Raw genomic sequence first — 576,716 nt, 5'->3', positions numbered from 1 at the left:
GATTTTAGTGAAGAGCAGCAGTGAGAGATTCCATCAAGACATTAGTGTGATGGAAAACGATATCAAGGAACCGTCGATGTAAATATGATGGCAGATCATTGTTGGACTCTGAAGAGAGATTTACCCGAAGAAGAGAGGAAACGAAAGAGAAACCCTTTATGCAGGACGTTTGAAGATAAAAGGGTGAGATATAAGCGGAGAACGAATTAAAATTCAAATCCAAAGGGTTTTGATGATATTTTCCGAAAAATTAATTTTTTTAAGTCTTAGGACGAAATACTTTTTTTATGCACCACAGATCGAATGATATGATTTTTTTTATTTATTTTGAATAATAACTCGATTTTTATTATATTACATTTGATTTTTTTCCAATTTTCGGGGTTTTTGCACATTTGTTTGATGTTTTCGAGACGTCTGAGTTATAAAAGTTGGAGATTTATATGTCGTCGATAAACCTACATGAAAATCATCATATATTTAGCTCAATACATTTTTTTTATCACAATATTGGGAATTTTTGTTTTTTTCGCAATTTTCATGGGTTTTTCGGGATTTACTTAGACTTTTAATGGCTGCTGGTCTGAGTACACTTCAGATAAGTATAAAGCAGATCGAAATACATGAAAATCATGCATAGTTAGAATCTAAAAAACTTTTTCAATCACCGAAACCCCCAATTTTCCTGTTTTTTTCGGTTTTTACAGTTTTCTCAAAATCCTAGGGTGTAGGGGCCAAACGGACCTCAAATTCGGGTTCAGCGGGTCAAATTACATGGGAATATATGTGGCGCGTCCCAAGTACAGACAACTTTTTTTGTGTGCCGGTGATATTATTAAATAAAAGCAACAAAGATTTTTTTTTTTTATTCACGAAATATTTGAAAAATTTAGTCCTAAATTCATTATTTATACTTAAAATGGTAAAGTAGATAAAAAATAAGCATTTGTTATTATTAATTTTCGCTTGATAATAAAAAAGCTAAGAATCAAGAAAGAATTAATTTTGGATTCTTCGTTGTGAATTTGGTTTCCAAACTGCAACCTAATCAGGAAGCCAAGTTAGACTGAGCCTCGCAACTGCGTTACATCCCAAACTTCGGTCTGGTTTGGATGCCTCACTTACTGCAAGTTTGGAATTCGGCATGCCTTACTTGCGCCAAATCACTGCCTCACTAAAAGTTCTAGTTGGGTTACTGTTAGATATTTCCATTTTTCCCTAAACTAAGCAGTATGACACTTTGATGAACTTTACAAATAATAGGTATCTGCTGGGAGCCCCGTCGGCATACCAATCCAAAAAGAAAACAGGTCATGATTAGGAAATAAATGTTTATGGGTTTTTCAAGAGGACCCATATAATTTTAATAAAAAAAAAAAAATAAACTTCTCAATTTCCATATTTTTATATTCTATTTATGAACCGCTGGAGACATTACTTTTGCAATTTGCTATTTTATATTTGTCTACAATTTTTAACTTCCCGCTAAGAAAATTGAAAATTTTCGAAAATCGGGAAGTTATTGGTTGTACCCCGTTTTTCGAAAATCGAGTTTTCATCAGATCTCAACGTTTTGAGGTCCTAGGAAGCTTCCTTGACTATTCCTGTGATGGTGTCTGTATGTCTGTATGCGTGTCTGTGAACGGCTTTACATTTACGGATATATATATATAGGTATACAAACACTCATCATGTGTATTTTTTTTATTATTTTAGTTTTTTATTGATAACGATTGAACAACATTAAGTAAGATGATCACTTGCAATATCAATCTCCGCAAACTGGATTCGTGAATTTTTACGCGTTATCGTGTTTCAAGCGGAAAATGTACTAATTGACAGGAATTTTCTTTGAACTATTTTGATATTTTTTTCTGGTTCTATTATCTCAAATTTACTTTTACCAGTGACAAAATTAATCCTAATATAAAATTGAGATGAAATGTATGTGGCATCAAACTATTCGTAACGTGATTGGTCGAATATATCATAAGCATGAAAATATATGCAAATGCTACAGTCAGGCGCGCGCTTGCGCGCGCAAATTCAAATTTTAGTCTCCATTAAATTATATATTGAATGATGCGTAAATTAATTAGACTACGTGGATTACCAATCGTGTAATTAATTAAATAATTGTGAAACCGAGGCTTAACAAATTTTCCGATCGTAAAGCACTCTCTGATGCTTCGAATCATAAGTCGTATCAATTTTTCTAATTCGGTCTAATATTATTTTTGTAAAGAATTTCCTTCCCTACAAAATCATACTATGTTCTTGATCGTATCTGCTATATTTGTCGAATTATGTGTTACAAATTTGGGAAAAAATTGATTTTCTTGAAAAATTAGTATTTTTGCGAATGCTAACTAAAAAATTGAGATACAAAGCTGAATATCATATTTTTGTAACATGTTACTCTCTGCAGAGAGTTTAATAAATTCTATCAATACATGCATATTGATTAAATCATTTGAATGAAACAAATTATAGGTCCATATCTTCACTGATAGAAGGATTTAGTTCTATTTAATAAGATTTAGTAACAGATACTAAATGATTTAGTAACAAACCTTTCATTACCAAATATTTAGTAATAGGTACTAAATCATTTATTAAAGCTCATTCACTTCCACCAAATAAATATTTAGTAGTATTTAACAAATGATTTATTGGTACTCAATAAATCGTTTATTGGTATCCAAAAAATTAATTTTTTAACTAATTTTAGCGTGTAACCTAACTTTTTAACTTAAAATAAATAAAAAGAATTAAAATAAATAATTTTAAGTAAAAATATAATGTATTATAAAGAAACGAATATCATTAAATTATATTTTTTTGTTTGAGACATTTATAAAATTTAAAATTAAACAAGTTTTTAACACATCAATAATAGACAAATTAAAAAATGTAATCTAAACTCCACTGAGAAAAGACATAAATAGAAGATATTTATTGGGAGTATGTGTGTTTTTAAAGGTTTAATAAATCTCCTAAAATCGAGCTGAATAACATAATCTAAGTTAGTGAATAGATTATGTATCACATAAACATCGGAATTAAAGCATATCCATCTACCGACAATGCTTGCCAAAGAAATATTTAGTACCTGTTACTAAATATTATTTGGTGGAACTAAATATTTATTTCCATGTAGTAAGGCTTTGTTCATATAAAGAAATCATTCATTAAGCTGTAACAAATAATATTGATGGGTATAAAATATTTGTTTCTCCCAAATAAATGAATAAAAATTTTGTTACTAAATCAATCTAGTACTCTGTACTAAATCCTTCTATCAGTGTTCATATTGCTCAAATGCATAACGTGTTTTGAATTTACATATATAAAACTATAAGTTTGTCAGGCAAAAATACTTTATCAGGCTATGTATAAGCAATTAAATTATGCTACTATCGCTTTGTATAAAATTATTATGAACAATGTATACATGTTGCCATTTGGCCAGCTGGCCTTGACATAAATAAATTTCTCCATCTATCTATCGATCTATTACTAAAAATTAACATAATAGTTTTCTAAATAATTTTTTGACCATCAAATTCTTGATCAAAAGTCAAAATTTTTATTTTTTATTTTTCAAATGCAATTACCTTAGCTTAAGGGATGATTTTGAGCTAAAGTTAAATTTTTATCATAAATCCGCCGCGGAGATAAGCAATTTGAAGAAAAAAAAATTCCGAAAAATATTAATTTTTCGATTTTTTGTCCTCAAAAAACATGCGAGCCCCACTTCTATATAATTACTAAATTTTCAACATTTTAAAAAGCTTTAAAGAATTTTACAAAATATTTTTAAAATTTTCTAAAATCTCTTTACTTTCAAGTATAACGTTGTAAGGTTTGCATACAACTATCGCAGCAGGATCATGAGTGTTGTATAATATTCATTAGTAATTTGTTTATGGACTGGATCGCCTATACTAAAAAATAAAAAAATTATTAATATTATTAAAATTAATAATATTAATTTGAAAATAAATTTTTTTTTTTTTCAATGACGAATTTTCATATGTAATTTCTAAAAATTTTATGTACGTCTCTGGAAAAATATAAGTAATGAATTTATTCGCTGATATACCTCTGAGAGCTGTCAGTTTGAAAATACGAATTTTCATTAATTAACAGGTACAAATCTTAATAACTAAATAAATTACTATTGATTAGCTTCTTCTTTACGACACAACTTAAAAAATTCTCTCGTATATGTTGTCTAAATAAAAAAAAAATTAATTAACAAGTTCACTGATAAATAAATAAATGGTAAAAATAATGATTTCAATTCTGTATCAGACTTCGGGGTTTAAAATCGGACCTCTCGAAATCTAGAGAGGACCTCGAGACTCAAAATCGGACCTCTCGATTAAAAGTCGGACGTGTGGGTCCAATGTCAGTGCTATTCGGACTACTGGGCTCTAAATGGGTTCTATTCCGGACTAGAAATCTCTATTTCGGCTTTAAGTTAAATTTCGACTCGGGATATTTTTAAAAAATTGTGTAAAAGTTAATATGAAAACATACTATATTACTTTCCGAAAATTCTGTATTCATTTTTTTACTGAATAATTTAAAATCTTTAATAACTAATTCATTGTCTTCGAAGGCGATCAAGGTTTGTAAGACTAAATATTACGGAAGTAATATTTGAATATAAATAAACATTCATTTATATTGTATGTATAAATAATTACAATATTTATGTATCGGTAATGTACTCGATTTTCGATAATTAACCTCTTGTTCACACACTATAATGTATTTTGAGGTCAGTATTTCCATATTTTCATCAATTTGAATAATCGAAAACGTCATAAATTATTTCTTTGGTAAAATATATTAAAAAATTTGCTGCAATCACATTTTTTATCTTATCAAAGTGAACAAATTGAAATGAAGCAATAATTTTAATTTTAAAGAATAATAACTTCACAGATACGGGATGTTTTATGAGATTATACGAAAAATTTTTTATAACTTTATTATAAAAATTTTTAACATTTATTGCGTATGTACTTTATATCAATTTTCAAATTCTATTGATGACGGTAATTATTCATTAAAAATGATGACACTAAGGTTCATCTAAAACATAATTCCATAAAAGATGTAAATTAAAAATTGAGAAATATAAATAATTTATGAATATTCAGATATGCAAAAAAATTCAATTTTCGCAAAGTAAATTACTTAATGTTTTATCAATTTAAAGTTATTCGATACTGTACAACGCGAGTAGGCGCGTGTGTGCGTGGAAGTCCGTGTCGACAATAAGTAATAAAATATATTTGAATTTGTAAACAATACACCTTAACTTACTACTCACAGATAAATCTGCTATAATAAATTACTTTTACCAAAAATTTTTTTGTATTAATAGGTGATGAAATTTGTTTTTATTTCTGTAGATTGATTGTTTGACACAACATTGTGAAACGTTTTTTATTGGTAACATGTAGTTAAATATAGAAATTTTAATACAAATACGATGTTGATTCAGCAACCAATACATCGGAGTAGGGGTGATTGGATTTATCATCATAATTAACGCTATAACCACTAGACTAAGGAAACAAGTATAAGAGGGTGGGGGCGCTCCTACTGAAGATCGTCATTTCATATTACTATCGCTTGACCATGGTTCTCCTTGGCGGTGGCACTGGTAAGGATTCTTCGAGGTTGTTGAGTTAACTTGTAGTGCCGCACTTTTCTGTTAGTCAGTGGTCCAGTTATTTACCAAGAGTCAAGTTTAAATCGTGAGGGTGATTATAGCTATTGAAGTTTATATTTCTAAAAAATTTTTAATTATTTAAAAATTTTACAGTTCCTACGTTCGGTAAACTTGTCTTGAGATTTTAAATCATCACATAATAAGCCACAAAGAAAGGTCAGTAAATCTTTCTGTTATATTAAATAAATTCGACATTCTTTAAGAAAATCTATTGTTTACTTACAATCGTATTTTACAATATTCTACGATTTTTCTTATAAGGTACGACTTTATTATTTAGGAACAAAGTTGAAGTCATATTAAAACAATACCTATTATTTTATTTTAGTTTATTTTATTTTTTAAATTACTTAAAGTCCAATGACTATATTTTTCACTGTGAGATTCTCCAAGTTTTTTCTGTTTTAGTGATTTTTTATTCATTAATGCATTGATATCCAAGAATTTATTGAATTAACTATATTTATAGTATATTTATAGTTACATAATTAATTAAAAATTTTATTTCTGTGATCGTAAAATTGCGCTGACGTTAGTAATTGTAATAGATAAAAAAAAATTCAATTATTCAATGCAATTTGTAATTTATAATACATTGCCAATTAATTACTAAATTAAAAAATTTCCATTACAGTTTAAAACAATAACAAAGTACAATATTTCAGTAATACAGCTAATGATAAGTATAAACAATCTCTAATATTATGTTTTACAAACTGCAAGAGAAGACAATCGTTAAAAACAATTTACAATAATTTTATGTCACTCAATAGTACTATATAATGTATACAGCACATTTATTATAGCATATATTATTATTTATTATCATGCGCATTACAAAATTATTATTAGTTGTACTTAGCACAAAAATAAAACCGCCAGGTTAGTTTTTAATTTAAAATCTTGCAAAAAAATAAGTTCTTGCATAATTTTTATATCTAGGATATCTTTAAATATAAGATAAAAAGAATTGAATCAATAATTCATTTTCACAATGCTAAAATGTTTTTCCAATATATATATTATTTAATACGCACATAATAAACATAATTTTTATACCTTCTACATTTCTATAACCACAGCTAAGGCCGTATGCCGTTACTAATCTTAGGTCATTACAAATGAACAGGCAATAACATTATTTCAATAAACATCATTATTATACTACACTGTTGTCTTACTAGAATTTTGCAATATCCTCCTTGATTGATTAACCGTAGAGAAGGAAAAGTTTTTTTTTTTAATTCAAATTTAGCTTATTCTTCATAATAACTTGAATTAAAGAAAATACTCAATACATCGATAGATTTGTAAATCATTAAATCACTATAAGAAAATATAAATCATGATCAATTTACTCTTGAAATAACAATATTGGTACACTTATAAAAATTAAGGGTGCAAGAAAAACATCCAAATTTTTGGGAATTTTTCAACAGGCTGTAACTTGAAGAAAAATCGTTGTATAGCATATAAAAAAAAAAAAAAAAAAACAAATTGTAGTTTTGTGTCCGGTTTTTGGATATGAAATCCAAAATTTTTTTCGAAATTTTTTTGGTTTTTCTTTTTAGTCTACGAACTTGAAAAAATTTGTTTTGACTTAACTTCTATGTGGACCGGATAGTTATTCTTAATTAAAAACCTTGAATTTGATTTTAATATTTTTCTTCAAATTCAAATCAAAAGTATAAAAACGATTTATTGTAAAATATGATATAATATAATATTCTCGAAGAGAATTTATTGCAGTTTTTTAAACCATGTTTCAAACTTTTTTGCGATCATTGGTTGCTATGATATCGATAATAAATTTAAAAAATGCAAAAAAGTATTTAGAAAAAAAGAATCAAAAATGAATAAATAATCTATCTTATACATGTATTGGTTTAGCTGAAAAAATTTTTTCCTTATCTGTGGAGCTACATTAAAAAAAAAAAAAATACACACAATCGTTTTCTTACGGTCTCTCTTTGGATAGAGAAACCTATCGTTTCAAAAAATTTTTTGCCTAAAAATCTTTAAATCAGAAATTTCCAACTTAAGAATTTTTTTTTTTACCTCGAAACTTCATTTTTCACGATACAGCATTTTACAATAACTAAAACATTTAAAAAATCTATTTAATTCGTTCTGGAGAGTATATATATATAAATATATATATATATATATATATATATATATATATATATATATATATATAAATATATTAGGGTGTGCCAAAATGTAACTTCCGTGGAGAACCTTTGAAAATTGAAATTTTGAGTTCCGCTTTGAACAGGGGCTGCGTTTGGGCATTTCCTGAGATATTTTTGTGTGAGATGATGTATTTGATTTTCATAGAATTTTTAACAGAATGTTTAATTGGGCACATCTGGCCAAATTTTAAATTTTCACCGGAAATGCCCAAACTAAGCTTCTGTTAAAAAATTCTATGAAAATCAAATTCTTCATCTGACACCAAAATATCTCAGGAAATGCCCAAACGCAGCCCCTGCTAAAAGCGGAACTCAAAATTCTAATTTTAAAAGGTTCTCCACGGGAGTTACATTTTGGCACATCCTAATATATATATATATATATATATATATATATATATATATATATATATATATATATATATATATATATATATATGTTTAATTCATTACATTCATAGTTAATATATAGACTCTGAACATATGTGTGCGTCTTATTTTCGGTATTGTAACTGTAATGAAATAATCATTTTATTATAACTACAAGGCTTATGCCAAAAATACATTTTGTTTCTAGCATATATTCAAAATATCTAATAAATAGACACAATTTTTATACATGATGCATAATTTTTGAGATTTTATTCTGGTAAAAGCATTCTTACGAATTATTTTTATTCTATCAGTTTCATACATCATTTAATATTCTTGAAAAATAACTAAAAATACTATTTTTTGTTCTTACTTTTGTGTACTTTAAATTAAAACGATTGAAATATAAACTCTAATAATAAATATATTTGCGAAATCGACTTTTTGACGGTCTTTGTCGAGGTAATAGTACAACCAAAGTCAACATTCATAGTCGTCAGGAACTTGTTTCAAGGTTAAGCTGTTGAAAAACGACTTAGTGAAGGGCGCATGCATGATTACTACAAACTGAATAATAACTTATTAAAATACGCGCGAGTGACGAATTTTTATACGTTGTTAATAGTATTCTAGTGTATAATTATTTCAATAATGAATAATAAAATTAACGCCATAATGCCCATAATGCATATATAGTCGATATTTTGAATGAAACGATATTGGCTTTTAAGATATACATCTTTTTCGAGTGATACCACTTTACAGCTAAAAACACGTTCTTTTGATTATATTTTAGCATGACCAGTTTAGATTTTTCCTTCTTGGAGGACTATGATCTTCTATTAAAGATTATCTTTTTAAAAAAACAAATATAATGATGCAGTTCTGTTTTTTTTTTTTTTTTTTTTTTTTTTTGTTTAGAAATCACGAAGATAAGAAATTGGTTATCAATTTGTTGCTTCACAATGTTACAACTTTAATCGATGAAACAATCGATGAAAACTGATACAAGTCGTTTACTATAGAGATTCTCGTAATGATAGAAGAAATGTTCAGGGACGCGTAAAATATAAAACTTAAAGATTATTCGATTAAATAAATTTTTTTTGTTCATTTCTTACTAATAAGCCGTCGAAATCAAGCCAAATATAATAAAACAAAAAATGCTTGAATTATAAAAAGTACACTACTGCAATCCTGTTTACCTTGATTTACGTTCTCTTAATATTACTGTCCTTTAGACCCCTAGATGTTATAATTATACTATAAATTAAAAAAAAAAAATTATAAAGATAACAGTTATTATTAGAAAAAAAAAAAAGAAATTAAATCAATACCCAATCGTATCTAAAATTTATTACATGTTGTTTAATTTTTGATAACTAAAGAATTGTATTCAAATTGTTGTAAGATGATAAATTTTAGATTTATTGTTTATGTAAAGGTTAGTTTCAGAGAGGAACATATCTGAAAATAATATATAATTTAAAATCATTTTCTATCTAATAAAAATCAAGCACTTATATGATATATTAATACAAGAATAAAAAAAAAAATAGCTCTTCAAGGTTAAGAAAATTAAAATTGCTTTCCGTATAAGTTGAATGCAATTACTATTATAAAAAATAATTTCTCTCTTATGACGTTAGAAATAAACTAATGACTTTATTGCTGATAGAAAATGTGATTACAAGGAAAAGAAAATATGTAGTAATAGATATTATTTAGATTCTATACTAATCGTAGTAACTTCAAATTATAATGCAAAAAAAAATAGAGTTCTTCCTAAACTAAAAGAAATTTTACATATTGTTATTTTTTGTCACAATATACGCAGTGTACCTTTGTGAATCGATTCAAATAATCTGAAGTGCAAAACGTGTTCATCTATTGCACGTCATGTGACATCAATCGACAAGCTCCAAAAATAATCGACGGTCATTTCTTGAATTCAGTAGCAACCAAAAATGAACCGTAAACGCTTTTAAGGTCATTCTCCACCTGGTATCATACTTTTCGATATTGTACATGCAGCGTTAGTTATTATGTATAGTATTAAATACAATACTAATAATATTATTATTATTATTATCCATGTGACAAGTTGACAAATTATTCATAAATTAACCAAATATAACTGATAATTATTTATATCCATTACACTTTTGATTTAAGGACATATTTCTATTTATCCATAAATCCACGCCGCGTGAATATAAGGGCCTTAAATCCACGCCGCGTGAATATAAGAGCTTTAAATCTACGCTGCGTCAATGTAAAGGCCTTTATATTCACGCTGCATGGATTTATCAGGATTTTTTTTTACGTTTGAATAGACACTTCTTTGATTGAAAGTCCAAGCCAAGTTTATTTTCAGCTTTTGAATATTTTAAATACACAAAAAACGATTGAATTCAACCGAAAACATTTTGGCCTTCAAATATTTGTTCTTGGAAAACAATTTATTATTCCCTGATAAAAAAAAAGTATTGAGACAAAGAAAAAAGTATTGAAAAGTATTGGTTTTCTAATCAATCCAATACTTTTCAATACTTTTTTCTTTGTCTCAATACTTTTTTTTATTCAGGGTTACGCTGAACTGTAAACGTTTTCATTTTAAATTAAAATACAGAATTTATTCAGTTAAAAAATTATTTTGTCAGCTCAAGCAGTAAAATATTTTTCTTTATATCTCGGTCAAAATAACGTATCTCCGGTATCAATTTCAGAGTCGAAAACTTAAGATTTTTGTATTGGTAGGGGAAAGGGGGGGCAAAATGGGCCTCTAGGGGCAAAATGGGCCCCCAACATTTTCAACTCTCGAAGTGTTTGGGAGGTATAATGGGCTAATTAGACTTTAAAAACCAAAGAATATTTTTCAGTTGAACGTGTTCTAGAATTTTTGAATTATAGAAAAAATTATATAGGTAAAGTACGAACTAGGTCGCGAGTTAAATAACAGCATTATCTACTATATTTTTTGTTAAAAAACTATTTATTTGACAGAAGCTTCCCTGACTATTTTTGCGATGCTCTGTGTGTGTGTGTGTTTTTTTTTTTTTTTTTTTTTTTGTTTTAAGGGGGGGGGGAATCCTTTTTACAGATTCTAGGCATAGTTGTTTGGCCTGGATATGTGGCGACTCGACGCAGTGTCATACTAAAACTCGACGCTAGCGCCCCTACCCACTAAACCCTAAACCCCTTTTCCTCTTTCTCCTAATCCCTCATGGAAACCGCCGTTAGGCATTACTTCGTGAGGGGAGGATCTAGCTACTGCTCTTTCTTCTGGTAGCTAAGGTGTTATTTTACCTTTCTTCTAGTTGTTGTCATTTGCTCTTCTTCTTTCGATGGAACGCAAGTCTATAAGGACTTCTGTTGCAAATGTGTTGATGGCGTTCCAGGAGGCTCTTGATGACAACATTGCTTCTACTATTGTCTCTGGTTGGATTTTCTTCTTTAGGATCATCTCCAGCTCATCTCGCTGTGGGTAAAATCGACGGCACTCAAAGAAAACGTGCTCCGCGTCTTCATTGATTCCTGGGCATGACGGGCACTCCGGTGAATCATCATGCTTGAAGCGGTGAAGATACGTCCGAAAACATCCATGTCCTGACAACAACTGCGTCAGATAGTAATTGACCTCGCCATGACTTCGGTTTAGCCAAACGTCGATCTTCGGTATGAGACGGTGTGTCCATCTCCCTGTTGTCGCGGCGTCCCACTGCGATTGCCATCGTGCGATGCTGTTCTGCCGTTCTTTAGCTCTGAGTTCCTCGGCACTTTGTGCGGTTGTCCTCTTTCGTTGGTAAAGGTTACGTCTTTCCTCAGCTAGGACTCTGAGCGACAAAATGTGTGTGTGTGTGTGTGTGTGTGTGTGTGTGTGTATATATATGAACTTGAACCTCTCATAACTTTTAAACGACTCGACCGATTCAAACGGGATTGACAGCAATCGAAAGAGTTTCTTCACCCCTAGATATTTTAGAATATTTAAGGTAATTCGGACCAATAGATTTTGAGTAATCTCAAAAATAAAATTTTCAGAAAATGTTTTTTTTTTAATAAATTTTAATCTGCTGAATCAATCGTTTTCAAAAACTAATCAGCTCTTAGGCCTAAAAAACTGCGTCGATTGCCGTCAACGCGATCAAAATCGGTCGATTCGTTTGTGAGGTATCGTGAACAAAACATCAGGGAAAAAGTATTTTTTTTTCTTACATAACTCCGACATTTATTCCTGGATCGTTTTTGATTCAACGAGATGATTTTTAGAGCTTAAAAAAATCACTTGAATCGCCGCCAATAACGTCAAAATCGGTTGAATGGTTCGAGAGATATTTGAAAAATTAAAAAAAGTATTTTTTTAACATATCTTTGAAATTTCACGTCCGATTGTTTGGTTAGTGATAAATAATCTTTTTGTTCTAGAAAGACTGCATAGAATGCCTTTAATTTTTTTTAAATCGGTTAATTCATTTGTGAGATATCGTCAAAAAAATTCTAAACAATTGTTTTTTTTGTGATACATTTTTATTGGCTTCATCAATCGATTCGAAAAACTGATCGGTTTTTAAGCTTAGAAGCCCGCGTTAATGACCGTTAACGCTACTGAAATTGGTTGATTAGTTTGAGAGATACCGTTGTTGAAATAATTCAAAAAACGCGTTTTTTTTTTAAATTACACCGACATTTTTTACCTGATTTATTATTGCTTTTGGCGTGAAATGTGGAGCGCTTAGGTATGGAACTAGCGGGAAGTTGCAGGGATGGCTTTTAGGGTTTATTGTTATCCTAATTTTTTATACTGAATACATAATAAAAAAATTCAAAATATAAAACAAATAAGAAACATATTTTTTTGGGGGGCCCGTTTTACCCTACTTTTCTCAACTTTTTAATTTCGATATACACAAAAAAATTAATACCATAAACTCAGTAAAAGGCCAAAAAAAGTAAAACGAGCTGAAAAACTCATATTATAAAAATTTTCTGAAGGTGGCCCATTTTGCCCCACATTTTCAATTTTTCATTTTTAATGAACAGAGCAAATTGAGGTCAAATACTTGGCAAGGGATTAAAAAAAAGTAAAACCAGGGAAAAACACTAAGGATATCAACATTTTTTTTTTAAGGGACCCATTTTGCCCCCCTCTACCCCTATAATTAAAAAATTTTTTTTATACACGGAAAAAAATAGGTGTTGTAACAGGATAAAATCCTGTTGCAGCATCAGGACTCTTGCGGCAGCAATAGGATTTCTCCTGTGGAAGCTACAAAATAAAATTAAAAATGTTAAATAACGTTCATTTTGGCAATTTTACACTGTATACAGTCGGGAATGAATTTGGAGTAAATTTTCATTTCTATCACTCAGAGTACCAAATTGAATGAATACAATTAATTTTTAATCAATTAAAATAAGTCTCATGCATACATTTTTTTCTCGTCGGGATGAAAGAAATATTTGAATTCAAAAAACAACACACGATTGTTGTGGTTGCGGCAAAAACGTCATTAATGACATCATTACTTATGCTCAAGTAAAACTCACGATGACCCATCTCAAGAGGTGGGTTAATTAACGTGAGCATTTTGAGAAATTATACGCAATTTTTAAAACGAAGCTGTGAACATGGCGACAACTACAATATCATTTTATTGCGCCGCAAGTGATACTGTTGTGGATGTCAAATCTTCTCCTGCAGATCCGTGATTAAAAAAAAGTATTGATACAAAGAAAAAAGAATTGGTTTTCTAGTCAATTCAATACTTTTCAATATTTTTTTTATTGGGGATGGTCAACGTGCGTTAACAGGTAAATATTATTGTTAATTGAAGCTTAGTAAGCATAATTGCTGTTTATAATTTATCGCAATTTATATATTTTTCATCATTTGTCAATAACATAACCTAAGTTAATGAATCAAGGTAAATTATCAATAAAAATATATTTGTCAAAAGAAACTTATTTTGATTTCAGATACATTTTTTGCTACAGCATTATTAACAAAAGCCTTAAATCAACAATCATAACCATCGACATCAGCTAATGTTGATAATGACAATATTTTTTTGTCTAATGACGCTTTTAACGATAATTCTAGCAATAAAAAATGTCTTGATACTGAAGATACAGGATACAGGTGATCTCAACTCTGAAACCTACGAAAGTAAAGGTATACTGGAATGTTTGTGTTAAATGTGTGACGATGTCGATTACATATGTGCATTTTCCAACTTCTTTATACAAGTGGAGTCCACCTTGCGTATTTTGTTACTATTAGAGACATATAGAGCCATGGAAAAAGATTTTAGTAGTGGGAAATTCTCTCAGAAAAAAATTTGGGAAAAAATTGCCAAGGAGCTCAACAAAAACAATACAATGTAACTGAGCCCAATGCTCTTCTAAGCTACGAAGCTTAAAAAAAACTTATAAGTCTATAAAGTACTATAATAGCAAATCCGGCAATGACAGAAGGAGTTAGCAGTATTTCGATGTTAGTCTTAATTTTTTGATATCCTTCATTTCAAGAAAATATTCTATAACAACCAATAATAAAAATCACAGATACAAATCAATGTAAAATATTGTTTTTAATTACTACTATGTATTATATATTTCTGATAGATTATAACTAGTACTTTGTGGAGCATTATTTTGACGCACCAACAAATTTCTAACTGTCGCTGTAAAAGCCATTTTTATTATATGGTAAAAGACCCCATTAGTGGTGGGGACCCCATAACTGACACTTTCTTTGATTTTGGTACTTATTCAATAAATTAAATCATTAATTGAAATTTAATGAAATCATTCATTTCAATATTGAATATATTATTTCTAATCTTTAAGACCTTTAGATCAAAAAAAATTTTTAATTTTTATTCCAAGTAGAACATTTTTTCATTGAAAAAAAAGTGCCACTAATAGGGGTTAAATATGCCACTAATGGGGTCTTTTAGCTTATACGAACATAAATTAGTTAAATACTCTTCTAAAATTAAAGTATATGTGAATTTTTTTTTTTTTTTAATAAATCAAGTTAACCAATAATTAATAAAACTTAATGATACCACTTACAAATTTTAATATACCCTCTTCAACCTTTTGTTTTGTTTTTTCAGACGCGCCATTTTTATTTTTTAAATAAACGCTCAAAACTCTTCAAAATCCATTCCACTTGAGTTTACGATTGTGACGCCCAGAATCAAGTGGAACAGCGAAAACCGAGGTCGTGAGCGTGATCGTTGAAAGTACTTTGTGGAACGCACCCAATACTGCAAGAAAGAAAATTTTTGAAGTGATAAATTCTTATGGGAGGGTCCTCCTCTCTCACTCTAACCTACAGCGCTAGCCGTATTTCGGACAGTCGCTTTCCCCTCTTTCTACAGTCGACTCTGTCTAAAGATTCCCGCCGTCTAAAGGTTTCGTTGATACGCTCTCTAAAGGTTCCAGGATATTCCCCTACTCTTGAGTACTATAACCAATCAGAGTTAATAATTTAAGCGCGCGTTTTGAATGCCCATAAAAACTAATGTTTTCTATTGCGCACCCATTACGCGCAATGTTCAGAGTGGGGAGAGAACCTTTAGACAGAGTCGACTGTAGTGTGCGATAGACATATACTGTTGACAGTGAGCATATAAACTAAAAATATCACTGTTTTTGAAAGAGATTATAAAAAATATGATGAAACAAACAGAAGATGATCCTCGGAACATTACAGAATCTCCTAACAAAAGATAAGTTCAATAATATAATATAATACGATTTATCAATAACAAACATGCTACAAGTCTACCACCGCAGCGTCTATATTTTGAATTTCTATATATCTTTAGCGTTACTGCGTCGATATATTTATAAATATGTTTCAATATTAAGGTAAAAGCCCCAATATATGATCATGTACCAGTATATGATCACTCCATGTATTTGTATATCTATACTCACAAATATAGGTATACAAATACATGGAGTGATCATATACTGGTACATGATCATATATTGGGGCTTTTACCTTATGTTATAGGTGATTTTAATGTTAATTTTGCTGCTGATCGAGCTAAAAATTTAGTATCGTTCCTACAATCAAAATTACAACTAAATATGATTAATAAGCCAGAAGAAGCTACAGCAAGTCATGGAACTGTACTTGATACAGTCTTTGCAAGATTTTTAGATGACATACAATGTAAAAATTTCATTGCTTATTATAGCTACCATAAGCCAATTGTTTCTTTGATAGGATTGAATAATGATATTAATAATGTACATACACAAAATTCTAATGTACATATTCAAGAATTGCAACTAAGAATAAAATATATTTTATAATCAATCAAAAATTTTATTAATAAATAACCTTTCCTTACATTATCACATTAATATTCATAAAATTTAAGTAATAACCTAAGCTTTTCTCAAGTTAAACAATTTCAATTTTAAATAGTTCAACTTAGATTAGTTTAAGTTATCACTTCTGTTGGGCGTCCTGAGACGCACACGTTTTTCTTTTTAACTTCCCGCTAAGAAAATCGGGAAGTTATTGTTTTCACACCGTTTTGCAAAAATCGAGTTTTCATCAGATCTCGACGTTTGAAGGTCACAGGAAGCTTCCCTGACTATCCCCACGAGGTTGTCACTATGTCTGTATGTGTGTGTCTGTGTGTGTGTGTGTGTGTGTGTGTGTGTGTGTGTGTGTGTGTGTGTGTGTGTGTGTGTGTGTGTGTGTGTGTGTGTGTGTGTGTGTGTGTGTGTGTGTGTGAAAGTATGTGAATAGCTTATAACTTTTGAACGGCTTGACCGATTTCATCGGGGTTGGTGCCATTCAAAAGGGCTTGACCAAACTTAGATTTTGAGAACTATTTGGACCGATTCAGATCAATAGATTTTGAGAAATCTTCGGAAAACTGAAAAAAAAATTTTTTCAAATGTGGTTTTTTTGGAATAACTTTTAAACGTTCGATAGTTCAACTCCAAAAACTAATCAGCTCTTAATCTCAAAAAACCACGTCGATCGCCACTAGTCCGGTCAAAATCGGTTGATTCGTTCGAGAGATATCGTGAACGAAAGAAAACCGAAAAAAGTGTTTTTTTGGAATAACTCCGAAATTCCTAGCGCGATCAATTTAAACTTTGAGATTCTTTACGAGGCTTGAAAAACTACGTCGAATTCTGCCAACCGCGTGAAAATCAGTTTATTCATTCAAAAGTTATTGCGGTTTAAAAATTCAAAAAATAGTGTCTTATCAAACCTCTATCAGACTTTTGAGCTCGAAGAGCTCAAAAGCATAGGAAAGCAATCTTTTTGAGCTCAGCGAGCTCAAAATAACTCACAAATTGTATTTTTGAGCTCGAAAAGCTCGAAAACGTCATTGGTGCAATTTCAAGCGCCTAAGTATGGAATTAGCGGGAAGTTGCAGGGATGGTCTTCAGGGTCGACCGTTTTCCTAATTTTTTTTTTTTAGTAGATTTTATAAAAATTTAACTATTGTATTTGTCTTCATAATGTAACTTTTCAAAAAATTTTGCTATATTTCGACTTAATTCAAAGAGCTGAGTCAGAAAATACATATGGTTCAAAAGTTTATATATGTATGTATATGCATATATATAAGTGTTTTTCTAACTTCCCGCTAAGAAAATTGAAAATTTACGAAAATCGGAAATTTATTGGTTTTACCTCGTTTTTCGAAAATCGAGCTTTCATCAGACTAAGCTTGGCCAAACTTAGATTTTAAATACAATTTGAATCGATTCGTACTGGTAGCTTTTGAGAAATCTAAAAAAAACTACGAAAAAAATTTCTTTTAAATGTTGTTTTTTTGGAATAACTTTTAAATGGCTATACCGATAAATTTCAAAAACTAATTTGGAATTAGTTACTAATTAGTAGAATTACTAACTAACACGTCGATCGCCGCAAAGCCGGTCAAAATCGATTGATACGTTCGTGAGTTATCGTTGACGAAAAAAAGTGATTTTTTCGAATTACACCGGAATTTCCGGTCTGATCAATTTGTGTTTGAAAGTACACCATAGAATTTGAAAAACTGCTCGAAGAGCTCAAAAGCTTAGAACAGCTAACTCTTTGAGCTCGGAGATCTTTAAATCACATAAATTATATTTTTGAGCTCAAAAACAACACAAGTGCAATTTTAAGCGCTTAGGTATGGAATTAGTGGAAAGTTGCGGGGATAGCCTTTAGGGTTAACCGTTTTCCTAATTTTTTTGCTCAAACTCATAGGAAGAATGTTAAAAAGTGAAAATTTGACAAGACCAAACTTTAACAATTCAAAAAGTAACGTTTCCAATAAATTTCCTGAAAATTATAACCAATTCGGTTCACTAGATTTTGAGAAATCTCAAAAACAAAATTTTGGAAAAATCATTTTTTTAGAATATATACAGACATATAGACACCATCGTAAAAATAATCAGGGAAGCTTCCTAGGACCTCAAAACGTGGAGATCTGATAACTTGATTTTCAAAAACTGCAGTGAAACCAATAACTTCCCGATTTTTTTGAAAATCATTGATTTTCATAGCGGAAATTAATAATGATGAATTTTAATAATTATTAAAGTTGAAAAAGTCATTTGCGATACAACTTGACTGCACTTAATTTTTTATACGTTCCGAATATAAATTCGTAAATTTATACATATACTTTTGACAAATATTTTTAATAATGACAATATTTATATTTGCAGGTTTTACTGTTGAAAAGTATCAAAAGGCTTACAATATGCCCGGAATCGTTGATTGGTACCGTGACTTAATGCAAAATAAAATTGGTAATTATACTTATTAAACCTATTTATTATTCAATGTTGATTGAAGTAATGGAAATTTACGTTATAATTATTATTATCTTATTTATTGATGTATTTTTTTTTTCTAGATAAAAGAACTGAAGATTGGTTTCTTGTTACCGGGCCTGGTCCACTGTTAATGATTTTTGTAACTTACATTTACTTTAGCACATCAGCGGGTCCAAAGTATATGAGGGATAAGAAACCCTACTCTCTTAAAAATGTTTTAATTATCTATAATTTCATTCAAGTAGTTTTGAGTTGTACATTAGTTTATGAAGGTCTTGCAAGTGGTTGGTGGAATGATTATAGTTTCGGATGTCAACCAGTGGATAGGTCAATGAGTCCAAAAGCTTTAAGGGTAAGAATATAAATTTTATTTACCAATATCTAAAATTGCATGAATTAAAATAACGAATTTTCTTTCAGATGGCCCGAGCTGTTTGGTTGTATTATATTTGTAAACTTATTGAACTTGCCGACACAGTATTTTTTGTTCTTCGTAAAAAGCAACGACAAATATCATTTCTTCACGTATGGCATCATTCTATTATGATAGTGACAGCTTGGATTGGAGTAAGATTTTTCCCAGGTGGTCATGCTACTCTCCTTGGTGTCATTAACTCTTTCATTCATATTCTTATGTATTCATATTATATGTTATCGGCATTTGGCCCACATATGGAAAAATATCTTTGGTGGAAAAGACATCTCACGACATTGCAACTTGTGCAATTTTTCCTTATATTCATACATAATTATCAACAATTTAGGTTGGGATGTGATTTTCCTAAAATTATTACAGGATTACTATGTTTTAATGCAGGATTCTTTACGTATTTGTTCGGCTCGTTTTACGTTAAAACTTACTTATCATCAATGTCCAAAAAAGATAATAGAATAAGAAACGCTCAATTAACTTCCAATGACAAAAACGACTGATCAGAAAGTGATTAAGTAGGCATATTGCGTACTTTTATTATTAATATTAATAATAATAATAATAATAATAATAATAATAATAATAATAATAATAATAATAATAATAATTATAATAATTATAAATAAAGTAGTGATTATACTCTCCAAAATATCAATCGTCGATAACTTACCAATTGATTCGATAATCAAATTGAGTGCTCTGATAGCCACAGTTTCAGACCAACCAAGTTGGTGTCAGATAGTTGCCACCAACTTAGCGACAACTTGCAGTCAACTTCCGAATTTGTAACTGTTGGCGTCAAGTTGGCTACAAGTTTCTGAAAAAAACAAGACCAATCTACTGCCGCAATATGTCGCCAAATTTCTTGAGAAACTTGTCGTCAACTTGGTGCGAAAGAGTCTCGAAAGCAATTTTTGCCGACAACTTGGTGAACAACCGAGTTCATTTCCAAGACTTGCCGCCAACTTGGTGACAAGTTGCGGCAGTAAATCGACGGAAAGTTGCGACCGACTTGGCTATCAGGGTGAATTCGAAAATATTTTATACGTATTTTATATGTGTTTAGCTTATAACTTAATTCACGTTATAAATTTATTGAATTAGAAGCATTATTATAAATATAGTTCATCATAATATTTAGTTATCAGATTGAAACAAAAGAATTCTCACAATGGTGTCTATTTAAATTTAAACTTTCGTAAACGACAAGATATCTTGATTAAAAATTAACGTAGCAAAAAATATGAATAATTAGTTATTGTCTATAAGAATTATAACTGTGTATAATGGAATAGTGTTTAATTTATTTTTCAAAGTTTATTCATTTCATGTAAGTCGAGAAAAGTCAAATTTATATTTGCACGACAGAAAAAAATTATAATTCGCTTTGTAATACAAAAGCCACTGTTATTGATACCAAACTGAAAAAATTACTGATTCAAATCAATTTTTTATCATTTATAATTAAAAATAGTAATTCTTGTTTTCTTAAAGTAGATTTTCAATCTAAAGAACTGTTGATATCTCTAATAAATTGATTAAATAAGCAATGATCAATAAACTCAAACGGAAAAATTAATTTTCGTGACTGAGTTTAACGAACAAAAAAAAATGTTTTTAAAAAATTTCATACATGAATTGCACCTATCGAAAAGTTCATTTAAACTAAAAATTATGTTGTATTTGACTTCCCTGATAGCCACAGTTTCAGACCAACCAAGTTGGTGTCAGATAGTTGCCACCAATTTAGCGACAACTTACGGTCAACTTTCGAATTTGTAACTGTTGGCGTCGAGTTGGCTACAAGTTTCTGAAAAAAAAAGACCAATCTACTGCCGCAATATGTCACCAAATTTCTTGAGAAACTTGTCGTCAACTTGGTGTGAAAAAGTTTTAGAAGCAACTTTTGTCGACAACTTGGTGAACAAGTTTAACAAGTTGACACCAACCGAGTTCATTTCCAAGATTTGTCGCCAACTTGGTGACAAGTTGCGGCGGTAGATTGTCAGAAAATTGCCACCAACTTGGATATCAGGGTTATTTTTATTAAATATCATTATCTACAAGATTGAACGCAAAGTAGAAATCGATATTATCTTTTGAAAGCAATAGCAACATTTTTTATCCACATGAAATAGATCTAAAAACATCGAAAGCTATAAATAAATGAAAATTTGAAGAATATTACTCGTCAAAGTTAACTATTAACATATTCGTTCAAATTTATAAAATTATCTATAGATAATGTATTGAATTTCTGATGATTTTTTCGTTTAACAATTTTTATGGAGAAAATAATTGATTTTTCACAACTGTGACTGCAATGGTTTCGTCATGCTTACACATGAACTCATATTCGAATTGTCACTTCGATGATATGTGAAATCTTTAATAGTGATATTTAACTGTAGTAAGATTTATCTGTAGGAATATTAAAATAGCCTGGTAAAGTTGTCTATTGTCTTCCTTTAAGAGCATTAACATTCAAATAATGGAAAGGCGATTAATTATATATTCTTATGATTATTTAATTTAAAGCCAGACAAATTCGTTGAAAACTTCAAGTGAAAAGTTCAGAACTTTAAAACATAAGAATTCAAACAGTTACCTGCGAAATTGAGTAATATCATTCAATTTAAGTAAGTGAATTAAGTAAATCATTAATAATTGATAATTGAATTTTAATCCGACGTTTTGTAAGATATTTCCGTTTATCATTTTTTATGAAGTTTTGAGATAATTTCATACTAATCGACGAATCACAATCTATTCATATATATACACGGAAAGAAAATTATAGGAATTTTTCCTATACATCATGAGAATTATTCCCATAATATAATAGAAATATTTCCCATAATATGATGGAAAGTATTCCTGTACTGTTAAGAAATGAATGTTTTTTATATTGATGAAAAAAAAAATTTCGAAAAATGAAACTTATTTTCGCCAAATAAAAATTATCTACACTATTTTCTGAATGAATATTTCTATGATAATATAGGAGCCATTCTTATAATTGTGGGTATAATTTCCATAATAAATGATTGTAATTTCTATACAAGTATACGGAAAAATTTCATAAAAATATGAGAACAGTTCCTATATTTTTTTTTTTCGTAGATATAATTTTAATAAAAAATTTATTCAAAAAAAATTTTCGTAGAGTTTCAGAAAAAAAATTTACCGAATTGCAGTTTTACTGTAACTCAACAGTATTTTTTTTTCGTGCGATTCAATTATTTATTAAGTTAAATTTTATGCATATTATTTATGTGACTATTATTAATAATATAAGTATTCAAATTCATTAGTACATTCAATTTGGATGATTTCAGTCTGACAGAATAATTTTGTACGGCTCGAAAAATAATACCCGAACTTAACATTTCCATATAATTACAATGCGGAAACATATAATTTGATGATTGAAAAAGCAATATGCTTTATAGGCCAAAACAGAATTGCCTTAGCAAAAGAGAAGTTGTCTATCTTACATATAACGTTATAAATAGTTTTGATTTGAGAACAACTTAAATCTGAAAAACTAAGTATACAATCGTAGTTATTTTAATTTTTTTTACGCTTTTTTTTATAAATATACTATTTGTAGTTAATTTGTATACAAAAAAGTTAAATATTTAGCCAATTTAATTAAAAAGAGTAATGACAGCTTATGAAAAAATGTATCTGATATTATTTTTAAAGAATGTGCATTCACTAATAATATGTTTAATGTTAATAAAATATTTATCTTTTTACAAAATGAAACTAACATTTGTACAATTATTTCAAAACTTTCTATGTTTATGGGTATGGAAGAAAAAAATATAAATTTATTTTCATCTAGACAGAATAAAAGAAAAGTATATTATTTGTATCTAATATATTCTTTACATGGATGTGTATTACACTAATGCATAAAATTGAATTTAAAATCGACCTATGATAAATTTATTGAGCTCGTAACTCTTCAAGCTCATTAATTGAATCGTTTATTTGAGAAACCCCACAAGTTATATGGAAATCCCATATGACTTATGGGGTTTCTCAAATAAACGATTCAACTGTGTAATAAGTCAAAAGTATAGTTTCTGCTTGTTTTATTTTTTTTTTGTCAAGCTTTCCAAGCTCTAAGGTATAACTTCCATCTATTTTTGACAGTAAAAATTTGAAAGTTGTTCTAAAGAAACCTTTCTTCAAAACCTTTCCTGCAAAAACTTATTTTTCTAAGCATTCTTTTAATTTTATCGCAGTTTAATGAATTAGCCGATTCTGATTTCATTACAAGCAAATCTAAATTGAGTTAAACTTTATCAAATGTATTAGACCGTATTTCAATCAAGAAATCCTTTCAAAATTTCAGTAAGGCTTACACATGCATACACCTCTACTAGGTGTGTGCCAACATTTGGCTGAGTATAGAAAAAATAACTTATCAAGACTTAAAAATATCCAGAATTTTTTATTTTTTTGAAAATTTCTAACTTTCATTTCGGGAAATTAGAAGGTAAGTATATTTATGTTCTATAATTATTATTGAAGAATGTCAATATCGTATTATCTACACGATAAATATGCTAATTGCCAATTCGTCGAATTTATCGAATCACGGTGCGTCGCATATTCACTGTCGTGGTCGATCGCTATAAGGTCAGGACTGTGAGACCCGAGCAGTCATCACTTCCGATTATTCTTATTAATTATAAACTCCTTTTTGCAACACTTTACTATAATATATAAAACATTACAGAAATAATCACAATTTTTAAATAAATATTTTATTTATACCTGATTACAAATAGTTAATTTATTAATTGATTATTAGTCTTTCGTATAGTAATTAGTAATAACAATCATAACTTGTACTGTTACTCCTGCTAATGTCTAATTATTTGAAAAGTTATTGTTTCTAGTCTGATTTTCAGGACGAGAGTTTTGAGATGAAGTTGAGCGACTTGTGTATCTCCATGCAAAGTACTCGAGTGGGTATTTTTGATGATAAGACTTGAGAATACAATGCTGGTATGAAATGATTGACGGAGGAATATTACAAGACGTAAGAATACAATTAATTTAATTAATTGAATCAACTATTTCTTGAATCAACAATCAATAATTCTTGAAATGAAATAAAACTATTCTTTATTGAAAAAAATCGTTTTTGAATAAAGAATTCACTTGTATCGATCGAAGATAATATAGTCTTGAACCAAGTAAAATGTTATCGATTGGAGTGATTAGATCTCTCACTCCAAGAAACATGAAATCAAGACAAGAATTTCTTGAAATAAGACAACTATAGTTCTCTTCAAAATAATTTTCTTGGAGCAAGATATTGAATGAAGATATTTTTTTTATCAATGTAGTTAACCACTTGAGAACAGAGAGAAATAAGGGCTGCACTGATAGAAGAATTTATTTGTATTAAAAATATTTGTTAATAGTTAACAAATCATTTATTAGAGACCATTTTTAGTATTAAACAAATATTTCTTAGTATTTAAAATCATTCGTTTGTATTTAATAAATCTGATATTCATTTATTAAATATTAATAAATCTTTTAAATACTAAAAAATATTTGTTAAGGACTAAAAGTCGATGCTCTAATAAATGATTTGTTAAATATTAACAAATATTTTAACTATAAACAAATCCTTCTATCGGTGTGGTACTCCCAGAAACTTAGTTTTAGTAACTAAATTTTTCACAAATAGATAGCTTGATAAGGTATTTACCGGACCATTTGACCTGTTAGTTCTTGAGCATAATCATGAATGAAAACTTAGCAAGCTCGTGAAGTTTCTTGAGCTAGCTAACTAACCATTCCATTCCATGTCAAATCGACCAATAGTTAAAATCGGCAATGAATTTTGGTTGGACATTTTTTCATCTCGAAATAAAGTTCTTCTGAAAGAAAAAAGTTAAAAGAATTTTCGTCAGAAATTTCACTATTTTTCACGATTTATAGATTAATAGCTGATTAGATTATGGAAGTGATAGGTACAACAGTTTCATAGGTATTGTTAAAAAAATTATTTATTTAAATTTTATTTTTAAGATTTTTTATAATCTACCGAGCCAATATTATTCAGATTTACGCAGAATTTAATTGAAAAAAATTTTATAATTAATTTATATGAATCCGCCTACCGTTTGTTTTCACCTCTTCAATATGATCTTTGCAACTGTATTTTGATATTATGGATAGTATAAAAGTATTTATAATAATACATTGTTCCTTTTTATCATTTCTAACAAACAATCAAAATCCTTTAAATTTAAATCATTAAAAACTTAAATAAACAAGTTGTATATTATTGTTGATGAGCATCAGTTAGTGTTAGTAATTATCATATGCCACTGGTGATTTTGAGACTATTAAACCATTACGATATATACAAACACACCTATGGTCTCATACTAACATCATGATAACAATACAATGCTTACGCAAATTATTCGCAATGAAAATTTCCTTCAGTCAGTTGCGATATTTCACGGTAGTTGTGTGAACCGGAGGGTGTCTCTCTTTCTTATTTAAAAGATTAGTACTAGATGTAATGCTAATTTTTTTTTCTTAATTAATTATAAAATATATTTAATAATTTCAAACGATATCAAACAATCGACAAATAAAATTTTTTCAAACGAAATCAAACAATCAACGAATAAAATATTCAGTTTAGTTTTACTTCTCATAACACTTATGTTCAAAGTCACAAGTTATTACGATTATTATAAACAACATAAAATACTTTAAATTTGACTGAAAAAAAACGTATGACATACTCAACGCTCGTATTTCTGAGTTTTAAAGCGATACTTTCGTCAGTGACTAAAAAGTATGGCAACAATTATTAGATCTCTTGTAAGATTATATCATTATATTAATGATGAAGTATCAGGTAACTACAATTTGTTTTTAAATATTAATTTAATATTCGTGGAAATTACAACATTACTTATCTTATATATAAAGATCCAAGGACGAAGGATTGGTTTTTAATGTCTTCACCATGGCCAGGTGTTGCAATACTTGCATTTTATTTATACTTCGTATTCACTTTAGGGCCAAGACTTATGGCAAACAGGCCGCCAATGAAGTTAGATAGAATAATGCAGATTTATAATGTTATTCAAATATATTTAAGTGGCTATCTTGTGTATAAGGTAATTTAATTAACAACTGACAAGTTTACTGTGTAGATTAATGTAACAAAAAAATTGTTGTTTTTTAGGCTTTATCCCTTGCGTGGCTTAATGAATATAGTTTTGTTTGTCAACCAGTTGATTATTCAAACTCTCCGCGAGCAGTGGAGGTAATTTTTTATTTTTGTGCTTGCATATTAAAACATTTCAATATTTTAATTATTTATCATAATAATTTACAATTATTTAGATTGCGGGAGCTGTGTGGTTGTATTTTATGGTTAAATTATTTGATTTGATGGACACAGTGTTTTTTGTTTTAAGAAAAAAACAAAATCAAGTATCTTTTCTTCACGTTTATCATCACGCCGGAATGGTAATGGGCGGGTGGGGTGGAGTTAAATTTTTACCAGGCGGCCATGTCACATTTTTAGGCAAATAAAATTATATTTTTATTGAAATTTTAAAAATATTTTTTATCATCCTAAACGACTGAATTTTAATGTTTTTCGTTTCAGGTTTAGTCAACTCTTTTGTACATGTCATTATGTATAGTCATTATTTAGCTACATCATTAAAAATAAGTAAGCCCTGGTGGAAGAAATACATCACTCAACTTCAACTCACTCAATTTTTTCTACTTCTGATTCACTTTTCTCAATTAATCTGGACAAAAGATTGTGGTTTTCCTCTCTGGCCTGCGGCAATATTTATACCACAAAACCTTTTCATGATGGTGTTATTCGGAGATTTCTACTACAAAGCGTATATAAAAAAACCAACGCCAAAGACGAATCAAAATGGTATTACGCAAAATATAGCTAATGGAAGTACAAAAAGCCAATAACGATGATAATAATAAAACAGATCACATAGTTCTTTTACGTCAAGCCGATTTTTGATCGTTTTAAGTTTAAGAACATACTTTAAAATAAATTAATAATAATAATAATAACAACAACAACAAAAACAACAACAACAACAACAACAACAACAATAATAATAATAATAATAAATAATTCACATAGAATAATCTAGAGCTATGATAAATTGTTAAAAGCTTATCAGTATCATTAAATAACTAATTCACATGATTTCAACGAAATTTAGATAACAATTATTTCTTCATATTTAAAGTTGGACCCAAAATATAAAAACTAATCAAGATACATTAATTTGTCATTATATATAATCATTCATGAAATACGTCGTGAAATACAGAACACATTACTCGATTATTGGCGATATAATTTATTTCACCATACTTCATTTTAGTCCTAATAATATTTTTAAGAAATAAAAATGATGTTTCACATATTTTACATAGCTATTTTATCAATGTTAGTATAAGAAAATTGATTAAACAAATGTACAAATAAGTTTATTACAACTTGGAAATTTTTGTTTTCTATAAGGATTATTTATGTATTCACATAATGATTTTTACTATGTAGATTAATTAAAATGATAATGTATCTAGAAAGTTTAAGATTATGGCTCAAAAAAAATAATTTGGACAGCTAGGATTAGCATTCAAATTTGGATTACCCTTATTCGTTAAGGACTTTTCTACAAACGATCTAAGGAATTGTACGGAAATGCAGTTAGTTAATAGAAATATGAATGAATGTGTTAAAATTTAAGATTAAAAAATTTCATTATTATTTGAAATGTAATAGCCGATTGAGGTTATCAGTTATTTGATTTTGAATTTAAAAAAAATTCATTAAATTACGTTTTTCTTTTCCTTGAACCAAATTAATCCAATTTCAATGTTATTCACAAAAAAAAAAAGTATTGTCTTATAATTTTTAATCAGCGTTTACAAACATTTTATTCGTTCTTATATAAGATGACGTCAGAGAAGATGGAATCGCATTGTCACTCTACTATGTCAATGCTTCCGCTGTTTACTTGTAGCGTAAGAGAATAGTAGAATTTATTGAAAAGTCATTGACCCTCACAACCTATTATGGCTGTTTATGTCATTATGTGTAAAATTACTTGGTTATCTAATAATTACTAAGTGAAATGCTCCATAGGCTAAATTTGTGAAGGGTTTAAGATATTTCTTCATTTATATTTTGATGTAATTTATTGAAATGTTTAACAAGTGAAGCAGTTTAATTGTAATGAAAGTGGGTATATTGGAGTAAGACTCGTTTTATTTTTATCAGTTAAAAATTTTTATTATGACTGCAATAATGAAAAAGAATAATATTTTTTGTAACGGTATATCTCAATTAAAACTAGATGTGTATATTATCTAATCTATATCTCATAATAAAGAGAAATTGTATACTTAATCAGATTTATGTAGATCGATTTATATTTACGAAATTTTCACAAATTAAAAAAAAAATATTGAAATCTGTCTAGCTTCAAGTGCGAGGAATTTTTCTGTTAGTTGAAATTTTCTCAGTGACATCAATTTTTTACAGAAAATTAATTTAACATGTTTTTTTCGAGTTCTATTTAAATAAGTAGCCAAATTTCTTTTCCGCATATCAAGTGTTTGGAAAATGCATTCATTTTAACCTTCCGTTACTTGCGCTTTCTCTAGTCTCTCACTCGTACTCACTCCAACTCTATTAGATTAAGTAGTGTTGTGCGGGGAATCCCAGTATAGCGCGAGTAACGAAGGGTTAATCTGTTACATTCCCGCGATCTCGCAATAAGAACAATTTATCGCCTATGTTTTACAAAAGATTTATCATTTAAAACTAAATGGCGGAGACGTCGAGCAAAATAGAACCTTGTCTAGGTCGCCCAAAATGAATTATTACGAGAATAGAGGACTTGGGAGGTGCTTTCAGTCTTCTAAGCAACATCGCAGCTGCAACTCAGGCTATGTTAATGCGCGTTTGGACGCCAGTTATTTTTTCCTATATCAGAGAAATAACAAACCCATTATGTTGTAACAGGTAAAATCGAATTTTTTGCGGAATCATTATCGACCGTAATTGTCACCGCGGTAGGTAAGGGCTTTTTCTTACCTTTCGATTTTTATCGAGTAGTTGTTCGATTCGTCACCGGGCGTATAGAAACAATTCTTAATATGATAATATATAATAAATTAAATTTTAATCGAAATTTGTAAACTGAAGTTATTTCCAGTTAAAAATAATTAAAAAAAATTAGGAAAACGGTTGACCCTGAAGGCCATCCCTGCAACTTCCCGCTAATTCCATACTTAGGCGCTTAAAATTGCACCAATGACGTTTTTGAGCTCTTCGAGCTTAAAAATACAATTTATGGGTTATTTTGAGCTCTCCGAGCTCAAAGAGATTGCTTTCCTATGCTTTTGAGCTCTTCGAGCTCAAAAGTCTGATAGAGATTTGATAAGACACTATTTTTTGAATTTTTAAACCGCAATTACTTTTGAATGAATAAACCGATTTTCACGCGGTTGGTAGCATTCGACGCAGTTTTTTAAGCCTCACAAAGAATCTCAAATTTTGAATTGATCGCGCTAGGAATTTCGGAGTTATTCCAAAAAAATACTTTTTTCGGTTTTCTTTAGTTCACGATATCTCTCGAACGAATCAACCGATTTTGACCAGACTGGTGGCGATCGACGTGGTTTTTTGAGGTTAAGAGCTGATTAGTTTTTGGAATTGAACCATCAAGCCGTTTAAAAGTTATTCCAAAAAAACCACATTTGAAAAAAATTTTTTTTTCAGTTTTTTGAAGATTTCTCAAAATCTATTGATCTGAATCGGTCCAAATAGTTTTCAAAATCTAAGTTTGGTCAAGCCCTTTCGAATGGCACCAACCACGATGAAATCGGTCAAGCCGTTCAAAAGTTATAAGCGGTTCACATACTTTCACACACATACATAAAGACATAGTGACACCCTCGCGGGAATAGTCAGGAAAGCTTCCTAGGACCTCAAAATGTCGAGATCTGATGAAAACTCGATTTTCGAAAAACGGGGTAAAATCAATAACTTCCCGATTTTTGAAAATTTTCAATTTTCTTAGCGGAAAGTTAAAAAAATAATAGTATATTATTTTTATCGTTTGGCCATTGTCTTCTGAAATCAAAATAAATATCTGTTATTCTAATGTGAAAATTTTTACAATTAAAATAAAAAAAGGAATTCAGTTATGGGTAATAATAATTTTATATGAAAATTAATACATTTTAAATTCTAACTCTTTTTTCATTCATAGATGAAGATGAAGAAATAGGAATAGAAAGTAAAGAAAATGATGATCAAAAGAGAAGAAAAAAAAAATAAAGAAAATTATGAATTCGAAGACGATGTGGATAAAGTTACTGGAGTGAAGATAGGTTAAGATGTGAGTGTAAACAACAGCAGTGAAGATAGTATCGATGGAGAAAACGATAGAGAAGATGAAGACAGTGAAATTAAAGATAACCGGGATGATGATAACGAAAATAAAGATAGCAGAGATAAAGAACATATATTCAAAGTAGGTGATATTTCTGATTCGTTTGAAGAATTCGAAGAAAAAGTAAAAAATTTTGAAAAAAAATCAAACACTGTTTACTATCGTCGTGATTCAATGACAATTAATAATGCTAGAGCTAAAGGAATCAAAAAGTATATTAAACAAACACTTTTATACTATCGAATCAAATATTTATGTCTTCATGGCGGGAAAAAATTTTAATCTAAATCAAAAAGAATACGCAAGGCTCATACATTCCAAAAATAATGTTTTTTTACTTTTTCAGTTAAGATGAACTTTAATGGAGAACGATTTATTGTTATTGAAGTAAAAACGGAACACAACCACAATACTAATAAAAATCTAGCTCGTTATTACCCGAAATTTAGAAGGCTTGATAATGGTGATAAGGATAAAGTAACTGAATTACTACACGGAAAAAAATTTATTGTTGCTGCAACAGGAAGCAGCCATGTTGCAACAACAGGAAAAAATCCTGTTGTAGCAACAGGATTACTACAGTTGTTGCGACTTGATAGTAAAATATAGTTGGGTCAATCCATGTCAAATCGACCAATAGTTGGAATCGACCCCTTTCGATTTGGATAAATTTTGGTCAGAAGTTTTCTTTTATCATACAACGAACTTCTGCCAAAGGAAAAAAAATAAAAAAATTTTTTTCAAAAGATATGCAAATTCAAAATTTCGCGATTTTTCCAGTTTTTCAATTTTGTTTTTGTTATATCTCGAACGCTATTATAGATACAGGAATGGCCTTTCGTTTGTTTGAAAGGGGACACTTGGGGCTATTGAAAAAAAAAATATTTTGAAAAATGCCAAATTTGTTAAATTTTGAATTTTTGAAAATCGTCAAAAACGACGATCTATATTAAAATTTTAGCTCAATTTTTTTTTGTATAATACCTTGTAAGGTAAAAGCCCCAATAGATGATCACGTACCAGTATATGATCACTCCATGTATCTGTATATCTATATTCACAAATATAGGTATACAAATACATGGAGTGATCATATACTGGTACATGATCATCTATTGGGGCTTTTACCTTACTGATCTTAAAAGACCCTAAAATTTTTAGAACTGTTATTTTTTTTTTTAACTTTACTTCATTTAAAGTAGTCGACGCCACTTATCGTCTCATTAACATGGAAATGATTTGAAATTTGAGATTTAGCAACATTAATATGCAGAAATTTGTAAGTAAGCAAGTACTCAAAAGAACGAAAAAAAATTGATATTCTCACCACATTATTTCTGATTGTTATTGAAAATTAACATCTGTTTGAGTTATTTGACGTTAAAAACTGTTATTGAAGTGAAAAAACGGACAAAATATATCATGCGTTAAAAAAATAAGAAATTATATCATGTGTTAAGCCTGACTTAAAGATGACGTTCAAAAAATAGAAAAAAAAGTTGAAATTAATTTATTATTTAATATTTCCACGTCGTACATTTAACTTTTTAATGATCATAATTACAATACTATGTATCTGCATAACTTTACATTATTTAGAAGTTGCAAAAAAGAAAAGAAAATTTTTTTTTGAAATTGAAAAATTCATATTTAAAAAAAAACAGTTTTAAAAATTTCAGAATCTTTTAAGATCAGTACAAGGTATTATACAAAAAAAAATTAAGCCAAAATTTTAATATAGATCGTCGTTTTTGACGATTTTCAAAAATTCAAAATTTAACAAATTTGGCATTTTTCAAAATATTTTTTTTTCAATAGCCCCGTGCTCCCTTTCAAACAAACGAAAGGCCATTCCTGTATCTATAATAGCGTTCAAGATATAACAAAAACAAAATTGAAAACTGGAAAAATCGCGAAATTTTGAATTTGCATATCTTTTGAAAAAAATTTTTTTATTTTTTTTCCTTTGGCAGAAGTTCGTTGTATAATAAAAGAAAACTTCTGACCAAAATTTATCCAAATCGAAAGGGGTCGATTCCAACTATTGGTCGATTTGACATGGATTGACCCAACTATATTTTACTATCAAGTCGCAACAACAGTAGTAATCCTGTTACTACAACAGGATTTTTTCCTGTTGTTGCAACATGGCTGCCTCCTGTTGCAGCTACAGGAAAATCTTGTTGCTGCAACAGGATTTCTTCCTGTTGTAGCAACAATAAATTTTTTTCCGTGTATATCTTGAAGCTAACCGTGTTAAAATTAAAACTATGATAGAGAAAAAAACGAATAAAGTGATTTTAATGAGCGATTTAAACAACTGTAAAATAAAAGAAGGAAAACAAAATTTGTTAATTCCCACTCTGAAAAAATTGGAAGAAAACTTTGAAGCTGAATGGTCACTACATGTAGACGACGATGATACGTTTCGTGGGTTATTTTTCACTACAAAATCAATGAAATCAATAATGAAGGCGTATTCGAAATTTATTGGAATTGATCCCACATTTAATTATGCCACATTTAATGTCCAATATGCTGATTGACTATAACTCACAAATTATAAATAGCACTTTACGCGCAGGCACTAGAAAAAAAATTGGCGGAGTCACCGTGGGCATAATCCAAATTTCAACCGAGTATAATTTAATTTACACGAAATAATTTTTCAGATTATATCCCGTGAAATTTTTCGCGATATAACCAGAAAAATTAATCGATTAAATCGAAGACTTCACTGAGTACAGTCCAAAAATAATTTAGTATACTTTGAAGGATATTAACTATAGTCTGAAATTTTTTTCACTATAGATATCACGGAGTATACTATACGAGTATGTGCAGTTGGTTATTGTTCTTTCCGTGTATAAGGTAAAAGCCCCAATAGATGATCATGTACCAGTATATGATCACTCCATGTATTTGTATACCTATATTTGTGAATATAGATATACAGATACATGGAGTGATCATATACTGGTACGTGATCATCTATTGGGGCTTTTACCTTAAATGTTATTCTATCAAGAATTCTCAACAGATCCTAATGAAGTTTGGTACACAGATTCATTGGACAATTAGCTCGCGTGCGTCCAAGGTTGGGCGAAATCAGTAAATTAATTTCGAAGTAGTAGCTCTTCAAAATTATCAAAATAGTGAAAATCACGTTTTTTGTGGCTTCATTGATGAATAATTTTCAATTGAAAGAAGATAGCTAATTTTCGAAAAATTCATGTAAAAGCTCATGAAATTTCCTTTGATTTAATGCACAACCTAAACTTTTTTTCCTTTTTTACTTTCGATATTATAACTAAAATTAAATATTTTTTATTAACCTAATTTTTTTTACTTATTAATGATCGAAATATTCGTATCACCGTGAATACTACTAGATTCAGTAGACATAACGATTGATCACTTATTAAATATTATTAAAAATCATATATAGATTTTGCTCATCTTCAAACTAGTCCAAGATAATTATTCAAATAGTCAATACACCAAGAAAATTTTTGCAGAACTTCTTTATTGTAATTAATTTAAAAATTTGGTTTTCAACAAATCATAATAACGAAGATAAAGAGAATTTTATATCAAATGAAATCTACCTTCCATTCCGAGTAAGGCCGAATGGCATTTTATTTTTATTGTAGAGCTCCAAAAAAATTGAAAAATCATATACGACTTATTTGACGTGGATTTTTAACAGTTAGTAGTTATAACAAATGTTCAAAATAATAGAAAAAAAAAATTAACTTTAAAATTTTGGAGCTTTATAAGCTAAAAGATAATTGGAACTCTCCATACATAATTCTGTATCATGGACCGTTTGCTTCAGATATTTTTACATTTAAACCGTTACAAACAGGTCCTTGAAATGAATTTCTTCAAGAGAATGACTGGGTTTAATAAGATATTTTTTAATAATACTAAATGGAGAGAGTTATTTAGAATATAATTTTATATGTAAAAACGACTTATTATAAATAAAGATTTTTTATTACTCTGAACTATTGAGGAAGCAAACTTTTAATACTTTAAATACGTGTGTGTTTATTTTATAAGCCCATATAACATATTATGAAAGTTAATTATTCAATTTCACTAGATTTCAAAATTTAAAGAATCCCAAGACGTATTACTTACATTCCTAAATTAACATACATCAAATATGTTATGATTGCATTGAGAATTAAAGAAAGGTCCAAAGGTTTTTTCAACGAATAAATATAAATACATAATAGACTTGTGTCTTAACAAGACATTATGAAATTGTTAAGTGTATCCATTTCCGTTAGTAAGAATGTATGTTCGTACAAATTTATTCTTGATAAATAAGATACTGACGCACTTAACTCGCAAATATACATATTTAAATTAAAATCCTCAAAGAGTGAGAATAAAACTTTAGTAACTGAAGTAATTGAAATGAAGTTGCATTAAAAAATAAAAATCATTTTTTGATAAGTTTTAATTATTTATCTCAGTATATCAAAAATATGTGATTATACATTTTTCAATATAAATTTTTGTTTTATATATGCCACTAATCAGCGGCTCATTACAGAGGTTAAATGAATATATAATTAAAGGGTACGCGCAACGTTTGCAATCGGATGTAACTACTATATTAATGCTTTTGCGGTCAAAGTTAGCTATACAGTCGAAGTGTTTGACGTTAAGTGGAAAGGCGTAAGGTAACATATATTTTAAGGAGGGGTATCGTCCAATAGTGTTGAGTTACCCACCAAGGGGCTCCAACGAATGTCAGTTTTTCGTTTATGCTCTGTTAGCACTCCAAGACTTGTCCTCTAAGAACATCGGCGTGAGGACCGAAAAGTTTAAACTTGTTCAATTGGTGTCTGTATACGGTTCACTTATGTATATATGTATTTATGTGTATATATGAATATATACATATAGATGCATACGTATTTATCTATCTATCTATATATATACATATATAGATAAATAACGAATAAATACATAGATACATACATATGCATATACATATTTGTATATGCGCAAATACATACAAATATAAATTTAAATCCTTGATTGCATCGACGTAATTCATAGTAAGTTTTATTTTCTTCTTTTTATTTTTTTTTATGAAAAGTTTAAGTATTTTGTTATTTAACTTCTGTTGAAACCTAATGATAAATGAAAAATGAAAATAAAATATTAACAAACAATTTCATTTTAATAAAAACAGCCGCATTTTCATTTTTTAGGAAAAAATACATCTCATCACAATGGCAAGCTTTATGAAAATGGTAGTCAGCAATTACAATGAAATCTTGGAAAGCAATAAAGGTAAATAAATCATTATTAAAGATGTACAGCTGTGAGGTTGACACTTGCTCAAGACGCTGTGTGATTATAATAATAAATACACGTGTGTTTTTTACAGACATAAACGTCTATAACTATAGAAATACATTAATTTATCCGTATGTTTGATTTAATTGTTGGTACTGAATATTTTTCTACAATTATCTATTGAAAATTCTTGATCAAAAAGAAATTAACTTTAAATGCATCGTAAAATGTCAGAGAAGATTAATTATCTAAAATACTCTAGTCTGAAGTTATCAAAAATTTTAATCTTAATAAGTAATGTAGATAGAAATTAAAATAAATATTGATGTTTAGTTTTTGTGAGATCGATTAAAAATTTTGAAAATGTATGCCAACTTTTATTGTAAAACTATTAAGTAAAAAAAATTATTCTAAAAAATTATTGTTAGATTATTTTAGGAATCGTCATTTAAAAAGAAAACAATGAAAGTTAAGTGATTTATTATGAATAAGAATTTCCTGTAAGTGATAAATGTCGAGTAATGATAAAACGTTTTGTTAATTGAGCGAATAAATTTGATGACGAGCTTATGATATATTAATGTTGACAACATGCCGGAATTAAAATTTTTAATCTTATACATACAAAAATATAAAATAAAAAATGCAAAAAATTCCTCAGAGATTGTATTTCGATATTCAAAGTTATAATTATTTTTATACTTATTACTTGAAAAGTCTTCAGACCTACTTGTTGGTTTAGAACTAAATTTTTTAAGTAACGTAACATAAAATGATTCAATTATTCACTGTAATTATCATAAAATCGGGCATAATTCATGGTTACACTGACCTAGAATTCTGAAGAAATCTATTACTGTTTTATGTTTACAGCCATAAGTAAGATAACTTTTTTTTTTTGTCAGGAAAACTTTGTGAAGATAAATAATAAAAAAATGATGTTAAAAGTTCATTAAAATTGTGTAGAATGTAAGACTGAAAAGCATCATAAACTCATTTTACATTGACAGCGTATCTTTTTACACTCTAATCATTACAGAGAGAAAAAATAATTATCATTATAGATCCACTCGTAGACACGTGGTTTCTCATGGGTTCACCGGTACCTGTCCTTGCTATTCTCAGTACCTATCTCCTCTTTGTTTTAAAAGTTGGACCAAAGATGATGGAATCAAGGCCACCTTTCCAACTCAACAATGTACTAATACTCTACAATGCTATTCAAGTTTTATTCAGCATTTGGCTAGTGTCCTTGGTAAGATGACATTTGTATAATTAGCTATCGTCAATTGAATATTTAACTCAATTTATTTTTGAAATAGGTTTTAAATGATAAATTTATCAGCTTCATATATCCAAGCAGTTGCAGCAAAGATGACTTAGCTCCAGAAAAAAATGTACAAGAAATGGTGAGTATTAAAATTTATGAAAATTACAATTATTCTGTTTCTTCACTATTTTTTATTTATATGACTTTTTATATTTTTTAGATTTCATCGGTAGCGTGGTGGTACTTTTTCGCGAAAATAATTGAGCTTCTCGATACGGTAAGTCAATTGAATACAAAGTCATTAAAGCTATTACAATCTCAACTTTTTTTTTGTTATTCTTAATAATATCACAAATAATAATTTAAATTACTGTAAATAATTTTAATTGCGGAATGATCATTTTAACACTTTAGTGAAGCAGTATTAAAATATATAAAAAGAAATCAAAAAAAAAATTTTTTCATAAAAATAAATTTTATTTATTTAACTACAATAACATAAGATGAAAAAAAAACCAACAATCACTAATTAATTACTATTTCATTATATCTAGGTTAATATTTAAACGGAAACATAGAATTCATTATAAAAATGGACGAAATTTTACAATCAACGTTTTATTTTTTTCTTCAAACTACATTTTACGATATTCATAAGTCACCTATTATGCCCTGAATTCATTGTGTATACACACACATATGTAAAGAGTCTACGTATATTGCTATCGTTCGTAAAACCACTTTTTATAATTATCCACACGCTTTTCACTCATCTTGATATTTAATACGTTTGCAACGATAAACATTCTGTTATCGAAATACATTAATAAGTTAAAACGGTAAAAACTAACTCATCAGAATTCTAACCAGTTCATGTTTAGTAAATTATAATATTCAAATAGAAAAATAGAATAAAAATTTGAAATTTAATACAATGTAATGGACTCGGAAATTTCGATCTTTGAACTTGTATTGACTAGAACGGGTTAGTAATTAATAGACACGTTAATATATATTGCTAATGATTATCAAACTTAGCGAAATTAAATACTGTCAACAGGTATATAAACAATGTTTTATTAATTTTCATTCACTGTTGATAGTAATTAATAAAGTATATTGACCAACAAAATAAATGTTATCTGGCATGGTATTTATGTACAACGCAAGCATATATATCTATGTGAAAACTCTTCTAAGAATTTTTTAAAATTCTTACCCAATCGAAAAAAGTTGTGAATTAAAAGAAAAAAAAATGCCTTTTTTAAACAACCATAAATTTTATTAATGACTCATCGGAATCATTTTTTTCACGAATTTTTTATTAGTAAGAAAATAAAATGAATGATAGAAAACCCAACTAAAAAATAAAAAATATTTTTCAATCAGTTTAAAATAAAAATACACAAAAAGAAAAATATAAGAACTATTCCTATAATTTAAAAAAAAATTAAAATTTTCAAAATTTAAAAAAAATATCCAAATTCTGTTAAAAAATTCAAATTTTAAAAAATATAAAAAGTTGAGTTAATTTTAATTTTACACATCTTTAAGTACGCATTTCATAGTTTTCAATCGAATAATAATTAATTTTTTATTTTAATTCAATAAAAGCAATGAATATTTCGCTCCGCAAAATTATTATTATTGTTTAGATTTTCAAGTAATTGGCTCTTCCCAGTCTAAGACAAACAATTTTTTATTTTTTTCTTTCCGTAATATTGTTAGCCTGTATTTCCCTCCAGGCATATATAATTTAGCCACAACTCATATCTAAATTTGTCATTAAAGGTAAATTTGACTGAAAAAATAATTCGGACGGCCCAGACCAGGATCCGAACCTGGATCTTTTGGTTACGCGCCAAAGGCTCTGTTAAACTATCCGAGACACTGTCCGTCGTATACCATCGGCTTTAAACATGTATTGGAAGGAGTTTAATGAAAAACATGTAGATCAAAATTAACATCATTACTATATTTGAGCTACAATTCATGGCTGAGTTTGTCACTAATAGGTGACTGAATAGTAGTTACGGACAGTGTTTCGGATAACTTAAAAGGTAGAGCCTTTGCCGCGTAACCAAAAGATCCAGGTTCGAGTCCTGGTCTGGGCCGCCCGAATTATTTTTTCAGTCAAATTTACCTTTGATGACAAATTTAGATATGAATTGTGGCTAAATTGTATATGCCTAGAGGGAAATACAGGCTAACAATATTCCGGAAAGAAAAAAAAATAAAAAATTGAAAACATTGTTTGTATTAGAGTGGGAAGAGCCAATTACTTAAAAATCTAAAAAGTATTAAAAATCAGTCTTTAGAAATTAATATTAAAATATACCATCGACTTTAAAAATGTATTAAATTATTATTATTATTATTATTATTATTATTACTCATGTATGCGTGGATGTCGATCGAATTTTTGTAATGTGATAACTCTATCACCGACTAGACAGTGGAATGTGTCTTGCAATAGATGAAAGGGCCTCAAATTTGATTAGATCTAAACACCTTCGTTCAATGATTGTTAGAAATATTTAAAGGAGATGCTTCATAAGTTTTTTAAGACAAATTATTTCTTCATTTAGTTGAAGACTGCTTATATGCATAAAAATAGAAAATACTCGAAAATAATTGGAATACAATACTTTGAACATTAAAAATCTTGAATATCGAGTGACAAAAAATTATTATCTTTAAATTTGTCAATTTTTTCTTATAGAACTGATTTTTAAAGAACGCGAATAGAACAATCGGTAGATTAGTAATCGATAGACATTATCAGTTATTTTTTGCTTGATTTCGCAGATTTGTTCCATTCAAAAGCCGGAGAATTTTCATTTCAGTTACTTGAGTATGATTCGAGAAATTAAATATTTCATAATCGTAAAAATATTTGAATTATCAACAAATTCCAAACTATTTAATTAAGTCAACTAAATAACTTTTCACATAAAAATCTTATTATGCATCAACGTCACAACTCTACTGCTAGTTATATATAAACTATTTCAAAAACAACCGTTGTTCACTAAAATGGGTCTTTAAAATCGATTTTGTATCAGTACCATGTATATTTTCGATTCTCAAATTCTAAGAAAAATTAAATTATAAAAGTTTTAAAATTTTTCATAAAGGATTCATGGATTCGCTGTGAAAAGGAACGGGATAAAAAAAATTTTTTGGTATCTCAATTTTTTTATTTCATGTGGTCAAAAAACGGCGGAGTCCCACACATATAATATGAAAAGGCTTAATGTAACAAAAAACATCAAATAAACTAATTTTGTTGTATTAAAATTGTTTTTGATCGTTTAGATATTCTTCGTTCTTCGGAAGAAACAAAATCAAGTTACTTTTCTTCACGTTTACCATCATACGATAACTGCTCTATTTTCATGGTGCTATCTGAAACTTTTACCCGGAGAACAAGGACTTTTGATTGGTTTCTTAAACTCATCTGTGCATATAGTCATGTACACCTACTACATGATCGCTGCTTTGGGACCACGGTATAGAAAATGGTTATGGTGGAAAAAATATATGACTTGGATGCAACTGGTAAGTATTATTAACTCTAGTAATGATACTTAAAATTGGGTTTACTAATCCATTCTTTTTAACATTTCAGATCCAATTCGGCCTTATGCTTGTCTACCTGGTGGCTATTCTTGCCATGGACTGTGCTATGCCAAAAGCCCTTACCTACTTCTTTGTTACGAATGTTGTTATTTTCATTTATCTGTTCAGTGATTTCTATCGAAAATCTTATGTGAAGAAAAAGACAATTTAAGTGATAATTATCACTCAATGCTCTGTGAATATGTGAATCGTTTGTATAAATCTAAATGTACGATAAATTTTTTTTTAAGTAATAGAATTAATTTATTAGAAAATGGATGATTACATACTGTTGAATAATAAGGAGGTAATTTGTACCGGGCTGATGAAACCACTAATGTCATGAATAATTTACATATTTTTGAAAGTATAAATAGTATTTCATTTTATTTATTAGCAGATAAAATGGTAGTCAGTGAAGTGAAGTAAATTTGTTCCAGAATTAAAATAGTGTAAAAAAAAAATTAAAAATTATATTTCAACAATGCAAATACAAACGTTTTTATCTTGAAAAAAAAAATAATGTTTTCTTAACTGATTACCAATGAAAATAACTTTTTTACACTTAATAAAAATTTTCTGTCGTTTATAGTTAGTATAAGTAATTTATACAAAATAATTTATACAAAAAAAAAATACGTTTACGTACATCAGGTACATCGTTAAAATGCTTGAATTAATAGTGTACATCTGAAGTAATCAATAAACAATACAATTTTGATCCGTGTATATTTCATCATAATTAAAATACTAATTTCCAAATTATTAATAAATTAATTATCTACTATAAAACGAATGCAAAAGTAAAAGTTAATCAGATAGACGGAGAGAGTAGGTAATTTTTGGCCTTGACCGATGGTTAGATATGCAAATTAAAATTCATTTATTAAGATGCACTTGTAGATGCAATCCACAAAAATTTTACAAGTTATCGCATTCAATAGTTATTTTGCAAAGAAACAGGGAAAGTACCAATTTTTGAATATTTTAAAGAATTAAAATTGCTGACCTATACTATTTAATAAAAAAAAGAAATAAGCATGCAAATTAAAGCTTATTTCATGAGCTTTCAGATGAAATTTACAGAAACTAGAAATTTAAATAGCGCGCTCCACGTGCGCCTTAATTTTAACCGATAAGGAATCAGGTCCCATTTTTTGCGAGTTTCGACTATTGACTAACTTTACTCTATCATGTATTTTTATTGTAGGGATTTAATAGGATATTGAATTCAATTGTTATTGCGCGGAAAAAAAGTAAAAATGATGATTTTTGAGATTTTTAAATTGCTGTCATTCCTAAACTATGTAATTTATGAAAATACACATGAAATAAAAAATGAAAATCGATTACATATTTCCAAAATTATTATAAAAAAATATAAAGCGGCATGATGGCCGAGCGGACTAAGTCATTATCCCAATAGTTCGTTCGTGCATGATGTCGTGAGGTGAGGGTTCGAGCCCCGACGGTTGTTCGAATAGTTTCAGCACCGACCGTCGGGGGTCGCTCTGGTAGCCGAGCTGTACTGGCATGGGTTTTCTCTGTGGTTTCCCCATCGCCACTATTCCAACAACCGATAGAAAGGGGTGAGGAATAGGGTAAATGCAGTACAGAAAGCACAAGTCGGTCCACAGCCGCATTGGAATGAAATTATATGTTGATTATAAAAAGTGGAGAACATGTTGATAATAAAAAGTGGAGAACATGTTGAGTATAAAAAGAGTGGAGAATATGTTGATAATAAAAAAGGGTTGAAAAACTGAGTTGATAATATAGAGCGGAAAGTAACCTCGTAAAAACCAGAAAACGGTATACAAGTAAAACTCATAATAATAATAATATAAAAAAATATAAAGCATAGAATATGACCTTTTGATAAGTTAAATCATACTCAAATATATTATTATATTTATACGTAAATCATTAGCCAGTCCCATGGCTAAGCGGTATAACGCTTGTCATGCTTGCTTGGGACTGGTGAGGCGTGGGTTCGAATCCCGGTGTGAGCTGAAATTTAATTTTCAGTGAACATCGGTGCTCGTAACTCACGCCAAGCTGTACAGGTTTGGGTTTTTCGATGGTTTCCTCAAGCCCTGTGCTACCGGTGGGGCACAGGCAAATGCGTGTAGTTTCCCCAAAGTCGGCCCATCGCCGCATTACTCTCCAGGCTGAAAAAGTATGTAATACCGCCAAACTTATTCTGCCAAACTTAATGTACCGATCAGCCTGGAGTCCCCTTCCGGTCTCGGCCGGACCCCCATCGAGATAGAAGTCTAAAAAGCGGGGTTAAAATAAAAAATTAAAAAAAAAAAAATACGTAAATCATTAATAATAATAATAATAATAATAATAATTTTTTCAGTCAAATTTATCTCTAATGACAAATTTAGATACGAATTTGAAAATAAATTGTCTATGCCTGGAGGGAATACAGGCTAACAAAATTATGAATAATTAGAGAAAAAATTGTTTTATTAGACTGGATAGCCAATAAACTGTAAATTTTCAATGACTTACGTCAGAAAAGTATCTATAAAAATATTATAAACCAGTCTTTAGAAAAAATAAATATTGTAAAAAATATAAAATCGGCTTTAAAGAAGTATTGACAGGAGGTCAAGCAAAAATTAACATCATACTATATTAGAACTACAATTCATCGTTGAATTAGTCATTAACAGGTGACTGAATGGTAATTCTGGACAGTGTCTCGGATAGCTTAACAGGTAGAGCCTTTGGCGCGTAACCAAAAGATCCAGGTTCAAGTCCTGGTCTGGATCGTCCGAATTATTTTTTCAGTCAAATTTATCTCTAATGACAAATTTAAATACGGATTTGAAAATAAACTGTCTATGCCTGGAGAGAATACAGGCTAACAAAATTATGAATAATTAGAGAAAAAATTGTTCTATTAGACTGGATAGCCAATAAACTGTAAATTTTCAATGACTTACCTCAGAAAAATATCTATAAAAATAATAATAATAATAACTTAATATGTAAACAAAATTGAAATAAGTTTTTTACTGTTGAGCTTTTAAGTTTATTTTCTATAATTTTTTTTTGTTTTTAAATCAATACTTAAAACAATTTGAGCTCTTCATTTTGTACATTGAAAGAGAACTTAAAAAATTAAAAAAAAAATAATCTTTAGTTTAAAAAACGATTTTTCTTTCTAGTCTTGTATCATACATACGGAAAATACTACAGCAACAAACTGTATGAATTATTGAGCTTGAAATTTCTTTTTTACAATTGGAGATAAAGAGAATTATATATTTTACAATTCTATTTACTAATTTTAGTAATTTGGTACTAAATTTAATATTAACAATTAAGAATTAAAGAATAAGATTTTCAGCTGTAATATTGATTAGCTCTTGTATTCAACTCGACTATTATTAGTCCTTGTTTTATTTATATGAGTATATTTTTAAAGTAAATGTTATTACACAAAGCAATATTAATTATCACTAAAAATTTTAATTTTTACAGTTTCTATGATAAATAATAAGTTAATAATTATTGAATAATAAAAAAAGTAATTAAATTCATTTTACTTAATGTACACTTTTAAATTGTAAAATTTACTGTTTTGGGTTTTAGTGCGTGATCTTATTTAAATTAACAAATATTTTAATCATAAATCTAGAGTGTCTACAAATTTTTAATCATAACTATTTTATTATTACAAATAGCTTTAAAATTTTCTAAGAAATTGAATTTATTCCTTACTATTTTTGAGAACGTATAAAAAGTTAAATTACTTGTAGCTTATAACTATTTGAATTTACTTCTATACAAGGCTCTATTTTTTAGTTTTTCTAATGATATCATGAAAAATATTAAACGCTAAAAAAATTAACAAACTATTTATATACATAAATATTTTAGCGATTTTGTATAAGACATACTTTGAATACAATAAAGATTAGGTATAACGATAATGTACAAGTTAGAGAAAATTCAATAGAATATTGAAAATAAAAAAATTTTATGCCGCATAGTTTAAAATACGATAAAAAATTAAAAATTATTAATCTACACATTTGCTTAAAGCTCACTAAAAAATGTTAACAATATTATATCTATATAAATGAACTTCTTAAAGATCTTTGAAGTACTTAACAACATAAAATATCGATATTATTCAATACATCCTAATATAAATTAGGGTTTATATTTAAGTTATTCAATTCACCACGCACTTTATAGTTTTTTCGCTACTTAGTATCCTATGTGCCAGAAAATATAAAAAACTGAAACTATTGCAAGTATGATTTCTCAATACACTTTCAGTTCCAAATCTAATTAAATTTAATATTATCACCCTTGTTTAAGTTTTCCATTTGATGCATTGCCATCAGCTACTTTTCGAGTATTGTCTTTACCATTTTCTTTATTATTTTTCCACGCATTGCCGTTGTCCTTGACGTTCAGATCATCATCTTTTTTCTTATCTTGTGGTACATAGGCTTTTTTGTAAAAATCGAAGAAGAGAAGGTAGAAGAATGTAACATTAGGCAAGATAAGAATAAGAGACCATCTTGGATATTCACAGTCATAGATGAGTAATTGTAAGCTGTGCACAAAGGCGAGACAGAATTGACCCTGAAAATCACACAAACTTTAAGTACTAGATCTTCAATTATACAAAGTATACCGACTACTGACATTTTTTTATTCATTATTATGTTCGACAATAAGTATCAATTTTTAATTTTTTTAAGTTATTGAAATTTATGTTTACTAATTGGAAAATGCTTCTGATCGAATGATTTAGTTTCTTCAGAGAACTGTTTAGAAACTGGAATTTTTTGTTGAGAACTTCTCCAAAATTCGACAAAATCTGAGAAAATCTATAACAATTATTTTTTACAGAATTTTAACATCAGAAAAGAAAATTCTCGAATATATTTTGCTTTTAGATTCTGAATTCATATTTGAATCATTTTTCTTTAAACTGAATTAATACTTTGATTTTTCTGAGAAATTTTAATTTCCATTTTTTACCTATTAAACAATTTCAAAATCTGATGTGATGCATAATTTCTACGTCTTTTTTACGTTTGATAAAAATCTTAAATCTTTTTGTAAATATTTATCACAAAAATTAAGGGAGCGAAATAAATATTTTTCAAATTTAAGCAAGAAATACCGTTATTAAAATCATAAAAAAACAATTTTAAAGAACCAAAATTCTCGTTTTCAGATTGTTCAATTAAAAACTTCTAGGAGTTATAGTTCTTACGCAATTTTAAGCTCGAAAAAATTTTTTTGCATTTCATTTTCGGATCTACGAGCTGAACAAATTTTTCTATTGTTAGAAAAAACAATTCAAGCCAAAAAAATTTTTTTCAGTAAAAATTTGTAAAAATATTTTTTGTAGAAATATTTTAATTTTCGTCAATGTATCAAAAAAAAAATTTTTTTTTCTAGTATTGAACCCATTTTTAGTAGATTTCATAGAAATCTTGCTATTGCATTGGTCCTCATGACGGAACTTTTGAAAAATTTTGCTATATTTCGACTCAGCTCGTCAAGCGGATTCAGAAAATGCATATGGTTCAAAAGTTTATATATATATACGATATAATCGGCATTGTCTCTTCTCTAACTCTCGTAATTCTATACGGATCTCAATAAAACGTAACATACTTATTCTTAGGACGATTTCCAAGGTTAAGTTCTAAGATGAGCCAAATCTGTCGATTAGTTTAGAAATGAGAGCAATTCAAAAATCGAAAAAAATTTTCACTTATACCTCATTTCCGTGCAATAACAATGGAACGCGACATCCTATCGGATTTCTGTAAATTGCATTTGAAAGCTTATTTAATAAGCTTCAATTTGTATACTTATTTATTTCTCCAAATTAAATAGTTTAGGAATAATAGCAATTCAACAATTTTCAAAAATCGCAAAAATTTTCACTTTTACCGTATTTTCGTGCAATTACAATTGAACGCGATATCATCAAAATTCTATAAATGGTATCTGAAAGCTTATTAAATAAGCTTTAATTTGTGCACCTTATTATCAGTCTAGGCCAAAAATCACCTACTTTCTCAGACAGATTTAATGAAATTTTACTTTTGCATTCATTTTGACGTCATTGTTGATTAATCAGACAGAAATTTATTTTTTTTTTTTTCGTATGCAACCTTAGTAGTATTTTTATTATTCATTATGAAATCTACTTCCATTTCGGCTGCCGAATGGCCTTTTTTAATTATTCCGATCAATCGGTATGGAAAAATCGTTCAACAGATCGAACTAAAAGTTCATGAGGCTACTTCGAGTTTATTAAGTACTGAAACATTTTCATATTATATATTTCTCTATTAATTTTTGTGAGTGGTTTAAATCAGTATCACTCCCCACTTAACCACTTATTTTTGAAAATGTCAATAATTGATACTTTAAGTGATAGTCAATTTTTTGATTTCGAAGAAAACGGAATAAATATACTATTACCATTTGCAATGTTGTGATATATTTTTTCCACCATAAATATTGTTGATATTGCGGCAACAGAGCAGCCAATAAATAATATGTGTACATTATAATATGAACGAAACTATTGATAACACCTGAAAAAGAAAAGAAATATTACGATACTGTTAATTAGTTACGATAACTACATTTAAATTTAGTTTATGCATACCAATAAACGTTCCGTGTCCACCAGGGTAATATTTAGTAGCTCCCCATGATATTAATGGCATCACAGTGTGATGGTACATATGTAAGAACGTAATTTGTCGTTCTTTTTTTCTCAAAACGAAAAAAACTGTGTCAAGAAGTTCTGATATTTTAGCTAAGAAATACATATAAACTCCTCTAGCAACCTATGAACAATAAGTCATGATTACCAAAAAAGAACATTTAAAAAAATTAAAGTTATTTTACCCTTAATGCTTCAGGGGTATTAGAGTAATCAACAGGTTCACATTTCCAACTGTATTTTTTCAACCAAGCAGCATCAAGACCTTCCCAAAAGAGCCAAATACTGAGAACAACTTGAAAAAAATTGTAGATAATGAGTGTGTTTTTAAGCTTATAAGGTTTTCGATGCTCCATATGACGAGGACCCCATGAAAGAACAAAATAAAGGTAGCCAAACATAATACTAGCACCAGGAACTGGAGAAGACATTAAGAACCAGTCTCTTGTTCTAGGATCTGAAAATAATATTTTCGGTAGGTGTTGATGTGGTAAAATAATGTTAACAATTTAAATTTAAAAGATTTACCTGCCACATCATGAAATATGTGCTGCCAAAAATGAACTACAGAATTGTTGTAAATGTTCGACATTTCACTGGCTAATGGACTTCCACTGATGTTCATTTCAATGTGATCTGATATCAAAGAGAAACTATTATAATATCAAAGTTATTGATTATTCCAAGATTTACCAGAAAAATAATAACTCCATCATACGAAGGAATTTTATTTAAGTTGTAATTTTTTAGAATATACATATGTATCAATGATTTAGAGTAAAATTTTTTTCTTTTATGATATGATAACTTCATTATATTTATGTATAGTTATGTATACAAAATCTACTCAATAAGACAATATTTTACGCTTTTGCATTAAATAAATCTGATTGCTACATTACTTTCACAATAGTTTACTATTACTTGTTGATAAGCAAAAATAACCAATGTTATATAATGTCACACGCGTCTACATAAGGGTGTTTTTTTGTTTACTTTTTAACTTCTCGCTATGAAAATCACTGACTTTCAAAAGTTAAAAAATTATTTGTTTTATCACAATTTTCATGAATCGAGTTCTCATCAGATCTCCAAGCTAAAAGGTTCCAGAAAGCAGTTCTAACTATTTTTACGAAGATGTCACTATGTATGCATGCATAGAATAAGTATGTGTGTGTGTGTAGGGGAGGGGGGGGGTGTTAAATGTAAACTCGTTATAACTCTTGAAAGTTTTGACCGATCAAAACGCGGTTTACGGCATTCGAAAAAGTTCTGTTACCACATAGTAGATTTTTCAGAAATCTCAAAAATAAAAGTTTCGAAAAAATATTTTTTTAAATAACTTTTAAACTCAAGTATCGATCGATTCTAAGTATGGTCAGCTCTTTACTTAAAAAAACCACTTCTATTTTTGTAAGCTGCATCAAAATCTATTTCGTTCGACATAATTACCCTCTATAATTATGTTTTCAATTACAGACAAATTTTAGAAATTTCAATGACAAAATTTTTATGAAAAAAAAAGTATGTGACACATTATATTTTATATATGCGACGCATATGTAATGAACTTTTTTTTTGCTCACCTATATTTTTTTTTAGTATGGGGTCCAGACTTACTTAAAGTTTATACACCATGTAACAATTTTACTGTTTTTGTTGTTACGCGAAACATTTTTTTATTATTATTCAAACTAACAATAATTTTTAATAAAAAATTTTGAAATAAAATTTGAATCATTCTAATTTTTCATGCTTTTTTTTTCATTCCGCCGATTTTTTCGTTACATTGTTGCTACTTCATTTACTTGCAACAATTTTTAAAATTTCCTCTCTTAAAAATAATCTTTTAAATATGTCATTTATTTTAATGTTTTACGAAAACTCCGAAATAAATAATTTTAATTTTTCTTGTTTTAATTGTTTGAAATATGTTATTTTTCAATATACTAGTCTTTTGTGAAAACAGTTACATTCCTTCAAGGTAAAAAATTTAAAATTCTATTATTTTCTCACGTCTCTTACGCGTTACGTGAACAAAAAATTGTACTTTTAATTGCAATTTTCTTATAATATATGAAGTCAATCGTCTTTAAATTTTAACAGCATGTGCATTATACATTTAATTAATAACTTATACATTAATTATTTTGTGTTTTTTATCTTAGAAAGATTTCTTAACATTTTGATCGCATGAATCAACTAACTTAAATTAAAAGATTAATGTTCTGATGAAGGTGAATATTTTCATTAACAATAATGACGTCATGATATTAGTATAAGAAGTAACTCATAGAAGAGAAAGATCATTTTAATAGTAGTATCCATGAATAGTAAGAGCCATAGAAATTTCCCAGAATACACAAATCGAATTCGATAAAAAACGTGACTTGTCACGTACACCGTTCATTTATAAAAATATTAAAGGTTAAATGATACTTACAAGGAACCAAAGTAATAGATTAACGCTATTGTAAGATATTCGTAACATTTTTTTATAAACTTGAAATTCTGGTAAATTTTTGAGGATTTTACTTTGTTTCATTTTCAGAACTTTAAAATTATAAAGTTTGGGAAAAAAGTAATTGCCGAAAATGAGTTTCAAAAAATATAAAATTTTCGAATAAAGATAATATTTTGATTATTTTCATCGATTTTTTATAGGAGTAAATTAATACAGAGCAATGTCTTACTCAGAATTACTAGAAGTGTATGTGCATGCACACGAAAAAAAAAACGATGTAAATTTTATACTTAATATATTATATCCTGTGTCCCGACTATCTTATTGCATAACACTTTCTATGTCACGCAGCCTAATATAGCATTACTTGATACAGAATTAATACCACTTTTTTCCGTGTATATAATAAAAGTTATGATTATGAATCATATAAGCGCAAGGCGAAGGAAAATGTAAAAAGCGATAATTTAAAAAATTTTTAATTAATAGCAGCATTTATTGCGCTAAATCTTACAGAGATTGAAAGATCTTTCAAAACAAAATTAAACTTTGACATCAGTCATTTTATCGAAAGAATTGTTTGAATTTCGTGAATTTTTTCAGTTTTTAGCAATATTTAGTAAACGATTATAAACGATTTTTCGATGTTATTACTTTCGATTAAGTTGAAAGTAACCGATAAATCTCATGATTTTTGACTAAATAAACACAATATGCTCAAAATAAATGCTATAGTAACCAATGACATGTGATATGATGCGAGAAAAAAAAATAAAGAATGGAGACAGTTTTATGATCACGAGACCTGCGATTCTTTTGCCGAACAGCTAAAGTTGGTCATGCCAGGCTGATATCATAGCGTTATTGACTTCCCGCTACGCTTTCTTCCTAGTATTTCTCTGACAACTCCCTTCCAACAACGCAATGGAGCGCGTAAGTGCGATAAATGATTTATCTACAAATTTGTATTTTAATCCTTTAATGTTCGTTACTGTTACGACTTTTGTCGATATTAACCTTGTAAGTTTAACATCTCATATAATTATTAATGAGTGATAATTGATAATGGATGTAAAACAAAATGTTTACGGTCAAAAGTGGTGAGAATATAATAAATAATTAAAAAATTTTACATAGGCGAGAAGGTTTCTTTCCTTCTTCAACATTATCAAAATTATGGAAATTATGAATGATAAAGTATTTCATTGAAAAAAAAAAAAAAAAAAAAAAAAAATGCGTTTATCGACGTATATGTAGTTAGCAATGTTTCAAATACGAATACTGTGATTTACTACTTGTATTTTTACTTACAAAACTGGTAAGAAATAGAAAAAGTTAGGAAATAAATAAAATTTAGCTACATATTTTGTCGAAAAAAAAAAAAAAAAAAAAAAAGAAAAAAATAAAAAACAATTTATGCCTTTTATTATCACATTCTTCTAGTAAATGTCTCTTAAGTTATTACATGAACCTCACAAAAAAAAAGGAGTAAAGTGAAATAACCAACATCAACATGATTACTTCCTCATGTGTTTATAGAAGAGTCTGGATTACGTGAGCACAGGTTAATATAAGCTAACATGTAGTGTAAAACCGATAGAGAATTAGCCTTCTATTTGGATACGTAATACATGGAAGATATTATTCCCGGTACCTTTAAACAGGTTTTGAAGAAAAAAAAATAGTATATTTGAAACCCATTTGTCTTAAACACGATTTCTAAGTTTACTGTGATGTAATCATAGTATCCCTGGTAAAATAAGATTCGGATAGTAATCGATTCCTTACATCACCAGATCTTTAATAAATGTTGAATACAAGTTAAATAATATATACAAAATTTTAATAAAATATTTTTAAAATCGTCACAAAAAGACTTCATAGAACATGATGAAAAATTTATTTTTACCGTGACAATTACAGTTCATTGTAATATTAAAATATTATTCAGCATCTTCAGAAGAATTTTTAAATCGTAAAAATTAATAGCCTTTTATTTGAAGTTTCTCTTAAAAGACTAACATAATTTTACCGATAAAATATTACAATAATTACGAATTAATTCAATTTTGCATCTGAATATACTAGCCCATGAGTAACTTGAAAAAATGTAGTTTTTTTTTTTGATTAAATGATTGATTTTTGAATTGACCATTTAAAATATTTAGATGCAAATTAAGATTTAATATGACAATTAAACTATTTCACGAAAAAAAAATTTTTTTTCTTGTTTTTGAGGTTTGAAAATAGCAATCGTATTGAATGTTAATTTTATTTACCAACGTTGTTAGTAAACATTATAACTGTACAAAAAACTAATCGACTTAATCACCAAAAGCGATGCTCGATGATCGATAAAAAAATACTGTGCTGAAAAAATGTACAGGTAACATTATTGTATACATAAGGTGTGCGTGCCATTGTAACGAATAAATACTTCTAGTAGCTTCGTATGACTTGTTAGTATAGAGTCCACTCAAAGAAGATGTTTAAGTTAAGTTAAATTTTCATCTATTCTTTGTACAACATAGTTGCGACATGGTAATCGAATGTTACGTGTAAAATTAAATTTTACACTTATGATAATGATGCAAGTGACATCAGATAGTCTTTTTACTTTCACTGACATTTCAAGATGTATTTAAACTTATAGATTTAAGACCGCCGTTCTCGTAAGAATAAAGTGAAACAGAAAGAAATTAAATTATTCAAGAGAAACTGCGATACTGTTATTGCGGGGAAAGTTTATCTGCAAACCCTAAAGTGGAATGTATTCTGGATTAAATTGCAGAATATAATTAATGATAAATTTACGAATATCATCTGGGTATCAACATATATTTGAATAAACGTTACAATAACGTTTGTCTAAATTTATGTCATTTCCGTTTAAATGAAAATGATACAACAATATAAATTACCACTTATTCAATAATTTTTATTTTTCAATTATATATTTATCAAATTTCTTGATTGCAGTTTATTATTCATCAATTATCACAGATAACGGGCATAATAATATATGAATATTCATAACGAATTAAATGTCCTGAAGCGGTTATACCGTTAATGTAAGAGGCAACACTCGAAACAAAACTTCGTTTTCGGCTGCTGAATAACCATTCTTATAAAATTATATTTTAATTTGCTTCCACCTGTTGGTCCAATTAAATATTTTGATTTCATTGTAAATTATAACTTTGTATAGAAATTGTATTAGGTTGAAGTTAAAAGAAAAATATGAGTTACTAATATACTTCTCATTGCGTGATTGGCCATGCATGCAACTGTCCGTTACACAGCTATGTCTATCATTCAATTCTATGTTTAGGTATAATCTATTTTTCTTTATTTTTTTATTTAGAACATAAAGTTCGTATTTTTTATTTTTTTATTAAAATTATCAATTATTATAGATAAATAATAACATTCACTTACAGAAAAAAAGTTGCCAGCACTCGTTTCAATAATAAAACTTTATACGATCATTTCTACAAACACCTTTGTCACGACATTCGTCAATATTCAGATCTAATTGCAATAAAAAACTATTTTATTAACTTATTCCTTTTTTTTTTAATTATGAATTTTGAAGAGTAAAATTGAAACGAATTTTCTGTCATAAGTCAATATAATAAAAAAACAAAATAATACATTTAGAGAAATTTTGTGTATTATAAATTCGTTGGTTTAAAAGCAAAACCAGGAATTATTCAATACTAAAAATGAATGAAAAATAGAATTTTGTATCCACCGGTCTCACATATTCCGGTGTCTGTTACAAACTGAAAATGCTATACTTCATGAGTAGATTTCATACAACATTTGCAAAAAGTGGGGCTTTGCAATCTGATACCTCGTAGGGGGCTGCCAAGTAGAGTGGGAAAGTTTTTGCTGATTCTCGGTCAGTATACAAGTTAAGCCCCACTGCAGCCACCTATAACCCACCTAGTAGGTCCAACTATCATTTCTTGAGTGATCACGAGCTTACGTCAGACTCAAGAAAGTTGTATAATAATGACTTATTTCTCGATCTCTTCAAATCGTTAACAGATTGAACCAATTATTATACTTCCAACATCTCTATTAAATCCAACAAGAACTTATTCATTTGATTTTTTTTACACTTTAAATCTATTTTTGGCTTCTAAACTGTGATGAGAAACAAAAAAGAAAGTTTCTCCTTCCTTCATATGTCTTTTATATTTTTAAGATACTTGTCTCGTCTCAATTGAAATTTAACAAACTTTTGTTATATTTAGTTAATAATTTATTTTTGGTAACTAACAAGACTAGCTATCCATTTATTTAGCTATTAAATAAAATTTCTTAATGATCTTAGTAAAAATAATTCTATTTTTATAAGTTATAAGTTATTATGAAGTTTCAAAAAAAGTCTTTTTAACAACTTACATTTTCTTTGAATCATTATCAAAACCTAAAAAAATTATTTAATGCATAATGATCTTCTAACAACCTTCAGTCATCATGTGACTCCCGACGAAACCCACTTCTCAGAATCAACAAACTATTCCAAACGTAACATAACTTAACATTAATTATCCTCACAGCAATATATGATATAATATTTTTCCCCACTTAATATAAGTTATACAGCTACTCTCATTAGTAAATTGTTCTAATTCAATTCAGGAAATCCCCGATAAATTCGAAAAAAAATGAATAAAAAATTTTTTTTACCTGAAAATCGGAGATGTCACTATACCTGTGTGTGTGTGTGTGTGTGTCCAGAATTTCACTAAAATTAGAATACTATTTTGAATTAAAATTTTGAATACTATTTTAACTGGTTTGAACCGATAAATTTTGAGATACCTCAAAAATAAAATTTAAAAGAAATATTTTTTTGGAATAACTTTTAAACAGATGGAACAACCAATTCCAAAAATCTTATAAGCTCTTAAACATGGAAAATAACATAGATTGCTGCAAACCGCTTTAAATTAAAATCGGTTATTGCCTTAAAGAGAAATTGATAATGAAAAATTTTGAAAAGTATTTTTTTTCACGTAACTATTGAATTTATACTCTAATCATTTTTTTTGTTGAATATTTTTTTATTGCTCTTAAAATACCCAGGGACTTCATAGGGAAGGGGAAATAATGATATATTTAAAAAAAAAAAAAAAAAGAGCACTACATGTACTCGGCAGTATTCGGTAATTGCCAAAGTTCAGGCTTATCAACGACAAAGTTCAAATGACATCTAGAATTGTCAAAATAAAATTTGAAATATCTAACTTTGTTACAAATGAATATAGGTGAGCTTCAGTTATAAACAAAATTTTTTAAAAATTATTTTATCGAATCGAATTGCTCGAATCATGCTCGTGATCTTGCTAGCGGTCATGTTCTCACTGGCTGTCTTGCTTGCGATCTCGCTGGAAGTCATGCTCGGGATCTGGCTGGCAATCATGCTCTCAGCAAGATCACGAGCAGGACAGCCAGTGAGATCGCGAGCACGACCCTCAAAAAGATTACGAGCATGACCGCCAGCGAGATCACAAGCATGATTCGAGCAATTCGATTCGATAAAATAATTTTTAAAAAAATTTTGTTTATTATTGAATCTCACCTATATTCATTTGTAACAAGGTTAGATATTTCAAATTTTATTTTGACAGTTCTAGATGTCATCTTAACTTTGTCGTTGATAAGCCTGAACTTTTGCAATTACCGAATACTGCCGAGTACATGTATTGCTCTTTTTTTTTTTTTTTTAAATATATCATTATTTCCCCTTCCCTACGAAGTCCCTGGCCCGGGGTCATTAATTACATCAAAATCGGTTGATCCATTTGAAAGTTATCGTTGTCATAAAATTTCGAAAAAAAATGTTTTTTTTTTTTTTTAATAACTTCGAAATTTTTTTTTGGATCGATTTTGATGTGATTTTTTAATATAATTTTTCATTTCTTTATCCAATTGGGTTTATCCACTAAGTTTTTTAAACTACGCTAAATTCTGCCGAGCTCATAAAAATTGGTTGATTTGTCCGAAAGTAATTGAAGTTTACACATGTATATATTCAAAAAAGTGTTTCATTGAATACGAAGAGTTATGAGCTAGAACTAGACTTATGAGCTTGAAGAGTTCGGAAGCGAATAGCAGTTCTAACTTGGAGTTTGAAGAGCTAAAAACTGCTGAAAAACCATGTTTGTGAGCTCGAAGAGCTCAAAAACGTTATAATAAGTGAAATGTGTTGCTTTTAAAATTAGCGGGAAATTGCAGGTATGGCCTGTAGGGTTAATGGTTTTACTAATTTTTTTTTGGCTCAGTTACTTAATATATATTTAGACAATTACTACCTGAAAATTTTAATGAACCACTTCTTGAAAAAAGTGAAGTTAGAAAACTTATTAATAAAAACGCTTTTATAAAAGATGGACTCCCATTGAAAAACATACAAATTAATGAACGGACATAAATTTAGGTCGATTTTTCTGGTGTGGCATCAAATTTAACTATAACAACCAATTTCATCCCGTGCAAAAATGTGTTGATCAATTATTGATTACGGAGCTGTCGATTTTCTACCACTGGGCAATCATAATAATTGATTACTAGCTGATCATACATGAGTCAACCCTACATCAATGAGAGACCAATTAGTGATCAAAAATGCATGTGGGTACTCAGATGAAAGATCTTGGTGAGCGTAACATCAGGATGAGCTAACATCTTTGAAAATATCAATAATTAAAAAATGACCTTGTATTTTGAGAACTATTGACATTTTTAAAGATATAAGCTCATTCCGATGTTACACCCATCGAGACCTTTCATTTGAGTACCCACATAAATTTTTCATATATTTATATATATTATACAGTAAAACCTCGTTAACACGACCCCTTATAACACGAATTTCGCTTTAGCACGAAAATAACATGGGCTTGCATAGGGAAAATTCGTGTTATCCGAATTCTTTCATTAACACGTACTTCGAACACATTCACGAGTCCCCACGTTTACGAAATTCGTGATATCAACTCCCCACGCTCAAATTTTTCCCGGCTAGCAGATAGAGCGTTAGTCAGTTCGCCTTCAATATGAAACGGAAACAGACTTCTATCGATTTGTCTTTAAAATTGAAAATTATAGAGGAAGTTGAAAAAGGTGTGAAATCAAATACTAATATCGCCAAAGATTTTGTAATACCAAAATCGACTTTGTCAACAATTTTAAGTAACAAGGAAAAGTTATTTCAAGCTATAGCTGCAGGTTCTGTGACACCAACTCAAAAAACAAAGCGAATAAGACTTGCAAAACATGAGAATCTGGAGTCTCAACTATTAACGTGGCTTAATAGTGTTCGAAGTGCGAATCTTCCAGTTAGTGGTCCTATTATTCAGGAAAAGGGCGAAAAAATTGCAGAAGACTTAGATATAGAAGGTTTTAAATGTTCCAGTGGTTGGCTGCATCGTTTCAAAAGTCGGCATAACATAGGAAGTGGTGCAGTGTGTGGTGAACTAAACAAAGTTATTGAAACTGATGCAAATGAATGGATTACATATTTTGAAGACGTTAAGAAACCATATGCTGCAAAAGATATTTTTAATTTTGATGAGAGTGGAATATTTTTCAATTTACTTCCGGATCTAACTTTAGGGATTAAAGGAGAAAAGTGTCATGGCGGCACGAGAAGTAAACAACGGTTGACGGCTGTTTCTATCTGTAATTCAGACGGCAGTGAAAAACTACGTCTTTGGATAATAGGAAAGTGGGCTAATCCATGCTGTTTTAAAGGTATTGATCGATCAAAATTGCCGTGTGAATACAGTAATCAACGCAATGCGTGGATCGATGAGGCTGCTTTTCGGCAATGGCTTATAAAATTTGATAGCCGCATGCGAGTTCAAAATCGCAGTGTTTTGCTCACTTTGGACAATTGCTCTGCTCATAAAATCAGTTCTCTGTAACTAACGAATGTCAAAATTATATTCTTTCCTTCAAATATGACTAGCCGACTTCAACCTCTCGATCAGGGCATCATTGCAGTCGTTAAAAAAAATTATCGAAAACATTTATTACGTCATGCTATACACAGTTTGTAGAGTAAACAACCACAAAAATTATTGAATGTATTACAAGCGATTCGGTTTATGGCTTTAGCGTGGAAATCTGTATCTGCTGAACAAATCAAAAAATGTTTCAATAAAGCTTGGACTAGAAGTGACGCAGAATTACCAGTACAAGTTTAATTTAGAAACTTTGAAAAATAAACGACAAACTACAATAACGCAGTATTTTGAAAAAATTTAATGTAAAATGGACTTTATCTACACTAATAAAATAGTATATTACATACCTAGGCCAGTAAAATAAGAAAAGTCTCAGATCACATGTAATTGTTGGCCGAGGCGAAGCCGAGGTTGACAAATGTGATCTGAGGCTTTCTTATTTACTGGCCAAGGTGTGTATACTATTTTTCTGCTCGACGTAGCCGGAATGTGGCAACTTTGTTTAGCGCAGCGGCCAGAAAGTTGCCACTTTACGGCCAGAGGGCAGAAAAATAATTTTTTTAACGCTATTTAGCGTCTTAATATCTTATTCACACAAACTAATTCGTGTCAATGGATAACACGAACTAATTCGTGTTAACGGATAAAACGAACTAATTCATGTTAACGGATAACACGAATTTCGTTATAACGAGAACAAATTCTCTAGCCCTGTCGAATTCGTGTTAACGAGGTTTTACTGTATATATGTATATGTGAAAAATATATCAAAATGCATGTGGGTACTCGAATGAAAGCTCTTGATGAGTGTAATATTGGGATGAGCTTATATCTTTAAAAATGTCAATAGTTAAGAAAGTACAGTGCAATTTAACAAAAGTCATTATTTAATAAAGCAAAATTTTATTTATTTATAGTTCACAAATCACGGCTCCAATAAATTATCGAAACAATTCCTGTAAATTTAGGAACCACTCCATTAATTCGTATCGGAATTATCGGAAACGATCTTATAAATTCTAGGAACACTTCCTAATATTATGAGTGTCATTCCCATAATCATCGTAATCGTTTCTACAATCAGTATAGAAAATAATCCCATAAATTTATAGGAATAATACCTATATTTTTCTTTCAGTATATATTTACGTTTTTGACCGTGGTTTTTTAACGCTGATGTTTAAATTCTACTTACTACCTTAGATAGTAGCTGTTATAATTCCTGATGGTAACTGTTACCATTAAAAATTATAAATATAACCACATAGGATGATAATAGTAATTATCTCTAGTTAACATACAGGATTGTAATAGTTATTATAAATATGGTAAATGCTACCATTTAGATGATTTCTACAATCATCTAGATAGTATTCACTACCATCGGGTTGATGGTAAAATTTTTTACCATCACTAGATGGTAACTGCTATTATTTAATTTTCTCCGTGTAATCAATGAGCTATATTTAACTGATCAATTAGTGATTGCTAAGTGACGATCTTTAAGTGATCTCTTATTAATTAATAGTTGACTTTTGAGTGATCAATGATTAATCGTCCAGCAATCAATTATCTATCGCACTGCGATCAATGATTGATCAATTCACTTTCGGACGAGATGATAAAGATATACTTGTAGTAAAATTCTCCTTACTCTTTTAATTATGTAATTCTACGATGTGATATACGTGAATGGCTATTCTTTTTAATTCTAGTTATTAATCTACTATTAAGCAGCGTATGTCACAATTTTGTTTTGTTGCTAATTATAAAGAAAATGGGGAGCTATTAAGCTTGGCTATTAAAAAAATTAAATATATACGCTTATTTTTCATTTGGTTTTATTTCTCAACATATTTAGAAATAAATAAAAAATTATACGACCAAATAAACCGAATAAAAAGATTATTTTGCGTTTATGATGACCTTGATTTCTATTCTGTGATATTGTGTATGTTTTGTAGTCTATAATTTTTTTTTTTTTTTTTAGAGCAATTAGATACACCTATTAACTTTTTTTTGTCATTAATAAAAAAAAAAAGTAAAATAATTCATCATTTAGAGATGTAGAATAATTTATTGGATTTCTAAAGAAGATAAAACTGTGATAATAAATAACTGACAACGACTTTGAATAGAAGATTAATTGTATCAACTCTTAAGAAGTAAACAAACATGGTGGGGCTCTTTAACAATCAATTTTTCATTTAATTAAATATACTTCAGAAAACGAATTAAGTATTGTAATTTTTTTTGTTTTTTAATAGTTGAACCCCGCCAAGTTTTTGTACGGTCAAGTTTCAGTCATTTTTTGTTTAATTTGGTATCTTAGTAACAGATTGGAAAATCCCAAAAATAACTTAAAAACATTTAGTACAGTCTGATGTCGGTAATTCAGCCTGGATCAGTGAAAATCAATGCCAATTGAATATATCGGTATGTTTATTTGAAACACATGTAAAATGCACTGAAGGAGGTTATCAGACTGACTTCAAATGCTCGAAATACTGCTTAAAAAAATTAGGAAAACGGTTGACCCTGAAGGCCATCCCTCCAACTTCCCGCTCATTTCGTACCTAAGCGCTTAAAATTGCATTTATGATGTTTTTAAGCTCTTCGAGCTCGAAAATACAGTTTATGTGTTATTTTGAGCTCGAAGAGCTCAAAGAGATAGCTTTCCTATGCTTTTGAGCTCAAAAATCTCATCAAAGTTCGATAAAACACGATTTTTTTAATATTCAAACTGCTATAACTTTTGAATGAATTAACCGATTTGCACGCGGTTAGCGGCAATCGATGTAGTTTTTTGAGCTCTATAAATAATTTTAGACAAAAAAATTGATCTGATGAACAATTTCGGAGTTATTACAAAAAAACACTTTTTTCGATTTTTTTCGACAACGATATCTCAACCGATTCTGACGCTTTTGGTGGCGATCGATGCGGGTTTTCAAGGTTAAAAGCTGATTAGTTTTTGAGGTCGATCGGTTCAGCCAATTCGGAGATATTTAAAAAAAATTAAAAAAAAAACAACTTTTTTTGTAATTTCTCGAAATTTACTGGTCCAAATCGGTTCTAACTTACAGAAAATCTAAGTTTGGCGAAGACCTTTCGAATGACACCAACTGCGATCAAATCGGTCAAGCCGTTCAAAAGTTATAAAAGGTTTACACACACACACACACACACACACACACACACACACACACACACACACACACACACACACACACACACACACACAAATACAGACGTACGGACATCATCGTAAAAATAGTCAGGGAAGCTTCTTAGGGCTTCAAAACATCGAGATCTGTTGAAACCTCGATTTTTGCAAAACGGGTTGAAAACATTAACTTCCCGATTTTTCGAAAATCTTCGATTTTCTTAGCGGGAAGTTAAAAATTAAACATGACAATTTACTTTTGGCACTCTCTTGCGGTCTACATGAAAGATTAGTAAATGAATTTTTTATTAATTATTAGTTTTCTACTCTAACCTAGCTGCAGTTTAATAATTGTGTCTTATAAGTAATCTAAACTAAAATAAAGGATAACCAAAAAATTAAATCAATCTCAAAGATTATATTGGTTGTAAGTTTATTAGTAATTTTTTTATAGTAGTTTATTTAGATTTTCACAACAAAAAAAGACCCCAACGTACCACTCCCAACTGAGATAAGGCAGTTTTACGCGCGAACACTACTTATTTATTTATTATTTTATTATTTTTTTTCAATGATTAAATTTAAAAAATAGAAGAATAAATTTACGAAGGACTATTATTCACGTACTCCTGCTAAGTTTCATGATTTTTTATTCAATAATTACTTGGTAAAAAAGCGTCCCAGTATCTTGTTCAAAATTTGAATATCCACTTGTCCTACATGTTCTTAATTACCAGACGAGTGTCGCTGTACGGAAAAAATTAAATAATTGTGTTTTTTATGCTTAATTTTTAATTCCAATCATCTAAAATGATTGAAACGTTTTTTAGTACAAAAATAGTTAGTGTTACACGGAGAAAAAAATATCGTTAGAATAAGGATACGTATCGTTATTCTGACTATGCATCGTATATTCATTTTTCTTAAAGATATTCTGTATGGCCAATTTAGCTATACAGCGTATAGTACAAATGACGATTCGTATCATTATTTTAGGTGTTATATTTAGTTGACTTAACTTATACAGATCTTCAAATTAACAAAACAGTTGCCTGTTTTGACGAAACTACATATCTTTACAAGAGCTATTTTCTGTATGCTTAAGTCAAACAAATGAATTCTTAAATCAGATAACCGGATTGTTATTTTAAGGAAACGTCATTTGAGGATACGTTGGATAGTTATTTTAGCAATATTTTTTTTCCGTGTATAATTTTTTTTAATAACAGTTACCATTTTTTTTTAGTAACAGTTACCATCAGGATAATAACAGTGCCTGAAGAGAAAAATACGTTCTGGCCTGGCCAAGCCTGCTTATACCTGATATCATGTATGATCATATCTGTTGAGTTATACATGAACAGGCATGGTTTTTTGCGACCTTTTTCCCGCATGATATGCGAAACAAATAATTTTTTTCGATTTTCCTCTTTCTCTCAGAAAATGTGATGCAACAGTAATAAATATAATAATTTTGACGAATCATTTTATTTAATGATAGTCTAAGAATAAGCAGATTAGTCTTATTATCGTTGACACGTGGGACAAAAAAAGTGAAAAGATCATACGCACGTCATTAAATTTTTTTGATCGCAGTCAATACAAAAACAATGTTATTGCAACCTTTCACTTCTATAACTCATTCTAATCATTTAAATTTTTTTACCTTCACCGCTGTGATGGAATTCATTTTGATTTATCGATTTTTTTGTTTCATACATTTATCGTTTACCTTGGCTCAAATGAATCTTCTCTCAAATATTGAAAAAATAGTAAAATAATAAAATGAACATTCAATGTCAGTAGCATTTTCTTTTTTTTATATAAAAAAAGTAAGTTCATTAATTATGCAGTAAAACATGTAACTTTGATAAAGATTTACTGTAATTTTCATTATAACGTATAAAAGTGACTTTTTATTTTGAGTACTTATTTCTCGATGAATTTAAGAGTTTGCTGATTTTAGAAGATACTTGCTTAATGGAATGTAACTTGGTTTTTACTTCCTGCTATAAAAGTGTAATTTTTCACTAATTTATAAGTTATTAATAACAATCCGAATTCTTAAAGTCGAGATTTAATTAGATGTCAACGTTTTAAGGTTTTACTGAACTATTTTTGAATATGAAACGTTTTTTTGCGAACGCATACTCATAAAAAACTGTTGACACAAAAAAAAACTGCAGCTCCTGTCTCGATCCTATTATTCTTATATTATTAAATTAATATTTTTTAGTAAGCTCCGCCCTCACCCGCTTCTGCTTCTGTTCAGAATCCTGATCCTATTTCTGTTCTCAGATTATATTTTGTTTCGTCGAATTAATAAAAAAAATGCAGCTTTATCTGTTGACAATACAGTTAACTACATCAAAAGATTTTAAAAGGCACTATCTACTAACACGGCAACTTTTTGACTGCCTATATTTTATACGAAAGTATGATCTATTATGCTAATCAATCAAATAAAATCAACCCATTTTTTAAAATTGTTATTTACAATTTAACGTAATAGTATATTATGAAGCTATGTGGATGGTACTTTCGGTTACGGCTTGCTTCGCTCGTTGCACAAGCACACTCATAGCCGGAAGCTTCATTCACTCAGGTTCATACACAAATAAATGAACTTAAGAGAATAATTCGCACAATATAGTGATCAAAAAACGAATGGTCGTGTTATAATATAGAAATGACTTAATTCAAATCTATATATATATATATATATATATATATATATATATATGCTATATATATATATATATATATATATATGAGCTGTTCCATGTATAAATTGACTCATCACGATATCTCGGGAACCATCGGACCTAGAAACTTGAAATTTGGTAGGAATATTACTTTTGCCAAGTAGAGGTCAACTAAGAACGAATTTTAAGAAATTCTACCCCCAAAGGGATTTGCAGGTGCGTTAACAATGAAAAATTCCCGTTTTTAAATTATAGCCCCTATCGACTCCAAATTTGGTAGGAATCTTCTGTAAGAGATGTAGAAATAATCTATGAACGAATTTTACGATATCTCACCCCTACAGGGAGTTGCGGGGGTGGGTATTAACAATGAAAATTTTTAATTTTAAAGCTATAGCTCCTATCGACTCCAAATTTGGTAGGAATCTTCTTTAAGTGATGTAAAAATTTATGAACAAATTTTACGATAGCTCACTCCACAGGGAGTTGCGGGGATGGGTGTTAGCAATGAAAATTTTTAATTTCTGAGGTGTAGCTCTTATATGCTCCAAATTTGGTAAGAATCTGCTATATGTGAGGTAGAAATAATCTAAGAGCGGATTTTATGACAACTTATTCCCAATATGGATTGCGGGGGTGGGTGTTAACGATTAAAATTTTTAATTTCCAAGCTATAGCTCCTATAGTCGTCAAATTTGGTAGGAGTTTTCCCTTTTCTATATGTGATATAGAAATGATCTAAGAGCGGATTTTACGATGAACCACCCCTAATAAGGATCGCGGGGGTGGGTTAACAATAAAAAATCTTAATTTCCAAAGTATAGCTTGTAAAAACAGTAAATTTGGTATGAATCTTTTATTTGTCATGAGGAGATCATCTCAAAACGGATTTCAAAAAATTCTACTTCCGATAGGGATTGCGGGGGTAGGTGTTAAAATCTAAAATTTTAATTTCCAAACTGTAACTTTTACAGACTCCAAATTTAGTAGGAATCTTCGTGGACAATGTCAAGTTCAGCTGAGAATGGATTTTCTTGAATTATAACCTCAAAAGAGATTGCGGGGGCGTTAAAAAAGAAAATTCCTCATTTTCAAACAATAGTTTCTATGGACTCGAAGTTTTGTTGGAATCTTTTATTTATAATGTAGAAATCATCTCGACTAGGATCTTACGAAATTCCTCTCCAACATAGGAGTGCGGGCGTGATAATTGTCAAAAAGTTCATATTCTTCAAATACAGTTCCTAGAGATATAAAATTTGATAGAATCTTAGGAGGAACAGGAAATTACAGGGATGGTCTTCAAGGTCAACCGATTTTAATATTTTTTTCTTCGTGTCAATTATTATTCATTTTTGGAAGATAGCCAAGGGAATGTTATAGTGATTGTACATTAAACGTTACAATGAATATTAGCTAGAATAATCACATGAAAAAAAGGTACATGCCAATCCGATGGAATTTCGAATCTGTGCAAGTCAAAACAATACTCCAATTAAATTTCAAGTTTAGATCTAAAAATACAATTCTTTTCAATTCTAAATACAATTCTAAGTGCCCAGCGGTGCGGGCGGATAACAGCTAATAACTAATAAAAGTTTTTTTTTTTATTTTTACAGTGATAATGAATATCAGTCTAATTTCAAGGTTAAAATATTACCATTCGTTTTTCGATAACAATACACAGTACAAAAATTTTCATCAAATTCAACACAAAAATTTGTCTTGGTGACTGTTTTTACACTAACTTAAGTTACTAATTAGTATTAATTTACCACAATCCGTGCGTTATGATAAAGTAACACAGGTTCATATAGGAAATGATACAGCTTTGTATTAGAATAACATTTAAACAGTAAGCTTCATCACGTTGCCTCCCGCTTCGGAAAAAACTTGATTTTTTTTTATTTTTACTTACAAACGATGCTATAGTGAATGTAGTCTACTTTATTTGTTTTGTACATGGAAAAAATATAATCGGTAGCCTCTACCGATTTACATTTACCGAAAAATAGATTTTAGGGCCTATAACTAAAGTATAAATGACATATCGTTTTCATAGTTGTCGCTTTTCATTGCTTTGCCAACCACTTTGGCAATGATTACCATGGCACCGGTTAGATAATAATGAATAAAATTTGTAAAAATATTGATTAATTAAATTTTCGATGATAAACATTTTGACAGAAGCGTACTCAAATGATAGGTCTCGATGAGCGTAACATCAAGATGAGCTTATATCTTAAAAAATTTCAATGATTAGGAAATTACGTTGTATTTTGTCCACTAATGATATTTTTAACGATATAAGCTTTTTAACTTTTTAATAAAGAATTTTATACATACGATATTACTCATATTTATGAAATATAAAAAAAATTCATGTAAGTATTTAAATGAAAGGTCTCGATATGTGTAATACCAGAATGAGCTTTTATCTTTAAAAATATCATTAGTGGACAAAATACAACGTTATTTCTTAATTATTGATATTTTTTGAAGTATAAACTTATCCTGATGTTATTCTCACTGAGACCTTTCATTTGAGTACGCACACGATTTTTTTCATACATTTCATATGTATAATATTTTTCATATTTGTAAAATATATAAAATATAAAAAAAATTCATGTGGGCATTCAAATGAAAGGTCTCGATAAGTGTAACATCGGGATGAGCTTATATCTTTAAAAATGTTAAAATTTCACAAGATACAATGTAATTTCTTAATTATTGACATTTTAAAAAATGTAAACTCATCCTGATGTTACTCTCATTGAGACGTGTCGTGTGAGTACGCACACTACTTTTTCATACATTTTATATATATATATACTCGTCGAGCTGAGTCGGAAAATGCATATGGTTCAAAAGTTTATATATGTATGTGTGTGTATATTAGAGTGTTTCAAAAAAACAAACTATTTTTTTTTTTTTCGAAGAACTTTGAAAATTCTTCAGAGTATCCCTAATCGAAGAAATTGTGAAAATCTCAGCCCTTAATATTAATGTATAGAGGTGGCTGTAATTAATTTTTTATTTCCATTTAAATAACATAGAAAAAAATTTTTTTTTACTTTTGAATTTTGCTAGTCAACAACGAAGCATTTTATAGCTATGATCGATACATATTCTTGTAGGAAATTTAACGATCTACAAAAATTGTTTGAATGAATATATGCGTACGGAGAACCATTTCGGAGTTATCAGGCCTTAAACATCGAACTGTTTAAAAAAATAATAATATTTATTTATAAATACGAAAAATCGACTTAAATCACTTAAATAAACAATATTATATATCAAAAAATTAAAATGATAAATTTATGATAAAATTTGATGAATTACGAAGTTATAATTTTTCACTATTTTTAAAAAGTTTTTTGCTTTTTTAAAAATAAATTATACACATGAAAAAGAAAATTATTTATTAATTGATAAAATTTATGAATTATCATATTTTTTAAATTGTCATGTACTGTTATTAACGAAATAGTTTTAAAAATTCTAGGTTATGTAATTTAACTCAGTGCTATATAGTTACATAGTACTTCAATTGAACAATCAATTTTTATTGAATTGTTAGTATGATTTTTATAGAAATGATAATACATTAATTATTTCCGCTTTCTGCCGTCACAAACCTGTCTCTCTCAGAGCTTTTTTATCTTACATTACTTCGTAGTAAAACAACGTAATTGTTAATGTTTTAAACTAAAATTAGTTTAATATTATATTTAATTTATTTATAATTATTTATAATTGTGTTTATAAAATCTCATTGTTAAGCTTAAGATGGAGAAGCAAATTTATTTAATTGGTTATCAAATTACAAAATTTGTAGGAAGCAAACTGCCGAGCTTAAAAGAGGTTATGTCTCTTTTCTTTCATTATCATTGTTCTCAAAGCTTGACTATTAAGAAAAGTGCATTAATTACGGTTGAGAATGTATTCGATTTATGGTCTGAAGCTGGAATTCCGACTTGTGCGAAAAATTCTGCAGTAAGAAAACTCATTCGCCATCACACTGTTTGGAAAAATTTGCTAAAAAATAAAAATCAAAAGCTGTCATCTACTCAAAAAAAAAAAGTTTCTATTTTTTGTGCCGATATTGAGAAATTATTCGACATAGCACATCACAAAGTAATGAAACTCATTAATGAAAGTCAAAAGTTATTTTTGCAAGGCCAAAGACAGTCAAATCGACGAGGTTTTCTCCATATTAATCCTCCAGTAAAAACGGTAGCTAATAATATTGATGAAGATAGAATTGGTGAGTGGTTTTTATTTTTAATTGTCACCTAGGGTAAATAGCACAAAAATCCTCAAAAAATAGTCATTTATAAACCTAGCATTATTTCATTTCCACAAAATTTTTTAAAGATAATTTTATTATCAGCAAAAAAATTACGTATCTTCTTACTGATTTTTTATGCACGAAGTATTTATTGAATTCTAACAATTGAATAAAATTATGTTTTTAAACGTTTTTTTTTTTTCAGTATTACCTTTTCTTAAATTGGTCAGTAATTATTTTGAATATTTTTAGTTATTCTTGAATACAAGTTAAATATTTAACATTTTTCTTTTTTATTTTTATAAAATTAATTACAAATCCTGACTAACTTGAATGTCTCACACTTATTTTCTGTGCGTAACTTATACTGTGTCTGATATATTTTAAAATTTTTGGTTTTCTTTCAATCTCCGAGGATTCAAAAGTTAAACTTTTTATATTTTGCAGACGAAATTCAAAGTGATGAGAATAATACTGGATTATTATTAAGTCAAAAAACAGATTCAAGTTTAAGTCGAACTTCAAATGCAGCATCTGATTTCGAAGATGATATAGAGGTTTCACGGCAGCGAAAAAAACTTGAAATAATCACGCCTAAGCTTGTCAGTGCATTGGATCGTGCAAATGTAAGTAGCAGAAATGCTACTTACATTGTAGCTGCTACTTTAATCAGCGCGGGACTAGATATAAGTCAATATAATTTGAGTCACTCAACCATCCATCGTCAGCGTGAATTAGCGAGAAAAAGTACAATGGCAAATTTACAACAAAATTTAAAAGTTGATAAATGCGTTTTACACTGGGATGGGAAGATAATGCCTGACATTGAAACGCGCCAAGACGTGGACAGATTACCAATCGTATTATCAGCTTCGGGACAAGAAATACTACTTGGTGCTCCCAAAATTGACTCTGGAACTGGGGAAAATCAAGCCTCAGCAATTATTTCTGTCCTGAGTGAATGGTCTATCGCTGACAGTATTACAGCATTATGTTTTGATACTGCGGCTGTAAATACAGGTTTTTATCAAATTATAATATATCTCTATTGACGAAAAATCGAAGTCGAACAAATTCTATGCTATAAATCTAGATATATCTGAAACTTTTTTTTCTCTACTTTATTTGCTTAAGCGGGTCTTCTGGTTTGACGTCCTGATTTTTATGCATTTTTTTGGGATTTTTTTGTAAAGACCAATGAAGAGATAGAACTTTGAACTTTTACTATTTATTTATATATATTTCAAGAGTATACAGTTTACAGTTAAATATTTAGCTAAAAACATTTAGTAGAATTAAAGTTAAGTGGCTTGAAGATACCCGCTTCGAAAAAAATTGATGCTTACTTCTTCCATGATATCAGCTGATTAGCATATCTGAAATAAAAAAACCCGGCGGGGTTTTAATTTGTATACTCAAATACACCGGGTGGACTACGATCAAAAAAAATTTTTAAAAATTGGATTTTTGACAGACTTTGGAACAAAAAAATTCGAATTTCATTTTTTTTTGTCAACTTTTTGATACAAAAAAAATAGAAATCAAAAAAATTTTTTTTCGATCGTAGTCCAATCGATGTATTTAAGTATACAGATTAAAACCCCGGCGGGTTTTTTTGTTTCAGATAAGCCAATCAGCTGATATCATGGAGGAAGTGAGCGTCAATTTTTGTCGTGGCGGGTGTCTTCAGACCACTATAACTTTAATTCTAGTGAATGTTTTTAGTTCAAATTTTAACTGTATACGCTTGAAATATCTATAAATAAATGTTTAAAGGTTCAAAGTTCTATCTCCTCATTGGTCTTTACAAAAAAATCCCAAAAAAGTGCACAAAAATCGGAAGTCAAACCAGAATACCCCCTTAACTCAAATAATAATTTTTTTTGGTTTTCATTGTTTCAGCTAATGTATTGGTTATTTATTTTGTTATTTATCAGTACTTACATTTAAATTTGTAATTCATGGTTTTTTTAAGGAATTCACAGTGGTGCATGTGTTCTCGTTGAACAAGCACTAAGAAGAGAGTTGACTTATTTACCATGCCGTCATCACATTATTGAGCTAGTTTTAAGATCCGCATTTGAAACTTATTGGCCTACATCTTCAGGTCCAAATGTTTCGATTTTTACTCGGTTCAAAAACAAATGGAGTGATATTGATCAACAAAAATATACTACTGGGATTTCAGACAGAGAAGTTCAAGAAGCCCTTGCAGATATAAAAGATGAAATCCTAATACTTATTGCTAATTACTTACAAGTAATGTTGATTATGGTTCTTAATTATCTTCAATTGCGTTTCGTATGTGTCATAATATAAATAATCATTATTATTGTTGTTGTAGATTTCGCAACCAAGAGGAGATTATAAGGAGCTTCTGGACTTAGCTCTGATTTTTTTGGGAGCTTTGCCATCTGACGGAGTAGTTTTTAAATATCCTGGAGCTGTTCATCATGCAAGGTGGATGGCAAAAGCGATTTATAATTTAAAAATATTCATGTTTAGAAATCAGTTAAAGCTAACAAAGACCGAAATTGTAGGAGTCCGTCAAATTTGTATTTTTGTGATAAAATTTCACATAAAAGCGTGGTTTTCAGCAACGTCAGCGATAACAGCGCCAAGTAATGATTTAATGCTGATAAAAAATTGCTTCTCGACAAAAATTAATTCAGCTGTTTCAAAAAAGACATCTGAGAAAATGGCTAATCATCTGTGGTACCTTTCTGAAGAATTAGCAGCTTTGGCTTTATTTGATTCGAGAGTTTCACCGGAAATAAAAATTAGAATGGTAACTGCTATAAAGTCCCGAGATAGTAGTATATTAAATAAAAAGCGCTTCATAATCAATAAGAATAAGTTGAATACGTTATTAATAAAAGATCTAAGTCATTTCGTTTCTAAAAGATCATTGGTATTATTTGAACGATTTGGATTGTCTACTGAGTTTCTTGATGTCGACATCACTTTATGGGTTAGTCGCAGAAGCTTTCAAGAAAATATTCAATTTTTTAGTACATTAAAAGTAGTGAATGACGTTGCTGAGAGGAATGTCGCATTAATTACTAAATATAATCAGCATTTAACTAACAGTGAAGAACAATTTCAAGGTTTGCTACAAACGGTAAAAAAACATAGAGAAGACTTTCCGAGCTGTTCTAAAAAAAACTTTATGTAAATTGTACTATTGAAGGTATATTGACCATAAATTCGTAATACATCTGTATTTTTTTAGCGCTGTTCAGTGAAATTAGTCAGTAATCAATAATTAATAAAAACTTTTCATCAAAAACCTCTTAGAAATTTATCATTTTAATTTTTTGATATATAATATTGTTTATTTAAGTGATTTAAGTCGATTTTTCGTATTTATAAATAAATATTATTATTTTTTTAAACAGTTCGATGTTTAAGGCCTGATAACTCCGAAATGGTTCTCCGTACGCATATATTCATTCAGACAATTTTTGTAGATCGTTAAATTTCCTACAAGAATATGTATCGATCATAGCTATAAAATGCTTCGTTGTTGACTAGCAAAATTCAAAAGTAAAAAAAAATTTTTTTCTATGTTATTTAAATGGAAATAAAAAATTAATTACAGCCACCTCTATACATTAATATTAAGGGCTGAGATTTTCACAATGTCTTCGATTAGGGATACTCTGAAGAATTTTCAAAGTTCTTCGAAAAAAAAAAAATAGTTTGTTTTTTTGAAACATTCTAATATAGATAGATAGATAGATAGATAGTTATTATTATTATTATTATTCTAAGCCGAATACTCCCGATCCAAATTCTTGAAGAATGACTAATTTTTGATTATTACTTCTTCACCATAATATTTTATCGGTATGAGGTCTCATACCATCAGAGAAAATTTAGGTGAAATTCACAATTAAAATTCGTTTTCGACAATTCTTTTTTGAGAAAGATGTAATTTTTAGTCAGTGTAACTTTTTTCAGTCACTGAAAATATATATATATATATATATATATTAGGGTGTGTCAATTTTAGGCGACTTTTTTTTTTTCAACGAAAAAACAGGCTGAAAACTTGCATGAAGGTGAGAACAGAAGCCTGTTCAAAGCGGAGCTCTTAATATTAATATTTAGAGGTGTCTGTCCCTAATTTTTCATTTCCCATTTAAATATCATAGGAAAAAAAATTATTTTTTTTGTTTATTTTTCTAGCTCGGCATACACACCTCATATATATAAGTCCATAGCATATTCTTGTAGAGAATTCAACGCTCTACAAAAAAGGTCTCTTACACTTTTATCATAAAGGCAGCCGTTCTAAAGTTATTCAGACGTAAACTTCTAAATGTATAAAATTTTGATTATTCAAGTATCAAACTGATACAAAACACATATATATATATATATATATATATATATATATATCGGATATAACGCGGCTTGTCACGACGATAGCGTCGCCAATTTACAACAGATCTCTACCAAACTCAACATACTTATTCTACAGATAAATACCAAAGTCAAGTTCGAAGATGAGCTTAATCGGTCAAGTAATTTAGAAATACCAGGATTTCAAAATTTTGAAAATCATAAAAATTCATACTTCTTCACTTTCTTACTCGAATAACTTTTGAATGGGATAACTTATTGAAATTCTGTAAAATGCATCTAAAAGCTCTTTAAATAAGCTTCAACTTGAGTACCATGTCATATGTGTAGTCGTAAAATTTTTTAGAAATGCCAGGATTTAAAAATTTTCAAAATTATAAAAATTCATATTTTTTCACTTTTTAACTCGAATAACTTCGGAATAGGATAACTTATTGAATCTCTATAAATTGCATCTGAAAGCTCTTTAAATAAGCTCCAATTTGAGTACTATATCATATTTGTAGTCTTAAAATTATGTCCTATTCCGCTATGCCAATTATGAAATTTGCTATTGCACTGGTTTTAAAATTTTTCCGTCGATATATATTTTTGTCGATTGCATAGAAGTTAAAAACCCTAGTTTTGTATACAATCCTCGTTATATTTATTTTCTATTCATGATGAAATCCACTTCCATTTCGGCTGCTGAATGGTCTTTTTTATATTTGTAAAATATATAAAATACATAAAAAATTCGTGTGGATATTCAAATGGAAGATCTCGATAAGTGTAACACCAGGACAAGCTTACATCGTTAAAAATATCATCAGTGGATAAAATACAACGTCATTTCCTAATTATTGACATTTCTTAAGATAATAAGCTCGTCCTGATGTTACGCTCATCGAGACCTTTCATTTGAGTACGTTTCGGACAAAATGTTTATCATCGAAAATTTCATAAATCAATATTTTTACAAATTTCAATTAATAATATCTAACCGTTCTCATGATGGTAATCGTTGCCAAAGTGGTTGCAATAGCAACAAAAAGCGACATCAATGAAAACATTACATCAATTTATAAATAAAAGATAGCCTGCCACATAAAAATTATGTTACTACACGGAGAAAAGTTTATAGTAGAGTTTACTATCTAGTTATGGTAAAATCTATTAACTGAATTCGATAGTAGTAAATATTATTTAAATAATTATGTAAACCATCTGAATTGTAGTAGTTACCATCCTGATGGTTACTACTACTATCATGATGGTAATCAGTAATAATAGCTATTATTATTTTAACTAGTTACTACTATTATCAAAATCGTAATTCCTAATATAACCTGATGGTTACAGTTACCATCATTAATAATAATAGCTACTATCTAAGCTAGCAAAAAATGTTAAAAAAATTAAAAATTTGCGTTAGCGTGGATGCATTTCTGAATGAACTAAAAGCAATTGTAGCGCAGTGTAGTACACAAAAAATCGGGATTAAATTCGGATTGAATGTATATTCAAATTTTTATTTGTCTAAAACAAGTTTCAACGCCAAATTTAAAAAAAAAAAAAATTTTAATTTCAAAGAAATCAAAATTTTCAATAAAATTCAAATTTCAAAAAAAAATTTTAATCTTACAAAAAATTTAAAAAAAACATAATTTTCAAAAAATTTAAGATTTTCAAAAAAAAATTTTGAATACAATGAAGCTTTAAACTAATTATTAATCATAATTATCTAATTATTTAAATTAAAATTTTCCCTTTAACAATTGCAATTAAAGAGAGCATACTCTTTGCTCCAGTTGATGGTATCGTATTTTGAAATGCACCGAATCAGCTTGACTACATGTTATTTTTCTTCTGCATTGAATTAAATGATATTCTAAGAGCTATCAGATGAAATAAACTCATTGACCTGTTCAAGTTATGCATTCTGTTGAAGAAATTCAATGCACAAATTATCAAAACTAGCAACCTGCAGTCCCCATGTGACTGCCAAGAATTGCGAACTATAATAAATAAAATTTTGCTTAATTGTATAATGATTTTCGTTAAAATGTACTTTACTTTCTTAACTATTGACATTTATAAAGATATAAGCTCATCCCGATATTACAATCATAACGAGCTTTCATTTGAATACCCACTTGCATTTTTGATATATTTTTCATATATACATATATATAATATATATAAATATATAAAAAATTCATGTGGGTACTCAAATAAAAGGTCTCGATGAGTGTAACATCGGGATGAGATTATATCTTTAAAAATGTCAACAGTTCACAAGATACAAGGTCATTTCTTATTTATTGATATTTTTAAAGTTGTAAGCTCATCCCGATGTTACACTCATCAATAGCTCTCATTTGAGTACCCACATGCATTTTTATATATTTTTCATATATACATATATATTAGAGTGGTCCAAAAAAAACATTTTTATTTTTTTTTTTTAACTCTTACCCTCTCAAATGTTTCTATTTGATATAAAAAAAATCCTCACCAAAAACGAGCCCTATAGCTCAAATCTTCATGAAGCTCAATGAATTTTTATTTTCCCATTTAAATAACACGTAAAAAAATTTTATTTACGTTTTCATTCGGTAAAACTACGAAAAAAATTTTTTTTTGTATCTTTCGTCAATTATTCTTGTAGAAAATTTAATTCCCTACAAAAAAGTACTGAGGTAGTTTTTTCGTAATCCTAACAAGTAAACAGTTATTAAGCTTTAAATACTCGTAATAAAAGAAAATTTAATCAGATATGATTTTAGAATCCATGTTGTATCACATTTTCTGTTTCAAAGTATTTGATTATGTAATTTATATTTTATTCTTAAAAACATGGTATACAGTCGGATATCGGTAATTCAGTCTGGACCAGTGACAATAAATGACAATTTAATATATCGGTTTGTTTATTTGAACCACACGTAAAATGCACTGAAGGAGATTACCAGACTTTGTAAATGCTCTAACCACTGCTTAAAAAAATTAAACTAGATAATTTACTTTTAGCACTCTCTTGCGGCCTACATGAAGATTTATAGTAAATTAAATTTTTTGTTGATAATTAGTTTTTTACCCTAACCTAGCTGCATTTTAATAATTATAAGTAATATAATAAGTAATATAAACTAAAATAAGAAGTAACCAAAAAATTAAATCAGTCTCAAAGATTATATTGGTTGTATGTTTATAAGCAATTTCTTTATAGTCAAGCTTATTTACTTAAATATGTGATGACTCCTGAGATAAGGCAGTCTTACGCAAGAACTCTACCTGTTTATTTATCATTTTTTTTTTTTTCAATAATTAAATTTAAAAATAAAAGAATCAATTTACGAAGGACTTTTATCTACGTACTCCTGCAAAGTTTCATGACTTTTCATTCGGTCAAAAAGCGTCCCAGCATCATGTTCAAAATTTAAATTTTCACCTGTCCTACATGTTCTTAAATAAAAAAATTAAATTCAGCATACATCCGGAAGTACTAGCTTGCTCTTGATTCAGATTCCGTAATGAAATTCAAGTTCAATTTTAAAAAATCACTGCTCATAGGAAAAAATATCCAAATTGTAATGAGAAAAATTATTCATAATTCACAGTTAATACTTCACCAAAAGACATGTTAATTATATTAGAAACAGTCTAGTTTGATAAATTTTGAAATAAGTAAGGTAAAAGCCCCAATAGATGATCACGTATCAGTATATGATCACTCCATGTATTTGTATATCTATATTCACAAATATAGGTATACAAATACATGGAGTGATCATATGGTATATCATCTATTGGGCTTTACCTGCAGTACAAAAAGTTTTCGAAAAGTTGCTTTGAAACTATCTTCGTTCAAATTTTCTTTTGTGCGAGTATTTAAAGCTCAATAACTTTCTATTCGTTAATATTACGAAGAAACTACCTTAGTACTTTTTTGTAGAGAATTAAATTTCCTACAAGAATAATTGATAAAAAATTCAGAAACAAATTTTTTTCGTAGTTTTACCGGATAAAAACGTAAAATAAATTTTTTTACGTGTTATTTAAATAGGAAAATAGAAATTCATTGAGCTTTGTGGGGGATTGAGATATCAAGCTGCGCTTTGAAGGGAATTTTTTTTATACCTTAGAGAAGCTTTTAAGATGATAGGCAAAAAACTTTTTTTTTTGGGACCACTCTAATGTATATATAATATATAAATATATGAAAAATTGATGTGGGTACTCAAATGAAAGGTCTCGATGAGTATAATGTCGGAGTGAGCTTATATCTGTAAAAATGTCAATAATTCACCAGATATAAGGTCATTTATTAATTATGAATCTAGAGATAGAGTATTTTCTCTTAATGATATTCTCTTAATAATATAGATGATAGGATTACAATTAATTCAATTATAATGGAACCATCAAATGATGTTTCATTATTTTATCTTGTGAAAAAATATTAATAATTGATAATAATAAGACTTTTTTAGTAACCCAAATCTTGGATGATTGCTATTTTGATAATCATAGTCAATCATTCAAAATAATCAATAACAGCTCTAATATTTGGAAATTTTTATCATATATGGATTTAAACGATTGTGTTATTATTTTTTTTAATATTTTAAAGGAAAAAATGTTCATAACTAAAATATGGATGCAAATGAAGAATTAAATTAAATAAATTTATATTATTTTTTCTTTCAGAATTTTTACAATCTGAGATGGTTACAGTTACCATCTTCGATTATAGCAGTTATAATTTTTAATAATTACAATTATCATTTTCGATAGTAATCATTACCATTATTAATAATAACTAGTACAATTGTCAATGATAACACCTATTATTTTGTGACTAATTAATTTTATTACCATTTCAGATAGTAGGAGTTAATATTTTCGTATAGTAAATACTATTATTAATTTTTCTCCGTGTACCACATGAAAATCATGTTGCTGTCATATGAAAATCATGTTGACATGTCATTTATACTTTAGTTATAGGCCCCAAAAACTATTTCTTCGGTAAATGTAAATCGGTAGAGGTTACCGATTTTTCGGTAGAGGTTACCGATTTTTCGGTAGAGGTTACCGATTAAAATCGGTAGAAGCAACCGATTAGAAATCGGTAGCTGCTACCGAAAAAAATCGGTAACCTCTACCGATTTTAATCGGTTGCCTCTACCGAAAAAAAAATCGGTAACCTCTACCGATTATTTTTTTCAGTGTATTTGTGAAATATATAAAATATATAAAACATTCGTGTGTGTATTTAAATGAAAGGTCTCGGTGAGCGTAACATCAGGATGAGCTTATATCTTAAAAAATGTCAATAATTAAGAAATGACGTTGTATTTTGTCCACTAATGATAGTTTTAACGATAAAAACTCATTCATAAAAACTCTTTACAATGAATTTATGTCTATTTCTGTAACTATAATAAGTTTCGAGGTGTAAATTTTTTTGAATTTAAAAAAAATAAAACTTTTTTTTTTAATTAAACAGAATTTTTTTTTTATTTAAAAAAAATTTTTTTGCGGCAGAACTTCATTTTATGATAAAAGAAAACTCTTCGGACCGTTTCCAACTATCAGTTGATTCAAAATGTAATAATCCATCTTTACTATTAGTAACGATTATTAATATTCTCTAAAGTACTGATAATATTTAGATTGTAAATAGCACATTGAAAAAGCACGAAGTCTGACATAGCGTGGTGTTGATCTACTGATACAACAGAAAAGATTTGCCGCATCCATCAACCGTTAAATTCAAAGCATCTTTCATTACAACAATAAGAGCCGAAATTGATTAAATGTACCTAGACTACCTCAAAAATATATGAAAGTCATTATAGAGTCACAGCCCAAAAAAAAAGTAGGGATCAGTAACAAGTGATAGTCAAACGGAGTTATACAATAAAAAATTAAAGACCTTGAATCTAGAATATGACAAGTGTAATTTTGAAACAACATGTCGAATGTTTTAGGGATAAGCGCGTGGAAATAGGAGGCAATGTTCCCACTCTTTACATGTTCGGGTCTGGTTGAGGCCCCACTTGGATAGTCAATACTTAAAGTCCGGAGGTTGCGGCGTCTGGAACTATTCTTATTATAGCCACGGTTAGTTCTCCGATGTGTCTGTAAGATTGTGTCTTAAATGTCCATTGTACAGACTCGCCGGGGTTTAATCTCAAATTAGATGCACTATTAATGTAATCAAGTACTAAATTAATTTTAATAGTAATAGTTATCTCGTATTTTTATTGTCATTAGACGTGATGAGTGATTTTTTAAATTAATAACTTTTATTCATTATTATATAAAAAAAGAGGAGCAACCGGAAATTAAAGGAGAAAAAGATTGGTGGATGATGTTGGTCATCGTATGACGATTAACGTTAGAGTCTTTCAAAGTGGAACTTTAAGAGAAAGGTGACGTTGTTTGGTTCTCGCATCACAACTAACAGGATACGCGGCACCGATAACTTCGTTGACGTTTCGATTATTTAAACTTGTTATATTTTTTTTATTTTTTTTAAATTGTGATAACCTCTGAAAATAAATCAAAATTCAATAAAAAAAACATAAAATAAGTTTTTCAAAATGTATATCGAAAATAAGTGATAAACAATCAATGACAAGAATTCAAAATCAAGTACACAATTACAGTAGGAATCAAAATTCACTACAAATCGTATTACCATCAAATTAATTAACAATATCCCAGGTAAGCAATGACTATAAATATAATGGGGTGTCTTAAAATTTATTAAACATAAAAATTAATAATATTATACTGATTGTGACATAAATATTTAACTAAAATTATTATAAAAATTTTTATGCATGGAATAACATAGTTAAATAGTGAATGGTATAGACATTGTAACATATCCTTTTAAATATCAACGAACTTGATTCCTTAGTTCTCATTCGAAAATTATATATACAAACTCGATAGATATAGCTACTTGAATGGACCACAATATCGTGTTCCAGTTTTATTAATACTTGTCAAATAACGCAATCATTTACCTATATGTTATTAACTAGTTATTAGACTCAATGATAATTTTTATCAGAAAGAACATATATTTTACCGAAATTTATACATAATTAATGATTGCTAAAATTTGCAAACTTTTAGACAACAAATAAATTTATAATTTATTACTCAAGCACAATATTATCTATAGTTTTTTTTAACTTTTATATTTTTGAGTATGGGTTTATGATAACTGTTTATTCTACATAACGAAAATTAAAAGTGTACAAAAAATTGCAAAATACTTTCAGTTAATTTAACAAGACTCGGGGTACATGTATATGGTACAAGGTTACTATACAAAAAATACCAGATTCTTAATGATTTTTAGATCAGAATATTTTTAAAGAATTACTTCACATTCAGTAAAAAATACATATGAATTTATCAAAAACCGAGTATTATTTAAACATAAAATCATTAACTATCTATAAATGTTAATTGCAACTCTTAACTGTTGTTGTTGTAAACTTTCTTATTTATCCCAATTAATATACATATTCATTCAAAATTTTTACTTTTTAACTAGGTTTTATGCTTTTAAAACATTTCTTAGAACAGAAAAAAATTTTCTTGAAATTTAAACACGATTTGTTAAAATAGTGCCGACTTCTAAAAATTTCCTTATTAGAAATACAAGTAAAAAAATTATTTTTTACTTTATTCAGGATGATAATTTATACTTTAATTTAGACTACTCAACATATGATAAATTATTTAATCTTCTACAATATCAATTCGATTAAGTAAGCTAATTTCTATAGAAAAAAAAATTTGTAAACATAATTATCGTTTTGACTATGTTGAATTAAATTAATTACATTCATTTTTTTTTGTTTAATTCAAAAAGCTTTTACTACGCAATAATAAAGAACTGTCGAGCGCTTCAGCTTTGTAGGATTTTTATAATTTAAAGCTCAAACTTTTTTTTTACCAAATTTCTTGTCAGCTTTTAAGTCAAAATTTCTTAGAAAAACTTTCGGATCTTGATAATAATATTTTCATAATTATAAATATAATTAATTAGATTATTTTTGTATAGAAGTTTTAATTTTGGTTAGAAGTTATGATTTTTAAAAGGTTGAGCTCTAATTTCAGAGAAATTCTTTTTTTTTCTCTAAGTAATTTTTGAAACCAATTGGACCTAAAAAAAAAATCTTAATGAAAGAATATACAATAAATACCAATGAATTAGCGAGATTAAATACCAAATCTTTCAGAATGTGATTGAGGTCATAATAATCTGTATAAAGAACCTGCGTCGAAAAGCATGTGCCGTTAAAGAGTCAATACGGTCACGGGTGACTTAAAGAAAGTAAAAAATAAAAAATAAGTACATGAATAACGAGATGTTTCAGTTACTCTTACCAACACTGTGTTTTAATAAAATGTTGTCTTGACAACTTTTTTGGGAATTCATTCTCCCTGTAAACTAAACAGCATATCAATAAATTTGATCTACTTTGATTCTCAAGTTCAATAAAATAAGTCTTTCTCTATTTGAATATTCTAACAATATAATACAGTTGAAAATTAATGAAAAATATTATTGATAAATAATTTTAAAAACTGGTTTCTACAAGTGATAAGTAGGTTAATACACATTGAATACTTTTCACTGTTATTAAAAATAAATAAATGTATAGAAAAACTAGAAAATAGATTTTTTTTTAATTTCATAATGAGAAATTTTATGTACAGTAGATGCTAGTTTTAAGTAAATGAACACTACTCACTACTCTCTATTTTTTTTTATTGCAATTTTTTATTATGTATTACATACTGTCTCTATTTCGTCTTCGAGAATAACTTTGAAAAGAATACTGGCATACTTTGCCATCAATCCAGAACGGCTCATCACGAATGTATAAATTATATCGATATTTGAAAGTAGATAGCCGGAGGGAGTTAAAGACCCTTTAAAAAAATCTCGGCTGTAATGTTTATCACCGATGCAATAAATATTTAATGTCAATATAATTTAATTATTGAAAAAAATTTTTAATGTTTAGTTAAAATTATTTGTCGAAAAAACAAACGTTTAAAAAAATGTTAAAAAATAAAAGCTCAATTATATCATTTTTGAAATTTGAAATTTTATGGAAAAAAAAAATCTCTATTTACTTGAAAAATAACAACTTTCTTTTTTTTTGTTTTTAATTAGAATGTGTTCAAGATTATGAGTGACTGACATAAACACCTTTGAAGATAAAGAGATAATTAAAATAAATTTTTTTACTTAAATTTTATAATTGAAAGCTATATTAACGATGTAATATCTCACTCTATAGTAATATAAGGTCGGTACAGCAAACGATTAACAATTAACCAGGCTCTCGGCCTACTTACCCACTAACGGAGAATTCTTTGATCAACAACGGCTTCTCTTACGGCCTATGTCTCATCTTCCTTGTTTCAATCGGTAAAACACGATCTTTCTCTTACTCTCGAGTTTATTGATGAGATTAAGTAAACTTTCTCTGTAACAAGTACCGTTTTATCTGTGCTCAGCTAGCTATATACCGACGTACAGACTCGGTAGTAAAGTATACATCTTGTTAAATCTTTCTAATCATACATCGTTTGAAAAAAAAAAAAAACCTAACAAATTTTCTGTTAAAAATTTAAGCCACAGCACAACCAACGAAATTTTTCATTAATTAGTTGTGGTTAAAAAGTATATGCATGGATAGAGTTTATGAATTCTATAAGAAGTGTTTTTACGAAATCATAATAATATAATTTATAATTTTAATACTCATGAACACCCGAACCGTTGATAATTAATTGACCATGTATACTTTTTTATTCTTCTATTTAGTATTTTATTTCATGGAATCACAAGCCTCTTACAAGTTTCATATATTTACATTTTTAAATATAAATTTAAATATATGTATAAATATTTTTTTTTATTATGTATGTTGATTTTTTAAATTAAATTCTATGGCTTTCATAAAAAGACCAAAATTTGATATTTCAGTTTTTTTTTATACATTTGAATTTATAATATATATTTGCATAATTACTTACTAACAACGATTCATAAAACATAAGACCACGAAAAATAATAATAATTTTATCTCCTTGACAAGGACAGTCGCTGTGTCTCCTTGAGCTATCTCATAACTTCATGTAAACTAAAAAGTTGTCTCATGTATACACGAAAAAAAAATAAAAAAATTTCATTCGTCATTTAATTATTAGAAGTTTTAAAAAACCTTTATGTTAGCTTCATATATTTCCAAGATTTATTGAAATAATTATGCCGTAATATAATAGTTAAATTTAAAGTACTCTTGCATAATCCTTTTAACTAATGAATTCTCAGAATAATAGAAATAACTTAAAAAATATTTTCATTAGATAATCTTAAAAATATGAGTCTCTGTAAAAAGTTAACAGTTGAAATAGTGATGAATGATATTATTTAATACGATTTATATAACTACACTTGTTATAAACATAATTAATGTTTCTTGCTAATGATGGTTCCAGAATAGTACTATCAAAATAGTATTATATCATTATGCAAAATGAAAATAAAGTATATTTCAAGTTATTTTGTAAATGTAACGATAATCGTAATCGTTTAATGTAAAAATCCTAATTAGTAGTAATCACACTGATAAACAAAGTACCTTGAATCCAAAGAAAAACTAGAACCTAAAAAGCCATTTTTAAGATTTTGATCGTCTTGAATCAAATAAAAAAGTTTTGTAATTAAAAAATTTTTTTCGATTTACGTAAATTATATTTAATTAAAAAATGCTGTTTCAATTCAAGACCATAAAACTCTTTAAAATTGTTTTCTTGATTCAAAACTTTTTCTTTTAAATATAAGATATGAAAATTGTACTTTTGTATTTGTCCACGTTTTGCTAAGATGATTTTAAGCTTTCTTTTACAAAGTAGTCAATGTTCGAAAATGGAGTTTTCACTAGATGTTTAAGGGTTGAACTTTTCATCTACATGTGTATTGAGATATTTAAACTAACTTGGTGATCAATAGCAAAATCTAATAAGCTTTATTATGCTCTAAAAATATTGGTTTTGAGTTATTTCGGCCTTAACACACTGCACCGAATCCCTATTTTATATATATATATATATAATCATATTAATCATGTAATGAATTTGTAAATAATAATTTATGTAAATATTTTAGAAAAAATGGCTTCAGCAGCAGCAGAACTAGTCGTTGAACGTGAACCGGAGCTTCTTAAAACACTTGATCCAAATAGATCATTTGTAGGAGCAGAAGATCTAGTGAGAATGGCTTTGGAGCAATATACTGAAATTCTAGAGACAGCATCAGATCCTAGAGTTAGTAATTGGCCTTTGATGGAATCACCTATACCAACATTTCTTATTGTTTTACTCTATTTGTATGGCGTCGTGATACTTGGACCAAAGATGATGGCAAACAGAAAATCGTTTCAACTAAGAAAAATTCTTGTAGCATACAATGCATTTCAAGTCATTTTTTCTATAGGGATGCTTTATGAGGTAAATTTTATTTATGTAATTTACTAATAAAAGTTGTTGTTGTACTAAGGTACTGAACCTCCAAATATAAAATTAGCTAAAACAAGTATTAATTGGACTTTGAGTAATTTGTAAAAAAAATATAATTTTTAACCATTTTTTTTTCTTATAATTCGAAATTTAATTATTGAGACTAGTAGTTAAAGATAATAAAAGTGACAATAATTTTTCTACTTTACGTCTTTATTCGACCAATCATTCTCGTATCTTAACTTGATACGGCTTTAACTTAATTTTAAATTTTAGTCATCAAATATTTGTGGGGATAATGAACTCGAATTCTCAAGCAAAAATTTTAAGTACACATGTTTTAGATGATTCAATTACATCACGTTCACAGTAACATCCGAAAGTATTTTCGTATCTAAAAAATTTATTGATATGCGTAAATTATTCCAGCTTTAAGCTATAATAATGACCAAGATTTTTTTTTCTTTTCAATTTACGACAACTAGAATTATGTTTTTTATACTTTAATTTACTACCAATAAAAAATTAAAAAATTACATTATCACATGACTTCAATCTTAGCTCATTTGTAAAACTTGTCTAAATTGATAATTCAGTTTACATTACAAAAATATTAAACTGTAAAATTACTATTTTTTATTGTCATTACCTTTTTGCTGCAAAGATTTCATTAATTACCGTAAATGCGATAACTTTTTACACATTTTTGTTCATCGAAAACCTGTTTTCATACTACATAAGCTGTAATTTTTTTTACTCGTCTTTCTTCCGCCTATGTAAGATGCTCTATTGTTAGGCAATAGATTATCGAATTCAAAATGACCCACGAACTTTACAAGTATTTTTTACTTTACTAATTATTACTTCTAAAATAACAGTCAGAACAAAAATGTTTTAACCTTTCCATAACTTAAAATTACAGTGAATTTACCTACATCATGTAACTGATAAAAGACATTTTTTTGTCTTCACTTTGTTATTAAAAATAAATTTACTCCTCGTTTAAATATCTTAAGATTCTGGTTTAAAGTATGCATAAAAAAACTGGAAGTTCATTAATCCGATGATATTTATACAATTAGCGGTTTAGCTGACGACTATCCTGTTATTCAGTAACCCACTAATTTATGAAAAAATATAATTTAACATACATAAGAACTCCAAACTAAAAATAAAAAAAAATTGTTGAAATTGATCCCCTGATTTTAAAAAATTTGATTTTGTCATTTTGCAGAATGTAAGCCATGAAATAAAATTTAAAATGATATTATTGAATTTTTTAGACACATAATTGAATAATCAATTTTTTCAAGTCATTCTGAGGAATAAAAATTTAACTCTCACCTTGACCCATTATCATCCATAACTCAATGTCTACATATAAAATAAAAAAGAAAAAACACCGGTTTTTCAACTTTTTGGATTAAATATTTAGCCTCTTATGAAATATACTTAAGTAAATCTGAATAAAATTATTTTAATGGACACGTATATATTTTTAGGGTATATAGTTTATTTTATCAATAAACCGTAAAAAAAATCATTAAAATAAATATTAAAGAAGCAAACTATTTATTATTTATAGTTTCTGTCATTTAAAAATTTAGATACTCTTAAAAATATATTAGAGAAAGATGAAATTATCGTAGAAGTAGACCTGTTTGGTGCATGGTGGATGATTACACAAGGCCAATTTGCACACGTGTTGCCGTCGATTAAGGCAAAACATCCTGTTTTCGTTTGTGCAACGATTCGTTCTCTTTTTCTCTCTCCTTCTCAGTCTTTGTGGAATTTCTTTTGATTACTTTCCATGAACCAAGACTTCTGCTAGTGAAATACTTCATACTTTGTGGTGGCTATTGCCACTCTTTGAAATATGATGAAAATAGAGATATGAATTAAGTATTATAGATTAAATGCGATTTAAAAAAAATTATATAGTACCACACCATTAAGTGAACATAATTTTAAAAAAAGCGATAAACTCTTGTGTATAAAGAACTTAATACGTTAACGAATAACAATCATTAAAAAAAAACACTAATTTTTAAATATTTTTTCTGTGCAGCACCTTATGTCCGGATGGTTATTGGATTATAGTTATAAATGTCAACCAGTTGATTACTCACACAATCCTACAGCGATGCGGATGGCTAATTTATGCTGGTGGTATTTTATTAGCAAGTTTACAGAATTCGCTGATACAGTAAGATTTTTTTTTTGCTTTTATCATTTTAAATAATTATTTTTTCCGATGATTTCGAGTTTTTCCAAATTGAAATCATTATTTATAAGGCTATAAGATATACTTTTAAGTTGGATACGTTTTTTGAAAATAGTATTATTCAAAATTATATGAAGAAGTCAAAACGAAGAATCATTGGAGAAATTATGATACAGCTGCAAACAGTTTTTTTTTTTTTTTTAACACGGATGAGAGTAATAAACGTCAAACAGTATCCCGCAATGTGTCCGTAGATAGCAACATAGTAAGCTAGTTTGAGCTGTACAAGGACTAAAGAGTAAATAATTAAAAAATAGTGATCGCAATATGAGCTTAAGGTTTATGTAACATTTATTTAAGGGCGAGTGTGATAAATTTATGTTTCTAATAATAACTGTTGTAGATAAGAATTTAATTATTATTGAACCCCATGTAACTGACTCTCATATCGCTAAAACTATCATCATTCTCAAATGAAATTTTCTGTGATTGAAAAAATACTCACGTAAAAATAAAACGATTTGATAAGCTCTAACGAGTTTTAAAAATTCTAAAATAAGCTCTAAGGTAAAAATTGCACCAAAGCGGTACATTTAAGCTCAGACTGCCCTGTTATGACAAAACGACGTATCTCGAGATACGCTATTTTGTCGTAACAAAGCTAAAAAGGGGGCGTCCATAAATTACGTGAGGCATTTTTGAGAATTTTTTAACCCCCCCTCCCCCCTTGATGAGGTTTCGTAAGATTTTCCTCAACTCCCTCCCCCATCCCCTAATCTCACGCGAGATTATTCCACATTTATGTTTTGGCTGTAAACAGGTTGGATTATTGAGAAAAAAAGTGCCATTCGGCTACACCCGACATGGATAGGTAGATTTCTTGTTTGAATATTGAAAAAAACACGTTATTAAAAAGCCGTAATGTCCTAAAATTTATTTTTTATTATATTTTTGCAAATAACGATATGAGACTGACTACAGCAAATAGATATTTAAAGACATCTACCTAAAAAATAGGATTTTTTACATATAAAAGTCATTTGATGATAAAAGCTAAAATTTAATTTATTATTGATTTTTTTTGAATTTTCTCAACTACGAATTAAATTGAAAAAACTATAAAAAGTCGACGAACAATAGTTTAAATTGAAGATAATTAAACATATTATGACAAAATTGTATTAAAATTACGACATGAGACCAGCTACCACCGATAGATTTCTAAAGAAATCTATACCTAAAAAATTAGTGAATCCTATCGATCAATAATCAAATTAAACAATCGAGCACTACTTTGCTGCTCTGCAGGGTTCAGACGAATACGACAAACACTATTGTGTCAAATTTGGCCATATTTTATTATAGAAATACTTTTTCACGCAATTGTACACTTTTCTGCTAGAGAAAAAATTACGTGATATTTGTTAAGATCCCCCCCCCCCCTTCCTCCTAAGTGAGATTTGGTAAGATTTAGCATGATCCACTCCCCCCCTAGAACACCTCACGTAATTAATGGACGCCCCCAAAGGTTTTTTTAGTGTCACTTAATGATAGGGTATCATCAAAATTTTATTAATTTAATTAATTATGCCAATAATATTGATTAAATGTGCGTATAAAAGAAATGAAAAAAAAAAAACGTATCTGTTTTGCATTGGAAATTAATATAACATTTAATTCTTCGAGTTACAGCGTTTTGTCATAACAATTTCATTTATTTATCAAAATAAGCATTAGTTTCTTAAGATAAAAAAACGTATCTCGAGTTACAACGTTTTGTCATAACAGAAATGAATTTTTCTGTTAAATTGTATTCAAATTCTGTGAAAATATTGGCAGGGTGCGAAGTATATGGTGGGGAGGGCTGGCGCTGATTACAACTTTTACGTGTAAATCTTATGGGAACAGCATGATTTAACGCTAATGGCGGCCACTGGAACTAAATTACTCCGTTTGATTTAACATAGGAAAAGCATGAAAAATGAGGGCAGCACCATCGTGCACCTAGCCAATACGCTATTTTCTCGAAACTATAATTTTCGAGGTACTTCGTTTTGTCATGACAGGGCAGCAGAAGGGGTATGAGCCCTGGGGAAGTCTCAAAGACAAAGTTGAACTAAAAAAAAAAGTTTGGAAAATCCAAAAATGCTTGCCTCATAATCTCATTTTCCATAATAAAATTGATTAAAATAAAATACAAAAAAATTGTAAAATTATTTAGCAATTTGAAAAAAAAAATACTTTTATTAAATCTTTCGCGCCATTGTCCATCCAGAAAAGAAAAGGTATTGCGCATGTATTATAAACGAACATATATTATTTACATAGATATTTATTACTACAGAAGTAGATTTACAAGCATGTTTGCACAACAATCACATGCTTGTAAAGGTGGACCATTTCGTGAACTCCGCCGTCTATCTTACGGCAACAAATAAAAATTATTAATTTACATAGATATGTATATAGATATACAAACGATAGGTGGATTTTTAGTTAATTGCTAATTATAAACAAACTACATTGAATTATACCGTGATCTTCGAAAGGACTTAGTTTTAGATCATATTGAAGCGTATAAAAAAAATGAACTTGATTGTTAAGTTTTGCGGCAGTTATCGTGACCACGCCAGTTTTCATGCATACATTTGATAGCCGGATGTCCACGGAATAATTTTTTTAAACATTTTTTTTATTTATCTAAAAACAAAATGTCTTTTAAAAATGTCATAAATGTTGATACTAGTGTTTTTCCATAACATTTATGTGTAAATATTGTTCTACAAGTGCGATAGAAAATAAATAGAGATAATTTTAGTTCAAGAAATCGCTTAATTTTTGTAAAGCGAGTGTAAAGCATAACCTCATCCGCTTCGCTTATGAGGCGTGCAAAAACTATCGAGCTCTAAGATAAGCTCATAAATGAAATAAAAACTTGATTTATTTGTTTGAGCTCACTTCAAAGTCTGCATTATCCTACTTAGTTCCATTTTGTTAAAGCTTCGTCTTTCTAAATATCTTCTTAGTTTAAATTAATCCTATCATTCATATTAAAATCACCATTTTTTATTTAAATAACTGTAAAATGTAAGCTGCTCCTTGCTAACACATTATGAAGAGTATCAATGTGATGCAAAAATGATTGCAACTAATAGTTCATTATAATAGTTATAATACATACATGTAAATTGTTCCATTGTCGGGCGACTCATGAACTATACTTCATTCTTGTGTCCTTTGATATCTAATTGATAATGATAGTAATAAGAATAATAAAAGCTTTTATTTATTACGAATTCGACTTTGAGTTTTCCTAAACTGTCCAATGTACTATTTATTTTTGCCTTCTCCACCATCCATTTTTTGGCTTATGGGTGATTCTCTGTAAGGACGTCTTAAATCTGTACAAAATTGTCCGACCAAATTATTTTTGATTTTATTAGAAAAAAATTAGGAAAACGGTTGACCCTAAAGGCCATCCCTGCAACTTCCCGCTGATTCCGTTAATACATGGCCGTTTTTTTTGAGCTCTTTGAGCTCAAAAATACAATCTGTGTGTTGTTTTGAGCTTTCTGAGCTCAAGTTTCAATTGGCCAAACTAGAAATTTCGGAGTAACTCCGAAAAAACACTTTTTTCGGTTTTCTTTCGTTCACGATATCTCTCGAACGAATCAACCGATTTTGACCGGATTGGCGGCGATCAACGTGGGTTTTCAAGGTTGAGAGCTGATTAGTTTTTGGAATCGATCGGTAGAGCCATTTAAAAGTTATTCCAAAAAAACCACTTCTGAAAAAATTTTTGTTCCTATTTTTTTTTAGATTTCTCCAAATTTCTCAAAATCTATCGGTCCGAATCGGTTCAAATTTTCAGGAAATCTAAGTTTGGCAAAGCCCTTTCGAATGGCACCAACCGCGATGAAATCGGTTCAACCGTTCAAAAGTTATAAGAGGTTTACATACTTACACACGCGCACACACACACACACACACACACACAGAGAAGAAAGAGCAGTAGCTAGATCCTCCCCTCACGAAGTAATGCCTGACGGCGGTTTCCATGAGGGATTAGGGGAAAGAGGAAAAGGGGTTTAGGGTTTAGTGGGTAGGGGCGCTAGCGTCGAGTTTTAGTATGACACTGCGTCGAGTCGCCACATATCCAGGCCAAACAGCTATGCCTAGAATCCGTAAAAAGGATTCCCCCCCCCCGCAAAAAAAACACACACACACACCCCCCCCCACACACACACAGTGACACCCTCGCGGGAATAGTCATGGAAGCTTCCTAGGATCTCAAAACGTCGAGATCTGATGAAAATTCGATTTTCGAAAAACGGGGTAAAATCATTAACTTCCCGATTTTTGAAAATTTTCGATTTTCTTAGCGGGAAGTTAAAAAATTAACAAGGGCTACAAAACTATCAGCTTAATCATAATAAATAAACAGCCGATTTAATTTTTGCTTTTTCGATATTTGTGTATCTTTTGCCATATAACATGACAGGGGGCTGTTTGCCAGGGGACTGTTTTTTTTTTTATCAAATTGAGAAAAATCAAGCAAACTATTTCAATGCATTCAACTTTTCAAGTTCTCAATGAATGTTTACATTAATTAGAATAATATTAAGACTTATGGATCCAATTTTATAAATAAATTATGAATAAAAATAGTTGCCAGGGGACTGAGTTTTGAAGTGGCCCAGACATATATTTCCAGCACAAACAATGCTTTGACACTAAATAAAATGACGATAAAGCGCTAACAGCCCTATGGTTATTAACTTAAGGCTAGTTAGATCCTTATAAACCTTACAAAAGATAAAATAACACGCTGGATTTTTTTTTTTGGCTTTGAACTTCTGGCAGGGGACTGTTCTTAAAATGCCTGGGACAAACTTTAGTTTAAAGAATTTAATGAAACAAATTAATTTTCGGTACTTTTTATTAAAGAAGATTGTTAGCTAACTAATTAAGTTTATAAACATTATGGACCAAATTATATATTATGGACGAATAACTTAATCTTAAAGTTTTAATTTTGGGAATGGGACGGTCCAGAGGACTATTATTTCGGTGATTTACGAATTTATAGCAAAAAAAACCAAAATTTATTTCATTTTAGTTCATTTCATTTTTACTTTCGTAATAAATTTTTTTTAGTAACAAAATAACAATTTTTCTAATAAAAAAATGCCTGGGACAGAAAAAAACATCCTTACAGAGAATCACCCTTATCTATTTGAATAGTCAGAAGGGAAAAACTGTACAGTAAAAAAAACTCGTCGTAAAGCCGGTTACAAGTCAAAATACCAAGATTGCTAAAAGAAGTAATTCAGGAACTAAGAAGAATTCGTAATGGTTGAACTCAAGCCTGTCTGTCCACTATAATTTAGCTGTAAAAGAGATAACTTCTCAGCCACAGCAGTCGTTTTTTGTAAAATTAATTTTGACTGATAAAAAAAAAGATTCATAAATTTAAAACTAAGAATGTGATATTTGTTAAAATTAAATGAGAATTTTTGATTTATTTCAATTAATTTATTATAAATAGAAAGTTTAAAGATTAATTTTTTTAATAAAAACAGTATTTATATCTATTTTACAATGAAACAATAAACAATGTGATTAATGAGCAAACACTAATTTCTTTTAAGTGCTCAGATGCTTTTATGATATGCTATTAAGCAATTGCTCCGATCAAGTTTGTTGAGAAAATTGCAAACTGGTAAATTAAAATTGCGTTGCTTCATCGACACGCTGAGCTAATTTTTATTAATACTTAAAAGACAATCTAACGTGTTCGATCATTAACTTGGATTGCATTAAAAAAAAGAAAAGTGATTTTGATCATTATTGAAATAAAATGATTTGAAAGTAATTTACATAAAATAATGCATTAGTTCATACTAGTTTTTTTTTTTTTTTTTCATAAACAAGTAAATAACGATTAAGATCTTATTATATAGAATTGCAAGTGGACGTATGTACTTTTGTATTTTATTTCTCTTAATTTATATTTTTAGATATTTTTTGTACTGCGCAAAAAAGACAGTCAAGTAACATTTTTGCATCTATATCATCACTCGCTGACCCCGCTGGAGACGTGGATATGCGTTAAATTTATAGCCGGTGGCCACGGCACCCTTGGTAATCTCATCAACAATGCTGTACACGTAGTTATGTATGCATATTACATGCTTTCTGCAATGGGACCTGAGTATCAGAAATACTTATGGTGGAAGAAACATTTGACAACTGTTCAGTTGGTAAGGATTTAAATTAATTTAATATAATATGAATACTATTATTTATAATAGAAATAACATGCAACCGAAACGTCCCGAGGGCAATTCAAAGTAAAAACCAAACGGCCTCCTTTGAAAACAAGAATGCGTATCAAACCAAATGTACACTTCACTTACGTAGTGAAATGGATAATGTTTTAGGTAATATATAAGTGCATTAACGTAATATTAAGAAATTCAGGGTCCTGTTGACAGGGTAAATGTAGTGGGTTAGCCTTGATCAATTATCACAAATTGAATGGTTTAATTTATAATAGTTGTTAAATATTGCGAAAGCATATACGTGAATTACTGGAAAATTATTGCCAAATGAAAGTGAGTGGTCTAAGTGTACTGCACTGTAATTGTTGATTACTCTCTGTACCCAGCAAGCTGTTAAGGGCAAACAATCTTTTATTTTAGATGACCTCTCATGATAAATTTATATCGCTAAGGAATCATCTTTAAATAATTTTTTAAGTTTTGTAATACGCAATTTATATAGTTTATATTTTTTTACAATCGAATTTTTATTAAATTTAATTTATCTAATCGACGATATCTTTGCAAATAATTTTTTCTTCTTGTCAGATTGAAGTAGAGTTAATAGATTAAATAAAACAACAAATTGATTGAAAAATTACACTTACATATGAAAAAAATCAAAATGTTTTATATACATCTACTTTTTGTCGAAAATAATTTGACAGCAACACCAATGGTATTGGTGATTAGACATTATGGAGCCTAAACGGTGACTTGAAAGAGCCAGGTAAAATCTCACACTAGTAGGGGAGGGAAAGTGAAAAGTAGATAACTACTTACGTTGGGCAATTCTGATTAACTTGCTTTGCTAGAATGGAGAACTGTAAGATGTCGTAATAATTTGGCATTCCGATATGCTGCGGGACCACTGTCGAGTTGTGAATAGGCCGCGTGCCTTTAAGAACCTCACCTATAAATACAGCTATCTCGTATACACACACCAAATTCCCCGCCACCCTCTGTATGATTTACGAAGACTAGAGAAGAGTTTTAACTCTCAGGTATACGCAACTGCCACTTGCGGATTAATTCATTGCTAAATCTATCTCACAACATATATTGCTTAGTATGTAATGTTAATATTTTTTATTTTGTTTATTTACAGGTTCAATTTTTCTTAGTATTTATACATAGCGCTCAAGCACTGATTTTTGACTGTGGATACCCTAAGCTCGTTGCAACATTACTTCTTTTACATTCGACGATATTCTTTGCTTTGTTCTTTGATTTTTACTCTCGGGCTTATTGCAGAGAAAAATCTATTGCAGCAAAAAAAGAAAAAGAAATCAAGAACGAATAAAATAAAATTTTCGTACCGTCATAGAGAATACTTTCATTATGAATTTATAAAAATTGAAAACAACAAATATCAATAGTGTGTAGTAATTTGTTTTGTTTTTTCTTTTTTTAATAAATATTATTTAAAGAGGTTCAATTTAAAAAGGTATACGTGACAATAAAAAATTGTATTTTCTAGTATCTGCTTTTTTTTTTTAAGTAAAATTTTTTAATTCAAAACCACAAATTTTTTCTTGTCACTTATACTCTTTTTGCTGACGCCTTTATTTGTTTTTTTTCTTTCATACTGAGAAATAATAATAATGTATCATCCAACATGATATACAGTGGAGTCTTTAAAACTTGGATTACGACGAGTCTGAAATTCTTGGAATCAAAGTCATAAAATATACGACAGTAGACAAGTCTCTCCATTAGTTTGCTGTGACTTCACTGTAAATTTAAAGTCATGATTTTAAATGTATTCTGATTTAGTATATAATTAAAAAATAAAATGAAATATTTACACAAATTAAGATTAAAATATTGTCTTTTATATATTGTAATATTATTTAACCGTTTTTTAATTTTCAACATAAATAAATAGTTGAGAGAATATTAACTCAAGTGTCCTTTGAAATAGAGATTGCATTATAACACTTTCTAGTTTATCTTTAAGCAAAATGTAAATATAAGTAAATCAAATAATTCATATGCAATATTTACAAATTACTGTAAATATAAATATGCTCAATGGGATTTAAGATATGTGCGAATAATTAAATATTCTATTAAAAGTATAAATAAGCAATGAAGAATTTTTTTTTATATTAATATTGTAGAGACACAAAAAAACTATTTTTTTCAAGTTTTATATGAAAATATATATAAGCTTATCATACTTCTCAAAAGTTCTCTACAAAATGCGTCAACATTTTTAATCATTTTTTAATCATTCTATCATTTTCTTGGTTATAAATGCCGTTGTAAACATGTGCACATTGAATAATATTCCATTTTCATTTCTTCAAGTTCTCTCAAAATCTGATAAATTAACATATTTCTATAAAGGACTTAAAAAAATACAGTCAGTTTTTTTGTGCCTCCAAAATAAAGACTTGTTTTCAAGTATTATAATTGTTTTTTTTTTTTTTTAATCCAATCAATTTTACCATTTATAATTGGTGACCATGTCTACTTCAACATGAAAGTAACATACTTGCGGATATGTATAAGATAGAATATAATGTAGTTAAAAAATTATGAATTAATTAAAATAATACTATGTAATCGTTGGTTTAAAACCAATGTCAATATCAAACAGCAATAAATAATATTTCAACACTAATCTAATAATTTAACTTCAATCCTTTGAATCAGAATAGATAAATGAATGAATATACTTAGTATCAGTTGGTTTCTTTTTCAGGCGTTTTCAAGATGTCAATTTTCAAAAAAAAAAAAAAAAACATTACTTTTTCTTTTAAAATAACCGTAATTTTGTAAAAAAATGTGCAAATTGGGACTTTTTTTTCAATTTTTCTTTTTAACACATATTAAAAAAATTAAAAAAACGGTTGACCCTGAAGGCCATCCCTGCAGCTTCCCGCTTATTCCATACCTAAGCGCTTAAAATTGCATTTATGATGTTTTTGAGCTCTTCGAGCTCAAAAATACAATTTTTGTGTTATTTTGAGCTCTCCGAACTCAAAGAAATAGTTTTTTTATGCTTTTGAGCTCTTCGAGCTCAAAAGTCTGATAGCAGTTTAATAAAACACTATTTTTTTAATTTTTAAACTGCAATAACTTTTGAATGAATGCACCGATTTATACGTGGTTAGCGGTGTTCAACGCAGTTTTTTAAGCCTCATAAATAATCTTCAAGTTGAATTTGATCGAATTAGGAACTTTGGAGTAATTCTGAAAAAACACTTTTTTCGGTTTTCTATCGTCAACGATAACTCACGAACGAATCAACCGATTTTGACCGGCTTGGTGGCGATCGACGTGGTTTTTTAATGTTAAGAGCTGATTAGTTTTGGAATTTTGGAATCGATAAGTAAAGCCATTTAAAAGTTATTCCAAAAAAACCACATTTAAAAAAATTTTTTTTTGTAGTTTTTTTGAAATTTCTCTAAATCTACCGATCTGAATCGGTCCAAATTATATTCAAAATCTAAGTATAGTCGAACCTTTTCGAATGGCACCAACCGCGATCAAATCGGTCAAGCCGTTCAAAAGTTATGAGAGGTTTACATACACACACACACACACACACACACACACACACACACACACACACACACACACACACACGGACGGACGGACGGACGGACGGACGTACAGACACACAGATGTACAGACACCATCGCGGGAGTAGTCGGGGAAGCTTCCTGAGACCTTGAAACGTCGAGATCTAGTGAAAACTCAATTTTTGCAAAACGGAGTAAAACCAATAACTTTCCGATTTTTGAACATTTTCGATTTTCTTAGCGGGAAGTTAAAAAAAGTCCCAATCGGCCCATTTTTTACAAAGTTATGGGTATTTAAAAAAAAATAAGTAACGTCTTTGTTTGAAAATTGATACCTTGAAGACGGCTGGAGAAAAAAATTGAAAAATAAAAAAAAAAAGGAAAGTCTCTTTCAACTGATATTATGAGGAAAAATTATGAAAAAAAAACAGTAGCGTAAAAGAGCCAAATAGAATTTTTCGATTGTAAAGCACTCTCTGATGCTTTGCATCATGAGCCAAAATTTAAGTAATTTTAGATAATTTATATAATAATAAGAAGAATAATTTGATTATTTAGTTTCCTTGGAAGAATATTTAAAATTCTCAATCACACGGAAAAAAGAAAACAGGAATAATTACAGTATAAAATGTAAAATCGGTCCCGTCGTAATCAAAACTAGAAAAATTACAGTTTGAAATAACATTTTTCTAAATTCAATTTTTGAATTTAATTATCAGAACTTTCAATGTAAATATTACATTCTACAATGTAATTCTTATAAAATCTGTAATAATTACATTTGAAACTGTAATTTTTCCAGTTTTCATCACGAAGCGCCACGTTGCATTATGTACTGTAATTTTTCGAGTTTTCTTTTTTTCGTGCAGTACTATGTCTTAACGCTAATGCCTAAAGAATGGATAATCTTAGGAAATTTCTTCTAAGAACCTTAAATATTACCACTTTTTTAAACAGTTCGATGTTTGAGGCCTGATAACTCCGAAATGGTTCTCCGTACGCATATTTTCATTCAGACAATTTTTGTAGATCGTTAAATTTCCTACAAGAATATGTATCGATAATAGCTATAAAATATTTCGTTGTTGACTAGCAAAATTCAAAAGTAAAAAAAAATTTTTTTCTATGTTATTTAAATGGAAATAAAAAATTAATAACAGCCACCTCTATACATTAATATTAAGGGCTGAGATTTTCACAATGTCTTTGATTAGGGATACTCTGAAGAATTTTCAATGTCCTTCGAAAAAAAAAAATAGTGTGTTTTTTTGAAACACTCTAATATGTATGTTAATATGATAATGCATTGTATTTTACATATTTTCTTTTTCATATTTCTTATAGTTAATATTTTAATTGCAGTTGCTTTAATTACTTTTTTTTTACTAATAAATAACAAATTAATAAATTTAAAATGAATTATATAATATTAAAAATAAACAGATAATTAATGTAAAAAACATACAAAACTAATAATCATAAATTCTGCAGCAGATCGTAGATAGATATAATGCAATTTAATCAGTTTCTACAAAAAAAAAAAGATAAAAAAAAACATACATAACAAAAAAATTATAAGATGCAGAGAATATACCAAATATATTGTTAAATGAAATAAGTACCTTAATAACAAGTCCTATTGTCACAATACTTAATACACTTATAATGTAACAATCAAATTTTTAAACAAATAAATGAATAAAACAAATAGACAGTACTGTCAAAAGCAGAATTCACACGTCGCGATACATAAGAAATTGTAGCTGGAAAGCTCGTCTCGTTTATCGATTATCATGAATACGGGCTCTAGTAACATGACCGTGATTTTACTATTTTAATTCGGGTAATAACATTATTATAAGAAAAAAATTAGTATTTTTTATATTTTGTATAATAGTGATTCCCATATTGCCATAATCAAAACACATGCATCAACATTGATATAACTCGGGTATAAAAAAAAAATAACTATTTCGTAAGTGTAGGGATTTCATTGATACTACATAGGAACTTTTTATGCATTAATATTAGATTACCTTCTGTACTTATATCATTATAAAATAATTAATCAAATTTTGTAATGGAACAAATTTTTATTATAATATAAAAATGTATATTTTGCTGGCAAGTTTAAAAATTCGAATTATTACCTATTTTCATTCAAGAAACTGTATTAATTTTAACAAACAATAGAGAAATTAAAATTTTTTTTAATATTGTACAAAATAATAAAGAATTAAAATATAATAAAGAATTAAAATAAAATAAAGAAAATTAAACGCAAAAATTATAATTAAAGATTTGAATAATATGATAGTTACACTAAAAAAGGTTGAATTGAATCAAGAAAATTTTCATTTTTTCATATATTTTTAACTTCCCGCTAAGAAAATCGAAGATTTTCAAAAATCGGGAAGTTATTGTTTTCACCCCGTTTTGCAAAAATCGAGTTTTCATCAGATCTCGACGTTTGAAGGTCACAAGAAGCTTCCCTGACTATCCCCGCAAAGTTGTCACGGTGTCTGTATGTATGTATGTATGTATGTGTGTGTGTGTGTGTGTGTGTGTGTGTGTGTGTGTGTGTGTGTGTGTGTGTGTGTGTGTGTGTGTGTGTGTGTGTGTGTGTGTGAAAGTATGTGAACCGCTTATAACTTTTGAACGGCTTGACCGATTTCATCGCGGTTGGTGCCATTCAAAAGGGCTTGATCAAACTTAGATTTTAAAAACTATTTGGACCGATTCAAATCAATAGATTTTGAGAAATCTTCAAAAAACTGAAAAAAAAATTTTTTTCAAATGTGGTTTTTTTGGAATAACTTTTATACAGCTTGATGGTTCAATTCCAAAAACTAATCAGCTCTTAACCTCAAAAAACTACGTCGATCGCCACCAGTCCGGTCAAAATCGGTTGATTCGTTCGAGAGATATCGTGAACGAAAGAAAACCGAAAAAAGTGTTTTTTCGGAATAACTCCGAAATTCCTAGCGCGATCAATTCAAAATTTAAGATTCTTTGTGAGGCTTGGAAAATTGCGTCGAATGCTGCCAACCGCGTGAAAATCGGTTTATTCATTCAAAAGTTATTGCGGTTTAAAAGTTCAAAAAATAGTGTCTTATCAAATCCCTATCAGACTTTTGAGCTCGAAGAGCTCAAAAGCATAGGAAAGCAATCTCTTTGAACTCGGAGAGCTCAAAATAACCCATAAATTGTATTTTTAAGCTCGAAGAGCTCAAAAACGTCATTGGTGCAATTTTAAGCGCCTAAGTATGGAATTAGCGGGAAGTTGCAGGGATGGCCTTCAGGGTCAACCGTTTTTCTAATTTTTTTAAATCAAAAAAATTAGTTCTTCATTAGAAAAGTATTTCATGATGAGTATATTTCATTAAACTAATCATAAGATTGTAATAATTGAAAATTTTTTTTTCTTGACATCAATACACTAAATTTTCAAGAAGTAATATTATAAAAAAAAAAACTCTGATGATATTGATTTAGATTTTACCTGCCAGCAAAATGCTATTATACAAAAAATTCATTACGTAAGCACATTCCTATCAGATTAAAAAAAAAAAAGTCAATGGACACTACTGAGTTTAATCAAATTCATTGATGATCAGGCAGAGTGAATAGCCTCAAATCAAATGAACTGGAAAAAATGTGAGAAAAAAATTTTGAATTGACTCTATACATATATTAAAATTAATGTATCGATAAAATTTTTTTTTAATTGTTCTACTTTCGATAGACAAGATGAAAAAAATTATATTGCTGTTAAAAAAATTAATGTATCACTTTTAACTTGATTATTAACAGCCAAAATTTTAATTTGAGAATTTTTTAAATCCTAAAATTTTTATGAAATTCGGTTTTTTGAAAATTAAACCAAGTTTGTGAAGTACACTTGTTTTGCTTTATTATTCGCGAATGTTTACATTGAAAAAAATACTTGAATTAAAGTTTAATTTATTTTATTTTAATTGAAAAATAAATCTTAACAAATTACTTGTTTTCCTTCATCATGCGTGATGAACGAAACTAAACAAACGCACTAAAACTTAAAATAGTCCATACTTAAAGTAAAATAAAATTTTTAATGAAAAACAAAGTATTTTCTCATTTTGTTCTTTTGAATTTAATTTTATTTATTAAGTTTATAATATATACACTAACAACAAGAAAATGTTGATTTTATTTATTAGTTGCTATTTTGTTTTTAACGACAAAGAATAATTTAAATGTGAGGATGTTGATTTATAGATTGATTCTTATGCTGCAGCAGCTTCTTTTTGTTGCTTTCTCTTTTGTCGAACTAATAGTCGACGTTCACGTTCGTATTCTTTCATTCTCAACACGTAACTGTAATAAATTTTTTTAATCATGAATTTATCTAACATTAACATAAATAAATTGATTGCTGTCTTAAATCACAGATATTAACCTGAAGTACATAAATTTTTAAAAGCTCAAGTTGTTTATTTGAGGAATTATTTCTTTACAAGGACAATTTTTTTAATTTTCAAAATTTTACACCGAAGAAAATTCAATTAATGCAAAATTACAACTAAATGCTAATTCAACAATAATCTTCATATTTATATTTTTGTACTAAGATAACGACAAAATTAATAACCGAATTTATCCAATTGTTCAAACAAAATTTATTTACATTCCTTTAATAGAAATATTTCAAGTCCATCAATTTATTAACCACCGAAATTTATTTTTTATCATTTTGCCGATTTTAGAAGCACGTGTATAATAAGGTAAAGGCAGTAGTACTTGACCACTTAAATATATTAACATCTCTTTTAACAAAACTCATTTAACATTTGTTTTTTTTCAAACATACAACGTTTTGAAATAAATAAAAAATTAAGTATTATTTTTTATTATATTCAATTATATTGCAAAATAAGGAAAAATTTTCTTTTAGTAAAGATTTTACAAACTAATATATTCTTGAATTGTAAATAGACAAATTATTAAAGTTTTGGTACAACCGCACGTAGTATTTATCGAAGTTTCTTTGATTTTTAATAATTACTTTTATCAAATAAATTTGTAAATTTATGAAATACAATTTTATTGTTGATTGATCAATTATTTATCACTTCCTGATATGAACATCATTGTATTTAAATTTATTTGAGAAGCAGCATTTGGAAAATTTTAAACGAGCAATTTTATCTAAATTTGAGTAGTAATTACTTATTCTGAATTTTTTTTTGTTTCGAATTTTCTAGCTAGTTTAAGTTTATACGAAAAATTGAAAGGACCATAATGAATAACGAACTAATTGATAGATACTAAAAAAAGTAGTAAATTGAACTAAAGAATTAAATCAAAGTAATACTTTATTCGGTATTAGACCAACACATAGGGTAAACCTGCCGGTGAATGACCGATTTGTTGCCGGTACTGATAATTTAGCTTATTATAGTCATAATTAACTTCAAAACTTAAATTGACTGTTTTAATTGTATTTATAAATTATTTTTATTTCGATTTTTGTAATAATATTGTCTTCTTTATCTTCGTATATTTTACAAAATTAATAAAATGAGTCTGATTATACAAAACCCAGTGAGCTTGTTACCCCTAAGCTTGTTACCATATTGTCTCCTATTTTAATTTTTGCATGAGAAATTTTTGTCGCGATAAATTATTACGTATTAATAAAGACACGGGGCCATATTTAAATAAATTTTGACAATGAGAAATAAAACCTTTAAGAAAATATTGAACAAGAAATTATTGCCAAGAATTTTTGTAGCGAGAAATTTTTGCATGAGAAAAAATAGATGGTTACCTAAAATAACTACTTGATTTCATTTTATAAGTTAAAAATTTATAGAAAGTTAAAAATTCATTGGAGTATCAAACAGTCAATAGTTTCAATTGTTAACTGAGTTATTTTTACTAGATCAACGGTCTTGAATGATTCCATCCATGTTCTTAATAATTTAACTAGAAAAAATTGCGATACTTCTTTTAGTTATCGAAATAATGGTAAAAATTTATCGAATTCATTGTTAATCACCACTTTTTGATAGATCTACAGCTTGTTTTTGACATGTTAAATCACATTGTAAGTAAATATTGAGAATTGTTTTCGAGAATGTGACAATAATTTTATTACTATAATTTAAAACTACTTTAAGATCAACCAAGTACTAGCACATTTAGCCTCATAACTCATAAGTACATGATCATGTAAGTATATATTTTAATTGATTTTTTGTACTCGACTTCTAATTATCAAGTAGATAATTATTCTAAATGATCATAATTGTCGATCAATAAAAATTTTTAAATCTATAAATTCTAAAAAAAGTCTGTCAAAAATAATTTGTCCTTCGAATGAAATGAAATAAAAATGAATTTTTTTTTATAAATAAAGACTTGAAAGATAATAAAATACATTCTTATGCATGATAGAATTTAAAAAGCTCTATTTTCTTGTGAACGTTTGAATAATTAATTGAATCGCAGTTCAATCATGAAATATTAAATATACTATGAATATTATTTTGATAGAGAGTTTTATCTCTTATAGATTCTGAATTGAATTAATAAAATTTAATAAAATTCTTACTCTTCATAAGCGCATTGATCCCAAGCATGTTTTTCAGCTGAACATTTTATCATCCATGGTACATTGTAATATCGACATTGTTCTAATTTCAAGTAATGATGCGCGCAATAATCTCGTTTGTCTAGTGGAATTCTAGCGGCCATCAATTCTTGTTCAGTAGCAACCATAGCTGAAACGAACAGAAGTTAATTAGAAAATATAATAGTGTTGCAATATTTCTCCTTATGTATAAATCTGTAATATGTAATAATCTATTTTCTGTCTTCTTTTCTATTAATACTGCTTATATATTGTTTTCTCTCATAATTTTTGTAATATTAATGTGTAAAAAGATGTTGACCAATTTTTTTCGAGTTATTTTAGAAACTTGACAGAATTTCCTTTTTTTTTTTTTTTTTATTTTTTATATTTATTAAGAATATAAATTTATGAAAATTTTTTATTAAAATCACCAACTCATTAATTTTTTTCTTAGATAATTAAATTTTTAATTCGTGTTATTTCGTAATTTTTCTTCCATAAATTTTATTAGACTATAAATTTGGAGAAAGGTAAAATTGGTCAATGAATGCAAAAAACGATAATTCAAAATTTTCGAAACAACTTACTGTCATAATTTAATATTGTTAAAATTATTGAATAAAATTATAACTCATTTCAAAAACATAAACATAGAAAATCTTACTAAGTGATGCCTTTATTTATAATTATATAATATATTTTTACTGCATTTTTCTCTTTATTCTCATTCGAAACACAAAAAATTTCTAAGGAAATTGATCAGTAATAACTGTATATTTAGTAGCAATAAAAATTATTAGATTTGTCCATTTCAAAATAATTGTTAAAATATAAATACTTTTAAGACAATGAAACATAGTAGTCTACATACAGTTTAAAAAAATTTGCAGTCTGAAATTAAAAATGTTAATTTTTCAAGTTAGAAGTAGACACCTGAAAATTTGTTTGTGTATTCTATTTACCAAATTATTTTTGATGTCTGCTTTTTTCAGATGAGTAAAAAATTACCAGACATTTTTTTGAAAATTTTGAACTAAATGATTTTTAAAGAAATTGTGCAGAAAGATTTTTACATATTATCAGATAAATTTCTCTGTATCATTATCATTGCAATAAGTAAATATTAATAAATTTAAAAAAAAATCGTCAGACATTCGCTACAATTATGCTCAATATTTTTAACGTTATCAAGTAAATTTTAATTATAAAATATTAACTTAACAATGTCAAAAATTATAGTATTATAAGTAAACATAGTATAATGTATATCATTAGTTTTTAGTTTAATATTATTCGATTAAAATTTAATTGAACAACACACTATCGAAAAAGTTGAGGTTAAAATGTTTTCATTACCTCGAGGTTTCCTTCCTTTTTCAAATCCATAATCGGGAGGAAATGAAGGAGGATCATTTCCCATCGGGGTAACATCAGGTTCTTTCCACAAAGAGTATGAACTACCCATTGTTGTTGTTTAACTTATTTGATTCTGCAAAACAATATATTAATATTTATCAATATACCTTAGATTTTATTTTCTGATTCTATACTACTGCTGACATCTTTGATGTGTATAACATTCCTTATGTAATAACAGTTGTATGTATGTATGTGTGTGTGTGTTGCATGATAACATCATATATATATATATATATATATATATATATATATATATATATATATATATATATATATATATATATATATATATATATATGGCTCTGGCTGCTATATGTGGTATACCTGAAGGTGCACTTACACATACTACTTTAAGATAACTAAGATACATGGTGTAATGCCTCTAGATGCATCCAGAAGGTGACGCTACCAGCCAGTGCAAATTTAAATGTAATTTAGATTATATTAAATTATTTTATTAATTCATAATTTAAATAGTGAACACTATCCAAATTAGAAAGTTTAGGTTCTGTATCATAGAATATTTATTATATAGAGTATATTTTGTTTCAAATAAATATAAGCTATTATCGAGTACAAAGGGACATTGTATTTGAGTTCTGAAAAACCTTAGGTACTTGAGATTCTGAGGAAAAGCCATAAAAGACACGTGTGAGAAAAATTCTATGATCCCTTGTTTCAACGGCTAAATAATAACGTAACAAATATGTAACAAAAAATAAGATCGTTAAATAACATATTTTTGTTAAACTTGCTTTAATATAATATTGCAACGAAATATATAAAAATTAAATTAAAAATTTATATCCTGTATCCAACTTATCAATAATTATTAATTAATGTTAGAAGAATAAGATTGTATAAAATAATATTATTAAATGATATTTATCTCTTACATTAACAATTAAACTATTTCATAGTTTTAATAGACTATAGATTGATAGAAATAGTAATAAGCTTAATCTAATTTGCAAAATACGAATATTAATGCACTGCAATATATATAATTTATAAATAAATATATGTGAATATAATAGAAAATATTATATATTAGTGTGTGAAAATCATTTATATGTGATAGAAATATGTGTACTTACATATGTACAAGAGCGGATATATGTATGGGAGTTATGGTGGGAGAAGAACGGAGTTAGAAGCTCTTCGGAAAAACTATGTAACGACACTTCTCACCGAGAGCTTAGATTGCTAAGATCACGTCATTGTAAACCTCAATTTTATATTTTGAAGCTTTTTAATATTTTGTCAACTTGAATAATAAATTGAAACCAACTAAATAATTTTGATCAAAATTAAATAACGTCTAAATAGAATTCTTTTATTTAAAATGATTCCTTTCCCGCGCTGAAACCGAGTATTTTAATACTCCCGGGCGAAAGAACTACAGTAAGTAAAGTTTTCAATAAATAAAAATAACATCCACTACATGGAAGCATAACAATGGAAAGTTCAAACAGACAACTAAAATGATACTGAAATTAGTAGACGTTGGATATAATTTTTAGAATAAAAAAATTAATTATTATAAATGATACTGAAGTTGACAGACATTAGAAATGTTTTTATAATTTTATAGCAATGAAATTATGATAAAAATTTAATAAAGAAATTCCACCTATGAAAATTAAGAAAAATTATGATTACTGAATAGTTAGCTGACAACTGTCGATTTTTTTAATTTTTATAACAAATTAATAACAATAAAAAAATGCTTCTAAAAATTTTCACCAAAATTTTTTTTTAATTTTCACATGTGGAATTTTTTCATTAAATTTTTTTCAAAATAATTTAATTGCTAAAAAGTTCTAAAAAAATTTCTAATGTCTTTTAACTTCAGTGTCATGAAAAATTTTAAAAGCATTTTTATTACTGTAATTGATTTGTTATAAGAAATTAAAAAATTGACAGCTGTCAGCTAACTTCAGTGTCATTATTATGGAAAAAAAGTTCCACGGGTAGAAAAAACATAGTTTTGTTTAAATTAAAAAATTTCAAACAAAAAAAATTTTAATTGAATTATAAAATAAATTAATATTGAGGAAATGTTTGAAAAATGGCTTTCATAGTTTTTTTTTTTTAATTTTCACGTGTGAGGGATTTAAAAAAATTTTTTTTAAGGTAGTACCCTCGCCAAAGTCGTTTTCTTAGGATTTTTTTTAAATTTTGGTAGATTAATGTTCATATAATTCTTCGTCGATTGGCGCAATTTGAGAATTTTTTACCATCTAGTTTCCGAGATATTTAATTTTAAAGTTTGAGTTTTGAACGCTCTTATACATTACGGTATACGGGATATCGAAAAATTTACCTACAAACATTTTTATATCTTAGAAACTTTTCTTAGGATCTTTTTAAAAAACTAGAGTAACGTTAACTAACAACTAAACAATTAAAAAAAATTCATTGATAATTACCACACAGTTTCAGAGATATTTATTAATAAGTAATGAAAAATTTACCAGACTTTAACTGAGGAGGGGATACGTTAATAAAGCTGTGGCAACAGCGCAAGTTTTGTTAGCCGCGAAAGAAGTATGAGACGCGCATGCGCTGACAAATTTGAAAAGTTTAATTTATGTTAGGTGTAATATTATAGTTATTAATTTTATTTATTTGAAGAAAAAAAAAACTATGATTATTTTATGAAAATAAGTATTTTTTTATGATACTAAAGTTAGCCAACATTTTTAATTTTTTGACTTTTTTTTAATAATTAAATTAGAAAAAAAAAAATTTTTTTATATTGCATTTACAGTTTTTGAAGTTTTTTCAAGTGAAATTTCTTTTTATTTTTGTAATCATTTTTCAATAAAAAAAATTCTAAAAATTTTTAAATGTCGGCTGAATTAATTTTCATTTTTTTTTTTATTTTTTTAAAAATTCAAAAGGTAACAATTTTAATATAATAATATATATTAATCTTTCAATGTATGTAAATAAATAAATAAACGCATGTATCAAAACAGAGGTAAGTCTACAGCCAGTCCAAAACACTACAGTATAACCACTATAAAATATCTTAACGCTCACGCAGTGTTGCCAGACTTTCCAAACGATCAGTATCTCCTTCGTGATTGGCTGAAATAAGTACATAAACAGCAAAAAGTTTTAGGCTTGTCAATAATGGCTATCTGGTATGTGTACCGTACACTCTGGCATAAACTTTTGACGACGGAAGTCGCGAGGGTAATTATACCTTAAATAATTTATTGAAAAATAATTGTAGTAAAATTAAAAAAAAATCAGCTAATTTCAGTAATGTTACTTTAAATAAGCATAATTTAGTGTTTTGATATTTACTAAATTAATTTCAATTCGAAATAAAATCATTTTTGACATAAAATAGTAAAGATACCCCTAAAAATACATGAAAATTAAATTAGCCGACATCGAAGAATTTAAAAAATTTTTTTTTATTGAAAAAATTATCACAGAAAAACAAAAAAAATTTTTCATTTGTAAAAAAATTAAAAAAATATAAGTGCAATTTTTAAAAAATATTTTTTAGTTTTAATTTAATAATAAAAAGAAAAACAAATAATTAAAATCGTCGGCTAACTTTATTATTATTAAAAATACGTGATAATAATTTTGATATTAAACTATTATTATAGCTCTGCTTATTTTGATAATGTAATACAGCTTTAAAAAAAAATTACTTTTATCCATTATAATATCCAAATTCTGATTAAATTATTTTATTTAATAAATTTATGTTTACAACTTTTGAATTAATATCCCGCCCAATGAAAACTCATGTTTTGTCCATGAGACAACGGATAATATTGAAGTTAGCCGACGTTTTTAATTTTTTGAAATTTTTTCATTTATTATATAATTACTAAAAATTATTTTTTAGAAATTGCAATTATAGTTTTTCATACCTACAGCAATATAACAACATAACAAGTATATCTATAGTATAGGTCGTTTCACACATAAACAATATGGCTGTTTGGCTTTACGTGTACATATACTCACTCGATACTCACTCGTCACTGAGCGGCATAGCGGCTTTTAGCTTTTAGCCAGTGTGTTCATGTTAATGGCAATTCATAGCATAAGTTGACTTCAAGTTATTTTGAAATTTAATTAATTTTTAAATAATCTGCTGTTGTTTTAATTAAAAAGTTTAGTTGTGACATAAGATCTCACAAACATGGTCAAATTAACTACAGAATTGATACAACAATCGATGCAGTATATAAATCCTGTACGAGACAGAGAATTAGACCTTCGAGGTTAGTAAAGACCATTTATGATACAATTTTTATTTTTTTTAAATTATTGCTTATCGAAAAATAGAAAATTTTAACGAAAAATTTCTTAGTTTTTAAGTGTTAATTTAGAAGTAAATTATTACTATTAAATTGACTTACTTCATTTTAACTTTTGCTAAAAAATTTATCTATGAAGTCATGACACGCTTTAGAAAAAAGAAAAAAAAAAAAAAAATTTCGGTTTTTTTGACCAAAAATGAGTAGACCCCTTTTTTAAGTACATACTTCATAATTGAAAATTATACAATAAGTATAGTCAATTTAATGATTTTAATTATTATCCAAAGAATAATTAAAAATATTTTTTATTTGTTTCAGGTTATAAGATACCAACAATTGAAAATTTGGGAGCTACACTCGTAAGTTCATTCGTATTTTATTATAAAACTTTTTTTTGTTAAAAAATATAATTTATTAACTTTTTTTTTTAGGATCAATTTGATACAATAGATTTTTCGGATAACGATATCAGAAAATTAGATGGCTTTCCATTCTTGAAAAGAATCAAAACATTATTTTTTAACAATAACAGAATTGTTAGAATCTCTGAAGGCTTAGAAAATTACATACCCAATTTAGAAATGTTAATACTTACTGGAAATATGATACAAGAATTAGGTGATCTGGATCCTTTGATTCCTCTAAAAAATCTTCAGCATTTGTGTCTCTTACAAAATCCAGTATCAGCTAAACCACAGTACCGACAATACATAATATACAGATTTCCACAACTTCGTGTACTGGATTGTCGAAAAATCAAGATGAAAGATAGAGAAGAGGCTGTTGAATACTTCCAAAGTAAACGAGGCAAAGAGATGGCACGAGAAATAGCTAAAAAGGCTAAAATGCAAGCAGCTACGGGCAATTCTGATAAACCATTAATGAGTACTGCTGAGAAAAATAAAATTAAAAACGCTATCTCCAATGCAACATCATTAGATGAAGTAAAACGACTAGGCAAACTCCTTCAATCTGGTAACTTCCCTACGGAAGAACATCAACAAAACGGTAATAAAAATTTATATTTTATAATTATAACGAAAAAATTATAAGCGAAAATCTAATATGTTATTAGTTTTTTAGTTTTCGCATTGCAGATTTAATCGAGAGTTCAAATCGTTTATGTAAATTAATTTTTCAAGTCTAAATATTCAAATTATAAAACTATTGTTCTTTCAAATCAACTTAGTGATAATGATAATAATAATTAAAGTATTTGATAATCTCAATAAGTATTTAATACATTTTTAAATTATAAATATTGTATTGTATTATAAACAAAATCATATTGATATTCATGCTTAATTATATAATTACACGGAAAAAAGAAAACTCGAAAAATTACAGTATAAAATGTAAAATCGGTCCCGTCGTAATCAAAACTAGAAAAATTACAGTTTGAAATAACATTTTTCTAAATTCAATTTTTTAATTTGATATTCAGAGCTTTCAATGTAAATATTACATTCTACAATGTAATTCTTATAAAATCTGTAATAATTACATCTGAAACTGTAATTTTTCCAGTTTTCATCACGAAGCGCCACGTTGCAATATTTACTGTAATTTTTCGAGTTTTCTTTTTTCCGTATACTATTTACTGATTTTAAAATTATCGTTTTTATTTTAGGAACCAACGGCAATACTGAAGCTATGCAAGAGGATGATTAAGTATGAAATTTGAGTTATAATTATTCTATAGCAAGATAAAACAAAAATTTGAAATTGCCAGTAAGTACGGTGGATTGAAAAATTATTTCTATTATCTTTTGTATTAAATTGATGTTATTTAAGCTGATAAGATACTTTACTACATATAAATGGATTACACAAAAAATTTTTTTAAAAACGATTTGGGCTATTAAATGGAAAAAATAAAATTTTATGTTTAATATGAAAAATTTTCAAAAGCCATGAAGCGATACAATTTATATAAATAAGTATTAATAACATTATATTGATTCTGTTCTATCTTTCAGAAATAAACACTTCTCATCATTATTTTCTAATTGAAGATCAAGGAATTTTATTGTTTTTTTTTTTTTTTATTTCTATTATTGGAATATCACCATATAGTGTACATAAATTATCATTAAATAAATTAATATCATTCCATATAACTATTACATGCTTATTGAATTTATACTAATGAACAAAATCGATGAATTATATTTAAGCCTAGATCACACTATTTAGAATTTCAATAAATTTGTTATAGATAGATCTATATGACAGTATTTATGATCGGGATGAGTTCGGTACGTTAAAAATAATTATTTCTTCTGATTTATTATTTATCATTATTCACTAACTATTCATAGCTCAGTATTTTCGATTCATAAATATACATTCTTGGATTTTTTATAAGTTTTTTTTTTCACCAAAAATTTATCATTAAAAAAAAAAAAATTTTACTAAATATTACTTTTAAGAGCCGGCCCCAGCTGTTCCAGCTTCGTGAAACATCAACACCAACTCTCGCTTGATTTACGTAGTAGATTTACTTATGGAACGATGCATTGAAAAAAGAAAGACAGAGATAATTTTTTATAGATTTTTATCCACAGATTCGGTAGAATCTGGCGCGAATTTCCGTTCAAATCTGCTGTAAACGGAGCGCCAGACTACCGACTATGTTTACTGTAAGCAGAACGGTATTTTGAGGTTGCAAAATTTTATTTAATTCTACGGTACTTTTTTTTCCTAAATTGTATATTATAACAGTAATTCATACTTTATTTGACTGTTATTAATTAATTATATTCACTTATAACAATTAATCTAATTGAAATTATTAAATTTAATCAGCACAAACTATAGCAACGCAAAAATTTCGATCCTGACTTTTTTTCGATGGGCAAAGTGATCTGCCACAGACTAAATAATTCGAGAATGCATAGTAATCCTTCATTAGATGGGAAACTTCAGTTAAAAAAGATATTTCACAGCTTGCATCTACACCCGCCAGGGTGCGCTGGAATTATTTTTACATAAACTGTAGTTTCAAGGAGATAGTTTGCTATAAAAAATGCAACCAACGCGAGATTTAAGTTGGTACCAATTGTAAATTTTTATTATAATTACAAAAAATACTAAAATCCGAACAGAAACAGTTTCACTGTAAAAAATCGCGCCAAGTCCACGTTCATAAGACTATTAAGAAAAAAAAATTTGTTTTTTTCTTTACAAAAATATATAAAACAAAAAAATCCAAGTAACCGATATGATTGTTTATGATTTTCGGAAATTAAAAAAAATTGTGTTATACATTTAAAAATTAAGAAAAAAATTTTGGAACGTACTTGGTGTGCGTCATTGTGTATTTAAATTTTTTTAAAGTCCTAGTAAATAGATTTTACGAATTTCATTAAAAGTAAAATATTTTGCAACCGCGCACACTAAATACGTTCCAAAATTTTTTTCTTAATTTTTAAATTTATAACAAAATTTTTTTTAATTTCCGAAAATCATAAACAATCATATCGGTTACTTGGATTTTTTTATTTTTTTATTTTATATATTTTTGTAAAGAAAAAAACGAATTTTTTTTTTCTTAATAGTCTTATGAACGTGGACTTGGCGCGATTTTTTACAGTGAAACTGTTTTTGTTCGGATTAATTATTACTATCATATGCTCTGAATCTGTATTTTCAATTATGCAAAATTAATACATGATTCTAGAAAAAAAAAATTGAAAAATGGCTTTATCAGGCTATGTATAAGAATAACATGGAAATTAGCCATTACATGAAAACAATTTCATAGGTAATCATATACAATAAGGTAAAAGACCCAATTAGTGGCACATTTTCTTTCAATGAAAAAATGTTCTACTTGGAATAAAAATTAAAAATTTTTTTGATCTAAAGGTCTTAAAGATTAGAAATTAATGATTTCATTAATTGAATAAGTAACGAAATCACAGAAAGTGTCAGTAATGGGATCCCCGCCACTAATGGAGTCTTTTACCCTATCTCTAATTTCTATCGATTAAATTGATTTAAAAAAAACAAATGAAATGTCAGAAGTCGCAAAATTCTATATTATTTAAATGGGAAATATATCGCTGATATTCCCCGACAGAACATAGTCTAATATGAAGATTAAGAGCTTATGTTGGTCTGATATTTTACCTTATTATGATTTCATAAAATCATTATTCCAAAGACTCACTCTTGTGTATTGTAACTATTCATATTCGTTATTATAAGTAAATGTTCGAATAATTGGTAGTTGAATGATTGTTTCTTAAATTTGCAATCTTTCATCGTACTTAGACCATGCAATTACATTTTAACAAATTCGTTAAATCGTTGTTAAACTGACAATGAAACTATTCATGAATGTCAGAGAACTTAAAAAAACATAATTTTCTTCTTTTTTATTTCACTCATTGAATTTTTTAGCTAATAGTACGAATGTCAATGTCTGAATTATTATTAGTACGTTAAATAACGGTAATAGCCAACCGGTATTTGTTGGTACACAATGCAAAACTATAACCTTGGAATATTCATAAAAACATTAAAGATCATACAATAACGTAAGAATAGTTCTTTACCAACAATCGAACAGTCTAGAAAACTTCATTATGACGAACAAACGTAATTTTCATTTCTTAATATAATTGCAAATGTAAAGATGAAGAAGATGGGAATTGATATTTTTAGTTTATCTAAGTGAAATATATAGTACTACTCATTAAAAAGGTAAAAAAACATTTAGTAATTTCCAGTTGAGTATTTTAAAGGATATCGTCGATAAAAAAGTGAAAAAAATTATCATTTCAAAAATATTTCGACTATTTCGTAACCATATTTATTTTTTGCGTTGAAAAAAAAATTAAAATGTCTGCAAAGTTAAAATTTTCTGTCGGGATTAGAGACTTTTAAAAAATAACTTTTTGAACTAAGGGAGTCTCACGATAGGGAAGTGTTTTTTGGGACTGATTTGCATGGTTAACTATTTTCCAAATACTTTGATATGGAATATTTTGATCAATTTTAATTATTTGAAGCATTGCTTACTGTATTAAGTACTTGAGAACATTATTCTGAATTAAAATTTATTAAAAAAATTAGAAAATCGGTAGACCCTGAAGGCCATCCCGACAACTTCCCGCTAATTCCATACCTAGGTGCTTAAAATTGCAATAATGATGTTTCTGAGTTCTCCGATTTATGTATTATTTTTGAGCTCTTCGAGCTTAAAAGTCTGATAGAAGTTTCATAGAACAATATTTTTTGAATTTTCAAATCACAATTACTTTTGAATGAATCAACCGATTTTTACGCAGCTGGCGGCATTTTACGCAGTTTTTTTAGCTTCATAAAGAGTTTTCAAGTTTGAATTGATAAAACTACAAAATTCGGAGTAATTCCAAAAAAAACATTTTATTTGGTTTTCTCTCTTTCACGATATCTCTTGAACGAATTGACCGATTTTGACCGGTTTGACGGCAATCGACGTCATTTTTCGATGATAATAGCTGATTGTTTTTTGAAATTGATCGGTTTAGCCGTTAAAAAGTTATTCCAAAAAATGTCGGAGTTATGTTGAAAAAACATTTGTTTTCAAATATTTCGTCAAGGATATCTCTCGAACCAATCAACCGATTTTTACGTTCTAGGCGGCGATCGACGCAGTTTTTTGAGTTCTAAAAATTATTCTATTTCATCAAAAACGATCCGATAAGAAATGTCGAAATTATGCGAAAAAAAAACTTTTTTTTGGGTTTTCTTTTGTTCACAATATCTCGTTTAAAAGTTATTCCAAAAAAAAACACTTTCAAAAATGATTTTTTTCTTATTTTTTTTGAGATTTTCCAAAATTTCTCAAAATCTATCGGTCCGAATCGGTTCAAATTCTCAGGAAATCTAAGTTTGAGGGAACTCTTTAGAACGTCGTTTGGTTAGTTCCGATCGGTTTAGTCGTTCAAAAGTTATAAGCGATTCACATACTTACTTACTTACTTACTTACTTACTTAAACACACACACACACACACATACAACCCCGCGGGGTGGTCAAGGAAGCTTCCTATGACCTTAAAACGTCGAGATCTGATGAAAACTCGATTTTTGCAAAACGGGGTGAAAACAATAACTTCCCGATTTTTGAAAATCTTCGATTTTCTTAGCGGGAAGTTAAAAATCTGGAAACGGTTGACCCTGCAGGCCATCCCTGGAACTTCCCGTTATGTACGCTCTTTGAGCTCGAAAATCTAGTGGTTGTTGAAAACATACATTTTTTAAAAGTTTTGATTGTGATATCTTCCGGTCGAATTAATTGTTTTTGATGAAGCTTATAGCATTCGTCGTAGTTTTCTAAACACGGAAAGATTATTTATTGTCTACCAAAAAATCCGACATAAGATTTTAAGTTATGTTAAAAGAACACTTTTTTGGAATTTCTTAAAATTAAATATGTAACAAACGAATTGATTGATTTTGACAAGGTTGACGGCGTTCGACACAATTTTTTGAGCACTCATAGTTATTTAATGACATCAAAAAAGATCCGAGAAGAAATTTCGAAGTTATTTAAATAAAATACTTTTTTTTTTGAATTTTTCGCCACCGATTTCTCTTTAACGCATCAACCGATTTTAATGCCGTTTGCAGAAATCGATGTCGTTTTTCAAGTTTAAGAGCTAATTAAATTTTGAAATTAATCGTTACATCTATTTAAAAGTTATTCAAAAAAAAAGTTTGTTTGAAAATTTCATTTCTACGATATCTCAAAATCAACGTGTCCAAACTAGTCGAAATAGTATCAAAAATCTCAGTTTGGTAAAAACCTCTCGAACGCCACCAATTTCGATCAATTCGGTCCAGCCGTTCAAAAGTTATGGGAGGTTTACACACACACACATGCAGCCATAGTGACATCTTTGTAGGAATAGTTAGAATAGTTTCCTAGAATCTCAAAACCTCGAGATCCGATGAAAACTCGATTTCAGAAAACTAGGGTGAACCCAATAATTTCTCAATTTCTTGAAAATCATTGATTTTTATAATGAAAAGTTAGAAAATTTCAAGTGCATATTATTGTTTTCTACTTTGTAGGTAGATTCCATGGAAATTAATCTAATCTGTCGGTCTTTGTGTTAGAATTAACTTTAAATTTTGTTATAATATCTCTCAAATAGTCAAGTACAACTCAAAAATAAACATTTTCTGAAAAATATATTTATGTATGCTTACTAGGATGTTCGTTGTTTACCAAGTTCGATAAAACGTCGCAATAGGTGATATTTTTATCACTTTGCATTTGAATTTAGCGAGAAGTTGCAAGGATAGCCTGTAAAGTCAACTTAAATCAATAATTACTTCGATTATTATCTATATTTATTAAACGAATAAATTACTACAAATGAATATACTCCACGAAATCTACCTTCCCGGTTGAATGTAGTCTAATAACGCCTTTTGTCAAATTGATATATTTTTTTTGTGAAACCACTCAGAACAAATTTTTCGATCGTAAAGCATTCTCTAGTGCTTCACATTATCAATCGTGCAATACGCCTCTTGTCGGTCATGTATTCGATTTCGGTAACATGATTCACAGTATTATCAATCACATTAATATCAGTATTGTTAGTAAAATGAAATAATAACCATCAAACGATATGGACCGAGATTTATTGATCATCCACCAGCTACAGTTATAAGTTATAAGTTTTAACCAGAAATATACTAGTAACTCTGTTAACTGTACGATATGTTTTGAATGTTATTTTTACGTTTATTATCATCGCACGAATACCTCAACTAGAAAAACATGCGACTCGCTAAACCTCTGTGACCCTTCTCTACTACATTATCATACTGGCAGAAGAGACGGCTTTAGGTACTTTGACCTACCAACATTAGTACTACCGCGTACCTTTCCAAAGTCGCTTATTCATACGAGAAGCAAGCGTTTAAACATGTACTCTCACGATTTACGTGACATAATCTGTAAATAAATTGGTACATCTAACGTAGATATCGTATAACGATAAAGCAAAGTTAAAATTTAGTTTAATTAACTATGAGTGCTTGAAATACTCCGCCAATTGCCGTTAATTACGTCAAAATCAGTTAAATTGTACGTGAGATACTTAATTTTTAAAAATAAAAAGAAAAATTAGAAAAACGAGGGAGGAGGTAAAAGCAAAGCTACGTAGTTTTTTTTCAGATGAAAATTATTTTGTGAAGTAAATTTATAACTGTTCAATAATTTTATTTGAAATACGGATGCTAATTTTTTCTAAGGAATTATGAATGAAATGTTTGCAAAAATAATGAATTGTAAATAAATTATTTTTTTTTAAGGAAGTACATTTATTAACAGCTAAATGATTTCTAGAAATAGTTAACAACTATTCATTAAAAGTTAATAAATTGTATTTAATAAATGATTTATTAACTGTTATTAAATCCTATGATATTTTAAACAATCATTTATTAAAAAGGCCTAATAAAGTTGTATAAAATATAAATAAATTATTTTATCAATGCATTTATTTATTTTTAGTTTTCGGAAAATTTTATATATTATCGTAATTTCTTTATGATATTGCATTAACATAGGTTATTTGTACCTGGCTGGATGGCTTAATATATTAACCCGTTGAGGACACATGGGGTCCAGTGGATCCCAGGCGAACTTTGAGGCAATTTTAAATTTAGAAGGAGATTTATAAATGAGTCTTAGTGTGCAATCTGTTATCGGTTGAAATCTACGCAATAAGTTGTGATACTCCACAAAGGTCTCCCCACTGATAGAAGGATTTATTTGTATTAAATAATATTTGTTAATAGTTAACAAATCATTTATTAGAGACCACTTTTTACTATTAAACAAATATTTCTTAGTATTTAAAATGATTTGTTTGTATTTAATAAATCTCATATTCATTTATTAAATATTAATAAATCTTTTTAAGTACTAAGAAATATTTGTTAAGGACTAACAAATGGCTTCTAACAAATGATTTGTTGAATATTAACAAATCTTTTTAACTATAAATAAATCCTTCTATCATGCAGTGCATGCTGTTAGCGTCATTTTAAGCGACTGACCGAAATTCGTAACTTCAAACTTCAGAATAAATATATTTCTTTCAAACTTCATTAAATATTGATTTTTTTCTTTAAAATATATTGTTTTCCGAATAAAATGGCGTCGGTTTTTTTTTCGATATCGTGAAAATCAAAATTTTTGCGACTTTTTTTATAAAAAAAGTCAAGCTTTTTTTTCTAAACGATTTTTTAGTATTTTTAAATTATTAGAAATTAAAAATAGCTAGTAGATATTTAGAGGGAATGTTATATTAAAGTTTGGTGCCAATTATAAGTCAATGCATCACATAGGAAATGAATTAGAACTGTTTTGTTGAGTGGGGTCTACTGGACCCTGTGTGTCCTCAACGTAATTTTTTCGACGTGTGTCCTCAACGGGTTAAGCAAAAATTATTATTATTCCTTCAAAATAAACTTTTTTTTTAATTTATGTAAAGTAGAAAGCAAAAAATATTGTGAAAAAAAAAACCACATTCCATCGGGGCGGAGAGAGGGGGGATCACGTGAAAAGCTACGTTAGGCTACATGAGGGTTGGGAAGGGGTCTAAGAAGGGTTAAAATATGACCATGTAGTTTATGGACGCTCCCAAAGTCTGGTAGAAGTTTAATAAAACACTATTTTTTTAATTTTCAAACTGCAATGACTTTTGAATAAATAAACCGATTTACACGCGGTTGGCAAAATTCGACGTAGTTTTTCGAATCCTATGATGAATCCAAAAAAACCACATTTGAAAAAATTTTTAACTTCCCGCTAAGAAAATCGAAGATTTTTAAAAATCGGGAAGTTATTGTTTTCACCCCGTTTTGCAAAAATCGAGTTTTCATCAGATTTCGACGTTTGAAGGTCACAGGAAGCTTCCCTGACTATCCCCGTGAGGTTGTCACGGTGTCTGTATATGCGTGTGTGTACGTGTGTGTGTGTGTGTGTGTGTGTGTGTGTGTGTGTGTGTGTGTGTGTGTGTGTGTGTGTGTGTGTGTGTGTGTGTGTGTGTGTGTGTGTGAAAGTATGTGAACCGCTTACAACTTTTGAACGGCTTGACCGATTTCATCGCGGTTGGTGCCATTCGAAAGGGCTTGACCAAACTTAGATTTTGAAAACTATTTGGACCGATTCAGATCAATAGATTTTGAGAAATCTTAAAAAAACTGAAAAAAAAATTTTTTTCAAATGTGGTTTTTTTGGAATAACTTTTAAACGGCTTAAAGGTTCAATTCAAAAAACTAATCAGCTCTTAACCTCAAAAAACCACGTCGATCGCCACCAGTCTGGTCAAAATCGGTTGATTCGTTCGAGAGATATCGTGAACGAAAGAAAACCGAAAAAAGTGTTTTTTCGGAATAACTCCAAAATTCCTAGTTCGATCAAATTCAACTTAAAGATTATTTATGAGGCTTAAAAAACTGCGTTGAACACCACCAACGGCGTACAAATCGGTGCATTCATTCAAAAGTTATTGCGGTTTAAAAATTCAAAAAATAGTGTCTTATCAAATTTCTATCAGACTTTTGAGCTCGAAGAGCTTTACAGCATAGGAAAGCAATCTCTTTGAGCTCGGAGAGCTCAAAATAACCCATAAATTGTATTTTTGAGCTCGAAGAGCTCAAAAACGTCATTGGTGCAATTTTAAGCGCCTAAGTATGGAATTATCGGGAAGTTGCAGGGATGGCCTTTTCAGGGTCAACCGTTTTCCTAATTTTTTTTCATAGTTTTTTTGAAATTTCTCCGAATCGGTCCAAATTGTATTACAAATCTAAGTTTGGTCAAGTCCTTTTGAATGACGCTAACTGCGATCAAATCGGTCATGCCGTTTTCATACAAATTATTTATAAATTTTCGGGTCACTGCAATTCTTTGACATATATAATAGACTAAATTGAATATATAATAGCAAAGTTTACTCTCAATTTCTATATCAGTCCGCTTATAATTGATAGACTTCTAAAAATATCTACCCGACAAACCAATGATAAATTTATCAACTTATCCCTTCTTCAATGTTATACGAATACTTTGTATTTTATTTTTATTATCTTGTAACTAATTAACCTTCACAAAGTATTTTTTAAATGTTTTTTCCTGAAAACAAAAAATTATTTGTATTTAAAATTCATAGTACTTTACTCTTTTGGTCTACGAAAACAGGTTTCGACGACGTTCAAGTCATTCATTTACCGTGGAATTCACCTGAATATAGAATGCCAATAATGTTATTCTGAATGAATTTGCAAGATTTACATATTCTAAACTTGAGCAGTTCGCGAATCGTAAGTCAAATCTTTGTAAAAAAAAACTGACCACTGATGGCTAGAGTGTTTGATTGAATATCCGGTATAATTGACCTTACTTTTTTTTATAATTGAAAGACATTTTGTGGCTGAGAAACATTTCCTTAATTAAAAAAATTCGTTTATTTTAAGTGAGACATTTATAAATTACAAATTTTTTTACGAATCAACTAGGAAAAATAATAACTAATTACTTCTCTGTCGGTTACAAGACATTCATGGCGCTTCCACAGGATTAGTCCTGTCACTAGAACAGAATAACTCATAGGAACAGGAATTTGTGTTGTAGCAGCGCCTGTTTGTTCCGTGTATGAATAACATAGTCAATTTCCAGATTCTGTTTATTCTTAACATGGCAAAAGTAGATGATTAGATCGATAGATACAAAGTTCACTGATGATTTTTATTTAATTTCAATTTTTATTATTCATATGGAATTATTATGTTATTATTACGAATTGACCTTTGCTACTAACTTACAATCACGATAATTGTATTATCGATAAGTTAATCATAAATTACTCTTCATTGCATTAATTTTCGTGAATTAGGATACTGTTAATAAACGGTTATTAGTTATTATTTATATTACAAATTTTATTCGAAACATCATGCGTATGTGTAACTCAACAATTTCTAGAGAAACTATAAATTTAAAACTATTTATGGTGTGAACATATAATTTATTGATATAACATAGCTAAAAATACAGCTCAGATAATACATTTTAATAATTCATAGCACTATAAACTTGAAATATTTATGCATAATTAGTACTTTATATCGTTATTTATTGTAGTGATCAAAGATTATACTCATTTTATTTAATAGTCTCTATATAATTTGATGTAAAATCTTATAGTTTAATGGCTGATTTTTAAAACATTGTTGCTCTACAATAACCATTAATGTGCAATATAATAACTTCCTGATTAAACAATACCATAAAAATAAGTTGATTCATTTAAAAAAACCCATCTGCTTGGATCTAACATCTACAATCTCTGATTGCATTATAAAATGAATCATCGTCATATCTGTGATTTTCGCTATTAATATTCTATTCTTCCGATAATTGTATGATAATTGGAAATTCCTTGTCATTTAGATTGAAGAGATTTATAAAATCCCGTTATTTCTTACAATCTGATGATTATGATTGTACATAGAAAAAAATAAAAAAATGACTTATAATTGTAAGTTCAAAGTTAAATAGCATTTAAACAATTTTTTTGAATTTTTTTACAATACAATTATACTATTAAAACACTTCCAAGAGGAATATTAAGAGTTATTTTTAAAGATCAATATTTTCAGCATCTTTTGACAATGATATCATTGTATAGGCGGCGATATGTTTATTTTTAACCTGAAATTAGAAATATTTTTAACTTCATGCAATGAACATTAATAAATATCAAAAAATGGAAGCACCCAGTTTTTTGAAAATGACATTTTTATCCGATTTTCACGTTTTGAAGTGGTATTAGTTATCCTGGTATCATATTCTTAGGATTAGTTAAACTTACAATCTGTAAGTGGATATTGTCCATCACCGAAAGTAACCTTTGAGTCATCAATGAATATTTATCAGGAAGATCCAGACATTTTCTTATATTTTTTAGCGTAGATTATAACCATTGAAGCCCCCAAGGCTTCAAAAAGAGGACGACCTTCCAGCAAAAGTGTAAAATTTATAGATTACATTCAAAACGTTTTAAATTGCCTGGGAATTATAACTTTTGAAGAGCTCAAAAATGTTGCAAGCAAATTCTATTAATGAGCACGTAGAACTCAAAACTTTGTTATAAGAAATTTTTCGGGCATTTAAAATTTGAATATAGCGGGAAGGTCCAGGGATGTCTTGCAGGGTCAATTGTTTTTCAGATATTTTCCAATTGCAGTTAACTATTTCAATTGCAGATAATTATCTCATGCCTGGTAAAATCAATCTTATAAAAATCAAATAAGTCTAGTAATAATAGCTGAAATACTTGCAGTTATATGAAATCAACAAATTAACGAATTTCTGCAAAACAGCAATTAATTGTTTTTATACTCCATAAGTTATTCTAACAACAATTCAAGCAACTCAGTTCAAACTTTTAGGTAATTTTAATTGAGTAAAGTTTATATGAATGCAGTAAAAGCTACATCATAATCAGACAATATATTTCTAAAATAAAAAAGGTTCTCTCACTCAGAAACAAATTTATTTTTTTAGAATAAGAAAATTTATCTGGACTTTATCAGAAAACTTTCTCAACATAAATAATATTTTATTCCATAGAAATGTAATTTTCGGTTTATACAAATAAACTAACGTTTACTGTTACACACACGGGAGCTACGGTCATTATATACAGTTGTATTTTTATCTAATAAAGATTTATTAATATGTAAATGAGTTCGGTCTTTTCGAGATAAATCGGGTAAAATAAAGTACCTTCATAAATTTAGTTTTACTTTATTTTTTATTTCAATCTAATAATTTTAAATACTTGTAAATTTATTAATTGAAAAATTATTCTCTGTATATATTATCTCTAAACAGAAACCTTTAATAGTACTGAAAATATCCATTTATTTTCAGTAAAGTTTTGACTACAATAGAAGGAAAATCTTTTTTATGTTCAAAGTAATTCTGTAAGTATTTAATACTCTTTCATTTGGAGACGAGTTAAACAAACATTTAATTAACAAATAGTTAATAATAATTTGTTATAAACTGTGATTAAATTTTTTTTCGATGCACCCACTTACATGCGCGCGCATTGAAATATCCAAACATCATCTTGAAAGACGTTAGAATAGCATTTATAACGTCAAAACGAATAATGTAATGAGAAAATAAATAATTGAAAAAAAAAGAAAAAAAAAACACAAAAACCAACCTTTTTTTCAAAACTTTAATTTTTCGAAAATTCAAAATTCAATTTTTTTTTAATTTAATTTCTCAGAATCTGGATATTTCTTTAACAGCTTAATTTTTTTTTCAAAATTTTAATTTTTTCTCGGAATTTGATTATTTTTTATACCGACAACATTTTAAAACTTGATATAAAATACAATCAGTTACGTAAATGATGATCGTGGACTGTTTGAATTGATTTAACTACTATACAATGTTTCATAAGTGGCTGAACTTATGTTTTTCAAAATTAACATTCAAATAATGGTGTTGTATTCAAACGATTGAGTTTGATTCCCTGACGCAAAATTACTATAAATTATACATTCATACGTTTTACGGTGTAAAAACTTTAAATACACACCATCCAAATTTAACACGATATTTGGTATCAAGTCACTGTAAAATTATTATACCGAGTCACTTACATCACACAGAGTCCCACAAATTTTTCACAGTGTAATGAAAAAAATCTAATGAAAGAAGTTTATATCTTTTAAAAACTGTATTCTTACATTAATAATGTACGCGGGTCAACTCAAGGCAAATTGATCACTTTAGAACCCGATTTTTATCGATTTAGAGGCAAATTCTTTATCATGTTCATTAGTACATCAGAATCAGATGACATTTTCGAAAATCATCACAGTTTTAAAATCTTCAAATAAGTGTTATCAAATTACTGATCAATTTTTTAGCTTGAAGAGCTCAACGGTTGTTCAGATTTTTTGTTGAATACTCTTAAAGATAACAATTTTGAAAAAAAATCTGTTGATTAGTCGAGTTTAAAAGTCTGAAAATTTGCCGGATAAACGTTTTCAATGTAGGAAAAAATAAAAAAATTTTCAGCCAAATTTAAAGGGGTCGGGTTAAAAAGTGATAGATTAGTCATGGATTGATGCATACTATCATATGTACTAGTAACCTGCAGTCACTTATAAGAAACTACCGAGAATTACGAATTATGATAACAAAAAACTTCAGCTCAATGATTTTTCTATATTTTTGCTTGAAAAACAATACAAAAAATTAGGACGACAGTTGACCCTAAAGGCCATCCGTGCAACTTCCCGCTCATTTCGTACTTAAGCGCTTAAAATAACACATTACGTTTTTGAGCTCTTCAAGCTCAAAATATGATTTTTGTGTCATTTTGAGCTCTTCGAGCTCAAAACTCTAATAGCAGTTTAATAAAACACAACTTTTTGAATTTTCAAACGGCAATAACTTTTGAATTAATGAATCGATTTTCACGCGGTTGACGGCATTCAACGCAATTTTTGAAGCCTCATTACGAGCTTGTAAGTTTTAATCGATCGAATCTAAAATTTCAAAGTAATTCCGAAAAACCACTTTTTTCGGTTTTCTTTCGACAACGATAACTCACGAACGAATCAACCGATTTTGACCGGGCTGACGGCGATCGACGTGGTTATTTGATGTTAAGAGCTGATTAGTTTTTGGAATCGATCGGTAGAGCCATTTAAAAGTTATTGAAAAAAAACCACATTTCAAAAAATTTTTTTTGTAGTTTTTTTTAGATTTTCCAAAATCTACCGGTTCGAATCGGTCCAAAGTATATTAAAAATCTAAGTTTGGTCAAGCCCTTTCGAATGGCGCCAACCGCGAAGAAATCGGTCAAGCCGTTCAAAAGTTATAACAGGGTCACATACATACAGACACATACACACACACACACACACACACACACACACACACACACACAGAAGAAATTTGAAAAATTCACTTTTTCCGAATTTTTTCGACAACGATAACTCACGAACCCAACCAATTTTCACGTTCTTGGTGGCGATCGACGTGATTTTTCAGGCTCTAATAATTATTCTATTTCGTCAAAAATGATCCAAACAGAAATCTCGAAATTATGTGAAAAAAACACTTTTTTCGAAATTTTTCGTTTTTGATAACTCTCAAACGAATGAACCGATTTTGATGGGACTGGTGGCAATCGACGTGGTTTATTAAGGTTAAGAGCTGATTAGTTTTTGGAATTAATCGGTGAAGCCGTTTAGAAGTTATTCCAAAAAACGATTTTTTGAAAATTTTATTTTTGAGATTTCTCAAAATCTAGCGAACCGAATCGATTCAAATTTTCAGGAAGTTTAATGGCAATGATACTCTTTAGATCGCCTTCTATTTCGATCCGATCGGCCGAGCCGTTTAAAAGTTATAAGAGGTTTACATACATACATACATACACACACAAACACACACACACACACACACACACACACACACAGCCGCACGGATACCATCGCGGGAATAGTCAGGGAAGTTTCCTGTGACCTTAAAACGTCGAGATCTGATGAAAACTCGATTTTCGCAAAACGGGGTAAAACCAATAACTTCCCGATTTTTAAAAATTTTCAATTTTCTTAGCGGTAAGTTAAAAATTGAAATTAATTTATTATTTAATATTTCCACGTCGTGCATTTGATTTTTTAATGCTCAAAATTACAATACTATGTATCCTCATAACTTTACCTTATTTAAAAGTTGCAAAACAAGAAAAAAATTTTTTTTGAAATTCAAAAATTCATATTTAAAAAAAAAACACAGTTCTAAAAATTTCAGGGTCTTTTAAGATCAGTACAAAGTACTATACAAAAAAAATTGAGCCAAAATTTTAATGTCGATCGTCATTTTTGACGATTTTCAAAAATTTAAAATTTGACATTTTTCAAAATTTTTTTCCAAAATATTTTTTTTTTCAATAGCTCCACGTGTTCCTTTTCAAACAAACGAAAGGCCATTCCTGTATCTATAATAGCGTACGAGATATTCCAAAAATAAAATTGAAAAACTGAAAAAATAGCGAAATTTTGAATTTGCATATCTTTTGAAAAAAATTTTTTAATTTTTTTTCCTTTGGCAGAAGTTCGTTGTATGATAAAAGAAAATTTCTGACCAAAATTTATCCAAATCAAAAGGGGTCAATTCCAACTGTTGGTCAATTTGACATGGAATGACCCAGCTATATTTTACTATTAAGTCACAACAACAGTAGTAATCCTGTTGCTGCACCATGGCTGCCTCCTGTTGCAGCTGCAGGAAAATCCTGTTGCTGCAACATGAGTGCCTCTTGTTGCAGCAACAGTTTATTTTTTTCCGTGTACCAAATTTAACGATAGAAACCCATTCTACAATGATAATATATCTCTTTTAAAAAATTTTCTTTATTCTCCAAACAATAATCATCATAATAGTAATATTCAGCAAGAGATGAGGAAATTAAAAAATACTCAATTGGTAAACTCCTTTTCGATGAATACAGTTTTTTTTATCTTAAAAAATACCAATGTCATACACTTCATTGTCCATGAAGTCGATAGGGAATCTTTTAGTTAGCTTTTATTTGAGTACGTGAAGAGGCGTATAATATTTATTATTGAAGACGATTGCGAAAAATAGAGAAACTTAAAATCTTTTTCATTGGCAACAAATCGGCCAACTTTTAATAAATTTGTAGCATTCGACACAGTGACCGATGTTTTTAAGATGATTAAATTTTGAGATTAATTGGTTCAGTAGCTTACACAAACACACAAATACAAACGTGACCGCACACATGTACACAGAATCTCGAGAATTACTGTGATTATACCCACTATAGTCCTGTTTGAACCATCAAAAAAATGTAAATGTACGTTTCATGAACAGATACGAACGCACACGTGATGAAATTATTGTAAAAATAATTTAAATACACTTTTTATGGATTTGCTCTCAAGATATCGACATTTGTCATGAAATAATAATATAAGAAATCATAATAATTTTCAGCAAAACGTAAATATATGAAATATTAAGTTTTTCGTGATTGGAGAATCAAATAGCTGTGTTTCTTTAGTGTCAATAACATTACTATTAAGCGTGCAAATTATAATCACTGAGGTAAAGAGTAGGGTATGAAAATCTAGAAAGATCTAGGAATATAAAGAAATACTTGCGTGATATAAACGCACATAGGAACCTATAATTTTTTATTGCATTTACACGAAATACAGCAGAAAAATACTTAACGGAAAATACTTTGATAATTATGATTTAATTGACGAACATTAATTAAAAAAAAAAAGGTTTATCTTTGCGAAGATTGAATTCTCTGTTAGTGGGAAAAGATTGTACAGGTCCACTGTATGTGTTACCTTCTCAGCGTGTTTGTTTCACGGAGGAGATATAAGGCTCCGGTTTAACTTTAAAAAGTCAGTTGGCTACTGTCCGTTGTGTTGCTTCATTGTAAATATATATATTTCTATATATTTATTTATTTATTTATTTATTTCTTCATTATTCGCTGTTATACAAAAATACATTTATTATATTCTATTGATTCTATTTTACTTATTGATTCTGTTTCAAGTATTTTAATGAAACAAAGAGGAACTGTGCTTGTAAAAAAGTGATTAAAATTAATTTTCTTCACTGAAACTTTTCGTGGATCAGTTTAAATTATTTATAATTAATAATAATAGATAAATTCGAATAAAGGTAAATGAACTTTTAAAAATATTTAAACAATTTATAGTACACATTAAAAAAAAAGTTTTAACACTCATTAATTTTTACAAAAAATAAATAAGATAAAACAATCATTTAATTTAAGTATAAAATTAATTTTTTGCTGATAAGATAATTATTAATATTCAAAATTAAATTCGCAATAATTGTTCTTTAAGTTAAATATACATTAAAAAAATTATCCTCTCACTTTTAAACTATCCTTTATTTAAATGAATTCATACATTCACTCTTACAAATGATAACATTAAATCTCCTGTACTAAACAAACTCCTGTATTGGCAAATATTAAGATTTCAATAATTAAAAATTCAAATAGAATGTTTGCTTTCATTATTCATAGTACAAAAACTTTAGTAAAATAATTTAAATAGCTAATTTGTAGAATTATCGGTATTGATAACATTGTTTATTTTCAATTGTGAATCACCTTGAAATAACGCGTCAAGCTCTTTGTGAATCGTTTGCGATAGACATCTCATAGTTTAATGGAATAAACTTAATTGGAGTTCAATCATTATTACAATAATTTGATTAATTTATATGAAAAATTTGATCTTTGTTTTCTTTCATATATCAGTCAGTTAGAAATATTTCTTTGAATAATAGCATAAGCCACTATTTATTCGCTTATATTGCATTAGATTGTAAAAAACGAGTTTCCAGTTTTTTATCTTTGTCTTTTGCTTTATTTTGTAAATATTACAAAGAAATATGCTGAATAAAAGTTAAAATAAATTAAATGCAAAATATACTTAATAGATAATATGTCCTTTCAATATGTAGTTAGGTGTTATGAGAGACAATAACAAACTTTTAAACTTTCTAAATAAGCAATCTAAATCAGAAATTTTTTATAATATAAATAGAGGTTCATCTAACAAGTTTTATGTAGTTTGCATTAGCCTTGAAAATTAATTTTTTTATTTTTTTAAGCATTTCAGGGTAATCCAATTTTTTAGTGAAGTACAGAGGAAAAAAATTTTTTTTATTTCAACAAAATAAGTTTGTGTTTAAATTTGCATGTTAAATATTCTCACTTTCGGGCGTTTATTCATATATTAAGTTATGTTCAATCAATATACTTCATGTTAAATGTTTATCTTAAAAATTTTTAAAATAAACCTGGTTTGAAGTAACGATGAAAAAATTTTTATAGTGTAGCCAATACTTAGATGTCACCGAAATCATAAAATATTATGACGATTATTGTAGACAATTAAAATTTTTTCTCTTTGATCGTGACGACATCTTAAGTGTCGAATCATTGACATTCACGTAAAAATGTTTTTTTTTTTCTTTAATTATTTTTAACGAATAACTTTAAGTGAAATTCAGAAATTCAGAAATGTAAATAGGTATGGGCATTAAAGAGACTTTAATTTATATATTTGAATTCTTAATTTTGTTTCAACTGTAAACGTGACATTGAAAAAATATTTTATATTGTAGCAGCAGGTGAATAATGTTTACAAAGTAAGTTCAGTCAAGTCATCTATAAACGTCTTGTTATCATTACCATTATTAATATTACTAAGAACAATCTAATCTTTTCTAGTTTGCAAAATTGTTTTTTTGGTTCCTAAGAAGAAATTATGAAATTACACTTTTTTTGTAAGAAATTAACTTTTTTATGAACGCAAATTCTAAATTTTTTATAAAAACACTGATTTTTATCTGAAGTTACCGAAACAATCAGATGAAAAGTGATTTTTTTGTAGATAAATACATCTTCGATGAATAATATAAAAAAATACAGTACCGACGGAAAATTTCCGGACAACCTTCTTGTTTACTTTTTAATTTAAATATGATAATGCAAATATAAATAATGCTGTGAAGCGGGAAAGAATAGGAGTTACGGTAATTATTACGTGAAGCGTTCCACATAAACAAATTAACTTGATCTATAAAGAAAATGCTATTTTATTTTACAAAGTGTGTACGATCATGTCATTGACTTTCTTCTTGATTTATTTTACTTTTAATAATCGTTTCAATAAATTTTCATCTTGTCCAGAAACTTTCTGTCGGTAGTGTATATCATGTTCTATAACTTTCATGAAAAAAAAATATAAATTATTCTATAAAAGTATTAATTTAATAATTTAGTTAAAATAATTACGTGATAAACTTATTGCACGTGGTAAAAACCGGGTAAACAATTTTACACGCGCGTGTTATGAATATCTATACCCGGTGATTATAATAGCTTTTGTTACTGCTGTTTTTCAAATAAGTACCACACAATGTATCAGTTGAAGAGAGCTTATACTTCCTGACAATATAATGCAAAAACAAGCTTGCATTCATACTAAATCATTGATAATTATTGAATTTGCTAACTATTTCAATTAGGCTATATTATGTCAGCATAAAATTTAATTTAAATTTTAATAAGGTTGACAAACCCTATGAATAACTCTGAATTATGTCTGTAGAACAACAAAATAAGAACAATGAGGTCATTGCATTGTGGCAATTATATATTTATATATATATTTGTATAAATATCTCGAAGTTATTGGTCGATTGATGAATATAACGTAATTTATCATGTATTCATATACATAGCTATACTATACATTTTGCATTGAATTGATTCTTCTGTTTTCTTCTATCTATCTTGAATTATATTCTAAATTTCTTCCTAAAAAATAAATTCAGAAGAATAAATCTAATACAAAATGTACGTCTATATATATATATATATATATATATATATATATATAAATACAGCTCAAACTTCGTAATATTAAATTATACGCCGATTAGTTATAAATCCGTGCAAAAAAAACTCTGATTCAAAATAAATTTAAGATTGAAATTCATATTTTGACACAAATATAAATTAGTTTTGAGATCAATCTAAATTTGAAATTTTTTTATAGATAGAAATTAGTACGCCTGTAGAACTTTCGATCCTGCTTCAGAATTTTAATAAAGACAAGAATATTTAGGATAAATTTTATATACAAAATATTCTTTAAAGGATTTATTAAAATATAACTAGTATGTGTAATACTCTTCGCGTGCATAATTTTATTTAATGCCTGTAGCAATAAGGCTCTACAAGTCATACACCAAATTTATAATTAGCGAAGATTTGCGATGCATTTCATTAATTCTTTTACTATTTCTTTTTCTGTACGCCCACTGTAAAAAAAAATCGGTGTACATCCAAGCAGTATAGGTCTTAAAATTTTTGGTGTTAAATTGAGTCGATTTTTAACACACATTTCTTTTAAGTGTAGAATAACATTAGTTTTGAGGATTATTGATAAAATTTCAGATGGCGGTAATGTTGAAAACAATATCAGATAATTACCACCATATAATGGATGAAAAATCTGATCCACGAGTCAACGACTGGTTCATGATGAGTAGCCCACTTCCTACACTTGCCATTTGTATTTTTTACGGTTATTTCAGTAAAATTATAGGTCCAAAATTGATGGAAAATCGTAAACCCTTTTCTCTTCGACGAACTATGATAATCTATAATTTATTTCAAGTAATTTTCTCAACTTGGCTATTTTATGAGGTAAGTTAGAAATTTAAAATTCATTCAATTTTATTTAATTTTAAACATTAAGTCTAGACCCAAAAATTTATTATTTTTTGAATATATAAGCGTGAACGAAATGCTCATAAGATGAGCGTTGACGGCTTAAAAGTCTTCTTGAAAAATATTCTTTAAAAAAAGTATATATCTATATATATGCTCATTTAGAACATTAATAAACAATACAGATTTTCGGATCTAAGTATCTAGCCTCAATTAATTCTCGTTAAAATATATGCGAAAATAAATATTTCTTCAATGAATAATATAAGGGTGTAAAACAAATCCGTGTGGTTAATTTTTCAATCTTCATTTGTTGACGTCTAAATAAGAAAGTATATTAACATATTAAATTATTAAATTTTATTTATATATAAGAAAAAATTTGTAACAATTTCTGAATTTTATTTATTTTTTCGTTTCATAACTGTTTGCAATGTATTTCTCTATATTTTAGTGTCTTTTACAAATGTTCTTAATGCCCAGAGGGCACATTAAAGCAGGCCGCGAAAGTAAAAGGAATTCATGTTTAAATACAGCCGATTACAAGTGAGATTTCACGAACTATTTTATAAGCTAATATTAAATAATTAGTATACTTTTAGTCGGAAATAAATGAAAATAGTTGTCAACCCATGATCAAATTTTTAAGTTCTTTGTTTCACCTCTGCTATTATATTACATATACCAGATAATTCAAATTTTTGGTCTTAGACCGTAATATATACTATATAATTTCAATAATATAATGATATATACTATTAATTAAGCTGATTTTTTGTGAAAGATCTTGAAACATTATAAGCTAAAACATTTTCGTAGAAGATATTCGAAAAAAGTTCGTTTTTAGCTCTATACCCGATGTAATGTTATCGTTTATTTGTTTAATTTTCAATAATTGGTTACTTTAATTTTCAGGGGCTAGCCTCTGGTTGGTGGAATGATTATTCTTTTAGATGTCAGCCTGTAGATTATTCAACAAATCCAAAGGCAATAAGGATGGCGAGTGGTTGCTGGTGGTATTATATATCCAAATTTACAGAATTTCTCGATACACTTTTTTTCGTACTGCGGAAGAAAAACAATCAAATATCTACTCTTCACGTTATACATCATGGAATAATGCCATTATCCACGTGGGTTGGTGTTAAGTTTACTCCTGGTAATTATATTTTATTTGTTTCTTTGATTATAATTATTATTACGTTTAATCTATTTCTTAATAATGTTAATAATGTATTAGGTGGTCATTCAACATTCTTCGGTCTACTTAACACATTTGTTCACATAGTGATGTATGGATATTACTTACTTGCTGCCCTTGGACCACGTGTACAACCATATTTATGGTGGAAAAAGTATTTGACTGCTCTTCAAATTACACAATTTGTTCTAATTATAATCCACGCATTCCAATTGCTATTTATAAAATGTGATTATCCTAAAGCATTTGCTGGATGGATCGGATTACATGGAATTCTATTCTTTTTTCTTTTCAAATCTTTTTATGAAGAATCTTACACTAAAAAAACTGTTAAAAATTTACCTAAATCAGTTGAAGAGGAAAAGACTGCAAATGTATACAGTAATAATAACAATAATAATTATCATTATAAATATAATAACTCGCGACAACCAAACAAAGAAAATTTTATTAACGATTTTAATGATTATAAATTGATTAATGGCTTTGACAATAATTTAAGGATTCGTGTTAATATTAACAATCATAATTCTGATAAATCAATTAAATAATCTTTATCTACACGTCTTTGTAAATTTAGTCTTTGTGTGACGCATAATTCATCAATTACTTGCTAACAATGAATAGATAATGGATAATAATATTTATTGCCTTTTTAAGAAATTTCATTTCAATTCACGTTTCACGTAATTAGGGTAAAGTCCAGTAGAATCATAAACTAAATATCTAGTGATTAAGACATTCTCAAATGCAATTCCAAAGACGTTATTTTTAATATCACTAAATAATACTATTAATATTATGATTTGTTTTTTTAATATCTAATTATAATTATAATTAATTAGTATAAAACGCATCTTCATAGTAACTAACGACTGAACGAAAATACTGTGACATACCCCGCGAAGAAAATTATAAATATAAAAGACATCAAGTTAGTACTATCAATACTGCAAATCAGATATAAAATTCTAAGTCTCGTTTGATTTACGTAGTAAACTTACCTCTGCTACTTGGCGTTGGACAAAGAGTGACGGAGACAATTTTTAAAGTCTTTATTAAATTAATTAATACAGCCATATGCTCTGAATCTGTAATACTTTAAATTATAAAAAATATTTAAATATTAATTTCATTTAATCTTTCAATTTTCATTTAATTCTGAATAGTACTTTTTGTAAAATAAAATAAAAACTGTGATTTCTCATAAGCATAAGACTCAATGGTAAACGCAAAAGCTTTAAAAGTTAAATATTTTTTAACTGCACAGAAAAAATAATTTACTTGAATCAAGTATAATTTTGAAGAACTTTATCTTCTTAATTTGAGTAGAAATATTTTAAAACTAAGAAATTTTTTTTGGTTCAAGTAAATTTTACTTGATTCAAAAATTGTTCTCTTGATTCAAGTTAATTTTTTTTTCAGTGTGGTTCTTTGTAGCCCGTTAAAAATTCAGTGGGATCATTATTTTATCATTTTTTTTTGTACAAATTTTGCTTCGAAGAATTCACTGTTAGAATTTCCGAATAGGTAACCGTTCATATTTAAGGAAAAAATTATTGAAAGTCGGTATTAAATATTGCTCTTATGGGGAGGTGGGTATTTGTGATCATAATTTAACAAATACCAATGTGTTAAAATAATTTTTGTATAAACAAAAACTATAAATAAGAAAGTTTATCTTTGTAGCAATTCGTTAGTATTATAAGAAATACTATGCATCGGTTCGTTTTAATGAGAAGAATTGTAATTAAATTAATTTTATATTTTTTTTTATGGACAAATGTATACTCAAGTGACGTAATTATTTCTGTCTCTTCACCTTTTAACCATCCCCACAGATAAAAAATCACAATTCCCCCACGTCCTCCCTCATACTTCCGTAAAATCATACTTCTCATGTATTTAATTCTTAAATTTCGGGTATATGTTTACGTATATGTCAATATGTAACCAGATATTTTCAATATATTATCGAATATGATTGGAAATTGATAAATATTAAGGATTTTGAATGAATAGAAAGCAATTGTAAGTAAGAAATAATTATAATATAATTTTTATTAAAATGAAGTTGATATTTATATTAGCGGTGTGCGAATAGTGTTCGAATCGAATAGTACGATTCGATTCGAAATTCGAATTGAATATTCGAATAGTTCGAATAATTTGAATAGTTCGAATAATTCGAATGTTTCAAATAATTCAAACAGTCGTTTTCTGTCGATAAACTAACTAATTTTTGTGTAAAAATTAATTCGTTTTATTTTATTTGACTAAATGGAGTCTTCATAATTATTTGATAGTAAAATCTGCTTATTATTTTTGTAACAAATACTTTTTGGTGTATTCGGACCCCCTACTTTGGGGCACCTCGCCATTTTGACATTTCTCCGGGAAAATTCGATTTTCTTTTAAATGAGATCTACGACACGATGGTTCACACATTGAAAGAGTGTAAAGGTAGTAATGAAAAGCGACAACTATGAAAACGTCGCATAAGCTTTTTAATAAAAGATTTTATAGATATGATATTTATCATATTTGTGAAATAGGGGAGGGTGGGGTAAGATGGCCCTCTGGGGCATAACGGCCCCCCTTCAAAATTTGGTCGAAAAATAATTTTTTTTTTTTTCTTACCAAATTATCATAAATTTGATATATTTATATATTTTGGAGCTAATATAGGGGAACCTGGCGCACACCGGCCCCCCTCAAAAATTAGGTAAAAATTTTTTTTTCACTTTTCGTCAAGTTATGACCTCTATACTAAAACAATTGCTATACTAAAACAATTGATTTAAGCTCATGTAAGTTCATTTTTTCGACTCGGGTTACTATCGAATAATTATGAAGACTTCATTTAGTCAAATAAAATGAAACGAATTCATTTTTACACAAAAATTATTCAGTTTATCAACAGAAAACGGCTGTTTAAATTATTTGAACTATTCGAACAATTCGAATTATTCGGACTATTCGAATTATTCGAACTATTCGAATATTCGATTCGAATTCAAGGCGAATAATTCGTAAGCTCGAATATTCGCACACCCCTAATTTATATCAAAATTATTGATGTTAGATTTGAGATATTAACTTTATGCATCTTATTTTACGTAAGAAAATTTATATTTTTAAAATATTGTTTGTTATATTAAAAATAAAAAAAAAACAAATAAATAAATTATGTAATGAAATGCATTAGTACTAAGAGAATATTGAAGTAAAAAAAATAAATTTCTTGTCTATTGATTTAAGTTACTATAATGGAGAATATTCGAATTCGATTCTTCGTTAGGGCACTCGAATAATTTTATTATTTGTTTATTGGTTGTTATTGAAAACGTCTTCCTTGTCTCTTTTCCTTTTTACTGAAATTTAATTAAAAACTATCAAAAATTAGACTTATGTATGTTATATGCAAATGTATATGTGAATCTGTATATAAAAAGATATTTGAAAGCTTATGTTATGCATAGAACGTAATTATTGAATCAAATTGAAAAAGTTTTCTTTTTTTCGCACCTATTCATTAAAAGTTACATATAGATATATCGTGAGTAATCATCTCTTAGATAATATTGGAAAATTTTCGACGGTTGGTTTAATTTACTAGAAAAATATAAGAAAAATAATAAAGGCGGGCAATAGCCTAGTCGGCTTGGTGCCACTCTTTTCGAAAGAGTGGGACCCGGGTTCGATCCCGGCACGCACCACTATTTTTCAGTGATTATAAATAAAAATATGTGCGTTACGTTACCAGCCTCTGAAAGTGGCAGAGATAGCCGTGGACACGATGATTCTCATAATTCTTAGTAACCCTGTTTAAAAATATTCATTGAAAAAAATTAAAAAAATTCGCTCTATGCAAATTATGTATCTATAGATATATACTGAGAAATTGAAATCAATTTGAATTATTGAAAAAAATTCAAATTTCATGACAGTGAATTTTTTTCAATGAATATTTTTAAACAGGGAATCTTCATGAAACTTGGGAGACTTATTCTACATACAATTAGCTTGAATAAGCTAAAAATGAGCTACAGTCAACGCTCTCTGTATTGGACCTCTCTGTATTTGACCGCTCTCTGTATTTGACCACATTCTTCCTCTGTATTTGACGATTTTACACAGCTCTTATGGACAAGGACGAGTCAAATACAGAGAATGGTCCTGTACGGGCGAGTCAAATACAGAGAGCGTTGACTGTAAATCCATCAAATAATTTAGAAAGGGCGATCATTTGAAATTTTCGAAAATGTGAAAAATCACGTGTTTGGTGACTTTACTAGGGACTAACTTTTCATTGAGAAATGATAGATCATTTTTTCTGCATCCCATTTCAAAGCTTATAAACTTCTCTTTAATTTCACCTATAATAAATTTACTTTTCAATAATTACAACAAAAATGTAAGAAGCTGAATATCATCTAAATCATTTTCAAACAAGCACATTATATAACACGGTTTATGGACACGATAACTCAAATAATTCTTCTTTGAAGCCAAAAGTCTCTGAAAAACGGAAAGTTAAAATTATCTATTATTTATAATTTTCAATATTGTATCAATAACTAAAGTCATAATTATGAATTTATATAATATAGTAAAAGATTTTTATTATAATAATTATCACAAGTAAAATATATAATCTAACAATTCCTTTGTAATTCTGTTTACAAATGCTTGATTTTTATTTTTTTTTCTTTTTTCGTAATCTAGACAAGAAAAGTTATCGAAGTATCAGTACACATACATCTGTAGATATACTTGTAAGCCCAGATGTATCTATTTGAACAGATATTATTGAGTAACTTGTTAATTATTAATATTCAAACTAATCAGTCGTGAGAAAACCTCTGAATATATTTTTTTTCGGTTTTTTGTATTATAACAAGATAAATGTAAATACGCTTAGAATCCTTGTATTTTTTAATTTTACTTAATAAAAAATTCCTCATGGTTGATATGTACCTTCTTTCAATTTTTTTTGTTTCAAATTAAGCATTGATAATTAAAAAAAAATATTTCATAAAATAAAGTTGCATCAAAAAATTGTCTCTAAAGAAATAATTTAAGGTCAGTAATAATCATTGCCACGGTACGTTTTTCAACAATAATTTTTCAGAATTACATATAGATCAATGTCAAAACGGTAAAAAATGGCCCTATAATTTTTGTACGATCCACTTCAGTGATTGTTTCGTCGGACAAGTTTATTATTCTTTTTAAAAATAATTTATCGCACGTGCTGTACAGCTTACATAATCGACTATTTCAAAATCACTCGACTGATTTGCAGTGTATTAGACTTTCCACATACCTCTAAATCATTTCAAAAACAGTAAGTGTAATAAATTTCATTTTATTGAATGCATTGAAAAAAAATCTGGAAAACGGTTGACGCTACAGACTATCCCTGGAACTTCCCACTATGTAAAAAATGTTTAAAATTTTTGAGATATTCGAACAAAGGAAGTCATGAAAAGAACAATTGAGAACTGCATTATCGGCAGTCAGCACGCTACACGACAATTGGAGTATAACTGATAGCCAATAAGTTGGTCACAACTTGTTGTTAATTTACTGCCGCAACTTGCCACCAAGTTGATAGAAACTATTAGAAATGAACTCAATTTGCATCAAATTGTTCACCAAGAAACTTAGCAACAGATTGTCGCCGCAACTTTTTCTCCCCAACTTGGCAGCAAATTGTCACCAACAGTTGTAAATTTAGAAGTTGTCGATAAGTTGATGGCAACATACCCAGTGAGCACAAATAAAATCAAGTTGACGTAAACCTGCAGCCGAAATAGGACGTAAAGTTTACGGAAACAGTAAGACAACAGTTTTACTTATAACTACTTTACGTCAAGTTAACGTCAACTATGAGTGAACCTTTCGGTCAATTCCGGCAGTAAGTTTACGTTAACTTGATGCGTAAGTTGAAGTCATATTGCGTACAACAGTTGCAAATTCCAAAGTTGACGCGAAGCTTACGAAAACTTAACGTAAACCATTAAACAATAACTATAGTTGATGGTCAACTCATGCTAACTGGGTATCTGACACCGACTAGTTACTCAGAAATTTTGGCTGAGATATAGTAAAAGCTGTCTTCAAACTGTGTTTAGAAAACATATATATATAGGCCACCTCAAAAGGTTGCCCCGAATTTTGAACTCGGTGAAATCAATAAGTCCGAAAACATTCTTCAAAAATTTCTATTGGGCAAGATACCAGCTTGTGTCAGTATATATAATTTTTAAAAATAAAAAAAAATATATTTTTATGCATGAATATGTACATAATTAAATAAAAATAAAAATAAAATCTTTTATTATTACACAATACACAAGCCTCCATGATTTATTCCTTACAAAATTTTTTTTTATCATTTTCAGCTCCGTAATATTCTTTGTAAGTAAAATTTCGGAAAATCAGTTCTCGGCTGACCTGTTGTTGAGAAAAGGCTTTTGTCTCTAAATTTTATAGCTTCAAAAATATCGGAAATAAATATGTAATAGATAAATTAATAAGCGTTAAAATTAAAAATCTGCTACTTTTATAAACCGCTGAGTTTACAAACGGCTATTTTAATTGTTAACAAAGTTTAGCATTCACTTATTTCATGAATCGCAAAGTTTACTATTGGATGAATTCGCGTGGCTAAGTTTTGAATTGGCAAAATCCACGATGTACTAATTTTAACAAATGTTAACATTACGTAAATATTTTATTTTAAAATTATTTTTATTCTAATGTCAAGATATGCATTTGTTTGTTTTTTTTTATTTCAGTTTTTTTAACAACTTTTTTTTACTTAGCCGTATTTAAAAATATATTATTCTATTAATGTCAATTTTTAAAATTCGCTCGCTTTACTATCGAGTTTATTAACGTTTTTCTTTTTTTTGATTGGTTGAATTTTATTTTATGACATTTTAAGGTTGTTATAGAATCATAACATAAAGAATCTTTGAGTATGAATTGATCGAACTAGGAATTTCGGAGTGATTCCGAAAAAACACTTTTTTCGGTTTTCTTTCGACAACGATAACTCATGAACGAATCAACCGATTTTGATCGGACTGACGGCAATCGACGTGGTTTTTTGATGTTAAGAGCTGATTAGTTTTTGAAATCAATCGATAAGGTCATTGAAAAGTTATTCCAAAAAAACCACATTTGAAAAAATTTTTTTTTGTAGTTTTTTTGAGATTTCTCAAAATCTATTGGTCCGAATCGGTCCAAAGTGTATTCAAAATCTAAGTTTGGTCAAACCTTTTCGAATGGCGCCAACCGCGATGAAATCGGTCAAGCCGTTCAAAAGTTCACAGACACACACAGACACACACACACACACACACACACACACACACACACATACACACACACTACATACTCGGAAATCATCGCGAAAACATTCAGGAAAGCTTCCTAGGACCTCAAAACGTCGAGATCTGATGAAAACTCGATTTTCGAAAAACGGGGTAAAACCAAAAACTTCCCGATTTTTTAAAATCTTCGATTTTCTTAGCGGGAAGTTAAAAAGGAATTTTTCGGAAGTTTTAGTGTATGCTAGAGAGCAAGAACCTAGAATATCGATACCATTTATACTATTTAAGCAATTTTTTCTGGTAAAAAATGTAAATTTGTCAACTTTAAAATATTTTTAGTCGATCCTGCAATCATTTTTCTATCAATCACTGTGATTTTTATTCCCTTTATGTGTATATTATAATTTTTAGATGCTATTTAGTGTGGCGACACCGCGAATTTACTTTTTAGGATCTAGAGTAGAATATACCTATACGCTTCGCGCTTAACATATTGATACTGCCGTTCTAATACGTCGTATCCCACATTTAGAAAATTTTACAACAGACGGTAAAAACAGTTCATTTTTAACATTGATTAAATGGGATTCAACGGATGAAAATATTTATTTAAAAATAGTTATTAAACCATTTGAGCTTTAAATTTTTAACATGACTTATATAATATTGTTGTGATTCTATTTTTCAAAAAAAGTCAATACGTCAAATTTTGTAGGATACGACGTATTAGAATGGCAATATCGATATACAATATGTATTGTATAACACTTGTTTGTGGTGCATAGTCATTCTATAATTATCAGCTAACTACAGACGCAATACGTGATTGTCAAAGTATAAATACTATGAAACAAATATCTTAAAAATTCGACACAATTTTTGTAAATTTTTTGAATACTAAAAAAATAATGTTTTCCGTTTATTTCAACTACTTTGATCCAATAATCTATTCTAATAAATGGAGAGCCGGTTTTTTGTCCGGTTATAGTGCGAAAACTACTGAACCAATCGGAATAATACTTAAACCATAAGATGCAGCGTGTTTCGGAGAAGGTTTTAGTATATGATATGTTGGTGATTACTTATCCGGAACCTATATTTTTTTGACTTAGAAATAATGAATTTTTATTGTTACTAAATTCATTTTATTCGATTGTCATTTGTTTAAAATAAATTTTTTAATGCTGTTCGTAAAGTTTATATACTAGACAGATTTCTTCTCTTATGAGACCTGCAATTTCTTTAACTGAAAAATTCAATGCCTATAACAATTTTTTTTTTCTATTCAATTATTATTCATTTTTTTAAGAAAGGCACGGGAATCTTATAATGATTGAACATTGAAAGTGACAATAAATATTATCTGGAATAATGACATGGATAAAAGGTACCTAGAGCTAAAAATGCAATTCTATAAAGCGCCCAGCAGAGGGGGCGAATAACAGTTAGTCTATTAATAATAGCTATTGAATTTTGGAAAATTTAGTAACAGAAAATGTAAAACGACGAAGGGGATAGTTAAAATTAAAGACGTGTTCTCCAAGTCAACAAATCATTAAAAGGAAAGTAAAACCTCTTAAGAATGAGAGAAAATAAGCAATAATTGATATTTATTACTATTTATTAAGATCCTAAAATGATTGAAAAAAAGTACTGTAGAGGAGAGACGTTTTGTCTGGCTACACGGAAAGAACAAGATTACACTGGATAACATTCCAGATTACATTCAGTGATATCTGTACTGAAAAGAAATTTCAGATGGTAGCTAATATAATCCAGATTATACTGAGTGTAAGTAAACGTAAGAATGTGGATTATACTCAGTAGAATCTTAGATTATACCCAGTGATATCTCCACGATTTTTTTCTAGCGCCTGCGCGTGAAGTGCTGTTTACAATTTATGAATTATAGCTAATCATCAGTATATTGAACATTAAAAAAATATTATCGGTGCATTAATTACTGTGTGAACATTTACATTTCGTGCTATGTAACAATATGTTTTATAGCCGTTATAATCATTAAGTTAAGCGACACTTTACTGATCTGGAATTCAGGTTATTAACGTTAATTAACAATAGTGATAAGTAAGTCCACGACCATGAAAAAACATAAATAAATATCAAGGCCTTCCTAACTTACTTCAAGTATCATATAAACTTAGTGTTTATGATATTATTATAATTATATAATTATAACATGAGTTATTGTCGAATGTTAATATACTTTATTCATACAATAAAGTAGACAAAAACATAATATTTAGAATAACTTGAAGCTTTTAATAAACGATTTTACTCAGTAAATCATGACTGAGATTGAAAACAAATTCAAAATTTCAATGCAATACGTCATATTAATTTCTATCAATTAATAAGACAATGCTTATTAAATGCATGACATTCAAATTATAATCATTGACACTGACGATAATTCAACGACACTGTTGAAATTTATTCTCGAATAAATTTATTTTAAAAGTATTTTTTTCTATAAATGGGTAAACTTTTGACCTTAAATGAACACAGTAAGAAATGTTAAAAAAAATTTTCCTTATCAATAACTAAGTATCCTTATTATTTAACAGATTAAAAAAAAGACAATTGTTGTAGACACTAAAGTTATTTGCAATCAACGATTTTTTACGACCAATTAATACCATTATTGTAGAATATTTAAGGAGAAAAAGTGATCTAATTGAAGGAATAAACAAAATTTATCATTATAAGAATCTACTTACAATAAAGAATCCATGCAGCAATCGTATACTGACAATAGAAATAAACAAAGCTCACTTTCACTGATCGTTGTTAGTCAATTTCAATGTGAGTGTGACAAGTTTAGTTATCTTATATAACTTTCGCGTAAGGTTATTGTTGTTTGTCGTTAATCAGACATAAAATTACTGGTCTTTGCTTTTGACATATTACTAAAGTTATCTTTAGGAACTGTGAAAGATGGAAATCTTGTGGATTTGATGGGAACAATATGTTATCATCATTATCATGGAGATATTAAAAATTTGTTAGCAACCATGAAAAACAGCTCACAACTATTTTTTATTCAATGAAATTAAAAATAATTTATGAAGTGTGTCATTCAAAAATTGCTAGTTATGTTGTTATACTCGTCATGTCTTAGATTCACAACGTTTAAGGTATTACCCTCGCCAGAGTCGTTTTTTTAGGATTTTTTGTAAACTTTGGCAGATTAATATTTATATAACTCTGCATCGATTGGCGCAATTTGAGAATTTTTGACCATCTAGTTTCCGAGATATTTAATTTCAAAGTTTGAGTTTTGAACGCTCTTATACATTACGGTATACGGGATATCGAAAAGTTTACCTACAAACATTTTTATAGGGTAGGGTGGGGCAGAGCGGCCCCCTTAAGCCGGTTTTACCTTTTTGTGGCTTTTAACCATCAAATTCCTTTATTTTCCGTCTATTTCGAATGAATCAGTCGAAATTTTGCCAAAAATTGAAAAAAAAAAATTTTTTTTCCTGGGGCACAACGGCCCCCTCCCTAAAAAATCATATAAAAAAAAATTTTTTTTTTTACTGAAGCCATTACCACCAAATCTAGAGATTCTCCTCCCAGAAAACATCGTCGAGGGAAAACCACGATTCTTACGAGTCTTGAGTATCGCCGAGAACTCAAAGAAAAATAAAATCAAAATGAAGGAAAAAAAAGTCCTCAGTTAAACAAAAAAAAAAAATTAAATTAAAACCAAAACATTTGAAAAAAAAAAAAAAAAAAAAAAAACCATTCAAAATATGAAAAAGATGATTGCCATTGTCTTTATTGCAATGGACTTTACTCAGAATCCACAGAGTCAAGGATTCAGTGTGAAAATTGCAATAAATGGTCTCGTAATTCTTGCGCAGGTATTGGCGAAGATTATTCTGACGAATATGTCTGTGATCATTGCAAATAATCGTATATTCATTAAATTATCTTGATGTGATTTCCGAATTATCGAACATTTATGTTTCATGTTTTATTCCAAAAGTTTAATTTTTGTCAACGTTTAATAAAGAAATTATTATAAATTTTATTGTTAAGCTGTTAATTAGTTTTAAATAGATAATAATTAATAAAATAATTAATTCCTTTTATTGCACTTAAGGGTTTTAAACCTACGTACAAGAAAAAAAATACAGAGATGTTTTTTAGCAATCAATTGGTTACATTAGTTTACATTGATTGAAATCACATGTTGAGTTTTCAGATTGAGCTTTTAAAATAAATGGAAAAAAAAATTTACCGAATTTATGAGAGAGGCTATGCCCCAGCGGACCGTCATGTACCACTCTCCCCTGTATAGTTCAATTTTTTGTTAAATTTTTCGAGTCAATTAAATTTTTTCTAATTTGTTTTACCCCAAATTTATCTCAATTTGAAAAAATAAAATTTTTTTTTCGTTGCAATTTGTTTTTCAAGTGGTCCATTAGGCCCCACATATCACATATTGGCCCAAAATATCATAAAAACATTATAGAGGTCATAACTTGACGGAAAGTGAAAAAAAAATTTTTACCTTATTTTTAACGGGGGGGGGGGGCGTTGTGCCCAAGGTTCCCCTATATTAGCTCCAAAATATATAAATAGGGGAGGGTAGGGTATAATGGCCCCCTGGGGTATAACGGCCCTCCTTCAAAATTTGGTCAAAAAATATTTTTTTTTTTTTTTCACCAAATTATCATGAATTTTCAAAAATGTAACAATATTAATATTTTCAAATAAAGTCTCAAATGTAAATTATTTACAATTATTAAATTATTTATTATTTATATTATTAAATCCTAAGAAAATTATTAATTGTAAGATTGTTTATAATAAATTTTAATAAAACGTAACAAAATTAAAATTTTTTAACAAAACATCAAATGCAAATTATTTACAATTATTAAATTTAAATTATTAATTATTATTAATGATGAATTTTCAAAAACGTAACAATATTGATATTTTAAAATAAAGTCTCAAATGGAAATTATTTACAATTAATTAATTATTTTTCACAATAGTGACAAATATATTCTTCAGAATAATCTTCATTGATTCCCGCATACGAATCTTGGGACCATTTCTTGCAACTTTTGCACAATCTATGATTCAGTGGATTTTGAATAAAGTCCATTGCAGTAAAGGTAATGATCATTTTTTCCATTTTTTTAGCCTTTATTTTAAAAATTTTTTTTTTTTTTTAATTGACTATTTTTTGTTTTTGAGTTACTCTCTTCTTAGCTTCACTTCTATTTTTTCTTTCATCAAGTTCTTTTACATTTCAGCGGCAATTTCAAATTTAAATTTATCAGGAGTAACGAGGTGCATCAGGTATAGCAGTTATTTTTCGAATGATAATGAAATCTAGAGATTGATAAAAATAAGGAAATACTTTTATATTTTTCAAAGTATTTTTAATGGTGGAAAAAAAAATTTTTTTTTATCATTTTTTGATGGGGGCCGTTATGCCCCAGAAAAAAATTTTTTTTTTTACCATTTTTTGGTGGGGGCCGTTATGCCCCAGAAAATAAAAAATTTTTTTTCAATAATTTTTCCAAAATTTTGGTAAATTCGTTCATCATAGAGCCAAGGTAAACTAATAATATGTTAAAAAACCACAAAAAGTAATAATCGGCTTAGAAGGGCCACTCTGCCCTACTCTCCCCTACATCAAATTTATGATAATTTGGTAAAAAAAAAAAAAATTATTTTTCGACCAAATTTTGAAGGGGGCCGTTATACCCCAGGGGGCCATCTTACCCCACCCTCCCCTATCTCAGAAACTTTTCTTAGGATCTTTTTAAAAAACTAGAGTAACGTTAACTAACAACTAAACAATTTAAAAAAAAAAAAAATTCATTGATAATTACCACACAGTTTCAGAGATATTTATTAATAAGTAATGAAAAATTTACCAGACTAGCCGAGGAGGGGATACGTTAATAAAACTGTGGCAACAGCGCAAGTTTTGTGAGCCGCGAAAGAAGTATGAGACGCGCATGCGCTGACAAATTTGAAAAGTTTAATTTAGTTAGGTGTAATATTATAGTTATTAATTTTATTTATTTAAAAAAAAATAATGATTATTTTATGAAAATAAGTATTTTTCTATATTTATAAAAATTCAAAAAGTTAACAATTTTAATATAATAATATTTATTAATTTTTCATAAGTTATAAAAATAATAGTCAGATGAAAAAATAAAAAAAATACTAAAATTTTTAATCAGTTAATACATCAACATAAAAAAATTAGTTACTGATTTTTCTGAAAAAACAAAACAATATTGTCAATTATTTTTTTTCTATTTATTATTTGTGTAGTTATTTTCATATTTACTAGAGATTTCTGTCATTTTTTAAGGACTTTTTTTTATGAATCGTCCTTTATAAGTCAATTTTTTAGACATTGTAATTATATTTCCAAATAAATGTAAGTAAATAAATAAATAAACGCATGTATCAAAACAGAGGTTAGTCTACAGTTGATCCAAAACACTTTAGTATCACCACTATAAAATATATTGACGCTCATGTAATGTTGCCAGACTTTTCAAAGGATCAGTTTCTCGTTCGTGATTGGCTGAAATAATTACATAAACAGCAAAAAGTTTTAGGCTTGTCAATAATGACTATCCGGTATGTGTACCGTACACTCTAGCATAAACTTTTGACGACGGAAGTCGCGAGGGTAATACCTTACAGTTTTAGTTTCAAAACTTTGGCACTCTATGACCATTTTACTTCGTCCCGTGATCTCTATAACTCACATTATTTTGTGAGTAGTCAAATTATCTGCTATCTCTTTTTTATCTTACTTAAACATGACTTTAAATTACGATTATCGAAGTACAATCGTATTTACTGTTTAAATTCAGCTTTAAATAAATTTGGAAAAATGTCTCTTAAAAATAAATTATTATCATCATTGAAAAATTTGCTTGTTTTAAGTCAAGCAAAAAAATTCTTGAGATAAGAAATTGTTCTTGGTTTAATTTAATTTTACTTGGTGCACGAGTTCTTTTGCTTCATATTCAGAGCCAGTTCTTAAATTATTTATTAAAACTTTATAGATTTTTTGAATTTTAAGAAATGGAGATTTCAGACTTAGAAGGAAAAGAAACCAAAAAGTTTATCAGATTTTAGAATATACATTTGTTATACATGCCTTAACATGCACATTTTTTTTCGTAAGAGTATCATTGCAAATAACTTAATCGAGCATTCAAAAGATAAAAATCCGACGTTTGTCTTTTCGGTAAATATGATGATTCGATCAAAAGAGAAAAATTTTATTTTTGACAAAAGCTTATATTACTAACTTGCATAATATTTATTCAATTAAAAGTACACCTGTTCAATATTTTCTTTAAATGTTTAATGATCATTTTAACCTTGCACTGTCAAATATCAATAATTTTAAATCTCGATTTAATTATTTCACAAGAGTTATACATATGACTAAATAAGATACAGGTTTAAACAATTTTATAAATTATGATAAACAAAGAACTCATTTTTGCATGGATTCATTGTTGAAAAGTACTGAATAAAAATTTGGGGAGTATGCACCAGTAGTCAACCGTACCCTAGTAATTTGAACAATCGCATAGAAAAGTCATAATATCATTAGTAAAGAAAGAGAGCATGAATTTAAATCAAAATAATTTTTTTTGGTGTAGTTGCAAAAAAAATTTTTACAGTTTTAAAAATTCCAAAAATAATTAAAGAAAATTACTCATAAAGTAAAAAAATAAAATTCTACAGTGATCATTAGGTTATACAATAACATCATATACATACGATAATGCAAAAATAATTAAATGAAAGTTCAACCCCCGTCAAATACTGGATCCATAGAAACACAATTGTACCAATACAATTGTGAGCGCATACAAATATATGTATAAATAACATCATTTTTACGTTAACTTTTTTCAAAAACAAATCCTGATAAATTCACTAGGATAACATAGCAATATATTCATTTCAAACTTCCCCCCACGGCAAAAATAAGGTTTTCTTTGTGGAATAACTGGAGGAATTCCGCAACTTTTTACACGGGAAGAAAAAAAAATGCCATTCGGACTCAAACGAGATGAAAGGTAAATTGTCAACAGGAGTAAATGGATTGTTTTAATTTTTTTCTCAATAAATTGTGAAGTAGATGTTGCAATTAAATCCATTATAGGTCAAATTAAAGGTAATTTTATACACTGAAAAAAAGTTTTCTGCTCTACACAATACGATATTGTTATACTACCATGGTCCACACGTTGCTATCTAGAGGAGAGTGAGATTAGGAAAACTGTATATTAACGATAGCAATAGTATCGTGAATGGCATCCGAATGGATTGTGACGGTTACTATCCATCCAAAACAATCGTTTTTGATGGGGCTTACAGCATTCGACGCAGTTTTTTAAGCAAAAAAAGATTATTCATTACTTACAAAATAATTTGACGTAAAATTTTAAAGTTATGTTAAAAAAAACACTTTTTGAATTTTTAAAAACGAAATATCTAACGAATGAATTGGCCGATTTTTACGAGAATGGTGGCGTTTGATGCAATTTTTTGAGCACTAAGGGGTCATCCATAAATTACGTCACACCTTAAAGGGGGGGGGAGGGTATCACCAGAATGTGACATTGTGTGACAAGGGGCAGGAAGATCAAAAGCTTTGTGACATCACATGAACTACTCAAACGCGTAACTTATAAGGTAGAAGTACCGTTTTTGGCCAGTTAACATTTGAATTAATTTATAAAAAATTATAATATAACCATATTTGTGTTGAGTTTTAAAAAATTTATATTAAAACAAATTAAGTTTGTAATGGTTTATTATTATAAATTCATTTCTATCGCTTATTGGAACAATAAATGGCCATAAACGGTACAGTGGCCACAAACGCTACTTCAACCCTATGTGAATAAAAAACTTTAAATATTTACGAACTTAATTTATATTTATTAATACGTTAGCACTCTCGATGTAAAATTATCTCTCGCGCAACAACATATAACACTTCTAAAGCGGCGTTGTAATGCAAGTGAGATACTAAAATTCTCAAGAGTTCTAAATAGTAAGAGTCTGAGTAGGTTTAAATCGTCGGCGAGTGGTCGTTCGCTTTTATAAAAAATGAAAATAACTGTTTCTTTTTAATTATTTTTAAATACATGTGTAAAATTGAAAAATGTGTGATGTCACTTCAAGAGGGAGGGGGTTCGGAAAATGTGACAACCTGTGACGACGAGGGGAGAGGTTAAAAAGTCCTGAAATTCGCGTGACGTAATTTAGGCTGTGTTACAGGTCTACTCATAAAATCTCTACTCACAGGCATCAACGACATCTGCACTCAATCACATTTATATTCAAAATCATCTTCATTCAGTCACAACTTTATTCATTTAAATCTTTACTCTGATTCAACTTTATTCAATATTATTTTCCTTATCAGGTAGAACTTTAATCAGTTACAACCTTACTCAAATTCAACAGTAGTCAATTACAACTTTGCTCAGTTTCAATTGAATTCATTTTCCCCTTCCAAGTCTATTCACTGAATTTTTAACTCAGTTACATCTCTATTCACTTACATTTGCAATCATTTACAACTGTACTCAGGTTCATCTCTACTCACGAATTTTTACATCATCAATTAACCATAAATTTGTGAGTAGAGACGAACGTTCGTACAGTTGTAAATGATTACAAATGTAAGTGAATAGATTCTTTGTGAATATAGATGTAACTGAGTTAAAAATTCAGTAAATAGACTTGAAAATGGATACAATTGAAACTGAGCCAAGTTGTAATTGACTACTGTTGAATTTGAGTAAGGTTGTAACTGATTAAAGTTCTACCTGAAGGCAAATAATATTGAATAAAGTTGAATCAGAGTAAAGATTTAAATGAATAAAGTTGTGACTAAATGAAGATGATTTTGAATAAAAATGTAATTGAGTGCAGATGTCGTTGATGGCTGTGAGTAGAGATTTTATGAGTAGACCTGTAACACAGCCAAGATTGAAATCAGAAAAATAATAAAAGGGAGCAGAGGAGCGGCATGATGGCCGAGCGGGTTAAGTCATTATCCCGTTAATTCGCTCGCGCATCATGCCTTGAGGCGAGGGTTCGAGCCCCGACGGTTGTTCGAATAGTTCCAACACCAACCGTCGGGGGTCACTCCGGTAGCCGAACTGTACTGGCATGGGTTTTCTCTGTGGTTTCCCCATCGCCACTATTACAACAACCGATAGAAAGGGGTGAGGAATAGGGTAAATACAGTACAGAAAGCACAAGTCGGTCCACAGCCGCAGTGATAATAATAAAGAGTTGAGTATACAAATGTGCGAAAAATAAGGTTGATTATGTAGTGAAAATACAGTAGTGAAAAGAGGACATGCTGAGGTTCAAAAAAGCGTTGAATAAAAACAAGGACAGTATAAAAACACAGGACGGTGGCGCACTCGCGGAATGCGACAGCTACCATCTACCTAGCCTTGTAAAAATCAAGAACGGTATACAAGTAAAAATCGAAATAATAATAATAAAAGGGAGCAGAGAGGATAGTCGCACGCGAGAGAGCATGACCTTCAAGGTCCTTGTAAAACACAATCCACACAAAAACAGTTTCACTGTAAAAAAATCGCGCCAAATCCACGTTCATAAGATTATTAAGAAAAAAAAATTTGTTTTTTTCTTTACAAAAATATATAAAATAAAAAAATTAAAAAATCCAAGTAACCGATATGATTACTTATGATTTTCGGAAATTAAAAAAAATTTTGTTATAAATTTAAAAATTAAGAAAAAAATTTTGGAACGTATTTAGTGTGCGCGGTTGCAAAATATTTTACTTTTAATGAAATTCGTAAAATCTATTTACTAGGACTTTAAAAAAATTGAAATACACAATGACGCACACCAAGTACGTTCCAAAATTTTTTTCTTAATTTTTAAATTTATAACAAAATTTTTTTTAATTTCCGAAAATCATAAGTAATCATATCGGTTACTTGGATTTTTTAATTTTTTTATTTTATATATTTTTGTAAAGAAAAAAACAAATTTTTTTTTCTTAATAGTCTTATGAACGTGGATTTGGCGCGATTTTTTTACAGTGAAACTGTTTTTGTGCGGATTTTAGTATTTTTTGTAATTATAATAAAAATTTACAATTGGTACCAACTTAAGTCTCGCGTTGGTTGCATTTTTTATAGCAAACTATCCCCTTGAAACTATAGTTTATGTAAAAATAATTCTAGCGCGGCCTGGCGGGTGTAGATGCAAGCTGTGAAATATCTTTTTTTAACTGTAGTTTCCCATCTAATGAAGGATTACTATGCATTCTCGAATTATTTAGTCTGTGGCAGATCACTTTGCCCATCGAAAAAAAGTCAGGATCGAAATTTTTGCGCTGCTCTAGTTTGTGCTGATTAAATTTAATAATTTCAAGTAGATTAATTGTTATAAGTGAATATAATTAATTAATAACAGTCAAATAAAGTATGAATTACTGTTATAATATACAATTTAGGAAAAAAAAGTACCGTAGAATTAAATAAAATTTTGCAACCTCAAAATACCGTTCTGCTTACAGTAAACACAGTCGGTAGTCTGGCGCTCCGTATACAGCAGATTTGAACGGAACTTGGCGCCAGATTCTACCGAATCTGTGGATAAGTGATTCGAGTAAAATCCAATCATTTATTTATTCATAGTTATTATGTTACATCAAAAACGTTCCGATAAGAAATTTCAAAGTTATTTGATAAAAACACTTTTTTTCATTTTGAATTTTTAAACGGCATTCGACGTCATTTCTTTAGCTTAAGAGCTGATTAGGTTATGGAATGGATTGATAAAGCAGCTCTAAAGTTGTTTCGAAAAAACATGAATTCTAAAAATTTTTTTTCCGGTTTTTTTAAAATTTCTCAAAATCTATTGCACCGAATTGGTTCAAACCTACGAGGAAATCTAAGTTTCACTGAACCTTTTCGAAAATCAGGATGAAACTAATAACTTCCTAATTTTTGAAAATCATTGATTTTCATCGCGCGAAGTTGAAAACAATGTCAGTGTTTTCATTTTTTTTATTTTTGCACTACAAATCAAGACAGAAAAAATGACCTCAATTACTTTTCGATATTATTAAATTAATTCGAAAGTACGAATTTCTAAAATTTATCACACCTTTACTTTTTTGAAATTAAAAAAAAATTCATAACTTAAGAACTTTCAAAAAATAAGGGCTAAAATATAGAGACAGTTAATAGCTGTAATTTAGGATGACTCGAGTCATCCTCAATTTAGTTGATCAACTATATTTCACTTAATCAAAAATTGTAGCAACGATCTAGATCCATATTTAAGATAGTTAATTAATCATGGTGAAAATTATTTAGTGATTGTTAATATTGTGGGTATAATTCACATTAACAATGACTTAATTCAATGTTAAATTTAATTGTAAAATATTTAAATTTAGTATTACATACATGACATTATTTTGACATTGTAAACATTCGATACACTTGCTCGGGATACAAGGTAATCGTCCAGAGGTCACTAGACCAATATTTTATCATTCCAAAGTATATATTTTCTATAATATACATTACTCTTGATAAATTATTGCTATGGCTTTTAGAGTTGTAATTATTTCCAAAACTCACTTACAAAAAAATATTTATTTACAAAAAAATATTTATTTTATTAAAAATTAACCTTACAAATTTATCTCAAATACCAATGTTTTACGTAAAATTTAAGACTTTTAGATTTACAAATTAATCTTGTGCATTAAAAAAGTGTTTAGTATGCCATATACTGAACCAAAATCCAACGCTGTCAGTTTTTTAAGTTTGATAAGAAATCAATAATTATTCAAGTAAATATGAGAACTTGAAATAGCATGATAAGTATTTCAACGATGACCTGCAAGGTCGGCTGTTAATTCGATTTTTAACTTTCTACCTTTAAAATTGATCATTTTCAAAAATATGAAGTTATTGATTTCATTCTAATTTTGAAAAGTTCAGTTTTCATCAGATATTCACTTTTGAGGTTTTAAAAAGTCGTTTCAACTATTTCCAACTGGGCTTGCTAAAAGTCTGACTTGCGCTAATAGTTGTTTAACTTGATCGAAATCTTTCGAAGTCTCTTTCGTCCAAGGAACTGGTCTTTTGTCATTCTTCTTTGAGTCTTTCAGTAAATCGTTGAGTGGGGCTTGTGCTGCCATCCCTACAACTTCCCGCTAATACCATACCTAGGCATTTAAAATTGCACTTATGACGGTTTTGAGCTCTCCGAGCTCAAACAGATAGCTTTTTCATGCTCTTAAGCACTTCGAACTCAAAAATCTGATAGGAGTTTCATAGAACACTATTTTTTGAATTTTCAAACCGCAATAACTTTGGAATGAATCAACCGATTTTCACGTGAAGTTTCGATAATTACTATTTTTTTTTTCAATTTTTGAAAATTCGAATAATTTTTTTTTCTGCAAGCCGCTGTGGATATAAATTTTCTTCAATGTATATCTGATCCTTCGTTGTTTTTATTATTTTTTACACTTTTTCACTGTTAATAAGCGCTTTAAATCAGTAATTCATTATTTGTCTACTATTTAAAAGCAGCATTAACAAAATGTTTTATTTTCTTACTTAATTTCTTAAAATTTTTATACATATTCGACCATCAATTGAATTGGAATATGCTTTAGGAAACATGTTTCTGTAATATTAATTGGAATTAACAAATAAAATGTTAACAGTTTAGATAAAGATGTTCATCAAATCTCGAAGTTCTCTTAAAATTGAAAAAATTATATATTGAACCGATAATAAAAAAAATCTTAAAATTTGTCAGGACGAGTTTTTCGACGGATACCGAAAAATGTCAAAAAATAACGAAAACAAAACGTTTTTCAGACCACCTGATTTGGCGTGGAATGCTTCATATTTAACAATTAACATTTTTTGTTTGTTGAGGGCACTTCTGTGGGTTAGTTCGATACAATTGTGTTAACTTTTTGCACGACTCATGATGCGAAGCATCAGAGAGTGCTTTACGATCGAAAAATTTTTTTCGCATCATTTCGGCAATTATTTTTATTATTATAGTCTTTTTAGTTCACGGAATCAATATATTTTGTATACTATTATCAAGATAATTTAATGGAGATTCATTTGATATTTTTCAAAAATTGATTCAGTGCAATAGAAACGGAAAAAAACATCAAAATAGGTCAAAAAATTTTCCTGTCCGTCATGTATAAAACTCTGAAAACACTGTAACTTGCGAAAAAATGCATTAATTGAGTTAAATTTTTTTTTTGAAAAATTCTTTGAAAGAATTGTAGGTCACCGAATGCAAATGGCTAGGTAATTCAGTATCGTTTATGTACAATTAATAAAATAAAACAAAAACCAGAAGATTATATCTATATATATGGTGTACATTTATCCTACTAGAGTCGCTTGCGCATTATCGTGCTATACTAGCTGTTTTATATAATTTTTTTCACATTCTTTATTTTATTAATATTTCATAATTAAATGAGCATTATGAGTCGTGCACTTTTGAATTTTCCAAACTTTTTATGATTGTAACTATTATATATGATACAACATTTTGAGGCGCTGTTTGATTATATAAAAAAAAAAAATTTATTATCTTAACTATCCATGTTTATTGCTGAGATATTAGCTTATCTTTAATAAACTAAATTATAGAAAATTAAAAATTGAATATTTCTTCTTAACTATTAAAAACTTGAAAATGTTGGTTTGATGTAATGACTAATAATAAACACACAATGAATGCATCAGTCATTTTTTATATCCATTTAAAATTCTAATATTTGTCAATATACAGAACCAAAGGTCATATTCGAGTATGAAAATATAAAACAAAAAATAAAGAATTTCCTAATTATTTTTACGCGAACGTTATTTTTAGGATAATCTGCATGATTAATATTGATATCTATCTTATCATAATTATTGATACTTGATCATGAATTCGATTTTCATACGGCTGCAATAACACCTTATCCTTATCTAAATTTTAAAACTTATTAAAGGAAATAAATATCAATAATCAAGATTTTATTTTATATTATTTTTTATGAACTTGTCAATTATAAATAATAAGTCACAATAATTAAATGAATTTAAATTTCTAATAACATATCTGAATTAAAATATTCCAAATTTCATAATTCCAATTTTTAACAAATCGTAACAAATTACATAACATTCAAAAAATAATAATTAGAATATTAAAAAATGATCTTCTATATGAAACTAATGATAATTTTAAAAAATATAACTTTTGATCCGTGAAGATAGAATGACAATTATAAATATATATATATATATATATATATATATATATATATATATATATATATATATATATATATATATATTTTTATTTATGTGTACGATGTAATATAGTAATACAATGTAGATGCACTATACTGAGAAACAAAAATTACGTCAGGCATATGCGACGTCATCGATGATATGAAGTGGGAGATCGTTCTTTAAGAAGGGAGTACAAGCTGTATAATATATACTAAATAATGAAGCGCGCCGTATTAGTAACTACATCGTGTTAAAAGCCAAAAAGCTGACCGCGCCTTGTATTGGAAGCAAATACCGCATTACCAAATAAAAGTAAAATACAGTGTATCTTTATTTTTGACGTTGATTTTGTTTTAATGAATACTGATTATTTTTTGTGCAATATCTAAACAACTCAAAACTCAATTTAATAGTGAAAAAAAAAAAAAAATTAATAACAAAATTCAAAAAAAAAAAAAATATCAGAAATATTATTATAAATTATTAAAGAAAAAATAATAAATGTAGAAACTTAAAGTTGAGTGTTGATTAAAATATACTATAAAGAAACAGATAGAAATAATAATAATAATAATAATAATAATAATAATATACTTAAACTTAAAAACTGCAAGTGAATTCAAAAAATGTGATTGCCGTTATGACCAGGAGCACAACAAATCTGCCAACAGTCGGTCAGTCCGTGTTAATAAAACTGGTGTATCCTTCGTCATACTATGTTATTGGTACATCACCAGCGCTATTTGAGCCTTTTGCGTCAATAACTTGCACTAGCTATTCAGAATAAGAATAATCGTATATCGTGGTGTATCGGTGTATGTCGTGTCTGTTGGAGAAGTAAGCGAGACCAAGACCGTACCGGAGACATCGCACTGTATTAATACAGCGGTTTCCGTGGTCATTGCTGGCTGTCAATATCAATCTTAACTCAGTTAGTCTTAGTCTTGTTGTTTAATTATTACTCACCACAAGTATCTTCGATTCTTGTCTATGTGTTCAGACAGGTGACAACACGAGAGCACGTTTTAGTGGGGCCGAGCGAGAGCGGGTGTAACCCAGCGTGTCTCGTTGAGAGTGAAAAGAGGAAATAAGGAAACAAATCAAAAAGTAGGTGAGTGAGTCGTTTATCCTCGCCTCTTTTTTTTTTTTTTTGTTTTTTATTTTTTACATTCTCACACCATTCAAATATTTTTTTAACATTAAAATATCAATTGTTGTTGTTATTATTAATTAATAATTTTTTTTATGTTCCGATAGTGATCTGAACAAGTGAATTGTGTCTGGTTTATTGTATGTTATTCAATCGCCGTCAATAAAACAGTTTTGTAATTGAAATATATATTCAACTCATTACTGCGGTTTTATATTATTTTTACAATATCATTTATATATTACACATATAAGTAAATATGTATATACATATATACACTTAGTATATATAAATGAGGTTAGGGCGTCCCTAAAAAACGATCGATTCCTTGTTAAGAAGTTTAGTGACCTGGGAGTTTTAATAAAAAAAGAAAAAAAAAAAATCTGTATAAATTGTGTGCATTCGAGTATTGACTTTTTTTATAACTATTTTGCAACATTATTAGTATTGTTTTGTGTAGAAAGTGACGTTTACTTTATTTCTAACCTATTTTTATTAATTATTCACTATTAATTGCTACTTATTAATTGAAAATGATCGGAAAATTAATATTTTTTGTATTAATCTATTTGGCTTGATGATTATACATGAAAATTGTATATAATTGGTGTTTTTTTAATTTTCAACGACGGTCATAGTTAGTACCAGTACGGAATGCCGGTCATCAGTGATAGACTATTTTAAAGGTTTACTTATATTATTTATTTTGTTAATTTATTCACTTTTTTTATTACTTAAGTAGTTCAAGCATTACATAGTTCTAACAGTTGTCTTTGTTTATTGGCATGAACTTGGTAGTGCGGTAAAATAAACGTGTTAGCATTGACAAAACCTCATTTTTTAGGTTCGTTAATACATAATTGTAAAACATTGAGGAAAAATGTGTACACGTGTCAGAAAATAAAAAAACTATTTATGTAAAAATTTTTTTAGCTTTTGTGAAGTGAAAAACAGCTTGTAATATTTTTAATATTCATCTAACATTCGGAGTTCCGGTTTGTGAGCTTGTTGAATTGATGTAAACAGTGATGAAATTTAAAGAAAATTGATCTTCTAGAATTTATTTACAATTAATTTATTTGATAGTCTATAATTTTTTATTGGAAAATAAGTCAAATAATTTAATCGATCTCTTAAAGTCATACGGTCGTAACTTTCTCTTGTATAATTAGTATAATTTTGAAACGTCATCTAAGATATCAATTTAAAAATTTGTGTATTCATTTGACTATTAAGTATTATAATTAATTTAGCTCAGTAGATATAAAACAACAGCTTGTTGGTATGTAAACTTGATAAAGAATAAATTTCAATTTTTTAATTATTATTTCAGTGTAAATTAAATTGGAGAAAAAATAAAAAACTTTTGAAAAATAAGTAGAAAAAAATTCAATTTAGCGACGATTAATAAGATTTTTTGAATGAATTAACTTTAAAATTTTGAAAGCAGAGTAAGAAAAATCTATCAAAAAAATACTCTGCTCATCTCAAATAAATTTTCATACAAAAATAAAGTTTCAGTTACGTGACACAAAAACAGATAATATTAAAAAAATAATTCTTGTTACTGGAAAAAAAGATGTGTTTTTTCCTGACTTCTTTTTATTTAAATAAATGAGAAAAAAAATTTCTACTAGTTTTTTCTTTCAGTAATTTGAAACAATGAATAATTTTTAATAGTTTTTTGAATATTTTTATCTTTTACAAGAATAAACAACAGTTCCTAATTTTGAATCGCAAATCTTGCGTATACATAGTTTTCTTAGAATTTAAAAAAAAAATAAAAAGTTGAAAGTTATCACATTTCAAGGTTCATATACAAAAGTTAGATGCTTAGAAATAATTTCTAAAAGTTTGATAAAAGGATTATCCAGAAAAAATAAGCATGATAATAAATAGTTTTTTAATAATATGAATAGAATTTTTTTTGTGTCAATCTTATCTATTTTAGGAGTCATGATTAATTATTTGAATACAATTAATACGAAAAATGATAGTAGATAATAAAAGTATCTAAATAAATTATCAGCAAGGACGTATCCATCGTACCTCGGTACGCACTATTAACTATAAACCACTATAATTGCTAAAATTGCGTATGAGCTGATAGGTGAAACATTTATTTTATTTACTTGTGCATTATTGGTTGTTTTATATTATTTTGCCTAAGTACAATTTCATAACTTCCGAGTTGAGCCCATTAAGACGAGTAAGAACGTGCGGAATCCGGTTCCACTCGCACAACGATCACTGTGGCGTCATAGCATTTCTCCAACAGCAAACATCGATTTGCCGATTATTCTTTACTTACGTAAAGACCCCTCGGCAAGTTTGACTTGTGTTGATTCGAGTCACCGCGGAAGAAAAAGAGCGAAAGAGGAAAAGTGAAAAAGAGAGGAATTCGGTGACAGCGAGAAAGTTACTAAATACCTGTCTCTTTACTAGTTCGCACTTAAGGCGATATTCTTACTTCTTATTTACGATTTTATATTTAAAACTTATAAAATCCTTATAATCAATTACATATCAATAAAATCTATATTATATACCACTGAATTTATCAATATTGATTAAGTTAACTATGATGATAAAAACGGAAAATCTTCAATTTGATTTGCACAGATTGTTTTATATGTTTTTAAAATTAATTGATAATTATCTTTTTAGATCTTATAGTATTTCAATAAAACTATATGAAATACTTATCTTTAAAACAAGTTTAGTTATATATTAAATCTTATCTTAGTGTGTAAATAACACCATTTACTTTACCACATTGAAAAAATTAATGTAACGAAAGTGTGAGTAATTGTTTTTTTTTTTTATTTTCAGAAAATAAAGAAAATGACGACGGCTATTGGAAATTTGGTGCACGGGTACCGAGATGTTATAGACAACAGGTCTGGTAGGTATTGTTTGCAATAATTTATTTATCAGATTTCAATAACATACTCAACGTTTTAAATCGTTTATTTATGTTTTTTATGGCTTACAATTTAAAAGATTCCAGTAAAAGTGATTGAATTTCTACAACAAAAAATGTTTTTAAAATTTCAATAATTTAAATATTTCTGTAAAACATATTTTCACTCTTTTTTTTCTTTTTATGTATGATCAAAGTTTTTCGAATTAAATTCCATTTAACATATTATTAATAAAACATTAAATGTTCATAATTCATGTTAAATTTTATTTTGATTTAAATCGAACATCATATCTAAGATTATAATTATTATAGGTTTCATATTTATAATAATTAATCATTTATTTCGTGAGAAATTTTTAATAATTAAGTGTTGTTATTTAATTCAATATCATAAATATTACTATATAAACATTGGCACTCAAATCAATAGACTCTGAAATTTTTTAGAATTTCCTTAACAAAATTTTATGAAAGAAAATTATTTAATAATTTCAAATTTAGAAATATTAAATATTTATGACTGCAATTTGTTAAAATTAATACTTGTATTAATTGTACTAATATCAATTGTACTAATGTATCATTTAAAAAAAATCAAAAAATGATCAAATGTCTGCTTATTTTAGTATCATTAAAAAAAAAAAAAAAAAAAATATTATTATTTAAAAACAAATGGTTAAAAATTAGTCAAGCTGGAAAATAGATTGTTAAAAATTACACCTTGTGAAAGTAGCACAGTTGATTGGGGAAGAACGAAAGAGAGAAAGAGTACGATTAACGAATGTTAAATTGAATAAAACGTTTGTACGCATTGCGTTTGGCTATGTCATGTCACATTATTACAATTGTGGGTCACTCATGCTGCCCAAAAAAAAAAATTATATTTAATTAAACATTAAACTAACGTATAGCAATAACATTTATTTTATTACTTTACTATAAAATTATCAAGTATAATGAAATATTTATAAACTACCCATTATAACAATGGTTTTTTAATTAAATATCTTAATTTTTTTTACATAAATAAGTTTGAATACTCTTGAGTAAAATACAAGGAGAAAATCTACAGAGTTAAAATTAATGCTTCAATCAAAGTTTAATAGCAAAAATTTATTTTATAGTGATAATATCTAGGCCGATGTATTTAAAAAAAAATAACACATGTTCACAAAGATGATTGTGACCTAGTTATTTTTAGTTATCAATTGATGCATACATACATTCTGCGGCTTACAGTTATTTATATGAAATATTTAATTGGTATCCATAATAATGATAATAATTTTTTTATTGTTTTTTTAGATCCTAGAGTGAAAGATTGGCCGATGATGAACAGTCCACTTCCTACAATGGCAATTTGTCTATTTTATGCTTACTTTTCAAAGGTTTTGGGACCCAAATTAATGGAAAATCGGAAACCTTTTAATTTACGGAGTATCCTAGTTGTTTATAATTTTATTCAAACTTTATTTTCTACGTGGATTTTTTATGAGGTAAGTTCTCGATCTATAACACTTAGTAGATACATTACAACTATTTAAATAAATGACCTCGGTGACACATTTGACAGTTATAGTGATTGCAACTAGTACACGTTTAGTATGTTGTGCCTCGCATCATTACAGTTATGTTTAAGTATTTTGTTGGACAAATTTTTAGAGGTCAATCTTATCCACTTTGTAATATTCCTTAAAACATACAATAGCTTATTGTAATTTATCAAGTTTTCTTATCTTTTAAATAATTAGATTATTGTTTTTAGCTTGAAGTTCGAAATCCACGTTCAGAAGGTGACCAAATTTTTTTTCTGATGACTATATCTAAATAGATCTCATAATGAGTGAGTGAGCGTGTGTGTATGTGTGTGTAAATTTTTTAATTGAATCAAATGGTTTGTTTTTGCGGTTTAAATAGTTAAAAACTTGAGGGTAAATATTTTGCAAGTAATTTTCTTTATCATCTAAGAAAAAAATGACTAAAATAAAAAACAAAGATCTCTAATAATTAAATTCACTTCTCATAATTAAATTTTTTTGAAAAATATTTTCGAACTTAAAAATAGCAAGTGTTTTTATCCAACTGAAATTAATATGTAATTATATCGCAATGCTTATCGAGTTAGCAATTAATTGAATACAAATAGAGTTATTTACGATATTAATTATTGTGATACACGGAAAAAAGTAAAGTGTAATATTCACTTGGATTCCGGTTAATTTTTATAGTTTCAAACAGTAAAGCGGACATCGGGGTGGCAAAAATATGAATATTACAGAACTTAATGTTGAAAATATAAAAGCCACAATTTATAATTTAATATCCAAAATAAGTGATTAGTAGCTGTCACTATAGTAAATAACGACTCTTTCATCTTAAAAAATTACAGTTTCAAACAGTAAAAATTGCCATTTCAATATATAGTCCATATTATGAGGAGAAGGGGAACTCAGATGAAAGAGAAGGGGATTTCACTTAGGGAGAATTTAATATTTGAAACAGTAAAAATTATACTTTTAAAATATACATTTTACCAGTCCAAGCAAGTCAATAATTACAGTTTGATTTTTAGCGCTGCGTTTAAAATTTACCATTTTACTTTGTAAATATCGACGTTGCTTGTATTAGAAATTTACTAACTTTATTTTATACTTTTTACATATCATAAGATCATTTTTTAGGTACGAAATGATAAATATCAAAGTCTGAATTGTTAATTATTATACTTTAACATTTTAGACATTTACATAGCGAATATTATTGTTTGAAATAGTATTTTCTTCCATGTAAAGAGTAAATTGTAACGTTTAAATGGTAAATATTATATAGTGAATAGTAAAATCACGATTTTACTGTTTGAAATGGTAATTTTTAGTAGTTGATCATAACATTATAAATCGACTGTTATTTATTACAGTTTACTTTTTTCCGTGTAAGAAATGTATTTTATTCATTCAACAATAATATCAATTCTTTTTAGCAATTATTTTTTAATGGTACATAAATTAGTAAGCGCTTTCTTATCTTTAACCACTTAAAAATAATTATTGAATTAAATAATAAATTATAAATTATCATTACATGATTCTATAATTTTATTAAGATTAGAAGTATTGAACATGTCGATAAAAATATTGTAAAGTATAATTGTGGATATAATCGTGTGATGAAAATAATTGAACCAGTAAAAAATTTTTTATATCCTAACGAACAAGGTGGATATCGCTTGAGTTAATTATATTTCACGCGACAGTAGATTTTGTGAGAAAATGACGCGCTGATGCAGAACATGCAAGAGTCTTTCAAAGGAAGTGCATACATAATCAATCACTGTCATTATAATGGCTAAATACATAAAGCTATAGCCAATAAATGGATAATACAAAGAAAACACATTACATCTCGTAAATATAAATCTTCAGCTTTGAGGATTCTTTTAACGTGCGGGAGTTCTCTTGGACTTTGTCTTTTTAGTGATATCATTGGTAGCTAATCAAATCATCTTCTCAATAAAATAATGACGAATACTTGTTCACAAAAGTAATTATTTACAAAATTTTTTCCTCTTGAGTTATTTCATTTGCATTCACTATTTATTGTTATTTTTTAACTTCCCGCTAAGAAAATTGAAAATTTTCAAAAATCGGGAAATTATTGGTTTTACCCCGTTTTTCGAAAATCGAGTTCTCAATCAGATCTCAATCAGATCTTGACGTTTTGAGGTCCTAGGAAGCTTCCCTGATTGTTTTCGCGATGATGTCCGTATGTCTGTATGTGTGTGTGTGTGTGTGTGTGTGTGTGTGTGTGTGTGTGTGTGTGTGTGTGTGTGTGTGTGTGTGTGTGTGTGTGTGTGTGTGTGTGTGTGTGTATGTATGTATGTATGTATGTATGTATGTGACCCTCTTATAACTTTTGAACGGCTTGACCGATTGAGTCGCGGTTGGTGCCATTTGAAAGGGCTTGACCAAACTTAGATTTTGAATACTATTTGGACCGATTCAAACCAATAGATTTTGAGAAATCTCAAAAAAACTACAAAAAAAAATTTTTTTAAATGAGGTTTCTTTGGAATTACTTTTAAATGGCTTCACCGATCAATTCAAAAATCTAATCAGCTCTTAAGATAAAAAAACCACGTCGATCACCACAAGCCCGGTCAAAATCAGTTGATTCGTTTGTGAGTTATCGTTGTCGAAAGAAAACCGAAAAAAGTGTTTTTTCAGAATTACTTCAAAATTTCTGGCTCGATCGATTTAAACTTGAAAATTTTTCATGGAGCTTCAAAAACTGCGTCGAATGCCGCCAACCACGTGAAAATCGGTTCATTCATTCAAAAGTTGTTACCGTTTGAAAATTCAAAAAATTGTGTTTCAATATACTGCTATAAGAGTTTTGAGCTCGAAGAGCTCAAATTGATACAAAAATAATATTCTTGAGCTCAAAAACGTAATGTATAGTTTTGAGCGCTTAAGAACAAAATGAGCGGGAAGTTGCAGGGATGGCTTTTAGAGTCAACCGTCATCCTAATTTTTTTTTTTTTTAATTTCAATAATAGTTGTTCAATTATATTTATATTATAAATTCTACATGTGATATTGTTCTTATTGTTTTTGCGTAAAATATTCTAATTTCATTTTCATTTATTAATTTTGAATACTAAATTTTTAAAAGTTATTTTGACCAATCACTCAATCATAGCATTAAAGTCGACTAAAATGTTATCTCAAGTTTTATTCAGGACACAGAAAAAAAAGTTCACTTGAGCCAAGAAAATATTTTTCTTCCTAATTATTTTCTTGAGTGAAAAAAAAAAAAATTTTTTTTTTATACAAGAAATTTCACTTATTCCAAGAAGATTAATTCTCTTGCTTTAAGAACTTCGTATCTTGATCCAAGAAAATTTATTTAGGTCAAGAAAATCTTGTTGTTTTGAGAAAATTGAGCCTCTCGCTCCAAAAAATTTAGTTCTTGATAGAAGTAAATTTTCTTTACTTGAGAAAATTTCTCTCTTGCTCCAAAAAATTAAATATCTCGATAGAAGTAAATTTTCATTAATATTTTTATTGATTAACATGTCAAATGGGAAGATCAAATAATATTGAATCATTTTTTTCATTCAATATGTATAATTGCATGCTAAAATAATATAAAATGGGTATCAAATATTCAATAGAAAAATTTTCTCAAGGTGAGAAAATTTTTTTCTTAGCCGAAGTAGGTGGCGCTGTTTCCTTAAAGTATCTAAAAATCTTGATCAAATATAAAAATTTATTGTATCAAGTATTTATGATAATTTGATTTATGAAAAAATTACTTCCAATAAGAAGAGAATTTCAAAAAAAATTTTTATTTCGGCCAATAAAACTTCGGTCTTCCTTCAGGCACCCGAAAATTTTCTTGAGCCAAGAATTTTGTTCTTCAGTCAAGAAATTTTTCTTTCTGTGTATCTAATGTCGCAAAATAAATCGGTCATGTATCAAAAGCTGCTCTTATTAGAGCTTTGAAGATTTTAAACTGACCTTGACACGTTATACATTTAGCTTGTTTGAAAACTCTTTTTATAAAACAATTGATATTTTTTTTTCCACAGTATAAATGCTAATAACAATTTCGAGGTTATACTTTTAAATTAATATTATCTTAATCAATTATTATTGGTGATTGTTAGAAGTGTGCTTTCATATCTATTAAATTTATAACAACTAACAATATATTTTTCTTTTTTCAGTATTTAATGAGTGGATGGGCGAGAGGTTATAGTTTTCGATGTCAACCAGTAGACTACTCAAATAACCCTATGGCGCTTAGGATGGTGAACGTTTGTTGGTGGTATTACTTCAGCAAATTTACTGAATTTTTTGATACGGTAATTTAATATTATAGTAGATGAATTTTTTCTTATATCCTAATATTTAATTAAATTTCTAAAAAAAAAAAATAATTACTTTCATTTGTAGTTATTTTTTATTCTAAGAAAGAAGAATCAACAAGTCACAACTCTTCATGTAATTCATCATGGTGTGATGCCGTTTTCAGTATGGATGGGTTTAAAGTTTGCGCCTGGTGGTCATAGTACTTTCTTTGCACTTTTAAATGCTTTCGTTCATATAATAATGTACTTCTATTATATGATAGCAGCAATGGGTCCCGAGTATCAAAAATATATCTGGTGGAAAAAATATTTAACTACTTTCCAAATGGTAAGATAATTTATTTTTCGATATATCATATAGAAGTAGAGTTCTACCTATTTTCAGTTATAAAAATTCGAAAAATAAAAGTATTGCACGCCTCATAAGCGAAGTGGATAATGTTGTGCTCTACACTCACCTTATAAAAATCAAGCGATTTCTTGAACTAAAATTGTCTCTATTTATTTTCTATCGCACTTGTAGAACAATATTTACATATAAATCTAATGGAAAAATACTAGTTTCAACACTTATGACATTTTACTTTTTAAATAAATAAAAAAAATTATTCCGTGGGCGTCCGGCTGTCAAATGTATGTATGAATACTGACGTGGTCACGATAACTGCCGAAAAACTTAAATGATCAAGTTCATTTATTTTTTATACGCTTCAGTATGATTTAAAACTAAGTCCTTTCGAAGATTACGGTCTAATTAAATGTAGTTTATTTATAATTAGCGATAAACTAAAAATCCACTAATCGTTTGTATATCTATATCTATGTAAATAAGGTTCGTTTACAATGCACGCGCAGTACCTTTTCTTTTCTGGGTGGGTAATGGCGCGAAAGATTTAAAAGTATTTGTACTTTACTTTAATCAATTTTATTATGGAAAAAGAGATTATGAGGCGTGCACTTTTGGATTTTCCAAATTTTTTTCAACATGTTCTACTCTTCGATGGATTATAAATAAGATTTTTTTTTTATCAACAATTTAAAGGTAATCTATTGATTCTATGATAAGTCAATTTTTCGATTTTCTATAACTGAAAATAAGGTAAAAGACCCCATTAATGGCACTAAGCTCCTATTAGTGGCACTTGTTTTTTTCAATGAAAAAATGTTCTACTTGGAATAAAAATAAAAAATTTTTTTGATCCTAAGGTCTTAAAGATTAGAAATAATATATTCATAGTAGAAATTAATGATTTAATTAACCCTCGGAGTGCACTAGGGGTCATTTTGACCCCAGATTTTTTTTTATCCTAAAATATTTCTCAAAAATAGGTTCGTTTTTGATTAGTTTTTTCAACATTGAAAACTATTCAATTTGGAATAATGATTGTATTTAAAAGAGCATTGATTTACCTACAAAAAATTTAATAACCTGAATTCCGATAAAATGCATAGTTTCTGAGATGTAATTCTTCGAAAGTCAAGTAGGGTCAATTTGACCCCGTGTGTACTCTAAAGTTCAGTTCAGAGGTGTGTACTCCGAGGGTTAATTGAATAAGTACCAAAATCAAAGAAAGTGTTAGTAATGGAATCCCCGCCACTAATGGGGTCTTTTATCCTAGGTACACGGAAAGAACAAGATTACACTAGATATCATCCCAGATTATACTGAGTGAAAAAAAATTTCAGATAGTAGCTAGTATAATCCAGATTATACTAGCTACTATTTGAAATTTTTTTCATTAAAGATATCACTGAGTATAATCCGGGATGATATCCAGTGTCATCTTGTTCTTTCTGTGTAGAACAAATTTTTTTTTGTATTTTACTGAGTATAATTTGTTAATTAAAAAAAATTATTTAACAGGTTCAATTTGTTTTAATAATGAGTCATCAGTTCCAATTGCTTTTCATAGAGTGTGATTATCCACGTAGTTTTATGATTTGGATCGGACTACATGGTGTTCTATTCCTCGGTCTCTTTTCCGACTTTTATAAAACAAAATATAGCTCGAATCGTTTAAAGGTGAAACTATGTAATAATGGAACTTGTATGCCAGTTTTGGATGACAATGAATATAAAATTCAGCAAAATGGTAATTCAATCTACACAACGACTATATACAAAAAAGAATACAACAAGTCTTATACCAATGGCACCAATAACGGTTATGTTGTTAATAATAATACTGAAAAAAAGCTTGCTTAAAAAGTTGGCTTGTGATTGTCAACATTTTAAGAGAAAAAAAAAACAAAAAATTGTTTTGTTTGATTATTACAAACAATGTGAAGTCGTTTGTTTATTTTATTTACTTGATTAATTATTGGTGTCCGCAATAAAATCACGTTAATATGGACGCACATATAAATTTGTTGCGTGCCTGTTGCCTTAAACAGGCTCTAAGAACTTATAGGTTTTATTATATTATTATTATTATTATTTTGTGTCTCATAAATTAGTATGGATGTGAATAGATGTATGAATGATAGAGAATGTAATTTTTGATATATGTTGTACAGTTTATTCAAGAAATGCGTAAATGCAAAGAATAATAATTTTCAAAATTAAGACTAGTATTTATACGATATAGATAAATGTTTTGGTACAGAATTATAAATGATTTTCTAAATAATTAACGAAAAGAAAGTCCGACTATGTTCAACGTTGTTGTCATTTGTGGATTATTTTTAAAAAATTAATGTTTAAACTTGAAACATCGTCGTAACTGTGTAATAACCTATCCATGACATGGATTTATAAAATTACTTAAGTGCAAACCATTAACTCCATTAAACTTTAAAAAGTAAAAAAAAAAAAATAGTTTTTAAAATAAATTGAGTATTCTACAAATCAACGTAGTGATCAAAACAATTTCATAAATGCGCACAATTAAGAGAGTTGAAATGGAAAAAAACAAATAAATATAAATGAATAATTAAAGCGGTGTCTATCCAATTGATTGTTATTAAATATCTACATTACTATATTCTGATGTGTTCAAAGCTTGGATATTTAAACCTTACTATTAGATAAATGAAAACTTAATTTATGACAATAGATTTTTTAATATATACCAAACTAATAATTCTGTAAATCATCAACCGTAAGATTTATACTGCAAGTCATAACAAAAACTTTTCTTTTAGACATTGACTTTTAAACAAGTCTGAAACCAAATTATGTTTAAATAATTTTATGTTAATAGAATCCATAATCACTATTCGAAGTTTCATGCTGCGTTTTTTTTTTATTCGCTATCAAATAACGAATTTTATTATACATACTAAAAAAATCGAACTTTGTATGGTATTACTTCGTAAGTGTTCAAGATTTTTTAACTTGATTTTTGGACTTGTACTCCGACTGCTGAACGAAGTGATTATTATAGCTCATAATTATTTAAATAGGCTATTATTTTAAAAGCCTTTTATTGCTTACAATATTTTTCGCATAAAATTTTCAATTATACATATTTTTTTTTTTTACGTGTTGATCTTAGTACAATACGAGATTAACAAAATTTTTTATTAACTGTTAATAATTATAACAATAATAGTAATAATTATAATAAAAATAATAATGACTTTATACTAATTTTATAACTGAAGTAAAAATAAAAATAATAATAATGACAAAAATAATAATAATAATCACAGTAAACAGGAACAAAAAAATTTACTAACCTGAATGACGTTGTTCCGAATTGTCTTGATTTATTTTTTTTATAAATATAAATTTTGTATAACTAATTAAAAATAGCGCAGTATGATATCTTTAAAATAATGCGTTAAATTATTAATAGAAAAAATGTACAATTTGCGTTATTAAAATTATTTGTCATTTCGACCTTTTGTATGTAAATATTTTAAAGATGAATAACTGATTTTATTTATTGTATTCGATTATTTTGTGTGGCTTTATCATCAAAGCAATGAAATATTGTTAATTTTGATTTAAATTACAGTTTTAAATATGAATTTTATACAATTAAAGTTTTTTATAAAGACTTATTGTCTTGCCTTGGAATTGTTAGATCACTGTAAACAATTAGGAAAAGGAGATTGTATTTCAAACGAAAGTATTTATTTTTTTTTTCCAAAGAAAAAAGAATTATTTAAACACCTTTGATAATAAGTCTTGATCCTCGTCTATACATTCGTCTTATACTAAAACAAAATTTTCAACATCCTTGAATATACTGCGGACAATGATGTTTATTGATTTATTATTACATAAATTCAGCATTGTGAATAATATAATTAGGCTCTTATTGCTTGTAAATATACATAATTATCATTATCCAAGGTAATTATTAATAGAAAAAAAAAATAATTAAAAAATTGTTAAATTGATGAGGAAAAAGACTCAAAAACAGCGTTGTCATGTACCTAATGTTAAACTTGAATATTTATTGATTCTCATTATATTTTTGTACATAATTGGGAAAAAACTTATGCCGAAAGAATAAATAAAAAAATTAAAATATAGGAAGGATCCAAATATATATATATATATATATACATATATATACATATATATATATATATATATATATATATATATATATATATATATATATATATATATATATATATATATATGACTATATATATGTATATATGACTAACTATTAAAATGTTATTACCTTTCAGTATCTAATTAACAAATAAAATTTTGCTTACTGACGTCATTAAGATTGAAAGATACTGATTTTGATTATAATCATTCCTTTTTTTATTCAAACGTGATAATAATAAAAGTTAATAGCTCATCGGTTGTCTTGAAATGTTGAAATAAAAAAAATTTTATGCAAAATATTTCATGGATAAATTTAATACCAGACTTAAAATTGAAATTTTTTAATGAAAATAATCGACTGACAAAGTTGAATTTTGCTAACTGTTTGAAGGTCATTGATGATTAATTGCCATTTTTATGTGACTGGTTTTTTCGAACGTTTCAAACTTTTTCATTAAATTTTCACATATGGATATAATTTTAGAGAAAAAATTACTTATATAACTTTTTTTTCGCCCTAAAAATTTGAACGACAAAATTTATTGTCTGAAAGAAATTCTCAACAATTTAATAGTATTTCTTTTTTTTTTTTTATAATTTCGAATCTTTGGTAATTATTATTTATTAAAAGTTTTTTCTCCAAACTTCAATTGTTATATTCGATAAACATGTTAATAAATATGCTTTAATTATTTAACTATGACAATTCCGATGTTAATTTTATAAAAATTTTTCATCGCACAAAATAAATTTATGGCTCAAGAAAAAACGATTGCAAATATAATTGATTAAATATATATTCGTATGATTTTTATCAATAAATCATAAATTTAGATCAATAATTGTAATATCTATAGTATTATAGGTAAAGCAGTCTTTATCCTTTAATTTTTGTAAGCATAAAAAAAAATCATTTAATATATATTTTTCTACCTAATATCATAAGATACACTAAGAGTTTTAAAGTTGGTACCAAAGTTGATAAATGATTTTCTGATCTAAGTGATAATATGTTTATAATTTTTTAACTTCGATATTTATTTATTTTTTTATATATTTCTTCAAGTTTGATGCCTAATTATGTTATAAATTTAAAGATCAAATTTTATTTGTATTTAAAGATATACATTTTTCTTATTTTGTACTATACAGATCTTGAAAAATTTTCCAGCGCAATTTATTTTGATGCTAATGAGAAGCTAAAACCCCATAAAAATTGAAAATTTAGCAATCTGATACTTTATATATTTTAGTAATCTTTGCGTATTATACACGTTTTTATCCCGATTTTTAAATTCGGTTTTGAGTATTCCAAAGGGTTCTATTGCCCTTAGATAAAATTTATAAAAAATGTTTTTTTTTTTTTTTTTTTTTTTTATTAATGGAGAAAATTCATAGCGTCAACGATCTTAGTAAAGTAAAAGGTCTCATTATAGTGGCACCTTTAACCCCTATTAGTAACACTTTTTCTTTCTATGAAAAAATGTTTTACTTGGAATAAAAATTAAAAAATTTCAAGATTGGAATTAATATATTCATTATTGAAATTAATGATTTCATTAATTGAATAAGTACCAAAATCAATGAAAGTGTCAGTAATGGGGTCCCCGCCACTAATGGGGTCTTGTACCCTATTGTAGTTTTGACAATTTACATAATAATAATTCTTATCATAATGCTATAGTAAGAATTACCATCTTGATGGTTACATTTACCATCAAAAGTAGTTAAATCTAGCATTAATATATTGAGAAAATGGGGGTGGGTAGATAGGTGCCAGGGTACATAGTGAGAGAGGAGCTAGATCTGGAAAAAATAAGTGTCAGTACAGAACACAGAGCTCTAAAGTTTGAGGGAATACTGAGATTCAAGGAAGGAAGGACGTTGGTGAAATAATACTGTGAAGAGAGAGGAAGAAGAACGTCTTTAGGACGAATAAAAGATGAAGAGAGGCAAAACTATCTTATGAGATGTGGATAGTCGTCGGCAAGACTGGAATTGGGGTGGCTGAAGGGAAAAAAAATAAGCAAAAAATTAAGTGATAGAGATTATGAGGCACAGAAACAAGAGAGAAGAACGGGGATAAAGAAATCAAATTTTAATCAGGATTGCAAAAAACGATTAGTAGAAGGTGTTCCGGAATATTGGTTGGAAACTGGAGACAAAAAGAATAGGTAGTAGCAAAAATAAGATGCAGTAAATGGAAAAGCCGTAGATACTGGTTAAAAGAGGAAGAAAGAAAGTGCAGGCTATGCAAAGAAGAAAGTGAAACAATAGAGCATTTAACGTGCAGGTGTGAAAAAAGGGGGATGTGGGACGGAAACGTAGAGCAATTTATGAATTTGGAAGAGGGAGCAATATAGTGGATGAGGGGATGGTCGGAAAGAGTTGGGGAGAAAGAAATGACAGTTTTATTTTATTTTAGCGACTGCTGTATGGGGAAGATATAAAAGATAGATAGATAGATAGATATTTTATTCATGCCAAGGCCGAACTGGCTAATTGGCAAACATATTTACATCGTACATAATATTTTTTGTATATAAAGATAGTATGAAATAGTAAACAATTTGAATCAATCATATTCAATATTTAATGTATAAAATCTAAAGATTTAGTTAACCACGAATGCAAAGGAGATTTGTAAAACCATACCCGGGCTATAACGGGTAATTGTAACGCCGGAAGGCAACAATTAATTTAAAATAAATAATTATCATTTATATATTGAGAACTATTAAGCAATAAATATAAATATTGAACTTTCTCGATTGAGCATTAAAAATTAAATTGTAGAACATATTTTTACTTGAAGTAATTTACATTTTAGAATTATCAGGTATTGTAGTCAGTAAATGACTGACATTGAGAAAAAATTTGAAAAACTGTTGACCCTGCAGACATCCCTTAAACTTTCCGCCATATTCGAACTGAAAATGTTCGAAAAATTTTGCATCACAAAGAAATCAAAGTTGTTTTTTGTGGTAAAAAGCAGATTAAATTTTGGAAACGATTGATATTCTACTTTAAGAGTTATTTAAAAAAAAAAATTTTTTTGAAAATTTTATTTTTGAGAGATCTCAAAATCTATCATGCCCAACTTATAGTTTAAATTCGCATGCGAAATGCATCTATCAATCTATCATGCATGAAATCTAATGGCAATAGAGCTCTTTCGAACGCCGTAAACTGCGTTTTGATCGGTCGAACAATTGATAAGTTATAAAAAGCGCTCACACACACGTACACGGAAAAAATGAAACCCGACTGGTTCGTTTTCGGCACCAGACTCAGTCGTGTGCAAGAAAAAATGGAAGAAAAATTAGTTTACACCAGACTGAGTCGTGTGCGCACCCGAATGAGTCTAGTCAGCACATGACTAGACTGAGTGTAAACTAATTTTTCTTCCATTTTTTCTTGCACACGACTGAGTCTGGTGCCGAAAACGAACCAGTCGGGTTTCATTTTTTCCGTGTAGTGACATCCTCGTAAGAACTGTCAGGAGAGCTTACTAAGACGTCAAAACAAGGAGATCTAATAAAAACTCGATTTTTGAAAGCCGGAATGAAACCAATAACTTTCCGATTTTTTAAAAGTTATTCATTTTAATAGCGAGAAGTCAAAAATAACAAATAAATAGATTCTTTTTTTGAGTTATATATTTCGGTTTTACATATCCTCTTTTTTGGACTGCTTTAATGTTTTAGTCGTTTTTAGTTCATTTAATTGTTTTGAAACCTTATTCACCTACTTGGCAAATATATTTTTATTTAAATACCTGTTTTTGAGTAAATACTTTCTATTATTTCAAGATTTCATAAGTTTTTAAGATTTTTAGTAGATTTCATAGAAATCTAACTATTGCATTTGTCCTCATGACGCAACTTTTGAAAAATTTTGGTATTTTCTGACTTAGTTCGTCAAGCTGGTTCAGAAAATGCCATTAGTTCAAAAGTTTATATATGTATGTATTTATATATATATATATATATATATATATATATATATATATATATATATATATATATATATATACGATATAACGCGGCTTATCCGGACGATAGCGTCTATAGTTGTTAATGGATCCTTTTCAAACTCAACATACTTCATTTTTAGACAAATACCAAGGCCAAGTTCAAAGATGAGCTTAATCGGTCAAGTAGTTCAGAAATTATATGGTTTCAAAATTTTCAAAATCCTAAAAATTTACTTTTTGGCTGATTCTTTCGCGCATAACTTTTGAATGAAATAACCTATCGAATTTTTGTAAATATCATTTTAAAGTCCATTAAACAAGCTTCAATTTTCATGTAATTTTATTTACCTAAACTGAAAATAACCTATTCGTCTGTAGGTTTTTAATGGAATTTTTAGTAGATTTCATAGAAATCTAACTATTGCATTTGTCCTCATGACGCAACTTTTGAAAAATTTTGGTATTTTCTGACTTAGTTCGTCAAGCTGGTTCAGAAAATGCCATTAGTTCAAATGGCATTAGTTCAATAAATAAATTATGTTGTTATTATTATATATAATTAATAAATAAATAAATTATTATTAATATTTATAATGAAAATTTACTTTATGTGAAATCTACTTCCATTTCGGCTGCCGAATGGCCTTTTTTTGTCTCTAAAATCAAACATTAAAGTTAAGAAAATAGATTTTTTGAAAATATCTTTCGTCGTGTATTTAAAATGATATTAATTTTCATCATAATGTACTGAACAACTTTGAGGTTTTCGACCTTAAAATATTATTTCCAAAAAAAATTGAAAGCTTTTCTAGCAAAATTTGTACACAAGTACGCGAATAAAATATTGGGACTTAATTTTATTATTGAAGTATCCCTAAAAAGAGCCATGGTTTGATCTGCAGACCAAGAACTTATTAAGACTTTAAAACATTGAGATTTGATAGTTATTCGATTTTCTAAAATCAAACCTAAACCGACTCCTCAATTTTTTTTTAATTTACAATTTTCTTAGCTGGAAGTTAAAAATATATTCATGTGTCACTAACCGCTTCAATTCGAAAAATGTAGATTTATGTTGTTTCGAGCTCGAAGAGCTCATTAGTCTACCAATAAGTATATATTTTAGGGTGCTCTGAGTTTTTTTTAGATGGTACTGATACACAGAGTATTACCATATCTATAATAGCGAATATTCTAGTCTTTCGTTATTCTTGTTATCCTTAGTGTACGACCACAAAATTATTACTTCACAGCACGTTTTTTTGAATACATTTGAACTTACATTGATAATATGTTACTAAATATTATTCTACCTTTTTATACTTTCGCATATTATCTTTTCGTATAGTTTAGAGATCGGTGTGAGTGAAGTAAGATTTATTGAATGTATTTGAAATTTGTAGGTGATACGTTCGAGACATAGTTTAACAAAATGCAAAAAAAAAAATGAATCGATTTTTTAAATTTCTGATTATCCTTAAGATCTATCGAATGTATACATTTTTTTTCTACAGTTCCTTTCTTGTCTAACTCAAAATTTGCTCATACAATGGAACGTTCGTTAATTGCATTCCGATTAAATCTAACGTTTAAATAAACGTTAAGTTCTTTCAAATTGCGTTCAATAGTAAATCATCATTCTGGTGCTAAAATAATCCTGAAGACACCGAGCACTTTTTACTTAGTCATTACAGCTCCTCGATTACAAAACACAGTAATTGATATTTCTTAGATCTACTCAATTTTGCCTTATAGAAAAAAAGTTTACATTCAGATTGACAAAAAAAGATTTAGACGTTAAAGGTATATTAAGGAGGTATCACGGCAAGAAAAGAGACCAATTGGTTTCTTTCTCACGCACTAGTGCTGCCTCTCTTTACAGACTATCGCTCACTTACTTCCACTCACGTAAAATATCGAAAGTCGCTAACTTCAAACATTTTTTATAAAAAAATGAATACCGCTCGTTTATGTTATTTTTGATAAAAAATACTTGTTATAACTTCAATTAAATATTCTCAGTTTTTCAAAAAAATTCTAGGAAAATTATGGTTGTTATTCAATAAAATGTTCACTCTAACTATCTAGATGTACGATTTTTAATTGCTAATATTTCAAAAATTAGCACCGCAAGGACTATTAAAAAAAATTTATTCGTATAGAGGACACTTAAAAGTACGCCTATTCAAAAATTGAAGAATATTGTAAGAAAAGTGATTTTTCACGATACCTCCTTAAGGTACCCTGATTACAAAATCTAATTAAATATTGTTAAAAACAATTTGAAATAATTCAAAATGATTTCAGTTGACGAATTTACGTAGATATACATTTTGCATAGATTAAATCATTTCAAATTAGTATTTTCAATCAGAGTAGTTGTAGTATATAAAGGTAGTCCGTAGAGTCAGGAAGTTAGCCCTGCTAAAAAAAGCGCGAGACAGATTTTTATAACGACAATTTTGATTGGCTGGGAGAATATTTGAATAAATTGTTAAATTCGATAAAAACAATTGAAAAATATAGATTCAGAACAATTTTAAGTATTAAAATAATATTTGTAATTGATTTCTTTCATTCTTCGCAAATAAAGTATAAAAAAACATTATTTTTACTCAAAAAAAAAAAAATGGAGATAAAATTTAGAATAATATGAAATAGGATATTTCGGAGGTTGTTTTGAAGGACATATAAAGGATTGTTCGCAAAGCGATATTTAGGCTGGTAAGCAGCATGGACAGTAAGGTTAAGATATCTTGGTGATGAAACTCATGCAAGAGGATAATCGGACGGATATCGTGCTGGACATTGCGCTGACGGTCTTGCTAGAATCTCGTTGACGGCCTCGCTGGATATCTTGCTTAATATCGCGCTGACGATCTTGTTGGATATCGCACTGACGGTCTTGCTAAATATCTTGCTTGATACCGCGCTAAAAATCTCGCTGGATATCTTGGTTGATATCGCACATACGGTCTCGCTGACGGTCTCGCTGGATATCTTGCTTAAAATCGCGCTGATGATCTCGCTGGATATCGTGCTGGCAATCTCGCTGGATATCTCGGTTTATATCTCGTTGATGATTTCGCTAGATATCGCGCTAATGATCTCACTGGATATCTCGGTTGATATCTCATTGACGTTCTCGCTGGATATCTTGCTTGATATCGCGCTGACGGTCTCACTAGATATCTCGCTGCATATTGCACTGACGGTCTCGCTGGATATCGCGCTGACGCACTCGCTGAGGGTCTCGCTGACGGTCTCTATGGATATCGCGCTGACGGTCTCACTGGATATCTTGCTTTGAATCACGCTGATGATGTCGCTGAATATCACGCTGACGGTCTCACTCGATATCTCGGTAGATATCGCGCTAGAGATATCTCGCGTGAGATCATCAGCGCGATGTCATGCAAGATATCCAGTGAGACCGTCAGCGCGATATCCAGTGAGATCATCAGCGCGATGTCATGCAAGATATCCAGTGAGACCGTCAGCGAGATATCCAGCGAGATCATCAGCGCGATGTCATGCAAGATATCCAGTGAGACCGTCAACGAGACATAAACCGAGATATCTAGCGAGATCGCCAGCGCGATATCCAGTGAGATCATTAGCACGATGTCATGCAAGATATCCAGTGAGACCGTCAGCGCGATATCCAGTGAGATCATCAGCGCGATGTCATGCAAGATATCCAGTGAGACCGTCAGCGAGATATCCAGTGAGATCATCAGCGCGATGTCATGCAAGATATCCAGTGAGACCGTCAGCGAGATATCCAGCGAGATCATCAGCGCGATGTCATGCAAGATATCCAGTGAGACCGTCAGCGCGATATCCAGGGAGACCATCGATGAGATATCAACCGAGATATCTAGCGAGACCGTCAACGAGATATCCAGCGAGACCGTCAGTGCGATATCCGTCCGATTACCCTCTTGCATGAGCGTGACCACCAAGATATCTCAACCTTGCTGTCCATGCTGCTCACCAGTCTAAATATCGCATTGCGAACAATCCTTTATATGTCCTTCTAAATATCCTCGGAAATATCCTATTTTATATCATTATAAGTTTTATCAACATTTTTTTTTTTGAGTAGAAATAATGTTTTCTCATACTTTATTTGCAAAGAATGTCAGAAAACAATTATAAATATTATTTTAATACTTAAAATTGTTTTTAATCTATATTGTTCAATTTTTTTTATCGAATTTAACAATTTATTCAAATATTCTTCCAGCCAATCAAAATTGTCGTTGCAAAAATCTTTCTCGCGCTTTTTTTAGCAGGGCTAACTTCCTGACTCTAGTAGTCCGGTTACAAAAGCACTGTTGTTAAAAAATCTTTGAAATTTTGAATATAAGTAAATTAAACGTACATAAACCTGCTTTTGAAATTTTAAATTGATTGACCTCACCAAACACGAAATAATTGCAATTGAAAGTGATTTTTTTACTCTGGTGGTATCAGAGAAGAGTGAGTAAATGATCAATTTTAATTTTTTTTCCATTGAAGTGATGTCAACAACTTTATGACAGACTGATATCTAATAGAGTATTATAATTACCCTTGAAAGTTGAGAAATTCCTAACCTCGTAGTTTTTTAGGATCATAAATAAACTAGTAAAGTAAACCAATATATTTGACTGACTATAGTAATGAGTGTACACTGTAAAAAATTTTTTGGACCCGGTGTGGTATAAATGAGTCGGTGTAAAAATTTTCGTGTGAAAATTACACCAAATACCGTAGGACGAGTGGTTAGTAGCATAAAATTAAAAATTTGCTATTAATTTGTTGTATTTTTCACAAATTTGAGTTATATACATTAAAAATAAACTTTCTTTGTTGCTGTAAGATGGACAGCGGTGTTCTCGGCCCATCTCACCTTACCCCTCCCCAGTGCTCTGTTAGCACGTCTGGGGACGTGGTAGGAGTGGTTCGAATCATAAAATTAAAAATTTGATACTTTGCTATTAATTTGTTGTATTTTTTATAAATTTGAGTTATATACATTAGAAATAAACTTTTTTTTTTAAGCACTCCGTGCTAAATTTAGGGGGTACACAGAAAAAAAAATGTTCTTGAATCAAATATATAATTTTGAAAAACTTCATCTTCTTGATTTGAGTAAAAAAATTTTTAAACTAAGAAATTTTTACTTGGATTAAATAAATTTTACTTGATTCAAGAATTTTTCGTCTTGATTCAAGACAATTACCTCCTTCAAAATTATTTTCTTGGTTCAAGAATTTTCCTTTCGAATCAAGTTAACTTTTTTTTTCAGTGTATGAATTTAATATTTTTATACCGAAATTTTTTACAATATACTGTAAATGAGCTTGAAGACATGGAGAGGAATCAATTAATTAGTTTAGAAATGGTGAGTATTTAGCATCTTAAAAATGGTGAAAATTACGATTTTTGTGACTCCGTTTGTAAATAACTTTCGACCGAAAACAGATAGTTTACTTTCGAAAAATGTATGTTAAGGTTGATGATATAACTTTTAAATTAACTGACAAAATCTTTTATTTTATGATAATTTTTAGAGAATAAAATCATTCTTAAACAGAGGCCACGATTATTATAAGTAATACTATTATTTCATGTGCATATAACTAGAGTAAGTAATCTTTTCTTGTTAAAAAATCTATGTTCAAAGAATAGCAGTTAAATTTTTTTGTAACTAAAAAAGCTTCTTGCGTATTTACTTTATACATAGAAAAGATAACGACAATTTATTCTACTATTTTCCTTTTAAAAAAATAAGAATATAAATTATAATATAGTGCAGTGAAATCATGTATAATACAGTATAAACGATGATTTCTTTTCCGCGATATGACAGTTTGAAATTTAATTTTTGAAATACATTCGAATCATACATCTTTAATTTGCCCTTATTAAAAAAAAAAGATTTAAAACGATTCAACCCATGCAAAATGTATATCTATGTATTTGTCAAATTTAATCGTTTTTAATTGCTTTGAGCCATTTCGAATCGTTTTAAAGCTTTTTTTTTTTTTTTAATAAGGGTGAAGCGGTTGAGTAGATTTCGAGAAATTATCTATTCGTCAAAACAATATTTAAATTTCCATTTCAAAAAAATTTTATTCTTATGGAAGAAAATTACCTTGTTAGCGAAATTTTGAAAAAAATATAAGTTAAAAAAATTTTTTTTTACTATTTAATTGTTATATCATTTTCGTTTTATAAAATTAATTTTTCTTATATCGAGGTGCTTCACCTTGAGTCCTATCATACTTTTACTGACATTATTTAAAATCAATGTCATTACCTCCGAGTGTTTTGAAAGAAAAAGTTCTATATAAAACGTTTTTTCGTTTGTTAAAAAACCGCATGTTTGTAACTTAATAAAAAAAATAACACAATTACACTTTCAATTGAACCACGTGATAAATATAAAATATTCAAACCTATATTTATGTTTTCATATATCACGTCTAGTACATATAACATCCCACTTCTCACATTTTGCTATGATGTGAGTTGAATTTTTGATAAATTTAAATCTTTTGTACACTGATAGAAAAATTGAATCAAGTAAAAAAAATCTTGAATGAAAATATTATTTTGAAAGATTTAATTGTCTTGAACCAATCAAAGAAGTTCTCGAATAAAATAAAATTAATTTAAACTAAGGTAAATTTTTTAATTTAAAAATTTTTTAGCGATGATCAAATTCTTAAAAATAATGTTTTTAGATAAGGTTATTATTCTCTTGCATCAAATTAATTTTTTTATCAAAATATTCAAAGAAATTGAATATTTTTAATCAATAAAAGTATCGCAATACTAATTATCTGCTAATGAGGATAAAAATGTACTTTTTAACTGCAATTAATTGTTATTATAATTTAAATTACCAATAAATATGATAGTCTTACATAAGAATTCAGCAGTCTTAAGTCATATGATAGAAAATATTCGTAACAAGTGCAATGTAATTTAAAATTATGTTAAATACCTAAGCAGAAAACAAATAAAAACAGTTTGTAATTATTCAACAAATAGTAAGGATTAATTAAAAAATTATCTTGACTGTTTCTGCTTATCAATAAAATGTTAATGTATGTTTTAAAACGAGTAAGTCATTAAATCAAAATTACACCAGATAATATTTAAAAATATTTAGAATTAAATATATATATATATATATATTTTTTACATATTAATAGAATAAAAATCAATAAATAATTATCCTTGCAAATTCTAAAGAAGTAAAGGTCATATTACTTCCGGTAACCTTAAAGAGAAAAATAAATTCATATATTGTTTGCTCAAACAGGATATTTGATAGGTTGATGAAAGTTCAAAGATCAACACTATGCCAACAGTGCAATCGTCGTTGATAAATAAACGATGATTGAATGGAACACCTTGAGGTAATAAGGAAAAACTAAAATACGCTAACACATGTCCACATTATTGGGGATCGTGGTGAGTGTCGCTGAGGTATTACCACTGTAAACCGGCTGGCTGTCAGTGACAAGTAGAAGGAGAGAGTTGACGGTACCAATATGGCGGTGAGGTTAAAAGCAATGTTCCAGCCTAATATTCAACAGTACGCTATCGTTAAGGGGGATAAAGCCACGTTGGTGCAAAGTTTAATCAACGCCTTATAACAATAACATCTATCGTGTCTAACTATCATTACTATTAAGCTATTTATTTTTGCTAATGATTATCGCGCCACGAGGCTTCCTGAGTTTATTTCTTCCCATAAATTTTTTTATTTTAGAAAAAATAATTAATATATAACCAGTGACGGCCACAAATATCTTAATAAATATTTTTGACATTTATAAAATCGTGTGAATAATTAAATATTTAAATTAATGTAATATAATAGAGAAGAATTAGATATAACAATAACAACTGCAAGTGTATTAGAAGATAGTGCTGTGAGTTTTGATAAGTTACTAAAGGAAATACTGTCAAGGTAAGAAAATAATGTATAGCACTTACTTAGCTCATGTAATTATTTTAGAGTTTGATTATTAATTATCAAGTGGAATGACACATGAAATTTTTTTATATAATAAACGAATAATAATAGAATAATGACTTGAGATAATATTTTTTATACATATAAGTAATTTTCTGTTAGAAATAATTATTTAAAACATTCTTATTCAGTGAAGATGTAATAATCACACCGCGTGATCCCTTCTACTATACGTTCTGTGCGGCAACAATTGTCTGATTACGCAATAATGATTATCTATCCACGAGTTACGAGTACTAGCGACAAAGTGTGTCAACCAGTACTTTGGGTCATAATAAACTTGACAAATTGGCACATTCTCTTTTTCGACTGTTAATGGTGCTCTACTGAAAAAAAAATGACTCAGCTTTACTCAGCTCATTCATTTTCAAAGCACGTGGGTTTGCTTTAGTCTTAGACACTGACACTAGTTACTCGTACTTCGTACTATGCGGATATGTATTCACATTTTTCTATTCTTTTTCTTGCTGCATGTTTATTTCTTTCTTTTTTTTTTTTTTTTTTTTTTCATATTCTCATTAAAACATGTAATCCTTGACAAAAGCGGAAGTTTGCGAAAATAATGGCTCATCGTGGAGGTTAATGTGTTTTATTAAATACATAAATAAATATTCGAATATAATGATAATATAATTTTTATAGCTTCTATAAAATTAAATTAGTTAGATAAAAATTTAATAGAGATTTTAGTTTAATTTAATAGTATCGTGAATTAGCCAATCGTCACTTGAAATATAATAATGCTTATATAAATATAATTTGTTGCTTAGCGGCTCAACAATATCGTATATTTATTTAAATTCTATTTTGCTCCCACAATACCAGTTGCGTGATGCGGTTTGAAAATGGCTCGAACGGTATGAGAATTTATAATTCAAAATTGCAATAAAACAATATTTAATGCATTCTCCTGATTACCAACAATTAAATTTTTATAATCCTCTTGTATTTTTGACTTATCATTTTATCCACTAAAATTATAATTAATAAATAATTGATGTTAGAAGTGTATGAAAATATTATATAAGAAAAAATTTAATCGGCACATTTAAAGTTATGTCAGGAATCTATGAGGTAAATAGTTATGGTATATTTTGATGTCTGTAATTATAAGAAATTGTATTTTAATTGAAAACATAATAATCTTTATGGAGTTGTAATCGACAATTTACTTGATGAATGGAAAAATAGAAAACAACTTAAATATTCAATCAATAAAATTTTTAATTTCTTTTAATTAGATGCAATGAAAAATCAAAATTTTTTGAATGCAAGTTCATGTTTTATCTTCCCAAAATTCTGAGTGATTATTGATTAAAAGATCAGAATTCGCGAAAATTATTTGTATCTGTATTTAATATTTTACCGTGTAAGATAAGTTAAAGAATAAAATATTGGAACTTATATAAGAAGATTCCACCTCTACTTACTAACGATCCAGTATTGAGAGGTCTATACAAGTACAAAGTGTTAAAGCGACAACCTAATAGCAAAACTATGCACTTTCCCTGGTAGTTCGACTGGCTCGATGTTGTACTCCGTATAATTCCACTCTTTTTCTCTCTCGACAATCAACCTGTTCACTTGTGATGATGTACATATTACATATAAATGTATCCTCTACATATGTGTATGTGGGTACATGAATTTACGATAGTCCCAGATAGGTTAGAAAAAAATAAATTCTATTTCAGCTAGATATGCTCAATTTTAACCTGATCTTTAGTAACTTTAACTATAATGGATTTACAATATATTTTCCTTATTAGTAAATTGTTTAACTTCGTTTTGCAATAGAGCCAAAAGAATCTAAGAAAGAAATATGTTTCTCAAAAAAATACTTGCACAAAAATGAAAAAAGAATTTTGATCGTAGAAAACTTTGATATAAATATTTAACGAATATTTGCAAGTAAAATTATCTCATTAAATCATTCAATTGATTGACGTGTAAATCATTCTCGAAAATAATGACATGTCTATGTGACGTAGATATTAATATGAATAGCCTAACCACATATAAAATTCACTAGAGGTTCATTTAATTACCAGTAAGTTCATAATGAAGTTTATTTTTATCGCGAACGTAAGAAATTGAATTGACGTATTGCGAACGTATTAAACTTGAATTGAACCTAAGTGAGGTAATTTGAAATTTTTCAAATTTTCAAGCAATACCGAAAAAATTTGACGAAAAATTATTTTTCCACGATGAAAAAAATTATTTGACATTAATTTTTTTTTCTTTCAAAAATATTTGCAATTTACAAAGTTTTATTAAAATATTCCTTTATTTTTTGTAATAATGTTTTTTTGACAAACATAATAATAAATACGTTATATAATTATGATATAAATGAAATAAATAATTATGATGATGATTGATTAAAGTTATTATAATATTTACAATTAGTTCCGTTGGTTTTTTGTTGCGGGTATTTTTTTACCAGATAAATTACAGAATTTAAATTGAATTCTTTTATTTTATCATACATCATACATAAGAAATAATTTTCACGATCAGTTATGAGTTGAACGATTGTTGTCAGGACTGTCAGTTACATCTATTGACTCGATAAGAATACATTTAATTGTTAATTATTCAAATTTAAAAAGATATGATTTGCAGATTTACTTAAAATTCAATTAATAGAAGAGGTAAACTCAGGATGTAAATAGAAAAAAAATTTCTTTATAGTAAAATTAGTATAAGGTTCACAAAATATTTCTATCTTGCATGACATGTTTATTTTTTCGAAATTATATACATCTATATGTACTATATATCATATCAGAACTAAAACACTAATTCTAAATACTGAGCAATGTCGAAAAATATAAGCTTTTATCCTCAAGTAAATAATATATAATATATATAGTATATTACATACTCAACGAAAAATATACATTCTGATTAGTAAATACGTATACGTTTCACTATTGCTACACATTATTTCATGATAAAATAATGAAATATATTAAATGTATGTACTAGTTATTATATTGAGCTAAGTTTTAAACAAACTGCAGTTAACAGAAACTTAACGGATTTTATAAATTTTTCAACGAAAAAATTATTATAAAGAAAGTTAAATTTAATATTTCACATCTGAAAATTTTGAAAAACTATAATAAAAAATATATTCTTAGTACTAATTTACTTCTTAAATATTAACAAAAAAATTATTAGAAGTCTGTTGATTTCAACATAATCGATTTTATAAATTTTAATATTTAATTTTAGTTAGAAAATAATTATCATCGAATGTATTATCGAAGTTAAATTATCGTATGTTTTAATCTTGGAATGCCTGAAGTTAATACCGAATACCATGAAATACTCATTGATGGCTTTTAATTATTTTTACGTCATTCTCTTGTTAAATAATAAACAAATAAATAATTGATGAATCTCTCATATGTCAAAACTGAACCTCATGATTACTTTACTTTGTAATGCATGATTGAAGCGAACAAAACACAAGGTCAGTGATAATTCCTTTCTAAAAAAAAATAGCTGACGTTTTATCGAATACCTTAAATAATTAAATTTAATCTCCAAATAGTTCTCAAAGTATATCACAAAAAATGATATTATATCGGTATTTTATATCCTTCTATTAAATCCAATAATATTAATTGCTTATTTGTAAGTTTTAAGTTGGATCTAATTGTTTGTAAATTTCAGTACTCACGAACCATACAAAAAGCGAATTTCGAGAGATTATATATCAGTAATTTATACTCTTTCAACGAAGTATTTCGTCGATTGTTTTATTACTACATCGAACTTTTCCTTACGTAACGTGTTTCGTTTTTTTTTTCTACAAGTATTTTTTACGACAGTACTATTCGAACTATATATCTGATAGCGCACATTATCTCGAAATTTTTAAACATAATAACAAATTATTTGTTCATAAAAAGGCTTGACATTTGAAAGAACTTGAATAAAAGACGGTTATTTATCACTTTAAACACTTGATGATAGAAAAAAAACGAATTAAGTTTTTTGTTACTCATGATTAAGACCATGATCAATGATTTACATTAAAAAAAGCAGCAATATACTGTTGTTTTTCAATGTGTTTACATGCGGAAAAACACTCTTTGGTAATTATTCCACTACACGTGACATACATATTTAATCAAGCGTGTATGATAGACTTCAATTTAATAAATGGAAATATACCTTCCATTTAATTCTATCGAAACGATCAGTATATAAAAAACTAATTATTACGTTACATTTAATCATCATGACAACATTGACGCCATTTAATAGTAAGAAAACTATATATAGGAGATAGATAAAATAAATAGGAAAATTTTTCATGGAATTTCATATAATTTCTTGCGAAAAATGGCCTGATAAAATTTTATATAATTTTATTTTGGAATGAAAAAAAATTTTTTTTTTTAATAAAATTACAAAATTTCGAGAATCCGTAATTACGTATAGTTTCGAGAGGTCATTCTTACCGAAACTTATTCACTCAAGTGTTGTTACCTATACGTTAATTCACGTTGCAACTATTGAACCGCGGACAGTTCAATCGCGATTGTTCAACCGCGGCATTTCAACCGAGGTCAGTTCAACCGCATGATAAATCAACCGTAAACAATTCAACCTTACGACAGTTCATCATATACATTCAATCATACAGTCAACGCTCTCTGTATTTGACTCGCCCGTACAGGACCATTCTCTGTATTTAACTCGTCCTTGTCCATAAGAGCTGTGTAAAATCGTCAAATATATAGGAAGAATGTGGTCAAATACAGAGAGCGGTCAAATACAGAGAGGTCCAATACAGAGAGCGTCGACTGTATGACAAGGAGATTTTGGAGAGTATAAAGCTTTCATAAATTCTGTTAATTAGAATAAATAAAACTACGAAAAATAGATTCAGGAAGAATGGATTTGGTACAAAAATTGAATCAACCGTTTTTCAGTTATTTTAGCAAAGTTATTTAGCAAATGATATTTTCAACTTAAATTATTGTTTACATAAAAAATAATGAATTGATTAATTTTTTCTTCTAAAAACTAAAGCTTGATAGAATTAGAAAAAAAGAGGTGATGAATCGGATAGTAATTTTCAAAATATTTCGGAAATTAATTTTATTATCCTTTATCACGTCGTACTATCTCATGCAAGATAATGTAAAATATATATTAATTAATAATCTGTATAAATTTATGAAACACAACGTTTAAAATATTTTATGTTGACTTCTTTTTTTTAACAGGTCTGTTCTCCTTTTGCTTTTAAATTTTCTTCTTGTAATTTTTTTCTTACGTTCAGCTTTTTCTTCTTTCTCTTTTTAGTTTTTTCATTTCTCTAATTTTTTCATTTTTTTGTTTCTTTATTTCATCTTCGTCTTTTTTAATTGAACAAATAAAATTGAAAAAAAGTGAGAAAATTCACCATTTAAACACAATGTTCAACTATTGGATAGAGCTTATAAATGTGTCACCAATAGATAGACAGTAAATTTTCTTTTCTTATTATTTTATTATTAAAAAACCATATTTATAGCTTTTTTAGTAGAATATGAGTATAATCAAATGCACATACCTTACTTTTTTCATTATTTTCAATAGTAATAACAAATAACGTCCTTTTATGCGTTAGAGAAAGAGCACCAGTGTCTAGTCAAGTGCGTTCCAAACAAAGATGCTTGCACTCGTGAATGTGTAAGTAAATGTGTGTGACTACATTAACGATAGTAGCTAATTAGTCATACGGTTTGTTGTGTCTTTGTTGGGCACGTACTTTACTGAACACTGGCGCTCTTTCCCTAACACATAAAGGGACGTTATTTTAATTAATAATTAATTATCTATGCATCTGATTAAAAAATAGCTAAGGACTTGTCGTCTCAGAATTATTTTTTCCATCAGATGCTTCAATGGCGCCCGTTACTTTTGGGACACCCTGTATATATATATATATATAATGATTTTTTCAAATTTTTCAATAACGAATGAACCGACTTTGATGCGGTTTGCGGCAATCAATGCTGTTTTTTAAGGTTAATAGTCGATTAATCTTCGGAATTTAACAATTTATTAGTTTAAAAGTTATCTCAAAAAAACATGTTTTTGAAAAATTTATTTTTAAGATTTCTCAAAATCTATCGAGCCAAATTGATTCTTACACGAAATTTAATGGCAATTAAACTCTTTCGAATGCCGCCAACCGTGTTTCAATCGGTCAAGGCGTTCTAAAGTTATAAGGAATTTACACACACAGCCACAAACACACACACACACGAAGGGACACCCTTGTAGAAATTTCCAGAATAGCTTCCTATAGGACCTCAAAATGTGGAGATCTGATGAGAACTCGATTTTCGAAAACCGGGGTGAAACCAATAACTTCCAGATTTTTTGAAAATCATTGATTTTTATAGCGGTGAGTTAAAAATTACTTACACCTGTAATAATTCACTTATTAGAAATGTCATCCATGCAGGTCAGCAAATAAATATGAGAAATGAGAACTGAATTGTTTCAGTTCCTCATTAATACAAAAGGTATAAGTTGTAAGTCATTCACTTGCGTAGATCCACAAGTACACAAACATATATACAGGCATAATTGTACCTCATTGAAAACAGTCTGAATAAATTATTGTCACAACACAATATTGATATTAAATGATAACTAAATTCTAAAAAGGAACTGAAAATATTAAATTCTCAAAAAAACCGGATTAAATTTCATCGGTAAAAAGTAAATTGTGTCATGAATCTTGTGTCTTGTCTATAGGCTACCTGGCCCCCTTTAGTCCCAGCAATAATATGTACAATTTTCGCAATTACAAAGTATTTTGCTTGCTCAGCGCGTTTTGGTTGATTTGTCAGACGCCCACAGTTTTGCAACTAGGGATGAGGTGAATCGACTTGTTCTCTGTACAACAATATCATCTATACATGAGTGATTGTACGTGTTATCTAATATCGACATAATATGAAAATTTCAGATGCTAACTGGTGATTACTTTCAAGTAGTCAGTAATAAATGTTTTGTAACAATCACACGTATTCATACATATACCTATATATCTATCTATATTATAACTTATAACGCTCTATACTTATAATAGTAGTTTAGACTTCTTATAAGTCGATAACTCTCAATGAATTTAGTCTTACCAAGTCTTGATTTGTGATAAATTACTTTTAAGGATTCATAGAATGTTTAAAAAATTATAAATAAATAGATTAATTTATTTTCTACACTTAATAATGTCTGTATAAATAGTTTTTTAGAACTCGATTCCTTTCAATTTCACTAAGAATATTTTACGTTTTTTTTTCCTTATTGAAAATGTTTCTTATTTCGTTTTCAAGTTTTTATAGTCCATTAAAAAAAAAAAAATTACGACATAGTCAAAAAAATTGCAATAAATTTTTCAAAAATTAACTTATTCAAACGTTTTTTAAATTTCTGGTTTTATATTCACTTTTCAATAAAATATAAAAGTTTGATTTAAGTATACATGTCAATTAATAATAACTTGCATAATTTTAACCTTGGAAAAATTTTGAACCGATGAGAATTTTTCAAATTCCATTCATTATAGCTTATCCAAAAACTATACTAATTTTCAGCTCTATGAAAATTATTGAAACTTCACTACAGCTTTTTTAACTAAATTGGCCGGTTTATAAAACAAAATTTTAATAAATAAAGTTCCATTAAATTTTGCACTTTTTCGAGAAAAGACCATTAATATTCTAAACGCTCTCCATTTAAAATTTGTTTTTAACTAAAAAAAAAAAAAACTTTGATAAGCGATATTTTTATTTAAACTATCTTTTTTATAATAAACAATATATGAAAAAATGATAAAAAATCACGACTTATATTAACAGCCCTCTAAAAAATGCAAATTTTTAGTTTTTTTTTGGAATTGAGGTTCATATAGAAGATGCACATATAAAAAAAATAAATTTTTTGTGCCATTGATCTAACCAATCTGAGAATAAACAAAATTTCCATTGAATTCAAATTATTCAAGTGTTTTCAACTCTTATGTTTCAAGACTCGGTTCAACGACATTATATCATTGCACCAAGTCTCGGGGTAGGCTTAGCTCAGTGGTGACTTTCCAAGGCTCGGCTCAATGATATCATACTATTGGGCCAGGCCTGGGCCGAGACTTGGTCAGTAATGACTTCCCAAGGCTCGACTAAATAATACTACATCATTGAGCCAAGTCTCAGTTGAGGCTTTATCATTGGTCATTGGACAATGAACTATCATTATGAATTTATTCTTTTTAAGTAAATTTAATGTAAAACATAATTTTATGAGTCATTTAACGGTTTTCTAAACTTTTCCGTCACGTTAGTATTTTTCAAATTCATTGACCAATTATTCATACGATACTTGAATTTATACTAAGTGAGGAAGCATGTAGGCGTAATTGTTATAACGTGCGTATTAACTAGTTTACAAAGTACACAAAATGACCTCGATGAGCTGCAACGTTCTTTTTTTTTTAGTTTTATGTTTGATTGATGTAACAAAAAGATTAAGGTTACAACTACTCACATAAATTATTACTCAAGCTAAACATTAACCTTTAGTGCTATTAAAAATGTCTTTTAATATTTTCCTGTTTTGCTACTATAATTGCTGACAAATTAATTAAAATCTTATTTACATAAATATTACTTAGTATAAAAAAATTGAATTCCTGAATTTTAAATATTAATAAACATTTTTTGTTATACTTCTTTTGGCGCGTTAGGCAAAAATGATGAGGGTAAATTTTTACGATGCGCTCGACACCGTCACGAAAAACCGACACCATGAAGTTAGCTACTCAACATTATAGTTTTTAAAAAAAAAAAAGTTACCAACAAAATAAAAATAAGTACATCTACGTATTTTTGCGTGAGAACTGGCTACTGTATTCACGATATTTCATATAAATATATATTATTAACTTCCCGCTAAGAAAATTGAAAATTTTTATTAATGGGAAGTTATTGATTTCAGTCCAATTTTTAAAAGTCGAGTTTTCATCGGATGTCCACGTTTTAAGGTCCCAGAAAGCCATTCTGATTATTCATACCGAGGTGTCCGGCCGTGTGTGTGTGTCAATAAATTTTTGTCGTACGGTTTCTCAAAAACGAATCAACTGATTGAGTTCTACGACACGTCATTCGAAAGGGTCTATCAAAACGTAGATCTGATTAGATTTAAGAGTTAATTCATCAAGCCATTCCAAAGAAATTAAAAAAAAAATTTGAATTTTTATGTTTTTTAAAAATAACTTTAAAGCGTACGAAAAAATCATAATGAAACCATGTATACATTTTTTTTGCTTAAAAACTGCGTCCAATGCTTTTTTAAAAATGAAAATCGAACGACGCATTTAAAAATTATAGTTGTTTAAAAATTCACAAAATTTTTTTTTTTCGGTATTTTTTTAAGATATTTTCCAGTTTCTTCAACCGATTAATAAAAACTTGTACATTTTCTTTTTGTGCTTTAAGAACTGCACCGAATGCTTTTTCAAAAAACAAAATCGAACGACGCATTCAAAAGTTACAGTTGTTTAATAAGTACATTTGGAGCTCGAGGAGCTCAAAATGTGAAAAACTGCGCTTTGAGCTTGAAAAGCTCAAATATTAATCAAAAAACACATTTTAAGGTGCTTGAAATGCAAACTTTGCAGGAAGTTCTAGGGTTGGCCTGCACGGTCAACCGATTTCCAGATTTTTTTGATTATGTAGAAATAATTTTTTTATGATATTTAAATAAACTCTATTTAACTAGACAATTCGTTATAATAAAACTTTCAATGTATTAAAAAATACCTTTTTTTCTTTTATTAGTGTCGTTTTTTCTACAAACGTAGGATAACGCGATAGATAAAATATTTAGAAAGATTTTTATCTTGTTACGTCAAAGAAGTATAACTTCTAACGTGCGTACATAAGTACACACACACTTTTTTTCATAAAATAATATTCCACTATAATAAATGTATAAAACATACATTTTATGACAATGATATATAAATGACAAACATATTGAGGATTTGTATATACAGATAGATGAATTAAATATAAAAGTAGTTATATCTTTGAGAATATAATTAAAAAAAAAATTTAATTTTCTTTTTGAATTCTCAAAAATATAACTTTTTAATGTGTCATCGAGCTGCAATCTACCGTGTTAGATAGAAATTTTGTTTGTATAAAGTGTTTAAAAATGTAAATGATTTTCATTTTAGATTATTGAACTTCGAAAGAAATTTATCTCCAATAATGTTTGTTGAACAAATTAACCATTCTTTGTTCCGATTTACGGCATTTGATGCAGTTCTTAGAAGAAATAGGGTTGTGATTAAGTAACGATTTTTATCGTCCGCGGTTTATGCCCACTTTCTTTGCATCTAAATTGGCTTGTACTCATACATTGATAGAAAAGATTGACTTGATTCAAGAAATAAGAATTTTTTAACTTCAAAGTTTTTTTCTGACTTAAACTTATAACAGTATAAATAAAAAAATTTGTTCTTGAATCAACAATCAATAATTCTTGAAATAAAATAAAATTATTCTTTATTGAAGAGAATCGTTTTTGAATAAAGAATTCACTTGTATCGATCGAAGATAATATAGTCTTGAACCAAGTAAAAATTTCATCGATCGGAGTGATTAGATCTCTCACTGCAAGAAACATGAAATCAAGACAAGAATTTCTTGAAATAAGACAACTAGTTCTCTTCAAAATAATTTTCTTGGATCAAGAATATTTTTCTCGAATAAAGATAGTTTTTTTATCGGTGTAGAACCCTTTATTAAACTAGAAGATGCCTAGTTGCAAATGAAAAATGCCGGGTGTCACCTCATGTGTTCTTTCGTATCTTCCCCTCAGACGTGGAGTATCTCCTCATCCATACACGGAGAAAAATTAATAATAGTATTTACTATACGAAAATATTAACTCCTACTACTTGAAATGGTAATAAAATTAATTAGTCACAAAATAATAGGTGTAATCATTGACAATTGTACTAGTTACTATTAATAATGGTAACGATTACTATCGAAAATGATAATTGTAATTATTAAAAATTATAACTGCTATAATCGAAGATGGTAACTGTAACCATCTCAGATTGTAAAAATTCTGAAAGAAAAAATAATATAAATTTATTTAATTTAATTCTTTTTTTGCATCCATATTTTAGTGATGAGCATTTTTTCCTTTAAAATATTAAAACAAATAATAACACAATCGTTTAAATCCATATATGATAAAAATTTCCAAATATTAGAGCTGCTATTGATTATTTTGAATGATTGACTATGTTTATCAAAATAGCAATCATCCAAGATTTGGGTTACTAAAAAAGTCTTATTATTATCAATTATTAATATTTTTTCACAAGATAAAATTATGAAACATCATTTGATGGTTCCATTATAATTGAATTAATTGTAATCCTATCATCTATATTATTAAGAGAATATCATTAAGAGAAAATACTCTATCTCTAGATTCATAATTAATAAATGACCTTATATCTTGTGAATTATTGACATTTTTACAGATATAAGCTCACTCCAACATTATACTCATCGAGACCTTTCATTTGAGTACCCACATCAATTTTTCATATATTTCATTTATTTTTCATAGATTTATATTATATATATATATATATATATATATATATATATATATATATATATATATATATATATATATATATATATATATATGTATACATGAAAAATATATAAAAATGCATGTGGGTACTTAAATGAAAGCTATTGATGAGTGTAACATCGGGTGTAATGATGAGTGTAATATCGGGATGAGCTTATATCTTTGAAAATATCAATAGTTAAGAAATGACCTTGTATCTTGTGAGCTATTGACATTTTTAAAGGTATAAGCTCATCCCGACATTACACTCATCGAGACCTTTCATTTGAGTACCCACATGAATTTTTTATATATTTATATATATTATATATATGTAAATATGAAAAATATATCAAAAATGCAAGTAAGTACTCAAATGAAAGCTCGTTATGATTGTAATATCGGAATGAGCTTATATCTTTATAAATGTCAATAGTTAAGAAAGTAAAGTACACTTTAACGAAAATCATTATACAATTAAGCAAAATTTTATTTATTATAGTTCGCAATTCTTGGCAGTCACATAGGGACTGCAGGTTGCTAGTTTTGATAATTTGTGCATTGAATTTCTTCAACATAATGCATAACTAGAACAGGTCAATGAGTTTATTTCATCTGCTAGCTTTAAGAATATCATTTAATTTAATGCAGAAGAAAAATGACATGTAGTCAAGCTGATTCGGTGCATTTCAAAATACGATACCATCAGCTGGAGCAAAGAGTATGCTCTCTTTAATTGCAATTGTTAAAGGGAAAATTTTAATTTAAATAATTAGATAATTATGATTAATAATTAGTTTAAAGCTTCATTATATTCAAAATTTTTTTTTGAAAATCTTAGATTTTTTGAAAATTATGTTATTTAAAAATTTTTTGTAAGATTAAAATTTTTTTTTTGGAATTTTTATTTTATTGAAAATTTTGATTTCTTTTCAAAGTCTGTATTACATAGGTAACAATTTAAATAACTACAAACCGAAATTTAAATTTGTTCTGGATGATACTCATAGACTTTTTATATTTTTTTATATCATACATTTTTTTCTTAACTTTTATAGGCACAATTTTGTTTATTTCAGTAAAAATCATAAAAATTACACCGCCCCACAAAAAAAAAGTGGTCTGTACTTTTGACTGGACCTACCTATCTTTATGTAGTTTGACGTGCTGAATCCGAATCTGAAGTCAGTTTTGCCCGCACACCCTCAAAATTATGAGTAAAATGCGAAAAACCCCCTAAAAAAGGCAAAAATGTGCGAAAAACTGCAGTCATTGTTCTCTTCATTCTACTTATACTTCATTTTTTAAAGATTTTAAAATTTTGTGAATATTTCAATTCTAAGGTCATATTTCATCCATTAAAATGCACCTGAGTCATTAACAATCGTGATTAATAGATTTTTTCTCATATTTAAAACTGTAATTTTCTCGATTTTTTTTATTTTTTGAGATTTTTTTTTAATTTCAAAACGTCAATAGGACAAGAAAACTTCAGATTCAAATTCAGTGGAACAAAGTACATAAAAATCATACTCAATCTGAATCCAAAAAATTTTTTTCATCTCGATAATTTCGATTTTTCATGATTTCTTGCCTTTTTTTCGGTTTTTTGCAATTTTTTCAAATTTTGACGGATCAAGGGGCTACTTAACATTTAGACTTAGATTTAGTGAATTGACGTACATGAAAATCATACTTGATCTGGGTTCACAAAAATTTATTCATCGCTGTGACTGCAGTTTTTCGCAATTTTTTGCTTTTTTTGGGTTTTTTTTTTTTGCATTTTACTCATAATTTTGAGGTTGTACGGGCAAAACTGACTTCAGATTCGGATTTAGCGCGTCAAAATACATAAAAATAGGTCTGGTTAAAAATATAGACCACTTTTTTTTTTGTGGGCCAGTGTAATGAATACTACTTTAATATATTTTCTATTTATTTTTTTAATTTAAAAACTAAATTTTATTATGTTTTATAGATTTTATAATCTTGATATTTTAAATAGAATGGTTACTCCTCTTTTACACTGGTATTACTCCGTTTTACACCGATTTAACACCGGTATTTTAACACCGGAAAAGTTACGCCGGTGTTATTTTATTTTAACACCGCGCGGTGTTAAAATAAGTCCATTTTTAACACCGTTCTTTTTACAGTGTGGATACGGGAATGGCCTTTCGTATGTTTGAAAGGGGACACTTGGGGCTATTGAAAAAAAAAAAAATATTTTGGAAAAAAATTTTTAAAAATGCCAAATTTGTAAAATTTTAAATTTTTGAAAATCGTCAAATTTTTTTTGTATAGTACCTTGTACTGATCTTAAAAGACCCTGAAATTTTTAGAACTGTGTGTTTTTTTTTAATATGAATTTTTGAATTTCAAAAAAAAATTTTTTCTTGTTTTTTGCAACTTTTAAATAAGGTAAAGTTATGCAGATACATAGTATTGTAATTATGAGCATTAAAAAATTAAATGCACGACGTGGAAATATTAAATAATAAAAATTTTAACTTTTTTTTATTTTTTTGAAGTAATCTTAAAGTCAGGCTTAACGCATGATATAATTGTTATTCGTCGTTTTTTTACTTCATTTAAATTTTTCGACGCCATTTATCGTCTTTTTAAGGTGGAAATGATTTGAAATTTGGGATTTTCCTGCAGCTGCAACATGACTGCCTCCTGTTGCTGCAACATGGCTGCCTCCTGTTGCAGCAACAGTTAATTTTTTTCCGTGCAAGGCCAAGAAACTCAACCTTGAGACACACGCCGTATCGCGATTTAATATAGATTATAAAGCGGCTGAGTATTAGTAACTCTTTTTATTTGGCTACCATAATTTATCAACTTATGAACATATGCTACTCTTTGAACTTATTGTCTATTGGCAACGTAAAATGACGAAGTTTCTGAAAACTTATTTTATGGGACCAGATAAAACAGTTAGACTTCTAATGAAATCAAATAAAAATATATGATAAAACTATCAAGTCTGTTAATGATAAGGTTGACAAGTTGATAACTGATTATGGTGTGTTGCAAAAAAGTGTCAGGGATCTGGAGGTTAGGGTCTCTAAAATTGAGGAAGCTCGACCTGTCGCTGATAACAATCTTTTGGAAGAAGCTAGAGCTATTGCGAAAAATATTGTTGATGGCGATTTGGAGTCTAGGACGCTGCAGCTGGAATCACGTTCACTTGAGGATGAGTTAACTATTACTGGTATTCCCGAATTGGACGGTGAGAAGCTTACTGAAGTGGTTTTAAAATTGACGCAGGTGCTGAAAGTGCCTGTCACGGAAACCGAGATTATTAATGTCGAACGTCTGGGTAAGAAGAGTAATAGGAACCATCGCAGTGTTTGTGTCAAATTTAATAGTTTGAAGCATGTAAATGAATGCATCAAAGGTATTAAGAATAACCAAGTAAAAGTGGGTAAACTGATGCCTAGTGTAAAGCCTCCTGATGCTGATGCGGCTATATATCTCCATCGTAGGCATCCGTCGACCTTGTACAAGCTTCGGCAAGAGATTCGTTTAAAATATCCAAGAATTCACCCAAAAAATATTTGGATTGCTCACGCTTTTGTGTTTGTCAGATATGCAGACGATAAGCCGCCTATTAAACTGAGACCTTCAGTGGGAATAGGTCCGCTGCAGGACTTAGTGCAATAACAATTAATTGCTCCCTCACCACCAACGTCGCCTAATGTTTTGCCAATATCTACCACAGTTTCTAAGGAATTACATCTTTGCCACCTTAATGCGCAATCACTACATAGCCACTTTGCCGAATTTAAAGAATTTTTTAGAACGCATTCCTTTGATGTTATTGCAATTTCGGAAACCTGGCTAACTGATATTCCGTAATGAATTAATTTTTCTGCAACCGATGTTGCGCAGAGGAGATGTACGACAAAATTATTTAAGGCTTCCAGCTAGCCATCTTGCTTTTTATGATAAGTCATTTATAGTATCAGCAATACGCGTTTGGAACACATTACCAGCAAATCTTACAAATCTTGATACTTTTAATGAATTTCGTAGCGCTGCATTCAACTATTTTCATAGTCTAGAATCGATTAATTAAGATACTATGTAGTTGTTTCTGATCTGAACGGATTAAAATTAATTTAATTTAATGTAACTTAAATTTATATTCTATATTTGTACTAAAATTAATACTATGTATTAAACCAATGTAAAAAAAATGTAATTTTCTCTTATGTATGGCCACAAGGGATTACGATCTCATGGTCAAATAAATAATATATCTATCTATTAATATCTATGTAAGACCTTATCATTGCGTTAATTGATTTAACTAAGCCCAGCGCATCATTCGACAATTAAATCATTAGTCGCATCATTCGACAATTGAATCAATTAAACCACATGATTGAACTATACGATAACATATTCTTGCTATTTTTAGGTAGATTTCTTGAGAAATCCAATAATTGTAGCCGGTCTTATGTCGTAATTTGAATAAAATTTGGTTATATGTTTTATTTTCTCAAATTACAAAGAAAAATGGTATTGGCCCAAAGGCTTACATACACGGAATATAACGCACCATGTCAAAAGGATTGTGCCCACAATTCATAACCGATTTTTATGATTTTTTATGGATTTATCCTATGAATCAATACCAAGATCAAGATCAGCAAAACCGGCGGGTTAGTTTACGAATTGTGGGTTAACATTCTAGAGAACACTTCCTCATAGTTTGACCAAACTCGTCGATAGTCACCTTGTTAAAATAACTTTATTTGGCGGGATGACCTATATATGTATATCAGCACGATTGCAGCCGTAATTCGCGACGAATCTTGATGAAACTTAACAAATTAGTTGTATCAACGAAAAACTCGGCCCAATTAAAAAATGGGCCAAATCATCCTATTAGTTCCAAAGTTGTGGATATTTGTAAAATTTTTTTATTTTTGTAAAAATTAGAATTTTGCAAGATTTTTCTGAAAAACTTTAAACCTATAATTGATAAATAAATTCTACCAAATGTATCTTAAAGCAGGTGTAATCATCTTATATTGCTTTTTTCTCATAAAATTTTTTCTATAATTTTATGCTTTTAAAATTAGCAAAAACATGAAAATAATTACTTTTATGACATTATTATTAAATAAATTCTTCGTAACTCATCGTATCGCAATTCTGTTATAGCTCATAAAACAAACTACAATTTTTGCTATTAAATGTATAATTTCTTTCAAGTTTATTTACCTTTCCATATCGGGTGAGGCCGAATAGTATTTTTTTCATTTTAATCGAACCATTACCGTGGCGGTAAACTTTGAATTTCAGTTTCTTATAAAATAAACGAGGTATGTTTTTGGGCTAAAAATATTCTTCATATTCCATGCTTGATACGGAAAATAATTACCGTCATGGTTTGGAAAGATCCGTATAAATTTCATGAAAATTTTCATTATTATTAGAAACGATTATGAATCTGCTAAAACATCATACGTGCAAGGGTGTTTATAAACGTTTAAACTTGAATCTTTTTTACATAAAAACTTACATCTAACATTGATGACAAGCTAATTTATTATTTTCTTTTTATTTTTCAGAGTTGTATAAGGAGAGTATTTACATTAGCTTTTTAAGTAAGTAGACTTAGACAAATATCAAATTTTCCTGCCACAATGTCAATTGTAATGCAGTATGTTGATCGATTCCATGAAATTCTGGATAAAAATGCAGGTGAGTTAAAAGTTATTATATGTTTTCAAAATTATTATTTCTGCATGCATTTAGAGGCGTTACGAACCAATGTTATAAGTTAACCTGGTGAAGTTGTTATTAATGTAATAGTGAAAAAATCATAAAAATATAACGTTTCTAACAATTTCAAATAGTTTTAGAAAAAGAATTAATTTGTTTCCCAGGGGTTTACGTTTAGTTTTAAGTTTAAGAAGTGACAAAAAAACTCGATTGTACATAAACCCAAGCGTCACGAAAAAAATGGACTTTTTAGTATATTTTACTCAACAAGATGTCAAAAATTAATACTGGTCAATTTAAATTCAACAAAACATTAACAAAAAAACTTCGTGCCGTTTGGGAGACTAGTCGAAAACAATGACTTATTTTATCATTCAAAAGAAAAAATTTTTTTGAAGAGCCAAAAAAAATCCGATTTATCTTAAGACGTCTAATAATAGTTAAATTTTAGACCGATTTATCTTTCTATATTAGGTAGGCTATCGATAACAGGATACTTTAAAAGAAATATTTTTATTACTATTCTTATAATATTTAAATGCCAATATAAAATATTCATATTGTCAATTCACAATCGGTGCATTGATAAATTTCTTATGAACTTATTTATCGTAGTGTAGTAGGAGTATTTACATAGTAAATAGTTATCATGCAGACAGTGAGAGGAAACCCCGGATTTCAAGGTCATAAAACCGGCACTAACCGTGAAAGGAGATTTTATTTATTACGACCCTGAAGAACCTTTGTTTACCTCAGACATGTTTGGATATGCAGTCTAGAAAAGAACGAGTTTTTTGTATCGAAATTATGAATCGCCCGATAGCGATCAAATTTGATGATAATTATTCTAAAATTTTGAACAGTCAGTTAGTCACATTTGAATCAGACGGAAATACAAGTTTTTACAAAATTATGATTACTAATAATTTTTAATGAAGACTTATAAAAAATTTTATGTAATTTTATGAGACTTTAAAAATATTCATGAGCCAAATAAAAAAGAAAATTTCAAATATTAAACTATTATAGTGGATATTATTCGATGGAATGACGTTGTTGATGTTAAACACGCTTTTATTAGGTTCGCCTGTATCTATCTATCTATGTAATAGAATCTTTAAAGGTGATTTTCATTATAGTCTAAGAGCAAGTGAACGGCAGATTAGCAGACGTGTAGCAGACTACACATATTTTAGGAAAGCGTAAAATTTCCTCAGTGAGTCTGTTGTACCTACCAACCATGAGGTGGGGGCTAGCTAAGCGCGGTCGCGGTGGCCCCAGCTTCACTCAGGTGCGATAAGTGCACAGTAAATAATTTTGCGTCATTGCGTCAAAAAATTTTGTGTTAACAATTTTTATGTTAAATATTTAACACTTTTTGGTGTTGACTGAACAGAATAAATGTTAAATTTACACATAAAAGTGTTAAATATTTAACACTAAGTTTTTTGACGCAATGACGCAAAATTTTTTACTGTGATAATTTTATGAACTAAAAAAGAATTTTAGGAAAGCTGCCGTTTGGATATGTCAAAATATACTATTATAGCTATTTAAAATAGAAACGGCAGACGATTATCACGGTTCTAGAGTGGGCAGACATTTTGAAAATTTCAAAAAAAAGTTTTTTTTAAAAGTATTTTAAGAAACTTGAAATTTATATATGTTATTCTTTAAAGTTTTAAAAGCTTATACTTCTGAAGGCAAACCTCTACGCCGATTCCTTTGACCTGGCAGACAGCAAAATCTTTCTCCTCCGCAAGTATTAGTTCCTCGGCTGAAGAGGGAAGCCTGTATGCACTTATAGGTCCCCGGGTTCGGATAACTGGAATCTTAGTATTTTTTGCCGAGGATTACAAAAAACTAAGTTATTTTGCTCCGCGATGGTAAATTTAATTGTTAATAAAAATTTAATTGTTTAAACTGCTATAACTCAAGTACGACTGATTTGACGGGAAGTTAATTTTTAAAAAAATATTTAAAATTAAAAAACCTACAAAAAATGTTCTTATCAATTTTTCGATAAAATGAGTATTTTCGGAGATATCACGAAAAATGACAAATAGCGGTCGGACCTCTCTCTCGCACGGACGCATTTCACGGAGTCTATCGACAAATGACAAGCAAAAAGAAAATATAAAGACGCAAAAAAATTAGAAGCTCGGTGTCCATCAAAAAATGAAAGATGAACGCGATGTATAGCTTAAATAGACATATTCTAGAGTGTCAAAATATTAATAAGATTTTAATCCACCCCATAGACACGAAGAAACAGCCCCATAACTGAAGATTTTCAGCTAATTTTACAGAATTTTGACCTTTAAAAATTCATTTCTGTATCCACTGGAAATTAAAATAAAAAACTAAAGGACATTTTACACGGAGAAAAATTAATTATACTATCTACTATACAAAAATATTAACAATATTTTATTATAAATAATAGGTTGTATCATTGACAATTGTAATGGTTACTATTAATAATGGTAACGATTACTATCGAAAATGATAATTGTAATTATTAAAAATTATAACTGTTATAATTGAAGATGGTAACTGTAACCATTTCAGATTGTAAAAATTCTGAAAGAAAATATTAATATAAATTTAGTTAATTAAATCCTTTATTTATATCCATATTTTTTTTTAATTTTAATTTTATTGAAAATTTTAATTTTTTTTAGAAATTTCAAATTTTTTTGAAAAATTTGGCGTTGAAACTTATTTTAGACAGATAAAAATTTAAATATATATTCAATCCCAATTTAATCCTGTTTTTCTGTGCACTACACTGCGCTACAGCTGCTAGTAGTTTATTCAGAAATGCTTCCACGGTAACGCAGATTCTTAATTTTTTAAATAGTTTTTACTAGTTTAGATAGTAGCTATTATTATTACTGATGGTAACTGCAACCATCAGGTTATATTAGGAATTACAATTTTGATAATAGTAGTAACTAATTAAAATAATAGAAGTTATTATTACCGATTAACATCATAATAGTAGTACTTGCCATCAGGATGGTAAATACTACAATTCAGATAGTTCACTTAATTATTTAAATGATATTTACTACTATCAAATTCAGTTAATAGATTTTACCATAACTAGATAATAAACTCTACTATAAAATTTTCTCTGTGTAGCAATCGTATAACTGCTATTTTTAGTGAGTGCAAGCTAATTTTGGTATTAAATAATTTATTTTTCTTTGTATTTTATAGATAAAGCTATAAAACTAATAATGAAACGATAGATAAAGCTATAAATCTAATGATAAAATTAATTTTTAAAAGACAAATTTCAGTTAAATTAGCTGAAAATCGCGACTTATGGGGCTGTTTCTTCGTGTCCATGGGGTGGATCGATCGATTATGGGTCTGAAAATCTTTTCTAGAGTGTACTCTATAATGGCTACATTAAAATGTGAAATTCTTACGATAGAAATTCAGTCATCTTTTTTGATATTTTTTACACATGATGATCTTTTACGTGAAAAATGACAAACAGTCAAGCAGAATTATTAATTATTAATTATTATACATTATGTACTTCTTTATTATATAATTATTATAACTTTTTCAACCTTTGCATAACTTTTATAATTTTGAAATAAATTTTTTTTTTCAATATAATTACTGAACTGTAACATTCGAATAATAAATGTCATAAACTAACTATTAAAATCACGACTTTACGGTTTGAAATAGTATTTATTATAAATTGATTACTGTTTTTTATAAATCAATTATGGTTTATTGTAGTATATTTTTTTCCGTAAGTAAATTTTTTCTTCTGTGTGGAGTTATTCGACTGTTCTTTTGATAATTTTGCAAATGCTCAGTAAAGCATAATGTTGTGTATTGACATGCTATGTTAATATTTAAATTTAACAAATTAATGATAAAAGACGTTAATTTTTTAATTCCAGACGCTCGGACGACCAATTGGTTTTTAATGCATTCACCTTTTCCAACGTTAATAATATGCCTGAGTTATGTTTACCTTGTAAAAGTATTAGGACCAAAACTTATGGAGAATCGCAAACCATTTCAACTAAAGAAAGTTTTGATCGTTTATAATTTATTTCAAGTTATATTCTCAACATGGATATTTTACGAGGTAATTAAAAATTTTCAAGTTTGTTAAAATTTACATTTATTGATTTTTAATACAACTCAAAGATATTTCAACATAATCTTATAATTATTAAAAAAATTTAACTGATAATCATATTCCAATAATCACATGCCGATCATTTATTTACATCATGTCAAATTTTAATTAATCAGCTTTAAACATTTGTGCCATCGATACTTGGCTCAATCTTATTAAATATGAAAGAAGTGAGCAAATAAATTCGTTTTCATTATTAATATACTTGACCTTAAACAATTCGACGTGGAGTTCCAAAAGTTTAGCTTTAACAGTCTGATTGTAAATAAAAAAAAATGATAAAGAGCTAAACTGTTATTTCGTAGGACCTTTGTCAGTGGATTTCAAAGTATAGTTAACTGCACAGTAATTATTGCGTAAAACAGAATTCGATGATTAAAAGTTGATATTATCTATAACGAAATTAATCTTGGGAATTATAATCTAGAAATCATAGGTCAGTTAAAGTGTAATGATCATTAATCTAAGAATAAGTTAATTAAGGAAATAAAAAAAATTTGATATAATCAATTTTTTTTTTCATTAAATTAACTTAGAGGATTTCTAGTTGTCTTATTACTTTGATTTAAATTTCTTAATTCATCTGGTAAAAGATTAGAATATTTAATTGCAACATAGTAAGGATTTTTAAAATATTTTGACCTGGTCAACTTGAAATCTTTTAATGAAACATTCCCCAACATTTTTTTCTATCTAGCATTTTTTAGTTATTTTCTATAAGTAATAATTGCAAGAAGCGAGCTACAAAATTTGAAATCACTTAAACGCATTATACGATTTAATAAAAAATGATAATGATGATGATGATGATGATGATGATGATAAAAATAATTAATAACCAGCAATATCGTCTAATTATCAAGCTTTAACATAATGAAATTATTTGGAAATATTTTTGTTTAAAATTTTGGAAATAACACAGAGTCTCATGGGAGGCTGGTGGGGCCACTATAGTTTCCGTTGTCAACCAGTGGACTATTCAGACAATCCAATCGCGATAAGAGTAAGTATATAACTGTTTTATGTCTTCAACAGGGCAACACCCCGTGATATCACAGATGATCATCTAATGACCTTAATAATCTTATGATCTATAATTTTAAAAACTCCTATAGGCTGGGATCTTGCCGATATTGGAAATTTCATGGAAACTACTGTAGTTAGCGGCTTTATGATGCTTTTTTTCTACAGCTATTTCAGAGGATTTGAAAAAATTCTAATCTTTTGATAATATACATTTTAGAAATAATAATCATTACTAACCAATTTTACAGCTGCATTATAACGTTATTATAGATTATTATTGGGGATTTATAGAATTTATGATGCAATTAATAATAATTATAATCGATTTATTCATCGCCGAACTTACTCAACATTGGGCTTAGACTACAGCGAAATAAATTCGCATCATGGCTGTTACTTCAGAATGTTATGCGTTATTAAAATAAAATATGAAATTTTTTTTAAACGTTTGATTTTTTTGTTTTGAGTTGTAAATATGTAGACATTAAAAAATAATAATGTAGTATCGAAGGAATAATTATTTCCTAGTGATATGACTTTATGCATATGCTATAATATGGTGATGGTATTTGAATACATTGTCTGATCGGAAAACGACACCTTGCTGGTTGTGGTTACAGATAGGAATGTCCGGATGGCTGACGGGAGATTACTCGCTAAAGTGCCAACCTGTAGACTACAGCGACCGACCTCAAGTACTGAGGGTGGGTGTCCTGGATTTAAAACTATCAATCGAGAAAATGAGAACAGCTTGATTTGTAACATATCCTAGAGTAGTTTTTATATAACTTGCTTTAACTTTTTGGTGCACACAAAAAATTCATATTTTGGATTCTCAAAAGTAAATGTGCTTCAGGCTATTAACATACGAGGTAACTGGTCAAGTACGTACCAGTCGTCATTATTTTCTCTCTCTATCTTATTTTTCATTGTACCTAATTAAAAGGATTTTTTGGAAAAATAAATATATAAGAGTTATTCTTTTTAAATTTTTAGATAGGAATTATTTTAACCTTCCGTTACTCGCGCTTTCTCTAGTGTCTCATTCGTACTCACACCAACTCTATTAGGTTAAGTAGTGTTGTGCGGGGAATCCCCGTATAGCGCGAGTAACGAAGGGTCAATTTTATTTTGTTGAGTATTTTAATTTAGATATTATTATTATAATTATTTTTTTAAATATTTGCTTGGAGTAACAAACAAGTTCAAATAAAGAAATTTTTGTGTGAAATGCAACTAACATACAATCGCGTTCATTAATTCGAGTCGGTTTCTATATTTAGGGATTTATTGCCAATCCTAAATTTAAAATAATTAAAAAAAAAATTAAGTTATATGTAATGGATTTATGAATTTTTCATTAAAGACGTTAAAATTAGTATATTGCTATTGAATCAAGTAAATAATTTTGAAGAACTTTATCTTCTTTATTTGAGTAGAAAATTTCTTAAAATAAAAAATTTTTTTCGATTTAAGTAAATTTTACTTGATTTAAGAATTTTTCTCTTGAAAAATTCTCTTGATGAAAGTTAATTTTTTTCCGTATACTAACATGTTTCGTTGATACTCTAGATAAAAGTACTTTGCTATTATTAATAATTGAAAACTTGCGATTTTTCAATTACGAATTTTACTCAAAAAGGAGACGAAATTTTATAAATTAGAATTTAGCAAAAATACATATTTTTTTAACTTCATTTTTTTAATTCATATTAAATTGACGAATCATGAAATTTTATTTTCAATTGTTTTACTTTAAATGCTTTTTGAAAAAAAAATATCTGCTGCCATTAAAATAATATTGAATAAAATCTTGATAAGAAAAAAGGAGAACGTTCATTTTTCTCATTGTCAAATTGAAAAATTTTTGAATGAAATATCAAGGCTTTCTATTTCTGTTTTTGAAGTATACATTTGTTAATGTCTAATTTATCCAATTACTCGTAAAAAAAATAATCAGTTTTTGCTATAAAAAACTGACTAAAATATGCATTCAAATGGTTCAAGTGTGTCATTTATTTGCTGATAATTTTTTACAATTATAATGTTATCCATACTTATGTGCGGATGATACACTGATAAAAAACTTAACTTGACGCAAAAGCCAAAATCTTGAACCAAGAATACCATTTTGAAGAAAATGATTTTCTTGAGTCAAGATAAAAAATTCTTGAGACAAGAAAAATTTACTTAAATCAAGAATAATTTCTTGACTCAAAAATTTATTCTTTTGACTCAAGAAAATCACTTTCTTCAAAATGGTATTCTTGGTTCAAGATTTTGGCTCTTGAGTCAAGTTAATTTTTTATCAGCTTGTATATCTTTTTTAGATTTTTGTGATAAATTAACATCTATATTGTTTTCAAAACTATTATCTTTTAAATAGCTCACAAACATTTTTGAGTTGTCTTAGCGGTACTTAATTATTCTGTTACCTCAATCAAATTTACTATATGAATGAATTTTGATTTTATTGAGATATTTCTTCAATTTTTAAAAAGGAAATTTTTTAATCTTAAAATTCAAATGAGTATTTGGAGCTAATCTTTAAAATGGCTTTCATAATAAATTTACTAAGTAAATTTTTGGGTATTATTATTAACTAAGTACATATGGGGCCTTCCACGCTAAATCAACCATAAGTTATTTGTTGTCAAAGTTATGAATAATCGAAAACAATATAGGCTTTTTGTACAAAAATTCGTAACTTTTTTTTTATTGAGTAAGTAAATTTTTAAAAATTTTTAAAAATGCCTTTAGTGAGGTCAGAAACAGAAAAAATTTATCAGCGAAATCAAAAAAGGTTGGGTTCAAAAGTAATCGATTTGGTGTGGAATGCCCTATACACTGTAAAAAATTTGCGGAGTGAACGCGGAGTGAATGAAGAGTGAATGATTTTTAATTGATTCACTCCCAGTGGGAGTGATATTTACTCCGAGTAATTTTATTATTAATAATAAAATTCACTCCGCATTCACTCCCAAAATAAATGAATTTAGAAATAAATTAATTTTTGTAAAGAAAATATTTTTATGAACCCTTTTTATATTTAATTATTAAAAATTTAATTTATAATTTTTAATAATATTTCATTTTAATTATTATTATAATGTTTTTATTTGGGTCATTCCACGTCAAATCGACCAATAGTTGGACTCGACCCCTTTCGATTTGGACAAATTTTGGTCAGAAGTTTTCTTTTATCTTATAACGAAGTTCTGCCAAAAGAAAAAAATTAAAAAAATTTTATTCAAAAGTTATGCAAAATTCAAAATTTCACTATTTTCCATATTTTTTAAACTTATGTTTTAAAAATCTCGAAAACTATTGCAATTAAAAAAATCGCATTGAGTAAGTTTCAAAGGGAATACTTGGGGCTATTAAAAAAAAAAATTCCAAAAAAAAATTTAAAAAAATCTCCAATTTGTGAAATTTTGAATTTTTGAAAGTTGTCAAAATTGACCGTCGACAATAAATTTTTGGCTCAAAATTTTTGTGTACTACCTTGTACCAATCTTAAAAGATTCTGAAATTTTTGGAACTGTGTTTTTTGTTTTTTCAAAAATATGAATTTTTGAAATTTGTTAAAAAAAATTAATAGTAAATTAATTTTGAGATTTTTTTTGTAGAACGAAAATTCATCCTTATTTTATTTATTTTAAAAACTCCGAACGCGGATGTTTTTCGGAGTGAAATTCGAAATCACTCCGCAAATAAAAACTCCGGATTCACTCCCTACGCGCAGTGATTAATTACTTCACTCCGGAGCTCCGAGTGATGGGAGTGAAATGGGAGTGAAATTCGCTCCCGATTCACTCCAGATTTTTTACAATGTATGCGTTAATTTTTAACGAAACAAGTTATATTTGAAGAAAATTATAATCTTTCATTCAATTGTTAAAAAGCAAATATTATTATAAAAATAATTATAATGCTCCATGCAAATTATATTTGAAAATTTTCATAAGAAAAACTTGACTATTTCAAAAAATTCTTTACATTTAAATTAATGGATTTAACTTATGGTTGATTTTCACATTAATATTAGTAGTTTTTCAAATTGCACCTCATAAATATAGCACATAATATTTTGATGAATGAAATCGAAATATTTCTATTAGACTAAATCTCGGTAATTGCGTAATCATAAATTTTTAATGATTTAACAACGTATTAATATATATCTTATTAAAATCTAGATGGTCCATGCTAGTTGGTGGTACTACTTTTCAAAATTTACAGAGTTTCTTGACACGGTAAATATTAATGTTTCACTGATGACATTTTATTTTTTAATGCAAAAATTTTATTGAACATTCCACAGATATTTTTCGTTCTTCGGAAGAAGAATAATCAAATATCGACTCTTCACGTAATTCACCATGGGTGTATGCCCATGTCAGTATGGTTTGGAGTTAAATTCACTCCCGGTAAATTATTATGTTTCATAGAGTGGTGCAAAAAAAAGCCTATAGTATTTATATAGGAATTTCTCATGAAAATATGTAAGCTCATTATGCTTTGAATGTTATCTTCGAAAATCAGCTCGAGTAAGAAGATATTATGAGTTTCTCAAGTTTCTCAAGATTTTATTTAACTTTTAAAGTAATATATTCTATTGATGTTTTTAAGTGGCCAGAATTTACGGTAGATCTTCGGATTGAGTTAAATAACTTTAATCATCTGGTAAAATAAAATGTCCAAGCTTGAAGCGCTGATTTGGAGTTTGCAAAAAAAAACAAATTTTTTACTCAGAACCTTAACGTTATTTACAATTTCTTGATAATTTTATATGAAATTTCAATAAAAAAAAATTATACCCTGCACGGAAAAAAAATTACGATTGTCATTCCGTAATTCAGGAGCAGACTTTCTATCTCAGAATTTACTACTTAAAGACGAATTTTTAGGACTTAACGACGTAAAAATTTGTATGCAAGTAGTAAGTTTAAAAATGTAAAATTATGTAAGTAAAAAAATTAGGACGACGGTTGACCCTAAAGGCCATCCCTGCAACTTCCCGCTCATTTTGTACTTAAGCGCTCAAAATTACATATTATGTTTTTGAGCTCTTCGAGCTCAAAAATATGATTATTGTGTCATTTTGAGCTCTCCGAGCTCAAAACTCTAATAGCAGTTTAATAAAACACAACTTTTTGAATTTTCAAACCACAATTACTTTTGAATGAATGAACCGATTTTCACGCGGTTGGCAGCATTCGACGCAATTTTTAAAGCCTCATAAATAATCTTTGAGTATGAATTGATCGAACTAGGAATTTCGGAGTGATTCCAAAAAAACACTTTTTTCGGTTTTTTTTCGACAACGATAACTCACGAACAAATCAACCGATTTTGACCAAACTGGCGGCGATCGACGTGGCTTTTTGATGTTAAGAGCTGATTAGTTTTTGGAATTGATCGGTAGAGCCGTTTAAAAGTTATTCCAAAAAAACCACTTTAGAAAAAATTTTTTTTGTAGTTTTTTTTGGATTTCTCAAAATCTACCGGTCCGAATCGTTCTAAAGTATATTCAAAATTTAAGTTTGGTCAATCCCTTTCGAATGGTGCCAACCTCGAAGAAATCGGTCGAGCCGTTCAAAAGTTATAAGAGGGTCATATACACACACACACACACACACACACACACACACACACACACACACACACACACACACATACATACAGACATACGGACATCATCGCGGAAACATTCGGGGAAGCTTCCTAGGACTTCAAAATGTCGAGATATGATGAAAACTCGATTTTCGAAAAATGGGGTAAAACCAATAACTTCCCGATTTTTGAAAATTTTCAATTTTTTTAGCGGGAAGTTAAAAATATTTGAAGTCGGGTCTTTGATTATGATGTGACAATAGTAATTTCTCGTACAATTTTTTTCCATGCGTAAATTGGTGGCATGAACAAGAAAATCCGTATAATGATTGACCCTGCAGGCCATTCTTTGAATTTTCCACTACATTCGAGCAAAAAATTCTGGAAAAGTTTTGCATGATAAATTTTTGAGCTTGTCGAGCTCAATAGTTCAACTTTTATTCATTTCGACCGCTTTGAGCTCGAAAATCTATAAATTACTCACTCACTCATTATGAGATCTATTCAGATATAGTCATCAGTAACAAATTTGGACACCTTCTGAAATGTGGATCTCGAACCTCAAGCTAAAAAAATAATCTAATTATTTAAAAGATAAGTAATTATTGAAAATAGGGTAACATAGACACACATACACGAAAAAATCGTCAGGGAGCTTCTTATAACCTCAAAACATCGAGATCTGATGAAAACTCGATTTTCGAAAAACGGGGTTAAACCAATATCTTCCCGATTTTCAAAAATTTTCTTAGCGGGACGTTAAAAATGATAAGAAATTGATTTTCTTTACAATTCGAGTTGAAAATTTGTTTAAATTTTTCCGTGGATAGTATTTATTTTATACGAGTTAACCGCCCACATGCATCCTGGCAAGTTAATCAATAAAACAAATAATGAAAAACTGTGTTAACGGCGATCAGCTGGCTACATAATTAGGTATAGTATCAGCTATTTTGCAGCGGTATCTACGAATACATTAGATAGGTAGCCTTACTCCCATGGAAAAAATATTTACTGGTTACTGGAAAAAACATCTAAAGTGTAGTAAATACTTGAGAAATTGGAGAATTTTGAGCGATTTTAATACATAAATTGTATTTTTGAGCTCGAAGAGCTTAAAAACGTCATAAGTGCAATTTTAAGCGCCTAGGTATGAAATTGGCGGGAAGTTGCAAGGAAGGCCTTAAGGGTCAACCATTTTTCTAATTTTTTTATCTACCATTAGCGGTAAAAAAATTTCCTTAAAAATAAAAAAAAAATCCAACTTTTGATGTTTCGGAAATGTTTTAAAATCTTGAGAGAAAAATGTAATCAAGCTGATTCTTGAAGGAAACTTTTGGCGCATGGTATACTAACATGTTTTCATAAAAAATCTGAAAAGATAATTAATTTTTTGTGCCACTTGAATATTTATTTATTAAAGTAAAAATGAATGTACAACATTGGTTACAATAATAAATGTATACTTTCGTAGGTGGCCATTCAACGTTCTTCGGTTTGCTCAATTCATTTGTCCACATCGTCATGTACACTTACTACCTCTTAGCAGCTCTTGGACCCCAAGTACAACCTTATCTCTGGTGGAAAAAATACCTCACAGTCTTCCAAATGATACAATTTATAGCCGTTATGATCCATGCATTCCAGTTACTCTTCATTGAATGTAATTATCCAAAAGCGTTTGTGTGGTGGATTGGACTTCATGCAGTCATGTTCTTCTTCCTATTTAATGAATTCTACAAGCAACAGTACAGTGATAAAAAATCAAGCATTCAAGCTAAGAATGCAGCAATTGCAGCTGCGAACGCTGCTACAAATAACTGCATGCCTAATGGTCTGTCCAATGGCAAGAGCCATGTAACTTCTAATGGGACAAGTTCACATAGTGGTGCTGAAAATGATGTTAATCTTCGAAAGCCATACAAGATAACAGAATGATAGGATCGTCAGAACTATGTACAAAGAAAAATATTCCACAATTTATGAGTTTTCATCCATAATTTATCGCTCGACTTTCTCGGTTAAATCACTGGAAAATTATAGCGTCGATGCTTCTTTATATCTTTTCCATCTGCTGTGAGAAGAAAGATCCGCATTCATACCTCTTTATGGATTTATATTATAGAATAAAACAAAAATTTTTTTAAATGTTAAACGTAATCGGTGGAATTAAAAAGTTTAACAAACATTGACTTATTAAGAATATTTAGAATTATTTAATTCTTTGACGCGTTTATAATAACCAGTTTATAAAAATTATGAACTGGTTATTATGACTTATAGAACATTGTCGATTTATAAAATTTTGTACATTAAGGTAGAATTTTTATCAATTTACATTTAGATCGAGAAAGAAAAAAAATATACTATTTTGTAACGTTTTACATATACTTACACCAAAACGATAAGGTAAAAAAATTATGTAAATAGATAGATTAGTTTTCAATAATTATTATGGATATAGAAATTAGGAGAGTATAATGAAATGTATTTTTTATGATATTTTTAATCATTGATCAAAAAAAAGTTACTCTGCTACTGTGTTGGAGTTAAATATATTTTTAACATTATAGCAGAGCCAACTTATCGGTCTGTGTGATCAATGATGAGAAAAAAATCTTAAATTTTCTAATTTATATGAAAAAATAATTATTTAAATGAAACGATGGCGCAATTACATAATATTTTCACTTATAAGTGGCTTTTGTCCATATAATAACTCAATAAGTTCCAAATGAGTTAAATAAAGTTTTTAATAAAATAGGGATAATTATTTTCAAGTTACAAATGATGTATTTTTAATTTATGAAAATTTATATTTGTATATATATATATATATATATATATATATATATATATATATATATATATATATATATATATATATATATATAAAATCGAAGATATTTTTGGGGAGAAAAATGAGATTTGTTTACCTATTTTCTAAGTACTTGAAGTTATTTTGTTGTAATGATCTTAGTTTAGGTAAACTTATTTTGTTGTTGATTAATTTAATTTATCATTCTTAAGTATCTGGTTGAATAATTACATAACTGTTAATTCGAGGACTATTCAACCAATAACTATTTATCTGTTTGACAATTGATTTAAGACAGTTCATTCAAAAAGTTGTTTTCCTGTCATTTTGGTTCAAATAACATTTATTAGATATTGTGTCGAAGGTATTTCTTCGCTTTTAAATAAACTGTGATTAAGGTCAATTTTCATATGAGTAAAAGGTTGCAAATCAATTGTCCTCGGATCATCAGTCGTGTAACCGTTGAACTTATTATGCTCATGAATTTAATGTTACATTTTTATATTAATCACAATTTATGTAAACATCTTACAATAGACATACTGTTTTAATAAATTGGTATAAATAATTTAAACTACCAAAATATTAAATCAACAGTTAAATTTATATTAATTTTTAGATAATCTAAAACAATGGAATAAAATTTTTTCTTATATTTTATTCATGTCTTTTCTTATATTTTATTCATGTCTTGAGTGAATTTCCAGATCATAATCTCCCTTTATTTAACGATGTAATTAACTTGATTGATAGCAATCATATATAACAATAGTTCTGTCAATATTATTGATCACAATCCATAACTTTTTTTGTCAACTAAATAATCGATTTTGACACTGAAAAAAAATTTTTTTCCATTTCTAGTGTGTTAAATCAACAAATGAGAATGCGAAATTCTACACACTAGAGTGTAATATTCTACACACAAATTCTTACACTTTACACAATGACGAAAAATTTTTTACAGTGTGATGGCAGATTTTTGCTGGATTCTAAAAAGAGAAATACTAGAAGAAAATAGGAAACGTAAGAGGAACTCACTGCGTAGGTCATTTGAAGATAAAAGACTTCAATACAAACGAATGACAGTCTGAAATTCGAAAATATAGTTTCGTAATCTCTTCTTACATGCTATTTTTTACAGATTTTAAAATTTTGTCAATTTTTGAATTCTAATATTATTCTATCTATGAAAATACACCCAAGTCATTAACAATCGTGTTCAATAGATTTTTTCTCATATTTGTAACTGCAATTTTCCCAATTTTTTTGGTTTTTTGAGATTTTTTCTAATTTTGAAACGTTAATGGGACAAAATACTTTAGATTCAAATTCAGTGGAACAAAATACATAAAAATCATACTCAATCTGAATCCAAAATATTTTTTTTATCTCAATAATTTCGATTTTTATGATTTATTGCAATTTTTTTTAGTTTTTCACAATTTTTTCAAATTTTGACGGCTCAACGGGCTAATTAATGTTCAGATTCAGATTCAGTGAATTGAAATACATAAAAATCATACTTGATCCGTGTCAATAAAAATTTTTTCATCGCTGTGTGCTGTTTTTCGCAATTTTTTGGCTTTTTTGCATTTTACTCAAATCTGAAGGGTCGAAATACGTGTAAACAACTTTTTTTTGTTTTGTCTGCTGGTATAATTAATGGAAGGTATGTTATTGAAAATATGAGAATAGGGGGTGAAACCCGTATTCTTGGATTTTAAAAATCTTTACAATTTTTTCCGTATTTTCAATAGAGTTCAAAGTATTTATTTATTTATTTATATTTATTTAAATGCTAAGGCTAAAAGCTGAATAGCAAATGGTAGAAATTACATAATGGTATGGTACACGTATAATAGTAAGAACATAGTGTAAATATAAGTAAAATACAGAGAAAAAGAGAAAAAGAAATACAAAAGAAAAATTTTTGAAAACTAAAAGATCCTGAAATATTGTTTATATAATAGCAATTTGTATAAAACATTAAGTTTACAGATAATTTTAGTTTAAAATCAGTTTTCAAATCAATTTGGTAATGAAACTAACTCTACTAGTATCAGTGAAATTAATCGTTTATAAATCAATAATTTATTAGCACGTTGAAAATTCTAACTCCAGATGTTGAAAGAATTCAAAAGCTTTAATTTTGAAGGTCTCAAGACTCAGTGCGTTTATGATGTCAACTGGTAGGTCATGCCAAAGACGAATCGCAGTTACAGTGAAAGAGTACTTAAATGAGTTTGTTGAGAAATTTGAGATTTTGAAATTGACTTTATTGTACTTTGCAGCCAGTCTATCAGATCGTCTGATGTCAGGAGATTCATCTATAAAAAGGTCTCTCAAACACTTTGGTTCACCAGAATTTATGAGCTTATAGAAGAAACAAGCAAGACTGTAAGATCTTTTGAATTTAATTGTCAGCCAATTTAGAGAGCGTCTATATGGTGTAATATGCTCATCACATCAAAGTAGACAATGCTAGGAGTTTCACTCTGAGTTGTTCAAATATTTTCAAATTTCAAGGTTACCGGACGATAAAGCTAAAATTTCTAAAGAAATCTACTTGAAAATGTGTTATATAATGGTAAAACTGAATCCTGCGCTATTGAGCAGTTACTGTCGGTAACTAACATTTTATTGTTTTTTTTAAATCTAATACCATCCATATCCACCCTGATAGCCGAGTCGGTCGCAACTTTCCGTCGATTTACTGCCGCAACTTGTCACCAAGTAGACGGCAAGTCTTGGAAATAAACTCGGTTGTTCACCAAGTTGTCGGCAAAAATTGCTTTCGAAACTTTTTCGCACCAAGTTGATGACAAGTTTCTCAAGAAATTTGGCGACATATTGCGGCAGTAGATTGGTCTTGTTTTTCCCACACGCAAAAAAAAAAATTGGAGCTGCCACATGATTTTTTCATGGGGCTGCCACATGATTTTCCTGTGGCAACCACATCATTTTTTCATGTGGCTGCCATATGATTTTATGTGACAGCAACATGATTTTCATGTGGCAGGCAATACTATAATAACAGTTAAAACAACAAAAATAATAATTATCATGATAATAATAATAATCTATATTATTAAGAGAATAAGAAAAATTTTGCGGCCAGTATATTTTTATGATAAAATGGGTTTTTATGGTTAAATTTGGCACCATTAGAAAGGTCTTGACCCGGAGTTATGCCTTTTCAAGGTTTCATATCATTCTCACTAATAGTCAATTTTCTGTGATAAGAATTAAGGCTGCATTCGAAAATGCTCTATCTCTAGATACATAATTAAGAAATGACCTTGCATCTGGTGAACTATTGCCATTTTTAAAGATATAAGCTCATCCCGACATTACACTCATCGAGACCTTTCATTTGAGTACCCACATCAACTTTTCATATATTTTTATATATTATATATACATTAGGGTGTGCCAAAATGTAACTTCCGTGGAGAACCTTTTAAAATTGGAATTTTGAGTTCCGCTTTTAAAAGGGGCTGTGTTTGGGCATTCCCTGAGATATTTTAGGGTGAGACGAAGGATTTGATTTTCATAGAATTTTTTAACAGAAGCTAAGTTTAGGCATTTCCGGTGAAAATTAAAAATTTGGCCGGAAGTGCCCAATTAAATCTTCTGTTAAAAATCCTATAAATAATCAAATGAATCCTCTCACTCCGAAATATCTCAGGAAATGCCCAAACACAGCTGCTGTTAGAAGTGGAACTTAAAATTCCAATTTTAAAAGGTTCTCCTCGGAAATTACATTTTGGCACACCCTAATATACATGTATATATGAAAAATATATCAAAATGCATGTGGGTACTCAAATGAAAGCTCTTGATGAGTGTAACATCGGGGAGAGCTTATATCTTTAAAAATGTCAATAATTAAGTACTGACATTGCTATCTTGTTAACTAATGATATTTTTAAAGATATAAGCTCTTCCTGATGTTACACTCATCAAGAGCTTTCATTTGAGTACCCACATGCATTTTGATATATTTTTTATATATACATATATATAATATATATAAATATATGAAAAAATTGATTTAGGTGCTCAAATGAAAGGTCTCGATGAGTATAACATCGGGATGAGCTTATATCGTTAAAAATGTCAATAGTTCACGAGATACGAGGTCATTTCTCAATTATTGATATTTTTAAAGATGTAAGCTCTTCCCGATGTTACACTCATCAAGAGCTTTCATTTGAGTACCCAGATGCATTTTGATATATTTTTTATATATACATATATATAATATATATAAATATATGAAAAGTTTATGTGGGTACTCAAATGAAAGGTCTCGATAAGTGTAATGTCAGGGTGAGCTTACATCTTTAAAAATGGCAATAGTTCACCAGATGCAAGGTCATTTCTTAATTATGTATCTAAAGATAGAGCATTTTCGCATGCAGCCTTAATTCTTATCATAATAAATTGACTATTAATGAGAATGATATGAAACCTTGAAAAGGCACAACTCCAGATCAAGACCTTTCTAATGATACCAAATTTAACCATAAAAACCCATTTTATCATAAAAATTTACTGGCCACAAAATTTTTCTTAATCTCTTAATAATATCGATTATTATTATTGTTATCATCATGATAATTATTGTTGTTGTTTTAACTATTATTATAGTATTGTCTGCCACATGAAAATCATGTTGCTGTCACATGAAAATCATGTGGCAACCACATGAAAAAATCATGTGGCTACCACAGGAAAATCATGTAGCAGCCACATGAAAATCATGTAGTAGCCACATGAAAAAATCATGTGGCAGCCCCAATTTTTTTTTTTTTTGCATGCAGAAACTTGTAGCCAACTTGACGCCAACAGTTACAAATTCGGAAGTTGACCGTAAGTTGTCGCTAAGTTGGTGGCAACTATCTGACACCAACTTGGTTGGTCTGAAACTGTGGCTATCAGGGCACTTATGAATTGACGTCACAACTCTGCAGTTATCAATCTATGGATTTTCACGTAAATTTGTTATTACTATTCTAGATACAATCTATTTCTCACTTTATCTCAAATCGATAACATCGCAATCGTCATTGCTGTATTTTCGAAACAATACAATTATAGACTTGGAAATCAAACGTTGTGATTCCAGGGTGATAAATAGATTTCACAATAGAAATTTTGTTGAAAAATTATCAAAATGGTGTGTTGAGTGGATGAAAATTGTGTTTTTATACGTGTTTTGCGTAAAAGTATATTGAATATACCGCAAATTCATGTTAGAATTCATAATGATATTGTAGGAAAGACTGATCTGAACAAAAGTGGGAGTAGAACAGGAAAATAGTAGGGACAGAACGTCAATAGAAGCAACGATTGGGAACTGTATAGGGAAACAGGAAGGGTGCAAACACAGAGAAATAGAGACTATGGAAGTGAGGTGGAATAACTTGAACCGCGCGCATATATGAAGAAATGAGCAGGGATGAATCAAGCTACGTCATGGGGTGGTATCGAAGGCGCGTACGGTTAGTGGTAACAGATACGAGAGTGAGTATACTTGGATTCGAAAGTGGGAACGAAAGTCAGGGGTATATTTTGTAAGGGCAGATACTGCCGAAATAGGGGAGGAACGTCACGCGGATAAGGACTTATGATGATGGTCCGAAGGTGCAACCGGCACCGAGGAAAAAATTTATAAAATGTGAATCGTGGCTAATAATAATATATATATTTCTCTATTTGATTCCATTAGTTAGAATAGCACTGCGCACGCAAATCGGATAACAACTTTCTCTCTTATCCTATTACATAAAATTAAGCTAATATGCCCTTGGTTACTATTAAAAAGTGTACGTACAATTCATGCCGAAGATCATTGTTGAGTGAGAGTTTTTAATTGTTTAATTTAAAGATACATTTAATAAATAAAAATAGCTTTTGGTATACCGTGACGCAAGTGAACTGCGATAATGTGTGAAAACCATGGCTAGCTTTTCATTATCACAAAAAATAATTTTTTTTTTACAACAAGAGTGTCAGAATAATTACAAGGGCTAAGGTTAAAAAACTCCACTTCAGACGAGCTTCCTGACATTCCGGACAAAAAGCCTCAGATCAAGACTAAAAACTCTATTTAAATACGTAAGAGGGTAAGTTTGAATAACAAACTCTTATACATCACAAAAGCTTGTAAAAATCAATCATTTTTGGCTTTCGTAGTAATCATCTCGAATACAGTTTAAAAATGAAAGAATTATTCAAAAATGACACAGTACAAAATTTTTCGTCAAATTCAACCCTAAAATTCGCTTTGATGACTTTTTTATACAAACTTAGTGTTAATTCAACACAATCTGTGTGTAACAATAAAGTAACCCAGCTCTATATTTAAAGTAACAGCTCTGTGTTGATAGTGATACAGCTTTGTGTTAATGCAACATTAAAAAAGTGTTTCTTAAGTGTCAAATAAAACTTTTGTGTGTCGCAAAACGGATCGATTGAATAACACAAATGATTGTGTTAGATCAACACACTAAAATGTTAAATTTTTAGAATTTGCATAATGAAAAAAAATTTTTTACTGAGTAGTTTTGTTAAAGTTAACTTCAATTTCAAAATGTAGTAAAAAGTTATTTGATCCCAGATAGTTTTCTTTAATCAATAAAATAATACTTCATTTTGCTTTAAAAGATTTTTGTTGTTCATGAAAACTTTAATATTAACCTAAGAATATTCAAGGTAGTTTTTCATGACAAAAATGTCGGCATTTAATTCTTCTAGCTATCTTATTTTCTAAAATTGTACCGAAAACAATAATATTATTTTTTTTCTGAAAATTTTTAATTTAATCAGAAATATCACGGGAAAGTTCCACAAAAATCAAACTCCTGTGAAATTAAAAATATTAAAAAAAAAGTTTCTCCCCCTTAGGCTTCTTTATATGATGACCAAACTTTTATGTTATTCAAAGATTAAAACTTATCTCAATAATCAGAATTTACTTTTATTCTTTTCAGAACTTATAATAAAGTGTATTAGTTGAATGGTTACACAACTTTCATGTTAGAAAAAGTGATTTTTTTTTTTTTTTTCATTAAAATACTTAAGGGGGATATTTATTAAAACTTATAATACTTGTATAATGGCATTAATCATGTTAAATGGTAATTACAGTTGCCATTTTGCTATAACAATGTGTATAATGCTGATAAAGTAACATTTCCTACTCGAGAAGATAGAGCAAATATATATCCTAACAATGAAAATTCAATCTCGAAAATTTTGCTTAATTTTATGAGGCACAAATTTCTATTTCTAGCGTAAAAACTATGAATTTTAATATCTGTAGCCAGTTGCACTGAGAAAAAATAAAAATGACATTCAGACAAGGATTTCTTGACTCGAGAATTTGTTAAAATGAACAATTTGTTGACAAAAGAATATCGATATCTGTTTCTATTGTTATGAGCAAACAAACGAATATATTCACTTGAATTGAAGAAAAATTATTTGCATTATTTTAATCAATTCGAATACTTTCCAGACAAGAAAGAATTCTTTAGACAAAAGAGCATATTGTTACACAGAGTATTTTTTTTTCTCGGTGTGAAACGAAAAAATTAAAGATCAATAATGCATGTGTTAATTGAAAACATGGTTGTTTTTTTAGAGTTTACTCTAAATTAAAAGTTTAATTAAAATCATTTAATAGTAGTATGACTAAACACTAGAGGTTTAAATTGTTTTAGATCAGACAACGCAGATGTTTACTTTGATTCCATAAGTTCAATTAATAGCTCATTTGATCCATAATAAAGTCAGTACACAGGAAAGTATGAATTACTGAATCATTGAATGACTGAAAGTTTAACACTTAATATGTTTTTTTTTTTTTATTATTAGTATCAAAGAGCTAAGAAGATTAACGAATCAATTGTTATGCGTTTTAGATTAAATTTAGTATGAACTAGCATCTTTATATACAATACAATATTCTATGCAAAACAAAAGGTCCGGAATGAAATATAAATAAATACAGCGTATAAATCTTTCAATATAATTAAATTAATTGAAATAGTAGACGGTCTATGATTTTAATATAAATTCAATTGAAAAATTAGAAAAACGGAGGCCATCCCTGCAATTTCCCGCTAATTTCAAGCTAAGCGCTTATTAACATTTAACTTATTTTGTTTTTGAGCTTTTTGAGCTTAAAATAAGATTTTCGTGTTATTTTAAGCTCTCCGAGCTCAAAAAGATAGCTGTACTGTTCAAACCGCAATAACTTTTGAATGAATCTACCGATTTCTTCGCGGTTTACGGCATTAAACACAGTTTTTTGAGCTCTTTGAAGAATCTTATAGTGTAAGCTGATCAGACTAGCTAGCTGTCACATGCTTACTAGTGGCGGCGCTCTCTAAGATAAAATTCGTGACGCCAAATTAAAGAAATTTTTTTAACTATTATTTTTAATACAAAAATTCAAAAAAATCATTTTTCGCTCTCTGAATTATGTATAGTTATTAAAAAAAATTATGACTTTACATTTTTTTTCTTAAATTTAATGTTATTGCTTTTAGAAATAATATTTGTCTATCTATAGGGGGCTATCCATCTATTGGTGTATTTACCCTAGTTCAAATAAGGGATTTAATCCTGCTTTTGTGGGTAAGGAAAGAGCTCTTTCAAGGGAGGTTAACACACCTTATAAACCTGACTAAGCTAGGTTACGCTGACGTAGGTGGATAATAGCCCATGATCAGGTTTACCTGACGATCTGAAGCTCCACCACGATATTTTTCGGAGAAATTGAAAATAAGATATACTACTAGGAGATGTTATGAGATACACGTAGGATCTTTTGCCAAGTATACGTTTGAAATTACTTGAGCCAGAGCTACAGAAGTCCATGTATGTCGTTGTCGGACACACTTTTATTTATTCTTTCTGCACTGAAAAAAAAATTTTTTTCCACCTAGAATTTAAAATTTTTTACTCGAGTTTTCTTGATTTAAAAAAAACGGTATTCTTAACCTTAAAATACCACGTTTTATTATAAGGCTAGTTTTTTGACAGTGAGATAACTGTATTCTTATAATTAAAAAACTTTCGTATTTTAATCATAAGAATACCAATTTTTTATCCATAAGGAAACATTTTCTTGGTAAAAAAAAACTTTTTTTTCAGTGTGGAGTAACTGTAGAATGCGTCCCTTAAATGCTACAAACTTGTCCTATCGTTACAACAGAACAATTTCTATAATTAACGAAAGGACTATATATGTATATTCTAGCCAAATTACGTAAGATAACTGGCGGAGGTCGGTGCGTGGGTTGGTGTGGATAGTCGAAAGCGGTAGCGATAGTGAATGTAAGTAGAAGGGTAAATAAAATATTTTCGGGGTGAGAGAGACCGAGTGATATTTTGTCTTTACAGATAAAAAAAATAGATGAATAAAAAAAAAATGGATTTTTTGTTTTTATTGATGGGAATAGTATATTGTAGGACAAAAGATGAAACAAGTTGATTCCAGACGAAGGCGAGGGCAGTGATCACCTTGGTCTAAAATTCTGATGTTTTATCACTTGCTTCTCACTATATTTTTCATATTTGTTATATCGAAAAGTAAAGTTTCAATGTTTAGAACTAGTAAAAATAAAACAATTAATGGAATTTGTTCTGGATCTTATTGAAAGTCGTCAAAAAACAACAATTAATATTATACCAAAATTAACAAACATCTATCACCGTTAGATTTTTCTAATGAAAATCTTTTCAAAAATTACATTTTTATTTCTATAAGTGAAATTAAAAAAAAATTTTTTTCCACGATAATTTTATTTGTAAAAAAATTGTCAGATGTCTGTTAATTTAAGTAATATCAACGTAATTAATATGTTTAATGAAAAGTTGTAGTGATAAAAATTTTAGTATCAAAACTCCGAACTCGAATGATTTTTTAATTATAATCCATATTCATTTCGCAATTGGTACTTTGAATGATAAAAGTGAAAGTTTATTCTGAATTCACTACGGATTCTTCACAGTGTATGTATGAAGTCAAAGGAGTTTAGAATAATGATAATTAATACAATAAAAAATGGTGATACTTTGAGTGTTGACCATAAAATTTTTGATAATGCAAATAAATATCATGACCGTAATTTAATTATAACTTAAAAATTAAAGCTTATCTTTTTACAAGAGTTTACATTACTTAATTGTTTAATGCTTTCTCATAAAAAAAAAAACACTTGTTCAATGTTTTTATGCAAATAATAAATTATATTTATCCACACCTATATGTATCCACATAAAAAATAAATGTGACATCGACGTGACATATTTTCTATATCTGAATATTAATTCTCACAAGTCAAGGATACTCTGATGTGACCTCGTATCTCAAAAATTTGTATTTTCAAAAAGTAATCATCCCACCATTTTATCGAATAATAAGATCGGTAATCATTAAATGTTTTTATTTATTTCGAACATTTGATTATTCTTGGACTATTTTGATGTTTTTTTCATTTCTAATTCATTAACCAACTGAGATTTCTAATAAGTAAATTATTTCAAGTGAAAATGTATCCTAATATAATTAAATTTTCAATGCTCAATTGATTAATTTGAGAAGATCTAAAATTTCATTCTAAATTATCGGCGCCGTAACTCGTAGTAAATAAGTCTCTTGAGTATTTAAAGCTCATTAAAATTATTTTTAGTTATACGCCCTGCAGGTAGAAATGTCGTACCAGAGACAGGCTTCAACAGATTGTTTAAAATAACCTTGAAATGATCCTTTTTACAATTTCTGCTGCTTTAGCTCTCATTAATGTGTTCCAAGAGATGCAATCATTGCAATCAGGAATCACTTACATAAAATTTAACAGAGAGTGAATGTCTCCATAGCAAAGCATAAAAGGTTGTGTGTGTATGTGTGTAAACTCTTTATAACTTTTAAACGGCTTAAAGAATCAAAACGCGGCTTGTGACATTCGAAAGGGTTCTATAGAACCAAAACTATTGTATCGATAGTAATATATTTTACTTAAATTTTATGTGAATTTGAACCAATTTAGCCTATTAGATTCTAAGAAATTTCGAAAGTAAAATTAAAAAAAAAATGTATTTTTGGAATAAATTTTATACTACTGCATCGATCGATTTTCGAATCTAAATAGCCTTTTTATCTAAAAAATGCGCCATTCCGCCACACACGACATAGATAGGTAGATTTCTTGTTTGAATATTGAAAAAAACACGTTATTAAAAGGCAACAATGTCCTAAAATTTATTTTTTATTATATTTTTGCAAATAACGATATGAGACCGACTACAACAAATAGATATACCTTTAATTTAAGCTATTATTCGTCAGTTAGTTTTGAAAAAATTTTAATTAATTCCGTGATTTTTAAAATTTGAAAAAATTTTTCAATGAGGGTATTTCGACCCTTTTTTTTAAATAATTTTTAAGCCGTAGAAGTTAGCTTAAATCTATAAAATTTATTTTAAAGATCACATGATTATCTTCAATTTAAGCTATTATTCGTCGACTTTTGATACTTTTTCCAATTTATTTCGTAGTTGGGAAAGTTAAAAAAAAATCAAGAATAAATTAATTTTTAGCTTTTATCAAATGACTTTCATCTGTTACAAATCCTATTTTTTAGGTAGATGTCTTTGAATATCTATTTGTTGTAGTCAGTTTCATATCATTATTTGCAAAAGTATAATAGAAAATAAATTTTAAAACATTATTGCCCTTTAGAAACGTATTTTTTTCAATATTCAAACAAGAAATCTAACTATCCATGACGGGTGTGGTCAAATGACGCTTTTTTATGTTACATCTAGTAACGTAATATCGAAACTCCAGCTTTTAATTGGAACTTACTAAAACTTGACAAATTCCAGACAATCCTGACATACCCTAACTTTATCTGTTAATATTACCGGTATTTTTGAGTAAAAAATGGTAAAACGATTACCGAACATTGTAAAGAAACCTTGAACAAGTGTACGTCAAATTAAAATAAACATTAAGCAATGATATAAATTTTTACAAAAATAAGATAAACATGAATGTTATCATTAAAATCAAATGACATGAATTTATACTTACTGAAATCGTCCAATTAATCTTTCGATTAATTGATTATATTAATGCAGTCCCTAAATAAAAAAAAGTATTGAGACAAAGAAAAAAGTATTGAAAAGTATTGGATTAACTAGAAAACCAATACTTTTCAATACTTTTTTCTTTGTCTCAATACTTTTTTTTTTATCAGGGGTGGCAATGACATCATGTAATGTTACTTTATATAATTTATCACTTATTTACTTATAATTAGTACTTTTATTTTTCTTTAACTCAAAGATGCAGTAATTATAAAAATTAGTGGATGATCCATAAAACGTGGTAGAAGAATTGAATAATATACATGTTGAAATTCCAAGTTTTTACCACATTAAAATCTTTAGCTTCATATATTATATAATAAGATTGCATTTATTAGTAGATTTCATAGAAATCTAACTATTGTATTGGTCTTCATGACGGAACATCCGAAAAATTTTGCTATTTTCTCTCTCAGTTTGTCGAGCAGGTTTAGAAAATCCATATTGTTCAAAATATTATGTATGTGTGTATACATATTATATATTTGTATGTACGATAGAACGTGGCTGGTAACGACGAAAGCGTTTTGAATTAATTACCGATCCTTTCTATACTCAACATGCTTTATCTATCGGTAATGACCATATACATTACCTATTACTAATAGTTATTTTTTTAAATCCATAATAAGATCGAATTTCAGTATAAAAAAATTAGAAAAACGATTGACCTTATAGGCCATCCCTGCAACTTCCCGCTAACTCTATACCTAAGCGCTCAACATTTCACTCATTTTGTTTTTGAGCTCTTCGAGCTCAAAGAGATGAGTGCTGTATGCTTTTGAGCTCTTCGAGCTTTTGAATGAATTAACCAATTTTCTCGCGGTTTACGGCATTCAACGCAGTTTTTTGAGCTTTTTGAGAAATTACAGAACGCGAACTGGTCAGACCAAAAATTTCATAGAAATTCTGAAAAAAACATTTTTTCCAATTTTTTTCGACAACGATAACTCACGAACGAATCAACCGATTTTGATCGGACCGGTGGCAATTGACGTGGTTTTTTGAGGTTAAAAGCTGATTAGTTTTTGTAATCGATCGAATAAGCCGTTCAAAATATATTTGAAAAAAACGAATTTTTGGAAATTTTATTTTTGAGATTTCTCAAAATTTATCGACTTGAATTTTTTCAACTAGTATCAGAAATTTAAGGGCAATTGAACTCTTTAGAACGCCGCGTATTTCGATCGAATCGGATAAGCCGTTAAAAGTTATGAGTGATTTACATACACACACACACACACACACATATATATATATATATATACATACATACATACATACATACAGGCACCATTGCGGGAATAGTCAGGGAAGCTTTTAAGGGCCTCAAAACGTCGAGATCTGATGAAAACTCGATTTTCGAAAAACGGGGTGAAAACAATAACTTCCCGGTTTTTGAAAATTTTCAATTTTCTTAGCGGGAAGTTAAAAATTGATACGCATATTCATCTCATTTATTCAATTCGAAGCAATACTTGATCGTTTGACAATATTTTTTAGGTCATTATCATTAGAACTCTCTTTAAATGATATTACTTGTTGATCAGGTAAATGAATAGGCAAACGAATCACAGGATGATTTTTTTTTCATGTATTTTTAACTTTCCGTTAAGAAAATTGAAAATTTTCGAAAAAAGGGAAGTTATTGATTTCCGTACGATTTTCGAAAGTCAAGTTTTCATCTGATATCCACGTTTTAAGGTCCCAAGAAACCATTCTGACTATTCTCGCTTAAAATTTTACAGTTAAACAAAAATAATTACTGCATCTTTAAGTTAAAGCAAAATAGAAGTACTAATTATAAGTAAATAAGTGATAAATTATAAAAAGTAAGATTTTATGATGGCATTGCTACTGCATTAATACAATCAATCAATCGAAAGATTAATTGGACGATTTCAGTAAATAATAATTCATATCATTTGATTTTAATAATGACATTCAAGTTTATCTTATTTTTGTAAAAATTTATATCATTGCTTAATGTTTATTTTAATTTGACGTACACTTGTTCAATGTGTCTTTACGATGTATGGTAATCGTGTTACCATTTTTTATTAAAAAATACCGGTAATATTAACAGATAAAGTTAGGGTATGCCAGGATTGTCTGGACTTTGTCAAGTTTTGGTAAGTTCCAATCAAAAGCTGGAGTTTCGATATTACGTTACTAGATGTAACATAAGAAATCTGAAAAACGGTTGACCCTGCAGTCCATCCCAGGAACTTTTCGTTATATGTGATGATGTTTTGGAGCTTTCGAATACAGTTCTTACACGTTTTTGAGCTCTTTGAGATCGAAAATCGAGTAGTTATACTGGTAAAAACACTTGTTTGTAGCAACAGAGGTTATGTAATTGGTAAATGGTGCCGTGTAAAAAAGCCTATTACCAAAACCTGGTTTGAGTAGTTAAATTTTTAGCACCAGATGGCAAGTACGTCACCGCCATAAGAATACATGACCTGGTTTGAGTAGTGCTCATTGTTAATTGTCAAATGAAAATTCTGGCTGGATAAAGTTCGACTTAGATAGAAAAATGATTGACATATGCGTGAGATAGCATAAATCTATTTTGCTAATCGTTACTCAAAGCACGAGTTCTACGAACTTATTATTTTTAATGCTGATGTCGACTATTGAGATTCATCGTAGATTTAAGGATAGGGACGTCACAATAGTAGCGTAGGAACCAACGATCAAAGAGTATACTGCAGTATTGGTTTTCCTTGTCATCAAAGTTACGTACTTTGAAGATGCCAATGCTCTCACGAGCAATGAACTTAAAGGAACATTAGGAAGATTGTTTCTTTTTTCTCAATAAATTCTATGATACGTTTGTAAATCATAAATCACCTTCATTTCATTTTTTTTTTAAATTTTTCAGTTGAGTAACAATCCATTATTAGACCTATTCAAAGGAGCATGTGGTCTTAATTGTTAAAAGTATCTATTAACAATTTAATTATACACAGAAAGTGTTGAAAAATTTGATTAATTATTGAAATCAAAATGTTTAATTCTTTCAACAATTTGACTTTCAGAACACTTTTTAATGTAAGATTCATAAATTTCTCTTATAGGATTAAGGGTGGTTCGAAGTATGAAGAAATTAGTATTTTCAATATTTTTTTTGACACTAATTAAATTCTATTTATAAAATTAATAATACCGAGTTAATAACTCCCTAATTTTTTTAAATAATTAAGTTTCATTTAAAAAATAAATTATTTACAAGGGCTAGCTTTCTGTATTTTCAAGAAGTATAAAAATTTTTTTAATTTTTCGAATTTGCGTTCTAAAATTGTCCAAATCAATTATAATAAATTAATTTATCCTCAAAGATAATTTTCTACTTCCAGCTTTGAAAATTAATGATAAGAAAATCAGGAAGTTATTGATTTCACTTCAAAAATTTCAAAAAAAAAAACATTCTTTTTTTAATCACTTCTGAACTCTGGGATAGATCAATTTTCTCTGTTAAAACTTTATTTTTACTTGAAAAACTGCCTCGAATGCTGCAAATCATATCAAAATCGGTAAATTCATGATAAAACTGTCGCAATTGAGAAAATTTTGAAACAGATGTTTTCAAAAAAATTTTTTAGATTTTTGAGCTCAAAGATCTTAAAAATAAATATAAATACGCTTGAGCTCAGAAAACTTTGATATTTTTATATCTTTAAATATTCATAGGGTATGATTATGGACATAGCGAGAAATTCCCGCCTAGAAATAAGGTTATCTCAAGATTGATGGGAGACGAAGTACGATTTAGGCATCCTCCTTGCAAATTCCTTGCTTTGCCCACAAGCTTTGATAATGATGACATGCTATTCGAACTTTACATTCCTTAACCCTATTATGGTTGCATCTTCGATCTTTTATTTACGAGTAAACTTAGTCAAGATATGTTTGCTTTAGAGTATAAATGTACTATTTTGTACTAGGGGTCGATGTTTTGCTTTTAATCAATGATTCAATTTTATTCGGGATTTAAATCTATTAACTTCTAATAACTTCGAGTCAAAATTAAATCATAGATTGACAAACAGCATCTAAATTATTATCTTTCATTTTTTAAACGATTATTTTCATCTCATAGTGTTGCATGCATCATGAAAACACACTCTCATCATTTTGTCATAATGTGCTAAACAAATTGTTGTTTTAAAAACTTTAATAAAATATAGATTTTTTAAATGATTGTGACTAGACTTACAGAATATTTCAACAATGAAGCTGGAAATGATCATGAACCGAGAGAAAAATCTCGAACTTTTTGGGAAGCTCATCCGAACAAAAAAGATAGAAAATCTGCAAGGTGATCAACAAAGAAGTCATCAACCTGCTGATTCTAGTGATGCTAAACAGAAATTACAGGTAAACTAATAAAAACCATAAATTTAATTTTACACATATACATATTTGGGTGTGCCAAAATTCAATTTCCGTGAGGAACCTTTTAAAATTAGAATTTTGAGTTCCGCTTTTAACAGGAGCTATATTTGGGCATTTCCTGAGATATTTTGGGGGGAGTGGATTTATTTGATTTTCATAGAATTTTTTAACAGGAGCTTTATTTAGGTATTTCCGCTGAAATTTATTTGTATAATCACATGTAGTAAAGCACTTACTATTAATAAATCAATTCTAATTGATCAAATGATTATAAATATTAATGGACTTGTTTCACAGGTTATTGTATGTTCATGATGTATTACTTAATTGGATTTGCCATTGTCTTTTGATTATTGAATATGCTTATCCGATACATATTTCCTACCCAACATTCGCTTTTAGAAAATTATCAGGATATTAAGACATGACGTATGAGTTGACACAATCTCGATTAAATCTCTCTTAGCATATTGTATTGCTGATTGGATTTTATATTGTAATAACTTTTTTTTTAAATAAATAAACAGGAGAGAAAGATTTCTTTAAAGTGGATAATCAACTTTTGTTTATCAACATATATATAATTCTTTTGTTTTGGAGTAGATTTTTTCAAAATTTAACTATAGTATTTGTTAATTGCACAAGATGGTTATTTACTAATATAATCAAAATTTTTGAACACCCGAGTCGAAAAAATGTCCTTAGATGGGCTTAAACCAAATATTTTAGTATAGCAGTTAAGTTCATTTAAGTTAAATTTTTCCACTCGGGCAACTGCGAAAAAAAAATCATGATCTACCCAATACGATTTGCTGTTACGTTATACAAGCTCAGTTATCGAGAGGTTAGCTTGTAATTGAACACTGAAATAGATTGCTGTCGTAGTGATTGAAATTGTTATTAACATCTATACAAATCGCTCCCATGATGAAACTCTGTTATTGTTGTGTTGTAACAATACTTTACGATAGTTGCTATAGCAAAAATTTTTTTCTTTTTAGGGCACTCATGTATTTTTGTTTGTGAACTTTAATACTTCATTGCTCAAGTAACCGTTCTTCGATTTGTTGAAGTTTTAGAACATTATTAGTCTTTGACTATTTTTTTTCACAAGAATTTATTCGTTGAAAATGCGAAAAAATTTATATTTTTTCAAAATTCATACGATGAACTCCCTATTTGGCACTTGGAGTTTTATAAAGTTATAAACTCTCAGACTTGAATACATGAAAAAAAATGACTATTTCAAAAACTTAATTTTTAATTTTTTGAGATTAAAATTAGGATAGACTCTACTTCATAGTTCAGGTACCAATCGCTAAACACTAATCGATGACAAAATAATCCGAACATCAATTGCCGTAGTTTGAAAAATTAAAATTAATTTTGTACAAAAACTAAATTTTTGAGAAAAACATTTTTTTTTATTTTTTTGTTTTGACCGCCGTTATTTAAAAAAAGTTTGTCTATAGACAAGTTCTAAAAATTTTTGGAACGTACTTGGTGTGCGTCATTATGTATTTCAATTTTTTTAAAGTCTAGTAAATAGATTTTACGAATTTCATTAAAAGTAAAATATTTTGCAACCGCGCACACTAAATACGTTACAAAATTTTTTTTTTAATTTTTAAATTTACAACAAAATTTTTTTTAATTTCCGAAAATCATAAACAATCATATCGGTTACTTGGATTTTTTAATTTTATATTTTTTTGTAAAGAAAAAAACAAATTTTTTTTTCTTAATAGTCTTATGAACGTGGACTTGGCGCGATTTTTTTATAGTGAAGCTGTTTTTGTTCAGATTTTTTTTTTCCATGAGCAGTGATTAAGTTCTAAAGAAAATTAATAAAAGTTATGAGAAGAAGCAATTATTAACGTATACCACTGATGAACCATAGAATTTATAAAAAATATTTAACATTTTAGAAGTGCCTGACGACTTTAGACTTGACGTCCCTTGGAGTTGGTTCCTGTGTTGGGACAGGAATGTACCTGGTAGCGGGAATGGTAGCTCGAAGTGTCGCTGGACCAGGAGTTGTTATTTCATTCATAATAGCAGCAATCGCTTCTATTTTTTCTGGTGAGTATAAAATGAAATCATAAATTGTTTCTTTCTTAATGTAATTATGATAACTAATAATGTTCGATATCACTCCCGGGGATAAAAAAATTATTTAAACAATATTTGCTGATATTTTGCAATAAAGATTCAAAAAAAATGTAAAACAAAATAATAATAATTACATTCTTTTTTTAATTTTGGTATTTTTGATCGTCATTTTTTGTTCGACAAGAATAATTCGCGTGGAGTAATAGAATTACCGCACCCAAATAACCGCGTGTAATTTATACATAACTTACACGCTGTGATTATAACATAAGTAATCAGATATTTACCCAACTTAAAAACGTGAGCTAACATAGTACTTATTTCATATGAGTAATGAAAACAATTTATCTTCTAAATTCTCAATATGTAGTGTATAACTTTCTTATTATTCTATTATTCGAAAAAAACATGAAGCTTTAATGATTATGATATTTTAGAACGTAGGTACTGATATACGACAAAATATGAGCGTCATTATTTTGCCTTAAAGCATCGTTTAATAAAAGAATATGACAAAAAACTTTTTTATCATTATTTTAAGTGTTAAACTAAGATTAAGAAGCAGTATTTTTTATTTTCCTGTAAAAAAATTGAAGATCTGATGATAATTTCTTCTTCGCTTTTCAGGTGCGTGCTATGCCGAATTTGGTGTCCGAGTGCCTCATACAACTGGAAGTGCATATATGTACAGTTATGTGACAGTTGGAGAATTAATAGCATTTATAATTGGATGGAATATGGTTCTCGAATATCTTATTGGTACAAGTGCATGTGCTTGTGCCTTGAGTGCTTGCTTGGATGCCCTGGTGGATGGCGCTATTTCTAGCGCAATCGGCAATGGTTTTGGAACATTTTTTGGTAAGTAACTGTTAAGACAATAATGAAAAAAAAAAAAAAAAGTAAACAAAGTTTAGGTCGTATTTACCACTAGAGTGACTCATAAGTCCATGCAAAATGTCGCTCCGTTCATTCTATTTTCTTAGAAATATCAGTGACCTAAGATATTTTTCAGAAAAAACTTAGTATCTAGCGGTTCTTTTCAATTTATAGGCACTGACATATGATCGCTGTAACTTGTCTCCATCCAGATGGTTACAACGATGACAGATCCGTTTAAATTACTTCGGGTTCAGTTTTTCAAGTCGATGCGTTAAACAATTATTGTTAACTTAAACATGTCGCTGACAGTTCTATAAAGCATAGATATATAGATATACTTATACGTACATACTCATCAGACACATTACATCAGATGATGGAACTACATTTTCGTTCATTCGTTGGTACATATCAGCATGGATGCAAAAAAGACGTGCTACCTTCAAGTCGAGTATGTTACTCTAGCAAAAAAGGAATACCAAGAAAATAACGAGTCTAAAACCTCTTCATAAATAAGAATACTTCGCCTCCTGAAGGAGTTCTCATCACGAACGTCATACCATAATGTTTCATAAATATCATTATTAAATATCATTATTATTTTTATTTATACTTTTTATCCTGGAAAATATTTAATAGTACTGTACATGGCGTAGCTTTATTTACTTTTTTATTACTATAATTATTCGTCTAAAATTAGATTCATGAGGTTAAAAGAAAAATTGAGTTCGTAAATAGCTTTTAACGGTGTAATTTATGAATTTTCAAAAATACTACTCTACACTCATGAAAAAATTCACGATTTGAGCAAATTTTACTTGAATTCAAGATTATCAAGCTCTTCGAAGTGATGTTCTCAATCCAAAAATTCATTTTTTAAACCACATTTAGTTTTTCATCAATGACCATTGTCATTAGTGAAATAATATCAAAGTATTTATGATTGTATCATAAGATCTGACTGCCAGTTTTTGATTCGTAAATAATTAATCGATCGAATATTATGAAACATCATAAAAACTGGTGTTGATTATTATGACTTGGAAAGGATATTAGTAGTTATTTGGAAATCATTTTGTAACAATTATACCTTTCGATATCGTAACTAGTGTTTAAAACCTGTGACGGGGGGTGTATGATTGTTTAATTTCCATAGAAGAGTAATTATTTCCTTTTGTGTTCTTAAAGAGAGCTTATCCGTATCGATCGATTCCAAAAACTAATCAGCTCTTGATCACTTCAAAATCGGTTCATTCGTTTAAGAAAAATCACTGTCGAAAAATTTGGAAAAAAGTGTTTTTCTTTTATAACATCGGAATTTCTTTCCGGATCACTTAATAAGTAAAAAATAATCTTTTTGTACTCAAAAAACTGCGTCGATTGCCACAAACTGCATCAGAATCGGTCAAATTGTTCAAGAGAAATTTAATTTTAAAAAATTCAAAAAAAGTGTTTTTTTTTCACATAAGTTCAAAATTTTACGATAAATCGTTTGGTAGCTAATAAATAATCTTTTTCGCTCGAAAAACTGTGTTGAATGTTGCAAATCCTATCAAAACCGATTGATTCGGAAGATATCGCGATTTAAAATTTTCAAAAAATTATGCATTTACAACCACTAAATTTTCGAGCTCGAAGAGCTCAAAAACTGGAATAAACAATTCACCGAGCATTTTGAACTCGTGCATAGCGGGAAGTTCCAGGGATGGCCTTCAGGGTCAACTGTTTTCCAGGTTTTTTTTTTTTTTTATTTGAAAACTATGAGTTGAGCCCCTAAAAAATCCTTCAATATGTAAAAATATCTCGTCTTAATCAAAAAGGAAAAAAATGTGGTATTGAAGATATGGTTATGCTCTAGCTTACACTATAGTAAATGGTTTGTAATGTATGTAACATGGCTCAAAATTAAACATATTTGAGAAAATCGTACCGAAAGATGAATTATTATTTTTGATAAACATTCTAAATATGGACTGTCTATGTACTATCTAATGTTAAATTACATGAGGTATTGATAAATCAAATTATTACTAAATATATAGCAAGGTATTAGATAAATTGAATTCTTTGTAATTGGTTAGTTATTGTTTCCAAAAATGATTGAGTAGAAGCAATGGGGTTGAAAAAAATAGAAGAGAGACGAACGCTTGCGCAAGACACTCAATGTCTAGCACCTGTGGACCTCATCGATCCGATTCGGTTATACAAGAAAAGTGTTATATCGACTATCACTACATTTGTACATGTAATTTTGTCATTGTCGTTTTACTAAAATATATTTTCATTCTAGATTCCTCTTTTTTTACCGCTTTACTATAATTAACTTTACTGAAAGTAATTATTGAACTGTAATGAGCTGATTAATTAATTAAATTATATACACCCCCATGAGTGTTGTATATGAACTAATTCCAACCACAGAGAATCAAAAATGAATTACATTTGCTTTGATAAATCGATTCACTCTTCGAAATTACTCTGTCAACTTGATTAATACCAGAAGTCATTTTACATCCTGTAGTCAATTTACATCCTATTCTTTGAAAGAGCAATCATCTTTACCTCATTGGGTATAGAAATTGAAAATTTATAATCAGATTTTCATTAATGTATCATTAACCATTAGTTAGTTCTAAAATAATAATTTCACGTCGTATTTATGCAAATTTATAAAATCAGTTTCGAATCGAAATAATCCTCTTTTTCAACACTATAAACATGTTTTCCCTAAATAATTAAGACGTACTTTGAGAAATAAAAAACGTGAGATCTATTTAGGTATAACTTCAATAAGACTCAAAACGAACATTATTACAAAGTAGTACTAATTTTTAGAAAAACGTCTGATCAGTTTTATCTTTAAAAATAAAAGTTTAAAGAAAAGAAAATCATTACATAGCGACAAGTCCAGAGTAGAGCACTCCCACACGCTTGCGAGTTGTGAGGTGTGCAAAAAAATAAGAATAAGTTAAACAAATAGTTTAAAATTGCAAAAAGCATGTTTTTTTTTTTCTATATTATCGACAGATCGTATTTGTGTAACACTTTATTTTTACTGTAGCGCTGCTTAAAGAGTGAGATTATAAAAAACTACAGTCGATTCTGTCTAAAGATGCTCTCTCTAGACACGACCTCCTCTTAAAGGTGCTCTTGATTATCATCGTACGTATTGATTATCTGATGCTTGTTCTAGATGAGTAATACAAAACATAAATTTTAGCAGAAATTCAAAACACGCGCTGAATCTATTAATTCTGATACGCCATTCAAGACAGAGTAGAATTTCACAGACCAAGAGACCACGGTACCTTTATTTTAATATTTTTCGTTATGCATGTTATAGTAAATGAATTAAAAAAGAAGAGCTATTCAGTAGACGAAACGGAAGTATAGATCGATTGTAATCTAATACCTCTTAACCTAGACAACAACATCAATTGCCGCAAACTGCATCAAAATCGGCCGGTTCGTTCAAGAAGTATCGTTATCGAAAAATTTGGAAAAAAATGTTTATTTCAAATAACTTCAAAGTTCTTTCTCGGATCATTTTTAAAGTAGTAAATTCACTGTTAGTGTTTGAAAAAATGCGTCGAACGCCGCTAAGTTGATCGATGTTGGTCAAATGGTTCGTAGGATGTTTAAACATCAATTGATTAAAAAACAAATTTTAAAAAATTAGGAAATCGGTTAACCCTCAAGGCCATCCCTGCAACTTTCCGATAATTGCATAATTAAGCGCTTACAATTGCAATTATGACATTTTTGAGTTCTTCGAGCTCAAAAATATATTTCATGAGGACCAATGCAGTAGTTAGATTTCTATGAAATTTACTAAAAATGAATGATAAATGTAATATTTTGTTTTGATTATGGGTAAAAATTGTTATTGATTGAAATTTTTAACTTCCCGCTAAGAAAATCGAAGATTTTCAAAAATCGGGAAGTTATTGCTTTCATCCCGTTTTGCAAAAATCGAGTTTTCATCAGATCTCGACGTTTGAAGGTCATAGAAAGCTTCCCTGACTACTCCCGTGAGGTTGTCACGGTGTCTGCGTGTGTGTGTGTGTGTGTGTGAAAGTATGTGAACCGCTTATAACTTTTGAACGGCTCATCCGATTTTATTGCGGTTGGTGCCATTTGAAAGGGCTTGGCCAAACCTAGATTCTGAGTATAATTTGGACCGATTCGGATCAGTAGATTTTGAGAAATCTTAAAAAAACTAAGAAATAAATTTTTTCAAATGTGGTTTTTTTTCGATAACTTTTAAACGGCTCTATCGATCGATTCCAAAAACTAATCAGCTCTATACAATAAAAAACCACGTCGATCGCCACCAAGATGGTCGAAATCGGTTAATTCGTTCGAGAGATATCGTGAACGAAAGAAAACCGAAAAAAGGGTTTTTTTTCGAAATTACTCCGAAATTTTTGGTTCAATCAATTAAAACCTGAAAATTCTTCATAGGGCTGATAAAACTGCGTCGAATGCCGCCAACCGCGTGAAAATCGGTTGATCCATTCAAAAGTTATTGCGGTTTGAAAATTCCAAAAGTAGTGTTCTATGAAACTTCTATCAGACTTTTGAGCTCGAAGAGCTATCTCTTTGAGCTCCGCGAGCTCAAAATATCACATAAATTATATTTTGAGCTCAAAAATCTCAAAAATGTCATAAGTACAATTTTAAGCGCCCAGGTATGGAATTAGCGGGAAGTTGCAGGGATAGCCTTTAGGGTGAACCGTTTTACTAATTTTTTTTCATAATCTTCCTATCACAATCAGGTATAAATTTCTTCTGAAATATAGTTTATTGTAACGCCTTAGTTGAGCAATTGTCTCTTTTTACTCAAACTATTGATCGAAATCGTTTTACGGAATGTAAACAGATTGTTTCGATTTATCAGTCAAAGTTATAAATCGAAGAAAGTTTTATGACCCAATTTATATATGTAATAAAGGTAGGTAACCTAGCTGAAACTTTTAGTTATTACAATGTAAGTGATGAGAATAAGTTTCTGAGCGAATGGGAAATTTTCATTTTAGACGGACACGGAAACTTTACAAACTAAAAACTATCTAATATTGGAAAATGTATCTAAATTTGACATACGTTCTAAGATGTCGTAACCCAAAAAATTTGATAATGACTTTTTATGAGAATAATAACATTATTTACTTCATATTAAAAGTTTAAAGGTTTAATCATTTAAAATTTCATTTAACTAACGGTAGAATTGAATCATTTACCGTCAGCTGTAAAATTTTTTAAGTATGGGTTACGGCATTTTAGAATGTGAGTATAAAAATTTATTAAAAAGTTTGTTTCATATCTACAGCTAAAAGTTTTTCGAACTGAATTTATGATGTGTTTGCTTGAAACGTGTGGTTTATCGATTTTCGTATAAAACTTTTCGAGGAGAACCGAGTAACCGGTCAGAATATCCAAGGGAATAATGTCGATGTCGAAAATTTCCGGCCTCGATATCCAAAATATATTCAGTGCAATATTATCCAATGGGCAAAATAAATATCCCGTACAAAAATCTCCAATGTGATAAAAGTCTAATGAGTTTACTATCCGTATTAGGGGTAATAGGAAGTTCAGGGGTGATGCCCGGTGGGGAGTTAGGGAAAGGGTGGAGCCCTTCCTACCTTAAGTAAAAATGTCTAAATGGGTAATTTTATCGTTTGGATAATTTTCATGTAGCTACATTTGTTGCTAAAATTTATTCAAATCGAGACTTCTCTGTGAAATACTCGGTAATGTGCGTCTTTATCCCCAACAAAATATTGTCCGACAAAATATTTCAAGGAAATATAAATGATGATGATGATGGACCCTGATATCGCCAATAAGTAAAAACATAAGAGGTATTTTTGTCCTGAGATATTTTTCACTGAAGCCTTATTATTGAAATATTTCGGTTGAGACAAATTTGTCTGAGATTGAAAGAGAGGTTACTCAAAACATCAATGACCGTAGCATAAGAAAATAAGGGATTTGGTAAAAAATTACATATCAAACCAAATAAAAATAGGCTCTAATTCACAATAAAAATAGAACTAAAAAAAAATAAAATACTTCCATCAACATTTGTTTAGCAATATTATCACTTCATCATTGAAATCACTTTCTCTTCAGTTGTTTTCTTACCAAGATATTTTGTTTGGAGGATTTTTAACCGGGGTTGTTTGGTAACTGAGTTGTTTTAACCGTGTTATTGTGGCATCGAGTTATTTGTGTATAGAGTTTTTTTGATACAAGCTATACATACTGGGTCCCCTTTATGATATCTGTAATGCGATACATGACTTTCAACATGAAAAATGGTTTGGAAAAAAGAAATAGGATTATAAACAATAAATTCAATTTTCTATGATTTTGAAAATTTTTTAAAATTTCGAATGATCTCTAAAAAATTTTTAATTGTGCTGATTTTCTAGGAAAGTTTTTATAACCTAATGAATTAACATATTTTTACTAAACAAATTTTTATAAAAATATCATGAAGAGAGTTAATTTACATAAAAAATACGATAATACTAAAGTTAGCCGACATTTTTAATTTTTTGATTTTTTTTTTAATTATTAAATTAGGATTAAATCATATTTTTTACTAATGAAAATTTTTTTTTCATTTTTTTGTAATAATTTTTACAATAAAAAAAATTCTAAAAATTTTTAGATGTCGGCTAACTTAATTTTCATAAAAAAAAACGTCAAAAAAGTACATTGTAAAATCAAACTATTAAATTTAATCATTAATCTGTTTCAGGACGACCACCTGATTTCATTGCCTTTGTAATTACATTATTGATGATGTTACTATTAGTAGCAGGAGTCAGAAAATCCTTAGTATTTAACAATATTTTAAATGCTATTAATCTCGCTGCCTGGGTTTTCATAATGGCCGCCGGAATGTTTTACGTCGACTCAAGTAACTGGTCTGAACATAAAGGATTTCTACCTTATGGTTGGAGTGGGGTAAGTTTATATTATATTTTCTTTGCATTTGTTGTAAAAACTTTGTTATCGAAGTCTACTTCTAACATTGGACAAAAAAAAACATATGAAATATGTTTTGTATTACAAGCGCCAATATTTTCAAGGAAACTCTCAGCTCAATAACTTAACAACAAATTTACCAAAGCATATTCAAGTTTTTCAAATTATTATCGTTTCATATATAATTGCATGTCTATAAGTGATTTACTAATTTCAAAAATTTTAACGTAGACAATGATTTACTGATATTCACATATTAAATTAAAATCGTGAAAAACAAATAATTTAGGTAATATTTTTTATAGTCAATTAGTTCTACACGTATTCGAAAGCAACAAACAATTCTCAAGAACGGTTGATTTTACGGGTTAGCCTCAAGTTCGTCTACTATTGGGTCTCATCTGACTCAAACGACAACATATTCGTCGGCATTTTTAAGCTTACTGAACATTTAAACTGGTCGAAAAATGTTTCAAATGTACACGCACAGAGAAAAAAAATGTTCTTGAATCAAGTATATAATTTTAAAGAACTTCATCTTCTTGATTTGAGTATAAAAATTCTTAAACTAAGAAATTTTTACTTGGTTTAAGTAAATTTTACTTGATTCAAGAATTTTTCATCTTAATTCAAGACAATTACCCTCTTCAAAATTATTTTCTTGATTCAAGAATTTTCCTCTCGAATCAAATTAATTTTTTTTTCAGTGTATTTAATGTGTACGGTGGTAGCGAGCAGTTGATGATTTTGTTTTAGATTGTGTTGCATCAATTAATGATCACTTTTTTTTTTATAAAAATTTTAAAATTGTCTTTTTGACGCACCTGATTTAATTTTTAATCGTATCGGTGAAGAGAGTTTTTATATATTATTAATCAATTAAGGAGATTTTCACGCCAATTTAGATTTGTCTAGTTATATGTTGGTTTCCATTACTAGTGATGGCAAGATTAAATTGGCGTGAAAATCCCTCTTAATTAATAAATAAATTATAGTCACGAAACAATAAAAACTAAAAATTATTATTAATATAGAGAGAAATATATAAAATTTTTCAATAATTAAAAATCCGTGTTTTTGTTGATTTGTTAATACTTAATACGCCTTGATAACTGTTAATAAATGATTTTTAACAGTTGGTAAATATTTATTAATAATTATCAATTTTTATCAGATAGAAAATATTTATAAAATGTTAAAAATTATTTCTTTATCTTTAAATAAATGAACAAATTGTTTCCGAATAAATAAAGTTATTAATAGTTTCTAAATTCATTTATCAGTATTTATTTTACTATACGTAAAAAACGATCGTCGGGCTAAAAGTGTTTTGTAAAGTCCGTTAATTTTGTCATAATTTAAATGCATTATAATACCTACACTATATACTTATATGTGGATATTCAAATAGAAATTTCGAATCAATATTCTCGTTAATATTACAAAGTTTATACAACTTTGTGGATTCGATTACTACATAAATATCATTCAACCAGACTGTAGAATCTTTCACGGTTCTAAGATAATTTATAGCCAATAACTATTTCTTAAATGGATGTATTGTATTAGTGATATATTAGTAATTTCAATAAGAGCTACATATCTGGAGACTATTGTAATTTTACAATGATATGTCTATCATCGATTCCATAATAGATTTCTTGTGAATTAATAAATTGATACATTAACAAAAGTCTTTGCTATTGTATAATTACGAAACGTTTCATACTACATCAGATGACTTTAACAAACTTCACTTTTTTTTATTTATATAAAAATTTTTATTTCTCGATCGATTTGAAAATAAATAATTTTCAAAAATAGACAGTTATTTATTATACTCTGATTTTGAACAATCAAAAAATAAAAATCTAAAATAATACTTTTTTATTTTTTAGATAACGTTTGAATTCTTTGACCATAACTTAAGACTTTATATAAATTTTTTGTGCTTAAAGAAGTGCATCGAATGTTGTTAAGAAAATCAAAATCAAACGACTCGTGGAAAACATTTTGCAGTTTGAAAAATGCTCTCCTGAAACCATTCTTCAATTTTTAATTACCAAATCTTAGGTAGATCATTTTATTAGTAAATTTTTTAGCATTATGAGCTCTAAAATAGTGGAAAGTTTCCGGGATAGCCTACGGGGTCAAAAACAGGGTATTAGTCTGCAAAATCAACCGTTTCCTTCAGAAATTACACAGAAAGAAGTGTTCTTTACAAATTACCGTTAAATTCACTGTAATTGTGGAACAAAATGCGGCCCATTTATTTTATGGTAAATGAAATAAAATTTATGAAAAACCTGATAAAATTTACGGTAGCCTACGGTAAAATTTGTTGAAAAAATTTTAAAAATTATCTCACTTATCGACAAATGATGAGGTCATGTCATCTATCCCACGATTACTGTAGTTTTGTACGGTAATGAAAAAAAAAATTTTTTTTCAGTGTAACAGATAATTTGTCTATGTACTTATAACTAAAAAGAATATTTTGTTAAATCGAATTCGCAAAATTTTAAAAACTAAATCAAGCAGTCTTTTTCTTAAAATCACTTATTTCTTATTATATCGAACTATTTTTATTTAATGACGAACTCATTTCATTTTTCTTAGGTGTTTACTGGTGCCGCCACATGTTTTTATGCTTTTATCGGTTTTGATATTATTGCGACAACAGGAGAAGAAGCAACCAATCCAAAACGAAGTATTCCACTAGCGATAGTTACATCACTTCTTATAATCTTAACTGCATACGTAACAAGCAGCATGGTTTTGACATTAATTGGTAAGAATCATCCAGGGTGTATTTTTTCACCAATTACAATTTTCAATAAAATCTATACTACTATGTCAATTTTTCAGTTCCATATGATCAAGTAGATACAGATTCAGCGCTAGTAGACATGTTTGGCCAAGTTGGAGCGAACAAATGCAAATATATTGTTGCAGTTGGAGCAGTAGCAGGATTAACTGTTTCTATGTTTGGTAGCATGTTCCCAATGCCTAGAATAGTCTATGCTATGGCTCAAGATGGACTTATTTTTCGGTAAATACATACAATCGCTAGATGTGGTATACAATCCGATACATAACTAACATAATTTTATGATTTTAGAATTTTCAGTCAACTCTTACCTTTGACAGGCACTCCAGCCTTAGCGACTTTCACTTCTGGAGTTGCTGCTGCTTTTGTTGCACTTTTAATCCGATTGGATGTCTTGGTGGAAATGATGTCAATCGGTACTTTATTGGCTTACACACTCGTATCAACATGCGTTCTTATTCTCCGTTATCAGCCCCATTCAACAAATTTAATTGAGCTGCTACCTCAAAGCCTACGTACACCTTGTCGATCACCACCAAAGGAGACGCAAAATAATAGCTCAACCACGTATAGCAAAGAATTACGTTCCGATCAACTTACTAGTGCTTTGAACACGATACATGCAACTCAAACAGAACTTACAACGAATAGTAATGGTCAACGGGTTACTGTCCGACGTGTTCGAAGAGCGAATAGCTCGTCTCCAGAATCAGACGATACATACGGTGCAGAGGAAGATGACGTTGGTCTGGGTAAAGATGACCAATATTTAGTCAGTGATAGGACAGAAAATAAATTTTATGGTAGCGTTCATGCTGCCGCAGCTGCTTCTAGTTGTAGTAGCGCTCATCAGTATCCTGGAACCACTCCAATTATTGGACCTCCCTTGAATTACATTCAAAGACGATTGCAGGTAAATTAAAAATTAATACAGCAAAATTCATTCTATCCATCAGATTCATTCAGAAATTTGAATATCACGATAAGTGATCAGGATCACACTACAACTGATACCACCGACAGCATATCCAGCGAACACTCATAGGATAACAGATAATTTATAATAATATACACAATTAATATCCGGAAATACGGATGAAAACTAATTCTAAACATGAAAACTATATAAACGATCTCATTCTCCATACACTACATGCATACAAATCCATACGAGCTGCATTTTTATCGGTTTATTTATTCAAAAGTTATTGCGGTATGAAAATTCAAAAAATTGTGTTTTATCAAACTTCTATCAGACTTTTGAGCTCGGAGAGCTCAAGATGACACGAAAATTATATTTTTGAGCTCAAAAAGCTCAAAAACATAATAAGTGCAATTTTGAGCGCTTAAGTTATGGAATTAGCGGGAAGTTGCAGGGATGGCCTTTAGGGTCAACCGTTTTCCTAATTTTTTTTACAGTTTTTAAGTCCTAAAAAAATAGTCAAAATCAAAATTTTGATTTGGTTGTATTTCGGGCCATAGCTACTACTATGTAGAATATTTAGTTTGAATTTCATTAAGTTCAGCTCAGTGATTCCGGAGATATCACGTACGTAAACCAGAAAAACGTAGTTCTTAAATAAACGCGTTTGAAGTTTTTTTAATAAAAAAATCCACTCGAAAATCCACATAAACCTTGTAAAATAATATGGTTGCAATGATCCGATCACTTAGAAATTCAACACAAGAAGAATGTAAAAAAAAAAATAATTTTTTCAAAAGTTACAAACCAGAATGATCCCCTAAAATAACTCAGTCTTTCTCCGAACATGCTGAATACGTATTATTGGTGAAAGAAAAACTCTGATTAATTACAATCGAACAATTTATCACAGCGTTGATAATTAATGATCTGATTTGATTTTAATCTTTTAGATACTCAAACAGATGTGATGAATTGGGGATAAAGCTTTCTATCTGAGAGCAGTCTATGATTTATTGAACTCATATTATATTAAATAATAAAAGTTGATCGTTCCCCCTACTTCAGATAATACGATGGTATTGAGGGAGTCTATCAATAGACGGAGTAGCCAAATGTTTGATAAAACAGATGATTCCGGGACTTTTTTATAGCTATCTACTTGAATTAACTTTTTAACTAACTATTTTTTTAATTTTGAAATTAATGAGAGAAAAATCTGAGGTTGAATACCGAGAAACTAGTACTAACAAAAATATCACTCATATGGAGGATAAAAAAATGATTTTCATTCTGCACAAAGACTATTTGATGAAACTTTTATTTGGCCGTGCTTAGTAATCAATATAAATTTAAAAATTAATGAACAAATTTATCATTCTCTTCTGCTAATAGTAATCTATTAAAATCCATCAACAATCAATGTATAACTTAATAACATAAATGGCAGATATACCCGTTCTGGATAACTATGTTTTTATTGATAACTATTGTCATCAACTACTAAAGACCAATGGCTGATTAATTCCGACTGCTCGTTAATCGCATCTGTCGAGGTAGTTACATGACAGTTTATAATCAAATTATAAAGCAAGTCTACTGGGTTTCCCTGACAGCAACGCGCATAAACCAGTGTTACGTGGAGACATTATTACACTACAAAATTGTGATTCATTTTCTGGACACATGATTATCCAAGCTACTTTATATGAATATATATAACAAATTATATATTGGTATAGAGAAGGGTAAAATCTGAAATTACATCGAAAAGATATATTCTTTTTATTCAAAGCTATAATATATGTATCCTATATAAGTATATTGTATAAGAATTTCACTTAGCTATTATTTTTTTTCATGTACTGACCAAATATGATGGATTAATAAGAGAAAGGCTTTTACCTCAGACAACTGGATTTAAATCTATCTGTAATCGGAAAGCATTAGAAGAATATTTAGACTACTTTTCTATCATTCTTAGCAGTTTCATCATACCGACTTTTTTTTGTAAATCAATAAATTCTCTGTAAAAATATATATATAATATATATATATATATATATATATATATATATATATATATATATATATATATATATATATATACATATATGTTAGTTGAAGCTGAACGCTTAATTGTTTAGAAATTGTAAAATTTGAATTTCTTTTTCCTTTGATAATATGTTTTTTTTTCTTTATTCTTAAGCTTTAATTTTTTGGCATCTTTTTATTAGATTTAATTAAAATCTAACTATTGTATTTGTACTCATGACGCAACTTTTCAAAAATTTTGCTATATTTTGACTTAACTCGATGAGCTAAATCGGAAAATACATACGGTTCAAAAGTTTATATATACGATATAACGCGGCTTGTCACGACGATAGCGTCAACAATTCTTAAGGGATCCTAATGAAACAAAACATACTTATTTTATAGAAGATTACGAAGGTCAAGTTTAGATATGAGCTCAATCGGTCAATTAATTTAGAAATTACAGCATTTAAAAATTTTGAAAATTTCATACTTTCACTACTTTTCCTTCAAATAACTTTTGAACGCATCGAGATATTCGATTTCTGTAAAATGCATCTGAAAGCTAAGAAATTAAGCTTCAATTTACATTTTTTTTTAACTAAAATATCCATCTCAGGATCATTTTTAAGAAATTTTATTTTTGCAGTCGTTTTGTCCACAGAAACGAAATAACATGAAATCTCCTTCCATTGCGGATGCTGAATGGCTTTATTTTTTTTCAATTTCGTTTTTCGTTCAAAAATGTGTTGATACATTTGAATAATAATGTTGTATGATATATCGTGTAATTTACGTTGTGAGCTCTATTTCAATGTATAATACTTGGGAACTGAAGGACGAAACTTTAATGAGAATTAAACGAATGAGCCTCTCAGAGAATGAATATAAATAGGTACATACATCCAACATTCTACTTTCCTGAATAGATTGTCGCAAATATTTAGGATACACTGATGTTCACCTGATGTATATGCAGATGCTTTCCCGAATAAAGTATGCTTAACTTATTAAATAATTTGAAATTACCTTCATGACCTACAAGTGAAAAGAGTGTAATATTTATTAAAAATAATTGTGATTTGTTTTATTAATATTCAACAATTTTGATTTAAAGTAGTATCATTTAAACTCAATTTAGGATATATTATGTTTAAAAAATCGAAAAGCAAAAACTTAAATAACTGAAAAATTAAAAACAACTTTGATAATTAAAAAGAAAAGAAAAACAGAAAATAGCTTAATCTTGAAAGTTGAGACTAAAGCACAGCCCAAGCGCTATGCGAGTTCAAAACAAAACATACATTTATTGGCAACAACACTAAAAGTTTTTTTCATTTTGAACATTAAACTCGTTCTAATTTTATTAATATCCATTTTACATATGATTAATCCAAAAAAGTCTGTCAAATATTGACTTATTTTGTTAATGGCTGTTCATCTTTTTTACTTTATAGGCTGCTCAATACTTATGTCCAGCAATATTTCCATGGGTAGATCGAGGACCTGCAACTGAAGCCTCGGGTCGCTACGTCATGAAGATGGTTGCCATACTCTATTTACTTATTTTAATATTCGACTTCATTGTAGTGGTCGGTATGGGCAATATGGGCACTTTTACGACAATTCTCCTATTTTCTTTTTTGTTTGCCATCATTGGAGTATTGTTAGCAATAAGTAGAAAACCCCAGAATAGGTAATGGTCATTTTTAAATATTTAAACTTTTATTCTGACAATTAATAATTGAACTAATAAATAATAAAATCAACTTTTAGAAGCTCAGTTATGTTTATGACTCCAGGACTTCCGTTCGTACCAGCGATAGCAGTAACCGTTAACATTTACCTCATTTTCAAACTCAGTATTTTGACTCTAGTTAGATTTACTATTTGGATGACGTTGGGTAAGTTATAATGATTATTTTTGATGTAGTTGAATAATATCTTACTTTTTTTGTTTTTTAGGTTTTATTGTGTATTTCTACTACGGAATAAAGAATAGCACTTTAGAGCAAAAAGATTCGGATGATATTAATTCCAGCGAAAATGTTGGAAATATTGAATTAAAAATTACTGACCATGCAGGCGTATCCCCATCTCATCGACACGCGGATGAATCAGACCGCAGTATTTACGAAGGACAACAACTAGATGCTTTTGGGCAGCCTGTATTTGGTAGCACTAACTTTGGTGGTAAACCAAGTAATTCCGGTGCTACAGTGCAATCACATTCTACATCCCAAGGTTTTTTTGTTCCTGAAAATAATTTTCCCTCTTGGGATGATTAAGTATAAAATTAAAATATTTACGCTGGCTAGCATGTATTATACGCGTTAACGTTGTGGCCATAATAAAAAATACGAGATAATTGTTTTACGTGAAAGCAAGTCTTATATTAATGCAGACGGGTTTTTCTTAATGAGATGTTACTCCAAATGAGATTAAAGTTTATGCCTAGGCGTTCATTAATTAATCCATCGACTTCCATTCATTTTCACGTGACGTAAGATAATGGTAATAGATACAGTTTATTATTACCAATTTTTATTTTATAAAGCAAAAAAAAAAACCAATAATTTATTTCGAGTTTCCAATGAAAATATATGTTGGTTTATCATGTTTTAGAAGCCCTTTCTAAATATGAGCCCAAATAAAACATTCCTATTATTGAGGTTGCTCGAAAATTTTTTTACGTTCAAAAAGATGTACTAATAAATGCATCAATTATTACTCAGATGTAAAAACACCTTATTATGTTTTTTACTCTTAAAATTAAATCTCATCGTTTATTTAAAATGTTAATTTCAAATAAATAAATTGAAAATCTTTTAATACTCTCATTTACAGGTAGTCTAATTAAGAAGTTGATATTCTGTGAAAAATACTTCCAATCATGTTAAAAATATAAGGAATAGTGGATTAGTTTCCAAATAAAATTCTGAGAAAATGGTTTTTTCGATTTTTCTTACCCACAAAAATTGCAATTATCATTAACAAAGAACAAGAAAAGAAAAAAAAATCATTTTATTAGAAACATATTCAAATCCGCTGTGAAAATTTCCAAAAAAATCAATTTGTCACGATTCCAGAAATTTTTCAAGAATCTCAAACGATGTTTGAAAATTTTTAAATACAGCTGATTTTTGGAGCGTGCTCATAGAACATGATAAACTAGTATTTTTTAATAGCAAACCTGAAAAAAAATTTTTTTTTTCGTTGCCCTTAATATACACTGTTAAATAAATTTTATTGTTAATTAAATTAATTAAAAACAAAATAAGTAAAAGCAATTGACTGTTTGCACTTAAAACGTAATATATTATAAGAATAATGCGGAATGTAATTGAATGAACGATAAAATGTTATTAAAATTTTTCCATTAAGTTTTACGTAACTATGTATAATCTCTTTCATAAATTTGAATATTATAAATTATAATCTTATAACCAAGCTTCTTATTGAAATGCAACAATTTTTGAATTAATGAAACAATTAAAACAAAAAAAAAATAATAATTAACTTTTGGAAACAACTTATATGAATTTTTTAGGTTTAAGCACGTTTTATGTCTGTTAAAGAGTGAGTCATGATTATACAGCATGTGGACAGAAAAATTAATATATTAATATAATCGATATAAAAAAATATTAAACAAGTAAAATTTTAATCGCCGATATTAATAAAATTATAATTAACTATTTGTTATAAACAATCTACGTAGATATACTGCCCAATATTATCGCACATCCATTACTATTGAAATTTGAAAGCTTTGATTCTATATAATTTACTGATAAAATATTCAGCATATCAATACTGTTGGCTGGGACGACAGTATTATTTTTAGTGGCAAATTTACATTTTTAAAAAGTGATTATTTTCTTTTAAACTACATAAAACGAAAAAATAATATGCATATCAAGTTAAGTTTCTGAACTTATATTTATAATACTTAGATTGTTCATTGTTTGAACACATTGATGAAAAATATTATTCCATTTATGACAGAATATTTTTAAAAAGCCACAAAATTTTACCTTTGAAGAAAACAGTGCCTGTACCTTAATTATATTGTATTAAATCTTCTATTCTGGATTACTTTAGTGGAAACAAAACGATGTAATAAATGTACAAGTCTTTTAGTTTAGGCATGAAAAATTCACTACAGTTTGATCGAAATTTAGGCAAAATGGTAACATGTAGTCGTTAATGATACTCATTTCAAAATTTTAAGGTATTCTAAGACTACACGTTTTTTTTTTTAGTTTTTATGATCATAAAATATGTAAAGTTATTTCACTATAGTTCCAGTTTGCTCAAATTATAATTCAAATAAAAAAATTCGCTTTAACTTTAACTTTTCGAATTTTATTAAGATTTTTGTCAAGATTTACAATGCGCTTAAGCTTTTTTTATACATATGTATGTAACTTCAAAAATTATTCAGATCATGACCTAATTAAATTCAAATATTGTCATTCAGTTTTTAAAAATTGAAAATAAATTGTTTTGCTTGGATCGTTTCTTTATTACAAAAACTTTACAGTAAAAACATGTGCAGCCAAATTATTTTTCAGAGGTGCAACGGGAAATGGAAAGTGAAAGTTTTTAACACACTAATGTGATAATATTTCATTTCTACCCTCTGTACGGTCAAGCTTGTTGCACCTTCTAGTTACTTCGTTGTTTTTTTTTTAACAAATTTTGTTTTTAAACATTTGAGAAGTTGAGTTTCAAAAGGGTACCTTTCATTTTTGATTAATCGAGACAAAAAACTGGTTATCTTCAATTATAAATATTTTTATTGAACTTTTTTAATTTAACTATAAAGTGCTATCGGTTATAAAGCTACAATTCGATTTTCATTTAGAAATCTTTATAATTCTCAAAGTAATTAATATTTAAAAGTTCAAAAAACTGCTCTTTTAAAATACGAAGAGATACCCTTTTGAAAATCAGCTCCTCATTTGCATTTATTATTATTTTAACGATGTAATCGAATAAAATAGCCCAAGTTAATCAGGAAAATCAAATTTTTTAGTGGATTTTACAATAAGTACCGTTTAAATCTCAATTACAATTGAGATGGTGAGAGAAAATAACAGACAAAATATTTTCAATCATTAATAGTACTGATTCAAACTATGTGGCCATACTAATTAATAAAACTAATTTATAATGAAGAAAAGTCATTAAAAATGGATTCTCTGTCTCTTTTTTCAACGCGACATTGCATAGGTGAAATTACTTCTTTCTATCAAACTGTAACTAAACATATCAAAATAATAATTATTTTTATCCTTAGTATGGCTATGCTTAGAGTCATGATCTTTATAATTTAAAGTTTGATACTCCATACATACATATGTTTCTTTTACTAATAATGATTTGTATACGCGTATAATTATCAATAATAGAAAAAAAAAAAATAAGTTAAGTTTTCATTTTAACATAAATTTGAGTAAAACTAAAAATAGTTCAACAAACTAATATTTATAATTCAATTATTTTTAGATTGCTGAGTAGAGTGTATGCATAAAGTATGATTATAAAAACAGAAATTTTCTTTATATAATTGGCTGTCGCGAAAAAATTAATATAATTACAAAATATGACTGTACGCAGTAATTGATACTTTAGTTAGATTTTCAAATTCTTAGGTAGGAGGAAGAGGCCTATTTAAATATAATTATAAAAAATAAAATTTTTTAACAAATGAATGTAGAAGAAATATTCGTTAAAGAAAGAAAAAAAATAATGTTTTATTTGTCAAGTGATGTTTTTGACGAAATATTATAAAATTTATGATCGAGAATCAATAATCAGGTGGCTCCATAAACCAATACAACTTTTGTAATTTATGTTTCGTTGGCACGTAATACTATCCTAATTTATGCACTCATCACTCGTAAAATAATAGCTGACCCATACGCTAGATGGCGTGTGCTTTTTGTAAATATTAAATTTCATTAATCCTATCATTTAATGTAGCTATTACTTTTAAAGAACGATAATTGACTCGAATATGATCGCTAACCTATACTATATAGGAGTTGTTTATGCAAATTTCCTGTGCATGTATTTAATAAATAAAAGTCTTGCTAAATTTTTTTTTCATTTATCTTAGCAGCGTACCGGGTCACTCCCGTGTAAAAATCATATGATATCATGATAAGATTTATTATGAATATCATAATGAATCTCATATTTTGACACAAATATAAAATTCATATAAAAGCCATATCAATATACATTTGAAACCCGTAATAAGTAAAATACTTATAGGAACTAATTTTTTTTTTAAGTACTAGAATTTGAATTTGCGCGCGCAAGCGCGCGCCTGACTGTGGCATTTGCATATATTTTCATGCTTATGATATATTCGACCAATCACGTTACGAATAGTTTGATGCCACATACATTTCATCTCAATTTTATATTAGGATATGAGTAAAATTTTTATTTTTTCTGTTAATCAGAGGAAATGTATAATAATTGAGAAAAACAGTATTTTTATCATGCACTATACTGTTAAATTACATTACTTTTTTCCTTGATTTTCTTAACTTAGAAGAATATTTAGAAAAACACTATCTTAATTTAAAAAAATTTTTAACTTTTAATTATTTTAATTATTAATTTTTAATTAATTTGCATTATTCTCTGTGTATAGCTATATAGCTATATATAGTCATATGACTCAATAATTCTACATCACGATTCAAAAAGGCTAACATTATCACTATGACATCATTATGATTTTATGCAGATATGATCATCACTTTATGATGAATTCATATTAATATTATGATTTTATAATCAAATTACTAGAAATTTTCTTTCTCCAACAGGAAAAATAAATATTTTATAGTCTAGTTTCATAAAAAAATTTGTTCCCATAAATATTTTACTTATTACGGGTATCAAATGTATATTAATATGGCTTTTATATGAATCTCATACTTGTGTCAAAATATGAGATTCGTTATGATATTCATAATGAACCTCATCATGATATCAGATGATTTTTACACCTGTTTATTTCATATTTTCCGAACGTATATTTGGCGTAAGATACTATCATATGGTAGTAGGAACATATGTTGCTAGCGCATGACACTACCGTGTCCCTAAATAATGTAAAAGAAATTAATTCATTTTTAAAGTAGATAAATTAGAAATATAAGTTCTACGTTTTTCGTCAATTCATGTGTAGTGTATTCATTAAAATGACTATTATTTATATTATTGGTAAATTAAACTTACATTTTTTAGAGTAATTTGAAAAGTACCTAAGCTGATGATTTTACAGTTCGAGTACTGAGATGGAATTTTTTCTTTTTTTGACGAAGAATATTCTTATAAAAGATTGAAAGAGTAGATAGAATATTAAATTGATAAACTCTGATTTCAATATCTCTTTTTCAATTATTCATAATAAAGAAAAAAAATGAGAAAAACATCATGATTTATTTAAATTATGTTTTTAACAATAGTGAGAAAAAATAAATTGAAGCATGTAAGCAAACGAATCGAGTAAATACCTTTTTGTAATTTAAATTGTGTCGGGGCTTGGAAAAGCTGTATCGTACTTCCATTAAATTATTTAAATTTAATTTAAGTTAATATAATTTTATACTATGGCATGTACGTACATGCAATAGCCACTGATCTCTTACATTCAAATGGTTGTACATGTTTGGAAAGATAGTTGTAGATTATCGGAAGCGTAAGTTATCGCGTCGAATATCTATTATTATTCATTGTAAAGAGATTATGTCTTCTCTTTGAATTTTAACGCACAGATATTATGAAATTGGTTGGTATACAAGTTACATTAACATTACTACATATATATTTATATATATATATATATATATATATATATATATATATATATATATCGTTTAAAATAGTGTATTAATGAGCGAATATTGAACAGAAGAAGAAAGTAATGAAAATGAATAAATTTGAATTGTAAGAATATAAATGATAAAAAAGTAAATAAAAAAAATGTTCATCTCCATGTATCACAATATGTGTTCGTTTAACAGAAAAAATACATATTAAAATCAACTCAAATTAGCAGATTACTTTTTATGATTTATTATCTTGATAAATTTATTTGTCATGTAGATTTTTTTTTTAAATGCGTCCAAATTTATGCAGTCGACAGTTTGTAGAGTATGTGAGTCAATGGAGATGATAATTTTTCTTATAAAATATAACCTTCCATAATTGCGTTATTTATATTGATAAGAATTCAAATAAAAATGATTATTCAAAATTATTGAGTCATTTATTTTTTTATCAATAATCAGCATCTGCAAATTATATTAACCTTATTCATAAAAAAATATATATATATAAAAGTAAAATCATTCTAGTTATTGATGGTAAGTGATCCGTTTATCATCAATCGTTTTACATCAATTTCCCGTACATAAAAAATCTGGAAAGCGGTTGACCTACATGCTATCCCTAGAACTTCCCTCTTTTTTGAAATTCCAAAATTTTCCGATGTACACTGAAAAAAAAAAATTAACTTGATTCAAGAGGAAAATTCTTGAATCAAGAAAATAATTATGAAGAAGGTAATTCTCTAGAATCAAGACGAAAAATTTTTGAATTAAGTAAAATTTACTTAAACCAAGTAAAAATTTCTTAGTTAAAGTATTTTTTAACTCAAATCAAAAAGATGAAGTTCTTCAAAATTATATACTTGATTCAAGAACATTTTGTTTTCTGTGTATTGGTTTTTGGCGGGATTCCACGCAGTTTTTTAAGTTAAAAAAAATATCTCTGCGAAGTCTGGAGTTGATTAGTCAAGTATTTTGAAATTAATTTAGATAAAATTTGAAAAAAAATCTAAAAAACGATTGAACGGCAGGCCATCGCTGGAACTTCCTGCTTTCTCCGAGCCCAAAAATTCAAAAATTATACCAATAAAACAATTGTTTAGATGTTTTTTTTAGAATATTTTTGAAAAAACTCGTCCGATTGACTTGAAAATTTAACACACACACACACACACACACACACACACAAACTAAAAAGAGAAGAGTTCTTCTAGAAGTAGTCAACTCAATCCTGCTTTATGAAGCAAAAATATAGGCAGATATCCTGAGCAAAACGTCTATTGGCGTAAGATAGCAGTACTACAATGGCGAAAGGATAACCTGGGCCCTCAGGATAACCCTTGCTCTTACTGCACGGTTTTCGAAGTAGCCGTACTAGTTATAGAGGGGATGCCACATATCGACCTACTAGCATCAGAGAGGGTAAAACTCTAAAACCTCAAAACTCGAGGGAACATCACGACTAAGGCCAGAGCAAGAGTGAAAGCGGCAATGCCAAGAGGGCGGAAAGATAAATGGAAGACGTGCGATAAGGGTAGATGAGCACACTTGATCCCAATTATCGAAGTCTGGTTCACCCAAAATCACGGTGAGATGGACATTTTTCTGACCTAATTCCTCACGGGTTATGGCTCGTTCAACGCATACCTCTTCAAAATAAGTCTACATTACATCACGAGTTGCAAGTACTGCCCTGACAGAGCCGATGACGCCGAGCATATTTTTCTCAAGTGCGAACGCTGCACGGTAAAAAAAAAAATAGGGGCTGCCACATGATACATTCTTGTGGTATCAACATGAAAAAATCATGTTGCTGCCACAGGAATGTTTCATGTGGCAGCGCCTATTTTTTCTGTGCAGAGGAACTACAGCGTCACGAGCTTAGCGACCCATACGCTACAGCGAGAAGAAAACTATGTAGGAAGAAATCGCAGTCTATATGTAGCGCCTTCTTGAAGAAAATATTCCAAAGAAGAACCAGTAAAATAGAAGCGGACTTCGTATTATGCAACACAAACTGGATTGAAGTAGTACCAACGCAGTTCCGACTCAGTCTTTCCTACAACTACGTGCGAGAGAAGAGGAGAGGAGATTTGTCAGTGCGTTGAAATTCTATACTATCGATCACCATACTTTCAATTGAGCAGCGTGTTTGAATAGTATATTACACAACTAGGGAAGTAAAGTAAGTGTTTTGTCGTAAACTCTCCAAGAAGGAGAATTTCCGTAATTATTTTTTCTTCTTAAGTATTCAGGAATCAGGATCAGGAATTCTAAATCTAAAATAAAACACTCGGTGTTGGGGCGAATAATTATAAATAATTTATTCCCCAATGGGAGAAAACTCTAGTAATGACTAGAGAAAAACTCCTCGGAGATAGATACAGTCGTGTATGATATGAATATGTGTGTGTATATAAGTGAAATAATTGTATTGAAGATACAATAGGGGTGAGAGATGATCTCAGCCGCCGATAGGTTATTAAGGTTAACCGTCGACCTGTTAATGATGATCCGAGAAGATCTGAGAATTTTGATCCGAGAGGATCAAATGTGTGTTTGATCTGAAAGATCGAGTAAGTTGATCCAAGAGGATCGAAAGTATTTATGATCTGAGAATGTAAAGTAGTTAGTTAATTTGAGATGAATTAGACTTTAATTAGTCAATTTGAATTATTTCGTGATTATAAATGTTTTTAATTTATTTTGATTAATTATGCATTATTCGCGAGAATTTAAATAAATTGCAATATTTGATGATTATTACGTGAGAAGCACTAAGTTCAATATTTTTAATATAAGTTAAATGGCATATTATGAAGCTAAATTTATTAGAAATCTAATTAATTATTACTCATTACTGAAGATTTTGAAGTTAAACTAATATTTAAAAGTGATGAAATTACGCGTCTTATTACACGGCGTGTAAGTTAAAACAATGGCCGCGACGCCACACCAAAGTACTACGTCACAATTATCAAAAGTGTTAAGGTTAATTACGATAAATTAATATTATTTTCACGATAAAGAACACGAAGTTAATTAACTAGATGAGTTAATTTAATATCAGAATGGATGTATTACTATGTAATTGTTCACAATAAAAAACAAAGAATAATGAAATTAAGTGTTAGCGAGGCTAGCGGGTATATTGTGTCGGTCACAAAAGATTTTTCTTCCTCCATAATAAAAACACATGCACATTCGAAGGGACATTTTCGTAAAAATACTCAGAACTGCTTCTTAGGATTTCTAAACGTGGAGATCTGATTTTTTGAAAGTAATTAGTTCTCATGTCGGGAAATTAAGAATAACTATTTTTTAAATCGTATCTTTTTTTTTACTTGAGTAAAAAAATTTTCAAAAATTCTGACCAATATTTTTTTGTGGGGTCGAAAGATGTCGAATATTAGACTTGAAATCATCTACATATACTTTGTAGAGACCTTTACTTACAGATCTCCATGATAATGTATAAAAATGAGATTTACCTAAGCCTTAATAATAAAACAAAAAAGATTCGTCTTGGGAGATTTAAATTACTTTTTCGTGGTTGTAATAGGACTTTTATCTTGTAGTATTACTTCTCTAGGGAAATTTATTTAGACCTCTGCTGTGTTTCACATGTTTCAAGTTTCCGACTATTTCATGATAATCTTCTTATAGATCTCACTTACTTAGGTTCCTTACTAAAATGATGAATATTCAAACACTTATGACATTCAGCCTACATTAAAATATAAACATTATCGATTAGATTTTTTTCAAAAATTTGTCTGTTATAGGATTATTATGTTGTAAATCTACACGGGGAAAATTAAATAATAGCAATTACTGTCTAGTTATGGTAAAATTTTCTACACATAATAAAATAACACATAAAGTATATTTTTGAGCTCGAAGAGCTCAAAACTGTCACAAGTGCAATTTTAAGCGTTTAGGTATGAAATTATCGGGAAGTTTCGAGAATGGCCTTCAAGGTCAACCGTTTTTCTAATTTTTTTCTAAATGTTATTAATATTTTTATTTTATCCGATAATATATGAAAAATGAAAAAGAGATAGAAAAAATATAGCAATTGATTTGAGATTCAAAACGAAAATTAATATTTCTGTCTAATGACAAGTAACTAAAAGGGTTTGAAAATATAGAAGACTATAAAGCAAGAATGAAATTTCAGTTTCAAACAATAAATATCTTTTGTTATTTATCGTGTAGTAATAAGTTGAAAACAAACCAAATTAAAATTGATTAAAATAAATAATTCAAGTTATCATTACAGCGTAAGAACGTTATTGAACATAATACCTGTCCTATACATCAACGCTATGGATATTTACATACAGCAGCACACACTCAGACGCTCGCGCATGCAAATTACCCAATCTCAATAGTTGATTGGATTATTGAGTGTTCAGAAAGTTGAAGTATCATCACTTCCTTCTTGAATTAAACTACAACCATATTTTGATCCTTGCAAGAACCAAGCCCGAGTCTAAATATTCCGTCCGATCCAATAGTAGCGTGTTAATATCTTATTTAATAATAATAAATTAGATATGATACTATGTCACTTCCTAGAACAATTTGGTCATCAAGATCAGAATTTTTTTGAGTGAAAAATTCATCTGACGACTTAAAATTGTACCAGGTATTACCGTTATAACTTGACCAAGTAATAGGATAAACTTATTGTTGAGGGTAACTCATTGAAAAATGTTTCTCGTTCAGATAATTTTTTTAATTTTATAACTTTATCATTGTATTGAATAATTTTTGTTAAAATTTCAACATATTTATGACGCTTTTTATTTTTTTTTGTGACAGGTGCACTTACCTAGCAATTGAGAATTGAATAAAAAAATGAGGATATTTGTGTGTTTCTAAACAGTTTATATATTTCTGAAGACTACCGTACAAGAAGGTAACGAATAAATTTTATCAACATAATAAATATAATTGATTGATTCGTAAATTTAGTCTTTTTTTTTTGTTCTATAAAACGTAAAAAGTTCAATAAGTTTCTTACTCTATTTTGCACGCCGAAAGAGCCACATCCGAGAAAAAAAGATAAAAATTACTATCTTTTTTCTTTGCAGTGGATTTTCAGATCTCTAAGGATGTTACCATCAATGGCGGTAGATGCCAACATCGATTTATCACGAAGACGTTTCGCTAGTTTGATTATACTATGATAATGACGGGGACAGGGGCTAACAACGTTCCAGTATCATCCATATAGATCAAGGTCTTCACCGGAAAAACAAAAGAAAGCAGGCGTGCTGTATTGGAAAAAATGCAAAACTGATTGAAAATCAGAACTTAAGCAGGATTTCATTTTATTATAGTGTCAAACAATTGGCTATATTACTCTTTAGAAGAGGAATCTCGTTCAGAAAGTTGCTTCAAAATCTGAATTTCACTCGTGATTTGTCTAATAATTATAAAAAAAAAAAAAAACTGAAACAAAAGTGAAAAAAAATTTTTCATTATTAATACTGGTCAGAATTAACTTACCGCTATAACTCTAATGTCGTTAATAACGAGCAATTTAAGTCGTCCTCTTGGGAAACCTCTTTCGAAGTTAGATAGAACACCATTGGGACTAGAACAAGGAATAAGGCAAAAACAGAGAGTCATCATAGAAGCAGCTTTCCTTTTTTTTCAATTATATAAGAATGGACGTAATATTTTCACAAAGATAGAGAAAAACAAAGCACCATTTGGCTACACCCGATATGGAAATGTAAATTTTTCAATTTCAACAGATAGTAAAAGTTGAAATTCTGACACTACCTTTAGAGCGTTCAGAAAATTTATAAACTCGAGGGAAATTATACACTCAATAGTGAAAATGTGAAAGCTTATTTTATCAGCTATAACATGAACTTTCCGGGATTGTGATACAATGAATTATCCAGAAATTATTTAAGGATAGTGTGACAAAAGTATAAGTATTTTTTAAAAAGTCAAACGTTAATTGTTAATTTTCACAGCTTTCAATATAATGTGCCACGTTACATTATATAATGCAATTTTTCCGTGTTTTATAAACTTCAAAATACAATTAACAGAATTGAATAATCATCAATAGTTTTAAAGTTATGTAAAAAAAAAAAAAAAAACGAGCCAAGATTTGATTTTTGTAGAAATAAAAAAAATTTTTAGACACCCAAAACTTTCGAACTGATTAACCGTTTATTTTTTCTTCTCTTCCTTTTCTAAATTTGTCGTCAAATTACAAATTAGCTATTAAAATAGCTTACCTAAAAAATCCTCCAAGAAAATTAAAAATTCCAAAATAGCTCACCCCTAATATTATTCATATTATGAACAAATTACATAAAAAGTTAAAAAATCTGTCTTTTATAATTGTTGGAATAATGATTTTTTAGAATTTTTAAACTGTAATATCTCTTAATTAAACACGTCGTTCGGTTTGGATCGGCTCAGCTATATTCAACGCGGTATTTTGAGGACCAAGAGTGCATATAGTGTTTTAAATCGTCGTTTAAAAAATGTAAATGTTATTTGAAAAACCGTAAAAAAATTTTTTCGATTTTTATTTTTCGTATATTTTTAAAACGGTTGAACCAATTGACTTCAAAATTTAATCATATCCAAGTCTCAATAAACCATTTCAGACCTTCTCTGTGGTACATTATGAAAAGTTAGTGCATGTGTCATGTCATTTGTTTTTATCTTTGAGAAAAAGTGACACTTGCTTTCCGCAAAACAGAACTAGAATTCAAGCTTTTAATGATCATATCACGATAAGTCAGGAATTAGTGTAGTGAGCTGAAAGTAATCAGTTTCAGATCGACAACGTGCATGAATCTTCAGCTCTTTCATTTTGATCAAGCTAAATGGATCTTTGGACTTTCGTTATTAAAAATGTAAGTACTAAGAAAATGAATTGTTTACATATTCCATATTTTACTTCGTAACAACATATACTAGAATAAGCTATAGTTGAGAATGTTACGACTTTATGATATGATAGTAATGTTCGGATAAAGTGGTCAACAAATTAGTTAATTACAGCAATATATTAAATCAGTAGCTCCATAAATTAAGTCAATGTTTTATCACCGTGTGATTATATATTCTAATTTATTGGCCAATTATAACTCAAAGCTCGACGTAAGCTATATGCTTGCGTTCGCATTATACTCAAGGCATCTCATTTTGAGCGTATTACGCCCCATTACAGCAAATTCGGTTGGCCTATCTTATCACGCTGACATTTTTTGTTCCATGTTTATTTAATAAAACCATTTATCTTAACCAACCTCAGATGTTTAGGGCTGCATTAGTTATACTCATACCAATTTAAAAAATAAACCAAGCAGGGAACATCTATTTAGCATCATCGCGTTGAAAATTTTTTTATGAACAACCATTCATCATTCCAACACTAAACTGAGACATATAATTCAAGAAAAGATTACTAAAAATTAAGGTGATGCTGGTGATGTAGTTGTAATCCGAACAAAAACAGTTTCACTGTAAAAAAAAGTCGCGCCAAGTCCACGTTCATAAGACTATTAGGAAAAAAAAATTTTTTTTTTTCTTTACAAAAAGATACAAAATAAAAAAATTAAAAAATCCGAGTAACCGATATGATTGTTTATGATTTTCGGAAATTAAAAAAAATTTTATTGTAAATTTAAAAATTAAAAAAAAAATTTTAGAACGTATTTAGTGTGCGCGGTTGCAAAATATTTTACTTTTCATGAAATTCGTAAAATCTATTCACTAGGACTTTAAAAAAATTGAAATACACAATGACGCACACCAAGTACGTTCAAAAATTTTTTTTTTAATTTTTAAATTTACAATAAAATTTTTTTTAATTTCCGAAAATCATAAACAATCATATCGGTTACTCGGATTTTTTAATTTTTTTATTTTGTATCTTTTTGTAAAGAAAAAAAAAATTTTTTTTTCCTAATAGTCTTATGAACGTGGACTTGGCGCGACTTTTTTTACAGTGAAACTGTTTTTGTTCGGATTTTAGTATTTTTTGTAATTATAATGAAAAATTACAATTGATAACAACTTAAATCTCGTGTTGACTGCATTTTTTACTGCAAACTATCCCCTTGAAGCTACAGTTTATGTAGATGTAATTCCAGTGCACCCTGACGACCATAGATGCAAGCTATGAATCACTTTTTTTTACTGTAGTTGCGTGTCTATAGGAAGGATTACTACACATTTTTATTTTATCAAGTCTGTGGCGCTGATATTCCCCATCGAAAAAAAGTCAGGATCGAAATTTCTGGGCTTACTATAGTTTGTGCTGATAAAATTTAATAATTTTAAGTGAATTAAGTGTTATAATTGATTATAATTAATTAATATTAGTAAAATAAAGTATAAATTACTTTTATAATATATCATTTTGGAAAAAGGAGAACCATATAATTAAATATAATTAAATAAAATTTTGCAACCTCGAAATACCGTTCTGCTTACAGTAAACACAGTCGGTAGTCTGGCGCTCCGTTTACAACGGATTTGAACGGAACTTGGCGCCAGATTCTACCGAATCTGTGGATGAAAGAATTATATTCAAACTAACTTGAAGTAAAGTAGCGTAGCATAAACTTTACGTCCTTGAAACATATATAGAAGAACCTGGGGCACGAAGGCCCCTCTGGGGTACGACGGCCCCCCTCAAAATTTAGGTAAAAATTTTTTTTTTCAATTTCCCTTAAGTTATGACCTCTATAATGTTTTTATGATATTTTGTGCCAATATGTGATATTTGGGGTATAATGGACCACTCGAAAAAAAAATTGTAACGAAAAAAAATTTTTTTTTTTTCAAATTGTGATAAATTTGTGGTAAAATAAATTAGAAAAAATTTAAATGAACTGAAAAATTTTACAAAAAAATGAATCATACAGGGGAAAGTGGTATATGACGGTCCCTGGCACAACGGCCCCTCTCATAAATTAGGTAAAAATTTTTTTTTCCATTTTCCGTCAAGTTATGACCTCTATGGTGTTTTTATGATATTTAGGGCCAATATGTGATACGTGGGGCATAATGGATCACTTGAAAAAAAATGACAAATTTAAAGAATTCATTATTTTAGGCCTTTTCAGGTCAATGAATCGGAATGAATTTGATTAAACTGAAAAATTTAATGAAAAGTTGAATTAAATAGCTTATAAAAAATTGAAAACACAGTTTTTTGAAATAAAAACAGTAATAATTATATTATTAATTATTGATCACGGTATCCTCTGCACCAGGCAGAAACCTAATCTCAAAAATTTATTTGAATTCCTCCAAAAATGTCTTACTTTACGCAATTCATATTTCTGATTTTGACTTGATAAAAATAAAAAAAAAGGTCTAGTTCAAGATATTACATAGTTTAAAAGCTCAATCTGAAAACTCAACCTGTGATTTCAATCAATGTAAACTAATGTAACCAATTCATTGCTAAATAACATCTCTATATTTTTTCTTGCACGTAGGTTTAAAACCTCTGAGTGCAATAAAAGAAATTAATTATATTTTTAACTATTATCTATTTAAAACTAATTAACAGCTTAACAACTTTGAATAAAACATGAAACATAAATATTCGATGATTAGGAAATCACATCGAGATATTTGAATGAATATACGATTATTCGTAATGATGACAGACAGATTCGTCAGAATAATCTTCGCCAATACCTGTGCAAGAATCATAAGACCATTTATTACAATTTTTACATTGAATCCATGACTCTGAGGACTCTGAGGAAAGTCCATAGCAATAAAGACAATGGCAATCATCATTTTTATATTTGAAATGTTTTTTTTTTTCGAATTTTTTGGTTTTGATTTTGTTTTATTTTTTTTTTCTGTGAGTTCTCGGCGATACTCAAGACTCGTAGGAATCGTGGTTTTCCCTTGACGACGTTTTCTGGGAGGAGAAGAGAATCTATAGATTTTGATGGTAATAGCTATAGTAAAAAAAATTTTTTTTTTCGATTTTTGGCAAAATTTCGACTGATTCACTCGAAATAGATAGAAAATAAATGAATTTGTTGGTTAAAAGCCACAAAAAGAAAAAATTGGCTTAAGGGGGCCGTCGTGCCCCAGGCTCCCCTATAGATTATTATTTCATACCAAATTACCACTTAAAAAATATTTTTATATTATATTATATTTAGCTGATTTTTTTGTACACACTTTTAAATAAATTGTAGAAAGCTTTTTTGTAAATTCTTAGCTATTAATCTTCAATGGTTCATAAGTTATGAATTTTTGAAAATTTTAAAAAAGCAGCATAATGGTTAATTTTAAAAATTCATAGCTCGTAATTATTTCAGCATAAATAACAAAATACGGGGGCCATCTTTCTCATCTTGAAATGTAGTTTGAATAGACAAATATGACGAAAAAAATTAATCTCTTTCCTTGTGTTTTTTTTTCTTTTTTCAGTTTTATAAAACATATATGTAAGTTAAATTTTGAGTTTTTTCAGTGAGAGACATTTTTGATTTTTCTGCAAAAAATATATGTGGTTACAGACCATAAAATACAACCTTAAGCCATTAGCGATAAGAGGATTCAAATATCATCGATTTTTGATTTACTTTTCCATAACTTTTAATTTTCCGCTAAGAAAATTGAAAATTTTCGAAAATCGGGAAGTTATTGGTTCATCCCGTTTTTCGAAAATCGAGTTTTCATCAGATCTCGACGTTTTGAGGTCCTAGGAAGCTTCCCTGACTATTCCCACGATAGTGAAAAAAAAATTGTATGGTTATCGCAGTGAAATTTACGATGAGAAAAATCGCGGTCTATCTCATATCCAGTTTAAGTATCAATCATTATCAACCGAAGCAGCTATAAAAAGCCTTCAGATCAAGAACATTATGTTTCTTAGAGATTTCTGATAAATCACGTTCTAAAATTATGTTAAAAACCACAATATAGTCTTAATATCGTATCAATTTTAAAAATGAACTCAGAAATTCGATAAATATATGAATGTTACTGAAATAAACTGGAAAATAATTCAGCTTTTGACAACAATTAACATGAATTTGAATATTTTATCCAGCCCAAATATTTAACTCAAATAGCAGTATATCCTCACTCAACGAATACCATTTACAATTTTTACTCATTCGATTGTAATACTTTTCATTATATCGTTTCATTTTTTGTTGTTAATAATTGAATGTACATAATCACTTTTTCCAAAAAAAAAACGACCGTGGTACTGCGATTATTTCCACCCTTATTTTTTTATTCACGTTTTGTGAACATGCGCTGCACGAGTTTCCTAAACGTGGCTAGACTTCAGTTGCGCTCTGCCATTCGAGCTGCTATTACGTTGGAATATCTAATATTCGTTTCGCAAAATCTAAAAACACACGAAAATTCCGATAAAAACTTTAGTTATCCTAAAAAAAGTAAACAAAATTTATTATCTAAAATTTTATAGTTTATTTCCATAATTAATTGTTTTGGACATTAATACAAAAAAATATGATGAACAATAATTATATAGAAACAAAAAGTTAAAATAAATTTAATGACAGTTGTTATTATAAGAAATGACACATTGACAAAATGAAGATGCAAATTTTGGTTAAGCCATCGATTGTTCCATTGAAAACAGGCTGAGAAAATACTTTACTTCATAGTAAGTAAATTTTAATAAATTATTTATAAATTTGTTCTCTTTCATACAATCGGTTTGATGTGACGATTATCATTGTTTTCTCTTCAATTAGTTAAAATGTATGCATATAAATTTCAGGAAAATTTTCACTTTTATTTCTTTGAAATATTCATCGATAAAATATTTGTATAATTTTTATGTGCTTAAAATTTAAATTAACAAAAGTATCTTTATTTAAAATTACAAGCTCTGCCTTAAGTAAATAATACTTCTAAATTTTTAACAGGGTTTTATAACAATACCACGGTACTTGATTTTTCACAAGATAAATAGAACTCTATAATAATTTTCATTGGTCGATTTTAATTGCTCAGTACTATTCAACTACGAATAAAAAACAAATTACGCAATCTTCGTAACTATGAAAAAAATTTCTGCAAAGTATAATCTTTATTTTATTTGTACGTACTTTATAAAATAGTAAGGTAATATAATATTGTTAAGGCTATCATGGATTCGTATAAAAGTATAAAGGAATGAAAATACTATGCTCCAGTTTCAGATCATGAGTAATTTTTTCGGAACCATTCTACTTTGTACAATTTCTCATTTGCTTTTTTACTGCCACATTCACTTGATATAATCACTTTAATAAAACAAGTATTCGACCAGAGGAATTACCAGTGAGAAATCTACCCTGAAATCTTCCCCTAACTCTAATTAAATCACTAATTTCAGTTTTAAATTAAAATTTTAAATCTTGTAAATAATTGGTGTGCTTTAACCATATTATATTATATATTATAAAATTATAAACTTGTATAAATTACAATCTAATTTTTTAAATCTTCAACTTACTGACTAATTTAGAAATGAAATTCTGAAAGTAAATCTGGATATTTGTTACCACCATCGGTTAACTCTGTTGCGTCAATAGAGTGTTCTAATTACTATTTAGTCAAGGTACGGATCGATGCTCTGGGCAATGTTATCGTACATTTAAAAACGCTAATTATTAAAAGATGGATGCTATAGTGAACAAATCAAAGACATTAATATTTATCTCCTTTTAATACTAAAATTAACTTTGAAGTTATGTAGTCTTCCCATTAAGTAACATTAATAGACATTAAGTAACTAATTTGAAATATATGTAGACGAGAAATGTATTATAGAACTTTTAATAGTGCAATGATGCTAGCAAGATTATAAGTAGACAAACATTTAGATTCGTAGTTATTTAGCAAAAGATATACAAGCTGTAATTAAGGGAACAGAATTAGATTTTTTACACGCTTAAATGTACATGAGGTTTTCCCAGGATAGCTTTTAAATATAAATTTTGACTTTCCCTCACAAGAACAAATGTTTATATAAGCTGTAAATAAAGAGCCACATAAACTAAATATTGCATTATGTTTTATGTATGTAAGATAACAGAATAAAATCGAAGCGTGAAACAAAATTTTATTTCATTTCTCTCACATATGCTACGTAAAAGCTATACTGGTTGTCTTATATCTTTTATCATTGATCAATATTAAATTTAAAAGGGCTCACAGCTAAGGGAAAATGTTACAAAATAAAATTCTCAACATCGTACCGATTTTTTTAAAGTATTTTCTCAGATAATATTGAATCTAATAACAGTGAAAAGTTTTATAATTCAAACGCAAAATCAATATTGTAACTAGTGAATGTCTACAGATAAGAGAAAATTACGAACTTTCTATAATTATTAAAAGTATCAATACTTAGATCAATATGTTTTCTATAAATTACTTATGTAAATGTCATGAATTATATTGTTAATGAGTATATTTGAAATAATTCTTTAGATTTCCTTTCTGCTTAAATAATCGAAGCTTTGAATACAAAAGAGAATTTTTGATATCAGTCCAACATTTAAGAATCGAATTTTCATCCGATGTTAATATTTTGAGGAAAAAATTGTGTCAGTTTTCTGCACAATCATTACATTAACGATTAGTATGGCTTTAAAAGGCTAAAAATATACCATTCAGGCACACCCGATATGGAGTAGATTTCTCGATTATTGCACATCGTAAAAGTTGGTTTTTTGAAACTAGCTTTAGAGCGTCCATAAAATCCATTAACTTGAGGGAAATTTACACTTGATAGTAAAAATTGTAGCTTATTATATGAGCAAAAACATGAACTTTACGAGATTATGATATATAATTGTTATATATTTAAGGACAATGCTACAAAAATATTTATTTTTTAAATTTTTGTCCACTTTGAGAGCTATAGGAAAAATCATTGGAAATTAAATTTAAATAACGTAAATTGAAGCGAATTTCATGGACTTGAATATACAATTGACAGAATTAAGTAATCATTGATAGTTTTAGTTATTCGGAAAAAATTGGCAAAATTTTGATTTTCATGAAAATCAAATTTTTCAAAGATTCACAACTTTCGAACTAATAGACCAGTTCGGTCCATTTTTAAACTTAGTCAATATTTTCGTTCATAAAATAAATTTGTAAAGTTTCATTAAGATCCGTTTGAAATGTCGGGCGTGATCGTTGTGGCAAGGCTAGTTTGATCATATATATAGATAACTTTTCCAAGTTAGAAAAGACCCAAACCCTTTGGAAAGTTTCAGGGTTAGTAGATAAAATAGATCATCGCTGATTTTTTAGATAAAAAACAAAACAGAAAACTTGCATTTAATTTGCCTAATTAATATCCATTTCTATTATCGTTAAATTTTTACCATGCATTACAATTAACTACTATATAAAAAAAAAAAATTAGGAAAACGGTTGACCCTAAAAAGCCATCCCTGCAACTTCCCGCTAATTCCATACCTTAACGCTTAAAATTGCACTTGTAGCGTTTTTGAGCTCTTCGAACTCAAAAATATAATTTTTGTGTTATTTTGAGCTCTCCGAACTCAAAGCGTTAGTTGCTCTATGCTTTTGAGCTCTTCAAGTTCAAAAGATTGACAACGGTTTAATAAAACACTATTCTTTAAATTTTCAAACTGCAATTAGTTTTGAATAAATAAATCGATTTTCACGCAGTTGGCAAAATTCGACGCAATTTTTCAAATCCTATGATTTACTTTTAAACACAAATTGATCAGACTAAGTATTTCTAAGAAATCATTTTTTTTCGATTTTTTTCGTCAACGATAACTCACGAACGAATCAACCGATTTTGACCAGCTTGGCGGCGATCGACGTGGTTTTTTTATGTTAAGAGCTGATTAGTTTTTGAATCGATCGGTAAAGCCATTTCAAAATAATTCCAAAAAAACCACATTTGAAAAAAGTTTTTCGTAGTTTTTTTGAGATTTCTCAAAATCTACTGGTTCGAATCGATCCAAATTATATTTAAAATCTAAGTTTAGTCGAGGCCTTTCTAAGGGTGCCAACCACGATCAAATCGGTCAAGCCGTTCAAAAGTTATGCGAAGTTCACATACATCCACACAGACATACATACATACATACATACACATACATACATACCCGATTAAAAATAAAAATTGATTTGTAAAAAATAAAATTTTTATCCACTGCCGCAACACCGCTGCACTACAGCCGTTTGGAAGACAAAATCGCCGCAACACGAAATCTTTATTCTCGACTCGCATAACCGCAACACAGCTGCACGCTGCTTAATTTTAATCTAAACCATCGCTACAACACCGCCGCAACACAGCTGCACGCTGATTGATGTTATTCAAATCGTCGCCGCAACATCGCCGCAACACCGCTGCAACACTGCTGTACCCCAATGCTAAAGCATAGCTACAATTTCACAAAAAATGGCATCATAATTAATTTATCACGCAATAATTAATTAATAAATAACTTGAACATAAATTTTAATGTAAGACCTATTGTTTAATCTCCTTTTATTCAAATGCCTAATATTTAAACGAAAAAAAAATTTTAAATGAGGCCAAAGTATCGCGAAATTATTGATTCTTTTTAGTCGTATTATTGAAGTATATTTTTAATTTTGTCCCCTGGGTTGAACAGAAGCGGCACACCTATCGAAATATTCTGGAAAAATTTTATATAATGATTAAACTGCGATGGGATTCGAACCTTGGCCGTCTGCATGAAAGTCTCGAACATTACCAACTGCGCTGCAAGTCGTAGTTAACTAAAAGAATTTAGTTTAGCTATTTGAATGATCAACAAATATTTTATTTCAATGTATACCACCAAACGAAGGTATAGTGCAGCGGTGTTGCGGCGGTGTTGCGACGGTGTTGCGGTAGTGTTACGGCGGTGTTGCGGCGGTGGTGCAGCGGTGTTGCGGAGGTCGATCGAAATTTATTATTTTTTAGTAGAAAATAATAATTTAATTTTTACTCGGGACAGTGCAGCCGTGTTGCGGTGATGTTGCGGAAGTGTTGCGGCAATCACAATTTTATTATTTCGTCACAGATTTGTTGCAGCTGTGTTTCGGTGGTGTTGCGGGATTTAAGAAGTATTTTAGAAATATTTATTACAGTGCACCTGTGTTGCGGTAGTGTTGCGGCAATTATAATTTTTTTATTTTATCACAGAATTGTTGCGGCTGTGATGCGGCGCTGTTGCGGGCACTTAGACTCTGTACGGCGCTGTTGCGGCTATTTTATGTTTTTACTCGGGTATTGACATACAGGCACCATCACGGAAATAGTCAGGGAAGCTTCTTAGGACTTCAAAACGTCGAGATCTGATGGAAACTCGATTTTTAAAAAACGGGTTAAAACCAATAACTTCCCGATTTTCGAAAATTTTCATTTTTCTTAGCGGGAAGTTAAAAATATGGAAACTGTTCACATATTATTGTGAAATTTTTTCCTAAACCATTATAAGAACTATGACCATAGATCATGAGAATAATGCCCATAATTATAAAAATGGTTCCTATAATTATACATAGAAAAATTATTTCTCAGAAAATTCTTGTCGAGACCTAATTTTTATTTTTTCTCAGTGTAGGAGAATTTCCTATAATTATAGAGATGCTACCTTTAATATTTTAGGAATCGTTCCTATAACTGTAGGAATGGTTTTTATAATTTATAGGAACGATTCCTAAACTATTATGCTAATAGTTCCTACACTGATAAAAAAGTTAGCTCGGTTTAAAAGAAAAAATCTTAAACCAAGAGTACGATTTTGAAGAAAATGATTTTCTTAAGTTAAGAAGATAAATTCTTGAGACAAGAAATTATTCTTAAGCCAAGAATTTCTTCTCTTGACTCAAAAAAATCATTTTATTGGTTCAAGACTTTTTTTTATCATTGTATAATATGAAGTGAAGAATCCAATATATTAGAGAACTCTCTATAAATCATGGGAACTATTTCCATTAAGTTATGATAATAGTTCCCATATTATGACAGAAATATTTATTTCAACAAAAGTGTGGCAATCACTTCTATAATACACAGAAGGATTGATAAAGCTTCGGCAACCATTCCTATAATGTATAGCAATGATTTTTATAGCACTAGCGTAACTATTCCCATAATGTATACTGCTCCTATAGGAGAATTTTCTGTTATTTTGTTTCTGTGAGTAATATAATAAAAGATCCTTTGTTCTGGCATTTCTAGGTGTTAATACACTTGGGTAATCTTTAGTGAGAGTGCGGCATGGATACATTTTACACTCAGGCAATTCACGCTTTTCGTAAACACCGTGCTGTAGTAAATGTAATGTCATCGGGAATCGCAGCAACTCTAGATGAAAATGGTGTTCTCAGTCTTATTGTCATTCTTGGAGGAAGTATTTCTCTCGTGGCACTTGTATTCGCTTTTATCACCTACAGGTGAGTAGTATAGTGAAGATTACATTCCTGACAACATTATTATATAATATTCTGTGAAATGTGAGTAATTGCCGATTCGCAAAATAAAATAATGCAATGGAGACAAGCATAAGATATTGATTGTTATTGGAAAATTTTACGAATTATTAGAGTTATCTCCGGAAGAAATTGTCGATTTTTGTCAACTAGGGAACTTGAGAAACAATATAAATTGTGGACATATAATGTGAAGTGAGCACATTTGTATCTACCCCCATTTTCAATGTTGAATTTCTGGCAATATATATAAAGAATCCAATATCGGCATTAGCTTATTTATAATGAAAAAAAAGCTTGTACTTTATTTATGTTTTACTAAACCAGATTTTACACTTATTCTATTGATGAGTAACCGTTTATTGTCAATAAATTAATTAAAATATCAAATTATTTAATACATTCCCAGCCAGGTAAAAGAATCAACTTTTTTTATGATAAATCCCAAATATCGTTCAAGATTGCATTGATCTCTTTTTAATTCTTATTTAATAGACTGTTGAACTTTAAAAATTCTCTAAATGATCAACTATTCAATTTTTAGGAGAAAAACAAAAAAAAAAACAGTACATCTTTTTAAAGAAATCAAAATTTACTACAAGATAAAGTCGCTTAATTTTTTTTTTTTTTTTTTGATAAATTTAACCTCTCAAATTATATTTAAGGTTAACGTCTTAGTAAATTTTCGGTTTAACGAACATTTAAGGGGATAAATTGTCAATAAAAATAAAAACATGTTCTTTTGTAGGGAAAAAGTAGAAAATTGCGATAATAGACCAATTTATATAGTTAATAACGGCTCAAAATTTTGATATATTTTATTCTCCTGCTATCTTGACCCATATTTACAATAAATTTTTTAAAAATAAATTTCTTTTAAATAACTTTTATTACGTCGTACAGTCTATATAAATTTGTAATTTCTATTATTTTAAATTTATAAGAGTCACTAAATTATCCTTTAAAATTTTGAATTTAAATTCATTGACATGTATGTAACGTATATGATAAATCAATATTTATATATATATAAAATATTTTACTCAGACGTATATAATATATATTATGTTTCTACAGCTATTGATTAAAGTTCTCGCGCATAACCCCAAGATAAAAGGAATTATCTAAGGATGTTAAATTAAATGTAGGGAAATCAAAAATTTTTTTTTCATCATTAAAAATAATTGAATATGTTACTCAGCTTGGTACATATTTTCAGATCTAATTTAATATTCTCTTGTCTATTTTATTCCTTTTACAGAAGTCCATAAAATATAGTACGAAAGTAATAAACATTTCCTTAGGTGGTTAAGAATCTTGCGTACAAATAAAAAGAGGTCATGGTAAAAATGTAGTTTATGAAGAATTTTATTTATTACTCCAGGTATTTCGCGAAAAGTAAAAAAATAAATAGAAGACTTTTGACGTTTTTATTAATATAAAAAAAGTTTGAATGAAATAAAAATATATTTCATATCACTGACATATTTTTAACGTTCATGAGAAGTAGAAATGGAGAAAAAAATATATAACTCAGTAATGTGAACTGGACGTGATTTCTATAGCAAATGACAAAGTGCACCTATTGTCCATAACGTCAAGGAGTTAAATCTATGTTCCGCGCAATGCGGCAATAGCACTCTCGATACTTTCAAACGCTGAACGAGAAGTGTAGATCCTGTTCCGGTACGACTCATTCATCTTAAGGATTATAAGAGAGTGAATGTTAGGTAATGAATAAACTTTTTGTGCTTAAAAGATTGGGCCGAATGCTGCAAATCTCATCAAAAAAGATTAATTCGATAGGAAGATTTCGCAATTTAGAATTTTCAAAGATCTCAAAACTTTGGAATAAACAATTTTCCGAGCGTTTGGAACTCGTACATAGCGGGAAGTTCTAGGGATGGCCTTCAGGGTCAACCGTTTTCAATGCTTTTAATTAATATATGAAGTCGTTCTGTAATACCTATAATACTTTTAATTAATATGTGAAGTCGCTCTATAATACGTACAGTATTTTACCTTGATGTCCCGTGGAGTTTACTATTGAATTTTTCTAATCACAAAGTTTTACGTGGTTAATAATTTTTACATATTATTTTGTTTTGTTTTGGTCTCGAGAAAAAAAACTTTAAAATAAGGTAATTGACACGATTACTAACAACTTTTTAATATTTATGATTTCAAAACTTCTTAAAAATTATGTTTAAAATGATAGAATTCTTTATTAACCTGACTAGAATTTTAGTGAGGCATGCCGAAAAATCAATTCGGGGCGAAGTTGGCTTTCCGAACTTAGGCTAGCCCAATTCGGATCTTATTTATTTTAAATTAGGCAAGCCGAACATTGATATGCCAAAAGAATTCCACATTCGATGTAATCTCGTAATAGTTTGGCATTGCCTAAGTTCGGCATATCATGGATTGCCTAATTAGTACGAAATAACGGTAACCAAAGGTTTACCGAAGTTTGGTTCACCAAGCTCGGGCTCACTTAGGCAAACCTGTGGCAATACCTAAGTTCGGCATGTCATGGATTGCCTAATTAGTACGAAATAATGGTAACCAAAGGCTTACTGAAGTTTGATTCACCAAGCTCGGCCTTACTTAGGCAAACCTGTGGCAATACCTAAGTTCGGCATTTTATGGGTTGCCAAACTGTTATGAAATAACGGTAACCAAAGGTTTTCCGAAACTTGGCATACCACGATCGAGCTTCTTTAGGCAAAACTGTGGAAATGCCTAAGTTCGGTATGTCATGGATTGCCAAACTCTTATGAAATAACGGCAACCAAAGAGGCTTACCAAAGTTCGATTCACCAAGCTCGGGCCCATTTAGGCAAACCTGTGGCTATGACTAAGTTCGGTACGCCATGAATTGCGAAATTGATACGAGATAACGGTAACCAAAAGCTTACCGAACAGTAACTAAAGGTAAGGTAAAAGCCCCAATATATGATCATGTACCAGTATATGATCACTCCATGTATTTGTATACCTATATTTGTGAATATAGATATACAAATACATGGAGTGATCATATACTGGTACGTGATCATCTATTGGGGCTTTTACCTTATTCTGAAGATTGGGCTATCAAAATGAAACTTGACTAGGTAAGTCTGTGGCAAGTCCTTACTTAGGTATAATATCGGAATTCCTAACTCGACCGTTGCAACGGTAACCGAATCTTTGCCGAAGTGTCGGGCTTATAAGTATCTTGAGGCAAGAGGTCGCTCATCATCGGCGTAGCGTCGCGATATGGTATAGGGCTCTCGTGCGTCGGGTACGAGTCTCGCGTTCGACATGTAAAATTTTTAATAATTAATAATTATTAATTATAATTATTCTTAAGGCGAGTGTGAGGTAAATTTAAGTGTTGTGTGTGACTAATGTATCTAACTCCATCATCTCCTTCCCCCTTGACCCATAAAATCGACCAATCAAAAAAAAACTTCTTCATAGTAAGAAAAACCCTAAAAAGCGAAAAAAATGACCGAAAATATAAAAAAAATAATACTAAATAAAAAAAAAAAAAAATTTTTTTTATTTACTTAATATTTAAAAAATTTTGTCCTAAAATCGATATTTATATTTAAAATTTAAAATTAAATTAAAAAAAATAAGCATCCATTATTATTAATTTTTGCTTTATAATAACAATAGCTAAAAACAAAAAAAGGATTGAATAGTGATAGTCACCAGCAAGTGTGGTTTCCAAACTACCGCCTGAGTCGGAAGCCAAGTTAGGCCCAAACTCGCGACTGCGTTACTTCCGGGACGTGGGCCAACTTTGGCTTCCTGGTTCGGCGCGAACTTGGAATTCGGCATGCCTAATTCGAAACGAACCACCGCCGAACTTAAATTTCTGGTCGGGAAGCTTACGGATATCCTCTCGATATCTAATAGTTCTGTGCTCTTTGATATTGAGAAAAGTTTATTCTTTATATCAAATAAATTAAAAAGTTTTGAATATCGATATCAATCAATAAGTTTAAAAGAATCAATGCTGATTAAATGTTAATTAAAAGGAAGATAATAGAAATGAAATTTTTTAGGTTACTTTTTTCTTTGTGGGATTGTGAATTTGCATTAGACGACTGACTATTTCGAGGATGATATCTGTAATGGTCCATTAGTGTGAACTTGAGTGTATGTAATGTTCTATAACATCTACGACTCGTTATTAAATATATAATACAAAGTATATACTATGAACAATAACAATTGGCGGCGAAGTTTTAGGGTCCATCCAAAGTACCACACGACTAGTAATACGTGATATGGTTACGGTCGCGTATTTTGCACCGCAAAAAGTCTCTGAAATTGTTACTTAACAATAATTTAAAGCTGAAAATTGTACTTTTATATGGGCAAAAAAAACTTAATTTTGCAGCAAAAAATAAAAATTGACTGATTTTATAACCAAAATTTTTTTTTTTGTAAAGTTATTTTATTATCCGTGATATCGCAAAGATAGAACATTTTTCATTTATGAAAGTTGGAATCAATATATGCTCTATATTACTTCACTTATCTTTTGATATTTTAAAGAGCCCTTCCGTGGATTCTGCGAATTATTTTACAACTTTTTCAATGTACTTTTTTCCGGTTATAAGATATCATTTGATTCAGATACAGTAGTATGTGGAAAAAGGTCAAAGATTGCTTTCAACATCAATGCGGTTTCCCATAATCCCTGATTAAGTACCCCGAGAAATAACTTTTTTTTTTTTTTTTAACACGAATATCAGCGATACTTTTTTTGAAAAATTTTCAAAAGTTTAATTGTTTTCTCCTCAAGTTTCCAAATAAATTTTCATCATACCTTTTTCTTCTTTAAGGAAGATAGCCATTGTGAGAAATTCAAAAAAATATTTTTTTTCTCTAAATCAAAGTTTATACATTCAAAACTATGTGTATAAAATTGCAGATCAAAATTTCGAAAATTTTCTGAGTTATAGTAAGTGAGAGTAGGTAGACCGACCATTTTTGCTGAGCGCTTTGACAAAAATGTTGAATCCGCTAAAAAATGGATTGAAACAGTCAATAAAATAATTAAAAAAGTCATGGACACCACTGGAGATAAGGAGGATGAACCCTCATAAGGCCTAGGGCTCAATAATTTAATTTAAGTATAAATATTTCATGAGATACATGATTTAGAATAACGTAAAGTAAAGTACACTAAAAACTTTGAACGCGTTTTTTTCAAAACGACTTTTCTCAAACTATGATCGCATCGAAAACTCAAATAATTATTAACTGATTTTCAAAAGTTCTTTTCTTTTCTTCACCTTTACAGCAGCTAAGGTTTACGTAGCCAATGTTAAAAATTTTGATTTAAAAAATTTTTAAGGCTGTTTGAATCTGCAATAAAAACAGCCAAAAATTTGAAAAAATTTTGAATCAGTCGCCATTCTTTTTCAAATAAAAATAAAAAAAATCGGTGACCCGTATTTGAGAAATCGATGTGGCTATAGAGGGAGAAATTATTTTTGGGCTGGACAAGAATGTTAATAATTTTTTAACGATTTGATATTTCTTAATGAAAATTTAGGATATTAATCTTCAAAGTACATTTAATAGAAAAAAAAAACTTGATCCCCAAACTTCTTTGTTTTCCCGGTCAAAAAAATTCCGAAAATTTTCTATTTTTTCGGTCATCAGAGTGGCTATCCCCTTTAAGATTTCTTGCATAATTATCAATTATTGATTATCAATGATCATATTTTTTCAAGTTTTTACTATAAAAAGTAATAATTATGAATTTAATTCAATTTAATAAAAATCTGATTATTCAATAATCCATAAAACAAAAATTAAATTAGAAATAAATAACTTATAAATTTCACACTGAAAAAAAAGTTTTTTTTTCTAGACTCATTCGGGTGCGCACACGACTCAGTCTGGTATAAACTAATTTTTCTTCTATTTTTTCTTGCACACGACTGAGTCTGGTGCCGAAAACGAACCAGTCGGGTTTCATTTTTTCCGTGTACCAAGGAAATTTTTCCTTATGGATAAAAAATTGGTATTCTTATGATTAAAATACGAAAGTTTTTTAACTATAAGAATACTGTTTTCTCACTGTCAAAAAACTAGCCTTATAATAAAACGTGGTATTTTAAAGTTAAGAATACCAATTTTTTTAAATCAAGAAAACTCGAGTAAAAAATTTAGTATTCTAGGAGGAAAAAAAAATTTTTTTTAGTGCACTTAAAATATTAAAAAATTTTTAATCAAATTTTTTAAGGAAATTAATTTACCATTTGAACATTTAATTTACTTTTTTCTTACAAGCAAATCATTTAACTACATATTATTTTTTCAATTTATTTATAAACTTCCGCTCAGAGTTAATCTTTTCTCCTTTCTTTCAAACTTTTCTCTTATCTCAAATGATTTCTTATCAGTATAAAAATGCTTTAAGTAAAGAGATCCTTTCAGCTGACAAGGATCTTAAAGTAATTTCAAAAATGCAACCGTATCATGGACATGATTCAATCAATAGATATCAGTAAATTGAATGGTATTTTATTTTGCGATGATAAAAGTTTAATAGAAGAGTGTAAAGGTTAATTTACTTATCTCAAAAAGTTGTTTTAATACATACACGTTTGAGTTAAAGTCATCTTATATCAAATTTTACAATATATTATGCAAATTGGGTCTTATTTTCGCTTACGTAGAATAGTGATACAATTTTATCAGTCTACGCAACTTTCGATTTAATTTAGTGTCAACTATTTCGCATCGACGACTGTCAAGTTTTCTGCTCGTTAGGCATCCTGTAACGTGACCAGACCTTATCATCAACCTTTTTCGAAAATTTTACTATCCAACGAAGCATTTTATTGTTTTTAGACAAGTTACCTACACAGTGAAAAATTTTGCGTCATTACGTAAGAAAAACCCCGTGTAACAAGAATGACAATAACCAATATCAAACAATGTTGTGCAGTTATTAAGTTATCTGACGGCATATTTTGTCGATAAATTTTTGAGCAAATGATATTTTTTAAATCAATTAGGCTGATAAAATATATTTATGGAAAAATTTTTTAGAAGTCTCGTTAACACGCTTTATTATGTAGTTAATTTTTATAAAAAAAAAATCAAAGATGAATTATTATATCATTTTTTCGCCAAGTAAGTTATAAGAATTTCCTAACTGAATATTCTATTTAAGTTTGAAAATTCAATTTTGTTTCCTATAGCATATATTTACTTTATAACTAATTTTTATCATACATTTACATTTTATTTAAAAATGAGCTTGCCCAACAGAATTTCCGAGTTAAAAAACTTTGTCTCCGGTAACAGGACGTTCAGACGTTACAGTTATTTCTGAACGACAGGCACCCAGACAGACGAGATAAAAGTTGCACCGTCCGGAAATGGTTAGGAAATAGAGAAATGACAGACCATGACCTGTTAACTTTGAACTTTATTATTATAAATCAAATTTTATACATATTTGTTTTCAAGAAATTGTAGAGATATTGTTAAAATAAATATTAATTTATGAGTGTCACTGGAATATTATTTCTATAAATTTTTAACAATTTTGTAGAAACATGAGTTTTAGTTTCAAACTTTATTGAACAAAGACAAAAAAAATTAAACAGGTTGAATAAGGCTGAAGACTTTGAGCTGAGAAAACGTCTGCAATTATAAAAATAAGACAGGATTGTTAACATTAAACTTAAACCAACATTCTTTTCATTCTATTTAATCTGATACACTACACAGAGAAAATTTTATAGTAGAGTTTATTATCTAGTTATGTTAAAATCTATCAACTGAATTCGATAGTAGTAAATATTATTTAAATAATTAAGTAAACCATCTGAATTGTGGTATTTACCATCCTGATGGTAACTATTACTATTATGATGGTAATCAGTAATAATAACTGTTATTATTTTAATTAGTTACTACTGTTATCAAAATCGTAATTCCTAATATAACCTGATGGTTATAGTTACCATCAGTAATAATAATAACTACTATCTAAGCTAGTAAAAAATATTAAAAAATTTAAGAATCTGCGTTACCGTGGATGCATTTCTGAATAAACTAAAAGCAGCTGTAGTGCACAAAAAATCGGGATTAAATTCGGATTGAAATTATATTTAAATTTTTATTTGTTTAAAACAAGTTTCAAGGTCAAATTTTTGAAAAAAAATCAAAATTTTCAATAAAATTCAAATTAAAAAAAAAATTAAAATTAAAAAAAAAAAAATTTTAATCTTCAAAAAAGTCAAATTTTCAAAAAAAAATTTTAAAGGGAATTTAAAATATTTTAATATTTCAAAGAAAAAAAATTAGAAAAACGGTTCACCCTAAAAGCCATCCCTGCAACTTCCCGCTAATTTCATACCTGGGCGCTTAAAATTGTACTTATGACATTTTTGAGATTTTCTAGCTCAAAATATAATTTATGTGATAATTTGAGCTCACTGAGTTCAAAGAGATAATATTTCTATGCATTTGAGCTCTCCCAGCTCAAAAGTCTGATAGAAGTTTCATCAAGCACTATATTTGGAATTTTGAAACCGCAATAACTTTTGAATGGATCAACCGATTTCCACGCGGTTGGCGACATTCGACGCAGTTTTATCATCCCCATAAGTTACTTTCAGGTTTTAATCGAATAAAAAATTTCGGAGTAATCCCGAAAAAACACTTTTTCGGTTTTCTTTCGTTCACGATATCTCTCGAACGAATCAACCGATTTTGACCAGTTTGGTGGCGATCAACGTGGTTTTTTATCGTCTAGAGCTGATTAGTTTTTAGAATCGATCGGTGGAGCCGTTTAAAAGTTATCCAAAAAAAACCACATTTGAAAAATTTTTTTTTCTTAGTTTTTTTAAGATTTCTCAAAATCTACTGATCCGAATCGGTCCAAATTATACTCAAAATCTAAGTTTGGCCAAACCCTTTCAAATGGCACTAATCGCGAAGAAATCGGTCGAGCCGTTCAAAAGTTATACGAGGGTCATACACACACACACACACACACACACACATACAGAATCAGCCGTTCAAAAGTTATAAGCGGTTCACATACTTTCACACACACACACACACACACACATACAGACATAGTGACAACCTAGCGGGAGTAGTCAGGGAAGCTTCCTAGGACCTTTAAACGTCGAGATCTGATGAAAACTCGATTTTCGAAAAACGGGGTAAAACCAATAACTCCCCGATTTTTGAAAATCTTTGATTTTCTTAGCGGGAAGTTAAAATGTACATTAGCTAAAATATAGATGTAAATAGAGGATTTAATTAAGTAAATTTATATTATGTTTTTTCTTTCAGAATTTTTACAATCTAAGATGGTTACAGTTACCATCTTCGATTGTAACAGTTATAATTTATAATAATTACAATTATTATTTTTGATAGTAATCGTTACCATTATTAATACTAACTATTACAATTATCAATGATACCACTTATTATTTTGTTACTAATTAATTTTATTACCATTTTAGATAGTAGGAGTTACTATTTTTGTATAGTAGGTAGTATAATTAATTTTTCTCCGTGTAGTACTTGTAATGAAAACACCGGTATTTTAATTTGACAGCAATTTTTTATGTACTCATTTAATCTGCATCTTCGTCTGGCTTCCCCTACCCGTTTCTTCAGAACGCTCAATTAAGACTCTTAATTTATCACCTTGCTTTCTACTATAAAGTTGTTCTTTTACAGTAATAACTTCCATAGTAAAATTTCTTAATAATTGACCCAAAGATAAAATATCAACGAATTCAAATAGAAATATCGCTATCATCATCATCATCACCACCATTTTCGCCATGCTGCTCATTATTAACAATGAAAGTTTGCATCATCATCATCTTTATCATTATCATGCTTATACATCATGATCGTCATCATCGTCATTATCATCATCACCATACATCAACGTCAACACCATTATTATCATCTCCAGCATGCTAATCTCCATAATCAATTATTATCATCATCATTACTATCGTTATTCATTTATGTTGAAATATTGAGTTCGTTTACAAAAATTATTCTCTTTTAAGGTAGTTCACTCGAGACATATTGTTTGTACTATTCCTTTCCTTTTCACTCGCTAGTGCTGCCTTTCTCATGAGTTATCTCTTGTTCGCTATTACTAATGGTTATTTTTGCTTGACTAGCCAGTTTATTAACAATTTATAAAAAACTACATGATCAAAATTTTTAAAATTTCTTTGGATTATTTTAAGTATATTATTCTAACAGGTATCTGTTTTTTGAAACGATCTTAAAATCCTTTCAATGCAATAACCATTAATATTTGTGATTTTCTCACTCTCCACCCATACTGTCTGTGCTAAAATGTCATATTCAATTACAATTATCTCATTTCTGGTATGGTCAATTGATTTCAAATTTCAACAGTACATGCAATGCGTATTCCATTACCCATATTTCAAATTTCGAAAACTTCTTAAAATTTTGCATTTATGACCGATCTACCTTAATATTATATTTTATATATTTTAAGTTTGTTTTATTCTGAAAGTAAAAGTTTTTCTTTTTGAGTAACATTTATTGAACAGATTTTCACCCTTGAAAAAGGTTTTATTTTATTATTTATTCGGCGAAGTATAGTTGAAAGTACTTGAATTGCCAGTCATAAAAACTAGGTACAATTCGAGTATTGTGTAGACTGCACAAACATTAAATATTACAAGATGTAAAAGGACAACTGTACACAGAAAAAAAATGTTTTTAAATCAAGAATATAATTTTGAAGAACTTAATATTCTCGATTTGAGTAGAAAAATTCTTGATTTAAGCAAATTTTTCTTGACTGAAGGAAATTTTACTTGATTCAAGAATTTTTCGTCTTGATTCAAGACAGTTACCCTCTTCAAAATTATATTCTTGGTTCAAGAATTTTTCTCTTGAATCAAGTTAATTTTTTTTCAGTGTAGTAATACAGTTAATTCTCTCCGATCTTTGATGTTGTTCAGACACAGTTCCGAAAACTCTACTTCAATAAATGAAAATCTTCCAATAAATAAAATCTTCAATCATTTTAAATAATACACCGTCACTTATATCCATAATCCCAACAATTTATATCTTATAAAATATTACATATTAGTCATTATGTCATTAACATACTTGCTCAGAAAATATTAGTATAGAAAATGTTGAATTAAGGATTAATTATCTTATAATATAGTTTATTATCTTATTATCTTATTATATAGTTAGATCAAATATCGTAATACCCCACACTCATAATAATCAACTAAGTTAAACCCATCATGAATAACGTCCTATCGCATCATCAAACAATAAAAATACAGTTTTTATGTATTGACATTGACTGAAATTTAATCCTTCATTCACTAAAAAAATAGAGGCGTGGATGATCTCTAATAGAAGCTAGCACAAAGTGATGTTCGGTTCGATGATAGATTGAAGCTTAATACTCGCCCACAATTAATTCTCTCACATGAATGACGTTTTTAGCTATCGGAAAAATGATTTTATGACAGCGTTGACTTATTCCAATTTTATTTGAATATAAATTACGATTTAAAGGGATTTCTTTGATATTGTAGTAAATGGAACTGATGCAAAAAAATAGTTAAAACCGTGCAAAACATATTCCCGATAAAACTAAAGATAGAATGACATAGTTGGCAGACTGTAACTGGAATGAAGGGGTAGGATAATCGAATCAAAAGTCTTGTTCTCGAGCACTCACATCCCTATTGCAATTTAGAATACAACGACATGCCGGCGACAGTAATAGAACTATAACTCAATTCTCGTAATACACTATGTACCAGTTAATGTAATTTTAACGATTCTCAGAGCTTCGATCGTCGAGTCAACTTAATTAGAATCTTTTATTGCGCTTTTATGTATCTAACTTATTGATTATAAAGAAATACTCTTCTAAGTCCATATTTATAATTACTTCTAAATTAGATTCCGTAAATTGATCCATGGTCAGAATAATTAAGTCAGTCTCTCATACGAGAGCATGCTTAATTAAAATCTCTTGTCATCAGTATCTATAAAAAAAATCTCCGATTAAAATGAAATTTTATAAACAATGAAGAGAATTTATTAAGATACTTATTTTCAATAAATTTTCTTAATCCTTTTTCTCGCAATTCTTTCGTTTTCTGCATCAGAGACAACGTATGTTTGAAAATTTTCAATTTTCTCCAAATTAATATTCTAAATAATGTAACTAAAGTACAAAACTTGAATAAGAGATAAAAAGGCAATTATTACTCCTGTATTTTAATTAACAAATACTTTTTCGGTAAACTATACCAAATCTACTTGATAATTTTTTTTTTCTTTCAAACTTTTCCAGCTCACTTTCTTTACTTTAAGGGAGTTATCTCAAATGCTAGAACCTCAAAAACGTCCAAAGTATCCCAGTAGCAATTGTTGATAAGACTTCTTTAAGTCTGCTTCAAGATTCTTTTTAAAATATTTGCATTCAGATCTTTATTATTCTAACGCAATTCACGCTCAATTTTGTTGAAGAAATTAGATCATTCTTAAAAAAAAAAAAAAAAAAAAAGATAAAATAATGGAAAAATGGTTAAAAACAAAAAAATTTAACTCTTTTTGACTAGAAAGTCTTAAAAATTTCGAGCAGCTCCTAAAGATCTTTGAATCGAGTTGATATTCGGAGAGGAAAAACATAATAAACTAACATATTTCTACATAAAACATAAAAAAAAGTATTCAGTTTTTTTGCAGCATCCTAATGATACTCATGCACTATAAATATTGTCTTAGTACACGCTTTTATTTATTATGTTTGGTAGATACAGAAGTGTTTACATATACAAAAAAGAGTATAATTTTTTTTGACAAAATTTATATGTTTACGTTTATTTTATTATGATGTTAAGTTCTACTGAGCACTGAGAGAGAACATAACGGTAAGAAAAAAAATTAAGTAAACTATAGAAGAAAAAAAAATGTGATGAATCTTTAACATTACAAAAGTTACGAACTAACCAAACTGGCGTCTATCATCGCTGAAAGAAACAGAAAAAAAATACGAGAAAAAGTACTCAAAAACTCAAAGTTAACACCGTTACTACAGTAACTTTCATGCATTATGTAACTTTAAAAAAAAATAAGTATAAAAAATTTTTCTATTTTAGTTCTAGAAATACTATAACTATAGTGTTGAATGTAATTTGTTAATTGAATATAAAAATTTAATCTCTTAACGTTAAAACAATGCAAATTGTGAACGCATTGCTACTCAAGCACTTGGAAAAATTGAATCATCCAGAGTCCCGAATACAAGAGTGAGGAGGGGGCTATTATTCATGCATTATTATAAATCAAAAGAACAATATCAAAATCTATAAAAATAAATAAATAATACCCATGATTAACACGAGTTAAATCCATAAGGACAAAAATCGAAAAACATTTTTATTTATTTATACTTATTTATATTATTGTGTTATTTTTGTATTGTATATTATATCAATAAAAATATCTCAAAATCAATCATCGGTCATATAACTAATATAATTGATACAATAATTGTTAATTAAAGGATTACTTTCTACCAAACCTATTGCTATTTATTATTCAAACTACAACGGTTTAATCTGCACAATAAAAATTTAATGTCGTCAAATCTTCGATCTTCAATCTTCAATCTTCGATTTTGTTAGCGGGAAGTTAAAAAGTCAAAAATAAGTCAAATGTTATGAAAATTTTACATTTGTAGAATAAAATAAATAGTTTGAAATGTGAGGATTTTGACTTAAGTTTTAAATTAAAATTAAGATTTTTTTTTGACCCGGGAATTCTCTGAAATCAACTCAAGAAAGAACACCTAATAAGTATGTGTAAGTCTTGGCTGTGATTACAAATACTCGCAAGAAAATGTGTCACGCTGTAGAAGTTAACTGAAAGCAATAAAGATTCTTATTCGGCTGTTTCGTATATCTACTGTGAAGTTTATTGTCAATACACGAGGTAAGGCATTTGAGTGGTTGGTTCATGATCAGAGAGCGGACTTTTCTGACAACAAGGTGTGTAATAATATTTTAGAGATTTGGCGAATTATTTCACGAATCCACGATGGAAGAATAGCTTCTGAATATTAAACTTCCCAGAATAAAAAGAATTTTGTTTCAATATAATGAAAAAAATGGAATGCAAAAAAGTTACAAGTAAATTCTCCAAGCAACAATGATTTAATCTCCACACAATTCACGTGTGATGGACGTTTTATCAAGTCTGACGCTGTATAGGTGATGATATAATAGAATTAAATTTTATGGAAATGTACGACATTTTTTGCATCCTCTGATTCTCGCGGAAATAGAGTTTATTCAATGATAAATATTTTCACGTAAGCACTTTGAATCTGCGGAAATCGTCAAAACCTTCGAAAGTATACGAATTTTGACATAAATGGAAAGAGACTGAAGGAGTAGGGGATTTTCAGGTAAACTAATTTTAGTATCCTTAGTTACCTTATCAGTTAACTAAAATAGTTAACTTATCAACTAACAGACAGGTAAAATAGTAAACTGATTATGCAAATTAGTTTGCAAACTGACCAAATATTTCTGTATTATAATCATTAATTACGCTTTACAAAAAAGAACTAGGAATGTCATAATTTATAATAGACAAAACAAATAAAAATAAAGAATTTTGTTTTGAATTGAGAAGAACATTTCATGGAAATATGGTTCTAATCAATCATTCTAGGTAGGATTATAAGCGCTAATTCCACTAATACAGGATTGACCAAAGCACTTAAGCTATGGATATAGACCGAATCTGCTAACCAAGCATGAACTGGGGAGATTATTTCGAAATTAAACGACAAGCAAGAAGCAAGCTTGGTATTAACCCTTCGTTGGTCGCGCTATGAGCAAATCGCCGCCTAACAACTACTCAACCTATAGAGACTCACTATAGTGCAAGCGAGAAACTAAAAAAAGTGCGACCAACGAAGGGTTAAAGTAAAGGTTATGTTGAAACTAAGTCAAAAACTTAAAAAGATATTGTTGCAAAAAATTTAAAGAAGTGTTTTAAACTACTTCTGGTTATTCTATTTCGAAAAACTCAATAATTTTCGAATAAATACATTTTCAAGTATTTCAAGTTGCCGGGAAAAAATGTTCAGACATGACCATGCCTGTTCATGCATGGTCAGGCCTAAAATTAGTCATGGTTATGCCTGTTTGTGTCTGATCATTCCTGAAGTGTAAAATATCTTCAGGCTTGGCAATGTCTACTCATGTTTGCTCATACCTGATGTCAGATATGATCACTCCTGGTCATGCTTGATCATGTCTAAAGCATTAAATACATTCAGGCATGACCAGCGGTCTATGATCCGTCGATAACTAACTGATGGGTACAGATAAGGGGCCTTCAACAGGTAACGATCGCTCCATTACAATGTGAAACATTGATTACAGAGTTATTAAATGTAAAAGAATCTAAAAACACTTTTTCGAAAATTTTTTGACAGTTAAATCTTTCACAAAAATTAAACTGAATGGCATCGTATTAGTGTTGTATAATATATGAGTATTTTTTATTTGATTAAAAAAAAGAAATATGCTACAATAAAAGTTAAATCTCATTGTATTCATTAGTGGAAAATGAATTAAGCGCTTGGTGAAGCATGTAGAGGATTATTAGATTTCACCAATTGTCAGTCGGAAATCTCGAATAAAACGAGTATACAATTCACCTATATTCATCTCATCTCATCACATCTCATTTGCAATATAATACACATATGATTGGCGAACCGCAATTACACGCTCGGTCGTAATTTTCGATAGTGATATAGATATTGCACAAGTGGAATGGAATGATCGTCCATGTGCTTGTATATAATTAATACTTGTAGTTATTGATTTGTATTAATGCCTGATACCTATGTCGTCAATATTTACGTTCTCCTATGCACAATGAGCCCCACTAGAAATATGACTAGCTCAGATTAAATAGTCATTGATGATAAATTTTTATCGAATATTGTTATTATTGGATTCTTACTTGCTAAGCCGAAAAAGCGTAAAGACAATCTTGCTCGTATTAGGATTTACATAATTTATATAATATATAAAGTAGAATTTGGAAGCTACTCTGATTATTTTCAAAGTAATACCCGTCAGTGTGTGAGCATGTGAAAGGTGAGAAAGGCTACAAATCTTTACTAATATGTAAATCAATGGAGTTTTTTTTATCATTGTTTCTCGATGCATTTAACTAAGTACACTTCTAATTTTAATAAAATTTCAGCTACGTATAGAAGATACTCGGATTTAAGCGATAGACTAACTTTTAGATCAATTATGAATCATAATATAGCGCATTTCACGCCCAGTCGACAGTGTAAAAAACTTTTTTTTCTTTTTTCCAATTTTTTAACATTTTTTATAAAATCTTATATTATATTACGTATTTTCTGAAAAATTACATAAGTGTATAAATTAATTAAAAATAATTAACGTACCCGACTAGAAATTGTCCCAGTACTTATATTGGGGCCCGCTTGGGATTTGATGGGGCAAGTCCTATAGGTCTATCCCATTCGGGAGCCGATTGGAAACCTTTTGGGATATCCCAACGAAAAAATCGATGATTTTGCAATAGCTCTTCCCAACTGGGGCCTAATTGGGAACTTATTGGGGAAACCCAAACTCAATTAAATAATAAAAACATCAGTTTTGTCTGAATGACATCAAGTTGGGAAAGCCCGATGTAAAAATAAATCATCTTTACTATTTTTTGCCAGATAGGGATCTGTTCGGGGCCCATTTGGGATATCCTTAGATTGTTATTCAATAAATTGAAGTTTAAATATTAATAAGGAAAATTTTTGGCCTAAAAAAATTACACCCTGTAAATATTTTTCGTTAAAATTTTAGACCTTAAAAAGAGACAATAATTTTGACAAATTTGATTGCTTTGAATGAAGCAAATTCTTGATCGAAGTATAATTGATTTAAAAAATTGATATAAAAATAGAATTTGTCTAAAATTAAAAAAACTTTCTTATTTCTCCTACTAAATAAAATTTATATTAATTTTATAAAAATTTCCCTAAATAAATAAACTTAATTATAAGTTACTGACATAAAATAATTTATTATGTGAAAATATTGATTAAAATTGGATAATGATTTATTAAATAAAACAAATAATATTAATACTTTTGCTGAAAATTCTCATATAAATTCTTTAAATTTACTTTACAGCTTGTTTTCAGATTTACGAAGTTTAGCGGGGACAACGCTTATGAATTTGTTGGCCTCACTTTTTATGGTCCAACTTCTTTTCATCATTGGTGTCGGTGGAGTTCAGGTAAAATATTTTTGAAACATATCAAATCTATTAAGTTAATAAGTCAAAATTAAAATCGGTTGGAATATTAAACAAGCTTATTTCAATACATTTTTTAACATTGATGTTATATTATATGCATGCACCATATATACGCATAGTAAATGAGTCAGGATTCATCATCAAATTCGTTGTCAACGGCTTTTGAGAGTTATTTCCATGTCATCTCTACAAAAAGTTATTAGGCAAAGTTGTCATTTTCATTAATAAACAAAAAAGAATTGACTGCTTACTATTTACAGGCATTACCTTTAATTATACCTTATGGATTGAGATGAATTTAACGATACTGAAAATTCATCGAAACGTTCAAATTACGATGTATGCGAGCCAAAGAAACAAATATCTATTCATAATACATTTAAAAAATATTTCTCTCTTCCCAGGACAATCGGATGAAAAAAACCACATTGACTCATAAATCATTAAATTAATTGACATTATTTAAAAATCAATTTCTTCCCAATTGATTTATAAGCCACTATAATATAAAAAAATCCGATGTAGATAAAATAAAGTACTTTTCCCCTACATATCAATTTTACAGTCTCATTCTTAATATTCATATACACTATCTTATATGGTTCACTGTATAAACATAATGCAGGAGGGGTATTTCTTCAATGAAATATTAACTTTTTTATTTTTCATTCAATCCATACTTGATATTCTGAAAATCTTTATAATTTTTTCACGACTCACAATTCAAAGCAATAAGTAGAATAATATAATATATTATTAATTAGTGCCTCTAATATTATTATTAAAGATATTTTCATGACCGATTGTATATATATAATGAAAGTTTCATGCCATCTTGGTCAAATGACTAGTGGATCTAATTCAAGCCAAGAGATGGACACTTCCATCTACCCTATTGGTCGAGAGACATCCTCTCTGTACATAAGTTCGATGGAAATCCATCAAACTTGAATACTAGTAAATCTGGAAGCTTGTAGTATCTATTCGAGTAATAAAGATGTTAATTGAAATGAAAGAAATGAAAGAAATTTGAATGAGAGTAAAGACAAACTTTGAAAAAATAAATGGGGTTGGTTGCCAAGCCAGGAATCGAACCTGGATCTCCCTGATAACATGTCAGGAGCTCTACCAGTTAAGCTACCGGGCCCCTTCCACCATCCACCTTTCTCAGTCCATTCTTATACTCTCGATACTTACTTACTATCCCTTCCCTTTTACCCTAAACTTTTTACAAGCTTTCAGCCTTACTAGTATTCAAGTTTGATGGATTTCCATCGAACTTATGTACAGAGAGGATGTCTCTCGACCAATAGGGAAGATGGAAGTGTCCATCTCTCGGCTTGAATTAGATACACTAGTCATTTGACCAAGATGGCATGAAACTTTCATTATAATATATTATGTTATATTAAACGGCAAATGAGTATTAAGTCCATTGATTCGTACAATTTTCGATTTTCCAATATTTTGATTTCAATTAATTCTTTCATAATACTGATAAAACAGTAGTTTCAATTTCAGATGGGAGTGAAACTCACTACTTGCTAATAAAGTTTGAAAAATAAAAAAATTAGGAAAACGGTTGACCCTGAAGGCCATCCCTGCTACTTTCGTAATTAAGCGCTCGAAATTGCACATATACGTTTTTGAGCTCGAAGAGCTCAAAAATATAACTTTCGTGTAGTTTTGAGCTCTCCGAGCTTAAAAGTCTGATAAAAGTTTAATAAAACACTATTTTTTGAATTTTCAAACCGCAATAACTTTTGAATGGATGTACTGATTTTCACGTGGTTGGCGGCATTCGACGCAGTTTTTCAAATTTTATGATATATTTTAAAACACAAATTGATCAGACCGGAAATTTCGGTGTAATTCGAAAAAAAACACTTTTTTTCGATTTCTTTCGTCAACCATAACTCACGAACGAATCAACCGATTTTGACCGGCTTGGTGGCGATCGACGTGGTTTTTTCATGTTAAGAGCTGATTAGTTTTTGGAATTGATCGGTCAAGCCGTTTGAAAGTAATTAAAAAAAAAACCACATTTAAAAAAAATTTTTTTCGCAGTTTTTTCAAGATTTCTCAACATCTATCGGTCCAACTTGTATTCAAAATCTAAGTATAGTCGAACCTTTTCGAATGGCACCAACCGCGATCAAATCGGTCAAGCCGTTCAAAAATTATGAGAGGTTTACACACACACACACACACACACACACACACACACACACACACACACACACACACACACACACACACAGACACCATCGCGGGAATAGTCAGGAAGCTTCTTAGGACCTCAAAACGTCGAGATCTGATGAAAACTCGATTTTCGAAAAACGGGGTAAAAACAATAACTTCCCGATTTTTGAAAATTTTCAATTTTCTTAGCGGGAAGTTAAAAATGATTTAGGGCTTATTGGCGGCTAAATATTTCATTTTTATTCCAAATATTTAAATTGAAATGTCAATCATTAATTTGATATTAAATAATCAAATAACGCGTCAAACATATGAACATATACATATGTGCGAACGTCATGTATCTATTTTATAATTATGCCGTTTATTTGTATGCCAGTTGAGACTTGTTAATTAGTTTCCAGTCTATATACAAAATTTCTGTAATGAGTATGTTTTATCTAACTGACAACTAAATTAAATTCAATTAATTTGTAATTATGTAAAATTAATTGTTGAGTTTGAGATATTTAGAACCAAAATGATCGGAATTTATCGAGTTATTGAAAAAAATATTCTTGATTTTTTATTGGTTAAGGCGTGCGCAGAGCATGCTATTTAAATTTCTAGTAGCTATATACAAAAAAAAATTAGGAAAACGGTTGACCCTGAAGGCCATCCCTGCAACTTCCCGCTAATTCCATACTTAGGCGCTTAAAATTGCACCAATGACGTTTTTGAGCTCTTCGAGCTCAAAAATACAATTTATGGGTTATTTTGAGCTCTCCAAGCTCAAAGAGATTGTTTTCCTATGCTTTTGAGCTCTTCGAGCTCAAAAGTCTGATAGGGATTTGATGACACTATTTTTTGAATTTTTAAACCACAATAACTTTTGAATGAATAAACCGATTTTCACGCGGTTGGCAGCATTCGACGCAGTTTTTCAAGCCTCACAAAGAATCTTAAATTTTGAATTGATCGCGCTAGAAATTTTGGAGTTATTCCGAAAAAACACTTTTTTCGGTTTTCTTTCGTTCACAATATCTCTCGAACGAATCAACCGATTTTGACCGGACTGGTGGCGATCGACGTGGTTTTTTGAGGTTAAGAGCTGATTAGTTTTTGGAATTGAGCCATCCAGCCGTTTAAAAGTTATTCCAAAAAAACCACATTTGAAAAAAATTTTTTTCGCAGTATTTTCAAGATTTCTCAAAATCTATCAGTCCGAATCGGTCCAACTTGTATTCAAAATCTAAGTATAGTCGAACCTTTTCGAATGGCACCAACCACGATGAAATCGGTCAAGCCGTTAAAAAGTTATAAGCGGTTCACATACTTTCACACACACACACACACACACACACACACACACACACACACACACACACACACGAGTCGCCACATATCCAGGCCAAACATCTATGCAGAACATCTATGCAGTACATTTATAAAAAACACACACACACACACACACACACACACACACACACACACACACACACACACACACACACACACACATACACACACACATACATACAGACACCGTGACAACCTCGCGGGGATAGTCAGGGAAGCTTCCTGTGACCTTCAAACGTCGAGATCTGATGAAAACTCGGTTTTTGCAAAACGGGGTGAAAACAGTAACTTCCCGATTTTTGAAAATCTTCGATTTCGTAGCGGGAAGTTAAAAATGTATGTTATGTTAAAAGATATTAACCAAAAAAAAGTAAATATTTTTCTGGATCATTCTAACCCGTAATTTTATACATCAAATATGTAGATTTTAACGTTTCTAGATATCAATCAAAAACCACAATACATAACTGTCGATATTGATCCAAACGAAGAACCCTACTTTGAAAAAATTTATGCCGATTATGTACTATACATCATCGGTCGCTATCCATGGCTTCCACATTCAATTTGAATTTATATTTTTTTTTTCTTAATAAAATTTTATCGCAACATTCCGATCAGTGAAAACACTTTTTCACATCTGTTACGGGTATTTACCATTTATTATTTCATAAATAGTGTGCGATTAATTAATAATGAATATAGTTCAAAATCAATAATACTGTTAAAATGAAAAATTAATCCTGAATTGATTGGAAATATTTTTGAATCGATTGATTGTTATATTCATTAAAAAAACCATCACAAATAATCTATAACTTTATAGCTTCCTAGGACCTCAAAACGTCGAGATTTGATGAAAACTCGATTTTCGGAAAACGGGGTCAAACCACTACCATCCCAATTTTCGAAAATTTTCAATTTTCTTAGCGGAAAGTTAAAAAATATACCAAGTAATTTATTAAATATTTACATAATTAAAACTACAAGATGTTCTAAAAAGTACAAATGATGGACTTAACCGAAAAAAAAAAAAAAAAAATTAACATTTCGTAGAAAATCGTAAAATCCTAAGTATATCACTTTGCTAATCCGTTATTTTTTTCTTTACGCCACTTTATACCGCTTTCTACTTCGTACTCCCAGAATTTTGTAACACTTCTATTGTCTACGTTCTATCATCTCTTGTTTCTATATCAGTTTTATCACCACTTAATTCTCTCGCTGTTTTTTTTTTATTTTTATCATTTCCTTTCATCGCCGGACATTTTATTTACATTCCTTATTTGCCATAATTTTGATTTTATGTTTTTGGTTATTGTTCTCATACCTAATAATTTTTTAGTACCGTATTTTTTTTTTTTTATCTTTTACTTTTATTGATTTATCGACATATACTGTGTGTTATGTGTTCAGTTAAAGAAATTTTAAAAATCTCAAAATAAAATGAAAAAAAAAAATATATTTTAGGTGTTTTACTTCAGACCAGACTGACTACAAAATTCAATCAGATTTCTACTCTAAAACGACTAACATCGAATCGATAATAATGAAACAGTTAAGGATACTAAATAAAAACAATCATGTGTATAGATGATAATTATAATGTTAAAGCAACTAAGCGATATTTAGTGAGAGATTAAGCTCAGGCGAGAAAGATAACTCTAGTAAAAACGAATCACAGTTTTTATCTAGTAATTAATCAGTTGGATTATATTCAATTTCGAAACTGACTAGTGTATCATGGTTTAATCTAGTAATAAGTTACTTTTCACTAATAATCTTACACAGAAAAAAAATGTTCTTGAATCAAGTATATAATTTTGAAGAACTTAATATCCCTGATTTGAGTAGAAAAATTCTTGATTTTAAAAACTTTTTCTTGATTCAAGAATTTTTCGTCTTGATTCAAGACAATTACCCTCTTCAAAATTATATTCTTGGTTCAAGAATTTTTCTCTTGAATCAAGTTAATTTTTTTTTCAGTGCATGGAACATGACAGGTTAGAGAAAACGGCCACTGTTTGAACAATACATTTTAAAGATATGAAAACTTTCATTCGTTTTTACCCTCGAGAAAATAGTTATTTTTGACACATGGGGTGTGAAATAAGAAATTTTGGTACGTTTATATTTGCGATACAAGCTTAAGGTTGTGATATATTCTCAACGCAGTCGAGTACGCTGTTAATACTTACGAGCCACTTGGCGAGATATCGATTCTAATGTATAATAATTTTATAGTCAAGTTTTACAAATTCAAGCTTACCAAATTATTCGCTTTTTACACAACGTATCAAACATAATTTCTTAAAATGATCACTGCAAAAGTGTGACAAAAAAAAATATAACAAAAAAGTTAGATGATTTCCGTAAATTTAATTGAGTTGTTTGGAAATATAAGTTATAAGGTAAAAAATGTATGTTGTCTACAAAAAAAGTCTTATGTACAAGATTCTATGTTGTGTCATTCAGTTTTTTTTTTAGACCTTTACTTCACCTAGTGAATGATTATAGAAATAACTTTAACTTTCGACGGATGGAGTATTTCAAAGATTTACAAAAAAAATGTAAAGAGAATAGAGAAAGAAGAAATAGAAACAGTTGTTAAGTATTTGTATCAGAAAAGTAACTAAATAATTGTTTGTAAAAGAAAAGTAGGGCAGAAGAGGAAGTTATAGGGTCAATTGAACCACCGAGCAATTGAACCAATGGACCTGAAAATTCGATAAAAACGAAGAAATGAAATATTTTTGCAGAATCATTTTCCAATACACTTTACCCTAATTTTCTCAAAATTTAGAATCATTATAACTATTTATTTTTGAAAAATTTAAATTTTTGCGTTTGGAACAATGTAGGAGATATGTTTATGTTTAAATTGATAAAAACATAGAAAAAAAAGGTCTGGTTCAAGATATTACGTATTTTAAAAGCTAAATCTGAAAACTCAACATGTGATTTCAATCAATGTAAACTAATGTAACCAATTCATTGCTAAAAAACATCTCTGTATTTTTTTTCTTGTACGTAGGTTTAAAACCTTTAAGCGTAATAGAAGAAATTAATTATATTATTAATTATTATCTATTTAAAACAAATTAACAGTTTAACAATAAAATTTATAATAATTTTTTTATTAAACGTTAACAAAAATTAAACTTTTGGAATAAAACATGAAACATAAATGTTCGATAATTAGGAAATCACATCGAGATATTTGAATGAATATACGATTATTTGCAATGATCACAGACATATTCGTCAGAATAATCTTCGCCAATACCTGCGCAAGAATTATAAGACCATTTATTGCAATTTTTACACTGAATCCATAACTCTGTGGATTCTGAGTAAAGTCCATTGCAATAAAGACAATGGCAATCATCTTTTTTATATTTTTAATGATTTTTTTTTTCAAATTTTTTGGTTTTAATTTAATTTTTCTTTTGTTTAACTGAGGACTTTTTTTTCTTTCATTTTGATTTTATTTTTCTTTGAGTTCTCGGCGATACTCAAGACTCGTAAGAATCGTGGTTTTCCCTCGACGACATTTTCTAGGAGGAGAATCTCTAGATTTGGTGGTAATGGCTTCAGTAAAAAAAAAAAATTTTTTTATATGATTTTTTAGGGAGGGGGTCGTTGTGCCCCAGGAAAAGAAAAATTTTTTTTTTCGATTTTTGGCAAAATTTCGACTGATTCATTCGAAATAGACGGAAAATAAAGGAATTTGATGGTTAAAAGCCACAAAAAGGAAAAACCGGCTTAAGAGGGCCACTCTACCCCACCCTCTCCTATATTTTTTTTAAATCATGGCAAAAAATTTAGTATTGTTTGAATTTATTTATTTTATCGACAATTTGACGAAAAAATTACTACTTTTCAAAGGTGCTTGATTTATTCCAAACATGAGTAGACAAAATAAGAAAATCTATACAGTTGGACGACTTGACACAGTGGTTCGCGACAAAACTCAGCAATGTAATGGTCGCATATTCAATCTCAGAGATATATTGTCTCGTTTGTCTATCGTAGTATTTGTACTACAACTTCGTGCATATTGCAGGCCTTTGTGCAATAATTATGTTTAATATTGTTTTTGATAGTTACACACCTCACAATACGTGAGTGTGTATGAGTGCTTTAGTATCCTCGCAGGATTAAATCGTCTTTCTACCCATAATTAAACGCGAAATCCGCTTGAAGGGATGTTTGTCTCCGTAAGCTTACAGTATATGGACCATAATGTGAGATTTTTTGTAGAATTTCACCCAACAAATAAAAATGTTTAGTAGAGTTCAAGCATCTATTATCCACTGCTGCTTCACCTCTATATATACAACGTTCTAAAATTGAACTTGTAAAGTAAAGATTGCATAAAGAATTTTTTCATTATTCATGCAGAATAAGTTCTGGCTTTTTGCGTTTTATATTTTTTGATAAATAGCTGCTTTGCCTATTCCACTATAATGACGTTTCTCATAAACGCATATATTCAAAATGTTTATTTGCATGCCGAAACCACACTTGTCGCACATGAATTAACAACAAAACAGCTAAATTTTCAATAGTATAATTTTAGTACAAAAGTACAAAAATCGATAAGAGAGCTATCTCTTGATATTTTGTATCATTCATTATTAAAAAGTAGTAAAACGATTTACCCTACAGGCCATCCCTGCAACTTCCTGCTAATTTCGAATACAGATCACTCCAAATTTGATCAATTATAAGGTTTTTGAGCTTCTTAAAAACTCAACAATGTCATTTCACAGCTATTTTGAGCTGTCCTAGCTCCAAGATAGAGTTTATGTTAAGTGCAAAACTCTTTTTTGAATGTTTGAATTGCAGTAACTTTCAGACAAATCAATCGATTATGATGTGCTTGACGGCATTTAGCACAGTTAAGAAAGCTTTACCAAAATTTTCGGGATTCAAATTTTTCGCCAACGATTTCTTTTCAACGCATCAGCCAATTTTGATGCGATTTGTACTAATCGACGTTGTTTTTAAGGTTGAGAACTGGTTAGTCTTTGGAATTGATCAATACACTAGTTTAAAAATTATCTTAAAAAAACATTTTTGTGAAAATTTTATTTTTTAGATTTCTCAAAATCTACCGAACTTAATTGATTCAAATTTACATGAAATCTAATGGCAATAAAACTCTGTCAAATGTCGTAAGCTTATTTCAATGGGTCCTGCCGTTCAAAAGTTATAAGGAGCTTGCATACACACACACACACACACACACACACACATGCATACGAAGGGATATCCTCGTAGGAATAGTCAGAAAAGCTTCCTAGGACCTCAAAACATGGAGATCTGTTAAAAACTCAATTTTTGAGAACTGAGGTGAAACTAATAACTTGTCGATTTTTTTAAAATCATAGATTTTCTTAGCGGGAAGTTAAAAATAATGAAATACTTTTTCGGATGACGATATTAAATTGTTAGGATAACTATGATTTTCTTTATTCAGAGGAGTCAGGATCAATAATTACAGCTAAGATAAATTATTATTCACAATGCTTTTCATTATTTTTAATTCAATATGTCACTCTACATTATATCGTAGAAAAAAAAAGAAAAAAACCGTTTGAAATAACGACATAGGTACTATGGATGCAAAATGTAATATTTATTTTTTATTTCATTTGATTCATGAAGTTCTAGGAGTATCTTATTTAAGTCGAAAGGTTTCTCGGTTTGTACACGAAGACTGGAAATTGCAATTAACTCTTTTCGTGTGATGAAAAAGTCAAGGTAACTCGAGAATGTTGAGTTAAAAGCACTTTTATTTGCTTGTTCAAGTATAGTAGCTATCGCCGTTCGCCTCTTCTAGCAGTTTTTTTATTTATCAGCATCAAATAAACATTATTTTTCCATTGTCTCCACCCTACACTCATGCTTTTATAAATTTTTCATTTGTGAAAATTTTTAGAATTCTTATTAGTATTACTCGTAACCTCAATTTGTGTGAGGAAAATCAAATTCAGATTTTACAAAATAGTGCATAAGTAAAATTGTTATTCTTGACTGTAAGAAATTATTTTGTGTTATATTTATTAATGAAAAAAATTAGGAAAATGGTTTACCCTAAAGGCCATCTCTGCAACTTCCCGCTAATTCCATACCTGAGCGCTTAAAATTGCTCTTATGACATTTTTGAGCTTTTAGATAGGATGTTAGAAATATCCCATACAAAATTTCAGAACAGAACATTTTTTTGTACCTTTATCCGATAAATTAAGAGCAGAGGACGTCAGTACAAAATCTTACCCAGCAAAAAGCTCTTTTAGCTTTCTAAAATATATTTTAACGTCATTTCCTACAATTTCAGAGGAAAGAAATTTTTTTAATTAAAAAACATGAAAAAAATTTTTTTTGCATACAGTAAAAAAATTTTCGTCAAATTTAACACAAATATTTGTGTTACTGACTGTTTTTACACAAACTAATGTTAATTCTACATTCTAGTGTGTTAACTCAATACATGAGAATGTAAAATTCTACACGCTAGAGTGTAATTTGCTACACAAAAATTTTTACACTTTACACATTGACGAAAAATTTTTTACTGTGCAGTAATTTTTATCGTCATTGTGCATCGTAATAATTTTTTTTTCACATCTAAGATTTTTTTTTCTAAATTTTTAAGTTCTCACTTTACAAATAAATAATTTAAAAAAAAAAAAAATCGGGAAGTCATTGGTTCCATGCCAGTTTTCGAAAATCAAGTTCTAATCTGATCTCCACATTTTTAAGGTCTTAGGAAGTAGCTCTTAATATTCCTACGAGGATTTCTATCAGTGTGTGTGTGTGTGTGTGTGTGTGTGTGTGTGTGTGTGTGTGTGTGTGTGTGTGTGTGTGTGTGTGTGTGTGTGTGTGTGTGAGAGAGCCTCTCATAACTTTTGAGCAACTCCACTGGTTTGAACGACAATCGCGTCATTCGATAAGGTTCAGCGAAACTTAGACTTCCTCATAAATTTAAAATAACTTTTTTCTTTTAACAGCTTTTAAACAGATGTAACGATCAATTCCAAAATCTAAACAGTTCTTTAATTTAAAAAACGACGTTGATTGCTGTAAACCGCATCAAAATCGGGTGATGTGTTGAAGAGAAATCGTACATTAATTATTTTTAAAAAGTATGTTTTTCAAATAACATCGACTTTATTCTCGAATTATTTTTGATGACATAATTTAACTATGAATGCTCAGAAAACTGAGTCAGAGGCCGCCAATTTCTTCAAAATCATTTGGTGCGCTTGTGAGATATTTAATTTAAAAAGTAAGATCTTCAGACCTACAAGATTATTCAACTTGAAAAAATTTTCCTGAATCCCTAAACCAAGAAAGAGAGTACAAAAAAATTACGAATCTTTTTTTTCATGCCATTATTTTGAATTGCGTGAGAACTATGAGTCTAAAAATTTTTTCACCGGGAGTTCCAAAAACTAGAATTTTCTCAAGAGAACTCTTTTTTTTATCTTGATATTATTTTTACTCAAGCGAAACCCGTCAAAAATTATTACAAAGTTTTAAAATTTTTTTTACTACCTCAATTCCTGTTAGGAGTATATTGCTTCAACTAACAATGTCTCTTTTTTAGGTGATTTGTTCCTCTCTTTGGGTTCTTTCGTAGACTTATCGATAAGAAAATGTTATTTTTTTAACGATATTTCATTTTCGGATGAAGAAATTTTTTTTTCACTTTTTCAGGGAGTACCCCATTTTGCCCGCAAAAAAAAAATTTTTTTTTCTACGGCAACTTGAAATTTGATTATTTTTCTTTAATTAAGACTGAAAACGAGAAAAATCAGCGTATTTAAGTCCTTAAAATCATAACGATTTCTTAAGTACCCCATTTTGCCCCCCCCCTCCCCTATAATTTTTTTATAATTAAATGTAATTGTTTACATTAATTTTCCGAAAATTAAAATAAGAAATTAAAAAAAAACAAGATTTTATTTTATAACCAATAAGGTAAAGTCCAACTTCCATGTAATTACTAACTTTGTACACTGTAAAAAATTCGGGGAGTGATTTGCGGAGTGAATGTGGAGTGAATGATTTTTAATTGATTCCATTCACTTTGAAGTGAAGTTTACTACTCGTGAGTCAATTAATTTTAATAGAATTTAAGTAATTAACTTTACTTGATGAAACATAGCAATGTTAAAAATTTATTATTTTTTAGTTAAAAAAAAATAGTCTTTAAGTTAAATGATCTTTCTATTCGTCAGTAATTTGACAAATAAAATTTGTTTTAGCTGAATAAAAATTTATTTTAGCCTAGAAATTTGCACTCGATGTTTTTAAGATTAAAATCCATATTTACTACCAGCAGTACATCTTTTTTCGTTCTATGCACGAATAGACAGGGATCTGAAATTGTAGGTCGCAAGCCTAGCTTTTCCAATACACAACTTAGTTTGTCGTACTACTTTTTACCAGACTGGTCTAGCCCGTGTATAGATTTCTGCAACTTGCAAACTTGATCGCCCTTGGCGAGATTCTCCAATATTGTCAATGTTCCCTTCTACATTTTGGAGTCTTCTTTCGTTTCGAGCAGTTTCTTCCAATGCTTTCTTTAATCAACTTGGAACTTCTATATACAGTTCTTCTGTACAGGGAGATTAAGTTTTTGGTTCTATGACATCAGTCATCAAATAATTTGTAATCAATCTTATAAGAGCAATATAATATCATAAATTTATTTTAAGACTATCTAAAGTGTAGATATTGTCATTAAAAATATCGAAAAATTATTTTTTTAAACTATAATTGTAAATTTTTGACAGCCATATAGTTAATACGAGTGAATAGTTTCATTATAATGAAAATAAAAATATTATTTTATTTTACAGGACTCAGAATTATGCATTGCTCTTGGATTGAGCCTTCAATACTTAAGAATTTCAGTAGTTTGTTGGGTAGCTGCTATGTGTCATCATCTTCATGCAACTGTATCATCTGTTCCTGGGTGTGATGATCGACCAGTTTATCTCAAGTATAGTATATTCGCTTGGGGTGCACCATTACTAACTCTTGGAGCATCAATAGTTGCCCAAACTTATGAAACGAACGATTTTTGGAACGTCACGGATTTAACACCCTTTAATTGTTGGTAAGATCTTTATGTGACCTATTGACCTTTTGAGAACTTATCATTCTATACTCGTTTGTTTTTAAAGCTTAGATTGACTTATTCAACTACAAGTAAAATAAAAAATATCCTGACCTTAAAAATTTAGTCCTTGAACTTTTCACTGAAAACATTCGATTCTAATTTATAAATTAAGACACGTACAGCATCGCATTAAATATTAAATTACTTTCACGTATAATCAATTTTGATTTAATGTTGATCTTGTTAATTTCAATTTAAATACCAAGTCGTCAGAAAGACTTACATTGAAATTATAACAATGTTGAAGCGAAGAATATAATAGATGATAAATTGGTCATGAAAAGCTACAGATCGAGATATTTAACCGCCGCAATCCAAAGACAATGATAGACGAACAATGGATAGTACCCATGCCTAGTGATCTTTTGCTTTCAACTCCTTCGTAGATTTAATTTTGAATTTACGGAAACGGATTCATACACGGAAAAAATAAAAAGAAAAAAATTATATTATATAATGTAACGTGGCGCTTCACATAATAAAACTGGAAAAATTACAATTTCAAATTGTAATTTTTACAGATTTTGTAAGAATTACATTTGCATTGACAAAGTTTGAATTTTAAAAATGTTATTTCGAGCTACAATTTTTCTAGTTTTTAATTTTAAGCGATATTTACACTGTAAAAAATTCAGCGTGAATCTGGATTTTAATCCGTAAAACATCCAAGTACAGAGTTTTTATACTATAATAAATTTTCATTTAACTGAAACAAGTTTTATGTGTCAAATTATTTTTTTTTCGTTGGTATAAAATAAATAAATAAATCTACATTTATCAAGTGAATCAGCATGCGAATTATGTTCTAAATAAATTATTGATTTTTCGGCAGATTATGATTAAGTATACTTAACACGTTAATAAAATTACTGTTTCGAGTATTAGACTGGTTCCAAACGGAATTTATCGGAGAATAAATAATATATACTCTCATTTTACACATGTAATTTGTTTAGAAAATTTGTAGTAATATTTACAATGTTTTTGATCAAAATGCGTTAAAGAAAAACTTGGAAAAATAATTTTTTTTTAATTTTTCCCAACCTAACGTGAATTATGTTTAAAATTGTACGTTAAAATTATTTTGCCAAGTTTCATCTTTTTTCCTAGTCTAAATAAAAATATATGAAAAGTTTATCAATAAAACACAAAGCAAACAATACACCAGATTTAAAAATTATTATAAAAAGAATGCATTTAAAAATTTTCCGAACTTTTAAAAGTTTTTGTCAAGAAGTGACGATTTTTATTAATTTTAATCATCATAAAAACAAATTAAAACGGTTAAGAGATCTGGATTTTTGTAGGATACTTTGTGGTAAAAAAAGTCAATAATATTTGTCGTCTATTATTATTCTCCTCTCTTTAATAAAAAAAAAATTCGTAATATCTAACAGAAAATACTTTTAAGTTCTTAAAGTGATGCATAAATTTTCTATAAATTATAAGACTATATAATTATTCATTGAAAATTTTCAATATCAAGGGATTGAACTCAATAACCATTAATGAACGTTGTCTAATTACAGGTTTTTAGGTACTACGGCCACGGTCTACACTTACAGTATACCAATCATGCTACTTATTTTAATCTCCATGTACTATCTTTTGAATGCTGCTATTATAGCGAGGTAATCAATAACTAATATTTCTTTGAACCGAAATTAATAAGCTACTCTCAAGAGAAATCAAAGATTATATCATATCAGGATAGTATACTTAAGTTGATTAATTTTATTTCTATTGGCTATTCATTGCAGATATACATACAGTATGCACCTAGAAATAAAGCAGCGTGAAAAGATGAAAAAACGACAAACTATTCAACTAATACTTTTCACGAAGATTTGCTTAACAGTTTGCTTCATTGCTGGCTGTGGAGTTGTAGCGAGAGTATGGAAAATACCTCTGCTGTGGGCTATTTTTTGTACGGGACACTCACTCCAGGTCGGAATAAATTAATTACTTTTTTTAATCCATCTGTGATGTGACTCTTTTGCATACTCATTTACCTACATTTTTTTTCTACAGGGTCTCATCGTGGCAATTTCTGTTGCTTGCAATTGTAAAATATTAAAAGTCTACGCCAGAAAGCCAATGCCGTGCAAACAACAGGTCTGTATGCAAATTTTTAAAATAACAATAAGTGTATTGATTGAACTGAATTTTTTGTTACAATATAGATTGCGAAATCATCAAGTATGCAACTGTTGGCTGCACATCCTGATCCAGTGTAAAATAACACTTCTATCAAGAATAAAAATTTATTTTTAACCTACTTGACCAAAATTGACAGCGCAAATTTTATGTGCTATTTATCATCATTGCTTTAAATTGTCTAAAAAATACTAAAAAATATTTTTACACAATCGTATTATTTTTTTTTTTTCACCTACTTAATCTTTAATCTAAGCATTAATCCTTTAATCAAATCATAAAAACAAAGTAATCAAACTTTATTATAATTCTACAAGTAACTTTAGAAATTTAGTATAAAACGATTGTAAATAAAGTATAGACAAAGTGTGATAAGTGTAAACTTATAAATATATTATAATGGTCTTTACCTTGAGTATTTTGGAATTTCAATACTTCTACTTCCCTCAGTAGTTCGAAATCTAAAAAAATAAAACTCTTTAATAATATTGGCTCTCGATATAGGCTCAAGATAAAAAAGAATCCGGTTAAAACCGACTTATTAAAAAATTACAGTATCAATCAACAAATTCAGAAATGATTTTTGATTAATAGTATATTACACTACAAGGGCAGAAAGTTGAGATTCCTGCATTGCACCACGGCATCATGGCGCGCAGTTCAGGGCTCTCAAATTTCTGCCCTTGTAGTGTATACTAGTTTTCTTGCTATCCGGTCGAAAGTACGCAAAAAATTGCGTTGAAAAAAATTGATGCCTGCCCCTGACATTTGCGGCACGAGCGAAGCGAGTGTTGCTGGTCGTGGGGGGCAGGCATCAAATACATCTGTCAATAAAGATATTAATTTATAATTTATCATATTACTACTTTATTTTGAGAAAAGATCTTAATTTAATTAAATAAATTTAAAATTATAAATATATTATATATTAACTCTGATTTTAAAAATAAAAAAAAATAGAAAAATGAAATAATAATCGTAAAATTCCTAGAAAAAAAATTAAGAAAAAAATCTGTTTGTCTATTTTTTCAAATAATTATTTGTCCAATAATGAATTTATTTATTTGAGAATATCTATCAGAATAAAAAATATTTCTCGTTTTTTTTGTAATTTAAATATTTAATAAGTCTCACTTCATTAAAATAAATATTTATTTTCCGTAATTAACTTAGTTTCAATCTAAAATCATTGACACATAACAAGACAAATACATTCATAACAATCACAAGTAAGGTTAGGCTTATAAACATAAGTAATATAGTGAGCGCGACTACCGACTTTCAGACTTTCTGCCGTCTCGTGTCTCGTTGTCAGTGCATGAATACATTTTTTCGGCTCTTCGTCGTAGAGCGCATGCGCGACTCGACCACGGCATAAAAGCGAGGCTTTCTGCGGTGAAATCGCAGCGGGAACCCCGTACTTTCAACTGGCGTAGTAAGAAAAAGCATATTCTAAGTTAAATAATAAAAAAATAGTATATTACACACCTAGGGAAGTAAAGTAAGAAATGTCTCAGATCACATGTAATTGTTGGCCGAGGTGAAGCCGAGGTCAACAAACATTTGATCTGAGGCTTTCTTATTTACTTCCCGTGGAGTGTATACTATTTTTTTGCTCGACGAAGGCAGAAAGGGGCAACTTCGTTTAACGCAGCGGGCTGAAAGTTGACGCTTTCTGCCCGTCGAGCAAAAAAAAGTTCTCAAAGCCAAGGAAGCGTATGTCTTAAATTACACATCCTTTTGGCTTAATAAATTAAAAAATTTTGTGATCTGAAGCCAACTGGGCGTATAACTTTTTTTTATCATCTCATTATGCATTAACCCGTTGTGTACCTGTTGTCTACTGTTAATTTTCATATCTTTCAATATGATTTTGATCGAGCTTTATTTTTAGCACTTTTTGTCAATGTTTTGAAATGAAACAAATTTTTTTTTATACGCCTTTTTGGCCTAAAGAAAAATTTTCTGAAAATTGGAAAGGAAATTTTTTTTCAATGTATTTCAAATGAAAAAAAGGACCCCCTATACACCAACTCAATTTATGAAATATTGAGATGCAATTTTAGGCAAATTGTTTGGTTGTATTGAGGAAACCTTTGACAGACATTTATTTAAAAATAAAAAATAAATTTTTTTCCTGACACGTTCTAATAATTATTATCTTGTCATACATGATCATGCATCTTGATTACCTTAAGATTTCAAACTTTTTGAGAAGCTATTTTCTTTTAAGAAATTCCAAAATTACAAAATAGTGTTTAACGTTATATAATGAATATAATAAACTTTTAACGACAGAAGAAATTTTTTTACAATTTTTATTGAGTATCTTGTTATTCTGCGTTACCTCCCAATAATAAAATTATTTATATTATTAAGAGAATAAGCGAAATTTTGTGGCCAGTGTATTTATAAGATAAAATAGGTTTTTATGGTTAAATTTGGTATCTTCGGAAAGGTCTTGACCTGAGGTTGTGCCTTTTCAAAATTTCATATGCTTTTCTAAAATAATTTATTTATTATGATAAGTTTTCGAAGTAGTTATCAATAGATTCGAATTTAGCGATAAATAAAATTTGTTTATTTATTTATGTTGTTTTGTACACGTCAATGTGGTTATAAGTCAAAAATTAATTTATATAATTAAGAGACTAAAAAAAATTTAGTAACGGGTATATCTTTATCGTAAATTGGGTTTGATATTTTTAGCGATAGTTATTTATGATTTAAATAATTGAGAGAGAAAGGAAAATTTTGTGACGAGCATGTTATTATTTTTAAAGAAATTTTTATACATTAATTTGGTATCATCAGAAAGGTATCATATACCCAAACTATACACAGTGTGATTATAAATATAAAAAAATCATTAAGCCAAAGTTTTCTTATTTATAATTCATGAATCTCGGCAGTCACATAGTGACTACAGGTTGCTAGTTATTCATTAATAAAAATAAATAGTACAAAAGTAGATGATAAAATTATTGCTTATATATATTTATGTTAAACTGATAATACGTTATATCCTTTGTAATATCTAATATGCCATCAACTATCAGCAGCACAGCGGACGAGAAATAAAATTCAATGCGGGATTACTGAATTTAAGCAATATTGAAAATGGTTCATATTCGATAGGGGATCGCTTGCGGATTATCGTATAAATATATGTAAATCTTTGTAGTTATTTTTTTTTTCGTATTTTAATTAAAAAATAAAAAACTCATATTGAATAATTTATACTTGGAATCAAATAACAATAATGAGTAAATTATATAATTAAATTATTCAAGAGTTCGCAATATCAGACTTGATATGTTTATATGCCTCTAGGTATGTCCTGATATGACCATATCAAAAATTTTTGACGGGTCATGAATAAAGAAAAATATTTTTTAAAAACTTGTTTTGAAATTTCGCCAAATTTACCAGACCAAATTTATTCACATACTGTTACAAAATCTGAGATGCCTTTGAAGACCTCAAAACGTTGATCTGATAAAATCTCGATTTTTACAAATCAAACTGCTAATAATAACTCAATATTAACAGCAACCCAATTATCGAAAATTTTTCATTTTTTCAATGGGACATTAATATAATTTTTATTCTGAAATGATACACTGAAATATTTATACTTATTTATATAACAAATAAGTAATGATACGAATAAATAATAATTTTATTTGTGAGGTCAACAACAAGCCATATTAATTTGAATAAAATGTCGGTTATGAATGTAAGACAAAACAAGCTGTGAACTTTGACTAGTTTGTCGATGTAAATTCGTATTGAACAGATGTACTTTAGTTATGCCTTCATCAATATGTGTATATAGATCATGATGTCAATGTCGATGATGCAATTTGCATACTTAACATTGCCCCACTGTAAATATATAGGGAAACTAGTATAAACTAGGACACCAGAAAAGTGTTTGGCACACCTAAGAAGCTGAAATAGTATTTTTAAAAATTTTAAATTCATTCATGCTATCAATAAATTAAGATAAACCTTTTATAGTACTGTGTTCTTATAATTTTCTTTGTTACATTAAAAATGACATAATCAATATTTATGGTAATATATTATATGTATAGCTGAAATTATATTATTGTTTATGTGAGCTGCTTTGCAACATTATTTTCCTTATCGTTTGAATCAGTAGTTTTAAGTAGTAAGAAGAGAATCCCTCTGAATCTTAGGCCAAGATGAGCACTGGAATAAACGTAAAAACGATGATGTAATATATGAAGAAAATGAAGAGACATGGTAGCGTCTCGCGACAAGTGCAAGTTCAAAAATATTTAAGTGCATGCTATCAAGCAATTTTACTGTAACCGCAAAAGTGTTTGGCACTATTGAAATTAATATTTATTTGATTTATCTAAATAATAAGTTTGGTTTCATTTGTCATTCGTATCCCTGTTTAAAAATATTCATTGAAAAAAATTCATTATCATAAGATTTGAATTTTTTTTCAATAATTTCAATCGATTTCAATTTCTCAGTATATATCTATAGATATATAATTTACATAGAGCCAATTTTTTTAATTTTTTCCAATGAATATTTTTAAACAGGGATGTCACGAAAAGTAGGGAGCAGCGCTATTGAACATTGAAATCTGTCGACTCAGTTTATGATTTTTTACTCAAATTTCATAAAAATATATTTATTTTATAAGTCCATTAGATGATCATCTGGAGATTTGATGATCAATATGAGATTTTGATCATTAATCTCGAGATTGTCGAAGTATTTTGCTATTTTTGGACTTAAGTAATTAAATAAAAAAAAAAAAAAAAAAGCCATTTGAAATCTAAAATGGAAGTAGATCTCTCATTGATACCACAAACTTACGAAGTCATAGAACGAATACAATAGATACATTTTATTGAACCAACAACTTAAGAGATTGACAAGTCATCGCACTCGAAAGTTATTTTGAGACGAAATAGTAAAAGCACAATTTTTTGCGTCTTTGAAAACTTAGAATCACTGTAATTTCTAAGCTTATTGAGATAAGAAAGTTGAGAAAAAAGAGAACGGGTTAGATTTACATCATGTAATACCTTTTCCTCCCATTTTATCTGTTTTCTCACCTCCGGGCGGAAGGGGCGTCAACTTTCGTCCCACTGCGCTAAACGAAAATGCCACTTTCCGCCTCCGTCGAGGAGAAATAGTATATTACACCCCTTGGGAAGGAAAATAAGAAAAGCCTCAGATCACATGTAATTGTTGGCCGAGGCGAAGCCGAGGTCAATAAACATGTGATCTGAGGTTTTCTTTTTTACTTCCCAAGGGCTGTATAATATTTTTTTGTCCGAGGAAGGAGGAAAGCGGCAACTTTGTTTAGCGCAGTGAGACCAAAGTTGCCACTTTCCGCCCAGAGGGCAAAAAAATAGTATACACACCACGGGCAGTAAATAAGAAAGCCTCGTCAGATCACATGTTTATTGACCTCGGCTTCGCCTCGGACAACAATTACATGTGATCTGAGATATTTCTTATTTTATTGCCCTAGATGAGTAATATACTATTGAAGACTTTTATTGTCCTAAATCTAAACGAAAAAGTCTTGAATCATGTAAAATTTACTTAAGCCAAGAAATTTTTCTTGGTTTAAGAATTTTTCTACTCCAATCAAAAAGATGAAGTTCTTCAAAATTATTTACTAGATTCGAGTAAATTTTTTTTCTATGTATATATGTATATTGAAGAAAAATACATTTATTTGACATTTAAAAAAAAAATGAAAATGAACGACTTAGTAAGATTTATAAAACTTGTCAGAAAAATTACAGTGTGGGATTGTAACTCTTAAGCCACAATTCGAAAATTATAAAATTCACAAGATTTACGTTTTTATACGCTTTTTATTAGCTTCACTTGTATGTTTGTATGTTTGTAGGGGCATTCCATGCGAAATGAGAAAATGACTAAGATTTTAAAATTTCTCTAGTTAATTCTAATTTAGTCTTAATTTATTATTAAAAGTCTATATTTTACGAATTTGTAAAGAAAATTTTTTTTAATCAATAAGAAAATCGATTTTTCTCTCCTAGTAACTTTTCAGTCGTACTAACTGGTATCCGGGCCAAATGCTGTTTAAGTCGGTAACACGTTTTTTAAATCATCTTATCAATTCCAGCTAGTGATTCATTGTATTTAAGAAGAAGAATTAAATAAAGAAAAGAATTATGTTTGTTTCAAACGAAAAGATACGTTAGTTTTTGTATAATTCGTATTTGAACATAAGCTCATCACATGTCCCACCAGTCACACAAAAAGATAGAAAAGTGGTTTTCCCAACCTCAAATCTGAATTGTTCAATTTTTTTCTTTGTAGAAGTAACAATAAACATGTTAAAAATGATTTAAACTTCTTATAATTGTCAAAAAATCCAAAATATAGTTTTGAAGATCATTTAAAATATGTCCCACCAGTCACATGTGACTAGTAATCACAACGACGAGTAATCGTTGGTACATCCAAAATGGGGTGACATCTGGACGTCCACGTAAAATTTTTTTCAAAACGTTTTTTTTTTCAAAATAGCAACATGAAATGATTTTAGAAAGTAAAAGATGGTTTAATTTAAGTGTTTTTTCAGTGTACATCTACTTACATCATTGTATAAGTGTAATATGGTTGTAATAGAGGCATTTAAAGATCACAAAATTGCTTGATCTTGACGAGTCGAGTATAAAGCACAACCTCACACGCTTCGCGCTATGAGGCGTGCAAAAGTGTTTTTTTGTAATAACTCCGAAATTTTTCATCAGATCAATTTTTCTGTTAGAAATTTTTTATAGAGCTTTATTATAGGTAATAAAAGTTGTATCACCATTTTTCAAAATATTTTTAAAAAATATTATTATTTCATTAATTATTAATTTTTGAAGTAAAAAAAAAATTAAATATTTAAATAATGTATGTTAAATAATTTTTTTTTTTTAATTTAAAGTTATTACTGATTTTATATTGTTGTTAGGCACCAAATAATTATTAACTTAAATAAGTTAACTTAAATAAGTCATTAGTCATTATAAATCACAATATTATAAATTATAAAAGTTTAGAAATGAAAAAATGTTCAAGTCAACAATGTTTTATATTTAAAGACTGTATCAATAGTTATTAATAAATACATAGTAAATATATCGATTTGATTTCAAATTTATGGCAAGATGTGATTTAATTTTAGATCAAATTTATGATACTGAAGTTAGCCGTCAGCTGTCAAATTTAAAAATTTTTTTAACAAATCAATTACAATAAAAAAATACTTCTAAAAATTTTCACTTTAATTTTTATTAATTTTCACATGTGGAATTTTTTTATAATAATTCAATTGCTATAAAATTCTAAAAAAAATTTCTAATGTCTGTCAACTTGAGTGTCATTCAAATTTAATAATAAACGGTTAAATATATAAATAAAATCTTCTATAGTAATAAATGGAGAGCCGGGTTTTTTGTCCGGTTATACTGCGAAAACTACTGAACCGATCGGAATAATAATTATACCACTTATAAGATGCTGCGTGTTTTGGAGAAGTTTTTAGTATATGATATGTTGGTGATTACTTATCCGGAACCTATATTTTTTTGACTCAGAAATAATGAATTTTTATTGTAACTAAATTCATTTTATTCGATTGTCATTTGTTTAAAATAAAGTTTTTAATTCTATTGGTTATGTTTATATACTAGACAGGTTTCTTCACTTATGAGACCGGCAATTTCTTTAAGGAAGTCCTTTCGCTCCATTTGAGTCATATAACAACTGTAGTAGTAAATTTTCAATAAATTAAAATACAAAACCCATAAAAATTCCTAAAATTAAAAAATAAATAGTATATGAGGCATTAATCGTTGAAATTTTGAAAATTAAAAAAAAATAGTTAAATGCAAAAATTAATTTGACTGTTGTAAATCAGCTGTTAGTAACCTATCCGTGATTTGGCAACGCTTTATTTCGGTTGTTTACATTTTTATTTACACAATATAACCTTAACCGTGTTTAACTTTTTGCAGTCAGTGTAAATAAATAAATTAATTAAAAATGTTTAGTCACAAAACCATAACATTCTAATGTCTCATGGCAGGAATGCTAGTATTTTTTAATTATTGTTTTATTTTTCAATTATGAATTATGAAAATTTGCTAACAATAAATTAACCCTTCAGCACTCTCGCTATGAGATTTTCTCTCACGCTCATCAATAACTCAAATTTTCTTTCAAATTTCAAATGGAATGACTATGTGATTTTTTTTCTATCTGTCAAAAAATTAATATTATTTCAGATTGCAATATTATTATTTTAATTGTTCTATACTATAAAAAAATAAAATAAATTTTATTAACCCTTCAGCACTCTCGCTATGAGATTTTCTCTCACGCTCATCAATAACTCAAATTTTCTTTCAAATTTCAAATGGAATGACTATGTGATTTTTTTTCTATCTGTCAAAAAATTAATATTATTTCAGATTGCAATATTATTATTTTAATTGTTCTATACTATAAAAAAATAAAATAAATTTTATTAAGTCTGTGAGATATTTTCTCATCGCAATAGTATAGTAGGGGGGTCAGAATTTAAAAAATCGGGTCTGATCGGTACAGTTCGGAGGTTCCCGTAAGAGTGCATTTGTGTTTGGATGTATTATTATTAAATATTATTTTTAAATAAGTCAATTTTTTTTTGTTTTAAGAAATTTATTTTATTTAAGATTTTTTAAATTAAAGGGACTATAAGCATGCGTGCGCTTCCACATAAGGCGTGAGAGTTTTTCTCATCGCGCGAGTAATGATAGTAAATCGTTTTGCGAGAGTGCTGAAGGGTTAACTAATAAGTATGCATGAAAAACATAAGCGCGTTAAAGTTTAGTTTGAATTTACTGAATGGTCTGAAGCTCGCGCGCTACGCAACGTTGCCAAATCTTTTGACTTCATTTTATTGTAGGTAATTTGAGAATTTTTTGTGATTTTTAAATATTAATTTCTCAATAAATATCTCGGTAACTGATATATTTTATTGCAAAAAAAGAAACCTGAATATTTCGAAAATCTGATTTTTAGTTTTTTTTTACTTCATCTAATCCATGACTGATAGTATAATTCGAGAAATACTGCAAACGTCTGATTTTCTCGTAAGACTCTGAACAAATACTAACATTTAAAAATGTTATTTTTTCAAAAATTTGTCCGGTAAAGTATAATTTAAACCTCACTATAAGATAAATAAGGACCTTAACTATTAGAAAAAAATTAAATTTACTCATAATCTAATATTTTTTATTTTACATTGGCGGCGAAAGGACCTCCTTAACTGAAACTTTCAATGCTCATTACAAACTTTTTTTTTCATATCAATTATTATTCATTTTTGTAAGAAAGACACGGGAATTTTGTAATGATTGCACATTGAAAGTTACAATGAATATTAGCTAGAATAATTACATGGATAAAAGGTAAATGCCTATTCGATAGAATTGGGAATCTGTGCAAGTCAAAACAATACTCTAATTAAATTTCAAGTCTAGATCTAAAAATGCAATTCTATAAAGAGCCCTGCGGAGCGGACGAGTAACAGCTAGTAGATTATAAGCTATATTCATATTTGGCGCTTACAAGCCTAGTAGTGAGACATCTATACTCGTAAAATTTACTGTAAATTATAAACATTTTAATTAAAGGACGAAATCATTGCGCAAATAAATATTCGTCACTAATTATATTTCTAATGTTACGGTCCTGAGCTAATGCCAGGGTTGCCAGATTGGGCGTTTTTCCACAAATTGGGCGATTTTAGAATGTCTCTTGCGCCTAAATTTTTGTTGGGCGATTTTCCGCAAATTGGGCGATTTTATTCTCTTCAAACAATTGTTAAGATTATTTATATACATGCATTTGATACTAATTTTAAAAAATTTATTAATTTGGTTTTTCAATAACTATTTGTTATTATTAAAAATTTAAGTAGCGCGCCACGCGCACGTTTTACATTTTAGCCAATCAAAAACCGGGAACTAACTTTTAATACTATAAATATATATTATAATATATAAAACTATATATAAGTATATGTTATTTAATTATGTTCAAAATCAAAAAAATAATTAAATTAAATTTATTACACTATATTAATTTTTTTTAATTGTGATAAACTGTATCGTCATTAATACCTTTAAAAAAAAAAAAAAAAAAAAAAAAGGAAATTTAAATTATAATTTATTGGGCGGTTTTTCTTACTAGTTTGCGGTTATTCCGTAAGGTCGCGCGATTTTCTTCGGAACGTTTCTGGCAACCCTGGCTAATGCTCTCATCAAGAAATACTAGCCTTAACCTATGTAACAATGTATAGCGCTTAATGTATTGCTACTTATGTATTCTTTTAAATATTTGCGTTTAGTTTTTTAAATCATAATTCAAATAAAGTAATTAGTATCTATAATAAATATGGATTAGTACTTATATTTATGTTTGATATAATTATGAGTTATGTGAAAAACTTGAGTATCTGTATTATAAACTCAATCATGACAATAGATAATGTAGTGTTATTGATAAAATTTTTCGATTTGTCATAATTAGTAAATAAAAAAAAAAAAAAATACAATGATCCTGTGTTATGAAGGAAAAGTTGGTTTAGGTAGTTTTATTACTTCTTTAATTATTGCAACATTACCAGAAATTCTCTTATGGATTGAATTCAGCTGTTATATTCATCAACTTCTGGTAAATGTTTGGTTGATTCATCTATTCCAATATGGATTTCTAAACTTGTTGATATTTCTTACCTTCAAAGGACTTCTATACCAAGTAAGTACCCTGTGTAAAAATCATTTAATATCATGATGAGGTTCATTATGAATATCATAATATATCATCATGCTGAAAGTAACAGACATCTGACAATACTTAGGGATTTTTTTTAACAAACAGATTCTTACAAAAAAAATAATAAAAAAATTCCCATATAGAAATTTTAAAGTACTAAAAGTTAAACTTTTCTAAATATATTTTTTGTATTAATTTATTTCTTAAATAAAATAAAAATTTGACAGGTTGTCTGCTGATTTCAGTATCATAATAAATCTCATATTTTGACACAAATATGAAATTCATATAAAAGCCATATCAATATACATTTGAAACCCGTAATAAGTAAAATATTTATGGGAACGAATTTTTTTTTTTTAAGTAAATTAGTAAAATTTTCATTTTTTCTGTTAATCAAAGAAAAACAGTACTTTTATCATGCACTATACTGTTGAACTACTTTACTTTCTTCGTTGATTTTCTTAAAAGAATATTTCTTAAAAGAATATTAGGAAAAACACTAGCTATCTTGGTTTAAAAAAAATTTTTGACTGAAAAAATTTTTTTGTCTTAATTAATTAATTAAGATAATTATTTTTTATTTTGAAAACAATTTAAATCCTCCTAAAAATTTCTTTAATTTAATTTATTTGCATTATTTCCTGTATATAATTATGACTCAATAATTTTATATCACAATTTAAAAAGGCTAACAATATCACTATAATATCATTATGATTTTATGCAGATATGACCATCACTATATTATGAATTCATGTTAATATCATAATGATTTCATAATCAAATTACTAGAAATTTTTTTTATCCAATAAGAAAAATAATTTTATAATCTAATTAAAAAAAAAATTTGTTCTCATAAATATCTTACTTGTGTAAAAAAAATTCTGATTCAAAATGAATTTAAAATTGAAATTCATATTTTGACATAAATATGAATTAGTTTTGAGATTAATCCAAATTTTAAATTGATTTTATATATAAAATTTATCCTAAATATTCTTACGTTTTAATTAAAATTCTGAAGCAGGATCGAAAGTTCTACAGGCGTGCTAATTTCTGTCTACAAATCAATTTAAAATTTAGATTGATCTCAAAACTAATTCATATTTGTGTCAAAATATGAATTTCAATCTTAAATTCATTTTGATTCAGAATTTTTTTTGCACGGGTAATTATTACGGGTATCAAATGTATATTAATATGGCTTTTATATGAATCTCATATTACTGTCAGAATATGAGATTCATTATGATATTCATAATGAACCTCATCATGATATCAGATGGTTGTTACACAGGACTTGTGTTTAATTTATTTTATTTTTATTATTTACTAAATCCCTTGTTTGTTTCAGGTAGCCGTAAGATCAGCATTTATTGGTTATATTTTCGGAGTCGGACTCCTAATTTTCATATTAGCTCCACTGTCATGGAGATGTTTTGGAATTTATATCACCGTTCTTTCGTTTTTTCACTTCTCTGAATTCTTCACAATTGCATGGACTAACCCGAAAGCAGTATCAATTGATAGTTTCATTCTAAATCATAGTTTAGCCTATAATACAGCGGCATGCTCTAGTTGGATTGAATATTTTCTGGAACGATATTACTATCCTCAACTAAAGTCACCCGATTTTATTTCCTACATCGGTTTGGCAATATGTATCTGCGGAGAAATAGTTAGAAAACTAGCTATGTTTACGGCTAGAGATAATTTTAATCATCTTGTACAAATGGAAAAATCTAAAACTCATCAGTTAGTCACTAATGGAGTGTATAAATTCGTCAGACATCCAAGTTATGTTGGGTGGTTTTATTGGTCGATTGGTACTCAGGTAAATATTGATTTATTTATTCAGTTATTAATAATATATATTTTATTTATTCTTTAATTTTTATTCTAGCTTATACTGAAGAATCCCGTCTGTTTGCTGGCATATGCTGTCGCATCGTGGCAATTTTTTTATAATCGCGTAATTCTGGAAGAAATCACATTATTAAGATTTTTCGGAGAAGATTACGTAAAATATCAAGAAAATGTTGGAACGGGATTACCATTTATCTCAGGATACAAACTAAACACGTAATAGTTTAAAATAAATTCATTTTTGCTATGCAAAACGTCATCAAAGAAATACCTCTGTACTTTTTTCAAATTATTAATTGTATAAATTTTTTGAAGCTCCAAGATTTTTAATAGTATATCCTAATAGTCAAAAGTAATTATTTATTTATTGTTATATATTATGATGCTAATTGTTATATCAAGCAAATATCAATACTAGTACTTTGAATTTCTAATAGAGAGAAAAAACACTTAAAAACTTCCCAACAATACATTGTAAATAAATTAATCTATTTAAATATGGTTTGTACACTGAAAAAAAAAGTTCTTGACTAGAGTGTAAATTTTCTTGGCTCAAGAAAATATTAAGGAAGGTTGAAATTTCTTGAATGAAGTCAAAGTTTCTTGAGAAAATTTTTCTTGCTCCAAAATAACTTTCGTTTTCCTTTAAATTTTATTGGCGCAAGAAATTTGTTTTTTGTGTGTAACAATCCACACGAAAAAATAAAAGCAGAAAAATTACATTACAAATAGTATTACTAATAACCTAAGCGGCACAAAAATTTTTTTGGTAATATGTTGTTGAATTTAAATTGACAATTATTAATTTATGACTTCTTGTTAAATAAAATTTACCAAAAAGTCAACAGTTTTTTATGTGACGCTTGGAAAGTGTCGCTTTAAATTTAAAACTAGAAAAATTGCAGTTCGAATTAACATTTTTAAAATTCAAACTTTGAATATTGATTTTCACGACTTAAATATAATATTTACATTATACAATTTAATTCTTACAATATCTGTAAATATTACAATCTGCAAAATTTGTTTTTAAAGATAATAAAACTGATCAAATTTTGTGGGATTAGTTAATTGAAATTTATTAAGAATACAACACTGTTAACAGTTTTACTTTCGAAATTTTTTCAAATCTGCTTGTGCAATTAAATTGAAATTCTCAATAAATTTTAGTTGAGTGAAACTCTTTAAAATTTCAATAGATTTCAATCGATCAATTCACAAAAAAATTTTTCAAAGCTGAATACTAGCTGAATATTAACGATATAACAAATATATTTTCTTTATAAATATATAGTAGTAAGATTGAGCATTAAATTTTTTTTTTAATTATTACCTTAGTTATTGAGAGATGTCTTGCTCATTCTAAAAAAGCTTGAAAAAAGATTATTAAAAAATAAGTGAAATTATTTTTTTTTCTTTATTAAAGTTTTCTTTGTTTTTTAAACTATGATTAAATTTAACAAAATACTCTGTCTCATGAGACTTCGCTTGTCTGATCATAATTTAAGATTGAAACTCAATGTGATACCTTGAGAATAATAAAATTAAAATGTTTAATCGAGGATAAAAAAGGATTTTAGTCATTTATGTTGTTTTATATCAAAATTATATTTATTGTCATTTTAATTCACATAATTTATACATTTAACAGTACATACACTACACTTTCATTTTTTCATTGTTTACTTTCATAATTTAAAGTTTTATCAAATCAATAAATATTGTCAAGTATAATATTAAATATATTTTTTTACAACTCATGCCAAAAATTTATTTTAGACAGCCAAAAGATAGGATCATAAATTTACAAATACCATTTATTATTAATTATACTACACTGAGACCAAATATTAATTTTTTATAATTTAATCGTTTAAAAAAATTATTAAATTGAAAAAATAACTCAAAATTAAGAAGTTATCTCTTTTAACAAACATTACTTTAATTTATTTTTACTGTGTTCTAAGAACATACATAAATTAATTATTAATTGTTGATAATAACATAATCTATAAAAATGATTGTTTTTGGCCTTTAATGCATTTCGAATTTTATTTCTAATCAAAAAAGAACGGATAAAATTATTGATAAAATTTTTTTATTTCAATAGTAAACTTTTATGTAATACTGCTATAATTTATGTAAAAACTATGTACGTTAAAAAAATTTAGTTTTTGTTTATTATTATTATTATTATTATTATTATATCAAAAGCTTTTTTATATAATTGGTCGATTATTGTGAATACTTTCAAAATTCAAAAATATGAAATTGAAACATAACATAATCGACGTTATAGTTATTTGAAATAAATTCAAAAGATATTTATATAAACTACAGTAAAATTAAATTATATAAAACATTATCAATAAGAGGTATTTATCGTTTTAAAATGAAACTTGAATAATAAATAATACAATAGAACAAATTACTCACGTTAATTTAGCTAACTAAACGCAAAACATTAATATTTCATTAAAATTTTTCAATTTTAATTTCAAACTCTACGTAATATTTATGTATAAAAGTATTTCCACTTTATTTGCGAAATTTCGAATTGATAATTGTATTTATTAAAAGAATTATATCGATTATTTTGATATGCGTGTAGTTAGCATTAGTCTTTTCATTGATATTCCGTTTTAAATAACATATGCATTATACAGAACTAGTTACCAGTTGATAGATATAATGAAAATGTTATCAAGCAAATTCCCAAATTTTTTCTGCACCTCCAAGATCACCTCGCGTTGGAAGATCGTTGGTTGAATTATTGGAATTTCTGAAATTGATAAATTTTTTATTATTATTAAAAAAACTGACTATTTTATTAATATAATTGATGTACTTTTTTTTTTTAATTTAGATTAATGATTCAAATAATTTCAGTTGTATTTAAAAACCAGTATTATCTTAGAAAAAGTTTTTTAGTATTGACTTTTTATATAGTTTAAAATAATTTTGAAAATTCAAGTGTGCTTTTATACCTTTCGTTCTAATAGTTTTTAATGTTAACGCTGCGATGCAACTTACAAAAAATAATACAATTTTATGACAAATAAACGCTTAAAAATCAAACTGTTTGAAGATATGATAAGTACTTGAATCAAAAATAGAATAATTTTTTTTTTTATTTTCAAAATTTTAATTTTTTATAAAAAAACTTTATTGAAAAAATGATAAAAAAATTGAGAAATTCACATTTTTTTTAATGATTTTTTTTAAATTGTTTGTTTTTACACGTAGAATACGGATAAACAAACTTAAAATCCTTAGACTTATGTGGACACATTTTATTAACGATTTTCGGTCGGCACAAAATCTTTTTTAGCACTAAAAGTATTAAAACTAATTGAAAGATATTGTGGACCTCATTATGAAACGATTTTCTAATCATTTAAAAAATAAAAAAACTGTTTTTTCTCCTAAGGATAAATGAAAGAAATAAAAGTGAATCCACATAGAATTGTAGAAACAAAATATTTGTAAAAACTGTATTGAAAACACTAGAATATTTTGCTACAAACCTTAACCAGCTTGTATGATTCCATGCGATTTTTGCTCATTTATTTAATAAATTGTATATTATTATATCTACGATGTAACAAATCATTAAATGATAATTCCAGAACTGGAACTTTTTTTTATTTATTTATTTTTTTTTTTTTTTTTAAGAAAAAAATAGTCATTTTTTTTTAATAATAAATTTTGTCAATGATTAACGATCAATAAACACAACATTTCAACAAATTCACTAAAACCAAATTTAAAATCAATCCATAAATCCCGCGTTGTGCTTTCAATTGAATAGTTAAATCAGTCATTAATTGCACAGAATTTTGTACAATAATAATAATAACGATAGGACAGAGAACTTTGAAATTACGTGGGGCAAAATTAATTGCGGGTTTAGGATGGATTATATTAACAGGAGGTGGTGGTTCAAAGTCGTCGAATCCATCGGATTCAACTTCAGTAAATACCAAAGAAGATGGATTCCACCTCACTCTGATTAGCAGCGTGAAAAAATGCAATCTATCAGTTAATAATAATAATAATAATAACAATAATTATACAATAAAATAAATAATTGAACTTACTTTGTACAAGGGGAAACATTTTTACCCCTGACCATTTTATCTCCAATATAAATAGCACCAGAGTCTTGTACTTCAAGAGTATAAATGCATCCAGAGAATCCGTCGTGATATTTTCCATAAGTCATTGCGTAGTCCGGCACACCTCCCAAATAAACATTGCCACGAGTATTAAGAGTCTTTTGAAGGCCATCACTGACTCCAATTTCAGTGTGATCTCCATTCAATTCTATGCTTCCATCAGCTCCGTGACGTTTTAGGATTATTCTATGACGCTCTCCATCATCTACTCTCTGAGTCGGAACACGCATCACTGCTGGTCCAGAGCCCAAATTGTATTGATATTCAATATACCTGTATTATAAATTAACTTCATTAAATTAATGTCTCTTATTAATTTTTTATATAATTAAAATAGTCTATATTATTAATACCCGTCAATAACTGCTAATGCTACATAATCATCAGGATTTAAATTATTAGGAGTTTGTCCATGCCACATAATCAAACCATTGCTTTTGTTTGTTGAAATTTCAAATCCAATAACTTCACTCTGTTCATCATGAGTCATTACAGAGTGATCTAGCTCTAGCCAGCCATCACCTCGGAAAGAAACATCATAAGCTATCTCGATTTCTGAAATATAAATAATTACAATATAATACATAACATCTATTAGGGTGGCACATAGAATCTATTCTTTTTTTTTCAAGTTTCCTATAAAAATATATTAGATCATCATGCTTTATAACTTCGAAATTTATTTTTAAATCGTTTTCGGTGTAAGAAAATAACTACAAGTGCTTGAAAAATTGTATCGAACGCCGTCAATCTCGTCAAAATCAGTTAATTCGTTCGTCAGATAGAATAAAAGACCCCATTAGTGACGGGGATTCCATTACTGACACTTTCTTTGATTTTGGTACTTATTCAATTAATGAAATCATTAATTACTATTATGAATATATTATTTCTAATCTTTAAGACCTTTAGATCAAAAAAAAATTTTAATTTTTATTCCAAGTAGAACATTTTTTTTATTGAAAGAAAAAGTTCCACTAATAGGGACTTAGATGTGCGACTTAAATAATGGAGTCTTTTACCTTATTTAATTTTTTAAAATTCCAAAAAAGTATTTTTTTTTATGTAACTTCAAAATTTTACGTCGAATCGTTCGGTAGGTAATTAATAATCTTTTTGTGCTTGAAAAACTGCGTCGGGTACTGCAAATCCCATCAAAAACTATTGATTCGTTCGGAAGATATCGCAATTAAAAATTTTCAAAAAAGTATGTTCTCAACAACTACTAAGATTTCGAGTAGTATTTTTGAGCTCGAATAGCTCAAAATTTTGGAATAAATAATTATTTCGAACGTTTTGTTCATAGTGGGAAGTTCCACACTGAAAAAAAAATTAACTTGATTCGAGAGAAAAATTCTTGAACCAACAAAATAATTTTGAAAAGGGTAATTGTCTTGAATCAAGACGAAAAATTCTTGAATCAAGTAAAATTTCTTTAAATCAAGAAAAATTTATTAGTTCAAGAATTTTTCTACTCAAATCAAGAAGATTAAGTTCTTCAAAATTATATACTTGATTCAAGAACATTTTTTTTTCTGTGCAGGGATGGCCTTCAGGGTCAACCATTTTCCAAATTTTCTATTATTTTTTGCTTTTCTGAAAATTGAAATTATGTATGTTCTAAAAATTTTAAATTGAAACTTTTATATATTTAAGTCGCTTAGAATTTGTTTAACTTGTAATATTGCTAAATAAACATTTGTTAATTAAATAATTAAATGAAATACAGTAGTGATAATAATTTTTCCGACTTTTCTTGATGTCTTGTGCTTTATTTCTATTCTTAGATAATGTCAACTTGATAGAAAAAACTCGAAATGTTGATATTTTCCTAAATTTCGTTAACATAATCAGACGTCGTCGTTCGAAATTATTTGAAGTATTCTACTTTAAAAGTTTAAAAATTCTTTCGGGACTACTTAAAAATTTTTATTGAACTAATCTTTGGAAAGGGCTCTTAAAACATGATAAACTAACGTATTTTTATAGAAAATTCGAAAAAAAAATTAGTCGGTTTTTTCGTGATACCCTAATATCTTTTCACGAAACTATTGATAAAATTATAATTGAAGAATTTTTGAAAGTTACGTTTTTCACAATCTTTTCCATTGAATCTGAGCGGACAGTCGCATTTGTATGACCCTTGTAAATCGGTACATGATCCTCCGTTTTTGCATGGGGATAATAATTCACATTGCTTCAATATATTTTCACAATTTATCCCCGCATATCCATATTCACAAATGCAGGAGTAACCAAAAACGCTGCTAGAAATTTGACAAACACCATGAATGCACGGATTCGAACTACAATAATCATGGAAACTTGTTGATGTGATAATTGATGGAATATATGTCGGTGTCATAGCTTCAGGATAAAATGCGGGTATTGTAGATAAAATAGTGTTTGCTCGCCGAGGAGTAGATGAAATTTTACATTCATCAATATTTGCTGAGTCAACCGTAGATTTTAAAAGATGTAAATTCAACAAAAATCCTTCGAGCTGTAAAAATATATTTTTTTCTTCAGTTAACCCGTTGAAGACACACGTCGAAAAAATTACGTTGAGGACACACGGAGTCCAGTGGACCCCACTCAGCAAAACAGTTCTAATTTGTTTCCTATGTGATTTATTGACTTATAATTGGCATCAAATTTTAATATAACATTCCCTCTAAATATCTTAATAGTTATTTTGAATTTTTAATAATTTAAAAATACTGAAAAATCGTTTAGAAAAAAAAACTTACAAAATTGAACTTTCTTTATGAAAAGGTCGCAGAAATTTTGATTTTTACGATATCGAAAAAAAACCGACGCCATTGTATTCGGAAAATGATAAATTTTGAGGGAAAAAATCAATATTTGATGAAGTTTGAAAAAAATATATTCATTCTGAAGTTTGCAGTTACGAATTTCGGTCAGTCGCTTAAAATGAAAATAATACATTTAAATCGGGGAGTCATTAGTTCCATGCCAGTTTTCGAAAATCAAGTTCTAATCTGATCTTCACATTTTTAAGGTCCTAGGAACTATCGAAGAAAAATTTTACACAGAAAGAAAAATTTCTTGACTGGAGAACAAAATTCTTGGCTCAAGAAAATTTTCAGGTGCCTGAAGGAAGACTGAAGTTATGTTGCCCGAAATAAAAATTTTTCTTGAAATTCTATTCTTGGTAAAAGTAATTTTTTCTTAATTTAAATTATCATAAATACTTGATGCAATAAATTTTTACATTTGATCAAGATTTTTAGATACTTTAGGGAAGCAGTGCCACCTACTTCAGCTGAGAAAAAAATTTTCTCACCTTGAGAAAATTTTTCTCTTGAATATTTGATACCCATTTTATATTATTTTAGCGTGCAGTTATACATATTGAATGAAAAAAAATGATTCAACATTATTTGATCTTCCTATTTGATATTTTAATCAATAAAAATATTAATGAAAATTTACTTCTATCATTATATTTAATTTTTTGGAGCAAGAGGCTGAATTTTCTCAAAACAAAAAGATTTTCTTGACTTAAATAAATTTTTTTGGATTAAGATATGTATTTCTTAAAGCAAGAGAATCAATTTTGTTGGAATAAGTGAAATTTCTTGTGTCAAAAAAAAATTTTTTTTTTCACTCAAGAAAATAATTAGGAAGAAAAATTTTTTTTTTCTGTGTAATTATTACAATAAAAAAATAGAAATATCTTCAAGAATATTAATGAAATCAGTCGTAAATGAGACTAAATCTCATTTATAAATCTCCTAAATTTAAAATTGCCTCAAAGTTTGCCTGGGGTCCACTGGACCCCGTGTGTCCTCAACGGATTAAACAGTAGTATGTCTTAAATAATAAACTACTTTTAATATTGATAGTTACCAAATTAATGCATCCATGAAAACTCCGAGTGACGTCGACTTTTGGATTTATTGTTATTCGACTTCTATTCACACCGCCAATATACATATAAGTGTTAAGAGTTATAGTTTTAGCTATTCCAGGAGCTCGTCCTTCGACCAAAGGTTCCCCATTCACAGACAATTTTCCATCTTTGAAGTCACGGTTGAGGGTAACTCGTGTCCAAACTCCGGGTTGAATCACGTAATTGGATCGTACCACAGCCATCCCCGAGCCAATATCAAAGCGAAACTCAACGAGTCTATCTTTGATAACAAGAGCGATAAAATGACCATGACCTTCATCACTTTGTGAGCAATACATCAAGATCCCATCTCCATTATCCGAAGGATTGAAATTCATTGTCAGCTTAAATCTACACATACAAACTTGTGTTAATACTCACATTTATATTATTGAAATTATTAAAAAGCCGATAATTTATGTTAACAGCAACCAAAAAAATTTTTTGTTAGTAAAGCATTATTTTTTCAAAACAAATTTGATTATTTTTTTTTTTTTTTATTATTTTGTGTTAATTGATTCTCTGCAGTTTATTAGTTGTTAACAACTTAAAATAATACCTTTATAAATTCTAGAAGTTAAAAAATTAATAATCAACATTACAAATTTTTTTTAATTTGATTCGTTCCGAACTCAAATAATGTATCTATGATCGGTCATGGAGTTTCGTTTTTTAGTCAGAGGTTGCATTTTATAAAAATTTATATGTAAATTATTAGGAGTGAAGTTGGGACTCGAAATTGGCTTATCTCTGGCTTTAGTTTTGTCCTCCTTAAAGTGATTACCATTATTTTCAACATATTCATAAAAAAAAATACTCATTTTAAACCAAGTTTATTGCAATTTCTTTTTCAAAGTATATATTGCACGACTCATGATGCGAAGCATCAGAGAGTGCTTTACGATCGAAAAATTTTTTTCGCCTCATTTCGGTAACTATTTTTATTATTATAGTCTTGTTAGTTCACGGAATCAAGATATTTTATATACTATTATCAAAATAATTTAATTGAGATTAATTAGACACTTAAACTCCAGAAACACTGTAACTTGCGAAAAAAATGCATTAATTGAGTTAAAATTTTTTTTTTTTAATTCTTTTTAAGAATTGTAGGTCACCAACTGCGAATGGCTTGGTAATTCAGTGTCGTTTATGTACAATTAATAAAATAAAATAAAAACCAGAAGACTGTATATTTATATATATTGTGTACATTTATCCCATTAGAGACGCGTACGCATTATCGTGCTATTTTAGCTGTTCTATATATTTTTTTCACATTTTTTATTTTATTAATATTTCATAATTAAATGAGCATTATGTCATGCACTTTTGGATTTTCCAAACTTTTTATATTTGCTAGTAAATTTTAAAATAATAATTATTAAATGTTACAACAAAATTAGCTTATTAACATTCGAAATTAATAGTTTACCCTATAAATACATTTTATGTGACCAAGACGGTACCTTTCGTTGATGCAAATATATATGCATGTGTTGTTGTCATAAAATACAATAATTAAATGATTAATTGAATAATAAAAATAATAAACCCAAAAGATAATTATATACAGAGAATTTATAATAAAAGAGTATTAACATAAAATTAAATAAATAAACATCAATAATATTACTTCCATCGTAAAATGATGAAGAATAATATACAACTTATAATAATTGTAATACAAAAAATAACATACAAATAAAAATAATAAATAACGAATATGATTGTTATGTCAAACTTTATTGGCTTATAATTAACATATTGTCTATTTTACGTAGCAAAACAATTATATTATGATTAAAATTTTATGCATAAAATAATAAGTACAAATAATATAAAATATGTCATCTTTTTACTGTTTGTACACTTATTACAAAGTTAATGAGTAATGTGACAATATATTTTAATAAAGAATCATTATAAGTTTTAACAAAAAACTATATTAATGAATGCAACCGGCAGTGACTTGATAAAATCATAATTTCAGTATTATTAATTATTTTATATGACTTAAGGCATTGATTAATAAAAATTATAACGATTAAAAAGCTATACAAAGGCTCTAATATAATTTATAAATTCGTTGAACGCAATTATTTTGTATATAATATATTATAGCACCACGGTAAAAATAATAATTATTTTTATAATCTTATGGCAGTTAAAAAAGCAGATAAATAATAAATCTGGCATTCATTAAGGATATCATTCACTTAATCAAATGCAACGATTTAAAAATAAATTTTTATTTATTTATACTCCGAGCTCGTCAGATTTTGAATGTAAGTGCCTCGAACGTAATTTTTTAAGATTTTCCAAGTATGACCGACCATGCGATCGTTTTTCTTTAATAGTATTTCTGTAATCGGCCCTGAAAATAATGTTTTATATTAGCAATTATTTATAACATGTCAAACATATTTTTAAGCTCATAGTATCTGGATCAATATTAGTAAATGTCGGGTATGATGCATGCTTACAAAAATTTTGTCTACATTTCGGAAACTCACTAAATGTATTTCTATACGAGCCAAGCTAATACGTTTTTTTTTTTTTTTTTACGCAGAACAATCTCTACACAAGATTCATTCTATACCGCGGGATTACTACACACATAAATAGTATATTACACACCTAGGGAAGTAAAGTAAGAAATGTCTCAGATCACATGTAATTGTTGGCCGAGGCGAAGCCGAGGTCAACAAACATGTGATCTGAGGCTTTCTTATTTACTTCCCGAGGAGTGTATACTATTTTTTTGTCCGACGAAGGCGGAAAGCGGCAACTTAGTTTAGCGTAGTGGGACGAAAGTTGCCACTTTCCGCCCGGAGGGCAAAAAAATAATAAACAGAAAATATCTATGCATCTATCTATGCATACAAATATTCATTTGATTTAAAATCTCTACGTAGCGCTAATTTCAAATCGTAAGCGCTTGAAATTCAGAGCCAGTTTTTCAATCCGAGATAAAATTTTATCCTATGCCAATATATGTTTATATATTTCATGTTTATAGATATACTGGAAATAATAATTTTATCCTGGATAAAATTTTATCTCGGATTGAAAAACTGGCCCTCAGATTAAGAAACAAAAAATTAATCGATTATTTTGGTTTTGAATCTTGTTGTGAAATCAAAATGTGAAAAGCAAAAAATAATAAATCATCATCATTATTACACTTTACTGAATAAAATTAATTATTTCAACGTTATTGAAATAAATAATTTAATTTATTTAAACTAAGGAAAATGGTTATATTAATTTTTAAAATCTCTGCAACGCATTTTGTAATTATTAAACGAATAACTACTTTTTTATTTTTATTCAATAAAAAAAATTAATAATTTATTCCGCAGAGTTTTTTTTATTAATGTACCGATATTAATATTACATTTATGTATATTCATTTTTTTAATCTAATGTCAATTGCTTACAATATATCGCTGAAAAATATTCACAAGCGTAAATATTCCGTTTATTAAATAATAAAAATTTATGTGTGTAGTGATGCCGCGTTATAGAATTAAACTTATGTAGGGTAAAAGACTCCATTAGTGACGGGGACCCCATTCTGACACTTTCTTTAATTTTGATACTTATTCAATTAATGAAATCATTAATTTCAATAATGAATATATTATTTCTAATCTTTAAGACCTTTAGATCAAAAAAGTTTTTAATTTTTATTCCAAGTAGAACATTTTTTCATTGAAAGAAAAAATGTCACTAATAGGGGTTAAAGGTGCCACTAATTGGGTCTTTTACCTTAGAGATTTTTCTGTGTAAAGAAAAAAAACCTATTAGCTTGACTTCTATAGAGATACATTTTGTAAGTTTCCGAAATGTAGACAAATTCTGTGTAGGCATGTACCACACCCTAAGTCCTTCTATGATTAACTTGAATTAAAATTAATAAAATTTTAATATATTTACAAACAGATTTATATATGTTATCAAATACAAGTTTTCTCATGATTAATGATTTGTCACAATATTATACCCATTAAATATTTATTATAAAATATAAAATTGAAACATACTAAATTTAATTATTTATTTCTTTAAATAAGATGTTTATTTTATATGTACAGAATAATAATCTTTATTATATTTATTATGGATTTATAAGCCATAAATAAAGTAAATAATTGAGTATTCTAAACCATTAACCAAAAGATAATGATTATTATTTAATCTTTTTAAATCGCGATAGATTTAATAGCTGACACTAATTAAATTTCTGAAGGTCTCAAATAATTAATACACTTTTTTATGTAAGAAAAAAAGTCATATTGTAGTAGTTAGATGTCGTATTACTGTGTTATAACTATATAACAGAATTTCATCTATTTATAAAACCAATACTTATAAAATTAATGATGTGAACATAAAAAATTCACTTGCCAAGGCTGTAAAATAATTAAGATTGCAAAGACGTCTGTGCCATGACAGATTAAGAGGAATATGTTAACAATCGATTAAATTAATAATTGCAATTAAGATATCTTTAGTAGACACAGATTAAAAAATAATATTTTTATCAGGCTTCACTGAATAATAAATAAGAAGTGAATTTTTAAATCCTATAAAAAATAATAAAGATTATATCAAGAATAAATAATAAAAATAAAGAAAGAAAGTTTGAACCAAATAAACTAATGGACTCAACGTAAAATAATTAAAATTAAAATTTAATATAATTACAGTATTGGTAGTGTGTGATAATATAATTTCTTACCGTCTAACAGATTTAGGTCTTGAATAAGCTAAAAATGAATTGTCGTTATGAAACGATGGCTGATGAATTTCATTTGAGTGCTCACAATGTTGTCCAGAAGTACCATGAGGACAATAACATTCATATCCAGATTCTTTTTCAATACAATTTCCCTGACCGCAGATACCTTAAAAATTTTTAACCGATCAATTAGTAAAAAATATACAATAAAAAAAGGTAAATATTTACAAGTGAGGTCAACCATTTTAATTTATTTATTTTTTTTTATTTATTTAATTTATATGCTAAATCATTAAGCCTAATGGCTAGTACAAAATATGCAACAGATTAATTTAATTACAAAAGTATTATAATGTATATTGAGAACATAAAAGAAATAATTCAATGTTCAGTAAAAAGAAAGAAAAATAACGTAATACATAAAGGTACATAATCTAAATGATATTATGCAAAGTTAATATAAATTTATACAAATTTATACAGAGAAACAATAGTTTATATAATATTCAAATAGTAAGAAGTTGCAAACATAATAATTGTCAAAAATTTGCTTCTTTATTCATAAAAAATTCATATGCTTTATTTTTGAAGATTTGAAGTGACGATGAGTTTTCATTTTTTTGAACGAGATTTCTATTTGATTTTATTTAGATATATTTTTTTTTAAATACATAAAAATAATGAACAATTAAAAAAAAACAAAAGTTGATTGTCACAATTTTAACAAATTTTACAAATTTTCAAAAAAATTTATAAATTTTTTAGAAAATTGTGATATTCAACTTTTTTTTTTTTTAAATTGTTCGATTTTTTATGTACTTTCCAAAAAAAAAAAAAAAAAAAATGTATCAAAAACATCAAAAAAAGATAAAATAAAAACTTTATCCAAAAACATAAGAGCCAAAATTTTTTCCAACTTTTGAAGGTAAAAAAGCTTCTCAGGACATTTTTTATCATAAATCCGCCGTAAAAACAAGTAGAATAAAAAAAAATAGAATATGTTAATTTTTCACCTAGTTTATGGCCCAAAATGGGTTTGACCCCACTTGTTATTAATTACCTAAAAAAAATGACTAATCAAATAAAAATGAATTACTCACCTGGATAACAAGACTCGCCAACATTATCGCAAAGATTACCACTGTATCCTGTACGACAGAGACAGGTGTAACCATTTTTGGTCGGAGCTTCTTGACAAACACCGAAATTATGACAAGGATTTTTAGAACAGGTCTCGCATGTTGATACGCCAACACTATCAATTTCATCACCAATAAGGTCAAGTGGTTTGTCATTAACAACAACTCGAGAAATGCATCCAACAAAACCAACGTAGTTCGTTCCCGCTTGTTGATGATAAGTAACCGAACTAGGTACGCCACCGACATAAAGTGGTTCTTTCAAATCTAATCTCTGTTTTCTGCCTATGGCTGCAGCTTTGTAAGGGCCTTCTCCATCAACTAGCATATAACTATCCTTTCTAGTACGATGAAGTTTGATGGTATGCCACTCGTCCAAAGATATTGATTTATTTGATCGAATTGTTGCAGTACCAGAGCCAAGATCAAATCTAAATAAAATAATAATATAACATAAGTAACATTATAGAATATATTTTTAAGAACTTTTTACTAAAATAAATATATATTATTTTTTTCACCTGAATTCTGGATAACCATCGTTCAATAATAAAGAAACAAGATCTCCGGTACCGTCTGGAGATTCGGCGTTATAGAGAATTGTTCCATCGTAATGTTCTGGCTTGAAAGACACTTCAATGTTAAATCTAAGATAAGAATCCGGTAACGATGGGAGGGCAATATAACTACGAGGTGCCTGGTTAAATTTCGGTACAACTCCCGTTACCACCAAAACTTTCGGAACTTCAGTGCTCACTATACTATTGGATACATTGCATATATATGTTCCTGCATCCTCAGCCCTTACTTTAGATAATTGTATTTTATTCTGCATAAAAAAATTATTTATATTAGAAAAATTACCATGCGTACACAGAAAGAAAAATTTCTTGACTGGAGAACAAAATTCTTGGCTCAAGAAAATTTTCGGGTGCCTGAAAAAAGACCGAAGCTGTGTTGGCCGAAGTAAAAAATTTTTCTTGAAATTCTATTCTTGGTGGAAGTAATTTTTTCTTAATTCAAATTATCATAAATACTTGATACAATAAATATTTATATTTGATCAAGATTTTTAGATACTTTAGGAAAGCAGCGTTACCTACTTCAGCTGAGAAAAAAATTTTCTCACCTTGAGAAAATTTTTCCCTTGAATATTTGATACCCATTTTATATTATTTTGGCGTGCAATTATACATATTGAATGAAAAAAAATGATGAAATATTATTTGATCTTCCCATTTGACATGTTAATCAATAAAAATATTAATGAAAATTTACTTCTATCGAGATATTTAATTTTTTGGAGCAAGAGAGAAATTTTCTCAAGACAAGAAAATTTACTTCTATCAAGAACTAAATTTTTTGGAGCAAGAGGCTGAATTTTCTGAAAACAAGATTTTCTTGACTTAAATGAATTTTCTTGGATCAAGATACGTATTTCTTAAAGCAAGAGAATTAATTTTGTTGGAATAAGTGAAATTTCTTGTGTCAAAAAAAAAAATTTTTTTCTCTCAAGAAAATAATTAGGAAGAAAAATATTTTCTTGGCTCAAGTGAACTTTTTTTTCTGTGTAGAATTCAAAAGATACCACTAATAATTAAAAAATTCATACGTCATTTATTATCGGCATTGGTAGAATACCACCGAGTTTACTCCACTTGTACGTTATTGGTTTTTCTGAATTCCATTCCGATGGAGCGCTACATTCAAGTGCGATACTCGAACCATACGGTACGTTTTTTACTTCGATAGCTGGTTCATCGTTTTCACCACCTGTACATAAAATTATTCAATTTGTTACAACTATTTTATATAAAAAAAATTTTTAAAAGATTTGGATAAATTTTTTAGAAAATTTTACTTACAATTAGATCAATAAATTTGTGTGAATTAAAAAGCACAAAAAAATTTTATTGAGTTAAATAATTATTATTTTAATTATACAGTATAGTATGTAAAAAATAGTTATTTTAAATACCTTGAACAACGAGATTGTATTCTTGCTCAAATGCACCTTCAGATGAATCAACTCGACACTTGTAAATACCGCTGTCACGCATTTGTATGTCACTGAATCTCAGATTTTCTTCATAGCTGCGTGCAGAATATGGCAGTGGATCACGATCGGCTCTGAACCATTGATATTGTGGGCGACCAGAAGAATATCGTGAAGAAAATACACATCGTAGTTCAAATGTGTCTCCAACGTTTATGATATCGGCAGACGGTTCAATGTGAACGGTAGGACCAGCAGGCTCTATAATATTAAAAAAAAAAACAATAATAAATAAATAAATAAATAATTTACCAACAGCAATAGATTTTTGGCGAGAAAAAAATAAATATTTAAAACAACAACAATCATATAATAAAATAAAAAAAAATAATGAAACTAAACTAACAAAAAAGCACTAATGATTAGATTAAAAACATTAAGATATATGCAAACACACACACGGGACACAAAAATCTCAAAACAAACCACGTCGTCGCTGAAGATAGTGGCGATATCGCGAGATGCAGCAGAAACGTTCATCAGTAGCGTGGTTGCAGTGAACATAGCCATCACAAATGTTATCCAACGGAATGCATTCTTGACTTCTGCATAGGTACAGTCCCTTAGCAAATTGTACCGAAGGATATATTGGCATGCAATCCGCAAACGAATTAACAACTAAATCATAACGCGAGTCATAAAATAACTTAGTCATTAATGTTAATTAATGATATCAGAGATGATGCCATTGTCAAACGTTTCTCAACATAATTAAATTTTTAGCAGAAATCAAACCATTCAATTTATATAATATAAATAAAATTTCAAAAACATAGGCATGAAAATAATTATCACACAACTTTTCATCATCTTATCGATTGTATTTACTGTTTGAAAAATGATGAAAAGTAACAACAAAAATTTAAAATCCCATAACACTGAATTATTCAAACTAACAACAATAAAAAAAAAAACCATGAGCAAATGAAAAAAAATTTTTTGTTCAATGAAATTGTAGATAAATAAAGTACAAATATTATTATTTTACTTACGTGAAACATGAAGAATAACATAATCACTTGCAAATCTTTGAGCATTACGAATTTGACAGATGTATCGGCCGCTATCCTCGGGTCTAACTCTTGTTAATTCCAAATAATTATCTCTGACTCGTGCATTTTGTGGCAATTGTTGACCATCTTTGGTCCAATGTATCAAGCCTTGCTCCTTTGATTCACATCGCAATCGTACTGAGTTTCCTGCTTGAGTATTGACATCTCGTTCTACAGCACGCACTCCTACATCATCATAAGTATTTTCTAAAAAAAAAAAAAATATTAATAATAAGATATATCAGCTGTAACTCAATACTTGATATCAACTATAGTTGTGGAAATATTTCTCTTTTAAAAGTAAAAAATAATTTTAGTAAGTAGAAATAGAAATTCTGAAATTCTTTTTTTTTCTGAAAAAGTCTTTTTTAATCTTAACAATTTTTTATTTGATTTAATAAGTTGGAATATTTGGCAGATTTCGGAATCTGTGAGACGAAGTATTCTTAATTAATAAGACTTTCTGAAGAGAATTATTGCGGCTACAAAAAGAGTTATTTTGAGTTTATCTTTGTTTTTAATACTTTATGCAGAAAATTTGTGCGGCTGTTGAAAGAATTGTTCAGAGATTTTTTAAATAATTAAGAATTCAACAGAAAATGAGTGTGACTGTAAAAGTGTTGTTCAGAGTTTTTCAGAATTATTAATATTTTCTGTAGAAGATTATAATTATTGTTGAAAAATCAATTTGGAATTTTTTATTAATTATTTAAGATAATGTGTTAAAGTTTTTTGATAAATATTATTGAAGTTTATTGAGAAATTATTTCAACTATAGTGAAATATTGTCCGACGTTATCAAATTTATAATAAAAATAATAAAATTTTGTATAAAAAAGTGTATAATTACCATTGACCAACACTTCAGCTACAGCTTCAGCCGCACCAGCATCATTAGTTGCTTTGCATACATATTTTCCTGCATCTTCATATGTAATTCCATGGAATTGAAGCAAACCTTGGTTATGAGATACCGAGCGTGGTAATGATCGACCGATTGCAGCCCATTCTATTCTCAGCGGTTGATCTCCAGTTGCAGTACAAGTGATGGATGGACTTTCGCCAGGTGCTACTACTTGTCGATTTGGATGTAGGTCAATTCTTGGCGGTGCTAAAAAAAAATGAAAAAATAAAAGATTATTTAGAATAGAATTGAAACTTATACTAAATTATTAAAGTATTAAATACTTACAAATAATTTCGAGATGAGATTTAGCTCTAAACAATTCAGCACCATCATGATTTAATCCTAAACAGATGTACTCGCCAGCAGCTTCTTTAGTAACTTCAGGAATACTTAAAACACCATTGTGAACGGTACTGCCAGCAGGGAGAGATTGTCGATCACTTCTCTTCCAATCCAAATAAATACGTGAGTCATCAGGACCAACTACTTGACATCGAATTTCAACTCTTCCCCCACTGGGTATTCTCAAATAATCATCTGGAATCCGCACTCCCTCATTCGTTTTTCTAGGTGTCGATACTTGAGAACCAGATCCAGGACGATTGTAATTTGGTGGACAAGGCATGTCACCTCGACAAGGCTGACTAACATCAACATCATTGTCATTATAATCATCATCAACGCGAACATGAACTCTTTCTTCAATTATTCCAGCAGCATTGGTAGCTTGACAAGTGTATGATCCTTCATCGTCTAATGACATTGATACTATGTCAAGAACAGCGGATAAAGGTGTAGCTGGTGATGACCTCACTGGTGTCAATAGATGGAAGTTGGTATTGTGTTTAGTCCAAGCAACAGCCGGCTGTGGAATTCCATCAGCACGACAAGTTAATTTCAATCTATCGCGAAGTCTGACTTTAATCATTCCATCGCTTGGTGTAATAGTTATTACTGGAGGAGATTGTACTTCTATTCGCGCAGTAGCTGAGGTTGAGGCAACTTGATTTGATGCTGAGCACATGTACATGCCATCATCATTTATTGAAATATTTGTGAATCGTAGCAGGCCACCAGGAAGCTGTTCAATATTTGGACCAAGAGGACGATTATCTTGACGAGTCCAATGAACTTCTGGTACAGGATAACCAGCAACTACTCGACATTGTAAATCCGTAGATCCACCAGTGATTACTGTTTGAATATTCCTTGGATAAAGTTCAAGAATAGGAGCTTCACGCGGTTCGACTTCTATTATGGCACTTGCTTCGAATGTATCAGCAGAGTTAGCAGCTCGACAAATGTAAACTCCTCTATCAGATACTTGAGCTTTGACTATTTTTAAAACGTTACCATACTGCTGAATGTTCGGGCCAAGTGATGATTCTCCGTGTTTTGACCACTTGACTCTTAATTCAGGATCACGATCATCAATCAGACATTTAACTTCAGCAATTGTCCCTTGAGATACAGTTTGTCTTTCAGGCTCAACTCTTACCTTCGGTCGAGTTTTTTTCGAGTGTATTGAAACTTTTGCGCTATTACTCGTTTGGGTTCCTTGGTAGCTAGTAGCAATGCATACATAAACACCAGAGTCATTTGGCTCAGGATTATTGATTGTTAAAACACCGTCTCGCTGACTTGCTGATACTGGAAGTGGAAGTCCTGATGATCTGGTCCAACTAACATTGGAATGATGATTAGAACGAGTGCACACCATACGGATGATATCGCCACTAGATCCTATCCACTCATGAGGTGTGATAACAGGCCCTTTATCATAACCGACAGTTGGTGGTTTATCGGGATTATTAGTTACGTATAGAACTGTTGTTTGTTCACTAACACCAAGTTGATTTCTAGCAATACATTTATATTCAGCAGCATCACTCATTGACACAGCTGGTATCCTCCATATATTGTTTTGGAAAATAGCTTCTGGATTAATTTCACCGTCAATACGTATCCAGTCTACTTCTGGTGTAGGATTACCCGTTACTTCACAATGGAATTCTATTGGCTCTCCTTCTTTTATTTGTTGATATGATGGACGGATTATAGCTTTTGGTTCAGTAGGACCAGAACCTAACAAAAAAAAGTTTTCATTGATTTTTTTGCGTTCATTATATTGTTAATTATTTAAAGTACCTGATATTTCTAACATACTTTGAGGAAAAGCTGCATCCATTACAAATAATTATTAAATAAATTAATTTTCTTTCTTTTTTTTAAATAAATATATAAGGTATAATAAATGAATTCCGGAAAAAATTTTAAAGTTATGAAAAATTCATATTATTTCATTAAAATTATAATAAAATAAAAATAATAATAATAATAACTAGCAACTTTGCAGTCACTTATTGACTTCCGTGACTTGTGAACTATAAATGAATAAAATTTTGCTTTATTAAATAATGACTTTTGTTAAATTGTACTGTACTTAATTTATAGCCATAATTTATAGCTAAATTTGTCATTAAAGACAAATTTGGGAACTGGGGAAATAAAGGATAAAGGGGGGAGGAGGGACCTTACTCAGTAGGAATTTTTCGGTAACCGAAAAAATAATTCAGACAGCCCAGACCGGGACTCGAACCCGGATCATTTGGTTACGCGCCAAAGGCTATTGACATTTTTAAAGATATAAGCTTATCCTGATATTACACTCATCAAGACCTTTCATTTAAATACCCACATCATTTTTTTACATATATATTATATATATATATATATATATTATAAATATGTATATATGAAAAATATATCAAAATGCATGTGGGTACTCAAATGAAAGCTCTTGATGAGTGTAACATCGGGATGAGCTTATATCTTTAAAAACTTCAATAGTTAAGAAAGTACAGTACAATTTAACAAAAGTCATTATTTAATAAAGCAAAATTTTATTCATTTATAGTTCACAATTCACGGCAGTCAATAAGTGACTGCAAAGTTGCTAGTTATTATTATTATTATTTTTATTTTATTATAATTTTAATGAAATAATATGAATTTTTCATAACTTTAAAATTTTTTCCGGGTCTATTTTTTCCAATTACCATAGTAAATATATTAAATAGATTAAATGAAAAATTAGGGAATTGTTTAGTTTCACGGTGATGTTTAAAACATTTTTTTAAAATTATTCTATCTAGCGGTGGATTACAATAATTTATCATGAAAATTTGTAAAAATAAATTCTTTTTTTTGCCCTCCGGGCGGAAAGTGGCAACTTTCGTCCCGCTGCGCTAAACTAAGTTGCCGCTTTCCGCCTTCGTCGGACAAAAAAATAGTATACACTCCTCGGGAAGTAAATAAGAAAGCCTCAGATCACATGTTTGTTGACCTCGGCTTCGCCTCGGCCAACAATTACATGTGATCTGAGACATTTCTTACTTTACTTCCCTAGGTGTGTAATATACTATTTTGCCCTCCGGGCGGAAAGTGGCAACTTTCGTCCCGCTGCGCTAAACTAAGTTGCCGCTTTCCGCCTTCGTCGGACAAAAATAGTATACACTCCTCGGGAAGTAAATAAGAAAGCCTCAGATCACATGTTTGTTGACCTCGGCTTCGCCTCGGCCAACAATTACATGTGATCTGAGACATTTCTTACTTTACTTCCCTAGGTGTGTAATATACTATTTTTAATTATTCTATTTTTGATGGACTTTTAAAAAAAAAAATGAGATTGTTTAAAAAAAATTTTAAATATCATTTTTATGAATTGAAGCATTTTGGACCGTAAAATAAAAAAATGACCAAAAATTGTACTGCTTACCTCCTACAGTTAGAGTAACTTTTTCAATTGCAACGTCAATACCATCAGTAACTTGACAGATGTAGACACCGCTATCTGATACCTTAACATCACGAATGATAAGAAGACCTCTGGCATCATCTAAACTGCGGTCTGGTAATCTTCCACCTTCTTTCTCCCAACGAATACGAAGAAGTGTCTGTAAAAAAAAATATCAATAAAATGATCTTTGAATCATTTATTAATATTTAATAAGATAAAAAATCTTGTACATTATCTGATGATCGTCCAGAACAATGATATCTCACTGTACTTCCAGTGTGAACTATTTGGAATTTATTTTCTTGAACTGACACAATAATTCTTGGTGGTTGTACTAAGGGATATAATGGATCAGTTGATGTATCCTCGGCTATAAAAATAAAAAAAATTAATTCACAAATTTGATAAAATAACTATTAAGTTAGTCATAATTAATAAAGCACAAGCATCTATATAACAAAAACTACAACAATAAATTACTGTGCGTCAATTATAACTTATAACAGTTAATCAGTTAACAAAAGACAATAAAATTTCGGACAAAAACGTAAGCTGAACGAAAAATGATTTCGTTCGGCCAACCTGGTAATATCGTTGTAGAAATTACGGCTAATTCAGTCTCATAACGATCCAAAATATAACATTCAACGTTGCAAGGATAATCTCCAAAGTGAACACGTAATGTTTTATATGCTCCATTTTTAGTAGGTATAATAGGGCTGTAATCCATGACCCATGCTGTCATGGGTAATCCATTAAAAGATGTCAATTCAAAGTGAATTTGCATTGTATAAGTATGATTGTATTCACATTTAAAATCCACAGTAGAATTGCGCGTTGCTGCCGGTTTGATAGGCATTAAGCCTACACGTAGTTCAGCTAAATCATCATGCACTTTAATGATATATATTATTTAACATTCCAGTTGTAAATATTCATTCCCAAAAGTATATTTTTAAAATAATAAATCATGAGTTATGGTTATGAGCTATCACATAATATTGTAGCAGATAAAATGCATTGTTAGTTAATACAAATAATATTAATTTAAATTTATTGATAATAAAACTTACCAATACTTTCACAATATTGACCATCAAAACCAGACAAACAGTGACACTTTACTTGTCCTCCGCGAATTAATTCACAACCTTCTTCATGATCATTGCATGGACATAATCTACAAGATCCAAGAATACTATCTGATCTATCAGTGGAATTACGATAATATCCCCGAGCACAAGACTCACAAGAAGTACCGCTGTATCCTTGAGGACATCGGCAAGCTTCTACTTGAGTAGCTCTTCTATTGCCAGTAGGATTTTCTACAGCTGTGTCTAGACTGATATCGCTTATAAAAGAATCAATCATTCCTTCACTGTATGACGCTCTAACCAGAATAGTTTCCAGATTTGACAATACAACCATTAAATCAGATCTTGAAGCACTTTTAGGGCCTTCGGTGGATAATCTTCGCCATTCTGTTTCTCTTAGTGGCACAGTGTAGGTCATAGATATATTAGGATATGGTTCTCGTGAATTAACCCAATAAAGTGTTATACCATTACCAATGAGCATAACATCTTGATCCTTCAGAGGCTTGGATTCATGATGTGCGCTGAATCTCTGAGTTAAAGTTAAATTTCCTCCATAACTTTTAACTTTGTTTCCGGTAAAGGTTGATGGCAATGACCAAAACAGTCTACGATTACGATTGGCTCGCGTATAATGATAACCAATTTCATTACTTAAAACATCAATATTAAATTCATCATCAATGGTATCAGATCGTGAAGCATCGGTGAGAGTAAAGCCATGATGAGAATCTATAAACCATGAAGGAATTTGCTGCAAATACAAGGAGCTCTCGTGACATTGATTGCTTACACCATTGCAGAAACATTCGTTACATCCATTTGGATTTTCTGATGACAGTCCAAAAGTAGAAGGCTTACAGCGATTACAGTCAAGTCCTTCTACATTTGATTTACATGTACATTGTCCGCTAATACATTGATCATATTGTGAACCAGCTGGATTGCAATTACACCTTGTAGGTAGTGTTTCACCGGATCGTCGACAGTCTTCAGATGTTCCTTGTGTCGCATTACCTTGGTAACCGGGTTCACAAATTTCACAGTTATCTCCTGTTGTATGATCACCACAATTTTCACAAGTTCCAGTTTCTGGGTCACAATGAGTAGAGTGTCCGTTGCAATTGCAGGGTTCACAAGTACCAAGGTAAAGACCTTCACTGGCACGGGTATATCCAACAGCACAATCTTCACAAGAGAGTCCGGTGTAACCAACAGGACAGCTGCATTCTTCAACTTCAACAGCACGCTCTTTTCCGGTGTTGTGTTTTTCAGCTGTGTCCAATGATACTTCTGATAAAGCAGCTTCATCAGTGTATGAAGTGTAAGTTGCTTTAATTCTTATCGCTTCAACATCAGCTAACGCCATCAGTAAATGATCTCTGTTAGCAGGACGACCATCTCTTCGCTGCCAAAACTGTTCTAATAGTGGAACAGTGAATGATTGCAAGATGTTAGGCTCCAGCGATTCTTTTGAGTAATACAATAAGTCAATATTATTGGCACTTATTAATACGACATCAGCCGCATTATTTTTCGAACTTTGTCCACCAGGAGATGGTACAGATCTTACGGCATATTTTAGATTGCCACCGTATGATGTTACTTGGTCACCCAAAAATATACTAGGAAGCTGCCAGTAATAAACGTCACCTTTTCCTCGGTTAGGGAAATCATCGTAGACTATTTCTCGTTTATTTGAGTCAAGACGAATTCCTGAAACCATTGCTGATGCATTCGGATTCGATGACTCAATCAATGAAAAGTCTCGAATAGAATTAGTAAAAGAAACATGAATCTAAAATAATATATAAAAATATTATTGTAATTAAGTTTTTTTAAAAACAGTTTGATGGATTGTAGTAATAGAAAATCTTACTTCATTTCTAAACCAATTAGAAGCTACACATCGATCGGTTATTCCCATACAGAAACAGCTTATACATCCAAATTGATTTTTTGAAGCTAAGTTAAATGTATTTGGCTTGCATTGATCACACGTTAAACCAGTTGCATATTGCTGCAGTAATTAAACATTTTATTTTATTTTAATTTCATTCAGTCAAGTCACAGAAATTGAAATTTTATCAATATATATTAAAATTGAAGAGTTTAGAATCATGTTTTATGGTATTACTAGCTGTTAGTCGCCCGCTCTGCTGGGCACTTTATAGAATCGTATTTTTAGATCTAGACTTGAAATTTAATTAGAATATTGTTTTGACTTGCACAGATTCCTAATTCTATTGAATTGGCATGCACCTTTTATCCATGTAATTATTCTAGCTAATATTCATTGTAACTTTTAATGTGCAATCATTATAACATTCCCGTGTCTTTCTTACAAAAATGAATAATAATTAATATGAAAAAAAAAAAAATTAGTAAAACGGTTCACCCTAAAGGCCATCCCTGCAACTTCCCGCTAATTCCATACCTGGGCGCTTAAAATTGTACTTATGACGTTTTTGAGATTTTTGAGCTCAAAATATAATTTATGTGATATTTTGAGCTCGCTGAGCTCAAAGAGATATTATTTCTATGCATTTGAGCTCTTCGAGCTCAAAAATCTGATAGAAGTTTCATAGAACTCTACTTTTGGAATTTTCAAACCGCAATAACTTTTGAATAGATCAACCGATTTTCACGCGGTTGGCGGCATTCGACGCAGTTTTATCAGCCCTATAAAGAATTTTCAGGTTTTAATTGATCGAACCAAAAATTTCGGAGTAATTTCGAAAAAAAACCCTTTTTTCGGTTTTCTTTCGTTCACTATATCTCTCGAACGAATTAACCGATTTCGACCATCTTGGTGGCGATCGACGTGGTTTTTTATTGTCTAGAGCTGATTAGTTTTTGGAATCGATCGATAGAGCCGTTTAAAAGTTATCGAAAAAAAAACCACATTTGAAAAAATTTTTTTCTTAGTTTTTTCAAGATTTCTCAAAATCTACTGATTCGAATCGGTCCAAATTATACTCAAAATCTAAGTTTGGCCAAGCTCTTTCAAATGGCACCAACCACGATAAAATCGGATGAGCCGTTCAAAAGTTACAAGCGGTTCACATAATTTCACACACACACACACACACACACCGTGACAACCTCGCGGGAGTAGTCAGGGAAGCTTCCTATGACCTTCAAACGTCGAGATCTGATGAAAACTCGATTTTTGCAAAACGGGGTGAAAACAATAACTTCCCGATTTTTGAAAATCTTCGATTTTCTTAGCGGGAAGTTAAAAATTTGTAATGAGCATTGAAAGTTTCAGTTAAAGAAATTGAAGATCTCATAAGTGAAGAAATCTGCCTAGTATATAAGCATAACCAATAGAATTAAAAAATTTATTTTAAACAAATGACAACCGAATAGAATAAATTTAGCTACAATAAAATTTCATTATTTCTAATTCAAAAAAATATATGTTCCGAATAATTAATCACCAACGTATCATATACTAAAATCTTCTCCAAAACACGCTGCATCTTATGGTATAATTATTATTCCGATCGGTTCAGTAGTTTTCGCAGTATAACCGGACAAAAAAATCGGCTCTCCATTTATTAGTATAGATAATGTATGGTTTATACAAATACCAATTTTTTATCATAAACTATGTTGTACAAATATATTTATTTTTTAAGATTAAATTGCTGATAATATAATTAATAGCACAGACGATCAAAGAATTATAATCCCATTTTTTTCATTAATTAAATATAACAAGCGTTATTTTGTAAATTTTTTCAAAAATTTTATTGTTCGATAGAAATTATATAAAAATAATTATCGATAATTCTTGTTATTATCTATAATTATTTGCTTTTGAATTTTTCATGAAGTGTGAACCAGACAATGAATCTTAATTTTAAACTATCGATGTTCATTCACACATTTTTATTACATGAGTTTATCATCTTAAATTATTATCTTTTTTGTATTTTGCACCACTGAGTTTAACTCTTTATTTTTTAATTTTTATATTCAAATTTATACTTTTCTTGTATTTATCATAACTACATTCCAAATTTAAGAAAAACGATTTTTCTTAATACCTAAAATTTTGAAATTTTATATCTTCGTTATTCATGCGTGTATTTTATTATAATTTTTTGTATACTTTTGCCATTTGGCTATACTGCTTTGGCATTGAAATTAAATAATAATAATAAATAAATAAATAAATTATTACCCTTGGATTCTAATCTCTTCAAATAATTAATAATGATAACTTTCATACATATACTTACTCAAATACCATATTCCAAAAAAAAAAAATTTATACATATACATATGAAAGCAGTGAAAAGTATAAAAAAATGTTTAATTTATTATTTAAATATTATACTTTGTCATAATAAAACTTTTGTATACCTTGCATCGACATTTTCCATCAACGTCTAAAGAAGTTGTAAAACTTCCGTCAGGATCGCATTGTTGATCACGTACGCACATGTCACCAGGAATAATTGGATTTCCATGATAACCAACCGAACACCTTTCACACCTCTCTCCAGTGTATCCAGGAGGGCAGTCACAGATCGGCCGATTGTTGGAACCAAGTTTGCATGTTCGAGCAAATCTGTTGTAAATATATTAAATTAATAAATTTAAACGATTGGCCAGTTTGGAAACGATTCAATCAATAACAAATAGTACAAGAGAAGAAAAATTACTTATGAAAACTTATCAATGTTAAAAACTTTCAATGAAAAATTATAAACTCACTGATTGGAAGGATTTGTCAATGGACATGGGCACTGCAAGCACGGAATGTTTCGTACTGGATCTCCGTAGTAACCAGGAGGACAAGATCCCATGTCTTTTTCACTGGTGCATTCACCTAGCCATAGTCCACTCTTACGTCTGCGATAACCAGGAGCGCAATCCTCACAAGAATAACCACTGTATCCTATAAGTTTAATTTTATGCAATAATGTCCATTTAAGACTTAATTTAACGTGGAATTATATCATTTTAATTAAAAAATAAATAACAAATCATAACTACCCGTTGGACACGAGCATTCTTCAACATAAGAAGCACTTCCCAATCCAGTATTTCTAGAGTCAGCAGTGTCCATAACAATTTCGGTAATAGAAATGTCCAATTGTGGTGAATCATCATACTTAGCTTTGATGAGTATATTTTCTACATTGGCAAGAGTCATCATAATATCTTCTCTAGTAGCTAATCTTTCATATCCATCAGTTACCTTATACCACTCGCCATAGAAAAATCTCACAGCTACTTCTGTGTCTTGATTAGGAACAAGATATTGGCTTCTGTGAATTAATAAATTACCATTTCCTTTAAGAATAATCGATGGAGCGGTGTTGTTTCTTCCATCACCACTGTAACGGATATTGTATTTTAGGTATCCACCGTAAGATTTCAATTGACTGCCGTGATAAACTTCTGGTAAAGCAAAGTATGGAATGTCATAGGAGCTTAATTCATTGGAATAAGGAATTGATATATCTACACCATCTCGACCAATCGGCAGTACTTCTAACATCTGGCTACCTAATTCACCACGGATTATTGGACTGACTGATGATATGTCAACAGATAAAACCTTATGGCGATCAAAAGGTGGTGGAAAGTGATATGTGAATAAATTAGCGCTTCGGCATTCAGTAGCTACTCCAAAGCAGAAACAAGAAATACATTCATCTGGGTGGCGTGCTTCCGAGTTAAAAGTTCCCTTTCGACAAACTGCAGATGTCTTTTCAACAACTAGAATCGTATCTGGGACCGCGAATACAAATCCTCCGATATTGATAGCTTCACATGAATACGCTCCCTGATCAGATACACTAATGTCAGGGCAAGTAAGTGTTCCAGTACCGTTGATTGATTCAGAGTTACATTTTTCAGGAATATGGCCCCAATTCAAACGCCAATTTATTTCAGGTATAGGCACACCAATCGCGGTACATACAAGAATCATAGTGTCACCTGGTTCAAGAACAACCATTGGAATAGGCGGTTTCGTAATGTATACTGGTGAACAACCAATCTCATCACTACCATCCTGACAATCTCTTTCCATATCACAATGATAACTCTTTGGAATACACTGATCATACTGACTACATTTAAATTCATTGTATTGACAAGGTGATCCAGGTGGCGATGTACCACAATTTTCTTCGTCACTTCCATCAGTACAATCTTTGTCACCATCACAGCGCCAAATTTTGCTAACACATTGCTTGTTTGAACAACGGAATTGGTTCGGCTCACATCCATGTGGGTTGCATCGCATTTCATCAGAACCATCAGTACAATCAAATTTACCGTCGCAAACTAAACTCTTTGAAATACAATCACCATTGCTGCAAGTTGCTTCATCGTATTTGCAGACTTGCGGAGGTCGGACAGTTGCCGGCTCAAATTTCTCGACCTCTAGGTGTACCGTGACTCTCTGTCCTGGTACTGATGGAGGGTATCCAACGGCTTCGCAAATATAAGGACCAGAATGTTCCACTTGAATGTTGGGAATTTCCAAGCGGCCATTGATATCACGAGATCCAGGTGGCAGCGGTAAATTATTTCCACGCAGCCATCGTACATCAGCTCGAAGATATCCTTCGTCTCGACAGTGGAATACAACTTCATAACCTGAATGAAATCAGAAAAATTATGATTAATTATCTAGTATATACTTTATACAAGGTTAGTCAGCGCAATTTACATGCTATGCAAAAATAATTTTTCCACCGATCCATGAAAAATACTTGTCGATGTAAGTACCTGTTTAATACTGGTAATGAATTTTATACAATTGTATATATAATACACACCCAAAAAAATTACATGATTAATAATATATTAAAAGTTACAATGAAAATACAATGAAATTAGAAACTGGGTCCTGAAATAGAAATTTGAGTTTCAATATGAATTTTTTGGTATCAGGTTTTGATAAGTTACATGTATGGTAACAGTATTTTTTGTAATGAGTGTTTTTCTATCAGAATTTTTACAGGTTTGTGCAAGATTACTTTAAAACGACAATCCTACTGCAAATTTGGAAAAATTCACTGCACAAAACCCCTATGTGTATACTTTTTCATTTTCATGAGAATCTAACAAAAAAAAAAACTTTTTAACAATTTAAGGGGGTATTCTGGTCTAGAAGCATGAAATTTAAGGTAATTTTTAAAGTGCCGTAAAAAAAAAGGCAGTCAATATTTTTACTATCCATTTTTTTATTAACAAGTTATTTATTAACATTGTAAAAATATAGAAAAAAATGAAAAAAGTTGAAAATTCAAAAAATTAGCAGCTGATAAAGTGGGAGGGTCTTTTTTATGGTACTTTAAAAATTACCTGAAATTTTATGCTTCTAGACCAGAACACCCCCTTAATCTCAAGAATTATGCTCAAATATTTGAAATAAATTGTTAAATAGTTTCTGAAAACCATGCGTACGAATAATGCGAAAGACTTTCGCAAGGAATATTTCAAAAACACAGACGCATGGCCTGCAGCAGAATGGCGCACGATTTTTCAAGTTACATCTTACTGTACAACTGTCTCCGTTTCATTATCGTCTCATTAACTTTCTGGTTGCGGTAAAGTGCCTTAGTGATGTGCAGCTCTGATAGAAAGAGTCATACGAAGTATAAAAAAAGTAGGCAAAAGACAGTATATAGTGAGACGTAATTTGAGACATCTTTCTCAATTCTGCTGTAAGCTATGTGTCTGTATTTTCCGATGTTTCTTGTGCAAGTTTTCTGCATTTATTATGCTCATAATTTTTAAAAATAATACATTAACTAGATAATTATTGAGAATACGTTTGCATAATTTTTTAAATTAAATCTTTAACAATTTTCTTTAGCAAATCGTACTAAAAGAATTCAGATTAAAGCTTTTACAAGTTTTTTAAGCAAGATTCTCCGTTGAATGAAGAAGCAGACACCTATTTAATGCTGAAAAAATTTGTGCAGAACTTGTATAAGGCTGCTACATGGGTGTCAAAATAATAAAAAAAACTTAGTAAATTATTATGAATAGTGTATAAAGTTATATAGCAAGTTGTTCGAGTGTTCATCTCAAGACAAAATATTTTTTACAAAACATTATAATATTTGGCAACTCGACTATTTTTTTACGTTTCCATGCAACCCATGATATTTTAGATTAATTACACTTTTAAAAGTTAATTTTTCGATTTTTTATAGCAAAAAGTAGCTGTAACCTCATCATTACATTATTATTTGTTATTAATTTCGTGTGAGATTCTAAATGAATTTACTAGATCAAACATCAATTATACAGTTATGAAAATTTCTAGGTTCAATATAAAATTATTTTAATTATGTAAAGTTTTCCGTACAATAATTTTATTTTATCTTCCAAATGCCATTGGAATATAATTACTATAATATGATGTTATTTTCAGTTTTTTTTTGTTACGCCAGGGATATTATTTTTTGGCGAATAACTGTCATAGATGAAGACTCATGCAACTATAAAAAGGAACCCGAAGCAAACCGAACCACCATATTTTTCCCAAATCTTTAGGGTAACATAGAATACAGTTCTTAAAAAAATGAATTTTATTTCTCTGTCCTAAAATATATTTTCACTGTGTTTGGTAGAAGGAAAATTGAAACTTTCACTTGAAGAAATAAAAATTTAGCAAATAATAACTTTTCAGCCATTACTAACATATTGAGATTTGACGAAATGTTTCATTTTGCTTCGGTGTCTTTGATTATTGTAGTAATGATTGTAAATGTAAAATTTTTTGCGTGAAATTATTTTAATTCTAAACGAACACATTAGTCAGTTAATGATATCTTCGTAAAACAAGTTTCCATTATTATCACCATGGCTTAATAATGTTATTTATATGATTTTGGTATTTCTATAAAGTAATTAATTCTTTTATTATTAACAACTATGATGAATAATGATATCATATAGCGCACTCGTATTATGATTCCCAAAATTATTTCGTTTAGGAAAGCCTTACCTTGCCGTGTCGGATCTGGCCAATGCAAGAAACAAAGAAAAAATACAAAGTTTTATTAAATAAATTCAACATTGCTATCGTATTTATCAGTAATATTACAATTTTATAACTATGTATTGATTTTTTTTTAATAATTCTCAAATCTATAATTAAATTTTCATTCTATATAGGGGAGGGGGGGGGGCAAAATAGGGTACCCCCAAAATTTCGTAAGAAAATTTTTTTTTTTCCAAAAAGCTCTTTCAGCTTCCTAAAATATATTTTAACGTCATTTCCTACAATTTAAAAGAAAAAAAAAATTTTTTTAATTAAAAAAACAAAAAAAAATTTTTTTTTCTAACTTTTCTTACAGTAATTTTTATCGTAATAAATTTTTTTTCTCACCTTGAGAAAATTTTTCTCTTGAATATTTGATACCCATTTTATATTATTTTAGCGTGCAATTATACATATTGAATGAAAAAAAATGATTCAACATTATTTGATCTTCCCATTTGATATGTTAATCAATAAAAATATTAATGAAAATTTACTTCTATCATTATATTTAATTTTTTGGAGCAAGAGGCTGAATTTTCTCAAAACAAAAAGATTTTCTTGACTTAAATAAATTTTGTTGGATCAAGATACATATTTCTTAAAACAAGAGAGTTAATTTTGTTAGAATAAGTGAAATTTCTTGTGTCAAAAAGAAAATTTTTTTTTCGCTCAAGGAAATAATTAGGAAGAAAAATATTTTCTTGGCTCAAGTGAACCTTTTTTTTTTGTGTAACTAACCATTCTAAAATAATGTCTTTTTCAAATAACTTCGAAATTTATTCTCGGATAATTTTTGATGTTATAATTTAACTATCAATGCTCAGAAAACTGTGTCAGAGGCCGCCAATTTCTTCAAAATCATTTGGTGGGCTTGTGAGATATTTAATTTAAAAAGTACGATCTTCAGGCCTACAAGATCATTCAACTTGAAAAAATTTTCCTGAATCCCTAAACCAAGAAAGAGAGTGCAAAAAAATTACGAATGTTTTTTTTTTCGTGCTATTGCTTGGAATTGCGTGAGAACTATGTCTAAAAAATTTTTCACCGGGAGATCCAAAAATTAGAATCTTCTCAAGGGAACTCTTTTTTTATCTTGATATTATTTTTACTCAAGTGAAACCCGTCAAAAATTACTACAAAATTAAAAAATTTTTTTTGCTACCTCAATTTTTGTTAGGAGTATATTGCGTCAACTATAACAATGTTTCTTTTTTGGGTGATTTGTTCATCTCTCTGGGTTCTTTCGTAGACTTATCGATAAGAAAATTTTATTTTTTTAACGACATTTCATTTTCGGATAATGAAATTTTTTTTTCACTTTTTCAGGGGGTACCCCATTTTGCCCGCAAAAAAAAAAAAATTTTTTCTATGGTAACTTGAAATTTGATTATTTTCCTTCAATTACGACTGAAAACGAAAAAAATCAGCATATTCAAGTCCTTAAAATCATAACGGTTTCTTAAGTACCCCATTTTGCCCCCCCCCCCTCCCCTATATATAACAAAATACATATTTGATAAATGGCCATTAGCAATTACGTCAGCGAATATTTAATATGGATTTGAACATTCGTCTCATAATTTAACATACTAAATAAATATTTGAAATAATCAATTATTATTTTTCATTATAGTAAATAAATATGAGGGCGAAAATTACTGGTATTAGTTCGATGAGAAAAATTTTAATTCGTGGAGGATACTTAAATGTCTTGCTTTTAAGAAGCTATTCTGATTTCAAAGGGTTATCGAAATTTTTTTGAATATTTTTCTACACAATATTAAATTTCTTTATTAGAAAAACCTTACCTTGCCCTTCCGGATCTGTTCAAAGCAAGAAACAAAGAAATAATACAATGTTTTATTTTACAAATTGATCATTTCTATATATTCAAAACATGGTTATAATTCATTAGCAATAGAAACTACGAATATTTAATAAGAACTAGGAATTCAGATTGCGTGCGTACACGTGTGCTCTAATCCTGAACCAATAAGGAATCAAGGGCCACTTTTTTGATTATTATCGATATAATATCGATACAAAACTAAATTCATTTTAGTCACCAATTTTATATTATAAAATTCAAATAATCTTCTATCTTACGGTACAAGAAGCCATTCTATTTTCAAAATTATGCCATATTCATTTTAAATATACTTCCACTCAATAATTTAATATAATATTATTTTAATTCACTAAAAATGGATTGATAAAGTAAACTTTTTAATATTTCATAAATACAAATCTGAGAAGAAATCGTTTCAATACAAAGTGAATGATTATCTGTTAAAAAGGGTAAATTAAATATAACACCGCTGGTAAAACTCGTGAATATAAAACTAAATGTAGGTTATTTCAAATGACATTAGAATCGAATTTGGTATTAATGATGAATTAAAAATATACTCAGCTTATACCATTTAGTATTGGTATAATTTTATATCAGTATACACTACCGACAGAAAGTTTCCGGAAAAGATGAAAATTTATTGAAACGATTATTAAAAGTAAACTATATCAAGAGCAAAGTCAATGACACGATCGTACACTCTTTGTAAAATAAAATAGCATTTTCTTTATAGATCAAGTTAATTTGTTTATGTATCATATTTATAAATTAAAAAGTAAACAAGAAGGTTGTCCGGAAATTTTCCGTCGGTACTATACATATGAAGTTAATAAAACTCTTTGCGGTATAATATATCGTGGAATATATTGTGAAGAAGACAGTACGGGGGCTGTCGCAAGCAGCAGCCCAACTAGAATTTTAGTGAGGCATGTCGAAGAATCAGTTCGAGGCGAGCTTGGCTTTCCGAACTTAGACTAGCTCAATTCGTATCTTATTCGTTTTAAATTATACAAGCTGAACATTGAACATTATATGCCAAAAGAATTCCACATTTGGATGTAATCTTTAATTTAATAATTATACATATCATTGACATTATAAATTAACGTTAAACTTATTTCCATGTGTCGGTGTATGTAAGTTTTAAGTTATCTTTAGATTTGAGAGTGTTTCTTAGCAAGAGATTTTAGTAATGGTAAAAATTTTCGATAAACTATAGTATTTTAAATATTTGTGTTAAAAATTAAAGAAGGAAGATAAAAAAAGAGATTAGAGAGGATTTTTCGATACTCGTGCCTAAAAAGTATTCGAAGTATTGTTTTTCTTCAAAAGATATACTTCAGACCCGACAAACATCACTCTAAGTCATACTTGAAATTACGAAAATGTTTTAACAGAAAAAACTACTTTCAACTTCTATCAAAACGTATAAAAAAAGAAGGAAAAATAGGGCGCCATGACAAAAAAAACCGCAGACAAAATAACCGTGGATAAAATAACCATGGACAAAATATCCACACGACAAAATATATTAATCTCTCGAAAATAGATCAACAAGTAAGCTTGTTATTTTGATGTAGATTTTGTGTGTTTATTCGAAAATAGGCCAACACGCCCGCGTGGAGAAATATATATGTCAAAAATATATGTCGCATATATAATATATATGCCGCATATATTTACGCAAAAAAAAAATATGTCAACATATATTTTTCACATAGATGCTGACATATATGCAGAGATACATGCTAAAATATATGTAGACATATATGTAAACATAAACATACACTGAAAAAAAAATTTCTAAGTTTGAGAATTTTTTTACTCAAATCAAGAAAGTTAAATTCTTAAAAATTATTTACTTGATTCAAGCTAAATTTTTTTCTGTGTATCTCTAGACATATATATTGCATTTATATATGCGGACATATATTTAGCGCAAAAAAAATATATGTGAAAATATATATTTGCATATATTTTTCGCATACATATTTTTCCATGCGGGCGTGAGCTTTTTAGCGTATTGTGCCGTTTTTTCATAAATTTTGTGTGTGTTTATGCGGAAATATTTTTATTATAATATTTTGTCGTTCGGTTATTTTATTACTTGATTATTTTGTTACTTGGTTATAATGTCGTTCAGTTATTTTATCTGCGGTTATTTTGTCACATAGTTATTTTGTCTACGGTTTATTTATCTTCAGTTATTTTGTCCGCGGTTATCTAGTCGCGGCACCATTATCTAAGTTTAAATAATGTATTAACCATATATAATTTGGCTGGTCCATTTCATAACACATCCACTGACATTTTTTCGAACTCGCGTTATAAGAAAATCGGTTCCATACACTGATAGAAGGATTTGTTTATAGTTAAAAAGATTTGTTAATATTTAACAAATCATTTATTAGAAGCCATTTGTTAGTCCTTAACAAATATTTCTTAGTATTTATAAAGATTTATTAATATTTAATAAATGAATATCAGATTTATTAAATACAAACAAATCATTTTAAATACTAAGAAATATTTGTTTAATAGTAAAAAGTGGTCTCTAATAAATGATTTGTTAACTATTAACAAATATTATTTCATACAAATAAATCCTTCTATCAGTGCACTGAATTGATGAAAAATTCGATTTACAAATCGAAAATGTATCAATTAAAAATTTTTAAGCAAGAAACTTTATATTGTTTCGTGTTTTAAAAGTACTGTGTTTTGAATTGGGAAAGCCGCAATTAACTTTTATCGGATAATTTTAATTATTATTAGTAATATACTCACTTTCTTTAATAATTTGGTCACTTGGATAAGTCTTTAAATTAAGTTCTCCTTTTTCTTCAGTATCTGAAAAAAAAAACAATTTCGAAGAGTAATAAATAAATGAGAAATTGTTAATAAACAATAATTAAATTTACATACCGCAATTACTTTCATCAGATCTATCATTGCATTCAGGGATACCATTACAACGAGCTGAATTATGAACACATGTTCTGTCTGATAAACATGTAAATTGTCCTGCTTGACAATAATGAGGATGATGATTATGATGCTCAGATGGCGAAGTAGATGATTCTATTTTTAAAAATAAAAATGAATAAATCAAGAAATTATTTAACCTTAATGTTAATGTTTATTTAATTTATTTCAGATATAATCACAATTACTTACCACATTCATCCTCGTCTGAACCGTCATCACAATCAATCACTCCATTGCATTTCTGGTCTCCGGAAATACAATCACCATTATTGCATTTAAATTGACCTTTAGCGCATCCTACGGATGAAGAAAAAATATTTGTAATATTACAATAACAATAAATAATTAATTATAAATACCAATAAATTTTTTAACAAACATAAAATAATCAATTTTCACGGGAAATATACCAACGGCATTAAAACTTAACAATATAATTGCAAACTAGCACGTAAATCATACTAGAACGAACTACCACTCAAGTGAAAGATGTTGCGATGATACTAAAAAATTATTATTCGTTTCATTACAGATACATGAATCATGAAGAATGATTTACATCAAGAAATTAAAGAAAGCTGTAAATAATTATTAAAAATTTGTTTCCATTATCTCAATCAACCTTCATAAGTATTCAAAAATTTTATAAGTAATAATGCAAATACATATTATAAAAGTAATTTTTGTACATGATTGCAAATTTTAATCACACATACTAAATTGGTGTAAAAAAAAAAGAAATTTATTTTCATTATTTTATGTTCTGATCTTCGGACAAAATATCATTTATTCTAAAGAAAACCCTGCTTATTTCTTCAATTAATTCATGAGAATAAAATTACGATACTTGGATATTATTGAGAATTACATTTTTTTATTGAAAATTTTCTGAACTTTATCCGAACTTCGTAATTTATTGATCTAATGCCTGAAAGTAATCCATACAAGCAAATCAATATTTAGCTAAACCAGTTCGAATATTTTGGCCATTTAAAATATTACATTATTGAAAAGGATTATTTACTACTTTTCTAAATTTATTTTTATTTCATATTTAATAGAAAGCATAATAAAAATAACAATATTGATAAATTTGAAGAATAATCAATGAGACACAAATTCTTCTGATAAAATATATATTTTTGAAAAATTTTAATTCTCATCGAAAATATGATAGGGAAATAAAAAAAATAGTAATAGAAATTTAATCTGAAGATATTTTGTCCGGGGATAAAAATATGCGATTTTTAGGACCTGATCTCTGTTACGTGATGGTCATATTTAAAAAAAAATAAGTAAAATAATTAAAAAACTGTCACAATAGAATAAATTTAAAAGCTCATATTTGTATTAAACTGAAAAAATTAATTCAATACCAACGTTTTAGGCAAATAGTACACTAAACTAATAATACAACCATTAGGGGAGTGCAAAAAACCGATTATTTTTTTTTTTTAATCTCCTATGAATATATATTAGTTTATCATGTTTTAAGCGTAAAAAATCAGCCCATTTAAAAATGTATACAAACTTTTAATTTTTTCGACCAAGTTGACATACTGCAGAATAAAAATAAAGCATCAGACGTAAAAAAAATCAAAAAAATAATTATTGTTATCAAATTCCAATTAACAAACAATTATTCGGTATGTTTGGACGTTAAAAAAATTTTGAGAAACTTCTAAATATCAAAATTTAGACTTAAAATTATCAGAATGTATATAATTTTTTACCTAAAAATGAATAGAATAAGGAGCAAATAAAAATTCAATTTTTTATAGTTTTTAAGCGATCCCTGGAAAATTTCATATTGAGCTAATTTTTAGAAAGAGCTTTTATAACAAAAAACTAATATATATCGGCAAGGGACTCGAAAAAAGAGAATAGTAGGTTTTTCTGTACTACCCTAACAATTATATTTAAAATTTGCAAGTACTTAGATAAACGTCTACTCTCATTACTGATGATGATACCTTAAACAATTATTTTATGTAATCACTATTAATAAACGGGAACAACTTAAAACCAAATTGAATAATTCTAATTATCATAATATATATAAATATATAATATTTATATAATATACCAGGCAAAGATGCACTACTAAATACTTCAGTAGAATAACTGCGAGACGTATACTCAATATTCTACTCATACACCAATGGCCTACGTATTATCTGATCTATTAGATGTAACGCTATAACATCGATGAATAGTACTTGTAAAAAAATATACGTATAGTTACAAATAAAAATTTTAACGATTAAAATAAACTTTCAAGTAAATATAATGTAGACTCAAAAGTCTAACCAAAACAGAATTGTTCGTCGGTAAAGTCACGACAATCATAAAAATTATCGCATCGGTGAGCCACCGGAATACATGTGCCATCAGCACAAACAAAATTTCCCACAGCGCAACTCTTCGACGAAGTAAAATTCACATTATCTTGAGGTTTTGCCATATTTCCTGGACTCCACATAGTTGTTGAGCTTTTATGTGAAGTCGCATCTAAACCTAGAAGTAACCCAAGTATACGCACCACGGTGTTGGTTATTGTTCTGTTACTTCATCATTCATTCATAAAGATTAAAATACAACTGTTAATATTTATTATAGATAAGAGATAAGATTAATTATAGTATACATAAGAGTGTCCCATATTTCGTTAACTAAAGCGCTTTTCAAATGATTAGTTTTATCAAAAAAAATCCGGAAAATGATTGAGTCCTCAAATGACTCCCGAAATAAAATTGTATCGTATTTAATTAGGATTTGGCAATAAAATCTTTTTTGATAAAAAATAAAGATATCATCAGTGAAAACAAAAACACATAAACGTATCAAAAACTGTTAAATAGTTAAAAAATAATCAATAACTTTAACGGTTAGGAATTATAAATTAATTATATTTTAAATATAAACTTAAATATGGTACAGATGTAACTAAAATGATAAATAAAAAATCATAAACGGGAAAAAAATATAAATTGTAATTAAAAAAAAAAAAAAACAATACGAATGATGGTTCTGTTCTGTTAAAGCAAGCTGAGCAATCAAAGTATTTCAGTAACTAAGCATGACAAAACTTCAAGTGATAACAAAAGGAACATGAAAGAAGAACGTGTTATGATTGCATATTGGATGTACATATCTGACTGTTATACAATGTCATCTCGAGATTTGACGTTTGGTTGCATCGAAATTGATTTAGTTCTTTCTATAAATAAAAACTTGAAAATAATTTCAATATTACTTTCTCAAAATTATTATTTTTAATTAGAGATAATTTGTTTTACTACAACAATTAATGTGATTTTTTTAAGTTCCAGAAGCGGTTGAATTTGAGAAAAGGGGTAAAAATGATTGAAAATGTGTAGCCATTAGTGAGTTATCGAGCCTTTTAAGCTTGAAAATATGGATTTTTAGATATTTTTAATCTCTTCTAATTCAATAATACAATTTTTTAATGCACTTGATTCAAGACCTTGACCTAATTCTTGACCTAAAAAAACCATTCTACAGAGTTTCATCGTCATGAACCAGACAGAAAAGTTCTTGAACTAAGAAATTTTTTTTTGTTTAAGTAAAGTTGACTATAAAGAATTCTTCGTTTTGATTCAAGGTGATGAAACTGTTTAAAATTATGTTATTAGTTCAAAATTTCTTCTCTTGGATAAAGTTTAATTTTCTATTAGTGTACATTGTTATATGAAACTAGTCAATATCCGCTTGTTTTGCTGAGTACACAATCAAATTTAATTATGGAATCTAGAACTAGACGCAAATAAATATATTTATATACAAGTTTCGTTCATAAATCGATGGTATCTCACAGAAAAATGGAAAAAGATAAAATTCATAAAGATGTGACTTGTATTACTGACAATCATTACGTATTAATTTTAAATTTATATTTTATTAACTACTTGGAATTAAGGGTTTTTTTCATATTTCACGTTTAAGTTCTGCTACTTTTATATAAAATTATGAAAACAGAATAACATAGCATATAGGATTATAAAAATACTGCATTGATTTATGAAAAAAAATTGAATCAATCGTGTATAGTTTGAATGATCTAAAAGATAAATTTTCACAAGAAGTTTTATATAATTACAACACAAAATTTTATTTAATTTTACTTTTAAAAGTAACAAAAAAATTTTATCCCGGAAATCTTAAAATTGATAATGATCAATTCGCTATATTCGAGCTTAGTTTTAATTGAAAAAGAAAAAACTATTCATTATCAATGAATATTCTGAATAGTAGAAAAGAAGAATAAGCTTTTAAAGATAATAACAAATAGTTCATTTTTGAAATATTGATAAGTGAATGCTGTGGTAAAATAAAGATATTAAGTCCTTTTTATGCATAATTAAGTTGGCACATCCCAGAGAGATCGGTGAGGGTTAATTGAATTAAAGACAACGTAGAGAAAAAAAAATTTAGGAAAAAAATGGAATATCTATTAAAATTTAATGAATTAAAAGCAGCATATTTTCTGAATAAAATTTGAGTTTTTCGTGTAGATGGTCATATTTTTTCAATATTGATATAATGAAAATTTATGATTTGCTCAGTTGCTAAAAAAAGTATAATTTTTAATTGCAACTATCTTTTATTTAGCGAGGTCAGCTGTGTCTAGATTTTAGCACGATATGTATTATGACGTTTACAATTTTTCGATTGTCAAGTAACTACCTTTGTTTGAGAACCCAATAAGATATAATCTAAAAGACACACAGTAAAAAAATATTGTGTTAAATACGGTTCACACAAAATTAGTGTTATTTTAACATAAAATTTGTATTAATTAAACACAAAGTGTGTTGATTTTACACAATATTTTTTACTGTGCATCTATATACAACAAGGAAATTTCGTAAATATTGGACACTCTGATATACCTATTACTCTAATTATAGTTTTTTTAAAAAAACTATTTTTAATTAATTGTATATTATAAAAAATTAATTCTTTTTTAAATTAATTGAAAAATTATAGAGTATAGAAATTACTAACTGTGACAATCCTGTTCATCTTCATTGTATGGACAATCTGGGCGACCATTACATATTGCTGACAACGGTATGCATGAACGATCTCGACAAGTGTATTCATTATTGTTGCATTCTTTTACAGGTGGACGCGGTGAAGTTTCAGCTGTAAGAAAAATCAATATTTTACATGTCTAATACATATGCACGAAGTCTTAGAAAACTAAAAAAGAAATCCAAAAACCGATAAAATCTTGAAAAACAGAAACCTGAGTTATAATTTGATTTTTGAATGCGAATTTATAGATTTACTTCATTTCATTTTGTCATTTCCCAATTAAATCTATCTATATAAAAATCAATTGCTGTTCGTTAGTCTTCCTAAAACTCGAGAATAGCTTCACCGATTTGGCTAATTTTGATCTTGAAATATTTTTGGAAGTTCAGGAAAAGTTTAAACGGTGAGAAACATAAATAATATGTAACAGAAAATACTAAAAACGACAATTTAGTTTTCCAATATAAAATGTTCCTATCTGTGAAATGAGGTCCGATATTTTTGGTCTGTTTTGTTTCAGAAATAAAAAAAAAAAAGTGTCAGTTAGTTGTCAAAAAAATAAAATAAATAAATTTCAAGACAATATTAATAAAATCTATCATTAGTTTGTCAGTGCGCGAGAACTTTTTTATCATTGTTGTTTTAAAATACCCAGGAAAGACGACCTGACTTAGGTCGTCAAAGTCAATCAAATGTGCGACGAGCTACCTCACGTTCATACCGCACTGACGACCATAAATAAATTGCAAGGCCAATCGTTGAAAATTTGCGGAATCAACTTTGAGTTTCCCTGTTTCGCGCATGGGCAATTATACGTCACATGTTCGCGAGTCGGAAAACCATCATCTTCATATATTTACACATCGCAAAGAAAGACAAACAATATAATACATCAGAAAGCTTTGAATTGATTAAGTGTATAACTGTGTTGCATTAAATGTAAATAAAAATTTCGTATCAAGTTTTGACCATACAAAAAAATCCATCAAAAAAATTTTAAAAATTCATTGTTTGATGACTTCAATTTTGATTTTAAAATTTAAATTTAAGAATCGAGTGAAATTGAAAGAATTGATTCTTACAGTCGAGTAATCAATTCTTATAAAATTTGCAGTAAAAAATTAATTCTTTGAGAGAGCTTTCTTTGTAAAGAGATTTATTCTCTCACAATTAAACTTTTTTTTTTTCTACTGTCGATATTTTGGCATTAAATTAAGTGTTGTATAATTATCGCGTATAGACTAATAGATAAACTATCTTGATACGAAAGAATCAATCTTTCAAAGAAACTTATTTTGACGACAACCGGTTGAATTATAAAATTTTCTTACAGCAATTGGTTTCATCGCTTCCATCGTGACAGTCAACGTGGCGATCACAGAAAAATTGCTTGGAAATACAGATACCATTGGCACATGGTAATTGGCCTTCAGGGCAAGAAGTATTTTCTGTAAAAGTTAGATTATGATAGTTTTTTATTTTTGACTTTATTAATTTTCTATACTAAAAAAATGACGTGATTCTGAAAAATTATGTACAAAGTAGCGATGTGCACGATACTTAAATTTATAAAAATGATGAAAATATAGATTAAAAAAAATAATAAAAATTAATCTTATAAAAAAATATTTGTATAATTTAAAAGTGAATAAAAAAATTTAAGTCTGTTCAGTTATCGTTTAAAATAAATAAATTTACGTGCACATTGCCGTTTGTCATGCAATTATTGATTGCACTCGAAAAGTATTATTGACTTTAAGCTAGGAAGAGACAAGGTAAATCAAACAAATTATTTTTTTTTATGGTCGAAAATATGAACTGTAAAGTGAAAAGGAAAAAGATGTGTGCATAAAGATAGTAGTGTCATAAGATATAATCAGATGATTCTACCAAGAGCTACGCTACTCAGTTATATACTTATTTATACCAGTATAAATGTATTTATCGTGTACACGTAATCAGGCAACCTGTGCTGAAATAGATCAAGAGGTAGATAGTGATGAACAGAAAAGAATACAGTGAATGCCAGTAATATTTAAAAATGCAATTAAAGACCCTCGTGTACAGTGAAATAATATGTTCAAAAGAGCTATTAAATTTCATTCCAATAATATTTCCTAACGATAAAAATTTGTCACCAAATTTCATTAGTTTTAGCTTGAAAATAGGATAACACTTTTTGATATACAATCACCGGCAAAAATGTTTTAATTAAAGATACAAATTTTCATTGTAGACTGTATACTATAGTGTACGTTAATTAACAACGCTTGATAAATTGACAGTTCAAATACGATTAATTTATAAAAATTTTATAAAAGTAATAACTTTTTCTTGTCAAAAATCGTTCTGATGACAAACTTTTAACGATACATTTTTTTATTAAAAAAACTTTTAAGTTGAGTTTATTACTCAATACTATTTTTTTAACACATTTATATTTATTATTCATCGAGAACCTTTAAATATTACATATTTATATATTTATAAACTAGATTGTGCTAAAAAAAGACAATTTTCTAAGAAGATATACCGAAAATATTGTTCAAAATTTGAAAGTTTGAACTCTCAACAATATTAACAAGTTTCCCGAGTAAAAACAGAATTCCGCCGCACCACCGTCGCAACACCGCTACACGGCTTTTTAAGCGCCGCAACAACGCTGCATTACAGCCGTGACAATTTTGATTATTTTACAAGTGCCGCATCACCATCGCACCACCGCCGTGACAAGTAAAGAATTTATCTATTCGCCGCACTACTGCTGCACCAGCGCCGTGACAAGTAAATAAATTTCTATTCGCCGCACCACCGCCGCACCACAGATGTGACGCGCCCGGGTAAAAATAAAATTATTAATTTTTACGAAAAAATAATAAATTTAGTTCGACCGCCACACCACCGCTGCACCACCGCCGCATCATACTGCTGTTTGATGGTATATACATTGAAATAAAATATTTGTTGATCATTCAAATAGCTTAATTTAATTGTTTTAGTTAACTATGGCTTGCAGCGCAGTAGGCAATGTTTGAGACTTCCATGCAGACGATCCAGGTTCGAATCCGATCACAGTTCAATTTTTAAAATTCTTTCAGAGTATTTCGATAGGCGTACCGCTTCTGTGCAACTCGAGGACGAAATTAAAAATCTACAATACGACTAAAAAAATAAATAATTTCGCGGTGCTTTGGCCTGATTTAAAAAAAATTTTTTTTTTAATATTAGGCATTTGATTAAAAGGAGGTTGATCAATAGGTCTTACATTAAGATTTCTAGTCGCATTATTTATTAATTAATTATTGCGCGATAAATTAATTATGATACCATTTTTTGTGAAATTGTAGGTATGATTTAGCATTGGTGCGGCGGTGGTGCAGCGGTGGTGCGGCGGTCGAACGCAATTTATTATTTTTCCGTAAAAAATAATAATTTCATTTTTACTCGGGTTATCGAATTTTTTTATTTTCATCTTCAAAAAAAATTTTTTTTTCTTCTTAAAAATTATTAGACTAGGAAAAATAAAAAACTTAGATTTCTATCAAAAATGTGAATATTTTCCTAAAAAAAAATTCTTCAAAATTTTTTGATTAATTTACTTTTTGACTGTTACTCAAGACTCTAGTTGAATTTATAATAAATTTTTGATTGGAATAACATTTGAAAAAAATAAATTTTTTGGGGTATTTAATTTCTTTTAAAAATAAGTATTCTTTTTTTGTTTAATATTGATTCTTTAACTACTAACTATAAAATATGATATAAAAAATTTACCAAAAAAAAAAATTGTAAAGAATTTTTCTGAATTTTTCGTAATTTTTAACAATATTTTCAATATATTCTTTCCTAAAAAAGAAAATAGTCGATTTTATTAACCCAGTCTATCATACATGTCGTCAACAATAAAATCGTCCTCTAAATAATTATAATTAGTGCTGAAATATAAAAATACAAGACAGTATAGTAAAAAATTCGATAATACACGAGACAGGACGCGAAAGACTCATTCCGAATGTCAAAATGACAATTAGTAACAGGCATCGCGATAACGCGAGTAAATCTGTGATATTTTCATTCTTTCATGCAGTTGCTATTTAATTCGATATTTAATATTATGAAGAAACATCCTGAAAACCCTGAATGAACATTCGACGTGCTAAATAAAGCGACGGGTATATATAATTTTGTTATAAAAGCAGAAACTAACAATTAAAAAAAAGAAATATCTAAATTAATTAATTGAAGAAAATAATTATTAATAGTGTCTATCAATAATGAATAAATATTTCGTACTGCAATTTATTTCATCAGATCCATCATGGCAGTGAGGACGACCATCGCAACGTCGTCTTTGGTCGAGGCATATTCCATCATTGCATCGAAACATTCCAGTTGGACATTTGTTAACTACAATAGTTTTAGCATTCGAATAGATAAGCAACTTTATTCACCCACAAAAAATAAAAATATTTGCAAAAAATAAAAATCAAGCACATGAATAGTTACCGCAATTTGCTTCGTCAGATCCATCGCGACAGTGAGCCCGACCATCACATCTCAAATTTTCTCGTAAACACTCACCACTTATACATCTCCATTCGTTGATAGCGCATTTTCCTTTGTACAACGAAGACATAAGCATTTATAAAGCACCCCAGTGCGAAAAAAAAGAAAACAAAATTATAAATTAAAATCTTAAATAAATAATAACTGCAAGCAAAAAATGACTGCTTTGATCTGAAATTGTTTTTTAACAGAATCGTTCCAAAGCAATGCATCCGTCTTACCACAGTCACGTTCGTCGCTGTTGTCTAAACAATCGGGAATACCATCGCACTTGCGACGAAGAGAAATGCATTTCCCATCTCCGCAACGCATCTCTGTTCTTGCTGTGTCACATTCTACTGGTCTTTCTGTGACTCGTCCGTCCACTGGTAAATCTACTCAAATATACATACCCAATAATCACGATAATTTCCATAATATATCTACATCTAGCAAGCAAATATTAAGCTCATTTCTTAATACGTTATTAAAAATCACAATGCTTCAAGTCACACAAGCAACACATTTTATAAAATAATGACATCCTAATGCAAAGTTTCATTGTAAGCTAGTAATATAAGTTTAAACATTCAGATCGTTTTTTTTGTCTTGGTAATTAGATTTAATCTTTTTCCAATAATTAATTGCTTACTTGCCTACAACTACCTCATCGATAGAAAAACTAACTTGATTAAAAAATTTATTTTCTGGGATTCTATATTCTTGAATTGGTATTTTTATCTTCGATCGATAACTATTCTCATTTTAATATTCAATCTTGATGTTAGAAATGAAAAATTTTTGCTTCAACGATTTCTGAAAAGTATTGAAGACTTTTTTTTGATTAATTTTTATCGCGTATCTTACTCTAAGAAAAATAAATTTTTGAGATAAATAGAAGTATTTGTTATAAAGCAGTGAAGTGTTTCATTCACAGAAAAAAAAACAGTTGAAAAATTACGGTTCCTGTGATGATAAAAAGGCCTGTGATAATAAAAGGCACAGGCCATCCCTGGAACTTCCTGCTATATTCGAGTCTAAAACGCTTAAAAAATTTCCTACTATAGTCTTCGAGTTTATAAGTACATTTTTCATATATTTTTGAGCTCGATTAAAAACAATTGTGATCCGATTTGCGATGTTAAGTGCAGTTTTTTGGTAAAAAAAAAGTTACTTATTATTCGATAAGAAATTCTGAAGCTCTGCGAAAAATCCACTTTTTTCCAAAATTTTATAGAGTTAGTGAAATTTTTTTATTCGAAGCGCTAAACTACTACGATTTATACTATAAACTATAAGTTTTCATTTGGTATTTTTCCGTATTAAAGCGTACAATTCTCAACTGAAAAATTTACTGCTCTACATCCCAGAGTTATAATTTATCGATTCAAGACTTAATTTCTTTAACTAAGAGCTAAATATTTTGACAGTGTTGAATGAAATATTACTTTGAATCAAATAACTTTTTTTTTTTTTTTTAGTGGAGTTGTAAAAACATCATAAAAATTATCAAAGCAAGTTAAAAGCTGATGCATTTATCATCACATTGTCTTTTCACAGATTAAATAAATTTTAATTTAATCTTTCATCTTAACTTGAACATCCGGAACGTTACATTGACAGTTAATTGTATCGATCGAAGACAAAATCATGAGAAGGATAATTAAATAAAAAAAAAGTGACGATATTATATAAATATTTAAAGTGTTCATGAATTTCAAAGTATTCTATAATAGATCGAGAACGTACTTTTAAATTTAAATAAAGGTTCCAAATCGCTTCAATTTCTCAACGCGTATTCGAATAAAATATATATAGCCACATGATCCTTCTAGGCTACTTATTGAATGAAAATCTCAAGTTTCTAATGATATTGAATAACGAATTAAAATCAATTATTTAAACGTTAAAAAAAAATAACTCGAAATTTATGATCTCGTATTGCATAATCAAATTGCCTGAATAATTTTTAATTAAGTCATCAGAAATATTTATTGTAAAATTCTGTTGACCAGCGCAAAAATAACGGTCTGAATAATTTATTATAATTTAATATTATGCAATCGAAAAAATAATTCATTCACTTAAAAAAATGAAAATGAGTAACAAATAAAGAGTATATTTAGCATACTGGTATGTGAAGTGAGTGGGTGATGTGGATAGGTGATGTGAGTAATCGTACTGTTTGAAGTATTGTTGACTCCACAGTTTTCATCACTTTTATCAGGACAATCTGGATGCCCGTCACACCTATAGATGTCTTCGATGCATTTACCACCGGTAGCACATTTGAATTGGGTTGGTGTACAACCTCGGTCTGTTAGAAGCAGCGATGATTGCCAAAAAAATAAATACACAAACTTATAATATAAGCATTAAGCTGCGCTTTCGAATTTATTTTATTAACGAACAAAACTATTTATAGGTATCACAAATAATATACGAATTAAAAGAAAAAATCGTTTGTAAGACAAAATTTTCTTGTTCTATTAAATGAGTTTTTGCAACTACGAATTTACTTCATGAACGGGGTAAATAACAGACATTTTAAGAAAGGTAAGTATACAAGTATACAAGCTTTAAGTACTTGTTTGTTATGTTCAGTTGTAAAACTTTAAATCGATGCTGATAAATTGAAACACGACAATTGGTTTGTATAAGTATCCATTAAGTAATTGTACACTAGAACTAAAACAGTATTTGTACAGAAAGTCAGATTAGTTTGACCAATATAAGGAAGTCGATAACACCGTATTAAATATTTATTTTAATCTTAAAAAGTGTAAAATTTCGTAAACTACTAGAAACAACGCTCGATGGACCAGGTTCACCTCGAATTAGAGTACAACTTTTTAAACAAGCTACTTGCGAGTAATAAAGCCTAGTGAATCGATATTCATAATAAAATAACAAATATTCAATTTAATTAGCAACTTTTAAAGAAAATCATTATTTAAATATATTTTTTATCAAATATAGATAAAGAATTGTAACTTTTACCATAAAAAAAATATAAAATTAAATACTCAAAATGGAGTTATCAATTTCGTCGCGTCAAATCATGTCTAATTTTCACGATGAACATTTAAATAATTAATGGGTTTTAGCGCCAATGCAGTCTGTCCAGTCATATTTTGATCAAGTACGATGAATAAAGAAATTTAATTTTTACTATTAGTTGAAACGCGACTGTTTCTTTCTATTAGATTAATGCAATCGTGAAAACTAATAGTGAAAAAAAATTTCTTCATTCACTAATTATTGAATTAATTACAGTCATTAAAACAGTAAATCATAAATTTAAATAATATTAAAATCATACAGATTTTAACGGTATTCTGGACATAAATCGGTAATATCTTGAATCACTGTCACTTAATCCAAGATGATTATTAAACAGAGAAAGAAACTCTTGGACAAATCACATCAAGTAAGCATGTTTGAAAACAGTAAAATGTTTTGTTTTAAAGTAACATTTTTACGGAGAACTTTCTGCTCTTTATCTGATAGTTCTAGTATTTTGATTTTGTATTTGAAGAGTTAATTTCTTGAATTAAAAAAACAGAATATCTTAAAACAAAAGTGAAATTTTGAAAAAAATAGTTTTCTTAAAAAATAGTTTTTTTCAAGTGTTAATTACATAGTTAAACTTCAGTTTAAATATATTTGATATGCAAGATCAATTACAACAGCATAATTACTGTATTCATATTACTATTGATCTCAAATGTCTGAAACATCAAGAACGGTTGGATACATTTAAAGTTTTTAGGAGTATTTAATTTTGTATTTGTTTAATGCAAAAGTTACCATATTTTATTTATGTTTCATATAAAATACCCTTAAAGAGTAATTAACATCAAAACGTGTAGAGAATTTTAATTTTATTACAAATATCACATAGCTATAGGTCTCATCACCCGACGGGTACCTTAATGAATGAAAAAAAATCTAAAAATTTTCTCCGGTGGTATTTATCGCTAAATCAATAACAAAAGTCGAATAAAACTTAAACTTTTTTAAAATAATAATAAAATGACCGATAAATAATTCTTAAAGAAAATAATAATGTTGTTAATTTTTTAAAGAAGATTGATCCAGTTAGTAGCAAAACGTATGCTGTTAATAAATATAAAAAGCAAAGCATTCACCAAAAAATGTATATACCGCAATTAAGCTCATCCTCTGCTCGCGGACAATCGTCGAACCCGTCGCAGACTGAGCTCTGTGGAATACAAGAGCCATCCCCGCAAGTGAAGTCCATAGGAGGGCAAGGCGCCAAACCTGCAGTGGCCAGTTATAATAAAAGTATGCCTCTCGTTCCAGCGTCTCAATTTATATGTACATGTTATTTTATTTTATATATCAAATGCCTTTAATTAAGATTTATTTTTATTTACGTCAAGATAATTCTTAAGTAGTTGACTGCCACTTGATACATGTTTAATAATAACCAGATTAAATTGAGATGCTATTGATTAAACAGAAGTACTTTTAGAAGTAACTTCTAAGTTAAGATACAGTTATAAACATTTAAAGCAGCTACCATCAATATTATTACAGAGGCATTATCTAATTATCTTTATTTGCTCTGTTATATTTGTAACAATTAAAAACAATTATAGCTTCCCTTAAAAAAGCATCTTATTAATAACTACTTTTTTTACTTATAAGTCATAAAATTACAATGAGATCTAGTATGTATGAAATGACATGAATATGACTGTAAGTGAAAGGATGAATGACGTTATCTGTCAACCTAAAAAATAATGATTCTTACACACAAATAGATTTACTGTACACGTACAAAAATAATTCTGTTTTATTATAAATATCATTCTTAAATTTATATTTTCAAATAAACGTGACTTTGTAATGAATTTATCATAAAAACATTTTAAATTTCTTGCAAATATTATTAATAAATAATGTTTCATGCATTTATTTTTGTTATTTTCTGTATTTTCTGGCATGAAATATGATTTATAAGTCAATTTTCTTAGCCTAAATTATATGAAAAATAATACGATTTAAGCTTGTGCAAAAAAATTTTGTTTCATGATTAATTTTATACTCAAATTGGTGTTTTGAAATATAAATATCAATTTATCAAAAATTATTTCAATTTTCTTACATAAATTTAAGGAAAAAAAAAAACACTGAACTGAATTTCATTAATTTTTTTTTGTTATATTTAAAAAATAAGATTATTTCAGTCTTGTTATACGACAGAGATTAGGGTAATCAAGAAAAAAAATCTATAATAAATTTAATAGAGCGTTATTTCTTCACTAAGTTCAATTTTGTGATATGATTGTTGTAAAGAACATTTCACACATTTTATTGTTAATTCAATATGAATTTTGCACTGAAATGATAATAATTTTTATTGAAATTATTATGAATATCTTAATTGTCTAAATTTCTGTCGAGTCATAAAATTCGTCTTGCAAAACAGAAAGTATCTTTCTTTTAAACTTGTCACGAAAGTAAGTAATTATTTGATTAACTCATCGTATAATTTGAAACAAAAGGTAAGTTTCTAACAATCATCCATTCAATTACCGAATTTTAATTGCCGATTATATTAGAAAAATTCATTTATTTAATATAATTTTTAATTTATTACTATTAATAATTTTTTTTGTGTCTGTTTTAAACTCTTCAGAATTACTTAAATTTCAAAAACTTAATTATTTGCTAATTCATAATAATTTTTTTTTTATAAAAAAATTCCATTTAAAATATCGTCTGATGAGTTTTTTTTCCAAAAAAAAAATTAAATTGTCTTTAATTCATCATAAAGTCACATTTATTTAGAAGCTAAAGGACGAAATAAATTTTTTTTGCATGGATGCACAGTACTTGATAATTTTGATAGTAATTACTACACAAATAAGCAAAAAACAGATCTCTGAAAAGTATAAACAATCATATGCATATTAATTTGTCGATTGAAGTTCCATTTTGATACTTGAAGAAAGAATTCAAAAATTGTAGAAAACAATATAATTACACTTTCTTATTTACATTACCAAGAAAGCTATTATTTTACAGCGTAGTACAGATGCAGACGAAAACATGTTTAATTCAAGATCCCCATTATTCTGATTGACAGGATTTTACCTTCATAATTCTCATAATCATAAAAGTTGCACATCTCTGAGTCTTCATCTGATCCGTCATTACAATCGCTGGTACCATCGCAGAATAAACTTATAGAGATGCATTTTTTGTCACGGCAAGTAAATTGAGTCGTTTTATCGCACGATAATGTTTTTGTTTCATTATTGTTGATTTTTATGAGAGGATATGGAAGTACTTTCTCAACTGAATTTTTAAATGATGCAAGCTTCTCTACTTTTAACATGATATCATTCCTCAAGTCATTGTAATATTCACAATCATATTCATCAGAGCCATCTAAACAATCTAATTTTCCATCACAAATTTTCTTTTCGTCAATGCACTTTTTTCCATCACAAAAATATTGGCTCTCACCACAATAATCTTCAAATTCTGGGTCTCTTATGGTAATTATACTTGTATTGTTAAAATTATCACCATTCATTTTTTCTTTTTTTGTCATCGGTGTCAACTTTAAGTCAATATTCGGCTCGATTAGAGTTGCTAAAGAATTCTGATTATCCTTACTTGTTATATTATCAACATCAAAAATAACTAGCGATGTATTTTCTTGATCAAGCGATGAATTATAAGTGTCCTTTAACTTTATTACATCAAACTCAGGTGCAATAAGCTTTTCTGTACTTTCTTCTGAAATAGTCGGGATAAAATCGGGAAGAGAGCAACCCCATAACCAGTTGACAAACCACCATGAGCATACTGTATTAAATATTGAATATGTGGGTAATGAATCGTTAGTTACATTTTTAGTATTATTAACATCAGAAAAATTTGAAAACTTTTCAGCTAAAGATGATGTAGTAACACTTTCAATAATTGATAAAGTTGAATCAGTGCTAATAATAAAAGATGAAGGAGTAGTCTTTCTCTTACTTTTTCCATTTGCATACTGATCTTTTCTATTTTTATCCTTTTTTCCTTTGAGTTTTTTCTTTTTAGAATTTTTATTTCTATTTTTAGCTTTTGTTATAATTACTTCTTTTTGCGATTCAATGGGGAATGTTAACAGTTTAAATTTATTTAAAGTTGATTGATTATATTCCTTAATATTTATTAATTCCGAATCGACGCTTCTTCCCGCTAACTCACTTAATGTAGTGCTATTCCCGGAATTAATATTCAATTTTTTTCGATAATTCATACATTCACTGTCGCATTCTGATGAATTTGAATCAATATACGTTTTCTCATAATTTGCTACATTAATTCTTTCTGAATCTTGTAGTGATGAAGTATTACTACCAAAACTATATTTTACGACAGTTTCAGTATTATTTTTGAATAAATGACGTTCCTTATCTTTGGGTTCATTTATTTTTAATCCATTCGATTCTTGATTAGTAGCATTTTTAACTTTCATTACCTTTCGGTTTTCCATATTTTTTTCATAAATTCCTTGAAATTCCTCTTTTAACTTCAGTAAGTTGTCATCGATTGATCTCTTACGTCGATTTAAAGTAATATTGGATTCATCATTAGTTTTTCTACTTTTAACTTTATTATTCACGTAACTATCAGTTGACTTTTTAACGTTCCATTTTTTAAAATAATTACTAACGTTATTTTTATTACCGAAATAGTTTTTTCTAGAATAACAAGATATTGAAGAATTTCTATATAGTTTACGTCTATTTAGACAAAATTTTCTTTTTTTTAATGTAAGTTTATTCCCGTCTGATATTCCAAAACCGGAACTTCTTTTTTTTAAATTAAAATTTTTGGACAATTCTACATCAGATATTAAGTTATTTATTTTAGGTCGCTTATTCATCACTTGTATTTTTGTTTCAGGTATTATAGAATTATTATTAGCCTTCGAATAGTCCAGCCTGTCATTTTTGGTTAATAATGCAGATTCATTAAAAGGTTCTACGTTAAATGTAACGTTTTTCAATGTTGATGTATTGTTTATTTTCAGATCCGCTGGTCTATTTACAGAGATAATGTACCTCGGAAAATTCTGTTTTTTGACTGATATGTCATTATTTCTGCGAGCTTGTGCATTAGTTCGATTTTTTTTATATTTATAGTTAATATAGTTGTTCCGAAATTTAAACCAATGATTTTGCATCACCTTCGTTCGATTCAACCACTTATAAAAATTCATTGAATTATTATAGTCGAAACTTTTTTTAGCTGAAGAAACGGACGTAATATTAGCCACTGGAAATATAGTATCAGATTCGATTAAATTTGCAATTGAGTTATCCTGTGATTTCAATAACTTTATTAAATACTTATAAACCGCACTTGTTTTATTTTTATGCTTCAATACTTTACTTATAATACTATCAGCTATGACTCTTCTTATTAAATCATCGTTCAAGTTATTCTGATCTATAATTTGAGAAGATAAGTGTTTCTTTTCTGTCATTTTATGCAACTTAGTTTCTGGCTTATGTAAAGAATTTAAAGTTCGTTCAATTTGTTTTTTATCTAGCTGTGAAAGTACTTCCATTATTTTTTTAATAGCTGCATTAATTTGAGATGCTTGAGGCGGATAATGTAATTCATAACTCTGAGATAACGGCATGATTTTTTGTTGATCAGATGATAAGTGCTTACTATCGGTTGTATTAATCAGTTCCCATTGCAGCTTAGGCGAATCAGTATCGTTGAAACTCGTTACATTATTCGTCAAAATTGAAAGTATACTCGGAAAAGATTCTAAAATTGGATCGGTAATATCTTTTCCAGAGTGTGGAAATTCTGTGTATGAATTATTTTTTTTCATTGATTTTACCGAGTTACTCGATAGATGTTGTCTTTTATTTTGACTCAATTTTTTAGATGATAATTTTTTTCTTTCTAATTCAATGTATTTTTTTGTGTTGTAGTAATTACGCCATTCGTATTCAGCTATGATAAAACATGTGTATTCAGAAGGTACAAAAAAAACCGACTAATTTTATTTCTTAAGTCTACTCCTATGAAAACATATAATAATAGTTAATCGTGTTTCAAAAATCTGCTCCAAAAATCATTCATAGTTCTTATTGCTCGATTAGACGTAAATGTTTTTAAAATGGTTCACTTTAATTTCGTATCACTTGCAATGAAACTTCAATTTTCACGCCTGTTAGATCAGTTAAAGCGAGACAATTTCCGATCGTTATGATTGGTCCCATTCCGAGAGCTTAAATTGTCGATTTTCTGCCCACCGAATTAATTAATTAACTTAAGTTAGAATCATTTTCATCATACCTACACCGAAAGTTTAAACTCTCTGCTCTGTTCTGTGACAAGAAAGTGTGATTTTTACCTACTAGAATAACAACATTGTAAACCTCGAAATAGCTCATGTCATTGACAATTTAACAAAATGTATCGGTCTGAAATTATCCCATTTCGACTGGTTCAAGACATTAAAACTTTAATTTTCAATTTAAGTGATATACGACGACGGCATTCGTATGAAATCACTTTGTTCTATCTTTTGCCACAAAATATAATATCTTTTTTTAAGATAAAAATCACTATTTTTTGTTTATTTTTCATAAAAGATTAGCTTAAATATTGATTTACGTTACGATATTTCTAAGTTGTCTTATTAACCACAATACTCTCACTTTAAACAAAAAAAAAAAATGATAAAATAATAAGAAAAAAAGTGAAAAAAAATTCAACTTAAAAAACTTTTTAAAAGTTTGAACGATCTCTAACAATTTCTAATCGAGCTGATTTTTGGAAAAAACTTAAAAAATGATCAACTAACATCCTTTCATAGGAGAATAAAAAGAAAAAAAATCGGTTTTTTCGCGCCACCATAATATACATAAATGAAAATAATGAAATAATGAAAAAGTGTAATGATAAATTAGTAAATAAACTCAGTATATAATCAATGAATTCTTTGCGCACTACTAACGAATTTAATTGAATCATTAATCTTAAATATTAGGCTGTATTATTGAATAAATAAAAAGCTTATTTGAATGAAGTAAATAGTTACCACATTGATCGTGTTCATCAGATCCATCGCGACAATCGTTCGATCCGTCGCACTGCAGTTGGTAGGCAATACATTGACCATCTTTGCAATGAAAGTCCGTAGCTCCACAACCTAATCCACATAGCAAAAAGCACCACTCATGCGAAATTTATAACAATAATCAATAGCTATCACCTTCATTTTACCCTTCAATTGCTCCATCACCTACTGCTCTACAAGCTTGGAAGAAATTTCTACAAGATTTTTCTAACGTTTAAATTTCAAAAATTAACTTATCGGTTCAATAACTCTATCCACGAAAAATTCGCTCAGCGTAACATATCGAGGGTCCATAACTTCTACCATTATAATTTCATTGGATTTCTATCATTTGTGTTTACTATGTTATGATTTTTAGTAAAGTTACTTGGATTATTTGGATGAAATAAGTATGTATTTTAAGTATAAGTAATTTTGGGAAATAAGTAGCGCTAGTTACATTTAAATTATAAATATGTTTTGTTAAACAAAACTCTATCAAAACTTTAGTAACTGTTTATAGCTAAAAGATAGGTAGGTTATTTTTAATCAATAAAATCACTACTTACCACACTGACTTTCATCTTCCCCATTTCTGCAATCATTGATGTTATTACACCGTTTATCGATACTCACACAGGTGCCATCTGCACATCGGAATTGATCACTGTTACACGTTGTTACTGTGAACATAATAATGTATTTTAAGTGTCTAATACAATAAATTATCAGAATCGAATTTTTATATTTTGAAAAATTTATAGTATCAATTTATAAATAAAAATAATAAAAAAATAAATAAAATACCAGGGCAATTTCTTTCATCAGATCGATCTGAACAGTCACTTCGACCATCACAATGAAGAGATCCATCGATACAGTGACCGTCGTTACATCTAAACTGACCAGAAAGACAGTACGAAGGAGCTAAATTGTGTAAATAAAAATAAATCAAGTTAGCAAAAGAAAAAATTAAATCATATAAAATAATTTAATGGCTGGTTAGTTTCATGGTTACCTGACTTTTGGACATTTAGACTGTTCGATTTTCAAACTGATACAAAAATAAAATTTTATAAATTTTCATTTTCAAAAATCGAATAATAGAAAATTTTTTGATTTTTTATGCCCAAAAAATCAGGTGATTATTAAACTGAACAATTACCAATAATTTCACAAATAATCAGGTCTGAATTTACAAATTATTTGAAAAATTATATTTATAATTAAGTATATTTCATAATGAATTAGAAAATAAAAATAAAAATTTATCTGATGATAATAATGCAAAAAATAAAATTCTAAATTTTTGTAGATAAATTATTTCAAAACTTAGAAAAAAAAATTTTGTAAAGGAGACTACAATTTTGATTATTGATTTTTTAAATTGAACATATCATATGGATTAGATTAATAATAAATCATCAAACATATGCCATGCAAGATATTCCTGTTCTAATATACGTGTCATAATGCAAACCGTATATGATACTTAATTCGTCTAAATAATTTCTCGCGTCTTTCATTTACTAATTATTTATCCTGACATAAAGAATTCGTGCGTATGTCGTGCGTATCATCGACAAAGTCTAATTGGGTCCGTAAGTTGTAACTTATCAAACTTGTTTTCGATAAAAAAAAATATATATTACGAATAATGAAGAAATATAATATATTTAGTTGAATTCCTGCAATACTTAATCAAATAAATAATTCATACTGTGAGTGTCGCAGTTGAGTTCATCGCGACCATTGGAGCAGTGATTTACACCATCACAACGTTGCTCTTTCGGAATACAATAGAGCGCTGCACATTCAAATTGATCTTCTTTGCACGCTGTAAACATTATTGTGTCTATTTTTTTGTCTCAAATTATATACGCTTGAAAATAGCAATAAAAATTTTTGTCCAATATTGTATGTAAGATCACATAGGTAAAGATATGTAGATCGACGAGACAGATGATGACACAAATAGAAGAACAGCTTAATGTATTCAATAGAATATGGACAATGGTTGATTCATGTCAGATATTGATCACGAAACATCAACAGAAAACACAAAGCGATAAATTATAGTTTTATAACTATGAATATAAATAACGATAAAAATTAGTTAGACGTTAAATGATACCGATTATTGGACACATGTCTCTATAAAACCAAGCACAATAAAAGCAACAATTTAAACAATGAAAGAAAACAGATTTTATGGATCGATATTTAAAAAAAAATCTGCATACATTATAATAACGTCACGTAAAAACGATTTAAATCCAAAAGAATGTGTGGAGAGAATAAAATGCCCAACATATATTCGATTATAACCGTTGAGGTAAAATGTGAAAAATTTTACCCATCGTAGCCATCTGTTATGTATATATTCGCTCCAAACTTTTCGGCTTCAATACTCGAATTCCCCTAGAGATTAACGTCAGATTAAAATGTGGACGGTTATTAGGCCGACTAATAAACGCTACTCAAATTCTATTCCAAGAGATATTCCTCTCAACATGCTATGCTCTAACAATATTTTTTTCCACACACTATTCGTAATTTAATCATCTCTCTAATTATCCTAGTAAACCATAATTGATTTTGCTTTTTCATTCAACGAAAATTAATAAGTGTAAAAAATAAATATTTACGTTGAGTAAAATAAAAAGTTATTAAAAAATAAAAGCGTAGTGACCTGAGATTTCCCTGACTCGATACTCGTGCAGAAACTATACGGTAATAGTGAGCTGGTATGTCAGTAGAGAACATCGTGCTACTATCGTTACAGTAGATTCATCAGTTACCCATGGTCACGCCATTGTTATTGTTATTTCAATTATTATAATTATTGATTCCCATAATAATCCATTAAAACCCGTAATACGATTAGTTTCACAATTGTGAGGCATGCAAAGCATCCAACCCTATTTATTTACTGGCACCGTAACGTACTCCCCGGAAGCATTACATAAATAATAGCTTGAGCTAATGCGACATAAGTAAGGAGAATCGGTGACTCTTCATTCTACAATAAGTTACGTTTTAAATCTAACAAAGCTATGCAAGGTATTCTTACAATGTATGTTAATTGTAATACAGAAAATATGTGTGTATATAGATTTATGTATTTATACCATTGGGCCTTTTAAACAAAATATAATTAAGAGTGTAAATATTTATTTAATTTTTTGATGAAAAGGTTACTAAAATATCTTTATACTAGATCATACCTGCACAAGTAAAACCAACAATATTAAATTTTTAACTTGAAAATTTTTACTTCATGCCATTGTATTAAAATTGTGTTTTGAAGTCACACTGATTAGAAAAACTACCTTGATTGAGAAAAAATTATGTTTCCGAGAAGCTTATTTTGATGACAACCGATTGCCTTGCTTTAAGAATTTTTTGTCTTGAATTTTGTCATCTTGCTTTAAGCACGGAAAGATTAGAACCCGACTGGTTCGTGTTCTGCGCCAGACTCAGCCGTGTGCAAGAAAAAATGGAAGAAAAATTAGTTTACACCAGACTGAGTCGTGTGCGCACACGACTCACTCGTGTTCTGCACCAGACTCAGTCGGGTGCTGCACCAGAATCCGTGCATAATAACCACTCTGGCGCCGCACACGACTGAGTCTGGTGCAAAACGTGAACCAGTCGGGTTCTAATCTTTCCATGAGAAACCAATATTTTCGACCGATAACTATTGTCACTCGATAAAAGAATATTTTACCTTCGACCGATACGATCAAATTCTTTCTCTAAGAACAATTCTTTACAACTAAGAATATTATCGTTTTTTTTCTTGAAGAACTTTATGTTCTTATTTTTATTCTAATATGTCCTTATTTTTATTCTAATTTTTGACTTCAGCATACTCTGAGGCGTGTTCGAAACTTTATTAGTAATCGGTATAAAAAGTAATAAAACTTCAACAAGTTTTAGTTTTAAAAGAATTTTTGAAACAAAAGTACGAAATTCTTAGACAAAGTATACATTAGGGTGATTTTTTTTTTACTTTTTTTTTTTTCGGTCCCATCGTGAATTCTTGTTGGAAATACCCAAAAAAAAATTCCCTGAAAGTTTGAGCCATTAATATTAATTTAAGTCCTCAAACAAGGCGTGTGAAGATTTCCCATTGAAAATACACAAAAACTCTGATTTTTAATTTTTGAATTTCTTAAGCTCAGCGGCATTTCATGGGATCACTGTGACCGAAGATGGTTTTTTCTCAGAATTGATGGCTCTACAAAAGTGCCCATTGCGGCAAAGTCGTAATTCACACTGGTGAGGCAGTACGGGCCACTGAACCTGATTTTTCCATCAAATTCGCGTTTTTTCGCACTTATCTCGTAAATAACAAGAGTTACGGTAAAAATGTGAATGACAAACTTGTAGGGAATTGATTTTTCCGTGAAATTTTGGCTGATCATTGATTTTAACTTATTAATATCTTGTTTTCTTTCTCTGTAATATTATATTTTTTGTTCAATATAGTTTTTTAAGGCTAGAAAAATAGGATATGATAAAAATCTTACATTACAAAAAGTTTATATATAAAGAATAGGCTGTATCAAAAAAATCGACTATTTTTTTTTTAATACTATACGGAAAACATTGTTCAGGATACCGAAAAAAAGCGCCTGGTAACACGGGAGCTCTTAATTTTAATATTAAGTTGTGCCTCATCACGATTTTCCATTTTCCATTTAATTAACATGGGAAATTTTTTTGTGCTAAGTTTGGAATTTTGTAGCTCTTTAATGAATCGTTGAATTGTTTTGGTCACAAAGTATTCTAGTAGAAAATTGAACGCTCTTAAAAAAAGGTCTCTAATAATTTTTTGATAAATGCAATCCTTCAGAAGTTATTCGAATTGGAAATTGATACTCATAAAAATTTTTAAGTTTTTTTACTAAGGAATTTTGTAGCTCAAAGATTAGTTGCATTTAAAAATCCTTTCTTTAATTACTTTTTTCTGATATAAAGATTTTAATTGTTGTTTTTTTTTTTATCCAGCTTTTTTCTTCTAATGTATATTATTTTTTTATTATTTATTTAAAGTACACTTTTTAAATGCATTTATATAAAATACACATTTTTAAATGCATTTACGGCTAAAATATCGTTAAAATAATTTTTATATTCAGAAAAAAATCGGAGGAAAAAGAATTTTGAGTATAATTATGAAATAAATTAATTAGATGCCCCAAAAAGTAAAAAAAAAACTTCAAAATTTTCAATATTGTCAAATTCCCATTGGAATAACTTTTGAAGGATTGCATTTATCAAAAAATTATCAGAGACCTTTTTTGAAGAGCGTTCAATTTCCTACAAGAATACTTTGAGATCCAAACAATTCAACCATTCGTTAAAGAGCTACAAAATTCCAAACTTAGCACAAAAAAATTTCCCATGTTAATTAAATGGAAAATGGAAAATCGTAATGAGGCACAACTTAATATTAAAATTAAGAGCTTCCGTTTTACCAGGCGCCTTTTTTCGGTATCCTGAACAATATTTTCCGTATAGTTTTCAAAAAAAAAATAGTCGAATTTTTTGATATAGCCTATTCTTTATATATAAACTTTTTGTAATGGAAGATTTTTATCATATCCTACTTTTCTAGCCTTAAAAAAATATATTGAACAAAAAATATAATATTACAGAGAAAGAAAACAAGATATTAATAAGTTAAAACCAATGATCAGCCAAAAATTCACGGAAAAATCAATTCGTCTTAATATCTCGCTTAATATTGATCTTAGCGATTTGGTCTATAAGACTTTTTTTTTTGTAGAAAATTGAATTCCCTACAAGTTTGTCATTCACATTTTTACCGTAGCTCATGTTATTTACGAGATAAATGCGAAAAAACGCGAATTTGATGGAAAAATCAGGTTCAGTGGTCCGTACTGCCTCATCAGTGTGAATTACGACTTTGCCGCAATGGGCACTTTTGTAGAGCCATCAATTCTGAGAAAAAACCATCTTCGGTCAAAGTGATCCCATGAAATGCCGCTGAGCTTAAGAAATTCAAAACTTAAAAATCAGAGTTTTTGTGTATTTTCAATGGGAAATCTTCACACGCCTTGTTTGAGGACTTAAATTAATATTAAGGGCTCAAACTTTCAGGGAATTTTTTTTTGAGTATTTCCAACAAGAATTCACGATGGGACCGAAAAAAAAAAAAAAAAGTAAAAAAAAAATCACCCTAGTATACATAGGTATATTGTTAAACAAGTTAAATTTTTTAATTAAAGAAGTATGAGCGCTAGGCGGGGTGGGGATAAGAATCGACTCTAGCGCGGTGAGGGGAGAGCAGTAACCATATGATTTTTCTCAATATATTGATATACATTTAACATTTGCTAATGGCGGCATTTATTTTTCTTTTAATTAATACACTTTAATTAGTCGGGCAAGTGTAAATTTTTTTGAATTAAATTTATCACTAATATATTTACTTTCATCCATAAGATTTTTAAAAATATTCACCGACAGTTTTACGAGAAAAATACAGAAATGTATCAATGTTTGGAGGTTACCCCATAAGACCAATCCTGAATTGCTCAACTTCAAAGTTAATTATTTATTTAAATAATCGGGCAATCTCTTGCAAATTTTCGGAATTTGTTTAGACATATTTAAACTTCATATTAAAAAAAATCAAGCCTTTTATCAAAAGTTGTCTTGGTGCTCGTACTTCCTTAAGAAATTTAAGAAATAAAAATAGATCATAAAAATTAATTTCTACATTAAAAATATCTAACTTTTTTTTTCTCGTTCACATTATTTCAACTTTGTTTATTTATCATCTTCGCTAAATATTTAAAAAAATAAATTTTTCAAAAATTGTAATTAAGTTATGTAATTTAAATATCATTTAGGCTAACAAATGAAAAAATATTGTTAATAGAAAAATTGTCTAATAACAATAAATAACGGTGTGATAAATTCAAATATATAAAGGTATCTACGTGATTTGCATCAGAAATGTCATGCATATGAAAATAGTGTGACATAACAAAGCTTAAGAAGCCGTAAAGACTTTTATTTGTTAGACTCAACAATAGCTTTGCAAACATTTAAATTCACTGGTTTCTTTTGTAAGGAGTAGCCAATTTTCAAAAAAAAAATTTTTTCAGCGAATACAAAGAACATGCACAATGTTTTCCATATGAAGTGTAGAATAATATGATTTTTTTCTGATAATTATGAAAGAAAATAAATTGTACAATCAACGTTACAAAAAAAAAGAGAACTTGCACATAATTAGATGCACGTAATTAAAAATTATTACTTACGGCAATTCAATTCATCAGACTTGTCATAGCATTCAGTGGCTCCATTACAACGATATCGACTGTTAATACACTGGCCGTTTCTACATCTGAATTCGTTTTGAGTACATGCTGAAATCATAGTACATAATTTTCGAATTAGCAATAAATTACAAATTCATGAAAATGGATAATTTCATTATTAATTATATCCTTATAGATATAAATGTAAAATTACAATGATAATTCATCAATTATATGTAATATATTATTAAAAATGAAGAATATATGTATATAAAACACCAAGTGTCTTAAATTTTCATTCGAAAATACTTATTATAAGTTATAAGAGGTAATTATTAAACACATTAGAATGGAAACATGGTGGAACTCCCAAAAATTTTCATGAAAATATAATGAGAAGTGAAATGAATTATTTAAAAGCGTTCGCAGGATATTTCTCATGGTTGAAGAACAGCGTCAGAATTTCCAAAGATAAATCATTAAACAGTGATTTAAAATAAAAATTTACTAGAAAAAAATTCTTTTTAAATAAGATACTACATAGATTTTGAAAAACTAAAATCTATACAATCGTGGTCATTAATTTAAGTATGTTTTTAATATTACTGTAAAATAGCCGCTTGTAAACTAGAACGTTTATTAATTCTAAATTTGGAAATCAGTTGATAATGTCACTTGTAAAATTAGTCGCTAATAAAAAATATTAAGGAAGTGCGAGCGCTAGGCGGGGTGGGGATAGGTATCGACTCTAGCGCGGTAAGGGGAGAGCAGTAACCATATGATATCATGACAAAGTTGTTTCTCACGTCAAAAATGTTTTTATTTCTCTCCTGGACAACTGCATTCACTTTTATATTACTCAGAAAAACTATTGTTAACATAATACCAATCGTTCCCCTACTTTTACAGAAAAAAAATTGAGTGAAATGATTTTTTCTACAAACCTATTACCAAGTACAGTACCGATAATTACATTTGTGAATATTGCGAGGATTAATTTATAATAACTCTAAATGATATAGCTCACTTCCACAGGGGGTTGCGGGGGTGAATGTCAACAATGAAAATTTAAAATTTCCGAGCTGTAGCTCCTATAAGGTCGAAATTTGGTAAGAATCTTCTGTATGTGATGGAGAATTGATCTAAGAGCGGATTTTATGACAATCTACTGCCAACATGGATAGTGGGGTTGGGTGTTAACAATGAAAATAGTAAATTTCCGAGCTATAGCTCCTGCAGACTCCAAAATTCGGTAGGAGTCTCCTATGTGTGATGAAGAAGTAATTTAAATGAGGATTTTACGACAACCCGACCTAAATAAGGATTGCAGGGGTAGATATTAACAATTAAAATTCAAATTTCCTAGCTATAGTTCCTACAGACTTCAAATTTGGTAGAAATCTTCGTGTCAAGTTCAGCTAAGAATGGATTTTATTAATTAAATTCCAACTTCAATAGGAATTTGGGGGCGTTAACAACGAACAATTTTTATTTCCAAACAATAGTTTCATATGCATATATTTCATATGCAAGCTGTGTCAGAAAGATGAGTAGAATAGAAAAAATGTTGTTGTTTATAAATTAGAACTTTTTGAAACATGAAATTTTGAACATGTCTATTAAATTTCAACAAAATTTACTAAAAATTTCCTTACAACAATCGTCTCTTGGCGGCGGGGAAAATTTCATTGTCCCTTGTAGGAAAAAAATTATATACAACGGGGCCTGTCTTGGCACAATACTGGGTTGCCAAGACTCGGCTGAACAATACTGGCCCACGACTGGACCACTACTCAATTGACAAGTCTTGGTTTGCCAGTCTTGAGCCAAGATCCAGCCAATATCTATCTAACAATTCTTGGTTTGCCAGTCTTGAACCAAGACCCAGCCAATATTCAACTGACGAGTCTTGGTTTGCTACTCCTGGACCAAGATCTAGCCAATGTCAATGTAACAAGTCTTGGTTTGCTAGTTTTGAACCAAGACCTAGCCAATGCCTTGTTTCAAGAGTTAACCAATATTTAATTAACAAGGCTTCACAGAAAAAAAAAGTTAACTTGAATCAAGTGAAAAATTCTTGAACCAAAAGAAAATGATTTTGAAAAGTTTTATTGTCTTGAATCAAGACGAAAAATTCTTAAATCAAGTTGAAATTATTTAAATGAAGAAAAATTTCTTGGTTTAAGAATTTTTTTACTTAAATCAAGGAGATGAAGTTCTTCAAAATTATTTACTTGATTCACGTTAGTTGTTTTTTCTGTATTGGCTTATTATCCTTGGCCCAAGGCCCACCCAATATTCAACTGATGTCTTGGTTTGCTACTCCTAGATCAAGATCTAGCCAGTGTCTATGTAACAAGTCTTCGTTTGCTAGTGTTGAACCAAGACCCAGCCAATATCCAATTAACAAGTCTTAGTTGATCAGTCTTGATCCAAGATCTAACCAATATCTTTGTAACAAGTCTTGCTTGCCAGACTTGAGACATGAGCCAGCCACTATTGACATTGTTAAAACTGTAAATTTGACAGTTTTTCTATCATTTTATTGTTGTTTTTTTTTTTTTTTTCAAATGCTTAAATTGAAAATTTATTATTTAACAAAAATAATTACATATCGTCCAGATTGATATGGTCTTAAAAAAGTTAAAATATAATAATTTACAGTGGAATTTTTAGTATTGATAATTTTAAACATTAAAATTTATAACAAAATATTAAAAGTATACAGAACGATATACAAATTCTAAAGTAATATAAGGACTTAACTTTTGTATTTTTTTAAATTAATAAACATTTTTAAAAAATCGTTAATTTTCATCAAAACACAATATTAAATAACATAAATTATGAAAATAATAAACCGCCACACTCTGTCACCATATAGATTTAGCTTATAAGAGAAATGAGATGTAAAACAACTTATCGGTCGTATGGCGTAGGGGTTAGTTATCGGTCTAGCAAGCGCGCGGCTCGTGTTCGAATCTCGGTTAGAGCAAATGCAATTTTCACTTTATTTCCATAATTAATAAAGGTTAGGTCTAAATAAAGAGTCAAATGGTCTAAACTTGCGTTAGCCCTGCATAAAAATTAAAATAAAAAAAAATTACAATTAAAAATTCCTTTTTATCACTTTTTATCAAATGGCATGGGCCAGACTTGAATAGTAACTGTAGTCCTGGTAACCAGGCATGGGTCAGGCTTGAAAATCGGTATTGACTCAATACTAAAATTCAGTCTTGGCACAATACTTATTTTCAGTCTTGGCACAATACTTATTTTCAGCCTTGGCGCAATACTTATTCTCAGTCTTGGCACAGTACTGATATTCAGTCTTGGCAGGAAGTTATCATTTGTATGCTTAGACGGACTTGGGCCAAGCTTGCCCCAGGGTTAATGAGCATTGCGCCAAGCCTTGGCCAAGCTCGGGCCGGTTGTCATTTCCTCTAAGGGGTATTAAGGTTTCTAAAACTTAACATTACATGTAGTTATTCAGTCAACGGACTAAGAATTTAACATACATGTTATTTTTGCTGATCACTAGGCCCAGGGACTGCTGCGAAAGTCCTGGCCCTACTGATCATATAACCGATAAATTGTTCTTATTGCGGGATCGCGAAAATGTAACAGATTAAAATGAATAAATTTTCTAAGCACTTGATATGTGAAAAATAAATGTGTCTACTTATTTAAATAGAATTCGTAAAAAAGATATTAAATTTGTTTTCTATAAAAAATGGATGTAACTAAAAAAATTTTAAATAACAGCAAAATTCGTCGCACTTGAAGGTAAATAGATTTCAACTTCACTTATGATGAGACTTGCAATGACTTTAACTAAAACTTTCAATGCTCATTTGAAATCTGTGCAAATCAAAAAAATTAGGAAAACGGTTGACCCTAAAGGCCTTATTAATTGTTATTTTTCTATTAAATAAAAAATTTGTTATTGTTATTTACAATTTTTCGAATGGTCTATTTTGCTCTAAGTCTCTAAAATCAGCTGAAAAATATGATTTTTACTTTATTAATCATGATTAGGTTATGAAATTATAAGATAACTTTTTTTTTAGAACTTTTTAGTGGCTCATTTTGCTTTTGTTTTCACGCGTAGGGCTAAAAATGCATCAATAACCCGAATTTGTGGTGATTAAGGAGGTATTGTGAAAAATCACTTTTCTTATGATATTCCTCAATTTTTAAATACGCGTACTTCTAAGTGTCCTCTATACGAATACATTTTTTTTAATAGTCCTTGAGGTGGTAATTTTCGAAATATTAGCAATTAAAAATCGTACATCTAACATGTATTCCCTATCCTGACCGTAGTTAGAGTGAACATTTTATTAAATAACAACCAAACTTTTCTTAGAATTTTTTTGAAAAACTGAGAATAATTAATTGAAGTTATAACAAGTATTTTCTATCAAAAATAACATAAACGAGCGGTATTCATTTTTTTATAAAAAATATTTGAAGTTAGCGACTTACGATATTTTACGTGAGTGGAAGTAAGTGAGCGATAGTCTGTAAAGAGGGGCAGCACTAGTGCGTGAGAAAGAAACCAATAGCCATAACCTATTGGAGTCTTTATTGGCCACAATACCTCCTTAAAGAAAAAATTATAGAAAAATAAATTTTTGGTCAATTTTTGAGGTGCCCCACCCTCCCCTACATTTAATATTGGCTAATGGTGGCATTTATTTTTCTTTTAATTAATACACTTTAATTAGTCGGGCAAGTGTAAATTTTTTTGAATTAAATTTATCACTAATATATTTACTTTCATCCATAAGTTTTTTAAAAATATTCACCGACAGTTTTACGAGAAAAATACAGAAATGTATCAATGTTTGGAGGTTACCCCATAAGACCAATGTTTAATTGCTCAACTTCAAAGTTAATTATTTATTTAAATAATCGGGCAATCTCTTGCAAATTTTCGGAATTTGTTTAGACATATTTAAACTTCATATTAAAAAAAAAATCAAACTTTTTATCAAAAGTTGCCTTGGTGCTCGTACTTCCTTAATGAAATTAGCGAAATGGAAATTTCACCAAATATAAATTCAGTCATTGATAAAATAGCGAAAAACAAAAATCTGTGGCTACGTGAATTTAGCCAATCCTTACTGCAGAAACTTATAAAATAAGCCGATTGTAAACTTTATGAATTGTAAAATTAGCCGTTTCTAATTTTCTCGTAATCCTTGAACGGATCGACGGATCAAAAAACGATTTGAGGCATCTAAAAGGACTTCTATAAATTTAGTTTTTCTAAAAATTAGAGCAGATTCGACTGATCCATTCAAAAGTTATAAGAAGTTTAAAAACGGCTAATTTTACAATTCGTAAAGTTTCTATATAAGCATATATGTCAATATATATGTGTAGATATATTAATTCTTATTTTTATAGCGTGAAAGATAACGAAAATTCTTTCATTTAAAATTATTCCTATACTATTTGTATTTCTTAAACGGAAATGTTTTTTTTTTATTTTTTGAAATTCTGCAAGTTTAAATTTTAGAAAAGCGAAACCAGTGTGGTTCAGGAATAAAATAAAAATTGTCAATTGAGCGAGAAAATAGGATCATATTATCCTTATACGAGACATAATACCTGCATGTCAAGCTTTGTCACAAGACACGAGCATTCAATATCACTACTTGACACCGGTTTGTCATTTACCTGTAAATACCAACAAAACTGAGTCTCAAATTGAACTCTATACTACAGGACCGTTAAAAATGCCCCTTGACCTCATATCATATACATCAGAGATTTCGATTTTTATAAAATATAATAAAAATTATTATTTCACAAGATTGCGCAGATTAGAAAATTAAATTTTATTTTATGAGATTTCACATGATTTTACGAGAATTTTATAAATTGTTATTTTTAAAAGATATTTAAAAAAAAAAAAGGTTAATTTTTGAAACATTGAAAATATCAAATTACTTTTATCATATTAAAGCTTAATTTCGATAATTATCTACAAAATATACACGTCAAGTTTCATTGGAATTTGTTAAAAATTTGACAAAAATATTCATGATGTTTTATCCACTTTTTAATAAAATATTTACAACTCCCAGGAAACAAATAAGTAAAGATGGAGATAAAGTAATGCGTTTCTATTAAATTAGTTTACTGTATTTAAATTATATGTGAGCTATGAAACGGAAATAAGTTCTGTACCAACATTCAATAAAACTAAACATTAAACTACTCGTCTGAAATCTTATGATTGCTATAACATTTTAATACTAGGAAAAGTAATAAGGCAATATGACCCGGGCAGAAATCAAGTAATGGTCAACCATTACTTGGTCATACGCTTAATATAATTTTTCATCAGTCTAACAACACAAGCGATAATAAAACTACGCTCCTAAGTAATGAGCGTTTATGAAGTAATAAGAAAAAAGAACATTGTTATGATGTTTGTTGCAACATTGTCCCGAGACTTTTCAGGGTAAGCTCGTCATTTTTTATTCTTTTGGCATTAGAAAATAATGTCATATAGATATTATAACAAAAAAAATATTTATTTACTTGTAAAAGTAAGTATAAAACTGCATATATTAGCATCGCAAGTAGCTAACATCAAATTTCTGAACCTAAAAGCTGTTCATCGAGAGCAACGAATCCCTCTTCTCTGCTCCGCTAAATCGTCCGTGCACTTCTAATGGACTACCACCGGGAAAATTTTTGTCCCAACACCACTACTGTGACCAATAATATTCATGTGACGTTTATATACATCCCGTTTTTTTCCAATATTTTATTTACATAAAATTATATATCGTATTTTTTATAACTTTAAATCTTATCGTTCATTTACTACTGTATCAAAATCTACGCAATGTTATTCTATAAAAATTTCTGTCCATTATGTTTCGGTATTTACGATATGAATTAAAGATAACAATAAATAATATTTAACACTTGTGTTTTTGTTAAAGTAAAAAAGAAAATTTTTTTTTATTACACAAAAAATCAATCAATGAAAAAAAAAAAAAAATTACATACATTTTCACTTGAAACATCTCAATGAAAATATTATAAGGTCAATAGATATTCCGTGTAGTTAAAATTCGTATGGTTAACATTATTGTCACATAAATGGCTGTGATAATTATTTTATACAAAAATTAACATCGATTTTACGGTTTTAATTTATAATAAAAAATTCAAGTGTTTACGTGACGATAACAGATGCAGCGTAATAATATACACACATGCATGCAACAATGTTTATTTAACTTTTAACTTGATTTATTTTACCACTTATCGATTAGACCATTAATTCAATCTCTAATAAATTATTTCGATCTTATTAAAGTATTTGAATGAAAAAAAATAAAATAAAAAAAAAATAAAATCTGTTATGCACATTAATGAAACGCGAGTAAAAGTACTGAAGCTTAAAGCTCAGTACTACATCGAAGGAATTTCATGAAGACAAAACGTAAGATAAGCGTGCGCCGGGTATGTTTATCATAAGTTATCTCAAATTACAAACCGGCACATAATAAATATGTAGACAGTGAGTCTCAGAAAAGACAACGACCTCATACAAGTTTATTATACACATCAAAGACTCATATCCGTATGGACTGTCTATAACTATATATATATATATATATATATATATATATATATATATATATATATACGATGACGACGATGATGATGATGATGTTGATGTGATGATATATACTAGTAAACCATTCAATACAAGTCAACGTTCCAGTTAATTTGTTTATCGTTAGCAATCGTTTTCGAGTAACTATCGAATTATTTACGAGACCTCGGGGAAACACCTCCTGGCTTATCTTTCCATTCGGAATACGAGCTATATAATAATACCCGTCAATATTTACACAATATGACTGATATATATTTCTGACAAGGAATAAATGACTATAAATTTATAGCGGTTACATTAAGTCTGGTCTATCATAATAATAATTTTTAAAACTACTAGTATAAAGTGAACTATAAGAATTTATTATACTACACTCCTCTACTCAGTGATTTAATCAACAAAAGTCATATATATCACTTAGAAAGTATGTAAATCAACAAACATAAATTTCACTTATAGAGAAGGTCATGTAAAATCATAAGCACTAGTGTATGCTGGTATATGCTTGGATCGGTTTAGTTGTCGGCGCCATACAATTTAAACGATGTGATGTACACAATTCAGTGTTAGCTTCATCACATCATCAATTGTGTCATCAAAAGTTGAGTCTTAGCGAATTGAATTATTATGAGTTCACTCTTATTTCTTATTCGCATAACTTTATGATGACGATGACTAATCAAAGGAGTGACAATTCTTACATATTCTTAACGACAATCCCAAAATGAATAATTAAATTTATCAATTACAAGCTTTTCTTGCATCTATAAGTATTAGATTTGAATATTTATACAAACACTGCATAATTTATACAAATAATTATTTCATTTTATTTAAAAATTCAATCGCAAAAAAGTATCTTTAAAAACTGATCAGATTGAATTGCATCATTTAAAGAGAATTCCATCTACATGACTGAGTAACTACATTCAACGCTCAATCTGTTCGTAAACTCACCACAGTATTATATCGTGTACAGAATTAATCTCGATATAAGATGTATGCACATCTCGTTATCGAAACGTGCCAAGGTTAGTATGCAAACTGTTAAAATACTTTTATAATGTGATTAACAGTCTTTGATAAGTTAACAATTATTCGACGATGATTAATGTAGATTAAAATGCGATAAAAACAAACTAGCGCTTAGTTTAAATGTTTATTCTATCTCCTTAAGTCCGCATGCATTTGATATGTTGCGAACTATGTGCGTTTGTATGTTAGAAGAAGGATGGTAAGGTAAAAGCCCCAATAGATGATCATATACCAGTATATGATCACTCCATATTTGTGAATATAGATATACAAATACATAGAATGATCATATACTGGTACGTGATCATCTATTGGGGATTTTACCTAATGACTCAATAAGTAAAAATAATTTTGAAAATTTTTGAAATAAATAATGTTTTTAGATTTTTAATATCCATTGAGAAGTAGGGTCTGAAATATTTGAATCTATAAAAATGATAATTATCAACTCTACGTAAAAAAAATCACATATTTTTTTCTCGTAAAGTAAATCGAAAATAGAATAATTAAAAATAAAAAAAGTTTTTAAAATGTCAATATTTTAGTTTAAAAAAAATGTTGAAAAAGTTATAAAATTACAATTAACATTTTTTTTTCATTGTTTGATTTTAGGTTGGACCACTTTCAAACAATTACCAAATTTTTAAATGAGATTTCTACTAAACTTTGAAATTAAACTGTTAAATAATTTCATTCTTGTTATATTGTACGAGTTTTAAAGATACTGGGGTAAAGCTCACCCTATATACGCTTACTGACAGAAGTGTATGCGCAAAGGGTTAATACATCAAGGTCATTTTGATGTAGTATTTCAAATTATCTGAACGTAAATTTAATATTATTTGTAGTGACCGCAGTATATTAATTTAGATGAGTTAGACCTTGTCAGAGTAACTTTGTCCATACATTTTAGACGGTTTGTCGATTGAAAATTTAATAAGTAAGCTTTTTTTATTTAAAAGAATTTCTAGAATTAGAAGATACGCTTTTAAATAGGAAAAATATAATATTTTTGTTGTGAAAAAAATCCTTTTGATGAAAAAAAAAAAAATCAATCGAAAAAATTATTTTTATTTACAAAAAAGTATCATTCTACACTTTATGAGTTTATTGTTTTAGTTATTTTTCACATTGTAAAAAGTACATAGAAATTATTTTCATTAATGTATAAATGGATGTTTGGCAAATCTTTTTACGGATAAAATCTGCGTCTTGTAAGAGATGCCAACAATGTATTATGTTTCACTACTATTTATAATGCATTTAATAAAAACAAAGTTCAAGTTTATTAATGAAAGTTGGAAAAACTACACAGTAAAAAATTTTTCGTCATTTTGTAGAGTGTTAAAATTTGTGTGTTGAATATTACACTCTAGTGTGTAGAATTTAACATTCTAGTGTGTTAAATCATTAAATCAACACATAAGAATGTTAAATTCTACACACTAGAGTGTAATATTCAACACACAAATTTTAACACTCTACACAATGACGAAAAATTTTTTACTGTGTAATATGACGATATTTTTTAAATAAACTACAACTATTTATTAAAATTTTTTTGTTTTTCACTCAATTTTATTTTCATGTAGAAAAACTTGACATTGTGTAAAATGTCACAGGACTGACAATATCAGAGCGAAGTGATATTTGCCCGCCTACGAAGAAAATTTATTAGATTTTCAAGCTTTCGGAGTAAACATACTTTCCGCGAGGCACCCGTTTTACCACAATAGATGTTTCCTTGATATAATACTGTCACAGAAAAATCTTTTGCTACTATCTTTGGTATAGAGTTATCAGGCAGCATTTTTCCACAATACTTTTGTTTCAACTGCTCTGTACCAATGAGTTAATTAATTTTAAACATCCAAATTTAGTCAGATAATTTTATTTAGTACAAATAACTCAATTTAATTACGAATTCATAGATAATATTCATTATTTACTTGATTGACACATTGTCGGTCTGGTTAAATTTAGTTGAACCTTCTCGTTTAATTTAGTTGATTCATTTTTGAATTTAAAAGTTTTGAAAATATAAAACAACCTCAAAATATAAATAAAATATCTCTAATAAATTTAAATGGTAAATTTATTCTATTTTTACATTTTTGATAATTAAAAGAATCGTCATTTTTATCCTAAATATAATTTTCATAATTAATTGAATGGATATTACTAACTTTCGTATATTTTTTAAAATTATTCACAGGTTTGTTGCATAATTTAAATATTTTGAATATTTTACGGACGAATAAAAAAAAAATTTTTTTCGAAAAGCCGCATTTGTTGAAATTTTTAAACCGCGCAATCGATTTTTAAGCATTCAGCGGTATTTAGGTAAGTTTTTCAAATGAAAAAATTGATGTAATTTTGAAAATCAATTCGACTAAAATTTTTAAAATTGAATAAATACTTTTTCGAAAATCTCTCTTTAATGGTATCTCTTTAACGAATCAAGCGATTAAACATTTTTCTAATAAATTTGTGAATAATGTATGATGGACATAACTCATCAAAGTATAGATCTCATTAAATTTTAGGGTTTATAAAATTAAAAGGCAGCGAGTAATTTTTACGAATCTAAAAAATAATTCAATTTTTTTTTCTTCATAACAATTTAAATTAAATAGTTTAGAAGAAAACTCAAATAGAAAGTTATTTACAGTTTTCGAAAAAACCATTAATTAGACCAAATTTTTTGATGATCTCTGCTTACTAAAAAAGTAGAATATATATATGTATATATAAATAAATAAAAGAAATTCATGAGCATGGTAGAGATCGTCAATAATCTTTATAGCGTATCCGGTTACCGATTTATTGGTGTGACAGAGATTTCGCGAGCACCTTAGCACGGAAGTACGAACCAAATATGACGAAGTATGTCCGGAAAAATAAAATAAAAAGATTTACACATATATATCAAATGGAAAAAAAAAAAGTTCCAGTTTCAATACAACTTTTTAAAGGTTTTCTACTCTTTTTATTGTATGATATCATCCGATAGTTGTAATTTGCAACGTATATCATTTGATTTAAGTATTTTTGATAATTTTTTAAAATTAATAATAAGATTTCTTTTCAATCTTAGATAAGAGTAAAACTTTTCTCTTGGTCTAAAAATATTTGGACTTTGTATAAGTCGATCGATGAAATTCTGGAATAAAGAAATTTTTGCTCTTAATTCCCGAGTTTTATTTTCTGGATTCGAGATTTGGAACATCTTGAAATAAAAATGAAATTTTGAAGAAAGTATTTATTAACTCATAAGAAGGTTGAAATTTAAGAAATTGTAATTTTAGAATTGATTAGATGTTTGAAGTAAAATCAAAATTTCGGTCGAAATAATTGAAATACAAAAAAATCATAAGAAACTTTTTCATCGAAAGTAAAATTTTTTACATGAAAGTTTCTTATCAGTTTTTATGTATCTTTGACCTTTCATTCCTTAGTCGGAATTCCAACTCAAAGTTCTAAAGATAACACTCGCAATCAAAAGAATAGCTGGAGTGTACTTATAAAAAATTAAAATTCTGGGATAGGTATTAAAAATTTAAAAAAATCATAAAAAATTTTTCTTATTTCCAATCTTTCATTTATAATTTCAATTTTAAATTGTCGATCTATAAGTTATCGTAAAAAATTAAAATTTTATCTTCATTTTGATTATAATTACTTTCATACTCAAATTCGTCAACTAAGTAATCTTTTATAATATTTAATATGCTTTTTCTAATATTAAAAAGACAATTTTATATGATATTTAATGATGTACCAATTAATATTTAAATAAACATAGTTCCTCAAAATTGATTAAAATTTATACCCTAAATACACTAAAGTTTTTGATTCACGATTAACGACGTTTATTGTTAGTAATACATTTTTAAAAGTGTTGAGATGATTGAGATGGTGTTAAATAATTCCATGGGTTTGTTTAATACACGAGAAGCGTCACCTGATTTTTTTTTAAATCAAGTAGTTTTTTTTTCTGAAGGCTGACTTAAATGTCAAGAAGTTGTCATTCCAATATACATGAAATAAAACGCAGTATTCATTGAAGAACATGTATGGAACGATAAAATGCTGAGTAAAAAATTGCCGGTAATCTTGTGTAAACTCCCGATAACTAATTTTTTACGGCAATTACGTAATTATATTAGCAAAATACTCAGTGAGCTATTCCAGTTATTCTGATAAATTATAAAGCTAACAATAATGCAAAAACAGTTAGTAGAGGAATCTAGCACCTAAAAATCTACACGGAGAGAAAGTTCAAAGAATTTTTACTATTTTACTATCGTAATTTTTAATAAATAAATCTACTACCGTCAATTTTATTCAACAAATAATACTAGCAAGAGCCTTGAAAAGTTCAATACTCTAAGAGGTAATTATACAAGACGAAGAGAAGAATTATACAAGTGTTAGTAAACTTTACAATTCAACTATCGTAAAAATGGTCAGTCGGTTTTTTTAAAAGAAATTTTAGGGAGAGAGAAGGATGGGAGGTTGGACTCATTGGTAACTTTGCAGTAACCGAAAAAACAAATCGGAATTTTCGACTGGGAATTGAACCCAGAACTCTTAGTTGGCAACCAAAGACTCTTCCACTACGCGATCCGCGATTAACTACTAAGACTGTCCTTCAGCATTTGCAAAAACTCGAAGTCTAGTACTGTGCACGGCAAACACACTATAATTGAGAAATATTCCAATTCAACTATCGCAGAATTTGTTAATTCTATTTAATTGGAAAAATACAGAAGCGACACTGGAAATTTTAAAAATGAATACAAGAATAATAATAATTTTACATCTTCTTTTTTATCCTCACTATTTACGATAGTAAATCGTATTTTTTTTTAATCGAATTTAATACAATAATCATTTGATAAAATTACAATAGTAAATTGTTAAGAATCTTTTCTAAACAGTAAATGTTCGTCTAAAATATTTGAAAGTTGCCACCAATCCAATAACAGTCCAGCATTACGACAGTAGTATTAGAAATTTTCGTAGAATTTTTTTGCCTTGCATGTGTACTATATGTGGATTCTTATAATGTTTTTGGTGGGATTCCGATGGATTTCAATGGATTCTTATTGTATGGAATTTCATGAAGTGCAAATCATGAATAATGTACACTTGCCTTTCAAAGTAATGCAGCTAAATTATAACTTTCTAACTACATGAATGCAACAAAAAATGGTGCTTAAATCGTTAATACAACCATAGCAATTTTTGTGGTAATTGGATTACTATTTTTCAAAATATTAAAGATTATTATAGGCAAATCAGAACAGTCTACACAAAGAAAAAAAAGTACAAAAAAAACCGAAAAAAAATAATAGAACGGTAAGATTGGTCGTCACCCCAATCTCAATGGATATTTTGTTGCGAGATGTAGTAACTTTTTTTTATTTATTTCTATGTGGTCTTATGCACGTTGACAGATAAAATCGATTATGCTAGACTCGTTCGCGCCCGATGTAATATGCATAGGTCGTGGAATATAACAGATACAGAGTACATTTATTCTTTGCTTGGACTTTAAACAAAAATTTCCCGCTGAAGAAGAATTCTTCAAGTTAAAGAACGGAGAAAAAGTTTAAATATGGGAAATTAATTTTCTTGTACTTATTATTTCAACGTGTTTCTGAGACAAGCATGGATTTTATTTTAACTGTAAGCTTTATTTTAACTATATTTTAATTAATAGCTTATTAATCAATTTTTGAGTATATATACATATTAAAAATGATTCACCATATCACACTTCAATAGCAGCATAACATTAATACAACACTGTCATTGTAGTTTACATATAAAAGCGACGACGCATCATTACGTTCGTTCGTTTATGGAACTTCTGAGTTTAGAGACCATTAGGCACTTTCCCGTACATTCCTGAAAGGAAGTTCTGAGCTTTTAGTGCTGAACCATAAATGTATTTATAAATAATGCGGACACATAACTAAGTGGCCCTAAACGATACTAAACATACGATTCAATTTATAATTTACTCTACTTAAACTTTTTTTGAACCGCTTTTCATACATTTCATTTTATGTTGATTGAACACTCAATTTTGTATAATTTATTGTTTCACTGTAATTTACTAATCTTTCTTATAAAACATTTTTGACAAATATTTTGAGCATCGTTAGTTATTTTAAGCAGTGTTTAATTTTTCGAGCATGTAACATTGCTGAAAGTAGAATAAAATTTTATACCATAAATACGATTTGCGTTCATTTGAAATCTGAGAAAAATTTTATAAATATAATAAAATTGTAGAAAACTGATTTTGTCAAAAAATTTGAATCTATAGAAGCGTTTTTGTTTATTTATTTTTTTTAACTTCCCGCTTAGAAAACTAAAAATTTTTGAAAATCGGGAAGTTATTGGTATTACCCCGTTTTTCGAAAATCGAGTTTTCATCAGATATCGACGTTTCAAGGTCCTAGGAAGCTTCCTCGACGATTTTTACAGTGGTGTCTGTATGTGTATGTGTGTGTAAACCTCTTGTAACGTTTAAACAGCTTGACCGACTGATTTTAGCATTTTAAGGAGTTCCATTAAACTTAGATTTCTTGAAAATTTGAACCGATTCGGGCCGTTAGATTCCAAGAAATCTCAAAAAAAAAACTATAAAAGAAAATTTTTTCAAATATGGTTTTTTGAGAATAGCTTTTAAACGGCTCTAATGATCGATTCCAAAAACTAATCAGCTTTTAATATTAAAAAACCAAGTCGATCGCCGCCAGACCGGTCAAAATCGGTTCGTGAGATATCGTTGACGAAATAAATTGAAAAAAAAGATTTTTAACTTCCCGCTAAGAAAATCGAAGATTTTCAAAAATCGGAAAGTTATTGTTTTCACCCCGTTTTGCAAAAATCGAGTTTTTATCAGATCTCGACGTTTTAAGGTCATCGGAAGCTTCCCTGACTACTCCCGCGAGGTTGTCACTGTGTCTGTATGTGTGTGTGTGTGTGTGTGTGTGTGTGTGTGTGTGTGTGTGTGTGTGTGTGTGTGTGTGTGTGTGTGTGAAATTATGTGAACCGCTTATAACTTTTGAACGGCTCATCCGATTCTATCGCAGTTGGTGCCATTTGAAAGGGCTTGGCCAAAATTAGATTTTGAGTATAATTTGGACCGATTTGGATCAGTAAATTTTGAGAAATCTTAAAAAAACTAAGAAAAAAAATTTTTTCAAATGTGGTTTTTTTTTAATAACTTTTAAACGGCTCCACCGATTTATTCCAAAAACTAATTAGCTCTAGACAATAAAAAATCACGTCGATCGCCACCAAGCTGGTCGAAATCGGTTAATTCGTTCGAGAGATATCGTGAACGAAAGAAAACCGAAAAAAGTGTTTTTTCAAAATTACTCCGAAATTTTTGGTTCGATCAATTAAAACCTGAAAATTCTTTATGAGGCCGATAAAACTGCGTCGAATGCCGCCAACCGCGTGAAAATCGGTTGATCCATTAAAAAGTTATTGTGGTTTGAAAATTCCAAAAGTAGTATTCTATGAAACTTCTACCAGACTTTTGAGCTCGAAGAGCTCAAATGCATAGAAATACTATCTCTTTGAGCTCAGCGAGCTAAAAATATCACATAAATTATATTTTGAGCTCAAAAATCTCAAAAACGTCATAAGTACAATTTTAAGCGCCCAGGTATGAAATTAGCGGGAAGTTGCAGGGATTGCATTTAGAGTAAACCGTTTTACTAATTTTTTTATATAATTTCATAATTTTATATCAAATAGTTTTTAAATCACAAATAATCTCTTTGTACTTAAAAAACTACGTCGAATCCTGCAAGCCTCATCAAAAACGATTGATTCAATCGGAAGATGTCGCAATTGAAACTTATAAAAAAAGTATGTTCTTAACAACCATTAGATTTTCGAGCTCATCGAGCTCAAAAAACTATAAAAGTTGTGTTTTTGAACTCAAGAGCTCGAAGAGCTCACAATTTCGAACTAGATAATATCTCGAGCGTTTCGAACTCGTACATAGCGTGAAGTTTAAGGAATGGCCTGCAGGAACAATCGTTTTCCAGATTTTTTTTTATTATATTACTATATTTTGGATAGAATTAAAATTTAATAAGTACTACGTTAAGGAAATAGAAATCGAGTGATGAAAATTTGATGGTCAAATTGAAAGAGCTTATGTAAAAATTAATAAAATTTGTGATTACGCATTTTTTAATATTAAAATAGTTTTTCCTTTAAGTTACCAACTTGTTTTAAACAAAAAAATATTTTCCATGACTATTTTCAGTGTCATTCAATTTTTTCAAAATTTGCCGCAACAACATCACAACTATCAAAACTCAATAAATTCAAAATTTTACACTCTGAAAATTTAACCCCAAAAATACTTGAGGACAATCGTACTTAATTTTTAAAAACCTATTACACACCATAAATTTCTGATAGTGTACTAAACCAATGAATGCATATAAAAATGATTTTTGGTTTGAATGAATATTCAAGTTTTAAGCTTATTTCATGAAAACACAATATTTGCATTATTTACAGAATGTACAAAAGATTGCGTGATCCCATTTTTTTCATGACGGTTGTCTTTTCAATCCATAATTATGCGACAATATCACGGATGCATGGTAAAATAATAGATAAAAAATTAAAAACAACAATTATGGGAATACATGCATCAATAAAAAAAATCCAACGTAAAGTTCTTATATCAAAATTATTTTGAACTTTTTGTCAATAAATAAAAAAACTCTTAACAAATGCTGACACTTAATTAATTTAAAAAAATTTCACTCGGAATCTCATTCCATGTGATTTGTGAATAAAAAAATTCGATCAACTTTAAAATCTTTGTTTTGCGTGTATAAAAAAATAATTTATGAAAATTAAAATGGTTATTGGCAAATCCATTACAAAGATTATATTTTTTTAAAAAATAAATTTGATGATGAAACAAAATTTTTTTGCTTGATCGACCCAACAAATTTAGCTTCTGCACGCACAAAAAATTAATTAAAAAAATACTAATTTTATAATTGTTACCTCTATAACGTTGTTCACCGTAATGTCTTTGGGCATGAGTAAATATCACCAAAAGACATGATAGAATCAGAAAAAACAGTATTCTTTGGCACATCTTGAATTATTTTACGGTTCACTTTCCATTCATAATGTTTACGTATGACTTTTTACGTATAATACTTCAGAAGATACTATATGGTCAAGTTACTGTTAAAAAAAATAAATAAATAAACTCAGCATCGAAATTTTACTCTCATGATACAACACAATAAAAAATAAAAAACTTTGATATGCTCCCTGAGTAAATTATATATAATATTCACACGGGGATATTGTTAGCAATCCGCGATAATGTCGAGTTAGTGTACGCTTCTGAGTTGACACTTTTTGTATTTAATCTCAGCGAAGAATTCTCTTTACTGTTGGTGTTATTTTTTTCTCTTTTGACGGATTAACTGAATTGAATAAGAGAACGAGCAAATGAAATTTCTAGAAAAATAATTTTTAACTTGCCGTAATTTTAATCAGAAACAATAGTAAGCAATTTGAAGCGTATGTATGTATATTTTTCCGGGATAAAATTTAATTATTTTTTAATTAAAGTTTCTATTAAAATCAAATCTTTGTGTTGCAAATACAATACAAAATTTAATCATGGGTAACAATTGGAATGGCAACAGGTTTTCGCCATTTCTTATGCACAACTCGACAAAACTTTCATTTAAATAAAAGACACGCGGGAAAATTCAAAATGTCATGACTCGCTCAATTTCTTTAACCCGTCTTTCATTTTAAATCTAACAAACATTAACCACGAAATTATTGACTATTTATTAATCTCTGTAGGAGAAAAAAAAAACATCATTTAAAATTCACAAAGAATGCATTAACTTGCCTAAATAATAAAAACCCAAGTGTAATACTTTCTGACGACTTTCTGATTGCAATAAACCATAACCAATAGAATAATAAATTTATCTATTTGTTTAAAACTTAAAAATTGTTTGCTTTGTTAGTAGAATTGAGTATAGGTTTACTAAAGGGTAACTGTCGCGTCGAGCGAACTTGACGTAAACTGGCAGTAGTCGCGTGGTGAATATCCCAACAACCTACCAAGCGTTGAACCAACTAGGAAGCTCTTCGCTCGACTAATACCCCACCTCTGGTACACCAAAGGAATAGCGTGGGAGGCACTCAGTTACTTTTAATATTTTCTATACTTATTTAAAATAAAATTAAATGCATCTGTTTCGTTACTTATGTGGTAATTATCTATAGCTTACAAATGTTATTTATATGTTTATCCCACGCAGTTAAATTTTTATTAGTTTTTGTATTTAGGGTATTCAGTGCTGCGATAAAAAAGTTACAAAACTATAAAACAAGAGGATAAAGAATACTGTTGTATTAAAAGACGCGCTGTTTTGTCGATAGGCTACTAAATTAATTCTTACTTATGTTTGACATTATTTTTTTTTTTTTTATTTATTTTTATTTTTTTATACGGCCAAAAATCAAAGAACGCTTGAAATAAGTCTACTCAATAAATTCTGGAGTAGTAAGTTCAGCCACGCACATTCTACGTTATGTTATGTTATATTTTAATATTCTCTTATAATAACCGAAACAGTCGCAACTCAGAACACGATACGATTAGTTAACAAAAAGTCTGTTTTATTGAATTTGACTGAGCGTAAAGTGCTCAAGCGAACTATGTTACGCCCTAGCTTTCGTGGCACTATATAATGCACATTATTTCGACGTTATTTTAGCAACATTTTTCATACTTTCTTTTCAGAGTTGCCGCTTCGATGATGCGCACGCATTTTTCTTACATTTTAACTTTTGAAAACTCTAAATTAATATAAAATATTCTAGATGTGATTTTTTATTTAAAATGTATTTATATTTTTGGAAAAATCAATATGCACTTTAACACACCGAATCTGTAAAGCAAATTATCACATGACACGTTCACGATCTTCATGCATAATAAATTCAAGAAGATTCATTAACGTATAATATAAAAAAAAAAAAAATAATGTCCATAGTTTCTTAAAAAAGTCCGCAAAATCTGAGTATAGTGCTATTTTTTAAAAAAGATGCGAGTTTTATTTTTTCTGTCGAATTCACAACAAGTAAAAAGAAATTCAATTTTTTATTTATTATACAATTGATAATAATATTTTTTTCAAAGAATGTAGTTTAAATGTGTCAGATAATTATGAATCACATTAATCTTATCATGTGTGTGAAATATCAACTCTTCCAAAGTTTTATTTCTGCCATCATTTATGTGAGTTTTGAATAATAAAAATTTACATGTGTACAATTATGAAAAAAATTTAAGAGCGTAAAAATATTTTTATTACAATTAATATACTAGTGGAAAAAATTAAAGGATCAAAAAAATTTCTTAAATTTTTTGGTTATTGTGAACAGGATGTATTTTAGTGAAAAATGATCGTACAAAAAATTCAAAGACGATTTCAAAAACTGAAATAAAGTTCCTACAATGGTACATTACGATTTTTAGTAAAAAAAAATTTTTTTTCATCCTTGATGTAACTTTGATAAAACAGGTGAAAAAAATGTAAATTTTTAGAAAATCAATGATTTCATTATGAATATTGACATTAATAATATGACATCATTAATGTTGAGTGACTTTTACAACTTATTATACGTATACAAATGCCTTTTGAACTTTCGTTCCAATCTAACAAAAGGTTTCTTTATTTCAAATAATCAAATTTTTGAAAAAACTGAAGGATCGCATTTTTTGCCACCAACCCGTGCAAAAAAAATTCTGATTCAAAATTAATTTAAGATTGAAATTCATATTTTGACACAAATATGAATTAGTTTTGAGATCAATCCAAATTTGAAAGTAATTTGTAGATAGAAATTAAATTCATTTTTAATTAGAATTTTTTTTTGCACGGAGAGCGCTCAATAATCATGTTTTCAATATAAAAATACATTTCTTAACGCTCTTATCAATTTTTCATCTCAAAAAATCTTCAAACTTATGAAAGAGCCTTTTTTTAATAACGTAACGAGGTCCATCTAATAAGAGATATTTGTAAAAAAAGAAAAAAAACTAAAAAATTAAGGCTTTATTATATTGTTGTACGATAATAGGGCCACTTCAATACAATTAAATAGTTAAACTATAATTTATACGTCCTTAGTATTAAGTGTCGATATTTACAGGACTATTGCTGCATATGAATTCACATAGTTATTGATCTATGATTTAGTTCTATGCAAAATTCATAGGCCTTATAACCCTACAACAGATAAATTTAATGCAAATGTTCAATTTAATTTTTTTTTTTCATAGTAAAAGTCTCAATTTTTTAGTTTATATTTGATTGAAAATGTCCTTAAATAATGATTAATATTATCGCAGATATTTAAGTTTGCTTTTAGTATCATTTTAGTTAAACATAAAATCCGTTAATGTAAATTTTAGTGTGTGGATCGATTAAGTGAAACGTCATAATTATAGAACTCAACACGGCTGTTTTACACTCAACCTATGCAAAATTAGTAAAAAAAATCGTTCTTCGAGAAGTTTTTTCAATAAAATTGAAGGATTTTAATCTTTTAAAACATTTAGCGAAATTATTTAAGAATAAAAGTAATGAGAATTTTTATTTTTTGGTATATTTCAATTTAAAAATACTTATACATTGAACCATTTAATTTTTTTTCTAATTTAATAATATTAATGAAAATAACTTTTAATATCTGTAGAATAATATTTTTCTAATAAATCAAATATAAAATTTGTAACCAGAGGAAAATACATTCATTGTAAAACTGGAAAAAGGAACGCGATACAAAGCAGTAATATATAATATATTCAAAAAACATGTTTATTCAAACGTATCTCGTGTCGCAATTTCATACTAATGAATTTTTTCAATTTACAGATTGCACTGTCTTACACTCAGTTTTACTGTATCATGAACGTTAAATAGAACTATCATTGTTAAAAGAAATTTCTACAATGAATATTAGCGAATTAGTGAATCACGAATTTTTTTATAATACCTAAGCGGCATTTATCCGTGCCACAAGTCGCTCAATTAGTGACTCGTGGAAGAAGGGCACACTTATCGACAAACCGGGGATCGTCTGGGAAAATGCGGAAGAGGAAAATTGGTGAGAAATGAGTTGCTACATTCTTGTAAAGGACTTATTCAAATTTTCAAAACTCATTTTGAATTTTTTGTACGATCATTGGTTATCACCGATATCTCAACGAGAAATCTACAGCCGCACGGACACCATCGCGGGAATAGTCAGGAAAGCTTCCTAGGACCTCAAAACGTCGAGATCTAATGAAAACTCGATTTTCGAAAAACGGGGTTAAATTAATAACTTCCCGATTTTTGAAAATTTTCAATTTTCTTAGCGGGATGTTAAAAATTAGGAAAACGGACCCTACAGGCCACCCCTGCAACTTTCCGCTGATTCCGTTAATACATGGCCGTTTTTTTTTAGCTCGAAGAGCTGTGTGTTGTTTTGATCTCCCCGAGCTCAAAACGATACCTTTTCTATGCTTTTGAGCTCTTGAGCTCAAAAGTCTGATAGAAGTTTCATAGAACACTATTTTTTGAATTTTAAAATATTATAAAATGACATATGTAATTTTATATTATACCTTACATATATGTAAGGTAATACCTTCAAACACTTGATGATAGAAGGATTAATTCCACTCAGCTAATTTATTAATTTATTTTTCACCCACGGATTCAAAAATGATTATTTTTAATGTCAATTATATAAATATTTTTTTTTTATTCTCTTAAAAATGATGTTTAGGTTAAAGGTATAAACACGGTATATAAACACGGGGAAAAAAGAAGCGAAATAGGCGCTGATTCTTACGCGGGAATTTTTTTTACTATACTTTCTGAACTTGCAATAGTATCGTACGGAAAATATAAGTCACTCACTTAAACAAAGTATTGCGATAATACTTCAACTTTTTTAAATCATATTCGCAATACCAATTCATTAAAAAAGAGTATACCCATAGGAATTAAAATTTTTTTTCAGTGCACTAGAAATTTCGGAGTAACTCCGAAAAAACACTTTTTTCGGTTTTCTTTCGTTCACGATATCTCTCGAACGAATCAACCGATTTTGACCGGATTGGCGGCGATCGACGTGATTTTCCAAGGTTGAGAGCTGATTAGTTTTTGGAATCGATCGGTAGAACCGTTTAAAAGTTATTCCAAAAAAACCACTTCTGAAAAAATTTTTTTTCCTATTTTTTTTTAGATTTCTCCAAATTTCTCAAAATCTATCTGTCCGAATCGGTTCAAATTTTCAGGAAATCTAAGTTTGACGAAGCCCTTTCGAATGGCACCAACCACGATGAAATCGGTTCAAGCGTTCAAAAGTTATAAGAGGTTTACATACTTACACACACACACAGTGACACCCTCGCGGGAATAGTCATGGAAGCTTCCTAGGACCTCAAAACGTCGAGATCTGATGAAAACTCGATTTTCGAAAAACGGGGTAAAACCAATAACTTCCCGATTTTTGAAAATTTTCAATTTTCTTAGCAGGAAGTTAAAAAATAAAAAAATTTCGAAAATTTTTTTATCGGTAGTTTTCTTTTTGACGTTAACATTTAATAATATTTATAAACGTGGATAATTATTAAAATTCCCGGTTGTTTTTTTTTTCTCAAGTCATACAATTGCTATCACTAAAAATTTTGTTTGTTACGTCTATGTGTAAAGTGATAATTGCGCTCGTACGTATAACAGCGTACTCACCTTAAGCTTATCGAAACTTAAGCTATATCGAAACTAAGAGTTGCCAAATCTCTCCTTTCTGGCATATGTAAAGTATTAAAAGCTTCCATTTCTTTGTTAATAACGAATTGTTTATCATAAAAACGAATAAAAAAACTAAAAAAAAAAAAAAAACAAACATTTTCTTAGAAATGAAAGGACAATAAAAATAACGGTTCCTTAATATTAATATTAACTTGCAAAAAAAATTGTTAATTAACGAGCGATTTTGAGCAAATAACGAAATTTTTTCAAGAAATGATTTTTTTGACAAAAATCTCAAAAGTCTTAAATTAAACCCACTTGTGAACAAGACTAAGTTTCAAGGATGGCTTGCTAGGTCAATTGTTTTTGAAATTAATTTCAAGTCTCCTGTAAAAATACGATAGTTGATAACACTTTTTTAAATTCTTACAAAAATCAACTTAATAAAAGAATTTTCGGGAGTCACTCTAGATTTTGAAAAATTTGAAAATCTTTAAAAATATAATTTTTTTTTTGCTTTTCTTTTTTTTCTCTTCATTCTATCATTTTTTACATTGAAATCTTTCAAATTTTCAAAGATTCCTCCTAAATATTCATTAGTTAAAACGGAATAGTAATGGTTATTTTTTTTTCATTTTTATTTATTTATGTTTATATCATATGATTTATTTCTATTCTTTAATTTTTAAGCTTGATAGAAAAAATTAAAATTTTTTTAATATTCATATTGAGAAGTTACTCAAAAACATTTTAAGTACTCAACTATGAAAATTTCAAAAAATCTTAAGCGACCCGTAAAAAATAGTTTATTGACCTGATTTTTAAATTAACATATTTTCAAAGAGAACTCGAAAGAAAATAGTCTTTTTGCGCCATGCTAGTTTAAATATTAGTTTTTTGAATTTAAAGTTTCATTTCAAAACGCTTATTTTATATAAAATTTAAGTCATACTGTGCATATTTTAACTTGTACGTTCCAAGTTAAAAAAGGGATGAGGGATGTATCATCTCTTTCATTATCTCTCATAATAATAGACTAAATAGAAAAAAAAAGAAAAAGGTAAAAAAAGAAGATGAAAAGTGTAAAAAAACTTGCCCCAGCTTCATGTCCCTTCATCGTTTCTCTTTGAGACTTAAGATATTTAAATTTTCAGAATAATGTAATAATTAGGTCTGGTATTCCACTAATTACAAGTAAAGTAAGCAAGTGCTAGTATACATAGCAAATATTTCATTTAGTAAAATTGTAAAATGTGAGAAATGATTTATAAAAAATACCATGCAGTGATAAATATATCAAATGAATAAAAAATAGGATTGCAATACAAAAGTATTCATATATAATTCAATGAATATGGCATATGTGCTTCTCCACTGTCCATGAACAAGAACACTCATACATGTAATATACGTATAGTTTCATCGCGGTGTTTCATAGTTTCATTGTTTAGTGCACACGAGTGTATACAACGTTACAAGTGATATTGTGTTTTATAGGTGTAAGAGTTATGAAAATTATTACGGTGGCAACCTCTCAGAAGGTTACGCCTACCAATCTAGTTACCAGTAGAGTACCAAGCAGTCGCTTATTGCATTGAAAGAGATATAGAATGCGAGTAGGGCAAATTTAATTCCGAGAACTGCTCACACCTAGGATACAAAAGTGAAAGACGGTTTCGTATTTGTAATTTACCAAAAATGAATGATAAAAAACTAATACTTATTCATTCGACTCGAGATGAAATCGTTTGTACCGCCATCAGCCAATTCGATTTATTTTCCCCTCAATCAAAAAACATCAACAACCATACCATTTACCAAAACAATCATCATAAAATTATAAATAAATATTTTACTAAGCAAATATCATTAAGAAACTTCACTGAAAAATTTTTTGTTTTTTATTTAAACAAATCTCGAAAACAGCATCAGCTTGAAAATGTATATATTATACCTATCTATATGATACAATAGGCCTCATTATCATGATTATAATTACATCCCCAGTTCTTGACGGATTTTGATGAAACTTGGTACATTTATACTGTGGGCAAATTTTAAGATGAACCAAATCAGTCCGTTAGTTTAAAGCTTATGGGTGTTCGGATGTTTTTGTCTTACTAAGGTAAAAGACCCAGTTATTGACACTGGCCTAATTATTGACACTTGCAATTTTATTTTAATTAAAAAAAAAACAAATTAACTCTAATAAATTAATAAATATAATTTTTGAATTATAAATTTTAAGAAAATTGATTTTTTGAGAACATTTAATTTCTTTAATTAGAATAAAATTGCCAAACAACTAGGCCAGTGTCAATAACTGGATCTTTTACCTTATTACTCATGTGAATAAACAGTATGTTAGCACCCGTTCTTACGGGTGGTAAGTAGCTTTTAACTAATTTCATAATTACAACGTGCGTTTTGCGTAAGTCAAGCAGTTACTTGGATGCGACAAGATTACTTATCGCACGCAAATCGGCAATCAAAATCACTAAAATAAAAAAAAAAATGTAAAATGAATAAAAAAAAAGAATCGCAGAATCAAAATTGGAGAAGAAAGACTAAGTAATTGATTAAAATTTTATTTATATTAAAAGATTTAAAAAAGTTCTACTTGAACAATTTGCTTGAATCTTATATTTAAATGAAAAGACAAAAATTAATTAGGTTTTGTCAAGCCCGTGTTCATTATATTTTTATGATTGATTACTTCATTACTAATAATTTGTGCACGGAAAAAATTGTAGGAAAAATTACAATGATAATATCTTAATCGAGGATTAAACTTTCAATGCAGTTACTGTGATAATTTTATATTTTTCTAAATTTACGATATTAAATCGTAAAAATGCCTACATAAGTAGTGAATTTCCAAATTTTTATGATGTAACATCGTAAATTTTGAAATGTAAAATGATCAAAATGACCGTATTGAAAGTCTGGTCATGTATTAGGATGTTACCATTTTAATTTTTCCTAAAACTTTTTTCCCGTGTATGAAAAAATATTTTTTGTAAAAATAGATCTGTTTATTTCACGATATTAAAATAAAAATAATTAAAAAAGCAAAAGAGTTAGTGAAAAGAAATGCCTTAATAATTAAATTTCTTATCAATTTTTTATGAAGCACATTGACTGAGCTCAACCGCATCTCAAATCTCAAGACCAAGTCAGACACAAAGCGCACTCTTCAAAACCATCACTGTTCTGTATCTGTATTCACAGTTAAGTTACTATAATTGAATTAAACAAGTGAATATTTAAGAGTTTATATTGGGCGATTTAATTTATCTTATCATTTTTATAATACCTCAATGAAACTGTATTATTATTTTTATTTAAGTTATAGCTTTCTCAATTAACAAGAATTTATTATTTAATTCCCTTATGGTTGAATATAAATGATTACATCACTTCTATAAAATAAACTCATGAAATATTAAAATATACCAGAGTCGCCAGAATAATCGTTAAAGAACTTAAATCACCGTAGACTCATTACATACCCGTCACCTATCACACGCTTAAGCGTTGTGTAATAATAAAATTCAATAGCGCTAAGCTCATACACCAATATGCGTGCATATAAGATATATGTATATATAAAGCACTGTTGTCACAATTCAAAGGTATTGTTTAATTTATCAACTCATTTAATATTTAATTCAAGCTCAACTGAGATTGTCTGATATTTCTAAAACAATTCTACTAAAATTGCCTTTTTTTTGCGATGCAACATTTCAACCGTTAATCTATCAATTTATCAATGTCGAAACTGTATTTAATATTATCTAGAAGAATTCAATTATTTTTAATTATACTGTGATCACTTAGCAGAAAATTTAACCTAAGATAAGTATAAATTTATTTCAAGTCATAAAAAAATATGTAATATTTATAAATGGAATTAATAACCGAAGACAGTAAAGTTGACATTTGTCGTGGTGGTGCCTTGCGTGCATCTGAAACCCAACCCTCTTGCCTGCAATTCATAATTGTCCCGTAGAAATTTGTTACAAGAATTATGTCAAGAAGACAAAGAGTTAAAAATAGTTGAAATCAGTTTCAGACCATAAGAACATATTCTTGGTATTAACTCCTTTTCTGCTTTTGTGTTTTTTATTACTCTTGACGAATCGTAAAACGACGTTCGGTTTAATAATAACTCATATTTTAACAACTCAAAGTTGTAATGATAAAGTTAATTCAATTTCTTCACTAGAAGTTAAAAAAAAAAAAACAAACCATCTTCATTTATACGTATCTATTGTGAAACGATATTCAATATACTTGAAACGATAAATAGAATAGTAATATCGGAAAACTCTTAGCAACATTAGCTTGGTTGCATAAGACATGAGAAAATGTAATGAGAATTGATTTTGATTCCATCCGGAAATTCAACAGCAGCTTATGGTTCCTGAGAACAATGAAACTGCTGGCGCGAAAGTTGAATGGAGTTTAGAGCATCGGAAATAGAGAAGAAACTCAGTATTAAAAGTATTTTAGAAGAGAAATGAGGATATATAGAGCTCCGAAATTTCCGGATATTTTCCACGCTGTTGACTTCAACGATGATCCTCTAGTTGGTCACATGGAAGCGACAAGAGTCTCGCCGTCAAGGAGACGAACCTCTTTTTTACTGATGAATATTCATTTCATCGTTCCGCTAGCGTTGCTTGCTACTACTTTAGCGACCTTATTTTAGCATAAAAATATTATCTGCTATTTTGCAGAATATAAAAAATGTATTACTTTATTCCAGACACTCTTGAATAAATAACTAATTTTTCTGTTCTATAAAAATTTGCAGAAATTAAATTAATTATTAAGTTAAATTAAATATCTGAACGCTTCTTTACAGTTATTACTTTTCACATTGATTTTTTCATTTGATTTTCAACTAGTGAGGTAATGCTTCCTTCCTTATCGACTTGCTGCCATCGGTAACTTACTAAGCTACCCCGATAGATACATCAAAAAGTTTTCCATCAGTAGCTGCAGGCAATCTGTGCAATCTGGCATTTAGTTACCGGTTATCAGGGGATATTTGCATTCGCACAAAAATTGATAGAAATCTACTAGCGCAAATGGAACACAAGTTGACAGCAACAACGGCAAAACATAAAGATCACTTTCGCTCAACTTACACGTAACTTTTGAAGTCAAATTGCATATCAATTTATTTACAACCTTATTCTCTCGAACTGTTGCCGTCAAGGGAACTACAAATTCCGATAATAGATTTCCGCCAAGTTACTTTCCCGATTTTTTCACACAGCTGCGCCGATGCTAAAATACGACAACAGTTGCGCGAAACCCTATTTTCAATATTGAAAAGAAAATATTATTTTTGAAGCTAGAGTTCCGGGAGTCCAGACTTTTTTTATAAATTTCCTCCTTTTTAAAGATCTTTTTCCGATTTTTGATATCACCTATAGTTATTGAGTTACTTACGAAAAACTGAGATTTTTTCTTTTGTTTATGTTTTTTGTTAATGACAAATTGAAATTTTTATCAAAAAAATAAAAAAACTATAACATTATTTTCAAAATTCAATTCCGGATCGAATGAGTGATTGTTCATATTTTTATCACAATTTCTAAGATTCTTCTCAGCAAATTTACACAGGATTCTTACAAAAATTTCCGTTACTATGTAACATAGTAATGGTTACCATTCTAACATAGAAATAAGATCTATTCTTTTCTCTCCGTGTACGACAACCTAATGTAAAGCAATAGAGAATCAAACTTCTAAGCTAATAACATTTTTTCCTAAATTTTAACCTTCTCTAACAACCACTTGGAGGCAGACTGACATCAAACTATAACGCAGATTAAAGCAATCTGTCAACGCAGATTGGCCCCAGAATCGCTGTAAGACCTGCAAGTTAGGATCTGCTGTCAGTCTGTATGCAGATTGACACCAACGTTTGACGTACTGCTTTAGCTTAACTTATCCGTGCTTCTGTGATAAAACAAAAAATCAAACGTTGGTGTCAATCTACATGCAAACTGACCGCAGGTTTTGCAGCGAATCTGGTATCAATCTGCATTACAGTTTGACGTCAAATCAGCACCAATCGTTAGACAGCAGATTTGCGCTGCAGGTCTGGTTATTGGGGTTGATAATTAGAATTACTAATAGTAACTCCCAATGACCGCTTGACATCTATCTGTTGATACAGTTTGGTGCTAATCTGAGATGCCGATTGATGGCAGAAGTTGGAACGCAAAAATTGCCTGCAAACTGCTTCAGATTAATAAAAACTGTAAACTTGTTGTTTCAATAAAACATTGTTCTCAGGCTACTGCAAAACGTTAAATATACATGTCTATTGAGGTTGAAAATTCAAACTCTACACCTACTGTTGTCAAACTATAATAAATATGTGAAGGTTAACACCAAACCGCCTTTCAGATTCACTTCAATTAGACACTAAAATAGAGTTACCAATTTTTGTATTATATTTCTGGTTATTGAAGTTGATTTAAAGTTCTGGTATTTAATTCCACCAAGTTACCAGTCTGCAGTCATATTAATTTTTGCTATTCGAACAATACTTTACTCATTGATATGATAGTATATTAATTTATTATTTTATGCACTTTAATTGGCAACTCAGAAAAACTCTTTCAATTACTTATAAACGACTCTAATTTTGATAACGACTGTCAGATTGATTTTAGCCTGTAAGGCGATTTGGTGTCGAACTACAAGTTTTGTTGTCAATATGTAATATAAATGTTATATCGTTCTATTTTATCCATGCTTTTATGATAGAATATAATCACAAAGTCTTATACTAATCTGTGCATCGATCAGATTAATGTTATACTGCTTTACATTTAAATGCTAATTTGACATGAACTGATTTTTGGGGCATTTTCCCTTTCGATAGCCAAACTGAAAATAAACTTGACGTAAATAGATTGTCAGGATTTAACACGCATATAACTGAAAGAATGTTTTCTTTTGGCTTCAACTTCGGATCAACAAACTCAATCCAAAATTTAAAAAAAAATCAAACAAAAATGAGAACAGATTTTATATTGGATCCCTGCTTTAGAGTGTGTTCTATTTTGGCTATTTCTAATTAATTTTTTTAACCATGTAAATAACAAGTTGCAGAAAAAAACTTTTTTTTTTACTTTTGATAAAGAATATCTATTTTGAAAATTTTAGAGTTCAGAAAGATATTTAAATCTATCTTTAAGAATTTTAATAGCTTTTTAAAAAAAAATTTTTTTGGGGTACGCCGTCTCCTATTTGAAGTGTATATTTATGTAAATTGTATAAATTCGTTTTAACCCTTCATTACCCACGTTATTCGGCCCACCTTCTTTACTCTCGCCATGAGAAAAAATCTCATAGTTTTCAAAAAAAAATTTTTTTTTATTATTGATAATGAAAATAAGTAAGTTTTTGATAAACAGTTAAAAAGAATATAAAATTTTCGGAAGGTAAAAAAAATTTCAAGTGGTCTTTCCATTTGAATTTAAAAAAATAATTAAGATTGAAACCGAGCGTAAGTAAAATTCTTATAACCTGGGTGCTGAAGGGTTAATGATAAGTAAATAAATTATAATGCGGAACACAACAAGATAAATTTTTTCTAAGCAGACGATACAATACAATGGAATAAAAATATAGTTGTGAGTTAAAAATAATTACCATAGCTGACTCACCTGGATACTTGCAGCCTCGTTCATCACTACCATCTTCACAATCTTGGATAAAATTACAACGATCTTTATCCAAAATACAACGAGAAACGTCACAACTGAATTCATTTTCACTGCAACCTGAAAAGAAATTTTGTAAATTTAAAAACAATTTTATTTTTTTCTCATTACGACATTATCGATGTCAGATAGAGTTAGAAAATGATAAATAATGTTTTAATAAAGTTTTAACGACATAAACAGTAGCGCAATAATTTCATAAAATAATTTGAATAAAGGAAGAATCAAGATTAACATGTAAATAAGATGAAGAAAAAAAAAAATAAATCATACTAGGACCACCACAATTATTCTCATCGCCTTGATCATCGCAATCAGGAACTCCATCGCATAGTTGAACGGAACAAATATCTCGACTGCCATCACTGCATCTTACTGTGTCATCGCCACGGCAATTATTAGTGAAACCATTTCGAGTTTCATTTGTGGGAAACCCAGAGCTTGATGGACAATCCAACTCATCGGACTGATCAGGACATTGCGCTATACCATCACAACGATAATTCAATTGTATACAAGAACCGTCTCGGCATTTCAAGCTGGTCGGCTCGACGCATTCTGGTGTAGTGTCTTATTAAAAAAAAAAGGTAATAATAATAATAATAATTAACGAAAAACTAATAGAACATGATGGGTTAACATAAAATAAAACATAATCATGACAAAACAACAATTTAAGTCAAATTAGAAACAATCAAATTTAAATTTTAAATATAAAGTAATTACCTTGAATACTTCTAAACGTAAATCCTGTCGGTTCAATTTGAATATTTCCTAATGCGTGGAAATGTAATTGGTCTTCTAAAATCTGCCGTATTTCGTTTTCATGAGGATATGTAGAACCGATGTCAACGGTGACTTTGGAATTGAAACTATCTTCCGTTGGTCTGGAATTAAAATATTGAATTAATTTGTTAGATGATACTTTAAGATTAAATTTATATTTAATAAATGAAAAAACACCATTTGGCCACACCCAATTTGGAAAAATAAATTTCTCAATTTCTACACATAGTAAAGTTGAAATTTTTGATACTACCGTTAGAGCGTTCATAAAATTTATAAACTTAAGGGATACTACATTTAATAGTAAAAATTGTAGTTTATTGTGTGATCTATAATATGCACTTCACGGGATTGTGATACAATGAGCTGTGCAGAAATTATTTAAGGGTAAAAGTAGTTATTTTTAATATTTTTAACTTCCCGCTAAGAAAATTGAAAATTTTTTAAAATCGGGAAGTTATTGTATTTACCCCGTTTTTCGAAAATCGAGTTTTCATCAGATCTCGACGTTTTGAAGTCCTAGAAAGCTTCCCTGACTATTTCCGCGATGGTGTGTGTGTGTGTGTGTGTGTGTGTGTGTGTGTAAACCTCTCATAACTTTTGAACGGCGTGACCGATTTGATCGCGGTTGGTGCCATTCGAAAGAGTTCGACTAAATTTATATTTTGAATACAAGTTGGACCGATTCAGACCGATAGATTTTGAGAAATCTTAAAAAAACTGCGAAAAAAAATTTTTTCAAATGCGGTTTTTTTTTAATAACTTTCAAACGGCTTTCAAACTAATCAACTCTTAACATCAAAAAACCACGTTGATCACCACCAAGCCGGTCAAAATCGGTTGATTCGTTCGTGAATTATCGTTGACGAAAGAAATCGAAAAAAAGTGTTTTTTTCGAATTACACCGTAATTTCCGGTCTGATCAATTTGTGTTTGAAAATATATCATATAATTTGAAACACTGCGTCAAATGCCGCCAACCACGTGAAAATCGGTACATTCATTCAAAAGTTATTGCGGTTTGAGAATTCAAAAAATAGTGTTTTATTAAACTTCTATCAGACTTTTGAGCTCGCAGAACTCAAAACTACACGAAAATTATATTTTTTAGCTCGAAGCGCTCAAAAACGTAATGTGCAATTTTGAGTGCTTAATTACGAAAGTAGCGGGAAGTTGCAGGGATGGCCTTCAGGGTCAACCGTCTTCCTAATTTTTATTTATTTGAAAAGCTATAGAAAAAATGATTCAATATGAAATTAAAATAACGTAAATTGAAGCTAATTTCATGAACTTATTTAAGACACAATTGGCATAATTGAGTTATCATTAATGGTTTTAAAGTAATTTGTAAAAAAAACTCAAAATTTTAATTTTTATGAAAATTTTTTTAATGAATTTCCACATAATGAACGTTTCTGAGCCAATTGGTCAATAAACATTTCCAATTTAAATGCAACTAGTCTCCCCGACAACAATTTTTCAATTCTATAATCAATCGTGTAAATAGTTTTTTTTTCTTATTTTATTGAGATGAGATATAAATATATGTCAATGTGAAATTATTATTACTATTCATGATATTATTTTTATTATTTTTACCATAGTTAAGTTCAATAATAAATAATAAATTGAAGAATTTTAATAACTATTTGTTTAAAGCCAAAAGGACATAAAGCGAAATAATTTTATTTTTCATTATTAAAAAAATTTCTTCCATTAAGAACGTTTCGGTAAGACAAAAGCTACTGTTTATAATAAAACAAAAAATTGAATAAATTATATTCTACACAATAACAAACTATAGGTCCCAGAATGTTTGAACATCAAGAAAAATTTCACTAAAACGGAAGTTACGTGAAAAATATATAACCAATAATTCAAGTGGTAAGCAGATTGAAAGAGAGATTTGCATTTAAATTTATGACTTGCTACAAGTAATTCGATTTTTGCACGACTCATGATGCGAAGCATCAGAGAGTGCTTTACGATCGAAAAATTTTTTTCGCCCTATTTCGGCAACTATTTTTATTATTATAGTCTTGTTAATTCACGGAATCAATATATTTTGCATACTATTGTCAAGATAATTTAATGGATATTAATTTGACACTTTTCAAAAATTGATTTAGTGCAATAGAAACGGAAAAAAACATCTAAATAGGTCAAAAAATTTTCCTGTCCGTCATGTATGAAACTCTGAAAACACTGTAACTTGCGAAAAAATGCATTAATTGAGTTAAATTTTTTTTTTTTTAATTCTTTGAGAAAATTGTAGGTCACCGAATGCGAATGGCTAAGTAATTCAGTGTCGTTTATGTACAATTAATAAAATAAAATAAAAACCAGAAGACTGTATATCTATATAATATAATGTGTACATTTATCCCACTAGAGGCGTTTGCGCATTATCGTGCTATTGTAGCTGTTTTATATATTTTTTTTTTTCACATTCTTTATTTTATTAATATTTCATATAATTAAATGAGTATTATGAGTCGTGCACTTTTGGATTTTCCAAACTTTTTTACTTAGCTAGTATTTAAGTGTTGAAATGATAATGTAGGACGTTATATTTTTCATGTATGTAATTTCATTCATATTACATGAATTAATACCTAATGCTTAACTTGACTACTCCGACGTTAAAATGATTGTTATTGATATAACCGTAGTAAATTTTTTACTATATACAAAATAAAACTATAAATTGTTCTTCTACAAACAAAATAAATAAATTTGAACTTACGATATTTGTACTACATTAGCTACATGATCGAAATTTGGAATCCGCAAAGACAACAGTTCTTTCAACGATTGCGTCAGGTTTCCGCTTAAAGTAATATAATCCTGACTGTTAGTATCAGCATATTCTGTTCTGTACGGTTCGTTTACCGTTAAAGTAGCTCGATGGAAACCTAAAAAAAATTATTATAATTTTAACACTAATAAAAATGTAAATTGATATAAACTAATAGATAATAATTAATTATAAAAAATTGAACTTACGAGCTTGTCGACTTTCAGTTTCATGAGTAGGGTCAGGTTTGGTTTCATCGGTAGCACTGCCCTCAGCTTCGCCAGATCCAACAAGATCTTCATCATCAGTGTTACCAACCAATCGGGAACCCAATTTTCCCGCAGCTATTTTACCAAGATTAATTTCCTGAAAATGTTTTTACAATATGTATTCGTAATACTGAGTTATATTTTAATAATTATTTATTATGTAACAGTATTTACGTCATTATTTTTCTCTTCTTTATCGAGTACATCATTGTTTTCATCATTTTCCTCTTCGCTATTTCTTAGCTCTCGGTGATGAGAAACTGTGGCACTTTTTGGTGGTTCAGTTGATGCTACAGTAAAAAAATAAAAAAAATATTGATTAATGATAACAATATTTAAATAGAGTTATTAAATATGTAACATGACCTATATTTCTCATAATAAATTATGAGATTAAGTTTTACTTTTATTTTCATATATTTGTTTTTATTAGTATTTATTGAATAATAAAGTAATAACGATAATCATTTGAGTGGTATACGATAAGTGTTAAACTTTAAAAATAACGTATAAATCATTCAGTTAAATGTATCTATTTTTAATCATTGACACACAAACAGTTTTGCTGTGTTGCTTGAGATAACAGAGTTACAATTAATAGAGTATTATACATGCAAGGCCATAAGTAAGAGTTCAATTTTCATCTTTTTTTTTTTTTTATAGTAGAATTCAAACAATAGCCCCTGATTACTGCTTAACTTATGTTTAATTATTTAGTATATAATAGTTACATACTATGTCTAGAGTGAGTTAGTGTAATTTAAACAATGAAACAATCGTCTAATCCTGAAAAGTAGCTCTCAAACTTTCCGCAGTCTACAAGCTCAACGACGTTATTAGACACTGATTATGTTTTTGAGTTTAAAATATTCTTTGCAAAGCTTGAAATTTTTAGTTTTTTAATATTATCATAAAAACATCCATATTGTTTACAAGCAGAATGATATAGTAATAATAATAATAATCTAAAAAACGCGTTTATTATTCATTGAATAATCTAAATATTTTTCACATACTATATTCGATTTATTGACTTTATAAACTAATCATACGTTCAACTTGATAAGTTTTACAGACTTTTACTCACATTTATAGTCAGAATCTGATATGGACTTGGATAAAGTCGAAAAAAAAATTCAGTAATTAAATTCATCAAAAATTGAATTATGAAAAAAAAAATCAGTTTTTCGATTATAAACATTTTTTGAAAAAAATTATATTTTCAAAGTTTCAATAGGGTGTACTTCATTTCAAAATAATTACCAACTTATTAACACATCAAAAAACGTTAACACCAGTTTGGAATCCAAGTTTAAGCTTAGCCTGGTGATTAAATCGTTAGATTTTAACGGATGAATAATTTACTATCATTTAAGATCTGATAAATTATTCCCGATTATTCTTAAGTGAAATCTGAAATCCGCAAATATAAATATATTGCTTATTCACTTGTGATGTCATTTAACAAACTGATAGTTCATGAAATTTCGAGTTGCTACAGAAACACATTTAGAAAAAAGTTTTTTTTTTACAAATGTCTCCGACATTTCTTTTTAAATCATTTTCGATGCAATGAAATAATTATCAGAGCTTACAAAACCATGCCGATCATCGTCAAGAACGTCAAAATCGGTTGTTAGTTCGATAGATGTTCAGTTTTCAAAAATCCAAAAAAAGGGTTTTGTCGACATAACTTCAAAATTTTACATCGAATCGTTTAGCGGGTAATAATTAAATAATCTTTTTATGTTTGAAAAAAAGCGTCGAATGCTCCAAGCCTAATCATAAACAATTAATTCGTTCAGAAGATATCGCAATTAAAGATTTTCAAAAAAATATGTTCTCAACAACCACTAAAATTTAGATCTCAAAAAACTCGAAAAAGAATAAAAGTTGTTTTTTTGAGCTCAAAGAGCTCAAAACTTTATAATAGATAAGTTTCCGAGCGTTTTATGCATAGCAGGAAGTTTCAGGGATGGCCTGCAGGGTCAACCGTTTCCCAGATTTTTTAAAAATATTTCTATAGGAATAGTATGAATTGAATAATATTTTAAAGTTTGTAAATATTACCTGAATCATCTGCAGTCGTTGCTCCCCATGAAAACCAATCAGTTAAACCACGTTGCATTCTTCTAAAAAAACTCGTTTGATTTTCGCTAGCATGTTGATTCGACTTTAGTCCATCATTTAACGTTGGCTCATCTATGTCAATTTCGTTATCCTGTAAACAATATATAAATGGAGTAAATTAATTATACTTTTGTCATAGAAATAAAACTAAATAAGACTTAAAGTCAATCTCTTAAATTCTTTTTCAAAGTGTTTTTTTCATAGTCGCATCAATTTTTACCGATAATTTGGTTTGTGTTAACAGTTTTTACTATGAAATCTACTTCCATTTCGGCTGCCGAATGGCCTTTTTTTTCTTTTTGAAAACATGAGTTATTTTCGGCTTTCTTAACGCCCTGTAACTTTCTTCCTATGAGAAATAATGAAGAGAAATATGGCTTATTAATTTAAAATAGTAAAAAAGTAAAATCGTGAATAAATGCAATTTTTTGTGATAATAATGTAAAGTTATGGTAGTAACTACACGTTTAACATTTGGCTTTCGTCGTATCAAGTATCCTCACGTGCCACTTATAAAGAACCAATTCCAACCTAAACACACCATATAAATTCAAGATCGAAGAGCCATTCTGCAAGCTATAAAGAAAAATAGTAGAATGAATGATCTTCCTCCCTATATTTATATACATAGTTGCACTTCATTCAGACATTCATATCTCATCGCAGCTCAGTATTTCACTGTGATTTTTTTATTCAGCTGCTCACAGTACTTGTGGAATTTTTTTTACATTTCAATGCCAGAACAGAAGGTGTATCTTTACAGTAACACTTTTAGCCAAAGAGAATAATAAACAGTAGATTCAGTGTGAATTAACACAGAAAAAAACATTAAATCAATTAAGCAAAAAAAAAATTAAATAACTGAATAGAAATGGGGACAATGACAAAAGAATCAAATAACAAGAGACGAAAATAAAATAGCGTTTTGGCTCTTATATGCTTACACATGCTGATGTCTTTTTCACTTATGTAAGCTTAAGTTCAAGAAAATTCAAGCACGCATCCAATTCAACTTTATAAAAATTTTATCATATTTTTACGATTTTTAATACATATTTTTTTATGGTGAGGATTACAATTTAATGACTCAATGTAAAGTTGACACTAAATAAAATTCCTATAAAACAATACGTTCAATGTAAAAGAATTTATAAAAAATGAAAATTGCATTTTGATGTAATTTAAAATTTTGGATTTTAATCATAATATTCATCATCCCTTATAGAAATAAAACCAATCGCATGAATTAGTTTTCGAAATGATATCCGCAGCTCAAACAGGAAGTCGAAAAGACATATCCTAACATAAAAAAAAAAAAAAAAAACGCTCAAAATCCTCGACATGATAAGTGGATGGTAATAAGTGATGATGCAAAAACCAATATTATTTCCTAAATGTTGTCGACAGTATAGTTTGGAGTTGGATTTGGGCTTACAAGTGTTTGTTAGATAAGAGTTAACTTGTTAAAAACATTTTTTTTAAATGTTGATGGAGACATTATTTATTACGATCTAAATCGAGGGGTTTTCTAATTCAACCTCGTATCTCAAATTTTAGAGGCTATAATTTTCAATTGAAAAATTTATAATTGGCTAAAAGTGCGTTACTAAAAAATTTTTAGATGTAATAATAAATAATATAATAGTTGTAAAACAAAATATAATCGGTAAATACTATTTTTAAACAACCTCTAACTTTTTTTCAACTATTGTCTACGTTGCCTCAAAAGTTATCATTTTTGAGATACTATTAGAAAACAAGATAATTTACTGAGCCCAAATTGATGAGTTAAATTTGAATAGGTCCACGTGTGTCTCAGTCGTATAATTTTGATAATTTTTATTTAAATTACCAAAATTAAATTATACTTAATAAATAAGTTTACAGTAAGGTAAAAGCCCCAATAGATGCTCATGTACCAGTATATGATCACTCCATGTATTTGTATATCTATATTTGTGTATATGGAATGATCATATACTGGTACATGAGCATCTATTGGGGCTTTTAAGTTAATAATAAATTATAATTTAAATAGAAATTGGATATTTGAATTATTTTCAGATGAATAATATAAGTTAATTTTTTATTAACTTAATTTTATCATTGCTTAAGACTCGGACTATGGACCAGTTTAAATAAAAAAAAAATCAAAACTGGAGTCTCCGACAAGATAGCAGCTCCATAACTGAGTGAAACCATAATAAATACTTAACTTTAAGCGGTATCGACCTCGCACGAAGTTAAAAATGATAACTGCTTTACAAATGAAAGATATATCGATTTATTTTTTTTCTATGATACTTTTCAACTATCTCTTTAAATTAAGTTAGTTACTACAATATATATTATTGTTTAAAAATTCAGAATCAAACAGAATTACCCAATCATAGCCCGCTCAAATTTTCTAGCCGTACGCTGAGAATAAAAAGTGTGACTCCCGACCGGACCTCGGGTAGTGTCTAGCCATCTTTCTATCTAATCGAAATAATCCAGGCGAGTGTCAAATATCAACTAGATTATACTTATCAAGGGTAAAGGAAATATCTCGAGAATATTTTTTTTCTTTTTTTTCATGTGTATGTATTGTATATTGTACAAAATATACAGAAAAATCATGTTCCTGCTCTATTGTCTTTCAAGTTTTTATTTGGATAGTACAATGTTTTTATATCTTCTGTAAAAAATTTTTCCAATTACTCAGTTGCCGCAAACTGAAAATGACATCTAGGTGTAGTCAGTGATTAATACTTAATATACATTGCGATTGGAGAGAGTAGGACAAGCCAGTGGTGTGGCCGTGGTCGTAAAAAATAAATAACTCACTATGACTACACATACGTGTATGATCAAAGTATAACTAACTATCTAGAGGAAAATAAATTTATGAAATACAACCGTTTTATCTATTAAATGTAGATAATACGAGTTAGATTGTATTCGCCGAATACGTAATTTTATTAATTACTTAAATAGATAGTTCTCAAATAGTATTGTTCATAAAATTTTTAAATAACTGTTCTCAAATTTTTTAAATTCAAATCTGGGCCTTGCTACTATTTTTGATTTTTGATTATTTGTATACTCTAAAATTTCAAATTGAAAAAAAAATTGTTCTTTAATATAGAAAAATTGGATAAAACTCCGAATTTTGATGAAAATTAGAATTTGGAAATTCATAATTTTGATAAAATTCACAATTTAAAAAAATTTTTTTTTTAATGAAAATTTAAAATTTTTGCCCAAAAAAATTAAACTATATCGAAAATTTGAATTTTGAAAAATAATTCTTTCATCAGTACAGAAAATTGAAAGAAAAAATCACATTTTCAAGATAATTTAAAACTTCCCGCTAAGTTTGAATTTAAAGCGCCTCAGATTGTGTTTTTCGGTTAATACTTGAGCTTTTCAAGCTCAAAGCACCGTTTTTCATATTTTGAGCTGTTCAAGTTCAAAATGTATTTATCCCTCGCGGTCTTGAAATCACTAAGGATCCATAGTGGGTACATTAGGGTGGCCCAAAAAAACTGACTATTTTTTTTTTTGTCTCGAGTGAAAAAATTTTAGTTTTTGATGTTTTAAGAGCCCTCTCCAAAAGACAGCTCAAAAAAAAATTTTTAAGAGCCCGTGTAAAAAAAAAACGTCTTACAATTGTCTTAAAATTGTCGTTTGTTTAAGATCTTAAACGTGACACAAACCAAGACAATTTTAAGACTCTTTTAAGACGCCAAAAAAAAAAATTCCGAGAGCAGATTTTTGAAATTTTGGTTCTCGAATTTTTTGTGAAAATTAATTTTTAGACATTTTTTAGACGATTTTACGACTTTCTAACCGCAATATTTTTGAGTAAGATGTTTTTAAATTGAATTTAAAATTGTTAAAAAACTATCTACCGACAATTTTAAGACTTTTTTAAGACGTTTCGTTTTAATGTTCCGGAGCTCTGTCGCTGTTAGCTCTTCTTAAAATAGTCTCAAAATTTTTTTTTAAGACTAATTTAAGATCATTTTAAGACAATTTAAAGACGCTTCTTAATAATTTTGCGTCTTTAAATAGTCTTAAAAAAATCTTAAAATAGTATTAAAAAAATCTTAAAAATGTCTTAAAAAAATTATCAAAAAATTTCCAGGCTTTTTTAAGATGATATCACAATGACAGCTCCGGAAAATTATTATGGAGCGTCTTTAAATTGTCTTAAAATAATCTTAAATTGGTCTTAAAAAAATCTTAAAAATAAATTTAGACACTATTTTAAGATGCGCTAACAGCGACAGAGCCCCGGAACATTAAAACGGAACGTCTTAAAAAAGTCTTAAAATTGCCGGATGATAATTTTTTAACAATTTTAAATTCAATTTAAAAACATCTTGCTCAAAAATATTGCGGTTAGAAAGTCGTAAAATCGTCTAAAAAATGTATAAAAATTAATTTTTACAACAAATTCGAGAAGCAAAATTTCAAAAATCTGCTCTCGGATTTTTTTTTTGGCGTCTTAAAAGAGTCTTAAAATAGTCTTGGTTTGTGTCACGTTTAAGATCTTAAACGAACGACAATTTTAAGACAATTTTTTTTTTACACGGGAGGTCACTCCAAATTTTTTAAAATTTCAAAAATCGTCAAAAATCGAACTTTTTTTTTTTAATTTCTTTTCTCGTTACGGTATAATTTTATAGACTAAAAAACAATAAGTTTCTGAAAATTTCAGTTCAAAATTTAAATTTTGAAAGGTTGCTCATAATTTTTTTCAATTTATTAGTGCATTAGTTTAGATTTTTTCGAGCGACCTTTTACAATTCGAATTAAAATTCCATGCATTTTTTTTTTATTTAGTACCATAATCGATAAAAATACATCACGAGATGAACTAAAAATCAAGCACAACACAGAAAAAATAATTTTTTTTGATTTAATAATTTTATTTAATAAACTTCCAAGCGTGTATTCGAAGTCCAAGCTGGTCTTAGAAACAAGCATGGTTGAGATTTTACCGCGGTTGGTGCCATTCGAAAGGATTTGACGAAACTTAGATGTTAAATATACTTTGGACCGATTCGGACCAGTAGATTTTAAGAAATCTTAAAAAAACTAAAAACAAAAAATTTTTGAAATGTGGTTTTTTTGTAATTACTTTTAAATGACTTTACCGATCAATTTCAAAATTTAATCAGCTCTTAAGATCAAAAAACCACGTCGATCACTGCAAGCCCGGTCAAAATCGGTTGATTCGTTCGTGAGTTATCGTTGTCGAAAAAAAACCGAAAAAAGTGTTTTTTGGGAATTACTTCGAAATTCCTGGCTCGATCGATTTAAACTTGAAGATTCTTCATGGAGCTTTAAAAATTGCGTCGAATGCCGCCAACCGCGTAAAAATCGGTTCATTCATTCAAAAGTTATTGCCGTTTGAAAATTCAAAAAATTAAAAAAAAACGATCAATTTTCAAAGTGGGAAGCTAAAAAAATCACTAAGTTAATGAAATTATTTTCTAATTATTTAAAAAAAAAATTAATTATCTAATTATTTAGAAAAATTAATTATCTAATTTTTTAAAAAATTAATAATTTTTATAGATATATTTCTAATTACTGCATTATTAAACAATGAACTAAACTAGATTACGAATTTTTTCTCTATTGGATAATTATTGATATTGGGTAAGTAAATTTTTTAGTATAATTAAAATTTTTATCCGTCGTTATCAAATATCACAATACTTATTAATATGATCAAAAAAATTTTCAAATTTTTCAACAAAGATTAATTAGTGGCAATTAAATTGATGAAAATACAATTTTTGCCGATCACTGGTATTCGCTTTATTTATTCAATAATGATGTAGTTCCTATGTGTATGCTACAAGTAATTCTATGATTTCAGTATCGCATTATGAAAAATAAATAATGTTAAAATAAAAAAAATTTTTTTCTTAATAAATTATATTTTTTGAAATACACCTGCTCAGATCAAAAGATATCAGTGATTACCTAATCATTATTTAAAAAGAAATAATCAAAATCCCTGAAAGTTTCCTGTATTTTTAAAATGACAATTAGCAGAATTCAATAATGACTTCTGAATGAACAATTTTGTAAAAATGAAACTCATAAAAATTGTTTTATCTTTGCATTTGGAATATGAAAAATTTAGAAGTTATTGTTTTATATTTCTTGAACGAATATATCGATTTTAATGCGATTTGTGGTAAGTTACGTTGTTTTTTTAAATGAAGAGCTGATTACATCATGGAAGTGGTCCTAACGGCTGTTCAAAGTGGCTCTAACAGCCAGTTTCAAATTTATTATCTATTCTAAAAAAATTTTTTTTTAATTTTATTAACACACACACACACACATACGGACGATGACATCCCTTTCGTTATAGTCAGAAAACTTATCTAGGACCTCGAATCATGGGTGCTTCATCCCTCAATTTTCGAAAATCGCAATGAAACCCAAAATTTTCAAATTTTATTTTAATAATTGATTTTTTCAACAGAAAGCTAAAAAATATTTACGTTTATGCTTGATAACTTTAAAGCTTTATAACTGATCGAATAATGACCCTGTACACTTTTGATTTAACCCGAACGATGCGTTCAAAAGATATCGCCGTTCAAAAATACGAAAAAAGTATTATTCTCTCAGGGATAGCTTGCAGGGTTAAACATTTTCTAGATTTTATTTTTATTATGTGATCATTGCAAATAGTCATTGTAATGTTAGCAAACTTATTATATCGTCTACTTCGATTAAATTAATCACGTGAAAAAAATTTTGCAAAATTCCGTCACTTTCCGGAAAAAAACTAAAACTACAACTGTGAGAGCAAATCATCTATAAATATAAAGGGCTGGAAATTAATGGAGATATATTTGAATTAAAGATAATTTCTTTGTAACTTGGACTTTATACTTTTATCCCCAGTTAATTACAAAAGGAAAAAAGGTATCTCTGAAAAACGGACGCAGGGAGTCTTGACTGGCTGTAGTCACTAGCTGTCCTGCCTACATTCCATGCTAACGAAACTTTGTTATTCTAGCCAAGTTTTACCGGGGATTTGAACGCTAAGTCCACTCCATGATCCTTTTCGCGCGGCAACTACGTGCTCATACTTTGACAAAACGTCGCCCGTCGCGTATAGTCCGAAATCCTTGAGACACGGATGATGGGAAATACGTGTTTGTGCTTGTTAAACGGAACTTTGCGATCACGTCATTTGTCAAATATTTTCTGTAGTTATGTAATATATATATTTAAGGAGAAAGAGGGAGTCAAATGACACATACTCCAAATTGTGGCGAAAGAAATGTTTAACTACTCAAGATAAGTCAATTTTGCGTATAACAGATGATACTTCACATACGGTTTACTATCGGTTTTATTATGTGAAAGAAAGTAAGCGCCATTTGATGATACCCTACATGAAAAGTAAGCTTCTCAATTTTTTTTTACCTTGAGAAAAATCTACAAAATACCATTTGACAGCCAAAATAGAAGTAGATTTCTCAGAATTACCAAAAACGTGTAACTTCGTTCAAACGAAGGCGTTGGTAAAAACCTGTTCGGCAGCCAAAATGGAAATATAGACTTCTCGATATATTCCGAGAATATTCGAAATAGTCCGAGATAAATAGGTAATTTTCAGTGTGGGAGAGTGAAAGTTGTAAAAATTAATGCTTATTGAATATGATTCCATATATATTTAACAGAAATTCAATAACTCATACACAGAAAGAATGGTTCACTTGAACCAAGAAAATATTTTTCTTGCTAATTATTTTCTTGAGCGAAAAAAATTTTTTTTTTGACACAAGAAATTTCACTTATTCCAACAAAATTAATTCTTTTGCTTCAAGAAATACGTATCTTGATCCAAGACAATTTATTTAAATCAAGAAAATTTTCTTGTTTTGAGAAAATTTTTCTCTTGCTCCAAAAAATTAAATATCTCGATAATAAATTTTCATTAATATTTTTATTGACGAATATGTCAAATGGGAAGATCAAATAATATTTCATCATTTTTTTTCATTCAATATGTATAATTGCACGCCAAAATAATATAAAATGGGTATCAAATATTCAAGAGAAAAATTTTCTCAAGGTGAGAAAATTTTTTTCTCAGCTGAAGTAGGTGGCGCTGCTTCCATAAAGTATTTAAAAATCTTGATCCAATATAAAAATTTATCGTATCAAGTATTTATGATAATTTGAGTTAAGAAAAATTACTTCCACCAAGAATAGAATTTCAAGGAAATTTTTACTTCGGCCAAGACAATTTCGGTCTTCCTTCGGGCACCCGAAAATTTACTTGAGCCAAGAATTTTATTCTCCAGTCAAGAAATCTTTTTTTCTATGTAGTATTTGAAAATTGTTTCAAAAAGAATCAGTAAAAGTGTAATAGTTTGCATTTTTTGAAAAATTTTAATTACCGCTATTCGTGAATTATTCGACCGATTTAACTCATCTCCGAGTTCAACTTCAATAATCGTCTAAAGAATCGAACAATTCTTCAACCAGACAGTAAAGCAAAATTATTTGTCCAGACTTGGACAAGATTTTAAAACAGAATCTGGAGCAATACTTAGTTAAGTTTAGTGACAAGTCTGTAGCCAGAATTTGTCCAGATTTTTGCTAAAGAAATTTGATCTAGACTTGCGGGAAAAAAGAAAAAGACTACAGTGCGTATTCTTATCATCCTGAAATAAGAATGAGAACTTCTGCCTTCAAAATTAAGTCTCAAAAAGTAGTGGTGGGGATCGTTATTGAAATTGTTTAAAGTTTAATTAAAATTTTTCTCCAGCTTACGTCTGAAATTTCTATTACTTGTAAGATATTGATCTCGATGAGTCAAAAAGAATGATTGTGAACATTGCTTCATATTATGAGTTATGCAATAATCATAAACTTAACCGCAACCAATTTTTGAAGCTTGCTTCTGAGCGCTTTAAAGAATACATAATTGAGTAAAGTGTAGCTTACTTCATAATTAATAAAATCCAATTTATACAATTGAGATACTAATGTAAGTGTTTTTCATATTTTTATAAATTTTAAAAGCTACATAGAAGTATTTAGAAAAATGGTCAAAAAAGTAATTTAAACCGAAGCTGATTGCATGAACTTTAAGACAGAATATAACGTTTGGCATATTTTAGTTGTCAATTGTGGTTTTAACGTTATTCATAAAGAATTCAAGAAATTTTCATTTTTATGATAAATAAAAATGATTCAACTATGAAATTCTCTGTGATATGCAGATTTCTAATTAAATCTATCTATGAATAAAAATAATATTGTTTTGAAGAAAAAACATTTTTTAATTAAACGAATAATTGCTTTCATAGTACGTCTTTGAATGCTGCTGTTTCATAATTCTGAAAGAAAATGTGATATATTGCAAATATTAATACTCTTAAATTAAAAAAAAAAAAAACCCCGATAATGTAACTATAAAAAATTTGATTCATTCTATTCAAATGTCAACAAGATTTATATTAATCGAGACAAATTTCATGATATTTGAGTCAGCAGTAGTCTACAAGAATTCAGTTGGAATCAATTTGCTATTACGTTATATTTCAATTATCAGAATCTAAAAGTAGATTTTTTTTATTAATAATAAATTGCTAATTATTAGTAATAAATGATTGTGTCTTAGAATTAGGTAATTCAACAATATATTCAATCAGAATCGCATATAGAAATTTTTCGCTGATCCGATAAGCAATAACTCTTATATGCAATGGCTCACAACGATGACTCATTATGAGAACCAGTCTCAACTGGTCATATCTCCAACCGTTTTCCCTTTCTCTCAGCTTGAAAAAAAAAATCGTGATTTCTCATAATTTTTAGCATTCGACTGGACGTAAGATGACACTTGGACTTTACAAGATTAACTGGTAAAATTGATCGATTGGTAAAGATCGAGAAGAAAGTTGTCTAACACGCAACCAAGAAAAATTCCCAATTTAAGAGACTTGGTATCGTGTCAACTTAACGAAAATATACGTTGGCCCGTTGGACGTGCGGACTTTTCTTGAGGATCTTAGGAGCTTGAGGACGGGACTGGTGTTGGTTAGAAATAAGGAGCCAGTCAAGAAGAGTACCGAAGTAAGAACAAAGAGAGAATAAGAAGACGTTGCTATTCTTTTTCTTTGTCTTAACTTGTGGTATATTAATGCGAAGAACATGCTACATGTAAGAGACGGCACTCGACCAAAGAGTAAGAGATCATGAGGGAGGAGGATACTCAAGTAGAATACTAACGAGTCTGTGTCCCCAAATCTGCCGAAGAAGACCTCGTTTAACCACACCTTTGCATTTTAACAGCTTCTCAAAGAAAAGAACTCAAGGAAGTGTTATGCAACTTTTTTATACTAAAAAAGTAAACTATATATTGCTCTAGACTAATCTTTGATTTATTACCAACGATATTTAATATTCCTCGTTATTATTGATAACAATATTTAAATCAAAAGTGTCCATAAATATAAGCCGGGAAAGCAAATGGTTTTCCGAACCAAGTACAAACTTTTTTTTTTTATTTCAGACTAAATAAGTCAAAAGTTCTAATGTTTAAATTTGCAGGTTTTTCAAACACAAAAAATGAAAAAAAATAATTCAAAAATTAAAATTTTCTTTGTCATAAAATTATATTAAACAGTGTATTTTATTCAAGTTATCCTAATACCGTATGCAAATTTTTACCTTTTTTCAGTCGACATAGCACTAAGAAAAGAATAATTTTATCAAAAGCCACTCATTGTTTTATCGTCATTGTGCATCGTAATAAATTTTTTTTTACATCTACGATTACTTTTTCTAAATTTTTAAGTTCTCGCTTTACAAATGAATGATTAAAAAAAAAAAAAAAATTGGGCAGTCATTGGTTCCATGCCAGTTTTCGAAAATCAAGTTCTAATCTGATCTTAACATTTTTAAGGTCCTAGGAACTAGTTCTTAATATTCCTACGAGGATATCTGTCAGTGTGTGTGTATGTGAGTGTAAACCTCTGATGTGTTGAAGAAAAATCTTACACAGAAAGAAAAATTTCTTGACTGAAGAACAAAATTCTTGGCTCAAGAAAATTTTCAAGTGCCTGAAGAAAGACTGAAGTTGTGTTGCCCGAAATAAAAATTTTTCTTGAAATTCTATTCTTGGTGGAAGTAATTTTTTCTTAATTAAAATTATCATAAATACTTGATGCAATAAACTTTTACATTTGATCAAGATTTTTAGATACTTCAGGGAAGCAGTGCCACCTACTTCAGCTGAGAAAAAAATTTTCTCACCTTGAGAAAATTTTTCTCTTGAATATTTGATACCCATTTTATATTATTTTAGCGTGCAATTATACATATTGAATGAAAAAAAATGATTCAAAATTATTTGATCTTCCCATTTGATATGTTAATCAATAAAAATATTAATGAAAATTTACTTCTATCTTTATATATAATTTTTTGGAGCAAGAGGCTGAATTTTCTCAAAACAAGAAGATTTTCTTGACTTAAATAAATTTTCTTGGATCAAAATACATATTTCTTAAAACAAGAGAGTTAATTTTGTTGGAATAGGTGAAATTTCTTGTGTCAAAAAGAAAATTTTTTTTTCGCTCAAGGAAATAATTAGGAAGAAAAATATTTTCTTGGCTCAAGTGAACCTTTTTTTTTTGTGTAAACTAACCATTCTAAAAGAATGTCTTTTTCAAATAACTTCGAAATTTATTCTCGGATAATTTTTGATGTCATAATTTAACTATCAATGCTCAGAAAACTGTGTCAGAGGCCGCCAATTTCTTCAAAATCATTTGGTGGGCTTGTGAGATATTTAATTTTAAAAGTAAGATCTTCAGGCCTATACAAGATCGTTCAACTTGAAAAAATTTTCCTGAATCCCTAAACCAAGAAAGAGAGTGCAAAAAAATTACGAATGTTTTTTTTTCGTGCTATTGCTTGAAATTGCGTGAGAACTATGTCTAAAAAATTTTTCACCGGGAGATCCAAAAATTAGAATCTTCTCAAGGGAACTCTTTTTTTTATCTTGATATTATTTTTACTCAAGCGAAACCCATCAAAAATTACTACAAAATTAAAAAATTTTTTTTGCTACCTCAATTTTTGTTAGGAGTATATTGCGTCAACTATAACAATGTTTCTTTTTTGGGTGATTTGTTCATCTTTCTGGGTTCTTTCGTAGACTTATCGATGAGAAAATGTTATTTTTTTAACGACATTTCATTTTCGGATAATGAAATTTTTTTTCACTTTTTCAGGGGGTACCCCATTTCGCCCGCAAAAAAAAAAAATTTTTTTTCTACGGCAACTTGAAATTATTAATAAAACAATCCATTATGAGATGAAATTAATTAATAATAGATAAATAAAAAGTGTCAATTAAATTACAGTTAGTTATCGATAAAAAATGAGATATAATAAAGTGCATAATATTATTGAATATTTTAACTATTGAACTTAACTGTCAGCTTTTAATGAACTGTCATTTAGTTAAAAATGAATAAACTGAAATAAAATTTTAAATAAAAATATTTGAAATCAATAAGTCATAACTTTGAATATATAGAATTGAAAGTATTAAAGTTCGAAACGAATATTATACTTTTCAGTAATCATTATCGACTTTAATTAACTAAGACATTGATTCCAATGCATCGATACTGATGACATCAAATAACAGTTTATATAAATAAATTCAAGTAACTTTTATAACTGCTCATATATAAGAATTATTTCATACCCAATTACATAATTTTTTTTTGTCTTGAAATCTAATTTTATAAAAAACAAATTTTTTTCTTTTCTTTTTAGTAGATTTCATAAAAATCTAACTATTTCATTTGTCCTCATGACGGAACTTTTGAAAAATTTTGCTATATTTCGACTTGCTATATCTCATCAAGCGGATTCAGAAAATTCATATGGTTCAAGAGTTTATATATATACGATACTAGCTGTTACCCGCCCGCTTCGCTGGGCGCTTTATAGAATTGCATTTTTAGATCTAGACTTGAAATTTAATTAGAGTATTGTTTTGATTTGCACAGATTCCAAATGAGTATTGAAAGTTTAGTTAAAGTCATTGCAAGTCTCATAAGTAAAGTTGAAATATGTCTAGCTTCAATTTCGAAGAATTTTTTTGTTATTTAAAATTTTCTCAGTGACATCAATATTTTATAGAAAATAAATTTAACATGTTTTTTACGAATTCTATTTAAATAAGTAGCCAAATTTATTTTTCACATACCCAGTGTTTGGAAAATGCATTCATTTTAATCAGATACATTCCCGCGATCTCGCAATAAAAACAATTTATAAGTTATGTAATCAGCAAAAATAACATGTATATAAAATTCTTAATCCATTGACCAAATTACTATATTTAATGTTAAGTTTTGGAAACCTAGCAATTACTTTTTTCCCGCTGCTAAAGAGACGTTTGCTGTAAAGAAATTTTTAGTAAATGTTATTAAATCTCAATAGATATGATTGAAGTTTCATGTTTCAAAAAGTTCTAGTTTATAAACAACAACATTTTCAGTAGATTTCATAGATATCTAACTATTTTATTTCATGAAACTAATTAATTTTCAGATAATTATCATAACCAAACATACGATCAGCATATAAACATAAATTTTCGACACTTAGTTCACCAAAAATAATTAGCTTCTTTTTCTTAAACTTTTTATAAATGACGTTAAATCAATCAAATATCAAGGTTATGTAATAAAAACAAAAGAAAATCGTATTAAAAACAAATGAATAAAAAATGAGAGTCTTTTGTTTTTCTTAACGGGAAAAAATGTATGTAAAAGTAAATCGTAAAAAAAATGAGAAATAGTTGATAAAATCCAAAAAATAAGTAGCCCATAACCATCTACGGAAAATTCTGCGTCGAATGGTAGCAGTCCCATCCCGATAGCTTCAGTAGTTTTGACGTCAACTTTAGTCAAAGAAACCCTATTTCGCTCATATATATTACACCCACGCATCCGCCCATGCATCTGCCCACGCATCCGCCCACGCGATGGTAGATGGAACTAAATTCTCAAAAAAAAAGAAAAAAAAACGTAATACCCTTCATGCCGATAAAAAAATAAATGAATTGAAGGAAAATGCTCGTCTTTTGTTTTTATCGGCGGGAAAAAATGTTTATCAAAGTTAAATAGAAATAAAATGGTGAAGGATTGATGGAATTCGAAAAATAAGTAGCCTATAACCATCTACAATTCATTCCGCGTCGAATGGTCCTAGTTTTATGTCAATATGTTCAGTAGTTTTTGCGTGTATATATATATATATATATATATATATAGATTATCGGCCTTGTTTCTTCTTTAACTCTAGATTACATCTAAAAGCTTAATAAATGAGTTCTAATTTGCATATCTATCCATCGGTCTAGACCAAAAATTACCCACTCTTTCTGTCTATCTAATGAAATTTTACTTTTGCATTCGTTTTATAGTAGATAATTATTTTATTAATAATTTGGAAATTATTATTTTAGTCATAATGAAAATATACGCGAATTAAAATTATAATGTCTGTTGATTACTTCAGATGTACACTATTTATTCAGGCATTTTAACGATGTACCTGATGTACGTAAACGTATTTTTTTTTGGATATGATCCTAGTAGTTTTTTTTTCTATTCATTATGAAATCTACTTCCATTTCGGCCACCGAATGGTCTTTTCTTTTTTTTTTTTAATTTTAAACTAAAATTTTTATTTTTTTTTTCAAAAAAAAAAAAGTTCGACTATAAAAAAAATTTTTGAGCTATTATAGCGATAAAAAAATTCGAAAATCTTCAAATTTTTTCTGAAAATTCATTCATGCTTCAACGAAAAATTTATTTTACAAATAGTACACGATATTATTCTACTGTATCAGATATAAAAAGTATACAATTTACTTTGATTTTGGTAAAAAATTTTTTTTATGTTTGTTATTTTAACTTTTACAAATTTTTACAGTCTTTTCGGAAAGTGGTTCACTTAAACATATAAGCAAGTGACATTCATCTCTATTCTATGTTATCAAAATATATTCATTAAACTATCATTTGATGTCCCTTGAAGTTATTTAACTGATGTATAAAGTTTTTTTGAATGAAGTTAGAACTTGTTTGAAGAGTTTCGAAAATTGCTAGGAGAGTTTCGAGTTTCAAATTCCGTTAAAATCAAAAAGTAACTCTTGAGTAATTGAAAAAACTATTCAAGAAAAACATATTTTCTATCAATGCTATTTTTATAGCATATTGTGAAAATCTTTCAATGATACGGAGAACATATTTATATTTATAGACATTAACCGATTCTGTAAATATAATTGTTGAAGAATGATACTTTTCCACTAATAATATTATAATTTTGCAAAAAAAAAAAATTAAAAATTTTAATGAGAATTGCCTTGATCTGACATAAATTAAATCATTAATGTAAAGAAGCATTAATATTCAAAGCGTCATTTGGAAAAGTCAATAAAGAAAGATCTCTCCTTACGTACGTACATATATTTATATAATACACATGATATCATGACATCATCAGCTATACTAAGCAAGTAATGTAAGTTAAAAGTGTCGAACGATTATAAGGGTTGCGTAATAGCTTTAATGCCATCATTGCAGTGCATCATTGTTGATCACATAATTGTACATCAACGATCAACATATATAAAATTATTAAAATACTTTTTCATATAAATCTTATTAAATCCAATTTTCTTCAATAAAGTTCTCAACAAACATGTTAGATGTTAGATTGTTGTCCTTTATATTCATTGACTAGAACAGGACAAAAAATATCCGTCTCGTAGAAGTACCTTTTCGTTTTATTTTCAATTTATCGTATGATTGCGTGGGAGAAATAGCGAAAAGTCGCCGGCGGACATGAGACCAACAGGCGACAGGTTAGAGGAAAAAACAAAAAAAAAAGAAAGAAAGAAAAGAAATAGAGGGGATAAATAACTGTTAAAAGAGTTACTATATGAGCTCCTCGCAAGTCGTCAAGTGCTCAGGAAGAAGACACTCCAGTCATCTCACCCTCTCAATCCTCCTTTACACAACACTCATCGACATTACATCGCGCGTCTGAGAGTGAAAGAGAAAAACAGAAGCAGCTTACCATGAACCGCTCTAATAGTCCATTGTCTAAGACCGCAGCGACAAAAACCTCATCTCACCAACCAACTCGTTCTATCCTGCCCTGCCTGTGTTAAGTCTAATTCTCGAATCCTCGTTTCGCCTTTCTGATCCTTTTAAACTCCCTTCATATCCTCATAAATCTATCTGGCATTTTTTATCATTGTTCTACACTGATTTTATCGAATAAATCCGATTGCTTACAACAAACCAGTATAAACTTGTATACTACGACTCATAATACGGAGCACTAGAGAGAGCTTTATTACTAAATTTTTTGCATCTTTTCACTCCAAATATTTTTATTGTTATATTTTTGTCAATTCAAGACACCGAAATAATTTACCTATCATTGTACAGCGAAATAATTTACCTATCATTGTACAGATAATTAAGAATTTATGAAAATTTATTCATCATTTATTAAGTCGTAAATCTCATAACCGGAGCCAATAACAAGGTTACTATTTACATAACAGCGCAAATAAAATATATTAAAACATAAAATAAGATATATCTACTTATTTCTATGTTGGCATTGAATTATTTCCTATAAAATATAGTAATATTTTATACAATACATAACAATTATTTTCATGGAAAACGAATCGCAAAAAGTACTTAGTATGTATATTTGTTGGATTTAAATGATTTTCCTTCTTTCTAATAATCTTTCTTAATTTTTAGAATATTGTTAAAAATAATATTAATTTTTTATAGTCTTCTTTGAGAAATAAGATACATGATGATTGCTGTAAATTAGCAGTTACATATTATGATAAATATTGCAAAAGATCTATATTATATACTGAAAACAAAAATTCTTGACTAGAGTGTAAATTTTCTTGGCTCAAGAAAATATTAAGAAAGGTTGAAAATTTCTTGAGCCAAGAAAATTTTTTCTTGCTTCAAAATAACTTTCTTTTTCCTTAAAATTTTCTTGGCGCAAGAAATTTGTTTTCTGTGTATACATTTCATAATCTTACGTATGCTTTACTGTTCAGATACCTGATGAAGATCAAATATATTTTGATCTTAACGTTGATGAGATAAAAAGGTATTATTAATCAATAAACATTTCCTGGCCCACGTTTCTGTAATGGATAATAATATTCTACAAATTTAATGTAATGGACGCGGAAAAATATAAAAAATTTCAAAAACCTTTCCTGTCAATTATGTAATCGGAAATTTTGAAAATTCGATCCTTTAAAGTAAAAGTCAATTAATTAAAAGATTTTTTTCTTTCATAGATTTGTTTCGTCAAGAGATCAAATAATATGGAAAATAGCAATATTATTTAAAGTTGTTCAATTATTATAATATTTATAATTCATGAAGAACTAAAATGATAACTTATTTATCATATTATATATCTAGGGGTCACTCCACGAATTAAAATCATTTTTTGTGACAACACAATTTGTCGTGTAAAAATTGTTAGCTTACTGATGAGGTTGTCTATTTTTTATATGATAAGCAATCAAAAACTTGAGATAAGAATATTTTCACATTTTTTAATTCTGATAATTTTTTACACGGAATATGACCTTTTTGGGATATACATATTTGTTGTTCGAATACAAATCAATAAAAAGTGTTAACATACTCTACTACTTTTTTATGATAATGCTAAATTTTTTCAATAAAGTAACATTTACTCTCATAATTTTGAACCCATAGAATCAGAATAATGTATGAGCTTGTAAATTATCGACAGTGATAAATTTTATTTTTTACTTCATAAATCAGCAATAAATAATAATTTTTATTAAAGATCAAAAGAGCGTTATGAGTCGTACGCTTTAAAATTTTCTAAACTTTTTCATTTCTTATTCCTCATAAATATATAAAGTTATATGTTATATTACACAATTGATGCGACAAGACAGCAGTATATTCAATCCTATGTCATTCTCATTACTAAACATTCTCTATACGTTAACTCACTATTGCTATGATGTCATTAAAATAAAAGTAACAGCAAACGTTGAGTTCAATACAAATGCTCAACTCAGAAGATTAAAACTACTTCGAATAGAAGATGAATGTTACAGCTTGCAGGTTTATGAATAAATATTCTTTACGTATATACATTTAAAAAACTTTGATATCATATTTTTTCGTGATTTTAATGTGAAAAAATTAATATTGTATAGAATATCAGACATACGCAAATTTTATAAAGCGCTAAACGCTTGAAAAAAATACGATGCTAATGTCTGTGAAGCTAAAGAAAAAAAAATGGAAATAAAATTTTACATTTCATTCATTTTTACCACTTGACACTTTCGCGACCTCTGGCAATTGACGCTAATTGTCTCGCGTCATTTTACGTTCAACTTATACAAATACAAAGAATTTGTATGCATGGGATGTTAAGAGTTTTAAAACTCTCACATTTGATAAATAATTTAAAAATATAATATTTCTATAATATATGTACATGTAACAAATTAGAGTTAATCATCTTAACAATTACGGACCAACAAACATGATATTTAATTATATCGAGGAACCCAAGCGATGAATCATGTCTATAGGCCATGTTGGTTTCGAATTCCCAATTATACTGAAAATTTTCATAACTTTCCCATGAATATCTGGCTGTTCGATCGCTATGTAATTATCGTTAGCTATCATACGATAATGGGCTCGGAAGAGGCGAGTTCATGCGAGCTAATGCGATAATATGGGGGGGGGGGATATCTACGCAGAGAAAAAAAAGTTATCTCAAGTTTGTTTCGGGAATCATTGTTATTAATTCTTCATATACATGCATATAGTTTTCACGTTTTATATAGAGATATAAAACAAATGATATTAATCATCGTCGTTATTAAATTCAACTCTCTTTGTTACACAAATAGTAGTTCAGTGTGACGCTATTAGTCGTTCTACCAAATTAGATCTACATAATATAAACGCTATATATCATCATGTGAGTGATTACATTCATACAATGTATTTTGATCTGTGTTTTGCTTATTTTCTCTAGTAAAATCCCACAATTACTTGATGAAAAATGTTTTTTAGTAGATTTCTTCAACATATTTTACAGTCATTAAAATTGCAATTTTTGACTATTACATAAAAAATTTGTTTACACGTAAAAAAAAAGCACAATGTAGATAATAATAATTGTGTCGTCAAATTAGAAAATCAAAAAATTCACTATACTATAAATTTTAATCTTAAATAAATTTTGAAGGGATTAATTTATAAAAAAAACTCTCGAAGAAATTTAATTCTCTACAAAAATACATCGCTTTTAATCTGATACGTTGATTGTATACAATGGAATATAAAATTCCAATTAACAAAAAAATTGCCCATTTTATTTGAATGGGAAATAAAAAAAAAATTATTTTTTCAAATAATTTATCACCTTTACAATTATTTAAATATTTATTTAATTTAAGAGGGAATTTCAAAAAATAATTTTCGATTCTATATATTGATGATAAAGATTAAAATTAAATTAACTTATGTTACAAATTGAGCTAATTTCATAAAATTTACGTTTAAAATTAAAAATAAACAACAATGAGTTATCAAGTACTCAAATGTGATAAAGTAATCGCTCCCTCATATATAACTAAACTGTTATACATAGCATTTGTGATAGTCATAATGTAAGCATAGCACAACTTTTTCATGTTGCGATACAATAAGTTTATATACAATATAGACTAGTGCTTTTAACACTCGCCCTAATACGATACAGCACTTTCTCTACGATAAACAAAAATTATACATGAGTCAAACAGTCTTTCTTCTGTCGTAAAAAAAACAAAATTGCGAAAATAGCGAGTTGTAAATTGCTGTTAATATAAAGCTTATACATTTTTTAGATATCGATTTTTTCATTGTATCGCATCGCGTCATTTAAGCATCTTGTAACCTTATTATAAAGAAACATAATATCTTAACTTATTTATGTGTTTATTTTCGTCCTCTTTTTTACTCTCGCTCGACTTTCGACCGTACTCCCGAGGTCACCTCTGATTACATACCAAAAAAGGGGACCAAATGTAAAACTTAAAAATAAAAAATTTTATTTTAAATAAATAAATTTATTTAAAAAGTTATTCAAGTATCTATTAGCCGATCAACTAAAGAAGTCTAAAAATAAATACAGTTCAAATTGTGAAATTATAAAGTATACAATACGGCGCAAAATTTATCGTTAGTGTGTACAAAAAATAGATTAAAACTCTTGAAACTGCAGTATAAGAATGATTCATATTAATCCTTTGAGCGTCAACGACTCAACGCGCGTCTTCAAGAATTTATAAAAAAGCAAAAAAGAACAAAATTCACAGGCGAATGAGAGTAGAGTAAGCGACTTTTCTAGAATAAAGAAGTCAATGCGCCTAATAACTTTTTTAACAAAATTTTTAAACAAACAAACACTCGTTATTGAAGACAAAAAAAATTAGAAAATAAGTTCATTAGAATAAATTCAACGTAAACAATATTTGAAAAGAATTTGTAATATACGATGAATTTATTATAGTACATTTTAAGTTTCCGTTTATGTTTTTCAGTCGCTCGATCTTAAAATCTCTAACGTTGAAGCCAACGAAAAAGTCTTTCGTTTGAAAAAGAAAATTTTTGAAAGTGTCATAATTTATAGATCTCATCAATAATAATTGTTTTGCATAAAATAAAAAAAACTTTATTGTTGATGAGTAATTTTTTGTATTAATCATTATAATAATTGTTTCGCAAGAAAAAATACCATACTTAATCATTTTATCTCCATATAACCTTACACGATTTTCATATCAATGAAACAGTGCAAGTCTTCTTTATATGTTCATATAGTACATAGAGATTTTTCTATTCTTTATTTATGAGCGTGATTCCTGATTATTTACGATTTTATACACTGATAAAAAAATTGAGTTAATTAAAAAAAAAGTTTGGAAAATCCAAAAGTGCACGACTCATAATGTTCATTTAATTATAAAATATTAATAAAATAAAGAACATGAAAAAAAATATATAAAACAACTAAAATAGCACGATAATGCGTAAGCGCCTCTAGTGGGATAAATGTACCCATTATATTATATAGATATACAGTCTTCTGGTTTTTATTTTATTTTATTAATTGTACATAAACGACACTGAATTACCTAGCCATTCGCATTCGGTGACCTACAATTCTTTCGAAGAATTAAAAAAAAAATATTTAACTCAATTAATGCATTTTTTCGCAGGTTACAGTGTTTTCAGAATTTTATACATGACGGACAGGAAAATTTTTTGATCTATTTTGATGTTTTTTTCCGTTTCTATTGCACTAAATCAATTTTTGAAGTGTCAAATTAATCTCCATTAAATTATCTTGACATTAGTATGCAAAATATATTGATTCCGTGAACTAACTAGACTAATAATAAAAATAGTTGTCGAAATGAGGCGAAAAAAATTTTTCGATCGTAAAGCACTCTCTGATGCTTCGCATCATGAGTCGTGCAATAACAAATCTTTTATCAAGAATATTATTTTGTAACATTTTGATTTTTATTTTTACCATAAAATATTCTAATTATGGATAAATTTTAATAACACTTTTACACTTTCAAATGAATTCAATTTGAATGCATGCGTGTTATAAAAAAAATTTGTACGTTTTGCTGATCTTAAAATATCCTTTTATTTTTTTTATCAATGACCGATTTGGCAGATGAATTAGATGAATTGTATATTAATAAAGTTGAGACCCACTGTTTGGCAGATAGCTTATCGCTTGACATTCATCAATTCTAAAAAGTTATATGTATATATTATTTATGGTGAAAATGAAAATAAACATAAATTAAAAACAATTCTGTTTCAAGTTTTTATCACTTATGCTTTTACGTACAAATTGAACAATAAAAAATATTTCAATGCAAAATGTTTATTTGCTTCGAAAAATAATTTTAATTCTTTTCAACCAATTTATAGAATAGAAAGAACGTTGATCTTTTAAAAAAATCTATTCTTATCGCAGTCACAAGCAGGTGTGAGCTGACTATTTTTTTTCTTGATAATGCCACCCACTGAATAAAATAGACCGAAAATCCTTGTACGCTATCAATTATGACTCATAGTTGAATCAGTATTTGAAATTTTTACAAATAGGCTTCGCTCAATTTATCCAGAAATATTTATTAAATAATTTTATAAAATATATATGGTTGTCTTTATTTTTTGACAATAAATAACATAACCTGCTGTTAATGATCTATCATACTTTGTCTAATATTAAAAGCTTAATAGTAACACTGAGTAGGTCGAATATCAGCTGAAATAGCGAAGTGTAAGTTTTATAAATAAAGATTTAGAACGAGTGAAGAATAATGTGATATATAACTTTCGAACTTGGATTTTATGGCTTAGAAACGCGCAATGATGTCACGGGTTATTTGCAGTTTTGCCCTCTTGGAAGCATTTAAGAACAGCTTAAAAGACTTTCACTGCATCTTCATCATTTATTTTTGAATAAACAAATCAAAATACAGCGAGTTTTATGATAATTTTATCTATAAAAAAAATCATAAAACACGAATCAAAAACATTCTTTTCATTAAAAATTGTGCTCACCAAATGTGAATTTCTTTTATTTATAATATATCTTTATAAAATATCACATATCTATTTCAAAAAACTAGAATATACTATACCAATCAACATGTTAATTATTACAAATAAACAGAAATTTTTTACCGAGGATGTAAAATTCAAAAAATTTATGCATGACTACAAATGATTCTCTATCAGCTAAGACAAAAATAACTTATTACGTGTATTATTCAGACTGAAATACATCCTTAGCATCACGTCATTGCACCAGATATTTCATAGAATTTCAATGTACTTAAAAATTCGTCAAATAAAAATATATGTAAAGAACAAGAAGAAATTTAGAGTAAAACAATTGACTCTGCATATTATTAGACTTAAATTTGCTTATTGTCTTTATATGCTAAAAATAGAATCAGGTAATTTTTATTAAATTTACAATCAAAAAAATTTTAAATATTAACATTGAAACTATATTTCTTTTAACTTCGAAAAAATAATTTATTTTTTTAATCATAAAAAATAGTAAAAAAAACTATTTAATGAAATAAGTATGATTAACAGCTTATTTAACAATCAATTACAGTTATAAATACTTTTTTATAATCTAAATTGTGAAAATCCTCACTTTTTGTGTAAAATGATATTCATCGCATCATCAATGACACATTCAAATTATACATACACACTGACAAGCAGGACTTATATATGTATATAATATAAGTATTGGAAGTAATTCATTCGAAACGCACAATTTTATTTATTCCCGATTGAAAATCTTGTTCTACATGTTGGTGGAACAAAAAATAAAAAAAAAAAAAAAAACTAATCTTAATTACGCTTTCGACCAAGCTTAAGAGGCAGGCTTTCCAAGAATTGCACATCTCATAATGCGGAGTGTTTCAGACTGAGATCTACTCTAAAATTTTTTCATACTACACTTCAATCATTCTGATCGATTAAATTAAAAAAAATTGGTGGGTTTTATTTAAATCATTTTTTGGAAATCAGCTATGGGCCGATTTTATTCTAAGTAAATAAGCTATTTTAAGACAAAAGTAATCAATATTTCTTTTGTTTTCCTACCTTTTTTAATAATTTTCGAGTTATATTTTTTTTTTTATTATTATTCTGCTCCTAAAGGGATTACCGCATACGAGTTTTATAAGCGCATTAAAAACAAAATCAAATTGATTCAAAAAAATCATTTTGAACCAAGATTCTTGAACTAAAAATTTATATCTAATTCCTATAATTCAGAATTCAAAAATTTTTTGTCTAGATTGAAGTTCATTTTTTTGCTTGTCCTTTCATAATTGAGGAGCTCTTTTTCAAAAAGGTATCTTTTCATATTTTAAAAGACCAAGTTTCTGAACTTTTAAATATTAATTACGTCGAGAATTATAAAAATTTATAAATGAAAATCGAATTACAGCTTCCTAACCGATAGAACTTTATAGCTAAATTAAAAAAAGTTCAATACAAATATTTATAATTGAAGATAACCAGTTTTTTGTCTCGATTAATCAAAAATAAAAAGATACCTTTTTGAAACTCAGCTCCTGAATTATAGTAATTATTTAAATTACACAATAAAAACATACAAAGTACTTTTTGTTTTTATTATATTCACTGATTCAAATATCTTTTAAATTATTTAAAATATGTTTGTCTATAAGAACAAAATTAAAGTAAAAAAAAAAAACGAATGTAGATTATAATAAACGTTATAAAAAATAATTGATCTAAAAAAAAAATGAATTTATTTATCTATACCTTGACATATGTTACAATGAGTTCTTTCAAACGTGGAAAATAAAATAAATTTACATGTTCCAATGGTTCTCAAAGGTAATAAAGATTTATGACTATTATGATAACGTTAAATTTATTGATGTAAGGGATTTTATGACATTTTACTCCTTTCTAGTATAAGCTTAAGTTAATGTGCCAGTAAGACGAGCAAATTAATTTTTTATTGATATATAAGTCAATTATAAACAAGTAAATAGGTTATCTTATCCTAAAGGTTCATAGTCGTCTAAATCTATTAATTTTAAATACTTGAAAAAGCAATCTTATAATCAGTTTTAAAACCCGAGGTCGCTTATAAAAAAAATGATACATATACATGGTATCCATAACTGTATATTTATGCATGTACTTATGTGTTTGTGAGCTCAACATAAGAAATCGAAAGTGATTATGACAAACATACGTTGTTCTTGGAGTTAGCAACTGAGAATGAATTTTTGTTTAGACTATTCGTTGAGATATATTTAATTTACGAATTAACCAATGGCTGTATGCCAGATGTGACTAATTCTCATTAATACATTATATTTATTTATTTTTAACACGGTATAATATCATAAAAACTTTTTTTTATAATTTCAAAAAACTTTAAAGATAAACAATCAGAAAGAAATAAAAATATTACTACATCATATCAGTAATTCTCACATTTATTGCATTTGATTCTACACAAAGATTTTTCGAGCACTATTTAATTTATCGTACTAAAAACATCTTAATTTGTAATTTGCCTAAACAGTTTTTACTCATTAGCATTAGCTAGTTCATTAAACAATGCATTGTTAAATATAACTTAGTCTTCAATCGTTTTTTTTTTTATAAAGTAAAGTTTCATTTTTTCGGAATATACAAAAAATTTTTTAATTATAGTGAACTTTTGTATCACAGTATTATTCTATTAAATGCACAAAATGTAAAATTATATTTTTCAAAAAGAAAAACTGTAATGCAAGCTCTTATAAATTTGAAGAATAATCAAGGTCACAATTCAATTTAAGAATAAATTATACTGATGGGTCACTTGACTATATAATTGTTATAAGAGACATGAATGGCTTCAATGAATAACACAGTCAAAACTATTATAACTACAATAAAAACGACTACATAGTATTGAATCGTTCTAAGCATTTATTTGAATGAATAATTCACTAAACAAGTTATTAAGTGCAATATTCAGTAAAGTTAAATTAACCTTTTGATTAAAATTAATGTAAAAATGATCTGGAGTTAGTATGGATACCAATCAATTTAATTTATCTTATACTTTAAATTTGATTAAACTTAATATGATTTATGACTATATGAGTCTCCTCCAACGCCTATTGAAGAACTAACAAACTAATTGATATAATTGTCAATTCTAGCTTACATACATAATAAATGATGAGAAAGAATTTATATTAATACATAAAATAGCTATGAGGTATCGAGTTTAACGATAAGTTTATTTAAAAATTAACTTTATAATAAAAACATATACACAAAGAATCTAAAAAAAATTATTTTGGTTTATTCAGTTGGATAGTTATTGTGAACATATACTGATTGTATCTCAATTTTTATAATAGATTGATAACTTGCCGCTGAAAAAAAAAATCTACTCGATTTAAGAAAAATATTTTCTTAAAATTTCACTTATGAAATGTTAATCTTACTCTTACTCTTGATGAAATGAAAAAGGTTCTCTATTCAAAAATTTAACGAATTCAATAAAGCACTTTATTATTTTCCAACAACATGAGCTATATTTTGCTTGAAAATTTTCATTCTCTTGAAATATTCATACAAGATATCCTAAAAATATCGAGGTTCAATCCTCGAATTTTAATTATTTTATATATTACCTAAAATAAGTGTCAAATACATTTTAGAATATGTTTCAGTAAAAAAAAAATTTTTTTTGCTGTTTTGAATGAAGAAACTATTTCTTGAACCAAAAATATAAAATTCATTAAGAGAAATAAAATTATTCTTCATTAAAGAGAATCGTGTTGTTCGATGTAGAATTTGATTGTATCAATTAAAGATTATTTGCTCTTAATCGAAGATGTAAATTTTCTGAAGCTAAAAATAACGAGCTTCAAAATAAGAATTTATTCTTGAATCAAAAAAACTTCTTCAAAATAATTTGGTTTGATCACGAAAAATTTTGCATTGCATTGAGAAAATATTGAACAAGAAACATAAATTAGTAAAAATCATTGAATATTTAAGTATAATTTAAACCCGAAAGTAAATCATCAAAAATGGCCACATACAATTTAAAATGTATTTTTAATCAATAAATAAATTTTAATCGCCAAAAATATTTTTTTATCCTGGTCGCTTAGTCACCCACTCATTTAACGACTCAAGCACTATAATTGTGAGAACTCAACTATTAAAATATCTAAATATCTTAGCTGAATTTTTAATGTTAATGTATATTCTTGACTTTTATAGATTTTTTTATTACCTATTCTGAAAACTGAAATGATTTATTATAGAAATGATAAACTAAATAAAAAAAAATTCTTAAAATGGTTTACTCTGCAGGCCATCTCTATAACTTCCTACTATCTTGAAATTTCAAATTCTTTAAAGTATCAGGCAATAAAATAAAACATAATAGCACATCAAAAACTGATCCTTATTTTACTTTATAAGTTTTAAGGTATTGTATATGATGGAACACAAAATAATCATATTCGATATCAAAAAATTGTTTGCTCAAAAGAAATGGTGGAAGTAATTTCATGATTTTTTCTTTTTTTTAGCCTTGAATTTATTAATTAGCAAAACTTAAAATTTCAGTTTTTAGATTCAACTTAGAGTTAAAAAAATAGAAATTCTGACGGTTTTATTACCGTCTTCTCATCTCAAATTTTTCTTTTACTTTAATTAATCATACATTTTTTTATTTAAAAAAAAAAAAAAAAAAAAAAAAAAAATTTGTCGGTTCGTAGATATTTGGATTTTCTAAAATTTTTTTAACAATTTTGAATTTCGATAAATCATTAATTTTAAATAATAACTTCTCAAATAATTTCTAAATTACAATTTAAGGTAAAAGACTCAGTTACTGACACTGGCCTTGTTATTGACACTTGTAATTTTATTTTAATAAAAAAAAAAACAAATCAACTCTAATAAATTAATAAATACAATTTTTGAATAATAAATTTTAAGAAAATTGGTTTTTTTGAGAACATTTAATTTTTTTAATTAGAATAAAATTGCAAGTGTCAAGCAACTAGGCCAGTGTCAATAACTGGGTCTTTTCCCTTATACTCGAATTTAAATTCACAAAACATTTTATTAGTGGTCGAATATTCAGATCTAAACTGTGTAAGTTTCACCTGTTTTGCCTAGACCGTCTTAATTGCATCAAAAAATATTTATACACCTGATGATGTCACTCAGTCAACGATGTCATAACTTTTCTTAATACATATTTTATTAATGTTATTGATTATTATGCATGATATTTAGAAAAGTGACGAAATTCGGTCTAAAAACTCTTTATATTTCATTTTATGAAAAATATATTGGGCTTTTAATAATAAAAGATTATTTTAGGTTAAACAAATTTCAATACACATAAGAAAAGCAGAATTTAAAAGCACTGAATATTAGTGTCTGCATATTTTCAATGTATAATTCATTATTAATAGTAGTTAGCTTTAACTTTCAATTTTGCTATTTTACGAATATTTGGCAAGCCCTCTAACTATTTTTCAAATATTCAATATTCTTATATGTAAGAACAATCAACTGAGTTTGCTGACTTTTTAAGGCTATATAATAATAAAAAAAATAAAAAAAAAAAAAAAGGAAACAAGTAGAGCAAATTGGCGAATTATTTTTGCTTTTCTCTGTCGTCATTTTCTCCTGTGAACCTCACTGTTAACCAGTACACTGTCCTCAAACCAGTTTGACTTGTCACCCACGCATTTCATGCAAGATGTATAGTGCCACTGAACGTTAATACGAAAAAAAAATATATTCGAATTTTTAAGCATGACAAAATCAAGAGATATGAAAACCGGTTGACCCTGCAGCCAAACCCTACGACTTCCCGTTGTCCGCAAGCTCTAAAGGTTTAAAGACACTAAATATATTTAGTGCACTTTTGAAGCCAGAAAAATGATTTATCATACATCTAATTCCAACATACTATGCATCAACCAAGAAGATTTGTTGAAAGCTATGAGAATTGTATTAAAAAAGAATAAAATGAAAATTCTGAATCTTAAACACTTAATATCGTATTTTCATATCTTTTCAAAGTACGGAAAGATTACTATTCACTAATAAATATTAGATGAAATGGAGCGAGCAGGGTTCCACAACAAAATTTCCCCGACAAAATACGCTTAAAAATCTCGTTGTGCCCTTTTATCATGGTTTTTGTGTATATTTATACGAAATAGACCATCACAACTATCAGGGATAATAATATTATAATTTAAAAGGAGATTTTTTCCGGGGAGATTTTGTCGTATTACCTCCGAGCAGTGGTAATTTTTTTTCTCATGAAAATATTTCTCGCATTAAAATTTTTCATGCTAAAACTTCCCAAACAAAAGTTCAGATAAAATTAATTCAAAATTTTTATAAAACTGAATGAAGCAAGATAAACATTTTCAAATTATAAATTTTGCTAGGAATAATTTCTTTATACAACTTGTTAAGATTAATCATATCATTATGCAATTATTATCTGAGTTTATTGAATAACCAAAAAAAATTTAAGTTTCATATTAATTCTGTCAAAATTAATTAATTTTTACTTATTTAATGAAATATTATTAAACGTTATTTTTAAAACTCTAGTAAATATTCCAGTGACTTTATTTAGATTTATAAATATTTATGGTCATAAAAATTTTAAATCAAGACAATTGATTTAATGCTATATTTATATTTATACTCATTATCTATGATCAAAACGACAATGTGTATCAAAAATACCCGTAAAAAATAGTTTTCTAAAAATTCAATCATCTAATTTTAAGTCCCAATGAGAAATAAATTACCGAAGTCAAAGTTTTAGTATTTGTAACAGTATAATTTTCTTATATCTTGATAAAGCTGAGATGAAAAATAAGGAGTATAGATGTTTGTATTATCTATATTATTTGTAATAAGAAATAAGAGTAAGTCCCATCATTCATTCGATTCTAAGAAATTTCATCATTTTTATTTTAATTTTACACAAAAAGTATTTCTCGCTGGCTTGTAAAACTATATTGTTTAGATACGCTCGTGTGTGATAATATTCCAATATTAACAAGGGTCATTAAACATTTAACAAGTGTACTTAATGAGATCATGCGCGTGAGCGAATGTGAGCATCGAGGTAGATGTATATATACTAGATCATTAGAGAGTTCTTTAGATTGAGTATGCGTGATGGTCACAACGCCGTTTTAAGGACTCTACCTGTCCAAGCGTCGAAGTTCCCCGGTGAAAATCATATTGAAATCCTCTCGACGCAAGAAGCTATGGCATCCTATTACGGATAAGCTTAAAGCTTCGGAAAATTTTTTCATATGGTCCATCGACTCACTGCGGGTTTTTTTTATATTATATTGATTTAGCTAGTTAAGTAGTAAAATGAGCTCATTCATCCGATCCAGAAATTAATCGAGTTGAGAGAAATTAAAAAGAAGATAAACAAATTGAGGAGCTATTTAAATACTCTCATACTCTCAATTTAATCTAATAGTTTTTTTTCTTCTCATTGGAAGGATGGCTTGGTTGTTTTTATTGTCAGCACTTATGATACTACACAGCGATATGTCTGCCATTGATAGAGGGCTAACCAGTCACTTACCCAATAGTAACATGATACTTCTGATTATACCATCTTTTTCCAGAAAAATCAACCGCTTTATATTAAGTTAGCTAATTATCAGTTTTTTTATTTTGAAAACAGGAAAAATAATATCGCTTGATAACGTGCAAAATTTTACAGAAAATATTTTTTAAGAAAATCGAATATTTATTAAAAATTCTACTGAAGCCAAAAATATTAAGCGGTTGATACTCTGAATTATAATCGTAATTTTATCATGTTACTCGTTAATGAAGTTTTTTAGATTTTCGGATTAACGTTGATGAAATTTATAATTTGGACAAATAGTATAAAAAATTATCGAAAATTCAGAGAATCGTTTCCGAACTTTTTATTCTCGGAAAGCTCTCTAAAATTATCAGTGCTTACGTTTTTTACGGTAAAACATAATTTACTACATGATGATATTTTTTTTACTTTTTGATGTTAGTTAATAAAATTAATCAAAATATACTTTTAATTTTAAAATTGTTTGATCTTATTTCATTCAAAAATTTGACGATTAATTTTCAGCACTTGTATAAGAGAAAATCTCATAGCGGGTCCCGGAGTTTTAAATTAATGGTCGCACATGGCCTGCAAAAATATCATATTGAAAATATCCTTGCAGAAAATACTTTAATGTAATTTTGACACGTTATTTTCGACGAAATATCCTTAAGCATACTTTTCACTTGAATGTGTTGACATATTTTTAACAGGATATTTTTTCACAGGTTCCCAGTCTTAACATGCTAAAATACAAGTAGTTCACTTACTACAGAGTCTTACTACAGAAATAATGATAGAAATCAAATTGATTGAAAGAATTTTATCGTGAATTAGTCTACAGTCTGAATGTATTAAAAGCAGATTTTTTGTTTATTTTACAGCAGTCATCACTATAGTTTTAGAAATTTAGAATGAGCACTGTAAAAAATCTTGTTGGCACTCTGGCTCTCTTATACAAACTAATGCGTGTTATCCCACGATGTAGACATATTATATATTACAGATATTTAGTATGCACACTGTATAAAGTTTAGTTGTCACATAACACTGTTGAATAATTTACACGCTGTCAAAACAAAGTTTATTTCATCGATTTTCAACGGTATTTAATTTACATATTAGTTATTTTTAAACTCCGAGACTGAATACTGTAAATAAAATTGATAACAATTACTTCAAATACAATTAGTCTAACAGAAAATTTCTTTGAATTAATTATTGATTAATTCTGAATTAATTATTAATTTCTTTAATTAATTACTGTCAGGAATATAATTTAATTGAAGTAATGATACAAAAATATCTTTTTCATTGAATATTTTCATTCAAAAAGTTACAGTGCGAATTATTGTTTTGATTGGTTAATTATATCGTACTTGAGAAATAGCTCATTATGATTAGAAAGTAATTACGTTTAGTTATTAATACATTTTTTTGCTTTATAAATTTTTTTTCTTGGTTTTGATATTCATGATTAAAAAAATTTTTTTTATCGAAGAATATTTATTGAAAATTTTTAAACATATATGAACTCCAAGTGTCAAATACGATCAAATTTCTCATTCAAGTCATATTTTTTTTAACTAAAAGAAATTCCGATACTCAAAAGCTCCCACAGAAAAATATTTTGCGTCATTGCGTCAAAAAATTTTGTGTTAAAAATTTTTTTAGTAATAACGCAAAATTTTTTATTGTGAATCAGTAAATTAATAATGCCGAAATATTGTACTGAATAATTAATTATCTATTACAGACGAATAAAGACTCTTCGAAAACTCGCTTTGCTCCTACCCTCTAGCCTAACGCGGGTAAATGCAATAAACAAAACAAATCTTATTCAAACTAATGTTGAGATTTTGGTGATGATTCTACTATATCTTTAAAAAAATAACTTTTAAGTTATACTGACTCAAATGATAAATCTAAAACTCATTTGATCAGTCTTTAGCAAATGAGTACACTGAAAAAAAAAATTCTTGACTGGAGTGTAAATTTTCTTGACTCAAGAAAGAAAGGTAATATTAAGGAAGGTTGTAAATTTCTTAAATGAAGTCAAAGTTTCTGGAGCCAAGAAAATTTTTTCTTGCTCCAAAATAACTTTCGTTTTCCTTAAAATTTTTTTGGCGCAAGAAACTTGTTTTTTGTGTGTAGTATTCTATTGTATTTGGATGATAGTCTCATTTTAGGACGCATATTTGATTTTTCGATTATGTTTATTCATTATTTTAAAATTTACACCAAAAAATAAGTAAAAAAAACTGCGCCTTTACCCGCTTTACCTGAGAGCTTGTTTTTTAGGTAAATTAAGGAATTTTTAACTCAAGAACTTAAAAAATTAGGCCGGTCTTTTTTATCTTGTTTAAGAGTTGAATAGTTGCAAAATGATGATATTACTAAAAATATAATGGACGTACAAATTATCGACTTGTCTAATGATATATTGTTCCTACCATTCTTCCCGATTCTTCAATTTTTTTATATTTTACTGTAAAAATTACAAGAGAAATTTCATAATCGATCAAGTAGATTTTTGAAAAAATGTAAAAAGAAAATTTTTAAGAAATAGTGATTTGGTTAATTTTTTCTTTATACATTATCCCATAGGGTTTTTAATTTCATTCGATTTAAATGTTGTCTCACCTATTCATCTTGACTGATGCAGAGTAAATTATTTAATGAGATGTACTTTTCGAAAGATCTTGCTGATAAAGAAGAGAAATAAATCACTGTAAGATTTTCTAAAATTTTTTATCATCTTATTGAATTTTCACATACTTCGAAGTCGATTAAAAAAAAAAAAAAAATTAGAAAAACGGTAGACCCTGAAGGCCATCCGTGCAACTTCCCGCTAATTCCATACCTAGGTGCATAAAACTGCACTAATGACGTTTTTGAGCTCTTCGAGCTCAAAAGTCTGATAGAAGTATCACAGAACAATATTTTTTAAATTTTCAAACCGCACTAACTTTTAAATGAATCAACCGATTTTCACGCGGTTGGCAGTATTTGACGCAATTTTTTTAGTTTCATGAAGAATCTTAAAGTTTGAATTTATAAAACTAGGAAATTTGGAGTAATTCCAAAAAAACACTTTTTTTGGTTTTCTTTCGTTCATGATATTTCTTGAACGAATTGACCAATTTTGACCAGCTTGACGGCGGTCGACGTAATTTTTTCATGATAATAGCTCATTAGTTTTTAAAATCGATCAGTGCAGCCGTTTAAAAGTTATTCCAAAAAATGTCGGAGTTATGTTAAAAAAACACTTGTTTCCAAATATTTTATCGAGGATATCTCTCGAACCAATCAACCGATTTCCACGTTTTTGGCGGCGATTGACGCGGTTTTTCAGCTCTGAAATTATTCTATATTATCAAAAACGATCCGAAAAGAAATGACGAAGTTATGTAAAAAAACACTTTTTTCGGTTTTCTTTCGTTCACGATATCTCTCGAACGAATCAACCGATTTTGACCGGATTAGCGACGATCAGCGTGGTTTTTCAAGCTTAAAAGCGGATTAGTTTTTGGAGTTGATCGATGAAGCCGTTTAAAAGTTATTCCAAAAAAACCACTTTCAAAAATGATTTTTTTCGTATTTTTTTTGAGATTTTTCAAAATTTCTCAAAATTTATCGGTCCAAATCGGTTCAAATTCTCAGGAAATTTAAGTTTGAGGGAACTCTTTAGAACGCCGTTTAGTATGTTCCGATCGGTTCAGTCGTTCAAAAGTTATAAGCGAGTCACATAATCACACACACACACACACACACACACACACACACACACACACACACACACACACACACACACACACACAGTGTCAACCTCGCGGGGATAGTCAGGGAAGCTTCCTGTGACCTTCAAACGTCGAAATCTGATGAAAACTCGATTTTTGCAAAACGGGGTGAAAACAATAACTTCCCGATTTTTGAAAATCTTCGATTTTCTTAGCGGGAAGTTAAAAATTGAGTTCAAAGATCTCAAAAGCGCTTTTAAGATTTTTTCAACAACACCTACTCGTAAGTTATATTTTCAAACGTTGTATTATGCGTGAGATCTTGACAAGTGGCTTTATTTAAGTTTTATCTGAATGATTAAGCACGCGACATCATTCAAACTGATAGCTTACATCTAATGTAAGCCTTGGAGTTAAAAAGTCTATGTAATTATTTCTAATACAATGTATTTTTTAATAAATGAAGTATTGCCTTAATTTTCAGATTCTGAGGAATCATAAATATCATCTTTCAATATATATTATAATTATAAAAAAAAAAGGTTAGAATCGAACTGATCCAAATAACACATTTTATAAAAAAATTTCTTCCTAGCAAATTTTTTTATAAAAACAATATTTCTCAGACTCAAAAACAGTTATACTTTTATAGTTTTAATTTGTTGAATTAACGAGATTTTTCACAAATCATTTTGACTTGAAAAAAAATTTTTACAAGCAGAGAATAGACAGCAATCCAAAAATAAATCGCTCTATAATCTTGTAAATAAAAAAAAATTATTACATATTATCGAATATTTTTCAGTTCAAAATAATTTATAAGTTAATTTCCTCCTTAAAAACTTTTTTTTTCATAAAAAATTGTCATCCGCACACGTATCCAATTACGAATAGAAAGTGAAAAGAAAGAATCATTCACTCTACGGTCCCCAATATTGAATAAATAATAAACTGAACTTTATAAATAGTACACATTTTAAGTAATTCAAATGATAAATCGAAACTTTTAATTTACAATAAGATTCAGTGATGCATAAAAAAAATTTTAACCATAAACAGTAATCTTTATTTAGATATGTGTAATTGAATAGCTCATAATAACCACAAATAATAGGTATATTACTGTCATAACATAAACTAATTGAATCATTAAAAGTGTAAAGTTGAGTTAAGTTTTATCATACTAGTTTTATTTAGATTTCAGATATGATATCTAACAATTCAATATAAACTTTAAAATAGTGAAGCCTATGATTTACAACTCGAATATCTTACGGTGAGCGATAAGTTTGGCTTCGGTATTGTTTCTATCATCTTCAAAATTTTTAAAAAACCGTATTAAATAAAAAAAAAAGACAAAAATTTGAAAAACAATACTTTGAAGAAATTTAGATTTATTTTTAAACTAAAAACATCTTTAACGGTAATTTAATTTTGTCGAAAATTTCATAGTTAATAGCTTATAATGATCCAAGTTTAACTAAATTAAATATTAAAGAAACTTTAAAAATTTTCAAGCTATTCATGAATTTTCATTTATTTTTACGTAATTTTTGAATTGATTTCGTTTTAATTCCATATTAAACAGTTTATTTTTAACCGGTCTATAGTTGAATACGGGCAAGAAGAATTAAATATGTAAAAAAAAGAATAAAAGAAAATGAGAATAGCTTGCAAATAGCTCCATCAATAATGACTAATTAAATGATTAATGGAATTGAATTAAAGTTTTTAGCTATGGAGTATAAACTCATATTTTATGGTTTATATCATATTTTATTATTATATCGTCCTGTGAATTTATAAATTATTGACAAGTCTATTGAACGTGTTTGTATAATTTGATTACTGTGTCGTGAAATTCATATCTCTCAACGCTTATAGCTGCTCTTAAATGCATTATTTAATAATTATTCAAAAACTATTATTATGAAGCTCTAGCTATTTCAGTCGAAAGTATACAATCCTTAATTATATCTATATTATAAATTTTATATTTCTTTTTTAATTAATTTCAAATGTTTGAATATACTATCTTTTTTTTTATACTTCAGGGCCAGTGTAAATCGTTTATGTATTCTATTATTCTATCTTTGTATTTGAGTTTCAGTTGATCTATCTACTTAGATAAGCAATAAGAAAAAAAATCATACTCTATTCAAATTAAAATACTCTTTTACAGAACAAATATTATCCATATAATTTTGTCACGTAATTTGTTTCTATACATGAATAAGACATTGGTTTTGTATTTTTATAAAAAAGTCATTTATACAGCTATAAATATATATACATATATTATATGAATATCATATGACCTATAATATAATGATAAAATTAAGATAAGGTAAATCAATCGGGTGCAATGAAAAGTTTATCAGAATATGTAAGTTAACCGGAACAAAACGAACCTATTTAACAGTTAAATAATTAAAATTAAAATTTCTTATTCATTGAAATCAGCGCTTCCATTAAAATACAACATTCAATTTTTTTACATATTAATTTATTGTTTCTCAATTATTCTATTTCGCGACAAATTTTTGTACCAATTATTAAAATAGTTAAAAATACATTTTTCAATTAGTTTTAAACCTTTTAATGTTAAAAAAATTTAATGTCAACCGTAAATCTGCCTTTTAGTATTTTTCAAAAATTTTTTTAATAAAAAAATTCACATTATCGATGTTATTTTTCTTGAATTATTCAATTTTTGTTTAACTTTAAGAAAAAAATATTTGATAGTTTAAAACAAAATTTTAAATATGATTTCTATGGATTTAAATATTGTGACTTAACTATCAAATAATTACTAGAATTAGTAATTATATTAAATTCAATATCCATAAAAATTTAATTCAATAAAAATAAAGTACACGGAAGTATGTTATCGATAAACTACATTTATACAAGGTATGTATTAAAGAAATGAATTATCGGTACCAATACCTATTATTGAAGGCTTGATTTTAAATTTGATGCTCAATATTTTAGCTATAAAATATTTACACAGCGAAATGAATCGAGCAATAAGGTTCGAAGAGAATTCTTAGAAAACGGTCTGGCAACTTTAGTGCCAATGTTTCGGCCTATTTCTGATCTTCTCACAACGTCAAGATCAAATCACATATGATGTCAGTGATTTCCGATAGTAAATTTTTCCGTCTAATGTATGTTAAAACTGGTATCAAGAATTATCTAAAATTTCTCACCCGACGAAAAAAAATCTTAAACTTTCTTATTAACTTAATGCTCGATAATTTTATGGTTTAATTAAATATTAGCATACAAAAATTTTAATAACACATGTCAGTAATATATATAATAATATAATGAGACGTAATATATCTTACCTCAATACTATTTACGATCCGAATATTGAGAAATAATAATTGTAGCAGCAAAATTGCCACGATGGCACTCTTCATCAGCACCATATCGCCGCAAAGATAAAAATGAGTGCTACTGTTGTCTTAAAATCTATGCGGATTTAATTAATTATTCTAATCTTATCAAAAATCAGAATTAGAAGCCATTACTGATGGTCCTAATCTAGAAGAATGAAAACGATATTCCTCATCACTGGAAATAAATGTTCCAAAAATTTTTCGGTATTCGAGGTGAACTATAAAAAATTTAAATGTCTACGATCTTATACGTAAAGAAGACACTAAAAATATAAGATGATGATTAAACCACACATACGCACCGTACCGGCGTTCGGTAGCGTCTGAGAGACGGTCCGCGCCGGCAAGATAAAACTTTTTCAAAAGCCCGGGTGGTTTGGCCTCCTCTCACACCCGCAATAGTGGCCTCGAAATACACATCTCGCTCACACTTTTCGATGCTAAATTATATTCTCTCGCTTCATCAACCAGCGAGTCAATTCTCGTCGACTCGCGGACTTTCGCCCCACCATACCGCTACAAGCGTCAAAAGAGAGTGTATGACTCTTACTCTTTTCCCTACCATCGTCATGCTTCATCTTCTGCGCACTCGCTCCTGCAAGTACATATGGTAAAGGGCATTGCAACTGCATAATTTCTCGTATATTTTATCCGGCAAGCTCCAATGTCAATGCAAATAATTATAAAATAATTGTTTATTTTAATAGCGAGTGTCTGCGGTTTATCTAATTATTTTATATAAAATTGTGTAAAGATAGCTGACGATAAAATGTATTAATTATTTTTCTTTAAGCGATATAATATTAAACTACAATTTTCAATATACACACAGAGAGAAAAATTTCTTGACTGGAGAACAAAATTCTTGGCTCAAGAAAATTTTCGGGTGCCTGAAGGAAGACCGAAGTTAAAATTTTTCTTGAAATTCTATTCTTGGTGGAAGTCATTTTTTCTTAATTCAAATTATGATAAATACTTGATACAATAAATTTTTATATTTGATCAAGATTTTTAGATACTTTAGGAAAGCAGTGCCACTACGATAGCTGAGAAAAAAATTTTCTCACCTTGAGAAAATTTTTCTCTTGAATATTTGATACTCATTTTATATTATTTTAGCGTGCAATTATACATATTGAATGAAAAAAAATAATTCAATATTATTTGATCTTCCCATTTGACATATTCGTCAATAAAAATATTAATGAAAATTTACTTCTATCGAGATATTTAATTTTTTGGAGCAAGAGAGAAATTTTCTCAAGACAAAAAAATTTACTTCTATCAAGAACTAAATTTTTTGGAGCAAGAGGCTGAATTTTCTGAAAACAAGATGATTTTATTGACTTAAATACATTTTCTTGGATCAAGATATGTATTTCTTAAAGCAAAAAATCACTTTTGTTGGAATAAGTGAAATTTCTGGTGTCGAAAAAAATTTTTTTTTCCGCTCAAGAGAATAATTAGGAAGAAAAATATTTTCTTGACTCAAGTGAACCTTTTTTTTTTGTGCAGATACTAAAAATTCTTAGTTAGAGAACAAATTTTATTTGTCTCACGAAAATTTCTTCTTTCAAAAAAACTAAACAAAATTAGACAATGCTGAAAATATTTATGGAAACAATGATTAATAAACAAATTATCTTGGTCGAAATCAAATTTCTTTGAGCGACAAAAATTATCTTGCTTCAAAAAAAATTTTACATGAGCCACGACTATTTTAATCTTTAATATTAATTTTCTTCATTCAACTCAATTTTTTTTCTGTACACAATTCTTTAGAAAAATAACAAAAAAATCTGGAAAACGGTTGACCCTAAAGGCCATCCCTGCAACTTCCCGCTAAATTCAATTTTCAAACGCAGCGATTTTGTCGCTAGTTGCGATGCTTTTGAGCTCTTCGAGCTCAAAAGTCTTATCAAAGTTCGATGAAACACGATTTTTTTAATTTTCAAACTGCTGTAACTTTTGAATAAATCAACCGATTTTTCACGTGGTTGGCGGCGATCGATGTAGTTTTTTGAGCTCTATAAAAAATTCAGAACAAAAAAATTGACCTGATGAAACATTTCGGAGTTATTACAAAAAAACACTTTTTTCGATTTTTTTTGACAACGATATCTCATCAACGCATCAACCGATTCTGACGCACTTGGTGGTGATCGATGCGGGTTTTCAAGGTTAAGAGCTGATTAGTTTTTGAGGTCGATCGGTTCAGCCAATTCAGAGATATTTAAAAAAAATGAAAAAAAAAAACAACTTTTTTTTAAACTTTTTTTTTACTTTTTCTGCAATTTTTCGAAATCTACTGGTCCGAATCGGTTCCAACTTACAGGAAATCTAAGTTTGGCGAAGACCTTTCGAATGACACCAACTGCGATGAAATCGGTCAAGCCGTTCAGAAGTTATAAGAGGTTTACACACACACACACACACACACACACACACACACACACACACACACACACACACACACACACACACACACACACACACACACACACACACACACACACACACACACACACACACACACACACACACACACACACACACATACAGACACCATCGCGGGAATAGTCAGGGAAGCTTTCTAGGACCTCAAAACGTCGAGATCTGATGAAAACTCGATTTTCGAAAAACGGGGTAAAACCAATAACTTCCCGATTTTTCGAAAATCATTGATTTTCTTAACGAGAAGTTGATAATATTAATTTAATGGATTTATTCGTTTCATTAAAAGTCGAGGCTTTTAAAATTTTAATTTTACATCAATATAATTGAAGCAGGATTATTAATTTATTTTAAATTCCAAAAATACAATGTATATTGGAAATTTTCCTCTTTAAAAATATTCATAACGTCACCGGTCACGACCCACATGAAAAAATATATGTTGCTATTTATTTTTTTTGCACGAAATATATTTTAACTTCTATATGTTTCCTTATATGTTATATATGCCACTGAGATTTTTTTAATCTATATATTTCCATATGGAGATTGCTGAATCCATTTAATTTACAAAGTAGTAATTTTTAGCGTTTAGTAATAATATATATTTTAAATGTGAAATTGATAATGAATTTAATGATATATAATTTAATGAAATAAGTACGGTATACATCTCAGTAATGTATAATATTAATGACGAGGCAAAATACACAGAAAAACGAATTAGTTGTGGCTACCGATTGATAGCGGGTAACATTGCGTGATGGTAGCGTATAGTTTTTACAGAGAAAAAATTAGCATGTAGATGCTATACGTAACACGTTGTGGTTATCAATTCACTACTTTTGGTAACCGGGTTCGCTCGTAAGAATAACTAACTTATGAGTAATAAATTGATAAAACAGGGTACTTATTATTTAATTGTAAAAAATTATCCAATGCACTCGACTTTGAATTGGGATCTGAAACATTTGATTTAGATTTAATTCTTGAAATAAACTGAAACTTTACTCAATTTCTACTCTACCGAGAAATTATCAAAAATAGTTTAATTATCGCTTTATCTGAATTAATAAGAGTAAGCTTTCAATAATTTAATCGTATTCAATTAACTTTAATTTAAATTAAAACACAGGAAGTAATTTTCCATTATTAGAATCTTCAAAAATTCGACTGAGTGTAATTACGTTGTTTGCAAATAAAAAATATTGTTTAGTTGTAAAATTAGATGTACGCTAATTAATGCAAATAAAATCTATCTATCTATCTATCTAAATATTGTTTAGTTAGCTATTTAAAAATATTAATTTCATTAAAAGTAGTTAACAATAACATTAATAAATCTACTGTATCACACTTACATGTAATAAATTCAAAGATGTATCAACACAATAAAAAATTGTTCATTATTGTGTAAAGTGTCAAAATTTTAGTGTCGAATATTTAACATTTCAGTGTCTTGATTTAACACAATTGTTTGTGTTGTTCGATCGATCCGTTTCTCAACACACAAAAATTTTATTCATTACTTACACAGTAAAAAATTTTGCGTCAACGCGTCAAAAAATTTTGTGTTAAAAATTTTTATGTTAAATATTGAATACTTTTTTGTGTTTATTTAACAGAATAAATGTTAAATTTACACATAAAAGTGTTAAATATTTAACATAAAATTTTTTGACGCAATGACGCAAAATTTTTTACTGTGTAAGTAACACTTTTTTAGTGTTACATTAACATAAATTTGTATTACTTTTAACACAGAGATGTGTTACGTTACACACATTGATCTATAATTTTTAACTTCCCGCTAAGAAAATCGAAGATTTTCAAAAATCGGGAAGTTATTGTTTTCGACCCGTTTTGCAAAAATCAAGTTTTCATCAGACCTCGACGTTTGAAGGTAGCGCGCGCGCGCGCGCGCGTGTGTGTGTGTGTGTGTGTGTAAGTATGTGAATCGCTTATAACTTTTGAACGATTGAACCGATCGGAATCTACCAAACGGCGTTCTAAAGAGTTCCCTTAAACTTAGATTCCCTATGAATTTGTATCGATTCGGAATGATAGATTTTGAGAAATCTCAAAAAAAATCGGAAAAAAATTTTTTTTTAAAGTGGTTTTTTTGGAATAACTTTTAAACGGCTTCATTGATCAACTCCAAAAACTAATCCGCCCTTGAGCTTGAAAAACCACGTCGATCACTACTAATCCGTTAAAAATCGGTTTATTCATTCAAAAGTTATTGCGATTTAAAAATTCAAAAAATAGTGTTTTATCAAACTCCTATCAAATTTTTGAGCTCGAAGAGTTACATGTTTCGACTTTTGATTCAGTCTTTTACTTTTTCCTCTTCCGTAATTTCATTATTATTCTTTACGTATAATCACATAATTATGTACGTGGGAAGATAATGGAACAGTATTAAGAATCAAATCTCACAAGTCAGTTCAAGCTCAGTAGAAATTGTGGTTTTATAGTATATTGTGTGACTAGGGATGAAACAAAACGATTTCAGACCAGTGAAGTTGCCTGCCCGAGCGAAGCGAGGGCTGGCATCACTCGGTCTGAAATCGTGTTTCATCCCGCGTCACACATTATATTTTTCATATAAGTTGCATTAAAAATGCTAGTTTCAATGTCTGGAGCCAACCAGAACTAGATAGTTTCAGACGAACAGCGAAAATACCATTTTATTATGAAACTTATAATAAAATAGAAAGTAATAGTTTATTTTTTACCAAACATTATTCGTAAATTGACAAGTTTTCTTTTATCATTCTTATTTATGCTTAATAACAGAATTATAATATGTCAGTATAGTTAACGGTTAGAATGACAATTATAAAGGTATAAAATAAACAAACAATTGATAGGATTGAAAATAAAGCTGCAACTTCACCTCGCGGACAGAAAATCGTCATTTTCTGTCCGCCGGGAAGAAATAATTGATACCTGCCCGGCACAGTCGCATTGGTCTGAAATTGTCTAGTTTCGGTTGGCTCAACAGGCATTGAAACTCACATTTTCAATGTAGGTTATATGAAAAATTTAATTAATTAACAGCCGAGACCAGTGATTGCAGTTTCAATCGGCTTAGCGAAACGAATGGAAATTTTGAAAAAACGTTTTTAGAGATAATAGATAATTTAATAAACTATTTCACCACAAAGCATTTTTTTCAAAAATTTCATTCGTTTCGTGAAACCAATCGAAACTGCAATTGCTCTGCTGTTGGAAGTGCGACAGAGATAGTTCCGTTGAGCTCCGTGAGAGCAAAGCGAGAAAAAGATGGTCTCGCCTGTTAACCAAATGAATAGAAACTCCCTGAAGTTAGCAAACTAAAACCATTTAAAAATTTTTTTAAAAACTTATAAATTTTCGATAAGAGTATTTTTAGTTCATATTTACAGTTAACTATCTTCAAATAATCAGTCGTTTTCCGTATTTTTACTAACAACAAATAACTTACGTCTTTAGTCAGATTCTAAGCAATGACATCAAAGTCTTTTTCACATATTTAATTTAATTTAAGGTAGAAAGTACAAAAATCAAAACTAAATAATTAAGCATGTAGTTCTAGAAATTTATAAATTTATATATAAACTAATAAATTCGTTCAAATTTATGATACTGAAGTAGCCGTCAGCTGTCAATTTTAAAATTTTTTTAACAAATCAATTACAATAAAAAAATGCTTCTAAAAATTTTCACTTATAATTTTTACTGATTTTCACACGTGGAATTTTTTTTTATAACAATTTAATTGCTATAAAATTCTAAAAAAATTTCTAATGTCTATCAACTTCAGTGTCATTCAAATTTTTTAATTATTTATGTTGGTATTAATTTGTTGATAAGAGAAGGAAACAAAAATCTTTAAACTTGAGCCGCTAGATGAAAATAATTATTAAAGATGAAATGCAATCAAGTGTACATACACAAATGTTTTTTTCAATTTATCTTGTGTTACAATGTCGAATAAAGTATTTTTTTTTGCTTTGATGATCTAGTTTCTATTATCACCTTTTGTATATCATTTCTATAACAATTGAATTCGCTGACATTTTATTAGAGCGCAGAATCTAACCTAAGGCGCTGCTGCCCTCTAGAATGAACTTGTCGTAAATGGATACTCAATGAAGAAACTCTGCCAAAGAAAGAAAAAAAAATAGTAAAACAGAGCGACTCCATACACAAACACAGTGACGTTTAATTTTGTTTTGATTTACGTACAGTTATTATGTATAAAAAATATTGTATTGTTTGGAATTTTCCATTGGAGTATATAAATTTATTGCAAATATAATAATTTTTTTACTGTGAACTAGATTAAAAGTATAAATTTCAGACTCATTAAATAATTTTCATGGTGATTCTTTATAACTTTACAATCTCACAATCGTCATTAGATGAATAAACAAAATTGATAAAATACTTGAACAAAACATATTTTTTCTGGTAAAAATATTTTCAATCTGAATTATTAATTTCGTTGTATTTAATGTAATTAAAATTTCTAGTTATAATTTAAATACGCTTTTGTTTGATATTTCTTTTTTAATTATAAGTTTACGAATTTCATGGATAAAAAAAACGGTAATTCGAAGGATGAATGGGGAGCTGAAGTTGGCTCTCACATCCAGCGAGTCTCTATGAATAATCTCATCATGAACTATTTAGTCACAGGTAAATTTTTTTATAAATTTAGATATTACTCCAAAATGTTAATTATTGCTCCCTATCTGTAATAAATTTTTGCACTTATTTTTTTAGAAGGGTTCAAGGAAGCTGCTGAAAAATTTCAACAAGAATCTGGGGTAGGTCCAACCATTGAATTGAACTCTATGGATGACAGGATTCGTATAAGAGATGCAGTTCAAAATGGACGTATTCAAGAAGCAACAGATTTAGTTAATCAGCTTCATCCAGAGCTACTTGACAATGATAGATACTTATATTTCCATCTACAGCAACTTCATTTAATAGAATTAATACGTACTGGGCGAATTGAAGAGGCATTGCAATTTGCTCAGGAACAATTAAGTGAAGCTGGAGAATCAGATGACAATATTCTGAGTGAATTAGAAAGAACTCTTGCGTTATTAGCTTTTGAAGAACCTCATAACAGTCCTTTTAGTGATTTATTGCATCCATCTCATCGACAAAAGGTAATAATTCATTGTCGATATTTATAAAAAAGTCAACAATTAGTCATTTTTAATTTATAAATTTTTTTTTTCTTTGTAGATTGCTAGTGAATTGAATACAGCTATTTTGAAAATGGAGCACAGAGAATCAACTAACCCAAGACTAAACAATTTATTAAAAATGATTTTATGGGCGCAAGATGAATTAGATAAGAAAAAAGTTAAATATCCAAAAATGACAGATTTAGGGAGCGCAACTATTGAAAGTCCCAAGTAATTCAATTTAAATAAGGGCTATAAGATTAAGAAAAAAATATATTTACTAATATACATATATATAACAGTCCGAATATTGTTTATAAATATTTAATATTAATATTTAGTCTTATTATGATGTAGCTCAGGATTTTTTCAACTGTTAAATAAATGCGAGTCTTAAATTTCCGTTATGTTTTGTTCTAAGTATTAAACTTTTTTTTTGATTTAAGGAACTAATTTTATTCACGTTTGATTTACTCAGTACAATGTTTAGATATTTAATCATGAAGATAAAGCTATCTGCAATTACACTGAGAAAAAAAAGTAATACTCTTGAGAAAATTTTCTTGTCACAAGAATATATTTTCTCGTCTCAAAAATTAATCGAATTATTATTTGTTTAATTCAAGTGAATCTATTCGTTTGTTAATCTATCAAAATGAATGCCAATATTTTATTATCATGATAGATATTGATATTCTTTTGTCAAAAAACCAAAATTTATTTTTAACGATTCTTGAGCGAAAAAATTTTTTTCTGAACAAAAATTTTTTTTTTCTCAGTGTACTTGCAAATTACGAGATTTAAAAGAATTCTATATGATATAAAGTGTAAAGTGTAAACGTCGATACTTATCTTTTATCGTACTTGGTAATTCAAATTTAATAATAAAAATGTATTCACTGTAGATATAATAATAAGAAAAATTCAGTAATCGTCTTAAGAAAATTTCAGCTTTTAATATTTATAAAAAAGAAAATTACAAATACGTAATACAATATAAACAATATAAAAGTTAAATCAGAGCGATAAAATGATACTTTTATTATGAATATTTTTTTAATAACCTATTACATTAAAATAGAATATAATTTTACAAAATATAAATTCATATATCCATATCCCACGCAAAAAAAAATCCTGATCAAAATATATTAAAATCTGAATTTCAGATTGAAATTCATATTTTGACACAAATATGAATTAGTCTTGAGATCAATACAAATTTTAAATTGACTTGTAGATAGAAATTAGCACGCCTGTAGAACTTTCGATCCTGCTTCAGAATTTTTATAAAGATTTCAAAATATTTAGGAGAAATTATTACATTAAATAATTATCGTATACTTACAAATCTTATTTTAAATAAATATTAGATTTATGTTGAATTACAATAACTTTTTTGTAAAATCGCAATTAATTACAAGTTTAATTAATTAGTTACAAGAAATTGATTATAGTTCAGCCTAAATTTAATATATACTTGAAATAAGATTTGTAAGTATACGATAATTATTTAATATAATAATTTCTTCAATAAACTGGGTAAAACTCATATTAAAAACAGTTTTATTCGTAATTTAGAACGAAATTATACAAAATTTATCCCTAATATTCTCAAGTCTTTATTAAATTTCTAAAACAGGATCGAAAGCTCTACAGGCGTGCTAATTTCCATCTAAAAATTAATTTAAAATTTGGATTGATCTCAAGACGAATTCATATTTATGTCAAAATATGAATTTCAATCTAAAATTCAGATTTAAATTAATTTTAAATCATAATTCTTTTTGCATGGAATATAAAGACACTAATACGGAAAATATTATATGGATGTCTTAATAACAATTATTACCAACCAAAAACTAATTCCATAGCTTTAGAAACAATACCAGAAGCTTTCTGTGGAACGTTTTCTGGCGATCGAACAGAATGAGAGTTTAAATGATGATTATAACCAGAAGCTAGTGGTCGAGCGTTATGTAATTTTGGAGAACGTATCCCACTATTATAATCAGAACTTTGATTCAATTTAGTGGGTGATGAGAAAACTCTCATACTTCGATTTAAATTACTACAATTTTCTTTATCAGGATTTAAAATAACCCCTTCATCAGTGCACGGCGCAACGCCGATCATTATTAACCCTGATACAATATTGCCATTGCACAAAAGTGCTCGTTGAGCTTCTTGTTCTGTAGCACATTTCAGATGAATCCAATTACTTTGCGGATGTGGTGGTGGATGTTTATCAACAATGCGAACTCTATTTGATATATGAGATAGAACAGTATTTAAAGTGTCAGGTGGAAATCCAAAAACAGTGATCCATCTAAGAAGTCCTTGACAAGGTTCGGCGTTATTAACACTCGTATTATTATCCATAAAAAATAAATCATTTACATTACTCATATTCATTCGAGTTTGATGTCGAGATAAACTTAAATTTTCAGCATTCTTGTATGCTTCCGAAGATTGGGTCACTTCCAAAGAATCAAAAAGACCTCGAGTTGGTGGCCCACCTGCATGATTTTCGTTCCCCACTCTAGGACTTCCAGGACTTGTAACATTAGCAAATATAGCTTTTTGTCTATTGTGACGGTAATCTGGCGTTGAATAGCTGGGTATCGGTGATGGCATGTTTGAACTGACCACATTTGAAAATCTGGATGAGTCAGTTATATTTGATGTACCTAATCTTGCCGGCTAAATTAAATTTTTTTTAATTAATCAATTAATTTATTTATTTTCTGTAAATTTATTATAAACTCAATTTTATACTTACTGTTGTAGCTTCACCTAATAAAAAACTTGGGAGATAGGCTGGATTAACACTCGGACTACCGGGATTTTGCATTGGACTACCAACAGGAGAACCTAGAGTCATTGGTTCCATCTATAAAAAAAAAAAAAAGAAATTATTAAATATTCATGAAAATTAAAGTAGCAGATATTTAATAATTTTTAGAATTTTTTTAAGAAATAAATTAATGCCAAAAAAATTGACATGTGGAAATTTAAAAAAATAAAAAATGCAATTTTTTAAAAATAATTTTTGTTGTTAAATAAAATTAAAAAATTGTGAAGTGACTGCTAACTTTAATGTCATTAAATATTCACATTATTATATTTAAAAAAATTTTCATTAAACGTGAATGGAAGTAGAAAATGAATACAATAGGTGCTTGAGGTTAGGAAAATAATGTTCATTATATAAACGATGATTTATGCCTTTGTTCAAGTAAATTTAATTAGTGAAATAAAAAATTTTTAAACTTACCCTAATAATAAGTTGATTGATATTTACAGTGATTAAATATTAAATAATAACTATTTTAATGTTCTCCAATAATAAATAATTGTTTGACTGTCTGTACCTGCGTAAAAATTTCAAATAGTGAAATCAGTTAACTTAGGCGGAATTTATGTATTTGTGTATATTCTCGTATATTCTTGTAAGTATATTTTCATCGGTAATGTCCATTTTAAGTGTTGTAACTTTATGTAGATGTCGTTTTGTGATAATTCTAACTAACACAAAAAAAATTATTGATCGTTTATTAGTAAAAAATTTTTATCAATAAAAAAAAAAAAAAAAATTAAATTTTTTTAATAAATTTCAACTTGATCATGACATTCTACTTGCTAGACTTTCTACTTAATTTTTAATCCCAAATTCTTTGGTACACGTATGATACTATCATTTTAAACTTTCACGCGATTATATATGTAGAATATAGGCATACATAGACGTAACAGTAATAATAAACATATTTGTCATGTATAAAAATACACATGATACTGAAGTTAACAGACATTAAAAATTTTTTTTAAATTTTATGGCAATTAAATTATTATAAAAAAAATTAAATGAAAAAGTTCCACATGTGAAAATTAATAGAAATTATAAGTGAAAATTTTTAGAAGCATTTTTTTATTGTAATTTATTTGTTAACAAAATTTTTTAAATTGACAGCTGACGGCTAACTTCAGTACCATAAATACTCATGTAGTAGTAAAGTCATTCTATATAATGTGAACACCATAATCAGCTGTTAATAAATACAACTTAGTAAATAAATAGTGTTATTGAATTTAAATGTATCAATTTATAAATAGAAATGTTGTTTAAAAATAATTTTTCATAGAATGAAAATTATTTATACTTTTTTGCACAATATTATTTTTTCAAGGTACTAATATGGAATATAATTTTTTTTCAATAATTTAAAAAATATTTTTTTTTGTTTCAACTATTAAATTTTAGATTATAGTTTTTAATAAACTTATTTATGAAATTTATTCGACGTATGGTTAACTATTTTAATCGTTAGTTTTTATCCAACAATAGTAAGTATGAATTATGTTTATAAACATAAACATATGATTTAGTACTTTGTCAATTACTCATCAATAGTTGTCCATTACAGCCAGTCACAATCGTAGTAAATTATTGAAAAAATATTCGATTTTATAATTTTTTTTTATTGTTATTTATTCGATAATATTTTTTATAATATTTGAATAAATTTAAATGCTCATTTTTTCATCTGAATTATCACATTTCATTTAGTAGATAATAAATTGAATAGCTATATAATCTGACTTTTTTAGTGGTGAAATCGTGCCATTAATTGTTTTATTACTTTATAAGTTATGTAATGTAATTGATGAAACAATGTTATAATTATTTAATTTCTGATAACATTTAGATAAACCGTAAAAAAAAAAACAATTTTACCCCTGGTGGGACTCGAACCCACAATCCCCGGTTTAGGAGACCGATGCCTTATCCATTAGGCCACAGGGGCTAGTTATTGACTGGACGATATTATACATTCCTATATTACTGGGCCATGTTTAAAAATTTAAAATCAGAAATTTTTACCTATTATTGAGTAATAACTATTTTTTTGGTTTAAATAATGAAAATAATATGGAAATAGTTATTATGAAAGTAAAAAAATGCATCATAATTATGACACTGAAGTTGATAGATATTAGAAATTTTTTTAGAATTTTATAGCAATTAAATTATTATAAAAAAAATTTAATTAAAAAATTCCACATGTGAAAATTAATAAAAATTATAAGTGAAAATTTTTAGAAGCATTTTTTTATTGTAATTGATTTGTTAAAAAAATTTTTAAAATTGACATCTGACGGCTAACTTCAGTATCATTCATAATTTTATATTATTTTACAGAATTCGATAAATTTTCATAAATTATAAAAATATTTTTATTCAATGTAATTTATTTTTATTTTAGATGATATCAACAAGATACGCATCATTCATCTCAGGGATTATAATTGCATCAATAACATGGGCATTCAGTCTTTATCTATACTCAAAACTCACTCAAAATGCAAATGTGGTAAATCCGACAATGTTAGTTTCGGAGTACACGATCCCACTGGAAGAATCAGTATTTAAGCAAAAAATAATCTATGACAATGGTGAAGAGAGAATTGGTGGTAAAAGAAACAGCGATAAACTTATTAAACAATTGCAGCCTGTGCCAATAAAATCAGCAATTGGACTAGAATATGGTATTATTTATTTATTTTCTCAATTGCACTTGATGGATTATTTTTTTTATTTCACTAATAACAATTATTTTAATTTTATTACAGGTCTTGATGAATTAGGATTAGTAAGAAACATAGAAGATCAAAAAAAGAGAGATGATGGTTATAAGAAATACGCCTTTAACACTTTAGTCTCGGACAATATTGGAATAAGTAGAGCAATACCAGACACTAGGAATAAACTTTGTTCAGCTATAAAATACTCAGATAAATTACCAAACGCCAGTATTGTAATTTGTTTCTACAATGAACACTATATGACTCTACTAAGAACATTAAATTCTATAATTGATAGAACACCTGAAAACCTGTTACACGAAATTATATTGGTCGATGATTATAGTGACAGCGATGAGTTACACAATAAAATAAATAAGTATATTAATGATAATTATTCAGGTAAAATAAAATTTTTTAAAACTGAAAGAAGAGAAGGGCTTATTAGAGCTAAAATATTTGGAGCTAGAAAAGCAACTGGTGATGTACTGATTTTTTTGGATAGTCATGTTGAAGTTAATAAAATGTGGATTGAACCATTACTTTCTCGAGTTGCTGAATCTCGAACAATTTTACCAATGCCAGTAATTGATATTATTAATTCAGATACATTTCAATACACGGCAAGTCCCCTGGTTAGAGGCGGATTTAATTGGGGCTTAAATTTTAAATGGGACAATGTACCAAAAAAAAGTTTGCATAGTAATGAAGATTTTGTAAAACCTCTTAAATCACCAACGATGGCTGGCGGGCTGTTTGCTGTTGATAGAAATTATTTTATTGAAATGGGTGAATATGATGCAGGAATGGATACATGGGGTGGAGAGAACTTGGAAATATCATTTAGAATATGGATGTGTGGAGGTAGTATTGAATTAATACCTTGTTCACGAGTCGGACATGTATTTAGACGAAGACGACCTTATGGTAATGATCGTCAGGTAGATACAATGTTAAAAAATTCATTACGCGTTGCATATGTTTGGATGGATAAGTACAAAGAGTATTTTTTGAAAAATGTTCATCAAATTGATTATGGTGATATATCCGATCGTGTAGCACTGCGTGAACGATTAAAATGTAACGATTTTTCTTGGTATTTGAAAACAGTTTATCCAGAATTAGCGCTTCCCGACGATAATCAGAGTAATTTAAAAAAAAAATGGCTTAAATTAAATCAACAACCAATGCAACCGTGGCACTCAAGAATCAGAAATTATACAGCTCAATATCAAATACGGTTAACTAATTCTGGACTTTGCATTCAAACTGAAAAAGATATTAAAACAAAAGGATCAAAATTAATACTCATCCCATGTTTAAGAACCAAGTCTCAAGTAATTTTTATAGCTATATCTAATTTGGTAATCGGAAAAAAAAACCCGGAAAAAATTTTTAATTTATGAAAAATTCATATTATTTTATTAAAATTATTATAAAATAAAAATTATGATAATAATAATTTAATAAATCTATATCTTTATTTTATAATAATTTTAATGAAATAATATGAATTTTTCATAACTTTAAAATTTTTTCCGGGTCTATTTTTTCCGGGATTCATCTAATTTATTTAGTCATTTACGGGAAATAATATTTAATTTAAAAAAAAAATTATTATTGTTTTAGATGTGGTATGAAACCGACAAAAATGAATTGATTCTAGGTCAAATGTTATGTTTAGAAGGTAGTGGAAAATTTCCAAAACTTGGAAAATGCCATGAAATGGGAGGAAACCAAGAATGGCATCATAAAGGGACAGTAAGTATTAAATAAATGATATTTAAATTTATTATACAAAATAAAATTATTTCATTTAAAATTTAATTTTTTTCATTTTAGAGCAGTACACCTATTTACAATATTGCTACTGGTACATGCTTAGGAGTGAAACGAGCAAATAAATATGCACAAGTAGTAATGGATTTATGTATGAAGTCCGATGCTACATTAATTAGTTGGGATATTGTCCATGCAAATCCTGCTAAGGATATGAGCTGATCTACATTAGATCGACAATAAAAATAAATTATAATTAAGATTTCAGACATGAGTAAATTTTTTATCAATCAATGATTGCGTAAAAAATATGAACCTACTATTAAATGATTTACAAAAATTCTTTGAAATTATTTTTTCATAGAAAAAAATATGTTGATATCAGTCAATATTTTGATAAGGTATTGAAACAATTTAAAATATCACAAAGATTTTAAATCAAATTTATGGTATTTAATCCATTTTTTTCAAACTCAAAAACAATACAATTGTAAAAATCAATTGATATAATAATCTGGAAATTATACGTCAAAAATATAAAAATAAAATATTTTTATACATTTTTTTTGCACAACTTTGAAACTACACGATTGATCTACGTCAAATTCTAATTAATAGATATATATCTATAAAAAAAAACTTTTCAATAACGTAAATTCGATTTTTATCAATAAATTGTTTACAAAATATTGTCCGATAAAAAATCTATTTATACATGTCTACAAACGTCCAGACATTTATCAAAAAATAATTATCATTTAATGACTTTCCTAATCCCAAAACAATTAATACAATTATTGACTAATTAACCTTCTTTCTCGCTAAATCTATATGATAATTTAATGCCGACTTCTTCACTCTTAGATTTTCAGTCGTTTTTTAACTTAAGATTTTTATATACATATTATTAAGATAGTTTTTATACAAATTATGATATTGTAGTATTTCAAAATTATATTAAATAAAATTTTATTCATATATTACTTACATGAAATTGAAAAAGATTATCGAAAGAAATTTAAATATATTTATTTTTTTATCTCAACAACTGTATATTGTTTTATTTTTTGTAATTGACTTTTTTTTATTAGTATTAACAAATTAAATAATTTTAAGAAAAAAACATCGTTGAAAATTTATATAATTGTTGTGGAGTCATTATTATTACAATAATAATAATAATTATTATTATTATTATTATTGAAGACATTTTTTAGCGCCAATAATTTAAAAAATGAAAATTACTTTAATCTCATCACGTGACTATACACTCAAGCACAGGACTATACTTTATTCTTGATTTAACAGTCAACAGTGAATATAGTAAGCTACTCATGCTAAAAAATAAAAAACAATTGCTATTTATCAATCAATAAAATAATATAAACAATTGTTTAACATTTATAAATATGGCAGCTTCAAAAGACCTTAATCTTGCTAGGAAAAATCTTGCCAATTCTCTCGGTGACAACGCTAAAGTGTAAGTATTCTTTGTAGGGTTATCTATCATATATTTACAATAATTTAATGAAAACAAAACTTTTTTTTTTTTAGATATTTCGAAAAAATGAAATTATGGTTCCAAATGAAGGTAAAATAATTCTTATTATGATTAAATTAAATTACTTTAAAAAAATATAAGTATTCATCACTTAACATATTTATAATCAAAATAATTAACTCACTTGTTTTAGAGTACTAAAGAAGAATTTGATAGCGAAGCTAGGAATATTATGACAGACGAGCAAATTCATTTACACAATGAGTTTCTTTTGTGTTTATTTAATAAAGTACGAGGTCTTGCAACTGCGACACCTTCCAGACCTGTGAAATCTAACAGCACACCTATTCACACAGATAAAGAAAAAACTTTAAAGGAAAAGCGATTAAAATTAAAGAGAAAATATAAAACTGACCGATCTAATTTTGAAGTAAATATTAATAAAATATTTATCAATGCTTACTAATATAGAATAATGGAAGATAAATGATTAATAATATTTATAAAACTTATATCCAAAAATTATTTTTTTTAGCCGGCAGATATGTATGTAGAAGTGCTAAGTCAGACGTCATCTCCAGTAGGAGACGAACCTATTGGTGCTAACAGATCTAGTGCACAAGAATTATTGCTACCTGATAGGACTTTTGTACTAGCAAGATTGATGTTGGCTGCTTGGGAAAATAATATGGATAGTGCCGATGAAAATACAGCACATCTAATAATTGCTGCAACACAAATATTTCTCAAAAATATAATTACAGCTGTATTTGCAAGGAGAAAGGGATTCACAGTTTATCAAAAGAACTTTATTTATAACATAGGAGAACCAGTATCCTGTTCTTGGAAGAGAAATACGATGTTTATCCCTCGTGGAATTCATTCAAGGTAAATGAAAATTTATTTATTTATTTATTTAGTAAATTAATGCCAATCAGCTTTATACAGTGATTGAAGTGAATATGCATACAAGAGAGAAGTCGTAAATTAGTAATGATGGTAATAATAATGGAAGAATTACTAAGTTTATCGTAATAAGTAAAAAGTTATAATAAAAATACAATGATATTTAGCATTAATTTAATTAAATTTAATTTGCGGCTTTGGCTTTAACGTTAAAGAGACATCAGAAATCAATGTTCAATGAGTTGGTCACATGATGAGAATTTTTAGTTGTGACTATTAACAGTTGTGGCAATTCTGTTGTAAGGACTATTGATAACATAGTTTTTGTTAGAGTTGGTAGTTTTTAAAAGACGATTTTGTCTAAGATCACGCTTGTTATCGATAAACTCAAAGCTGCTGGTGATGTCTGGGACATCAATTAATCCCGTGAAGACTTTGAAGAAGAAGGTGCAGTCGGTAAACTGCCTTCGCCTCTCGTAGCTGTCAAGGTTGGAATTTTTTCAATCAATTCCAAATTCTAATTGAAAATCAAACCCGGGTAAAAAATATAAATATTTTTTGCCAAACTTGAGTGATTTTTATGAGCAGTTTTACAACATTCAAAAAACTTGATTGAAATTTTATTTGACTAAAATTATTTAAAGTAAAGAATCAAAACGGAATTTTTATTCTTCATAAATCTCAAAAATTATTTACCTGATTAATCTTTAAATTTAAACAAAATTAATTCTACAAAAAATATTTCAAGCGTCATATTAAAGATCTAATGCGATCAACTCGTTGAAAAACATTGTCAAATAAATATTTACATAAGTAACCTGAAATCTTAATTAAAATATAAATTTTTTCTGCTAATATTTTAATTTTAATTTGTATAGTAAACCAACTAACATAGTTGACCCGGATGGACAAGTACCCTCAGTAAAACAAACAGTTGAAGAAATGGAACAAGCAACAGCTTTCGCTATGGCTTGTTCAACATCGATATTATCATCACCGTTACCACCAGTTAGCATTAATGATTTATTGCAAACATTGAAGGTTCAGTATAAAATTTTTATAATCTTTCTTTTTACTATTTTTACCAAAACTGTATTGATCAAACTATTTTTTCAGATTTACAAAAATCTAGTTAATAACCATACAACATATGCAACTAACATGGAACGTTTATTTACTTATCCTACCCATTCAACTTGGGAAGATTTAGAAAGTAAAAAGTTATTGTGTTAAAATCTATTTGTAACGATTGTTTTAAATTAACTAGGTATAAAAACTACTGTACATATTGAGTTGTAATCCATGAAATTTTTTTAAATAATTTTATACTAACATAATATATTGAAGAATTACTTTATGCTCAGGTAAACAAAATCTCATTTAATTCTCTTACCACTGTCTTTCAAGAGCGATCGTTTTATCATGAATCCTCGATGCGTTCATTAAATATGTACTTAAAATCAAGTTATGTGTTTAATAGAGTCAACAATTCTGGAAAATTGAATTATAAAAGAAAAAAAACTTGAAATATTAAAAAGAACATTAATTTATTATTATTAACAATTGATACCCTTATGATCTTAATAGCAAGAAAAATTTTTATATATATTTTTCGATGACATTTTTTTTATAACTATCGTATATATTATATTTTTAAAGTAGTAATGCAGTAAATTTGTATTATGATAATGATAAATTCTTTTGACACTCAAAAAATAAATGTTATAAAACTATTGAATATAAATTTAAAATAATTATAAAACTGTAAATGAAAGTTGAATTTGTTGAGCTGTACAATTACATTCGTATTTGGAATTTCCCAGCTTTAGTAATGTACTTAACACCTTTAAATGGTTTATATTTTTCGCCATACATGTCCAAGCCACTTACTTTCAAACCAGATACAGCTAATTGATTTATTGTAAAGTGTACCTAAAATCCAAATATTTTTTATTAATTTAAGATTTACATATAAAAAAATATAAAAGGCAGGAAATAAAATGTTTCTTTTTTTTTTTTAATGAATTAAACAGAACTAGAAACCAATTTTAGCTCAAAAATAGTATATTATGGGACAAATGTTAGAAAAAATTAATTCTAAACGAAATTATGCTTCAATATGGAGTCGTGTATCATAAATATCCCTGATATCCACCTAAACTCAAACTTTTATTCAATCTACTGCCGAAATTTGAAGCCAACTTGATGGAAAGAATTTGCAAATCAAACGGTTTTAGTTAAGTTTTCTATAAATTACTCTGCAATTTGACGTGAAGACTTGCAGTGCAAGTATTTTAGTCAAGTTGTAGTAAAGTTGAAAGGAAATTTAACCAAAAGTTTGGTGTTAACTTGCATTCAAATTGTGGACGTAGATTTTCGTCAATTTGCTTACAACTGTTGTACTGTAAAGAATTATCGCAAACTTGATGTTAACTGTAACTGCTGAAATCCAACTACTTTTAAAAAAAGCGTGGCTATCAGGGATAAATTTATATTCATCCTACTTAATAGCGGTTGATAGTTAATTTTCAAACATGTTTTGTTCATGTAAAAGATTTAATTTTGAAAAAAACGCTTCGCTCTTCGAAAGATAATTAATTATCTATCGAAGAGCGAAGCACTTTTGTAAAAATTTACATTTATTTATGTATAAAATGGTTTCTAAGTTTCCATTTGTTGTACAAGTTGCTTACAAGTATGACAGAAATACTTCCGTTTGACCAATAGAGAGTGCGAGATAAAGAAGAAGTGAAAACCCTCCATTAAATACTACATTTTTTGATTTCATCATAATAGAAAGACAATATAGACTTACATTAATAGCAGGATTTGATTCAGAAAATGTTGCTCCATTTTGTATGGTAATAGATCCTCGTAAGTTGGGTAACTTTGAAACATCTATTCTTCCAATATCCCAAAATAATACTTTACTAACAGGATCAAATGAATATTTTCCTTGGTTTGGTACCAAAGTACAATTTAGAACAATTTTCGGCATCGGTATTTCGAGTGTAACATTCTCAACCTTAATAAAAATAAAAAAAAAAAAGGTTAATCATATAAATTTGATATTACAATAAAAAATAAGAAAAAATATTTTTATTTAAGACTTACTGTTCGACCAACAGTTTGCTTAGGCCCAACTGTTATATCCAATCTGCCACCACCAGATTCTTTTAAATTAATATTGTGTCTTACGTAAATTGGAATTGCTACTATACTTTGTGACCCAATATGATATGACAACAATCGGAAATTACCATCAGGAGGAATGAACGAAAGAATTCGTTCTGACTAGAAATTTTTGATACATTAAATATTGGTTAATTAGAAAAGTTATTAGTATAACTAAATTATGTACCTCCCATCGCTTGAATCTAACACAAGGATGAAAACTGACATCATCAAATAATCGTGGATTCATAAACGACAATGTAAGGTCAGGCATTCCACTCAATTTAATGCAGCAATCAACCTAAAATGAATTAGGATTTAATTAAATAATTCATTAAAATATTATCGTGCTTCATACAACATACATATCCTTGAATTTCGGCAAAAACAGTAGCGCCTGTTCGATCAATTATTGCATCAACTTCTTCAACTACATCAAAGTAAGCTTCATTATTTGTATACTTTACTCCTGTTCTCCTCCATGGAATATTGGATAACTGGCCGCTAGGTAAAGTTGCGCTCACACTAAGTAGAAGAAATAATACATTAATGTAAAGTGAATGATTTAAATTGATAATCAAACTACTTACTTGGATTTCCCCGTTACTGTATTAGCGATTGTTCTTAAAATATTAGGTGGTTTTATAAGTTCTTTCAATATATTAGATTCAGTCGCCAAAGGAAAACCATTATCCAACATTTCATCTAATAATTCGTAGACAACAACATAATTTTCTTTAATAATAGTTTCAGTACATTCATTGAAATAATCTTCAAATGTATCAACAACTCTATGTAAAAATTCGATAACAAATAGTGGTGGAACTGTAATAATTTAATTAAATATTTTGTTTAGTAATATTAGCTTATAAAAATAAAATGGTGACAACAATAATAGTAAAAAAAATTTTTTTGTTATAATTTTTTCAATAAAAAAATTTTTTAAATGTCGGCTTACTTAATTTTTATATAAATTTACCTTCGGTCGTACAGACAGCAACAAAAAACATGTGACATCGATAAATACTAATTAAATAATGATGCGGTGTAGCAATAACTGGTGGAGTATCTTCAGGGGACAAAACTCTCCTTTGCTGATCAAAAAAATAATCACACAATGATCGTGCAACTGCACTTTTCCAATGTTTCTCCATGAATACATCTCTGCAAATATTTATTTTTTTTATTTTTATAAGACAGATATGTTTATACTGAGATGACTTTTGAGCCAAAAGTTTTGACTAGTCAATCGATTTTCCAAATTATATTTTAAATAATAAAAAATTATTATTAACTAGTGAAATAAATTTTATAATAATTTATTTCAAATACTCTTATGTCAAAACTATGATAATATTCACAATTTTATCTGACATTTCATATTTAACATAGATTCTAGTTGCCCTTACACATCTGTCAAACGACATAACAATAAATATCACTTACCCGGATGAATTGATAATAAAAAGACTATTGATCATTTTTAAATGTGTAGATAATTTATAATTCTCTCTTTTGTATTTCAATTAATTTTACTAAACAATAAAATTTTATAATTTCAAGTTGACATAATAATAAGAAATAAAAAACTAAATATAATGTGAGTGTTTCTATATTATTATTATTATGATTGTTGTTGATGTTAGAAAAGGGACTTGTCAAGAGTGGCGGCCTCTGGTAAAAAAATATTAAGTTGTAAATGCAAACCTAAAAAAAAATTTGTTTTGCGTATCGATAAGAACGATTGAACTGAAGCATTAAACTCGACTTCTGAACCGCGAAAAATTTGAATTGATGCTTTGTCACAAACTTGATGTTTTTTTTAAACGCAAACTTGAAATTGATTGTCAAGAAATTTACAAAATAAAAAATCATGAAATTCGTATAGTAATCAAATTTTTTTTTACAAATTAATATTTGTAAATTCACAAAATTTTCAGTAAGTATTTATTAAAAATATAAAAACCATAACGTCAATAAAAATAAAATGTAGACGTGTACATATAAGCGTTGAAAATTTCTTAAATTTGTCGGCAGGTAGCACTGCAATCAGAATTTACGCCATATTTCTCTTGGATTTGGGCTGGTCATCACTCAAGTAGGCACGGCTGGGTCTGGGAATCTGGCCGAGGCCGGGGTTGTCGGGTTTTTCGGTTGCTAGTCGCAGAGTTTGAGTGGTCAAGGGTAGGTGGTTCTTCAGTGAGATCACCATACGCGTGACAGTGAATAATCAAGCAAACACCAGTGGAAGGGTAAACACAAAAAAAAAATTAGAAATAGACTTTATGCTAAGTAGAGACAAATGTTTTATATTTAATCCGAGTGACTCGTGTCACAGTGGCAACAAAATATCAATTTAATCGCTTTAATTTCATATAACCTTATATCCCAACAAAGCTTGATTGTAGCTCATAGGTGGAACCGTAGTTTGTGCTTGCTGAAACCCACTTGAAAGTAAGGACTCTGGACGGATCGCCTAGCCAAATACAAACATAATTTCCATTTGACAAAATAAATAAAAAAAAAAAAACGGTTTGCTGATTGCTGATCTCCATATATTTGTCATCACGGCCCGACACGGGTTTTGTTGCTCGCGTCGGGTCCAAGGTACAGGTGCAAGTGCGTGCAAGGTGAAAAGTGAGGACTCGTGATCGCTAGCTGAGTGTAACACAATGGACGGCAGCTCAAAGCAGCCGTCATCAGACGTTACGGCGATGGATGGAAGTGGCAGTAACAAAAGCAGCAATAGCCACAGAACAAATACTAATACTGGTGATACTGATTCATCGGGTTCGTCGCCTACACCATTAACAGCAACAGCAGGAGCCGACCCAGAATATTGTTCGTCTAGTTCAAGTACTGCCGTGGCAATGATGACCACAAGTGGTGATATCAGAAGCAATAGTTTTGCTTTGCCAACCCCAATACCACCATTGTCGCCAGGGTGTGGCTGTATGGTCGTGGACCCACCGACAACCGACCTCGATGAGATTACGATCAGCATTACACCCACAACTGGCGGACAATTTGAGCTGGTCGTTGAGCGCAATGAAACCATCGAAAACCTCAAAAAAATTATTTCTAAGCGACTAAAAGTTGCCAAGGAACGCATTTGTTTACTGCATCGAGAAAGGTGAGTGTAAAAATAAAAAAATTATTATACTATATATACATATCCAGCCTAAACACACAGACAAAGACAGTCGAAACTTTTTTTCTTTACACATATACATTCTTAAGCGTTAGACCTCTCTAGATTGTGTATCTGTCGAACAGTACAATAAATCTTTGGTCCCTTCAGTTCCTAACGTTTTACGTATCCTCATCCTCCCATCTAGATCTTGATATTCATGAAAAAAAAGGAGAGTGAAAATATACTCATGCTGTATACTTATACACATTTAAAGAAGGGGAATGATAGAAAAAGAACACTACTGGGGAATCAGCGCATCGTATCGGAGCTGCTGCACTTTTGGTCGTCGAATTGGTTGAGTGGGAGCTGTGGGCGTCGTGGGGGCTGCGGATCCTTCTCCGCCAGTCACGCGAGAATTGAGATACATGCTGGTAGTGTATATACATCGAACACTGAATTCACTGAAGGCAATAGAGTATGGTAAGCAGAGGTGATATGAGACTAGCGCAGGGACAAGAGGTCGATTTTAGTAATATATATATATATATATATATATATATATATATATATATATATATATATATATATATATATATATATATATATATATATATGTCAGCGTGCTTGTATGCGTGTATAGTAGTATATATATGTATATACATGCTACCTTTATTACTGGATTCAACACAATCTTTACATGTATGGCAAATAAAACGATGACAACCAAGTCACATGATACTGTAGCAGTGAAGAGTTGAAAATTCTATTCCCGGATTTAACCACAGTATTCTTTCTCTTTCCACTTTTATTCATGGCTCCAAGGCTTATTCACTTACTAAAATTCTCAAGAAGGCCTTCACTCCACTCTACTCAACTCAGAACTCACTGCTGTGTGGTGTGTCTCTTTGTGTCAGCTAGGAGCCATTTTCAAACTCAGGTATACACGCTTCGGTCACCCTATGACGACATTCACGCGTGTAAGCTCTATTTTATCTTGCTTCATCTTATTTTCTATCGTGTAGAGATATCTTGCAACTAGTTTGTATTTGAGACCGCTTCGTTTCCCAACTCCGTTGAGCAGAAGAACAAGTGTCATTTGAGCGTGCACGAATATCTCATCATCTACGTCTCTTTCCATCACTACTTTTTTCTTTTTCTCTTTCTCTTTTTTTCAATATCACAACCTGATCCTCTTGTTCTCTTCAAGATACAGGTCACCATTTACCCCTTTTTCTTTCTTACTCTCATACACGTTTTATGTTTGAAGATACCGGTCAGTGCATTTTTTTTACACAAGTGCACTAGCGCATGCGTAATCTAACAATGCATTGTAAGTAAACTTATCGTCTTACCGCTATGTTGTACACAATGAAAAGTTTTGATGATATATGTGGGCATGTCTGCATCAAAATCAAAAATGACAAGAATATAAACAAATGATCCTTTTAGGTAGAATATAAAGTTTCATTAAATTTTTTACCAATCCACTACATAATTAATACAATCATTTTTTTAAAGATTCTTGCTGTGGTGTTGAAAATTTCTATTGATGATAATTCATTATAATCTTTTTTTTTTAACCATATATTTACCAAAATTTTACAGTTTGTATTCTGTTTGATGAAACTAACGTCATACGTTTCGGTTATAAATCCATCAATAAAGTATATTTGATAAATTTACATTTGTTTGTAAAAATGTAAAAAAATAAGTAGGGTAGAAGTACCGTTTGTGGCTAGTGTACCTTTTTTGGCCACTTTATTTTTAAATTATTGAATAAATATTTTTATAAGCGCAAGACTTTATGAATTCAATTCGTATAAATGTACTAATTCATAAATTCTATAAAAATTCTTCTTAAATAGTTTAATTTCTTAAAAATTAACTAAAATATCAAATGACCAAAAATGGTCCTAATGGTCCTATACTTTGATCCTCATGGTTGTTACTGAAAAAAATCAATTCGATATATAATGCGAATAAGTAAACGAAACCAAATCATTTTCTTTTCCTGAGAAAATGCTGTCGTGTTTTTACCACACGGAAAAAAGTAAACTGTAATAAATAACAGTCGATTTATAATAAGTAATGATCAACTGCTAAAAATTACCATTTCAATCAGTAAAATCGTAATTTTATTATTCACTTTATAATATTTACCATTTAAACGTCACAATTTACTCTTTACATGGAAGAAAATACTATTTCAAACAGTAATATTTGCTATGTAAATGTCTAAAATGTTAGAGTAAAATAATTAAGATTTAAGACTTTGATATTTATCATTTCGCACCTAAAAAATGATCTTATGATGTGTAAAAAGTATAAAATAAAGTTAGTAAATTTCTAATACAAGCAACGTCAATATTTACAAAGTAAAATGGTAAATTTTAAACGCAACGCTAAATATCAAACTGTAATTATTGACTTGCTTAGACTGGTAAAATGTATATTTTAAAAGTATAATTTTTACTGTTTCAAATGTTAAATTCTCCCAGAGTGAGATTTCTCTTTCATCTAAGTTCCTCTTCTCCTCATAATATGGACTATATATTGAAATGGCAATTTTTACTGTGTAAAACTATAATTTTTTAAGATGATAGAGTCGTTATTTACTATAGTGACAGCTACTAATCACTTATTTTGGATATTAAATTATAAATTATGGCTTTTATACTTTCTACATTAAGTTTTGTAATATTTATATTTTCGCCATCCCGATGTCCGCTTTACTGTTTGAAACTATAAAAATTAACCGGAATCCGAGTGAATATTACAGTTTATTTTTTTCCGTGCAGCAATGTTATTTTTATCAATATTTCAATTCTATTAAAATCATAGTTGTTAATTGTCCTTTCAAAAGAACCAAGTTAACACTCAATTTATAGAAGTAGCTATTCATACGTAAAAAAAAACTCCTGATAAATCCACGCAGCGTGAATATAAAGTCCTTTCACCTTAATTTATCAGGACTTTTTTGCGTATGAAAAGAAATGTCCTTAATTTACTAGACACGTGTAAAACCAAATCTAATTTATGCTCAAATAGACATCTTCACTTTTGTTTGAAATCGTTTTATTTTGCTTATTGCTAACACAAATCGATGTTCTAATTAGCAAATTGTCTAACTCCATTTTAGAGAATCTTCCATTTGTACGAAAAAACAATTAATTCAAAATTTATTATCACGTTATAAAACCATCTAATATCTAATAGACGTATAATCTTTTAGTTTAGATCATTCAAATAATTTATAATTGGACTATTACTATATCAAAATGTTAAAAAATCACCCTTTAAAAAATAAGGAGTTAGATCAATTGCTAATTAGACCGTCGAAATACACTATTACATTGTATCATTGAAGATTTCCGAGTTATACTTCGCAATTCCAGGGTGCTTGTGGTAAGATTACAATCATTGATCGATGTAGTACTTATGGTTATTACCGGTATATCAGTAGAGTAGTACTACAATATATGCGTTCAATAATTGCGAACGATAAATTTTACTACTAACATAGTATTTATTTTAATTTTAGACTATCATTTTATCAATTCCAACACAGAAAATAAATTGTAGTGAGGACAACAACAATTGTAGTACCACTTACTTTAACATGAAATGGAGTCTTCAACGGAGATTTCCAACGTGTAGTAAATTGAACTAAAATTGTTGTTCCTACTACAGTTTATTTTTTGTAAATGAAAGTTGTATTTGTTGATAAAAATTTGATTCCAATTGGTTAATGCAATAGTAAAGAAATTTTTTACTCAAACATGCATTGTAATTACATTCTCAAATGCGTTCAGAAGATATTCTCAAGGTCGTTTATGGCCCTCATTGCTTGTATAAAATCCTTGAACTCTAAATGATTTTACTTTTTGCCGATTTTAAAACATATTATTTTATATCCTAACCGCTCATTTTCCAAACCAAAAATATATTTTTACATTATAGTAAATCTTTAACTACATTTACTGAATCAAGAAGTAGATTTAGTTGAATTGGCTAAAAGAGAGCATCAAAAACGAAACAAAATTTTCTAGTATGTATTGGTATTTTCTAAAAAATTAACATTGTTTAAACTCAAAAAAATTTTCATAATTTATACTCTTTTAAGTCTAACGATTGCACTCATTACGTGTCTTAAAGTCTTTGTAACTAAATACATATGGATAAATATACGCGTAATTTATATGGATATAAATAATCTGACAAACCAACAGAAATAAAAAATAAAATTCAATAGTTTCTTAGTGACGCTGAGAATTTATCTTGACTTGCATCGAACTAGTCAATAAAAATCTCTATTTTATGACTACTTATATCCCTATAATTCGTTTTAAAAAATTTTTTACTTGTTTGCTAAATTATAAATGTTCATTGAATTTTTCGAAATTTGAATTTTATATAATAAAACTAAGTGTAAACTTTGTACATATGAAATCAGAGCATTAAAATTAGAAAATTTCTAGTTATTGATTGATTACTTTTGTACAAAAATGTGAATATGATGAATTATTACAATATCCTGTTTGTCGTATTTTCTTCTAAAATATTTTTATTGTTTGAATGAGATAAGTGGAATTAATAAAGACGTACATAAGAGAGGGAAAAATCGATAGATTGATCAATTAGTTTATTATTGTTTATGAAACAAGCTGAATGGCAATATTTATTTACAATAAATAAACAATAACACAGAGAAGAATTTTATCAGAATGATTATACGCATCGTTATGATAGCTACGCCTATCACAAATGTCTTTCCTGGTAATAGACTATATACATATTTAATTTAGCTATACAAAGTTCCTTCACCACAGATCTGTGAGATGGCAATGATATCATTGATTTAGGTTATAAAAAGATTTAAAAAATATCTTCTTAATGAAAAATAGCTATGAATATATAAAAAAGCGCTCATATTAATTTTTTACTGAGCTGATAGGTATTTAAAATGATGGGATTTACTTTACTCCAGAGTATTATCTTACATACACATAAGTATTATAATGAAAAAAAAATTTCAACTATCTACAGGTTATTTATATTCAATGATGCCTATCTCTTTTTGTGTGAACAAAGTTTACATTTAATGGATATTTTTTTAAAATAACTTTTAGGCCATAATTTAATGATTTTAAATACTAAAAAGTTGAAAAAAAATCAAATAAATAACTTTTTATTTTTTTGTTTTAGGCAATTGCGTGAAGGCACACTAAAAGAAAACTGTCTTCAAGATGGAAGTCGCCTCACTCTACTTCCCAGTGTGGAAACTGGTCTAATGGTTAGTACTTGAAATATTTAATATAATAAATATAAATTAAATCCATCCATAATTAGTTTCGATTAGATAATAATTTTTTATTATGACATCGAAATAAGTAGACAATTGACAATTTTTTTATTTTTTAGAAACAAAAATTAGAATGTAAAATAATTTTTTAAAACTTTCACATGCGGATATTTTGTAGAATTTTCCTTGTAATAATTTATTCATAAAAAAAATCTTAAAAAATGATCAGATCTCTGTTAGTCTTAGTCAGTTATTAAATTATCAAATAAAATGAAAATGAGCATTGGGAAGTATTCATATTTATGCTTGTGTATTATTGAACACGTATTGTTGCATTCTGTAAACATTATATTGCGGTCGGTGAGGGCAGTAAACATATGTACAAGGATATTGTTTCTTCTTATCGTCTATATTATTTTTCACTGTATCTGCGTCGAAATTTTTAATTTCTCTTTAAAATATGGAAAAACTTCATTACAATTCGATGGATTTAAAACAAAATCATATATTCATTCAATACGATTCTGTATATTTTATTCTCATTATATACTATATGTAAAACAGTAATAAAAAAATCTCATGAATATGCTGAGAGAAAAACTCAACGTTATAGAGAAATTGAGAGTAACCTAAAAGAGGGTGAGTTGTAAAAAAAAGAGATAGAATGTAAAAAGATAGGTGGATTGAAAGCTGTGGCAACGTTGCGAGGTCTTTATCGTCATCGTAGCCTCCCTAGTGACTTGCGTTCTTTTGGCTTATTGGTTGTCAATGAAGTAAAGGGAACGCTAGCTTAATCTCAACTCTTTTATATATTTTTATTCCTACTCGCAGTCAATGTCAAGAAGACAGATCAAAGATAGTTTGAAAAGTTGTTAATTAGAGGATTTTTTTATCTTTAACAATTAGAAAAAGCCATCAACACGAGTAACTTGATTTAGGTTACCTGAAATTCAAAAACAGAAAATAAACGCTCGCTTTTATTACAATTTTTTATAAAAAATTCATGTCTACACTATTCTCTACAGATATTTTTTGAATAAAATACTCGTGTAAAAAAATTTTTATCTATATTTTATTAGTTTAGTAATCGATAAATTTTTACTATAAATTCTTTATTTTGTAATTTCACTTAAGTAAGTAAAACATTATCATTTTATCGTTGACTGACTAATTTGACATTTAATTAATTTAATAGAATTTTGATTTCAATTATTAGAAATTTCAATGTACAAATCTAAAAACCACTTTAATTTTTTGAGATCAACTGCAAGCATTTCGATAATATTGATATCTTTTAGCCTTTAGAGTCAAAAACTATAAAAGTTTAGAAAATTATGATATATAATTAGCAAAATTGTTTTATTTAGAAACAAACAAATTTTAGCGTAAGCCCAGCGAAGCAGGCAATCAACAACTAGTAAACTTAGAAAAATTCTATAGAAACTTATACGTTCGATGTTGCGCTATTAAAAATCCTAATACACGTGAATTCATCGTTTTACTTTCTAAACTTTTCATTTTATTCGTTGTATTGCGAGCTTCTGTTAATTTTTTAATTAATTAAAATGTTTAAATTCTTATAGAAAATTATTACAAAATTACTAATCATTACAATCCGCCCTGCCAGGATATGCAGTAGTATTACCATTATTTATCTCAAGGTTCTGTACCTCCTTAAAACTCGATGCCAGCACCTGGCTCTCTTGCATCGTTCCACTTTTATCCTCTATTATGCTGCTCGAAAATACTTGTAGGTGATATTTTCAAAGATCACGACAAAGGAGGCATAATTTAAAAAAAAAACCTCTTGCAAAAGAATCAATTTACAGATCGACTCATAGATCGTGAGAAAAATTTACTGAATGCATTACAGTTTAAAGAATTAATTTAAATCATTTCCAAAACCTTAAAAATTTTAACATCTGTTCGAAACTCAGAGTTATATTAATAAGTCGAGTGTCTAAAAATTATATATGTATATATGAAGTTCATATACTTGAAACATACTTTTGTGTTATTTGAACGGGTGTCATTGATTTCAGTGGTGCTTGCTGGGAGTTAAAACACAAAACAATTATAGATTAATAATTGAGATTAGTTTATCAACTTATAATCTGATATTGCTGTGCAGATGACTTTTGCAATAATTAGATTATTAAATATCGGTAATTATACATCGTTTTCTGACTTTTTCAGTGGTATGGAAGAACTTTTCTCATTTAAAAAATGAAAAGATTGCTAGAGCTGATAAAAGTAACTTCAATTGTAAATATGATAAAAATCTCAACATTTAAATTTCAAATTTATTTTTTGATTTTTAATTTTAGTATTAAAACAAAAAACGAATTTTTTAGTTTTTAATTCAAAAATTTTTAGTTAATAAATTTGCAATCATAATTTTAATCATTTAATAAAAATTCTTATAAACCACAAAAAAATTAAAGTTTTTCTAACTTAAGTAAACCAGCGTTTAAAATGACTTGAAAAAAATTATTTTGGACAATTTCTTTATCTTAAACCAGTAGAAAAGTTCATGACTCGAAACATTTTTTCAGCTTACATAAACTTTATTTGATTTAAAATTTTTTTTCTATTTTATTTAAGACAAAAGAAATATTAAAAATGATTGTCTTCGTTCAAGATTTTTCTTTTTGAATTAAATCAATTTTTTTTTTGACAATATATGTGCTTATTTTCGATTTAAAAAATAATAGTTGAAATCCATAAATTATTTTCTTGAAATATTAATGAATGTATGACGCATTTGAGTTTTCACTAGATTAAATGCTGGACGTTTTGATAACAGTTGTCGAAAAGGATAGAAAGTCGGTGCTCTCAGAAATACACATTATATTAGCTTACACAGAATCACTCAACACTAAACAACTTATTTTTGTCTAAAATGTTATTTTAATAAATAGTAAATTTTTCATATAATTTTTTTATATTTATCCTCAATAATAAGAGTAAGAAGTTTGTTATTAAATAATTAATTAAATATTTTTAAAATGCACTCAGTAACTTAAATTAAAATAAAAAGTAATTATCAGTGAATGAAGATTAAAGATAAAAAGTTTTTCAATTAATAATTAATTAATAAGTAGATCAAGTTACCTTAATCTAAATCAAACCATTTAATTATTTGTAATTTGAATGATCGTGTGTAATTTTATAATTTTTTTATCAATATTTTAATTATTTATCAGCAAACCCGTAAATTTTATTATTTGTAAAGAATATCAAAAACTTATGAAAATCCTTTTTTTCATGTAAGATTATTTTAGGAAGAAATTAATTTTTTAGTTAGGTAAGACGTACGAAGAGTAAAGCCAGTCAACAATGTGAACAATATTAAAAATTCTTCAATTAGACAGAACTTTTAATTATAATTTTTTTTTAAATATTAATAAAGACAATGCGGTAAATACTGTAAATTTTCATAATTCACTGATAATAAAATTACTTTGACAAAAAAAAAACTCTTGAACCCAAAAAATGATCTTGAAAAAATTCATCATCTTGAATCAAGCAGAAAATTTATTGAAATTAGAAATTGCTCTTGGTTTACGTAAACTTTACTTTACTCAAGAATTTTTAATATTCAATCAAGACGATAAAAATTTTTAAGATAATTTTCTTATTTTAAAAATTTTTTTTTTTTTCAATTAATTTAATTTTTTCATCAGTATAGTTAATGGAACAAGGATGAAAAGTTGATGCTTTTGGAAAGATAAATTACATTTGCTCACACAGGGTCACATTAAACAGTACCATATAATAAGTTCAAGACACTCATTTTAAAAGCACACATATAGAATTAAATGTGAATTCAGTCGCGAGATGAATATAAAGGACAATATACAAGAGAATCAGCTCTGTCTTTTATGTGTGAATTAAAATAACGTGAGTGGGAGAAAACACGTAGGTCGGGAGTCGGGGCTCTTGTAGTTTCATTTTCTACGTGTATATATTATATGTTTTGTCACACTTTTGCGTACTTGAATGTATACTTGTACATTATTACGTTAGTTTGGATGTATATGTGTGATATTTTTGCTGAACGTGGGATAGCAGGTTAAATTTAAAGTTTTGGTCAACATTGACGACACTCCAGTATGAATTTTCTTCCGTTTTAATTTTAATTTATTCTAAGCTGATGTATGGATAATATGAAGCTTATTTTTAACTACCACGTATGATTGATCAAGAGTTGAACAAAGGTAGATGGAAATCGAATGATTTAACCATTGCTTCAATAATTGTTCAGAGGCTTCTTAGTCAAATTGTTTGTTGGGTGATTTACCAGGAGAATATTAAAGTTGTTACAAATTAAATTACAGTACACTTTGCAGACTTTGTGCAAAAAGAAGTCTGTTATGTGTTTCAAAGCAAGCAGGGAAGTACGATGATGCCTCGGGGAGCTTCAATGCCCGCGAGGTTTCCTCTCTTTACGCAGGGTCTTCTTGGGATTCGATCTCATATATTAGTATGGCCGCATCGATTGGTGCCATCCTCGCTGTGGCTGCAATGCTAAGGGCATTGTATTTCAAATGTGCCGTTGATACGGAATCTTTCATTTTATAGCATTTATTTATTTGTTGGATTGTACTTAATCTCGTAATTATAAAATAATACTCCAGTTCAAAAAATCAACCAGTTTTATTTGAAAGTTGAACATTTTTTTTTAAACTAGGTAGAATTACTAAAAACTATTTAAAATATTTAAATTATTAGAAAATTATGTTTTTGATAAATATTTTGTCCTTTTTCATTTTGTTTTATTGAACGCTCTTGGCATCACATCAAAATCATTTATGTAATTTTATACCTTTTGAACTAAGAAATCTCTTACTTTTAAATTACTCATTTTTTTTATTATAATTCACACTATAACATAAACATTTAATTGAATATTTCTGATGATGATAATTTTTTGAATAAAAAAACTCTCTTTTCATTAAAGAAAAAACGAATGAATATAGAGATACTCTTGATCCAAGTTAACCTTTCGTTCAGTACACAATCACAGATTTGATTACTACAATAGCTAAATGATAGCAGTACAATGCAAATGTTATAGTTATACACAAGCGTTAAAATTAGTGATTAAAATACTTGACCTTCTATGCTTATCACTTATTCGTAAATAATTTTTCAGGGACAACGCCCAGAACAAAGTGTAATGCAAGCGCTCGAGAATTTAAATGACTCACAGGTGAATGACTTTCTATCTGGCAAAGCACCTCTTAATCTGACAATGCGCCTGGGTGATCAGATGATGTTGATCCAGCTCCAATTGTCAACAGTAACTCCGTCATCGCCGCATACTAGCTCAGTGGGGCCCTCTGCTGGCGTTGCCATGTCAAGTAACATTGCATCACCATCATCAACATCATCATCTCCAGCATCGCCTACACCGTCGACTCCATCATCACCATCGTCATCTCCGTTATCACCTAATGAAAACATTGGATTAAATAACATTGGCAATACATCACTATCAGCAGCATCAGGAACATCAGGAACATCAACGTCGATGACCTCTAGCGTAGATTCACTATCAACATCCGTGCACAGAAGGTTGAGCGACCACCTTGGCCGATCAATGCGCAACGCTAAGCAAAATGGGCACACACCCGCCGGAATTCCGTCATTTATAAGTAGCCTCGCCTCAGCGCTTCACGCCGCCAGCTGCAGCACCAGCCTCTCTACTGCCACCACTACAACTAATCCATGTGGTAGTGAACGTACTGTATCCCCACCGACCTCCACTTCCTCATCATCATCTTCATCGGCCTCTCCATCATCATCCTCATCCTCACCTTCATCTTCGTCTTCATATTCACCACCACTCTCGCCGTCTTCTTCAAGAGTAGTCTGGCATCGCAAACAACTTTTGCACTATCGTCACCCAAATTATCATCATCATCACCCTCACCATCATCACCACTCAAGAAAAGAACAAACGTCTTGTGAATCCGTACAAACTTCTACCTCTTCACTTACTAGCCTTACAGAATCCGCGAATCCTACTACCACGAGTCAAGATTCGTTATCTACCACACACTGTACCCCGCCAAAGAAAAAATTATGTACCATGGGTCATCAATCCCCTATAGACGTGCCGAGAATTCCTGATTCTGAGTCAGGTCTACAAAGTCAAAATAATTCCATTATGAGCCTTTCTACCAGCAGTAAAATTACTGCTGCCACGCTCGATACTCGAGCATTAGCTGAAGCGTCACGTAACCTTACACAAAAACTCAAGCAGCTTTCTTCTGAGGTTAGTTTTATTTATTTTTATCTTATTTTGTTTTATTAATATATATGGGTGATTCTCTGTAAGGACGTCTTAAATCTGTACAAAATTGTCCGACCAAATTATTTTTGATTTTATTAGAAAAAAAAATTAACAAGGGCTACAAAACCATCAGCTTAATGATAATAAATAAACAGCCAAATTAATTTTTGTTTTTTCGATATTTGTGTGTCTTTTGCCATATAACAGGGGACTGTTTTTTTTTTTTTTTTTTTTTTTTTTTTATCAAATTGAGAAGAAAAATTAAGCAAACTATTTCAATGCATTCAACTTTTCAAGTTCTAAATGAATGTTTACATTAAGAAGGGTTTACATTTTTCCTCTCTCTCGCCCTCTATTGGACAAACGAAAGTATCTCTGTCATACTTGTACAACAAATGGAATCTTAAAACGCATTTTATGCATAAATAAATGAAAATTTTCCAAAAAAGCGCTTCGCTCTTCGATAGATAATTTAATTATCTATCGAAGAACGAAGCGTTTTTTTTCGAAATTTTATCACATACATGAGAAAAACACGTTTGAAAATCAACTATAAACCGCTCTTAATTAGAATAATATTAAGACTTATGGATCCAATTTTATAAATAAATTATAAAAAAAAATAGTTGCCAGGGGACTGAGTTTTGTGGCCCAGACACATATTTCCAGCACAAACGGTGCTTTGATACTAAATAAAATGGCGATAAAGCGTTAACAGCCCTATGGTTATTAATTTAAGGCTCGTTAAATCCTTATAAACCTTACAAAAGGTAAAATAACACGCTGGATTTTTTTTTTTTTGGCTTTGAACTTCTGGCAGGGAACTGTTCTTAAAATGCCTGGGACAAACTTTGGTTTAATGAATTTAATGAAAAAAATTAATTTTCGGTACTTTTTATTGAAGAAGATTGTTAGTTAACTAATTAAGTTTATAAACATTATGGACCAAATTATATATTATGGACGAATAACTTAAAATTTAATCTTAAAGTTTTAATTTTGGGAATGATACATCCCAGGGGACTGTTATTTCGGTGGTTTACGAATTTATAGCAAAAAAATCAAAATTTATTTCATTTTAGTTTTCAATGCTCCAAATAGAAATGTTTTTTTACTTTCGTAACAATTTTGTTTTTAGTAACAAAATAACAATTTTTCCAATAAAAAAATGCCTGGGACAGCGAAAAACATCCTTACAGAGAATCACTCATATATTATTATTATTATTATTATTATTATTATTATTATTATTATATTTTATATTTTATATTTTATATTTTATTTTAAATATAGGAGCACGCCCGTCGTAGACAAGGTGCGATAATTGAGAGTATGCATCATCACGGAAAAGGCGTGTATTCTGGTACCTTTAGCGGTACACTAAATCCTGCACTTCAGGATCGTCACGGCCGCCCAAAGCGTGACATTAGTACTATTATTCATATTCTAAATGATTTACTATGTGCAACTCCACTTCAAAATAATGGTGCAAGTACTAGTCACTATAGACATCATCGACACTCTAGCAGCCGACAACCATCTTCCGGGACATCTTCGGCGGGATCTACCAACGCAATGTGTGGTGTAACATCACCTAATGGGAATCTTCAGGATGCATCTCCGACACCTGAGTATTCAATAGGTAAACTTGGAATTAAAATTTCTTTTTTTCTATTTAAAATTAAATTACAAATAATGACTTTTTTTTGTTTTGTTTTATAGAAGAACTGTCGAAAGAAAATGAAGCGACAAAAGGCAAAATGCGACGATTACGTTTAGTGATGGAACAGCGACGAGCTAAACGAAAAGCAAGACGACAAGCCCGTGCCGCGCCTTACACAACTCAATGGGCAGCTGTTACTCCAGAATCAAATGCTGATGATGAGCCAGCAGCATCAAGTAAAAATTCAACAGAACAGCAAAGCGAACCAGAGCTACAACCATGCAGCTCAGAGCCTGTGGTCGCTTGAAATCAGTGTGTAAACACACAACTATCTTTAAAACAGTAGTCCGATAAAATACTTAGCATCGTTCGTCAAAATCGCATCATCTGCCTAATATTGGCTCTTCTAACGTCTACTTAATTCTTGTTCAATTGACAGAAAATCAGTTAAAACTGCCAGTTATTATGGTCACATAGCTGGATTGATCTTTTAAAATTATTATAATTAAAGATCATAAATAGACAATAAAAATATGAGAGGGCTGTGGCAAATGAAGATAATAATTTACAAAAGTAAAAATGTGATATTCTACGGACGATGGATTTAATAAAATCGGTCACTGTTGTTAATTCAGTGCAATCATTTTTCTCATGTGGGTGCGAACATTTATGACCGACAACAATTTATAAAGATATAATAAGCCAGTCGTTCTAATGTACTGAACGAAGAGAAGATGCCGTCAAGTGATTAACATTCACGACATTTTGTAGAGTTAATATCCTGGTGAAAACAACTACTAGTGCTCGTTTTCTTAATGATATTCTACTATTGTCGTGGTCAATTGTTTGTAGTTTAATAAGTAGTACATTAAGTTATTGATTTATATTAATCACAAATTTATACTCAAGAGACATAATTTTGTGATAAATTTTAAATCGCGCAGCAATGGTGTTTACATCTTTAAAAAATAACCATTTAAAAAAAAAATTTAACTAATTTTCAATAATGAGTAAACTTTTCGTTAATTAATATGATATATATTTTTTGTTTTCGTATTCTTCTTAATACTGTGACATAAAAAATTTTTAAATGAATAAAATATAATTTTTAAGCCTTTAATTGGAAGAAAAAAAAATACTTGTAAGCTTTGGTTGCATATTGATTGTCATACAAACGATTTTGCAAAACAAATTTATAGTAGTGTTATAATGAGTAAATGGTGAAATAAAAAAAATAAAAAAATGTGAATATGAATCATTCTTTAAGTAGAGTTAAACGACCCTATTCCAGTATTTAGGCTATATAAAACAAGATCCGTTAAGGTTTATTTGTGTAAACATTGTATCAGTCTATAGTATAATGCCTTAGTTTTATATAGAAACGGAATTATTACTGTCATTATTATGAATTATTATTAGTTTTGCAAACTGGCTCAATATTGTATTATATACGAATACTGAAAGGAGTACCAAAATAAATAAGATTGCTTGCTACACAAAATTTTTTTATTTTTTTTTTTTTTGTACCTTAGACCTTTATTAAAATAAAAAAAAACTATTATATAAAATACAATTGGAAACTTCTTTTATTCCCATTAATTTACAATAATTTAAAATTGTGGCATTTATCAGAAGATGAAATATTATTAAAAATTAATAATAATTATACAGCTTATATTTCTAATCACACTTCAATGAGAAAATGACTTGAAGGAATAATATATACTACGCTAATTGGTTCTATAAAAAGAAAAAAAATTGTTCTCAGACCTAAAAATTTTCAAATCATTCGCTTTTATAAGATTATTTTTGTTAACACTAAAAAATAAGTTTAAAATTAAAATATCAATTATAAATTTAAATATTTTTTATATATAATTTATATATGTACGTATAAAATTTATCGTAAAAACATCTATTAAAATATAATGAATTAGTTTTATCAAATACTTGTAGATTGAAATTATTTTAAATAGTTTGAAGAGTATAAATTGGCTATCAAAATCATTTCTAAATAAATTGATCAAAACTACTATTAGTATAATTGAAAAATTATTCTACCAATATACAATGTTAGTTAAAAAATTGATACAAATATTAATATACGTGTATAATATATAACGAAGGATAAATAGATAGTATAGTAATCTTAATAAATATTAATCACTGATACCTCAATTATGGCACATCACTGTACAGATCGTGTTTGTTTGAGCTACAAGCAGGTGTAGCATCAAAGGCAAAAATTACTATCGAATGGGTTTGGCAGATGAATTGTAAAATTGTAAAAGTCAAGTAAAAGTACTTAATAAAGATTGATTTTTTTGGTAATAGTTTTCCGACACATGTGGCATGTCTTTAGTGGAGCTGCGCAATTTTCACATGCACCATGACCGCAAAGAAATGCAACATTGCGTCTTCGTTCCATGCAAATACTGCACATATTAACTTCCTCAAGATCAGCGACTCTTGTCTCGAGAAAACGCAATCTCTCTAAGTCTTTGTCCTTTTCTCTCTCCTTTTTTTCTACTTTTTTAGATACCTCTTCATTCTGTAAGCTATCTTCATTTTTCACTGGGACTTCTTTTTTACTCAAAATCCGATCTAGAAAAAAATTTTTTTATTTTATTTTTATGAATCTTAATAAAATTTAAGTATATGATATCTACCAGTTGATGAAACTGATGGATCATTTGTCCATTCTTCACTTATTTCATCGGTAACAGAAGCATTAGTATAACTTGGTGGTTCAACATTGCTAGACGCACTGCTGTTTCTAACAATAAAAATAATTATTGATACTATTTCTTTTTTTTTTACTGTGAAAAAAAAAATTTTGTCTAGAAAAAAATTTCTTGGCTTAAGAATCGTTTAAAATAAATTTTGGTTTTTTGACAAAAAAATATCAATATCTATCATGATAATAAAATATTGGCATTAATTTTGATAGATTAACAAACGAATAGGTTTACTTGAATTAAACAAAAAATAACTCGATTAATTCGATCAATTCTTGAGACAAGAAAATATATTCTTGAAAATTATCAAGAATATATATTCTTGTGACAAGAAAATTTTCTCAAGAGTAGTACTTTTTTTTCTCAGTATACTTTATAAATAATACTAAAATTGAAATAAACATAAAAACGAAATCTTACTCAGGTTCGGGGCCATTTATTCGGCGGAAATAAAAGTACGATCGTAGTAAGTCTGCAAAATTAATATCCGACCGTTCTAATGGCATTAGATCTAACGGTATTTTTCCTTTAGAATTCTTAACTTGCATTAAAAATGGACCATGATTTTCCATACTGACAAGAAAACATGCAAGTGCTAATTCTGTTGGAGCATTTGCACTTACTAGATCTTCCCAAATCTGAAAAAAAAATTGTTACTTTAGCTAAGATGTTTAAACTGTGAAAAATGTTTTCATAGCATATTAATAAAATAAAAATTTACAGCATTAATTATAGGCGCGTCACGACGACTATCTGAAGTTGGTGATGTGGCAGCATGATGACGGCATTTAGCTATAGCTATGTGGAGAACTGTGTCACCGTCTTCATCTGTTGCTAATATATCCGCATTGTGCCGTAAAAGTAATTCAACTAAAGACCAGTGACCTTGAGACACAGCTAAATGCAACGGAGTCTGTTTCCGATTATTTCTAAGATCTACAGTTGCCCGCCCCCCAGTTCTTGATAATAATATTGCTGCAACTTCTCGATGACCATTGAGTGCAGTTAAATGTAGTGCAGCAAATCCATCGTCTTTTTTTACATCAACAAGATGTTGAATTCGACTCATAAGCTTTTTTGTTGCGCTGTAATACAATTTAATTCAATAATAAAATAAAAATAGAAAATAAATATTATATTTTTAACTTACAGTGCATTTCCTTTCAATGCAGCATGATGCAAAACATTGAACCCACGTTTATTACGTATGGTAAAGTCTACTGAATCATAATTTATCAAAGCATACATGATGTCAGTTTCTTTACTAATAGCATCATGTAAAGCAGTATCACCATAAGAATCTTGAAGATTAACATTACAGCCGTGACGCAACAAAACCTGTACGCATGCTGAATTTTCTTTGTTAACGGAAACATGAAGAGCGGTACATAAACTGTTGTTTACCGCATCAATTGGTGCTCCTCTACTTAATAACAATTCCATTATACCAGGTTGATTTCTAAAATTCATATAAAATTATCGCTCAGTTACTTTTTATTTTTTGACATTGAGATTAACAATAATAAATTTTAATACTAACCCAAAAGCAGCATAATGTAATGGTGGATCACCGTCTTCATCAATAGCTTTTAAAGATGCACCAGCATCGAGAAGAAGAATACATAACTCACGATTTCCTTGATGTGCAGCGACTTGTAAAAATGTTTTTTTACCACTACAAATATCAACGTTACCAGAGTATTTTTTAAGAAATTCTCTAACAGCAGTTAAGCCAGCTTCTCCTCTAGCCGCGTCGCGAAGAAGTTTTTCAACTTCTATCGTCACATCGTTAGATACAGGTTCTAAAAGTGTTCAGTTTTTTTTTTGTCAATCGGTATTCAAATACATATTAAAAGTAAAAAATATTCCAAGTCAACATTTTTAGTACACTAACCCTGTTGTAAACGATGACCGTCAGTATGACCCGCTACTCCTTGGCCACTGGCAATTTTAACCACGCTAAGAGGATTAAATGTCCAAGTATGACCTTCCAATGTAACCCGAAGATCACCGTCTGGGTAAATTTTAATAACTTTTCCAAGTTTTCCCAATGCCTAAAACAAATTATATATATATATATATATATATATATATATATATATATATATATATATATATATATATAACGATTTATTAACTATTAATAATTTAATTTATTTAAGAAAAATTATTTAATTTATTAAATTTTAATAAATATTTTTTAACATTCAATAAATATTTATTTGGGAGGAAAGTACATTTATTAATAGTTAACAAATGTTTATTAACAGTTAATAAATATTTTGTTGAGTGAATTATATTACATTATAATAACGTTTACTGTAAAATACCAAATTCTATTACAGTTCATAATTATCTTTTAGTTTTAAATATTAAAAACGTTAATTTATTTAGTGAATTGAATTATTATCATGTATTCCAGCTATAGAGTAGTAAAAAGTGTCAAAAGAAAAATGGTATTTTTGTTTTTTATTTTGAATAAATATTTGTTAACAGTTAACTGATTAAATAAATATTTATTAAATTCTATGATGTTAAAAAAATCATTTACTAACAGTTAATAAAGCTTATTAAATATAAACAAATCCTTCTATCAGTGTATAAAGAAAGAAAAAAAAATACTTACACTTTTCATAACATCAATCCATTCACCATGACCTTGTTGATAGCTTTTTATAGCTGCAGCATCATTTTTAACTCTTACAATATCACCAAGAACAAATGTATCTTGGCTTGTAACTTTGGTCAGAGCTCGTGGATGAAATGTCCACCTATTATTACATCCTTCATACTGTACACGTACGTCACCTTTATCAGTTATTCGATGAACAGTACCAACTTTGCCAATGTATTCAGCCATCCGGGGATTCCAACCACCGTGACCAGCTTGCATTTCTTTTAGTACGTCGACATCTCGTAATACTTTAACTTTATCACCAACATTAAATGTTAATTGACCTAAATCATCAGATTGACTTGTGTCATTATTTTCTTCAGTCATTGTCTTTATTGATTGACCAAGAACTGGTAAATGTTCTTTGTAATAAGTTCCATTTGTTCCGTGTTCAACATAACAAAGATCAACACAACCTTTGTAACCAAGCCGATAAACATTAGTACTACCGGATGCCCATGTTACAGTAGCTACTGAGCGACTACTTTCATTATCCCATCCACGAATATCAATAACTCGTCCGGTTTTTCCAGGCCCACCGTCTTGATTTCCCCATTCCCAGTCTGGTCCTCGTACAACTTTAGCTCCAATAAAAATACCTTTCAACGGTATTTTTGTACAACCTTTTCTAGGAGTCAATTGAACTCTGTAAATCATAAAATTATTAAATTAAATAAATTTATACACTAAGAAAAAAAATTACTACTTTTGAGAAAATTTTTTTGTCACAAGAATATATATTCTTGATAATTTTCAAGAATATATTTTCTTGTCTCAATAATTTATCGAATTATTTTTTGTTTAATTTAAGTGAACCTATTCATTTGTTAATCTATCAAAATTAATGCCAATATGTTATTATCATGATAGATATTGATATTCTTTTGTCAAAAAACCAAAATTTATTTTAAACGATTCTTGAGCCAAGAAATTTTTTTCTGAACAAAAAAATTTTTTTTTCTCAGTGTATTGTTGAAGAAAATACTGAATAAATAAATAATTGTTTGTATACCCTACTGCATTAGATGTCTGAAATCTCTGGAAAATATGATTCAAATCATGTATATCACCCATGTAACATTGTGTGCAAAGATCATAATCATGACATTGTGCGCATTTCCATCTGATACCAACGATACCATGTCTTTTACATCCATCGCAAATTATATTGTTATGCTGGACACCAGCAGCAGCGTTATCGAATACGAGTAAATCATAATAACCTTGGTAACCAATTCTGTAGTTACTTCTAGATCCATGGTCCCACTGAACAATAACAGTTTTATCGGGTGTTTTGTCTGCAGGATTTGTGTTGGAAGTTGTTGCATTTGCTGGAGGCGAAGGTGGTTTCCCAATTTCTACTATAGTACCAGCATGACCTTCTCCATTGTCTTGATCTTTCCATTTCCAATCATAGCCTCTTACTACCCTTAAGCCCACCTCCAACATTTCCAACTAATTAAATATCGACCGTCGTTCTGAAAATTATTTTTTATTTTTTTTAACACATAATGTATTTTGCTTTTGATCTTAAAAAATAAAATATTTATAAGATTCATTTCAAAATTGAATATTAATTAGAGGAATAATTTAAATAAATGTGAATTATAATAGTGTAGGGCTTTGAACTTTAAGTATGAGTCATAAAAAATGACGTAGAATGTATTCATTGATTAATAAATTTGTAAACATTTTTCATTGTATTATTCATCGTTGCAATATCTTCAGAAATACTTTTTGATTTAACTTGATAATAAATTTACACCTAACAATAATATCACAGCCAAATTGTTAAACGACTAAAATATTTTTGTTGTCATAATAAAAAAGTAAAAAAAAATTTTTTTAATTTTATCAGAAGTCATCTTAGTACGGCGTTTTATTTAAATAATATGTTAAATTGATAATTATTGTAAAATAATAATGCTCAATGTTTAAAATATGCAACATCTATTTCAATTCATAATAATTATAATTAATTTAAAAAAGCAGAAACAAGAAAAAATGAGCGGGTAATGCACTACTTACTGAAATAATTTTCACCTGATGATCATAATGTCTTTGGCAGCAAGCTTAAAATCTATTGAAATATAATTGTATTTTTCACTTTTAATTGAAGTAATTACTGGTAATTGAAAAGAATAATCACTTTAGGTATGACCAGAATATTACACAAGAAATAGGAAGATATGATGATTATTATTAATATAATTATTATTTTCTGTTCGTCAACTAGAAACTATTTTCATGCACATTAAAAAGTAAAAAAGTTACCGTAACTCGTAACTTTTATGTGAAAATAAAACATTTGAGAACTATCCTATCTTGTTGATAGTACTGAACTCTATTTTAACTGCCGTCAGCTTCCATAGTCGTTGGATATGATATATATGCATCAAATTCAAACTCTTTAACGAAATACATAACGAAACATGTGCTTATTCTTTTGTCTCTTTTTTCATAAATCTCATATTACTTATTTTTTATTTCAACTTTTTTTTTAAATTCGAAGTATTCAAAAATAAAATCCGGATGAACAATCCTTAATGAATATCCCAATATCCATGTTTCTTTATGGACAAAAACTGAAAACCATAAAAAAATTAAGAGTTTTGTCTATTATAAATGAATAAATGAGAGATAAATTTTTTATTACTTGGAAATTAGTTATTTTGATTGAACAAACTTTATATTTTTATGATTAAATATGTATTTTGTGCAAAATACAAAAAAAAAAAAATAATTAAAAATTTACAGCTTACAGTTTATTAAGTTGTGATAATTAATTTTCTTCAACAGATGTCTTTATTGTTGACACTGAAGTTGACAAACATTAGAAATTTTTTTAGAGTTTTATAACAATGAAATTACTATCAAAAAAATTTAATAAAAAAATTCCACTTATGAAAAGTGAAAAAAATTATTAGTGGAAATTTTTAAAAGAATTTTTTTTATTGTATAATTGATTTGTTAAAAATATTAAAAAAATTGACAATTGTCAGCTATTACTTCAGTATCATTTTTATTGATTGATCAAGACCTAAAGATTTTGTTGAATCTTCCATTTTTTCCATGATCGGCCTAGTTGAAATCAACACAATCTTTACAATCAAATCGATAGATATTAGTTCTTCTTGATGCCCATTGAAGTGACGATCAAAAGCGACTAATCTCATTATCCCACCCACGAATAATGTCAATTATTCATTACTATGATGTCTTTCCATTTTAATCCATTGCGAATTATTTCGTTGTTCATTATTTTCATAATAAAATGAACTTGTATTTTTAAAGTTTTATCGTCTAAAAATTATTAATTTAGCAGATATTTGATAATTTTACGAATTTTTGTAACAAATAAATTATATTAAAAAAAAAAAATTATAAAAAAATATTGACATGTAAAAATTAAAAAAAATTAAAAATGCAATTTTTTAAAAATAATTTTTTGAAACTAATTAATTTGTTAAAAAAAATAGTCAAGTGACTGCTAACTTAAATGTCATAAAATTATTTGTTTATTTAAAATGAAAATGAATAATTTACAATTAAAATTATCTTTTAATTGATGAGATTTTTTGTTTTTATAGCAATAAATGTTCTTCTAATTCTAAAAATTATAAATTTTACAAAATTGTACTGAACAAAATGCACAAAATATTAAAATCTTACCAAGAATGTTATATCCAACTGGTGTCATAGTAGAAATTTATGAAAGTTCTTCCATGGATCTGTATATGTATCTATGCAGATTTTTTTTTCTTTTTTTTCTAGGGATCAAAAACTTTTTTCCGGTTATTCCTAAAAGTTTATTATTTTAATGAAATAGAAAAAAATTTTTCTAATTTTCAATAATTTTATAAAAAATAAATATTTTTTTGGAATAACTTATTTTGTAAATTGAAAATTATAAAAATCTATTGACAAAACAATAACTGGAAACCGGGGGTTTAGTATTAATAAGGACGATACTGGACCGACATAACGGATTACGGATATAGGAGCGCAAATGTATGTCGGCATCGAGTAAAAACATTAATTAATTTGTATTCTAAATTATCATTCCAAAGAAGACAAAATTAAAAATACTAAAAATTTATCAAAATAAAAAATATATCATAACAATACCAGATATATTATTTTATAAAAATATAAAAATGGATCATGTCGGTGATGGGGATGGTAGTATTGGTGGTAGCGGTAGTAGTGGTAGTGGTGATAACCGAAGTGCAGGCCGTGGAAGAGGACGCGGTTTTTGGGCACCTCATCCTCCGCCCCAGTCCCTCCGTCGACCACACAGTATTGTCGCTCAACAAACAAGTATGTACATTATTTTTTCTTCAAACTTTTATTTCTTTTAATTTGATTGTTCGTGTCAGCTGTTGTAATCTTTCGCATTTTGTTTTACTAAAGCGTCTGTACAACAAATTAACGAGATGTTTAACAACGTGTCGATGAATGACGTCGTCAAAAACTCGGACTTATCTGCTGATGCCGCTGAATTCGTACCCAGAAGTTTAATGACTTCACAGGGAAATGTAAGTTTCATTTTTGAAATTAATTTAAATTATAAATACCTCATTTTTTTTTTCTATATTGATGTCAATAATTATCCCACGTTGAACACGTTGAAAAATTCTAAAAGATTAACAAAAAAATTAATTGTTGATAATATTACATCATTTTTGAAATTTTAAATAATCAAATAAAAAAATTATCGCATCAAAGATATGATTATTACAATAAAAATATCGAATTTCATAACTTATAACCTTTATTTCTGAGCAGCATATCTACCTATATGGTGGAAATTGAATCTTACTGTATATCTAAATTTATTCTAAAACAGTATATACTTAAAAAGTTATTTGTAGATTGTCTTATCAGAAAATAGATTGAAATATTAATTTTTATATAATTATTTGTAAAAAGTACAAACTTTTACATGAAAAAATTAAAATAATTATTTATTTTAACATTTTATTATAAAATTTTTAGCAGCAAAATCAATCATGGCATCGACCATCGGTTCAAGATCGTTTAACTGCAGCAAGAAATACACATGGACATCATGAATCGCAGAATCATCAATATGGTAATCAACAACAGTATCCGTATCAGCCACAGCACATGCAATACCAACAATATGCTGATTCTCACCAAGGATATTCTCAATATGATGGTGGTTTTAGTAACTATGACAGAAATCATGTTAGTATTTAGGAAATTTTTATCAATGTAAAAAAATATTTGTTATTAAATATTTTTTTATCTTATTAATATTGTTACAGGATAATCATAATATGGGAAATAACCGTTCTGAGAATAGTTTACCAAATGTTTTGAGTCAGCTCAACACTGCAATGCAAACCCTAACCAGAAGTCCAGATCAATTTGAGAATCTAGTCGTGCCACTTGTTTCTAGCTTGACTCCTCATCTTAAAACTCAAGTTAACACTCAAGCAATTGTGTCAGCTATTATTTTAAAAGTAGTTATTTTTTTTTTAATTTATATTCGTAATAATAATGCTGTTATCTATTTCACTGCAACTTATCAATTTTATTAATTTTGAACTATTTTATTTTATAGTGTATTAGTGATGCCAATTTCCGATACAGTGGAGCTAGACTTTGCTCACATCTTGATGCTGTAGATACTCCAGCAGATGATACACCATCTATTTTCCGTACAGCACTTTTTGAACGGTATGTTATCCGTTGAACTAATATTTTGTTGTCGATGTTAAAAATATAAACTAATAATTATTAGTTCATTAAAAAGAATCTCAACTTTAGGTATAATCGACTACTAAAAACAACGAAATCTAATAAAAACTGTCATCATTAGTCCAAGAAATAGAATATCAGCTCTTATTAATAGATATCACACTGACATGAATTTTTTCGATGGTTCCTGTAAAGCTTTCTTAGCTAAATTAAAAGAAATCCTGTGATTTTTAATGCTGCAATAATTTTCCTTATGTATATTAGTCTCTTCTATTATAATTTTTGTTTAAATAAATTTCTCAAAATTTTTGTATTATTAATCTGCACAAAGCCGATTGGCGTTTAAGTATATCAATAAATAAATAAAATAATTGATTTCAGCTGTCGTGAAGAAGCTGATACTTTGTCTGGATCATGGCCTACAATAACTTCACACACGCCAGAAGACGAGAAAAAATGCCATGGGCTTATGCTTTGTTTAGCAGAACTAGTTGCTCAAATGGATTCTCATCCTGCGTCAATTTTAGGCAAGCTTCTTATTGAAGTTATTTCAACTGCTCTGAAAAATCCTGGCCCCAACTCTGCAAAGTTTATCTGTCAATCACTCAAGGTAAATTATTTTTTAATATAAATATGTGACTCTAGAAATAAATTATTTTTTTAACCGTTAAAAAATAAAATTACAGTTAGCTGGTCAATACTTGGAAAGAGACAGTACTGCAAATCGACAAGAAATTGAACGTGTCATGAAAGAGCTCTCAGAACTCGTGATTGAAGGCCGAGTAGATCAACACATAGGTCGTATGGTAAACAGTGTTAAAGAACTGCGAAGTGGTAATTGGGGTCGTTCTGTATCTTCTCATGGTCCTGTGCCCGCTGATATTAATCAACCTCCACAACAGCAAGTTCAAGAACAGTTGCAATATCAGCAGCTTAATGAACCTGTACTCTATGGACCTGACGGAAACATTCTGTCAGCAGAGGAACGTCGATTTTGTCAAGATCTTTCAAATATGGATGATGGAATTGATGAATCTTGGTAAATTTTATTTACCTTACTTTTTTTGTTATTATTATTTGATTTAACATTATTATTTTATTAAAAATTTAATAATTTTTTGTTTTAATTTATAGGCAACGAGGAGTGAATCAACGCGGGGTTGATAATCACGCAGAAGATGAAGATGAAGATGATATTATTGCTGCTGCTTATGAAGAATTCCTCAAATTAACACCTAATAATATTTCAAGTGGAGTAAAAAAAGGATAATGAAGGGACATATAAAAAAAATGAAACTCTTCCAGGCTGAGGTTGATTTTTTCACTAATATTATAAATTCCCAAAACGACCTGGTTATGCTAATTATTTATTTCTTTTCATCAGACATAAATAATCTTTTTATAGAATATAAATATGTATGTAAATGTTCTATCTATGTATATTTATAGGTCAACTACGGTCGATATGATATGCACTTAGTCGATTATCTGATAAATAACGTATTAATTAAATATTAAAAAAAAATTAACTTCCGCACTTACCACAGCAACCTTTTTTTTTATTCTCTGTATTGAAATAAAATAAATGAATTATTATTTGAAAGGCAAACTTTATACGTTCAAGTGATATTATTTCATAAAAAAACGCTAGCTTAGTATATTTTTATTAATTAGAAGACTAATTTCATGTTGAATTAAATTAATCTATTGGTACATACAAGATATGAATTTACGGGCTAAGTTATCGAACAAAATTTTTTTTTCAAATTAAATTTTATTAAATTTTTAATTCATGCTATGAATAATTTATCGGAGATTAAGGGATAGGTGCCTCTATTTCCCATAAAATATCTATTATCCATACTTCTGTTTATTACAGTATGATAATTTTCTTGTAATAAAAAAAGACGTCAATAAACATTACTTTTTATCGATGTTTCACCCGTTAATTCGAACATAAAAATTGGTCAACACAAATATGTCGATGAGAATTATTAATTCATGAATGAGAAAATAAAACGATAAAAAAATTGTTGACTTTACTATTCAATAACGTGTAATCTTAAAAAAAATAAAAAAAAAGAAAAAAACATATAAATAATGTTTTCAAACATAATGAAGGTAAACAAGAAGGTATTTTTATTAAATAGTTTCTATATAAAGATAGGGTGATACCTAATTGATCATTAGTCATAAGTCATGATATAAACGATGTGATGATGTTAATTTTGAATATTCCAAGTTCAACGTAACTCATTTTAAATGTGGGTCTGAAATTCTTGAAAGTTATTCTACTCGGTTTCGAGGTCATGTATACAAATTCAAGGTTTTAATTACCATTTAAGTATAGCAAAAAAAATATCTGTACTACACACATGACGTTATGTTATTAAAATCAACAATACTGTGATGTATTTTCTATTATTGGTTCAAATATCTGGAGGCTGAAAGACCATGAGGATCAGTCTATTGATACAAGGCGTGGTCTACTTGAAAATAACGTTAAAACAAGTATGTATATAAATTCACACAGGTAGTCTACTGAATTATTTTATTATTAAAAAACAAATAAGAAGATGTAGGTGTAATACTGAGTTTAAGTCAAGGAGCTTCTCAGGGTTACGCGTGGGTCAACTTGGAGTTCCCAAGATCGAGTATGGTGGGGTATTATATCCTATATTCCATTTCATTTACTCACTTATTTTCTCTAAATAAATTTTAGGCTCAGCGAAAAAATCTTTCAGTCGTTGCTATCGCATGCTGAAGAGTGGACTGTATTAGAGTTGAGATCATGTAAATAAATTTAACTAATTCAATAGACTATTATTTAAATCGCTGGTGAAGAATTGATTTACTTATTTTTTTATTTTTAATTAATACTAGATAATTATCTATGATGACGAGGATATTGTTAGTAATTTTGTTAGCATTTATTGCTAACAGTGTTTCTGCCGGAGATGTCTATTATCACCCGAAAGTGGTATCATCAGGTAAAAACAATCATATAAAATAATTTATGTTAAAGTAATCAAGATGTAAATTATCTTGTTTTTTTTTTTTTTTTTTTTTTTTTTTAGGTGGATGTGCTTCCTATACATGTGGAACAAATGCTAAATGTTCAATGACTGATGGTCGACCTGTCTGCTCGTGTTTAAATCTACATATGGGTGACCCTTTGATTCATTGTCATAAAGTTGAATGCATAAGTAAGTATAAAATAAAAGCTAATTTTACTTAACTTAAACAATCAGGCACTAAGTATGCTTTTTTTTTTTTTAATTTATTTTTACCTTTTTCAGTTCCTGAAGACTGTCCAAGTCACAAGACTTGTATCAAAAATCATTGCTCTAATCCTTGCGCTGGTCTTTGCGGTGTAAACGCGAATTGTGAAGTTAGAAATCACGTTCCGACGTGTTCTTGTCCAGATGGATATGCTGGAAATCCATTCCAATCTTGCCATGTCGCCGATCCACGTAAGTTACCTACTAAAAATACGTAATACAATAATTTTACATTAATTATGATGCTAAAAATAAGCAAAGTTACTAATTTTTTAGATAGTAAATAATAGATTTTTGGTAAATATTTACAAGTGGGGTCAACCATTTTTATTTTCATTTTTTTAACGAAAATTCTATTTGATTTTAAAATATATATATATATTTTTTTTTCTAAATAACATAAAAAAATGAACAATTGAAAAAAAAAAAAGTTGATTATCACAATTTTACAAATTTTTGTTCGTTTTTTTATGTACTTCTCAAAAAAAAAAAATCTATCAAAAACATCAAAAAAATATAAAATATAAATTTTATCCAAAAACATGAGCCAAAATTTTTTCCAATTTTTGAAGGAAAAAAAGCTATCGAAATCTTTATTTTTTTTTTTCACATTTTTTATGATAAAAAAAAAAAAAAAAAAATTTTAAATGTTAATTTTTCACCTAGTTATGGCCCAAAATGGGTTTGATCCCACTTTTGTAAATAATAATCAGATTTTTTTGTTAAAAACAAATTTTTTTAAAATATTTATTACTTATTTTATAATATATTTTTAATAAAGAGGCGGCTTGCAAACCGAGTCCTTGTGGAGCAAACACACGTTGTGAGGTAATCAACGGAATCCCAACATGTTCATGTCTCCCAGGGTACCGAGGTTCACCACTAAATGGATGTCGCCATGAGTGTGAAAGTGATGCTGAATGTGCCAATCATCTTGCTTGCTCATCGAACTTTAGATGCGAAAGTCCTTGCAAGTGCGGTGATGGAGCAAACTGTGACGTGATCAATCATCAAGCCAAGTGTTCATGTCCAAAAGTATGTAATACCTTAAATTGTGATTATTATATAAACTAATTAAATATATTTTATGTCTAGAATTGGTTAGGAAATCCATACACAAAATGTTACCCTGAATGTACTACTCACTCCGATTGTCCAAGAAATAAACCAGCATGTTTTTATCAAAAATGTAGTAACCCATGTGACGGAGCTTGTGGAGTCAATGCTAATTGTGAACTTAAAGGTATCACTGCGGTATGTAGTTGTCCAAAACACATGACTGGAGATCCATTCAAATTTTGTCGACCATTTGAACCTGGTAAGAAATATCAAAAGCTATAAAATTTTTAAAAATTATTTACAGTTTTTAATAAAATAAAATCAATTGAAATTAAATAAAATAAAATAAATGAAATTTTTTAGAGGATCTCTGCAGACCAAATCCTTGCGGTGAAAATGCAATTTGTACACCTGGACATGATAACCATGGAAAAGAGAGACCAGTATGTACTTGTCCTACTGGATATACTGGAGATGCTTTAACTTATTGTCGTAAGGGTGAATGTCAAGTTGACAGTGAGTGCCCCGACAATCGAGCTTGCATTGATTATTACTGTCAAAATCCGTGCACAGGGAAAGAGTGTGCACCAACCGCAAGATGCGAAGCCCGACGTCATATTGCAGTCTGTACCTGTGAAGATGGAACGCGAGGAGATGCAATTATTGGCTGCAACACTATTCATTCTCACGTCAATGGATATGGAAGATATTTAAATGGAAAATGATGATACTGATCATTTTTTGTACCATTAACAAATACTTTTTATTTTAAACAAAACAGTGCCTATAATAAGACTAATAACTGATACCTGATTTATGAGATTGTATTTTTGAAGTACTACTACTTAATACTTAATAGAATAGTGTATAACGTTAATTAATTAGATTTCATCTTCTATTCTTAACTTATCATTAAAAATAACATTTATACAATGTATTTTTTTTTTAATAAACAATTTTTACGTGATGTGACGAAATTGAAATTTATTCTATACTTGTCTTTTTTTTTTTGTTCAAAAAAATCGTTTGTTTGTTTGATTATTGGTACTCGGAAAGAAATTTAAAAAGTTGTTTACTGAAATAAAAAAAAAATTATAAGAGATTGTAAATAAATATATGAAGCGATTGAAATTAAAGTTTAAATTACCATTTAAGTCCTGTGGCTGGCTTATTGGTTTTATAGCTTTGCTGTCGCCAACTGTTTTCTTAGAATCAAACATAGAAATACCTGATACGTAAGAGATGTCAGATCCAGCTCTTGAAGGCACAAAATCTTTCCAATTTATGTCAGAATCGTCCAGATTTTGATTCATTATATTAGACAAATTAGTGCTACTTCCATAATTGGATCCAAGACGTGGGGAATATAAAACTGATGGTGTTGGTGGAACTTCCGCCATTGGTGGCCTAACGTTCGTATTTAATGGCTGTGAAATTGTTTCAATAGATCTGACTTGTGGATGAGAAATAGGCAAATGAATATCATTATGAGATTGTTGTTTTGTTTGGAAAAGTTTTTGTTTCTGATAATCTTGCTGGGAAACTTCGAGCCGATGATCTATTTTAGGTTTTTTCTTTTCAATTGGTTTTAGACTTGAATCAAATGAATCATCAGTATAAGAAATTTTCTTCTTTAGATGATTAATTTTTTCGTTTGAAAAAGTTTTTTGAATAGGATGTGACTCGAAATGAATTTGTGCTTCAGTTTGAGAAGGTATTTTTTCATAATTTGAAACTTCGAGTTCCTCTGTAATACTGAGTTGTCGACAAACTTTTTCAAGTGTTTCCGCATTAGGATCATTTGTTTCGTTAATTTCTTGTTCTTCAACAGTGTCTATATTTACATCCTCTTCATAAGTCTCAGTTGGAATTGGATCATTTTCTTCTTCATAAGTGTTTTGTATTGGAACTACGGGAACACTCGGTTCATCACAGCATATTTCTTCCAGTCTAAGAGTATTAACTGAGATTGAATCTGAAAAAATTTTGAATCACGTTAATAATGATTGTTTTATGCCCAAAAAAGATAATTAAACTTTACCTGAATCAGACCGTTTACGCAGTCTTTGTGTATAACAAAATGGGTCTTTTGGTGAAGTTTCAGCGTATACTGCTCGCATAAAAGAAAAGTCAATTCTTGGTGGAGGCATTTGTTGTCTCGCTAATGCTTTTTCTCTCGTTTCTGCTTCGAACTCAGCCATCATTTTTTGATGCTATAAAAAATTTTTAATGAAAATTTCTTTTACAACACGAAAAGAACAAGATGACACTGGATATCATCCCAGATTATACTCAGCGATGTCTGTGGTGAAAAAAAATTTCAGATAGTAGCTAGAAAAATTCAGATTATACTGCGTGATATCTGGATTATACTCATTGTAATCTGGATTATATTAGCTACTATCTGAAATTTTTTTCACTCATTATAATCTAGGATGATATCCAGTGTTATCTTGTTCTTTCCGTCAAGATATCCAAATCATTCATTATAAATTATAATACAAACTTGCTGGAATATTTCGTTCCATTTTATTTCTAATTTATAGTATTCATCAATCAACCTATTAATTTTATTTTGTTGATTCCATCTATCTAATACTGTTTCAGATAATTTAATAACAACTGATTGTATTTTTAAATCATCGATGTCACTTCTTAAATTTAACATTTTCTGATACTCCACTCTTTTATACTCCTGAATCATACATTGAATTTTCATTTTTTCAACTTCGTTTTTATTTTTCTTTCTCTCTATAGCCAGTGGAAATTTCTCGTATTCGGCCTGAAATATAATTGATTATCAACGTAAATATGTAATTTATAATAATAAAATAATGGTTTTATATGATAAATTTTATTTATACTTCATATTTAATCCATGTTTCCTTGTATGTTTCTAGGATTTTTAAGAATCGTTCTTGATCAATTTGTGCTTTTAATAAACTGTCATTTTGTTTCTCTTTAACTAGACATAATTTTAGAATTTTTTCGTTCTCAATTTTTCGTAAGCTATAAAAAAATTAAATTATTTTTATTAAATAATAAGAAGAATGAATAATTATCGTTATTACTTACCTATCTAAGGTAGTCTGAAAAATTATCTTATTTTTTTGTTCTATTTGAGTCAGCTGCTTTAATCTTTTACGGTCTTTAACAAAGCTCGAAATAACTGATTTTAAGCTCTCAATTTGTCTGTTAGTTTCTAAATATAAAAGATAAAGTATTTAATATAAATAACAATAATAACATTTTTAATAACTTCAAATGAAAATTAAGTTAGCCGAAATCTAAAAATTTTTATAATTTTTTTTTTATTGAAAAAATTATTACAAAAAAAAAATTTCATTTGTAAAAAATTTTAATAACTAAGTGCAATTAAAAAAAAATATTTTTTGTTCCAATTTAATTGATAAAAAAACGGCAAAAAATTGAAAACGTCGGCTAACTTTAGATGATATAATTTAAAACATTATAACAAATGATCTTATGCAATTATTTACCTTTGATTTCTTTTTCTTTATTGACTACTTCTAACGATAATGTAGTAGATAATACTTGAATAAATTGTGGATCGTTTAAACATTCTTCTAGAGATTTTTCTTCCATCGTTAATAAAATTTTTTAATTCAATAAAATTTTTTTTTTTAAATCTCAAATGATTGTATTTTATAAATCTGTAGATTTATTTAATAAAAGTTAACTCGTGGAAAGCTTGAATTATTTTTCATATTATTTCCCATCGAAGTAAGGTTAGTTTTATTTCGACCCTCTAGATAATCATATATTTTTTAGAGAATTAAAAATTACATTAAACTAGCTTTTTTGAGCTATAAGAATTTTGCAAAATTATTACACCACACATATACATATAAATATACATGTATTTATTTGAATCATAATTTTGGGAATTTAACAGCAGCGCGCGCTACCGGCAATTATTTCTTTCATACTATACACCCTATAGCTTATAGTTAAAAGCTAAATCGTGGCTTTTTACTATATTACCTGTCTCTATTCTTTCACACTTAGCTTCCGTCGAGAAATGCTAAGTGCGGTTAATGAATAATTTTTAATTTTCGTATTTAAAGAAATTGCGAGGTAAGTTTACATGGTGATGAGTGCGAATTATGTTTTTTTCTTATTGTGTACTATATTAATATTCCCGGTTGAAGTAAATTTAACCACATATGATTACTAAAGATTCCATAGGTTAGACAGTGCGTTCGTAATTCACACCCGTTTAGGATACATGCCATAGAATTTTTGACATATATGCACTTATTTTAGTGACATAAAATTCTGAAAATAATGATAAAGTATTGAAAAATTATTTTCATATAAACAAACTTTCTGATATATATTAAGTACATTCACGTATGTCATTATTTATGTTTACTTTTAGCGCATATTAAATATCGGCAAAACTATCCTAGCTGACAAAATGGCTCAGTTAGATTAATTTTTGGTGTATTAAAATTCAAATGGTTTTTTTTTTTTTTTCAATATTTTCAACGTACGATTATGTCGTTATTTATTTTGAATCATAACTTCAATTAATTGCATGATACCAGATTATTGTCAAAATTAAACTAATGATAGAAATACTACGTTTACTTTTCTTGGAATTTTATTTTTAGTTTTAAATAACTTTACGATTAATTACCACATCTTGATTTTTTTTTCCAGTTAAACCAGAACGATGAGTAAGTTCTTCACTACCGGTACGGATTCGAACTGATAGCTCATCAGAAGAAGAGCAAATTCAACGAGCACCTGCCGCTAATTTTACAGTAAGCATTGATTAATAAATATAAAAAAATCAAAGTAAAAACTACCGCATAATATTGAAATCATTTTTTTTTTTATTTCAGTTCAGTGATGAAGAAGAAGAAACAAAGCGAGTGGTTCGTTCCACGAAAGAAAAAAGATATGAAGATCTTAAAAATAGTATCAAACTCATTCGAAACTATAAAAAAAATAAAGATATGAGTAGTATGCTTTCATGTATGTATACTTAAAAATTATTTATCTGCATGAGTTATTGATATTTAATTATTAAATAATCTAATATTTATTTATTTTATACGTGATTAGGTTTTGAAGAACTTCAGAAATTTTACACTAGAGCTTTGCCAGTAGTGGCAAAAGAGGAAGGTGGCTTAACTCCAAGGTTCTTCTTAAGATGCTTAGTAGAAATGGAGGATTTTATCAATGAACTTTGGGAAGATCGTGAAGGTCGAAAAAACATGTCAAAGCATAATTCAAAAGCTTTGGGTTCATTACGTCAAAAGCTTCGTAAATATAATAAAGATTTTGAAGAAGAGATCGCCAAGTTTAGAGAAAATCCTGAACAAGATGATGAAGAAGAAGAAGATAAACCCAAGGAAGATTCAGAATCTGAAGACGAAGAAGATCGTCCTTCAGCTGTTAAGAAATCTGGATCAGAAGTAAGTGTACCAGATGCACAAAAGATTAAGAAAGTCACGATAGCTGATGACGATCAGAGTGATAGTGACTCTGATTGGGGTTCGGATTCAAGTAGTGATTCTGAAAGTTCTGATGACGATGGTCAATATCAGAACTTCCGTGAAAGATTCATCAAAAAAGCTACGGATAAAGACGACGACGAAGATAAAGCAAAGAAAAAAGAACAACGAAAAGAACGCAAAGATAAAGAACGCAAGAAGAAGCGTGATGAAGATGATGATGATGAAGGTGAATGGGAAACTGTTAAAGGTGGTCTTGTTGTTCCATCTGAAAAGCCAAAAATGTTCGCCAAGGATGCTGAAATTAATGTTCCAGCTGTCCTAAAAAAACTTACAGAAGTTATTGCTGCCCGTGGAAAGAAACGTACTGATAGACGGGAACAAATTGAATTATTGCATGAATTATTATCTATTGCTGAGGCGCACAATCTTGGCCCCGCTGTAATAGTGAAAATTAAATTTTCCATTGTATCTTCAATTTTTGACTATAATCCGAAAGTATCGGATGCTATGAAACCAGAGTATTGGTCCAAATTATTAGGACGTATAGCTGAAATGCTTGATATGTTGCGTGCCAATCCGGATATGCAAATAGCTGAGCATATTAATGAAGATGCAGAAGAGTTTCAAAACCCTCCTTTTAAACTCCACGGATGTGTACTCACACTTGTTGAACGTTTAGATGAAGAATTCACTAAACTTTTAAAGGAATGTGACCCTCATAGTAATGAGTATGTCGAAAGATTGAAGGATGAAAAGCAAGTAGCAAATATAATTGACAAAGTTCAAGAATATTTAGAGCGCCATGGTAGTGTGTCGGAACGTTGTCGTATTTACTTACGCAAGATTGAACATCTTTATTATAAATTTGATCCAAATGTATTGAAGCAAAAAGAAGGTGAGATCCCAGCTGATGTAGTAACATCTGTCCAAGTTATGGAGAAACTCTGCAAATATGTTTACGCTCATGATGGAACTGATCGTCTTCGTACTCGAGCTATTCTGTCGCATATTTATCATCACGCACTTCACGATAATTGGTTCCAAGCGCGTGATCTTATTTTGATGTCTCATCTCCAAGAGACTATTCAACACTCTGATCCAGCTACACAAATACTGTACAATCGAACGATTGCTCATCTTGGTTTGTGTGCATTCCGACATGCTAACATTAAAGATGCTCATAATTGTCTTGTAGATTTGATGATGACTGGTAAGGTCAAAGAATTGTTGGCACAAGGCCTTTTACCACAACGACAACATGAACGCAGCAAGGAACAGGAAAAAATTGAGAAACAACGTCAAATGCCTTTCCATATGCACATTAATTTAGAATTACTTGAATGTGTATACCTAGTATCTGCAATGCTCATAGAAATACCTTACATGGCTGGTAAGTCGTCGTTTTTTATTTTTTAACTTAATTTTCGTAAATTGAAAAATATAACACAATTGTATTTTACAGCTCATGAATTTGACGCAAGACGGCGTATGATTTCCAAAACTTTTTATCAACAACTACGATCCAGTGAACGTCAATCGCTCGTCGGACCACCAGAATCAATGAGGGAGCATGTTGTGGCTGCTGCTAAAGCAATGCGTAATGGCAATTGGTCAGCTTGTAATAATTTTATTATTAATGAAAAAATGAATGCTAAGGTATTATAATTTTTTTTTTTTTTTTTTTTTTTTGACAAATTAAGTCTCTTACTAACTTTATTAAATGTTGAATAGGTTTGGGATTTGTTTTATCAAGCTGATAAAGCTCGTGCAATGCTTACTCGATTGATCAAAGAAGAAGCTTTAAGAACTTATCTATTTACGTACTCTCATGTTTATGATTCAATTTCTATGCCAACATTAGCTGATATGTTCCAACTTCAACGACCTGTTGTACATTCCACTATCAGTAAAATGATCATCAATGAAGAACTTATGGTAATTTCATTATTGACAAATATCTAGATTTATTATAAGTAAGTAGTTAGATGAACATAGTATGAAAAAATTATCATTACAGGCATCTTTGGATGATCCATCTGAAACGGTCGTCATGCACAGAAGTGAACCCAGCCGTCTACAATCATTGGCTCTTCAACTAACTGATAAAGTGAATAACTTTGTTGATTCTAATGAGAGAATCTTCGAGATGAAACAAGGTAAGCATTTGAGTAAGAAAACATAAATAAAAAAATACTATGTGTAACTTAATCCGTAAAACTAAATTATTTTATTTCTAGGTAACTTTTTCTCACGAGGGAATCAAGGCAACTTCCGTGATCGCCAGAATTATAATCGTCAGGGTGCGGATTGGAATCGTCAAAGACGAGACCGCGATCGTAACCGTGAAGAAAACCGTAACTATTAATTTGATTTTTAGAACAGTTCTACGAAAACATAGAAGATTAAATTATTTCTACATCATTCATCATTGTAAATAAATATTATTAATTAAAAACGATTTTCCGAATCTTTTTTAACAGAACCAACAACAATTTGTATTTCATAACAAAAATTTATTAATTTTTACAAATATACAATGTGTAAATGTAACAGATTTTTTTAATTGATATCTATGCATCTTGAATGCTTTTGAAAAGCTTGTCACTAGTTAATAAACAATCTGAAACAATAGCAAGTTTAATTCCCATGGATTTTTCTATAAATCGACACGCTGATATTTCCCCGTATGTTATTCCTCCTACAATGCAAATAATTACAATTTTTGGTTGTACCACTGTGTGAGGCCGATTGACATGACATTCAGGTAAGTTAATTAAATCTTCATAGCCTTTAGGATTAGAAACTTGTGATATTACGGTTTTTAAAAATTGAGCCTAAAAAAAAGAACAATTTTTAGTCACAAAGGATTGGAAACAAAAACAAAAACTGGAGCAGCTTACAATAGCTGGTATATATGCACCGCTGAACACATAACTTGGGCAAACAGATGTAGTCTCTGATTTTTTTGATTGATTTGGAAGTAATTTCATACGCTGAGCATTGCTGGTCCATTCACCACTCCAAGTCGGCAATTTGTTTAAAATGTTTTCTTTTTTTTGACGTAAAAATCCACAAGCTTCGAGTTTATAAAAAAAAGGTATATATTCATATCCATGAGCGTGAAGATGAGATTTTTGAATTATATGAGACTCATTAGGAGTAAGACCACTGCTGGTAATAGAAAGTAAACACAATAAACGAAGACTGCGTATTGGATAATCATCTGGAAACAAAACACTTGATAAAATAATTAGTATTAAATTTTATTTTTTTTTATTTTTTTTTTTTCAACTAACTAATATATCTTTCTATGTAATCCAGACATTCTTTTCTCTTTGTACATTCAAGTATTGACTTTTCCATTGATTGCAATGTTTCAAATTCTGAACCTAATGCACTGATTATAGCTTCACATGCAGATATATGTGAAGCTAAAAGACGCTTTACTTCAGCTGTTTTTGATAATCGAGTTGCTACATAATGTCCCATTTCAGCCAATTTCATATCCTGAGTTGCTTCTTGTTCAGCTAACATAAGAAATTATATTAGATACTTTTATTACCGTATAATAAAATCATTAAATAAAATTTGTAACTAAAAATTAAACATACATTTTAAGGCCTTAGCCATAGCACGAAGTTTCGGAAATACATCGCTAAAATGGATATCCCGAATGTCTTCGTAAACTTGATCTTTTTTAGGATCTAATTTTATTGGAGTTTTATCAATAACTGCTGTATTTACTGTAATGGGCACCACTTCACTTAATAAACCCAAATAAGAGACTGGTGTCAAAAAAGTAGATACTAAATCATAAGAACGATCCATAATAATAAGTCCGCCTATCTCATTACTGCTACAATTTGAAGATTTTGTGTCTTCCCGTATCGTATCAATCATTTTTAACACTTGATCACTGTGTTTACCAAATGACATTGAGAACTTAGGCCAACCAAGAATTAGTTGAAGAGACCATAGGTTTCGAGCGAGACTTGGTAATAAACTTGTATTCTTGTGATAATATAAATCGACAAATATTGGACATTCTAATGACAATACATTGTCGTCAATTCTAATAAACTCCCATGACAATGCTCGCACGGTCACTAAGTCAGCCAGTCCTGATGATTTAAATAATTAAAATAAAATGAAATCATAATTACTATTATATAAAATAACATAAGTACATTACATTAAATTAGTTTTACCTTCTTCTTCAATAAGAGAGTGCACCACAGTAGGTATATATGGATTTATCAATATATGAAAATTTAGACCATCAGATTGAGATATTTCTGATTGAATTTGATCAAGCACTCTTTTACAAGATATAAGATTACTAGATATTAAAAATATTCGCTGTGAGTTTGTAGGTTTTAAACCCGGTTCTAGTAAATAGATTTTATCAACTCCATGTTTTCTGTAAAAATTTAAGATTTTTTAGTTTGAATTTTCAACTTACATTGAATGAAAATATAATTTACTTGAGAACAGTAACTCCAACGAATGAATCCAATGGTTTCATCAATGTCTGCTCAATAATAAAGTCTTTTTTTCCAAAAATTTGGTCCAAAATATCAATAAGCTTCCTTTGACTTATTTGTTGCAAAGCATTTAATTTGTCATCAAATGTAATGTCCATTATATAAAATAATTCCTCTATAAAAATTGTTTAAGCAATTTTTTTCGTTAAAACATTTAATTCATAAAATGAGAACCTTACACATGTAAATAAATAATTAAAAAAAAAAAGAAAAAAACTTACTTCTATAATTGGAGAATAAAAATAATTCGATTGCGCCCAGTCAACATTGAAAAAAGTACTTATTTTCAAATATTTTTATCATATTTTCAGTCAGTCTTCATAACAATAATGATTTTGTTTATTTACGAATGAGAATTTGTTTTGGCGTAATAAAATTATTATCTATGTTTCTCTTACCGTGGAGCGATAAGTAAAAGTATTATGTTAGTATGTGATGGTATATGGAGAAAAATCTTGGAAATTGTTTAGATGAACCGTCAGTATTATTAGCTATAATATGACATGAAAATTTTTAATTCTTTATCAGTCCAACTTTGAATGTACACCTCAAAATTAAATTTATTGTTGTTTTTTTAAATTTATTTTAATCGAATTGTTCATACTTATATATATGAGTTAATCACATCAAATATTTAGTAAAATATTTCTTATTTATTATTCATAAGTTTTGAAAAATTGTAATGATTGGCAGTAAAATAAGGAGTCTGATAGATAATAAAACAATAATAGTTTCAACTAGAAAAAAAAGTAAACAGTGGATAGGAAAGCAACGTAAGGATTAATTTCTATAATACTTAAGCAAAACTAATTATTTAAAAAAAAAAAAAGAATGTATTAATATTTTATTTAAACAAATTCAACTCATGAAATTGAAGATATGCGAGTAACATTACTTTTTGTTCATACTAATTAAAAAAAAAATAACAAACATTCCAATTGAAATTATTATTACAGTCTTTGCTTTTAGAATATAAATAATTATAATAGCTGTATTGAATTAGTAGGTTCTATTGATTTAGATAAAGTAGATTATTTACTTCTAAGACTATTTTTAAGAATAAATCATAAATCACAGACTATATATGAAATTAAAATAAATTCTGCTTTCAGTTATTAGCCACGTTCAAGTTTACTAAGTTCTTGGCAAATCTTAGCATATCTTGTAGCAACAACTTAAAGTAACTATATTGTTTTTTAAAAAAATCTATAATAAAACAATGCAAGGTATATTTATTTAAGTGTGTCTAAATATTAATTTTTTGGTAGATAAAGTCAGCCCTACTCAAAACTTATTAAACCTGAACGCAGCCATTGAATCTACGCATTAAAATTGAAATATTAAACAAAAGAAAGTAATAATGTGAAATAAATAACAAAATAAATAAATGATTGAACGTAAGCCTAGTGTTGTGGATAAACTGGATAGTTACCATTGTACTGATAAAGATTGTCAATGTCCTTTGGTCTATAGGAATTTTCATCACGTGGAATCCCATTTTGTTGATAAAGTCCTCCAACATCGATGAAATCTTGGTCAAATGCTGGTTGTACTTGAACATGAATAGACAAAAGGTCGCAGCGATGATAAAAATCCATTACGTCGTTGTAGAATTTAACGGCGTCAAATCCAGGGACGTTGAAGTTTTTAAGTTGTTCGATGAAGATTTGTAAGTTTTTACGCCGAATGTGCTCAATGTTGATCGCTCCATTGACGTCTCCAAAAGCGTTGTCGTATACAAAACGTTGCCTGCTTCCAGGTGGATATTTGTCACCATTATGATTATTGTAAATGTTAAGTGTGTTCACATTATCTTCACCGTTCTTCGGTTCCATTAGAATTGATGACATTTGACCGTGAAGTTGGTCATTGTCTTGTGCGCTGTTTTTATCCCTTGAAAGTTTACTGATGACATCAGAAGCCTGGCGAACGGTGCGAGGCTACAAATATAAATAATGCTGTGAAGCGGGAAAGAATAGGAGTTACGGTAATTATTACGTGAAGCGTTCCACATTCACGTAACAGAATATTGGTAGGAAAGGATTGAGAAAGGAATGTGGAGAGGATCATCTTAATGTGAGTTTATAGAATATGCGAGAAAAAATTATTAGATAGCTCTCGGACTGGGATTCGAACCCAGAACCTTCCGAAGACATGTCGGCTACTGTAACGGTGCGCTTTCTTGCGTAATGGGGGTAGTTAATGCCATCGGGATTGCTATAAGAATAAAGTCCATCCAAATCGTCAGTTTTTGAGTTCGCCATCTCTCTAACTGGGAACTTTTGACCGTAAATTTGATCAATGTCGTTTGGAAGGCTTTTACTTTCAAGATAGACATCTGGAGATAGATGAACGTCCCGCTTGCTTCGTTGCGGATAATTGGCAAAGTTATCGCTGTTGTAGGAGAATAGTCTATCAATATCCTGTCCGTTTTGTGAATCAGTATCTTCGTTTGTTTTTGGTGAGTGTGAAAAATAAAGCCCTCCAATGTCCCTTATTACTGCTGCTGACGTCGTTGCGACCAGTAGTTGGAGTAATAATATCTGAAAATGTAATACAAAAATTATATTTATTAGAATTCAGTTGGGAATTTATTATTCACGATCAATACTGTAGTTGCTAAAAATTTAATAGATTTGACAAAATAACATTAAAAGAAAAGCGAACTAATTTTTTTGGTAAATACAATATTCGTTTATAAATCGTTTATTAATTACTAAATTTCTTGTAGAATTTACGTCACATCATAAGTAATTAAAAATCCAGAATCTTAATAGAAAAAACACGAAAAACGAAAAATTTTTGTAAAATAATTTCCCCTACAAACAGAACTTTGTTTCAATTATTTGAGCAATTCCCTTGAATAATGGAATAATTTTTTATTACATATTATTAAATACATTAAAAACGATTATTATTATAAAAATAATTCAAAATACTATCTGCAAATCATTAAATAAAAGAAAAACACAAAACCTGAAAATTTTCAAAGTAAAAGAAAGAATGTAAAACTTACAAAGTGCATTTTCGTTGAATAAATATTGTTAAGTCACGCAAAGTTTATGATTGGAAATCGTCAAGATTTGGATGAAAACTAATTTTAGAAACCACTGCAGCCTTTTCAAAGGTGACAATTACCTCCCTTCATTTTTCGGTAAGGGAAATGGAAAATATCGGAGTGGGGAAATAACTTTTGCAGTTTATTGGTCAGAATATTTGGGTAACTGTATGAAAATTCAACAAAGTGGGCAGCTTTAAATAATGAGTATAGATAATAAAATTGAAAAATCCAGAAATTTACTATTACCATTGATTCACAATATTGAAGTTATTTTATTATACAGCTGTTAAAACTTCTTTTTCTTTACAAATTTATTACCAAGATTTGATAAATCTCACATACATTAATGAGAACGAGAATAATTTTCTCTCTTTTTCTCGAAGTGAGAAACTCAAATTTATTTACTCAAGTATAAAGTAATCCACTCATTGAAAGGTCGTGTGTAATTTAAAAAAAATTCTAGTTTCTTTTGTTATTTTATGATGATAATTAACATTAACATTTAAACATTGACGGCATTAAAAAAAGCATTTTATCATTCGTTCAGCAAAATTTTATCAAGTTTTTTTATTCTTAGCTCCGTACAAATAGGCGTACATATAACTTTTATGCGGGAAATGCTGCTACAGAGCAAGAATGGAAAGAAAGAATTCAATCGTGCTCGCAGTAATTTTACTTGATGATATAGTATATTACACTACGAGGGCAGAAAGTTGAGATTCCTACACTGCGCACCGTGATGCCGGAGGCGAAGCCGAGTGCATCATGTCGCGCAGTTCAGGGCTCTCGAATTTCTGCCCTTGTAGTGTATACTAGTTTTCTTGCTATCCGGTCAAAAGTACATAAAAAATTGCGTTGAAAAAAATTGATGCCTGCCCCCGATATTTGCGGCACAAGCGAAGTGAGTGCTGCTGGTCGGGGGAGGGGGGGGGGCAGGCATCAAATACACCTGTCAATAAAGATACTAATTTATAATCTATCATATTACTACTTTATTTTGAGAAAAGATCTTAATTTAATTAAATAAATTTAAACTTATAAATATATTATAAATTAACTCTGATTTTAAAAATAAAAAAAAAAAAACATGCATAGAAAAAAAAAATGAAGAAAAAAATCTGTTTGTGTATTTTTTCAAATATTTATTTTTAACTTCCCGCTAAAAAAAATTGAAAATTTTTTGAAATTCGGGAAGTTATTGGTTTTACCCCGTTTTGCCGAAATCGAGTTTTCATCAGATCTCGACGTTTTAAGGTCACAGGAAGCTTCCCTGACTATTCTCGCGATGGTGTCCGTGCGGCTGTGTGTGTGAGTGTGTGTGTGTGTGTATGTATGCAAACCGCTTATAACTTTTAAACGGCTCGGCCGATCGGATCGAAATAGGTGGCGATCGAAAGAGTATCATTGCCATGAAATTTCATAGAAATTTGAATCGATTCGGTTCGCTAGATTTTGAGAAATCTCAAAAATAAAATTTTCAAAAAATCGTTTTTTTGGAATAACTTCTAAACGGCTTCACCGATAAATTAAAAAAACTGATCAGCTCTCAAGTTTAAAAAACCACGTCGATTGCCACGAGTCCCATTAAAATCGGTTGATTCGTTCGAGAGTTATCGAAAACGAAAAATTTCGAAAAAAGTGTTTTTTTCACATAATTTCGACATTTATTTTTAGATCTTTGATGAAATAAAATAATTATTGGAGCCAAAAAAATCACGATTATTATTGGATGATTATTGGAGCCAAAAAAATCACGATTGCCACCAAGAACGTGAAAATCGGTTGATTATTGGTTCGTGAGTTATCGTCGTCGAAAAAATTCGGAAAAAGTGAATTTTTCAAATTTCTCTAAGATTTTCGGTTTGATCAGTTTGTGTTCACAAGCATATCATAGATTTTGAAAAACTGCGTGGAATTCTGCCAACCGCGTGAAAATCGATTGATTCATTCAGAAATTATTGCAGTATGAAAATTCAAAAAATAATGTTTTATTAAACTTCTATCAGACTTTTGAGCTCGGAGAGCTCGAAATAATATAAATTATATTTTTAAGCTCGAAGAGCTCAAAAACGTCGTAAGTGCAATTTTAAGAGCTTATTTATTGAATGAGCGGGAAGTTACAGGGATGGCCTTTAGGGTTAACCGTTTTCCAGATTTTCTATAATTAATTTAGCTTTAACCTAAAATCATTGACAGACAACAAGACAGATACATTCATAACAATCACAAGTAAGGTTAGGATTATAAACATAAGTTATAGAGTGAGCGCGACTATCGACTTTTGGACTTTCTGTTGATAAAGTCGATAAATCATTTGAGTGTGGTAGACCACTTAGAGGTTTATGACACTCAGTTAACTTAGTGTTCTTCCTTTTGGTTGCTAACTAACAGTAGTATTCACCACTATGTACGATCATCAGTTGCTTTCTTATCCATATAGATCAAATCCATAGTTTCATTGATTAGTATTTCAATTTTGCTCAGAAGATAAATATCTTTCACTATTACCAAGCCATCTCCACAGTAATTCATTCATTTTTTCCTTCAGACAATCTTTCAATTTTTCACATTTGAAGATGTGTTGGAGAGTCTTATCATCATCCTGGTACAACCTGAACTACAAATCTTTCGTTTCTGCCTTTTCTGTATAACCGCGACTGATTCTACACTGATAGAAGGATTTCTTAACATTAAAGAATATTTCTTTGTATTTAAGAAATCATTTCTTAGTATTTAAAAAATATTTCTTTGTAATTTCTTTGTAATTTCTTAAATATTAAGAAATATATATATTTTTTAAATACTAAGAAATATTTCTTAAATATTAAGAAATATTTTTTAAATACTAAAAAATGATGTTTAAGAAATGATTTCTTAAATACAAAGAAATCTTCTTAAATACTAAGAAATCCTTCTATCAGTGTACATAAAGCTAAATTTATCCAGCTCAATGTTTTATTATCTATCTAGAAAGGCTTAGAACTAACTTTTTTATGAACTTGAATCTGGGTGTACAAGATTTATTCTTGTTTCTTTTATTCTTCTCCACTTTCAGGATTATCTAGTAGAAAAGTAAATCATTGTTCAGCCGCTTTTCGATAGTTGAAACTGATTCCTTACGCCATTTTCTTCAAAGACTTACTTGTTCATCAAATTCTTGAAAACAACCTACAGTTCATTCACTTATATGACTGCTTCCATTAAATCAGTATTATCGTTGTCATTGTTACTGCTGTTTCCCCTGTTACTTGCTTCGTTTTCACTATATACGTCCCGCACCTTCAGCTCCACATCTGCTCCTGGCTTGTCTATTGCTTTTATTATAATCATTGATTGCACTGGGTCGATACCACTCATCATATCTTTGAAGTGTAAAATCCAATGATCCCTTGGAATCTCTCTAAAAACTTCTTTTTCTGGGCTTCTCTGTGACATTCATTTATAGCTTTCCACCACTGTATCATAATGCAATTTTTGTTAATCTTTGCTCTTTTCTAATCTAATCATCGTCCTTTTTGAGCAGGTCTCTATGAAACAAATCCTAGCTTCGTGTAGGATCTTTTTGATCTCCTAGTTTTTCTTTTTCAGGTGTGTTTTCAACGCTTATTAGAACATATCATTTCGTTTTTGCCTAAGGTCCTTGTTGAACCATGGCTTATATACGTACTGATTCTTTTTTCCATCTCACAGGATCCGGCTGCTATCTTTGTCATTTTCAGGATATGACTATTTAAACAAGCCTGGCGGCTCCCTGCTGAGCTCAGCTCACTCTTTGGTCCCTCACTCATTGTATTCCTCTGCGTTCACCTGTACCTGAACTCGGGCTCGGCTTCAGATTCAATTTTCCCCTCTTCTTTAATCTTCTTTGCCATGTATTTGAAATTATCTTCTGGAGGATTAAACGTTAGATTAATTTTTTTACATTCATGTGCATTTTAATTATATTGAATTGTTTTAATTATTTATTTAATAATAATGATATTTGCTCAAATCCGGGCGGAAAGCGTCAACTTTTGTACCACTGCGCTAAATGAAATTAACGCTTTCCGCCCCCGTCGAGGAGAAATAGTATATTACTCACCTAGAGCAGTAAATTAAGCAATGTCTCAGATCACATGTAATGTCGACAAACATATGATCTGAGACACTTTACTGTCCTAGGTATGTAATAAATTATAAATTAAACAAAAGATACAGTAAACTAAGTGGTCAACAACAAAAATGTTAAAGCCTAAAAAATTCGATGTTATAATGATTACATCAGAAACTTTATACTAAATTATAAATTTATGGGTGGGGAGCATCTCTGCAGAGAATTTCTCTACATTTTATAATCCCTCAGCAGAAATCTTTATTTTAAAAAACTCAGTATAAAACTCTACAATGAAAACAAATCAATTTAAAAAATCCTTCATTTGAAAATCTCTCAGGAAACAATTGCTGTCAAAGCTGGACATTTCGTAGATAAACGGTGGTAAGTAATTTCAACACGGTATAAACAATAAGATTTACCGATACCGAAAGTTAATCCATTACGGAAGCGACGCGTTGTAAATCAGCCGGTTAACATGCAATCGGAAGAAACATGGAATCGTGACAAGTCAAAACAAGCTCCAAGGATTCCTTACCAAGAAGGAAAAGGGTTGAAACGAGTTATCGACAAGTCAAAAGTTCCTACTCTTATATTTCATAACAACGGTACGATAAAAAATATTGATTATTATCATCCAAACTGCCCTCGTAAATATGCCGTAGCTCTAACGAGAAGAGCCTCATCAATAACATAGATATAACTATCTGAAATTTTATTTTGTCTGCTATCCGCTAAATTCAGGGTCATATTGAACTCGCTTTTTTGAGTTATAAGAATTTTGCAAAATTATTACACCACACATAAGGTAAAAGCCCCAATTATTGACGCTATAAGAGACAAAGTTATGATTTCATTTTTTTTAAGCAATCAAATATAAATATCGATGAATTTTGTTTGTGGTAATGTCTTCAGTAATGTTTTAACTAATCAATTTCTTTTTTTAAAATGATAATCAGTGACATTTACTAATTAATTTTAAATAATTAAATATATGATCTGGATACACCAATTATTGACGGGTTAAAAAACTGATTGATCTAATTATTGACGTACCGTAACCCCAATTATTGACGCCCCTACTGCACATGCGTCGAATCATTTGGTTATATTGTTATTTATCAAAAACTTGATAAAAATTATTATGAATAATTATTATGAAAAATATAACAATTTGTTTAAAAACTTATTTAACACTAAAACACGCCGAGTTATTTGACAGTTAAAAGCCTTGAATATAATCGCGTATATAACGTATTTTATACTTAAAAAAAAAGGCGTCATAGCGCTGTCGACTGGCTGTCAATATGGGATTCACCATAAAAATTATGAACTAGTTATTGACTCCCATTATTTAAATATCATAAAGCATACAATTAATTTCGATTATTTAATTTTATAAATATTTCATATATTGTTAATAAAAAAAAAAATAGATCATATAATTACATGAAAAAATTAATTTAAACTCGGCAGTTAAAAAAAATGCTTTTCTAACACCAAAGTTGTTAAGAAAATAGACGCTCGTAAGCTGATTTGATGAACTGGTGCTAACTTTATTTTTTTTTAATAATTAATATTTAATATTTTGAACTGAATGTGATTTTTTTCAATTTTTTAATTAATTAGAATTTAATAAAAATTTATTTGATCGTTATTATTATTACGGATAATTTAATATATTTAAAAATAATTTAGGGTGTCAATATTTAGACCCCCGTCAATAATTGGGGCTTTTACCTTACACGTGTAAATGTATAGGTATTTATTTGAATCATAATTTCGGGAATTTAACAGCAGCGCCCACTATCGGTAATAACTTCTTTTATTCTCACGCCAGTTTATCCAGTTTATACCATACAATCTATAGTGTACTTAAAAGCTAAATCGTGGCTTCTGACTATATTACCTGCCTCTATTCTTTCACACTTAGCTTCCGTTGTGACATGCTAAATGCGGTTAATGAATAATTTTTAATTTTTGTATTTAAAAAAGTTGTGAGGTAAGTTTACATTGTGATTAGTGCAAATTATATTATTTTCTTATTTTGCACTATATTAATCTTCCCGGTTGAAGTAAAGGTACAAGCACATATGACTACTAAAGATTCCATAGGTTAAACAGTGCGTTCGTAATTCACCCCCGTTATAGATACATGCCGTAGAAATTTTGACATACATATATAGACTTATTTTAGTAACACTACATTCTGAAAATAATGATAAAGTATTGGAAAATTATTTTCATATAAATAAACTTTCTGATATATATTAAGTACATTCACGTATGTCTTTATTTATGTTTACTTTTAGCGCATATTAAATATCGGCAAAACTATCCTAGCTGACAAAATGGCTCAATTTGATTCATTTTTGATGTATTAAAATTCAAATGGTTTTTTTTTTTAATTATTCAATATTTTCAACGTACTATTATGTCGTTATTTATTTTGAATCATAATTTCAAGTTTGTTAAAACATTAAAAAATTCGTTTTTTTGAAAAGTATGCATTTTTATGACTGAAAAATTAAGTAAATCAAAATAGATAAATAAAAAAAAAATATTAAACTCAAATTAGTAATTGATTGCATGATACCAGATTATTGTCAAAATTAAACTAATGATAGAAATACTACGTTTACTTTTCTTGGAATTTTATTTTTAGTTTTAAATAACTTTACGATTAATTACCACATCTTGATTTTTTTTTCCAGTTAAACCAGAACGATGAGTAAGTTCTTCACTACCGGTACGGATTCGGAATCCGATAGCTCATCAGAAGAAGAGCAAATTCAACGAGCACCTGCCGCTAATTTTACAGTAAGCATTGATTAATAAATATAAAAAAATCAAAGTAAAAACTACCGCATAATATTGAAATCATTTTTTTTTTTATTTCAGTTCAGTGATGAAGAAGAAGAAACAAAGCGAGTGGTTCGTTCCACGAAAGAAAAAAGATATGAAGATCTTAAAAATAGTATCAAACTCATTCGAAACTATAAAAAAAATAAAGATATGAGTAGTATGCTTTCATGTATGTATACTTAAAAATTATTTATCTGCATGAGTTATTGATATTTAATTATTAAATAATCTAATATTTATTTATTTTATACGTGATTAGGTTTTGAAGAACTTCAGAAATTTTACACTAGAGCTTTGCCAGTAGTGGCAAAAGAGGAAGGTGGCTTAACTCCAAGGTTCTTCTTAAGATGCTTAGTAGAAATGGAGGATTTTATCAATGAACTTTGGGAAGATCGTGAAGGTCGAAAAAACATGTCAAAGCATAATTCAAAAGCTTTGGGTTCATTACGTCAAAAGCTTCGTAAATATAATAAAGATTTTGAAGAAGAGATCGCCAAGTTTAGAGAAAATCCTGAACAAGATGATGAAGAAGAAGAAGATAAACCCAAGGAAGATTCAGAATCTGAAGACGAAGAAGATCGTCCTTCAGCTGTTAAGAAATCTGGATCAGAAGTAAGTGTACCAGATGCACAAAAGATTAAGAAAGTCACGATAGCTGATGACGATCAGAGTGATAGTGACTCTGATTGGGGTTCGGATTCAAGTAGTGATTCTGAAAGTTCTGATGACGATGGTCAATATCAGAACTTCCGTGAAAGATTCATCAAAAAAGCTACGGATAAAGACGACGACGAAGATAAAGCAAAGAAAAAAGAACAACGAAAAGAACGCAAAGATAAAGAACGCAAGAAGAAGCGTGATGAAGATGATGATGATGAAGGTGAATGGGAAACTGTTAAAGGTGGTCTTGTTGTTCCATCTGAAAAGCCAAAAATGTTCGCCAAGGATGCTGAAATTAATGTTCCAGCTGTCCTAAAAAAACTTACAGAAGTTATTGCTGCCCGTGGAAAGAAACGTACTGATAGACGGGAACAAATTGAATTATTGCATGAATTATTATCTATTGCTGAGGCGCACAATCTTGGCCCCGCTGTAATAGTGAAAATTAAATTTTCCATTGTATCTTCAATTTTTGACTATAATCCGAAAGTATCGGATGCTATGAAACCAGAGTATTGGTCCAAATTATTAGGACGTATAGCTGAAATGCTTGATATGTTGCGTGCCAATCCGGATATGCAAATAGCTGAGCATATTAATGAAGATGCAGAAGAGTTTCAAAACCCTCCTTTTAAACTCCACGGATGTGTACTCACACTTGTTGAACGTTTAGATGAAGAATTCACTAAACTTTTAAAGGAATGTGACCCTCATAGTAATGAGTATGTCGAAAGATTGAAGGATGAAAAGCAAGTAGCAAATATAATTGACAAAGTTCAAGAATATTTAGAGCGCCATGGTAGTGTGTCGGAACGTTGTCGTATTTACTTACGCAAGATTGAACATCTTTATTATAAATTTGATCCAAATGTATTGAAGCAAAAAGAAGGTGAGATCCCAGCTGATGTAGTAACATCTGTCCAAGTTATGGAGAAACTCTGCAAATATGTTTACGCTCATGATGGAACTGATCGTCTTCGTACTCGAGCTATTCTGTCGCATATTTATCATCACGCACTTCACGATAATTGGTTCCAAGCGCGTGATCTTATTTTGATGTCTCATCTCCAAGAGACTATTCAACACTCTGATCCAGCTACACAAATACTGTACAATCGAACGATTGCTCATCTTGGTTTGTGTGCATTCCGACATGCTAACATTAAAGATGCTCATAATTGTCTTGTAGATTTGATGATGACTGGTAAGGTCAAAGAATTGTTGGCACAAGGCCTTTTACCACAACGACAACATGAACGCAGCAAGGAACAGGAAAAAATTGAGAAACAACGTCAAATGCCTTTCCATATGCACATTAATTTAGAATTACTTGAATGTGTATACCTAGTATCTGCAATGCTCATAGAAATACCTTACATGGCTGGTAAGTCGTCGTTTTTTATTTTTTAACTTAATTTTCGTAAATTGAAAAATATAACACAATTGTATTTTACAGCTCATGAATTTGACGCAAGACGGCGTATGATTTCCAAAACTTTTTATCAACAACTACGATCCAGTGAACGTCAATCGCTCGTCGGACCACCAGAATCAATGAGGGAGCATGTTGTGGCTGCTGCTAAAGCAATGCGTAATGGCAATTGGTCAGCTTGTAATAATTTTATTATTAATGAAAAAATGAATGCTAAGGTATTATAATTTTTTTTTTTTTTTTTTTTTTTTTGACAAATTAAGTCTCTTACTAACTTTATTAAATGTTGAATAGGTTTGGGATTTGTTTTATCAAGCTGATAAAGCTCGTGCAATGCTTACTCGATTGATCAAAGAAGAAGCTTTAAGAACTTATCTATTTACGTACTCTCATGTTTATGATTCAATTTCTATGCCAACATTAGCTGATATGTTCCAACTTCAACGACCTGTTGTACATTCCACTATCAGTAAAATGATCATCAATGAAGAACTTATGGTAATTTCATTATTGACAAATATCTAGATTTATTATAAGTAAGTAGTTAGATGAACATAGTATGAAAAAATTATCATTACAGGCATCTTTGGATGATCCATCTGAAACGGTCGTCATGCACAGAAGTGAACCCAGCCGTCTACAATCATTGGCTCTTCAACTAACTGATAAAGTGAATAACTTTGTTGATTCTAATGAGAGAATCTTCGAGATGAAACAAGGTAAGCATTTGAGTAAGAAAACATAAATAAAAAAATACTATGTGTAACTTAATCCGTAAAACTAAATTATTTTATTTCTAGGTAACTTTTTCTCACGAGGGAATCAAGGCAACTTCCGTGATCGCCAGAATTATAATCGTCAGGGTGCGGATTGGAATCGTCAAAGACGAGACCGCGATCGTAACCGTGAAGAAAACCGTAACTATTAATTTGATTTTTAGAGCAGTTTTATGAGAACATACAAGATCGAATTTTAGGAACGAAGTTCCTTATGGGGCGTTGTGAAGGGGTACCCTATCCGGAAAAAAGCGTTCGTAACGTTAAAAAAAATGCGTAAGATTTTTATGTATAGCTTATGGATGACTTTACAGTGTAATGTATAGTCTAAGTGATGATTAAACTTCGTTCCTATCTGGTGATCACGACACCACACGGTTTTTTTCAACATTAATGGTCATTGTAAATAAATATTATTAATTAAAACCGAAAAAGAAAAAAAAAACAATAACAATAAAAATTTTTTTTCAAAAAATTTAAATGCTGTCATTAATGCATTACGCTTCACGATTATTATCAGCGTCTCTCGAGTTCGGATCTTTTCTAACGGAACCAACAACAATTTGTATTTCATAACAAAAAATTATTAATTTTTACAAATATACAATATGTAAATGTAACAGATTTTTTGGATATATTAAAAATATGTAGATCTTTAATTATTAATTGATACCTCTGCATCTTGAATGCTTTTGAAAAGCTTATCACTAGTTAATAAGCAATCTGAAATAATAGCAAGTTTAATTCCCATGGATTTTTCTATAAATCGACATGCTGATATTTCACCGTATTTAATTCCTCCTACAATGCAAATAATTACAATTTTTGGTTGTACCACTGTGCGAAGCCGATTGACATGACATTCAGGTAAGTTGATTAAATCGTCATAACCTTTAGGATTAAAAACTTGTGATATAACGATTTTAAAAAAAATTGAGCCTAAAAAAAAACAATTTTTAGTCACAAAAGATTGGAAACAAAAACAAATACTGGAGTTACTTACAATAGCTGGTATGTATGAACCACTGAGCACATAACTTCGAGTTTATAAAAAAAAAGGTATATATTCCTATCCATGAGCGTGAAGATGAGATTTTTGAATTATATGAGACTCATTAGGAGTAAGACCATTGCTGGTAATAGAAAGTAAACGCAACAAACGAAGACTACGTATTGGATAATCATCTGAAAACAAAACACTTGATAAAATAATTAGTATTAATTTTTTTTTTTTTTATTTTTTTTTTTTCAACTAACTAATATATCTTTCTATGTAATCCAGACATTCTTTTCTCTTTGTACATTCAAGAATTGACTTTTTCATTGATGCCAATGTTTCAAATTCTGAACCTAATGCACTGATGATAGCTTCACATGCAGATATATGTGAAGTAAAAGGCGCTTAACTTCAGCTGTCTTTGATAAACGCGTTGCTACCAGGTGACATTGAGAACTTAGGCCAACCAAGAATTAGTTGAAGAGAACATAGGTTTCGAGCGAGACTTAGTAATAAACTTGTATTCTTGTGATAATATAAATCGACATATATTAGACATTCTAATGACAATACATTGTCGTCAATTCTAATAAATTCCCATGACAATGCTCGCACGGTCACTAAGTCAGCCAGTCCTGATGATTTAAATAATTAAAATATAATGAAATCATAATTACTATCATATAAAATAGCATAAGTTCATTCCATTAAAGTTGTTTTACCTTCTTCTTCAATAAGAGAGTGCACCACAGTAGGTATATATGGATTTATCAATATATGAAAATTTAAACCATCAGATTGAGATATTCCTGATTGAATTTGATCAAGCACTCTTTTACAAGATATAAGATTACTCGATATTAAAAATTTTCGCTGTGAGTTTGTAGGTTTTAAGCCCGGTTCTAGCAAATGGATTTTATCAACTCCATGTTTTCTGTAAAAATTTAATATTTTTTAGTTTGAATTTTCAACTTACATTGAATGAAAATATAATTTACTTGAGAACAGTAACTCCAACGAATGAATCCAATGGTTTCATCAATGTCTGCTCAATAATAGTTTTTTTTTTCCAGAAATTTGGTCTAAAATGTCAATAAGCTTCCTTTGACTTATTTGTTGCAAAGCATTTAATTTATCATCAAATGTGATGTCCATTATATAAAATAATTCCTCTATAAAAATTGTTTAAGCAATTTTTTTCGTTAAAACATTTAATTCATAAAATGAGAACCTTACACATGTAAATAATTAAAAAAAAAAAAAAAACTTACTTCTATAATTATAGAATAAAAATAATTTAATTGCACCCTGTAAACATTGAAAAAAGTACTTATTTTAAAATATTTTTATCATATTTTCAGTCAGTCTTTATGACAACACTGGTTTTGTTTATTCACGAATGAGAAGTTATTTTGGTGTAATAAAATTATTTTCTATGTTTCTCTTACCATGGAGTAATAAGTAAAAATATTATGTAAGTATGTGATGATATGAGGAAAAACCTTGACAATTATATATTGTTTAGGTAAACCGTCATGCGTGTATTATTAACTATAATGTGACATGAAAATTTTACTTTTATGAGTATAAATCAATATTATGAAACAAAGTAATTATGAAACTTAGAAAAATGAATAATATTAAAAAATACTAAAGAATTTATTATTGATAATAAATGCCAGGATGCTTTGTTTCATAAAGTGAGTTTTATATCAAGTTAGACTCATACCTAGATTAAATGAACGATAATTTTGAAAAATTGTAATGACTTTTTTAAATTTATATTTATATTAACAATATATTTATTTGTTTTAATATTTCATCAATATTGACAAGAAAATAAAGGGTCTAATAAATAATAAAATAATAATAGTTTTAACTAGAAAAAAAAAGTAAACAGTGGATAGGAAAAGAAAGTAAGGATTAATTTCTATAATACTTAAGCAAAAATAATTATTAAAAAAAAAAGCATGTAATATTTTATTTAGAAAAATACAACTTATGAAATTAAAGATATGCGAATAACATTACGATTTGTTCATAGTAATTAAAAAAAATAATAAACATTTCACTTAAAATTATTATTACAGTCTTTGCTTTTCGAATATAAATAATTATAATAGCTGTATTAAATTAGGTTCTATTGATTTCGATAAAGCAGACTATTTACTTCTAAGACTATTTTCAAGAATAAATCATAAATCACAGACTATATGAAATTGAAATAAATTCTGCTTGCAGTTATTGAATCTACGCATCAAAATTAAAATACTAAACAATAGAAAGTAATAATGTGAAATAAATGAGAAAATGAATAAATGATTGAACGTAAGCCTATTGTTGTGGATAAACTGGATAGTTACCATTGTACTGATAAAGATTGTCAATGTCCTTTGGTCTAGGCATTTCATCACGTGGAATCCCATTTTGTTGATAAAGTTCTCCAACATCGATGAAACCTTGGTCAAATGCTGGTTGTACTTGAACACGAATAGGCAAAAGGTCGCAGTGATGATAAAAGTCCATTACGTCGTTGTAGAATTTAACGGCGTCAAATCCAGGGATGTTGAAGTTTTTAAGTTGTTCGATGAAGATTTGTAAGTTTTTACGCCGAATGTGCTCAATGTTGATCGCTTCATTGACGTTTCCAAAAGCGTTGTCGTATACAAAACGTTTCCTGCTTCCAGCTGGATATTTTTCACCATTATGATTATTGTAAATGTTAAGTGTGTTCACATTATCTTCACCGTTCTTCGGTTCCATTAGACTTGATAACATTTGACCGTGAAGTTGGTCATTGTCTTGTGTGCTGTTTTTATCCCTTGAAAGTTTATTGATGACATCAGAAGTCTGGCGAACGGTGCGCTTTCTTGCGTAATGAGGGTAGTTAATGCCATCGGGATTGCTATAAGAATAAAGTCCATCCAAATCGTCAGTTTTTGAGTCCGCCATCTCCCTAACTGCGAACTTTTGACCGTAAATTTGATCAATGTCGTTTGGAAGGCTTTTACTTTCAAGATAGACATCTGGAGATAGATGAACGTCCCGCTTGCTTCGTTGTGGATAATAATTGGCGAAGTTATCGCTGTTGTAGGAGAACATTCCATCAATATCCTGTTCGTTTTGTGAATCAGTATCTTCGTTTGTTTTTGGTGAGTGTGAAAAATAAAGCCCTCCAATGTCCCTTATTACTGCTGCCGACGTCATTGCGACCAGTAATTGAAGTAATAATATCTGAAAATGTAATATAAAAATTATATTTATTAGAATTTAGTTGGGAATAATTTATTATTCACGATCAATACTGTAGTTGCTAAAAATTTAATAGATTTGACAAAATAACATTACAAGAAAAGCAAACTAATTTTTTTGGTAAATACAATATACGTTTATAAATCGTTCATTCATTGCTAAATTTCCTACAGAATTTACGTCTCATGATCAATATTTTTTTTTAATTACTCTAACGAAGATATTAATTTCAGCTTTCATCGTGATTGAACTTTAAACCAAAAATGTTATTTCATAAATTTATTTATTAATTGATAATGAGTTTACGGAATATAAACGATAAATAATTAAAAAACTAAAATCTAAATAGAAAAAACGTGAAAAACGAAAAATTTTTGTAAAACAATTTCCCCTACAAACAGAACTTTTTTTCAATTATTTGAACAATTGGCTTTAATAATTGAATAATAATTTTTTATTATATACTATTAAACACATTAGAAACGATTATTATAATGCAAATAATTTAGAATACTATTTGCAAATGATTAAAAAAAAGAAAAACACAAAACTCAAAAATTTTCAAAGTAAAAAGTAAAAAAAAAATGTAAAACTTACAAAATGCATTTTCGTTGAATAAATAATATTAAGTCACGCAAAGTTTATGATTAGAAATCGTCAATATCTGGATGAAAACTAATTTTAGCAACCACTGTAGCCCTTTTTAAAGGTGACAATTACCTCCCTTCATTTTTCGGTAAGGAAAACGAAAAATGTTGGAATAGGGAATAAACTTTTGCTGTTCATTGGTCAGAATATTTGGGTAACTGTATGAAAATTCAACAAAGTGGACAGCTTTAAGTAATGAGTATAGATAATAAAACTGAAAAATCCAACAATTTACTATTACCATTGATTCACAAGTTATAAACATTGGAATTATTTCATTATACAGCTGTTAAAACGTCTTTTTCTTTACAAATTTATTACCAAGAATTGATAAATCTCACATAAATAAAAGAGAACGAGAATAATTTTCTTTCTTTTTCTCGAAGTTTATTATGGAAAACTCAAATTTATTTACGCAAGTATAAAGTAATCCACTTATTGAAAGGTCGTGTCTAATTAAACAAATGACCATTATAATTCTATGCATATGGCATTCCTGAAAACTAAGTAATTTATAAATATATAATAACGGATTTATTATTAAAACCACATGTGAAAATTAATAATTATTAATAATTATCAAATTCCACATATGAAAATTAATAAAAATTATAAGTAAAAATTTTTAGAAGCATTTTTTTATTGTAATTGATTTGTTAAAAAAAAATTAGTTTAAAATTGTTGTTTTTATTTTATACAATTATTATTTTATCTATTTCGTCTTCTAAGTGAGACGATCTCCTGCAAATTTTAATTTTTATGTGAATTTCATTTTCAGAATTCTTCATTCAAACATTCCATTTTACAATTTTAAATTTCATAGAAGAAGCTTACCTTTTCCTTCAAAAACTTAAAATATATTGAGGTATCGTTATCTATCAGATCTGAGAGCATTTATTAATTTAACAGATATTTAATCATTTTTAGAATTTTTTTTAACAAATTAAGTATGGCAAAAATAATAAAAAAAAAATATTGACATGTAGAAATTTTGAAAAATTATAAATGCAATTTATTAAAAATTATTTTCTGGAACAAATTTGCTTATTAAATAAAATTAAAAAATTATCAAATACTGCTAACTTTAATGTCATAATAATTTAATGGTTTCGATAAAAATGATTTCTTGAAAAACTCTACAGGTAAGATCCGAATTTACAAATCAAAGAAAGATTTTTTTTTAAAGAATAATAAATTGAATTTTACAAAATATGAAAGTCAATAAATTATAAATATAAAAACTTTTTTTTTCCAAACTAAGTTTATTAACTTTTTCATGCTATGAGAAATTAAAAACTATTCAAAAATTAAAAATAATTATTTTTACACAAGAAGGGTATAATAAACGAAACGAACGTAACATAAGTTTCAATAAATATTTATTATAATATATCAAGTTTAAATAAAATGTCCTTCAAATTTTATAAAAATGCTTTTTTTAATCTAGGCGGTGTTTCAATTAAAGAGACAACTCTTTAGAAATTTAGCACTGAACTTTTCTTCTGAAGGAGCATCCTTCGGTTAAACGAGCCTTGCCACCGGTGGGTGTGCACAAAATTGTGCGGCAGCCATCGCACTCAACTGGTCGTTGAGCGTGTGAAAAAATTGTCTTAATAGCATAGCATCCTGGGCATTTTACATCCATGAAATAGCTATTGGGCTTTTGAACCAATCTTTTTAACTTGTGCTTCCTCTTTTCCTCCTGTGGAGAGGGGTGCAGATAATCTACAGCAAGCGGCATTCTGCAATCAATAAATCATGATTAATACACATAAAATTTAAAATATTAATTTTTATCATTATTATACTTATTATGTTATGTTATCAATAATACTAAAGTTAGCCAACGTTTTTAATTTTTTGACTTTTTTTCAATAATTAAATTAGAACAAAAAAATATTTATAAAAAATTGCACTTACAGTTTTTCAAGTTTTTTACAAATAAAATTTTTTTTTATTTTTTTTTTGCAATAATTTATTCAATAACAAAATATTCTAAAAATTTTCAGATGTCGGCTAACTTAATTTTCATGTTATCATATTATGTCATCAACAATTAATCTATTACATTCTATTAATTAATATCATATCTATATTATAATTAATATTATATTAATTTAATATGTACTCATCATGTACTTAATTATGATGGTCCTTAAGGAGCACTTGCTCTAGGATTAAAATTCAATAAATAAATAAATAAAAATAAAAATTTATTCAGTAAAAAAAGTAAATGAATAAATGACAACTATCAAATATGAGCTAATTCCAACTCCATAAAACTAACATATAAACATTATAATTATTCATTTGGTGCTTAAAATTTTTTTATAGGAATTTTAACGAATTATACTTTCAGATAGCAGATAAAAAAAATATATAACAACTGTCGATGTTTAACAATTGAACTCACTAGAACTTTTTAGGTTATAAGACATTAAACGTATTTAAAAAGATTATTCACCAACTTTTTATATGATGATTTATACTAATAGTTATTTTAATGCAAAAATTAAAAATAATAACAAAAATTTGTATAAATATTATTAATTTAACAATTACAATGTAGAAAAAAAATATGGACATGTGAGAGTGCGCGTACATTTATTTAGCCGCAAAACCAATGTTAGTAAACAAAAAGTAAAGATGAAAAACATAGTAAAATAAATTGCGGAGTTTAATTAATAATATTTTTTAGAAATACCAACTTTTTCCCTGAGTAATTCACTCAAATATTTGTTAAAATTATAACACGACACGTGTAGTGTTTTTGGCGTTATAAAGTTGAAGGAAATATATATATGAATTGTTATGCTTCCATCTAGTGGATGTTATTTTTATTTATTGAAAACTTTACTTACCGTAGTTCTTTCGCCCGAGAGTATTAAAATACTCGGTTTCAGCGCGGGAAAGGAATCATTTTAAATAAAAGAATTCTATTTAGACGTTATTTAATTTTGATCAAAATTATTTAGTTGGTTTCAATTTATTATTCAAGTTGACAAAATATTAAAAAGCTTCAAAATATAAAATTGAGGTTTACAATGACGTGATCTTAGCAATCTAAGCTCTCGGTGAGAAGTGTCGTTACATAGTTTTTCCGAAGAGCTTCAAACTCCGTTCTTCTCTCACCATAAGTCCCATACAAATATCCGCTCTTGTACATATGTAAGTACACATATTTCTACTACATATAAATGATTTTCACACACTAATATATAATATTTTCTATTATATTCACATATATTTATTTATAAATTATATATATTGCAGTGCATTGTAACGTCCACGTTTTCAAAATTACAAAAATATCTAATTTGTCCCCGGCTCGAAATTTGCTCGCCGGAGTCCAGGGTCATAAACGGGGATCACATTATCAATAACAAAATATAAACAAAACACTTCATTTTATATAAATAAAAAAAAAAGGAAAACTCTTTATTGGCCTGATCATATTAATAAACGATATAAACAATATAAGCAAATTAAACAATATAAACAATACATTAGAACACTCTTTTCACACATATTCGCGGTTCAAAATCAAGAAACAATATAAGCAATATACACTAATACAATAGAAACTTTCTATGCAAACATACACGACGGTATTCACGGTTGAAACTCAAAAACGCGGTCTAAAAAAATACTAACTAGTTTCCCAATAACACCCCGTCCCCCCTCAGGGCGACTAGCCGTCATCCCTGTGGGGTCCTAAACTCTACCCCGAGAGCAAGTGGAGAGTATCCTCCTCGCTCCCACCTACACGGCTTATAATCACCTACTGTACCTCAGCTGAAGGCTTCGGCACGGGGAGTAGCACTTTCGTCCGGTCGGTTCACGATACTTACCTGGGCCTTGGTCAGACTCCAGGTAGAGTATCATCCTCTAGAATTACTTGGTGAAGAATATTCGCCCGAGTAATTCTCCCGAGGAGAAAATCGCTTCCTTAATTGAGCCAAATTTTGGCGTTTATCATTTTTCCCCCAACTCTCTTGTAACGAACCGGAAGGGTCGTTTTAGACACCTGTCCGGTGCCCTCGAACTAGCATTCAAAAATAATTATTTATTATTTTAATCGTTATTTCCTTCATTCTCTATCCATTCGTCTCGCCAAATTCTAAGTTTTTATTTTCGAAACTCAATTCTTTATTATTTTAATCGTAATTTCCTTCATTTTCTATCCATTCGTTTCGTCAAATTCACAATTCTTTATTATTTTAATCGCAATTTCTTTAATTATATATCCATTCGTTGATTTTCCATACTAAACTGTCCTCGGGACTTATAAAATCTTCGCTTACCTAAATTATTTCTTAAAAAATAATAATCGTCATATCTTTCATTTTATATCCATTCATCGCTTTCCCATACTAAATCTTGTTCGGAAATTAGAATAATTTTCCCAGTCTTTTAATGTCTTTTACAATTAATTCGCTCGGCTTCGTAATAATTTCTCACACGCTTAATTTCTTAATTTAATCATACCTTCGGTAACAATAATATAAAATTATTAACTAAATAAATACAATAATTAAATAATAATCGCCGCACTAATAACAATAATTGTTTCTATTAATTTTTAAGTAATTAATAAAAAATAAACTAAACTACTCAAATACAAAAAGTAAAATCTGGGTCATAGCATTAATATTCGTATTTTGCAAATTAGATTAAGCTTATTACTATTTCTATCAATCTATAGTCTATTAAAACTATGAAATAGTTTAATTGTTAATGTAAGAGATAAATATCATTTAATAATATTATTTTATACAATCTTATTCTTTTAACATTAATTAATAATTATTTATAAGTTGGATACAGGATATAAATTTTTAATTTAATTTTTATATATTTCGTTGCAATATTATATTAAAGCAAGTTTAACAAAAATATGTTATTTAACGATCTTATTTTTTGTTACATATTTGTTACGTTATTATTTAGCCGTTGAAACAAGGGATCATAGAATTTTTCTCACACGTGTCTTTTATGGCTTTTCCTCAGAATCTCAAGTACCTAAGGTTTCTCAGAACTCAACTACAATGTCCCTTTGTACTCGATAATAGCTTATATTTATTTGAAACAAAGTATACTCTATATAATAAATATTCTACGATACAGAACCTAAACTTTCTAATTTGGATAGTGTTCACTATTTAAATTATGAATTAATAAAATAATGTAATATAATCTAAATTACATTTAAATTTGCACTGGCTGGTAGCGTCACCTTCTGGATGCATCTAGAGGCATTACAACAGGCAGCTCCTCTGTTCAAAAATATTTAGAATACATACTCTAGCGGTAAGTCAGCTACATTTTGTTGAAATAAAATAACATCGCTCTTGCTATCGCTGCTATTATTTTGATTCTGAGAAAAAAAAAACAAAATACAATTGATTAATATTTAATATAATTTTGTATGATATGTTTATGAAGTGTTTTGATTAAGAAAATCTTTTTGTTTTGAAATTCACCCATTTTATTTTAATACTTAAATCAAAACAATTTAACCTAAATATAATCATTAACAATTGTTTGTGCTAGAAAAATTTTAATCTAACGATAAATAATCGTTAGTCTCAGACATCGTATGTGCAAGTTTAATTGAAAAAATAAAGGTAATTATTGAACTGTATTTTTAAAGATTTCTCTGTGATTACTTTTCTTTCTTTAACATTGGAAGCGTCATAAATTTTAATTTCAGAGGTTGGAATTATAATCTTTAGACATAAATCTTTTTACAAAAAATTGTGCATCATAAAAATGGTGTTATTATTGTTCAAGTAATTGAGCCACATATGTTTTTTTATTTACTTCCAGTTTTCCATCGTTTTGATTATATATTAAATTGAATATTTAATAGTATACTCATGTTTTTAAAAAATGTCTCATCATATTTATGTATTCATAATTTGTTCAGCAATAATTATACACAATTAATTTTAAAACATGATTACAGAGTAAGCAATGGCCTCAGCTGGAATCCCTCCGGCAGAAGATGACGAATTGACGCTTCCACGAGCATCCATAAACAAAATGATTAAAGAAATTTTACCCCATGTAAGAGTAGCAAATGAATCACGTGAATTAATTCTCAACTGTTGCACGGAATTTATTCATTTATTATCATCGGAAGCAAATGAAATTTGCAATCAGCAACAAAAAAAGACAATAAACGCCGAGCATGTACTTCAAGCACTTGAAAAGCTTGGATTTGGCGATTATGTTGGTGAAGCTGAATCTGTATTAAGAGACTGTAAAGCAGTAGCAGCTAAAAGAAGACGTCAAAGTACTAGATTAGAGAATTTAGGTATACCCGAGGAAGAATTATTGCGTCAGCAGCAAGAACTATTCGCGAAAGCACGGGAAGAACAAGCTATTGCCGAACAACAACAATGGCAACAGTTACAAGCTGGAGTTGCTCAAATGGCCTCAATGCAACAAGATGATAGTGAGCAGGAAGATTATTCTTAGATTTCAACAAGTATAAGTATAGTTTTATTTTGTTTTTTCTAATGTTATGAAAAAAAAAGTCTTAAGTACATAGTTGTAATAGAAGGTATATCACAAACAAACAAACGATAGGATATTTGTCAATATCAAAATATGTATTATTATTTTTATTATAAATATGTGCCTATCGTAAATATCTTATACTGATAAGCAATATAAATAAATTATCATCTTAAGGAAGTAACCTTCCGTATTCTACAAATAAGTGACTTTTTTTTATAGCCTCAACAACTTTGAAGGCATAATGGTACCTAAAATATATACATGATTATTATAACTAATACAATGTAATATATTTATACTTGTAATGTTTGAATTAATCTTTGTACTATTTACCAATTTTTTTCTGTTAACGCTGATGGTGTTAACGGATTACGTGAAATTCCGTGAATTTTATTTCGTAATTTTTGTATTAACTCTTTTTCATTTTCATGGATTATTGGTTCATCTAAATTGTAAAATGATATCTTTTTAATAATATAAGTTATTTCATACAATATTTTTGTATTAAATTAATTTCATACTTTGTGATTTTATTTCAGGAATAAGAAATAAATTAAGTTGACCGTCTGTTGAGCATGAACTCATGTTCAGTCCGCTGTGAGTTTGTAATCTAGATCTTGCAAAAACTTTGTCATAAAAGCCCTAAAAATTAAAAAAAAAGTTAGTAATATTGAAGAATAAATCTATATTATAATTAGTAATCACCGTCATGATTTTTAGAGTATCTGGCATGAAATCATCCACTTCTGCTTTGTTGTGCAAAAAAAGCATGTGAGGATAATACTCGATGTAGTCTTGATCCAAATTTGATGTCGAGGATGGTTTTAACATTTCAGCAGTTTGAATAAATCTATTTAGCAAGAAAAGTTTTTTAAAATAGTCAATTCAGACATTATAAATTTGCTTAAAGTATTGAAATTATTAAAACGCATTTAAAAAAATAAATTTGAGTATATCTTTGGAATATATATAAGTACTAAGTCAATTAATATGCTTAGAATAACTCGAATGAACAATTAATCTTTCTTTTTTACTTACCTTATTAAATTGGGATCGACAAACCAATCTTGAACGAAAATAATAACATGGCAAACAGAATATAAGAAGGCAGTCAATTGTAGAGATTGTATTTCTAAGTTATATTCTGAATTAACATAGTGCTCTAACGTCGTGTTAGTTGGTGTCATTATTGAACTTGAAAGAATTGGCTGTGTATCTAAATAAATTACACGATTTTTTGTTACGTAAAAATCTATTCCGCTGGTACAATTTATTCCATTTTTGTGATGAGATGACTTTTGTACAGCGAATAATTCTGATCTAAAATATATTTTATTTGTATTACTTATTATTTTACTTTAAATTATGACACTGAAGTTGGCAGGCATTAGAAATTTTTTTAGAATTCTGTAGCAATTAAATTATTATAAAAAATAATCTAATTAAAAAATTCCACACATGAAAATTAATAAAAATTATAAGAGAAAATTTTTAGAAGTATTTTTTTATTGTAATTGATTTGTTAAAAAAATTTTTAAAATTGACAGCTGACGGCTAACTTCAGTATAATAGTAAAGCTAGCCGACATTGTTAATTTTTTGTTATTTTTTAATTATTAAATTAGAATTAAATATTTAAAAAAAATTGAACTTATAGTTTTTAAAGTTTTTTAAAATTGAATTTTTTTTAATTTTTTTGTAAGTATTTTTTTAAATAAAAAAAACTCTAAAAAATTGTAGATGTCAGCTAGCTTAATTTTCATTACTTCAGTATCATTTAAAATTAGTATTTTATTATTTATTCATACCCATAATTTGACGTAAGAAGAGATAAAATTGTCGATTTTCCAACTCCTTGAGTTCCTAAGATTCCAACAACTAGAAAATCTTGTTGATCAATCAGTTCTTCTAATACATTTTCATAAAGTTGCATATTTTCATCCATTAATTTTATACTACTTGTCATTTCTTGGGGTAATGTCATTAACAATCGTGCTAAAATACATAATCATTAAAAATAACAAAAAACAAAATAAAATGGGTTATTACAATTATACCTTCACATGATTTTGTTGATGTACTGGCAGAGGCATCCGTTTCTTTTCTGTATATAAAAAAAAAATATATATTTAATTTTTCAAAAACAACTTATTTTATTTAACATAAGAATCAACAATAATTCATACTTGGCTCCATTGCGTTGACTTGGAGATACAGCTCTACTTTCGCCTTCTCGGGTTTTTAATATAAAAGTTGGACGATCCGCAACTTTTATTACTGGTCGATTTTCTGCATCTTTAGAGTCATAATCTTTTGTTATAACTGTGGTAATTTTTCGAGAATTCATCGTATTGTTTTTAACAATCTCATTAATATTAAAAATACAATCAATAAATTCAAACGATAAGAATTTGTATGTTATTGTTATAATAAATAAAATAACTTGTTTATCAATAAATATATAAAATCATTTTTATTATATCAGTAAAATATAATATAAGCAAATGAAAATTTTTTATTCTTTGTTTATTTAGTTTGATTTAAATGCAAGGTTATAGATATGTAATCAATAACAAAAACATGACATCGGTTAAATTTTTAATATTATGTTGAATAAACTATTTTAAAAAAATTTTCTCAATTGTGAATGAATTGACAAATGTGTTAGTGAATTTAATTACTTATTTATTAATTTATACAGAAATTATTACTTTTACACAAAACTCATACAAGAACAACAAAAAAAAGTTGTGTAACGCACTTAGTTTTAAAATAAATACTATCTAACCTAACGTTTTAAATAGTCTAGAATGAAATACTACAAAAAATACTAAGTCGGGTTCAACATTTTAATTTTCATTTTTTTGAACGAAATTTTTATTTGATTTTATTGATATATTTTTTTTTGAAAAATACATAAAAAAATGAACAATTAAAAAAAAAAGTTGGTTATCACAATTTTAACAAATTTTTTAGAAAATTGTGATGTTCAACTTTTTTTTTAATTGTTCGTTTTTTTATGTATTTTTCAAAAAAATATATATCAAAAACATAAAAAAAAGATAAAGTAGAAATTTTATCCAAAAACATAAGAGCCAAAATTTTTTCCAACTTTTGAAGGCAAAAAAGCTATCGAAATCTTTATTTTTTTCTTTCATAATATTTTTTATCATAAATGTGCCGTAAAAACAAGCAGAATAAAAAAAAAATTAAAAAAATGTTAATTTTTGACCTAGATATGGCCAAAAATAGGGTGGACCCCACTTGTAAATAATTACCATCAATTTCTTTTGTCTAAGGTGCTTGTTTTAATATTTAAAAAAAAATTTTTTACATGTTAGCAAGATATAGTAATTATTTAAAAAATTTTTCGTAAATTTTATTTACTAATTTTTTCACTATCAATTTAATAATATAGTTTATATTTTTGTTTAATATAAGTTTAGTACATGAAGAAGATTTTTCTAAAATTGTGTAAGCAACTCTTGGTAGTTACTTATTCTTATTTCAAAATAAATAAAATTCTTATTGTAACATAGCTTATATATAGTAAAAATTTTATTATTTTAAATATAATTTTCTACACACATCAGTAATAGGAATATCAGAAACGGATGGAATACTTCCTGGAATATTTATATTTTGTACAAGAGAATATTGGTCCTTAATTGTTCTCACATCGTCGATATCTGGTGTCATCAATAAATTGATAGCTGGATATATAATAAATGCAAAAACTGCAATTGCAGTTAAAACCCATATTGGAATGGCTACAGCCCAATATTTAAGAGGCCAGTATGTAAGACCTAAACAATCATGTAAGATTTCATCTGGCACTACAGCCCAAATGATGTACAAGAAAAATACTATATTTGATCCAATAAACAGAGCATATCCATACACTGATCTTGGTCTATATGGAGCTGGCGTGTGATCTGACATCGTTTTGTATTCAATTAAAATTAAATAAACTATTTAATAATAACTGTACTCCAATTCTCTAGAGTCAAATTCTTTAAGAGTTTCAGTTACCAATGTTAGACTATCGAAAAAAGATGTTAAACCAACTCTTATTTTTCTGATCTCTTTGCCGGTAAAATTCCTAGAACAAAAAATATTATATCTGTAATTTTGTTTTTTACAATAATATATTTAAGAACAACAGAATACATACACGTTTAAAATTTGATTATCAACCGTTAAAGTCTTAGAGACACAACTTCTTTTAGGTTCACTATCTACTCTCAATACTTGATAAGCTATTTCAGCATCTCTTGCAGTAGGAAAAGGTATAGATAATTTTCTGTATGATGATAATATTGTTTGTAATGTTAAAGTTAAAGAAAATAATGTAAGAAATTATGTTATATACTTGTATTATCTATGTTATTAAGAGAATAAGAAAAGTTTTGTTTCCAGGATAGTCATATGATAAAATCGGTTTTTTTAGTAAAATTTAATGTCATTGCAAAGGTCTTGAATTTATGCCTTTTCAAGGTTTTATTTCATTCTCACCGATAGTCAATTTATTATGACAAGTATTTAGGCTGCATTTAAAAATGCTCCATTTCTAGATTCATAATTAAGAAATGACCTTTTATTTTGTAAAATATTGACAATTTTAACTATATAAGCTCATCCAAATATTACACTTATCGAGACCTTTAATTTGAGTACTCATATCAATTTTTCATATATTTTATATATTTCACAAATACCATAAATGTAAAATATATAAAAAATGCCATAAGGGTATTTAAATGAAAGGTCTCATAGAGTGTAACATCGAAATGAGTTTATATCTTAAAATATGTCAATAATTAAGAAATGACACTGAATCCTGTCAACTAATGACATTTTTGAAGATATAAGCTTACTTTGACATTACACTCATCGAAACCTTTCATTTGAGTACCCACATCAATTATTCATATATTTTATATATCTATATCTATACTAATATTATAAAGAGGAAAGATTTGATTGTTTATTTGTTTGTTTGCATTAAATAGGCTTCGAAACTACTGAACTGATTTGAAAAATTCTTTCACTGTTGGGAAGCTACACTATTCTCGGGTGACATAGGCTACATTTCATTATAATTAATTAAAAAATTTTTGTTAAATACCCGTGCGAAGTCGGGACAAACTGCTAGTTTATATATATGAATATATGAAAAATATATCAAAATGCATGTGGGTACTCAAATGAAAGCTCTAACATCAGGATGAGCTTATATCTTCAAAAACGTCGATATTTAAGAAAGTACAGTGCAATTTAACAAAAGTCATTATTTAATAACGCAAAATTTTAATTTTTTATAGTTCACAAGTCACGGCAGTCACATAGTGACTGCAAGGTTGCTAATATTTAATATTTTACCATAAAAAGGATACATTGAAAAATCATTCATGACGAATTTTTATTTCACAATTCAAAAATGAATCGTCATATAATATCAAGTAATTTTTATTTTTAAACAGTAAATAAAAATGTAAATATTTACACATGTGTACAGACGGTGGGTATGTGATACCTGATGAAATTTATAAATATCATACGAGTTATAACATATATGTATAACCAATAAAATAATAAAATTTGTATGAATTTATTGGATTATAAATGTACGATGAGTCGTGTAGATGGCGTTAAAGTTGTATTTTTCCGGCGGTCGATTCTTTCTAGAAAGGACAAAAACATAAAAAGTAAACGAGCGATTGTTTACCATTCTGATTATCTTTTAATTGATTTATAAAATGGGACGAAGAAAAAGTAAAAGGAAGCCACCAAGTAGAAAAAAAGCTATTGAACCTCTTGATACACAATTTAATTGCCCATTTTGTAATCATGAGAAATCATGTGAGGTTAAGATGTAAGTAATAAACATGAAACGTAATTTGTATATTATTTAATACTTATTACGATTAAATTTATTCTTCTTTGTAGGGATAAACCAAGAAGTACAGCACGAATAACTTGTAGAGTTTGTCTTGAAGATTTTCAAACTACGATTAATTTATTATCCGAACCATTAGATGTTTATAATGATTGGATTGATGCTTGCGAAAACGCTAACTAATTAATTTCAATTTTTTAAGATAATTCACGCTATTAAATTAGTATGTCATTATTTTTTTAATGAGAATTATTTCATACTTCTCAATTCAGAGTTTATTTTTGTTTTACTATTTAGTTACAAGTAAATATGTGTGATATTAATTGTGATTGACTTATGATACTCAAGTTAGCAGAAACTTATTATTTTTTAACCGAAAATTATATGCAAAAAAAAAATACTGAATCAATTGGCACCGACGGTTTTTTTTTTTTTTTTTTTTTTTCACAAATGCGTATTTATAATTACTTTTCAAAATAATTATAAGTTAAAAAAACACCTACAAATTCTCAGATTTCTGCTATTTTTAGTATCATTTTATTTTTAAAATGTTATATTTTAACATATGTATTATTATGCTTAAGCTATTACATATTAAGTTTGTTTGTTAGACTTTCTTAGCAAATTATGTGATTTTAAAATTAATGAAAAATTATAAGTATTTATAATATATGAAAAAAATAAAAGTATTGAAAGTTTTAATAAATTAAAAATTATCGATATGTTGTCAAAACAATGATTTTTTTATTTCTTTGTGATATAATTAGTTTATACATATGTAACACAAATAATTTTAAAAATAATTTAATAAGTTCAACATCAATTAGCACTTGCACAAAAGTAATTTATATAACGAACCATAAAATAGACTCAGTTGTCCTAATATTAAAAATAAATCAAATTGACAATTGTCAGATAGTTATATGTAACTAAGAATAAATATAATTGTCAAAGTTAATAGTGCTAATATTTATAAATAATAATGTTATACATACTTATTTATTATTTATTTTTTTTTTTGAAAATATATAGATACTAACGGAAGTACGTTTGACGTGGACAAAATGGCGGGGGTTTAGCCTGATCGGTCGGACGGTATGTACACTCAAGTAAAAAAAGTTTTGTAGAGAAAAAATGCCGCGTTAAGCGTTAAAACTAAATATCGCGACTTGTGTGGATGATTTGTTAAATTATCAGCGTATTGTATAATATTAATTTGTTAACGTTAATTTTAAATCATAAAATTGTTGGTGCTATGTAATTGTTATTAGAGTTAAGTTAAAATCCAGAGTTACTTAAGATAAATGTGATTTTCAGACATTACAAAACTGGTTGCCGCAACGAACAACGACGCTATGGCGTCTACCCAGTGTGTGGTTTTATTATTTTTAATTTTCAATTTATAATTAAATATTTTATTTATTTAACATACTCCATGTTAAATACTCTCAATATCTGTTTTAAATTGTCCATGAGATTATCATCTAACGACTCATTGTAATCATTGTCAGGTAAAGTTTATATTTCAAGTTTATGTATAATCATAAACATTCATGTTATAATACTTGTTCTGTCTGACAGCTCTTAATATTATTATTATATTTTTTCACTATCAGTTATTACTTAAATTTTACAGTCTTCAATTGATAATAAATAAAAAAAAAATAAATTTGTTATTCAGACCATCGTCTAAGTTAGGTTTTTTTTTATTTTTATTATTCTTGTGTTGTTATGTTCTTAATGTCAAATTAGAATCTTAACAAATTAAAAAATTTTTTTAATTGTTGATTTCTTAAGTTGGTTAAATGTATCGTCTTGTTTCGAAGAAATTTTTCAATTGGATATACTCTTGGTTTTTTTACACGCTTTTTTTTTACTATAAGTAAATTCATATAGTATGAACTATATAAATAAATATAAATCACAAAATTTATAGTCATTTCCATTATTTTATAAATTTTTAATTGTTTATAAAGTGTTAATCAATTCTTGACATTAGTAACAAAATGAAAAACCGTTTGTCAATATATTTTTATCATAACAATAAGTTTAATAATAATAAAAAAAAAACAGCATGTTATAGTAACTGTCCCTTAGTGGAGTCGAATCATAAGCAAGAAAAATAACCTAAGAACAACAAAGAAATAATTAAAAAGACAGAAAAAACAACCAAATTAACATTGATAAATTTATAAAAATTTAACTTTACGTGTTCCTTGTAATACTCAACGTATTAATAACATCGTATAAATATAGATATTTAAATTGTAGTTACAGTAAACTATAATTTCTTTTAGATTTTATAGATATTGTTAAAATGACACATACTTTGTTTAAATAATATTTAAAAATTTTGTAGTTGATTAAAAACTCCGTGATAACTTAACTAAACTAATAATAATAAAAATCTTATTTTTTTTAGATTTTCACATATTTGTGGAACTGTAAAATGAAAAGACGATGTGAACAATATGATATAACTAATAATAGTTACTAATACAAAGAAAAGAGTGGTTAAAATAATTTAATAGAATATTATTTTCACATCCATTGGATGGTCAGTACGACGCAAGATGTCAAACAGTCTGGATAGTTTTTTAACCCGAATAGGAGATGTTACTATTGAACGAGTTACACCTCGAGGAAGTTCACGATCTTCTGATCGAGGAGATAGTTGTCATGACCGTGGTAATAAAAGTAGTTTAAATAGCCGATCTCTCAGTGATAGAGACTCTGAAGGAACAGGTGGAGAAGCGAGCGATGTAGAGGAAGAGAAAAAAAATGAACCTATGGGACACGATGATCTCGATGAGGTCCATTCTGACGGATCTGGAGATGACATGGATTTAGATGAAACTATTGACACTGAGATCGGTGTAAGAGTGGACTCTGAAAGACAGCACTCCGAGTCCTCTTTTCAGGATGATGATGTTGAAGCTGTTAATATATTGGACACTCTTCCATTGGAAGGTTAAAAATTTTTTATTTCAATAAAATATTATTTAGCTTTTTAATATTATTTAAATTAAAATTTAACAATTTTGTAATTTTAGGTGCTCCAATTGAAGGCCAAGAAGTTACAGAAGCTGATTTACTTGGTAAAGCTCTTTTGAAAGATGACGATGCGGAAAGTATGGACAATGATAATATCCAATCAGAGACTCAATCAGGTGACGAAGAGGATGATGAGGGTGGTAAAAGGCGAGGAGAAGATACCAGCGATTCTGATCCTGTTAAAAAGAAACAAAAAAGAGATGACAATTCTGATGATCCTGAGTGCGAGCTAAAGTCAGAAAAAAAGTTAGCCAATATGAGACGAAACATCAGGGAAGTGATGGATGAGACACAGCTAGACGAGGCTACGCTTGCTGCTCAACGCCAGGAAATGGAGCGGTTGCGTCGAGTTCAGGAGCAACAGAAAATAATACGTGAGGTACAACGTCAAATAGCAATAAATCGTCACAATAATAAAAATCAATCACGTGTAATAAGTCTTCTTCAAGGAAAGAATGATATTAGTACTTCACTATCTGAATCTTCCTCATCTTCATCATCGCAGGTTAAATTACCAAATACAGTCCTGTTCAAAGTTAACTCCAACAGTGGATCTGGAGGGCAAATGTCTACTGGTGGATCAGCTGGTCAGGTTCCAAGAAGACCAATGGAAAATTCACGGTGGCAGAAAGGAGGTAGAGGTGGTTATCAAGGTATGCAAACATCAATTTCACGTCTTTCTAATCGATCATCACCTGGACAAACTGTATTACAACAAAGAATCCGAATGATGACTCCATCCGTGAGTATCTCACCTGTGGTTCCTAAAAAAGAGCCATGTGACAGGTCTTATTTTTACTCTGATTCTGAAGCTTCGGAAGCTGAGATAGATGATACAACTTATGAAAAAGAATTACATCCAATGCATAAGGCCTCGAGTACATCTAGCTCACAAAAACCAGCTAAAGGTAAAGATGTTGTAACTATCTCTAGTTCAAGCGAGAGTTCGGATGATGATTGTATAGTTTTGAGTGATCTTAGTGGTGGTGAAGAGACTGATAATGAAGATGATCCTTCTAATTCTGGAATGCATACTAATGATCGATACAATGTTCCCGATGAACACGGTCGAGTATTAGTAAATGTTGGCCATCCAGACACCGAGCCCGATGTTTATTTAGCTCCTCAAGTAGCTCGTGTAATTAAGCCGCATCAAATCGGTGGAATTAGATTTCTTTTTGATAATATTGTTGAAAGCATTGAACGGTATAATGGTAGTTCTGGTTTTGGTTGCATTCTTGCACATAGTATGGGTCTAGGAAAAACACTACAGGTTGCCAGTTTTTGTGATATATTTTTTCGTTGTACTCCTGCTAAAACTGTTCTTTGTATCATGCCGATAAATACTCTACAAAATTGGCTTGCTGAATTTAATATGTGGTTACCTTATGAAGATCCGAATACTGTAAAATCTGAAGTGCTGCCAAATAATCAGAAATCAGAATCTAGCGGAGTCGATATTAAACACGAAGTTAAAGAAGAAAATTCAAATCAAACTGATATATCTTCAAATATACCGTCAAGGCCTATCAGTACAGAATCAGCTCATCGTTCCATGTCAGATAGCTCGTCACAAATACCAGTAGGAATGACTGGTAATTCATTTGGCAATTCAAATTATGATTGTCATAATATTCAGAACAATTATTACAATGATCCAATGAACAAAACAGGAATTAATCTCAATACCTCTAATCATCCAAATTATAATAATAGTACAATTCAAAATCCGATGCATCCGTCAAATTTAGGGCAAATTGATAATTTTGCATCAATGAAAAAAGAAACTGATTGTCATAATACTAATAATACTACTTCAGGTTCGAATTCAGGGTTTATGATTGATAATAATAATCAGCCATTGAATAATATGCACGAGCAAGTTGATAATATGATACGAGGTTCTTTATATCCAGGTGCAGATAATAGCAACAATACAACAATTAATTCAATGTTAAATAATGAAACTCAAGCTAATGTTTATTCAAGTTATCAGAATATGCCAAATAATCAGTTCTATGGGAATAATTCTCAATCGCCAGTACCAATAAAAGAAGAGATTAAAAAAGAAATTATATCTGATCATGAGGTTACTGTAAAAGAAGAGCCTAAAGAGACAACGATGAAAGAAGAAAATTCGTCAAGTGATAAAGAAGATGGAAGCAATAATAAGAAACCAACTCCTAAAGTATCAACGCCTTTCAGTGTTGATGCTGCAGTTGGAATGGAAGTGCGCCCTAGACATTTTCGATTACATATACTCAATGATTCACATAAAAATATGGCAGCTCGTGCAAGAGTTATTCAAGAGTGGCAAAAAGTTGGTGGTGTTTTGCTGATTGGATATGAATTGTACAGACAATTATCGTTGAAAAAACCTAATAAGGGAAAAAGAAAACGTGGCCAACCACTTAAAGATACTATTGACATTGAAGAAGAGGATAAAAATAAAGGGTTGTTAGACGATATGCATGGTGCTCTTGTAAATCCAGGCCCTGATTTAGTTATTTGTGATGAAGGTCATCGGATTAAAAATTCTCATGCGAGTATTAGTATGGCATTGAAACAAATGCGTACAAAACGTAGGATTGTTCTTACGGGTTATCCATTGCAGAATAATTTACTTGAATATTGGTGTATGGTAGACTTTGTGAGACCTAATTATTTAGGTTCTAAAAGTGAATTTTGTAATATGTTTGAACGACCAATTCAAAATGGTCAATGTATTGATTCAACACCTCAAGATATTAGACTAATGAGATATCGAGCTCATGTTTTACATGCACTTCTAGAGGGATTTGTTCAACGCCGATCTCATTCGGTACTTCAAATATCTCTTCCCAGAAAAGAAGAATACATTCTTCTCGTTCGAATGACACCGTTTCAGCGTAAATTGTATGATACTTTTATGAACCAAGTGCTGAAAACACGAGCTGTACCAAATCCACTTAAAGCATTTGCAGTTTGTTGTAAAATTTGGAATCATCCTGATATTTTATTTCATTTTCTTCGTAAACGTCAAGCTAATGAAGAAGATGATTTAGATTTAGAAGAAACAATGGCTGAAAAATCTAATTCAGGAGGTAAACGAACTAAAGCCCGACAACCTAAAGGAGAATCAAAGAGAGGTAAAAAAGTAAATGCTACCATTAAAAATAAACCAGCTGCTAGCGTACCACCAAATTCATCATTATCATCTACAAGTAACGAAACATCTACACTTGATAATTCACAGTCTGAAACTAAAGATAATTATTCAAATTTTCCTCAACAAAATATGAATCAAAACTTTACTAATTCTGCACAACAAAATTCATATTCACAAGGCTATCCAAATTTCCGACCTAATAATCCGAATAATTATTATCGCAATGATCAGTCTACGAGAGAATACAATAATTGTTATAATAGTCAAGGACAACAGGGCTTCCCTAATCAAGCTTCATCATACCAATCTTATCAGACAAATAATCTTAATTATAATCAGCCGCAAGGTTACTCTCAAAATCCACAAGTTTATAATCCAAGAAACGAACAAACTAATAATAATACTCCTACTGCTACTACAAATAATAGTAATAATAATAATATTAATAATAATAATAACAATAATAATAGTAATAATACTAGTAATAATAACAGTAATAATAATAGCAGCAGTAGCAATAATAGTAATAATAATATTAATAATAATAATAATAATAATAACAATAATTCACAGAAGTATCCACTAAATCAACCGAATACGGATTTTAATAATGATCAGAATAACTCTAATAACTACGGTATGTTTCCTAGACAACCATATAGTTTTCAGGATCAAAACAGAAATTATCCTCCGAATTCAAATCAACCATATTCTCAAAATACTGGAAATACTGGTCAACCGTCTAACTATAAAAGTTCAGTGCCGAGTCAGTCAGCCAATATACCAATGCCTGATTATTCTTATGGGCAATCCAATCAATCACAAAACTATTTATCTGGACCTGGAGCTAACAATACGTCACAAATTTATTCACAAAATGAAAACCAATCGATACAAAATCAACCGCCAGTAGGTTACTCTACAAACCAACAAAATCCTCCGGCTTCCCAACCACTTCCACCTCAAACTGGTTACATAGGAAATCAAGGTGCTCATTTAAATCAACAAAATATTAATCCAATGTTACCAAATACGGGACACGGATATCCTTCTCCAGGTCGTATGAATCAGCCAGGACATCCAATTCAAAATCCACTACCAGGAAATCCTCCAAATCAGATGACTTCGCATTTACCTAATCAAAATCAACCACCTTACTCCTCTAATTCAATTAACTCTTCTAATCAACCCACCTCAAATGCGATGACACAAAATCAACCCCATGGATATTTAACTAACCAACAACAAAATCAAACACATGGATATCAGGCTACGTCACAACAAAATCAATATGCTACGCAACAAGGCCCAACTTCATATCCAACAAATCAACAACCATCAGGTTCATTTCCACCCGGTCAAACGCATGGATATCCAACTGATCAACAAAGTTTATCCCCTTCAAAACAAGGTTATCCGGCAAGTCATCATGTTTCAACTGGAAATCAAGGGAGTACTTACCCATCGATCTCTCAACAGTGTCAGATGCCCCCGTCAGTTAATCAAGGTCACGTTTATCCCACAAATCAACAGGTACAACTTTCATCTACTCAAAATCAACCGCATAGATATTCTCAAAATCAAAGTTCAATGCCTCCTAATCCACCTATGGGTTATAATAGTTCCGGTAAACCTCCTGCAGGAGTTCAAGGAGAGCAACAAAATTTAACTGAAAATTATCACGTTAATCAAACTCAACAGCAAAATCAAGATATTAATAATTATGCTACGGACAGTAGCAATCAAAATCAATGTAAAAGATCAGGTGAAAATTATTCGTGGCAAGGAAATTATTCTCAACCTATACGACAAGATCAGTGCAATAATCAGTATTACCGAGATCCAAGTGCTAATCGTTACGATAATAATTATTTTCCACCGCAGCAAAATTATGAACAAAATTCGTCTTATGATTACAATCCTAGTAATAGTGGAACACAACCGGGATTGATCGGTCGTAATCAAAAAATGACTGGTGGTTATGAAAAAAATACGAAAGATGTGGGTTCGATTAATGCTGGTGTACAAAGTCAACAGCCTCAAAATATTAATCCTGATACCAATTATAATGGTAGTAATGACAGTAATAATTCTAAGCAGAATATCAATTCATTTCAAGCAATTAATAGTTGTCATAATTCATTCGAATCAATTAAAGAAGAAGATAAAGAAAAGGATGAAATATCTCAAGTGGATAAGGATAAAGAAGACAAGTCAGATGATGAAATTTTAACGAAAGATGAAGAAAAAGATCTGAAAAATTCACCTTCTGGAAAAGAAGACGGTATACCTTATGAGTGGGCGACAGATCTTATGAAAGGATATGTTCCTGGATTGATAGATGCTTCCGCAAAAATGTCACTATTTTTTTGTATTCTTGAAGAGTCAATACTTATTGGTGATCGCGTTCTTGCTTTTTCACAATCATTATTCACATTGAATCTCATTGAAGATTTTTTAGCTAGAAATAATTTTAAATATGCTGATGGCCAAACAGAAGCATGGGTTAGGAATGTTAATTATTATAGATTAGATGGAAGTACAAGTGCATTGGAAAGAGAAAAATTAATAAATGAATTTAATCAAAATCCAAAGATTCATCTTTTTTTAGTATCAACACGAGCCGGCTCGTTAGGTATCAATCTTGTTGGGGCAAATAGAGCGATAGTGTTTGATGCTTCATGGAATCCTTGTCATGATACACAAGCAGTGTGTCGTGTGTATAGATACGGACAACAAAAACCTTGTTATGTTTACCGTTTGGTTACTGATAACTGTTTGGAGAGAAAAATTTATGATAGACAAATCAGTAAGCAAGGAATGGCCGATCGTGTAGTCGATCAATGTAATCCTGATGCGCACTTATCTTTGAAAGAAGCAACTACATTGTCATGGGATTGGGAAGAAGATAGTCAAGTTCAAGACTTTTCAGCATCCAAAAATGACTATACTGATGAAATAATGCATTGTGTACTTGAACGTCATTCTTCATTGCTTACTAAACAACCATTTCATCATGAGAGTCTTCTTGTTGATCGCAAAGATAAAAAATTAAGTCAAGCTGAAAAACGTCTTGCTCGACGGGGTTATGAACTTGAAAAAATGGCAGCTAATAATTCGAAACCAAGCTATAACTATGTTCCTGGAAATACTGCAACTCGCGGTTAGTATATATTTTTTTTTTTTTTTCAAAACTTATTTAAGATATAAATTATAATTTATTAATAATTTTATTTAATAGCTGGTGGATTACAAATACGAGCTATACGCGGAGGTGACACTGGTGTAGCACCTAAGCCCGTTGCATCAGTAAGACCAATGCAGCAACGTGGAGCTGAAAGTCTTGGAAATCGAGGTGTTGTTGGAAGCCGATGGATTCCTGCAGAAGTTTGGCAACGTCAGGGTATGAGTGCTCAAGAGATGACTTTACCATTAGACGTTGTCATTCCAACTAATTCGCCAGATAAAAGTAGTATAGTATTGAAATCTGGTCAACGAGTAATGGTTTTAAAGAGTCCAAAGGGAATTTATATGCAATTAGAATCCGGTAAAATTATAGCTATTCGAACTGCATTAAAAATTAACCAACAAAAACGAGAAGAAGAGCCAAAAAAAGGTAATAATTTTAAAGACAGTAATTTATAAGTAATATTATAATTTTTTTATTTATTATTATATTAATTAATATTAGTTCTTTTATTAATTCAAACACTATAAATAAAATTAAATAATTTACAAGTAGTGACTGTTATTCTCTAACAGTATACAAATATTTTTAAAAATAAAAATTTATTTTAGTCAGACTTAATTAATAATTATATCCATATTCGTTAAATATATTAAATAAAAATTTTGAAAGAAAAAAATAAATCATAATTTTTTTTATTTATTATGATAAAATTTTCTCATTTCAGCAACCCAAAGAAATATGAAACCAGAAGTGAGTTTTCCTTTGAGAAATAACTCGGCGATTTCAATAATTCCAAAAGTTGGTGGAAATTCTACTCCAGCACCTCGAATACCATCGAGACCGAATATCGGTGTAAATCATAGATTAAATTCTGATAAAGAATTAACAAAACGATCAAGAGCTATTCCTGTGCCTGCCATGAAAGTTAATTTAAATAATCAAGTTTCCCTTCAGCGAATTGCTAAAGGAAAATTCGATTCAATAGATCATTCTTCTGTTGGTGAAAATTCAAATTCATCAGACAGTCAGCCTCGTACAGATCAGCGAGTTGAAGAAGTTCGATTAGAGGATATAGTTGCCGAAGCTAATTCAAATCCTGCATTCAGCCCTTCCAATCAAAGTCGTGCAGCTAATTCAGATTCAGAATCCGGATTACAAAAAGGGTTTGAGAGAAAAACCCATGACTATGAAATAAGTCCGATAACAACTGATAAAACCGTTGAAACTCAGCATGGTGAAATTGAATCTGAGATTACTCATAAAGATAATAAAACTTATGAAGCATCTTGTGAAACGAAAGAACCTGGAGGTTCATTATCAACTTCAAATTACAGACATCAATATCCAGGTCAACTTAATAAACATGACAATGACGAAATTATTATTGAGGAACCATCTAGCATTGCATCTCAGTCACCTTCTCTCTCTACGCAACCTATGCAACAGCAACATTTACAACAGCAGCAGCAGCAGCAGCATCAACAACAAACGGTTCAGAAACAACAACCGTCACATCAACAACAGCAGCAGCAGCAACAACAACAACAACAGCGACAGCAACAACCACCACCACCTCCACCACTACCACCATTACAGAAACAACAATCTTTGCAACAACCACAACCATTACAGCAGCAGCAACAGCAACAACAACAAATGCAACAACCGTTACAGCAACAGCAACAGCAGACTCTACAGCAACAACCATTACAGTCACAAAAACAGCCACTACAGCAGCAGCAGCAATTACTACAGCAACAGTCGTTACCAATGCCACTACAACCTCAACAGCAGCCACAACAACCGCCACAACAACAACAACAACAACAAGCATTGCAACAACAGCCATTGCAGCAGTTAGTACAGCATCCACAACATCATAATCAGCAGCCTCAACCACTACCATCACAACAATCACAACAAACACAACCGAAACCACAACCACCGCCGCAACAGCAGCCACCACCACCGCCACCACCACCACAACCACAACCGCAACCACAGCCACAACCACAATCACAATCACAACCACCACAACAACCACAGCAACCACAACAGCCATTGCAGCAGTCTCTTTATCCTCAAGACAGTCATTCATCGCGATCATTATTAAGACCTCAACCACATAGTCAAAGACCTGAAATTTCAAAGAACTTAATGGACTCTAGTAGTGACTCTTCAGTATCTGCATTTACTGGTCCAAATGTAGCTCCTATAAAAGATCGGGCTCCGGACTTACAGGAAACTGCCTCAGGAGAATCTCATGGACTCCCACAAGCTTATCCATATACTCAATATCCGAGATATTACGATTATCCGGATCCTCGGTCACGAAGTATAACTGCTCCTTATGGATCTTATTTTCCAACTGTTCCGCCGTCGCATCCTACAAATGCTCGGCCTTCAGAAATCACAAAGCTTCAACCTGAAATGGTTAAACCATCGGAAGAAAGAGTACCGATACCGACTCCTTCAGTATACTCTCAATCACCTAGTACTGTTATTCCACCATTACCTCTTGTTGAATCGAGTGAAGCCAAAAATCCAGATGCTATTTCTTCTATGAAAATTCCAACAACTACACCAAGTAGAACTGATCCACATATAACAACAGCTTTCAGTCATCCAGCTAGTAATAGATACGGTGGAGCTTACCCATCAACGCCGTACAATCCGTACTCTCAACACTATCCAGCAGCTCCAAATGCATCTACATCATACCCTCCCAGTGGTAAGTTACCGTCGTAATAAATAAAAAGTCGAAATGCAAGTAGATTTCATAATGAATAAAAAATAAACTTCTAGCATCGTATACAAAAAAAAAATACGTTTACGTACATCAGGTACATCGTTAAAATGCCTGAATAAATAGTGTACAGCTGAAGTAATTAATAGATACTACAATTTTGATTCGTGTACATTTCATTATGACTAAAATAATAATAATTTCAAATTATTAAAAAATTAATTATCTACTATAAAATGAATGCAAAAGTAAAATTTCCTTAGATAGACAGAGAGAGTAGGTAATTTTTGGCCTAGACCGATGATTAGATATGCAAATTAGAACTTATTTATCAAGCTTTTAGATGCAATCCACAAAAATTTTACAATTCATTGCATTCAATAGTTATTTTGCAAAGAAACAGTGAAAGTACCAATTTTTTAATATTTTAAAGAATTCAAATTGCTGGCCTATACTATTCAATTGAAAAAAAAAAAATAAGTATGCAAATTGAAGCTTATTTATCAAGCTTTCAGATGCAATTTATATAAATGTAATAGGATATCGCGTTCAATTGTTATCGCGTGGAAAAACAGTAGAAGTGAAAATTTATATAAACTTTTAAAATGAAAATTAAATTAGCCAACATCTGAAAATTTTTATAATTTATTTTCTTAAAAATCTTTGTTGAAAAAGAATTAAAAGAAAAAATTTCACATGCAGAAAATATTAAAAATTATCCGTGCAATTTTTAGAAAATATTTTTTTAGTTCTAATTTAATTAATAAAAAAAATCAAAAATTGTTGAACGTCGGCTAATTTCAGTATCATACTTTTGAACCATATGCATTTTCTGAATCGCTTGACGAGCTGAGTCGAAATATAGCAAAATTTTTCAAAAATTCCGTCATGAGGACCAATGCAATAGTTAAATTTATATGAAATCTACTAAAAAGTAACTTAATTTTTTCAATAAAAATAATTTATTAATGTATTAATTTGTAAATAAATATTTCAGGTGCTCCAGGATACGCAGCATACGGTGGACCAGCTTACAATCCCGATTACGCCCATATGTATTCAGCATTTCATGGTCCTCCTCCAGCAGCCGATCCTTATATGCATCGCGGATATGCGCCATCACCAGCAGCTCACCCGCCGAATTACTATTCTCCATTTCCTCATCCACCGCCACCTCCTTATCCTAATTATTCATTTTTACCGCCTTATCCGAATCCGAATATGCCAAATATGCCTAGTGAGTCACAACCACCCGCTCAGTAGGATATTTTTGGCACAAATAATTTATTTTAAAATATTAGTTTTCGACAGTGAAGTATCAATGAGCCTGATTGGTTGGAGTGTAGAAATTAACAATGGACTGAAGCTTTAAACACATCGTTATCAATGGTTGGTCACAAATAACTTATCTTGAAATAATAAAATACGGAAAGACTTTCGTAATAATCGTATACAGTGCAATGTTTCTTCAAGAGTAAAAGAAATGTAATTAAGAAAAAAATGAAAAAATGATTTGCATTTTATTGCTAATATATACTTGACAATTCATAATGAAGTATTTTATTGTAATTGATTACTTGTTTTTATAAATTAAATGGATTAATATCTATTACTTCAATTGATTGTCTTTTATATATTCATCTTTTATGCAATCATTATTATTACTATTACTATCACAACTATTTTTATTATAGCAAAATCATTTATTATTTATTTATTTTTTATTATTTTGAAAATACTTAATAGTTGGGTTAAGAGAATAATCTGATATCGAATAAAATTTATTATAATAATTTAAATTGAAATTTATATGGTAAAATATAATGTGAATAGCGTATTATTAATTTTTTTTTATATATTTTTTGATGTTGATTATGAATATCAGTATGATTTTAGAATTTTTTTTTATTATATTATACATTTTTTTATATTAATTTTTAATTTGGTAACACAAGTGGTAACACGATGTTCTTTTATTTTATATAATTTTCTCGAGATAAACAATTGTTGATATGATATTACTACTATGCAGTTAATATAAAAGCTACGATGATTTTTTTTTAATTAAAAATACAAGCAGTATTCACTTAAAACATTTAGTAGTCAGTATATGTTTAATTGATTGCATCATTAGCAAGTTGTATATGACTCGTATTAAACATGATTTCTTAAATAATAATCTGGTAGTTTGTAGTATTGTTGCTAATCAGATTATAATAATAATAATAATAAATAAATATGAATTAGGTATTTAAGTAATGTAATGGGGAGTGCTTTTATACTATATTGCGGTTCTTGATCATAACTGTGATATTTCGCATAAACTCGTGCTATCCTTTATTTTTAAAAATGTATTACGTTACTAGCTGTTGTAAATGATTAAAAAAAATTAACTTTATATATAAATATGTATTCAGTGAGGCATATATGTATAAGACTTGTTATGAGTATGAGAAATGTGTAAGACGTGAAAAATATTCTTTGTTTCTCATTTTTCTCAACCAATTCATTTTTTACAAGGTCAGTTGTAGTAAAAATTTATATTTAAGAGTGAATATATATTTTTCTTTACAATTATCTATAATTTTTTTTTTTTTTTGTTAATACAACGATCAATGGAGGCACGAGCTTGAGATATTTTATGATACATAGAAAATCATTTTAAAAGTTATATAATTATTTCGGCGCTCCCCCTCGCCCCTCACAAAAAAAATATATATATAAATAAATATATAAATATATTATCACGAATTGAACATAAAAAAAATTCAATAATAAATTATGTTCGCTATATTATTTGTTTCCAAGATTATATAAAAATTTTCCAACTTGAAAATAGTAAATAAAAATTATTATTTATTATTGTGATTACGCGTTATGTATATAGGCGAAATTCGCTAGCGTTTATTAACGCTGTTTAAATTTTGACAATTATTAAATAATAATAATATTTAATTAATTAAAAAATAGATATAATTTTATGTTTCTGTTGAATGTATTTTTTTGCCATTTACATACTTGTAAATAGTTATTATTTGCCTTTCATACTTTTATTTATTATTATACTCCAATACTTTTTTTATGTCAGAGTCTCTTATATAAAATAAATTGTTTACACTGATATATGTAACTTTTTTTTCTTTGATATTAGTAGAATTGTTGTATAAAGATTTTAGTAAGCTATCAAGCATGAAATGACAAAAGTTACTAATAAAATATGAATTAAAAAAAAAAAAATGCTTTATTTTTTAAATTAAGTTTAGATGAAATAAGATTTCTTGTAAATTTTTCTATGAGAAGTTCTTGGAGAATATATATGATTTTATTGGGGAATTACCTTCAAGTGTTAACGTTGGTTAATTTTATCAAAGGATTTACTGTTAGAGATTCACTTAATATTTTGAAAATCTCGGTGGAAACTATTTTTTTTAAACATTCGTTACTTTTATTAAAAACTTTACGTGCGCAAGCACTTAAAGCTTCACACATCCATTATTAGAAATTCTTAGGTGAAAATTAATGATACTGAAATTGAGAGACACCTGATAATTTTTAGAATTTTTTTAACGCTTATTTATTTATTTACCAAATTTTTAGACCCTGAAGCCTTAGCTCCCTAAAGGCCTTACATAGAAATGAATACATAGTAATAATAAAATTAGTTAAACAGTAATGGATATAAAAATAATAAGAGAGTAAAAATAAGAAATAAGAAAAGTAACGTTGTCTCTAAGCAAAGTCTATCCAAATTACTATCTAATGACTTTAGTTCATAAAACAAAAGAAAAGAAAAAAATATGAATTTGAACATTTCATAATTTGAATATTTTAGTAATTACAGTTATTTATCTAGCAGTAATGATGTGTAGCACTAAATGGAACAATCCATAGATTATATAAGTTACAAATGTCATTCAAATGCGTAGACAAGTTAGTATTAGTTAACATATTTATACTCAAGACACCCATAATAATAATATTTTGTAAAAAACATAAGTGGAACTCAGGAAGGTTGACTTGAGCATCAACAACACTTGATTCAGAAACAGCAATAATGTCATAGTCCAAAACTCGAAAATGATCACAAAACTCATCATCCTTAGTGGTCACACTTCTTAAAAATAACGTAGTAGTCATATTCGGTCTAGTTGACCCCATGCACGGAAAAAATTGTTGCTATTTGCGTTCTTTTCAATATTTTTACTCGAGCCGTACATGAGAGTAATTCTTAACACTTCAGTAGAATAACTCAATCGTTTTTTAATTTTTAACTTCCCGCTAAGAAAATTAAAAATTTTCAAAAATCGGGAAGTTATTGGTTTTACCCCGTTTTTCGAAAATCGAGTTTTCAACGATGTTGACGTTTTGAGGTCCTAGGAAGCCTCTCCGAATGTTTCCGCGGTTATGGCCGTATGTAAACTTCTCATAACTTTTGAACGACTCGACCGATTTCATCGCGGTTGGTGCCATTCGAAAGGGCTTGACCATACTTAGATTTTGAATACTATTTAGACCGATTCGAAATAGTAGAATTTGAGAAATCTCAAAAAAACTACAAAAAAAAATTTTTCGAAATGTGGTTTTATTGAAATTACTTTTAAATGGCTTTACCGATCAATTTCAAAATCTAATCAGCTCTTAATAAGATCAAAAAACCATGTCGATCACCGCAAGCCTGGTCAAAATCGGTTGATTCGTTCGTGAGTTATCGTTGTCGAAAGAAAACCGAAAAAATTGTTTTTTCGGAATTACTTCGAAACTCCTGGCTCGATCGATTTAAATTTGAAGATTCTTCATGGGGCTTTAAAAACTGCGTCGAATGCCACCAACCGCGTGAAAATCGGTTCATTCATTCAAAAGTTATTGCCGTTTGAAAATTCAAAAAATTGTGTTTTATTAAACTGCTATTAGAGTTATGAGCTCGAGGAGTTCAAAATGACACAAAAATCATATATTTGAGCTCGAAGAGCTCAAAAACGTAATGTGTAATTTTGAGCGCTTAGGTACAAAATGAGCGGGAAGTTGCAGGGATGGCCTTTAGGGCCAACCGTCATCCTAATTTTTAACTTTCCGCTAAGAAAATCGAAGATTTTCAAAAATCGGGAAGTTATTGTTTTCACCCCGTTTTGCAAAAATCCAGTTTTCATCAGATCTCGACGTTTGAAGGTCACAGGAAGCTTCCCTGACTATCCCCGCGAGTTTGTCACGGTGTGTGTGTGTGTGTGTGTGTTTTTTTTTTTTTTCTTCTCTCTTAGGGGGGGGAATCCCTTTACGGATTCCAGGCATAGTTGTTTGGCCTGGATATGTGGCGACTCGACGCAGTGTCATACTAAAACTCGACCCTAACGCCCCTACCCACTAAACCCTAAACCCCTTTTCTTCTTTCCTCTAATCCCTCATGGAAACCGCCGTCAGGCATTACTTCGTGAGGGGAGGATCCAGCTACCGCTATTCCTTCTGGTGGCTAAGGTGTTATTTTTCCTTCCTTCTAGTTTCTGTCATTTGCTCTTTTTCTTTCAATGGAACGCAGCTCTGTAAGCACTTCTGTGGCAAAAGTGCTTGTAGCGTTCCAAGCAGTTTGATTCGACAACATTGCATCTACTATTGTCTCTGGTTGGATTCTCCAGTTCAGGTTCCTCTCTAACTCCTCACGCTGAGGATCGAAACGTGGACACACAAAGAAAACGTGCCTTGCGTCCTCAATAACCCCTGGACAAGACGGGCACTCCGGAGAATCGTCGTGCTTAAAGCGGTGCAGATACTCTCGAAAGCACCCATGTCCTGACAACATCTGAGTTAGGTAATAGTTGACTTCACCATGGTTTCGGCTCAGCCAAACGTCGATCTTTGGTATGAGGCGGTGTGTCCATCTTCCTTTTGCTGCGGCGTCCCACTCAAGTTGCCATCGCGAGATGCTGTGCTGCCGTTCTTCTGTTCTTAGTTCTTCAGCGCTCAGTGTAGTTGACCTCTTTCGATGGTAAAGGGCCCGTCTTTCTTTAGCTAAGACTCTAAGCGGCAGAGTTCCAGAAATGACGCACACTGCTTCCTCTGATATTGTTCGGAAGGCGCTGGCTACTCTTAGCGCGCTCAGTCGGTAAACCGGACATGCTTTCCTCCATGATTCTTGGGTCTCAAGTGCGTCGGACCAAATGGATATACCATACGTGAGGACCGATGTAACTACTGATGATAGCAATAACCTCCTTGTCTGCTTCGGGCCACCGATGTTGGGCATCAATCGTACTAGGTTAGCCACTACTGCTGATGCTTTGGCGGTCACGTGTTCAACTTGTTGTTTGAAGTTAAGTCGGGGATCGAGCATCACTCCCAGATATCGAATGAATGGTTGGGATGTGATTTCTTGGTCTCCGACGTTTAAATTGATCGTTTCCACCACTTTTCTGCTAGTGATAAGTACAGCCTCGGTCTTCTGTTTAGCCAGTTGTAGGTTTACTGTGTCCATCCACTGGTTAATTCGCTCAAAGGTGATCGTGAACATATGATTTATCTCATCAATATGCTTGGCGACGATTACTACGGCTACGTCGTCCGCGTACGCTACCAGTTTGACATTTCTTGGTAGTTTCAGTCTCAGCAATCCGTTGTACATGATATTCCAGAGAAGTGGACCGAGAACAGAACCCTGCGGGACGCCTCCAGTAACATCATACTCCTTTGGACCATTCTTCGTGTCATATCTAAGGACTCTATTCGTGAAGTAGCTAGCGACTATCCTTCGTAGATATCCTGGTACGTTCATCTCTTTGAAGAGCTTGCATGATGCGATCCCAGTTGGCGGAGTTGAAGGCATTTTTGATGTCTAGGGTTGCCACCAGACAATATTTCTTCGTTCCACCCTTCCATCTGGTACCGGCGATTGCGTCTTTGGCTATACCGACAACCAGGTTGATTGCGTCCAGGGTTGATCGTCCTTTTCGAAATCCGTACTGATTGTCTGCTAATAGTGGATCGACAACTGCTTCTATCCTTTGGTGGATTATACGTTCGAGTATCTTACCGGCTGTATCCAACATGCAGAGTGGACGATAAGATGACGGTTCTTCCGGTGGCTTTTTCCTTTAGGAAGTAGTACCAGCCGTTGTTGTTTCCACTTCCGAGGAAAAATCCCTTCCTTCAAGCAGATGTTGTAGACATCGAGGAATAACGCTGGCGCTGCTTTAATAGATGTTTTCAAGGCAATATTAGGGATTCCGTCCAATCCCGGCGCTTTATTATTCCCGACGCGGTTACAAGCTTCCATCAGTTCTTCTTTTCGTCACAGGTGGGATATCATTCAGTTCGTCTTGTGTCAACAGGTAGTTGAAAACGCGCTGTCGTGGAAACAGTGCAGTCACGATCTTCTGTAGGAGTTGAGGACACGTAGGAGACGGCATTGGCTGGTATTTCAAGTTTGCCATGACTACCTTGTAAGTTCTGCCCCACAAGTCTTTGTCCACCTCGTTGATTAGCTCTTTCCAGCAGTTCTTCTTGCTATCCTTGATGGCTTTGTTTAAGTCTCGACGAGCTTTCTTGTATTCTGCGACTAGTTCCGCTGAGTCATGCCGCCGATAACCACGCTGAGATATTCTTCTTTTCTTGAAACACTCTTTCCGTAGGAAGCTGAAGTGGTCGTTCCACCAGTGCACCGAAGGTCTTTGGTTCATGCCCCGTTTACGGGGCATGCAGGTGTCGCAAGCCTGGGACACTCTCTTTATCAACTCCTTGGTCATTTCTTCTGCAGATCCAGTAGTAAGCGGTTCACTATTTAGGGCAGCTGCTAGTGCACTTGGGTCAAAGGATTTCAGCTTCCACCCAACGATGTCAAGTTTCTTAGCCGGTCTTCTAGGATTCGGGTCCTTTTGATACTTCCCAGAGAATCGCGTTGTGATCGCTGGCCGTGTAGGTCTCCATCACTTTCCAGTCGTAGTTTCCTCTGATGAGGCTGCTGCTGACAAAAGTAAGATCCACAATAGAACTTGCGTCGCCTTTAGTGTACGTCGGTGCATCGCCACTGTTCAACAACACTACGTCTAACGTAGAAAAAGCTTCTAGTAGTTCTTTACCCCGAGCGTTGGTGTGTTTGCTGCCCCAATCCACTGCCCAGGCGTTGAAGTCCCCAGCTATTGCCACTGGGTAGTACTGCTTCGCGTCCTCCGTCAGTCGATCCAGAAAATCCATGAATTCAACAATAGTGAGGCTAGGTGGTGCGTAGCAGCTGTAAAAACGGATGCCATCTACCGATGCTGCTACAAAGCCGGCGCTGCCATTGTTAACGATACTCTGGAAGGGGAGCTTGCCGCAGGACCATATGACAGCTTTTGTGGTGCAGTCGGTTTCCCATGGTTGGGTACTCAGGTGCCTGTATGGCTCTGCTATTAGTACTAAGTCTAGCTCATGATCGCGCACAGTCTGCATGAGCAGGTCTTGCGCAGCCTCACAATGGTTGAGGTTGAGCTGTAGTATCTTCATGTTCTTTGGTTTGTCATCCTCTGAAGCGCCTCTTGGAATACCGGGCATTTGTGATTGCAGGCACAGTGGGCGGAGTCCTTTGCACTTGGATTTTCAGCGCATAGTGCACATTTGGCTGGGTTTTTACAGTCCGCGATTTTGTGCCCTTCTTGTCCGCACCTGATGCAAAGCTTGGATCGGTCTACGCTACTTTTGCACTGAGATCCATGATGCCCGAAGTGCCAGCACTTGAAACATTGGGTTGGTCTTCTCGTGGCTCTAATTCGGCAGTTGACCCAGCCGATCCGGATTTTACCGCTTCCTTCCAATATCTTCCGCGCTGCAGCTGCTGGTAGAGTCACTACGGCAGTCTGAGTACCTCTGTAGGCCTTACGGATCTTAATTGCCTCTAGCGATACCTCGCAAGATTCTCCGGTTGCCATATGCAAGGCGGCTTGAATGTCCTCCCTGGTTGTAGTATCATCAAGGTCCCGGATTTCGACGTCTTCCTGTGGACCTTTGCAGATCACTTTGGCCTCTTCTTGTAGGATGCCCTCGATGGTTTTCTGTAGGGCTTGGCCTTTATCGGAGCTCTTCCTAGAGAGCGTAATCAGCATGTTTCCGGCCCCTAGTTTTGTGGATCTTATCCACCGTAGTACGGACCTGCTCTTCAGGGACATCCTTCTTTATTTTACGCAAAATCTCAGCGTACTTCGCCGGCTCAACTGGGCGGATGATCAGTGCGTCTGGCCTGATCCACTTGCGCGGTTTCTTCCGTTTAGGTTCAGGACGGGGCTCCTTGGGCAGTTGATTTGGGAGCTGCTCTGACCTTTGCCTTCGTTGCTCTCTCTTGGACTGGACTTTCTGCCAAGCAGACGCTTTTGTCCGTTCGTCACTTTGCATTATTGCTCTTTGCGGAGGGCTTTTTCTCAGGTCCTTCCTCTTGGTGGCTTGGCTGCACGTTGGGTCTGGAGAGGTCCGATCTTTCCTCTTTCCAGTCTTCGTGGCAGTTTCTCGTTCGTCTTCAATGACCGACTCACCGTCACCTTCGGCTCCGGTATCCATTGTCTCGTCAGTTACAACAACAACTTGTTTGGTTTGCCCCAGTGTAGCACGAGGACTGCGTCGCGATGCTAATCGCCATTCTTCATCCAGTTTTTTGTACCTTCGAAGGGCGTTAGTTACACTAGTCGCCTTGGTCTTGATCTCCTTGTGGATATTGACTTTTGACTGGACGAGATTATTTAACTCATTTGTCAACTCTTCCAGGCGTTCCAGCGCTTGCGTTCTCTTCATTTCAGCGCTTGCTTCAATCGCTGCTTGTTGGGCATGCGGCCCGTTTTCACTAATGTTAGTTTCCATTAAATTACTCATTCTTTTGTGATTTACCAGCGCATCGTACGGAGCGGAGCGGGTTGTCATAACTAGGAACGGGTGTACCCTCGGAGATAGTACTCCTACCCCAGTTCCCTGAGGCCTAGCCGACACTTAGCCAGTCCCGGAATACACGGACGGACTAGACTCGCTCGGAGCGGTGAAGATTCCGATCTCTAACACTCACTGCGTACTTCCTGATCAAGGCCCGAAGTGGCTGGCTCCTGATCCACTGCTGCAACTTTCACCTCGGCAGAGCAAGCTCACATCAGCCGTGGCCTGCATCGTCGGAAACTACGATACAGGTTCCGGACACTCCCAGTGAGTTACAGCAGGAACCAATCGTCTTGCTAGGTCAGTTAGTGTGACCAACCCATTAAAGGGGAGTTTTGTCCACGGGAGCTTATTTTGTTTGGTTATTTTGCTTGGCTCCTACCCGCTGTACCTCATCAACTAAGAGATTAAGTGTCATCCAAGGACAGCGAGCGTTCTCCCATCCGCTCGGGGAGACGCGCCCGGTAGCAGTATCTCTTCTGCCCCGAGTGTGTGTGTGTGTGTGTGTGTGTGTGTGTGTGTGTGTGTGTGTGTGTGTGTGTGTGTGTGTGAAAGTATGTGAACTGCTTATAATTTTCGAACGGCTTGACCGATTTCATCGCGGTTGATGCCATTCAAAAAGGCTTGACCGATTTCATCGCGGTTGGTGCCATTCAAAAGGGCTTTACCAAACTTAGATTTTGAAAACTATTTGGAACGATTCAGATCAATAGATTTTGAGAAATCTTCAAAAAACTGAAAAAAAATTTTTTTTCAAATGTGGTTTTTTTGGAATAACTTTTAAACGGCTTGATGGTTCAACTACAAAAACTAATCAGCTTTTAACCTCAAAAAACCATGCCGATCGCCACCAGTCCGGTCAAGATCGGTTGATTCGTTCGAGAGATATCGCGAACGAAAGAAAATCGAAAAAAGTGTTTTTTCGGAATAACTCCGAAATTCCTAGCGCGATCAATTCAAAATTTAAAATTCTTTATGAGGCTTGAAAAACTGCGTTGCATGCTGCCAACCGCGTGAAAATCGGTTTATTCATTCAAAAGTTATTGCGGTTTAAAAATTGAAAAAATAGTGTCTTGTCAAATCTCCATCAGACTTTTGAGCTCGAAGAGCTTAAAAGCATAGGAAAGCAATCTCTTTGAGCTTGGAGAGCTCAAAAACGTCATTGGTGCAATTTTAAGCACCTAAGTATGGAATCAGCGGGAAGTTGCAGGGATGGCCTTCAGGGTCAACCGTTTTACTGATTTTTTTTTATTTAATTATAAACAAAAAACGCGAGAAAGTCAAATTTCGAAAAATTTGACTTTTTTTTACTAATAACTTCATAAAAACTTCATTTTTTAAGATAAGTGAAAATGACCTCCGGGGTTCTACTCCGGATATTACATACTTTAAAAAAAAAATGGTGTCATGTCCAGCTTTTTAAAAAGTATATTGATTTGTGCAGTTGAAATCGTAAATTTCTATGAATCTCAAAAAATCTTCAAACAATAATAGATGGTACCATAGATACCATTTTGAGTGATATCTTTCAAGCAAGAGCAACTCAAAAATTGCTTCGAGTCATCTAGACCCATAATGACCACTACGGGTTAATAAATAAATTATCTTAAAAAAAAAAATTATTAAAAATTTTCATCTTTAGAAGCTCTGAAAAATTATAAATGCAATTTTTTTTTAATAATTTTCTAAACCTAGTATATTTCTCAAGAAAAACCAAAAAAATGTCGTCTGCTAATTTCAGTGTCATGAAAATTAAAGCTAAATTAAAGAATTTTTAAGCATTCTCACTACAAACGTGACTTATCTTTATTATCTTTCTGAAGAAATGATAGAGTAAACTATTACATCTTTTAAATCTGTCAATACAGTAGTTTTTCAATGAGAAGTACCTAGTGTATGTAAATTATGGTTTAGATGTTTCTATAAATTAAACTTAGTACTAGGGCAACATGTCTAAGTTCGTTTTCTTTAAGTCAAAAAGTAAAATAAAAACATTTCTTAATAGCAAAAATATCACGATGAATAACAAACGATATAAATATCTTCGAATACATTTGATATGAAAAATATTATCATACTATTTATTTAAATATATACCTACATTTCATACACCATTAATTTTTTCATAATAAAATTAGCAATTGATTCATTGACTAATTTAACCACAGTAATAAATCACTTAACAATATACAAGGCGTATGAAACAACCGTAGTGTAACTTTTAAAATTATAAGATAGTACCACCACAATATTGTGGTGCTGATGATCACTTAGCGCTTGCAGAAAAAGTTTATTCGGTTTACAAGACGGTTTATGACAACCAATAATTTTGGGACGCAGTTCTTTGCGTGGGAAGTATATTCTTAGTTATTGTATTCTTACTGCATATTTACATATGTATGCATGAACATGAAGAATTTTTTATATTATTTTAATGATTTCCAAATTTAAAACAGCGCAATCAGATTTTAGATAATCTCAGGTGATTACTTACACTCACGTAAATTATGCCTGTACAAAAAAATTTTTTTTTGAAGGGGGTATTCTAGTCTAGAAGCATGAAATTTCAGGTAATTTTAGAAGTGCCGTAAAAAAAAGTCAATCAATATTTTTATTATACATTTTTTATAAGTTATTTATTAACATTATAAGAATACAAAAAAAAATAAAAAAAGTTTAACATTCAAAAAATTAACAGCTGATGAAGTGGAGGAGGGGTTTCAAAAAATTAGCACGTGCACAGTAAAAAATTTTGCGTCATTGCATCAAAAAACTTAGTGTTAAAAAATTTTGTGTTAAATATTTAATACTTTTATGTGTAAATTTAACACTTATTCTGTTAAATCAACACAAAAAAGTGTTGAATATTTAACACAAAAATTTTTAACACTAAGTTTTTTGACGCAAAATTTTTTACTGTGCACGTGCTAATTTTTTGAAACCCTTCCTACCAATCTGAAACAAAAAAATAAAAAAGATTATTAATTTATGTAATGTCGCTGTGGTTAAAACTATGATCATCCCCAAATTTTAATTTTTACTATTTTTAAGAAATTCGAAAAAGTAAAAAAAAGTGGTAAAAAAAAATGTCTTTTTCTTTTTAGGCAGTCGCCATTTTGTGAAAAATTTTTTTTCAACTTTTCCGTAGTTCCAACCATAGCGACATTACTCTATATTAATAATCTTTTTTATTTTTTTATTTCAGATTGATAGGAGGGTTGAAATCGTGGGTATAGTCACGTGCTAATTTTTTGAGACCCCCCCCCCCCCCACTTCATCAGCTGCTAATTTTTTTAATTTTCAACTTTTTTAATTTTTTTCTGTAATCTTAATAAATAACATAAAAAAATGTATAGTAAAAATATTGATTGCCTTATTTTTACGGCACTTTAAAAATTACCTGAAATTTCATGCTTTAATTCGCGATTGTGTTCGAATACTACTTCATTTTATAAAGTATTTACTTAAGCATAAGGTCAACATCTAAGGTTTTTTTTTTGCATTAAGGTAGTACGGTTATGAAAGCAATATTTCAAGAAATCCTCGAAACTTTGAATATAAGTCATTAAATACATAATACATATGCTGTTAAAATTTGAAGACGATTTACCACACCAAGCTCGAGATAATTGCAATTGAAAATGACATTTTTGTACATGTAACATAGGAGAAGCGTGGGAAAATGACAGTATTTTTAATTTTTTCCATCGAAAGAATTTCAAGACTTTATCAAAAAACTAGTAGATTGAAGAATATGATATTTCGAACAATTAAAAAAAAAATGAAAATTTTTTACCATGTAGTTTTCGAGATTAATTAAAATCAATTTCACTTTTAGAGGATTATTTTTAGGAGAGGGGGTACAAAAAACAGCCGCTAGTCACTGAAACCGTAGTGTGTGTGTATATGTATAGAGAATATAGTAGTGACGAGTACAGTAACGTTAAAAAATCTTAACCTACAACCTTAGCTCTGTCGATACGTATAACATGGATAGCGAGTCAAAATTTTTGATCTGGATTGTCGCGGAGGTACTACCTTAACAATAATTGAAAATTTTCGATGAGTTTAAAAAATTATTGACACATGCCTGCACTTTAATAAAAGCATATACATATATTAGCCCATCTAAATAAAAAGTAAAACTGTCAATCGTTTTTAGTTCAGTTAGATTTATCTTAAGTGGACCAGCAAGAAAATTTTAAGTAATGCTAGAACACACTCATAGATTTACACTTACGGTGTTGTAGAAAAAACTTGCGTAATCAGAATTTATACTATTTTTTAATTGTTTTTTAGCAAGTAAAAAATTTTGTTTAAAATGTTATTATTGAAATGATTTGCAATAAATTTTATTAAATGATTTTTTTCAAATGATTTTGCCTTGTTCAATTTAAAGGAAAACAATTTAAAACGGTTCAATTCATGCTTGAACTTCAAGCCCATAATATCTAAATAGTATAGTCAACTTAAATCATTTTTAATTTTTTCAACATGATTTTTTTTAATAAGGGCTGTACCTTTGTTTGATTTAAAATTGTTGATGAATTTATTAAGTGTAAAGTCGAAATTTACTTATAATCAAAGTATTGTTAGAGCCAAATAGAATAAATATATTAAACTCTTTATATCATTTGTCTGTAGGTAACAAAATCTATATTTTTCAGTAATGAAATTGTTTTCACATTTACCTGTTTTTAATTAATTATTTATTATGCGCGTTTTTAAAATGCTTTTTTTTTTCTATTTTAAGAACTAAAAAACTCTTAAAATGAGTCAAAGTTTAAGATAAAAGTAATTGTAAGGATTTAAATCAATTCTATAATTAAAATGTTGCATATCGTTTAATTTTTTCTTTTTAACTTTAATCATACTAAAAAATTCAATAATTTAATAAAAAAAATATATTTAAATTAAAATTGATGTTCTTCGAGAAAAAGAAGTTCTTCTTTCGCAGTTAACAATTTTAGTTACACGTTTTATCAGCCTTTTTGCATCGGGAATTCTTCAGTTTTTTCACATGTCTGATAAGGTTCATACCTCAGACTATTTTTTAAAAATCGCTGTTTAATAATAAACTCCAAATTGACAACGATCGGCATCATTTAACTTTTAATAAATATTAATAATTGATTATTCTATCAATATCCATTGTAAATGATTAAATTCAATTAATCTAAAACTTATTTATTACAGTAAAATAGACAGATATGAATTTAACTAGGTCATTTTTTAATAATTAGTGTAAAATATAAAAGCAGATTCTTGATTTAATTCATAATTAAGTAATCCAAAATTTAATTTGAAACTTTGAATTTTTAATAGTATTACAAAATTAAAGTTACTTAAAGTCAAGCATATAAATGTAATATTAATTTTCAATCAAAATTTGATCATTCTTTATGAGGACTATATAATTAAAGCTTATAAATTTTTTATAAATTATAAATATTGAATTAGCAACCGTCGAAGCTATATATTTATTTAAGTAGATTTAAGATGAATATTCGTTGCGGCTTAGAATTAGATTATGTATTGACTGTTTTCAATAAAAGAAGTATGTATTCTAATAACAGGTATGTTAAAAAAAGTTGAAATGGATTTTAACTTTATCATCAAACTCATATGTGTATTGATGTTTGCTGAAGGAAATCACAGTCCAGTGTGAATATTATTTACGAGGGCGTCGTGGAGCCACTTCTCGCCCACGCTACCTCCTCATGAGTAGAAAGGAATCCCACAATTGTCGATGATAAATAAATATACGAAGAAAAATAATAATAACGAGGCGTTGTGGCACACGCGAGAAAACTAACCGGCTACACTCCCGCGGTTCGCTCAAGAGAGAGAATGAATCAGATTTATCTGAAAAATAATGAGTCGGAAAGAGCGAGAGACTTTGTTAAAGGAATAGGTTGCACAGTAATTCATGCGCCCTTTATTTTGAGGTTTCATTTCTTTTCTACCTGAAGACGCTTTTTATGTGCTGTTTGATCCTTGCCATTATTTTTTTTCTCCGAAGTTAAAGCTTTTACTTCTGCCGAGTGACTCGTAATAAATAAAAAGTGAATAGAATTTCTTGGAAGTAACTTTTTGATTTTTTGATTGATAAATAGATTCTTCTGAATCAGTTTTAAAAATGAAAAATTTGCGTCAAGTGCCTCATGAATCATGTCAAAAATGGTCAATCAACTTTTGAAAGATATAAATTGAATATTCTAGCGTTTTGCTGTTAATTAAATGATTTCAGTCAGATCTGTTTGAAAATTTTGACTTTTTGTCGCACAAATTGCAAAAAATTTTGTACCAATTAACCATATAGGGCTTTTTTTTTTATTTTAATGCGAATTTGTAATTTAAAAATTTTTCTTTCCAATAACTAAGAATAGAAATGACTTCGCACATTGATAATATTTTCAATTTCTGATAAATTTATCGTCTATTTAAATTTTTTCTCTAACAACTTAGAATTTTAATAAAATTTATGGCTTGACAAACTGTTAATTTATTCAACTATCACAAAGAATATTTAAGTCAGTTGATTTGTTTCAAAGATATTGCTGGAAAAAATTAGCTTTACCTTTAAAAATAATTACGGTTATTGAAAATTCAAACAAAATTGAAAGAAACATCGTATAAAATTTTTTATTCAAATTTTTTCTCAAAAATTTCGACGAAGTACTCCAAAAACTGCTAGTTTTTTTAACTTATGTTAATGATAGTTTTTAATTTATTTTAATTTTTAACTTCCCGCTAAAAAAAATTGAAAATTTTCGAAAATCGGGAAGTTATTTCGGTTTTACCCCGTTTTTCGAAAATCGAGTTTTCATCAGACCTGTGTGCTGGAAGAGCTTAAAAGCATAGAGCAGCTAACTCTTTGAGCTCAAAGAGCTCAAAAACGTCATAAGTGCAATTTTAAGTTCTTAGGTATAGAATTAGCGGGAAGTTGCAGGGATGGCCTTTAGGGTTAACCAATTTCCTAATTTTTTGTATAGTAATTATAGTTAAATAATTACAGTTTCAAGTACAATTTTTAAAATCTGAGTATCCCGAGGAAAAAACTGAAAAACTTATAGTTTGAAAATTAAATTTTTACAAATTTTGTTAGAAATTAATTCTAAAACTTTAAAATTATATTCAAGAATATAAAAAATCAATGCTTTTGGAATTTCATTTAATAAGAACGATATTTGTAATTGTAATTTTTTTAGTTTTTTGTAGGGCTTGATAATCTTCATTTCTAAACAATTACTCACGATCTTGAATATTTTCATGTGTAATGAAAATTCAATAAATTATAAATTTTTTTTTGTGATCGTAACAAAAATCTAGGTTATTCGAGCTCACTAAAAAATCATATCAACAAGGTTTTTTTTATTTTTTCTTGTTTTTTTTTTTTTTTTTTTTTTTACTCCTTAGGAAATTACCAGAGAAATCTGTTTTACAGATTTGTATAGAGAAATCTATAAATCGCTATGACGATTTCAGTTACCTGATATCGATTTTTGTATTGAAATTTTTAGATAATTATACAGCGCAGTCACTGATTTAATTTTGATGCTTAAAATCATTATTTGTAATGTAGTTTTCAATTAAACGCAATTCGATAGTAAAAAGAATTTATTTAATACATTCATTTATTAAGTATTATCAATATTGATCAAAAAGAATAAAAATAGCAAATTTATGTAAATAATTTTATTTCTCGACGCTGATTATTTTTTTTTAATCAACAGTAATAATATTTTATTCACGGCTTGATTCGTTTCGCTCTCAACTTATCCTTAAGCTATATAAAAAGGATTAAAGC

At 28.7% G+C, this 576,716-nt stretch overlaps 38 protein-coding genes, 1 long non-coding RNA gene, 1 other non-coding gene and 1 pseudogene across 89 annotated transcripts; 25 read left to right on the top strand and 16 right to left on the bottom strand.

Moving 5' to 3' along the window:
• Positions 1 to 5,484: 5,484 nt before the first annotated feature.
• On the top strand, positions 5,485 to 20,355 carry LOC123261702 (elongation of very long chain fatty acids protein). 3 transcript variants are annotated; one of them, XM_044723473.1, is made up of 5 exons: positions 5,486 to 5,777; positions 5,846 to 5,908; positions 19,036 to 19,119; positions 19,227 to 19,498; positions 19,567 to 20,355. In XM_044723473.1, exons 3-5 carry the CDS (start codon positions 19,071 to 19,073, stop codon positions 20,077 to 20,079), a joined length of 834 nt encoding a protein of 277 aa, XP_044579408.1. In that variant the 5' UTR covers positions 5,486 to 5,777; positions 5,846 to 5,908; positions 19,036 to 19,070; the 3' UTR covers positions 20,080 to 20,355. The 3 variants fall into 3 exon arrangements, with proteins under 3 accessions (XP_044579407.1, XP_044579408.1, XP_044579406.1); XM_044723471.1 differs by having other exon boundaries at positions 5,486 to 5,783; XM_044723472.1 differs by having other exon boundaries at positions 5,485 to 5,908.
• Positions 20,356 to 26,064: 5,709 nt separating this feature from the next.
• LOC123260501 lies at positions 26,065 to 42,026 on the top strand. The gene is made up of 13 exons (XM_044721622.1): positions 26,065 to 26,489; positions 26,564 to 26,754; positions 26,823 to 26,903; positions 26,984 to 27,167; positions 27,252 to 27,578; positions 30,910 to 30,936; positions 31,439 to 31,653; positions 36,327 to 36,408; positions 37,479 to 37,669; positions 37,737 to 37,823; positions 37,905 to 37,961; positions 41,003 to 41,245; positions 41,316 to 42,026. The coding sequence occupies exons 1-13, from the start codon at positions 26,429 to 26,431 to the stop codon at positions 41,475 to 41,477; spliced, it is 1,908 nt and encodes a 635-aa protein (XP_044577557.1). The 5' UTR covers positions 26,065 to 26,428; the 3' UTR covers positions 41,478 to 42,026.
• Positions 42,027 to 45,031: 3,005 nt separating this feature from the next.
• On the bottom strand, positions 45,032 to 98,408 carry LOC123261699 (elongation of very long chain fatty acids protein 7). 2 transcript variants are annotated; one of them, XM_044723464.1, is made up of 8 exons: positions 74,776 to 74,788; positions 55,879 to 55,881; positions 53,938 to 54,047; positions 48,564 to 48,671; positions 48,221 to 48,492; positions 47,976 to 48,159; positions 47,786 to 47,901; positions 45,032 to 45,919 (listed from the first exon to the last, which is right to left on the bottom strand). In XM_044723464.1, the coding sequence occupies exons 4-8, from the start codon at positions 48,658 to 48,660 to the stop codon at positions 45,635 to 45,637; spliced, it is 954 nt and encodes a 317-aa protein (XP_044579399.1). In that variant the 5' UTR covers positions 48,661 to 48,671; positions 53,938 to 54,047; positions 55,879 to 55,881; positions 74,776 to 74,788; the 3' UTR covers positions 45,032 to 45,634. The 2 variants fall into 2 exon arrangements, with proteins under 2 accessions (XP_044579399.1, XP_044579401.1); XM_044723466.1 differs by lacking the exons at positions 53,938 to 54,047; positions 55,879 to 55,881; positions 74,776 to 74,788 and adding an exon at positions 98,276 to 98,408.
• On the top strand, positions 57,573 to 58,442 carry LOC123260499 (tigger transposable element-derived protein 6-like). The gene is made up of 2 exons (XM_044721621.1): positions 57,573 to 57,915; positions 58,132 to 58,442. The coding sequence occupies exons 1-2, from the start codon at positions 57,573 to 57,575 to the stop codon at positions 58,440 to 58,442; spliced, it is 654 nt and encodes a 217-aa protein (XP_044577556.1).
• On the top strand, positions 68,121 to 71,287 carry LOC123261689. Its single transcript, XM_044723439.1, has 5 exons — positions 68,121 to 68,628; positions 69,100 to 69,672; positions 70,628 to 70,911; positions 70,997 to 71,112; positions 71,193 to 71,287. The coding sequence occupies exons 1-5, from the start codon at positions 68,151 to 68,153 to the stop codon at positions 71,275 to 71,277; spliced, it is 1,536 nt and encodes a 511-aa protein (XP_044579374.1). The 5' UTR covers positions 68,121 to 68,150; the 3' UTR covers positions 71,278 to 71,287.
• On the top strand, positions 79,024 to 94,520 carry LOC123261700 (elongation of very long chain fatty acids protein 7). The gene is made up of 5 exons (XM_044723467.1): positions 79,024 to 79,737; positions 84,224 to 84,564; positions 86,642 to 86,779; positions 92,818 to 93,060; positions 94,229 to 94,520. Exons 2-5 carry the CDS (start codon positions 84,229 to 84,231, stop codon positions 94,421 to 94,423), a joined length of 912 nt encoding a protein of 303 aa, XP_044579402.1. The 5' UTR covers positions 79,024 to 79,737; positions 84,224 to 84,228; the 3' UTR covers positions 94,424 to 94,520.
• Positions 98,409 to 100,814: 2,406 nt separating the features above from the next.
• LOC123261705 (NADH dehydrogenase [ubiquinone] 1 beta subcomplex subunit 7) lies at positions 100,815 to 104,846 on the bottom strand. Its single transcript, XM_044723477.1, has 3 exons — positions 104,626 to 104,846; positions 103,249 to 103,417; positions 100,815 to 101,009 (listed from the first exon to the last, which is right to left on the bottom strand). Exons 1-3 carry the CDS (start codon positions 104,732 to 104,734, stop codon positions 100,919 to 100,921), a joined length of 369 nt encoding a protein of 122 aa, XP_044579412.1. The 5' UTR covers positions 104,735 to 104,846; the 3' UTR covers positions 100,815 to 100,918.
• Positions 104,847 to 108,641: 3,795 nt separating this feature from the next.
• On the top strand, positions 108,642 to 110,717 carry LOC123261703 (probable U2 small nuclear ribonucleoprotein A'). Its single transcript, XM_044723475.1, has 4 exons — positions 108,642 to 108,947; positions 109,305 to 109,345; positions 109,418 to 109,994; positions 110,617 to 110,717. Exons 1-4 carry the CDS (start codon positions 108,866 to 108,868, stop codon positions 110,655 to 110,657), a joined length of 741 nt encoding a protein of 246 aa, XP_044579410.1. The 5' UTR covers positions 108,642 to 108,865; the 3' UTR covers positions 110,658 to 110,717.
• Positions 110,718 to 127,423: 16,706 nt separating this feature from the next.
• LOC123261695 (elongation of very long chain fatty acids protein AAEL008004-like) lies at positions 127,424 to 133,698 on the top strand. Of its 3 annotated transcripts, none has more exons than XM_044723452.1 (4): positions 127,424 to 127,517; positions 131,092 to 131,343; positions 132,283 to 132,526; positions 132,608 to 133,698. In XM_044723452.1, exons 2-4 carry the CDS (start codon positions 131,092 to 131,094, stop codon positions 133,117 to 133,119), a joined length of 1,008 nt encoding a protein of 335 aa, XP_044579387.1. In that variant the 5' UTR covers positions 127,424 to 127,517; the 3' UTR covers positions 133,120 to 133,698. The 3 variants fall into 3 exon arrangements, with proteins under 3 accessions (XP_044579387.1, XP_044579389.1, XP_044579388.1); XM_044723454.1 differs by lacking the exon at positions 127,424 to 127,517 and adding an exon at positions 127,616 to 127,677 and having other exon boundaries at positions 131,090 to 131,343; XM_044723453.1 differs by lacking the exon at positions 127,424 to 127,517 and adding an exon at positions 127,692 to 127,769.
• A 22,188-nt stretch (positions 133,699 to 155,886) lies between these two features.
• On the top strand, positions 155,887 to 168,187 carry LOC123261696 (elongation of very long chain fatty acids protein AAEL008004-like). 4 transcript variants are annotated; one of them, XM_044723457.1, is made up of 6 exons: positions 155,887 to 156,413; positions 159,289 to 159,361; positions 160,688 to 160,878; positions 165,111 to 165,248; positions 165,340 to 165,582; positions 167,119 to 168,187. In XM_044723457.1, the coding sequence occupies exons 2-6, from the start codon at positions 159,301 to 159,303 to the stop codon at positions 167,458 to 167,460; spliced, it is 975 nt and encodes a 324-aa protein (XP_044579392.1). In that variant the 5' UTR covers positions 155,887 to 156,413; positions 159,289 to 159,300; the 3' UTR covers positions 167,461 to 168,187. The 4 variants fall into 4 exon arrangements, with proteins under 4 accessions (XP_044579392.1, XP_044579390.1, XP_044579394.1 ...); XM_044723455.1 differs by having other exon boundaries at positions 155,887 to 156,417; XM_044723459.1 differs by lacking the exon at positions 155,887 to 156,413 and adding an exon at positions 157,055 to 157,142.
• Positions 168,188 to 177,068: 8,881 nt separating this feature from the next.
• Positions 177,069 to 177,698, top strand: LOC123260498 (peptidyl-prolyl cis-trans isomerase CYP95-like). Its single transcript, XM_044721620.1, has one exon. It carries the CDS (start codon positions 177,069 to 177,071, stop codon positions 177,696 to 177,698), a length of 630 nt encoding a protein of 209 aa, XP_044577555.1.
• Positions 177,699 to 181,200: 3,502 nt separating this feature from the next.
• Positions 181,201 to 212,160, top strand: LOC123261694 (elongation of very long chain fatty acids protein AAEL008004). 4 transcript variants are annotated; one of them, XM_044723448.1, is made up of 8 exons: positions 181,201 to 181,721; positions 199,061 to 199,193; positions 203,147 to 203,337; positions 204,314 to 204,394; positions 205,038 to 205,121; positions 208,617 to 208,673; positions 208,742 to 208,847; positions 211,508 to 212,160. In XM_044723448.1, exons 2-8 carry the CDS (start codon positions 199,136 to 199,138, stop codon positions 211,969 to 211,971), a joined length of 1,041 nt encoding a protein of 346 aa, XP_044579383.1. In that variant the 5' UTR covers positions 181,201 to 181,721; positions 199,061 to 199,135; the 3' UTR covers positions 211,972 to 212,160. The 4 variants fall into 4 exon arrangements, with proteins under 4 accessions (XP_044579383.1, XP_044579384.1, XP_044579385.1 ...); XM_044723449.1 differs by lacking the exon at positions 204,314 to 204,394 and having other exon boundaries at positions 181,206 to 181,721; XM_044723450.1 differs by lacking the exon at positions 205,038 to 205,121 and having other exon boundaries at positions 181,206 to 181,721.
• Positions 212,161 to 216,794: 4,634 nt separating this feature from the next.
• LOC123261685 (cationic amino acid transporter 2) lies at positions 216,795 to 248,233 on the top strand. 3 transcript variants are annotated; one of them, XM_044723429.1, is made up of 12 exons: positions 216,795 to 216,806; positions 218,376 to 218,985; positions 229,239 to 229,405; positions 231,352 to 231,505; positions 232,163 to 232,393; positions 239,187 to 239,395; positions 242,036 to 242,207; positions 242,285 to 242,468; positions 242,538 to 243,159; positions 246,663 to 246,901; positions 246,982 to 247,109; positions 247,171 to 248,233. In XM_044723429.1, exons 3-12 carry the CDS (start codon positions 229,259 to 229,261, stop codon positions 247,491 to 247,493), a joined length of 2,409 nt encoding a protein of 802 aa, XP_044579364.1. In that variant the 5' UTR covers positions 216,795 to 216,806; positions 218,376 to 218,985; positions 229,239 to 229,258; the 3' UTR covers positions 247,494 to 248,233. The 3 variants fall into 3 exon arrangements, with proteins under 3 accessions (XP_044579364.1, XP_044579365.1, XP_044579363.1); XM_044723430.1 differs by lacking the exon at positions 216,795 to 216,806 and having other exon boundaries at positions 217,994 to 218,985; positions 229,247 to 229,405; XM_044723428.1 differs by lacking the exon at positions 216,795 to 216,806 and having other exon boundaries at positions 217,995 to 218,985.
• A 16,140-nt stretch (positions 248,234 to 264,373) lies between these two features.
• On the top strand, positions 264,374 to 304,382 carry LOC123261697 (adhesion G protein-coupled receptor L4-like). 3 transcript variants are annotated; one of them, XR_006508732.1, is made up of 9 exons: positions 264,374 to 264,729; positions 270,304 to 270,518; positions 287,837 to 287,942; positions 300,380 to 300,639; positions 302,232 to 302,333; positions 302,463 to 302,649; positions 302,734 to 302,817; positions 302,886 to 303,452; positions 304,336 to 304,382. XR_006508732.1 is itself a non-coding variant. In XM_044723460.1 (8 exons), the coding sequence occupies exons 2-8, from the start codon at positions 270,343 to 270,345 to the stop codon at positions 302,937 to 302,939; spliced, it is 969 nt and encodes a 322-aa protein (XP_044579395.1). In that variant the 5' UTR covers positions 264,374 to 264,729; positions 270,304 to 270,342; the 3' UTR covers positions 302,940 to 303,478. The 3 variants fall into 3 exon arrangements, 2 of the variants coding, with proteins under 2 accessions (XP_044579395.1, XP_044579396.1); XM_044723460.1 differs by lacking the exon at positions 304,336 to 304,382 and having other exon boundaries at positions 302,886 to 303,478; XM_044723461.1 differs by lacking the exons at positions 264,374 to 264,729; positions 304,336 to 304,382 and having other exon boundaries at positions 270,386 to 270,518; positions 287,848 to 287,942; positions 302,886 to 303,478.
• An 8,828-nt stretch (positions 304,383 to 313,210) lies between these two features.
• LOC123261701 (protein-S-isoprenylcysteine O-methyltransferase) lies at positions 313,211 to 324,791 on the top strand. 3 transcript variants are annotated; one of them, XM_044723469.1, is made up of 4 exons: positions 313,211 to 313,692; positions 315,068 to 315,547; positions 315,617 to 315,807; positions 324,755 to 324,791. In XM_044723469.1, the coding sequence occupies exons 1-3, from the start codon at positions 313,489 to 313,491 to the stop codon at positions 315,797 to 315,799; spliced, it is 867 nt and encodes a 288-aa protein (XP_044579404.1). In that variant the 5' UTR covers positions 313,211 to 313,488; the 3' UTR covers positions 315,800 to 315,807; positions 324,755 to 324,791. The 3 variants fall into 3 exon arrangements, with proteins under 3 accessions (XP_044579404.1, XP_044579405.1, XP_044579403.1); XM_044723470.1 differs by having other exon boundaries at positions 315,617 to 315,804; positions 324,752 to 324,777; XM_044723468.1 differs by lacking the exon at positions 324,755 to 324,791 and having other exon boundaries at positions 313,212 to 313,692; positions 315,617 to 316,019.
• Positions 318,089 to 454,519, bottom strand: LOC123261682 (basement membrane-specific heparan sulfate proteoglycan core protein). Of its 11 annotated transcripts, XM_044723408.1 has the most exons (47): positions 454,135 to 454,519; positions 416,586 to 416,736; positions 414,690 to 414,805; positions 414,456 to 414,612; positions 414,196 to 414,364; positions 411,390 to 411,550; positions 410,937 to 411,233; positions 410,607 to 410,723; positions 379,366 to 379,473; positions 373,782 to 373,898; positions 372,869 to 372,988; positions 372,631 to 372,744; positions 372,044 to 372,154; positions 368,071 to 370,950; positions 366,112 to 366,228; positions 364,076 to 364,261; positions 362,187 to 362,339; positions 361,906 to 362,016; positions 361,693 to 361,806; positions 358,731 to 358,847; positions 357,367 to 357,507; positions 352,528 to 352,635; positions 352,276 to 352,431; positions 352,138 to 352,200; positions 349,307 to 349,321; positions 347,460 to 347,474; positions 343,478 to 345,094; positions 343,196 to 343,379; positions 342,842 to 343,049; positions 340,347 to 340,487; positions 338,447 to 340,265; positions 337,604 to 337,743; positions 337,353 to 337,530; positions 335,723 to 335,752; positions 333,860 to 335,659; positions 333,518 to 333,778; positions 332,608 to 332,874; positions 331,538 to 331,816; positions 331,172 to 331,332; positions 330,081 to 330,388; positions 329,521 to 329,990; positions 328,421 to 328,586; positions 323,631 to 324,024; positions 321,846 to 322,260; positions 320,111 to 320,312; positions 319,680 to 320,030; positions 318,089 to 318,361 (listed from the first exon to the last, which is right to left on the bottom strand). In XM_044723408.1, the coding sequence occupies exons 1-47, from the start codon at positions 454,216 to 454,218 to the stop codon at positions 318,283 to 318,285; spliced, it is 15,468 nt and encodes a 5,155-aa protein (XP_044579343.1). In that variant the 5' UTR covers positions 454,219 to 454,519; the 3' UTR covers positions 318,089 to 318,282. The 11 variants fall into 11 exon arrangements, with proteins under 11 accessions (XP_044579343.1, XP_044579344.1, XP_044579342.1 ...); XM_044723409.1 differs by lacking the exons at positions 318,089 to 318,361; positions 368,071 to 370,950 and adding an exon at positions 319,290 to 319,587 and having other exon boundaries at positions 454,135 to 454,517; XM_044723407.1 differs by lacking the exons at positions 318,089 to 318,361; positions 335,723 to 335,752; positions 349,307 to 349,321 and adding an exon at positions 319,290 to 319,587.
• Positions 433,649 to 449,194, top strand: LOC123261706. Its single transcript, XR_006508733.1, has 2 exons — positions 433,649 to 433,687; positions 449,075 to 449,194. It is a non-coding gene; the product is annotated as an uncharacterized LOC123261706 (long non-coding RNA).
• Positions 454,520 to 460,791: 6,272 nt separating the features above from the next.
• Positions 460,792 to 462,233, top strand: LOC123261704 (glucose-induced degradation protein 8 homolog). The gene is made up of 4 exons (XM_044723476.1): positions 460,792 to 461,100; positions 461,210 to 461,328; positions 461,416 to 461,810; positions 461,890 to 462,233. Exons 2-4 carry the CDS (start codon positions 461,223 to 461,225, stop codon positions 462,064 to 462,066), a joined length of 678 nt encoding a protein of 225 aa, XP_044579411.1. The 5' UTR covers positions 460,792 to 461,100; positions 461,210 to 461,222; the 3' UTR covers positions 462,067 to 462,233.
• Positions 462,234 to 463,666: 1,433 nt separating this feature from the next.
• LOC123261698 (nucleoporin Nup35) lies at positions 463,667 to 465,256 on the bottom strand. Of its 2 annotated transcripts, none has more exons than XM_044723463.1 (3): positions 465,105 to 465,256; positions 464,614 to 464,724; positions 463,667 to 464,534 (listed from the first exon to the last, which is right to left on the bottom strand). In XM_044723463.1, exons 2-3 carry the CDS (start codon positions 464,722 to 464,724, stop codon positions 463,680 to 463,682), a joined length of 966 nt encoding a protein of 321 aa, XP_044579398.1. In that variant the 5' UTR covers positions 465,105 to 465,256; the 3' UTR covers positions 463,667 to 463,679. The 2 variants fall into 2 exon arrangements, with proteins under 2 accessions (XP_044579398.1, XP_044579397.1); XM_044723462.1 differs by having other exon boundaries at positions 465,109 to 465,239.
• A 551-nt stretch (positions 465,257 to 465,807) lies between these two features.
• On the top strand, positions 465,808 to 469,456 carry LOC123261688 (polypeptide N-acetylgalactosaminyltransferase 35A-like). 2 transcript variants are annotated; one of them, XM_044723437.1, is made up of 5 exons: positions 465,808 to 466,021; positions 467,099 to 467,381; positions 467,466 to 468,754; positions 469,047 to 469,178; positions 469,260 to 469,456. In XM_044723437.1, the coding sequence occupies exons 2-5, from the start codon at positions 467,099 to 467,101 to the stop codon at positions 469,416 to 469,418; spliced, it is 1,863 nt and encodes a 620-aa protein (XP_044579372.1). In that variant the 5' UTR covers positions 465,808 to 466,021; the 3' UTR covers positions 469,419 to 469,456. The 2 variants fall into 2 exon arrangements, with proteins under 2 accessions (XP_044579372.1, XP_044579373.1); XM_044723438.1 differs by lacking the exon at positions 465,808 to 466,021 and adding an exon at positions 466,090 to 466,178.
• Trnar-ccu lies at positions 466,567 to 466,639 on the bottom strand. Its single transcript has one exon. It is a non-coding gene; the product is annotated as a tRNA-Arg (tRNA).
• A 1,016-nt stretch (positions 469,457 to 470,472) lies between the features above and the next one.
• Positions 470,473 to 473,000, top strand: LOC123261693 (transcriptional adapter 1-like). Of its 2 annotated transcripts, XM_044723446.1 has the most exons (6): positions 470,475 to 470,676; positions 470,751 to 470,787; positions 470,891 to 471,127; positions 471,233 to 471,585; positions 472,482 to 472,644; positions 472,720 to 472,924. In XM_044723446.1, the coding sequence occupies exons 1-6, from the start codon at positions 470,606 to 470,608 to the stop codon at positions 472,834 to 472,836; spliced, it is 978 nt and encodes a 325-aa protein (XP_044579381.1). In that variant the 5' UTR covers positions 470,475 to 470,605; the 3' UTR covers positions 472,837 to 472,924. The 2 variants fall into 2 exon arrangements, with proteins under 2 accessions (XP_044579380.1, XP_044579381.1); XM_044723445.1 differs by having other exon boundaries at positions 470,473 to 470,676; positions 472,482 to 473,000.
• A 285-nt stretch (positions 473,001 to 473,285) lies between these two features.
• LOC123261691 (AP-3 complex subunit mu-1) lies at positions 473,286 to 481,546 on the bottom strand. 3 transcript variants are annotated; one of them, XM_044723442.1, is made up of 8 exons: positions 476,224 to 476,277; positions 475,757 to 475,941; positions 475,368 to 475,602; positions 475,143 to 475,302; positions 474,965 to 475,078; positions 474,718 to 474,897; positions 474,419 to 474,628; positions 473,286 to 473,535 (listed from the first exon to the last, which is right to left on the bottom strand). In XM_044723442.1, exons 1-8 carry the CDS (start codon positions 476,256 to 476,258, stop codon positions 473,401 to 473,403), a joined length of 1,254 nt encoding a protein of 417 aa, XP_044579377.1. In that variant the 5' UTR covers positions 476,259 to 476,277; the 3' UTR covers positions 473,286 to 473,400. The 3 variants fall into 3 exon arrangements, with proteins under 3 accessions (XP_044579377.1, XP_044579378.1, XP_044579379.1); XM_044723443.1 differs by lacking the exon at positions 476,224 to 476,277 and adding an exon at positions 481,524 to 481,546 and having other exon boundaries at positions 473,401 to 473,535; XM_044723444.1 differs by lacking the exon at positions 476,224 to 476,277 and adding an exon at positions 478,578 to 478,817 and having other exon boundaries at positions 473,401 to 473,535.
• LOC123261687 (midnolin-A-like) lies at positions 476,855 to 492,674 on the top strand. Of its 3 annotated transcripts, XM_044723436.1 has the most exons (6): positions 476,855 to 477,910; positions 483,116 to 483,203; positions 488,371 to 488,610; positions 488,989 to 489,495; positions 490,807 to 491,155; positions 491,236 to 492,674. In XM_044723436.1, exons 1-6 carry the CDS (start codon positions 477,450 to 477,452, stop codon positions 491,481 to 491,483), a joined length of 1,893 nt encoding a protein of 630 aa, XP_044579371.1. In that variant the 5' UTR covers positions 476,855 to 477,449; the 3' UTR covers positions 491,484 to 492,674. The 3 variants fall into 3 exon arrangements, with proteins under 3 accessions (XP_044579371.1, XP_044579369.1, XP_044579370.1); XM_044723434.1 differs by having other exon boundaries at positions 488,371 to 489,495; XM_044723435.1 differs by lacking the exon at positions 476,855 to 477,910 and adding an exon at positions 478,143 to 478,390 and having other exon boundaries at positions 488,371 to 489,495.
• Positions 492,675 to 493,126: 452 nt separating this feature from the next.
• Positions 493,127 to 498,887, bottom strand: LOC123261684 (E3 ubiquitin-protein ligase MIB2). Of its 5 annotated transcripts, none has more exons than XM_044723427.1 (10): positions 498,863 to 498,887; positions 497,601 to 498,066; positions 496,541 to 497,234; positions 495,809 to 495,968; positions 495,455 to 495,716; positions 495,065 to 495,373; positions 494,636 to 494,999; positions 494,335 to 494,552; positions 493,846 to 493,952; positions 493,127 to 493,780 (listed from the first exon to the last, which is right to left on the bottom strand). In XM_044723427.1, exons 2-10 carry the CDS (start codon positions 498,035 to 498,037, stop codon positions 493,482 to 493,484), a joined length of 2,850 nt encoding a protein of 949 aa, XP_044579362.1. In that variant the 5' UTR covers positions 498,038 to 498,066; positions 498,863 to 498,887; the 3' UTR covers positions 493,127 to 493,481. The 5 variants fall into 5 exon arrangements, with proteins under 5 accessions (XP_044579362.1, XP_044579358.1, XP_044579357.1 ...); XM_044723423.1 differs by lacking the exon at positions 498,863 to 498,887 and adding an exon at positions 498,613 to 498,849 and having other exon boundaries at positions 493,128 to 493,780; XM_044723422.1 differs by lacking the exon at positions 498,863 to 498,887 and adding an exon at positions 498,617 to 498,849 and having other exon boundaries at positions 493,128 to 493,780.
• Positions 498,888 to 500,699: 1,812 nt separating this feature from the next.
• On the top strand, positions 500,700 to 504,249 carry LOC123261779 (polyadenylate-binding protein-interacting protein 1). Its single transcript, XM_044723563.1, has 8 exons — positions 500,700 to 500,908; positions 501,002 to 501,126; positions 501,587 to 501,799; positions 501,880 to 502,077; positions 502,179 to 502,294; positions 502,697 to 502,925; positions 503,002 to 503,354; positions 503,450 to 504,249. The coding sequence occupies exons 1-8, from the start codon at positions 500,746 to 500,748 to the stop codon at positions 503,583 to 503,585; spliced, it is 1,533 nt and encodes a 510-aa protein (XP_044579498.1). The 5' UTR covers positions 500,700 to 500,745; the 3' UTR covers positions 503,586 to 504,249.
• Positions 504,250 to 504,947: 698 nt separating this feature from the next.
• On the top strand, positions 504,948 to 507,401 carry LOC123261780 (neurogenic locus notch homolog protein 3). 3 transcript variants are annotated; one of them, XM_044723564.1, is made up of 8 exons: positions 504,948 to 504,974; positions 505,038 to 505,108; positions 505,199 to 505,305; positions 505,393 to 505,521; positions 505,615 to 505,788; positions 506,378 to 506,631; positions 506,692 to 506,914; positions 507,019 to 507,401. In XM_044723564.1, exons 3-8 carry the CDS (start codon positions 505,209 to 505,211, stop codon positions 507,378 to 507,380), a joined length of 1,239 nt encoding a protein of 412 aa, XP_044579499.1. In that variant the 5' UTR covers positions 504,948 to 504,974; positions 505,038 to 505,108; positions 505,199 to 505,208; the 3' UTR covers positions 507,381 to 507,401. The 3 variants fall into 3 exon arrangements, with proteins under 3 accessions (XP_044579499.1, XP_044579502.1, XP_044579500.1); XM_044723565.1 differs by lacking the exon at positions 504,948 to 504,974 and having other exon boundaries at positions 505,013 to 505,108; XM_044723567.1 differs by lacking the exon at positions 504,948 to 504,974 and having other exon boundaries at positions 504,998 to 505,305.
• A 244-nt stretch (positions 507,402 to 507,645) lies between these two features.
• On the bottom strand, positions 507,646 to 511,016 carry LOC123261776 (probable ubiquitin thioesterase DG1039). The gene is made up of 7 exons (XM_044723559.1): positions 510,156 to 511,016; positions 509,731 to 509,857; positions 509,520 to 509,664; positions 509,162 to 509,437; positions 508,697 to 508,868; positions 507,803 to 508,630; positions 507,646 to 507,730 (listed from the first exon to the last, which is right to left on the bottom strand). The coding sequence occupies exons 1-7, from the start codon at positions 510,259 to 510,261 to the stop codon at positions 507,669 to 507,671; spliced, it is 1,716 nt and encodes a 571-aa protein (XP_044579494.1). The 5' UTR covers positions 510,262 to 511,016; the 3' UTR covers positions 507,646 to 507,668.
• Positions 510,696 to 530,232, top strand: LOC123261775 (eukaryotic translation initiation factor 3 subunit C-like). 2 transcript variants are annotated; one of them, XM_044723557.1, is made up of 8 exons: positions 510,696 to 510,753; positions 526,554 to 526,659; positions 526,741 to 526,873; positions 526,964 to 528,748; positions 528,821 to 529,014; positions 529,091 to 529,294; positions 529,377 to 529,515; positions 529,597 to 530,232. In XM_044723557.1, the coding sequence occupies exons 2-8, from the start codon at positions 526,567 to 526,569 to the stop codon at positions 529,722 to 529,724; spliced, it is 2,676 nt and encodes an 891-aa protein (XP_044579492.1). In that variant the 5' UTR covers positions 510,696 to 510,753; positions 526,554 to 526,566; the 3' UTR covers positions 529,725 to 530,232. The 2 variants fall into 2 exon arrangements, with proteins under 2 accessions (XP_044579492.1, XP_044579493.1); XM_044723558.1 differs by lacking the exon at positions 510,696 to 510,753 and adding an exon at positions 525,739 to 525,841.
• On the top strand, positions 511,347 to 514,598 carry LOC123261774 (eukaryotic translation initiation factor 3 subunit C-like). The gene is given in 7 exon segments (XM_044723556.1): positions 511,347 to 511,390; positions 511,392 to 511,659; positions 511,750 to 513,534; positions 513,607 to 513,800; positions 513,876 to 514,079; positions 514,162 to 514,300; positions 514,382 to 514,598. Coding segments are annotated over 7 exon segments (2,754 nt in total). The 5' UTR covers positions 511,347 to 511,354; the 3' UTR covers positions 514,510 to 514,598.
• On the bottom strand, positions 514,643 to 517,115 carry LOC123261777 (vacuolar protein sorting-associated protein 33B-like). 3 transcript variants are annotated; one of them, XM_044723561.1, is made up of 8 exons: positions 516,910 to 517,114; positions 516,629 to 516,803; positions 516,353 to 516,564; positions 515,994 to 516,265; positions 515,756 to 515,813; positions 515,441 to 515,671; positions 515,045 to 515,367; positions 514,643 to 514,978 (listed from the first exon to the last, which is right to left on the bottom strand). In XM_044723561.1, the coding sequence occupies exons 2-8, from the start codon at positions 516,784 to 516,786 to the stop codon at positions 514,715 to 514,717; spliced, it is 1,518 nt and encodes a 505-aa protein (XP_044579496.1). In that variant the 5' UTR covers positions 516,787 to 516,803; positions 516,910 to 517,114; the 3' UTR covers positions 514,643 to 514,714. The 3 variants fall into 3 exon arrangements, with proteins under 3 accessions (XP_044579496.1, XP_044579495.1, XP_044579497.1); XM_044723560.1 differs by having other exon boundaries at positions 515,756 to 516,265; positions 516,910 to 517,108; XM_044723562.1 differs by lacking the exon at positions 515,441 to 515,671 and having other exon boundaries at positions 515,756 to 516,265; positions 516,910 to 517,115.
• LOC123261781 lies at positions 518,005 to 519,799 on the bottom strand. Its single transcript, XM_044723568.1, has 3 exons — positions 519,705 to 519,799; positions 518,860 to 519,231; positions 518,005 to 518,628 (listed from the first exon to the last, which is right to left on the bottom strand). The coding sequence occupies exons 1-3, from the start codon at positions 519,711 to 519,713 to the stop codon at positions 518,092 to 518,094; spliced, it is 918 nt and encodes a 305-aa protein (XP_044579503.1). The 5' UTR covers positions 519,714 to 519,799; the 3' UTR covers positions 518,005 to 518,091.
• Positions 530,228 to 531,990, bottom strand: LOC123260497 (annotated as a pseudogene).
• A 537-nt stretch (positions 531,991 to 532,527) lies between these two features.
• LOC123261782 lies at positions 532,528 to 534,527 on the bottom strand. Its single transcript, XM_044723569.1, has 2 exons — positions 534,419 to 534,527; positions 532,528 to 533,803 (listed from the first exon to the last, which is right to left on the bottom strand). Exons 1-2 carry the CDS (start codon positions 534,425 to 534,427, stop codon positions 532,904 to 532,906), a joined length of 909 nt encoding a protein of 302 aa, XP_044579504.1. The 5' UTR covers positions 534,428 to 534,527; the 3' UTR covers positions 532,528 to 532,903.
• Positions 534,528 to 535,831: 1,304 nt separating this feature from the next.
• On the bottom strand, positions 535,832 to 537,281 carry LOC123261783 (40S ribosomal protein S27-like). Of its 6 annotated transcripts, XM_044723571.1 has the most exons (3): positions 537,032 to 537,061; positions 536,609 to 536,640; positions 535,832 to 536,211 (listed from the first exon to the last, which is right to left on the bottom strand). In XM_044723571.1, exons 1-3 carry the CDS (start codon positions 537,053 to 537,055, stop codon positions 535,953 to 535,955), a joined length of 315 nt encoding a protein of 104 aa, XP_044579506.1. In that variant the 5' UTR covers positions 537,056 to 537,061; the 3' UTR covers positions 535,832 to 535,952. The 6 variants fall into 6 exon arrangements, with proteins under 6 accessions (XP_044579506.1, XP_044579507.1, XP_044579505.1 ...); XM_044723572.1 differs by lacking the exons at positions 536,609 to 536,640; positions 537,032 to 537,061 and adding an exon at positions 537,178 to 537,281; XM_044723570.1 differs by lacking the exon at positions 536,609 to 536,640 and having other exon boundaries at positions 537,032 to 537,164.
• A 2,555-nt stretch (positions 537,282 to 539,836) lies between these two features.
• On the top strand, positions 539,837 to 541,192 carry LOC123260996 (protein Dr1). The gene is made up of 2 exons (XM_044722418.1): positions 539,837 to 540,096; positions 540,438 to 541,192. The coding sequence occupies exon 2, from the start codon at positions 540,446 to 540,448 to the stop codon at positions 540,950 to 540,952; it is 507 nt and encodes a 168-aa protein (XP_044578353.1). The 5' UTR covers positions 539,837 to 540,096; positions 540,438 to 540,445; the 3' UTR covers positions 540,953 to 541,192.
• LOC123260995 (protein SMG9) lies at positions 541,066 to 543,431 on the bottom strand. The gene is made up of 8 exons (XM_044722417.1): positions 543,180 to 543,431; positions 543,051 to 543,097; positions 542,802 to 542,988; positions 542,033 to 542,314; positions 541,700 to 541,844; positions 541,516 to 541,636; positions 541,328 to 541,439; positions 541,066 to 541,242 (listed from the first exon to the last, which is right to left on the bottom strand). Exons 1-8 carry the CDS (start codon positions 543,338 to 543,340, stop codon positions 541,164 to 541,166), a joined length of 1,134 nt encoding a protein of 377 aa, XP_044578352.1. The 5' UTR covers positions 543,341 to 543,431; the 3' UTR covers positions 541,066 to 541,163.
• A 1,102-nt stretch (positions 543,432 to 544,533) lies between these two features.
• Positions 544,534 to 544,935, bottom strand: LOC123261037 (phosphatidylinositol N-acetylglucosaminyltransferase subunit P). The gene has a single exon (XM_044722511.1). The coding sequence runs from the start codon at positions 544,933 to 544,935 to the stop codon at positions 544,555 to 544,557; it is 381 nt and encodes a 126-aa protein (XP_044578446.1). The 3' UTR covers positions 544,534 to 544,554.
• LOC123261040 lies at positions 544,777 to 546,548 on the bottom strand. Its single transcript, XM_044722514.1, has 3 exons — positions 546,390 to 546,548; positions 545,168 to 545,296; positions 544,777 to 545,095 (listed from the first exon to the last, which is right to left on the bottom strand). Exons 1-3 carry the CDS (start codon positions 546,404 to 546,406, stop codon positions 544,969 to 544,971), a joined length of 273 nt encoding a protein of 90 aa, XP_044578449.1. The 5' UTR covers positions 546,407 to 546,548; the 3' UTR covers positions 544,777 to 544,968.
• Positions 546,549 to 546,646: 98 nt separating this feature from the next.
• On the top strand, positions 546,647 to 547,278 carry LOC123261042 (transcription elongation factor 1 homolog). The gene is made up of 2 exons (XM_044722515.1): positions 546,647 to 546,868; positions 546,943 to 547,278. The coding sequence occupies exons 1-2, from the start codon at positions 546,753 to 546,755 to the stop codon at positions 547,073 to 547,075; spliced, it is 249 nt and encodes an 82-aa protein (XP_044578450.1). The 5' UTR covers positions 546,647 to 546,752; the 3' UTR covers positions 547,076 to 547,278.
• Positions 547,279 to 547,941: 663 nt separating this feature from the next.
• Positions 547,942 to 560,710, top strand: LOC123260997. 2 transcript variants are annotated; one of them, XM_044722420.1, is made up of 7 exons: positions 547,942 to 548,403; positions 549,315 to 549,862; positions 549,946 to 550,325; positions 550,452 to 556,257; positions 556,336 to 556,710; positions 557,009 to 559,015; positions 560,028 to 560,710. In XM_044722420.1, exons 2-7 carry the CDS (start codon positions 549,466 to 549,468, stop codon positions 560,291 to 560,293), a joined length of 9,231 nt encoding a protein of 3,076 aa, XP_044578355.1. In that variant the 5' UTR covers positions 547,942 to 548,403; positions 549,315 to 549,465; the 3' UTR covers positions 560,294 to 560,710. The 2 variants fall into 2 exon arrangements, with proteins under 2 accessions (XP_044578355.1, XP_044578354.1); XM_044722419.1 differs by having other exon boundaries at positions 549,946 to 556,257.
• Positions 560,711 to 576,716: the final 16,006 nt, after the last annotated feature.

This window comes from Cotesia glomerata, linkage group LG3 (genome assembly GCF_020080835.1).
Source record: "Cotesia glomerata isolate CgM1 linkage group LG3, MPM_Cglom_v2.3, whole genome shotgun sequence".
NCBI classification, from domain to species: domain Eukaryota; kingdom Metazoa; phylum Arthropoda; class Insecta; order Hymenoptera; family Braconidae; genus Cotesia; species Cotesia glomerata.
Note: the sequence above shows the minus strand (reverse complement) of the source record. Positions and strands in the feature narration are given on the sequence as shown.

What these genes read in the sequence shown, in the direction of transcription:
- LOC123261697 (XM_044723460.1), top strand. Translation starts at nt 270,343, where the DNA reads ATGGATACATTTTACACTCAGGCAATTCACGCTTTTCGTAAACACCGT. An exon ending in GTACGGGACACTCACTCCAG is followed by an intron (nt 302,650 to 302,733) that starts GTCGGAATAAAT and finishes TTTTTTCTACAG; the next exon opens with GGTCTCATCGTGGCAATTTC. An exon ending in CAATGCCGTGCAAACAACAG is followed by an intron (nt 302,818 to 302,885) that starts GTCTGTATGCAA and finishes GTTACAATATAG; the next exon opens with ATTGCGAAATCATCAAGTAT.
- LOC123261688 (XM_044723437.1), top strand. Translation starts at nt 467,099, where the DNA reads ATGATATCAACAAGATACGCATCATTCATCTCAGGGATTATAATTGCA. An exon ending in AGCAATTGGACTAGAATATG is followed by an intron (nt 467,382 to 467,465) that starts GTATTATTTATT and finishes ATTTTATTACAG; the next exon opens with GTCTTGATGAATTAGGATTA. An exon ending in GTTTAAGAACCAAGTCTCAA is followed by an intron (nt 468,755 to 469,046) that starts GTAATTTTTATA and finishes TTATTGTTTTAG; the next exon opens with ATGTGGTATGAAACCGACAA.
- LOC123261776 (XM_044723559.1), bottom strand. Translation starts at nt 510,261, where the DNA reads ATGGAAGAAAAATCTCTAGAAGAATGTTTAAACGATCCACAATTTATT. An exon ending in GGAACGAAATATTCCAGCAA is followed by an intron (nt 508,869 to 509,161) that starts GTTTGTATTATA and finishes AATTTTTTATAG; the next exon opens with CATCAAAAAATGATGGCTGA. An exon ending in CCAGCCACAGGACTTAAATG is followed by an intron (nt 507,731 to 507,802) that starts GTAATTTAAACT and finishes TTTTTATTTCAG; the next exon opens with TAAACAACTTTTTAAATTTC.
- LOC123261682 (XM_044723407.1), bottom strand. Translation starts at nt 454,218, where the DNA reads ATGGTGCTGATGAAGAGTGCCATCGTGGCAATTTTGCTGCTACAATTA. An exon ending in AGATGAACAGGATTGTCACA is followed by an intron (nt 352,636 to 357,366) that starts GTTAGTAATTTC and finishes CTTCATCCGTAG; the next exon opens with GATGCGCTAAAGGTCAATTT. An exon ending in GCATTAGCAGTTATTGACGG is followed by an intron (nt 320,031 to 320,110) that starts GTATTAATAATA and finishes TTTATAATACAG; the next exon opens with GTATATTGAATATCAATACA.
- LOC123261040 (XM_044722514.1), bottom strand. An exon ending in GATAATCAAATTTTAAACGT is followed by an intron (nt 545,096 to 545,167) that starts GTATGTATTCTG and finishes TTTTTGTTCTAG; the next exon opens with GAATTTTACCGGCAAAGAGA.
- LOC123261702 (XM_044723472.1), top strand. Translation starts at nt 19,071, where the DNA reads ATGCCCGGAATCGTTGATTGGTACCGTGACTTAATGCAAAATAAAATT. An exon ending in CTTAATGCAAAATAAAATTG is followed by an intron (nt 19,120 to 19,226) that starts GTAATTATACTT and finishes TTTTTTTTCTAG; the next exon opens with ATAAAAGAACTGAAGATTGG. An exon ending in TGAGTCCAAAAGCTTTAAGG is followed by an intron (nt 19,499 to 19,566) that starts GTAAGAATATAA and finishes ATTTTCTTTCAG; the next exon opens with ATGGCCCGAGCTGTTTGGTT.
- LOC123261777 (XM_044723560.1), bottom strand. Translation starts at nt 516,786, where the DNA reads ATGGACATTACATTTGATGACAAATTAAATGCTTTGCAACAAATAAGT. An exon ending in GTTGGAGTTACTGTTCTCAA is followed by an intron (nt 516,565 to 516,628) that starts GTAAATTATATT and finishes AAATTTTTACAG; the next exon opens with AAAACATGGAGTTGATAAAA. An exon ending in GTGCATATATACCAGCTATT is followed by an intron (nt 514,979 to 515,044) that starts GTAAGCTGCTCC and finishes TCTTTTTTTTAG; the next exon opens with GCTCAATTTTTAAAAACCGT.
- LOC123261781 (XM_044723568.1), bottom strand. An exon ending in ATTACGCAAGAAAGCGCACC is followed by an intron (nt 518,629 to 518,859) that starts GTTACAGTAGCC and finishes TTATATTTGTAG; the next exon opens with CCTCGCACCGTTCGCCAGGC.
- LOC123261703 (XM_044723475.1), top strand. Translation starts at nt 108,866, where the DNA reads ATGGTCAAATTAACTACAGAATTGATACAACAATCGATGCAGTATATA. An exon ending in AAAATTTGGGAGCTACACTC is followed by an intron (nt 109,346 to 109,417) that starts GTAAGTTCATTC and finishes TTTTTTTTTTAG; the next exon opens with GATCAATTTGATACAATAGA. An exon ending in GGAAGAACATCAACAAAACG is followed by an intron (nt 109,995 to 110,616) that starts GTAATAAAAATT and finishes TTTTTATTTTAG; the next exon opens with GAACCAACGGCAATACTGAA.
- LOC123261042 (XM_044722515.1), top strand. Translation starts at nt 546,753, where the DNA reads ATGGGACGAAGAAAAAGTAAAAGGAAGCCACCAAGTAGAAAAAAAGCT. An exon ending in AAATCATGTGAGGTTAAGAT is followed by an intron (nt 546,869 to 546,942) that starts GTAAGTAATAAA and finishes TCTTCTTTGTAG; the next exon opens with GGATAAACCAAGAAGTACAG.
- LOC123261693 (XM_044723445.1), top strand. Translation starts at nt 470,606, where the DNA reads ATGGCAGCTTCAAAAGACCTTAATCTTGCTAGGAAAAATCTTGCCAAT. An exon ending in CTCGGTGACAACGCTAAAGT is followed by an intron (nt 470,677 to 470,750) that starts GTAAGTATTCTT and finishes TTTTTTTTTTAG; the next exon opens with ATATTTCGAAAAAATGAAAT. An exon ending in CCTCGTGGAATTCATTCAAG is followed by an intron (nt 471,586 to 472,481) that starts GTAAATGAAAAT and finishes TAATTTGTATAG; the next exon opens with TAAACCAACTAACATAGTTG.
- LOC123261705 (XM_044723477.1), bottom strand. Translation starts at nt 104,734, where the DNA reads ATGGGTAGTTCATACTCTTTGTGGAAAGAACCTGATGTTACCCCGATG. An exon ending in AAAAGGAAGGAAACCTCGAG is followed by an intron (nt 103,418 to 104,625) that starts GTAATGAAAACA and finishes TGTTCGTTTCAG; the next exon opens with CTATGGTTGCTACTGAACAA. An exon ending in GATCAATGCGCTTATGAAGA is followed by an intron (nt 101,010 to 103,248) that starts GTAAGAATTTTA and finishes AATTTATTACAG; the next exon opens with TTACGTGTTGAGAATGAAAG.
- LOC123261698 (XM_044723463.1), bottom strand. Translation starts at nt 464,724, where the DNA reads ATGGAACCAATGACTCTAGGTTCTCCTGTTGGTAGTCCAATGCAAAAT. An exon ending in TATTAGGTGAAGCTACAACA is followed by an intron (nt 464,535 to 464,613) that starts GTAAGTATAAAA and finishes AATTTAATTTAG; the next exon opens with CCGGCAAGATTAGGTACATC.
- LOC123261779 (XM_044723563.1), top strand. Translation starts at nt 500,746, where the DNA reads ATGGATCATGTCGGTGATGGGGATGGTAGTATTGGTGGTAGCGGTAGT. An exon ending in TAATGACTTCACAGGGAAAT is followed by an intron (nt 501,127 to 501,586) that starts GTAAGTTTCATT and finishes TAAAATTTTTAG; the next exon opens with CAGCAAAATCAATCATGGCA. An exon ending in GATGGAATTGATGAATCTTG is followed by an intron (nt 503,355 to 503,449) that starts GTAAATTTTATT and finishes TTTAATTTATAG; the next exon opens with GCAACGAGGAGTGAATCAAC.
- LOC123261701 (XM_044723469.1), top strand. Translation starts at nt 313,489, where the DNA reads ATGATCCTGTGTTATGAAGGAAAAGTTGGTTTAGGTAGTTTTATTACT. An exon ending in TCAAAGGACTTCTATACCAA is followed by an intron (nt 313,693 to 315,067) that starts GTAAGTACCCTG and finishes TGTTTGTTTCAG; the next exon opens with GTAGCCGTAAGATCAGCATT. An exon ending in ATTGGTCGATTGGTACTCAG is followed by an intron (nt 315,548 to 315,616) that starts GTAAATATTGAT and finishes TTTTTATTCTAG; the next exon opens with CTTATACTGAAGAATCCCGT.
- LOC123261691 (XM_044723442.1), bottom strand. Translation starts at nt 476,258, where the DNA reads ATGATCAATAGTCTTTTTATTATCAATTCATCCGG. An exon ending in TTTATTATCAATTCATCCGG is followed by an intron (nt 475,942 to 476,223) that starts GTAAGTGATATT and finishes AAATATTTGCAG; the next exon opens with AGATGTATTCATGGAGAAAC. An exon ending in TTAGATTCAAGCGATGGGAG is followed by an intron (nt 474,898 to 474,964) that starts GTACATAATTTA and finishes AAAAATTTCTAG; the next exon opens with TCAGAACGAATTCTTTCGTT.
- LOC123261696 (XM_044723457.1), top strand. Translation starts at nt 159,301, where the DNA reads ATGACGACGGCTATTGGAAATTTGGTGCACGGGTACCGAGATGTTATA. An exon ending in TTACTGAATTTTTTGATACG is followed by an intron (nt 165,249 to 165,339) that starts GTAATTTAATAT and finishes TTTCATTTGTAG; the next exon opens with TTATTTTTTATTCTAAGAAA. An exon ending in ATTTAACTACTTTCCAAATG is followed by an intron (nt 165,583 to 167,118) that starts GTAAGATAATTT and finishes ATTATTTAACAG; the next exon opens with GTTCAATTTGTTTTAATAAT.
- LOC123260997 (XM_044722419.1), top strand. Translation starts at nt 549,466, where the DNA reads ATGTCAAACAGTCTGGATAGTTTTTTAACCCGAATAGGAGATGTTACT. An exon ending in GGACACTCTTCCATTGGAAG is followed by an intron (nt 549,863 to 549,945) that starts GTTAAAAATTTT and finishes TTGTAATTTTAG; the next exon opens with GTGCTCCAATTGAAGGCCAA. An exon ending in AGAAGAAGAGCCAAAAAAAG is followed by an intron (nt 556,711 to 557,008) that starts GTAATAATTTTA and finishes TTCTCATTTCAG; the next exon opens with CAACCCAAAGAAATATGAAA.
- LOC123261694 (XM_044723448.1), top strand. Translation starts at nt 199,136, where the DNA reads ATGTCAATTGTAATGCAGTATGTTGATCGATTCCATGAAATTCTGGAT. An exon ending in AATTCTGGATAAAAATGCAG is followed by an intron (nt 199,194 to 203,146) that starts GTGAGTTAAAAG and finishes TTTTAATTCCAG; the next exon opens with ACGCTCGGACGACCAATTGG. An exon ending in TTACAGAGTTTCTTGACACG is followed by an intron (nt 208,674 to 208,741) that starts GTAAATATTAAT and finishes AACATTCCACAG; the next exon opens with ATATTTTTCGTTCTTCGGAA.
- LOC123261695 (XM_044723452.1), top strand. Translation starts at nt 131,092, where the DNA reads ATGGCGGTAATGTTGAAAACAATATCAGATAATTACCACCATATAATG. An exon ending in CAACTTGGCTATTTTATGAG is followed by an intron (nt 131,344 to 132,282) that starts GTAAGTTAGAAA and finishes TTTAATTTTCAG; the next exon opens with GGGCTAGCCTCTGGTTGGTG. An exon ending in TGGTGTTAAGTTTACTCCTG is followed by an intron (nt 132,527 to 132,607) that starts GTAATTATATTT and finishes ATAATGTATTAG; the next exon opens with GTGGTCATTCAACATTCTTC.
- LOC123261684 (XM_044723427.1), bottom strand. Translation starts at nt 498,037, where the DNA reads ATGTTGGAGGTGGGCTTAAGGGTAGTAAGAGGCTATGATTGGAAATGG. An exon ending in CAGACATCTAATGCAGTAGG is followed by an intron (nt 497,235 to 497,600) that starts GTATACAAACAA and finishes TATGATTTACAG; the next exon opens with AGTTCAATTGACTCCTAGAA. An exon ending in TTACATTATGCTGCTTTTGG is followed by an intron (nt 495,374 to 495,454) that starts GTTAGTATTAAA and finishes TATGAATTTTAG; the next exon opens with AAATCAACCTGGTATAATGG.
- LOC123261689 (XM_044723439.1), top strand. Translation starts at nt 68,151, where the DNA reads ATGGAGAAGCAAATTTATTTAATTGGTTATCAAATTACAAAATTTGTA. An exon ending in TTATTGCTAATTACTTACAA is followed by an intron (nt 70,912 to 70,996) that starts GTAATGTTGATT and finishes TTGTTGTTGTAG; the next exon opens with ATTTCGCAACCAAGAGGAGA. An exon ending in GGAGCTGTTCATCATGCAAG is followed by an intron (nt 71,113 to 71,192) that starts GTGGATGGCAAA and finishes CCGAAATTGTAG; the next exon opens with GAGTCCGTCAAATTTGTATT.
- LOC123260499 (XM_044721621.1), top strand. Translation starts at nt 57,573, where the DNA reads ATGAAACGGAAACAGACTTCTATCGATTTGTCTTTAAAATTGAAAATT. An exon ending in AGAAGACTTAGATATAGAAG is followed by an intron (nt 57,916 to 58,131) that starts GTTTTAAATGTT and finishes ATCTAACTTTAG; the next exon opens with GGATTAAAGGAGAAAAGTGT.
- LOC123261775 (XM_044723557.1), top strand. Translation starts at nt 526,567, where the DNA reads ATGAGTAAGTTCTTCACTACCGGTACGGATTCGGAATCCGATAGCTCA. An exon ending in TATGAGTAGTATGCTTTCAT is followed by an intron (nt 526,874 to 526,963) that starts GTATGTATACTT and finishes ATACGTGATTAG; the next exon opens with GTTTTGAAGAACTTCAGAAA. An exon ending in AGAAATACCTTACATGGCTG is followed by an intron (nt 528,749 to 528,820) that starts GTAAGTCGTCGT and finishes TGTATTTTACAG; the next exon opens with CTCATGAATTTGACGCAAGA.
- LOC123261700 (XM_044723467.1), top strand. Translation starts at nt 84,229, where the DNA reads ATGGCTTCAGCAGCAGCAGAACTAGTCGTTGAACGTGAACCGGAGCTT. An exon ending in TTACAGAATTCGCTGATACA is followed by an intron (nt 86,780 to 92,817) that starts GTAAGATTTTTT and finishes TTATATTTTTAG; the next exon opens with ATATTTTTTGTACTGCGCAA. An exon ending in ATTTGACAACTGTTCAGTTG is followed by an intron (nt 93,061 to 94,228) that starts GTAAGGATTTAA and finishes GTTTATTTACAG; the next exon opens with GTTCAATTTTTCTTAGTATT.
- LOC123261704 (XM_044723476.1), top strand. Translation starts at nt 461,223, where the DNA reads ATGGATAAAAAAAACGGTAATTCGAAGGATGAATGGGGAGCTGAAGTT. An exon ending in CATGAACTATTTAGTCACAG is followed by an intron (nt 461,329 to 461,415) that starts GTAAATTTTTTT and finishes TTATTTTTTTAG; the next exon opens with AAGGGTTCAAGGAAGCTGCT. An exon ending in ATCCATCTCATCGACAAAAG is followed by an intron (nt 461,811 to 461,889) that starts GTAATAATTCAT and finishes TTTTCTTTGTAG; the next exon opens with ATTGCTAGTGAATTGAATAC.
- LOC123261037 (XM_044722511.1), bottom strand. Translation starts at nt 544,935, where the DNA reads ATGTCAGATCACACGCCAGCTCCATATAGACCAAGATCAGTGTATGGA.
- LOC123261783 (XM_044723570.1), bottom strand. Translation starts at nt 537,126, where the DNA reads ATGTTTTTCATCTTTACTTTTTGTTTACTAACATTGGTTTTGCGGCTA. An exon ending in CCATATTTTTTTTCTACATT is followed by an intron (nt 536,212 to 537,031) that starts GTAATTGTTAAA and finishes TATTGATTGCAG; the next exon opens with AATGCCGCTTGCTGTAGATT.
- LOC123261699 (XM_044723466.1), bottom strand. Translation starts at nt 48,660, where the DNA reads ATGAACATCAGTGGAAGTCCATTAGCCAGTGAAATGTCGAACATTTAC. An exon ending in CATATTTCATGATGTGGCAG is followed by an intron (nt 48,493 to 48,563) that starts GTAAATCTTTTA and finishes TATTATTTTCAG; the next exon opens with ATCCTAGAACAAGAGACTGG. An exon ending in TGGACACGGAACGTTTATTG is followed by an intron (nt 47,902 to 47,975) that starts GTATGCATAAAC and finishes TTTCTTTTTCAG; the next exon opens with GTGTTATCAATAGTTTCGTT.
- LOC123260996 (XM_044722418.1), top strand. Translation starts at nt 540,446, where the DNA reads ATGGCCTCAGCTGGAATCCCTCCGGCAGAAGATGACGAATTGACGCTT.
- LOC123260995 (XM_044722417.1), bottom strand. Translation starts at nt 543,340, where the DNA reads ATGAATTCTCGAAAAATTACCACAGTTATAACAAAAGATTATGACTCT. An exon ending in AGTCAACGCAATGGAGCCAA is followed by an intron (nt 543,098 to 543,179) that starts GTATGAATTATT and finishes TTTTATATACAG; the next exon opens with AAAAGAAACGGATGCCTCTG. An exon ending in ATCAACAAAATCATGTGAAG is followed by an intron (nt 542,989 to 543,050) that starts GTATAATTGTAA and finishes TATGTATTTTAG; the next exon opens with CACGATTGTTAATGACATTA.
- LOC123261685 (XM_044723429.1), top strand. Translation starts at nt 229,259, where the DNA reads ATGAAGCTGGAAATGATCATGAACCGAGAGAAAAATCTCGAACTTTTT. An exon ending in ATGCTAAACAGAAATTACAG is followed by an intron (nt 229,406 to 231,351) that starts GTAAACTAATAA and finishes TTAACATTTTAG; the next exon opens with AAGTGCCTGACGACTTTAGA. An exon ending in TACCTTATGGTTGGAGTGGG is followed by an intron (nt 239,396 to 242,035) that starts GTAAGTTTATAT and finishes CATTTTTCTTAG; the next exon opens with GTGTTTACTGGTGCCGCCAC.
- LOC123261780 (XM_044723564.1), top strand. Translation starts at nt 505,209, where the DNA reads ATGATGACGAGGATATTGTTAGTAATTTTGTTAGCATTTATTGCTAAC. An exon ending in CCCGAAAGTGGTATCATCAG is followed by an intron (nt 505,306 to 505,392) that starts GTAAAAACAATC and finishes TTTTTTTTTTAG; the next exon opens with GTGGATGTGCTTCCTATACA. An exon ending in CCAAGTGTTCATGTCCAAAA is followed by an intron (nt 506,632 to 506,691) that starts GTATGTAATACC and finishes TTTTATGTCTAG; the next exon opens with AATTGGTTAGGAAATCCATA.
- LOC123260498 (XM_044721620.1), top strand. Translation starts at nt 177,069, where the DNA reads ATGTCGCTGAATATCACGCTGACGGTCTCACTCGATATCTCGGTAGAT.
- LOC123261687 (XM_044723434.1), top strand. Translation starts at nt 477,450, where the DNA reads ATGGACGGCAGCTCAAAGCAGCCGTCATCAGACGTTACGGCGATGGAT. An exon ending in GTGTGGAAACTGGTCTAATG is followed by an intron (nt 483,204 to 488,370) that starts GTTAGTACTTGA and finishes ATAATTTTTCAG; the next exon opens with GGACAACGCCCAGAACAAAG. An exon ending in TCAAGCAGCTTTCTTCTGAG is followed by an intron (nt 489,496 to 490,806) that starts GTTAGTTTTATT and finishes TTTTAAATATAG; the next exon opens with GAGCACGCCCGTCGTAGACA.
- LOC123260501 (XM_044721622.1), top strand. Translation starts at nt 26,429, where the DNA reads ATGGCAACAATTATTAGATCTCTTGTAAGATTATATCATTATATTAAT. An exon ending in TAATTGAGCTTCTCGATACG is followed by an intron (nt 37,962 to 41,002) that starts GTAAGTCAATTG and finishes TTGATCGTTTAG; the next exon opens with ATATTCTTCGTTCTTCGGAA. An exon ending in ATATGACTTGGATGCAACTG is followed by an intron (nt 41,246 to 41,315) that starts GTAAGTATTATT and finishes TTAACATTTCAG; the next exon opens with ATCCAATTCGGCCTTATGCT.